The sequence below is a fragment of the Bos javanicus genome, chromosome 15 (genome assembly GCF_032452875.1).
Source record: "Bos javanicus breed banteng chromosome 15, ARS-OSU_banteng_1.0, whole genome shotgun sequence".
Lineage (NCBI taxonomy): Eukaryota > Metazoa > Chordata > Mammalia > Artiodactyla > Bovidae > Bos > Bos javanicus.
The window spans coordinates 28,153,328-28,727,078 of record NC_083882.1 but is presented as its reverse complement, the minus strand read 5'-3'; the positions used below and the strand labels follow the sequence as shown (position 1 = coordinate 28,727,078).

Below are 573,751 nucleotides of genomic sequence, written 5' to 3'. Positions count from 1 at the left end.
AGTGGAAGTGAGAAATAGATTTAAGGGACTAGATCTGATAGATAGAGTCCCTGATGAACTATGGACAGAGGTTCGTGACATTGTACAGGAGACAGGGATCAAGACCATCCCCATGGAAAAGAAATGCAAAAAGCGAAATGGCTGTCTGGGGAGGCCTTACAAATAGCTGTGAAAAGAAGAGAAGTGAAAAGCAAAAGAAAAAAGGAAAGATATAAGCATTTGAATGCAGAGTTCCAAAGAATAGCAAGAAGAGATAAGAAAGCCTTCCTCACGATCAATGCAAAGAAATAGAGGAAAACAACAAAATGGGAAAGATGGCAACCCACTCCAGTGTTCTTGCCTGGAGAATCCCAGGGACAGGGGAGCCTGTTGGGCTGCTGTCTATGGGGTCGCACAGAGTCGGATACGACTGAAGCGACTTGGCAGCAGCAGCGGCAGAGATCTCTTCGAGAAAATTAGAGATACCAAGGGAATATTTCATGCAAAGATGGGCTCGATAAAGGACAGAAATGGTATGGACCTAACAGAAGCAGAAGATATTAAGAAGAGGTGGTGAGAATACACAGAAGAACTATACAAAAAAGATCTTCATGACCAAGATAATCACGATGGTATGATCACTCACCTAGAGCCAGACATCCTGGAATGTGAAGTCAAGTGGGCCTTAGAAAGCATCACTACAAACAAAGCTAGTGGAGGTGATGGAATTCCAGTTGAGCTATTTCAAATCCTGGAAGATGATGCTGTGAAAGTGCTGCACTCAATATGCCAGCAAATTTGGAAAACTCAGCAGTGGCCACAGGACTGGAAAAGGTCAGTTTTCATTCCAATCCTAAAGAAAGGCAATGCCAAGGAATGCTCAAACTACCGCACAATTGCACTCATCTCACATGCTAGGAAAGTCATGCTCAAAATTCTCCAAGCCAGGCTTCAGCAATATGTGAACCGTGAACTTCCTGATGTTCAAGCTGGTTTTAGAAAAGGCAGAGGAACCAGAGATAAAATTGCTAACATCCACTGGATCATCGAAAAAGCAAGAGAGTTCCAGAAAAACATCTATTTCTGCTTTATTGACTATGCCAAAGCCTTTGACTGTGTGGATCACAATAAACTGTGGAAAATTCTGAAAGAGATGGGAATACCAGACCACCTGACCTGCCTCTTGAGAAAGCTATATGCAGGTCAGTTAGAACTGGACATGGAACAACAGACTGGTTCCAAATAGGAAAAGGAGTCTGTCAAGGCTGTATACTGTCACCCTGTTTATTTAACTTCTATGCAGAGTACATCATGAGAAACTCTGGGCTGGAAGAAGCACAAGCTGGAATCAAGATTGCAGGGAGAAATATCATTAACCTCAGATATGCAGATGACACCACCCTTAAGGCAGAAAGTGAAGAGGAACTAAAAAGCCTGTTGATGAAAGTGAAAGAGGAGAGTGAAAAGGTTGGCTTAAAGCTCAACATTCAGAAAACAAAGATTATGGCATCTGGTCCCATCACTTCATGGGAAATAGATAGGGAAACAGTGGAAACAGTGTCAGACTTTATTTTTGGGGGCTCCAAAATCACTGCAGATGGTGACTACAGCCATGAAATTAAAAGACACTTACTCCTTGGAAGGAAAGTTATGACCAACCTAGATAGCATATTCAAAAGCAGAGACATTACTTTGCCAACAAAGGTCCATCTAGTCAAGGCTATGGTTTTTCCAGTGGTCATGTATGGATGTGAAAGTTGGACTGTGAAGAAAGCTGAGAGCCGAAGAATTGATGCTTTTGAACTGTGGTGTTGGAGAAGACTCTTGAGAGTCCCTTGGACTGAAAAGAGATCCAACCAGTCCATTCTAAAGAAGATCAGCCCTGGGATTTCTTTGGAAGGAGGGCTCCAAAATCACTGCAGATGGTGACTGCAGCCATGAAATTAAAAGACACTTACTCCTTGGAAGGAAAGTTATGACCAACCTAGATAGCATATTCAAAAGCAGAGACATTACTTTGCCAACAAAGGTCCATCTAGTCAAGGCTATGGTTTTTCCAGTGGTCATGTATGGATGTGAAAGTTGGACTGTGAAGAAAGCTGAGAGCCGAAGAATTGATGCTTTTGAACTGTGGTGTTGGAGAAGACTCTTGAGAGTCCCTTGGACTGAAAAGAGATCCAACCAGTCCATTCTAAAGAAGATCAGCCCTGGGATTTCTTTGGAAGGAATGATGCTAAAGCTGAAACTCCAGTACTTTGACCACCTCATGTGAAGAGTTGACTCATTGGAAAAGACTCTGATGTTGGGAGGGATTGGGCACAGGAGGAAAAGGGGATGACAGAGGATGAGATGGCTGGATGGCATCACCGACTCGATGGACATGCGTTTGAATGAACTCCGGGAGTTGGTGATGGACAGGGAGGCCTGGCATGCTGCAATTCATGGGGTTGCAAAGAGTAGGACCTGACTGAGTGACTCAACTGAACTGAAAGGGTTTTGGGCAGGAGAGATACATGTCAGATTTGCATTTTAATTAGAAGAGGAAACCCAGAGCCCAGAGATAACGAACTAAGGTGACTCAGCTTGTTAGTGGCAGAGTCAAAACCCCGGTCTCCTGATTGAAGTTCAGCTCTTTGCCTGACATGCCCCACCAACTAAGCTTGTGGAACTATGAAGACCATGTGAGTCTCATGTCTTGTGCCTGTTGACAAAGAGACAAGAGGAAGAAATACTGGTATCCCAGGTTAGGGACCTCCCCTGCTAATTCCCTTGAATCAGCAGAGCTGGGGCCAAGAGCTGTGTCAAGTCTGCAGTCTACCCTGGGGATATCATTCTAGATCAGTGGTCAAGACTCACAAGGCTGCTGGGAGGAACCTGTGGGCCTCAGAAACAGATACCTTATTCTCACTTAAGTGGACACTGCCAGGTGTATGCCCTTGGACCAGTCTCTTTACCTCTATTAGCTGATGACAAGGTTGGAAGAACTGTAACCTTCCTGGGCTCTTGTCAAGCCAGATGCAGAAGTGTTCTGACAACTGAGAAAGGCTTCCCAAATAAATGGCTAGTAGAAATGTTCAGCAGAAAGGCCTCATATTGGCTAGAGGGAGCCAGTGCCCTTTCTCATTGTCCTCATTCACTTGTCCTTTCTCCTGACTGTATTCATTCTGAGCCCCACCCCCCCCCAGTAAGAGTGGGGCCTTTGACCATACTTGGACTCCTCCCCACTTCCAACCATCTTATCAGGAAGGGTGAGGACCTAGTTTATTGGCATTACTCTCATGAACCTGGATTTGAGATGTTGAGAACATTGACAAAAATATCGCCTTCACTTCAAGAAACAGATGTGTTTTCCTTCTGGAGTCTTGATGACTTTGATTTCTCCAGTTTTTAGGGATTTTATTTCCCTTTAATTCTAAACTTAGCAGCAGTCTGAACTTCCATCCTATAAATGGTGGAAATTCATCTGCTCTTGGGTTTCCATCCCCAGAGGACTTGTGGGATGCTCCGAGAAGACTCCCATGCCCAGGGCTGTCCTGGCAGCCTCATACCTCACCTCCTAGGGTCTCTGGGCTGCAGCTAGCTGCTCACTTCAAGGGTGGACACAGGGTCTATTACATTTTGACTTTCTGTTGGAGGCTTGCAAATAGCAGAAGTACCAAAGAAATAATTTTCAACTAATTCTAGACTTAGCCACTCAGAGCTCCCACCAACTTTCCTTAGGCTTCCGGCAGTCATTGTGGCAGAAGAAATCAGTTAGCTTCCCATCAGCTAGCTTTCCCATGGAAATTTCCAGGCCTTTCTGAACAACCTTCTTGCCCCCAGAGAGAGGAGAGGACTCCTTTTTGCTGCTCAAAGCCCACTTCTTCTTTTTTGCTTTAAGATGATTCACAGGAAGAACCTCAGTATCCTTCAAGGGAAATTCCTAGTCCTGCCTCCAAGGTATAGCCTGGCTCCATTGGCCCACAAAATGGCTAGTTTCTGGCAAGTTTCCTTAAGTCTGCCTTGGTGTTAGATAACAGGGCAGGTGGAACAGCCACTGTGTGGCCCAGACATTGGCATGTCAAGCCCAATCCAGGGCTTGCACAGCCATTCCTCCATGGAGGGGAAGAGACCAGGTCTGCCTGCTCCTCCTGCATGTATCTGGGTTCCTGGTCTTCTATGAGAAAGACGAGGACAAAGAACAGTGATTTTCAGGTGTGGGATGTGACAGCCTAAATTCAGACTGGGGGAAACATTTCTCTTACTTCTCCAGGAGATCTGCTAAGGAGATGCTCAGTTGACATTGTGGAACAAAACCTCTAGACCTTGGTCTGAGGCACCTACCTGGGGTCCACCACTGAGGTCCAGGGCCTTGCCCAAAATAATGGGCATGTGCTTACTTTCTATTGACATGAGTAAGAAGGTTCGCCCAAGACAGAGGGAGGTTCCCACCTAAAGACAAATCCTAAGTACTACTCTCTGATGTAGAAATTGCTTGTAACCCTTTGAATTATAATTTTTCAGTTTCAAGAGTTTAAAGGTATCCATTCTGCTGTACCTCCAGTGGCAGCTGGAGTGCCGGGTGGAAGACCTAAGACTGGGGTTCCAGCCCCCGGTTGTCAGTTGCCATCTGTGACTTTGGACAGATCACAAATTCCCCAGGTCTCAGGTTTCTTAGCTATAAAATAAAGACGATACCTCTTCTTGCATCCTATTAGAGTTGTCAAGAGGTTTATCGTAAGCAAACAATTGTTAAGTACACTTAACTAGATAATGTGGGATACAAAAATTAGTCAGACACTGGCCTGATCAGGAACATGTACTTTCAGTACATGCTTACTTTAATAAACAACTTATCAGAAGGACCAGCTTAGGTGTTAAGTGTTTTGTAAATCCTAAGATATAATACATATGCAGGGCTTCCCTGGTGGCTCAGTGGTAATCTGCCTGTTAGGAAGGAGACGTGGGTTTGATCCCTGGATTGGGAAGATCCGCTGGAGAAGGAAATGGTAACCCACTCTAGTATTCTTGCCTGGAAAATCTCATGGACAGAGAAGCCTGGCGGGCTACAATCCATGGGGAACAAACAGTCAGACATGACTGCAACTAAACAACAAGGGTATTAGTACTGCTGGTAATTTTCCTATGGGTTGGGTCTCCTTCCTGGTCAATGCCAGGCCAAGCATATCTTGCCCAGGTCACAACCCCAACCTGTATGCCCCACCACTTTTGGCTCCAGAAGATCTTGCCATCCCGTGGAATCCTGGAGTCCTTATGTGAAGCTCGATTTATCTGTGCCCGATTCTCTTCTAGCACTTTCCCCAGGACATATTGGAAATAAGGCCTTTCCTCTTTCACAGAATTAATGGCAAGTACAGGAAATGATAACTGGATGCCAGCTGGGCATGGTGTACAGAAAGCACGCACATGTGCCCAGCGGATGGGTGCGTGGGAGGGGGACAGAGAAGAGGGAAGCGCTACAGTTCAAGGGTGCAGCTGAATATAATTTATAGGAAAATGAAAGTCAGAGAAGAGGACTTAGATAAAGGCAAGTTCACACCTCACCCCCAGATTGATTCTGTGGCCATCTGACCTTTGGGGACAAAATAACGAGTGAGTTGTTGCCCTTCTCACCTTCTTCCAAACTCTTTTTCACAAGCCAGTGGCTGGGTGACTGATACTGGGAAGTCCTGCTGGTTTCTCTGGTGGCCGGTAGCCCCTCCTTTCTGCCTGTACTACCTTACCCTTATCTCCTCCCCCAGCCCCTCTTCCCACGACACCAAAATAATCCAAGTGTAAAATTCTCAGGCTGTGTGAGAGCAAAATGAGCATTTTTTCCTGAAGCTTTTTAGAGTTATTGCATACGGTGAGATTTTTTTTTTTTTTACACTTCTTAAAACTTTGGTTTGGGACTTCCCTGGTGGTCCAGGGCTTCCCCTACAGGGGGCGCAGTTTGTTTCTGGTGAGGGAACTGGGATCCTGAATGCCACACAGGACCACCAAAAACAAAACAAAACAAAACCCCCACAAATTTGGTAAATACGTTTTTTAACACCTAAAAATTCTTTGATTAAGTAATAAGTGTTCAGAAATATATCCCATTTATCAACTCTTTGGGCTTCCCTCGTGGCTCAGCTGGTAAAGAATCCGCCTGCAATGTGGGAGACCTGGGTTTGATCCCTGGGTTGGAAAGATCTCTTGGAGAGGGGAAAGGCTACCCACTCCAGTATTCTGGCCTGGAGAATTCCATGGACTGTGTAGTCCATGGGGTCACAAAGAGTCAGACACGACTGAGCAACTTTCACGTCACTTTCTATCCACACTTTGACGCACGGTTGTTATTATTTAGTCTCCCAGTTGTGTCTGACTCTCTTGAGACCCCGTGGACTATAGCCCACCAGGCTCCTGTGTCCATGGGATTTTTCAGGCAAGAATATTTGAGTGGGTCGCCATTTCCTTCTCCAGGGGATCTCCTGCATTGGCAGGTGGATTCTTTACCTCTGAGCCACCAGAGAAGCCCTTGATGCATGGTATGAAGCCCCAAATAGGTGACTTATATTTAATGTCGTGTGTGTGTGTACTAAGTCGCTTCTGTTGTGTCTTTTTGCAACCCAATGGACTGTAGCCCTCCAGGCTCCTCTGTCCATGGGATTCTCTAGGCAAGACTACTGGAATGGGTTGCCATGCCCTCCTCCAGGGGATCTTCCCAGTCCAGGGATCATCCAACCCTCGTCTCCTGAATTGCAGGCGAATTCTTTACCACTGAGCCCCTTGTGACCAACTGTAGAAATTTTAAGCCTAATTTCAGAAAGCTGAAGTAAATATTAATAGATTCTCTGATATTTATGAAATTCTCATAAGTGGTCATGACTTGTATCCACAGTTATAAATTAACGAGAGTTTCCACGAGATGCTTGCCCATCCATTGCTCCCAGGAGATGCTCCCTGTACAACCATATATGAAAATTTTTTTTCTGGCTCCTCTGTTTATTACTCATATTTTCTTGAGAATATATTTATTACACATATATTCTTGAGTTCTGGACTCAATTCTTTTCCCTTCTCCATTTAATTTTCCTCCCCACCAGAGTTGTGATGACACCAACTCTGGTCATCACATACTAAAGCATAAGTGAGTAACTCAGCTCCTCTGAGGATCTGCTTTGATGACAAAGTCCATATTGCCACATCTTCCTCATGACCCTTCTCCCTCTTAGGTCAACAACTCAAAACTGCTAATATTCATTGAGCAATTGCATTCATCTCACACACTAGCAAAGTAATGCTCAAAGTTCTCCAAGCCAGGCTTCAACAGTATGTGAACCATGAACTTCCAGATGTTCAAGCTGGTTTTAGAAAAGGAAGAGAAACCAGAGATCAAATTGCCAACATCTGTTGGGCCATAGAAAAAGCAAGAGAGTTCCAGAAAAACATCTACTTCTGCTTTATTGACTATGCCAAAGCCTTTGACTTTGTGGATCACAACAAACTGTGGAAAATTCTGAAAGAGATGGAAATACCAGACCACCTGACCTGCCTCCTGAGAAATCTGTATGCAGGTCAAGAAGCAACAGTTAGAACTGGGCATAGAACAACAGATTGGTTCCAAATCAGGAAAGGAGTATGTCAAGGCTGTATATTGTCACCCTACTTGTTTAACTTATATGCAGAGTACATCATGAGAAATGCTGGACTGGATGAACACAAGCTGGAATCAAGGTTGCCGGGAGAAATATCAATAACCTCAGATATGCAGATGACACCACCCTTAAGGCAGAAATTGAAGAAGAACTAAAGAGCCTGTTGATGAAAGTGAAAGAGGAGAGTGAAAAAGTTGGCTTAAAACCCAACATTCAGAAAACTAAGATCATGGCATCCAGTCCCATCACTTCATGGAAAATATATGGGGAAACAGTAGAAACAGTGACATACTTTAATTTTTTGGGCTCCAAAATCACTGCAGATGGTGACTGCAGCCATGAAATTAAAAGACACTTGCTCCTTGGAAGAAAAGTTATGACCAACCTAGACAGCATATTAAAAAGCAGAGGCATTACTTTGCCAACAAAGGTCCATCTAGTCAAGGCTATGGTTTTTCCAGTGGTCATGTGTGGATATGAGAGTTGGACTATAAAGAAACTCTTTATAGTTGAGAGTTTTGACTCCCAAACTCTTGAGAGTCATTTGGACAGCAAAGAGATCCAACCAGTCCATCCTAAAGGAAATCAGTCCTGAATATTCATTGGAAGGACTGATGCTGAAGCTGAAACTCCAATACTTTGGCCACTTGATGCGAAGAGCTGACTCATTTGAAAAGACCCCAATGTTGGGAAAGATTGAAGGCGGGAGGAGAAGGGGACGACGGAAGATGAGATGATTGGATGGCATCACTTACTCAATAGACATGAGTTTGAGTAAAATTCAGGAGTTGGTGATGGACAGAGAGGCCTGGCGTGCTGCAGTCCACGGGGTCACAAAGAGTCGGACATGACTGAGCGAGTGAACTGAACTGAATTGCCCCGTATCAGCCACTGTGATTAGCACCAGGAGACTAATGAAAAGGAGACTGTGTTTGCCTTGGAGGATGTTTAGTTTAAAAGCAAGGGGAAATTTTTGGAAACCTAGCATTGATTACTGTGCTGGGTAATGTGCTATCATTGGGCTTCCCTGGTGGCTCAGTGGTCAAAAATCCGCCTGCCAATTCAGGAGACGTGGATTTGATCCCTGGATAGGTAACACCGTGTCAAAAATCCGCCTGCCAATTCAGGAGACGTGGATTTGATCCCTGGGTAGGTAACACCGTGTGGAGAAGGAAATGGCAACCCATTGCAGTATTCTTGCCTGGGAAATTCCATGGGCAGAAGAGGCTGGCATGCTTCATGCAGTTCATGGGGTCTCAAAGAGTCAGACGTGACTTAGCAACTAAACAACCAAAAAATGTGCTATTATTACTTCAACTTATCCTATTTGAGATATTCTTTCCTTATTTTACAGACAAGGAAGCTGAGAGGTTATATGACTTTCCCAAGGTTGCTCAGAAAATGGTTCAGTCCGGGTCTGTCTGACTACACCCCCGTGTTCCTCTTCTTCATGCCTATTCCCACCAGCCACACACAAAAGGCAGCAGATGGGACATTCCAGCCGTAGGCCAGTTGGGAGGCTGCCAGACAAAGAACTAGGCTGAGGTCTGTTGTAGGCGTTTGGGTACAACTGTGAGAGACCCAGGACCCAAGGCAGTCAGGGTGAGGTGTGTATGTCAAAGCTCCCTGTCTATTTACAAACATTTCTCAGGAACCTAAATATGAATGCATGTAGGACTCATTCTGATGACCCTTAATTTAATTACATCTGCAAAGACTCTGTTTCCATATGAGAGACCATTCATAGCTTCCAGGGATCAGGACATGGATAACTTCTGGGGAGCCATTTTCATCATACCAGAGTGATGCGTTTCAACGTTCATTTCCATATTCATTCAATCATACCTGGATTATATATAAATATATATATTGTTGTTTTTCAGTCGCTCAGTCATGTCCAACTCTTTGCGACCCCATAGACTGCAGCATGCCAGGCTTCCCTGTCCTTCACCATCCTTTACTATATATATACGGTGTCCTTCATCATATATATGTGGCTTCCCTTGTGGCTCAGCTGGTAAAGAATCTGCCTGCAATGAGGGAGACCTGGGTTTGATCCCTGGGTTGGGAAGATCCCCTGGAGAAGAGAAAGGCTACCCACTCCAGTATTCTGGCCTGGAGAATTCCATGAACTGTATAGTCCTTGGGGTCACAAAGAGTCCGACGTGACTGAGCGACTTTCACTTTCACCATATATATAGGCCTTCCCAGGTGGTGCTAGTGGGAAGAAACTGCCAGCCAATGGAGGAGACATAAGAGACATGGGTTCGATCCCTGGATCAGGAAGATCTCCTGGAGGAGGGCACAGCATCCACTCCAGCATTCTTGCCTGGAGAATCCTGTAGACAGAGGAGACTGTACAGTCCATAGGTCGCAGAGTCAGACACAACTGAAGCAACTTAGTATATGTATAATATTGAGCATTTACTCAATACTGGACCCTGCAGGACGCTGGAGGACATGGTAAGCAAATCAGAACTCTGTCGGAGTTTAGAGTTTATTTATTTATTTATTTATGAACACATGTTTAAAAGTATTGAATTTGTTACAGGATTGCTATTCTGGTTTTTGGCAGAGAGGCATGTGGGATCTCAGCCCCCCAACTAGGGATTGATCCTGCTCCCCTTGTATTGGAAGGCAAACTGTTAATCACCAGACTACCAAGGAAATCCCAAGCTTATTGTTTAGAAGGAGAGATGGGCGTTAATCAAATAATCACCCAAATAATACGCAAAATTGCAGCCATGATAAGAGCTCTGAGAGTCTGTGATTGAGACTTGACCTGGTGAGAAAGCCCCAAGAGAGCTTCCATGAGGAGGTGCAGCTTTGGTAATCTGGGGGACAAGTTGGGGTCACCAGCTTAAGAGGGGAGGGAAGAGTGTTGCAGGAAGAGGGAACAGAGGGCAGAACCAGGGCATGACCAGCGCCAGCAGGATATGCAGGGCTTGTTGTGGACCCCTAGGGAGGGGGTGTGGGTTTCAGGGACTCTGTGGGGGTCGGTCTGTTGTGCCTCCTCCCCATCCTTTACCCCTAATCCTAACTAGTGGCTGCTGCCTCATGTCCTGGGACCTTTCCTCCCTGTTCCTCCCTTAGGCCTCATCCTTTCACTTCCTGCCCAGTGTGTATGTGGTTTAGCAAGGAAACCCCCATGTGCAGTGTTAAGGGCAGACCTCTAAGGTTTGATCAACAAAAATTTAAAAATTTAAAAAGTGCCTACTGCGTGGCAGACACTGTGTCAGGAGTTACAGAAATTAAGACAAGAAAGTGACATTTTTCTGGCCCTCGAGGAAAGAGACTGTAGGGTGGAGGGGAAAGCAAGAGGGTTGAATGCTGAACAGGCTGTTGTCCTGCATTGAATCTCATTCCTGCTACTTACTGCTGTGTGGTCTTAGGATACTGACTTTACCTCTCTGTGCCTCAGTCCCTTTGAGGAGCACTTAAGCCAACCAACAATTAATGTGGCCCCACTCTGCTGTAGGCGGTAGGCCAAGGGCTGTCAACCCTCAGAGACCTGTCTGACCGGGAGCAGAACACTGGGGCTGATTGCTTCCTTTTCTGGAACTTCAGCTCTGGTTCTGCTGCCTGCAGCGCTTGATCCAAATAGGTTTCCAGGGAAGATCTCACCAACTGGCATAGTGGCTACTTTGCCCACACTATTCCCAGGCATAGTGCTCCAGGAGATGTGGCCCACGATGACCGGGCCGAGGAGAGTGAGTGTTCTAGAAGTGTGGAGCCACCTTTCTGCCTCCCCTTCCCTCCTTCTGCAGAATATTGGATACTGTCTACAGAGAACCCTCCCTGATGAACACTAGTCATTCTAATGACCCCCAACTTTGCAGAGTACTCTTCTGGCCAAGGATTTTCATCTACATCTTTGTTTTTCGGCCACGATGACCAGATGCCTCTGCTTGAATTTTTGGTAATGACACTGGCCCTAGTCCTTTCCATCAAACCATCTGTGTGGAAAGGCCGATACGGGGTCAGACAACCTGCCAACTCTACTGAGTTTGGCTACTCTGATGGCTCAGTGGTAAAGCCAATGTTTCAGACACAGGTTCGATCCCTGGTCTGGGAAGACACCTGGAGAGAAAAATGGCAACCCACTCCAGTATTCTTGCCTGGAGAACCCCATGAACAGAGGAGCCTGGCGGGCTACAGTCCATGGGGTCACAAAAGAGTCAGACATGACTTAGCAACAGAATAATAACAACAACTGAGTCTGGCCAATGGCTTTATGTCTTTAAGCCTCCAATTCTGTGAATATTAAGTGATATCCTGCCCCTGTGTCTTGTTTTCACTCCATTGTGGTCCCCAAGATAAGGTTTAGGGTGGGGTGAAGAAGAGCAAAACCTTGAGCAGCAAGTGGTTGAACTCTCTAAACCTGGCTGAGCCTTTTTGTTCACTGATATTCATGATTACTCCTCCAAGGGCTGTTGTGGGGGCAGGTGGCTTACTGCCTAGAAATTTTCTCGTTGGGTTTCTTTTCCAACCATAGTGGCTTTTGCGTCTTCTTCTCCCTCCCTACTCTCTCACCATTTAACGTCTAGGTGGGGGATTTTGTTTAGAGTGTGAAACAGTCTTCTAGATCATTCAGGTCTTCAGAGGTGTGAGGAGTTGTTTTTGTCCTTTGGCGGGGAGGGCATTTTCCATGTGAGCAGAGGCATGGGGCTGTGACCCCTCATACCCTGGGGCTACTGTGGTAGCCAGGGTCTGACCCGAGAGTCCAGGCACCCATGGGAAACTTGGAACTGGATTCTAGGGTGGGTTCTGGGGCAAGCTGCAGAGCCAGCCTAGTTGCTACACAGCCAGGCCCAGCAAGGAAGGGAGGATAGGCAGTCTCAAAGATAGGCTGAGAAATGTGTGAAGGAGAGAGCTCAGAGCAGAGTCTACCCAGCAGCACAAGATCTGGGTGGACAAAGAATCTATGGAAATTCACTCCAATTTTTAGGGTGTGGTGTGCAAAGCATAGCCATGCACACCTTGCAAACATGGAGTTTGCAAGTAGAGTAACTCTGAGTCTCAGTTTCTTTCTCAATGAAATGGGGATAATAGTAGTTATTGCATTAGGCTTTTGCAAGGATTAAATGAATTAGATACATAAAAAATGTTTAGTACAGTGCATGGTGCAATGGTGCATATAATATACATATATTATGTATATATATATATATATATAGCACAATTTCTTCATTCATTGTTGGACATTTAGGTTATTATTTTCATTTTTGAATATTGTAAATAATTGTGCAGTGACTATGAGGGTGCAGATATCTCTTCAACACAGTGATTTTGTTTTCTTTGGATATATACCCAAAGTGGAATTGATAGATAGTAGTTCTGTTTTGAATTTTTTTAGAGACCACCACACTGCTGTCCATAGTGACTATACCAATTTACATTCTCACAGCAATGCACAAGGAAGGGACCCTTTACTCCATACCCTTGCCAGTATTTGTCTCTTATTTTTTAAAAAATAATAGCCATTCTGCAAAACTGTGGTTTTGATTTGCATTTCTCTAGTACTCAGTGATGTTGAGCATCTTTTCAGGCACCTGTTGGCCATTTGAATGTCTTCTTTGGGAAAATGTCTATTCAAGTCCTTTGCCCATTTTTAAATTGGATTATTTGTTTTCCTGCTAATGAGTACATTATTTATATACTTTGGATATTAATCCCTTATCAGATGTGTGACTTGAAAATATTTTCTCCCATTCTGTAGGATACCTTTTCATTTTGTTGATGGCTTCTTTGGCTGTGTAGAAGCTTTTTAGTAGGATATAGCCCTATTTATTTATAGGGCTAAATATATATAGCCCTATATATTTAATTTGTTGCCTTTGCTTTGGGTGTCATATCAAAAAATTGTGGTCAAGGCCCATTTCAAATAATTTTTTCCCTCTGATTTCTTTTAGGAGTTTTATGATTTCAGGTCTTAAATCTACAATACAATTTTAGTCAATTTTTGTGAGTAGTGTGAGATAGAGATCTAGTTTTATTTTTCTACATGTGAACATCCAATTTTTCCAGGATCATGTATTGAAGAGACTGTCTTTTCTTCATTGGGTATTCTTGGCTTTCTTGTCAAATGTTAGTTGACTGTATAGCCATGGCTTTATTTCTGGGCTCTTGGATCTGCTCTGTTGGTCACTGTGTCTGTTTTTATGACACAGCCATACTGTTTTGATTATTAAAGCTTTATAATGTAGCATGATATCAGGAAATGTGATCCCTTCCACTTTGTTCTTTCTCAGCAAAGAATGCTTTGGCTAGTCAGGATCTTTTGTGGTGTCATATAAATATTAGGATTGACTTTTCTACTTCTATAAAAAATGCCATTGGAATCCTGACAGGAATTACATTGAATCTATATGTGGCTTTGAGTAGTACATTCATTTTAATAACATTAATTCCTCCAGTCCATGCAAACAGGATAACTTTCCATTTATTTGTGTCTTATTTGATTTCTTTCATCAGTGTCTTACAGATTTCAGTGTAGGAAATTTTCATCTCCTTGGTTAAATTTATTCCTAGATATTCTATTGTTTTTGATGTTGTTGTAAGATTGTTGTCTTCATTTTTCAAATAATTTATTGATAGTGTATAGAAACACTACTGATTTTTGTATATTAATTTTATGTCCTACAACTTACTGAATTCATCTATTAGATGTAATATTTGGTGGTGTGTTTGTGGGTGTGTGTCTGGAGTCTTTAGGATTTTCTATATAGAAACTCATGTCACCTGCAAATAGAGACAATTTTACCTCTTCCTTTCCAATTTGAATGTTGTTTATTTCTTTTTCTTGCCTGACTGCCCTGGCTAGGACTTCCAGTACTATGTTGAACAGGGGTGGTGAGTGTGGGCAACCTTGTTTCTGATCTTAGAGGAAAAGCTTTCAGACTTTTAACACTGAGTATGATGTTAGCTGTGGGCTTAGTGTATATGGCCTTTATTTGTGGCGAGGTATGTTCCTCCCATATCTAATTTGTTGACAGTTTTTGTAATGAACAGATGTTGAATTTTGTTGATACTTTTTCTGCTATCAATATGATCATGTGATTTATTTTATTCTATTAGTGCTATATATATGGCATTTATTGATTTGCATATGTTGAACTATTCTTGCATCCTAGGGATAAATCCCACTTGATCATGGTAAATAATCTTTTTAGTGTGATGCTGAATTCAGTTGCTACTATTTTACTGAGAATTTTTGCACTTACATTCATCAGGGATATTGGCTCGTATTTTCTTTTCTTTCAGTGTCCATGTCTGGCTTTGATTTTTGGCTGGCTTCATCAAATGAGTTTGGGAGTATTCCCTCCGCTTTGATTTTTGGAAGAATTTGAGAAGGGTCAGCATTAATTCTTATTTAAATATTTGGTAAAATTCACCAGTGAGGCCATCTGGATGTGGGCTTTTCTTTGTTGGGAGATATTTGATTACTGAATCAATCTCCTTCATAGGAATTGAACTGTTCAGACTTTCAGTTTCTTCATGGTTCAGTCTTGGTAGGTTGTATGTTTCCAAATATTTATCTGTTTCTTCTAGGTTGTCCAGTTTGTTAATATATAGTTGTTAATAGAAGCTTACTTTAATCCTTTGTGTTTCTGGGGTATCAGTTACAATGTCTCCTCTTTCATTAACAATTTTGTTGATTTGAGTCTTCCCTCTTTTTTTCCTTGGTTAGTTAAGCTAAAGTTTTGTCAGTTTTGTTTGTCTTTTCAAAGAACCAACTCTCAACATTGTTAATTTTTTCTACTGTTTTCCTATTCTCTATTTCATTTATTTCTGCTCTAATCTTTATTATTTCCTTCTTTCTGCCAATTTTGGGATTAGTTTGTTCTTTTTTAGTTTCCTAAGGTGTAAAATGATTGGGTTGTTTATCTGAGATCTTTCCATTTTCTTAATGTATGCATTTATAACTATAAACTTCCTTCATAGAATTGTTTTTGTTGTATCACATAAGTTTTGGCATGTTGTGTTTCTATTTTCATTTGTCCCAAGATATTTTTCTATTTCGACTTTAGTCTCTTCTTTCATCCTTTGGTTGTTCAGGAGAGTGTTGTTTAATTTCCATATATTTTTTATTTTTCCAGTCTTTCTCCTGTTATTGATTTCTAGTTTCATACCACTATAGTCAGAGAAGATATTTGGTATGATTTCAATCTTGAATTTGCTAAGACTTGTTTTGTGGTCATACATGTTGTATATCCTAGAAAATGTTTCATCTGTACTTAAGAGGAATATATATTCTGCTCTTGTTAGATAGAATGCACTGTATGTGACTATTAGGTACATTAGGTCTAGAGCATTCCTCAAATCTGCTGTTTCATTATTGATTCTCTGGATAATCTATCCATTTGTTGAGAGTGGGATATTTAAAGTCTCCAACTATTATTGTATTGCTGTTTATTTCTCCTTTTAGTTCTGTTAGTATTTGCTTTGTATATTTAGGTGCTCTTATGTTTGGTGCATAAATATTTATACTCATTATATCTTCTTGATGAATTGACCCCTTTATCATTATATAATGACTTTTTTTTGGTCTCCTTTTACCATTTTTAAAGTCTGTTTTTTCTGATCTAAGTATAGCTACCTTCTACTCCTTTTTTTTTTTTTTGGTTTTGTTACCATTTGCTTATAGTATCTTTTTCCATCACTTCATTCTCAGTCTACATGTGTCTTTATTAAAGCTAGTCTTTTGTAGACAGCATATTGTTGGATCTTGTTTTCTCTCTTTTTTTTTAAATCTATTCAGCCATTCTATGTCTTTTGATTGGAGAATTTAATTTGTTTACATTTAAAGTAATTATCGATAGGTTAACTACCTACGCCATTTCGTTTATTGTTTTCTGACTGTTTTATAGATCCACAGTTCCTTGTTTTTTATCCTCTTACCTTCTTTTGTGATTTGATGTCTCGTGGTATCAGAGTGCTCTGACATCTTTATTATGTTCTTTTGTGTAACTGGTACATGTTTTCCCCTGTGGTTACCACATGTATGCATCCACAGTCGCTCACTCGTGTCTGACTCTGAGACCTCATGGACTATAGCCTGCCAGGCGCCTCTGTCTGTGTTTTCCAGGCAAGAGTGCTGGATTGGGTTGCCATTTCCTACTCTGCTTGGGGAATCTTCCCAACCCAGAGATCAAACCCGTTTCTTGCGTCTCCTGCATTGGCAGGCAGATTCTTTACCACTGTGCCGCCTGGGAAACCTGTGGTTGCCATGAGGCTTATATACGTGTGTACATGATCAGTTGCTCAGTCAAGTCCAACTCTTTGTGATGCCATGGACTGTAGCCCACCAGGCTCCTCCGTCCAGGTAAGAATACTGGAGTGGAGCCATTTCCTTCTGCAGGGGATCTTCCTGACCCAGGCATTGAACCCAGGTGCCCTGCATTGTAGGCAGATTCTTTACTGTCTGAGCCACCAGGGAAGCCCAAGGCTTACATAAAATATCTTAAAATTTTAACATCCTGTTTTAAACTGATATCTTAACTTCAATAGCATTCCTAAACTTTGCATTTTTATTTCTCTTCCTTGTCGCATTTTATGTTATTGATAGTACAGTTTACAAAATTTTTTAATTTATTTTTTAATTGGAGGAAAATTGCTTTACAGTGTTGTATTGGTTTCTGCCGTACAACAGAGCAAATCAGCCATAACGATGCCTATATCCTTTCCCTCTTGAGTCTCCCTCCCTCCACTCCCCCATTCCACTCCTCTGGGTCATCACAGAGCACCAGGCTCTGTCCCTGTGTTAACAGACTGCTAATATTGTATATCCAGTAACAGATTATTGTAGTTACAGTTATTTTTCAATACATTTACTTTTAAACTTTAAAACTAGAGTTATATTAATAAGTAAATTACAGACCACCATTACCACAATAGAAAACTGACTTTGACTATGTATTTACCATTACCAGTGATTTTTACACGACTTTCATATGTTTTTATGATGTTAATTAGCGTCCTTTTACTTCCATTCAAAGAACTTCCTTTTACCATTTCTTGTAAAGCAGGTTTAGTGGTGATGAACACCCTCAGCTTTTATTTATTTGGGAACATCTTTATCTTGCCTTTATTTCTGAAGGATAGCTTTGCCAAGTATAGTATTTGTGGCTGACAGTTCTTTTCTGTCAATGTTTTGAATATATCATCCCAGCTCTCCTGGCCTAAAAAGTTTCTGTTGAGAAATCTGCCAATTATCCTGTGGGGGATCCTTTGTATGTGACTTACTGTCTTTTTTTCTTGCTACCTTCCAAATTCTTTCTTTGTCTTTGACTTTTGACAATTTAATTATAATGTGTCTTGGTGTCACCCTACTTGGGTTCAGCTTATTGGGAGTTCTTTAGGCCTCATGGATCTGATATTCATTTCTCCCAGTTTTGGGAAGTCTTCTGCCATTATTGCTTTAAATATACTTTGTGCCTTTTTTCTTTCTCTTCTACTGGGATTCCCATAATGCAAATATTGTTTTGATAGTGTCCCGTAAGTCCTATCAGTTCAGTTCAGTTCAGTTCAGTCCTATAGGTTTTATTAATTCTTTTTCATTGGTTTCTCTTTTTGCTCCTCTGATTGGATAATTTCAAATGTCCTGCCTTCAAGGTCACTGATTCTTTCTTCCACATGGTTGAATCTGCTGTTGGGGTTCACTGTTGAATTATTCAGTTCAATCAGTTTAGTCGTTTTGTTTGTCAGCTCTAGGATTTCTGTTTTTTTCTTTTTGTGTGTGATGTATTTGTTGTGGAACTTTTCATTTTGTTCATATATTGTTTTGCTAATTTCATTTTGTTCTCTATTTGTGTGTTCTTGTAGCTTCTGAACTTCTTTAAGAGGATTATTCAGATTTCCATTTCCCTAGGGTCGGTTATTGGAGCTTTATTCGTTCCTTTGGTAGTATTATGTGTACTTGATTTCCACAATCTTTGCTTCCCTTACTTTGGTATTCACACATTTCAGTAAGCAGTCTTCTTTTCCACGCTTTATAGGTTCATTTTATCAAAGACACTGGTTCACTAGACTTCTCAGGTAGGAGATCTAGATGTGTCAGCTGGTAACATCCTTGGACAGGTGAAATTTACTATGGGATCTATTTTTGGATGAGTCCACTGCCCAAGCTCTGACACTGAGGAACTCCAGTGTCTGAGGACAATTAGATAGGACTGCTGGCTTGGTTCCCTGCGCATGCAAGGCTATAGGATGGGTTCTCTGGGTTATCTGGGTTCAATGATCAGGCTTCCTAGATTGTTGGTACTGGGTACCATACTCAGCAGTAGATGGGGATATGAATTAGCTTCCTTGCACTAGCAGGGCCTGAATGACTTGTTTGGGGACCCAAATCAGACAAGAAAGTGCACTGACTTTCCTGGAAGATGGGTGAACTGGTTTTGCCCTGCAGACAGGAAAAGCTATAGGATATGCTCTCTGAATGCCACTGGAAGGAGGGTTATAGGATGGGCTACACAGCTTCCTGTTTGCTTTGGTTAGGTTCCCTGGCTGGACAGGCTGAAGACTGTATTCAGCAGTGGGTGGGGCTCTGAGTTAGATTTCCTGTTAGGGTAGGTCCTGCAAAGCTATTATTTAGGGATCAAACTTCGCTAGCCTGATGGGCCACCATCATAGTTCTGCAGATGGGTAGGGCTACTGGCCAGGTTCTTCATTCAAGTGCTGCTCTAACCAGATTTACAAGATAGCTCTGATTAGGTTTCTTCTTCAGGTCAGCCCAGGGTCTGTGTTCAGCTTTGGGCAGTGGTATAAATTAGTTTCCCTGCCAGTTGGGGCTGCAGAATGGGCACCAGGGCTGGCAAGGTTCTTTCTTGGGTGATCAAATCAGACAGACCTGCATGCTAAGCTCCCTGGACAGACATGGTCACTGAGTGGGCTCTGCAGATTCAGAGCCACTGGCTGGGTTCTCCAGTCAAGTGCCACTGTAATCAGGGCTGTGGGATGGGTTACTGAGATTCCCAGGAGCTCCTTTTGGGTTTCCTGGCTAGCAGTATTTAGGGTTGTGAGTTGGCTTCCCTGTCCGGGTGGAGGGCCAAACCAGGCTCTAGGACTGACAAGGCCTTTTGTTTGAGCTTCCAAATTGGGTAGGCCTGTACCCTGCCTTGTTCCCTGATCAGATTGCACCAACATCTTTGCTCTACAGATGAGCAAAGTTCCTGATTGAGGCTACCACTTAAGTACAGGTATAGGAACTTGGCCTGCCAAAATCCAAGCTCTGGTTTCTATGAGCCCTCCTCTCTTCTCCATCCAGTTTGATTCCCAGTGGTCAAGCTCTGCAGATTCCCCTGTGATCCCCCTGAGGCAAGACTGGAGTAGGACTCCCAAGATACTGGGGGAGCTGGACGTCCACATTGGGCTCCTTTTTCCCTCTGGAGGCACCATCGTCTCAGGGACAACTGCTCGGTGTGGGGCTGTGCCAGTCTAGGGGAGGGGCAATGTGGTCAGCGTGTAGCTGTTCTTCATAACCCCCTTATACAGTCTGCTGGGTCTCTGTGGTACAGGAGATGTTTCAGCCTCACCTCCATGCTTTTGGATTTTTACGGTGATGTCTTGTCCACGAATAGTTGTTCATTGCTCTTGTGAAGTGGGGTGAAGTCAATGACCTATGTCATCATTTTGGTGACATTGCTCCATCCTTTTCTCTGTATAATGCAAAGGTTAAAATATATTAAAATTATATTAATTTTATTAATTATAAAATCACATATAATTTATATATAAATATAATAATTTATATTAAATAAAATAAAAATAATTTATATATAATATACAATCATATAATAAAATTATATTGATTATATTAATTAAATTTAAAAATATATATGGTTTTAATCATATTGCAGATATAGTTTTATATTTGGCTTTTCTATTTCTTGTTGTATCATGTGTATATATGATATATGTATGACATGTTTGTACATGATTATGTCTATGTATATGATGCATATGTATATCATATGTGTTATGATATATCATACATATTTTTCGTATTAACATTTATTGAGCAGTTACAAAGTTTTGAGCATTGTGTTGATGTTTTTTCATTAATCATCTTGCTTAATCTCACAACAATACTATGAGGTAAAAACTATCAGTATCCTCACTTTATAGATAGGTAGTTGAGACTTAGGAAAGGAATTGGTGAAATTGGTATTTCCAACCCAGATCCATTTGAGGCCAGAATACAGAATTTTAACCACTACCCTATCCCATAATACTTTTTTAAAAGTGTGATATAATTACATACAGTAAAATCCACAGATCTTAAGTGTATAAACTTGTGAGTCTTGACAAATGTATATACGTGTAATCACAATCTTTTAAAAAATTCTCTTTATTTGCTTGGCTGTGCCACGTCTTAGTTGCAGCACGTGGGATCTTAGATCTCTGTTGCAGCATGCAGGATCCTTTAGTCATGGCATGAGAACGGTTAGTTGTGACATGTGGGATCTAGTTCCCCAACCAGGGATCGAACCTGGGCCCCCTGCTTTGGGAACTTGGAGTCTCAGGCCCTGGACCGCCAGGAAAGTTCCCACAATCATTTTTAATGACTTCATAACTCTCCTGAATCTAATTTGAATTTTTAGCTTGGTAAGTAAGAGGCTAGCCAATGGTACCCTGCCCTGTCTTCCCTTCCAGGCTGCCCTGGATTCCCCTCCCCAGTCTTTGCACAGTCTGGCAACTAGAAGCCTGGCATACTAGGGGCCTTCAGGACCCTTATTTGTACTGGTAGTTTAAGGTTTTGGCTATTACTTCCTACCTAGCCAATTCCTCTCTTGTGTGACATTAGACTAAAAAATTTTCCTTAACACACTACAGTGAACAAACTGTACACCTCACACTCTTCGTGTGACTCTATTATTATTTCCTTAGAATAGATTTCTGGAAGTGAAATTACTAGATTAAAGGGCATGGACTTTTTTTTAAAACATCTTTTGATATATCATTTTTGCGTGTAAGGGTTTTCTCGTTTTAAAATCATTTCCTTAGAGGAAATGTCAAGAACTGGGATTATTAGGGCATAAATATACCAAAGGTCTTTGACGTGCATTCAGGCAAGAGTTTTGCACCCTGATCAGCTTTCACTCCCTAGCTCACCTAGTGAATTTGAGTTTTGCTGGAGGTTAGCTTTCCTTGGCCCATGTCTTTTCCATGGCCAACCCTGTGATGGGATGAATGGGTCTCAGTGGGCCACTCCCCAACCTCTGAATGTGTAGGAAAAGATTATGTGGGGAAGGGAAGGTACTCATATTTCTAGGAAGCCACCTTGCCTCTCTGGTTTTTCTTCTGTCTTGTAGTGAGCTGTTACCTGCCTGCTCCAGCGACTGGAGGACGTCTTGTAGAAAGGCAGCTCCCTGAATTCATCTTCATGCCTCCAAAGCTAACACAGAGCCTGGTTCACACTGAAAATGAAAGCTGCTCGGTCATGTCTGACTCTTTGTGACCCCATGGACTGTATAGTCCATGGAATTCTCTAGGCCAGAATACTGGAGTACTTCCCTGGAGAAGGTAGCTGCTCCCTTCTCCAGGGGATCTTTCCAACCCAGGGATCAAACCCAGGTCTCCCACATTGCAGGCAGATTCTTTATCAGCTGAACCACCAGGGAAGCCCACCTGGTTGAAACTGGTTTCTGATAAATAGTGGTTAAATAAACAAAGTTAGTCCCACTATGAAGGAGGTTCTGCTCTGTTTGGTTCATTTACAGTATCAAAATTTGCTTTATTTTTATTTATTTAAAAAATTTTTATTTTATTTATGTTTTCTTCTAAAAGCTTATTTTTAATTGGAAAATGATTTCTTTACAATGTTGTGTTGGTTTCTGCCATGTAACAACATGAATCAACCATAAGTATACATATGTCCGCTCCCTCCTGAACCTCCCTCCCACCTCCCACCCCATCCCACCCCTCTAGGTTGTCACAGAGCACCAGACTGAGCTCCCTGTGTTATATAGCAACTTCCCACTAGCTAGCTATTTTACATGTGGTAATATATATGTTTCTATTGATAAAGTAGCATTGTAACAGCATCCAATTTAATGGATCTCAACAGATTGGCTTCTTTGTCTCTATTTATAGATGAGTAAATTGCTCAAAGAGGAAGAAAACTTGCCTGAAATCACACAGCTAATAAGTCTCAAAGTTAACAGATTTGACTCCAGACATGGTATTTCTTTCCACTGTCTTTGGAATGTAATATGTGAGTCACACTGTTTTTATTTTTATTTTTTAAAAGATATTTTCAATGTGGACCATTTTTAAGTTATTTGTTTATTTTTATTCTGGCTACGCTGGGTCTTCGTTGCGGTACAGGGGGTCTTCTCTAACTGTGGCAGGCAGGCTTCTCTAGTTGCAGTGGGTGGGCTTGGTTGCTCTGCAGTCTGTGGGATCTTGCCCCATGGTATGTGGGCTCTTGGTTCCCCCACTAGAGATCAAACCTGTGTCTCCTGCATTGGAAGGAGGATTCTCAACCACTGGACCACCAGGGAAGTCTCACAGCATTTTAAAGTAACTGTGAAGGGTGTTGTCTGTGCTCAGGTTGAAGGCTGACACTGAGCTTCCAAGGAGAGGACCGTGGGTCAGAGACTCAGAGAGCAGAAAGGCTCTCTCCCCTTAGCTCCCTCATTCTCACCATCACTGTCTCTAGCTTTGCGTCTGTAGATATCAGTGAACTGCAAAGAAAATTGCCACCCTCACATTAATAGGATTTCTCAGAGTGGGCTGCAGACCATAGGGCATCAGAATCTCCTGTGGCACACAGATTCCTGGGTGTCTTCACAGCTATTCAATCAGACGTTCAGAGTCAAACCCAGTCAAATCTGCAGTGTAACCATTTCAGCGGGTGAATCTCATAAGCACACCCTCAAGTTTGAGAACCACTGCCTTAGAAAGCAGAGAAGGCAATGGCACCCCACTCCAGTACTCTTGCCTAGAATATCCCATGGACGGAGGAGCCTGGTGGGCTGCAGTCCACGAGGTCACTATGAGTCGGACGAGACTGAGTGACTTCACTTTCACTTTTCACTTTCACGCATTGGAGAAGGAAATAGCAACCCACTCCAGTGTTCTTGCCTGGAGAATCCCAGGGACAGGGAAGCCTGATGGGCTGCCATCTATGGGGTCACACAGAGTCGGACACGACTGAAGCGACTTAGTAGCAGCAACAGCAGCCTTAGAAAGAAGTGTCCACAGTTGGAGCTGCAGGCCTGGCAGGAGGGGTCGTCATAAGGGACAAGCATTCTCTTGTTCAAATTTGAGTGGCCAAGGCACACTGTGATTGCCAGCATGCCTGAGAGAAGGCCCCGGGCTTGTCCCGTGTGGGGGTGTCACGTCTCTGACACACGGAGCTGTGATATGACCAAATCAACGGTCCCATCTCAACTGACATTTGATGGAAGTAAGATGTCATGTTGATTACTGACCAGACTGTCGCTGGATAGCGGACCAGAGCACTATTGCCTTGAAGCATAAGTCTGTTTTTTAGCTTTTTCTTCGTTTTCTTAGGAATGTTCTTTGACCTTCCCTTTGCTTCTCTTCAGGGGCCAGAGACTTCAAAGGCCAATGCGGGTGTGGAGCAGGGAGAGGCATTTTAGAACATAAAGAGAGGAACTAGGTGGGGCCTCAAGTTTTATTGAGAAACCACTGCAGAAAAATATCATCTGTGGTTGTTCTGGGTAGAAAAGACTCTGGGGTTAATTTCTTCCAATCTTTCTGTATTTTTAGATTTTCTCTAACAAACATGGAACAATAATACCTACTATTATGATACTACGTGCCAGACTCTGTTCTAAGCACTTACAGGGGTTATCTTATTTCATCCTCACAACTAGCCCATGGTGGAGGGCCTATTTTTACTCCCCTCCTACAGATGAGTAAATTGAGGCCCAGAGATGTTAAGTAACTTTCCCAGAGCTTCACAGCTGGTAAGCGGCAGGGGGAGGATCGAACCAAGGCAACTTGACTTCAGATACTATGGGTTTAGCTGCTATTCTCTCCTGCACGCTGTGTTTATAACATAAGAAGGTGGGCATTAAAAAAGATCTTGACACAAAAGTATTCAGAGGCTCCTTGTGTGCTGTCCATTTCAAGCGGTAAAGTAACAACACCAATATTTACCCCACACTTACTTGGGACTGACTAATTTATTTCCATCAACTCGTTCAATTTTTTAGAACTTCCTAGAACTGCACTGCCCAGTGTGGCTGCTGCTGCTACTGCTGCTAAGTCGCTTCAGTCGTGTCCGACTCTGTGAGACCCCAAAGACAGCAGCCCACCAGGCTCCGCTGTCCCTGGGATTCTCCAGGCAAGAACACTGGAGTGGGTTGCCATTTCCTTCTCCAATGTAGGAAAGTGAAAAGTGAAAGTGAAGTCGTTCAGTTGTATCTGACTTTTCATGACCCCATGGACTGCAGCCTACCAGGCTCCTCCGTCCATGGGATTTTCCAGGCAAGAGTACTGGAGTGGGGTGTCATTGCCTTCTCCGTGGCAGCTACCCCTTTATGTGAGACCACTGGGTACCTGAAATCTGGTTAGTCTTAATTGAGATGTGCTGTGGATATAAAATACATGTTAGATTTCAAAGATTTAACATTAAAAAAATTAACTGGGTTAAATAAAATATGTGAAGATCAATTTTGTCTGTTTCCTTTTACTCTATATCATATAGGTGGTTGTTGTTAAGTCACTAAGTCGTGTCTGACTCTTGGTGACCACATGGACTGCAGCACACCAGGCTTCCCTGTCCTTCACCATCTCCCAGAGTTTGCTCAAATTCATGTCTATTGAGTCAGTGATGCCCTCCAACCATCTCGTCCTCTGTCGTCCCCTTCTCCTCCTGCCCTCAATCTCGTCGCACAGAGTCAGACACAACTGAAGTGACTTAGCAGCAGCAGCAACTCTTCGCATCAGGTGGTCAAAGTATTGGAGATTCTCTTTATCTATAGGTATTAACTTTTTAAAAATTGCATCTGAGTGATTGCATTTTGGGCTCATCTTTTATTTCGCTTGGCTAGTGCTGGTCTGAAGGGAGCTGTGTGTTGCCATTGCCTCATTTTCCAGACAAAGAAACTGAGGTGTTAAGGAGCCACCGGGATGATCCAGGAGGAGGCAGGATTGACATCCAGGGCTTGGGCTCCACCTTGCCTGCTGCACGGCACTGCTTTCCTCTCTGTCTTCCCAGAGTCTATAATCCATGCTGATCAGACAATCATGTATGCCTGAAATCAGTAATGGACAAGGAGTCCCACCAGATTCCCCGAGTCACAAACACGTGCTGGGCACAGGTTGCGTGAGAAGCATGGTGCCACTACCCTCGCTGGATTCTGTACAAAGTGGCAGCTACGATGATTGCTGATGTTCCTTGAGTCCCTTTGCCAGGCACTGTGCCAGGCACTTCATCCCTATCTCTTCATTTAGTCCTCACACCTCCCCATGAGATTGCCCTTTGTAACCCCAATTTACAGATGAGAGGACTGAGATTTGGCAAAGTTAAAACCGTCGTCCAGGGTCACACAGTCAGAGTGAGCTGCATCTGGGACTCAGTCTCGACTTTGCCCACATTGAGAGTTTGCACTGTTGAACTTGCCTTGCCAACCGCAGACTAGGGGTTGGGAGGTAATATACATACCCAGGGGACTGTTACAGTGCAGGAAGTAACAGGGCAGCCAGCACAGAGCAGCAGCGCAGGGCACAGGGGCCCCTGTGAGTTGGCACTGGTGAACGAGGGACACGAGAGAGCCTTTTGAGTGCTGAGCTAGAAAATCAACACATCCCACATCAAATCAAGAGACCTGTTCGCTACTGGCTAAGAAAGACTCACTATGACCTAGACAACATGTCTGCAGGAAAAGATGTGTGGGTGAGAAGGGAGGTTGGCAGAGGAACCCAGGTCTCCCTAGGACTGAGAAGCTTGAAGGTCATCTGTACTCAGGACTAGAATCTTTTTGGAAGGGTCTGGCTTGATCAGTCCTGGGGTGAGGAAGGCACTTTCAAAGGAGACTATCAAGTTCATTCCTCTGGGAACTCTCTCCAAATTGAATGAGCAGTTGGCTTTCTGAGGGTTTGCTTCTGGGGAGAATTTATTTCTGTGCCTATGAAAAAATTCTAGACTTGTTTAGACCCTTGTTTCTCTGTGATCAGCTTTGGGGAACGCGCTGGTCTCCTTGGGGTGGGGTTAGTCCTCCCTTTGGCTTTGTGCCTGTGGATCTCAGACTATCTCCAAGTCTGGATCTTTCTAGAAGGGCTGCTTCTGGCGTCTGTTCCCAAGTGCCAGTGGAGCAGCCCTGGATGAGTGGTACCCAGCTGTGGGTAAGTGCCCTGGGCTCTTCCTGCCCTACCTGCTGGGGAAAGAGGTCTGATACCCCAGGACTTTAATGAACTTGAGGCTTTCTTTCACTTTTTTGGTTTTTCTAGGGTTTAGTGCAATAGCATCTATGAACAGGGGGGAGAGTTCTTGTTTTAGTTTGGTTTGGGGGGTCCACCTTCAAAAATTTATTGTTTTTAATTTATTTTTTAACTGGAGGAAAATTGCTTTACAATGTTATGTTGCTTTCTGCTGAACAACAATGCAAATCAGCCATACCTGTACGTATATCACTTCCATCTTGAGCTTTCTTGACTCCACCCCTCTAGGTCATCACAGAGCACCAGGCTGGGCTCCCTGTGTTGTACAGCAGCTTCTCACCAGCTATCTGTCTTACGCGCAGTAGTGTACATATTGGAGAAGGAAACACCAATCCACTCCAGTATTCTTGCCTGGGAAGCCCATGGGCAGAGGAGACTGGCAGCCTACCATCCATGGGTAATAGAATCACACACGACTGAGTGACGGAACCACCAGCCACCAGCAGCAGCAGCAGTGTCTAGATGTCAAGGCTACTTTCTCTGTGCATCCCACCCTTTCCTTCCCCCTCTGTGTCCACAAGTCCGTTTGGCTTGAGATGAATCATTTCGTGAGGACCTTATCATCTCAGAGAATTCAGAAAGCCTAGGTTCTGGGTTCTGCTAGCTGAGAAACAGCCCCTGACTGAGATTAAGTCATCAAGATAATGTCGAGTTGACCGGCTAGTGGCTTTCTTTGATGACATCTTCCACATCAGAGCCTCTCAACCTCAGTATGAGTGACATTTTGGTCTGAATACTGCTTTGTTGTGGGTCCAATGCTTTGCAAGGCGTTTAGCAGCATCATGGCCTCTACCCACTAGGTGCACGCCACCACCAAAAACAACCAAAAATGTCTCCAGACAAGGACGAATGTCCCTGGGTGAGAACCACGGCTCTGCATGTCTAGGTCTCTTTCAAATTTCAACAGGCCAGCTACTTAGGGTGAGTCAAAGGAGTGAGGAATTGATCATGTGTGTGGCTGTTTGAGTGTTGGGGTGAGAGGGAAGGAGAAATATTCATTAAAAATTCCATCTGTGTTTGCCATCTGTGGGCTTCCCCAGTGGTAAAGAATCTGCCTGCCAAAGCAAGAGACTTGGGTTTGATCCCTGAGTCAGGCAGATCCTCTGGAGAAGGGAATGGCAACCCACTCCAGTATTCTTGCCTGGAGAATTCCATGGACAGAGGAGTCTGGTGCGCTATGTCCATGGGGTTGCAAAGAATGGGACATGACTTAGTGAATAAGCAATGACGATGCCATCTATAGAGTCTAACTCAGGGCACAAGATTAGAGTCAGAATTGAATTCTAATCCTCCACTTAGGAGTTTTGTCATCTTCAGCAAGTTACTTAACCTCTCTTACCTTGACGTACCTAGGAGCAAGGCTAAAATGAGATGTCAGGAAAAGTGCAACGATGCAATAAGCATTGCAAATTCTCTCCCTGCTCCTTGGGATCTAAGGTGGGTTTGAGCTCCAAGTCCCAGACTGGCTGTACTCTGAAGCCTGCACAAGAGGAATTCCCGGGTGACCCGTGAGCTCACGCTTGTCTTTTCTGTGTGTTTCTGTTTCCACATCATGTTTTCTCTTCTGTTCCGTGGTGACGATTGCACTTCTTCCCTTGATTTCCATCAAAACCAAAACAGAAACAAAAGTAAAAACTCCCTTGCAAAAAAAAAAAAAAAAATCCATGAGTATCATCAGTTTACTGAAAATGGGTGACCACACTGTACCTGTCAATGAATGCAGAATTTTGAATTTGTGTGTTGAAATTCCTGTCCCTTAAATTCAAATTGATTACCTAGCTTTGGGGGTCCCTTTCTGACCCTTCAGCTCAAAGGTGAAAGGCTATTACTCTGACTCCTTTCTCCCTCTCTTCCTCACAGTTTGCTCCCCCCTCCCCCTTGCTTCATCTCCTCACCATTCAGATCTTAGCTCACCTCTCACCTTCTTAGAGAAGTCATCCCTGACATCATTTTTATGCAGCTCCCTCTCTTCTTTCCCACCAATCACTCCTTATCACCTTGTTTTCTTTGTAACACTTACTACCATGGAAGTCATCTAGTCATTTACTAGTCCCGCTGCTTTTTGCCCATCTCTCTCCACAAGGTGTAAGCTTCATGAGGGCAGGGCCATCATCTGCTCACGCAGAACTCCTGTCCAGAACTGACCTGAGCTATCTTGGAGACTCTCTTCCCGCAATAAGGTTAGGGTTAGGGTATTTGGTGCAGAAAAAGAGGAGCATGTGAATAGGATGTAAAACCCAGAGCAGTGAGCAAAAGTTCCAGCACCAGCAGAAGAAAGAATGCAGATATAAAGGGAACTCTGGGAACAGGAGTCCCACTCCGTCATCCTTGGAGGTGTGGGAGTGACCCTGGCTCCCCACAAGTTTGGGCTGGGGAACAGAGGGTAAAATCTTCAGACAACTGAAATGTGTTAGGGACATATAAAAAACCGATATACTGGGGACATTTTCCCTTAAGAAGATGATCAAAACCAAGGCCACACAAGAGGATTATAGGAGGAGTTTTGAAAAAGTTGATACTGTTCTTTTGGTGTCCTGAGTTCCCAGCCTGGAGGACTCTGAGGCTGACCCAGGTGGGTAAGGCGGTGGTGGACTGGAGAGCCTTTCCTAGAAGTGTCAGCAGGTGGCGCCCTAAGCCAAGTGTGTCCTGTAAGGCTCCGCGAGCAAAGTGGGAGGTGGTTCTTCAGGCCCTTTGCCGGGAAATGACTCTCCAGGATGACTTCATCAGTGAGCTGTTCATCTACCAGGTTCAGTGGGGTGAAACCCAGGAGGACTGCATCACTTTGTTATATCTGAGGTGAGGGTGCAGCTGGAGGTTCCCTTCTTGACTTATTCATTCAACATTCATCAACATTCTAATTAGTGCCTGGTCTAGAGGGACACGGCAAGCATTTCCACAAGATACCTCTGTCCTGCTTTCTTTTGAGTTTGGGAAGTGGAGTGGAGGATGGGGGAGTGAAAGCCAAAGACTGGTGTCTGAACATGGAAAATGGGGGGTGTGGATGGCAAAGTGGAGAGCACCCCAGCCCAGCCCAACCCGTGGTTCTTTCTTGCACTCTCTCTCCTTTGAAACTGCGCACTTCTTGACTCTACTACGTCTCTGGCATTTAGTGCAAACTGCCCTAGAGTCTGATAAGTTTTTTCTAAGTACGTATCTTATCTCTCCAACCAGCTGAATGGAAAAAGATGCTAGGTCAGGAATTATGTCTCATTCATTAATACTATCTTAGGAACTCCCACCCCAGCTACCTCTTTGCCAGTATTCAGTATAGTGGCTAGAACATAGGGATGGATGTTCAATAAAGATATGATAATAATGATAATGGTGATGATGTTGATGATAAATGCATGGGCCATCTGTATTAACGTACTAGGAATGCTACAGAGGCCCTGCTGAAGCAAGCCCTGAATGTCACAGATACTAATAAAGATGTCAAAGGTTACTGAGGCAGGGTGGTGTGTGGTTTGGATTTGAGGATAACCAGCACCTCTGCTTTCGGAAGTAGTCATATCTCAGGAAGCAGATAGCAAAGATAGCACACCCTTCATTATCACCCAGAATATTTCAGCTGATGATGAATTACATTTATCATAATAGCGTAGGACCCACTAGGCAAGCACTTAACCCTTAGCTCCTACTGGTTTGAAACCTCCCAGTGATAGAAAGATGTGGGGCAGTGTTACTCCCTGGGCACAATTATAGGTAGTGATATTCATGATTCATTCATTCACCTGTGCCTGCATTTACTCATTTCTTGAGCACCTACTATGTGCCAGATGCTGCGCTAGATGCTGAGACGCAATAGTGAGCTGAAACAGACATGGGCCCTGTCCTCAATGAACTTAAAATCTTGACAGAGGTCCATCCAATTATCACACAAATACAGAATGACTACTGTGATAAGCACACGCCCACACACTGATACAGAGGAGAGGTTCATGGTGAAATGAAAGCTTGTTTTAGGAGAATTTAGCCAGGAAAGGAACCCCTCTGTCACCCACAGGCAGGAAACCAGCATGGTAACACGTCTGAGCAAAGCTAGATGTGGCTTCTACTGAGATCACCTGACTTCTGTCCTCTCAGAGGCGAATTGGCTGCTTTGTATTTGAATTTCAGGGATGTCATGTTCTGAGGGGCAGCTAGAAACTAAAACTCTGCCACATTAGGGGTTTGATCAAACAGCAAGACACCCAGTAGGTTGTCAGGATTCACTGATCATCTAATCTATCATTTTAAGTGGAAAGAGCTACTGAAAATAGGGAGGTACACTTTTTAGTTCAGATGATCAACTCATCCTGGTTAACCGGGGGCTTACCCAGTTTGGGCACTGAAAGTCCCATGTTCTGGGATTGTCCTGCTTTTAGAGCTGAGAGCACCACATCCTGGGAACCCCCAGAGTCCTGGGCAAACCAAGATGGTTAGTTATTCTAGTGCAAGCCTTCACTCAACTCTGCCTCTTGGTTTCCTCTTCTGTAAGATAAAGCAGCTGGATGAGAACAGGGGTTCTCAGCCCTGGCTGCTCATTATAATTACTAGGGAAGCATCTCAAAAATACAAGTGGCCAGCTTCTCTTCCACAGCTTTGACTGGGGTGAGGCCCAGGCGTCAGTGATGCAGAAATTCATCCCCAGGCTCAAGTGCTGGCCCATGTGGCCACTGGTGTTCCTTCCCCCTCCCCAACTTCTCCATCTCCCTTTGTGGCTCTCGTGGTCTTTCTTGGTTGCTAATTCTACCCAGCTATGCCCACTAGGCCTAGACCAATCAACAACATCCCTCCTACTGTCCATCCTCTGTCTTGGCCTTCCCCTTCCCTAGCCTCGCTCACTCCTCACTAGAGAAGCTGAAGAGATCTCTAAGTTCAGATGACCCCTCTGTTGGGACAAGAGCCAGGCACCGTGCCCTGGGAGTCTTTCCCTTTTCGTCTTCACAGTGGAGAACAATCCCTGTGTGTGCCTCCTCCCAGGTGGGTCCTGGGCATCCCTCGGCCCAGGGGTCATGTGGCTGCCCAGTGACCCTAATTTCATTCCTACTCTGGGGTCAGAGACTGATACGTAGCTCCCTGCTTCAGACACCAATGTGCTCTGTGGGTACAGAAATAAACAAACATATAGTCAGCTGAATTTTTGGCAAAGATACCAAGATAACTCAATAAGGAAAAGTTAGATTTGTCAATAAAGGGTACTGGGATAACTGGATGTTCAAAATGAAAAAAAAATGGATCTTGACCTCTACCTCGCAACACACAAAAATTTTAACTTTAAAAGGATTATAGATCCAAATGTAAAAGCTGAAACCATAAAAATTATAGAGAAAAATAGGAGAAAAATCCCTTGGGTTCGGAAATAATTTCTATTTACTTTTTTATTAAGAAAAAAATTTTTCTGGCCACATTGTGGCTTGTGGGATCTTGGCTCACAACAAGGAATTGAATCAGGGCCTGGTCACGAAAGTGCCAAGTTCTAACCACTTGACTGCCAGGGAATTCCTCAAGAAATGACTTTTAGATAAGTTATGAGAAACACAAACTATGAAGGAAAAAATTGATATGTTGAATTCCATCAAAAATAAAAACTTCTCTTTAAAAGACACTGTTAAGAAGATAAAAAGATAAGCTGCAGAATGGAGAAAATATATGAAAACATATATACAGAGAGTGCAAAACATATTTAGAATATAAGGAGAACTCCTAGAGCTCAATAATAAAGAGAGAAACAACTAGATAAAGAGGGGAGGGGACAAAAAATCTGAATAAACACTTAAGTAAAGGAGATATTAGTTCAGTTCAGTTCAGTTGCTCAGTGGTGTCCTACTCTTTGCGACCCCATGGACTGCAGCACGCCAGGCTTCGCTGTCCATCACCAACTCCCGGAGCTTGCTCAAACTCATGTCCCTCAAGTCGGTAATGCCATCCAACCATCTCATCCTCCATCGTCCTCTTCTCCTGCCTTCAATCTTGCCCAGCATCAGGGTCTTTTCCAATGGGTCAGTTGTTCATATCAGGTGGCCAAAGTACTGGAGCTTCAGCTTCAGCCCAAGAATACTGGAGTGGGTAGCCTATCCCTTCTCCAGCAGATCTTCCTGACCCAGGAATCTAACCAGGGTCTCCTGCATTGCAGGTGGATTCTTTACCAGCTGAGCTACTAGGCAAACCCAAGGAAAATATGGAAATGACCAGTAAGCACAAGGGCTTCCCTGGTGGCTCAGATGGTAAAGAGTCTGCATAGTGGGAGACCCGGGTTCAATCCGTGGTTGGGAAGTTCCCCTGGAGAAGGAAGTGGCAGCCCACTCCAGTATTCTTGCCTGGAGAACCCCATGGACAGAGGATCCTGGCAGACTACAGTCCATGGGGTCGCAAAGAGTTGGACACGACTGAGCAACTTCACTTACTTACCTTATCTTAATGAGCACAAGAAAGAATGCTCAATGTCATTAGATATCAGAGAAATGCACACTGAAACCACGTTGAAATACTATTATATACTCATTAGAATAGCTGAAATTTAAAAGACCAACAATAGCAAGCATGAGTGAGGACACAGAGCAGCTAGAACTGTCATATGTTGCTGGTGGGGATGCAAAAAATGGTACAACCACTTTGGAAAGCAATTTAGTTTTTCTTACAAAGCTAAGCATAAACTTACCATATGACCCAGAAATTCCACTCCTAAATGTTTTATACTCAAGAGAAATGAAAACATGTCCATACAAAGATATACGTGAATATTCATAGAAGCTTTATTTATAATTTCCAAATTGGAAGCAATCCAAATGTCAACCAACTCGTAAAGGGCCAAGTTATATGGATTGCAATTATATGGATTGCAGTATATCCATATAATGGAATAGCACTAGCAGTAAAAAAAAAAAAAAAAAACAGACTACTGCTATATGCCAAAACATGATGTTGACTGAAAGAAGTTACACATTTAAAGAGTGCATACTTATGATTACAATTTATATGACATTCTAAAAAGGCACAAAAAAGTGAATCCGTGGTTGTCAGGGCCTGGGAGTGTGGACAGAGGACTGATTGAGAAAAAGCATAAGAGAAACTTTTGGGAAGATGGAAATAATTGTTTATTTTGAATGCAGTAGCAGCTTTGCAACTGTAATATTTTTCAAACTCATCAAATTTCAAACTTTAGAAAGTTGAAGTTTACGGTACATAAATTACACTTCATGATATCTGTTTTTAAAAAAACGAATCAGATCATGCCACTACACTCCCCCTACCCACTCCACTTACTTAAAAGAACACGATGGCTTTTCATTCTTCTTAAAATAAAATTTAGACCCCGGTCTGGACTAGATCTGACAGACAGAGTGCCTGATGGACTGTGGATGGAGGTTCGTGACATTGTACAGGAGACAGGAATCAAGACCATCCCCAAGAAAAAGAAATTCAAAAAAGCAAAATAGCTGTCTGAGGAGGCCTTACAAATAGGTGTGAAAAGAAGAGAAACGAAAAGCAAAGGAGAAAAGGAAAGATAAACCTATTTGAATGCAGAGTTCCAAAGAATAGCAAGGAGAGATAAGAAAGCCTCCCTCAGTGATCAATGGAGAGAAATAGAGGAAAACAATAGAATGGGAAAGACTAGAGATCTCTTCAAGATAATTAGAGATACCAAGGGAACATTTCATGCAAAGATGGGCTCAATAAAGGACAGAAATGGTATGGACCTAACAGAAGCAGAAGATATTAAGAAGAGGTGGTGAGAATACACAGAAGAACTGTACAAAAGAGATTTTCACGACCCAGATAATCACGATGGTGTGATCACTCACCTAGACCCAGACGTTCTGGAATGTGAAGTCAAGTGGGCCTTAGAAAGCATCACTACAAACAAAGCTAGTGGAGGTGATGGAATTCCAGTTGAGCTATTTCAAATCCTGGAAGATGATGCTGTGAAAGTGCTCCACTCTATATGCCAGCAAATTTGGAAAACTCAGCAGTGGCCACAGGACTGGAAAAGGTCAGTTTTCATTCCAATCCCAAAGAAAGGCAATGCCAAAGAATGCTCAAACTACCGCACAACTGCACTCATCTCACACACTAGTAAAGTAATGCTCAAAATTCTCCAAGCCAGGCTTCAGCAATATGTGAACCGTGAACTTTCAGATGTTCCAGCTGGTTTTAGAAAAGGCAGAGGAACCAGAGATCAAATTGCCAACATCGAAAAAACAGGAGAGTTCCAGAAAACATCTATTTCTGCTTTAGTGACTATGCCACAGTCTTTGACTGTGTGGATCACAATAAACTGGAAAATTCTGAAAGAGATGGGAATACCAGACCACGTGACCTGCCTCTTGAGAAACCTGTATGCAGGTCAGGAAGCAACAGTTAGAACTGGACATGGAACAACAGACTGGTTCCAAGTAGGAAAAGGAGTCTGTCAAGGCTGTATATTGTCACCCTGCTTGTTTAACTTATATGCAGAGTACATCATGAGAAATACTGGGCTGGAAGAAGCACAAGCTGGAATCAAGATTGCAGGAAGAAACATCAATAACCTCAGATATGCAGATGACACCACTCTTAAGGCAGAAAGTGAAGAAGAACTAAAGAGCCTCTTGATGAAAGTGAAAGAGGAGAGTGAAAATGTTGGCTTAAAGCTCAACATTCAGAAAACTAAGATCATGGCATCCAGTCCCATCACTTCATGGCAAATAGATGGGGAAACAGTGGAAACAGTAGCTGACTTTATTTTTCCAGGCTCCAAAATCACTGCAGATGGTGACTGCAGCCATGAAATTAAAAGATGCTTACTCCTTGGAAAGAAAGTTATGACCAACCTAGACAGCATATTAAAAAGCAGAGACATTACTTTGCCAACAAAGGTCCATCTAGTCAAGGCTATGGTTTTTCCAGAGGTCATGTATGGATATGAGAGTTGGACGGTGAAGAAAGCTGAGAGCCAAAGAATTGATGCTTTTGAACTGTGTTGTTGGAGAAGACTCTTGAGAGTCCCTTGGACTTCAAGGAGATCCAATCAGTCCATCCTAAAGGAGATCAGTCCTGGGTGTTCATTGGTAGGACTGATTTTGAAGCTGAAAATCTAATACTTTGGCCATCTGATGCAAAGAGTTGACTCATTTGAAAAGACCCTGATACTGGGAAAGATTGAGGGCAGGAGGAGAAGGGGACGACAGAGGATGAAATGGTTGGATGGCATCACCAACTCAATGGACAGGGGTTTGGGTAGACCCCGGGAGTTGGTGGAGTTGGTGGGAGGCCTGGCGTGCTGCAATTCATGGGGTCGCAAAGAGTCGGACATGACTGAGCGACCGAACTGAACTGAACTGTGGCCTATGGGACTCCAGGACCACTCTTTCCCTTGTTCTTTCTGCTTCCACGATGCTGCTCTTTTCCACGAAGCTCTTCCTTCTACCTAGAGTACCGCCTCCGATTCTTTCTCATTATCCAGGACCTTCCCTGACTCCATCGCCCAAAGCAACCCCTTCATTCTGCTCCATTTTATCAATTTTCTTTCCATTGCTACGTGAAACGGCTGTGCTTGTTTACTTTTTCTTGCTTACTGTTTGTCTTCCTTTTTAGAACTTGAGCTCCATAAGGACAAGAACCTCGTTTGTTTTCTTCACTAGAATTTGTTCAGATTTTTTCACCAGATTTGTTCAGAATCCTCAGTACCCAGCCCAGGCCTAACACACAGGAAGCTCTCAAAATTATTTGTGAAAAAGTTTTTTTTTTAAAGGTTAAACTCAGAGTTATCATATGACTCACCAATTCCAATCTTGGGTATATACCTGAGAGAACTGTAAACATGTGTCTGCACAAAACCTTGTACATAAATGTTTGTGGTAGCATTATTCATAATAGCCACAAAATAAAAATAACCCAAAAGCCCATCAACTGATGAATGGATCATTGAAAGGTGAAACAAACATGCAACAGAATATTGCACGTGTGCATGCTAAGTCGCTTCAGTCATGTCCAACCCTTTGCAATCCTATGGATTATAGCCCACCAGGCTCCTCTGTCCATGGGATTCTCCAGATAAGAATACTGGAGTGGGTTGCCATGCCTCCTCCAGGGGCTCTTCCCAACCCAGGGATCGAATCTGCATCTCCTGTGGTCCTGCATTGCAGGTGAATTCTTAGCCTCTGAGCCACTGGGGAAGCCCTGCAACTGAATATCATTTCACAAGAAAAAGGAATGAAGTACTGATACAAGCTACAGCATGAATGAACCTTGAAAATATTATGATGAATGAAAGGAGCCAGTCACAGAAGATCACATGCTCTGTGAATCCATTTATATGAAAAGTCCAGAACAGACAAATCTGTTGAGACAGAAAGGATATTAGTGGTTGCCTATGGGGTTGCAAGAGGTAAGCTGAGGAGAAATAGAGAGTGACTGCTAATGAGGGGCGATGAGTGTTAGAATTCATTGTGGTGATAGTTGCATAACTCTATACACTGTAAGCAGGCAAATTATTAGGGATGTGAATTCTATCTCAAAGCTGCAATTTTGTGTGTGTGTGTGGCGGGGAGGGGGGGGGCAGGGGGATGAATTCATGAATCTGCTTCTTCTGATCACTTCCTAGGTCTTAGGGGAGACAAATCAAGTAAGACATGCCCCCACGAGCTGGTCTGTGTGCCAAGAGCTGGTCTATGTGTGCTAAGTCACTTCAGTCATGTCTGACTTTTTGCAATCATATTGACTGTAGCCCACTAGGCTCCTTTGTCCATGGGATTCTCCAGGCAAGAATACTGGAGTGGGTTGTGGTCCATCCTCCAGAGGAACTTCCTGACCCAGGAATCAAACCCGTGTCTCTTATATCTCCTGCATCGGCAGGCGGGTTCTTTACCCACACCACCTGGGAAGCCCATGAGCTGGTCTACCCTGCTCTATTCTGGAAACGCACAGTGATGCAAGAAATGTGCACACACATGTCCCGTTCCCCTCTGGGATTCCATCCCCATGGAGCATCCCTGGATGCTATGGGAGACCTCCCGGAAAGGGTATCCTGGAGGGCCGCACAGGATCCAGGCCCAGGTGAGACTGCTGGAATTTTCTCTCCAGGTCTCTGTGCTAGAGCAAAGCATTCTCTTAGTCACTGGGCTCCGTCACCCCGCCCGGGGTTAATTGCCCCTCAACCTCTGTGTGTGTGTCATCCACACATGTGGACGATTACGCTAAACTTGGGGCTGATGACTTGGCCCACGTTGCATCACACCAGTCTTGGCCCAGTGAAGACTGGGAGAACTGGCTCTCCCAGGTGCTCGGGGTGAGTGGAAAGCCAGGGCACTCAGCACTTAGAGGGAGAGGGGACAGTGGTGGCACAAAGGGCTCTCTGGTCTTCCTCACTCCTCCCCCCAAAACTGGAACCCAGAGTGGGTGGAGCCATGGTGGCTCAGGCCAGAGCTGAGGATGGCTGGCTGGTTGGCCTTGTATTTGGCCTTGAAGCATTGAACTTAGTATAGGAAGGTCTACGGTTTGGTGTTGAACCACAGAAGCCTTGGGCAGCCTTCAGGCTCCAAGATGTGGGCAGAGGCCTGGGAAGAAAGGTCAAGGACAGGAAGTAGGTCTTTAGAATCCTGGCCTCTCAAAGCTCTGCCATAAGATGTCAGAGAGTTACCCTGCAGTAGTTTAAGAGAATGATTCAGAAGAGAGGATCCCTGAGGTTCTTTCAGTTTGGACATTCTGAAAGCCTGATTGTGAACACCCACTGAGCACTTAGCCTGTGCCGTGGCTGTGTTATGTCCTGTCTTCATTCATCTTCACATAACCCTATGAGGTGTAGCCTAGTCACAGTAATTTTTCTTTGTGATAGGGAGATCAGTGGAGGAAATTTAGTTATTAAGCAACTCCTGATAGACACATAGTAGAGAGTCAATAAGGACTTGCTGAGACTTCCAGAACAAACTTATGGTTGCTGGGGGAAAGGACAGGGGGAAGGGAGTTAGGGGGTTGGGATGGATATGTACACATTGCTGTATTTAAAATGCATAACCATCAAGGATCTACTGTTTAGCACGGGGAATTCTGCTCAATGTTACATGGCAGTCTGGATGGGAAGGGAGTTTGGGGGAGAACGGATACGTGTATATGGGTGGCTGAGTCCCTTCGATGTCCACCTGAAACTATCACAACATTGTTTGTTAATTAGCTATATCCCAATACAAAATCTGGAGAAGGAAATGGCAACCCACTCCAGTATTCTTGCCTGAAGAATTCCATGGACAGAGGAGCCAGGCGGGCTCCGGTCCATGGGGTCACAAAGAGTCGGACACGACTGAGTGACTCTCACTCAATACAAAATAAAAAGTTTTCTTTAAAAAATAAAGACTTGTTGACTGACTGGTTGCTTAGATTTATCCTAGACATTGTGAGGGGATGCAAAATAATTACATGTCAATTAGTGAGTACTAATTGTGTGTATTCTTCTGGAAAGTATTGTCCAGTCTTGGAAGAGAGACCAAACTTCTACGGGTTTTTTAATGTTGGCAGTTAATTCAGGTAAAAGTAATAGTGTCCAAATTCAAGAAAATATATTGTGAAATAAGAAAAAATATATGTATTGGTCTCTGCTCCCTCCAATTCCTGTCACAGGGCTCCTGCAGCCCTTGTAAATAGAATGCTAGGAGAATCTTTTGTTTTAGTGTTTTAGTCTTTGACCCTGGTTCTTGACCCAGAGTTCCTAAAATTCTTTTAATCTTCTGGGTGATCCGAGTGTCTTTTGTTCTAATGAGGCAACTCTGGGTGGACTCTTGAGCCTTCCTGGATGGGGGCTGGCCACCAGAAAGACCGAGCCATGATGAGAAGCTTAGACATTTCGGCCCCACCCCCTCATTCCCTAGAAAGGGCAGAGAGGCTGCAAACAGGGTTGACAATTGATCATGCCTATCTAAGACAGCCACCATAAAATCCCAATAGTCTGGGGCACGGGGAGCTTCCAGGTTAGTGAGCGCTGGGAGGGTGAACGTGGAGAAACTCCTGCCCTTCCAGACCTCACCTGTGTTATCTCTTCATCCGGCTGCTCATCTGTGTCCTTTATCATACCCTTTAATAAAAGGTAAGTGTGAGTAAACATTTCCCTGAGTTTGGTGACTTGTTTTAGTCAGTAACTGAATCCAAGGGGGAGGAGGTCATGAGATCCTCCAGTTTGCAGTTTAAGTTGAACAAAAGTTTAGGTAAGCGAAGACCTTATTACTTGCAATGGTATCTGAAGTTGGGAGCAGTCTCATGGGACAGAGCCCTTAACCCATGGGATGTGTCAGAACTGAGTTAAATCATAGCACATTCATCTCATGTCACAAATTGCTTGGTGTGGGGAAAAACCCACCTTCTGGTGTCAGTGTTGTGAGTAAGGTAGGAATGGGGAAACACAAGATGAACACCAAGTTTTTCCCATCACAAACACCTTAACCCAACTAGAGAGAAGCTAGTTTTCAATATTTGTTTTAGATTTTCTAAAGATGGTGAAAAGTTTCAATATTCAAGGTTATTGAAAAAGTTGTGCTTAGGAGGAATGTTGTATGATATAATATAATACCATTGTATTGAGTGTTGTCTCATTTAATCTTTGAAACTCCATGGGATAGTAATGGGGTATCATTATTCTCTTTTGCAGATAGAGAAACAGATCCAGATAGTAAACTTATAAGTAATATAACCTGAATTTCACTTTAGGGTATATATATTTTAAGCCATAGTCTGGTTTACATCCTTAACCATTATAGATAAAATAGTAGCCTCACTCAGAAAACCAACCATAGAGAAAATTGGAAACTTCTCTATACAAAGAATTGTCAAGTCACAGTTGTTTTCAGACACATTTCCAGCACTTACTAGCTATGTGTTCTTGGGCAAATTACTTATCCTTTTTGAGCCTTGATTGCATCTTCGTCTGTAAAATGGGGGTAAAAGTATCCATTCATAAATTTGATGTGGCAATTGACTGAGACACTGCCCATAAAGAGGATTCAATACACATTAGCTACTCTTCTGGCAGCAAAGTCCTGAGATGCGGAGTGTGAGGATGGAAGAGAATGAGGCTTCCATGAAAGGGCAAGTGTCATGAGGACAGACACCATGCTGGGCTGCTCCTGCTGTTTTAGTGGCCAGAGCAGTATTTGGTACATGATAGGTGCGCAGCAAATTATTGTTTACAGATGTATAATAGTTAAGCAAGATTTCGGGGGCTGAGTGGTAAATGGAAGGGAACATATTTCAGCAAAATGATCCCGGCAGCGGGATCAAACCAGGCCATCCTAAAGGAAATCAACCCTGAATATTCATTGGAAGGACTGACGCTGAAGCTGAAGTTCCAATACTTTGGCCACCTGATGTGAAGAGCCAACTCATTGAAAAAGACCCTGATGCTGGGAAAGGTTGACATCAGGAGGAGAAGAGGGCAACAGAGGATGAGACGGTTGGATGGCATCATCTATTCAATGGACATGAGTTTGAGCAAACTCCGAGAGATTGTGAAGGATAGGGAAGCCTGGTATACTGTAGGCCATGGGGTGGCAAAGAGTAGGACACAACGCAGCAACTGAACAGCAACAACAGCAACAATTACCTTCAATGCAGTGGGTCCTGAGCCTTCTGCTCTGACTCAAGAAAGGGAACCAAAAGGTGCTACAAATAGTTTTGGATACTGCTTACTAGCGGGTGGTTCAGAGGGTAGTCACAGCACCCAAGGTCCATGGAATCTGGATGTTTTGGGGGAGAATTTTGGAAACTAGCTGGAAATCTGGTCTTGCTCTGTGTAATGCTCACCATTCAGTGCTTCAAGGGTCTCCATCAGAAACCCCTAAACCCCTTTAGTTTTCCCTCATTGTGGGAAATTTAAAGCTAAAAAGAAAACCCCAATATGAACTTATAAAACTTGGAAGGCTGAACTGAATTTTGGGCACATTTTAGCAGTCAAAAGCATTGAGTGAAGACAAATTGTAGGCAGATGTGTTTATACATAGTTTCAAGCTGATGGGAATAACGTCTTATGCCCTAAAAGTTTACTTCAGCGTTTCCCATGAGCCATCTCACACTATTACTTGATCTCAAAGGGGAAGGCAGAGAAGACCTTATCTTTGCTAGGTCACAGCTGACAGAACTCAAGTAGAGTGATCTGGCCAAATTTCCACTTCTGGGGAAGGAACTGAGCCAGGGCTGGACCTGGCTGGGTCAAGGCATATTGTCCCTAAGCAGTGTTCTAGGTTGGATATACAGACAGTTTCAAGGGAAGTTTTGCCTTCATGAACTTTTATGTTGATCACAGTTATTAGGGGCATGAGTGTGAAGTGCACAGTCTTGCAGGCACTTTGGCTGAAGCCGGGCTCAGCCAAGCCACCAGCCTGGGGACCTAGAGACCCTCTGGGCTTTCCTGAGATTGTTACCTCCCCCGTCCATGTAGGAGTGCTGTCCTAAGGGCTAGCGGAGGTAAACAAAGAGAAAGGGCTTTGCAAATGTGGTTTTTAATGTGTTAATATCCATGAGGAATAATATCTATAGTAATATCCATAAAGGAAAAAACTCATATTCCTATAGATTAATTTGATCTAAACTGAGAAATCTTTTGAAAGCCGAAAAAGCAGAAAGGCTCATGCTTTCTTTCCAAACTCTGAATAACCTATTGGAGAAAAGGAATAACATAGTTGCGTGCTTGAATATCTAAAGTTCCTCAAAAACAGAGATAACAAATTTATGTTTACAAAAGGGGGAAGGAAGGGAGGGGATAGTTAAATTAGGAGTTTGGGGTTAGCAGATACAAACTACTATGTGTAATAGATACACAGTGAAAATTTACTGTGTAGCACAGAGAACTGTTTTTAATATCTTGTAATAAACTATAATGGAAAAAATCGGAAAAGTATATATATACACATATATATAAAACTTCCTCATTTTCTATATACCAGAAGCTAACACAATATTGTAAATTAACTATACCCCCCAAAAATATCTAAAGTTTCTCAAGTTGTCTAGATTTAAAGTCTGGATAACTTTGTATCTTTTTAAAAATAATTCGTATTAGAAAAGCCAAAAGTTCAAAATGCACAATGTTTCCCTTTCACTGGGGAAACGATATAAATGTCTATCTTTTGGTGGCAGTTGGCGAAACGCAGCATGATTAATCTGGGGACCTGCAGGGCTTCACCTTCAACGACTTCACACTTTTCATCTGCTGTGATAAAAACACATCTGAAGCAGCTGAAAAAACGAAGCTAGGAAAAGAGTTATTTAATCCAAATGAAGTCGTCCTTTTAAAATACTCTGAGTTGTAAAGAATAAAGGTTCTAACAAGCATGTACATATTTAATACTTTAAACTTTATTATCAAAACAGCATATTGATACTTAAGAAAATTTAAAAATATGACGGCCCATTACACTGGTCTATTACAACCGACACCATCATGGTAAGAACATAGATGTGAGGCAGAAAATCTGGATTTGAGCATTAGCTCCATCCTGCATAAACTTTTGACAGTGGCAGGGTTATTGACTCTCTGCTTCCTTGTTGCAAAATGAGATTGTATTCTGAAGACAGAATGAAATCATATTCATGCAAGTGCTTTGCAAATGTGAGTTATTATTTCTTGGTGCTCCTTTTATATTTAACCATGAAATATATATATATATATATATGTGTGTATATATATATATAATTTTCCCTTCAAATTCTTATTTACTGCACATTGCGCCTGTTTTTCTTTCTTTCTGGGTTCTGACCACCCTTCTGTTCTTGTCTTTCTGGGCAAACTTTGGCGGCATTTTCTTCTTTCTTGGACTGTGATTCTATTTCTCTCTGTGAGATTTTCTGTTCCTCAGCTCTTCTGCAGTAATCTCCACACCGCCTGCTCCCCTTCACTGACTCCCTTCTCTTGTGCCCAATCTCTCTGCTTAGAGATTCGGTTCTCCAGAGTTGAAAAGGACCTCACTTTTTAGAGGTAAGGAAGCCGAGACCAGGGGCCCCTGGGAAGAAGTTGCTTAAGAGTAACAGAGCAGCAACAGAAGTCCAGTCCTGAGTCTTAGCCCAGGGCTTCCCTCCACCACACTTCCAGTAAGGATCCTTCTCTCTGGGCTTCGGATTCAAAGCATGGATCTTAACCCTCTCTATACATGCTCAATGGAGAAGGAAATGGCAACCCACTCCAGTGTTCTTGCCTGGAGAATCCCATGGACAGAGAAGCCTGGTAGGCTGCAGTCCATGGGGTCGCACAGAGTCGGACACGACTGAAGTGACTTAGCAGCAGCAGCATACCTGCTCAAAGCAGTATTTGCTGTTCAACCAAATTTAGAAATGATATCACAATGGATACTATTTATTGGCGGGTACTATGTACCAAGGCCTGTGCCAAGTGTTTTATACAAATGATTTCAGTGAGTGGGCATAAATACTTTATTTGAGAGGAACTGTTATCCCCATCTGAGGAGACTGAGGCTCTGAGATGAGGAGTAACTTGCCCGAGGACACAGAGGTAGTACCCGAAGAGCTGAGATTCTATTTGCTGTTGTTCAGTCTCGAAGTTGTGTCTGACTCTTTGCAGCCCCATGGGCTGTAGCACGCTGGGCTTCTCTGTCCTTCACTATCTCCTGGAGTTTGCTCAAATTCAAGTCCATTGAGTTGGTGATGCCATCCAACCATCTCATCCTCTGTCATTCCCTTCTTCTGCCTTCAGTATTTCCCAGCATCAGGGGCTTTTCCAGTGAGTCGCCTCTTCACATCAAGTGGCCAAAGTATTGGAGCATCAGCTTCAGCATCAGTCCCTCCAATAAATATTCAGGTTGATTTTTTTTAGAATTGACTGGTTTGATCAAGGGACTCTCAAGAGTCTTCTCCAGCACCACAGCTTGAAAGCATCAATTCTTCGCTTCTATGCCAGATCTCAAAGCCTGTTGTACAAACCACTCAACACTCCCTGCTCTGAATGTTCCTTTAAGGCCTCTCACATTCCCCCTGGCGGCCCCAAGGTGCCAGCCTGTCTTACTGCCTGTCTCTCACACCTCCTGGAATCTCACCTCCTCCTCCTTAAAGCCTTCTCAGATGGATCAGAGAGGAGTAGAGGCGTTGCTGCTGATGTGGGAGTCTCGTGGTCACAGCAGTGTCTCACTTGTTCTCACACTCTGTAAGCATTGGACTAGCTGTGCCCAGATGGACCCAGGTTGCCTCTGCAGGGCATACCCTCCACCTGCCTGTCAGCGCCACCAGTCTGTTTGCTGATGCCTCAGTCCTGTGGAAAAATTAGCAGCAGTCGGTGGGTGGTCCTGGTGAACCACTGTGTGTGCTCAACCGCTCAGTCATGTCCTACTCTTTCTGACCTCATGGACTGTAGCCCGCCAGGCTCCTCTGTCCATGGGATTCTCCAGGCAAGAATACTGGGGCGGGTAGCCATTCCCTTCCCCAGGATATCTTCCCAACCCAGGCATTGAACCTGGGTCTCCTGCATTGCCAGTGGATTCTTTATCACCTGTGCCACCTGATTTTTTCTCAAGGAGGAGCCCACGTCAATATGACTGTGGGGGCCCTGGCTCCGGGCCCACATTTCAGGGGGGCCATAGCAGCCATGGGCCTGATCTTGGAGAAATTCGTGAAGGGAAGAAGACCTTGACATCCCTTCACACCAGGAGCAAGCAAAGGAACTGGGTGTGTTCAGGTGGGCAGAGTGCGGGCTCAGAGGGTCACCAAACCATTCTGCCGAGTGTGAGAGGGGTTGTTGTGCTGAAGCAGGACTTGACTTCTGCTGGGAGGGGGACTGGGAATTCGGAGAGACGGGTGTGGGCGAATCATGAGGAAGAGCAGCTGCGCCAAATCCTTCTTTGGAAACAGGTGGCACCAAGGACTGTCTCCAGATGGTGCATCTTCCGCTCCCATCTGGGCACAGCTGGGTGGCTTCCAGGGAGGGGCATCACAGAGGGTCCATCTGAGAGGGCTTGGCTGCTGTGGCCTGGGACATCCTGAGAACAGGCCTAGCCTTCCTCACTGCCCACTGTTAGAGGGGGCGGGGGCCAGAATATGCCAAGGTAGCCCAGGGTTCTGCCAGAGGCTTCTTACCTAGTTTATCCCGTCTAATCGTGGATTTGGGGTGATGCTAACCACCCCAGACAGTGATGGCAACTGTGATGGTCACGGGGAGAAGGCCCGTAGTACCTCTCTGCCTCCTGTTGATCCTGCACCAGATCCAGGGGGTAGCAAACTCCACGACTAAGGGGAACGCTGGCTCCTGGGTTGAGGGTTCCAGACCCTTTGAGGCACTCAGCTGTGGGGTCACTAGGTGGTCCTTTGGCCATGCTCAGGCTTCCTGCCCACCTTTCTTTTCTAGGTATGCCTGGCCTTCCTCCCTCTGCTCTATCCATTACTCAAGCCAAGAGGCCCCTTATCTGTAGGACATGGGAAGCCTCAGCCGTGCCCCACCAGCCAAGTCCCCTACCAGTCTTCCTCAGTCTTCTGGCCCCCGAGGGGCCAGCTGGGACCAGGAACATCATTTAGGCACATGGGTTATTTCTTCTCGGTTTGGAAAAAAGTACCACCACTCTACTCAGCCTCCCCTTATACTATCTGGGAACATCCTTAGCCAAGTACCTGGTGTTGATCCGGGCCAGTGGCCCTGCTGGTCTGGACTCAGGGAGAGTGCTGGACTCAGGGATGGGGGAAGCAGGGGCTGAGGGGGGAAGTACAGACTCTGGGGTGGGGCAGGTGTCTTGACCCAAGGGGTCTCTCCTGGTGACTTACTCCCTTGAGGGTGGGCTTGGTGTCTCCTCTCTGCTTGGCCTCTAAGTATGTGGTCTGTGTGTCCTGGCTTCCCTTAGACCTGAAGGGAAACCCCTCTGCAGAGCTCTGAGTGATGGAGAAGCTCAGAAGTGGGGTGCCTAGGAGGGAGGGCACTCAGAGTTTCCACGGAGGAAGCAAGGTAGAAATTCGGGAGTGAGGCTGCTGAAGGATTCAGGAGCCAGGACCATTGGCAACCAGGTGCAAATAGCATGGCTAAGAGCCTCGATTCCCAGACTGTAGCCCTAGGAAGGAGCTCGCAAGGACCTGGGTAGTGGCAACTGGAGCAGCCGTGAAAGTGGAGTGCCAAGAGTTTAGTCTCAAAATAGTAGTGAGACTTCTGTCACTCTTCACGCTCTTGGGGTTGCCTTGAGGCACTTGCTTGTTTGCATGGATGATATGTTTTATGTGAAACTCCCTCCACCCTGAAGGAAAATGACCCAGAGGCAGGAAAGGACGAGGTTACGGATGGCCTGGGGTCCCCACTGCAGCAGAGATGCACGGTAGAGCAAGTGAACACCTGGGTCCATTGCACTGCTTGCCTCTGGGTGGGAAGTGGTCAAGGTCAGGTCCCTGGTCAGAGAGAACTGAGGGTGGTGTGACCAGGTGTCTTCCTTCTATGGAGACAAGCAAGTGCAGAAGCCGAGGGCAGAGAGAGGTCTTCCCCAAGGCCAGTTCTGTTGGGGGAGAGTTCAGACCTTAGGCCAGCCCAGCACCTACCCCTCTGGAAAGAGGAGAACTACCAGCAAAGAATTTCAAGCCTCAGTGTCCCTCAGCCCCACCTCGAAGCCCCAGCACATGTACTGCGTGTTCCCCTCGACCCCGGGCAGGGTCCCGCCCTCCTGTTCTTTGCCACCCTCACCCCAGCAGCTACTGCAGGGCCTGGTGCTGAGCCGTCAGCACTGATTGAACTGAACCAATGGCTGGTGGAACTTTCCACGTGGGTCCTCAGGCTTGGTCAGCAAGGATGCTGAGACAACCTGTGTCCCTGATGGACCCAAAGAACAGAGCAAGAAATACAACCAACATCTCTCCAGAGCCTCACAGTGCCGGACATATTCTCTGGGGGTGGACGTGTCACCACCGTCTTCCAGAGAGTGAATCTGAAGACCTCCAAGTTCACATAGCTGGCCTTTATCTCCGAGGTGGGGTTCTCATCCCCCCAGGCTGGCCCAGAACCCCAATCCTGAGCTCTTACCAGAGGCCGGTGGGACCTTCAGGGAATGACATGAAGTTAAGGGTGACCCTGGGAGGCCAGTGGTCTGCCTGGGGGACAGAGTGGGGGTCCGCAAGTCTGGTGCATGGAAGGAAAGGCCCAGTGCCAGTCTCCAGCCTTAGTCCCTGGTGGCCTGAGTCGGGGTGGGTGCCTCCCTAGGAAAGAGGGAAGACAAGGCACAATTTGGCATCTCCTTGGGAATGGCATGCTGCAATTCATGGGGTCGCAAAGAGTCGGACATGACTGAGCGACTGAACTGAACTGAACTGGGAATGGATAATCGCATGGGAGGAGTCCCTCTACCATGGCAGGCTGGTAGAGGGAGGAAGAAGGAGATGGGGCCAAAGCTGAGTTCTTTTGGAGAGCCAGGGCAGTGACACCCCAAATCACCCAAATCTGGAGATCCCTGGGGTCTCTGCCTGGGCCCTCCGGAATGCCTCTCCTCCATCCTTCTGCCTCTGAATTAGATTTCCCTCAAAGCACCTTTGGAGCCAATGGTTTCCAATCTGATCTAGAACTTTCCATTTTCCTATATGTAAATGGAGAGATAGTAGTCACATCCGTTATTGTTGCTCGAGTGTCCCCTCAATGAGGCCCTCCCTGACCTTCCTGTTTCGAATTGTAATTTTGCCTCCCCAGCCCCCTCAGTCTCCTTCCCTGCCTGGTTTTGCTCTATGACCCTCTCCCCTTTCTAACACACTGTATCTTCTATCTATCACCATCATTATGATCTATCTGTTTATTTTTTTAATTATTTTTGTCTGCCCCACCCCCCAAATGCCAGTGCCATAGGGCAGGGGCCTTCACTTATTTTGTTTATGGGTCCCTAGCACTTAAAACGGTGCCAGGAACATAAGAAGCCCTTAACACATATTTGTTCAATGAATGAGTGAAGGATGGGTGAATAGGATTGTTGCAGGGATTAAATGCATCGTTGTATGTGAAGCATTTGGTAGGATACCCAGCACCTTATTATGTCTGCTGTTGCTATTGTTTGTTAGATGTGACTAGTACAGATTCCTCAGGCTCTTGGCTCTCTGGTTGTCCATCTGTAAAGTGAGGAGATTGAATCACTAGATGAACTCTCGGCTTCCTTCAGGCTCTAAAAGATCTGCAGTTCTATGATCTTTGTGCTCCAAATACTCAGAGTCTGGAAGATTCTTCCTGAAGCTCGCCTTCTGCTGTTCTCAGCAGCTCAGCTGGGTGTGGAGGTGCTAAGTAACCCTTCCCGGCTCCTCTTGCTGTTTCTTTAGACTCGACTTCTTTTGACAGTATAGGGCAGAGGTATGGAACCATGAGTCACCCTAGGATTTCTTGGAACCTTTTCCCTTCAAAACATTTGTATGTTTTATTTGCACTGGTTTTGATGTCGTTTCATAACATTTTATCGTTTTCAATAGGGGAAATTCATTATGTGCATAATTAGAAGCCATTTGATTTTAATTTCCTTTAGCGTTTTTATAGAAATAAGCAAAAAAAAAAAAATTCTTTTTGCCAGACCACATGTCCTGATTTGAGATGTGGACATGCGGTCCTTGCAGATAAAGGTTCACACTGTCCTGCCGTGGGTGGGCCTCTGAGCTTGACTGATCCCCATGGGGACAGGATCATACCTCAGAGGGCTCAGAAGCACCTGTTTTAGGAGCCGAGGTTGGCAGGGCTAAGATCATCCTCACAGGCGCTGCGAGGACATTTTGGGCCATTATATCTCCCCAGAATCCCCTTCTGAAAGAGGCAATCTGGAACCCCTGTTCTTCCCCACAGCTGACTTTGTGGGGGCAGCTTTAGGAGTAAAGGTAGCTTCATCCTCCGGGTATTTGGCATTTGCTGAGTAACTGGGGAGGCCTCGGAGGAGGGGCAGGGGACAGGTCTGGCTAGTTCTGCGCTGTTGTTCATACATGGGATTACTTCACATGTCCCAACCAGCTTCCCCGCCCAGCTGCGGGGGGGGCGGGGTGGGGGGCGGCACTCAGTTCCAGCCCCCTTTTTCCCTACATGCCTGGGACGCCAGAGGCCAACATGGATCTTCCCTTCGACACCAGCTGAGTCCGAAGGCTTCAGCCCTTGGGAGACCATGGAAAGGGACAGCCGCCGGGTGAGTGCGTCTGGGGACCTCGGGCCAGAACCTCCTAGCACTGGGAAAGCAGGGATGGTTCTGGCAGCTAGGTGTGGCATGGGCACCCGTGTGCGCCTTGGGTTTCAGAGGAAATTGAAGGTGCCTTTTCTAGGAGCTACTTGGCAGTTACTCGGGCAGCCTGCTTTATCACAATTCGTAGAAGTGGCCACATGGGAGGAGAAGCTGATGGGATTTGGAGAGTGGTCAGGAAGCACCCCCTGGGTTCTGTGGCTGGATCCCGGGTTCCCACTCTGTGGTCCCTGAGAACCCCAGACAGTGTGTGTGCTCTTGGGAAGTCTTTGCTGGTTTGAGAATCACAAAAAAATTATTAATAGCATTCTAACCAAGCTTCAAGGTTATCTTGGGTAACTCCCTCACTAAACCATCCTGGAAAAGGTGACTTTCTATGTGCATTTAAGATCTTTGAGGGGCTTTTTCAACTTCCCTTGGTCATTATTTTGAGCCTCCATAATTGTCATGCTTGGATAGTGTTCCTTATGTCTAACCATGATTCCTTCTGCTACAACCAAGGTGACTTTCCTTTTCTGCTTTTGGTGGTAGAGAGCAGCCAACTGTCCTCTGCTGAAAAGCCAGCCATGTCCAAAGCTTTTGTTCAACGATTCCTCAGCTCAGCTTTCTTTTCTTGAGGGACATTCCTCTTGTGCTCTAACTTCTCCTCGGGTCTTATTTTCTGCTCATCTCCACCTTCTTCTGTTCTCTATTGATGTGGTGGAATCTAGGACTTGGGGAAGGATGGGCCACCTCTGGAACGGAAGCCTATGTTCTGGTCGACAGTGGGCTTGTGGTTCATTCTGAACCCTAGAAGTGTTTCTGCACAGTTTACCATCATCTCTCCCGCCATTTTTTTGCAGCTCTTTCTTGACTTTTCTGTGCCAGGTTTTCTCTCCTGCCCTCTGCTCTGGACTTCTTGGCTCATGTCTCTGCCTCACCAGTCATTTGACCCTAGGATTCTGGGGATCATTGGAGCCTCTGGTGAGCAGTAAGGGTAATGCAGAGGGAGTTTTGTCTGAAATATTGGGAAAGTGAACCCGTGGTCTCAGCCGTGGGTCATGTTCTTTGATAACTTGCTGGGAACCTAAACTTCATGGCTCCTAGACAAGAGGGGTGAGAACAGAAGCTATCTGAAGGGTCAGTCCCTGGGACAGGGTGATGGGTCGGGGGTGATACCTGCTAGGAAGCTCACCTCTCCAGAGTTAGGGACCAACATGGAAGGTCACGGGAGGGGCATAGGATGGAGGGCAGGCTTTTCATTATTGATGGGATAAATGACACACGTATGGCAGGTGCCATGTTCACTCTGGGAGGCTGTCCTAACTTACCTTGGAATGAAAGAACTGAACAACTGCTTCCTTATTAGGGTTCTTAGGTTCGTCCCCTTATTTAAGGTGGAACCTCCAAGATTGTGAGCCGGAGGAGGGGACAGAGAGAGCTTTCTGAGGGTTTTAATCTCATCTGCAGTGGGTTTCTTAATACAAATGAAATTGAATAAGAGCAAAGTGGGAGCAATTGATCATCCAAGGCTGTGCCTTCTCTCTGAGGACTCCGTTGTAGAAAGATGCATTGTACTTTTTGACCATCAGCTCCATAGAGTAGTGAGAAAGATGGTGGCCAATGGACTTCAGCCTGATGAAGCTTCTCTGTGAGCTGGTTGGGACTTCAGGGGAATCTCGGAAAGAAGGCAGAGAAGGCTCAGAGCTTCTTTGTATTCAAAGGAGAAGCTGTAGGGTGTGGTGGACAGAACACTGACCAGGTTCCTGGTCAGCTGTGACTTTGAACCAATTACTTAACCTTTCTGCACCTTAGTTTCTTCATCTGTGAAATGGAACAAATGTAGTATCTACTTCAACAAGTCTTAGCACAGTGTCTTTCACCTAATAAGGCTCTTTGACAAGAATGTCTAGCATAGTTAGATAGATATATAGAGGTAGACATATATTCATAGCTAAGATTTATTGTCATCGTCATCATCATTGTCTAGGGTCTAGTCCTAATTCCTCTAAATTTGGACAAATATCTTCTGTTCTCTGTTCCTAAGTTTCCCCACTTACAAAATGAGAGAGTTGGACAAATTGCCCCTAGGCCCTTTCCTGGTTCCATGACAGTCTCTGGAATCACATAGAGTGGAATTACAGATGTGCCACAATGGAGATGCACATTTATTCTTAAAAAACAGTGTGTATTTTGTGTTTTTTCATAAGGCATCACATTCTTAATCCTTAAAGAAGTGTCACATTTATTAAAGAAAAACAGAAATAGACCCACTGATAGAGCAACAGTTCTCTGTAGAGTGGATTTTCCCCTCCTGGGTCTACTTAAAGTGGAGCAGGTTTTCCAAGACCACGGATGCAATGGACTTGAGAATGGCTGGAGATCCCAAGTCTGGTCCGGGATGAGGCAGCCTCTCTGCAGAAGGCTTGTCAGGTTCCCAAGACGGCAGACAGTAGGCTCAGGTGGCTCTGCCATTCCCTAGACCCTAAAGTGTGGGCACCCCCTAGGACCTCCGGCACCTGCCCTTCGTCCCTGCAGGTATGCAGCCCTCACCTGAGACCTCTGGGTTCCGTGTTGGCATTGGCGCTGAGCAGCCTTCCACCAAGCCCATCCTGCCTTGCCTCCCTGTGTTGTCCCTGTGATCTGGGAAATGTGAGCGTGAATGTTGGGGGGGGTGTGTATGGGGCTCCAGGCTGGGTGCTGGGCAGGAAGACCGAATGATGTAACAATAGCCACTTAGCTTAAGTGTCTTGGGTAAGTGTTTTGGCAAAACAGCTTCCTCTTGGTACGGCAACAATGGGGGTGGATGGTGCCCAGCCAGGCAGGGAGGGTGCTGAATTGGGGCATGAGAGAAGCTAGCACAGGGAACCCCGGGCTTTGTCAGCTAAGTGGAGGCCTTAGTAATGCCAGGTAGAGTCTGTGATAGGGTAGCAATTCCCAGGACTGCCCACGGGGCTCCCATTCATACCAACCCTGAACTGTGTCAACAACCCAGCATTGGCAGAGAGAGGACATAAGGAGAAACTGAGGAACCAAGTTTCTGGGAAACCAAACATTGTTTGCTTGGCAATAGGGAGTACTCAATACTCTTTGAACTATTTGATTAATGAATTAATGAATGAATAGGAAGGTGTTTTGATTCTGGCCTAATAGGGATCCCCAGCTTTTTCACACGTTTAAGAGGCATCATAAACTAGAAGGAACTTTAGCTCCCAATCATGCTGGCAATTTTCAAGTTCTTTGTAGCAACAGCCTCTTTCATTCAGATGAAATCTTATCTGGAACCCATTGTTTCAAACTGAAAAGTTAATCTGTTCTGTTTTAAGTGGGATAAAGGACTTGAAGACTTTTACTTACTAAGCTGGATTCCAAGGCATCTCCACGGAACTTCAAATGCTCTGTAGAAACTTGTCTGAAAATGGCTGGTTGTTTTTTTAATGTATTTTTAAATTTTTTATTTTGCATTGGGGTATACCAGCCCAGTAACAAACAACATTGTGATAGTTTCGGGTGAACAGGGAAGGGACTCAGCCATACATATACATGTATCCATTCTCCCCCAAACTGCCATCCCATCCAGGCTGCCACATAACATTGAGCAGAGTTCTCTGTGCTAGACAGTAGGTCCTTATTGGTTATCCTTTTAAAATATGGCAGTGTGTACATGTCCATCCCAAACTCCCTGACTATCCCTTCCTGCCTTCCCCCTGCCCCACACGCCCCAGAAACCATAAGCTCAGTCTCAGAATCTGTGAGTCTGTCTCTGGAAAACAGCTGATTGTTCAATCCCTTCATTGTGTAAAGTCGCCAGCTCCAGAAAGGAATGCCGTTATCCCTCAGGTCACAGAGCTGGTTCAGAGCAGAAGCAAGATTCCCTGGTGCCTTCAGTGCATGGGCCGACTCCTTGTTCTGGAGCCCAGTTTAATTCCAGGCTGCCTCGGGCCCCTGAGGCTAACATTGCTTGTGTGTGTGTGGCGGGGGGGGGGGGGGGGGGGGGGCAGGGCGGGGAGTAGGTGTTGGGGGCTGGGTGGGAGGAGATGCTGGGGAATCTGCCCATGCTCTGAGGGCCCTGTATTTGTGGGGTTTCTCTGGGTCCAGGGAAGGGAGGGGAGGAGTCAGCCCTGTGTACTGGAGATGCGGTGAAGCCTAGCTTGGGCAGTGGGAATGGAAAGAAGCCTGAACCTCTCTAATCCAGTCCAGTTCATGCTGGAGGGTGTTCGGGCTCCCCTGCTGTGGCCCAGGGGCTCCCCAGGCTCCCAATAAGCCAGGGAGCTTTTTGGGTGTTGTTAAAGGGCTCCTGATCTTTCTTGGTATCCTGGCTTCTGCAGGGCTTGGGGACCACCTCTTCCTGCCTAGTCTGGAGTGCTGGGGTGCCCACCCCTAGAACCTCCTCGATGCTCAGGATCCTTGGAAGACTGCCACTGCCACAGGGGCCTCAAGCTAGTGAAGAGTCCTTCCTTTTCTGAGCTTGTTAAGGGGCGGGCAGTAGGGGGAGCCTGGAGGTGGGCAGCAGCCTGAGGACAGGAGTCAGAAGGTCCGGATTCTGATCCTGGCGCTGCCCCCGCCGGCTGTGTGACCTTCAGCAAGTCACACTGCCTTTCTGGGCCTTAATGACCTCAGCAGTAGGAAAATGGGTTGGACTAGGGGGATTTCAAGATGCTTCTAGTCTGTAGGCAGCCTACAGCACAGCCCAGGGCTAAGGAGGGAGGCCCAGTCAGTCCAGGCTGGACTTGAAGGGCCCTAATGGACCTGCCCTTGGCCCTGAAGACATGTTCAAGTTGCTGCAGGTGGACCTTCTTTTTTTTTTAAATAAAAATTAAATTTAGTTTTAAAAATTGGAGTATAATTGCTTCACAATGTTGTGTTAGTGTCTGCCGTACAGCAATCTGAATTAGTTATTTGTATACATATATCCCCCCTCCACCTGCCCCCGGCATGCTGCAGTGCATGGGGGTCGCAAAAAGTCAGACCTGACTGGGCAACTGAGCAACAACAACAAATCCCCTCCCTCTAAGCCTCTCTGCCACCCGACTGCCACCCCACCTCTCCAGGTCATCACAGATCACCTGGCTGAGCTCCCTGCGTTATGTACACGACTGTGTATATATGCCAGTGCTGCCCTCTCGGGGCTTCTCAGGTGGCACTAGTGGTAAAGAACCCACTGCCAACCCAGGAGACATGAGAGATGCAGGTCAGGAGGACCCTCTGGAGGAGGGCATGGCAACCCACTCCAGTATCCTTGCCTGAAGAATGCTATGGACAGAGGGGTCTATGGGCCACGGTCCATGAGGTCGCAAAAAGTCAGATACGACTGAAGCGACTTAGCACCCATCAACGTGACTCTCTCAGTTCGTCCCACCCTCTTCTTCCCCTCCTGTGCCCACAAGTCCGTTCTCCACGTCTGCATCTCTATTGCAGGCGGACATTCTCAAGTCTAGCGTGAGACGTTATTAAAGGGTACTTTTCCCCATGCTGCCCGGGGCTCTGAGTGACGCACAGAGTGCAGGCTGCCGTCTGTGGGTAAATAACTGTCGCTGCAGAAAGCCCAGGGCACAGTCCACGGCGGCAGCCACATAACTGCTGAGATGAAGCAATCTGAGAGTGACTGTGACATCACTCAGCACAGCCAGAGGCCCCTGCCTCCCTGGCACCTCTGGCTGGGCCTGCGGGAGATGCAGAGAGGCCAAGGGTAGGACATACCCAGGGGCTTGTTAGCTCACTCCCATCCTCACCAGGTAAAGGGCCAGGGCAGAGCTGCGGCAGGAAACCCTAACCCTGACCCAGGAGCCATGGTGACTCTACCCCAGACGCAGTTGGTACAGAGGGCAGGTCTCTAGTTTTAGTCCCTGTTCTGCGATTAGACAAGACGTACCTGAGCAACTTTGAGCAAAGCATACAAATAATTAGGGCCTCTACTTTCTTGTCTGTAAAATGGGCATAATAATCCTCAGCAACTCCTGGCCAGGAAAGTGCTTGGAAAGAGCCCCAGGGCCCAGGGCCGGGCCTGCTCTTGTCAGCCCTCTCCCTGGCCCATCCCCGCTGCCTTCCTGCGGACCCCGGCCCTGCCTCCCTCCTCCTGCCCCAGAACATCTTGAGGGGACTGGATGAGTTTTGAGTAGGGGTCCCTGGGAGCTGCAGAGACACAGGCAGGTGGCAGCAGTGGCCACCTGGGGTGTAGGCCTGGTCCATAAGGGGGTGAGGGTTCACAGCTCCATTTGCTCCATTTGTAAACCCAGAGACCACGCCAGGGGGATGGGGTTAGATAAGAAGAAATGCCTTAGGATTGGCAATGCTAAGCCAGGGAAACGGCCCTGAGTCACCCAGGCTTCGGCTCTGCCCTGTCCCCCTCCCTCCCAGGGAAGGCAGAGGAGCCTCTGGTCTGCAGGTAGGTTGTGGAGAGCCTGGGCCTTGGTCCTCTAAGTTCCATTCCTGGGTCTGCTGCTCACCGGCCAAGGCCAGGAATCAGGCCGGTTCAGGTCCGGGCTCTGCCCCTTGCGTCCAGGACCAGGGGCAGGAAGTCTCCCCGCCCTGTTCCCCACCTGCTCAAGGCATCTGCCCTGAGGGTGAGGTCAGGCCTCCAGGAGGGATGCTGGAACCTCAGCAACTGCTCTCCAAGAATTGAGGAAAGGAAATGAGTTAGTGCTCTAGTAGGCTAGACATCAGGAAGGACTTCTGGGAAGGTGGAGTGGCAGGCAGTCAGCGGCCGTGAGCCTCCTGTTCTGGGGGTCCCGGAAAATGAGAATACCTAGCATGTCCTGTGATGTCTGGAGTCAGGAAGACGGAGTCAACGGCCTGTCTCTGACGCTGTGTTCCTCTGGTCTTGGGGCCACACTTCCATCCTCTGTCCTCTGTAGGGGGACACACTTGGGTGGCTCCCCACATGGGCCGCTCTGTCTGGCACCTGGAGGTCCAGGAATATTCTCTTGCCCTGGTCCACGGGCTCAGAAACTCTCCGCCTGCCTCCTACCCTGTCCGACACTAGAGCGCTTGTGCTCCTGGGGCCTCCAGCCCCTGCTGGGGTATCACTCTTTCTCCCCTCCCCCCAGCTTCTCCTCCACCCGCACCCCCCACCTCCCAACCCTGGGAAGTCTTTGTGCTGGGCCACCGAGGCCCAGAGTGAACAGTTTGAAAGAGTCTGACTGGAGACGACTCACCCTTCCACCTGGCTCCTTGGGCACCGAGCCCCCGGGTTGGTTCCATCTTACAGGTCCCACCTCCCTCTAGACTCAGAGAAGAGGGACCCAGGTAGGTCTCCTGTCAGGACCCCAGGGCTCAGCTCATCTCTGCTAACTGCTGGTCAAGGCCTAGGCTGGGCAAGTTGGGACTTACCTGTGAGTGAAGACAGCACTGGGGACAGGGACCCTGCCTCCCATGGCTGCTCTCGGCCTCCTGCTCTGCCTCCCTGGCCCCTGTTCCCTCCAGCCTCCCCCAGGTCTATGCACCCCCATCTTCCTCTGGGCCTTCGCCACTGCAGGCCCCTCAGCTCTTTCTCTCTTATGCAGCCCCTGCCCGTCATGATGGGCTAACAGGATCAGAAGCTTGTGATCAAATCCCAAGACCACTAATCCTTTTAGAGGTTTTAGGCATGCTCTTGAGTCCCTCTGAACCCCAGTTTCCTCATGTATAAACTGGAGATAAAATTTTCTGTCCAGCTTGTTAACTAAAAGCCTTGTTTAAAATGGAATAAAGGGTATAAAAGCTCTTTGCAAATTGTAAACCCTGAAGAAATGCAGGAAGTTACTGTGGGCATTCTTGATATTCTGGGGCCAGATTCTACTTGCTCTGAGGGGGCCTGGTGAGACTCCAAGCCCATCAATTAACTGAGATGTGAATTTGGGCATAATCTCAACCACATTGACGCTCAGTTTCAAAATCTGCAAAATGGAGTTAATAATACCAACCACGAAAGCTGTTATGAGGTTGAAATGGGATCAAGTAAGACGTCTGATGGGCTGTTAAATTTGTTACAGTGATGAGCATTTATAAACCGGGCTCTGTCATATTGATTCCTTGCTTATCTGGGGGAAGGAGACAAGATCAGTCCCATTTCGCACGTGGGGAGACAGGTTCTGAAGGGTTAACTCACCTGCCCGAGCCAGTTAGGCATGGATGTCGTCATATTTGAACACAGATTTTTCCATCTGAAGCCCAGTATCTTTAACAAACAAACAGACACCTACCCACCCGCCATCACCAAGTGTGATGGTCACCAAGCGCTTACTCTACATTCATCACCCATCACTGCAATGCTATGAGGCAGGGTGACCAGCTCACTGTACAGATGAGGAAACCAAGATGTACAGAAGTTAAGTCACTTTCCCAGAATTACCACCTGGCTTCGAGAGTACTGGAGGGCTCCTGACTACCAGGTTCCACCCGAGATCCTGACAGACCACTGGGACCAACGCTGTTTCCCACCAGAAAGTTCCACAAGGTCGAGATCCCTGTAGAAGCCCCTGGCCACACCCCCAGATCCCCTCTGGTGCTCCCAGCCCTGCAAGGCCCCAGGCCTGATTCTCAGGCCACGTCACAGATGCAGAACAAGCAGCCCATGCACAGGGTTCAGAGAAAAGATGTGCCAGGAGCCTCTGGCTGATGACTCAAGGAGTCGGGGGACTCAGATGCACGCAGGTGTGTGGCAGTTCCGGACTAGGGGGTTCTGGGCAATCTGTGCTCTGAGCCTTGGATTCCTCATCTACAAAATGGGCTTCTAAATGTGTCAACCTCCCAGGGATGGAGCGAGGACCCCAGGAGGCCACAGATACGCAGGTTTATTGTAAACCCTAAAGTACCACTCACTGGGAGCTATTATCATATTATTGTCTTGAGTTATGGGAATTTCCCCTGAGGTGGGGATAAACTTATATTATGAGCATCACAGACGGAGGCCTGGTAGATCAGTGGGGATGCCGCCATGCCAAGGTCCCGAGCAGGTGCTGAGGCTTGGGTGACTGGTGGGAAGGAAGGACGGGACCCTGCCCAGCCTGAGCTTGACCCTCTCATGATAGGACCTTGGTCTGGTCTTTGTCCAGTTCCCTCTTTCTCCAAAGATGAGCTCACCCCACCTTATAGCCCTCTGGTCATGCCCCAGGGCTGTTAAATCTCAGCACGGTGGGTGCTGGGTGCGCCAGTGCAAAGGGGGCGAGGAATGACCGTTTCCTGCTGGACACAGGGCAGAGATTTCCTATTTTATCTCAGTGAATCCTCAGGATGATTAGTCCTATTCTACAAATTAAGAAAAAGGAAAGTTGAGGGGCTTGTCCAAAGTCACACCTCGGGTGAGACCTAGGATTGGGGCCCAGGTCTGCCTGACACCAAAGCCAGTGCTGTGAATAGAGGCATTGTACATTCACACATATTCTCACCTCCTCTCCCTGCTCCGACTCCTGTCCTGTTGCCCTTGAGGCTTCCGGGGGCATAACCCGTCTTTGTTCTGTGGAGCTCTAGCGTCTAGACAACGGGGGTAGGAGGGAAATTTGAGCTCTGGTTCACCTGGGTCAGCAGCTGCTGCAGGTGCTCTTCACGTCCCTAAACACACACGCGTGTGTCGCTGCTCTGCTGGCTGGGGCATCTGGACCACGTGTACTTACCCACATCTGTCAGTGAACCCCAGTGACTGGTGACTCCTGGGATAGTCACTCCTGGTCCCTGCCCCTGGGAAGCTGAGTACAGTCAGGGACGTGACATTCCTTCTTGGATTCATCTCACAGCCTCCAGAAAAACAAAGAAGTAACTAAATCCGTTACCTCTGACTCTTAGAAGATGGAGTTTAAAAAAAACTAACCCTGTCTGGTAGGCTTGATAGTGTTGACTTGAGTCTGATGTTCTGATAAGCAGAACTTTTTAGTAACTGGGCTGCTTACTAGTAATGTCAAATGCATTTAAGCACAGCGGTCGGTGAAAGATGCAAAGGAGGTGCCTGAGGTCCAGAGCCCATCCCCTCCTCACAGCCCTGCTGACTGTACCCCCAGCGCAGGGACCCTGAGCACAGGTCCCGGCTCCCTTTCTTCCTGCTGCTCCCCCGTTCCCTCCTTGGTGTTCAAAGTTCAGCAAAAATGAGAATGAGGGGCAGACGTGACCCCCTAGGCCAGGCTAGCCCCCAGCTCCCCCTGCTGTGCTGGGGACTCCTACAGGGGCTTAGAAGGCAGAGGTGGTGCGAAGGAGGGCAGAGACCTCTGTAAGGGGCCAGGGAGAGGAGAGAGGAGGCCTAATCTGGTGATAGGGCCTGGGCATTCTACAGACCAGGGCGTGGCTGCCACCAGAGGCTGCTCGAAGACTTTCCATTAGCCCTGGCTGCTCACCAACTCCCAGTCCCAAATTGAGTACACCCAAAGTCTTAGGCTCTCCACGGAGGAACAGCGCTGGTGTTCGTGGATCACCTGCTCTAGCCGCAGCTGCTTTAATGCTCACCTCCCTCCTGAGAGAGGCTGCAAAGCCTCCTGGTTGAACGTGACCTTCAGAGCCCAACTTTCTGGGCTCACATCTTGGCTCTGGCTCTCAAACACGAGAGTTTGACCAAGTTTGATCAATCTCTCTGCTTCTGTTTCCCTGGCTGCACAATAGGGATAATCAGAGTTCCCTCCTCATAGGGTTGTTTCTCAAGATCAAGTGAGTAAATAAATGTAAAGCATGTTAAGTCCTCTGAAACTACAGATTAAAGTGCTAAATCTAAATGAATGAATCACTTCTCCTATAGCTGAATAAGGTTAAGGACCTTGGTCACCTTCTTCCCCTGCATTCTACCTCTCCTGTTGTATTGTTGTGTGTGTGTGTATGTGTTTGTGTGTGTGAGTGTGCATGAGTTCCCTTGTTACTGAGAAAAGGGGAGAACGAGGCAGGTCAAGGCTTTTCTTAAGCAATGCTTCTCACACTTTTTGATGACAGCTCAAAGTAAGAATGATGTTTTATAATCTAAGGATGGGATGCCAGGGAGTGAAGAGGGAAGAAAGGGTGGTAACTCCCAGCTCAGAGTGAGGTCTGGTCCAGCAGCCTCTTTTTTGAGGGTACCTAGACACATGTCGCCCCTGGAGGAAGGCATGGCAACTCACTCCAGTATTCTTGTCTGGAGAATCCCATGGACAGAGCAGCCTGGTGGGCTACAGTCCATAGGATCACACAGAGGCGGACTGAAGTGACTTAGAACAGCACAGCACAGCACAGACACATACAGCCAAAGCAGATGCCCCATGCTCTAGGCAGATGGCCTAGTGCCCTCTGCCCACCTCTCTATAAGGGGAGAGACCACAGGGAGTTGGGGACAGCAGGCTCTAAGCTTTCATTCCATCCTCATACACTCTCTTCCCTGTTTGGGGGCTCTGCTCACCCCTTAGCCACCTGCCCCAGGACCTCTGTCTGCTGGGTCAGCAGGGCTGACTGCTGGATGAGTTAATAGAGGAGTAGCCTGAGGAACAGCCTTCCATCTGCTTTCAGAATGCCTCCCCGGCAGGGACGCCTCCACCCCGGGCATCCCCGGGCCGAGCACCTGCAGCCCGGGCATCACCTTCCAGGTCATCGTCTGGCAGGTCCTCGTCTACCATGTCACCACTCACAACATCATCTCCAACTCGAGTGTACCTTGTCAGAGCCACGCCAGTGGGGACTGTCCCTGTCCATGCATCTCCTGCCGGGCCCACGCCAGCTGCCAGGGCCGCCAGGGAGAGCCCAGGTAAGGGGACTCCTGCAGGGAAGGCAAGAGGGACAGGGAAGCCGCCCGAAGGCGGAGGGGGTTTAGTGGGGGTGAATCTCCAAGTTGGGCCCTCTCTGCTTCTCCTCTGTTCTTGGATGACAATGTCTGGGGAGGAGAGGGGATGGTCTGGATGGGCAGTGGGGGACCTGGGGAGGTGGGGGCAGAAAGGAACCATGACACACAAACCCAAGACAGTGGGAAACTGGGGTGAATGTGGTAAAGCACAATAAATCAGGACCAACAAAACAGGTATGACTTGGGAGGCTGCACATACTGGGTCAAGGTGCAGATTTTGGGAGCCAGAGCTCCTGGTTAGAAACCAGGCCTCTTTCCTAGAGCTGCCCTGGAGGGTCTGCCAGGGAAGCTGGGGTCAACATGGGAGTACAGCGATGATCAAGGGCCTATCTGTGGGTGGAGGAACAAAGGGAGAGATTCTGATCAAGCAGGCACTCCCCACCCCCAACTTCCCAAGCTGGCCATTATGATTCAGCCCACAGGGGGACATGCCAAATGGGCCTCAGGGACTGGCTCTGCCCTTAATAAAGCAGCCCTTTTGCCCCCATCCCAAATTTGCCCTCCTCTTGCCCTCGAGTTCAGTCTGCCCCAGTACAAACAGGCCTGGAGAAGGATCTCAGATCTGGGGCTCATCTTGCCCTCTGAAGAGTCAATGAGGCACTTTGGTATAGAAACCTTTGGCATCAAACACATTTCATTTGAATCCCTGTTCTGCCACTCACTAACCAAGTAACCCTGAGCAAGTCATTTAACTTCCTTGAACCTCAGCTTCCCCATCTATAAAATGGGTATAATAATGCCCAGTTCACACAGTTGCTGTCAGAATTAAATAAGATACCACACACAAATGCCTAACAGGCCCATAATACATGCTAAGTAAAAGGGAACTTGGTATCAGGCAGGGATGTACCATATGCTGGGTGGAGAGGGCCTAACTGGGTCCTCCTGGACCAGCCTTCTTTCCCTACCCCGGCTCCTCCCTGCTGGACTCCCGTCTCACAGTCTCACCCTCCCCTGCTGCTGGCCTGATCCTAGGTATCACCTTGCCCAAGTTCACCTGGCAGGAGGGCCAGAAGCGGCTGCCGCTCATCGGATGTGTCCTCCTTCTCATCGCCCTCGTGGTGTCGCTCATCATCCTATGTGAGTTTAACGGAGGGAGCAAGCCTGGCCCCTGGTCATTGCAGGGTAGAGTGGGGTTGGGGGATGCGGGCACCCAGCAGGGAGACAAGAGTGGGGAACACACACCGGCTGCCGTGTCCACAGAGGGATGCTCCTACAAGTGGCCTTGAACCCTGGCACCTCCAGGCCCCTTGGAGGTGGGTGGGTTGAGAGGGTGGAAAGTCAGAGGAACGAGGAGTGGGTCCCTTCTGTAGTAGTTCACCAGTCTGAGCTCAGTTTCTGTGTCTTCAAACGGGATTAAATCCATTCATTCATTCAAGTTAACATGTGCTTAGTAAAATATCCTGAAGATTTCTCTGGGTTATGAGGAATAAATGAGCTAATGGCACAGTGCCTGACACAAAATCCCACTCTAAAAATGTGAATTATTTAAAAAACAAGCATTAAAAACATTGATGAGGTAAAGGCCCCTTGGGCATTTTTGGTCAATGAGATCAAGTGTTCAGGGGTCCAATCTCCCTGAAATCCACACCCTCTTCTTGAAAAGACACTCAGGACCTATGCCAGGACTCCCTGCTGGGATGTCTGCTCTGAGCTCAGCACAGTGGCAAACCTTAGCGGGAAGCAAAGGGGAGTACCCACTGTACCCCCCAGTCCTCAGGGCGAGTACAGTCCCCTGGGAGACAGAGATGGAAATGATTAAGGCCAAGTGGATTTGAGTACTACCATCAGGAAGAGAGTACAGCTGTGTGGGTACGGAGGCAGGGGACAGCTCCTGAAGATGAGGACCCAGAAGATGGCAGGGAGGGGAGGATCTCCTGACAGGGCATCTAAGCGGGGTGAGCGGCTGCAGGAAGTGTGTGGGGGGGCCAATGGGCAAGTTGGCATGAGGAAGGACCCGATTCGCCAGGGTGAATACTCATCTGGGGACCTGCAGGCTGTCCTTGGGTTGGGCACGGCTGGGCCACGTTGTAGAGAGCTTGAAGTGCCAGGCGGAGGGGTGAGGATTCTGTTACAGAGGCTGCTCAGGGCGGTGAAGGGCGGGCTGGGCGACTGCAGGGAAACACCCAGCTGGCAGGGCTGTTTGAGGAAGAGAATCACGTGAAAGAAGTAGCTGGTTACAAGTACAGCTTTAGGACCAGATAGACCTGCTGCAGCATCTCGGCTCAGCCACTTAAGTTAATGAACTTCCTGAGCCTCAGTTTCCCCACCTGCCTGACAATGCCCATGAAGGTGTCAGCACAGAGCCTGCCTCGTGGCCTCCATGTGAACCTCCCACCAGGATGCTCGACCCTATTCCCTCCCTTCCCCACACAGGGCACACGCTCCAGGGGAGGCCCCTGGCAGTGCACAGAGAGCAGCAGGAAATAATCCTGCAGGAGGTGAGAGGGCAAGCTGGGCAGGGGGGCTCTCAACATGATTTCACAGGATTTCCTGAAGTCCCCTGACCTCTGGACTTCCCGGGGAGGTGGTCACTGAGTAGCTCAGCAATGCGGTCAGGACTAGAGCCCCCGCCTCCTGAGAGCTCTCTGCTACACATCAAGGCGATCCCAGGAGCCTCGGTGCCCGGGGTGGGCGTGGGTAGAAAGACCAGGGCACAGGAGGAGGAGAAGTCCAGCAGGTTAAGGGGACTGGTGTCTGAACCAGGGAGGAGCAGTCACACAGGGTGACCTCCAGCTGGTGAGACAGCATAGTGGGGCCAGTGACAGAGGCGGGGGTCAGGGCTGAGAAACAGGTTGCAGACAAGAGGCAGGGTAAGGGGTCAGACCCTGGGCTTCCTCAGGCGTCCAAGGTGAGGAGTTTCCAGGCAGGAGGCATGACAACTCCCCATATGGAAAGAGCTCTTAGGAAGTCGTGGAGCTGATGCTCACATATGGTTTGTAAAGCTGTCGGCTTTTCAACCCAACTTGTGCATTCGGGAATCAGCCACCTAGAGTTGCTCGCTGAGTGGGAAGACACTTTTTTATTTATTTTTGGCTGCGCTGGGTCTTTGTTTCCGTGTGTGGGCTTTCTCTAGTTGAGACAAGCGGCGGGCTGCTCTCTGGCTGCGGCGCACAGGCGTCTCATTGCTGTGGCTTCTCTTGGTCTGGAGCACAGGCTCTAGGGTGTGCAGGCTCAGTAGTTGTGGCTCGCAGGCTTAGTTACCCTGAGGCAGGTGGGATCTTCCTGGACCAGGGATCGAACCTGTGTCCCTGCATTGGCAGGTGGATTCCCAACTGCTGGACCACCAGGGAAGTCCCTGGGAAGACAGTTAAAGGCCTTGAGACAAGCAGTGGGGCAAGAACTGAGCCTAGGGGATAGCTCTTGCTTATAGAAGAGGGAGGTGGAAGAAAATCTAGGAGCTTTCGAAGCTGGAAGGACAACCTCTGAGAAGATGGGGCAGGCAGTGGCTGCAGATGTGTGTGCTACGACCTGCAGCGCATAGAGATGCTGGGGATGCTGGACTGGGTCTGAGAAGGGGCCTCCGGGATACTGAAAAGGAGGATTTCTCTGAACAACTCTCTGGCCAGCATGTAGGGCAGGAGAGCTTCCGGAGTACTACCCATCTCCATACCTCCCTCCCTTACTCTCTCTCTCTCTCTCTGAGTGGCTGCTTTTGAGTTTGCCTGGTGCTGTCCTGCTTGCAGGAGCTTTCTGGAACATTCCAGAGCATTCCTGAGCAGCCTTTCTCTCCATACAGATGGGGGACGAGAACCCCAGAGCCCAAGAGGGATTGCAGGTCGGTGTCTGAGAACCCCCAGGGCCTTGGGCTGCATTGTGTCATGTCTCTCTGGGGCTAGCAACGACCCAGCTTCTGCTTTATGTTTGTTTGTTTGTTTTTTTCCAGTTTACTTTTGGCAGGGCCACACAGGGGTCAATTACAAAGAGCCAAGAGAGAGCTGTCCTAGTCACGCTGTGCGCTGTGATGGAGTCGAGGACTGTAAGCTGAAGAGTGATGAGCTGGGCTGTGGTAAGGAGGTTGGATGTGTGCATGTGTTCGTGCGTGCACTCTGGGGGCTGCAAACTGGGTTTCAGCTCAAATGGGAGGTGATGGACAGAGACCTGGAGGATCTGGGTTCTAGTCCTAATAGACTGGGGTCTGGAACCTGGCTTTGAGTGTGACTTGGGCGAATCACTTACCTTCTCTGGGCTTCAGTTTCTTAATTTGCAAAATGTGTGGATTGGACAAGATAAGTGCTTCTCAAATAAAATCTGACAGCTCCCAGCAAAGCAGAGCTGCTCTGAAGCTGGAGACAAGTGTGGGGTCCGAAGCCCTGTCCGTGTACCCCTTCTCTTTGCCCAGCAGGTAACCTCTGACCTGCCACATCTGTGGTTTCATGAAGGTCAGTTTGTAAATGAAGTCGCAGATGAGACAAAGACCTCTTTAAGTGGTGTCCTCAGTGGTTTTTACAAGCGTCGTCTATGTACAGCCCTGATGTGGGTGTCTGTGGGTACATAACCTGCCCCTTCCACCCGTGTGCATTCATGTGTCCTTGCCCACGACCACATCCATCTGTGACTGCGCAGGTCTAGTGAGCACTCAGTTGGATCAAGGTTCCCTTTGTCACACTCTTATTTGGGCACGTCACTGCCCTCTTGGGGTGATGCCTCCTGGCAGTGCTCACCCCTTCTCCCAGCAAAGGCTCCTGGGTCCTGTTGGACAGAGAGCTCTCTGCTCTGCTCCAACCCCTTGCCTTGGCTCTGCCCTCACTGAGCATCTTGGGCTCTGAGCATGGCTGATGGCCATCCTGTCCCCGGCCAAGCTCCCAGATGTTTGCAAGGCCTCAGCGAGAAGCCTGGGGAAGGAGCATCTCAGAGCCTCACTTGGTTCATTCCTCAAGAGCTTGGAGCCTCCTGGTGTTGAGGACCCCCCTTGCCCTTTTCTTGACCGGCAGTGAGGTTTGACTGGGACAAGTCTCTGCTTAAAGTCTACTCTGGATCCTCCCATCAGTGGCTTCCTGTCTGCAGTGACAGCTGGAATGACTCCTATTCGCAGAAGACCTGCCAGCAGCTGGGTTTCGAGAGGTACACCTTCCCCACCAGTCCCCGCTTCAGGGACATCTCAGATTTTTCACACGGGCATCTCAGGCTTATTGAGGGTCACTCATACCAAGAAGACTCTTTGGGACCAGGGCTGAGGTCACGAGCTCTTAGTGCCCTCAAGTTATTCAAAAGAACAGTAGCCTGGGGAGCCCAGGTCTGGGGGCAAGCTGTTTACAGGAGGCCAAAGTAGTTATTTGCATATATGGAGCAGGATGGCACTCCTATACGGTTCTTTGCATCAAAGCACCCTCATGCCCACGAGCACATTCAATGGTCGCGGTGGCCTTGTGAGGTGGGTGTGCATTTGGGCAGGTCTTGTCTTCTCCTCACATCTGATAACTAGAAGCTCAGGCTGGGCAAACCCTTCAGTGGACTCTGAGCAGCTGCAGCTCGAGCTAGGACTCATCAAACGAAGAGTGAGATGGGCAGATGTGGCCAGGTAAAGTCCTTAGCATCTTTGGCTCTAAAGATCTGAAACAGGAAGCTGGTACTAGTAGGGGGAGTAGGGAATGGGGTTTACCATGACCTTCCAGCTTAAAGGAGCCCTCCATTTCTGGCCACATAGTCACCTCCATACTCCCTCTTGGTCTGGGTTTCAAACCAAGTAGTTTGAGGGGTTCACTAATGTGTGTGAAGTTCTGGGGAGAGGGTTTATTAAGGATCTCACTGTGGGTTCTCTGGAGAAGAAGCACCTGGAAAACTAGGGCTTGGGGGCTAGGACTGAAAACCAGTTCTCTGCCCCCATCTCAGAGTTCCCATCTGTGAAAGATGACCTGGGTGATCTAGTTGGAAGATGACAGACATGGTTTATCATTGAGTTGTGTGACCTTATGCAAATGTGAACTTCCCTTGGACTTCCATAGATAGCGTCATTTATGCAAAGAATATTCATTGAGTTTTTATTATGTGCCGGACACCCAGACAAGATCCCTATTGTTGGACAATCTCTGGTATGGTGTGGGCGAGAGAGGCTTTAACCAATAATCACAGTGCTGTGTGATGTGTAATGGAAAGAATACGTGGAAAGCATTATGTACACACAACAGAGAGGGTGCCTGACTGCACTTGGAGGTCAGCAGAGCAATGGAGGAAGAGCACCCGCAAAGGGAAGCTTGCATGTAAGGGTGTCCCATGTCCTAGAAACGCACCAAAGTGCCACACAGATAGCAGTCCATGGATCACACAGAGCAGGATCACCTGGGGTGCTTGTTAAAATGCACCCTGAAATAAAAATCTCTGGAATTAGGGTTTCAAACCCTTAACAATACCCCAGGGTGGTTCTTAGGCACACTCTGGTCTAAGGAGCCAAACGGTTCTCAGGCTTTAATGTGCAAACCCATAACATGGAGATTATTAAAATAAAGAGCATGGCTCAGCAGGTCGGGGGCGGGCGGGGGGCGTGGGGTGGGGATGCTGCTGCTGTGGGTCCATGGATCACAGTCCGGATAGGAAAGGGCTCAGTCCATGTTTCTCAAACTCCAGAGTGCAGCGGGATCACCTGGAGAGCCTATTAAAACTCAGAACCAGAACTGTTGATTCAGCAGGTCTGAGACAGGGCCCCCAGATTTGCATTTGTAACAAATTCCCAGGCAGTGCTAACATTGTCCCCAGAGATGGGACCATATTTTCAAAACGACTAGGCTAGTGTGTAAGGCTAGTGGGGGGAGTAGTGGAATATGTGGGTGGGGTCTGAGATCATTGGATTTTAACTGCCTCTGGCTTCTGCAGCAGGGCTGGCTGGGACTCTCATGCAGGCCCGGGGACCAGGGGTGGGCGCTTTCTCAAGGTGGTTCATTCCTCTCCCCTCTCCTCCCTTGCAGTGCTTACTGGACAACCAAAGTGGACAATAGGAATGTTGACAGCAGTTTCTCAGTCTTTGAATTTAACTCCACCATCCAGCAGAGCACCCACAGGTATGTGGGGTGGGCATGGCTGTCTGCTGCCTCCAGGAGTCTTTGGTAAATGTCCAAAGCATCTCAGAAACAGCTCTCGTTCACTACCTGCCTCCTGACTTGGAAGTCATCAAAACTTGGTGCACAGGGAGAATGGCATTGAAACGTGTAAAATATCATGTATGAAACGAGATGCCAGTCCAGGTTCGATGCACGATACTGGATGCTTGGGGCTAGTGCACTGTGATGACCCAGAGGGATGGTATGGGGAGGGAGGAGGGAGGAGGGTTCAGGATGGGGAACACATGTATACCTGTGGTGGATTCATTTTGATATTTGGCAAAACTAATACAATTATGTAAAGTTTAAAAATTAAAAAAAAAAAAAAACTTGGTGCACAGAGCACCTCGAAGTCAGGGGCGCCCAAAGAATTTACCTGGTTGCCAAAGACAGTGAATGAACTTTGGGGCCACTGATCAGCCTGATGTTGGGACTGAAAGCCACTGCAGGGAGGGCGCTCGGGGTGGAGAGGGAGAAGTATCCCTGGGGTGGCAGTGGGGAGGGGGAGTGCCAGGTGCAGGAAGTCAGGGGCAGGGAGGCCCATCTGGGGAGCATCACCCTCTCTCCCCGCCGGGCCTCACCATCTGTCACTCTGCACTGCAGCTGCTCTCGTCCCAATGCCACTGGGTGGAGGGGGCTGGGGGGGTGTTGCTCCACCAGCTAGCAGTGTTTACCCTGGGGAGAGGAGAGAAGAAACCAGGCTGTGAGAGAAAAAGACGTGGGGAGGGAAGGAAGGCAAATGAGCTGCCTCCTGGATTCCTGCTTTGTGCTGGGTGGTTCACGTGCTGCATTGCTGGTAGGGCGTTGAGCAAGTGTCAGAGGAGAGTTGGGCCACATGTTTAGCTGCAGAAAGATGCTGAGACAGTGAAGTCATGAGTTCAGAAGACATGACCTAGCCCGTATGTGCAACCTGCCACAGAAAAACTGGGAGGTGGGGAGAAGGATGGGGCTGGTTTGCATTAAGCCATCCCTGTCTCTAGAGAAAGCACAGGAAGGGTCTGTCCTACTGGGAGGGAGAAAGGTCAGAATCTCCATCTTCTTGTGCAAAGGGGATAGGATAGAACTTAGCAGGAGCCAATCATGGAAGGCTTCCTGGAGGCGGTGGCTGATGTGCCCTTTTCTCAACTTTTGTATCTCCTCCTGCAGGTCTGATTGCCCTTCCCAGCAGTATGTCGCTCTACAGTGTTCCCGTAAGAAGATGCTCTTCCTCCTGGATTGTGGCCAGTGTGGGGTGGGAGTCGGGGGACAGAGGGATGGAGTCCCTGTGGAAGAGGGCTAACCCTGGGGATCAGAGCCAGGAAGAGGGGCTTGAGCAGCAGGCCTGTTTCAGGGCCAGGGTGCCTGTAAGTCATCTGGATAGACACTCTCAGGGCAGCATTTCCCCTTCTGACTCTGCTCAGCCCAGCAACCTCACTATTCAAGTGTCCTGGATTCTGGGCAGGGGGCAGAGGATTGAGAGAGCATGTCAGAGCTCATGGTAGGTGAAGAGCTGGTATTGAATCTTGGGTCTGACCACAGGGCCCAAACCGTTAACCAGTCCACGAGTGCTGTGTTCTCATGATGACCAGGTGGGGTGCCCCCCTGAGCAAGTGGGCACAGTGCTATGGACAGAGCCCCTCAGACCACCGCTGGCTCTACACTCTCTCCTCCTTCAAAGGAGAAAGGAAACTCTGTGCGTGATTCCAGGGGATGACTCACTCTGGAACACGTTTGGAAATGTTCCCCTGGGGCACAGGGCCCCCAACAGCACTAAATGACCCCCTGAGAAACCATGTGAGCACCAACTACTTGTGCCTCATGGGAAGGACTTTTCTCCTTCATTCTGAAACCATCCAAATCACATTGCTCATCAATTCAGGGTTGTGTTAGACTTGGTCTGCTTTCCAAAGCTCTTGACAGCAGCCCTCGGGTTCACCATTGTGACCCTAACGCCTGGCACATCACCCAAAGCAGGGGGTACTTAGGAAGCATTTGTTGAATTATTGGAACAACAAATGAGTGGGAAGAAAGAGGATTTCCTAGGATCAGACTTTCTACTGGATGATCCCAGAAAGCCAACCTACCATGTGGGAGCTCTGTGTTGGCAGGAAATAGCTGTGCTGAATCAGATTAAGTGGGCAAAGCAGCCTCCATGGGTGGGTGGTGCCCTCATGCCTGAGCTTCTCTGGGCCTAGGAGCATGGTAGCAGCTCTAAGAAAAGCAGACTTCATAGTTCATCTCTTCTGCTTCTCTCCAGACTGTGGCCTGAGGGCCATGACCGGGCGGATCGTGGGAGGGGCGCGGGCCCCAGAAAGCAAGTGGCCATGGCAAGTCAGCCTGCAGTTCTCCCGTACCCACATTTGTGGGGGCACGCTGATCGATGCCCAGTGGATTCTCACCGCCGCCCACTGCTTCTTTATGTAAGTGCCCGAGGGTGCCGTGATGTGACGCGGCTGAGGGTCTGGACGCTAGGAAGGGCTGAGGGCAGACTGACTTCTCTCTGTGGAGGGGGACTTTGGTTGTAAGCCTAGCCCCGAGGACTGGGAGGCACATGTGTGGTGAGGACCATGATTCGGTCCTGGGAGTGTGAGTTGGGGTTACTTATGCTGAGCCAGTGCAGAGTGAGAAAATACCATTGCTGGCTTCAGGGGAGAGAGAGGGGAAGGTAGACGGGAGGAATTGGGAGCCTGCCCTAAAGAACAGGGTGAAATAAAGAGGTCTGGGGCTTGTGTCTGCTTTCAAAACCTGGACGTTACAGGAGAGGAGCTGGAGACATCGGGAATGCTGTCCCAGGAACTGAGGGACTGGGGCTGTGGGCAGGGCAGTGCAGTCAGCTTTCAACAGTCACCAGCCAGGCTTGTCCTTCGAGTTGGTGGACAGGAAAGGGCTGGGAGACGAGGCCTCAAGGGCACCGGCTTCCCCAGCAGTGAGTCTTCAGTGGGTCACTTTGTCCTGTCGAAAGCCCCATTTCCGCTGAGAATACTACCACTGAGATGTGTCCTGTCCACTTCATTGGATCCTTGGTGGCATCCAGAGGAGACAGTGGGGCCAGTGGGGCCAGTGTTCCCAGAAGTCTTACTCATCTCCTCCCATTTTCTATTTTTAAAATGTTATCTATTTATTCATTTATGGCTCTGCTGGGTCTTCATTGCTGCATGTGGGCTTTCTCTAGTTTCCGCAAGTCGGGGCTACTCTCTAGTTGCGATGCATGGGCTTCTCATTGAGGTGGCTTCTCTTGTTGAGGAGCAGTGTTGGGGCTTCAATAGTTGTGGTGTGTGGAGTTGTGGTTCCCAGGCTCTAAAGCGCAGGCTCAACGGATATGGCACATGGGCTTAATTGTTCCTCGGCATGTGGGATCTTCCCGGACCAGGGATTGAACCTGTGTCTCCTGCATTGGTGGCTTTACCACTGAGCCACCAAGGAAGCCCCCATTTTCTATTGTAAGGTACAGAACCACCAGTTCAGAGCAGCTGTTTGAAAGTAGAGGATTGTTCTAGACCCCTGGGCTAAGATAGAGTGCCCCCTCCAGAGGTCATTTCATCCATCCTCCTGCCTCCAAGCTGGTGCTCTGGTTGAAGCTCCTTGTGTGCAGCAGATGTTGCCAAGACCTCTGCCAGATGGTAACTGGCCCATGCTCTCTGTGGCTTTGGCAGTACCCGGGAGAAGATCCTGGAGGGCTGGAAGGTGTACGTGGGCACCAACGACCTGCACCACCTGCCCGAGTCAGCCTCCGTCGCCCAGATCATCATCAACAGCAACTACTCAGATGACCAGGACGACTATGACATCGCCCTCATGCGGCTCTCCAAGCCCCTGACCCTGTCCGGTGAGTGAGCCCCTGCTCAGCCAGCACCCCGCGGTGCCGAACCTCTGCACTTCGTAGCATCCACAAACCCATCCCAGGGTCCAGAGCTTCCGCATGGCAGATGTCAGTCTTCGAGATCATTCAGTGGAACTCTATCTTATAATTGAGGGGACTGAGACCCAGAGATTGGAAATAAACTTGCCCCAATGACTCCTCTTCTATTTCAAGTTGGTGACAGAGCCAGGGTTTAGGTTCTGGGCTTCATTAAGATAAACAAATCGAATTGTTTCACTGGTACAGCCAGCACTTGACAGAGGCCAGACACCATGGTAAGTGTTTTACATCTACAATTTCATATAGTCTTCATTACCAGATCCTGTGAAGGAGGTACTATTATTAGCTTCATTTTCCCTTTGAGGAGAAGACCTTTAGAGAGAGATAATTTCCTGAGGCCATGAAGTAATAAGGAGCAGCTTCAGGACTGGGTCCAGGTGGGTCTGCTTCGCAGGCCAACGTTCTTCCCACATTGCTCTGTACTGGCACATTGCCAACACCGAAGTTGCGAACACAATCAACATACCTATGCAACCAAACAGCCAACTGCTGCAAAGTTGGAGCTGAGACCTTGAGAACTAAATGGGGCTACAGAAAGGAAATGCTACCGAAATTCTCAGGAGATCAGTTTTCATTCATTACTTCATCTGCCCATTTGTTCACGTATCAAATACAGTGTATCTACTACCTAACAGCTCTGCCGCTCCCCAGCAAAGAGAACAAGACTGATGGCACGCATAAACAGCCGCTTAGAAGCTAGAGATGTGATGTCAGGGGCCACCGGGGGAGAGGGGCACGATGGCACAGATGTGACCAGCTAATCAGTCTTGGCAGGCTAGACAGACTTTCAGAAGCCTTGGAGGGCTTCCTGGTTAGTCTAGCCTTTCTGGCGCTCTGGGCCTGTGAGCTGGCCTTTCCTGGCACATTAATTGCGGAGGCGGGGTTGGTCCTGAGTCAGAGCAGTTAGCTCATCAGAGTGGTGTGGGGAGAAGGAGTCCAATCCCCAACGCAAGATTCGGTTGGGTGGAGCCAACCCAGAGCCACGCCCACCTCTGGCCACGCGCACGCTGTGAGCCCTCTCTGTGAGCGGAGGGGTGCCCTACTGCCGGTGCCTTGCCCCTTATGCACACATAAAAGGGGGTAGGCATTCTGCAGGACCAAAATAGGCCTTTCCAATCTTGTCAAACACAGACTCCATTTGGCTAACCGTCCGGACCTCGCTTGGCATCAACCCAAACCCGTATTAATATTATCTGATATTCCAAATCCAATTAAATAACTTGTAAAATGAAATTTAAGTTATTATAGCATTACATGTGCTTTTCAGACTACAGCAGTCCCTCCCTAGACTCTGATAGCCACCCCTTCCTGCTCCCCACTTCTGGTCAAGAAGCATCTTTGTAGCATCATAAATCATAGCTAGGGTTTATGTTGGAGAAGGCAATGGCTCCCCACCCCAGTACTCTTGCCTGGAAAATCCCATGGACCGAGGAGCCTGGTAGGCTGCAGTCCATGGGGTCGCACAGAGTCGGGCACGACTGAAGCAACTTAGCAGCAGCAGCCCCAGCAGCAGCAGGGTTTATGTAGTCCTATGGTCAGACCATGTGCCCTGATTTTTGGTTTAGAAATCAGAGCAGATTTTCTTAAACTGCCTGGTAGGCTGAGCACTTTGAAGTCACTGTACTAGCTGAGAAAGCTTGTGAAAACTCACTGATAAATTTAATTACCCCTTAAAAAACTCAAGTAGATATATACTAGTGTTACATGTTTTTAAGGCTGTATGTCTCAAAAATAGGTATAGACTAATTTTTTTTTTTGCGATACAGTAGGTTCTTATTTTTTTTTAATTAATTTATTTTTTTATTGAAGGATAATTGCTTTACAGAATTTTGTTGTTTTCTGTCAAACCTCAACATGAATCAGCTATAGGTATACGTATATCTCCTTCCTTTTGAACTTCCCTTCCATCTCCCTCCCCATCCCACCCCTCTAGGTTGTTACAGAGCCCCTGTTTGAGTTTCCTGAGCCATACAGCAAATCCCTGTTGGCTATCTATTTTACATATGGTAGTAAGTTTCCATGTTACTCTCTCCATGCATCTCACCCTCTCCTTCCCTCTCCCCATGTCCATAAATCTATTCTCTATGTCTGTTTCTCCATTGCTGCCCTGTAAGTAAATTCTTGAGTACCATTTTTCTAGATTCCGTATATATGTGTTAGAACACGATATTTCTCTTTCTCTTTCTGACTCACTTCACTCTGTATAATAGGTTCTAGGTTCATCCACCTCATCAGAACTGACTCAAAGGCATTCCTTTTTATGGCTGAGTAATATTCTATTGTGTATATGTACCACAACTTCTTTATCCACTCATCTGTTGATGGTCATCTAGGTTGCTTCCATGTTCTAGCTATTGTAAATAGTGCTGTAATGAATAATGGGATACATGTGTCTTTTTCAATTTTGGTTTCCTCAGGGTATATGCCTAGGAGTGGGATTGTTGGCTCATATGGTGGTTTTATTCCTAGTTTTTTAAGGAATCTCCATACTGTCTTCCATAGTGGCTGTATCAATTTACATTCCCACCAACAGTGCAAGAACATTCCCTTTTCTCCACACCCTCTCCAGCATTTACTATTTGTAGACTTTTTGATGATGGCCATTCTGACCAGTGTGAGGTGATATCTCATTGTAGTTTTGATTTGCATTTCTCTAATAATGAGTGATGTTGAGCATCTTTTCCTGTGTTTGTTACCCATCTGTATTTTTTCTCCGGTGAAATGTCTGTTTAGGTTTTTTTCCCACTTTGGGGTTGGGTTGTTTGTTTTTCTGGCATTTGGTTGTATGAGCTGCTTGTATATTTTGGAAATTAACCCTTTGTCAGTTGTTTCATTTGCTATTATTTTCTCCCATTCTGAGGGTTGTCTTTTCACCTTGCTTATAGTTTCCTTTGCTGTGCAAAAGCTTTTAAGTTAATCAGGTCCCACTTGTTTATTTTTGTTTTTATTTCCATTACTCTAGGAGGTGGGTCATAGAGGATCTTGCTTTGATTTATGTCATTGAGTGCTCTGCCTATGTTTTCCTTTAAGAGTTTTATAGTTTCTGGTCTTACATTTAGGTCTTTAATCCACTTTGAGTTTATTTTTGTATATGGTATTAGGAAGTGTTCTAATTTCATTCTTTTACATGTAGCTGTCCAGTTTTCCCAGCACCATTTATTGAAGAGGCCGTCTTTGCCCCATTATATAGTCTTGCCTCCTTTATAAAAAATAAGGTTCCCATAGGTGCATGGGTTTATTTCTGGGCTTCCTATCTTGTTCCATTGGTCTATATTTCTGTTTTTGTGCCAGTATCATACTGTCTTGATGACTGTAGCTTTGTAGTATAATCTTAAGTCAGGAAGCTTGATTCCTCCAGCTGCATTCTTCTTTCTTTCTCTTCTTTCTCAAGACTGCTTTGGCTATTCAGGGTCTTTTGTGTTTCCATATGAATTGTGAATTTTTTTTTTCTAGTTCTGTGAAAAATGTCGTTGGTAATTTGATAGGGATTGCATTGAATCTGTAGATTGCATTTGGTAGTATAGTCATTTTCACAATATTGATTCTTCCTACCCAGGAACATGGTATATCTCTCCATCTGTTTATGTCATCTTTGATTTCTTTCATTAGTGTCTTGTAATTTTCTGTGTACAGTTCTTTCATCTCCTTAGGTAAGTTTATTCCTAGATATTTAATTCTATTTGTTGCAATGGTAAATGGGACTGACTCATTAATTTCTCTTTCTGATTTTTCATTGTTAGTATACAGAAATGCAAGTGATTTCTGTGTATTGATTTTGTACCCTGCAACTTTGCTAAATTCACTGATTAGCTCTAGTAATTTTCTGATACTCTCTTTAGGGTTTTCTATGTACAGTATCATGTCATCTGTCATCTGAGAGATTTACTTTTTCTTTTCAATCTGGGTTCCTTTTATCTCTTTTCCTTCTCTGATTGCTATAGCTAGGACTTCCAGAACTATGTTGAATAATAGTGGGGAAAGTGGACACCCTTGTCTTGTTCCTGATCTTAGGGGGAATGCTTTCAGAGGCATATACTATTTTAAGTCGTATTTCGTGGTTTTGGTTAGTAATTGGTGCCATGTCTTCATTTACTTTTTGTTTACACTCTAGCAGATAAATGTGTTAGACTCCCAGTTTATAGGAAAAAAATTTTACATTTATCCTCCCTCCCTCCCTCTCTGCCCCCTCCCTCCCTTCCTTCTTCCCTCCTTCCCTTCCTTTCTTCCTAGGAGCACTTTATATGTATCAGGCACAATTCTAGGTACAGGAAGCTGCAGCATGCATAACACTGCGAATATCCTCTCTAGGGTTTCCCCAGTGGCTCAGGGGTAAAGAATTTGCCTGTAATGCAGGGGACTTAGGTTTTATCCCTGGGTCGGGAAAATCCCCTTGAGAAGGAAATGGCAACCCACTCCAGTATTCTTGTTTGGGAAATCACTTGGACAGAGGATCCTGGCGGGCTACAATCCATACGGTCGCAAAAGAGTCAGACTAAGCAACTAAACAACAACAGCAAATATCCTTTCTATTAACTCTTTTCCACTTGCAAACTGGTCAGTGCTCTAGTCCACAGGGGAACGTTAGTCCTCATAGGGAACTTATGTACTGATGCACAATAGCACCTTCTGTATGATTCTGAGTGCGGGAGCGAGTGAGCAGGAGTTTAGTGGGCTGTGCCTCTAGGGGTTTGCTCTTCGAACTTGGTGAGGTTGTCTCACCCTGGAGGGAGAGCCTCAGGCCCTGGCCAACCAGGGTTGCCCTCTCCAGACCAAGCAGGACCCACCATTGAGACATCTTGGCAATAATACCAGGCATTTAGCCGGCACTGCTCCTTGCTCTGGGGGACAGGTGTGGAAGAGACTCAGTGAGGACAGCCGCTCTTGGAGTGGAGACACCCTCAGCCACCCAGTATCAGCTTGGCACAGGGAAACTCCAAGGCACATGCATATGCCCACATGGCACCACTGAAAAATCAGAATGTCTGGGGGACTCTGAGAGTATGCTGAAGACTGGAGGGTCAAGATAAAGTGATTGAATTTCTTGCCTGGTCAATTGAAGGCCTTGAAAGATTCAGGAGCACTCTAGGGGTAAGGAGGATGTCCTAGGATGTTGGTATTCTTGTCCCTCCTCGCACCCCTCCAAAACCTCCAGCCTCTTCCCTTCACTGATGTCTTGAGGTCTTGTCGCAGCTCATGTCCACCCTGCCTGCCTCCCCATGCACGGACAGACCTTCGGCCTCAATGAGATCTGCTGGATCACAGGCTTTGGCAAGACCAAGGAGACAGATGGTGAGAGGCAGATGCTAGACTGTGTGTGTGTGTGTTTGACTGTATACATGTGTTTGTTTTCTTTTTTCTTTTACTTGTATTTTTTTGTGGCATTTATTTTCAGGCCATTTTTGTTTCTTCAGTATCTTCTGGGGTATCTTTTTCTTCTGTGCAACCTCCTCTTCTGGTTTAGGAAAACCTGTGCTTTTTTAGTAAGGATCATCTCCATGTGGCAGGGAGAGCTCATGTACGGGTTGATTCGACCATGAGCTCTGTAAGTCCTGTGCTCCATCTTGAAGGCTTTGCTTACTTGGGTGTGCTCAATGACCAGAGAATCTGTATCTAAGCCCTTAAGTTCATCATTACTCTCTGTATTTTTGAGCACGTGCTGTAAAAACTCAGTGCTCTTCTTGGCCCACTGATCCTTTCCAGCCCCACTGTTTGACCTGAGCACACGTATCAGCTCCATTATTGTGACGACAGAATGGAACACACTGATTTTTCAAAGTGACACCCTTCAGATACTTGGTAGCTTTTCAGATATGCATACCCTTAATGGCCTGGGCAGTTTCGTTAGTGTTCTTAGAGTGAACATGAAGATTTGAACCTCTTGGTTTGCACAATTTTGTGGCGTCTTCTGGATCAAGTGAACAGTGAACCATTTTTAGAGGTCACCTCAGGTTGCTTATCAGAAAACTATACATGTGCTTCTGTATATGGGGTGATTTGTAGGGGTATTGAGATGAGGGTCTACCTAGATGAAGGTTTGGGTATATAGATTCATGGGCCTGGATATGAATGTGTGTATATACACACCTACATATACATCAAAGCCGGGCTTCCCTGGTGGTTCAGTGGTAAAGAGTCTTCTGGCAATGCAGCACACACAGGTTCAATCCCTGGGTTGGGAACATCCCCTGGAGGAGGGCATGGCAACCCACTCCAGTATTCTTGTTGGGAATTCTTGCATGGACAGAGGAGCCTGGTGGGCTACAGTCCATAGGGTTGCAAAGAGTTGGGCATGACTGAAGTGATAGCATGCATGCAAGTGTGCTATAGGGTGAGCACCGGGCTGGGCATTTTTGCCTAATTTGGGGTCCGGAAGCCTGCTGGTGATGGTCAGGGGGGCTTTTGGCAATGGTTACAATGGGACTTAATCAGTTTTGGAGGTGGCCTTGGTTCTGGGCTCCATGCCTGTGGCCTTGGTGCAAAGCCTCTCACCTGTGATCTTGGGATAGGACTCCCAAGTGCTTGGGATAGCACTCAGATATCTTACTAACCTCGTCTAGAAAGAGTCAGTAGATTGAGCCTAAAGCTATAGTTGATGAAGAAATGAAGAAGCAGCAGCCGCTCATTCTGGCTGGAAGAGGAGGCCCTTTGGTCCTTGTGTGATGTGACCTACCTTGTTTTTGTCTGGGCTGAAACAAGGTTAGAAAGTGGTTTGGTCTTCCCTCACTTCATCATGATGACTGGGCGGCCTTGTCTGGTGTCAGTTCTGTCGGATTGTGGATACTGGGCAGGAAAGCACGGTAGTCAGCTGGCCTTGCCGTGAGACTCATGAGACTGGCAGGTGTCAAGACCTTGCTCATGGGATGAAGTGACTGGCTGGGAGTAGCCTTGTTCTGACCTTAGCTCTCTAACTGACTAGCTGGGTGCCTGTGCATGCCTGCTCTGTCGCTTCAGTCGTGTCTGATTCTCTGCAACCCTATGGACTGTAGCCCACCAGGCTCCTCTGTCCACGGGATTCTCCAGGCAAGAATACTGGAGTGGGTAGCCACACACTCCTCCAGGGGATCTTCCCAACCCAGGGATCAAATCTGCATCTCTTATGCCTCCCGCACTGGCAGGTGGGTTCTTTTCCACTAGTGCCACCTGTGACTGTGGGCAAGTCCTTCTTCAGCCCTAAATTTCTCCTTCTGTAAGTGGGTTCATCACACCTGCTCTCCTTAAAGCACATCATTACCAAAAGCAAATAAAGTGATCTATTGTGTTGACTGAAAAGTTCTTTTGGGTTTTCGTTCTATCTTTTCTGTTTTGAATGCAGAAAAGCATTGTGCGCGTGTCAGGCAGCCTGATAGGCTTGTGGGTTTGTCTCTGCATGTGTGTCTCTGTTCTGTGTAGTGATTTGTGTCTGGTGTGAGGCTGTATGTGCTCCTGTGTCCTGGGTGACCCACCATGGGAATGGTGCCCTCCACGCCTGGGAGGTTGCCAGTCTGGGGCCTGGGGTGGGCAGCTGGAAGGCCTCAAAGCCGCCTGGAGTCTCACTCCCTTCCCACCCTCTCTCTCCTCCGCCCCACTACACTGAAGAGAGGACTTCCCCTTTTCTCCGGGAGGTGCAGGTTAACCTCATTGATTTCAAGAAGTGCAATGACTACTTGGTCTACGACAGCTACCTTACCCCGAGGATGATGTGCGCGGGGGACCTGCGAGGAGGCAGAGACTCCTGCCAGGTGGGCTTGCTTCTGCGTGGGGCTCAGTCCTGGGACCCAGAGGGAAGGGAGGAAAGTTGGGGTGCTGTAGTCGGAGGGAGAGTCGGGGGCCCACCGTTTCCTGCTCAAGGGCCACCTTTCCCACCCTGCTAATGGGCGTGCTCCCTCGCAGGGAGACAGCGGGGGGCCTCTGGTCTGTGAGCAGAACGGCCGCTGGTACCTGGCAGGAGTCACCAGCTGGGGCACGGGCTGCGGCCAGAGGAACAAACCTGGCGTGTACACCAAGGTGACGGAAGTGCTCCCCTGGATATACAGCAAGATGGAGGTGAGAGCCCTGCTGGAGGCGTGTTCCCAGCAGGCGGGGATCCCCCAAGGTGGGGTGCCTGGAAGCAGGCCTGGCCTTTCCCCAGGGTCTTGGCCAGGTCTCCGCACCCCTCTGCTGTTGGGTGTGTTCAGAAGTTGCCAGGACAGGACAGGGCAGGTGTCAAATGTTGGCCAACCCCAGCTGCCTGGACTTCTTCCCCTCCTTTTCCTCCTGCAAAACAGAGCTCAGAGGGTTGGAAAGGGGTGGGGACCAAGCTGGGGGCCAGCCCCCAGGATCCCTCTCCTCTCCCCAGCAATGGCCACTTGTGAATCACACACGGAGTCGGGGAGGCCTCCCCTCCTTGGCAGGAGGTTGGTCTCCCAGGAAGCTGGGCAGTGGGAAGGGGAGGTCTACCCCACTTCTGCTGACCCAGTCCAGCCCCTGCCTCCCCTGGACCCCCATCCTTCCTGTAGCTGAGCCGGCCCTTCCCTTCTCCACCCAGGCAGAGAGAACTCGGGTAGGGGTGGGGAAGGTTGCTCTGCAAATCCAGGGTGGCGGGTCTCTCAGAAACCGCTTCCACCTTGTCCCCTTGGCTGCCCCTCTTCTCTGAGGGACAGTGCCCCGTGGCAGCTGGGCTGAATTTTAGGCTCTGAGCCCGCATCCCGTCCTGTGCACACCCAGCCCAGCTTCACTCTGTTCTCTCTCTTTTCGTCCTCAGAGGGAGATGCGCTTCCGGAAATCGTAAGCAGCTGTCCTGCGTCATCTCACAGAGTCCGCCGTGAAGACTCTGGCCAAAGGGACCGAGCCATTTGCAACCTCCTCTGGGCTAAAGGCCACCAGACACCATCGTTACTGCCATCTCCACTGTCTGCTGCCTCTGTGAATACACACGTGTGTGTATGTTTACATGTGTGTGTCACTGCTCTCCCACGGTCCTCAGAAATCAGGAGAGCTGTCAGCTCTTCCCAAACCCCCGGCTGGAAATCACCTGAAGACAACCGTTTGGGCCCCAGGAGGGGTTCCCCGACACGGAAGTGTCCATCACGGATGGAGGAGGCGGAGCCCAGGGACGGTCTGGAAGGCCACGTCAGGAATTCTTGTTTCCCCACACTCACTGGAGACTAGTCCAGAACAGGCAGCCCCCTGTGGCCCAGCCATCACCGCCAGCAGGGGACAGTATCAGATTTCACTGAGTGCCTGGACCGCCTCTAGTGGGAAGATATTCCTGTTGACCTTCGGCCCATCCCGCCCCTTCTCAGCCCTCTCGCTGGATGCGGAGAGGGGCCGCGCCGTGGCTGTGCACGCTGACCACTCAGGACAGGGCTTACTGTCTTCATTCGGTCACAGGCTGTTGGAGGCAAACTTCATTTCATTTTTATATTCAAGTAACAGAAATAAATGTATTATTTAAAGTTTCTCCCAAAATTCCAGGAGCCAAGAGAGCTAGCCACTCAATCGCCCCAAGAACTCTGAGGGACTCCTGGCAGCTGTGTCCCCCTGGCATCCCGTGGAATGCTCTTGGCCTCAAGGGGCCAGATGAAGGGGCCCTTTGAGATACTCAGGGAAGCAAATCCATCACCAAGACGGCCACAGTGCTGCTGTATCCGAGGGCTGTATCCGAAGGAACCGATGCTGCTTCTCTGTTGGCCCCAGAGCCTGGGACAATCCAGGCGGACGGGCATCTCTGGTACACAGGGATGTCCTGGAACTTTGGAATTTCTTCTCAGCTTTCCTCATCTTTCACCTTCTCAGGGACACAGTGTTGCCATGAAAACTGCCTCAGAGAGAAAGCTGACTCTGTCCCCAGGCTGCCTCCAAACTGCTTTTCTGAAGAATATGAGTTGCCGCTCCGGCTGGGCATCAGTGAGTTTGGCCTCTGAGTCAGCTGAAGTCCCGGATCTTCTGCATCCTTTTCTCTGGGGCACTTGGTCCTCCCGCTGTCTCCTGCCTCCCTTGGGCCTATCTGGTGGTGCTCTGACTCCCAGAAGTGGGGTCCAAGCAGATCAGCCCAGCCCAGCTCAGGCAGGTGGCTGCTTGGGGGATAGACTGTTCTAGAAGAGCAGCTGGGATTGGCTAGCATGGCTCCGAAGGTTCTGAGGGGGCTGGTGATATGTTATCAAGGCTGGGGCTGGGAACAGCGTGTTCATGTCCACAGCACCCCAGCAGATCTTCAACAATAAAAATTATGTGACCTGAAAAATTTGTCATTGGATGTTTCAGTGGTACCGTGGGTAGAAAACTGAGGCTGTCTACCCAGATGCTCAGGCATCCTCAGTTTGGTTCTTAGTTTTGGTTCCTCAGCTTTGGGTTCTGCTCATTTAATCATGATTCATTTATTTATTCCTTTACCCACCATACTGGTGCCTGCCCTGTACTAGGAACTTGTACCAGGCCCAGGAGGTACAAAAACAACAGTGGTCCTCAGGAACTCAAGGTCATGACCCAGTGTGATGGAAGCTGTGATTCAGTGTGGACACTGTGCCTGGAACACAGCCTGCAGCCTCACCTAGAGAGGTCAGGGAAGGCTTCCCAGAGGAGGTGAGGTTTGAAATGAATCTTAAAGAGCACGTGAGTCTTCACCAAGCAGATGGGTGGGGGGAAGAGCAGTCCAGCAGTCCTTTTTGCCTCCTTCCTCTTTCTCTGCCTCTGACTTTGCCAGCTCAGCAAAAGGCATGTTTACGAAGAAGCCCCAGTGCTTACTCAACTGTTTCCAAGAGAAGTGGATGGGTGGTTCCGTTGGCCTCTTCTAAAAGATCTAGTCCTTCTTGCTCCATACTGACTTTTCCTGCATTTAATATATTGACCTCTTTTATATTATTGACCTCATTTAATGCCCAGCACCCACACCACCCCCACTACACACACTTGTGCCTCTAGCCATGAGCACAGAATTCTCCAGGCCTGCCTGCATAGGACTGGCCTTTGGACACCACCAGAGTGTTTAATTCCCCCCACCAGTGCCAGGGCAAATCCTTCCTCCAATCATTTTCTCGTTCCATCTGCATGACAAAGCATGAGGTGGGGGCATGTGCCAGGCCCACTGGATGAGCAATAGGGGTAACACAACTGCTGTCACAGATCCCACAATTTCCCATGATCTCAGTGGCTTGACGCAATCAAAGCTTATGTCTCATAACCCACTCCAGTGTTCTTGCCTGGAGAATCCCAGGGACGGGAAGCCTGGTTGGCTGCCGTCTATGGGGTCGCACAGAGTTGGACACGACTGAAGCAACCCAGCAGCAGCAGCCAATGGGAGCCTTGCTTTCACGTGATTTTTCAGGGACTCAGATTTTTTCAGCCTAGTTGACTTTGTCATCTGCTTCCAGTGAGAGGACAGAGGAAAGAAAACGTGAAGAAGGCAGATCCATTTCTTAAACGCTCTGACTCAGAAGTGATCCATAGCACTTCACTCATATTTTATGGCTGTCCACATGTCACGTGGCACCAACTAGATCAAGTGGGAAAGGCCCTAAGAAAAGTGGTCCTGGGCAGTTCCCAGGCAGGAGCGAACACTTGTTTTGGAGGATAACCAGCCATCTGTCTCCCAGAGGAAGCTGGTCAGATCCCAAAAGCCAGGCCTGGGGGCAGAGAGTTAGAGCTTAGGCCATTTCTGTTCCTGTTTCCTAAGGAACCAGACCCTTTCCTTCCTCTCTTGGCTTCCTAGGGCAGAAATTGACTTGCAGGGGTGCAGGCGTATGCAGTCCATGGGGTCGCACAGAGTCGGACACTACTGAAACGACTTAGCAGCAGCAGCAGTAGCAGGCGTATGTGAAAAGACCCTGATGCTGGGGTGAAAACAGCATGAGATTGAGGGCAGGAAGAGAAGGGGACGACAGAGTACAAGATGGTTGGATGGCATCACCGACTCAATGGACATGAGTTTAAGCAAGCTCTGGGAGCTGGTGATGGACACAGAAGCCTGGCCTGCTGCAGTCCATGGGGTCACAAAGAATCGGACACGACTGAGCAACTGAACAAGGCATGTGCATGTTCAGGGGAGGTAAGAGAAAAAGCAATCTCTAAATGGAAAAAAATAAAAGTATTCCTTAGGCCCAGGACATCTATAGAGGCTATAAAAATCATAAGGACTTCCCCTGTGGTGCAGTGGATAGGAATCCGCCTGCCAATGCAGGGGACACAGGTTTGATCCCTGGTCCAGGAAGACTCCACATGCTGCAGAGCAACTAAGCGCATGCACCACAACTGCTGAGCCCAAGGGCTACAACTACTGAAGCCCTCTAGCCTAGAGCCTGTGTTCCACAACGAGAGAAGCCACCGCAAAGAGAAGCCCACGCACTGCAACACGGAGGAGCCCCCGCTCACTGCAACTAGAGAAAACCCGTGTGCAGCAACGGAGCCCCAGTGCAACAAAAAATAAAAATAAAGAATTAAGGAAGAGGCTGGGAGAATCTCAGAATTTCCCAGCTAGACTAAGATACCTTAGCCATGTCGTGCTGTGTGCTAAGTCACTTCACTTGTGTCCGACTCTTTGCGACCCTGTGGACTGGAGCCCTCCAGACTCCTCTGTTGATGAAATTTTCCAGGCAAGAACACTGGAGTGGGTTGCCATGCCCTCCTCCCAGGGGATCTTCCCAACCCAAGGACTGAACCCATGTCTCTTAAATCTCCTGCATTGGCAGGTTCTTTACCACTAGTGCCACCTGGGAAGCCAAAGTACCTTAGAGATATATATATAAAAAAAAAAAAAAACAGAAACAAAAAACTTATGGAGGGTGGGGGATGTGACTTCCCAAATTGATCCAGAATCTCCAGGGAGATGGGTGTGTGTACTGAGGGGAGGGTTTGCTGGCGACACTGTCCTGTGTTCGCTGGGTCCCAGGCATTCTCCAGGCACCAGTAAAACTCTCTGGCTTTGTCAGCTCTGTTGACGCTGAATTTCCCTGGAATTTCCCGGTGGAGAGGGGCAGGGTCAAGTGAATGCGTCAGGAACGCGGCAGATGAAGATGACACTTTGGAGGAGGAGCCAGTTACAGCCTCGCTGCCCATCCAGCTGCCTCTGGGGTTTGGTTAGGTTCCCAAGAGCTATTGTTGCCCATAATTGCTCAGCCAATGTTCTGATGAAATTGGAAGGACGTTGGGAGATGCACATGGAGAGCTCCTCGTAATGATAATGATGAGGATAATGACAATAACAGCTAGCCTCTGCTGTATGCCAGCTGCTGTACAACACTCGATGTGTATTATCTCCTGTGAGCTTGGAGTACGCATTTTATGGCCTCTGGTTTATGGATGAGGAAACAGGGCCAAGAGAAGTGAAATAAGCTTCCCCCAAACTAACAGCTACTAAGTGGCAGAGCTGGACTTTGACACCAGGCTGTCTGATGTTAAAAGCTGTTTTAAAAAACAGGTGGAGTCTTCCTAGCTGCCCCCTCCTGGGGTCTGCCATCTGGCTCTGCGGATCTTTCCGTTCTCCACCAGGCTTCCACTGTGCGAGGGGCAGGGTGGGCAACATCCCAGGAGGATGGGCACATCCCTCAGAGCGTCACATGACCTGAACTTAGAGCAGGCAGTTTCTAGAACCCGGGACAAATGATTCACGGATGGGAGGAGGCCCCCTGGCACCTCCTGCACCCTCAACCCCCAAGTGGGTGGTTTCCCTCCCATGCCATGACATGCCACAGCTCCAGGACGCCTCCACGTCTCCTCGATGTGTGTAGGTGACTCCAAGAAGTGCGTGCCACTCATTCCGTACCTCCTCTGCTCTGGCTCAGGCTTCCTGTTCCCTGACACTGCCACCCATCCAGGGAGCAAGCTCCATACTGGTCCTACAGTGGGCCCACCCAGGGAACACGGAGGGCCATGCTCTGGAGATAAGCAGCTGGGACGGCCCAGGCAGGAGGCTTTATTAGGTGAGTCCTTTGAGAAGGGAGGAGCACGGCTTGGCCTTTGGTCCTCCATGCTCAGTTCCTGTCAGCGAAATCAGTGGGTATGACAAACCATCTCTTCTGTCTAAGCCCCAAGTCCCAGAAGTTCTTCACTTTTCATATGAGGAAGGAGCCGGGAATCCTCTTTGAATGTTGTTGCTGTTGTTGTTTAGTCGCTAAGTCGTGTCTCACTCTTTTGCCATAGAGTGTGGCCTGCCAGGCTTCTCTGTCCATGGGATTTCTCAGGCAAGAACACTGGAGTGGGTTGCTATTTCCTCCTCCCGGGGATCCTCCCAACCCAGAGATCGAACCCATGTCCCCTACATTGGCAGGAGGATTCTTTACCACTGAGCCACCAGGGAAGCCCCTTATTGGAATAATTCCTCCTAATTATGCTATGTTGCAGTGGAGAGAACCTTGGAGCTGGAAACCAAGTACCTGGAGGTACAAATTCTTCCAGGTACCTCCAGGCTCGGCCGCTTGTGTGGCTCTCTGTTCTTGGGCAAGCCGATCTCTGTTTCCTCATATGTGAGATGGGTGTATCCGGCCCACACTTTGGTGCAGGATGAAGTGGGAGGATGCATGTAAACACACAGGGCAAAGTGATTGGCCGTATTATGATGTCTCAACAAACATCAAATTTGAAACAAAAAGGATAGGTCTTTCACCTCCATATGCCTTCACCCAACAAGTGTCATAGGAGAGGGATATTTGACTATTATCTTCAGGGTTTAGGAACTTTCCTCTTAGTCTCCTAGCAATGGGCTGATCTTCCAAGCAGATGGCACTACCACCTGCCCTCCCCTACTGGTGGCTTCTCTAAGCCATGGCAACGCACTGAATTGAGCTCACTCAGCTCTCTCATTCACTGATGGGACCAGGATGGCTTCCTGTCCCTGGCCCTGCTCTGGTGGCATCTGACTGCTCAGTCAAAGAAGCTGACAATTCAGGGCTGTGAGGGCACACAAATCTTTGTTCCTGGTGGACTCGTCCATCCACGGCCATCTGGCTCCTACCCCATCACGTCTGTGAATCGCCACGTTGCCAAATCTGATGGAAACGGAAACTTTTTCAGTCCTCATCTTACCAGAACTCTGAAACTGCAGCATTTCACTCTCGAGTACTTCCTACTTTGTGAAATTGCTGCAGCTTCTGTGGCGTCAAGCTCTCCCAATTCTCCTCCTGACTCTCTGGCTGTTCCTTCTGTCTTTCATAAACTCTATTAAAGGTGTCCCTAGGACACCAACTCTCTTCTCAGGGTATATACTCACCCTGAACCATCTCATCCAGCCCTGGATTTTCTAACCAATATCAGTGGAGCCAGTAGGAATTTGCTCTACATCATTAAAGTACAAGAAATGTCATCTTTCTTTTTAAAACCAGATTAAAATCTGACTTTGAACTGCCTCATCCTGGCTGGAAAACATCTCTCTTCATGTTCTTCCCCCAGAAACTCAGCCCCAGGAGAGCCTGTCCACCGTGCTCCTGGTGGGGTACTCAGTCTGCAGCCATCGCAGATCCCCTTAGAGGATTACAGGTAAAAGGAGTAGCTCACAAACCTGCTGCTCTCTGTACCCCTAGTCTCAGGAACCCCACTCTCCCTGGGTCAATCTCAGGCTGCTCTCCACTCTTCAACCCCCAAAGCCCTTCTCTCTTTGCAGACAACTCAGACCTGTCTCTGTCATTTAAAAAAGAAAAATCATTCATCTGTTGGTTTGGGCTGTGCTGGATGGGCTTTCTTTAGTTATGATGAGTGGACTGCTCTCCAGTTGTGGTGCCCAGGCTTCTCACTGCTGTGGCTCCTCTTGCTGCAGAGCTCAGGCTCTAGACACAGCCTTCAGTATTTGCGGCACACAGACTCTAGAGCGCAGTCTCAGAAGTTGTGGTGCATGGGCTTTGTTGCCCCAAGGCATGTGGGTTCTTCCTGGACCCGGAATCAAACTCATGTTCCCTGCATTGGCAGGCAGATGCTTAACCACCAGACCACAAGGGAAGTCCAGGCCTGTCTCTTTTATGTACACTACCAGTGTGTTGGAATTTTTTGACCTATGACAAAGGCAAATAATTTCTCTCTAGGGGAAAAGCCATTCTTTCTTGATGAGATCATGGCAGAAATCAAGATCACCATAGATCTCTATGATTGTATACAGATTATCATGAGAACCTAAGTTTTCATTCTTCTAGGATAAATTACCCTAGGAGACATCATGGTTGCATGCATGCATACCAAGTCGCTTCAGTCACGTCCGACTCTTTGCAACCTTATGGACTGTAGCCTGCCAGGCTCCTCTGTCCATGGAATTCTCCAGGCAAGAATACTGGAGTAGGTGGCCTTGCCTTCCTCCAGGAGATCTTCCTGAACCAGGGATCGAACTTGCATCTCTTATGTCTCCTGCATTGGCAGGCAGGTTCTTTACCACGAGCGCCGCCTGGGAAGCCTGACATTATGGTTATCATATGTTTAACTCTGTACGAAACTGCCAGGCTGTTTTCAGAGGGGCTGTACCTTTTTACATTCCCACCTGCTGCGTAAGAGTTCTAGTTGCTCCATGTATAAAATAGGTAACTAATGAGAATCTACTGTATAACACAGGGAAATCTACCCAATGCTCTGCAGTGACCTAAATGAGAGGGAAATCCAAGGAAGAAGAGATATATGCATATATGTGGTTCCTTCACTTCATTGTACAGCCAAAACTAACACAACACTGTAAAGCAATTATACTCCAAGAAAAAAGAAAGAGTTCTAGTTTCTCCATATCCGCTCCAGTTCTGGGTATTGTCAGTACTTTTTGTTGGAGCCCTGCTAACAGACATGCAGTGGCATCTCACTGTGGTTTTAACTTGCATTTCTCTGACGACTAATGATATTGAGCATCGTTTTGTGTGTTATTTGTCATCCACCTATCGTCTTCAGTGAAATCCCTGTTCAGATCCTTTGCCTGTTTGTTGGTTTGTTTCTTATTATTGAGTTTTGAGAGTTCTTTTCTTTTCAAAGATTTATTTATTTACCTTTATTTTTTGGCCATGCCGGGCAGCATGTGGGATCTTAGTTCCCTGACCAGGGATCAAACCCGCATCCCCCGGACAGGCAGCTCAGAGTCTTAAGCGCTGGGCCACTAGGGAAGTCCTGAGCGTTCTATACATAGTTCAAATACTAGTCTTTGTTGAATATATGATCTGTAAATATTTTTTCCACATACGACCAGGCTTTTTGTTCTCTTAATTGTGTCCTTACAGAACAAGTTTTTAATTTGGTGAATTCCAACTTATCAGGTTCCTTTTTTTTCGGATTGTGCTAAGAACTCTGCCAAATCCAAGCGCAAGAAGATCTTTTGCTGATAGTTTCTCTTAAGAATTTTATTGTTTGAAGTTTTACACTTGAACCCGAGAAGCATTTGGAGTTACTTTTTGGGTACCATTGAGTTATAGATTGAGGTCTATTTTTTTGTTTGTTTCTTTGTTTAAATGGATGCCAGGTTGTTCTAGCGCCTTTTGTTGAGAAGACTGCAACTTTTCCTTCCAATTGTCTTTGCATTTTGTCAAAAATCAATTGAGCATGTTTGCACAGGTTTATTTCTAGACTCTATTCTGTTCCACTGATCTTTGTGTTCGAAAGTGAAAGTGAAAGTCACTCAGTCGTGTCTGACTCTTTGCGACCCCATGGACAATACTGTCCCTGCAATTCTCCAGGCCAGAATACTGGAGTGGGTAGCCTTTCCCGTCTCCAGGGGATCTTCCCAACCCAGGGATCGAACCCAGGTCTCCCACATTGCAGGCAGATTCTTTACCAGCTGAGCCACAAGGGAAGCCCAAGAATACTGGAGTGGGTAGCCTATCCCTTCTCCAACGAATCTTCCCGACCTAGGAATTGAACCAGGGTGTCCTACATTGCAGGTGGATTCCTTACCAACTGAGCTATCAGGAAAGCCCTGATCTATGTGTCTATCCTTGACCAGTGCCACCCTGTCTTATAGTATGTCTTCGGCTTCACAGGTGGCTCAGTGGTAAGGAAACTGCCTGCTAATGCAGGAGACCTGGGTTCGATCCCTTGGTCAGGAAGACCCCCTGGAGAAGGAAATGGCAATCCACTCCAATATTCTTGGCTGGAAAATCCCATGGACTGGCTGGCTACAGTCCATGGGATCACAAAAGAGTCAGATAGAACTTAGTGACTGAACAACAGGAGCATAGTATATCTTAAAGTTGGCGGGATGAGTGCTCCCAGTCTGTTCTTTTTCAGCATCATTTTGGTTATTCTAGCTCTTTACATTTCCATAGAAATTTTAGAACCAGTTTGCTTAATCTATAAAGAAACCTGTTGGAATTTCGACTGTGATTGTGTAAATCTACAATCAATTGGGAGAGAATTAATGTGTTAACCACTGAGTCTTCCAAACCATGAACATGATATGTCTATCCATTAATTTAGATTTTCCTTGATTTCTTTCATCTAGATTTTGTAGTTTTTAGCACATAGATCCTGTTTCCATTTCATTATATTTATAACTAAGCAATTAAATATTAATGAAAATAATGTTTTTATTGAAATAATATTTTTAAACAAAAGAGAGGGAGATGAGTGGCATTGTTTTATATTTTTCCAACTGTCTTTAATGTCTGGCTTAATGAAAGAACTGGATTCTCATTCTTCCTTCAGTGTTCAGTCTGCTGTGATACACTGTTTTGGTTGAAATACACAAAGAAAATTCAATATTATACAAATATAGAGTTGGAAAGTGGAAATCTATTTTATTAGCCTTTCAGATAATTATGAATACTTTTTTTGATACTTAGTGTACTCAGACTTGACAAGTGGCAGTTTCTTAAAGGTCAGGTGCAATGTGGAATGAAAACCTGTCAATGAATTTTTTACTCAGTTACTTTAAAAATCTCTGGTCTGTGTTGCACTCTGGGTTTTTTCTTGTTGTTTAGTCACTCAGTTGTGTCCAACTCTTTGTGACCCCATGGACTGTAGCCCACCAGGCTCCTCTCTTCATGTAATTCTCCAGGCAAGAGTACTGGAGTGGATTGCCATTTCCTTCTCCAGGGGATCTTCCTGACCCAGGGATTGAACCCACGTTTCCTGCTTGGCAGGTGCGTTCTTTAACACTGAACCACCTGGGAAGCCCTGAATGGATGGGTCTTTGGCCCATGTCTAATTTTGTAGCATAATGAATCTGTCATTTGGAAAATATTGATTCTGAGTTATGAACATCTTCCAAATGCTGACATATTTCATTATACAGTACCAAAAATAATTTGTGTTAACATCACTACTGCTCTCGTTAGAAGAGTATTTAAGGATTGGAAATCAGTCAAGCCCCATGGGGAAGGATGCACATTTTCCAAAATTCTAATTTTCAGTTGAGAGTTTAAGTTTTGTCCCTAGCAACAAATATTGTCTGTATTGTCTGTTCTTTTCCTTGCTGTGACAAGCTCATTTTGTTCATTTTTGAGAAAATGATTGCCAACTATCAAGTCTGAATAGCCATTTGTCTGTTAATTTTCATTCAAGGAAAAATGGTATTTTATGAAAAAAGTGGCTAGTTCAGCTTGCAGCTCAAAAATGCAAGTGTTTTTCCTCAAGACAACTTAGCACTTTGGGATGCAACCAAAGTGCCTTGTTCACACTTACCATTTTCCACACTGAGTACTAAAAAGACACGTATTCAGGATTGAGACTAAATAATGAATACTTTTCAATAAGTAATTATTTCTACCACTTCATTGAGGGGCTTCCCTGGTGGCTCAGTGGTAAGGAATCCGCCTGCCAATGCAGAAGATAGAAGAGACATTGGTTCAATTCCTGGGTTGGGAAGATCCCCTGGAGAAGGAAATGGCAACCCACTCCAGTATTTTTGCCTGGACTTGGAGAATCCCATGGACAGAGGAACTTGGTGGGCTCCAGGCCATGGGGTCATAAAGAGTTGGACGTGACTCAGCAGGCACACTACTACTACAACTTCATCAAAGACGCTCTTAAAATCTGGCAAGTGTGTGCTGGTGAAGGACGCAGTGACTGCACACAGTCTGTTGCTGTGGCCTCAATTCGTGGTTCAGTTCAGTTCAGTTCAGTCACTCAGTTGTGTCCAACTCTTTGCGACCCCATGAATCTCAGCACACCAGGCCTCCCTGTCCATCACCAACTCCTGGAGTTCACTCAAACTCACGTCCATTGAGTCAGTGATGCCATCCAGCCATCTCATCCGCTGTCATCCATTTCTCCTCCTGCCCCCAATCCCTCCCAGTATCAGGGTCTTTTCCAATGAGTCAACTCTTCGCATGAGGTGGCCAAAGTATTGGAGTTTCAACTTTAGCATCATTCCTTCCAAAGAAATCCCAGGGCTGATCTCCTTCACAATGGACTGGTTGGATCTCCTTGCAGTCCAAGGGACTCTCAAGAGTCTTCTCCAACACCACAGTTCAAAAGCATCAATTCTTCGGTGCCCAGCTTTCTTCACAGTCCAACTTTCACATCCATACATGACCATTGGAAAAACCATAGCCTTGACTAGATGGACCTTTGTTGGCAAAGTAACGTCTCTGCTTTTTAATATGCTATCTAGGTTGGTCATAGCCTTCCTTCCAAGGAGTAAGCGTCTTTTAATTTCATTGCTGCAGTCACCATCTGCAGTGATTTTGGAGCCCAAAAATAAAATCTGACACTGTTTCCACTGTTTCCCCATCTATTTCCCATGAAGTGATGGGACCAGATGCCATAATCTTAGTTTTCTGAATGTTGAGCTTTAAGCCAACTTTTTCACTCTCCTCTTTCACTTTCATCAAGAGGCTTTTTAGTTCCTCTTCACTTTCTGCCATAAGGGTGGTGTCATCTGCATATCTGAGGTTACTGAGATTTCTCCCGGCAATCTTGATTCCAGCTTGTGCTTCTTCCAGCCCAGTGTTTCTCATGATGTACTCTGCATATAAGTTAAATAAGCAGGGTGACAATATACAGCCTTGACAGACTCCTTTTCCTATTTGGGACCAGTCTGTTGTTCCATGTCCAGTTCTAACTGTTGCTTCCTGACCTGCATACAGGTTTCTCAAGAGGCTGGTCAGGTGGTCTGGTATTCCCATCTCTTTGAGAATTTTCCACAGTTTCTTGTGATCCACACAGTCAAAGACTGTGGCATAGTCAATAAAGCAGAAATAGATGTTTTTCTGGAACTCTCTTGCTTTTTCAATGATCCAGCGGATGTTGGCAATTTGATCTCTGGTTCCTCTGCCTTTTCTAAAACCAGCTTGAACATCTGGAAGTTCACGGTTCACATATTGCTGAAGCCTGGCTTGGAGAATTTTGAGCATGACTTCACTAGCGTGTGAGATGAGTACAATTGTGTGGTAGTTTGAGCATTCTTTGGCATTGCCTTTCTTTGGGATTGGAATGAAAACTGACCTTTTCCAGTCCTGTGGCCACTGCTGAGTTTTCCAAATTTGCTGGCATATTGAGTGCAACACTTTCACAGCATCATCTTTCAGGATTTGAAATAGCTCAACTGGAATTCCATCACCTCCACTAGCTTTGTTCATAGTGATGCTTCCTAAGGCCCACTTGACTTCACATTCCAGGATGTCTGGCTCTAGGTGAGTGATCACACCATCGTGATTATCTTGGTCATGAAGATCTTTTTGTATAGTTCTTCTGTGTATTCTTGCCACCTCTTGTTAATATCTTCTGCTTCTGTTAGGACCATGCAGAAGCGTGGCCAGGAGGAGCTACCCCTCACCCAGGGTCAGGGGCGTTGACCGAGTGCACCAGGCTGAGACGGCGCAGGAGCGGCTGAGAGGAAGTACCCCAGGTCTGAGGTCAGGGGCAGCGGCCAAGAGGAGCTACCTCTAGTCCAAGGAGCAGTGGCTGTGCGGGCCCAGGAGGGCTGAGAGGAGCTACTCCACATTCAAGGTCAGGAGGGGCAGCCGTGAGGAGATACCCCTCATCCAAGGTAAGAGAAACCCAGGTAAGGTGGTAGGTGTTGCCAGAGGGGATCAGCGGGCAGACACACTGAAACCATAATCACAGAAAACTAGCCAATCTGATCACAGGGACCACAGCCTTGTCTAACTCAATGAAACTAAGCCATGCCCTGAGGGGCTACCCAAGACGGACAGGTCATGGTGGAGAGGTCTGACAGAATGTGGTCCACTGGAGAAGGGAATGGCAAACCACTTCAGTATTCTTGTCTTGAGAACCACATGAACAGTATGAAAAGGCAAAATGATAGGATACTGAAAGAGGAACCCCCAGGTCAGTAGGTGCCCAATATGCTACTGGAGATCAGTGGAGAAATAACACCAGAAAGAATGAAGGGATGGAGCCAAACCAAAAACAATACCCAGTTGTGGATGTGACTGGTGATAGAAGCAAGGTCTGATGCTGTAAAGAGCAATATTGCATAGGAACCTGGAATGTCAGGTCCATGAACCAAGGCAAATTGGAAGTGGTCAAAAAGGAGATGGCAAGAGTGAATGTCAACATTCTAGGAATCAGAGAACTAAAGTGGACTGGAATGGGTGAATTTAACTCAGATGACCATTATATCTACTACTGTGAACAAGAATCCCTTAGAAGAAATGGAGTAGCCATCATGGTCAACAAAAGGGTCCAAAATGCAGTACTTGGATGCAATCTCAAAAATGACAGAATGATCTCTGTTCATTTCCAAGGCAAACCATTCAATATCATGGTAATCCAAGCCTATGCCCCAACCAGTAACGCTGAAGAAGCTGAAATTGAATGGTACTATGAAGACCTACAAGACCTTTTAGAACTAACACCCAAAAAAGATGTCCTTTTCATTATAGGGGACTGGAATGCAAAAGTAGGAGGTCAAGAAACACCTGGAGTAACAGGCAAATTTGGCCTTGGAGTACGGAATGAAGCAGGGCAAAGAGTAATAGAGTTTTGCCAAGAGAACGCATTGGTCATAGCAAACACCCTCTTCCAACAACACAAGAGAAGAGTCTACACATGGACATCACCAGATGGTCAACACTGAAATCAGATTGATTGTATTCTTTGCAGCCAAAGATGGAGAAGCTCTATACAGTCAGCAAAAACAAGACCAGGAGCTGACTGTGGCTCAGATCATGAACTCCTTATTGCCAAATTCAGACTTAAATTGAAGAAAGTAGGGAAAACCACTAGACCATTCAGGTATGACCTAAATCAAATCCCTTATGATTATATAGTGGAAGTGAGAAATAGATTTAAGGGACTAGATCTGATAGACAGAATGCCTGATGAACCATGGACAGAGGTTCATGACATTGTACAGGAGACAGGGATCAAGACCATCCCCATGGAAAATAAATGCAAAAAAGCAAAATGGCTGTCTGGGGAGGCCTTACAAACAGCTGTGAAAAGAAGAGAAGCAGAAAGCAAAGGAGAAGAGGAAAGATATAAGCAGCTGAATGCAGAGTTCCAAAGGATAGCAAGGAAAGATAAGAAAGCCTTCCTCAGCGATCAATGCAAAGAAATAAAGGAAAACAACAGAATGGGAAAGACTAGAGATCTCTTCATGAAAATTAGAGATACCAAGGGAGCATTTTGTGCAAAGATGGGCTCAATTTGAGGTAAGCAGCCTTAATTTGTGATAGTTTTGTGTACCATTACTTTTGTATCATTGGTGCAAAAGTCGACACAGTGAAAAAGGCAAGTGACCTCACAGCATTATTATGAAAATAGTTTTGACACTGCTGATCCCTTGAAAAGTCTCAGGACACCTTCTGGGGTCCTCAGCAACTGCACTTTGAGGACAGCTGCATTAGACCATGGGACTTCCTAGGTGGCGCTAGTGGTTAAGAACCTGCCTAGGAATGCAGGACACACAGGAGATGGGGGTTTGATCCCTGGTTCAGGAAGGTCCCCTAGAGGAGCGCCTGGCAATCCACTCCAGTATTCTTACCTAGGGAATCCCATGGACACAGGAGCCTGGCGGGCTACAGAGCAGGTGGTTGCAGAGTCGGACACAACTGAAGTGACTTAGCTCACGTGCACATATTAGAGCACACAAGACAAAAAAGGGAAAGCCACAGGTATTGATTTTGGATAGGCACTTTCTGGAAATTCTACCGGAACCATATCTTGATCTCACCCTCCCTGCTCACTCTCAGCAAAAAGTGAACAATCACACCTGTGTAGAGGGCTAAGGCTGTCAGCTTTATGTGGTGATGCTGGGTCTTGTTGAAGAAGAGGGCTGCTTATTTAATTGCAGTTTAATGAAGAGCTCAGTGGGTGGGAGAAAGAGTGATTGGGAATTTGCATTTCTTAATGTCCTGGGCTTGATGTATCCCCAGCCAGTGCTCTACTTCTTCTAAGAAACACTTTGATCATTCTGCCTGGGATTGGGGAAGCATGGCCAAGAGTGTCAATACTAGAGACAAAATCTGGGTGGGGTCTGCTCTGAGGTTGGGACTAGAGATCAGAACGCCATCAGGTTCTTCTCTGATAATCCTCCTAACAGGATGAATAGATGCCCCAAATTCTGCTGGATTCAACACACTGTCACCAGCACTCACTAGTCTGGGACTGCATTGAGTGCTGGGAGCAGGACTGTGGTTGGGGTGGGGGACACACACCCACATCATGGCATCCCCTCCCTGCCCCTTTATACTCTGGCCTTTTTCTTTTAAAGCTTGATTGTGTTTGTAATTTTGTAATTTAATTCTCACTGTGTGTTGTGCTGTGCTTAGTCGCTCAGTCGTGTCCGACTCTTTGAGACCCCATGGACTGCAGCCCGCCAGGCTTTGTCCATGGGGATTCTCCAGACTGGAGAGGGTCGCCATGCCCTCCTACAGGGATTTCTCACTATAGGAGCATTTTTTTAAAAATCCAAACAATCCTAAAAACTATAAGATAATATACATAAAAGGTACTGTTTATTTGTCAAGCATAAACTTTCCATATCATCAGTTTATGATCTCATTTAATTACTCAACAACTAGTATAATAGTAGGTACTACTGCAAAGAAGAAAGTAAAAATCACTTTAAATCCCACCATCCAGAAGTATATATTATTGGCACTTTGGTAAAATCTTTCTAGAACACTCTCTATGCATTCATAGAGAGAGGTCTACAATTTTATATGAGTGGGGTCATATTTTACAGATTATTTTGTATGTTGTTTCCTTTTTTTCTCAACAATAAGAGATACACATCTTCCCCAAGGGGGTGGATATTATCATATTTAATAATTGTAGAATACTCCATAGTATGTATGTATGTGTGTGTGCTTAGTCGTGTCTGACTGTTTGCACATGGACTGTAGCCTTCCAGACCCCTTTGGCAATGGAATTATCCAGGCAAGAATACTGGAGTGGAGTTTCCAGGCCCTCCTCCAGGGGATCTTCCCAACCCAGGGATTGAATCCAAGTCTCTTATGTCTCGTGCTTGGCAGGTGGGTTCTTTACCACTACTGCCACCGGGGAAGCCCCCACAGTATCCATGTACCAATTTAATTAGGTGATGTTTTAATAGGATAGTTAGTTTTCAGATTTTGATATTACAAACACTTATGTCATAAATTTCTTTGTACATGCTTCATTCTAAAGCAATGATCTCCTAAAGGTACATTCCTGTAAGTAGGGCTGTCTATATATTTATTGAAAATGCTCCGCTGTTTTTCAGAAGAGTTTAACTTCTACACCTCCACAGTGTCGAAGTCTGTTATCCCAGAACTTTAGCAATTTTCTCTGTATGGAAAGAGGCAAGAGTCTAGCTTAATGAAATCGTTCCTTCGGGGATATACCCAGTGGTCCAGTGGTTAAGACTCTGTGCTTCCACTGCAGAGGGGATGGGTTCCATTCCTGGTCAGGGAACTAATATCCCACATGCTGAAGATCCTGCATGCCAAGCAGCAAAAAGAAAAAAATCATTCCTTTGATATGTACCTCAATTATATAGTGTCAGTATCCTGTTCTTTTCCATCCTGAATCCCCCTCAGTCAGCTGGGGGCAGCTACAGAGGCTGATGGCTTGACGGCAGGCAGCCTGTTTGTCCCCATCCTGAGTTCCCTCAAGGCACACCGGCAGGGTGGCTGCAGTGGCTTCCTGGCCGCAACATCCTCTGTTTGCTGATAGGCAGGAAGCATCCTTTTTCTATACCTGCCCACACCACACAAGAGCATTTCTGCCTCGATTTGTTGCTCTCCTATCTCTTTTGCCTCCTGAGGTAGGAGAAGCAGGACTTGAAGGATGCAGAGAAGGTTGGAGAAGCTGAAGCCCAAAGACTGAGGGGGAGAGTGGGGCCAGAGGATGCTGAGAAGGTAGCAAGTTATGAGCAAGTTACGTCTGTGCACGTACATGCATTGGAACACACGTGTGGGTACCTCGGTGCTACCTGTACATGCCCTGTTAGTGCGCTCGTTCTCAAAGTGCGGTCCCCTGGGGGTGGAGTGCAGTGCTCTGATTTAACAAGTCCTCCTGCTGGTTGCAAAGCTTGCTTACACTCTCGAACCCCTCCTACAGGATGAGTTTATCTGAACACACCTGTGTGCACCAGGCTTTGGGATATTTGACTTGCAGGTGGAGATTTGCATGTAGATATCCTGGCAGCAGGAAGCTCACTCCATCTCTCTTGACTTTGTCCTCTCTGAGCACTCCCGAGTCTAGGGCAAGCACTCTGGGGCACTCAGCAGATCTCAAATGATGACGATAATGACAGCAGCCAGATGCGTCTCCACCCAAGTGCCTTTTTCTTACCAGTCTCAGGATAGAACAGCCACAAGCCACCATTCTTTGATCACAGATAGAAATCTAATCTCAGCAGTGTAGGAAGCAGGAAGTTCACAGTGGGAGAGCCAGAGAGATGGCCAGTTTGGAGTGGGAAAAAGCCTCCCAGCACTTCCCCTAAACAGGTTTCTGGGACAAAGAAAGCAATCTCCTGTCTATCCCTGGCTAATGACTCTGCATGCAGAGGGTGACAGAAAGAGCTGGGGGTGGGGGTAGGGGTAGGGGGTGGGCAGGGCCTCAGCCCAATACAGGGCAGGGGTCGGGTTGGGGGGTGGCTGGTGATTGTGAGGTGTCCTTCTGTCATGGATAATGCATTGTGGGAGACCTGGGGAGCTGGGGCTCCTCATGGGGAGAAGGGGCCAGGAGGGCAGAAGCCCTGAAGGCTATGAGCTAAGGTTGCATCTTCACCAAACAAACCCCAAACAAATATCTGCTTTGCACCTGGATTTGGGTCCTGGCTCTGCGACTTATCAACTGAGCAACTTTGGGAAGGTTGCTTCATTCTTTAGGTTCATGTTAGGTAATTAGCATAGGGAAAAGGAGTCCAGAATGGCCGTGGCTAAAAGATAAGGAAGAGAAAAGCCCACAAAAATAGAACAAAGAAAGGTCCGAGGACCGGAGTAAGGACCTCAGGTAAAACAAACAACACTCCTGGCTGGCCCAATTTACACAGGACAGGGCCAGGGAGAGAAAAACATATAAAAAGAGGAGTCAAAGCTGGCTCTCTTGTGCGCGCGTGCACGCTGGGGCGCTCTTCTCTTCGTGTTTCTGGGTCAACATGCCCTCACGCTTCGAAGATGGATTTTCCTGCTATTATCTAAATAAAATAGAGCTGTAACACTGACCTGTAACACTGACTTGTCTAAGATCTATAACACGGTCCGCTCGAGACCTGAGAGCTATAACATGGTCTGTCCAAGACCCGAGAGCTGTGACACCCCGAGGGCTTTAAAGTCCGTCCCTCCAAATCTTTGTTGTGGACGAGACAGAACCAAGGAGCATACACTCACGTGACAGTTCAGTTTCCTTGTCTGAGAAACGGTGACAAAAATAGGATCTGTATTGCAAGGCTTTTGTGTGGATTATATGAGGGTGAGAGAGGAGAGAGAGGGGCTCCAGGATAGACATTTACAATAGCCCCCTGTTCACACTTCTTGAGGAAGAAAGAGACAGGCTCCAGGTTGGACCCTTACTACCAGCCTCCTGTTTACATTTCCTGAGGCAAGAGACAAGTGGGCTCCACGCTCCATATTTATGACCAGTCTCCTGACTGCACTCTGCTACAAAAACAACCGGAATAGGCTAAATAGCTGGACACTGGACACTTTCTGGCAGGAACAGAGAGGGACTAAGCCCTGTTTAAAACATGTAGAGGTCACGTATTTCCCATCCTTGGGGCAAGAGACACTATACATGTGCAGAAAGACTCCACGGGGTCAAAAAGGCCAGGGGTGCCAGACCATAGTGAAGGAGGAAACAGATCGAGCTGGACTCCATCTTAGGCCAGGCTGCGAACATTAGACTACATGCACGCTCACCCTCCCAATGGACTCTGAACTTTGTGCCCAGTGTCTATAGAAATGGCATACCAGTAGAAAACCAGACCCCCGGATAAAAGAGCCTCAGGACTTGCACTTGGATTCTCCGTTGCCTAAAAGAATATGCTAATTATCTCTGTAACAGAACAAAGTCGTAAATTCCATCATGTTTATCGGGATATGACCACAGGCCTATTGATAAATGTCCACTGTTTAACTATCTAGGCTTATGACACATGAATCATGGGTTAACTTTGATAGTATCTCTCTTTCACCTTGTCCAGACTAGTTTCAAGGAATTTGGGAAGGTGGGTTTGAGAAAGTACACTTAGAGTACATAAGGTTTTCACAAAAACTGGTCGGGGTCCTTGGCTAAGAGGAGACTCTGCCTTGGGCCCGCCGGTGTAATAAATTACACTCCACTGTCTGCATTGTCCTTCTGAGTGAGTTTGTTTCCCGGAACGCATGGCTACAACAATGATAAGTCTCGCCATCCCCCTCCACACACCCAGACGCCCTTGTACTGAAATCCGTCTTGGCTGAGGATATGTGCACACCCAGGAGAGGGTCCTGAGACAAATTAGTTATGGGGTCAAAGAAAGACAGTTGGCCAAAAGGAAAACAAAGACCTGGAAGACTGCCCTCTAATAAAGGATTTAAACTTCCCAAAGGTGTGACTCTCTTCATTCTCTTGCTGAGTTCGCCCATGTGTCCTTTTGTACGTACTGTGCTTTTCTAATAAACACTTTCCTTTCCTTTATACTTTCTATATCCTTGTTACATTTTTCTTCTCAAGGCAGATGAGGACTGGGGATTTGGACTCTAACTGTTGGCTCCTGGTGTAGTGGTTAGGGTTCTAGGTTTCCATCCAGGTGACCAGAGTTCAATTCCTGGTCAGGGAACTAAGGTCTCACTTTCAGCTGCCGCTCACCCCTGCGTGTGTCAGAAATGAAGAGGACGTATGGGAACTCATCAGTGCTGTGCTGGGCCTGTGGTAGAGGCTCATTTACCATTGGCTGTTGGTATTTGTATTACCTCCCGAAGGCTCTCCAGAGACCAGAAAAAGGGATTCAGTTCTCTCAGTCACTCCCCAAACCAACCTGTTGAGTTAAATTGGATGGATCAGTGGTCCTCCGGATAGGGGTGGGGTCATCCCTCCTGGAACAGCCAGATTCCTGGCCATCTGCAGAGATCCATGGGTCAGAGCAGTGCGTGTCCCTCTGGCCCTACAGTCACCGCTGTCTCGTGTCTTCACATCTGCTGGGACTTTTTGCCTCAGTCATCTGCTACAGGGTAGAGTTCACTGCAAAGTGGGTCGGGGAAAATGGGGATCGGTAACCCCTGGCACTTGAGGCTGTTGTGTGGGAAGGAGTAGGACGTGCCTAGTTACCTGCCTGGTACACCCCAGGTCCAAGAGAGGTGTCAGTTAAGGTTCTCTGTTAGAGCTGGTCAAAGTATGCTTGGTCAGTACAGGAAAGTCAAGAGACAAATGTTTATTGAGCAGTTGTCATCACCAGGCACTGCGGTAGGTATTTTATACATATTTTCCCTACCAATCTTCATAATAACCCCATAGAATAGAGACCATCAATAATACATCTTCAGGGACTTCTCCGGTGGTACAATGGTTAAGACTTTGCCTTTCAATACTGGGGGTGTGGGCCTGATCCCTGGTTGGGAAGCTATGATCCCACACACCTTTGTGACCAAAAAACCATAACATAAAATGAAGTGATATGGTAACAAATTAAATAAAAATTTTAAAAATGATCCACATTTAAAAAAAAAATCTTAAAAAAAAGGACCCTCACAAGTTAGGAAATTGGTGCTCGGAGAAGTTAACGAGCTTGCTTAAGACTGATAACAGCACTCAATTCTAATTAGTGATTATCCATGCTTATTTTTGGAAAACTCAGCAGTGGCCACAGGACTGGAAAAGGTCAGTTTTCATTCCAATCCCAAAGAAAGGCAATGCCAAAGAATGCTCAAACTACCGCACAATTGCACTCATCTCACATGCTAGGAAAGTAATGCTCAAAAGTCTCCAAGCCAGGCTTCAGCAATACATGAACCATGAACTTCCAGATGTTCAAGCTGGTTTTAGAAAAGGAAGAGGAACCAGAGATCAAATTGCCAATATCCGCTAGATCATGGAAAAACAAGAGAGTTCCAGAAAAACATCTATTTCTGCTTTATTGACTATGCCAAAGCCTTTGACTGTGTGGATCACAATAAACTGTGGAAAATTCTCAAAGAGATGGGAATACCAGACCACCTGACCTGCCTCTTGAGAAACCTATATGCAGGTCAGGAAGCAACAGTTAGAACTGGACATGGAACAACAGACTGGTCCCAAATAGGAAAAGGAGTACGTCAAGGCTGTATATTGTCACCCTGCTTATTTAACTTCTATGCAGAGTACATCATGAGAAACGCTGGGCTGGAAGAAGCACAAGCTGGAATCAAGATTGCCAGGAGAAATCTCAATAACCTCAGATATGCAGATGACACCACCCTTATGGCAGAAAGTGAAGAGGAACTAAAAAGCCTCTTGATGAAAGTGAAAGAGGAGAGTGAAAAAGTTGGCTTAAAGCTCAACATTCAGAAAACTAAGATCATGGCATCCGGTCCCATCACTTCATGGCAAATAGATAGGGGAACAGTGGAAATAGTGTCAGACTTTATTTTTTGGGCTCCAAAATCACTGCAGATGGTGACTGCAGCCATGAAATTAAAAGACGCTTGCTCCTTGGAAGAAAAGTTATGGCCAACCTAGATAGCATATTGAAAAGCAGAGACATTACTTTGCCAACAAAGATCTGTCTAGTCAAGGCTATGGTTTTTCCTTTGGTCATGTATGGATGTGAGAGTTGGACTGTGAAGAAAGCTGAGCACCAAAGAATTGATGCTTTTGAACTGTGGTGTTGGAGAAGACTCTTGAGAGTCCCTTGGACTGCAAGGAGATCCAACCAGTCCATTCTAAAGGAGATCAGCCCTGGGTGTTCTTTGGAAGGAATGCTAAAGCTGAAACTCCAGTACTTTGGCCACCTCATGCGAAGAGTTGACTCATTGGAAAAGACTCTGATGCTGGGAGGGATTGGGGGCAGGAGGAAAAGGGGATGACAGAGGATGAGATGGCTGGTTGGCATCACCAACTCAGTGGATGTGAGTTTGAGTGAACTCCGGGAGTTGGTGATGGAGAGGGAGGCCTGGTGTGCTGCGATTCATGGGGTCACAGAGTTGGACATGACTGAGCGACTGAACTGAACTGAACTGATGCTTATTCTGCAACCAGTTCTTGGTCTTCCAGAAGAACTTGTTCTTTGGCATGGAACCTGCAGACAGCATTATGGATCTCCATGATGGAGTGGTTTGCCATGCCCTCCTCCAGGGTAATCTTCCTGACCCAGGGATCGAACCCAAGTCTCCTGCATTGCAGGGGTATTCTTTACCACTAGCTTCACCTGGAAAGCCCTGACCTGTCCTACTACAGGTAAAATCTCTTCTGTCATTAAATCCTGGCCAAAGGCAGTGGGGAACATTTAAATTGTGTGCTCCATGGCCAGCAGTTCTTAGGAAAGAATGGGAAATTGAAAAGAAACATCAGTTGGGTGGTGTCTCTGAGCCTCCCCTAATGAAGAAGAGGAGGGCTAGACTTTCAGCGGAGAACGGGGCTGGAACCGGAAGCCTGACACCAAATTCAGAAGCCCTCAGCTTCACTGATTCAGCTCCTGGAGCTGGGCCTCTCCCAGGCCCTGCTCAATTTTCTCATCAGCACAGTGGAGCCAGGCTGGGGGCTCAGAAAGTCTGTGTCCAGTCCTTCTGCTTGGGCACCAGCCAGCCAGTCCTCTCTCTCCTCTGCTGGTGGAGGAACCAGATAAGAAAAACAGGCTTCACATAGAAACTTACTAACCCGTGCCTTCCTGGCAGGACTCCTGAATCTGCCAAGTGCATTCGTCTGCACCTCCCTCACATCTCTTTTTCGACCTCTGAGCCTCAGCCTCCTCTTTTCCCACCCGAACTCCACACCAGTTCTTCCAGTAAGACATCCTTGATTAGTTCCACTTCTTATTCTGATCCTCCTCTTGGAAGATTTTGGTATTTCCACTTTAACTGGGATGTTAATAATTGGCACTCATAAATACACAGCTTAGTTAATATATTTAAATGGTTTCCTTGCCTTCAGGAAAGTGTGAGCTTTCTCATCTCCTCAGGACCCTGGAACCCCTAGAGATGGGTTGGGCAAGGGAAGAAGGATATGCCAGTACTCAGGAGACCTCACTCTGGTCCCCACTAGACCACTAACAAGCTCTGTGACTTTCAGTCAGTCAGTTCCCCTCTCTGGGCCTTTGGGTCCCAATTTACAAAATGTTCTCTGAGGTCTCATCCCACTCAAATATTCCATGGCCTTGTTTCCTTTGACTCTCCTCCTGTGTCAAGTTCAGGGCTCTCCACAGGGAAATCCCTTATGCCCTGTTTCTTCAAGACTGCCTTTCTAAGGCTGTCTGATCTCTCTCACCCTGTGTCTCTCGCCTGGCTTCCCAAAGCTTCGACCCACTGAGTCTGTGAGTCATGGATGAAGTGCCATGGGAGGAGTTAGGGGGAGACCCAGCTCTCTTTCTCAGTGCCAGGGAGGGTCTGTAAAGATGTTCAGGTTGCAGCCCTGGAGAATCTGATCCATGGGTTTGGGGTGGGGCCCAGTCATCTTGTTTTAGTCATCTATGGCTGCAAAACAAAATGCTCCCACATTTTCTTGCTTATTTAGTATTATTTTAATACCTGGAAGACCCACATTTCCTGCACCGAGAACCAGCATGTTGGGCGTCCGTATTTTCTGCAACGGTTGTGACCTGAAACTTTTTAAAGAACCATCCACCTTTCAGGGAGCATTTCTGAATTGTCCATCACCAACCACTTCTCCTTGGATACCATCATGAAACACCTGTTTGCCAGTTGGAGCTGCCCTTTAATTTGATGCACCTTTGGATCCAGATGAAATATTAAATTGCCTTCCTTTTCCATCAAGGTTATGGTTTTTACACTATCATCGGCATTGCAAGTCTTCTATAAACAACATGGCAGTATGTGCACCAAATTTTCTGTTTAAGACAACAACGATTTCATTGACTCATGATCTGAGGAGCAGGAATTCTGGCAGGGCCCCACTCAGAGGTCTGTGGTCAATGTCACTCAAGGGGCTGCCTTCAGCTGGGAGCTCAGCTAGGCTAGGCATGTCCACGGGGTGTGTCTCTCTCCCTCCTGGATTGTCTGACTTCTTCCAAGACAGTAGGCTTCCAAGAGGTGGCATTCTAAATATTTAAGGCAGAAGTTGCAGATCTCTTAAGGCCCTGTCTATAAAGTTACACGATGTAGTTCTGCCTCTTCCTGTTGCTCAAACCAAACCACAGAGCCAGCCCAGATTGAAAGCAGGAGAAAAGAGACCCCACTTCTCAGTAGGAGGAGTGAAAAAGTTTACTGCAGATGAGCCTGTGGGAAGGGAGAGGCCATCTTTGGAAACACAATTTACTATAATTTAAAAAATAGTCTCCAGATGAATTTGCTAGGCCAAACATTTGTGAACCATGTCTCAGGGAGCCTGCTTTTGTCTCTCCCTTTCTCCTTGTTGTCAGACAAGAAACAACTTCAGACTGCCGCACAGTGCCTACATGGGGAAAGATATAAGCATCTGAATGCAGAGTTCCAAAGAATAGCAAGAAGAGATAAGAAAGCCTTCTTCAGCGATCAATGCAAAGAAATAGAGGAAAACAACAGAATGGGAAAGACTAGAGATCTCTTCAAGAAAATTAGAGATTCCAAGCGAACATTTCATGCAAAGATGGGCTCAATAAAGGACAGAAATGGTATGGACCTAACAGAAGCAGAAGACATTAAGAAGAGATGGCAAGAATACACAGAAGAACTGTACAAAAAAAGATCTTCACGACCCAGATAATCATGATGGTGAGATCACTCACCTAGAGCCAGACATCCTGGAATGTGAAGTCAAGTGGGCCTTAGAAAGCATCACTACGAACAAAGCTAGTGGAGGTGATGGAATTCCAGTGGAGCTACTTCAAATCCTGAAAGATGATGCTGTGAAAGTGCTGCACTCAATATGCCAGCACATTTGGAAAACTCAGCAGTGGCCACAGGACTGGAAAAGGTCAGTTTTCATTCCAATCCCAAAGAAAGGCAATGCCAAAGAATGCTCAAACTACCACACAATTGCACTCATCTCACATGCTAGGAAAGTCATGCTCAAAATTATCCAAGCCAGGCTTCAGCAATATGTGAACCGTGAACTTCCAGATGTTCAAGCTGGTTTTAGAAAAGGCAGAGGAACCAGAGATCAAATTGCCAACATCCGCTAGATCATGGAAAAACAAGAGAGTTCCAGAAAAACATCTATTTCTGCTTTATTGACTATGCCAAAGCCTTTGACTGTGTGGATCACAATAAACTGTGGAAAATTCTCAAAGAGATGGGAATACCAGACCACCTGACCTGCCTCTTGAGAAACCTATATGCAGGTCAGGAAGCAACAGTTAGAACTGGACATGGAACAACAGACTGGTCCCAAATAGGAAAAGGAGTACGTCAAGGCTGTATATTGTCACTCTGCTTATTTAACTTCTATGCAGAGTACATCATGAGAAATGCTGGACTGGAAGAAACACAAGCTGGAATCAAGATTGCCAGGAGAAATCTCAATAACCTCAGATATGCGGATGACACCACCCTTATGGCAGAAAGTGAAGAGGAACTAAAAAGCCTCTTGATGAAAGTGAAAGAGGAGAATGAAAAAGTTGGCTTAAAGCTCAACATTCAGAAAACGATGATCAGGGCATCTGGTTCCATCACTTCATGGCAAATAGATGGGGAAACAGTGGAAACAGTGTCAGGCTTTATTTTTTGGGGCTCCAAAATCACTGCAGATGGTGACTGCAGCCATGAAATTAAAAGACGCTTACTCCTTGGAAGGAAAGTTATGACCAACCTAGATAGCATATTGAAAAGCAGAGACATTACTTTGCCAACAAAGGTCCATCTAGTCAAGGCTATGGTTTTTCCTGTGGTCATGTATGGATGTGAGAGTTGGACTGTGAAGAAGGCTGAGCACCGAAGAATTGATGCTTTTGAACTGTGGTGTTGGAGAAGACTCTTGAGAGTCCCTTGGACTGCAAGGAGATCCAACCAGTCCATTCTGAAGGAGATCAGCCCTGGGATTTCTTTGGAAGGAATGATGCTAAAGTTGAAACTCCAGTACTTTGGCCACCTCACGCAAAGAGCTGATTCATTGGAAAAGACTCTCATGCTGGGATGGATTGGTGGCAGGAGGAGAAGGGGATGACAGAGGATGAGATGGCTGGATGGCATCACTGACTCGATGGATGTGAGTCTGGGTGAACTCCGGGAGTTGGTGATGGACAGGGAGGCCTGGCGTGTTGCGATTCATGGGGTCGCAAAGAGTTGGACACAACTGAGTGACTGAACTGAACTGAACTGAGTGGTTTTCTCTGTCAATTTCATTCCCGTTTTTTGCATTCAACAAATACCAATTATACAGCAATTGTAGGGCTTCTCGGGTGGCAGAGTGGTAAAGAATCCACCTGCCAATGCAGGTGATGCAAGAGATGTGAGTTCAATCCCTGGGTCAGAAAGATCCCCTGGAAAAGGTAATGGCAACAACCTCCAGTACTCTTGTCTAGGAAATCATATGGACAGAGAAGCCGGGTGGGCTACAGTCCATGGGGCTGCAAAGAGTTGGACACGATTGAACATACACACGCACACACATCCCAGTTATACTGGCTAGTGGGGGAGAAGGTTAGAAACGTAGGCACCACGTAAGAGGAAAGAACTTAGTTTATTCCCTGGGTGAAATCATTGCAGCCCTTCTTCTGATTCTGAAAAAGAAAGTTCCGAGTTAAACTTAGGAAGACAGTTGTGGATTCTCTTTTTAACAAGGAGTCGTGTGCCAAGGGCTATATAAATGTTTACTGTTAGAATAAACAGTCAGAATGGGGAGCATTTTATACCCGTCACCTCCCACTAAGCTTCCATACCAGGCCTGAAAAATGAAAATCAATAGAGATAATGCTTTAAAAGGTAGACATCAAACACACCTCTGGTCTGAGAGGCAATTACATGAACAGCATCATCAAAGAGACGAGTGAATTACAGGAGGGTTCAGAGGGATGGAGCTTTCGATGGATGCAGGAGTCCATCATAAACAAAAAGGCAGCGACTCCATGACCACAAGTGGCCAGGATGCCAGGCCTCTGGCTACTACTGGGTCCCCTTTGGGAGAATGTAGGTTGTTGATAGGTACCCGAGTTTGCCCTGTATGGAAGCTCCTCTCCCCGCAAGGCAGTCAATCTGCAGGTTTCACATGAGACTTCCTTATACAGAAGTTCAACAATCTGCCAGCCCTAAATCATTTTTATTTTTTTTCCCCCTAAACTCCAGCTCAGGCTTTGGGGTGGAGGTGATGTTGGGGCTGCACAAAATAATAAGTGGATTCAGAACAGTCTTACTTGCCTGGCAAACGTGTCTGGGCTAGTGGGTTATAGCCTATTTTCAAAGCTGGTTTATAGACTGAATGGAGATGCCTTCTGGGTCCCTAGAGTTCTTCCTGGCCCCCAAACTCAGCTGCAGCCTCTGTTCCGAGCCCGGATCCAGTGGGTTGGAAGACAGTGTATGATGATAAACAGGTGTCTCTCGCCTGAAAGCTGGCTCCAGGCACTCAGGGAGGGGCAGGGAGTTCAGATGCCTGCTTATGCTAACAGGCTGTCAGTTCCTCTGTGCATAGGGAAAACAGAAGCGCGGAGCTATTCTGATCTTGTCTAGGGAGCCATTATGTACTGAATTTCTGACATCATTATATCCAAAGGGCAACACCACTCAGTTTTCTCCCATTTGTATTCACTAGGAAAAGACAAATGGGTGCATATTTGCAGAGTGGAAAGGCTGGGGGGTGGGAAGGAGTGATCTTGTGCTCCAATCTGAATAACCAGCAGCTCTGGAAGAAGTGTGCTCATAATTAGAGATCAGCACCTTAAGGTGACGTTACATGCTTACAAGACAAGTTTAAGTTAATCAGGCAGCAGTTTAAGTTTTCCAGACTAATGGGATTGGGATGAATTTTTCACTTAGAAACAAATCGCATCCATCCTTTGGCATGCCTTGTTTCCTGACATATGTCATAGTTTTCCTGTGGGAAGATAGGGAGAGATTTTATTTTAGACTTCCCCCGCCCTGACTGCCTTTGCTTTTCTTCCTTTTCCAAAAATCAAGATCTGGATAAAGATACCGAAGAAAGGGACCATGCAGGATCCACTCCAAGAAGAGAGATGCTGAGATGTGTGTTTCTGATATGCTGGCACGTTCATCAGGGTGTGCCTGTGGAGTTGTGAGTGGCAGGGAGAGGTCTTCTAGGGGAGGAAGGCTTGTGCTGAATTTCTGCTCTCTCATGATTAAAGGCTGCTCTCCCCACTTGTTCCCTTAGGATTGTGTTGGCTGCACGGAACAGAAAACCAGCTACAGTCAATGTGCTGGGGGCAGGGCGAGGGCTGTCAGCCGGTGCCACCTCTAACGGAAGTGAGGAGAGCCGCTGACAGCCTCCAGCAGCCCCACCCTTTGAAGGCTCCAGCCTAGGGCCTGGGAGGGCCAGAGCTTACAGAGGGAGGGGAGGCCTGGCCTGTACAAACATCCCCCCACCCCCATCCTCCTGTCTTAATCTTTTAAAAAAACTCAGTCTGGAAAAAAAAATTTATGTACTAGAAGCTGAATTTTCTCATGTAACAGGAACTTTGGAATTAGGTTATTCGGATGTTGCTGATGGCTCCTTCTAGCTTCCTTTCTTTCTGGTCTGCTATCCTGAGTTTAAGACTTTTTTTCTTCATGGTTGAAAGAGGGCTGCTTCACCTCCAGGCATCACACTCATGTTTCCGACCAAAAAAGGACAAGATATAGAAAACAAACTTATGGTTACCAAAGGTGAAATAGGGAGAGGGATAAATTAGGAGTTTGAGATTAACAGATACGCATTTTGTTGTTCAGTCGCTCAGTCGTGTCCAACTCTTTGCGACCCCATGGACTGCAGCACGCCAGTCCCTGTCCTTCACCATCTCCTGGAGTTTGCTCAAACTCGTGTCCATTGAGTCAGTGATGCCATCCAACCTTCTCGTCTTCTGTTGTCCCCTTCTCCTCCTGCATTCAGTCTTTCCCAGCATCAGGGTCTTTTCTAATGAGTTGGGTCTTCCCATCAGGTGGCCAAAGCATTGGAGCTTCAGTTTCAGCATCAATCCTCTACTATATGTAAAACAGATAAAGAACAAGGTGCTACTGATAGCACAGAGAACTATATTCAATACCTTGTAATAAACTATAATGGACAAGAATCTGAAAAAGAACATGTGTATATACATATATACACACACACACACACTTGCATGCTCAGTTGCTTCAGTCGTGTCCGACTCTTTTTGACCTATGGACTGTAGCTCAGCAGGCTCCTCTGTCCATGGGATTCTCCAGGCAAGAAAACTGGAGTGGGTTGCTGTGCCCTCCTCCAGGGGATCTTCCTGACCCAGGAATCGAACCCATATCTCCTGTGGTTCCTGCCTTGCAGGCCAGGTTCTTTACCCACTGAGCCACCTGGGAAGCCATATATATATATATATATATATATACATATATATGTATAACTAAATCACTTTGCTGTACGCCAGAAAGTAACACAATATTATGAATCAACTATAGTCTACTTTAGAAAAAAGAAAGACGAGGGGAAGGAGCAGGAAGATGAGGAAGAAGAAAGGGAACAGAAGAAGGAACAAACGGAAAAGAGCAAAGGGCAAAAGGGACATATTACTGTGTCTTTCTTAGAATTCTTCCTCAGTATAATTCTGTTCCCATCTCCTTGGCCAAAACTGGATCATATGAATGCCCCTAGTTATTGAAAAATCAGCAGTTTAAACTGAACAAGGACTTTCCTGGTGGTGTAGCCGATTAAGAGTCTGCCTGCCAATGCAGGGGACATGGGTTTGACCCCTGGTCCAGGAGGATTCCATATGCTGTGGAGCAACTAGAGCCGTGTACCACAACTCTACTGAGCCCGTGCTCTAGGGCTGTGAGCCCCAGCTACTGAGCCTGCGTGCTGCAACTGCTGAAGCCCGCCCACCCAGAGCCTGTGCTCTGCAACAAGAGAAGCCACCACAATAGGCTCACGCAACACAACAGAGTGGCCCTCACTCACTACCACTAAAGAAAGCCTGTGTAAAGCAGCAAAGATCCAATACAGCCAAAAATAATAAATAAAGAACAAACCAAACATGTGGCAACTGATTTAGAAAAAAGTTCTGATAGAAGGGAAAAGAAGGCATGGACAGAGGAGCCCGGCAGGCTATAGTCCATAGGGTCACAAGGAGTCGGACACGACGGAAGTGACTCAGCAGCAGCAGCAGCAGACCTGGTCTGGAAAACCAGCGGTGTCTGCCATCCTCTGCAGTTTCTCCTGCTCCATCCACAGTCACTGAAGTCCTGCTTTTCAACCCCAATGTCATGTCAGGGTTACCTGTTCCTCCTCTCCTGACAGTCTGGCCTCCTCTCCTCTGCCTGGGACCTCACCAGCACTAGCTTCCTTACCCGCTTCATCTTGGGATGAGAGAACAAAGGAAATGCATCTCACAGGTGTGGTCTGGGCCCAGGGGACCAGTGCTCAGGGAACCAGTTCTGAAGACCCTTTGATAAAGCTGAAAGGTTGTTGCCTGGGAGAGAGATCACAGAAGAAAGTGCTCAAAATGCATCTGGAGAGGTGGGCTAGGGTAGGATCTTGTAGGATCTTGTGAGCTGTAATTCACTTAAATTTATTGTAAGTGGGTCACCATACAAGACAGTGGGGTGTATAAATGGAGTAAGATGGCTGGCTGATCTCAAGGAGTTCCCATTCTACTAGGGCCTCATGTGTGTGTGTTCAGTCGTGTCTGACTCTTTGCGACCCCATGGACTATATAGCCTGCCAGGCTCCTCTGTCCATGAGATTTTCCAGCAAGAATACTGGAGTAGGTTGCCACGTCCTCCTCCAGGGGATCTTCCTGACCCAGGGATCAAACTGGAGTCTCCTTATTGGCAGGTGGCACACCTGAAATTAAACACAGAAAAATTCAGATTATGGTATGTACACGCACAGATGCAGAGACAATGCAGTTCATGGCAGCATGGACAAGACAGCTTTAATTTCAGTAAGATGATTTTTGAATTTCACTCTGCATGGTAGATGCGATTCATGTAAGTAGAGAAGGGAGGGACAGGATGTCTTAAGCAGAGAAGATGATATGAACAAAAGTTTAGGGGCCGGCAAGCAGGCAGGATATTTGAATAATTGTGAATGGCCCTGTTGGTCTGGGGAACAGCATTTGCCAGGATTGAGGTGACCAGAGTGATAAAATGGGGAAGGCAGGGCAGAGAATGGGTCAGGAGATGAAACTGCAAAGGTAGGTGGGTGTCGGGTGGTAAAGACTGAATGCTGGATTTTAACTTGTAGAGAATTGGAGTCTAGGAAGGTTTGAATCACATCAGTGTTGTAGAAACTAATTTCCAAACAAGAGTTAGCATAAGGGTGGGGAGACTGAGGCAGAGGCACCAATGGGAGGCTGGCATCATGGAGCCTGATCTAGAACAGAAGCAGTGCGGGAGAGGCATTAGGATGGAGCACACTTTTCCAGATGAATAACAGTGTTGGAGCAGTGCCATTTCCAAAGTCAAGGAAAAGCAGGGAAGGAGAGTCAGCTCTGGGGCAGGGGGTGGGGGGGAAGTAGGGTCAGATGATGGATCCAGTTTGAGTACCGCTGAGCCCCTGGAGATGATAACTCCTCTGGGTTTCTGGAGTAAGGACCAGGCTGAGAGAGTGGGTCATCAGCCCCAGGTGGGCGGCAAAATCATGATCGTGGATTGGACTGTCCAGGAACAATGCAGAGCAGAGGACAAAGAGCCCAACACAGCTGCTTGAGGGAAAAGCTGAAGAGTTGGGGGAAGATCAGGAAAGGAGGAAGGGCGCATGACCAAGGAGTGCTTTTGAAGTGAGCAGAACTCTTTCAGCAAGGAGTTAGGAAATAGTTCTGTCTTAGGGTCTGGGGGCTTAGCATTTGGCTGAAGTCTGGGATAGCACGCCTTCAAATTCCTACAAAGCAGAATGAGTACAAATGGACATAGAGTAAACAACTTGTGGGCGGGGCCTGCTTGGGTCCTGTAGTCTGCACCCCAGGATGAAGCAGCACCCAAAGGGGCCTGCTAGGATGGCTTTTGGTATTGCTCTTTTAATTTTCCCGCAGGCCCTCTCTGCCTCCTGTCCATGGCCGTGTGACCTGGGTTGCTGACATGCTGAAGGTCTGTGTCTGCCACAGTACAAGGCAACTGGGGGCAAGTGCTATCCACATGGGGTCTTAGCTGCACTATTGCAAGGTATTTTGCTCAGCTTTAAAGCACAGATGAGTCCGTAAGCTTGAAACAGTTACACCGGCCTTCCAAACCTTAGGTCTTGGCGTGGCTCTTATTCTGGAGGGGTGGGGGTGGGGAGGATTTAGAAACAGTTTCTGTCCTTCCTCGTCCTACTGTCGCTGGAGATGCAGGCTCCCTTCATTGGGGTGTAGGCCCATTTCCCAGCTTCACATGAGCCCTGCTCTCCTGACAGTTCCTCACCTTTGACTGTGGGATCCCCCACGCTGCAGAGTCTGCCACTCCCCAACTCTTGCTTGCAACAGCTCTCTTAAGGCCCTTCAGAGGCTTCCCATTCTCCTGAGAATAAGAGTTGAATTCACCCAGGAACCACCAGGCTTGCCTGGACTGGCGTCTGCATCCTTCTCCAACCTGTCTCTTCTGTTCCAGAGCCACAGTGGCTCCTTTCATGCATGCGCCTTCTGCCTCAGGGCCTTTGCACATGTGGCTTCTGTTCCCATGTCAGAATCATCATTTCCCAACCCTTCCTGTCACTCCAATTCTTGGCTCCTTCACCTCCTCTCCATAACACCTCCTGACCCTTCAGCTTGCTTCTCAAATGCTACCTCCTCAGGGCTCAAAACCATTTTAATGACACATTTATCCATGGGATTATTTGATAAATCTCTACCTCACCCATTGATTCTAGTGTGTATTAGTCTCTCAGTTGTGTCTGACTTTTTGTGACCCCATGGATTGTAGCCTGCCAGGCTCTTCTGTCCATGGAATTCTCCAGGCGAGAAGACTGGAGTGGGTAGCCATTGCCTTCTCCAGGGGATCTCCCTGACCCAAGAATCGAACCCAGGGCTCCTACATTGCAGGCAGATTCTTTACCGGCTGAGCCACCAGAGAAGCCCCATTGGCTCCAAGGGGCCATGACTTTTCTTTCACTGTGCAGCCTGGAGCTTGGCCCGGGGCTCAGTGCCCAGTAGCTCCTCATACCATAAATGCGTGGAAAGAATGAGGCAGCTGGTGACCTTTTTCACTGGCGTCCGCATGTGTCCTAGGGGCTAGATGCGTTTCTTCCTCCCCTAAAAGGGAGCCAGGACTCCTGCCAGAACAAGCTTGTGTGTGACTGCATAGCTGTGTCACCCCAAACTCCCTCAGCTGTGGCCCTGGATGGACGGGGGAGAAGCCCATTTTCAGCCCTTCCACACGTGATGCAGCTTTTACTGTTCCCCTGTGGCTCTTTGCTGCCCTGAGGTATCTGAGTAATTTGGCCAAACACCATGGCATTCTCTGGTAAGAAAAGGGCAGGTACTAACAGGTGGCATGGCTTTGGAGTTCTGCTCCCCCGGCCCGTGCTTTCCCAAACAGACTTGCAGAGCCGGGATCTGAAGTGTTCTCACCAGGAGAAACTCTGAAAAACAACACAGCGAGGTGGCAGGTGGTAGCACTCAAGCGTGTGTGCGAAGGACACGGGCCTTGTGAGTGATGTGGCTTCGTCTCTCAGAGCAGAGCAAAAAGAACAGGGAGAAGGGCAGTTGGAACCAAGTGCTCATGTGCAGAGGAAAAGGTTTGCCCCTGCAAATCCATGTAAAGTCACATGGATCTAAGAGATCTGAGCCAGGTTTTGATGAAAGAGCTTTGATTTTCATGGGCACCCAAGGAACTCTGGGGACTGGGCCAGAGTGACAGCGTCCACTCTGTCCAAGGTCCGGTGCTCATGGAGGTGTCTTGTCCTCTCAAGCGTTCCCCACTCTTTCTCAGCAGCCACTCATGGCTTCCACATCTGGGCAAAGCCTTCTGGAACCCATGTTTATTTCCTGCCTTGGGGCTTTGAGATTGGACCATTTCTCAAGATAATTTAGTCAGAGGGTCCATCTGGAAGGCGGTTCTGGATTATCGAGTCTCTCTCTTTCACGTCACAAATGAGAAAACTGAGGGCCAGGGCTGGGAGTGTTGAGGTAAGGCTGGCAGTACCCATGGTTCCAGGGTACAGGGTCTGTGAGGAAGTCCCTGTGGCCCCTCTCAGGCTTGGACAGCTTCTCCCAGGAATTCCCGGCTCCATCCTGCCCGGTCCCCCTCCAGGCTCTTCTGGGCAGCTTCATGGCCTGCAGCGTGGCTTCCTGGCTACCAACCGAGTGGCCAGCCCTTGCAGTATCCGTGGTTTCTGCCAGCGCCTGGCCTGGAGCCCTTCCTACAGGCCCTGCTCCTCAGAGCAGCTGCCTGCTCGCTGAGCGCCCACTCTGCTCCCGGGCTCAGCTCCGGGGGTCAGTGTTCTCACCGCCATTTCACGAGGAAAGAAACTGAGGCTCCAGAGCGCCCTTCAGTGCTGGGCTCTAGGGGACATCACGGGCGGAGTTGCTGAGCTAGGAGTTAAATCTCATTAAGGTTTGTCGTTCTCGAATTTGGACCTGAGAAGTGGACTGGGAGGGGGGCAGTACTGTGACCCTGCGGGGGCAGGACGAGGGCCCTCCATGAGGAGGATCTGGGAGGCAAAGCTGTGGTTCCGGCGAGCCCCCGCCTCCAGCAGCCCACCGGGCTCTCGCTGAAAATGACAACTCCAGCCAGAACCGGCGCGCGCGCCTACGACACAGCCATTCATGCTTTAGGTGCGCATTCCCCTTAATTGCCAAGCCTCCCAGTTAACGTGGGTTGCAGTGTCTGGTGCTGGGTTATTTTCTCGTATTTTTCCGACCCCTCCCCGCCCTCCTCCCCGCTCCCCCCCGCCCCGCGCCGAGTTTACTATTTCGGAGAGACACTAGCTCTGTCATCGTGTTTGTCTTGCTCCCTCCCCACCCTCAGCCGAGGAAAACCAAAAAGCAACAGCTGGCGGCGGATGCGAGCGCCCTGGCCGGTCTCCGCGGCGGCGGTCTCCTGTTGCTTCTCCAAGCGGCCTGCCCCTTGAATCCCGCCCGCACCCAGGAGCAGCGGCGGCGCGCTCGAGGGGCGGGCAGCGCCGGGCGAGGAGAAGGGGGTCCGCGCGACGACGCTACCCGGAGGCCGGCAGACGGTGACACCGCGGTCCCCGGAGCCCAGCCCCGGCCGAGCCCCCGCCCACCACTCCCCACCCCTGCGGGACGCGGCGCTCCAGCCCGCCCCCACCCTTCCCAGCAGGGGAGGCGGGAAAAACAGCGAAAGCCTCGCCCACTGCCCTCCCCCAGCCTCGCCACTCCCAGGCTCCTCCGGACTCCACTCATCCTCCTGGGATTGTCTCGGAGGGGACACGCCGCGCAGGTAAGCGGCTGCAGAGGTGGCGAAGTTGGGTTCCTCTAACGAGGAGGGAGAGGGGCTGGGGTGGGGACCGATCGCGCGGCGCCAGGATGCTGCCAGGGTAGGTTTGTTTCGGTGGGTGTGAGCGGTTCTCGCCAGGCACGCAGCTAGGGCAGCGGAGACCCGGTAGGAGATGGAAACCCAAAGAGGAGGTGGGCGTCGGAAGAGAAGAGGGGCCGCCGACGGGGGAGACAGGCCGTGGCGGTGGGGTGAAGCTGTTCGGACAAGGCGTTTGCTGCTACCTGGAGCTTGGGGCTGTGGTTTTGGGAGAGGGGGAAAGGGCTGCTCTCCTCTTACCAGGGCGGTGTAGTTTTCCCTTTGTTACTTGGAAGCTGTGGACACTTGAGTGTGCGGTTGTGAAGACGAGGGGAGGTGGCTGGCTATGAGTGTGCACACATGAGCCATGCAAAATGGGACTTGCTGATTTGGCGCTTGGAGGACGGGGGAGCTGGGGCTGGGCAGTGGGCACCGGGAGGAGGGGCAGGTAAAAAAAAGGGCTGGCGTTCCAGGGCATGGTTCATGAGAGTGCATTAGTGTTCCTCTCCTCTTGTCTAACCCGTCCTGGCTTCTTCCAGCGGGGTGGGGGTTGGGGTGGGCCTGGTCCCCCGGCCCCATCCCCTCCTTTCCTGGTACCCTGCCCTCTTTCCCCAGCAAGGCTGGCCTTGGCACAGCCTTCCCCATTGTGTCTCTTGGGCTTCCTTGCCTAGTTGGAAGGGGCTCCTGGCACTTGCTTCTGGGCTCTTACAAGTGGTGGCTGGTAGAGGAAGCACCGAGGGTGGGAGCAGGGAGCAGGCATGCTGGAGAATGGGCCTGGCCAGGCCCCCGCTGCCCACATCCAGCCTCAGGGGTTATGGCTTCCAGGGCTTCTCCCCGCCAATGTGTCCTCTTTCTCCACTTCCTTTGTCTTCTTGGCATCGTGCTCTCTGCCTAGGCCCAGATTTCCAGGTTTGGAGATGGATCAGTGGGCAGCCCATGTCTTCTGTGGAAGGGCCCCCACTCTGGGGTCCCAGGGCCCTCATCGTGTGTATGTGCTGATGTCTATATCTGTTTCTGCTTTGGCCTTTTCCACGTGACCTGCCCAGTAGTTGCCATGGAAACCCCTTTTCAATTCTCAGCCTCCCTCCTTTTCTGCCCATTCCTCACCTCCATATCTCCTCCCCTCCCCCCAACATGGTTGCCTAGATACTGATTACCCCTGACTTCTCTGGGTAGGAGACCCTGAAATGCTAGCTCCCACCTCACACTGATGTCGCCCCTAGCCACTCCAGCTCCCCCAACACACAGTACACATCACAAACACACCCCAAACATGCACGCTCACCACACCACCCACATACTCAGACACACACCTGCTTGCCACACACACTGCATAAACACACAGCACACACATATATTATATCACATGTACACCATGTACACACTAAATACACCATGCATGTACCAAACCACCGCACACAACCCACAAGGCTACACATACACCTGTCATTGAACTGTGTGCGCTTTCACACAGACCAGCAATAACATATACCATTGCTTTCCTTCTCTCTCTCTCTCTCTCTCTCTCTCTCTCTCACACACACACACACACACACACACACACATACACGAGTACTTCTGAACAGGTCTCCAGCTGGAAGAGAGCGCGATTTCTGCCTCATCCAGCTCCTTGGAGGAGCGTGTAGGGGAAGGCTGAGAAAGGCTAGGAGGAAGCATCTCCCTGAGAACTCTGCAGAAGATGGGGGGAGATGCCCTTCCAGACTCCCTCAGAGGGGAGCCCCTCTCCTGGGTGCTAGATGCAAGAGGCTGGGCATGGACCAGAATGTAAATCTCTCCCCACTGCTTCCTACCTGCCTTTACCCTAAGAAAGCCTGAGGCTCCTGGCCCCTCTTAGGAATCTCAGTTCTGCCCCTGAGCCTTCCTGCCTAACACAGGATCAGGCAGCTCCAAGACCTGCTGAGGCTCTGAACCTCCGCAAAGGAAGGAGGAAAGGTGTGACTGTGTTAGGAGAGCAGGGGAGGGCAGGGAGAGAAGACAAAGCCTTGAGGATTGGGAGGAGGAGGAGCCAGCAAGAGAGGAGCCAGGTGTATTTAGAAAGTATTTAGGGTGTATTTAGGGTGATGATGGGCGGGGAAGGAGTGTCCAGGCTGCCCTCTATCCCCCAGGGACACTTTCCTGCTTTCTTCTTGGCTCCTCCAAGCACATCTGTGTGTCTTGGGACAGGAAGGCAGTTTGCCAAGGGCTCCTGGATGGCTAGAGCTTGCCCAAGACCTGTAGCTTCTCTCTGGGTCTGGTGATAGACTCTGGAGGCCAGGGTCTCCTTTCTGGCCACCTTGTGAACTTTGGACTGACTTGGGCCCCACTTCATTCAACTATTCAGTGAATTGCTTTAAGTACCTACTGTGTGTTCATTGCCAGGATCACGAGGAAGACAGAGTCCCTGACCTCAGAATCCTAGATTTCTCAGAGCCAGAAGGGGGACATCCAGTCGGGACATCATGCAAATGGGAAAACTGAGGCTTGGAGGTCACACACTCCACTGTGGCTGAGGCCTCTGACTCTTCAGCCAGGATTTGTGACCCCTCCCCCCCCACATACACACATACACTTCCTGTCGCACATCACTTGCTTCACTTGCCTTTTTTTCTTTGTTGCCACCAATCCTCTGGGGACTACCATGTCCCTTCAAAGTGTGGGTGCCCTAGTGGATGGGGAGCCTGCTTCATTCTGTTTTCTTGGAGAATGTGGCCAGGAGAGGAGGGAGCAGAGGCAGTTCCCTAGACCCTGGAAACTCCCCGCAGCCATAGGGAAGCCAGAGCATTGGATCCTGTAAGTCAGAGCCTGGCCCCTGGCCCCGTTGGGCCTCGCTGGCAGCCATCTGGATGGCAGACTGTGTCAGGCAGCCCCCAGGACTCATTGTCTAACAAATCACTCACCAGCTTCTGCCTGAGCACCTGAGGAGGCAGACCAGTCACGAGAGGCCCTGGCCCTGCCTGCAGCATAAAGGAGGAGAGCCTAGGGGTGCAGACCGAGGTGTAGTCCTGGCTGTGCTCCAGGGGGCATTGCATTCATATCCCAGATAGCCCTTCAAACTGGGTTTCTGGTGGTAGTCAGGAATGGCTTAGACTGATCTCCAGCAACTGAAAGCCTCCACGATTTTATCTTTTTTAGTTTTTGGCCACACCACGCAGCATGCTAGATCTCAGTTCCCTGATCACAGATCGAACCCAAAAGCCTCCACGATTTTAGGCCTCTGTTTCCTCATCTGCCTGTAGATGGGTCAGATTTCATGATTTCTAAGGCATTTGTTTTCCTCCCAGTTTTTGTAGCCTGTACAGTCTTGAAAAAGATCCCTTTTCTCTCCAGGTGCCAAACTGTGCTTATAATTTTATAACACAGGGTTGTAGCTGAGTGGGGCAGGGAAGGGGGTGGTCTTTAGTCACCCCTGAGAGCTCCCTTTTCAACCTGTGAAGACAGGAGATGCTCAAGAATCCGAGACCAAGTTCTTATCTCCCAGGCTGCAGCCCCTGACCCTCCTGGACACCACGTCCACTTGGTCTGTTTTGCTAGGATAACACCCGGGGCCTGGTGGAGTCTTGGGAGATGTGGTCTCTGGAGGGATGAGCCAGATTGATTTTGAGTCTATGAATCCTCGGACAGAGAGCCTTGGGGCAACTGGAGAGCGTGACAGGAGGCACTGGTCAGGGCTGTCTGTCTCTGATGAGAAGCAGAATATCTCTGGCCGAAACAAAACCTTGGATCCAATTTGGCAGCATCTTCTCTGCCCTGGAATGGGAAGTGGGAGGGGAGACTCTGACCTGGGAAAGTATGAAGTCAGCCTGGAGGCCACACAGGAACACACTTGTTACAAAGACGCACGGGGGAGCGGGAGGCTCAGGAGGGGCGCTGGGGCCCAGGGGACCAGGCTGGGGCCGTGGGAATGTGGCTGCTCAGCTCAGAAGCTCTGATTTGGGGCCAGGGATGAGGGAGGATCTAGTTAGAATGACAGTGACCCTCACATGGCTGGAGGGCAAAGCCAGTCCTCGGGAGGGGACCGGAAGCAAGGTCTTAACGTCATACGCACATCCCTTTAACAGTTGTTAAGTGAGTCCCTTCCCTATGCCAGGCTCTGTGGGCTTTCCAGGACCTAGAGCCCTCTGAGATGATGGTTTCATTTCTCTGAGCGCTCCTGCCCGGTTCCTCCGTTTCTCCCCGGCTGACCTTACCCCACCTCCCACCCAGAAGGACCCCCCCAACCTCCATCTTCAACAAGCAGGGCCCCCGCACTCGCTCATGTGTGGCTCACACTTGCACTCTCTCTCCCCTTCTCACTCATACATAATATCCATACCTGACACACAGGCGTGAGCTCACAGGTTCCCTGCACCCTCTCACCTCGCCCAGCTGCAGTCTCTCACCCAGACCATGGTGATGGGCTCTCTCTCCTTCCACTTTCTCAGCCCTCTTGCTTTTATTACCACTGATCTGTGGGCCAGTATTCCAACCTCTCCGTGCCTGTTAGTGGGGACAGGTGCCTGGCTCTGGCCCTCGAAGCTCTCTGGGTCCTGGCCGCAGCTATCGCACCAGGCACCTTCTCCATGTGATCATCCCGAGCCTTGGACTTCCTACCCTCTGCCTCTGCTCAGGCCCTAGCAGGAATGAACCCTTACTTCGGCCTGCAGAGCAGGGGATGGTCGCCTTTGGAGATGCACAGACTTGGGATCTAATCTGGCTGCTGACGCTTCCTAGCTTGCTTAACTCTTCTAAGCCTTAGTTTCCTTATCTGTCAAATGGGCATGAGAATTGAGCAGGGCTAAGTTACGTCAAGTGCTTCTTTGTGCTTAGCATATAGAACACACTTGCTGGATATTAATTGCTATAATAATAATAGTACTAACACTTTGTTATTGTTATTAGAATTTCTTTCAATTTTTTAGGACTTCTCAGGTGGCGCTAGTGGTAAAGAACCCATCTGCCAGTGTAGGAGACATAAGAGACGAGGGTTCGATGCCTGGGTCAGGAAGATCCCCTGGAGAAGGGAATGGCTACCCACTCCAGTATTCTTGCCTGGAGAACCCAATGGACAGAGGAGCCTGGTGGGGCTACAGTAGTCCATAGGGTCTCAGAGGGTTGGACACAACTGAAGCGACTTAGCACTCATTATCGTTACAGTGTTCTTTGAGGCCTCTCTCCAGTGCTCATTCTTTAAGATAGCTTTTCCTATTTCTTATCAGAGAAGGCAATGGCACCCCACTCCAGTACTCTTGCCTGGAAAATCCCATGGATGGAGGAGCCTGGTGGGCTGCAGTCCATGGGGTCGCTAAGAGTCGGACACGACTGAGCGACTTCACTTTCACTTTTCACTTGCATCCATTGGAGAAGGAAATGGCAACCTACTCCAGTGTTCTTGCCTGGAGAATCCCAGGGATGGCGGAGCCTGGTGGGCTGCCGTCTATGGGGTCTCGCAGAGTCGGACGCGACTGAAGCGACTTAGCAGCAGCAGCAGCAGCAGAGAAGGAAATGACAACCCACTCCAGTATTTTTGCCTGGAAAATTCCATGGACGGAGGAGCCTGGTAAGCTACAGTCCATGCAATTGCAGAGTCTGCACATTTCTTAGTAAACAGACAAACTTTCCTCTTCCTGGTACCCCTGAAATGCTCTGTTGCTTCTTCCCTTAAAGGCTACTCCCACTGGGCCAGCACTTAGCTACTTATGTCCATGCCTGCTCCCTACACCCTCTCCTGCTTCTTCAAAGGCAAAGTCCATTTTTTCCCCAGATGGGGGTGGGGGGGTGGCGGGAGCATGGTGTCAGACATGGAGCAAGCCCAGTGAGCATCTGTGAATTGAACATATGTGGGAAAAAGTCCTCATGCACCAGGGCATGTTGAAATCCCACTTGCCCCTCCAGGCTGTCTCCCGCCTATCACTCGCCCCCCCAGGTGCACACCACACACACCTAAAGTGTACATTCCTTTTTGCCCATGGGTCATCTCAGTTTGTCCTGTTCCTTTGGTAGATTTTGAAAACTAGGAGTTTGACCTCATTGGAGGTCTGGGGGGGCTTCCCAGGTGGCGCTAGTGGTGAAGAATCCTCTTACCAATTCAGAAGATGCAAGAGATGTGGGTTCGATCCCTGGGTTGGGAAGATCTCCTGGAGGAGGCTATGGCAACCCACTCCAGTATTCTTGCCTGGAAAATTCCATGTGCAGAGGAGCCTGGCTGGCTACTGTCCATGGGCCCGTAAAGAGTTGGACACAACTGAGTGACTGAGCACAGCTCAGGAGGTCTGGGAAGTGCTTAAGGACTGAAGGCAGTGGAGGGAAGCTGATTCATCATAGTGTTTTGGTGACTGGGATTTGATGGAGACCTGGAGAGTGGGCGGGAGGAAATGAGGGGAAGGGAGCACTGAAAAATTTTAAAAATTCCTTTAAAATTCCACACAGATCCTTGAGTTGTTTTGAGCTTAGGTTGGATTTGACTTAAAAGGATAATGGTGCTGAACGTCTGATCCTTCAGTCATTGGCATTAACTGAGCAGCCACTCTGCAAAGTGTTGGAGATTCAGAGAATGCCTAGAAGGTGCCTCCCTTCTACAGAGCTACAGGGCTCATAGTCTGATGGACGGGACCTGGACAGAAGCATGGGCCTTGGCTCTGTGGGGATTGGGGCAATGAGGCATGTAACAGGAAGGAGGAGACAGTACTTTCCTGAAGCTGAGACAAACAAGGTCAGGTAAACCTCCATGCAGGCAAGTGACCAGGTTCGGCAGGTTTCCAAGTATACGGGCCCATAGGTCAGGGATCATCCCATGTCATTTCCACCACCAGGCAAGTCAGTGTGAGCACAGACAAAGTGCCCTGTGGGCTCAACTGCCCACCCAGAGCTGTGCTCTCAAGGCAGTGGGCTGTTGGGCAGAGAGAGTGGAAGGAGCCAGTCAAGCGGCCTCATCCTGCGGTCTGCCTGTGAGCAGGGTCTCATGGGCCTGGCTCCTGGGCCTCTTGGCCTGGCAGCTGCTCTGAGTTTCTGTTTCTGCTGCTGGGACTGTTTGTCTGGCCTCTCTTGAATGGTCCTTTGTCAGCAGGCGTGGGGATGTGATTCCATGGCTGGCCTGACTCACTCGCTCATGCCCGCCCGGTTTGTCAGGGCCCTGGCCTGGGGCTTCTGTGCACCTCGGCCCACCATCCTGACTCCCTGGAACTGGACTGAGGTCCCCTCAGGGGCAGGGGCGTGGGCCCCCGGGCTGGCAGGCAGCAGTGAGTCCTGCTCCCTGACTCACTCTGCACAGCTTGTGTCCTGGGCCTGTGGCGGGGTCAGCCGCACAATGCTGCCCCGTGTTCCTGCCTCTGGGGGCTGTCAGAGGAAGCCACGGGGTGACGGCTGGCCTGGCGCTGCCAAGACTGTCATATCTGGTGGTGACGGGGGGCTGGGGGTAGCAGCAAGGCCTCACGACCCTGCTGGTGGGCCAGCTTGGGGTCTTTCCAAGGGAGTCTTTTTAGAAACCAGGCCTGAGGCTGTGGTTTGTGAGTCCAGTGTGTCGCTTCTAAGAGAGGGCTTTATTTCTTTTCGTGGTTGGCTCTTTTCCTTTTCCTCAGAAGTAATTCCACATTAAAGATAAAGGGGCCTCCTTGTTCAAACAGCTCTCTGTGCTTGATAAAGGGATTCTGTCCCTCCCACTCCCCCTGCGCAACTGGGCTGGATTGGGCCTGGGCTTGAGGACTGGAAAGAGCTCTGCACCATGGGGGCCAGTAGGCCCAACCTGCAGCCTCCCAGCTGTTGGGGGGTGCCCTCCTCCATGACGGAAGGATGGTGGGGCAGACCTAGAGTTGGGGCTTCTCAAGGAGACCCTGTCAGGCCTGAGGGGCCTGGGAGGAAGGGGCCACCCTGGTGGGTGTCAGCTGCGGCGATTTGGGCCAGAGACCCCTGCCCTGCTTGTCAGCTGTCCATCTGCCTCAGGGCAGTGCAGGAATTCAGTAAAGTGACTACAGCCACCGTGGGCCCCTCAGCCTATTAGAATATCACCACTCTCTGCTCTCTCCTCAGTCCCAGGCTTTGACTTCTCTATGCTCTTCAGCCCTTCTCTGGAATTTTGTAGTTAGGCTATTAAACAGAATACTTGATGTTTAATGCTTGTTTGATGAGCATTTAACATGCAAATCAAGGGAAGACGTTGCATTTTCCTCTGGAGCCCACAGATCCATCCGTGACCTCTAGTTGGACCCAAAGCAGTTGTTTTAAAAGGCAGCTTTAAAAGCCGTTGCTGGGCTTTTGGCTTTGTGGTTCTGAACCATAGAAGCCCAGACCCTATTACAGAAGCATCGGGCACCACCAGCAGGGCATAGGGCTCCACGCTGCTTCCCAGGAAGGTGACCAGACGTGGGCTTGATGGGGGTTGGGGAGCTGTTTGGTTTTTTTAATGGAATTAAAAATTTATTAAATTGTTTTTAATAGACTTTTTAAAGAAAAATTTTAGATTTATAGAAAAACTGAACAGCTAGTACAGAGAGTTCCAACACAAGCCGCCTGCACATTTTTCTGATTACTGTCTTACCGTAGTGTGGTATATTTGTTACAATTGATGAAATAATGTTGATATATTGTTATTAGCTAAAGACCATCTTTATTCAGGTTTCTTTAGTTTTCCCCTAATGTCCTTTTTCTATTCCACAATCTCTTCCAGATAGCCACATTCCATTTAATTGTTATGTCTGCTCAGGCTCTTCTTGGCTGTAACATTTTCTTAGACTTGTCTTGTTTTTGATGACCTTGAGAGTTTTGAGGAGGACTGGTCAGATGTAGATATACCCTTCAATGGGGATTTATCTGATGCTTTTTTTGGCTTACGGGTTTGGTGGAGGGAGATCACAGAGGTAAAGTGTAAGTTTCATCACACCAAATCAAGGGTGTATACCATCAGCATGATTTATCCCTGCTGATACTGACAGGGAAGGCTAGGCTTCCAGTCCCTTTCAGCACCTCCACTTCTGCACAGTTCCAAAGCCTGGTGATGGGAGCTGTGCTCTTTCCCCTCCTCAAGACAAACATCAGTCTGTCAACCAGCACTCGGTGGCTGTCTGCACCACCCCAGCTCTTACAAGTCATGGGGTAACAGAGAGCTTCCAGCCAGGAGAACCTTGTTAAAAAGACAGCGTAAACCAGAATGTGTTGTGTGGTAAGTCAGTGCTAATGACAGATCACAGGTGCTCTTTGAGTCTGGAGGAAGAAGCCTACAATTCAGTCCATGGGCTGGAGTGGCAGTTGGACAAAGACAGCGTTTCTCAGCCTTGGCTGCATGTTAGAATGAGTGTGTGTGTTGTGTGCTCGGTCGCTTCAGTCATGTCCGACTCCTTGTGACCCTATGGACTGTTGCCTACCAGGCTCCTCAGTCCATGGGATTCTCCAGGCAAGAATACTGGAGTGGGGAGACATGCCCTCCTATGGGGGATCGTCCCGATGCAGGGACCAAACCCAAGTCTCCTGCATTGCAGGTGGATTCTTTACCACTGAGCCACTGGGGAAGCCCTAGAATGAGTGAGGGATTCTAAAAATGACTGATGCCTTGGTCACACCCCCAGAGTTTAGAATTTGGTGGGACTTAGTTGATTCCCTGGAGAAGGCAATGGCAACCTACTCCAGTACTCTTGCCTGGCAAATCCCATGGATGGAGGAGCCTGGTAGGCTGCAGTCCATGGGGTCACTAGGAGTTGGACATGACTGAGTGACTTCACTTTCACTTTCATGCATTGGAGAAGGAAATGGCAACGCACTCCAGTGTTCTTGCCTGGAGAATCCCAGGGACGGGGGAGCCTGGTGGGCTGCCGTCTATGGGGTCGCACAGAGTCGGACACGACTGAAGCGACTTAGCAGCAGCAGCAGTTGATCCCCATTATGATTATTATTATTATGCAAAAGCTCTACATGTGATCCTAAGATGCAGGATTGAGAACTGGACTACACAGGGAAAGGAAGGCCGTGCTCAGTGGAGGGAAGAGATACTCAGTGGCTTGGAGCTCGATACAATGTGGTGGGGGATGGGAGTAGATCATCTTAGCTGAAAGTACTGGGAGGAAATACTAGAAGGGTAGAAAAGAGATAGAGGTATTTATATGCCAGGCTAAAAAGTTTTGATTTTTTAAAAAAGTAATTAGGGTATGGAAACACCATGAATACACTGGAGTTTGGTAGAGAAGTGATCAGCATACACATTCGGTGTATTAAATCATACAGTCCAATTAATGTCCAAGACAGATTATAGGGAGAGGGTGAAAGATAGGTGCAGCTACTACAGTGTTAGGCTTCCCAGGTGGCGCTAGTGGTAAAGAATCCTCCTGCCAATGGAGACCTAAGAGACGTGTGTTCGAAACCTGGGTCAGGAAGATCCCTTGGAGGAGGGCATGGCAACCCACTCCAGTATTCTTGCCTGGAGAATCCCATGGACAGAGGATCCTGGCGGGCTATAGTCCATGGGGTCGCAGAGTCGGACATGACTGAAGCGACTGAGCACGCGGGCACTACTGTATTATGCAGGGTACCACAACAGCCCAGGGGAGCAGTGGTGAGGGTCTAAACTACAGCGAGCAGTGGAAGAGAAACTTACAGAGGTCCTGCAGGAGTGAGCATGGCTAGGACTTTGCCACAGATAGGACGTGGTGTTCTGGAGGCGGGGAGCAAACCCTGTGACCTCAGTGAGACTGTAAGCTCCACGAGGCGGGGACTCTGTTGCTGCAGCTCCCCCAGTGATGACTGAGGTCCTTGGCAACAGGAGGCCATCAGTACCTGTTGTTAATTTGGTTCCTGGAAGAATAACGTTACCATTCTTTCCAAAATTACTCCTCATTCCAAAATTAATCTTCTTTTCTCCACCAATTTCTCCACCTAAATGCAGGCAGATCTCAGCTGTTTGGAAATCAACCTAATTCAATAACTTGGGCTGAGATGTAAATAACTGTTAGGATTGAAGTATTTACCTTTCAAACAAAACGTTTGGTGGAATTAAGAACTCTCTTCTTGGGAGAATGTTGCGGGTGTGGATACATTTTTGAGTAGGGACTGTCTTTATTTCAGTTCTACACCTTAATCTAATTTTGAGCCAGACCAGAAAAAAATGGGAGGGGGGTCTGCAGCTTGGCAACCTGCTCTGAAAGGCTGTCAGTTGCTGGGCTGGTAGTTCTGTTGGCATGCCCTGTGAGCCTGGCTCCAATGGCCAGGACCTCCTACAACCTGTCTGGGATACTGTCTTGCTTCCTGCATAGATGCAGATGTTCTGCTGGGCAGAGAGCAGCAGGGTGCCCAGCAGGTACTGTGGGGAGGCTTGGGAGGGAGAGAAGGCAGCCCGTTCTGGTGTGAAGCTCAGCTGAGAGTGAGTGACAGGAAGACCTGTGAACAGCTGGGGTCCAGTGATGGCTGACGGATGAGCCAGCCCTCCTGCCTCCTAAGGGGCTCCGGGGTCCCAGCCTTCACATCAGTCATAGTGGACAGAACAGAGCCGGGCAGGAAACTGTGAAAGGGGAAGAAAATGACATCATCGGTGTCAACGTTAAAGCTGTTGAATTTTATATGGGTTATTCTCTTGTCCTCTTTTTTCTCCCCTGGGCTGGGTCAGACCACTTCCATCCAATGAGCCCTGCTTGGTCTCAAGTCAAGGTCAGCATTTTTATTTCCCTTAGCGTCCATGCATTGCTGCACCTGCCAGGGAGGCAGCGAGGAAGAGTGGAAAAAGCCTAGGACGCGGCATCCACAGAATTAGGGGCCGATGCCAGCTGTGCCATTGTTAGCTGCGGGGCCTTGGACAAGTAACGTAACTCTGAGCCTCACTTCTCGAATCTGTAAAAGGGCCCTGATATCCAACATCTCCTGCAGCTGTGATGTTCCTTTGAGCTGAAGCTTGTGAAGTTGTCTGGTAAGTCAGGCGTCTTACAGATGTTTGATGTTAGGGGCATCACCACCATCACTGTGATCATCCCCTTCAGCCATCATGGGCAGAGAGGAGGGTGGGTGGATCACACACAACACAGTTGGTCCGCCTTTGTCTTACGACTGCCACAGGTACACTCAGGGGTCTGAGGCTGAAGGACAGGAGTCTCTGGTCCGATAGACCTTACTCCAATCTCCCTTAAACCCAGAAGGCAGGAGGACCAGGGTGTCCTGGGCACAGCATCCCAGTCTTGCAGAGGTCTGCCTGGCACCCACCCAACCCCGGGAGTCTCAGGCCCCAGGCCTCCTAGGGAGACACCCTGAAGGGGCCCCTTGTGGGAGGCAGTGGCTTCTGGGAGGCCTCTGGGTTAGGAAGAAGACTAGGCGTGCTGACCGTGGGCTGTGGCACCTGAGGTCCGCCAGGGCTAAGCCTCAGGCCCCTGGCCGCGGCCCAGCAGGCTGCTGGGACAGCAGAGGCCCTGTGTCTCCTGTTGGGCAGCCGTCCTGCAGCCAGAGCGGGATGTGAACTGGCTTCTCCCAGGAGCTGCAGCTGCCTGCTGACCCTCCTCTCCACACCCCACCTGGGCACATTTTCCTTCCCTGCTCTTTGGAGCACTGGTGTGACTGGGACAGGCAGGGCGTGGTGAAGGCTCCGGGGGAGCCAAGGATGGAGGCCCAGCTGGGGGCTCATGGGGAGGAAGACAGTGCAGAGCCTTGTGTGATGTTTCTCCAAAGTAGATTTCTCAGCAGTCTCCAACCTCTCCTTGCTTTGCCACCTTGTCCATCCCTTGTTCAGTCTCTATAAGGAGCGCTGTTTCTTTGTTGTTCAGTCGCTAAGTCGTGTCTGACTCCGTGACCCCATGGACTGCAGCACGCCAGGCTTCCCTGTCCTTCACTATCTCCCGGAGTTTGCTCAAGTTCGTGTCCATTGAGTTGGGGATGCTATCCCACCGTCTTACCTTCTGTCGCTCCTCTCCTTGGGCAGCCTCCATTCTGTCCCGGAGCCTCTTCCTTTTCGCTTTGCCTGCCTCTCTTGCACTTCTCTTTGGGCCCCCTCCCCTGGTCAGCTTCTCTTCTCTGGGATTTCTTTCCTTTTCTGTCTCATGTCCTCTGTCTCGTTTCTGGGTCTCTGGGTGGGGGGGGCTCCCGCACTTGGGACTGGGAGGCTACATCACCCGCCTCAGCTGCCCCAGGCAGATCTGTGCTCCTCACGCCACCTGTCGGCGGCCCTGGGTAATGCAGCCTGTTTTTCTGGAGGAAGAAGAGGGCAGTGGCCCCCGGAGGCCTTTTGATTCTGTTAAGCGGGGGTCTGCCTGCTTCTGCTGTGGACCGAGGCCTGTCCCCGCCCCTGTTGTGGGGACGCTGGAGACTTCCAGGGGTGGAGGGAAGTGAAAGGAGGCCACTGGGGCCTTTTCCCCAGCTCTGTTCTCTGTTTCTCTTCCCCATTTCCCAAGAGAAGCTAGAAAATCAAGGCGGAAGCTGAGGAAGGAGGTGGGGGAATGATGATATTAATAGTGTCAGCAGTTGATACTTTAAAAACACTTGCTATTCACCAGGCAGAGACTTCCTGCTGTGACATGGTATCCCTTCATTGCAAATGATCCAAACCATTGCATCTGGTTGAGACAAGGCAGGGAGCCTGTGGGACCCGCCAGAGCACACCTGGCCGGGACCTCTCCCCATCTCTTCTCCCTGCTTCTGTCTCCTGCCAGCTCTTCCCTGGTGAGTTGCTGCCTGACTTCTCCGCACCGGATTCCCCCACCCCCACATCTCACACCTTGGCTGCTATGAACCCTCCTCTATTGTTTCCAGACTATGTGACAACCCCTGAGGGACACTGAAGTTTCAAACCCAGCCCTTATAGCAACAAGGGAGTGGGTGCGATTGGCAGCCTCCAGTAGACCTTCAAGGTTGGAGTTGGGGAGGAGCTGCTTACTCTCCAAAAGGAGATGCCAAAGGGACGGATGTAGGCGAATGATAACTGCTTATGCACAGAGGCTAGTTCATCTAATCCTCACAGCTCCTGAGATTCCTGTTTTACAGTTTCAGAAGCAAAGACTCCAAGAGGTAGAGTGACTTGTTCGAGACCCCAAAGCCACTGAGTAGCAGAGAGGCAGGATGGTGGAGAGATTCAGAGCAGGAGCCAGATTGATTGGGTTTAAATCCAGGCTCTGCTACCTTCTGGCTCTAGGACTTTAGACAAGTTGCTTATTCTTTCTGGTCTCAGTTTCTCCTTCTGTATAATGAGGATAATCATAAATGGAGCCATTTCCTAGAACTACCATAAGGATTGAATGAGTTAGTACATATAAACCACTTAGAACAGCACTTGGCATGCCATGAATGCCTAATAGCTGTTAGGTATTGTTATCACAGAGCTTTACAGTTTACAAAGGACCTTCGCGTATATTACCTCACTTGACTTTTATAATAGCCTTGGAAAGTGGGCAGCAGGGTTGGCTGATCCTCCAGATCCCTCCATGCTGTGCTGTCAACTCTGACCTAAACAGCTGCACAAATTCCATACTCTATTACCAAAAAAAACACCCTCTCCAGTGAACAACTCTATCCACAAGGGAATAGAAATTCTCTCTTGGGTGTGAGCTGGCAGACACTGAATTCCACTGTGTCTTTCTGTCAGGGGTGTGTATGAGGCCAGCGATGTTAGGACTTGGTTGGTAAATGTTTACCCAGAGGCGGGAGCCCCCTCTTTGCAGAGTTCATCTGATTCTCTCCGGGCCTGAGCCTTGCAGCCTAAGCCCACTGGATTGGGACAGCAGCAAGGACTAGAGTGGCAGCTGCCAGGGGCGTGAGCCCTCTGGGAGCAGCAGTGCAGGTGACCCGTTGTGGCCTTTGTCCCTGAGTGGGCGTGAACCCTCCCCTGGGGTGTGGGGCTGGGGGCGCTGGAGTCCAGGGCTCACAGCAGGAAGTTTACCCTTCTTCCCTCAGCAGGGAGGCAGACTGAGCTGGGCGGAAGTATGGAATCCAGCTCTCATCCACCAACGGACCATTCTTTCTCTGCCTCAGTTTCTTTCCCTTTAAAATGGGTCTGATGGAAACATAACTTTTCCAGGCTATTTTTAAGATTCAGTGAGAATGAATATTTAAAGTAGTAAGAATAGTACCTGACCAATATTCTGTTTATCACGATTATTATGATCATTTCTTATATCCAATCCTGACCCCAAACTGGGCTGTAACTATGGGCTTCCCATCCCAGCGTTCTCCTTTTCTTCTATAGAGTCCATAGAATGATTCCAGTGCTCCCCATAGGGCTCTGTCCCATTGACTCCCAAACTGCCAGTTACCAGCGCCTTGCTTATTCCTACAGCCAGGCTCACAGCTGGATGACTCACCCAGAAGACTCACCTGTCTTGGTTCCACATCTGCTTTCACACTGCGGTCCAGGCTTCTGCTCCCAGAAGTGTGCAGTGTGAGTGGGGCGGGCTTGTGTACCTGTGGGAGCTCCAACCATCAGGGTCCCTGAGGTTCATGCCAGTGGCTCCAGGGTTTTGCCTCACGCGGATTGGCCTGGGGGAAGCATTGTATGGAGGCCTCTCCAGTCAAGGAAGCTGCAGCTGTGTCTTGCAGCTATATGAGGAACGGGAGTTTTGAGCCTTCTGTTGCTGTTTAGTTGCTAAGTCACGTCTGGACTCTTTTGTGACCCCATGGAGGTCCTCTGTCCATGGGATTTCCCAGGCAAGAATACTGGAGTAGGTTGCCCCTTCCTTCTCCAGGGGATCTTCTTTTACCACTGAGCCACTAGAGAAGCCCCCTTGAACCTTCCAAAAGGGGCCAAAGATAGAGAAGAATCACCTTGCATTTTACAAAAACAGATGATGAAACTTGGTGATGACTGATCTCTGGGAGCTTCAAGGTCCAAGAGTATAGGGCACACTGTAGGCGTTTGAGGCCACGGTGTGGTCCCTGCTTCCGTTCCAGGCCACTTGTCACGTGGACATGAAGTGAGACAGACCCTCCCCATCCTGAAAGCAGCTTGGTACAGAGAAGGTGGAGCGGAGTGCTGGGCTCAGTCAGGAAGGACCCCAAAATACCCGCGGGAACAATTCCAGACAGAGCAGCCGTGTAGGTGATGACTGGCCCTTTGTTTGCTTTCTTTTTCTCCTGAACATAAAATCCCAAGAGAGCTTTGAATCAAAGCATCTAAGTTGGGAAGCAAAAGGTGATGAGCAGTTTAGAGAGAAGGGCAGCTGCATGTGACTGGAAGTGGTTTGCTTGAGTGCAGAGGACGCCTGGCTGCCCCAGCGGGGATGGAGAGTGGGAAGACCAGGGGAGCAGAAGGGGTGCCAGAGAAGATCAAAGACAACATTCCAGCCTGTGTGCCCTAGAGGCATTATGTCGCCCACGTTCTCATAAAAGCACAGCGCACCTCAAAGCTGGACCGGGAGTTGGGCCTCACCCACCAGATTATACTGACCATACACCCAAGCCTCATTCCTGAGCACGTATGATTGAGGGCCAAAGCTGCCATTCATGGAGGGCATGCATGACCCTTTCATAGAAACATGCTAAGGAGGCTTGAAAGGACTGCTGGATCCAGGCCCCTGACTCCAAAGACATCAGACTTCTTGCCTTCTGTAATATTTTCCTCCCAAACAGTAAGACTTTCTAATGTCTTAGGAATGTAAAGCATCCACCTCTTTCCCCATAAATCAGACCGATTTGTCTGTGATAATTTTTAGTCTCTGGTTTTAGCCCTTAGCCCGGCCTTGGACCATTCAGATCTGTGCTACAGTGATAAGTGTGTGTGTTGCTCAGTCACGTCCAAGTCTTTGTGTTCCCATCCACCATAGCCTGCCAGGCTCCTCTGTCCATGGGGTTTTCCCAGGCAAGAATACTGGAGTGGGTTCATCGGGGGATCTTCCTGACTCAGGGATTGAACCCGGGTCTCCTGCATTGCAGGCAGATTCTTTACCAACTCACCCACACAGTACAGCCAGAATAATCGGAAAGGACTCTTCTGATCATCTCTTTGCCTCCTGTTGAGAGAGTGAGGTGTTGGCCTCCAAGCCTTCTGAAGACCCTTTGCAGACATGGTTCTATCAGTCACCTTCCCAGAAGCCAGCACGGCCCCCTTGACATCTGACCAACCAAAGGCAGTCTTTATCTTTTTGGACAAGCCACACAGCATGTGGGATCATAGTTCCCCAAGCAGGAATTGAACCCGTGCCCTCTGCAGTGGAAGTGCAGAGTCCTAACCACTGGACCGCCAAAGAAATCCCTAAAGATAATCTGGATCACCAGGGTCTGTCAGTGCTTCTCTCCCCGCTCCTCACTGCCTTGGTCACTGCATTCCTGTAGGCGCCTTGGCTTCTTTCCTGGCTCCAGCCAGGCTACTGGAGCACCCTCAGGCATTGCCCAGCCTGCTTGTTTCCCTCATGGGACTCCCCTCCTCCAGTCCTGGCCTGCCCAGCGCCCAGTCCCAGCATATCAGAGCCGCAGGCAGGAGCTGGCGGTGTGAGTTCTGGGTAGATGCATTGGCTACATCACTTCTCTGTTGGCACTTCAGACTCCTCAAATAAAGAGCTTTCATCTCAATCATTTTAACTCACTGGCATTCAGTGCTTCTAAGTCCATCTGGTATACCTCACATCATGCTTATGTCCTATTTATACACAGCAAAATCTTTTAACAGGCTTCTTTGTTCCAAAGATTTGGATACATCATAGGCTAAATCTTGTTCCTTGGCATGCAATAACAGTCTAGGGTAACCAGTTAGCCTAAACAATAAGGCCCAGGTATTAGGGGTTCCCTGGTGGCTCAGATGGTTAAGAATCCGCCTGCAATGCAGGAGACCCAGGTTCGATCCCTGGGTCAGGAAGCTTCCCTGGAGAAGAAAATGGCAACCCACTCCAGTATTCTGGAAAATCCGAGGGACAGAGGAGCCTGGTGGGCTACAGTCCATAGGGTCACAAAGAGTCGGACTCGACTGAACGACTAACACTTTCACTTTTCCAGGCATTCTGTGACCCCATAAAGGTCCCCTTCTGGTATGTCCTTTCTAGGGAGGGGGCCTTATCTTTCTTTGGGGATCCTGCCAGGACCCAGGCCTTGGTGATCCCTCTGGGCACATTTTTGATGGGCTGAACCCTAAGGAAGGCAAGCAGGTGGGATGCCAGGGAAGGGAAGCGAGGCCTTGGGGGCTGAATGAGACAGAGATGAGGATGAGATGAGGATGTTTCCCTGTAATTTGGAGCTTGTGCCTTTTAAAGGGAGGTTGTTTCTGAGTTATTTTCACAATAGAACTGGGTATTCTGATCTACCTCACTGCTTCGTGGAATCAAAAATAATATAGCGTGATGCTATATCATCAGCTCGTGGCTTCTCTTTCTGAGCAGCTTTTACCCGGCAATTATGTGAAATTATGTGACTCAGTATGGAAAGATAATCACCAGAGAAACTCTTCTGATTGCTGTCTCCTGCACATGCAGAAAAGCACCTGTGCAGACGGCAGAGAGATCAGGGAGGGAAATTACCATGGACAGGCTGTTGCCACCCAAAGTGTCAGCTGTTTATCAGTGTCGAGATAAATGAGAGCATGGAACAGAGCAGGAAAATGAGTGGATTCTGAATTGTTTCTCTGAAGATGCTTCAGAGGAAGCACAAGGTGGCTGGTTCTGTTTTCCAGATGGGAAGGACCGTACCCCATCCCTGTCTAAAAGTGAGGACTTTGCCGGAGCCCCATCCCAGGGGGCCAGGTTCACAGGCTCTCCCAGGTAGGGGGGTCCATGATCTCACATGTGCAGGTGGTTAATGTGATTTTCCTGAACCCCCTCTCCCAGCTCCACCCAACTCTGCCTTGCTTTTCAGTCTTCCAAAAATTCCCGCCCACCCTTCAATCTACTACTTAGCCTCTGTGGCCTGGAAATGGGGTTTACCACACCTACCACCTCTCAACCTCCCCCACTCCTCAGCCAGCCTCGCCTCCTTTCTGGGAGAAAGGAATGTGAGGGGCAGTTGTGTGGGAGGGAGAGGAGAAAGAGATAGAGGTCCTCAGTGCAGCCATGAGAGAAAGACATTCTGTTTCCCTTCAGAGGCTCTGTCTGCGTCCTTGGCCACTCGACTCAGGGACAGTGCCAGAGGAACCAGCGAGATTGTTTAAAATGGGTGTGGGGGCCAAGAGGCCCCCAAGGAAGCTTATGCTGAGGTGTGGCTGGCGTAGTCCTGGCCTGGGCAGCAGCTTGAAGGAGGAGAGTTGGTCTCTTTCCAGATCTGTAACAGTATTTCTTTCAGCTCACTGTAACTTGATCAGAAATGTTTTCTTTAGAATACAAAGACAGGGCTTTACTCTTTAGCCTGGCGTGCAAGATCCTCTAGAGGCTGACTCCAGCTCTCTTATCAGAATTCTCACCACCCACACTCTCATGCTTTACACAACTCGATTATTCACTGTTTTGGAAGGTATCTTATTCTCGAAATGGCAAATACTTGGCAGATGGCTGTCACGGCCCCTCCTGCGCTTTGCAGACATCACAGATGGATGAAGGCCCTCACATCTACCTGCCCTCATTCAGAAGCCTTCTGAGGAAGCCACTTCAGGTGGCCACTACTGAATGAAGTGCCTTGAGGTGCAACTTGAACTGAACTTGAAATTGAATACTGTTTGTGATCCCCGTTTTCCCTTCTCACTGCCTTTGCTCATGCTGTTTCCTCTGCCAGAATGCCTTTCCTTTTCTCCTTTCTTACCGCTGTCCCTCAGAATCCCATCCTGCTCTCAGGGTTCAGCTGGACTGTCAGCTCCTCCATGGAGGCAGCCCAGGTGCCCTGCTGTATTCCCTGCTCCCTCTTCTCTGCCCTGCCATGCGGGCTACTCCTTGAGTGTAGTCTCTGCCTCTCGTGAAGCTCTCTTCACATTTGCTGAAATATCTTGAGTGCTCTGTTTTCACACACTGCCCCCCATCTTGCTTGCCTGTTTATCCCTTGCAGAACCTGGAATTGTATACCTCTGTTTAGGAATTCAGTGCGTATGTGTGTGTCGGGGGTGGGGATTTACTTGAACCTAAGCATCTATAGAGGTAATTAGGTGGAGCTGTGGAGAGGTGTAGCGGTGACTAGTGGCCTGGGACCCTTGACCTGTGTCCTTCCTCCTCCCTGGAGGGGCCTTGCTTGCCTCATAACCCCTCTGCTGGCTAGAAGCAGTCCCAGCTGCTTCCCCTGTTTAGGGGAGGGAATTAGACAAAAGCTTGAATACTAGAAGGTTGGAATTACTGGGGAATGTGAGATCTGCCCCCAGAAGGGTGAACGATAAAGAAAAACTGAGTTTACAGCTAATAGATCTTCATTAAAGAAAATCCTAAGATGTTCTCCAGAAATCAAGAAAAATGGCTTGCTGGATGCCTGAGATTCAAAAGGAATCATAAACAAATGGGTTAGTAGATACACAGCATGAGTTATCTGTTGCAAACATAACAGTAGCTTAAAACAACAAATGTTTATTATCTTGCACAGTTTCTGAGGGTCAGCAGTCAGGGAGGAGAGGAGCTGAGTGGTTATGCTCTGGGCCTTTGATGAGCTTGCAGTCAAACTGGCAGCCAGGGTGACAGTCGGTGAAGGCTGGATGATCAAGCCCGCTTAATGGTTCATGGCAGCCTTACTTCCTAGTGGGCTTTTAAACCGAGCTCCTTGGTTCTTTGCCATGTGGGCCTCTCCATAAGGAAGCCTGAGCATCCTTTAACATGGCAGGTAACTTTCCCTAGAGCAAGCAATCCTTGAGAGAGAAAGCAAGAAAAGAAAGCTGTGGTGCTTATAATCTCATACTGGAAGTAACATATCAATTCTGCCGTGTTTTTACTGGTCACCCATACTAGCCCTTGGAAAAGGCAATGGCACCCCACTCCAGACTCTTGCCTGAAAAATCCCATGGACAGAGGAGCCTGGTAGGCTGCAGTCCATGGGGTCACGAAGAGTCGGGCATAACTGAGTGACTTCACTTTCACTTTTCACTTGCATGCATTGGAGCAGGAAATGGCAACCCACTCCAGTGTTCTTGCCTGGAGAATCCCAGGGACGGGGGAGCCTGGTGGGCTGCCGTCTATGGGGTCACACAGAGTCGGACACGACTGACGTGACTTAGCCACAGCAGCAGCAGCATACTAGCCCTGGTGCACTGTGAAAGGAGACTGCACAGAGGTGTGGATGCCAGGAGGTAATGGGGGCTCTCTTGAAGGCTGGCCACTATACACACAGGTGAATCTATAAAGTGTTTCTTTCCAAGAAATACAAACGCTAATACCTATTTCATAGAACTAAGAACAGAACTGAAATTTTGTACAATAATAGTATATGTATCAGGTAGAGGGTGATTTGTATTTTTCAAAAGAATATTTTAACTTATAACTATTATACATTTTGGCTTCCCTGATAGCTCAGTTGGTCAAGAATGTGCCTGCAATGCAGGAGACCCCAGTTTGATTCCTGGGTCGGGAATGTCCCCTGGAGAAGGGGACAGTAGGCTACCCACTCCAGTATTCTTGGGCTTCCCTTGTGGCTCAGCTGATAAAGAATCTGCCTGCAATGCCGGAGACCAGGTTTGATCCGTGGGTTAGCTGTAGACATTTAAACTCATTGTTAAGGGAATTCCCTGGATGTCCAGTGGTTAGTGGGGCTTCCCAGATGCCTCAATAGGTAAAGAATCCGCCTGCAGTGCAGGAGACAAGGGGTTGATCCCTGGGTTGGGAAGATCCCCTGGCGGAGGGCATGACAACCCACTCCACTACTCTTGTCTGGAGAATGCCATGGACAGAGGAGCCTGGTGGGCTGCAGTCCATAGGGTCACAAGAAGTCGGACACGACTGAAGCAGCTGCGCATGCATGCTAGTGGTTGGTCCTCAGCGCTTTCATTGCCAGGAGCCTACATTCGATCCCTGGTTGGGGAACTCAGATCCCACAAGCCATGTGGCACAACCAAAAATATAAATTAAATCTTTGTGAAATTGAATATTGTTTTGGTCTGTTCTGAGGCTGCTATAACAGAATACCATAGGCTAGGTGGCTCATAAACAATAGATGTTTATTTCTCATATATCTGGAGGCTGGGAAGTCCAAGATCCAGGTGCCAGCAGATTCAGTGTTTGATGAGGGCTTGCTTCCTGGCTGATAGACAGCCGTCTCCTCACTGAGCCCTCACATGGCAGAGGGGTAAGGGGGTTCTCTGGGGTCTCTTATAAAAGAGCACTAATCTCATCATAAGGGTTCCCCCAACTCATGACCTAAATACCTCCCAAAGGCCTACCTCCAAATATCATCTCATTGAGGATTAGGTTTCAACACATGAATTTTGGGGACACAAACATTCAGTCTATAGAAAATACAAATGATCAAATTCCAAAGGTAACTACTAAAAGACTAGAAATAGCTTGGATAATTTCTTAAGCAGTAGAGGGAGAAAATAAATTAGAAAAAAAAAATCGAAAGAGAAATACACATAAGAAAAGTAGGAGGGAAACAGGTGGTAGAAATCAGATCAAATATGTCAATAGTCACAATAAAGTTAAATGGAGTAAACTTGACCGTTAATAATCAGGTCGAATTTTTTAAATCTAGCTGTTTACTGTAAGATGATAAGATACACACAATGCATAAAGAAAAGTAGAAAGTAAAGTAGAATTTAAGACAGGATTCATACGTAATTGTAAAAGAGCCAGCTCGCAGGACAAGGTAACAATTTTAAACTTACTGTTATAATATTGTAAGAAATTTGGGGATACATTTATAAATTCTTCCTCACAGTGGTAGATTATAAAGCAACTTTTTCAAATTGGTCACACAGTCAAAACATGAGAAAACATATAGAAATTTCAACAATATGGTTAATTTTCTTAATCTAATGGCATACACGGAGAAGGCAATGGCACCCCACTCCAGTACTCTTGCCTGGAAAATCCCATGGGCGGAGGAGCCTGGTGGGCTGCAGTCCGTGGGGTCTCGAAGAGTCGGACATGACTGAGCGACTTCACTTTCACTTTTCACTTCCATGCACTGGAGAAGGAAATGGCAACCCACTCCAGTGTTCTTGCCTGGAGAATCCCAGGGACAGGGGAGCCTGGTGGGCTGCCGTCTCTGGGGTCGCACAGAGTCGGACACGACTGAAGTGACTTAGCAGCAGCAATGGCATACAGGGACTTCCCTGGGAGCTCAGACAGTAAAGAATCTGCCTATAATGCAGGAGACCTGGGTTCAGTTCCTGGGGTGGGAAGATCCCCTGGAGAAGGGAATGGCAACCCACTCCAGTATTCTTGTCTGGATAATCCCATGGACAGAGAAGCTCGGTGGGCTACAGTCCATGGGGTCACAAAGAGTAGGACACGACTGAATCGACTTAGCACACACCCACAACGGCATATAGAACTTTTTTCTCAACAATAAAAGAATTTGTAATTTAATACATGGAGTATAGTTTTTGAAGTGAATAACCATATACTAGATCACAAAGCAAGTCTCAATAAATTTCAAGATATCCAAATACTACAGAGCACATTCTCTGACCACAGTGCACTTAAGTTAGAGTGAGGTGAAAGTGAAATCACTCAGTCGTGTCCGACTCTTTGTGACCCCATGATTCAGTCCATCAGGAAAAAGGTAGAAATCTGAAGAATGTCATGTGTGTGTGTGTGTGTGTGTGTGTGTGTGCGCGCGCGTGCGCGCACGCTCTCAGTCACTTCAGTTGTGTCTGATTCTTTTGCAATCCCCTGGACTGTAGTCCGCCATCCCCCTCTGTCCATGGAATTCTCCAGGCAAGAATACTGGAGTGGGTTGCCATTTCCTACTCCAGGGGATCTTCCAGACCCACCGACTGAACCTGCTTCTTCTGTGTCCCCGGCATTGGTAGGTAGATTCTTTTACCAGTGCACCATCTGGGAAGCCAGAGTGTCGTAACCATTAACTCATTGAAAAGACAAGTTAAAATTATCCCACAAAGAAAATACTAAGTCAGGTGATTTTATAGTTTAGTTATACCAAATGTTCAAAGAACATACTATTTATTTATACTATATTTATTTCAGTCTTCTGCAGTCTCTTCCAGGGAGTAGCAAGAGAGGAAATACTTGTTCTGTGAGGCCAGTACTACCATGATACCAAAAGCAGGCAAGGTTGATACAATAAAATAAAAATTGCAGCCCCATATCACTCATGCACATAAATGCAAAAATCTTAAACAACATATCAGCAAGCCAAATCCATCAGTTTATTTAAAATAATACATTGCTTTCATCCCACAAATGCAAGGATGATTTAACATTAGATAATTTTATATTCACTTTACTTCATTGATATAGGTTAAAAAATATAGATGTAGAGTACTCATTCATAATTAATATAAAAGAGAAACATGTTGGAAAACCAGGATTAGAGGGGAACTTCTAAAATGTTAGAAGAAATCTATTTAAAATCAGTTATCTCCTTTTTTATAACTAAATAATATCCCAACGCAGGAGATGCCTGCCAGTGCAGGAGATGCAGGTTCAAGCCCTGGGTCAGGAAGATGCCCTGGAGAAGGAAATGGCAACCCATTCCAGTATTTGTGCCTGGGAAATTCCATGCACAGAGGAGCCTGGAGGGCTACAGTCCATGGGGTTGCAAAGAGAGGGACATGACCGAGTGTGTAAGTGTGCGCACGTGTGCACACACACACATATAAACACATATACTACATTTTCATTATCCAGTCTCAACACACACAGACAAAAGGTAATTATGTGAGGTGATGGAAGTATTAACAAACTTTATTGTGGTACACTGTAAACTTACACAATGTTATATCACAGTAAAGCTGGGGGAAAATTAAACATACACACAAATTTAAAAATTAGTAAGACTATATGTGTGTATGTCTTTTATCACTGATTCTATTCTGCATTTTACTATAAGTCCTAGCAGTACAGTGTGACAAGAAATAGAAATAAACACTATATTCTTCTATTAGAATAGAAGAAACAGTCTTGTATCATTTACAGATATGTCCACAGAGAAACCAAAAGAATCTATAGGTAAATTATTATAAATAGTAAGAGAGTTTAGTAAGATGATTGGATTTAAGATCAATGTATACAAATCAATTGCCTTTCTCCATACCAGCAAAAATTAGAAAACACAAGAGACAGTATTTTAAATAACAAAATAATAAGGTACCTAGCAATATATCTAACAGAAGACGTGGAAGACCTATATGAAAGCATTTATAAAACTTTATTGAAATACACTGAGGGACTTCCCTGCCAGTCCAGTGGGCAGTGGTTAAGACTCTGCACTTCCACTGCAGGGGGCACAGGTTCGATCCCTGGTCAGGGAACTAAAATCCCACATGCCCCGTGGCAGAGCACCCCCCCCCCCAAAAAAAAAAACATTGAAAAGAATATAAGCAAATGAAAAGATTTATTTATAGATAGGAGACTCAATATCACAAAAATGTTAATTGTCCCCATGTTCTATGAAGTGAAGTGAAAGTCGCTCTGTTGTGCATCTGACTCTTTGTGACCCCATGGACCATACAGTCCATGGAATTCTCCAGGCCAGAATACTGGAGTGAGTAGCCTTTCCCTTCTCCAGGGGATCTTCCCAACCCAGGGATTGAACCCAGGTCTCCCATATTGGGTGGATTCTTTACCAGTTGAGCCACAAGGGAATAGGTGAATTGTGATTCCAATGAAAATCCAAATCATTTTAGATGAATTTAACAGACTGATTCTAAAATATATATATATAAGAGCAGAAGACCAAGAATAGCTAAGACATTGCTGAAGGAAGAGGTAAGAGAGGCAAAGAGAGGAGAAAAAGAAGAGGAAGCTTCTCCCACCACTTGGGAAGATTACCATAAAGCTGTAGTAACTGAAACAGTGATCTTGATGCAGGAACAGACAAATGGACGAATAGATCCAAAGAGAAAGGCCAGAAACAGACCCACACCTGAACAGAAACCAGATACATGACACGAGTGGCCCTGGAAGATACCGACAGATGGTGCTGTCCAGGACATCTGACTGTCAGGTGGAAAGAGCAAGACTTGGATTCCAACCTCATGCCTTCCATAGACATTCATTCTGGATGGAATACAGACTTAAATGTAAAAGACAGAACTTTAACATATTTAGAAGAAAAAAAAATTTTTTTAAGTATTTATTTGGTTGTACTGAGGCTTAGTTACGGCATGAAGGGTCTTCAGTTTCAGCATGTGGGGTGGGACCTTTTAGTTGCAGCGTGAAATCTTTAGTTTCAGCCTGCGGGATCTGGTTCTTTGACCAGGAGGGAACTTGGCTCTCTGCATTGAGAGTGCAGAGTCTTAACTGCTGGACCACCAGGGAAGTCCTGCAAATTCTTTCTGACTCAGGGTGACAAGGAATATCTTTAAACAAGACAGAAAGATCATTGCATTCAGTAACATTAGAAGTAAGAAATTGTACTCATTGAGAGACAGTAAAAATGTAAAAAGGCAAGTATCCTTAATGACAAAACTTTAGTATCCAGAATAATAAGTGAATAATAGTGATGTCAACCCATTGGAAAACTGAGCAGAAGACATGAAAGGGCCATCACTGATGAAGAAACAGGCATGGCAAATAAACAATCAAAAGCTAAACTGCATTTCTAAGGAATCCAATTGAGACCATAGTTTACACTTCTAGATTGGCAGAAATTAGGCAGTCTAGTAATAGCAAGTGATAAGGATGTGGAGTAGTAGGGACAGTCATATGCGATGGTGGGACTTTAAAGTGGGGATGGTCACTTGGGAAATAGTTTGAACATTTTCTATAAAGTTGATAATTTGTACAACCCAATGACTTAACTCCTAAACTTATCTCTTGAATATAATTTTTCAAACTGAAGAGTGACCCACTAATTAATTTATGGGTCTAGCCATTAATTGGCCTAGCTATTTTTTTCTTTTAAAGAAACAGAATGGAAAATATCAGAGGGCATCATCCTTTTAAAGGCTAAGTATTGTTTAGCAATATTGTTATTTCTGGTTTACATGTATGTATGTTTGTACTGGGTTCCAACATAAAAAATATTTCCTGTGAAAGTGGTAGTTAAAAGATTTGAAAAACAGTGCCCTTGTGTGCTAGGCAACAAACTCAAAATATCTTCAAAAACTACACTATAATAGCACATAATTGGGGGGAAAATCTGTTGATAGAACAGACTAATACATGGTAATATTTACCTGCACAGTGAAGTATTACATAACACTGAAAAATGAATGAACTGTGTTTATGAATGAGTCTTAGAAGTGTTGAACAACAAAAAAGCCAGTGTCAGATGATGAAACAAAGTGATACATTATAAAGCTCAAAGAAGCTCCACTGATGTGTTTTTCAGATACATGTAAGTGATAAATATTCTTTAAAAAGAGCAATATATATATATATATATCTCTCCATACAATGGAATGGAGAAGGCAATAGCACCCCACTCCAGTACTCTTGCCTGGAAAATCCCGTGGACAGAGGAGCCTGGTAGGCTGCAGTCCATGGGGTCGCTAAGAGTCAGACACGACTGAGCAAGTTCACTTTCACTTTCACTTTCATGCGTTGGAGAAGGAAATGGCAACCCACTCCAGTGTTCTTGCCTGGAGAATCCCAGGGACGGGGGAGCCTGGTGGGCTGCTGTCTGTGGGGTCGCACGGAGTCGGACACGACTGAAGCGACTTAGTAGTATACAATGGAATATTATTTAGCCATAAAAAGTACTGATACATGCTACAGTATAGATGAACCTTGAAAGCTTTATGCTAAGTGAAGAAACCAGATGCAAAAGCTATGTATTTTATGATATGTTTATATAAAGACCCAGAATAGGCAAATCCATAGAGACAGAAAGTAGATAGTAATTGTCAGGGACTGTGAGAAAGGGATAATGAGAAATGACTGCCCGTGGGTACCAGCTTGCTTTTGGGATGATGAATGTTTCTTAAAGATGATAGTGCACAATTTTGTGAATATACTAAACATCATTGAATTGTACGCTTTAAAATGAATTTTGTGGTATATGAATTGTATGTTAATTTTTGAACTTTTTTTTAAAGAAAAGCAAGGAACTTGTTAAACGTCTATGTTCAGGGTGCTGTTTACCTCTGGGAGTAAGGCAAGGGGATGGGTTGGAGGAAATAGATAAATGCAGCAGCGTGTACAAAGTGCCAGTTCTTAAGCTGCTTTATGGATGTTTCCTTTTACTGTTTCATTATGTGTGTTACATATGTTTTTATACTTATGAAATATAATGTGAAATTTAAAAGAAATACAAATATTAAGTGAAGTAGCATTAAAAGCAAATAACTGCCTTAAGAGAAATGCTTCTTGAATTCCAAGTGGAGTCCAGGGTCACTGCCGTGGTTTGATTGCGGATGGAGCTATTCTGACCTCTGCTGGCCGGGAGGTGAAGGGCAGCTGGGGGCTGCGGGCTGCTGGGCCAGGAGAGGAATGAACCCTCCCAGCACGTGTGGTCCTGGCTGCTAGAGAATGTGCAGGAGGTCAGACCGCAGCCGGTTTCACCCCACCAAGAAAGAGCAAGCAGCTTTGGTCTTTTCTGGCCTGGGTTTCTTTCCCTTTACCTCTCTGGCTCTCTAGTGCTCAGGAGTAAGGCATGTGTAACTGCACCGAAATCCATCCCTGGGAGGGACCAGCTGCCCTGCCCTCGGCCTCCATCCAGATGGCCCATCCAGGGACCACTGACCCGAGACCAGGGGCTTGAGCAGAAGTCTCAGGCACCTGCTGGGGAAGGGGAGGCCGGGCATTGATGCTCTGAGAACCTGTCTCCATGCTCCCTTTGTTTAATCAAACCACCTTTCAGAGGTTTATGAACTAGAGTCTATGAGAGGAGTTGACTTGGGCACTTTGGAGGTGAGAGGGTGCGGGGGCACCTTGAGGGAGAGCTGTCAGCCCTTCAGGGATTATTATACAGAGTCCAGGAAACAGCAAGCCTCCCACCCTCACCCCTGGCTGGACACGAGGGGCATTGGTCTCCCTGCCCCTGTTTAATGTGATAGAAATAACTTCCGCCAGTGGGTCTCAGTTGTAGAGGATGAGGGCACGAGTCCCAGTCATCTTAATGAGCTAGAGATGGCCATGTCTCTGGGTAGTCTGGGGAGGAGGACTCAGGTGAGATGTTCTCCCCAAACCCTTGGGGTTTTGTGACTTTGGCACCGGAGAGGCGGCCTGGTGGAGGCATTCCTGAGCTGGGTTAGGATCCAGGCTCTGCTGCTTGCTTCATAAGTGTTATTCACCTCCTTTAAGCTCAGGCTCTTCACCTGCAAAACGGGTTATTAGTCACAGCGCCTGCTGGTTGAACTGATTCCATCGTAATTGCATTCATGCTTGCAGAGCCCTCTGTAAGGAGTCTGTCAGTGGCAGCTGCTTCAGCTTTCAAACCATCTGAGGGGAGAGCTTGGAGTCAGGGTGGGAATCAGGGTGGGAGTCCGACTGGGGCCCAGGCCGGGCTGAGGGTTAGAGTGAGGAGTCTCCTACCCAGAGAGTCATTTCCCTCCCTCTGTCCCCAGACGCCATGGAAGTGGTGCTGCTCTTCCTGTGTGGCCTCCTGGCCCCAGCGGTCCTGGCCAGTGGTGAGTATCCCTCAGGACCTGGCTCGACAGGGTGGCAGCCACAGCCCTTTCTCATGGAAGGTCCTGGCCCTGTGGGACACTCAGGGTGGGGGGCTCTGAGATTCTACCTGTCTGATCAGCTTCTCTGCCTTTAGTCTGCAAAGAAAATCCTGGAAGGCAGCAGCTAACTCAGCCCCCAATCCAGCCTGCCCACCTCTCCCCACTGGCTCCTGCCATCAAGCCCAGCAGGTCCCTGTAGACTCAGCCTGAATACTGGGAGCCAGACTTGCACATCAGTCTAGACTGCGAGTCACGTGTCCTCCCTTGGTTTCAGCCTCCGCACCTGTAACAAGAAGAAAATCCCCCTGCCTTTTGGGGATGATTTAAGATTCAGAAGGGGCAATATGTGTGTCTCCTGTGAACACAGACTCTGACTCGGGCTCTGAGCTGCACCTGCCTTTGGCCCCCACAGTGACCCTGGCAGGCTGCCCACCCTTCCATGCTTCTGTGAGCGTCTCTGCTTCCTGGGCCCTGCTTTCCAGGGATCCCTGTGTGGGGAGTGGGGCCTGTGAGACAAGGTGGGAGATGTGAGCTGTCTTCTTCTTGACCACATCTGTTTGTTTTTCCAGCCACTGAGCAGGAGAAAGAAAAGGACCCTTTTCATTATGGTGAGTGGTGATGGTGGGGGAGGCACAGCCCCACCCAGGGGCGGGACTGACGTGCTCTCCCTGGCCCTCCCCCTCTTCTGACTCTCACCCTTGTTCCTTTCGCAGACTACCAAACCCTGAGAATTGGGGGATTGGTGTTTGCCGTGGTCCTCTTCTCGGTGGGGATCCTGCTTATCCTTAGTAAGTATATTTGTTCCTCTGCTCACTCTCGAAGGGCAATGTCTGTGGCTGTGAAGCAGGTGGCATGCGGTGTAAAAGCCTGGCAGTTCTCTTTCCTGGAGAGCGAAGGAGCCCGTCTATCTTCCTAGTTATCTCCAGAGCCTAATACGCTGCTGGGCACATAATAGGTGCTCAGTGAAACAGTGAAGCATGAACAGAATAAGTTCTCGATGAAAACAAGCACAGATACGAAGGGGCGGGGTGGCTGTATCCATCAGGGCGTGAGTGGGGAAGTCACAGGGGAGAGGAGACGGGGGCTGTCCTTAGAGGGCTCCAAGGCGTATCCCCCTGCATTTGTTTCCCCTCATGAGCCTGGGCTGCTCGCAGCTGTCAGCGCTTACGTGGTCAAGAAGACAGTCGTGTTGAACCTTGACATCAGAAGAGCCCTCCTCCAACCAAGGATTGCCACATACAGCCGTGCAAGTTGTTCACTGCGCAGAATCCCAGGCCGCTAGTCACACCGTCCCAGACTCACAGCGCAGCCCTGCTCTGGCCAAGCCGGACACTAACCCTGGACGGTTTCTTTGTCTTTCAGGCCGCCGATGCAAGTGCAGTTTCAATCAGAAGCCGCGGTAAGGATGCCATTGCTGTGGGCACCTGGGGTGACGCTGGGGGGGCACAGGGAGGGGCCCGTGGTGTGTGACCCCCAAATGAATGTATTTCTGGATTCTTGTCTCAGAGACAGGCCATGTGCCTTGGGGTAGGGGTAGAAGTTTTGAGAGTTGCCAGGCAGCCTTGGGGGCAAAGGAGAGGTCAAAAGGTCAAGGGTCAGCCTGCCCTTCTTTCTTCTGATGTATGTATGGGGTGGGGGAGGGGGAGGAAAAAGATGCTGGATCCTTGTCTGGAGGCCCTTGAGACAGTTGGGCTTGGCCTCAGGGTCTCTCTTGAGGTCTGTCCCCTCTCTCCAGGACCTGTGATGCTGCTCTGCGGGTCACCCGTTCATGAGGCTCTTTGATTTTTGTGGAAATTTGGGCTTCCTCTCACTCACCCTTCTGCCCCTACATAAGGGCACACTCATTAGTCCCCATGGTAACTCAGGGCAGCCCTGGACCTCAGAAGTCCCAAGTCAGTGACAGAACACACCCCTTCCCAGCACTTATCCCTCTCGGGTGCCAACATCGAAGGGTGCCCGTAAATTCCTCTGACCGCCCCGCATGCCATGAGCCCCATAATGGAGAATGATCCACCATGACCTGGAGGAGATGAATCCCTGGGCCCTGCCCCAGCAAGGGGAGTGGCGGTGCTCTCTGGGTTTGCCCTGGAGACCTCTGACGGCTTGCATCTTGTCTGCCTGCAGGGCTCCTGGGGATGAGGAAGCTCAGGTGGAGAACCTCGTCACTGCAAATGGTAAGTGTCAAGACCACCTGCCCAGGTGGGACGGAGGAAACGGGCAAGGGTCCTTGTACAGCTTGGGGTGGAGGATGGATGTCAGGTGCGGTGGCTTCTTGAGAGCTGGCCGGCCAGGCATGTTTCCAGGTGCCAGAGAGGGGTCCCGGGTCCTCTTCTGTGTCATCGCCTCACCTCCACTAGACAGGCTGACGACTGCTACTTACAGGGACTCTGCTCAGTGCTGGGCTTGGGACAGAGTGCTTCACTTCTCAGTAGTGGGCACACGGCCCCAGGAGGTAGGCATCACTCTCCACATTTTACAACAGAGGGGCTCAGAAAAGTTTAGGAACATGCCAAGTCCTCTAACAGGCGAATAGCAGATGGGGATCTGCACGGGTCTGTCTGACTCACAGTCTGCATGAATCACCTCTGCTCTGCGGGTCAGGCTCCCCCCAACCCCCGAGACAGGCATAGCTGCTGTGGGGGGCGGGGGTGGCCCACTGGGGTGAGGAGTTCATTCCCCACCCTCCATACATTCACTGGGCTCCATTCTGGTTCTTTTTTCCAGCCACGGAGCCCCAGAAAGCAGAGAACTGAAGTGCAGCCCCCAGGCGCAAAGGTAAGATGCTGTCTGCCCATATCTTCTGTCACCATCACTGTTCTGACCAGAGTCTGGCCGAGGAGTCATCAGGGAAGAATTGGGCTAGCTTTTGCAATGTGCATGGCTTTTATTATGAGCTGTGCTCTGCAGAAACTCAGTCTGAAGTCCATGAGACAGATGGACTAAAACCTCCCAGTACCACACGCACACACACACAAAACATGCAGTTGGGAAATAGAGCTTCCTCACAACCCAGCAGTCAAGTTGCTGGGGCTTCATCCTAGCTGCCATGTGGGCATGGCTTGGGAGGGAATTAGCGTTCGTGAAATGCTCCTGATATCAAAGTCGTATAAAGACAATGGCTTCCAGTGATGATTCAGAAAGTTCCTCAGGCCATCCTTTGAAGTTAACATTTTATTTTGAAACTTTCCAACCTACACAGAAGTAGGAAGAATAGTATATGGCCCCGAACCCCCACCCCCAACACCATACCAGCATTATCATTTCTTGACATTTAGGGGCACCAAGTTACTGTTCAGTATTCATTTCCGTTGTTCGTTATAGTAATGCAGGAAAGCAATAATCTAAATGCTTTATGGTTTTCAAATTGCTGCCATATACACAAACTCACTCAAGCCTGCCAGAAAAAGTGAGTAGGACAGGTGGGGTTTAGCCCCATTTTATAGATGAATAAATTGAGGTCAGAGAGAAGAGCCATACAGATAGTAAGTAACAGACTGGAACTTGAGCTCAGGGACTTTGTATTGATAGTTGAGGGCTGCATTTCACCACACCCCTCTGCTCCTGCCTGTCTCCCTTTATGACATACCCTGCGATACACTGGGACACAGCAGCGGTCAGTCTTCTATTGCTCACTCTGCCTTTTTTTTCATACAAATAAGGGATATGTTGTGGTTTAGTTGCTAAGTAGTGTCAACTCTTCGCGACCCCATGGACTATAGCCCGCCAGGCTCCTTCTGTCCATGGAGGTTCTTATCCATGGGATACTAGAATTCTTTCCGGTATTCCCAGGCAAGAATACTGGAGTGGGTTGCCATTTCCTTCTTCAGGAGATTGTCCCAACCCTGGGATTGAACCTGCATCTCCTCATTAACAGGAAGGTTGTTTACCACGGAGCCAGCAGGGAAGCCCCAGATAAGGGATATACTTTATCCTAAATTGTGAGTTGAAAGAAATTTCTGGATGTAGAATGCCGGTACACCAGCTCTTACTGTGATGGTAATAACATGGGGTACCTGTGGAGCACTTGAATTCACTCCTAAGTGCTTTTCTGTTCTCATGACAGCCCCGTGGGTGGGCAGAGTGGGGCTCATTACCTCCATCTTCTAGCTGGGCCCTGGGGAGGTCAGGGATGCCTCAGCTTGACGTGGCTATAGATCCAATCCAGGTGGCAGGTGTCCCAGCTGTGGCTCAGTGATTTGTCCACGTCACGGCAGCTCGTGGTTCCGAATCTGGGGAGCTGTGTGGGGAGGCGCCAGGGAGGAGCCTTGAGCCAACAATTGTCTTTTTTTTTTTAAACTAGAACTTCCTTGGAAACCGTGTTCTCCTGAGTCTCAGGACTGTGAGCAATTCTTGAGAGTGTCCTGAGAAAGAAACCCGGGTTTAACAATCCTTTCCATGTCTTCATCTGCCAGCTTCCATTCCCCTGAGAGAGCCCCCCACCCTGAGCTCCATGCCCTCCTCCACCTTCATCTCCTGGTCCTGGTTCTCAGACTCATCCTCTGGTGTACTGAAAACAAGGCACTTGGAGTGGGTCTCATCTTAGGGGTTCCCATGGGCAGAGGGGCTGCCCTAAGGAATGGCTGGGAGACGCGAGGATGGAGAGGTTTGAAAGGAAGCCAGGGGTTTGTTTTAATTTGAATTCTCTTCTGCTTCCACCTCCAGAACCTGAAGGCAGCTGCTTGAACCTTTAGATGCAAATGCTGATGCTTAAGAAAACCGGCCACTTCAGCAACAGGTCTTTCCCCAGGAGAAGCCAAGAGCTTATGTGTCCCCAGCCCCTTGACACCTGTCCTCAACTTAATAATGCAACCCCGCCTCCCCCACCTGGAGCCTGTGGTCTCGTCCACCTCCTGTGATGTGTATGTCTGTGTGTGTGTGTCTGATGACTGTGATCTTTGTGGTTGCTTGTTTGTGGATGATGTTGTGTTTTAGTGAACCCGAACCCACCTTCCTGGGCCGGAGCTGAGCCATGTGGCTGGCAGCGCCTCTCTGTCTCCGTGGCCCCATCACCTCCCACTCTTGGGAGTCTGCTTTTTCTCTGAGAGACCAGTCCCTTCTCTTGATTTCAGGGTGGCTATGGGGGTCTGGTGGGAATCTCCAGTTGGCTTGAGGCTTGGGAAGGTTTACATCACCTTCATGACCCTTGTGCATGGCTGCTTTTCACTCCTTTTGTAAGAACCTTGCTTCCATACTTGTCCCTGGACCAAATCTGTGCTGAGGTCTCTTGGCAGTGGGAGGTTCCAGCAAGGAGCTGATGAGCCCACCTTGCCCTCGGGTGGCTGAACCCCTTCCCTGGTGCCCATATGCCCCGCCTTACCCTGCCCCCGGGGAAATGTGCCCCTTGCATATCTTCTCAGCAATAACCCCCCGGGCTCTGGAACCATTCGCCCTTCTCCACCCTTCCCTGCTCCAGAGATTCCCATCTATAGCCAGCTCGCCTGGACCCAGACTCTCATCCCTGAACTGGGGCTCTGGCAGGTCATGGCTGAGTGGATGCATTTGGCTGGGGCCCATGCTCTGGGGAGGGGCAGCATGGAGAAAGAGCAGGGGTCCTCTGCTTGGCTGTCTGCGCCCTGCTGGCCAGGCAGCAGTGCCGGCCCCCGCCCCCTCTGCTAGCCTGGCCCCAGGTTAGGGAGCAGGCAGGGCTCCAGGCAGCCCTGCTGCAGGGGGAGCAGCAGGAGGTCCCAGGTGGTGAAGAGAGTGGAAAGTCAGAGCCCGCCCCTCCTGCCCCTCGTGTTCTCGTGGAAACTGACCAGCCGTGCCGCTGTGACCAGGACTGCCATTCTCTGTGTCGTGATCTCTCCTCTCAACAAGGACAAAAAGGAATAAAATACCACTTGTTTCCTAGTGGCTCTGAGGTGCTTTCCTTTTTGTGCAAGAATGTACGTATTTGTAGGACCTGTGTTGCTCGAAGGGCTGAAGGGAGGGTGTCCTTGGTCAGAGGGAGCAAGTGACGGCCGCAGGGCAGCCGGGTGCTCTTTATTTTGGCTGCTTGACCACTTAGCTCCTCCCCGCTTCTCCAGCCACCCTTCCTCTGCCCTCCTTTGCCCACACCCCCACCTCCTCCTGCTTCCACCCCAGGTCACGGGGTTCAGGCTCCACCCCACAGCCTTACCCGTGCCTCCTACGTGTCCTGGAGCGAGGGGAGTCCTGAGGGCTTGCTGGCCTGAAATAAAAGGGTCTGACCTGTCCCTCTGGTCAGTTTTGGAGCCAATACCTAAGAATTTGACAAAGAGGGGTATGGGTGAGTTACTTGGGTTATGATCAAAGCCTCACCCTTTCATCTTTCTCTAAACCCTCATACCCCCTCCTCTGTGAAGCCTTCTCAGACTTAAGGTAGATAAGTCCCTTCTTTTCTGTGCATGTAGTCACACTGGCTCCTGCCTTTATATCTTTGTGTTTAGTACTCTATGCCTTGGACCCGTACTGTAGAGACCAGGTGGATAATGTCCATTTTGGCAGTGACACAAGAGATGGGGCACAGGGCCATGGGGTCACCTAGAGTGTCCTCCCAAAGGCATTCCAATTCAGTTTTGAAAGAAGGACTGTTGGCCAAACAAACACACCTGATGGGGCTGTCTTCCTTGGAGGTCATCCAGGTATGGCCCCCACCTCCAACTGTTTTGTGTGTCTTTTTTGTATGACCTGTTTCCTAGGGGGCAAGGACTATGTCTCCTTCAGACATAAGAATGCCTGAAACACTTTACAGTCTCAGAAAATCTTCACAGAGTCTGTCTAGATTCTATGAGTTGTTTGGAGCTGCAGAATCACAAGGCACGGGTCCTGAGGGACCGTGGGGTTCAGCCACGCCCTGGTCACCCCTGGGACATGCGTGATGCCTCTTCTGCGCTGCTTGTACCCTCGGTCCCCCAGGTCCTTGAAAAGACCGAGGCTTATAGTTGAGATCACACTCAACGCTGTCAACCCAGAGATCGTGGTGGCTGAAACAGCTCTGGTCACGCTTTGTATATATAAGCTCACAACCACCAATCGTGGAACTCTGACTATGGGTCAGGGAGTTTGTAGGCTTTGCAGCAGTTGCAGAGAAAGGCCGAATGAAGATCCTTAGAGGCCCCAGATGCACAAAAGTTGGTGAGGGACTTCCCAGGTGGTCCAGTGGTTAAGAAGCCATCTGTCAATGCAGGGGACATGGGTTTGATCCCTAGTCCAGGAAGATTCCACATGCTGTGGGGGAACTAAGTCTGCGCGCCAGAACTACTAAAGCCTGCATGCTCTAGAGCCCAAGCTCCGCAACAAGAGAAACCACCGCAGCAAGAGAGGCCACCGCAACGAGAAGCCTGCCCACCGCTGCTGGAGAGGAGCCCCTGCTCACCGCCACTAGAGACAGCCCGTGCGCAGCAACAGAGACCCAGCACCGCCATAAACAAAAATAAATAAGATTAATTTTTTTATAAGTTGGTGGTTTTCTCCACACATTCATTATTGAAAAGAAAACATGAAACAATAAAAACAAGTGTAAGCAAGTCCAATGGGGAGGTTCTGATTTTGCTCATAATAATTACGTTAACAATAGAAAATAGTAGTTCTCATCTCTAGCATAAACCATAACGTGGTTCTCTCTTCTCTGCCAGACTCTGAGCACCTACCTATTTCTCCTCCTGGCGATCTGGCCTGATCTCTGAGCTAGATACTCACATTTTACGGCCTCTCTGATAAATCTTTGACAGGTCTAGGGCCACATGACTGGCAGATGGAGGAGCTAGGCGTTGGGTGCAGGCTGGCTGTCTCCAAAGTTCTTCACAGCACACACATGGCTTGGCTTCTTCAGGAGGCTGGCATCCAGACAGAGGAAGAGGATCGTCTGGGCTGGTGAGACTGCAGCTGGAGCCTGACGATCCCTTTGGGGCATCAACTAGCTGAACTGTCTTCTGAGGAGGGTCCTGTGGGAAGTGAGTGGTCTGGAAGCAAGACACATAAAGAACAAAGAAACTGATGATCAAAATAATAATAATGGATGAATGCATGAAGACAGCTAACATTTACCATGCACTTACTATGTGCCAAACCCTGGGCTGAGGTCTTCATGGGTTCCAACTTGTCTAGAACTCACAGCTATATATGATGGCATCCCTATTTTACAGATGAGGAAACTGAGGCTTGGTGGGACCTGCCTGAGTTTGCACTGCTGCTGGCAAAGCCAAGGTCCATGCAGGTCTAAGGCAGTGTGACCCTGTGCTTCAGAGGAAGGGACCCAGGGCCATCAGGTGGACATGAGCAGAAAGCAAAACTTGGCCTCATGTGAGTGAGTTCTTAGCTCCCAGGCTATGATGACCCAAGACTGGAGTGAGCTCCCTGTCACTGGAAGTGTTCAAGGTGAAGGAAAAGGACCAGCAGGTAGAATCCTCTAGGCGAGATGGGCTCCAACCTACCCAGTATGACCTAAGTGTCCAGGCCTGAACTGAGGACCCCCTCATGCCCCAACCAATGGATGGATGAGCCAGTCTAGCTGGAGGGTGCGGGCCAGGGGAGAGGAGTCCAGAGTCCAGGCATGTCTTCCTTCTGGACCCGTACTCCATGCAGGGAGGACCTCTTCTGTCCACTCAGCCTCTAGGGCACGTGGCTTATATTTGTGACTTGATTGAATATAACAAGATTTGAACGGGAAAGCTGGACTGAACAGGAAAGCTGCCATGATGTGCAATTTCCCAGAAGGGTCTCAGGCAGAAATCTCAGTTGTCTATACCTTCCACCTCCCAGCCACTCCCCCTGCTCCCCACCTCCTCCTGAATTCCACTCCAACAATTTTCAGGTCTATTTGCATGAGCTGTTTATGCTACTTAGCACCACATAAAAATAGGTCAACCTGCCTGCTTCCTACCCCAACCCTGGGCTGTGGCCCTCCCCTATCACTTTTTTTTTTTTTGCAGGTTGTGGATTGGAAGTTGCCAAATTGTTCTTGGAAGAGAGTCAGAGGCAGAAAGCAAGCAGCAGGGAGAGAGGGGTGGGTGAGGGGGTCTCCAGGCTGAAACACACCCCAAGGTCACTGGGCACCTTCTCTTCCTGTGGGGCGGAGAGCTCTGCCCTGCCCGGGATCCTAGGTTGGCAGGGGTGGCTGGCGGGACTGAGGGTGAGAGAGCTGTCCAGCTCTGTCTGGTTCACCCCACCTTGTCCCTGGCTATTCTGCCTCACCCTGGGCCTGGAGAGAGCATGAGAGAGACTGGGGGCGGGCGGGGGTGGTGGCACAGGTAGGTCAGGTGTGTTTGCCTGAGCCAGGGGAGGAGCCTTGGAAATACCTGTCTCCAGGCCACAGAGAGGAAGAACGGCCACCTCTCACCATTAGCCTGATTCATTGCTGTCACGGTTGAACTCCAGGGGGGCAGAATCAGCCAGATCAAGCCAACTGGCTGTTGATTTTATGGAGCCAGCCCCAGCCCCGTGCCTGGTTGCACAATAGCGGGGCACCGGCCAAGGCAGTGATGGCAGAGCAGGTGATGCTGCGATCAGGTGTCCTGAAGGACTCACGGTGGTAGGGGCTGCCGGGCAGTTGGCCCTCTGCGCCGTCCATAGGTGCAGAGGGGGTTCCTGCCTCCCAGCCAGTGCCTGCTGGAACTGAAAAAGGCTCAGGACACCCCTTGTGTTCCCTCCGGCTGTGTGATCTGGGCCAGACCCTAGCATCTTTGTCAGTTTCTGTCTCTGTAAAATGAAGTCTTTCCTAGCCATGGGGTAAGCTGGGCTCCTGTGTAGTCTCGGGAGCTTTGGTTTCCTCAACTGCACAATGGGTCCATCAGTATCTTTCCTGTTCCCTCACAGGGTCAAAGTGAGACTATGGACATAAAAATACTGAAAAATTTACATGTATATATTATGTTATTGTCAACTGAAAAAAAGCATACAACCTAAAAGTTGAGGATTATGTTTTATTTGGGGGTATTATTGAGGACTATTAAAAACCCATCATTTTGCCAACAAAGGTCCATATAGTCAAAGCTATGGTTTTTCTAGTAATGTACAGATGTGAGAGTTGGACTGTAAAGAAGGTTGAACACCAAAGAATTGATGCTTTTGAACTGTGGTGCTTCAGAAGACTCTTGAGAGTCCCTTGGACAGCAAGATCAAACCAGTCAATCCTAAAGGAAATCAACTGTGAATATTCATTGGAAGGACTGATGCTAAAGTTGAACTGATGCTAAAGTCCAATCCTTGGACCACCTGATCCAAAGAGCTGACTCATTGGAAAAGACCCTGATGCTGGGAAAGATTGAGGGTAGGAGGAGAAGGGGGAGACAGAGGATGAGATTGTTGGATGGCATCACTGACTCAATGGACATGAATTTGAGCAAGCTCCAGGAGATAGTGAAGGACAGGGAAGCCTGGCATGCTGCAATCCATGGGGTCACGAAGAGTCAGACACAACTTGGCAACTGAACAACAATGAAAAATTACTGAGGACTGTAGTCTGGGAGATGGCCTCTCAAGTAGCTCTGAGAACTGTTGCAAAGAGGTAAGAGAGAAACCAGGATATATAGGAGTTTCTACTGGAAAAAAAAAAAAAAAGTAGCTAAACATGGAAAGATCACTGCTTAATCATAAAAACCAGCCATCCCAAGTTAAGGATCTTAGTGCCTTTCTATGTATGGGAAGATGCAAGATTCTGGGCTTATTGAAATCATTCCTTTGATATGCATCTTAGCTATCTAGGGCCAATATGCTGTTTTTCTCTACCCTGAATTCCCTCAGGGTGCACTGTCGTGAGCAGTGGCTGCTGGTTTGATGGAGGGCAGCATTCTTTACTGAAATGGCAGGCAACATTTTTTTTTGGTCCACATTATTAATATTTTATTACCATTCAGGTCCTCTGTGCCCTTTTTTGTGATAGCAGGGTTCCCCTTCTGTCCTGTAGACTGGGGTTCAAGTTCTAACATATCTACATACTGTGAGGGTCTGCTTCTCCATGAGTATCACAAAACCTGCTTGGATGAGTGGGATGAATGAAACAGAGAGATGAGAGTTCTTCAGAACTGTTGAGAATGATAACATGGATGTAACTGCTACCAAGTGAGCAGAGATGGGGGCCAGACTCCAGACCTGGTAATCTGTGTGCTCGAAGAAGCCAGGACAGACTTGGTAGTCTCTGAAGTCAAAGATAAAGATGATTACAAAGCCAGATGTGAGCTATTTGGGCCATGGCAGTGGAATCCAGAAGGTCATGGAGGAAGGGTAGGAACAGCAGAGGGTGGGTCTGCTCCTGGTGGTCTTCCTGGAGGTGGTGAGCTTGGAGCTACTTTTCAGAGATAAGGAGGAATGTGGTTACTGGAAGGAGAATGTCTGCCACTGGAGAGAAACAGCCTCTGTTCTCGTTCAAGCCCAGACGCAAGTTCTTAGAAAAGTCAAGAATGCATTTCTCTCCAGGGTATTCACTGCGGGAGAGGTGGGTCAAACGGGTTTGCGCTTGTCACCAGCTGTAGAACCAGAAGAGGACGTCCCCAGGTCCCACTGCTCAGGGAGCAGGAAGGCCTGGGTGACCTTGACTTTGAGTACATTGCCCCTTGGCAGCTCCCAGGACCTGTGTGCCCCACAGCTCAGGCCATCTTGATGCCAACTGTTAAGGAATGGACCCTCCAGGGCCCACCTCCTCCCAGCCCTGACTTATAAGACCCCAGTCACCCTGGCATCCACAGCCACAGCCAGAGACAGTGTTCCCTGGGGTTTGGGGCCTCTGGCAGCACAGCTGTGGCCTGAGAGTCACCACGTTCCCTGCTAGGTGACCATGCGTGCCACGCAGCTGAGGACGGACCTGAGCCAGGAACCGGACTTTCTAGGGGCTCCTGGCTTCTCTCCAACTGCGAGCCACCACCAGGAGGACTGGTGAGCCAGCCTGGAGTCCAAGGCTGTGGCCGCTGCCATGCAGCTCCCAGGTCCAGGGCTGGTGGATCTGGAGGATCCTATCCCAGGGAGGCTGGCGATGAGGGCCTTTGCCTCGATGCTGGAGACAAGGCTCAGGCGATGTCCCAGCCTCTCAACTCTTCACCCACCAGCCCAACCATGAGCACCCCAGACGGCTGCCCAAGGCTGAGGAGTCGGGGGACGAAGGAGGCCTGCTAGGGAAGATGGGAGGCTGAGGCACGCCAGCTGAGGACACTGCCTTTGGACAGGCTAGTGCTGAAGGTGGGGTCTGGGAGTTGGGACCACCTCTCCATGTCTCCCAAAGAGCTCCTTGATTTCTGGGTCTTGGGGAAAACAGCAGAGCGTGCCCCTCTTTGGCTCCAGCCTGGAACAACAGACAAGAGAAGAGCGGTTGGTGGCGTGGGGGTGGGGCGGGGATCTTTGCATTGTAGTCTCTGGATGAAAGAATTGTGTTCCCACCTCGGTTGCCCCCATATCCCAGAAGAGACTGGAAGAATAATTAAAGGGGCCAGACGCCAGCAGGTAACAGCCATGTTGTACAGGGTGTCGGGGGAGGAAGGGAAGTTTCGGGGTGCCGGGTGGGTGGTTGGCTGGCAGAGATCATGCTGAGGGTCATGGGCAGAAATGTGCCCCAAGAGCCCACTTTAAAGATCACCCCGCTGGGGACAGCCTGGGCAAGAGATTAACTTTGAGTGTCCTTGTCTCCTGGAGGCCTGCCTAGGGTGAGGGTCGTGAAGGTGGCACCTATTAGGACCCTCTTGGCCAGGCCTTATCCTCCATCACCTCTATTCCTGTGACAGCCCTACAAGGTAGGTGCTGTCACCCCATTTTACAGATGGGAGAAGGATGCCTAGGATCAAGTGTGGGTGCATGTGCCTGCAGGGACCCTGACCTTCCTGAAGAGACATATAGGGGGAGAAGCTCCCCTGGGCTTCTCTGGGGGATGGTGGGCCATGGTCCAGGTTGAAGGAGCCAACACTTCCCTGGAAGGATGTAGGATGTCTCAGTGTCAGCTAGGCTGATGAGCTCAGTCAGGACAAGGAAGGGCTGGGTGTGAGTGAGGGGAGAGGGACAGGACCCCCTTAACTTGTAACATCTGGCTACAAGGGGAACACTTTTATGAAAATTTCTGCAGGGCTCCAAGTGAAGCGCTGGAGGGGAGTTGAGGGGCAGGGATGGGGAACTCCCAGGAAGGACTCTAGGGGAGCTGCTGACAGGGGATGGGGGTGGTGCTGGCCACGCACTGCCTCTCTGTAGGGACAAACTAGTTCCTGCTACTTATTAGAGAGCAGCGGAGTCATAAGAAGAGGTTGCATTAGGCACACTGTTTGTCTGCCTGTGCCACTGGCAAAATTATTTCACTTCTGGAACCAATTCATTCATTTAATAAAACCGGGGGTCCACCCAGAGCCAGGCCCTGTTCTGGCACTGGGGATCTAGGAACGAGCACGGCAAACAAAAATCCTTGTTCTCCTGGAATTTAGTTTCAGTTGAGAGAGAAGTGAGAAGCAACTTAAGGAAAATATAGAATTTATCTGCTGTAATAAGTGCTATGAAAATATAATAAGGCTAAGAAGGGATTTGAAATATTACAGAGTAGGTGTGTAAATTATAGGTTAGGACGCAAGGAAGGGACATTGCCTGAGCAAGTTCAGCCAAGGAGTTTTCTGGAAGAAGTGTCTTCAGGAAGAGAGAATAGCAGGTGCAAAAGTCCTGAGGCAGGAGTGTGTCTGGAGGGTCAGAGGATCATCAAGGAGACCAGCATGGCTGGAATAGAAGGGGCAGGGAAGTCATTAGAGACAAGGTTGGAGGGGTCACTGGGGCCAGATGCAGAAGGGCTTCTAGAATACAAGAACGGTTTTGGCTTTTACTTAAGGCTTCCCCAGTGGCTCAGTGGTAAAGAATCACCTGCAAAGCAGGAGACACAGAAGACAGGGGTTCAGCCTCTGGGTCAGGAAGATACCCTGGAGGAGGAAATGGTAACCCACTCCAGTATTCTTGCCTGGAAAATCCCATGGACAGAGAAGCCTGGCAGGCTACAGTCCAGGGGGTCGCAAAGAGTTGGACACGACTGAGTAACTGAGCATGCACGAATGCACAGTCCTCAGAGGGTGTGAGCAGGAGAGTGAATCCTTAGTAAAGTGAGGGAGTTGGGTGGGATGACCTTGGAAGCTCGTTCTAGTTATCAGTGACACGGGGCTCAGGGTCTCCATTTGGGATGGAGATGCCTTTCTTCACAGCGTTCGTGTCTGGGAGTGTGTATATGTATGTGTGTGTGTGAGAGAGAGTGTGTGTGTGTGGGGGTGGGGGTGGGGGTGGTGGGAGTGGTCCTGGCTGACGTCTCTACTTTCTTTCAGGGCCACTGATAAGTCAGCACCAGGCAACCTCTAAAGGCCTATCTGGTCCTGAGATTCAGGAGTTTCTCCAAGTTCCCAGCCTGGGGGATGTCTGTGCTGTGGCTCTGGGCTGTGAGCATGCAGGTTTCCACTGGCAGCATGTGACCCGGGGTGGCGGCGGGGGGGTGGGGGGCGGCTGTGTGGAGGCGGTGTCTGGTGAGCAGCTGGGCCCCTGGGCAGCCTTCTGGGTGGCGGGAAAAAGAGGAAGGAGCCCAGAGGCAGGGCTGCCTGCTGGGGCGGGTATGGCTCCCCAGGACAGATCTCATACCAGCCGGACAACTCCCCCCAGGTCTGCCTGTCTCCGTTTCCAGTATTTTCCAGCCCGGGTGGCTCTCTGGGGGTACATTAGTCATCCCCTAGGGGCAGGAAGTATTGATAAGGAGGGACAGAGCGGTGGGTGTCATCTGACCAGAGCCCAGGCCAGACCCGCACCTCGCAGACCCTGCTGTTCACTGTCTGTGTTGGGGCGACCCACGAGGGACCGAGGAGGAGCCTGTAGGAGCCTGTGGTCCCCAGTGAGCCTCACAGACTGCTTGCTGCAGCCTCCCTCCAGGCCCTGACAGGGGCCCCAGTGGCCAGAGAACAGGCCTCGCTGAGCTGGGGGCGGGGGACACTGCTTGCCCTCCGGTTCCCCCGGGTGGCTCCTGGCTCCAGCTGGGAGATGGGCCCTCCCACTTCAAGTGCTGTCTTCCGGCCGCCCCACCCTGCGGCACCAACCAGCATCCCCTGGGGCCTCGTGAAACTGCTGGTGTCTCCAGACAGACAGGCAGGTCTGACCTCACAGCCTGAGCTCAGACCCTGGGGGCCAAGCGAGGAGTCCCAGCTGAGGAAGCCCAGGTTCCGCACCCGCCCCTCCTCGCAGCCCCAGCTGCTCCCCATCTCCGCCCAGCTCCCGGGGGAGACACGGGAGGCTGCAGACGGTGCCCTGGGCCCAGTGCCAGGGCCAGAAAGCGCTCCCTCCCTGTCGGGGCAGCTTCCAAGGGGCTGCCCACCATCCTGTCCAGTCTCAGGGATCTCTGGGCTCCAGAACAGGCCCTTGAGGCCGCATACATTGGGGCCAAGGCCAACTGAGCTGGGGGAAGAAGGTGTCACTGGGGAGAGGTTTGGGGGGACCCCTGCGTGCCCCTGAGTGTCTCTCTCAGATGACCCAACTCCAGGGACATGGGAAGATCGGCGACTCTGATTCCACGGGCTGAGGCCCCGGCCAGGGACTTCTTGGCTGCTGGTGACCTTTGCAGGTGCCCCGGGCTACACGGAGGCATCTCACCCCAGTGTGGGGGCTGCGGTTTGTTTGTGGACACTCACAGCTCCCCTCCTTTCTCAGGTGCTCTTGGAGGTCAGAGAATCTGCCCCCTTCTCACGTGGAGCCCAGCCCAGCCTGCCCCGGCAGGCAGGCACGAGGTGAGGGCTCCGTTGCCAGCCCCTCCTCCCTGCCTTTGTCTCTTCCTGCCCGTGGGCTCAGCTGGTTTGTGGAGAGAGGGAGGGCAGCTCTTCGCATTCAGGCCCTGGGTCACTAGCACCTCACGACTCTCTCTTCCTCTGAAGACACAGCCAGCAGCTCCTGCTATGGATAGGTGGTACCTGGGTGAGTGCCCTGAACCCCGTCCCCCCACCTCACCATCCTGGATTCTGACACAAGTGTCCACCCCATCACTTTCAAGAGCACCCCCCAGCTCCCCAGGAGTATAGGGAAAGCAGCAATGGGGAGAGGCACGATTTCTAAATGAGGGCATCTCCTTCTGGGGGCCTGGGCGTGCTGTCATCTCAGCTCCCAGCATCTCTGAGCTGTCAAGAGCTGGGAAGGCAACTTGTCCCACAGCCCTCATTCTCTGTCGGTCATCTGTAGGAACTCTGAAGCCAGACTGCTAGGCTCAGAGCTTGGTTCTCCTACTTCCCACCTGCCTGACTTCTGGGAAGTTATTTAACTTCTCTGTGCCTTCATCTACAAAATGGGGATGATAATGATGCCTTCCCTGCCTCATCAAGTTGCTGTGATGATTAAATGAGTTGGTTTTTATAGAGTCTTTAGGACAGTGTCATGCACACACAGTTAAAAATGTAACTATTGTAGATGTAGCTATTGATTTGCTGTTGTAGCTATTGATTTGCTCCCTATTTCTCTTTTATCTCCTGCCCATCTCTCTACCTATCATCTAGCATAACCATTGATCTATCTATGTATCTATGAACTTTCCACCTATTTTTATACTCCAGAAAGAATCCACGGTAGCTTACAAAGATAGACAACATGTACTAAGGGAGCAAGATAATGTATAATAAGGGGGGATCAGTGTCTGTGTGGAGAGCCCCAGGAGTTTGGGGAGCACAGTCATGGGGGTCTGGCTTTCTGGCCCTGGATTTGTCCCTGACTGGGTGTTTCAGGCAAGTCGCCCGGTCTCCCTGCCCTCAGTCTTCCTGGGCTGTCCACTGGGGATCACGGCACTGGCTGGGCCAGCTCCAGGGGTCCTTGTGGGGGCAATGAGCAGCTCAGTTTCTTTACCCGTGGAATGGAGCAAACGTGGAATTAGCAGGACAGTGTGTGCAAGAGCCTGACACACGCTCAGTGCCTGCCAAGTGTCAGCTCGGTTGCGTTTTCATGAATTTCCATCACTTGGCCTTGGAAGCCGAAGAGGTGAATGGGTGCCTCAGCTTCTGGTCTGTAGGCCGTGACAGTCTGTCTTTCTATCTCGCCCCCATGTTCATTTTGCTGGAAAGTGGGTGGCTTTCTTGGTGTATAACAGTTAACAATAATGACACTTACTGTGTACCAGGCCCCCCACCATGCCCTTCACTGCATTATCCCACTTTCTCTTCACAGCAACCCATTTTACAGATGAGGAAACTGAGGCACACAGAGATTAAATAACTTGACAGGGGCCGCATGCTTAGCAAGTGGAGGAGCCAGGAAGTGAACTCAAACCTTGATCCCCTGTCACTACTCCAAGAGGATTAATAGATGGAGTCCTTTTGAAGGGCTAACCTGCCCTTGGTGGACAATGACCTCTGACCTTGGCCTTTTAGCTACAATTGAGCATCAGCCTCTTCTGGAAGCCAATCTGATTGATTAGAACTCAGCCAGGAATATGAGCATCCATGGAGGACCTAGCACCGGGGTCCCCAATGTGAATGGGGCCACAGTAGAGGGAGAAGGAGTCCCTGCCTCCCAAAGCAAGGGCCTGGCTGTCAGTTTTCACCTTGCCTCTCACCAGCTGTGTGCCCTTGAACCACGGCCATACCCTCTCTGTGCCTCAGATGCCTCATATATAAAATGGGGAAATAACACAAAGTACCAGGAAATAACAGTTAGAAACATGCTTTTCATATCATAAAAGCAAGGCGTTCTCTCCATGGTCTGGCTCAGCCCCTTCCCAAAGAAGCCTGTGGTGTAGCGTGGGGACTGGCATGGAAGCTGGGCTTCATGGCTGGAGAAGGGCGTGCCAGAGGCTGCGGGGACAGAGGGCTTAGTGAGGGGTGACTGGAGCCCTTCTGACCGGGGTGAGAGCTCTTAGATGTGGCCTGGATGGAGGAAAAAGGTACAAAGGAAAGGGCCTTCCCAGGCATGAAGGCCTGGAAACCTGCACAGTGCACCGGGGGGGCGGGGCGGGGGCTCGGGTGGGTTGTGCACCGGGGGAGTGGGGCGGGGGCTCGGGTGGGTTGTGCACCGGGGGGCGGGACGGGGGCTCGGGTGGGTTGTGCACCGGGGGGCGGGGCGGGGGCTCGGGTGGGTTGAGGGGCCAGGCACCCTGGGATCACCTCAAGAAAGCCCCGAATGCCAGGCGCCAGCCGCACCAGCAGCCTGCACAGTGCTGGGAGATGTGGGCAGCTGCTAGGGTCGAGGGCCTCTGTGGGACCCCCGACCTTGTCCCCCGCAAGCTGTAGTACGTGCTGAATGCATTTCAAACCCCCCGCTTCCCTACTGTCAGGGCCCCAGCTGTGGCTTCTCCACCTGGCGGGTGGACCCCATGGCTCTTCTCTGGAAATTTCCTTTGGGAGGGTTTGGAAAGACGGCTAGCTCCTCCCTGCCCCCGCTGCCCCTGCACCTCCTCAGGCCTCAGCGGGAGCCCCACTGTCCACACCTGGGCTTTTCTTGTGACCAGGGTAAATATTACCTGGCACTGTTAATGTTTAATGCCCCCACCCCATCTCTGGCCACCCCACAGCCAGGCAGTCTCCCCAAAGCAGAGGCAGCGGGAAGAGGGCAGCGGGGACAGGCCTGGTCTGTGGGGGAAATGGCAGAGTTGACAGATGACGGTGAGTGCGTGTGTGTGCGTGCGTGTGCATGCGTGTATGTGAAGCAGGAGGTGCTTGGACCATCTTTGAGGGGTGAATAGGACCCCCTCTTCCATCTCCTGGCACCCCTGCCTTCCAGAGCACCCAGCACCCCTCTCTCGTACCACGCGTGCCAGCCTCCTCTCTAAGAAAATCTGCTTTTAAAAGAGGATCCCACCTTAACACCAAAGCAATCTAGCTTGAATGGTGGAAACATGGGTGCCAAGTAAGAGCTGCTGGGGCATGGGGGGTGGTGAGCATGCATCTTCTGGACTAAACCGAGCGCAGGAGGCAGATGGGGGTGAGGCGGGGCAGCAGTGGGGCCCCGGTCAGCCTTCTCAGCCTGGCTTTAGGACGAGAGCCCCCAGGTTCAGGACACAGGCCTAGAAGGCATCCTGCGAACAAGGGCAATTGGGTCTGGAATTTAGTGGGCCTTCTGTGGACTGTGGTGGTCTTTGAGCCAGATCTAGAAAAGCTGAGGTCTTTGGGTGGGGTGGGCTCTCCCAGTGGCTCAAGACGAGGTGGTCAGGGAGGATGCAGTTTCCTGGAGCGGCAAGGGAGTGGTGAGTCCTGTCATGGCTCTGACACTAATGTCCGTGTGACCTTGAACAAGACTTGAACTGAAACTGGGGAGACAACCTCAGAGGCCTTCTGCATGGGGACAGGTGCCTGGGGCCCCCTCAGGCCCTTCAGTGGACCCCTCCTAACCCAAACTCTCCTGGCCCAGGGGGTGAGCTGGGCTCACCGGACCCCACCGCCCAGGGCCCAGTCCAGCACAGCCTGGGAGGTGAGGACTGGCGCGTTCCTTTGACCTTGGGCACTGCTTCCCTAGCACCAAGAAGGGGCTCAAGTAGGGCAGAGAAGAGAGGCCACCACAAGACATGACAGAAAAGCTCTGGCCGGGTGCCCTCCAGCTGCCCAATAACAAGTGCGCTCAGTTTACAGGTGGGAGGGCAGAGCCATGACCTCTGCTGGGGGCTGCAGACTGGATGGGACCACCCGTATTGAAACGTCTCCTTCCTCCTGACCATGTGAGAGGCAGCACAGCAAAGGGGTGAAGCACCTCGATTTTTAACAACAAATGGCCTGGGTTCATTCCCAACTCTGCCCTTTTCTAGCTGGGTGACTCTGAGTGAGTTGCTTAACCCTGCTACGCCTCCATTGTCTCATGGATGATATTGGAATAATATTAATGCCTCACAGGATTATTACGATGGTTAAATGAGCTATTGCTTTGTTAGCCTCCGTCTGCCACATGCCAATATACTGTTTCTGAAATAAATTTGCTTTCCCCTAAGGATAGCAATGTAGGATAGAAGGATCTAGAAACAGAGGTCCAAGACTCATTTCTGCCTCCAACTTTCACCGGAACTTTAGAGAAGTCTTCAGACTGGGCCTTGGTTTCTTCCTGTTCGGTGAACATTAAGGTTCTACTTATTTATTCATTGGTTCACTTCACAAATATTCGCCAAGTATTGGTTGCCCCAAAAGTTGGTTTGGAATTTTCCATAAGATGTTATGGAAAAACCCAATACGTTGTGGCTGATTAGTCATATGGAGAGAGGTTGCTGCTGAGGCTTATGGAAGATGCTTCTGTGGCCTCCCAGAAGTGCCAGCCCCACCCCACCCCCAGGCACGGTGGGTCCCTGCTTTGGAGGCTCAGTGGTGGGTCCCAAGCCGACCGTCAGGAGCCACGGAGAGCAGATGGTGTCACTCGCAGTGGCATGACCACCCCTGCTCCTGGAATGTCCCTCCAGCAGCTTCCCCTGGCCCCCCTGAACCTCTGGGGGTGCTGGGACTGGAAGCACGGGAGTCCCCCTGTTTCTGTGGCTCACCCCACCCCCCACTGGCTCTCAGGTGGCAGCCCCAAGGAGAACGAGGACCCATTCTACTACGGTGAGTCTGGCGGGCCCCCTCCCACCCTTCCTGAGTGATCCGCCCCCCCACCCCAAACCCACCACCACGCATCCACAGTTCCTGGCCTCTCCCAGCCCTGGGTCATGTGCCCCATCTTCCTGAGTTATTACTGTGGGGCTAGGGGAAGGGTCTGGGGTCACCCATCCCACCTCCCCGCCCTCTCCTTCCCCAGACTACGAGACCGTCCGCAATGGGGGCCTGATCTTCGCCGCCCTGGCCTTCATCGTGGGGCTCGTCATCATCCTCAGTAAGTGGGGCCGTCCTGTATAAGGGGCTGCTGAGGGGGGCACAGCTCCTCAAAGCCGCTGAGCACACTGGCTTCCCGGGTGGGGAGGGGAGAGCCTCTCTCTTACCCCCTTCCCGGGCGCCCTCGCCTCTCCCACAGAGGATGTGAGAACCTGATGCAGAGGGGGCTGTTGGTCCCCAGACCACCCAGGAGATGCCCTTTCCCCCGAGTGCGCCCTCTAGTGGACCAGAGGGGTGCCGCCGAGATGGGGAACTGGCTCCTGCTGGCCCCGGGAGGCTCCAGTGCCCTTGCGGCAGGGGAAGGGAGGGAACCAGCCTCCACTGGACGCTCCCTCCCCCAGAACTGAGCGCTTTCTTGACCCATTAATCCTTTTGGCAAACTGAGGGATGGCCGCCACTGTCGCCACTTTCCAAATGAAAAAACCAGACCCGCAGTGGTAGGTGCAGCAGCCTGCCTGAGGTGCCGCCGCCAGATCGGAAGCAGAGTGGGTTCCGAAGCACCTCACCCCGACCCCGGCCTGCTGCGGGAAGGCAAGCACCCCTGGCAGCCCAAGGTCTTAGGCTCCCTGCTGGTTTACTGTGGATCCCTTACTCCCTGGGCCTTAGTTTGCTCATCTGTTAAATGGGGATGATCCCTCTTGTCTCACAAGGTTAGGGCTGGCAGTCAAAGACGCGACAGCCAAGGGAGTAGTGTAGGTATGGGGTGTTCTAGCGGAGAGAAAGCTCTTTGCCTTACCCGGCCCCAAAAGGCACACAGCAGGGGCTTAATAAATGCTTGCGGACTGGTGCAACCAGAAGAAAAATACTCAGAAACACGCCGGTGAAAAGAAGATGCAGAATGTAGCACATCTCCTTCCAAGTCCTGGGATTCTAATGGGCGTGTTAGATGCTGCACCACCCCCCCCCCCCCCCCGCCCCCGCTGCCTCCACTGATGGCTCCAGTCTACCGACAGGGCCAGCCTGCTCGATTCCCTGGCGGTTCTCTGAGGGCCTGCCTCCCGGATTCCCCTGGCGGTTCCCTGAGGGCCCCGCTGTGTTGTGGCTGAGCTCGCAGTGGCGGAGGCGGATGGGCATGAGCAAGGGTTTTTGCCCTGGACTTTCTGCGGTTCTTCTCGAGCAGCTTCTACATGCCCAGTGGGGTGTGGGGTGGGGCACGCTGTGATGGCTCAGTCTCAGCACCATTCCTATCCCGCTCATAATCCACCACGGACTTCCCTGTAGCTCAAACGGCAAAGAATCTGCCTGCAATGCAGGAGACTAGGGTTCGATCCCCGGGTTGGGAAGATCCTCTAGAGAAGGAAATGGCAACCCTCTTCAGTACTCTTGCCTGGAGAATTCCACGGACAGAGAAGGCGGCCCACAGTCTGTGGGGTCGCAAAGAGTTGGACACGCCTGAGTGACCAACACAGACACACACACAGCCCACCATGGGGCCGCCGCCACAATGTTTGCGGACTGCCCAGCTGGCTGACTTGGACTTCTGAACGCTTATAGTCCAGCCATATATAAAGAGAGACAGTCAGCTGTGGTCTCCGAGGCGGACACGAAGCAGCGCTGGCAGGAGGAGAGGAGGAGGGGCTACGGAGCTGAGGCCTCCAAGGTAGAGAGGGTCTCCTTGGCAAACTAACCTCGTTTCTCTCTTTAAGGCAAAAGATTCCGCTGCGGGGCCAAGAGGCAGCACCGGTGAGTGCCGGCCTGGTGACTGATGGAGGTGGGCGGGGAGGGGTGGGAGGGGCCGGCAGAGGGTTTGCTCGCTCAGGCTGGTGAGGAGGGTCCCCAACCTCAGGGAGCCCTGAATCCCTGCCCCCTCCACCCCACTACCTTTTCTTACCTGTCTGCTTTCCTCCATCCCAGGCAAATTCCTGAAGATGGGCTCTAAGGAGAGGTAGGTTTGCGAGGAGCGGGCAATGGCTCTGAATAATAAGGAAAAGGGTCTTTCATCCATCAGTCAGGTGTCTGTCACCCTCATATGGGTCTTTTCCTTGTTGGTTTTTAAAAATTTTTTATTAGAGTATAATTGCTTTACAATATGTTAGTTTCTGTACACTAACATGAATCAGCCATAAGTATACATGTATCCCGCCCACCTCTTGAGACTCCCTCCCACCCCTCTAGGTCATCGCGGAGCACCGAGCTGAGCTCCCGGTGCTCCCCAGCAGCTTCCTGCCATCTATCTACTTTGCACATGGTCGTGTGTATATGTCAGTCCTATTCTCTCAGCTCGTACCCCCGCTCCGTCCCACTTGTGTCCACACATCTGTTCTCTATGTCTGCGTCTCTATTCCCACCTTTTTAAAATGATGGCCCCAAAAACAGAAAAAAAAATATGCCGTAGTATGTGTGACCAAGGGAGGCTGCAGAGATGCGCCAGAGGAAGGTAAGGTGAAAAAGGGATGAAACGGAAGTCCCAGCCTCTGCAGCCCTGCTCACAGCCCCCATCCTGCCTTTCTGTTTGCAGAGCCAGTCGTGCCCACCTTTGCACCAGGGCTGCTTAGAAGTCTTTCCTGAGCTGTAGACCTCTATCCCAGCACTGCCAAGCCCTCTGCTGAAGGAAGCTTCAGGCTCCACGTGACCCCTGGGTGGGCTTCACCTCCTTCCGCCCCGTGTTAATAATAAAGCTGGCCTCAGAGACGGCTCCTTCCCTGGCCTCCTCCCTCGCTCCTTCTCTCCTGTAACTGCCGCCGTCAGCTCCTTCAAGCTGGAGTCAGTACTCCTGGTCTCTGGCTTTTCGCGTATTCACTCACGTGCCCGCGCCTGTGAAAGTAAGAAGTCCAATGTCATCATCTCCGGGCCTCTCCTCACCCCCCAAATTGCCGAGAGCCCCTGGGACAGAGGACTCAGCCTGCCTTCCGAATGCCAGGCAAAGAGAAAGCCAGACGGCCGAAGGTCACAGGTTCAAAGCCCTTGGGTTGCCCGGGGCCTGGGTGTGGCTCCAGTGGGAGTCGCTGCGGCCCTGCCCTGGGCTGCCCGTGTTTTAGTTGTTTGTGGGCACATTATGTGCTCTGCCCGCATTTCCCCAAGTGCACCGGCGTGCCAGGATGGGTGGGTCTAGGGATCTTGGGCAGGGGGGTCCTCAGCACATGCTGTCTCCTCATCCCTCACCCCCAACTGTGATGCCAAGCTCCAGCCATGCCCTTTCCACTCTTGGGGCCAGGGAGGCCTCAAGTTTGACCTAATCTCATCCACCTCTCAGTACTGGCTTGGTTAATTTCAGGGTCCATTCAGAGAATGGACAGTGAGGGTGGGGCCTCTGTTAACCTTTCCCCCAGCCCCCTGTCCATGCCCTTAGGCCTCCACCCTACTTCAACCAGAGATGGTGTCAGGCTGCCCCTCCCACCAGCCCCTGACTTCCTGATGCCCACGGCCCCCAGACAGCGCAGCACGCTGCCCGTTTCGGGCACTTTCTGCCCTCTGGTAGGAGCCCATCTCCCCTTTCCCTCCCTTCCCTCTGAGAGGGGAGAGGCGGCTCTGAGGCTGGATGGGGTGGTGGGATCATGGCACCACCCAGTGTCCATTTCCTCATCTGAGTTTTTGAGCATCCAAGGGAAGGCGGAGGGATTGGCCCCGGAAACCAAGACAACAGCAAGTCAGCAGAGTTTGAAATGAACAAGCAGGGCACTGGAGGCGGTGTAGGCCGCACTCGGCTTGAAAATTGAGTTCTTTGTCTTAATCCACTGTCCCCAGGACCACCAACCCTCACAGATTCACAGAAGGCTTGGGCACTGAAGGCCTGTAGGGAGCAAAGTAGACAATCCTTAATTTTCAGGAAGAGAAACTGAGGTCCTGAGAAAGGCAGCGACTTGTCCAGGTGACACAGCCAGCCGGTGTCAGAGCCAGAGCGACACCCCAGGTCTCTGGCTCCATTTCAGAGTCCTTCTCACTGACCCCGTGGGTTGGGAGGAGACACTCCAGTGAGACACAGAGTGGAAACCTTGGCTCTTGCAACTTAGGGCCAAGGTCTTTGTGACATCCTGCTCTGAATGTGGGCTCACGGATGACAAATAAAACCTGACAGGCCAACCCCCTAAATAGAATTCAGGATTTCCAAGACACTGGAGCTGTCCACGATAGTGGGAGAAATGAATGGGATGGGGCAGGTCCAGCCATGGGGGATTTCAGGGAGGGGAGCTCCTGAAATTTCTTGGATGTAGCAGCAAGGCAACCAGGAAGAAGGGTATTCCAGGCCTGCGGCTCACCTGAGGAGAAAAGCCGTGGAGAGGAGTCATGTTTCTAGAAGGTTCCATACACAGGCCCCGAGCCTGCCAACCCAGCTGCCTTGGAGGGGGCTGGTTCTGGGTGAGTCACTTCGGCCTCTGCCCCTGCTGTAAAGCCCTCCATCCTCGTGAACCATGAGGTTTCCCTGGATCCCAGGCTGTTACCCTGGAGCACCCGGGGTGCTGTGCAAACTACCCAGTGTCCCCTCCAGAACTGTCAAATATTAACCTTAGGGTAGGCCCATGCCAGCTGTTTCTTAAGCAGCTCCCAGGAGAGCAGCCGCTGCTGAAAGCCACAGATCCGGGTAACCTTCAGTGTCCTCATGAACACTCTCCCCCTCCCTCTCCATGAAGGTCACAAGGACTGGGAGCTACTGAACTTTCACTTCACTCTGGGATTTTCCACAATTCATACACAAATTAAGTCACGAATAAACACCAAGACTGGGACGTGATTGAATGAATTACTTTTAATCACACAACAGTGACGAAAACAGCTAGTCTGAGGGCATGCAATTCCGTTTGTCACCACCAGAGGGAGGATGTGTCTTACTCCAAATCCTTTTCAAAGGGCGTTTTCAACTCAGTCTAGGGGCTGGGAGAAGAGGGAGACAGAGGATGAGGTGGCTGGATGGCATCACCGACTTGACGGTCGTGAGTTTGAGCAAACTCTGGGAGATGGTGAAGGACAGAGAAGCCTGGCATGCTGCAGTCTATGGGGTCGCAAAGAATAGAACACAACGGAGCGACTGAACAACAAAGAGCTGGGAGTCCTTTGCTGGAAGAAGAGGCCTCCGGGTCTACCCAGTGCCCTGGTTTCCCAGGAACGCCCTGGGCCCTTTCCATTCTGTCTGCACACCCCTCTGGTGTAATTTGCCCTGCTCTGGTGTCTTGAGCCTCCATGGAAGGTAGAGACCCTCTGTGATCTACACAGATTCCTCGACTTGGGGTAGTTATGTAGCCTCCAACCACATAGTTTGATTTAATCAGTGTCATGAGCAGGACCTGGAGAGAGGCGAGCAAGAAAGGCGAGTCCCCAGGAGCCCACCCTGAGCATCCTCCTGGCCCCAACCTGTCCTAGGGAGTGTGTTCCCTGGGCTGATAGGGATAGGGTGGGGTTGGGGTGCTGAGCTGAAAAGAGGTCCAGGGCAGAAGGGACTGTTGAGGCTCCCCCCCACCCAGACCCTCCTCCCACTCACCCCTGCTGGAGAGATTAATGGCCTCCCTGTTGATCCTCGGCTCCAGGCAGCTGAGGTCTGAACGGCAATTCAGCAGGGCTCTGCCCGGTGGTGACCTGCTCCTTGCCAGGCGCTCATTCTTCATCGTCCGCCTGACAAACACCCCGGGGGGAGAGGGGGGAGGTGGAGATCAGAGGCCAATGGTACAGCCGCCTGACCTTGTCCTGTCGTCACAGTGAGTCTCTGGCTGGGAAGATAGATCGGGCCCGGGCCTTGGAGCCAGGGCCACAGCAGCCACAGGGCCTTGGGAGGGGAATCACGGAGCCAGGGACTGGACTGAGACAGCCAGAGAGATGGCCGAGTGACCCAGCCTTAGGAGAAACCCTCAACTCGGCCTCGGTGTTCCCCACCCCCACTGGGGACACTCAATATCCTCTGCAGTTGAGTGGCTGAAGGCGTGGGAAGAAAACCTATTTAGAACTTGGGACCTTGGGGTCCATGACCTCAGCTTGACACTGGGGACCCCAGGGGTGGGGGGCGCCTAGGGAGGTCGCCACAGGAAACCAGGTAGGGGCTTTTCCCCAGGGGTGGACGGGCCTCGTGCCTGGACAGCACTGGAACCCTCTGCACCCAGGGTGGTGGCTCCCCAGGCTCTGATTCGGTAACTTATTTAGGGGGAATTTCAGGCTGCCTGCTCTGACCCTACATGACCTCCCCACTCCCCTGGAGGGCCCGGGGCACTCCTGGCTGCTGTTGGCCTCTGGAGCTCTTAAACTTGGTTCCTGTTTCAAGAAATTCTTGCTGTTGCTTCCCCGAAGGGCTTCCTTGGTATCACCAGGAGGAATTCCCCAGGTGAGGTGGCCGAGGGGAGGTTAGAGGAGGGAAAGTTTCAGGCTGGGGCAGCAGTCTGAGGCCCGGAACTTCATTGGCAGTGCCGTCCATGCTGGGGACGCTGGTCTCCCTGCCAGCTTTGGCCTCTGCCTCCTGTGTGACCCTGAAACACTTTCGTCTGTGTCTGGACTTGGCTTTGGAAAAAGCAAACACAAGACCAAAATTGCAGGTGTTGGCTTCACAGTCAAGGGGCTCTAGGAAGGGGTAAATGGGACCTGTAGCTGGTCCCCTTGTTACCCCCAGCCCCTAGATGAACAGTGCCCAGGGAGGCTGGGGGTACACACACACACACACACACACACACACACACACACACACACACACGTTCACTCCCTCCTAGCAGTTAAAACAGAGGCACCCAGCAAGTGATGAAGGCAGACAAAAAAGACACACTTGACAAAGCAAAGGAGATGAGGCTGGCTTGGCCCACAGCCAGCAGCGTGTTGTATTCTCTCGTGGTCTTTGTTTCCTGAAAGGCCTATCAATCAGTAACAGAGTCGTGCCAAACCCAGCTGCCTGGAGCCGAGTGGCCCCCGCCCTGAAGTAAATAACATTTCAGGTCTCCTGTCCATGGACCATCTGCTCCTGAAGCAGTGAGTCACATCACTGGGGAGTGGCCTCGGCCCTCAGACGCCCACCCCGAGCAGGACGCGATGGGTCCCGCGGGGTCTCAGCGGCTCCTGGACCCTTCCTGAACCCTGCTCCCAGGGGACCTGTTGGAGATGCTGCGTCTCTCGAGACTCTGACCATTCCTTTACATCTGTCTGCCTCACGGTCTGCGAACCACATGAGGGTGGGGGCGGCATCTAATGGTTTACCCACCCGTCCCCAGCGCTGCGCCCATCAGAGGCGTGTAGTATACGTTCAGTAAATGTTTGTTGACTGAGCTCGTGACTGGCTGACCAGAGGAACGAATGAGTGATCACCTGCAGCTGCACCTGCTGCTTCCCAGCTTCTCAGGGGGCAGGGAGAGCTGCTGGGCATTGCAGTCTGGTCAGGTGGCTGGTGGTGTGTCTGTGTGCACCCCTGGAACCTGAGCCAGGAAGGGGCTACTAAGGGCCTGTCCTGGTGACAGCCAGCTTTTTGTCCCTGATGAGACAGTTAAGATCACAGGCTCTGGAATCAACCCGCCTGGATGTGAGCCGGGCCTGACCAATTGTGATCTATGGGATGGTGGCTATGTCCGCGCCCACCCCCAATCTCAGTTTCCCCCAGATAGAGAAACAACGTCTGACTTGAGGAGTTCGGGCTCCAGACTGGTCCTCGATGACCGGCGGCTGCTTTGTTTATACTCTCGAAGATTCTCCCAATGTGGACATCTGGTGCTCCTGAACTCTGCAGGCACCCTAGCCCTTGTCCTTAATGCCTGACCGGCCAGTGCAGTCTTCTAGAACACTATTCAGGGCCAGGAGGCAGAGGCCTTGAGTCCACGCTCAGCCCGACACCCATGAGCACGATTTGGGCCACAGTGTGGACGTGGCCTGACCCGTCCTGGGAGGCCCCACCACCTGGACCCTCTGCCAGCTTGGCTGGGCTCACCAGCTCCCCTGAGATCAGTGGAGGGCGGTCTATGGCTGCTGTATGGGGACCAGGGAGGGTTTGTGGAAAAAATGTGTGTGTGTGTTGGGACTGTGAGTGTGTGTGAGTGTATGTGTACATACATGTGTGCTGTATGTTAGAACTGGGGAGAAGCCAGACAGGCCAGGCGATAGGGGGCCTGCGTGGACCCAAGAGGCTGCGCCCAGCATCTGGGGCGTGGGGAACAGGCAGCTCCACCTTGCCAGCCACTCTCTGGATCACGACCCCTCAGCTGAGCATGAGGGCTGGGTTCTTAGAGGACACGCACACAGCTAGGCAGGGGGTGAGCATGGATCCCGGATTCACTGTGAGGCAGGGCTTGGGGTGAGGGGCAGCCGTGTGGTGGAGAACCCGAGCCTGCCCCGTCCCTTCTTACGGCGCTAGGGGGAGGCAGATAACCAGATTCCCCATGCAGTGGCTGGGAATGGAGATGTCCACAGGGAACTGGAGACTGACTGCAGTGCCAAGACAGCGGGATGTGCCCTCCAGAGCCACACAGCCGCCAGGGCCCAGGCAGAGGGACAGGGAGGCGGCTCCTGGGCTTCACACTGCCCTGCCCTCCTCTTGATCTGATGTTTTTCCTCCTCTCAAACCACGCAGTGAAAACGATCAGAGCAGGAATACTACAGCAGAAGAGGCGTGGGGGGCGATGGAGCACAGACTTGGGTCTGGAGCCTGGCTCTGCCACTGACTAGCTGGGCAGCACGGGGCCCGCCCCTTAGTGTCTCTGACCCTCAGTTTTCTCATCTGCAAAATGGGGATCACAATGCCCAACGCATTAAAGAGATTGAGCAAGATCTTTTGTGTAAATAAGATTGGGGACTTCACTGGTGGCTCAGTGGTAAAGAATCCACCCGTCAATGCAGGAAACATGAATTCGATCCCTGATCCGGGACGATCCCATGTGCCACAGAGCAACTGAGCCCCTGCACCACAACTATTGAGCCTGTGCTCTAGAGCCTGGGAGGCAGAGCTACTGAAGCCCGTGCACCCTAGAGCCTGCGCTCTGCAACAAGAGAAGCCGCAGCAGTGAGAAGCCCTGGCACCACAACTAGAGAAAGCCTACCTGCAGCAACAAAGTCCCAGGGCAGCCAAAAATAAATACATAAAAATTATATTAAAAAACCAAGATCGGTAAGCCATAAAGCACTACAGAAGTGCAATGTGGGTTTTAATTGCAGTGTGAAGCAATATCAATCAAGGTTTTCACTGGGTTGGGTGATTACATGCATTTCAATATAATTCAGCAAAATATGTATTAGACATTTGAATATCAAGTATGTGCCAGGCACCATGTTAGGTATTTTAATAAGCTTAAGTGGAACTTGTTTATGAAACTGCAGAACACAAACCCATAGATCTGCCTGTCTGGTGTTTCCTAAATGCCAGTCCTAATACCTATGCTGAGCAGCTGGGATTCAAACCCCTGGGAAATGTAGAATACAGATCCCTGCTTCTGTAGTCTTGGATCTCTCTTTCTCTGTCTCCATGGTCGTGTGTGTGTATGTGTGTGTGTGGTTGATTAGTTGAATTTAGGAACCACTAATCTAGTTCAGTCCTTGCTGAGCAGTGAAATCTGAGCCTCAAAGAGGAAGACACTCTCAGAGGACAGCAATCAGAGGCCAGGCCAGTCCCAGGTCCCCTCAAAGGCTTGTCCTCTGAGGAAGTGCCTCAGCAGAGCATCTAGAATAGGGAAGCAGAAGACTTGAGCTGGAGTCTCAGCTCTGTATTTAGTGACTGCTTAACCTTTAGCAGGTCACTTGCTTCTTGCAACCTCAATTTCCTCATCTGTAAAATGTGAGTATTGATACCTGTCTCACTGGTGTCTTCGAGGGAGCATGCTTTAAAGCCTGCAAAGCTCTACTTTTTAATTCTGGATAGAGCCAGACCTGACTTTTCCAAGGAGAAATCCCACAGACCGAACTTTCATCCTCTTCCCGGAAGTTCAACCAGATCTAATATGGAAAAACAATCCCCTCAATGGAGCAGCCCCCACCCCACCTCACCCTGCCCCAGTCGAAGGTTTCGGGTGCTAGTCTTTGGGTGACACCTGCTGGCCATGTCAGGTACTGCACAATCATGTCACCTAACAACCCTGGGGAATGATCCTCTCCTTGGACACTCACTGCCACCCCACGTGATAGGTGTTATGCTCCCATTTTACAGGTGAGGAAAGTGAGTTCCTGCTAGGCATAGTGAATCTCTGATTCCAGGTCCTTTGTTCAGCTCCATCTCTTCCTTACCTCTTGCTCTTGAACTGAGCAGGGTGGGCAGGAGAGCACCTTAAAAACCACCTTGAATAGGAACCGGGATTAGGGGCATGGCCTGAGTTGGGGGGCCAGGTCCAGGCTGGTCTAGACTGTTGTCTTAAGTGGCAACAGCCCTGCCAGGCAGAAGACCTGGTGTTCCCCGTCTCCAGAGAAGCTAGACGGCTGGCAGGGGCTGCAGCTGCAGCGAGACCCTCTGAAGAGGCTCAGGGAGGCTGTTTGCCCAGGCTGTGAGCTGAGGGCTTTGGAACAGACCACTGTGAGCTCAGCTGTTCTGGGCAGTGGCTGGCCTGAAGTCCAGTGCACATGTGTGTGTGTGTGTGTGTGTGTGGTCTAAGCTACTTCTCAGTCAGGACAGCATCAGGTGTAGTGACTGAGAATGAGGATTCAGCCTTATCTCTAAAAGATGCACACTGAAGGATCTGCGGATGAACTTATATAATGCATGAGATTTGCTTAAAAATATCCTTGGTGATGGGAAGTGAGGGTGGAGGGGGAATACAGATAAGACAAGATTGGCCACGAGTCAACAATTGTTGGCCCTAGAAGATGGGCGCGTGGCAGTTCATTATACTCTTCTCTCTACTTGTGATACGTTTGAAATTTTCCATATTAAAACCTTTCTGAAAACTTGACAACAGAGATACTACCAACCTCCACGAATGGCAATAAAGAGAACGGAGACTGTGGCCAGTCCTGCTCAAGGCTTGGGCCTCTGACACTAGCTGTGTGAATTTCCCTATGTCTCAGTTTCGCTGTCCGTAAAATGGGGATGATCATAATTATATCAGTCTTATAGGTTGTCTGGAGGGTTAACTGAGATTAAGCACCTAAAGTACTTAGCATAGTGCTGGACCTTAATAGGGTTTAATGATAACAATCGTTATTAGGAGTCCATCGCTCTGGTTATAATTTGCCAAAAGAAAAAGCTACTTTGGCTGATTCAGACAAACAACTGGCCAATTCAGTTCAGGTTCTGACCAGTGAGTCTTGGAAGGCTCAGCCTTAAACCACCTTGTGCCAGGTGTGTGGGTATCTCACGCACCCGTATCTCAGATGGACAAACACACCCCACAGAGCCAGGTTCATGAAACCCCCACAGGGAGTTTGCGATGTCCCAACTCCTGGTACATCTATTTCTATCCAGCTTTTACTCTCCAGGCTCTTCCCATAACAAAGCCCACTCACATCCTGCCTTGATTTTTCCTAACCACTTCTTTCTCTGAGCTGAAGCATCTGTCTTCACAGTCTCATTGAATCTCAGCCCTAGGTAGAATCTTAAATGTCTTCTAACTGAACACTATGGCTGCGGAGGATAGAGTGGCAGGCAGGGCTACCCAGCTGATGAGTGGGAGACAGAAGACAATACAACCTGGGTCGTGAATGCTTCGGTAGATGGAGAGCAGGCCTGGGGGTCAGGAGTCCTGCCTCCAAGCACTGCCACTGACCCTCAGGCCACATGGCCTGGATTTTCTTCACTTGCACGGCCACAGTTTCCTCCTCTGTGACACAAGGTGCTCCCAATAGATGGCCTCCAGACCCCTTCCCACTCTGACCTTTAGGGTCAGCGTGCAGACCTCCGCATGCTGACCTCTCTCTGTCTCCTTCCCCACCAAGTGCAAGCTCACCAGGCTACCCTTGGGGTTTTCAGGCCCTTCCTTGCACAAGGGCCAGGAAAAAACTTGCTGAAAGTGCAAATAACCTGACATGTGCTTCCTCTGGGTTGAGTGTGAGCAGTGGAGAGTGAAAGGACAGAGATTTCAGACTAGGAGAAATGGGAAACCTCCCCAAATACGTCACACTGTATCCACAACTTGGAGGCTCCCAATAACTCCTACAGTGTTTGAACGGTTCTGGGAAGTCCTTGCAGTAAAAGAAACCTATTTGCCTTGGTTATGCCAATGTTTTCCAAGCCTATTTGACCAGAACTCAGTTTTTGCATATCACCTGTTCATGAAACTCTTGGGAAATGCGGTATAGGATCATTCTGCCTTGTCAGCTTGGTTTGTTTAAGTACAATCACATGTAGTAGAGATGCTACACTTTCAATGCCATGTGGTTTGAGATTGGGCCTCCCACTCCTCACACCTACATTCTCAGCTGAGCCTGCGACCCACACTAGACTGGGCTGGGCCTTCAGAGGTTGTTCAGAGTCTTACCGGGGCTTCCCAGGTGGCGCTAATGGTAAACAACCTGCCTACCAATGCAGGAAACTTAAGAGATACTGGTTTGATCCCTGTGTTGGGAAGATCCCTTGGAGGAAGGTAGGGCAACCCGCTCCACTATTCTTGCCTGGAGAATCCCATGGACAGAGGAGCCTGAGGGCTACAGTCCACAGGGTCGCACAGAGTCAGACACGACTGAAGCGACTTGGCACGCACACACGTGAGTCTTACCCGGTGCATGCAAATGATGCCATTTGACCCAGGCAGTATTTCCTCTCTGAACATTCTGCAAAAAACGTGTCTAGTCAGCCCCCCAACCCCTGATCATCCACACCAGGGTCGCAGGGAAGCAGCAGTTCATGGGAAAGAGGTCCAGCATCATTGGTGTGTCAGCCGCAAAGAGCCAATCAAATCTTGGGCAGCAGAGAAGGTCCGATACCTATCTTGGGAGTGTCAACTTCTGTCCTCAGAACTGCTCAGACCTCATCTGGAGTATTGGGGCCACTCTGCTTTTAAGGGGGATGCAGAGATAGTTAGGGGCTTCCCAGGTGGTGCTAGTGGTAAATAATCTGCCTACAGTGCAGGAGGCCCAGGAACTCTGGGTTCCACCCCTAGGTCAGAAAGAGCCCCTGGAGGAGGGCATGGCAACCACTCCAATATTCTGGCCTGGAGAATCCCATGGGCACAGGAGCCTGGAGGGCTACAATCCATGGGGTCACAGAGAGTCGGACGTGACTGAAATGACTTAGCTCGCATGCAAGGATAGTTAGGGAGTTGGGGATGGACATGCACACACTGCTATATTTGAAGTAGGTAACCAGTAAGGACCTACTATAGAGCACAGGGAACTCTGCTAAATGTTACGTGGCAGCCTGGAGGGGAGGGGAGCTTGGGGGAGATGGACACATGCATATGCATGGCAGAGGCCCTCTGCTGTCCACCTGGAACTATCACAACACAGTTTGTTAATCGGCTAGACCCCAATACAAAACAAAAAGTTTTTTTTTTTTTTTAAATGGAGATGTTTTGAAAGTTGAATATGTGCAAAGGGGAAGACCAGGAGAGGGAAAGATCTGGAAATTATGCTGGAACAGGAGAGATGGACAGAACTGCGATATTTAGTCTGGCAAAAGAAAGGCTTGGGGCAAGGAGGGCGCTATGGAGGCTCTTCTCAAATATTTGCAAAACTGTCATCTGGCCGATCCTTTGAACTCCAGAGGGCTAAGGCAGAGCGGGCCCCATAAAGAAAAGAGTGAGTGTGTGATCACAGAGGGTAAGGTTAGGATGAACTTCTGTGTGGGTAGGGAGCCCCTTGTCCTGGAAAATTTAATCAGACTGTCAGCACCTGTCTGGTGGTGTAGAGAGAGCATGTGGGTGTGAAGTGGGGCTGCTCAGGGGGGTTCTCAGGCACCACTGGGCCCCTCGCCGAGTCTATGGCTATTGGGCTAGTACCCTTCACCCTTCTCACCGTTCCCACAATGTTGCCGTTTCCCCTGGCAACCCCAAACAGCATTTTACCCACTACTACAGCACTCCAGCTCTGTGACTTTGCCCGCCAGCACGTGGACTTTCTGTGCTTAGCGAGGCTGGAGGGGCTTCCTGGTGTCTTCCATGACCCTTGGGCTTTGAGGGGCACCTCAGTCCTCTATGCTGATGGCCCTACCCCAGGGATGGGAGGGGCGTTGTCCCCCAGAGAGGGTGCAGAGGGGACTCTAAGTGGCCTTCTTCCCCTGAGATCCTCCGGTCTGAGAATGAAGTGGCCAGATTTCCTAGGAAGAGGGCTTTGAGCATCTAAGTCAGGGCTAGTTCCACGGCTGGGACCTTGACCTTCCCTGCAGAGTGGAGAATCTCTTCAGGGGCTGTGGCCTTTCAAAGTATCCTCTGTGTGTGTAGCACTGGACAAACATATAAATTACATGGTGTGTGACATCTCTAAGGCAAGTGACTGTGATGGGAATCCAGTCTTGGATTCCTGCGCCAGAATCCAGAAAACCTGTTTCTTGGCTCATCTCAGCCTCCACGGTGTGACCCACCCCCTAGGATGGACTCAGGCTCTGTAGGACCTGAAGCTTAGACCATTCGGAGGGCCCTCCTTCGGGAAAACAATACACAGCTATGAATACAAAATGAGAGACAAACATGATTATTTAGGATGCTAAAAAGAAAATTGCTGCAAATTACAAATTCTGAAACAACTGACAAATACCACAGACATCACACAATCTGGGCAAATCACAGTATTTGTGTGAACTCACTACCTGACACACCTCTATAATGCCTTAAAAACATTTTTCTTACACAGTTTTTCTGCTCACAATTTCACCAACCAGCTCCTGGCTCCATACATTTCTGACCTGGTTTCTCTTCCATGACACACATCTCTAGTACAGACGTCTTAGGCCATATCATGCTGTGATTTGACTCGGGCCCTGCAACTTTGTGTCACAAAGCCAAGTAAGTTGGTGCAATGGGTGGTCGTATTCCTACAGCCATTCCCTATGCTGGGATGGTTGCAAAAAAACATACCTCACCAATCCCAAATCTAATGAGTGAGCTATAGATTCATCTCTCACTTGCTTTGGGGGATCCTGAGTCAGAGCCCCAAATGCACACCAGAACCCCAAATGCACCACAGAAAGAGCAGAAACGATAATTGATTGCAGATCAACTGTAGTAATCTACCAAATTACCAATACCATCTGACTATGTGAACTCATTGCTGAGACCCTGTGGAACTCTGGGACATCAGTTGTATTAGATTCATGGTAGTTCTGCCTCTGGGCACATCACAAGCCTCTCGGAGTTCCCGTTTCTTTATCTGTAAAGTGAACAAGACCTTTCTGGCCTCATCTGGTCTGTTATGGACAAGGATCTGAAATAAAAGAAAATGTGAAGCCTTTGTGATCCCCAAAGTCCCACGCGATGATGAACATGAGAAAGACCACGGTGAGGCTGGCTACACAGGGATCTGCTGAGACCTGGCTTTAGGGTCAGAGTTCCTGAATCTCTGGTGCTCACCTGTCCAGGCCAGAAACTTTCATCTGATAAGGGGAAAGCTTTAAGGCTTTGATTCCAGTTAAAGGACACACTGCTGGAAGGCATGACCCATGAAGTTGTAATTGGGTATTTGCAGCCCTGTAAGAATGAGCTTGTCTGGTCATGAAATTAGCATCGAGTGCCTCCTAATGCAAGGAAGCATCAGGCTCTGCAGGTACAAACCAAACAGGTTTGGAGCCTAGTATTTGGAAGAGGAGACAAGTCAAATGTGTACATAAGTAGTAGCCACAATGAGGGAGGAAGGGGTAAGAGCCACAGGCCAAGGAGATGTCTGGGGCAAGCAGAGTCCAGAGAAGGTCCCTGCAGAGGTGAAAAAACTGGTCTGTGCTGGCTGGGGAAAGCTGGGGGTGCCTGACCAGGCCTTGCTGCTAAGGGAGGCTCACACAGGTGGAGAAGGGGCACTGGGTACCTGAGGACGAAGGAGTGGAAAATGTCGCACTCAGGCTTTCCAGAGAGAAGATGTTCACGTACAGTTTGATGAGCACATTTGTGAGTGCCTTGTGGGTCAGCAGAACTGTAGAATGACCTAGGAAGCTAGCAAAGTAAGCTCCCACTCGTGGAATTTTCCTGTTTTTCTTTCTCACTTCGTTTGGATTCCTCCCACCTTCCCCTGCCCCCACCCCTCGAGAGAGAGCTTCAGCTGCACAGAATTTGGGCTTCATGGAACCTCTCTGGGTTCACTTCTTAGCCAGTTTCAGAGTGGGGAGCAGAGATAGGACTATGGTGAAGAGGCTGCAGTTATTGAGGGGGTTTCTGCACCCCCTGACCAACCCTCCTGAGACAGTGGCCTGTACAAGGTCTGTGGGCCCCCAGAGGTGCCATCTGTGGGGGAGGTGCCATCTGTGGGGGAGGAGCCTCAAAGATTGGGGCCCTTTGTTCAGAGAGCTTAGGATCATGATACTAGAATCCAAGATGTGGAGAGGGTAAGTGACAAAATGTACCTAGACATCCTCAGCGTTAAGCATACAGAACTTCGGTATAAGAAATGCCCAGGTAATTTAATGACAGTACAATGGCACCCCACTCCAGTACTCTTGCCTGGAAAATCTCATGGACGGAGAAGCCTGGTGGGCTGCAGTCCATGGGGTCACTAAGAGTCGGGCACGACTGAGCGACTTCACTTTCACTTTTCACTTTCATGCATTGGAGAAGGAAATGGCAACCCACTCCAGTGTTCTTGCCTGGAGAATCCCAGGGATGGGGGAGCCTGGCGGGCTGCCATCTATGGGGTCGCACAGAGTTAGACACGACTGAAGCGACTTAGCAGCAGCAGCAGCAGCACTGCCTTTTTGTATAGGCATCATAGCGACTTCACTTTCAATTTTCACTTTCATGCATTATAGAAAGAAACGGCAACCCACTCCAGTGTTTTTGCCTGGAGAATCCCAGGGACGGGGGAGCCTGTTAGGAGGCTGTCTATGGGGTCGCACAGAGAAGTGACTTAGCAGCTGCAGCAGCAGCATAGTCTATGAATTGCAATGATTCACCTTTCTCAAGACCCTGATGCTGGGAAAGACTGAGGGCAAAAAGAGAAGGGGGAGACAGAGGATGAGATGGTTGGATAGCATCATCGAGTCAATGACATGAGTTCGAGCAAACTCTGGGAGATGGTGAAGGACAGGGAAGCCTGGCGTTCATGGAGTTGAAAGGAGTTGGACAGACTTAGCAACTGCACTATAATAACAAGCTTGTCTCAAGAAGACAGAAGTATTCTAGATACACGTGCATGCATTTGCAGCAAAAATGGTTTCCTTTGTGCGGTTTACTTCTGAGTATCTGTGTGAAAATACATATTTCTGTCTCTGCCTACATTAGAGAATGTGCAGAGGTGAAGAAACTGAAGCCCCAGAAAGATAATGACTTGTCCAAGATCACAGCTGACTATAGTGGCAAAAATAAGACTAGAACCCAGAACTCTTCATATAACATTAAAATCAATTACAGATTGGAGAAAAAAGAAAAAAAAAAAAGCCAAGGAAATCCTTATTTTTTTCTCCTCCAACCAATGAATAAGTACTAAGAAGGTCAATCCTGAATTAGCTATATAACCCCAAATGTCAAGTTTGTACCACTGACCTGGTTCAGTATTGATTCCTTTTATGAAAACCATGATCATACTGAGTTGTTAAAGAATTTCAGAGCACATAGGAAGGCTCTACTAAAATAATTATATGTCTTTGTTTTTGAAGAAAAGTATCCAAAATATATAAGCTGTTGTTTGAGTTAAACAATAAAAACATCTGTGGTTTCTCATGATGGCTCTAGTCCTAATATAACATGGCAAAATAATACCCCCCAAAATATCCATGATTAACCTGAATTGGAAAGGGTTCACCTCCCAGTGTCTTCATATAGCTGCTTCAACTGGCATTGGTAAAACACACACACAACCAGCTACTTCATCACCCACCATTCTAATGCAATAAAACATTGAAAATTAATCACTGGTTTTAAATGAACGGTGTGTCTCTACTGGCAATGAATCCCACAAATTAGGGCATATGCATAGGTGTCAATGCAGGATTTTTGGACTGTATTCAAATTGCATCTGAGCACAGGTGTGCCTGTCATTAAGTGTTTGTTTACCTGTACACATGGATGTTTGCCTGGGCAACTGTGTTTTTTCTCACGTCGGTGAGCATACATTTCTGTGGGGGTGTGAGGGCTCCTTTCCAAGTTGGGACTCTAAAGGAATTGTCCCTCCTATCAAAATTAAAAAAGAGTCCCTCCAAAATGTCAGCTGTGGGAGGAAAGCATCGGGGTTTGGCGTGGGCGGAGGTGAAGCACGCATCCCACTTTCTTTCCTGTCGCTTTTCCCTGGGGGTTCCCTTGCTGGGATTCTTGCTGACTCTGCCAGGCTACTCCCTACCTCCATCTCCTGTTAAGAGGGGACTTCGGAACATCGTGGAGCCAGACTGTCACTTTCAAGGATGTTTTCCTAAATACTAAGGAGGGACAAAACCTAGGAAATGGAAAATACGAAAAGCAAGAGGACTGTCTGTTTTCAGGTCCTTTCCTTGAGGACAATCACACCTTGCTTTTTCAGCCTCAAGTGCACCTTCCTTCCGTGTTTCTGTGGCCGCTTCCTGGATTCCCAATGCCTGAACTCTGGCCTCGCTGCCATATGGACGGCAGAATGTCATCCCAATATCCTCTTCCATCCAGCTCTTTCCTCCCCTCCCCCGCACAGGTCAAGGTCCTCTGAGCAAAGCCAATAACATTAGCGATAGACGTATTTACTGTGCTTGCTACATGCCAGCCACCGGGCTTGTCTTATTTAATCCTCACAATAGCTCTCCGAGGTGGATGCTGTGGCTGTCCCCATGTTACAGGTGAGGGAACAGGCGCTTAGTGCCCATGAATTCCCCAAAGGTGGACAGCTAGTGAGGGCAGAGTTGGGCTGAGATCTTAGCTCTGGCTTCAAAACCACTCTCTTAACCATCACATTATATATAGAGAGAGCTTCCTGTGCTAGAGGGAGTCTGCCCTCCTCACCTGCCCACCCCCGCTCCCCATATCCTCACAGCTTCTTCAGGAGACAGTCAGCAAATGACTTCACCCTTCAGGTCACACTTGACTCCCTCCACAGGGTGCTGTGGTCCCTGAAAGGCCCTCAGGTGTAACCTGCATAAAAGGGACACTCAGGTTAGAGGAGGTACTTCAGGTAAATGGAGAGAAGGGGGTCCCCCTCTCTCTTTCCAGCATGTGGGGCCTGAGCAGCTGTGCTGACACCCCCAGGCCCCACTCAGAGTCCGCCCCTCCTGACAGACAGCAGCCCCTTTCATCCTATCTGACTTAGCAGTTTATTTTAGGCACGGCCTGACCAGGTGCTCTGGGTCAATAGGCTTAGTTTTAAATAACTGGATTCCTGTCGGCAACGGTCTCCTTCAGAAGGGGAGGAACAGGGCAGACGAACGAGCCCAGCAGGCTGGCAGTGCTGAGGGATGCTCTCTGCCAGCAGACTGGAGATGGCTGGGCTCTGTGGCTGCCTGCTTGACCCCTGGCAGGTCCCCCGCTTCCTCCCAGCAGACTGGAGATTGCTGGGCCCTGTGGCTGCCTGCCTGACCCCCCAGCAGGTCCCCTGCTTCCTCGCTCCAGGCCTCAGCTTCCTCACCTGTCAAGTGGAGGGCGGGCTGTGTCACCTCAAACACCTGTTGCAGTCTGCCCCTCGTCTCTGATCTATACCTGTGTGCGTGTTCAGTCACTCAGTTGTGTCCGACTCTTTGTGACCTCATGGACTGTAGCCTGCCATCCTCCTCTGTCCATGGGATTCTCCAGACAAGACTGCTGGAGTGGGTTGCCATTTCCTCCTCTAGGGGATCTTCCCAACCCAGGAATGGAACCTGTGTCTCTTGGGTCTCCTGCATTGGCAGGCAGATTCTTTACCATTAGCATCACCTGGGAAGCCCATACTTGTGTTTCCAGAGGGCAAAACACCTAGAGAAAAAGCATCTTCTGTGGAGTGGTGACTTGGTGTCACGGAGTAGGGCCACCAGAGGAGGCAGCCCCGTGCAGAGCAAGCACTTCTGCCCCAGAATCAGGAGACCTGGGTTCCGGTCTTGCTTGCAATACAAACTGGGTGACCTTGAACAAGCCAAGCCTCATTTTTCTCACCTGTTTTAAAAGGGAGTGATAAAGCTTCAAAGAATATTGTGAGGATGGCACGGAGCAATTGCAGGTGAGAGCCCTTTAAACTCTGAAAGCGCTATAGGACAAAAGTAAATGCACCTGGCAGTTCCTCAGAAAGTTAAAAATAGAATCACCATAGGATGCAGCAATTACCACTCCCCAAAGAGTTGAAAGCAGACTCTCAAAGAGATACTTGTACACCTATGTTCAAGGCAGCATTGTCCATAGCCGCCAAAGGGTGGGGGCAACACAAGCATCCACTGACAAATGAATAGACAAAGTGCGGTCTATATATACTATGGAATATTATTCAGCTATGAAAAGGAACACAATTCTGACACGTTACAACATGGATGAAACTTAAAGACATTATGCTAAGTGAAAGAAGATACAAAGTTGTACGATTCCACTCATGTGCAAATTCATAGAGACGGAAAAGTAGATTCGTGCTTACCAGGAGCTGGGGAATACAGAGCTATCGTTCAATGGGTACCTTTCCATCTGGATGGTGAAAAGTTCTGGAAATGAATAGTGTGACGGTGATACAACACTGCAAATGTACTCAATGCCACGTAGAAAGAAAATGGTAACTTTTATATCATGAAGATGCTAACGTATTTTTAAAAGTAAATGCCTTGGGCCCCAGTGCCTAACCCACTGCCTGGCACACAGCGTGTACTCAACATTCATTTTGTAACTGAGCGGATACCCTCACTCAAGCCCTAGTCAATTCCATGCCAACTTTAGGCAGATCGCTGTAAGGAATAAACCAGTTTCTGCTTAGTGACAAAGCTGTGGGGCAGCGGAGATAGAGGAAGATAAAGGAGGAAGATACAGGAGATGCAGCTGACATGAAAACTATTCATTGCAAATAATGTCTGAGTAATCACAATGTGCGTGGTGGGAGGAAAATTCCCAGAGTGTCTGGGCTCACCTGGGGCTTCCCACGAGGCAGGCTTGCAGAGGGAACTAGGGGTTGGGAGGGCATGCAGGTTTCAGCTCTGAGATGGACAGTCACCCGGGGCGTTCACCAAAGGGTCTTCGTCTGGCTTTTACTCCGAGAATCAGGCTCCCCCACCCAGGTGGTAAACTGAGTCGGAAGGAAGCACGAAGCCGTGGCCCCAGGTGACCGAGCTGGGGAGACCCGGGGCGCCCTTGGTCCGGGCAGGGCGGGCTCTTAGCACACGTATGGCACACGCCTGTGCGCGACCGCAGGCTGGGAGCCGGTGGGTGGCAGGGACCCCTCGCCTCTCAGACGGCGAACCCTGGTACGGGTCGTGGGGTCCGGGCCCTCGCCCCTGTGCCTGGGCTTGTGGGGCTGGGTGAGGGGGCGTCTGGGCTCGGGGCTCGCGAGGCGCTCCCCAGCCCGGGTGCCGCGGGGGGGGCGGGGAGAGCGGCCGCCTAGCCCAGCCCCGCGGATGACAGGAGCGAGGGAGCCGAGGAGGGAGGAGCCGCCGCCGCCGAGCGCTGGGCTGAGGAGCGGAGAGAGCGGGGCGCGGAGTGCGGGCGGCTGGGAGCGCGCTGAGCGGGGGAGAGGCGCTGCCGCACGGCCGGCCACAGGACCACCTCCCCGGAGAATAGGGCCTCTTTATGGCATGTGGCTGGTAACTTTCCTCCTGCTCCTGGACTCTTTACACAAAGGTGAGACCCGCGCGGGCTTCAGGGCGGCGGAGGCGGCGGGGCCGGGGTGCGCGAGGCTGGCGGCGAGGCGGGGTGCCCGGGGGTGGGTGGCTGGGTGGGAGGCCTCCAGATACTCGGGGCTGGGGGACGCACCCCGGCCCCGCGTGGGTGGCACCGGGGGCGGGGCAGGCATCCGGAGAAAGGCCAGGTGAGAGTCCGCCCTGGACCGCTCGGCCAGCCACCCGCGCCTGCCGTTTTGGGGGCGCGCCCGGCGGGGTGATGGTGAGAGAGCCCCTCAGCTCCCCGCTTCTTGCTGGGCCGCTGTTCTGCCCGGACCCCTCCCCCAGCCCCTTGCCCGCCGCCTGCGGCTGGGTGGCGCTGGGACCCCGGGGTGCCCTCCGAGTCGAAGGGTCCTCCGGCCGTGACGGTTCACCTGGAAGTCCTGGTGGAACCGGGCCGCGGCTTACTTCCCCTCTGCCGCCGGGTGCCCCTCCGCCGCCCCAGACCCCCTGCATCGCACCGCATGGCGCTTATCCTTGCCCTGGCTGGATGCAGGGCGAGGAGAGCTAGGGGTCCCGAGACTTGAGGTCCCTCGGATACCAAGTTTCTTCTCCAAACCTAGAGGTCGCCTTCTCCCAGCCCCATCTCACCCCCCACCCCTGCCCCAGGGCACTAGCCTCGGCTTCTTCGCTAAGCCACCTGACCACCTCGGGCAGCGCGCCCCAAGGTGCGAGATTCTACGCTTCGGCGCCTGGTCAGCCGACCTGGGACAAGTCTTGGGTTGGGGGGGGGGGGCGTGTCGCTTTCCCTGGAGAGAAGGCGTTGCTAGGGGTGGGTCCAGGTGTCCGGCATGTCCAGACCTGCTGCTGGGGCTCTGCGCACCTGATCCTCGAGGCGGCCGGGGTTGGGGGTTGGAAGTGGTCACACATCTTCGACCAGAGTCACCTGGGCACCAAGTCGGCATCAGGCCGTCCCCGGCGCTCGGACTTCCCAGGCGTTCGCAGAGGACGTGCCCCCAGGCGCGCGGATGGCGGGAGAGGAGGCGGCCGAACTCCGCGCCCTTGCGCGGCGGAGCACACACGCTCGCTCTTCCGAGCTCAGCTTTACCTGTTCAGCCCTCCAACTTTTCTCCTTCGCGCCCTGGGGGACAGCCTCTCCCCTACTTTGCCCAGGCGGCTGCGATGGCCCAGTTGCAACTCTTGACCCCTAGGCGATGGGGGAAGGGCAATCCAGTCCAGGGTTGGCGCTCCCGGAGGGGTCTCTAGTCCTTCGTTGCCCGCGCCCCAGGGGTCTGGAGTCTGCAACCTGCGGGAACTGAGTGCAATATCTTGTGGCTTTGGGGGAGAAAGGTGACCCTTATCTTATTTGTAAATACCGCGGGTCAAAGCCAGATTGAAGGCCGAGATGGTGCTGAGGTTTGCCTGGAGACCGGGGTGCGGGGCGAGGGGCGGCCTCTGAACCGTGGACAAAGTAGTTGAGTTTCTCTGACCCAGTGGGGTCCATGGGGTAACACACCAAGGCTGGTCTAGATTGATTAACCCCTTGCCCCCTGCACAGCACCCTATCACATCACCTCAATGGAGCCAGAAGCCTGCCTGTGGTTCAACCGCGCCCCCCCACCCCCCAGTCTCTCTCTCCCCAGGCTCTTCCTGCCTCCCTCCGCCCCCGCAGGCTGGCTCGGCTCGCAGCTTTAATTACATTAATATTAAAAATACATAAGGTGAAGAGCAGCAGCTTTCTCTCTCTCGGTCTCTCTCCATCCGCCACCCCTTGCGTTTTGTCAGACGAGAAAGCATAGGCCGGAGCCGCTACCACACTGTTGCCCAGCTCGGTCCACACACGCCCCCAGGCCCCCGCCGCTCCTGGAGACCTCTTCCCGCGTAGCCGATCCCCAAAGACGAGGCCCCTTAGCGAATACCTGACGGGCTCTCCCCTCCCCCCTTCAGAAGGCGGGCATTAATAAATGAAGCCCAAGCTATTTGATAGGGAAGGGGAAGATGGGGGTGGGGGCGGAGAAAGGCCCAGGAGGCGGCAGGACAGCCCGAGGGGCAAAATCTTTTCCCAGCAGAGAAGGAAGTCGCTCTGGCCTTGGGCCTGTGGGAGGCTGGAGGTGCCAGGTGAGGCGACACCTACGTGGCCTTTGGATCTGCAGAGCCCCGGGTGCCCCTGCCATTCAGAGGCTCCAGCGTCTGTGTTGGGCGCCAGGGCGACTTGCCAGACAGGCCTTTCTCTTCCTTCGTGCCTTAATTGGATCTTAGGTGCCAGGCTGGTCCCGGGGGCCTGTTCTGCTTGGGGTGGCAAGGTGGTGGGGGTGGCGGAGGCGGCTGGGGGAGATGTTGAGGAGGCGAGAGCAGCGAAGATGGGGTTTGGTGTATTTTTCTCTCCCGTTGCCAGTCACCCCCGCGGCACCAAGGAAAATGTAAATGTGAATGTTCGAGCCTGTTACAGAAAACAATATCCTCTTGCAATAATTTGTACGTCCATCTGTGAGGAGCGGGAGGAGGCAGGGAGAGAGAGAGGAGAAAACAAGATGAGCTGAAGCGTCCTCTGGATGGAATTAAGCAGTTATTGAATGTGTTTTAAGCTTCTGTTATTTCCATTCCTCTTGAAATACCTTTTTTTTTTTTTTTTGATGAAGCCTGAGCTTCAGACTGATTCCCCAGAACTAAAGTGGGAAGGTGTTTTAATAATCGGTTATCAAGTCTCCAATAACTACCTTATTATTGCCAAACGCATCCAGGTTTGGGCAGCCAGATGAACCCCAGTGAGACGCTCTCTGTTGTTCCATCCAGCGTGCCAGCATCTGTGTTGCCTGCATTTGCATTTTTACTGTGCAAAAGAACAAGCTTCCCCGGCACTAAAATTCCTGTTTTCTAAAAGCCAAAATAATGGGTTGCATTGATTTTTTTCATTTCCCACCCCAACCTCTTGGATGGGGACTCATGGTTCCTCTCTCTTGAGAAGACCAAATTAAAAGGCTTCGTCAAACCATTAAGAAAAATCTCTAACACTCTGTTCAGAGTCTAATTAAAGGCAGGAGGGGGGGCGCTCAGCGAGTGTGTTTTTAAAATCTCGACCTGGCAAACACAACTTCGGGGAAGCAGGTGAAGGACCCATGGGCATTGGGGAGAGGGTAGGTAGGCAGAGAAGCCCTGGGTGCCTGCATAACATAGGGGGAGAATGGGGTTGTCATGATGCCTGACAAACCTTTCAGATGTTTCGTATTTCTGGGCATCAAAGTCAGCTGCCTTGAATGTATTTCTGCAGCAGACTGGGGAGCTCAATTAGAAACAAAAAGCAAGTAAGCAGTTGACCCAAAGGCAGCGCTTAAGTTGAGCAGATCCCAGGAGACTGGCTGAAGAGGCTTATTTTTCTCAGATTGAGGAATGAAGAGGAGGTGGGCAAGCAAATGGCGGCAGGGGTGGGGGTTGGCCCAGCGATGCTTTGCTAAAGAAGCAAGCCCATCCCCACCAACAGGCTGACTAGGAGTATCCGGACACAGGGTAACTCTGTGGGCTTTTAACAGAGGGGTGCAGACTTCGTGGCCCCCTTACCTGCTCCTGGTCTTTGGAGATTCCATTCTTGTAACTTGCTTGGTCCCCTGCTCAGCCTGATGAAGGATGATTTTATTTATGGATGAGTTGAAGGGAGGGTGGATGTTCAGAGAGCTTTCTTTTCTTTTTTTTTTTCAGGGGAATGGGTACCAGGCTGGGAGAGACTCTCCCCTCCCATGTGATCCTGGAGGAGGTGTTTCTTGGGGGCACTGGAAGCAGTCAAGAAGAAAAGCCCCCTGCTTCCAAAGTGCTTTCTCAGCCCCTAGCTCAGTAGATTCTAGACAGCACCCAGGTGCCTGAATGGGGTGAGCCACAGGCAGCAGACATGGCAGGGTGCCAGGGACCCAAGGGCAAGCCCTGGATTTGCATGTAATTTGCATACAGATTTGCATGCTCACCTAGCCAGGCCAGGAGCCTCGGGTAGCATCTTGATAGCATCTTGATCTTGGCCTCAGTAGAAGCCAGGCAGTGACTTCTTTCCTTGGGTGGAGTGGGAGTGGGGCAAGAGTGGGAGGAGGAGGATGTTTTCAGGGGTGCTTCTTTCTTCCAAGTTTTAGCCCCCCAGGGGTTTAGCACTGAGTCCTCCTCCTGGCAAGGCAGGCCCTCGAGCTTGCAACGGGGATGGAATGTGTGACAGTGGCAGAGATGCCTAAAGGCGGACCAGACTTGGGGTGTGGGTTGTCCCACCTGTGCTGCAGAAAGGAGAGAGGGGCACACCAGCCATGGGAATCCAGCACCAACATTCACCTTCTGGTGTGTGCACCCTCAGGATGGAGGCAGCTTAGGGCTCTGGTCAGTAGGTGGAGAAGCCGCAGCTGATGGGAAGGGAGTATCAAGTGAGACAAAATGCCCTTACACCCTCTTGGTTCGTCAGTGTCCAGTGTGGGAGGAGGTTGTGGCCTCTGAGAGGAAGAGGCCCCAGCCTCCTCTTCTCCCTTTGTTAAGGTGCCTTCTGTCACATGCAGTGGTTGGAGTGGGGGGCAGTAGGAAGGCAGGTGCTGTGGTCAGAGGACTGATGAATAAAGAGCTGGGAGTAATGCTTGAAGAGCCAACAGTTTGTGGCAGCTACTGTGCTCCTTCCCACAGAGTCAGCTGGGATGTCCGAGGTAGGGAGGCGGCCTCGAGAATGATTCTGTCTGCACTTCCAGGGCCCTGGGCAAATCCCACCCTGGCAAGTGCAGCTCCAAGGCCTCCCAGAGTGCTTTTCTGCACATCTAATGATCTGGGAGGGGCTTCCCCGGTGGCTCAGTGGTAAAGAATGTGCCTGCCATTGCAGGAGATGAGGGTTCAATTCCTGGGTTGGGAAATCGGGAAGATCCCCTGGAGGAGGAAATGGCAACCCACTCCAGTATTCTTGCCTGGAGAATCCCATGGACAGAGGAGCCTGGCAGGCTGCAGTCGTGGGGTTGCAAAGAGTCAGACGCTGGCAGTGATCTGGGAGGGCTCTGGTCCCACAGACATTTCTGAAGAAGGTGGGGGTGGAGCCCTAAGATGTGGGGTGGAGCCTCAGGGGACGGCTAGAGGGAGAGAAGGCCAGTGGGCAGAGCTTCAAGCTCCCATCCCTCAATTCTTCCAACCAGAGCATTTTGTATATTAAAATTGTAAAGAAAAATGAGATTTCAACTCGATGGTGTAGTGGATATTCTGAATCAAGGCAAACCCTTCATTCACATCCTTGTTCTGCCCTTAATAGGGGACATTGGGCCTCTGAGCCTCACTTTCTCCGGCTCTGAAATGGGATTAAAGGAGATGATGTATACAGCATAGCTAGAATATAACCGATTCTCAGTAAAGCTTAGACCTCTTCTATTTTTCTGCACTACTTTCACCCCCAGCCCACCATTGCTGCTATTTAGCCACTAAGTCGAGTCTGACTGTTCTGTAGCCCACCAGGCTCCTCTGTCCATGAAATTTCCCAGCTAAGAATACTGGAGCGGGTTGCCATTTCCTTCTCCAGGGGATCTAGGGATCTTTCCCACCCAGGCATTCAAACCCACATCTCCTGCTTGATTATTAGGTTCTGTCAGTTGTACTAATGAGCCACAGTTTTGGCCAAGCCAACTGACTTAGACTTTGTAGCAGTAAGAAGACTGAGTGGTGGCCAGGGCAGGGAACATCACAGCTTCCTTCTACCATCTATCAGTTGGGTAGCTGGCAGGATCCATCCTCAGCCAGGTAGCTGGGGCCATGCAGGCACCTGGGTTTCCCTGGGAGCAGGGTGTCCAGCACACTCCCATTCCCCAGTCGCAACTGGTGGCAGCTGTGGAAAGGGTGAGGGCGCAGATGGGCTCCAGATCTGGACTTGAGGGTGAGGCAAAGGCCAGTCTCATACTTGTCTGAGGAAGGTTGGGGTTGGCTGGTAACTCTTGACTGTGATTGGACGGAGTAAGAACTAGCCTGGATTTAATGCCATAAACCTGTGTAAATGTGCTGCTCAGGGTGAGCCACCCCCCACACCTTGTAGCTGGATGGATTTCACTGTTTTTCAGTAGTTTCATGTAGAGAGGACACACCTGACAGCCCTAGATGTTGGGGATCCCCAGACCACTCCTCTCTCCATCACCCAGACAGTCGCAGGGAAGCAGCCAATGGCCCAGAGGTCACGTGCTGCTCATGGCAGGTTGTGGCCTGCGGTTCCGTGAGTGGGGGGTGGGGCTGTGGCACAGCCGGTTGTGCCCTGTTTAACAGATGTTTGTCCCGCGCTACTTTAGCGTGAAAAGCATTGGCCTTGGGCACCACCGCTGCCATTCAGCTGCTCTCCCCTCATCCGTTCAGCCACCTCCCGCCCCACTTCCCCATGCCCTTGCTCTCCTTGATGCTTGTGTTGACGGTTTCCAAGGTCACCATCTTCATTAAGAACAGTTATTCAAAGGCTGGTTGCATCTCCGTTAAACTCTGTGTGTGTCTGTGAAGAAGCGTTATTCATAAACCTAGAAAACTAAGCTCAGCCTAATTTAGGCACGTCACCTAATAGTTCATGTCCCTCTACTTCCTAATCTGTAAAATGGGCAAAATAATCCCGGTCCTGATCATCCCCCCGGGGTTGGTTATTGCCTGGGCACAAGAAGGATGAAAGCCATACAACTGTAGAGCATGCGACAATCCCCTGTAAGCTGACGAGGGCCACGTATAAACACACAAGTGTGAAAAACCACAGCGGACCAGTTTCAGCCTTATAAATGCTCTGCCGAAACGTAAGGTATAATTACTGTCATCTCATCATACAGGAACAGCAAAGGTCTCACAGCTGTGTGTGGCTGTCTCCCCCTTCCTGGGCGCCCCACATATGGAGAATTTTCTAGCCTTTTCATCAGTGTGGGGAACAGCCAATGAGACCCAGCAGGGCTGGCAACTATCTTCATGGAGCAGTCTTGGCAGATTCCCTGTGGCCCCAGTGCCCGGGGGTGTGGAAGGAGCTTACCTCTCCTCCATCCCTAGGTGCTTAGACGTCTGTTTACTCCGTAGTCCTCTGGACGTTCCCTTGAGGGTATTTTCCCTGCTGGGAATCCACACTTTTGTGTGTGTGTGTGTGTGTGTGGGAAGGAGAGTAGGCACAGGGTCCCATCTTGTGTGACCTTGTTTGAGGTCACGGCAATTACTGGAATCCAGGCCCTGAGCTGACTCATTGGAAAAGACTCCTGTGCTGGGAAAGATTGAGGGCAGGAGGAGAAAGGGGTGACAGAGGATGAGATGCTTGGATGGCATCACTGACTCAATGGACATGAGTGTGAGCAGACTCTGGGAGACGGACTGGGCCTGGTGTGCTGCAGTCCATGGGGCCGCGAAGCATCGGATACGCCTGAGCAACTGAACAGCAACAGACCCTGAGAACCCAGCTGAGTCAGGGCCATGGTCACCTTGTATCTGGTATCTGGAGAGGCCTCCCAGAGCCATGGGTGAGGAGAAGGACGGGGGACCTGCCTTGAAGGTGTGACTGCCATGGGTCCAAGTCTTCCAGGTTGGAAGTCACGTTCAGGGACACTGAATTCATCCCCTCATCAGCTGCCTGATCCCCTCTGCGCTTTCCCCCCAGCGGTGTTCCTCCTCTGCTCCAGCACTTCCAGTCACAGGAAACTCCTTCCTTTCAAGGCACCCCATTCCCCGCCAGACAACTCTGAGTATACAGAGCTCACCCTTGTGATCAGCCAGTTCTGTCTTGGCCCTGACCTCCTACTCGCTGACTCTTGCTCCTACCTTTTAGGCCACATGGAGGCGGGATCTATGGATCCTCTTCTACATGGGCACACTGACCACTAGTACGCAGATGTCCTGCGCATCTGAGCCCTCTCCTCTAGGCAGCCGACCAGCAGCCCTGGCCCCTCTAACGCTCGCTCCTGTGCTGTGGCTTCCTTTCTCCATGATGCCCTCCATGCCTGGGTTGCTGGCGCAGCCAGAACTGCAAGATCGGTGGAGACAGGGCTTGGGTCCCAGCCAGGACTCTGGCCAGTTGTGTATCTGGGAGTGTATGACTCTCTAGGCCTCGCTCTCCCCATCTGTAAATGGAGGAGATTGGACAAAATAATCTCTCAAATCCCTCCAGCGTGAACAGTCTAAATCTAGGAATCTCTGGGGACAACTGTGCTGTCTGAGCTGACTCCTGGGAAAGACCTTTCTGGCCACAAGGGGTCTTCTTTTGACAGGCCCTGTCCAGGAGGGGCTGGAAGATTAGAGTCTGACTGTCAGCTGTTGCTCATAACTCCTCCTGGAGTTGCATATGGAGCTGATGGTGAGAGGCCTTGTAGGTTGAAGGATCTTTACTGGATCTCAGAGCTTTCTGATTGCTGGTTATAGGACCTATGTTTGTGCTAAGAATCCTAAGGGGGAAAGAAAAAAACCCCATGTTTCTGATGACAGAGGTGGCCACTTGGGCCTTGGGGCATTGCTTCTCATTGGGGTGATACTGCTTTCTTAGGGCTGTTTGGAAGTTGGAGATACTTTGGGGTTGTTATAATGACGAGGGTAGGGAGTATATAGTGGGGAGTGGGGAGGGATGATTAGGGATGAAATGTCTGATGCCTGAGGCAGCCCCAAATAATTCAGAATTGTCATCCCCCAAATGGCTCTCATTCATCAGAAAACCCCCATGTAAGGATGATCACATCTTGGAGACATTCTGAGAGTAGAATGCAGTGCTCCCATTGAGAAATGCAGCTGGTGTAAGGTAGTTTGAAATGCCGCTCTGCCAGCCCTGGCTGTGCTACTGAGGAAATTACTTGATCTCTCAAAGACCCTGTTGTCTGAGCTGTAAAATGGGGTCTTGGGCAGTAGCCCCATTAGTGGGTGCTTGTAGCGCCATGATGCAAGGAAGGGGCTTCTCACAGCGCCTGGCACACAATAAATGCTAAAAAAAAAAAAAAAAGGCAATGGTGACCATGATGATGGTGAGGATAGAGATGAAGCGGGAATGCCAGGTTTGGGGACAGAGGGTATGGGACTTGGTCCCAGCTGCACCATCCTGTCCCAGAAAAGTATCAGTGCTCAGATGCTGTCTGGGGAGACTGGCCCTTCTCTGCCTCAGGGTCTAAGCTCAGGTTGTCTCCAAGGTGTGAATACAGTATGGGGGGTTTTCTGACGGTGGGCTGGACCTTGTCTCTCTGGTCCTTACCTGAGCTTTGGATAGACATGGTGGTTGAGCTGAAGCCCCACTGGTTGGTCCTCTCTGAGATCTGTTTTTCCAACTATGGAACAAGAACAGAGTGAAGACAAATGATACATCTCTTTTATGAAAACCTTTGTGTGGAGCTGCAGCAGAGTAATCAACCTTGCAAATTAATCCAAGAAACCTCATGGGGCCACATCTGCATTAAAACAACAGCTCTGTGTGAGGCCGGGGGAGCTGCGGTAGATGTGGGTATGGCAATGGCCTGTCTATCGATCACACCGTTATTATTTTATTAACTTGATTGCCAAATTAAGGAAATTAATGCAGGGCTAAGATCCTGTCAACCAAGCCCAGGAGAACAGCCTGTTGTTGGGAGAGTGGGTAGAAATACAGTATGGCAGGTCTATGGAGCATTATTGTGAGTGTAGACAGAGGACCACCTGCCTCAGAAATGGAGTTCCCTGGCCCTTTAACAGACATGGTGGATCTGGTATCTAAGGATGCGCATGTGTAACAAGCTCTCCAGGTGGTTCTGACACATAATAATGTTGGAGATACTGTCTGAAGTTGTCATCATCATTGTTGGTGAGAGGTAAGTATTTGCTGAGGGATATTTATTCTACAAATACTTCCTGTCTGCTCACTCTCATGATAATACAACAGCAGTGAACACTTAGGTGGTTACCTATACCACTTACATATTAACTCATCTAATTCTAACAACCCCTGAAGTAGATATGGTCACCCCCATTTTATAGATGAGAAAACCAAGGTGCAGAGAGAGGTGAGGTTATCTTGCCTGAGGTTACAGTGCTTGTCAGGGGGAAGAGCAAAGGGCATCAGAGTCTGGGTGTTTAACCTCTGTGCTACGTGCCTAGTGCTGCGCTCGGCCCAGGGGACAGAGTGGTGAGCAAGGCAGCTCACAGTCCTGCGGAGAAGCCCTGCCCACTCCTCTTCTCCCTACTCCTGTCCAGCCCCACTGCCTGTGCCCAGGTCTGGATACCCCTTGGGGGTTCTTGTCCGTCTCTTGGGGTGGGGGGTGGCAGGTGGCAGGGGCCCCAGAATCGGCAGATGCTCCTGGATGAAATATGCAGTGAAAGAGAAGGGTAAATATTGTAAAGGAAGAGAAAAAAAATAATGACTCACTTCTCCCAGTGGAGGTGGTAGGGCGTTAATATGTCAGTCCCCTCGGGTTGTCATTTACGATGATTGGAGATGATGACATGGGGACCGTTCAGTGTGCACCTGGAGGAAGCCTCAGCTGGCCAGACACCTCCATCCCAAGTCAGGCAGGTGGGGTGGGGGCCCCTGGGTGTCGACTGCGTGCGTGTTGAGTTTCCTTCGCCAAACTAATCCCAGTGGCCAGACAGCACAGGGCAGGCGGACGAGTTGATACGATGGATATTTAGGTTTCAGGGGTGACCCTGGGGCAGCCCAAATGCCTGGGGCCGATTTCTGGTTTAAAAATATTGCTGTGCTATTTCTACACTTCTAATCTCCCAGCCATTTGGAGCCTGTTTTATGAAACGCGGCATCGGGGTGGTGCTCAATGTTAACCGGCGGAGAAGATTAAATGGGTTTAAGTCTGGGCGTCTGTCACATCACAACCAAGCCCATAACTTCCATTTTCTATTAAAAATCCATTTCCCCCTTTGACCAGAAGAAGCTTTGCTGTTGATCTGATCTCTCTCTCTTTATTTATGAAGTGTTTCCCCCTCCTCTCATTCTCTCTGTAAATCTGCCTGGTTCTGTCTGCAGAGGAAAGAAAGAGCCGGGGGAGATGGCTGAGATTTAAGGGGAAAGTCGGAGTTTCCTGTCCAAGGATTTGCTTTCCAAATTAGGACCGGCTTCCAGAGGAGCAATGAAAGAGAGAATTCTCATAAGGCCTCAAACCTTGAACTCTTCAGCGTCATGTTGGAAAAAGTCTTAGGATTGGGAGCCAGGCAGACCTTGACTGAGGGTTGGCTTGGTGGCCTCCTGGCTCTACCATCTTTTTCCTCACTTGTAGGATGAGACTTGGGTTTCCCAGCGGGCTCAGTGGTAAAGAACCCGCCTGCCAGCGCAGGTGATGGGGATTCGATCCCTGGGTCAGGAAGAGCCCCTGGAGGAGGGAATGGCAGCCTGCGCCGGCATTCTTGCCTGGGAAATCCCATGGACAGAGCAGCCTGGCGGGCTCCAGTCTGGGGTTGCAGAGAGTGGGGCACGACTAAGTGATGGTGTGCACATGGGATGAGATCCCCAGGGCCCACCTTGTACCTCTGCGTGGGGATTCCGTGAGAGAATGCCCCTGAAGCAAACAGTAGGCACTCAGTCAATGTTAGTCTCCTTTGTTTTGAGAGCTCTGTCCCATCAGCCAGAGGGAGCCTTCGGGGAGTAGGTGTACAGCCAAAATGAAATTAGAGAAAGGCTCTGAGCCCTTCTGCAGACTCTGCCCTGGGCAGTGGGTTAACCCTTTTCCTGCTCCTGTCTCCTCTGCAGGCTTTTGAATGGTGGTGGTGGGGGGGAAGGGGGCGGGAACGTTCTCTGGAGTTTGATGCTTTTCACCACACCTAGGGTCCTGTTGCGCACATGGCTGGTGCTGGGTAAAGAACTCCTGAAGGAGTAAGTGTCTCCTGGCCCCGAGTCAGGAAGGACCTGGGAGAGGAGATTGTTGGAGGGCGATGGAGTCACCCACAAATGCAGAGTTGCAGAAGGGAGCTGGGCCCCAGCCACCCTTTGCTGTATTTTTCATCTCCCTGGTCTTCTCGGAGAATCTCTGGAACTCAAAGCTAATAACAATCCCATCCCTCCTAGTCCTGCATCCTCATTATGTGGAACCATTACTTTCACGTTCTGTCTCACCTGGAGGACAGGTAAGATAGTACAGTCCTCCCCCTTTTGTGAATGAGGACATTGGAGGGTCAGAAAGGCTAAGTGGTTTACCTGAGGTCACACAGCACTTCAGCAATGAGCCCCAGGAGTGAAGACTTGTCCCAGGTCTCAGACTATTGTCCCACACTTCTGTGCTCCCCAGAGCTGGCTGGGGCTCTGTCACTGCTCTGAAGATTCAAACAGGAGCCTGAGAAGGAGGGAAAGCCACCACCATCAAATCCTCTCCAGACTCTGTGAGGTGGGGTCAAGGCCCCCAGGCCCTCGCTACTGCCCTTCCCATGGATGGTGACTGAGTGTGCTCATTGCTCCTGTGGCTGCTCACTGTCCCATGTGCCCGCCACCATCTGGGCACGTGGTGGAGACTTGAGGGAGTTAGTGCCTCAGTTTCCCCTTTATAGATTTGCTTACTCCTTTCTTTTGGCAGATGGGGTGAGGCTGAATTAATGTTTATTTAAGGGCTTCTGCATTCTGGGCTGACAGGTGCCTTGTGATGGTAAAATATGAACCCGACGTAAGTGCAAAATGCTATTGTTTTACACCTGAGGGTGATGCTTCATAATGGCAATGCACTGTCAGAGCCGTAAGCAGAAATGAATGGTTTGTCTAATCCTCCCCAGCTCCCCCAGATTCGGAAGACAGCGGCTCACATCCCAGGGTGGGAGAAATATGAGGCTACTCACCTTTTGCTATCAATCTGCTGTTTCTTCAGCCCTGACAGGTGGCTGGACAATCCCAGTCCATTCATCAATTACATCCACCCATTTGTAGTTCCTGAGAACCCCACGTCCTTGGCTCTGGCAGGATCCAAGGCCCAGAGGGCAGGAAGGCTGTTGCTATTGTGGCTGATGCTCCTTCCAGAAGCCTGGAGCCAAGGGAAGCCTGGGCCAGGGGCTGTCTCTGCAGGCAGGGATGAGGAGACTAGGAATGTGTATTTAGGGTAGGTTTGGGAGGGAAGAAAGGATGGGGAGGGATACCCAGCCTGGAAAACCAGATGCTGTGGCTTGATTCCTCTTGTCTTCAGCATGTTTCCTACAATACAGCAGTTTCCTTCCCAGGCTCTGAAGTCAGGCAAAGTTGGGTCCCAGCCCACCTCCAACACTTACACTCTGGGTTACATTGTGTGAGTTACTTAACTTCTTGGAGTCTTAATTTCCTTATCGGTGCAATGGGAATATTTCTCAGGTGTCACAGTGGTAAAGAATCCACCTGCCAATGTAGGAGATGCAGGTTTGACCCCTGGGTGGGGAGGATCCCCTGGAGAAGGGAATGGGAACCCCCTCCAGTATTCTTGCCTGGGAAATCCCATGGACAGAGGAGACTGGCAGACTACAGTCCATGTGGTCACAAAGAGTCGGACACGACTTAGCAGCTAAACAACAGCAATGGGAATTACAACATCACCTAAGAGAGTCATGAGGTTAAGTGAGAGCACCCAGCCTGGCCCGCAGTTAGTGAAATCCATGGTTGCTAGTATTATTGCAGTTGGTCTTATCACTGAGGGCTGCATCATACAGATCCTTAAATATTTTCTTACCCGGCCCCTTAAATCAGACAGTTCCTGAGTTCCTCTCTGTCAGAGATCTTTCTCAGCTTCCTAAGTCCATTTGTCAGGCATAATGTAGAGTCTTTCTGTTTCTTGATGGATTTTGGCTTCCAAAATCCATAAAGCTGCCATGGTGAGTGTGTCTGATTAACTAGGTTGTCTCAGGAAGTACCCAGAACTCGAGAGTGATGTTCCTGTTCCCACAGGCTGAGCGTTGTCTGAAGTGTTGAGTCTGACAGGGGCCCCTCTCCCAGGATGTGTGTGCGTGTGTGCACACAGGTGTGCAGATGTATAAATCTTGCTTGTGGTCAGCTGAATAGGGAAGTTGGTGGCCAGGTGTTTTTTTTTTTTTTCCAGAATGGTATAAGCCCCCTCTTTATTGTTGCACTGGTTACCATCATCTGAGGGTTAAGAAATCAGACTCTGGACTCAGTTGCTTCATCTGCACCCGGAGCCCTTGGTTACCAGTCGTGTGGTCTTGGGAAAGTTGCTTTGATCTCTCAGTGCCTTAGTTTCCTCATCTGTGAACTGGAATAATAACAGTATCTCCCTCATAGGGTTGTTGGGAGGATGAAAAGAGGTCATACAAGTAAAGGGCTTACAACAGGGCCTGGCAGGAAGAAGGTGCTTAGTGAATAATTGTTGATCGAATGTCAGTAAAGAAACCTTTGGAAGGTGAGCAGGCTTCTGGGAATCTGGGGAGAGTGGATCGGAGAAGAAACTTCCCAAGCCTTAGCCTGCTTACTTGCGAATGGAATGATTTCATGGCCTTGGAGAACACCCAAGCCCCTGTGAATTGGACAGGCTTCTGAGAGTCCCTTTCCTCTTGCACAGAGCAGACTTGCTTGGCCACCACCCCCAGGACTGATACAGTGGAGGCAGTGAGAGACAGTGGAGGCAGTGAGAGGACGTGGGTAGGGAAGCTGTGCTTCCCAGTTCCCCCCTCATCCCGTTGCTCCCCTGTAGCCAATAAGGGTGCAGTGCTGGGTGGGGACAGCAAATGCATTTGCTGCTGAGAGGATGCCCCTGACACCGCAGCAAGGAGCCCAGGGATGTGTTTTCCAGCTCTGCTGCTAATGGCTTCATCACGGCTTTTTATGAGCTGATGTGAATTGCTCTGACCAATGAGCCTTAATGGCCTTCCTCAATGAGCTGCCCGGTATATTCTCCCTGGAGGCTCGGCTCAGAGTTAAGCTGAGAATATTAATATGGTCTGGATGCAGGCCCTCCCCCTCCTGATAAAGTTGTGGAAATTGAGGTCAAGTTGGGTCCCCTGCAACGTTCTTTAAACAAGCAGCGGAATCGTTTGGTTGCTCCTTGATCTTCTGGTAGAGAAGGAGTGGCTTCCAGCTGGAGACCTGGGACTGGGCCCCTCTTGCTCTGGGTTTGCCTCCACCTGCTGAGAGGTGGCCCTTCCTAAGGAGGCAGGCTCCTTGGTAGGGAGGGAAGGTCCTGATTCCACCATGCAGGGCTGTTTCCCACAATGGCAGGCAAGACCGAGTCCTGTGCTGGGCTGAGTGTTGCAGACAGCTGTGCTTGCCGGGTGGCCTTGACATTGTCAGGTAGCTGCTGTCATGAGCATGTTCACCTGTGTGATCGAGTGTTGCAATGGCGATATGTCAGAGACTCATGGGATCTTTGCAGTCTCATGGATCCCCCCTCCATTTTATGAGTGAAGGAATGGATGACCAGAGAGGGGAAGGGAATTCCATAGTCGGTCAGTGTCAGGGATGGTTTTAGAACCTGAGGGAGGCGGTGATATCTCTTATTCCTAAGCTTGGATTGATCTACTCATGGTGACACCAGTCCTCATCCCATCCCTTGGGACAACACATTTTCTAAATTGATCTCCGGAGGGGAAGATGGCTCCCAGGGTCTTCTGCAGCTTCTCTCGTCCAGGCAGCATCCCACTTTGGGAGCCCTTCCTCTTAGAACATGGTCTCAGACCTTTTACCTTTTGGCTCTGGTGTGTTAGAAAGTGTGCTAAGATCCTGTTGAGAGCACTGGGTTCAGATTCCAGTTCTGTAGCTTATTAGCTCTGTCATCTCAGGCAAATCACGTAACTGTGCTTAGCCTCCAAAAGGGAATGATAAAAAAGAGGCCATATGTTTTGCCAAAAGTTTTACTTTATTTTAGGTTTGAAGGATTTGTTAACAAAAGAAACCACTCATTACATACAAATACACGACTTCAATATTTAATAGAGAATTATTTAACTTAATTTCAATATACAATCATTAAAAGAAAAGAGAAAGAGAAACAATAGAGAAGAGGAACAGCATGTACAGGCTTCCCTGGTGGCTCAGTGTTAAAGAACCCACCTGCAATGCAGGAGACAGAGGTTCCATCCCTGGGTCAGGAAGACTCCCCTGGAGAAGGAAATGGCCACCCACTCCAGTATTCTTGCCTGGGAAATCCCATGGACAGAGGAGCCTGGTGGGCTGTAGTCCATGAGGTCACAAAGAGTCGACATGATTTAGCAGCTAAACAGTAATAACAGCAGCACACACACCACCATATTGGGCCGACCAACATTCAGACTTAAAACGGCATGCTGGGAAGTCCCAAGTAACAGCAATCTGGAGTCCCAATTAGGAAAAGGTCCTGGGCAATGTGTCCACTCCATAGGTGAGACTGCAAATTGCAGTTTGGGGGTTCCTGCTTATAATCCTGGGCCACAAAGTGATATCATCATCAGTTTGCATAAAAATGCAGCTCTGGGTTTCCTTTAACGTTTTTATAATACCATTTGTTTCACATTGTGAGTCATAAGATTTTGTTAGACCCCAAGGTGTTGGCCTGCCCTCCAAGTGCTCAAGAATTCCAAGACCCACACCCTTTCTTATCTAAAATGTTGCCTGACTAGTTGTGTTTCCAGGCAGGCACAGAATCTGGGCAGTATCCAGGGAGGTCAGAGGCCTGCTCTCCTGCTTCTCAAGCCTGAACAAGACTTCCTCCATTTTAATTTCTGTAACACCATGGCATCCCCTCTCAGGATTATAAAGATGGACTGGGGGACTGGGTGTGAACATCTTTGCATCTAATAGGTGCTCAATAAACATCCGTTATCTAAGCAATGTCAGTGTCTCTCTTATACTATGGATGCCTGGGAGTGGACCACGGCTTTGGACTTGGCTTGGTGTGGAGAATGCGCCGTTTCAACATTTTGCTGTCCCTGTGCTAGGCTGGAAGCATCTGCAAGGTGGGAACTGTCTCTTACTCATCCTTGCCAGTGCCTGGTGTATAGTCAGTGCTCAGCAGTACTTATTGAATGGCTGGTGCTCCAACGTCTTATGAATGAGCGCCGGCTTGCAACCTTTGTGGACGCTGAGGGTATCCTTAGCTGCACTAACTAGCCTCTCTGCTCTCCTCCTCTCTCTTCTCCCCTGCAGCCCGCCTTGAAGATGTCGGCACCAGCCTCTACTTTGTAAATGACTCCTTGCAGCAGGTGACCTTCTCCAGCTCCGTGGGGGTGGTGGTGCCCTGCCCGGCCGCGGGCTCCCCCAGCGCGGCCCTTCGATGGTACCTGGCCACGGGGGACGACATCTACGACGTGCCGCACATCCGGCACGTCCACGCTAACGGGACGCTGCAGCTCTACCCCTTCTCCCCCTCCGCCTTCAATAGCTTTATCCACGACAATGACTACTTCTGCACCGCGGAGAATGCTGCCGGCAAGATCCGGAGCCCCAACATCCGCGTCAAAGCAGGTAGAGGACCAGACACGGGCTCCCCTACAGGGCGGGAATGGGGAGTGGGCAGTACCCATTCTGAGGACGAGTGTAACAGGGAAGAAGGCAGCCCTTCAAGGAAGGTTGTGTTGTTTAGCTCTGCCACTGCTTGTGTGTTCTTAAGGCTTCCCAGGTGGCTCAGGGATAAAGAATCTGCTTGCAGTGTGGGAGCCACAGGAGCCACAGGTTTGATCCCTGAGTCTGGAATATCCCCTGGAGGAGGAAATGACAACCCACTCCAGTTATTCTTGCCTGGAGAATCCCATGGACACAGGAGTCTGGCAGGCTATAGACCGTGGTGTTGCAAACAGTCAGACATGGCTGAGCAACTGGGCACTGTGTGTCCTTAGGCAGAGAACACCTTTCTGAGCCTCAGCTTCCTCCCCTGCAAAGCTGATGCAAGCATCCACCCATTCATCACCATGTGTGTTGGTTCAATGAGATAACGCCCGTTTAAATTAAGTAATGTGTTCATTTTAGTACTTGGTTCATGAAAAACATTCAGTGACTTTCTATTTTTTTTAAAAACTACCCTTTATTGAAATAGAATATATAAAAAGAAATGTGCACCCATGGACGGAGGAGCCTGGTAGGCTGCAGTCCATGGGGTAGTGAAGAGTCGGACACAACTGAGCGACTTCACTTGCACTTTTCACTTTCATGCATTGGAGAAGGAAATGGTAACCCACTCCAGTGTTCTTGCCTGGAGAATCCCAGGGACCGTGGGGCCTGGTGGGCTGCCATCTATGGGGTCGCACAGAGTCGGACACGAATGAAGCGACTTAGCAGCAGCAGCAGCATATAGATTGATGAATTTTCACAAAGTTTAATATCCAGATGAAGGTATCAGCATTTCAGAAGCCTGTTCGTGCTTTTTTTCAGTCACTCCACCCTTTGGGGAAACCACGGTCCTGACTTCTAACGAGATGGATGTTTGCTATTGCTGTACTTCATCTAAGTGGAGTCCTACAGCACATATTCTCTTGAGTCTTTTGCTCACTGTTGTTTGTAGGGTTTAGCTCTACTGCTGTGCAAAGATATTGCTTGTTCATTCTCATTGCCATGGAGTCTCGTCTGACCATCCTGCGCTTTATTTATCCATTCCACTGCTGATGGACATCTGAGTATAAGGTATCTCGTGAGGACAGACATTTAGGTAAAACCCATGATGGAAAATTCTTAGCAGTGAAGGATTTTGGTCTTGGGAAGAGTTGACGGAGGCAAGGAAGTGAGGGCTTTTCAACTGGTCTCTTTATAGAAACTAGAAAGTCTCATTTCTCTTTGTTAGGTCTGGAGGCAAGACAGTGGCCTAGATCAGCCAGTCTTTACTAGGATGTCATGATATGCTGCTGCTAAGTCACTTCAGTCGTGTCTGACTCTGTGCGACCCCAGAGTCAGCAGCCCACCAGGCTCCCCCGCCCCTGGGATTCTCCAGGCAAGAACACTGGAGTGGGTTGCCATTTCCTCCTCCAATGCATGAAAGTGAAAAGTGAAAGTGAAGTCTCTCAGTCGTGTCCAATTCCTAGCGACTCCATGGACTGCAGCCTACCGGGCTCCTCCGTCCATGGGATTTGCCAGGCAAGAGTACTAGAATGGGCTGCCATTGCCTTCTCCACATGATATGCTGGTGTGTTCTAATCCATTGTGCAGTGTGCCTGAAATAGTAATAAAACACTGAGGTTTGGTGAATGATTCTTAAGCATTTTGGGTGGGAGAGGACAGGTAGTGTTCTAGCTAGCCCACTACGATGGCACCCAGCCTTGGGTGCACCATCTTTCCTGGTGATTGTTTTGGGCAGAAGAGAGAGGTTTTCAGGGAAGTCTCCCGGACCTGCCTGCCTAGTGATGGATCCTGCTCTGACTTCCTGGCCTAGCAAAGAGTCAGCCCCTCAAGGAAAGTTGTTTTGTTCTTGGGAATCTTAGTAACTTACCTTAGGTGCAAAACACACCTTTCTGAGCCTCAGCTTTGCCTCTGCAAAGCTGACTGCCAGCACCTACCCCATTCATCACTGTGTGATGGTCCAGTGAGATAATGCTCAGTTGCATTAAGATCCTTCTGCCTTACAGCAGCCTCTCACATGTACGAAGTTCCAAGTAGTAGGGAATGGGTGTATATAGGGGGTGAGCTGGGTTGGCAGTTTTTAATTAAAGAGCTGATTTTTAGCCCATTGGTCTTTCCAAGTGGCTCAACGGTAAAGAATCTGCTTGGCTATACAGGAGATATAAGAGATGTAGGTTCGATTCCTGGATTGGGAAGATGATCCCCTGGAGGAGGAAATGGCAGCCCACACCAATATTCTTGCCTGGAAAATTCCATGGACAGAGGAGCCTGGAGGGCTATAGTCCATGAGGCCACAAAGAGTCAGATACGACTAAGCAACTGAGCACGGACTTCATCCTGTTGGTTTGTTTAGAGGGCGAGTCTGAGCTCTCAGCACGCCAGGGCCATGCTTAGCTATCTCCTCTGGGGCTCCCCGTGGACCCTCTCTTTGGGAGCAGCACCCTTCCCCTGAGAGGACCCAGGTGCTGGACTGGGAGCCCTGAGCCCATGGTCTGGAGGCCACTTCTGGCCTCCACAGCCTGGAGGATTGAGCTAAGAGCAAGCGATGCCCTATTTCCTGTTACCTGCATGTTACTGGGTCAGGTGTCAGTTTTCACAATAATCCTGTCTGGTGTTTCTTACAGTGAAGTGACTAAGACAAAGGTTAAGCCACTTGCCCAAGGTCACCTTGCCAGTTGATCCCAGAGGCGTAGCTGTAATGACAAGCAGCACTGCTGTAGTATTTTCCATGTGCCAGGCCTGCTCCATGCTGCTGGTATTGTTTCCTTTTATGAATGAGGAAACTGAGGCTTCAGTTTCTATTGTCCAGGGTTACAGCGCTGCTCAGAGGAGGTGGCAGGGACAGCTTGTTTGATGCTGCTAGCCGTGGGCCTCTGCTGGCCCTGGGGGACTGCCCCAGCCCTTTTCCCCCTCCTCTCTGCTCCCTCTCTTTAGTCTCCTCTGTGCTCTCCTCGCATCCGCAGGCAGTGCCACGTCCAGCGCACAGAAGGGCGGGGGGACCATAGCTCCACGGAGCTGGGGGTGCCTCCCTCCACGCCTCTCTCCTCCATCTCAGCTGTGCGTCTTCCCGTCACAGCCATGGGGAGGGAAAGAATAAAGGCCAGGAGAGGACTGGACGGGGCTGGCCTGATGGGAAAAGCAGCCAATTAAGAAGCTCTTGATGAAGCCACGGGGGCTGCAGGTGCACAGCCGGAGGGGTTGCCGGGCCCTGAGTATCACCCTGGCAACCATGGCAGGGAGAGCAGGAGGGCACGCTGCCCAGGTGCCTGCTGAGGGACAAGGTCGGGAGGCAGTGGGGCTCTGGCTGCACCAGCTCTGCTTGGCAGAGAAGACATGGAAGGATGGAGAAGGGCCCTGGGGAGAGGCCAAGCAGGGGAGGATCAGAGAGAGACAGAGGCGGGCCCCTCAGCTCTACCCCAAGGCTGGTCCAGCCTACCCAGGGGCCCGGACAGGCAGAGCATCTGCAGATGGCAGTGCCTCAGAAACAAGCCCTGGGACCGAGGCAGGAGGCCTCCACTGCACACAGTGAAGCAGGGGTCATCTGAAGGCAGGACCAGGATTGGAGGTCAGGCTGTAGGTGGTGTCAGGTCAGGGGAGAGAGCAGCAAGGATGCTTTGGGAGAATCTTGGAGATTGCCCATGTCACTGGCGTTCCGCATTTTCAGAGATCTTCACTGTTTCAAATATTCTCTCTCATTGTTCTTATAAACCCCTGAGCCCTACAGAAAGTTGTGCATGTGAACTACATTTTCCCAGGCTGCCTTTCACTTTGAAGTGGCATACAAAAACGTCTATTGTTAGATCGTGTCCCATGGTTCTTGTTTTGGCATGTGATGGTCACCGGGCCTCAAACCGTTACCACCCTGGGCCCAGGAATAATGTAGGAAGGTGAGGTTTCCTTAGAGGCGTTCTGGTACTTTTCCTTATAAAGCACACATCCCCTTATTGAAATGATCCCATTGCAGGGTGGAGGTGCTGCCCTCCAGGCCTGTACAACCTAATGCACTTTGTTAAAACTCACCAGAACTGGAAGGGCTAGAAGGTGGAGTTATGGTCTTGTAGAGGGAGGCTGGGTGTTTCTGAGGGAGGGTGGGGAGTGGAGGAGGTTGCTGGACAAGGCAGGAATGAGTTCCCTGGCAGGAACTTTTGGGTGGGCCAGGTGGGATGTGGGAGAAGAAGTGGTGGTGGGTGAGGCCTGGGGTACTGAGAAGTGGCTTTCTCAGGCCCCCCACCCTGTCCCAGCCCAGCCTGTGACCCCCTCTTCTTTCCGCCCTGCAACCTGTCTGCAGTTTTCAGGGAACCCTACACCGTCCGGGTGGAGGATCAAAGGTCGATGCGTGGTAGCGTGGCCGTCTTCAAGTGCCTCATCCCCTCTTCAGTGCAGGAATACGTTAGCGTTGTGTCCTGGGAGAAAGACACAGTCGCCATCGTCCCAGGTAAGAAAGGACCGTGGCGCTGCCCAGGCAAGGGCGTGGGGGTGGGGTGCAAAATCGGAGGAGCCGAATTGGTGGTTGAGCTCACCCAGCTCTCGAGGTTGGTTCTGGCGAGCAGTTTTTATTGTTCTGGTAATGCTTCGGCAAAAAGGTGTCTTCAGTCTTGGCTTGATGCGTCTCCATGTGAGGTATTGAAAACCCATGTGCCAGCGGCCTGTATGTGCAAAGATCCCATCAGACACAGGTCAGTCCTGCTCCCAGGAAGGAGTGGGCTCACCTTCTTTCCTGACACTTTGATGGGTCCATGATGGCCCATGGCCTTAGGGATGGGAGGCAAGGCTGAAAGACCTTACCTATGAAAGACTGTGGGGAGAGGAGGGATGAGAGGCTGGTACATGGTCCATGTTCCCAGGATTCTCAGGGGACCAGACTTGAGTGAGCATGCGTGTGGGACTCTTATTTCATGAGCTGCCTAGACGTCCCTTCAGAATCCTAGCTGGCCTCATGCTGTGCCAAGAGTTGGAAAAAGAGGTTAATACCGTGTTGTAGGCTCTCTTTGTTAGAGGCACTGTGATTGCAGTCCCTTCGTTGCTGGTTCCTTTTCCCTATGCAGAGTTGTCCCTTCCACAGGAAAACAGGTCTGGAAACCCCAAGAGAGGACCTCAGATCCTCAGAATACCTCCAGGCCTCTGGTTACAAAACCATGGGGTTTTTCCATCGCTCCAGCATTTCTCCCTGCATTGCTGTACTTTGCAGAGGCCCTGCCACGTTTCTTCCTTTCTCCACCAAGGGCCTTGGTTTTCCTTTCCTTTCCTTTCCACTTGACCAGATTGCTCGCTGAGTGCCCCTCCAGCACTGATGACCCATCGCTGGGATATAGGAAATGGTTCTAGTTGGCCTGAGTTCTACAGGTTAGTTGAAGAAGACAGACTTCTGTTCATGACACCTGTAAAGCTGGAGTTCCAAATCTTGCTATACAGCTGAAGTCCAGGGGAGCTCTTTGAAGAAACACCAGTGCCTGGGCCCCATCCCAGATCAGAATCTCTAGGGGCAGAACCTGGACATGAACAGTTTTAAACCTCCTCCTTATAGGGTGGCTCCAAGATGGAGCTGGGAGACCAGTGCTTCAGCATCTTGACAGCCAAGGTGGTGTGATACTTTTTTGAGACATTAATTTTTGTTTTGCCTTTGGAACTTTTTCCTGCTCTCGGTCCCATGTCGATGGCCAGGCCATTATATCTCCTGGTCTCAGATCTTGTACAGGAATCAGAAACTACTTGATACCTGCTCTTCCTGCCTTTTGTAAAACCATAAGCAAACAGCAAAGATGAGGATGGGTGTTCTGGCTGGGGAGGAGAGCCTCTGAGGAGGGCAGTGAACAAGCAGGAGACAAACAGATGCCAGAGGCAGGGTGGTGCTGTGGGCTGCTCAGTGGGTATGGCTGGAGGAAGTGGTCGGACTTCACAGGGTCTGCTGTGGGTAGCTCCATGGGATCTGGGACTGAGGATAGGGTTCTTATATTCAAATGAAGCATAAAGTACACAGCCTTTGACCCAGAGTGATGATGCAGGTAGGGACAACAGGCTGGTGAGCACCAGAAAGACCCTGGACCTTGGTGCCTCCTGGGGAAAGCCCCAGTAAGGATGGAGATTGAATGTCCTGTCTCTCCAGCAGTCACATGGAAAGATGATTTAAAGGATGTAAAGAAATGTGGTATTTTCTCATAGACCTAAATTATAGACCAATAATTATATTCATTAAAATAATAATAATAATTTTTGAGTGTTTACTATATGCCCAGCACTGGGCTAAGAAACTTTTACATATGACCTCATTTTATCCTCACAAAAAATCTGTAAGTGTATTTTTTTCCCTTCACTTTTCTGAAGAGGAAACTGAGGCTCCAAGAAGTAAAGAGACTTTGGGTCACACATCTTATGCAGAGGGCAGGGCTGAACACAGGGCTGTTTTTTTTAGCCTGTGCCCTGAACCCCACATGGAACTGCCTCCTGGCACCCATACAAATGTATCCAAGAAGAGTTACTCTGAGTACAACAGAGGCTTGTGTGCCTTAGACAAGGGGGATCCTGGCCTCAGGAAGGTGAAAAAGTCAGTGCTGGTGTTTGGGAAAGGTTCATAGAACTGAGTCAAGTGTAATGACTAAGATCCCAGAATCTAGGATCAGACTGCCAGGGCTTGAAACTCAACCCTCTGGGTAACTTTTACCTCCATGGTGGCTCATTTTCCCCAACAATAATAAAACAGGGTGATGATTGACCTACTTCACAGGGATCAAGTAAGAGTGAAGCTAGTTCATGTGTCAGATGTTTCAAACCCTGCCTGCCACACACTGAGGAAGGGCTGGGACTGTGATGGTAATTATAAGGGGCGAGAGCATTCTGCTCTCTGTCCTGTTGTCTCCTGTTGTGGGGTGTGTGTTTCTGTGTATCAGGGTCTGTGTGCCCACCGGACTGAGTTTCCTAAGGGTGGAAGCTGGGTTGTTTTCATGTACACACCCCTCTGGCTCCTAATACACCACCTTTTATCACAGGATGAATGCTCACCAAATGTCCCGTGGATATGTGAATGGATGATTGGGAGAGTTAAAGAATGTGGGAACTGCGTGCACAGAGGCATTGGGATAGGCTGAGCATGGGGGGCGTGAAGTGGTTAGAAGCTCATCTCAGACAGGAGAGACGAAGGTTAACCTGGTTCCTGTGTGGAGGAGCTGGAGGCAGTGAGCTTCCCCCAGGCTCACTGTTGTTGGTGCTTCAGGGCTGTCTTTGATGTCAAGCCTGGGCTGGTGGCCCCAAAGGGCATAATTATCAGGGAAGTGGGCTAGATGCCAGTCTTCTGGGCTCTGTACACATCGATTCTATAGACCTCTTCCTTGCCTTGAGCCTCAGAGAATTTTCCTCCACTACCCAGTTCTCCAACTCCATCCAGCGTCATTCTAGATCCTCTGTAGCTACGCTTTAGATCCAGGGATGGACTTCCCAAAGCACATGCAGCCAATTATAACAGCCTCGCAGAGGAATTCATGAGAACCAGAAGGAGTAGAGTTTTGCATGCTCCAGGCTCTGTAGATAAAGGGCCAGAACTTGGGTCTACCCACCCCAGGCTTTAATTTTGGAAAATGCAAATTGCTTATTGATTTTTTCATAAAAACAGGATACTTTGCTATCCATACCACACTGGTGTTTGCGTGTGTGTGTGTGTGTGTGCGCGCACTTCAGCTGGGATGTTGGACAGCGGCTTTTCATGGTGATGCTGCTACTGCTGCTAAGTCACTTCAGTCGTGTCCGACTCTGTGCAACCCCAGAGACGGCAGCCCACCAGGATCCCCCGTCCCTGGGATTCTCCAGGCAAGAACACTGGAGTGGGTTGCCATTTCCTTCTCCAATGCATGAGAGTGAAAAGTGAAAGTGAAGTAGCTCAGTCGTGTCCGACCCTCAGTGACCCCATGGACTGTAGCCTACCAGGCCCCTCCATCCATGGGATTTTCCAGGCAAGAGTACTGGAGTGGGGTGCCATTGCCTTCTCCATTTCACGGTGATAGGGGGAGATATAATGATGGGGTTGCCTTGAGGTTAAGGAAGTACTTCCTTAGGAGCTCGAGTGACTTTCTTCTGACACTTTGGGGCAGCTTCTGGAGCAGGGAGAATGGTGTTGACTTTAATCTCTGGGTCTGCAGGGCTGGGCTCAGATCCTTCAACCACAGGGCCAGCAGGTACAGGTGAGAGAGCAGGAGGAGGAACAAGAGGCTTGTGTGGGCCATTCAGGGCCCAGGAGACATCTCCCTTAGGAGGATGGGTGCTCTGGGAAGAAGGGGCGGTTGCAGACCCCTATAAATGAGGAGGGGGCCCTCCAATGCCTCTCTGAGGGCAGTTGAAGGAATCAAAGGCCGAGGCCCTAAGCAAGCTCCGTGGGTTGGTATTGGCTCACGGGTTGGCCTTTCCAGTTGTACCCATTGGGAGGGGCAGGTAAGCCTCCTGGAGCTGCTGCTGAAACTCTGAGCCACTTTGGGGCTGTGCTTTGCGCAAATAGGTAGAGGCTAGAGAGACAGCCCAAAGTGCTACCTTCCCCAGCGACCTACCACCCCTGCCCCTCTCTTCCTCCTCCTTCCTGCCCCCCCCCCCCCCGAGCTAGTCAACTTCCTCCCATTGGGCTCTTCAGTGATGTATGTAAAATAGCACAGAGCCTCTCACCTAGGAGCTGGCAGAGTGCTACCTCTTACTTCTCTCCCGGAAAACTTGGTCTGAAGTAAACTGGCTCTACAGAGTGTGTGGAGTGGGGGGTAATAGGGCAAAAGGCTGTGTGTAAACATAAATTAAAATTAAGACCTCCAGTGAAGCTGAGATGTGGTTTAATTTCCCATCTGCATGATCACCATTACAATGCATGTTACTGGATATAAAGATAAATCCGGCCCTGTTCCTAATAGCTTTTAATTTCCACCAGACCTGATTATATTGATGCGGGCTCCTTGTGGGAGTTTCCCAGCATGCTCTTCCCCAGCATCCTGACTGGTTGTCTGGGCCCCAGTGGGGAGTTTTGGCCACTGCTCAGATGTGTGGACCAGATGTATCTGCCTGGGTGTGGAAGACAAGCCTGGAGCAGTTCCCTGGTCCAAGTGGGCAGGGCTCTTGGCTGCTGGGTCGTCATCGGGGCTTGGCAGAGGTTGGAGTGCACGATGGACCCTGTGTGTTTGGGGAAGGGAGAAGCAGGAGCAAGGAGAAACAGCTAGAGGGTTCTTTTGGAAAATGGGCAGTGTTCCCAGACCACAGGTGGGAGTCAGTGAGCCCACCACCCATTGCCCCCCTTCCTAATTGTCCCCAGTGTTCCAAGTTGCTCATAGGTTTTCATACCTATTTGTGTTTGGTCCCGCACCTCCTCTGCCTGTCTACACCGATCCCCTCTTCTTTATTATTGACCCCGCACTCTTCTTTTGTCCTTTAAACTCGTTCACATGTGTCCCCTTCCACGAACCTTAACATCAGCCTGTAGCAGACCTATGGCTCCTCTAGTTCCATTCCTCGAACACTTAATTCACTGTGTCTCACAGTAGAAGAAATTGTTTCTGTCTGCTGCAGGAGAGTGGACAACTCCATCTTTCCCATCTCTTTATCCCCAGGGCCCTCACAGCACCTGTTACAGTGTAATAATAATAAGATTAATGATCATATTCGTTATGTATTGAGACTTCCTTTGTGTTAGGCATTCTACATATAATACCTCTAATCCACACAATAACCCTTTAAGAAAGATAGTTTTTTGCTTTTCTATTTTTTCCCCCAATTTTGTATAAATGAGGACGATGGAGGCCCAGGGAAGTTAAGCAACTTCCCCAAGACCACACAGCTAATAAGTGGCCTGGGTCTGAGCTGGGCTCCTCCAATTGCTCTATTTCCTGCTGCCTCTCAGGAGCAGGCTCCTCATTAGGAATGGCCTGTCCTCAGATTCTAGCATAGGAGGAGGGCTCATCCCTGTTTCCTGCACTTGCTTGAGGGCCAAAACATGTCCCCAGCACTTGCCCTGGCTTCTGGCTTTGTGTGCAGTGAGCAGAGGCTTTAGTTTTTCTGAACGGCAACAGCTCTCCAGCTGCAAGATCAGTGAACAACCATTCTAACAAGGAGGCTTTATCAGGCCCTGGCTCTGTTTGGGGCCCAGTGGGAGACACAAAGTTGGTCCTGATCCGGGAACTTAGGATTCTGTTCATGTCATCAGCTCTGATGGACAAGGATGGATAATCCCAGCACAATAACAATCAGATATGATCTTGCTTGGCTTTGGAATGCAGGGTTAGTGTATTAATTGCATTTTGCTCCAGCTGATGCTAAAGCTACTTGGATCCCATGAGTCTCCACCAACTTGGACAGGGGATGGCACAGATGAGAGAGCCCAGGTGGTGCTTGGAAAACTGTTGGGCACATGTAGGCTACAAATGAACAGTCACTTACTGTAGGGCCTTTAAGGTCATATGGCCCAGCCTCTTCATTTAGTGATAAAGAAATGGAGGCCCAGACCAATGCCCTCTTCTGTCTCTTCCCTCTTCTTTCTGGCTCATTCTCAGAGCATAACATCTTAACTATTCCTGGGATGCTTTTCTTTTACTATCAGACTTCTTTCCTTCTTTGTCTGTCTAACCTACCCATCTTTCAAAGTCTGGTTCAAATACCCCTTTTTTCCCCATGATGTCTTTCCCGATTTCTGCTAAGAATGGATTTAAAAATCATCCAGATTAACCTCCTTCCAGGGGATCCTTTTCTGAACTCCATACGAAATTTATCAGTTCCTTGCTCAAGACGCTAATCGTATTTTGTCCTATAATATTTTAAAATCTGTGTTATCCCCACTATGAGAATGTCTAATCAGCAAGAGCAGGAACTGTGTTTCGTTCAGACCCCTATCCCCTCCAGTATTCAGAGAAGATGATTAAGGATGGTGATGAAATGACAGATTCTCTCTCTCCCCTGCTGGACCGCCCTGTGGCAGGCAGGAAGGAAGGAGACCTGCCTAAGGTCACATGGAAAAATGATACTTTACAAAATCTAGGCTTGACAGCATTTGAGCTCTATTACACTGAGCGGCTTCAGAGCTACATTGAGAGAGACCACTTCTGTGGGTTCCTTCTGTGATACTCTGTTGTTTAGTTGCAAAATTGGGGATCTCAGCTCTTGACTACTTAAGGGCTTGGAGAAAATGGGCTGGGATTGTCAGCCTGTACTAATATGAAATAGATGGTGTGCTCAAGGTAATTTAACAAATGGGTGCTAGGCAGAGTCTCATGCCTTACGAAGGAATGAAGCTTAACCATGACCTGTTTCTTGCCTTCAGCAGCTCCTATCTAGGGGTTTTAGTGTCTTCCCAAGAGGAGATGATATATCAGACACTGGGATTCTTTCTGATGATGTCTGCTCAGAAAGGCTCTTGAAGGAGAGGGAGGCCTTGGAGCAGAAATAGCATGTTGGGTGAGGTCACAGTGTGGGGAAAGACAAGGAGAGGATGGGGTTACCTGAGGATGTGGCTGGAGGGTAAATAGAAGCGGTGAGAGAGAAGTCTGGGAAGGACATCTAACACATAAAGGTTCTATCTAGCTCTAGAAAAAAATGGCAACCTGATAATAATGACTAATGTTTATGGAGCACCTACTAAGTTTCCAGGCTCTGTTCTAAACATTTTATATGCTTAGCTCATTTAACCTTCACAGAAATCTGAAGCTGAGTAAATAAGCATTCTCCATTTTATAGATGAACACACTAAGGCACAAGGAGGCTAATTGAATTGCCAAGTTAGTCAGCAGTAGAGCCACAATTTAAATTTTTGCATCCAGACTCCATTATTTGTGCTTCTGAACTCCTTACTGTCTTGTCTCATAAAAAATTAATATACAGAATATATATTTTTAAAAAACTGCTGTTGATTTTTAAAAATCAACAAGAAAAAGACAACACACAATAAAAAATAGGGTGACAGATACGAGCAGACAATTTACCGAAGAGGGAGAGCTAGGGGAATGTGGCAGAAAGAAGTCAGGCTGTGGAGTCTGCTAGTTCTAATCTGTGACCTGGAGCAACTTACTTACAAAGCTTCAGTTATTTCACCTACGAAGTGGGGACCATGAAACCTGTATATGGAATCCTTTAGATGAACATTAGGCCTCTGACAAGACTTGGATTCTCAGATGGAAAAAGAGTGGACTAAGTTCAGAAGGGAAATTGCCTACCCAGCTTCATGATGTGATCCAACCATGGGCCATGCTACCTTCTCTGGGTACCGGGCTGGAGACAAGACACAGGTCAGCCAAGGATGCAGCCTCCCAAAGGATCTGTGATACTGGGATCACTGGAGAATGGTTTCCCCTAAGCATGATCTTGAGAAAGCTGTAAATAGCTGGGGCCAGGTGGATGACCACTGCAGTGCTTTTAACTCAAATAGGCCATCATGATATCTGGGCAGAATGAGAGAAATAAAACGGCTGTTGTTTTATTAATCTCTGTATTCGCTTATGCCTTGCATGGTGCCGGATCAGAATGATGTTGAAGAAAGAAGGAAGGTGTGTGGTTTGGTATCAGCACAGCAAAGATCAGCTCCACAAACTACCTGGGTCTTATCCACTCAGTCTCAAACCCTGGCTCAGTAATAACACTAAGCAGTTTATGAGGTGCTTTTATACCATCTCATTGACTCCTCAAAGGAACCCCCATTCCTTTCTCCTTTTTACAGATGAGGAAAGAGATGCAGTGAGGTTCTGGGACTTGTATAATTAGAAGAAAAGTCAGAAGGAGGAGATAAACATGTATTAAGATATAGTTTTCTGCAGGGCCCTGTGGCACGCAGAAAGTTGCCTCATTTAATTTTCCTCTTAACCCTTCGAGGGAGGCGTGCTACCCCCATTCTTAAGTACAAAGACATGAGATTCAGAGAGGCCAAGCAGTTTGCTCCAGGGTACACAGCTTCTCAGTGGCAGAGTCTATGCTTGGACCCAGAGCTTTTGTCCCCAAAGCCCAAGCTCCATTTGAGTAACATACTTTAATGACCTCACCCTGAAGGCTGACCCAGGGACTCACGACAGTTACTCTTTCTCTCATCAAAGCAGTTGTAGAGGGGAAAAGGCAACTGATCCTTAATTTTGTTGTTGCTTATTGTTTGCTTTTATGGGGAAGGGAACATCTGATTCAGACTCCCTCATCTTCCTCTTCTGAGGGCAGAGAGAAAAATCCACCTTCAGTGCCTACTGCCGTCCCCAACCTTTTTGGCAACAGGGACCGTTTTTACAGAAGACAGTTTTTCCACAGGCTGGCGGTATAGGGGGCATGGTTTTGGTATGATTCAAGCGTACTGCATTTATTGTGCACTTTATTCCTATTATTATTATGTCAGCTCCACCTTAGATCATCAGGCATTAGATCTCAGAGGTTGGGGGACCCTGCCTTAACAGACCCTTTGAAGGTTAGAGATTACAGGGAACCACTTTGAAGCAGCCAAGGAATTCTCTCTTAAGTCAGATGGCCTAAGGTGAAATGATAATCATAGTGATAATAGCAGTAAGAAAATGAGTGATCAGTGATGGAGATCTTGTGTGATAAGTGCTTTTCATGAGTCATTCATTTCATCTTCGTAAGTCATTCATTTCATCTTCATAAGTGTCCTATGTAGTCGGTGGCATGATTAGCTCCATTTTGCAGATGAGCAGCCGGAGGCAGAGAAGCCAGTCCCCTGCCCAAGGCCATAGAGGGCACGTAGTAGGGCAGGATCTGAGCCCAGATGGTTCAGTTTCAGCTCTTAGAGGTGACCTGGGCCACCTTGCACTGACCCTGACGTCTGTGTCATCTTTCACTTATAAACCTGCTCTCGGGTTTATAAAGCCAGTTCACAGGCAGCATCTTACGGAATCCTTCCAACCCATTTGTGGGAGACACGTTCTTAGCCTCACTTAAGAAATCAGGCTTGGGGAGAGCGGAGGGGCCCCTCCCAAGGTTACACAGCCAGGGATGGGTGTGCCAGATCTCTGGTTTGATGCTCTCATCCCAGGAGCTCTTGAGGCCCCCACCTGGAGCGCATGCCCGCAGCTCCCCAGCACCCCTTCCTGTCTCCCTGCAGGCGGGCTGCTCTGCGTTTGCATGCCAGTTGGTTGGTTCCAGAACCATCAGCCGCAGCTCCTCAGTCAAGCAGAAATGTCTGTGTTCACAGGTGCCTCTGGCGGCGTGTGCATGTGTCGTATTTTGCTTTTCCATTTAGTTCATGGCAGGTGCTGCATTTCCTGAGCACCCACTGGGTGAATTTCAGGAGATGTAAGACAATTGCAGATGAATGCTCTGCCCTGGGATCACGCCGTGGCACTGGACACAGAACAAGCGGCATTGTTTGCTTAAGTTGGCACCTCTGTAAGTTACCCTGAAATCAGAGCAGAATTCTTTATAGAAGGTTATCCTACACATAAATCATCATTAGACTACCTCATTTTTGTTTAATGCCTACCTAACTGTGCTGGAGTCTAAAAATGTGTGTTTAGTGAAGTCAAGGGTTGCAGGGAAATTATAGGGTTTTCAAAAACCCATTTGCTTTGCTGGTGCTCACATCAGAATCAATCTTGCCTTTAGTTCTCAATCTCATTGCAAACATGCAGTATGGCTCGCCGAATTCTGGCATTTAATGTAGGGTAGCATTTATTCAGAAGAAGCCAACGGTGCTTACAGAATGGTAGAGCTATGTATAGATGGCACTTCCTGCCAAGCCTGTGATTTTGAACTCTGTTGCGTATCAATGAGACTTCGCCGCCAGAGCTGGAGCCACATGGGATGGGCCGGAGCAGAGGCCGGCGGTGGGAGGGGAGCTGGCATTCATCACCCCACAAGCCTCACTGCACAAGCACATAGTAGGTGCTCAGACAATGACTGTTGAGGGAGAATGTTTAACCAGGAAGGTGACTGACCTTTAGATTAGGTTGTAAATGAAATGGGTTTTTTGTTTTTTTTTTTTGGTCACACTGCATACCATGTGGGATCTCAGTTCCCCAACCCAGGATTGAACCTGTGCCCTCCTGCAGTGGAAGTACAGAGTCTTAACCACTGGACCACCAGGGAAGTCCCTGAAATAGATTTAAATGATGGGAAAGATGTGGTGCTCCTGGGATGCCTGACCTCTGCCAGACCTTGGCAGTCCCTTTGTGGTGCAGTGATGCTGTGGAGCAAAGCTGAAAGGGTGTGGGCTCTGGCCTTCGAGGTACTTGGGCTCAGATACCGTCTTGCTCCTTGCTTGCCATGTGACCTTAGTTAAATCCTTTAACCTCTCTGAGCTTCAATGTCCTCACATGAGAGCAACAGAAATTGTGTACTTTTTCTATATAGGGAAAACATATTTTCCATGTATAGTTTATATTTTTCTATATAGACCTACTTCCTATATATAGATCCTTTCTCTATCTGTAAGTTTTCCATTTTTCCTGGTTCTGAGCAGGCACGTGATTAACTGTACCAGGATTAGTCATCTTCTTGAGACCCGGAAGATCTCTGTGAGGAATGAGATTCCAGGAGTGAGCATCTGGGTGTGAGCATCGTCTCGTGTGTATACAAAAGCGAGCATCCAGGGATGAGCAGCCCAGGGTGAGCAGACAAGGTTGAACAGCCAGGAATAAGTATGCAGAAGGATGGTCTTGGCTCTCATTGCCCTGGAGGTCACTTGGCCTTCAGGGTGAAGGGCACAAGATTAGAAAGGTCAGGAGACAACTCTCATATGGGGGCAGAGGCAGGGTAAGTCCTTCGTGTTACCCCCGCATGGCTGACGCCTGCTCCCTAACATTTAACCTTGGCTTTTGTAGTCTGGGCTTCCCTTGTGGCTCAGCTGGTAAAGAATCTGCCTTCAATGCAGGAGACCTGGGTTGAGAAGATCCCCTGGAGAAGGGAAATGCTACCCACTCCAGTATTCTGGCCTGGAGAATTCCATGGACTGTACAGTCCATGAGGTTGCAAAGAGTCGGTCATGACTACATGACTTTCACTTTCATTTTGTAGTCTACCTGGCATCTTGCTGTGCGCAGAATCCTCAGGAGTCTAGGCATGTGTCTTTTGGGGCTGCCGAGCCTGCCTTTTGTAATGAAATGCAAAGCCAGTCAGAAGTAGGAACAACCCTTGCCTTCCAGTACACGGGGCAGGGGGTACTCAGAGGCTTCCTGTAAATTGGGAATGTTTTCCTCTCATACATGGAGATTCCCCTCTTCCATTTCAAGGCCAGGGCTTATCTTTAGGGACCTGGGATCCCCAAGAATCTGGACAGTCAGCCGGGAAACAGATGAGAGTGAGAGACAGAAGCCTGTGATGGCGAGTGGCAGTGTGCAGCCAGGCGTCGGATAACCTCTGTCCTCCGTGCGGTGTTCCATTGGGCCCTCGGACTTTGTGAAGCAAAGGAATCCCTTCTGAGAGCATGTGGCAGGCGTCCCTCTTCGCTGCCTTTCAGAATGGGACACAGAAAAGGAAAGGGCTTCTATCTGGAATATTCCAGAGCCTTCTGTCCTGACACCGGCTGAGGGATGCAGTTGTGAGAAGTTCGAGGGACTAGTTGTCCCCGTCAGGTCTATGCGCAGAAAGAGGCACAGACTCCTTTGGACTGCTCCTGGCGGTGTCAGGTCCTACACTGACTTCATTCCCTGCATCTCTCTAGGTGGCTGTGTTGGCATCAGCAACAGTCAGGTGGTTGAATTTTCAGTTCATTATTTAATCTAGCAAATGTTTTTTGAGCACTTCCTGTGCGCAAGATGCCATGTTATATAGACAGTGATTCCTGAGGGTCTTTGCTTGAGGATCTCAGGGGATGTGAAGAAATTCCTCTTCCTGCACACCAAAGAAACTCATATTAATTAAAATAAATATTTGTGTGTGTATACAAATAATATGCGTGGTGTAGCTTGTACATGTGGACTGTGCACACACACGTGCTCACACACTCATACTCACTTTTCCTTGCCTATGTAAAGGGGTGAGAGATTCACCTATATAGACCAGAAGCACCCCAGAGCAGGGGCCAGGGCAGACATCTTGGCCCACTGTCTATAGGAAAGCGCAGCACCACGGGAGCATAAAGGTCAGAAGTGTGTCTGGGTGAGTGTTTAGGCCTGGGCCTTTTCTCTTGAACAAAGAGAACAAATCCTTAGTCCCTCCTCAACTCCTCATTCAGCTCATAGTCTTCTGGGTTGGGCTGGGGGTGGCCCACGTGTTCTGAATTTCATGGACAATTTTGGATGGATCGTGATTTAATGAGGTCTGTTTGGTCCAGGAAGGGTGAATGGAAGCCAGGATGATGTGGGGCATGATCTGCTTATCTGCAGAGGGCTTGCTGTCTAACAGGTGGGATGAACTGGGGACAGGTGAGCCCACCACGAAACAGAGTGTGATGCGCAGATGCACGGCCTCTGGGGGCTCAGAGGCGGGCGCCCTGCCTTCTGTGATTAGCACAGGCGCCGTGCAGGGCGGCAGTTCCCGTGGGTCGTGGAGGATGGATGTTTTGGCAGGCGGAGCTCCTGCGGGGGAGACTGTTCTAGACCTGTCAGCTCTCAACTTTAGAGTCGCCTGGGGAGATTTAAAAAAAAACAAACAAACACCAATGGCCAGCCCAACCCCTAACAATTAAGTCAGGATCCTTGGGGGAAGCCCCTGGCACCTGTATTCATGAAACCCTCTGGGTGAGCAGCTGGGTTGCAAACCCCTGTTTAGGAGACCATAGTTTGGGGGAGCAGATGTAAAATCCAGGAGCACCAAGAACAAGGCTGCACTCTCTCGGGGGGAGAAGCCTAGTTTGGCCAGAGCTTAGGGTCCACGTAAGGGTAGGGTGTGGTTGATGCTGCACTAAGTTGTGTATAATTGAAGGGCAGTGGGGAGCCACTGAAGATTTTGATAGGGAATATTCTGGAAGGACTTTTGGGAGTTAGTCTTCTATGATTAAGGATGTTCCTAGAGACATGGCGGTCATCCTTGCTCCGTCTCCTGGAACCGAGGTCAGCCCTTGAATTTCCTAGGAACGATCATTGGGCCTCCTTCAGGCTGATGGCTGTCCCTCACCCCACACTCTCCCTCTTTTTCCTGCCGCTCCCCAGGCAGCTGTCCCATAACCCAGGGCACTGGCAAGGTGGACGAGGGAGCTTGCCAGCGAGGCCTGTGGGAGGAAAGGCCCCGTGATGTCACACCCAGAGTTTAAGCAGGATGGGGATCTGAGGCAAGCTCGACATTCTCTTTATAATATGTGTGAATAAATTTATATTGTGCTTTTAGAGTTTACAGCACACTTTGTGTATGTTCCACTTTGACTCAGCACAGTTCTGTGTAAAACAGATACCCCGACTTACAGATGAGTAAACAGAGGCTCCGAGGCTTTCAGGAACCTTTCTCCGTGGCCTCTCTGATTTCTCCTGTCCTTGGGAGAAGAAAACCTTTGGGACAGAGTAGGGAGCACTTCGGGCCAGCATTTATTCAGCCACTGGCCTGCAGGCCAGACACTGTGCCAGGCACTGTCACAGCAGTGACCTCATGTTTTAAAGACAGAATATCTTTTCTGCTTCCTCATGGTCTGTGGCCCGGGAAGAAGGGGAAGATACTTAGCTTCACCAGCAGTGATACAACTGGATAAATAAAACCACAGGACCACTACTCCAGGTCTGTTTGGGGAGTGTACCTCATCAAGATCCTTTTGTGTTATCTCATTTTATTCTTGTGAGAGATGGTATCACCCCCACTTTCAAATGAAGAAACTGAGGCTCAGAGAGACACCTTTCTCTGGCCAAGTAGCAGAGTCAGATGGCAAGGATGGCCATGCTGTGTGGAGTGCATTGACGCTGCCCTGACTCCTCGAATGGAGTTGTGGGGATTGTAAAACACACAGCATCTGCCCCGCCACTATGAGAGCAGGATGGAGGGTCCTTAAAAAACTAAAAATAGAGTGATCCTGTGATCCAACAATCCACTCCTGGGCATATATCCCGAGAAGAATTAGAGTTCTAATTTGAAAAGATACATGTACCTCAATGGTCATAGCACCACCATCACAATAGTCAAGACAGGGAGAAACCTAAATGCCCATCAAGAGATGATTGTGTATGTATTGCACACACACACAGACACACGCAGACACAGACAGACACACACAGACACACACACAGACACACAGACACACACACACACACAGGAATGTTACTCAGCCATAAAAGAGAATGAAATAATGCTATTTGCAACAACATGGATGGACTAGAGATTATCCTACTAAATGAAGTCAGACAGAGGAAGGCAAGTATTATATGACATCATTTATATGTGGAATCTAAAAAATAATACAAATGAACTTGTATACAAAACATAAATATACTCACAGACATAGAAGACAAACTTAAGGTACTGAAGGGAGGATAAATTAGTAGTACGGGATTAATAGACACAAACTACCAAATATCAAATAGATAGGCCACAAGGATTTACTGGAAATCATAGGGAACAATATTCAAGATCTTGTAATAACCTACAATGGAAAATAATCTGAAAAATGTATATAACTGAATCACTTTATTGTACACCTGAAACTATTACAATATTAAAAAACAACTATACTTCAATTAAAAAATATCCATATCGCATCTGCTGTGTGCTAGGCACTATTCCAGTTGTGCCTATCCAATTCAAATTATTCCGTTTGTGTAAACTAACTTGTTTAGTCCTCCCAACATCATGTTACAGTAGGTAGAATGATCATTTTAAAGGTGAAGGAGATGAGGCATGTGGAGTTGAAGTAACAGGAGGTAGAATGACAGGAAAGCTACGACAAAGCTAGACAGCGTGCTAAAAAGCAAAGATCACTTTGCCGACAAAGGTCCGTGTAGGCTTTATGTATAGTTGTGTGTGGTTGTGAGAGCTAGACCATAAAGAAGGCAGAGCCCTAAAGGATGGATGCTTTCAAACTGTGGTGCTGGAGAAGACTCTTGAGAGTCCGTTGGACTGCAAGGAGATCAAACCAGTCCATCCTAAAGGAAATCAACCCTGAATATTCATGGGAAGGACTAATGCTGAAGCTGAAGCTCCAATACTTTGGCTACCTGCTCCAAGCAGCCAACTCATTGGAAAAGACCTTAATGCTGGGAAAGATTGAGGGAAACAGGAGAAGAGGGTGACAGAGGATAAGATGGCATCACTGATACAATGGACATGAACTTGGGCAAACTCTGGGAGATGGTGAGGGACATAGAAGCCTGGCATGCTGCAGTCCTTGGGGTCGCAATGAGTCGGACACGACTAGGCAACTGAACAGCAGCGACTCACCTAAGGCCGCACAACTGGTAAGAAGTGGAGTGGAAACTCCACCCCAAGCCACCTGGCCCCAGAGCCCACTCTTCACTTTTTAACCATGAGATCCAGGTCTCCTGTTTTTCTGTTCCAGGCTGTTCCCCTGGACTGGGTTAGGAGTCGGGAGGGAAAGCACAAAAGGCAAGCTCCAGTCTGGGGCCTGGGTGTGCAGATCCGAGGCAACCTCATCTGGAAGGAGCATGTCCAGGTGTGAGGACCACATCTGGAGGCCAGGTGTCCAGGTGTGACCCCTTTGAGGGCCATTCTGCTCTCTGACTCTTCCCTCTTTCTTTCGGATCATGTGTGTAATGGTCACCAGCTCCCCCAGAGTCTGGTAAGGATCAGGTTGGAAAGATGGGGAGGGGCCTACGGTTTCAGTTCCAGCTGTCTCACAAAATGATTTTATGCCCCCTTCCTGGATGTCAGTTTCCTCACCTATAAGTGAAGGAGCTAAAACGGATGATCCCATAGACCCCTTCCAGGTCTGTTCAATTTAACAAATTCTACTGAGCTCCACGTGCCTTCCATCAAACCGTGACAGGTCTGTGTCCTCCTGGGGAGACAGGCATGTTAAGAAATGAGCTCCAACACATATTCCTTAAAGAAATTCTTACACAGGTGCAAGACAGGAATTGTCACGGCAGCCGTGTTTGTGATAGCAAAACATCGGAAAGCAATATGGATAAATTAAATCTGTTATATTCCAACAATGAAATACTATACTGCAGGGAAACGCATGAACCAGAGCTTTACAAATCAACCTGGACATGTCATTGAAACATGCTGAATGGAAAAAGCACAGTGCAGAAGGATGCGTACATTATGGTACCATTTGCATAAAGTTTGAAAACATGCAGAACAGTATCCTGTGTTGTTTCTGGCTACATGCATATGTAGCAAAAGTACCAAAACACTCAGGAGAATGATAAACACCATATTTAGGGCAGCACTTACCTCTGACGAAGGAGGCAATGGGCTCACGGAGAGAAACATAACTGCTTTCAGAATGTCTTCGTTCTTAAAATGTTTCTTCTAAAACAGAAACACAAGAAAATATAGTCAAAGTAAGCTTGGATATTTTCATATTATTTTTTTCCTTTTTCTATAGGCATGATATATTTCATTAGAGAAGTACCCATTTCAACATCATAGGCAAAATGCCAGGAGAGGGATGAGGTTACATACAGGCTGGGTGCCTCTGTGATAGTCTAGGTCTGGGGGATTGGGAGCAGAGAGCAGAGGTTGGTGGTGAAAGTGAGGTTTGGGGGCTGATCCTGGGCGGGCCTGAGTTGGTGGGATTGGGGAGGGGCGAGTACACAGCCCGCACCTCAGCTATGCCCTCTGCGACCTAGTTCCTGCCACCTCTGCCTGGGCCACCTTGGCCAGGCTTGGTGCTCAGCAGCTATTAAATAACAACAATGAAACGGTGTAAATATAAGAGGAGGAGAGATGTGTCTGCCTCGGGATCCCACTGTAATCCGTTTCCCGATTTAATGAGAGTCTGGAGACCCAGCATGAGGCCACTAAAAGTTAAGAATGCCGGGAGTATTCATAGGGCTGTGAGACCCCCTTGCTCTCTGAAGCTGGGAACCAAGGAGCATCCTGGCAGTCTTCCCTCTGTCCTTCTGTCCTGAGGGGCAGTTGATCAATGTCAGAGGCCAGCTGGGTAGGGACAAGTGAGTTGCAGGTGGAGGAGGGAAGTGCTCAGATAATTACCCATTTTGAGAAGTTTACTTCCAATTCCAGCTCAAATTACAGAGAAGGCTGGGAGCCCAGGTCATGTCAACAGGGAAACCCGAGAAAGAAAAGTGATCTCCCGGTGCTCCTGAGGCCTGGAGAACACAGGGTGTGCTGGGGAGAGAGCAGGCAGGGATCACCAGATGCTGCCTTCTAGAACACTTAGTTCTATTCCAGTTTGCCTGAAAACAATGATTTCCCCTGTCCTGCCTTTCCTCTGCTTCCCCGACCCTCTTACGTACCCAGGTTCCCAGGTGGCACATGCGGATGGTAGAACTGACATGTCAGGGCTGGAAGGGGCCTTGGAAGCCCCGGAGCCCAGCCTCTGCTCATTATATAGATGCCCTTGGTAGCCTTGAAGGAGCTGGGGCCCAGTCCTCAAGAAGCATCCCACTGCAGGATGAGGGCAGATGTCATCCTCAACAAGGTGGCTCTGGGATGAGATTCCCCAAGGTCTGGAAGGGTTGCGAGACGGTCTAGCGTGTGTGTGTATCAGGGTGTGTGCGCAGGACAGCGTCTGTACCTTGTTTATCATAAGCAGGCAGATAACAGACGTGTTCCTGAAAAGTGAAGTCTCAATTCTCATCTGAATACGGAGGAGTGCTCTTTTTAGGAAAAACCTTGAGGTGATGTTGGCAAGCAAGGGAAGAGTTGGGCAGGCTCTGCTGATAGGAGGAGACACCGGGACAGCCTTTCTGGGAAGCAATTTGGCAGTAGGTAGCTGAAGCCGTAAATGTCCATATCCTTTGGGCTCTATCCTTGAAAAGTAACCAAAGATGGCCATGAAGATTTCTGTTAACTGCTGTGTTATTTACAAAAGTGGAAAAAAAAAAATCCTACATATCCAGTGATAGGAGAATGATTAAATAATCATACAATAATAGAATTGAAATATTCTAATACATTTTCAATTACATGAAAAAAGATCATAATATGATCTTAAGTTGCAAACACATTATATATGTATGGCAGGATCCCAATTGGTTAAAAAATACACACACACACATTCATACTTATATTTTAGACGGATATCTTGACCTACTTCAAAGCTGTTAGTGATTGCTATGGTTCTTTCTGGGTGGTGAGATTAGGAGTGATTTCTGTTTTCTCTTTTATAGTTTTCTGCACTCTGCAAGTACATTTTGAGAAGATTAAATGTGAAGTGGTTTTGAAAAGCCATATTTAAGTTTAGGTACCTTGCAAAGTAGCTGATGCTCTTGCTAATTTAGGAAGTTCCTTCTTAGGTTGGGCTAAAATCTTCTTTCATGAAATTCATCCCTTAGGTCCTCACCCAGTCCCTTGCCCACCCCCAAACTTCCACAGAATTTCATAGTTTCCTTCTCTCTCTGTAGTACCCTCTGTAACAGGACAGCTGCCATCCTCTCCAGTCCATCCCCCGTTCCCCAATGTCCCATCCCCCTGGCTCATGCAGCCTATTTCTGCAGCAGGCCCTTGTATATTTGATCTGATCTCATCGCATCCCGGGTACCACCTCTGGTCAAACTCCAGTTTTTCAATGTCTTTCTCAAAACCCAGACGCAGAGTGAGTGCCCTGCACCACAGATGGTAGAAACAGAGGGTTCAATGGCACCCTCGCCCCCTCCTTGGTTGGAACATGCTGTCTCCACTAGTACAGCCTGGGATCTGCTTTTTTATTATCCACTCATGATGTTGGCTGATTCTGAGCCTCCTGGCCCTCAATAGCCCTGGGCCCTTTAACCTGAATTTCTCAACTTCCTCATTTCTAACATTGGAATAATAATATTACTCCATAACCCAGATATCATTCCGATGGTCCCTCCTCCTAAAAGCTCTGAAAGTTGTCTCTAATTTTAATTCCACATCCTTGGGAATGTCCCGTATCCTTCCCAAGATGTCTATAAATTCTGGGAAGGTTTATGGTCTCATAGCATCACTGACTCCTGCTTCCCAACTATTCTGAATCTCCTTTCTTTGCCCTTTGTTTCAGGGCTACTCTGTCCTGCTGCTGACCAGATGTGGCCTCAACTTCCTTCCTAATTTTCACAAAAGTCCCACCCTCACATAAGTCCACATGTATCTTGTAGACCTTTCTGTGAGCTTTTGGGTGACATGGACTGCAGAAATGTGCTGCAGTCCCTAAGGGTTCATCGGGAACTGCCATGTTAAGCGGCCTTCCTCCTGTCCCCAGCTCTGAACCTCCAGGCCCATTGTTAAGCGGCCTTCCTCCTGTCCCCAGCTCTGAACCTCCAGGCCCATTGTTAAGCGGCCTTCCTCCTGTCCCCAGCTCTGAACCTCCAGGCCCATCTCTGAGAGGAGCTCAGCGTCATTTTTCCCTTTTAACTTTCTAAGTTAACCTTCTAACAGGGAGGATTCAGAGGGTCACTAGGATCTTTAATACAGGGAGTATGTTGATATTGATGTATATTAGTACCTTTTTATTGTTTTAGTCGCTAATTCATGTCCAACTCTTTGCGACCCCAGAGGAACTCTTTGCATCGGGTTCCTCTGTCCATAGAATTCTCCAGGCAAGAATATTGAAGTGGGTTGGCATTTCCTTCTCCAGGGGATCTTCCTGACCCAGGAATTGAATCCATGTCTCCTGCATTTCAGGTGGATTCTTTACCACTGAGCCACCAGAGAAGCCTGTATTAACACCTTTAAAAGTGAGAAAACCCAGGAGAGCTGATTTGCTTCCCCTTCCCTCCTCTGATGCTTTACCGAAGAGCAGGGCACTCCTGCTCCCAGGACAAAGGGCCTTTCCCCAGGTGGTAGTGGGTGTAACAGAGACTCCAGACATATTGGTGGCTGTGGCTTTGGTGAGAAGCATACAGGTGTGATGTCTTATCTTAATGATGGGTGGCCAACAGGCTGTCAGTCCGTGACCAGATGCTCCTTTGTTACCATGGTTTCAGCCCAACACTCAGAGTCTTCCTACCCTACCTTGGGCAGGGAAAAATTTACAATCTGATTTTGTGACTTAATGAAAAGGGAATGTCAGAATTCCTCAAGAATGTTAAAAAAACAAAATCAAGAACTGTTTAAAATGGCTCATTTTGCATTTCTGACTTGACTCTACAGTTTGATTATAGTCAAGAGGAGACTTTGTCTAGTTGGCATTCCTGAGCGAGTGGGACTCTTCCAAAGGCAAGAAGCTCTGATGTAGGGGAGAGAGGATACGCTGGAGGAAGCGGGAGACTGGGCCTGGGTCTCAGATGGGTTTCACTTGGGGTGCTTATTTACCTCTTGGAACTTCCTTGTCTGTTGGGTTGGCCAAAAAGTTCATTCATGTTTTTGTGTAATATTGAATGGAAAAATCCAAATGGACGTTTTGATCAACCCATATTAAATGCTAATGGGAGTTATTACTTTACTGGTGTTATTTCCTTGGCTATACCTACCTGATGCTGGAAAGATTGAAGGCAAAAGGAGAAGGGGACAGCAGAGGATGAGATGGTTAGATAGCCTCACTGGCTCAATGCACATGAATCTGAGCAAATTCTGGGAGATGGTGGAGGACAGAGGAGCCTGGTGTGCTACAGTCTAGGAGGTCACAAAGAGACACATGTGACTTAGTGACTGAATAATACCTGCCTTAGCCAAGAGCCCCAGTCAGCTACTAATACTTCCCTGGGGAATCTGCCTCCTTCCTTTAGGGCAGTTCTTCCTTAAATCTCTCTTCTGTCATTAAATTAGCATTCACATAATCCATGCTCCCTCTCCCTGGTCTTATTTGTGTTATAGTTTTCCTTACCAGCCCTGGACAAATCTTTTGGGACTGCACAGAGAAAGAGGAATTAAACTCAAGTCCTGTCTAGTGACTTACAATAGAAGTTACTGAAGGCTTTTGAGGCTTTGTTTCCTTGGACGGACAGATCACAGAGTTTGGAGCCCTAGGGCAGTGCTTCCCAACTGTTTTCACTTTTCATTGTGAGTAGAACAAAGATAATATCGACCTGGCATATTGGGGGGAAAGAATAAGGTTGCCTATAAGGGAAGTGACTGGTTCTCATGGCTAGTGGTGAGGCTCTACCTGCCTGGGACCCGCCCTGACTCATCTTGAGCTGAAGGAGCTCTGCACACAGGTTAGCTACCTGTGAAGTCACTTGGGGGAACATAGTGGGTAGGTAGGAAGGTGCCTGTAGGTGGAGGTGGGGGGTTAGTTTGGAAGCTGTGATTTTCAGTGGGCAAGAAAGTGCCATGACAGTGCAGAGCAGCCCTGGTAGCTTCCCCGCCGGCCCCTTCTCTTTTTCTTCCTCCTCTGTCTCTACACGACTCCTCCCAAAGGGACTTTAATTATAAAGTCAATGTTTTCAAGAATAGCTAAAAGGAGGTGAGCCAGCAAGCTGTCACTGGCAGCTTTCAAATCCTTGTTTCTTCTGCCAGTGGTGGAAAGGAACCATCCTGGCCCACGGTCCTTCCTTCAGCTACCTTCTAGGAAGGTGTGTGTGTGTTGATCCATCCACCCACCCACCCACCCGTCTCCACTGCACCCTCTGGATCTGGGTCCTGGCCCTCAATATAGTCATAGCTCAGGTGACAGTCAGGGGAAGCTTCCCTTCTCAAGGGGAACTTTCGACATGAAGGTGGGGAAGATCAAGGAGCAGCGGCTGCTGAGGGGAAAGGGTGATGGAGGCAGAGTGATGGCAGCGAGCTGCATTAATTCCCTGGTGTCAGATTTAATGAAGGGCTGCCTTCTGTGCTGCCTCAGAAAGGCACATCATGGAGTGATCGGTGCTGGATGCACGCACAGCTCCAATTAAGACTTTCTGCATCTCACAGGGCCCGGGGTGCCTTTGAATCTCTAGACTAGGGGGCTTTGGCCCCCTCCCCCTTCCAGGCATGCACAGCCCTCATCCAAAAGTCAGGGATCTTTGCTTCTCTTAAAGGGAAAGGACTCCAGGATCTTTTTTAGCTGTGCACATGTGTCTGTGGTGACCCTTTGCTTCTCTCATCTCTCTTTGTTGTCCTTAGGCAAGGCCCCAGCCTCTCCTTTGCAAACAGTGCCTATTCACTTGGCCTCCAATGATTGAATCCTACAATCACAGAGGCTTGGCACTGGGAGGGGACCTGGCAGAGTCCCATAATCAGTGATAGTTGGGACTTAGAACCAGGCTCTCTGAGGCCGTCTCCCTGGCTTCCATCTCTTCTGGCAGCATGCAGATGAGCCACAGCTGCATCTAAGCCCCACTAAGTCACAGGTCCCAGCTGCCAATTCCAAGCGATGCCCACAACCATGGTAACTTAGCCACATATCACACTTGACAATCAACAAAAGTGTGCGCTCCCCATCTTACGTTGTAAGTGCTGCACTGAAAGCCAGGGAGAGACTCTTACACTTGGGTTTGAGTCCCAACTCAGCCACTAACTAATATGTGACCTTGGGCAACTTCCGGTGCTCATCTTCGCGAAGCCTCCTTGTCTCGTTTGAAAATCAAGAATAACAACACTTATTGCACAAGTTCACAACAGAGTAGACTCTCATTTTGTGGATAAAGAATAAGGATCTGGGATGAAGTGACATGCCCCCAACAGAGTGGCGGTGAGTGGCAAAGTGGGAGCCAGAGCACAGGGCTCCTCTACACTGTGTGTGCTCTGCCTTTTGCTGCAGTGATGCTGCCATCCTCCTCCTCTTCCTCCTCCTCCTCCTCCTCCTCCTCCTCCAGCACCCTCATCATCATCTCAGCTACCATGTGTTGAGACTTTGCTTTGGTCCAGACCCTCTGTTGAGTGCTTTGTAGATTTCATACCATTCAAATCTGAGAGGGAGATAGGTTTTAAATGTATTCCCATTTCACAGTTGAGGAAACAGAGGCTGGGAGTGGCTGCATGGGGTGAAGAGCTATTGAGTGCTCTCTGCAGTATTTGCAACCAGGCCCCACTGGACTCCCCACCCATGCCGTCACTCCTTGTGTCCCCACCCCTCCTGCCACCGTCCTGGGGTCACAGCGCTCCTGGGACAGCTGTGGGCTGAGTGACAGGACAGGCTGAGGGACTGGCTCTCGCTGGCTCATGTATCAGGCTCTGAGCTCGCCCAGGGTGAAGAGGCTGGGAGGGGGGCCTGCCCGGTCCTCCCGGTGTCCTTGCTTCTCCACTGGCCCCACATGACAATACCATTCCTGACTTCAGAACTTGCAGCATTTCCCAATAGGGACAGAAATAGGCATCGTCTCCCCTGTTGTCAGAGTAGAAATCTGAGGCCCAGAGAGAAACAGCAGGCTCACACAGAGCCTCTAGCAAACCCCAACCTGTGGGCGGCCAGACCCCGCCATCTCCCCAGGCCGCTCTGCTGGAAAGTCCTGGTCCTGGTGAGCAGCCCCAAAAGACACATTCTCTGCCTAATACTCAAAGAAATCTTTGTTCTAGTGACCTGCCTGTGGTGTACTTCTTCGATGTGTCCTGGCCCCGAGGGGTTGGGATGAAGCCCCCTGAAAGAGCTGGCACCTACCCGCTCCCCACTACACAACCAGGGTTCACTCTCCTAACACTTCATCAGGTAAAATGCTGCTGTGAGATAACACTCAAAATTATATGTGTCCCAATGCCTTCCTCTTTATCGATGGGACTGCTAATGAGACCCTAATGTGAGCCACTGGAGTAGAGGAACACAAATTATTGTCCCGCCCTGTAGGTTTGGACTGATGAAGCTTTCCCCTTCTTGTTCAGCTGTGGTTTTGATGATGAACTTCTCTTAGCTTTTATGGGTGTCAGTTCAGGCCCCTGAGGATTCAGTGAAAGAGGTCTCCAGGAATCAGAGTGCCTATCTCCTCTACCCCAGAACTCAGACTTTTGATCAAAATGAGAAAGCTTATGCTAGAAAGGGAGACTCTGCCTTCTGTAATACATGCTGGATCCTTTAAGTCACACACGCGCGCGCACACACACACACACACACACACACACACAGAAGAGGTTCGTGAACTGGTGGTGTTAAATAACAATTAGGTCAATAATGCCCTTTGCAAAAACCTTTTAATAAACTACATCCATTGACAATTAGCCCCTGTGAGAATCTTAGTCTGGGAAAGCCATGATGGAAATTGGATCCAGACGCAGACCCAGTGCTGGGAGTTGAGACTCTGCTTTCCCAGGAAAACCTTTCCCTGTTCAGCTCTACTTGGGAAGGACAGAGTCACAGCCCTGGGTCAATTTCTGCAATTCCTTTTGCCTTGACCTTGAACATGGATGCTATCTTTTCCCTGTCTGGGTCTCCATTTTTCTCCCCAGGTGGCTTCAGGGATGGTCAGGAAAGCTGTGAATTGAGGACCTGTTTCTGGCTCTGTGGCTAAGGGCAGAGTTTGGCACCAAGAGAATCTCTGAAAGAGGAGTGCTTTCTGCTGCTTGTCCAGGGCTTCCCAGAGAAGTGGTGCCTTCTCTACTTGCTGCTCTTCTGCCCAAGCCCAGAGATGGTGCCCAGGCATGTTACAGAGAGAAGTAACTTGAGAGGGGTGAGAAACTGTCTGAAATAATTCCATCCTTCCCTGGAGACTTGGCGTGAATTTTATCTAATCACCATGGCAACAGATAAAAAAAAAAAAGAAAAAAGGTGTGAGCATATCGCCTTTGCTGTGATAATTCAGATTTATATATTCAGATCAGATTGGAGTTGGAGATTTTTTTTTTAAGGGAGCAGATGCAGCAGAAGGTGTGACTGCAAATAATGTAGCACAAATGTTTGATGATCCTGCCCTTTAAGAAGTGGAACGCAGTTTCCTGCAGTTTTTCCAGAATATAATTATTCCATCAAACCCATTGCAATGAGGACTCATTACGGGCCTGGATAATGCAGAGTCACGTCCGTGCCAACAACACGCCTGCGCACACACAAACACACACAAACACGCATGCATGGGTAGCCCCAGCCCCCGCCCCCAGCTGCTGGCCTCCCCCAAACAGAAACCTCGGAAGGTGCCCAAAAAAGGCATGAGGTCTCAGTAAGGGAAGGCTGTAACCGAAGGGCCAGGGAGGACAGGTCAGATTCTACCCCGGAAGGGAAGAGTCCCAGCTGATGTGGGGTGAAGGGCCCCCCTTCTCCCATCATCCCACCCATGTGAGCCTCCTGCCATTTTACAGCATGTAAACCCTCGGGGGGCAGGCACTGGAGCTGGATGATCTTGCTGAACGATGTCTGGCCAACCTGGGGGGTTGATTTGGGTATTTTCATAAAGGACATGGTTCTGCGCATTTGTTCAAGGTCCCATCTGGTCTGAACGGGTCTGCTGACTCCCGGGCCAGGCACTTTTCTGGTAAAGGCTTCATCTGGGGATTAGAATCATCTCTTGCCTGGGAAATCCCATGGCCAGAGGAGCCTGGCGGGCTGCAGTCCATGGACATGACTGAGTGATTAAACCGCCATCACCACCAAGACCTGCGCCGTTTTCTTTCATCCTCGTCTTGCTCACTCTGGGGAAGACTGGCATGCATGCAGTGGCCCATGTGCTTGGCAGCATAGCCACGCCCAGGAGACGTGTCATCAGTGTTTACTGGGCGTTATCTACCCCTTCTCTGCCTGATGCATGTGCCCGCAGGTACCACCTTTATGTGGCTGACAGTTTCTCTAGGTCTCATGGTCTTGAGCCATTGGAAGTTCCACTAATGGGATCACCTTCATAATCCACTGCCCTGGTGGAGACTCAGTCTTCCTCCCATTCTGCCAAAGGAGTAGAGATACCCTGCTCCCAGCCGTGCCCACCCCAGGCCCCACAAAGACACAGGCATCTACCTGCCCAGGCCGGTCCTTACCAGCTCCCCCCAGGAAAGAATCAGTGCAGTGCCAGGGCAGGCAGCAGGATGGGGGGAGTGGGAGGAGGGAGATGGAGCCCCTTAGGGCTTAGTGGGGGTCCCCCCAGCTCTGCTCGCACTTCTTGCTGGGGGATGCATCCTCCATCATTCTCTCCCCTCCCCTGAACTGACATGTCCCAGATGAGAAACCCAGGCCCCAAAGGGTCACGGGCTCTTTGGGTGCAAAGCAAGAATACAGACACAGGTGTTCCAGCCTCTGGGCTGTCACTGCTCAGTGCCTCTTGTCAACCACATCAAGCCCTGATGTGTTAGACAGTGGCCAGACACAGGCTTGCTGCCCTGTGTGCCACGTGCCCCTCAGGGTCCCTACTGGCCTGGTGTCCGCTATTGTGAAACCCACCAGAACTCAAGTTTGCACAGCCCCTTGGGGCTGTCTTTTCTAACACCTCCTGTTCAGCCATCCTTCTCAGGGTGTAGCCTCAAGTCTCTCGGCTGGAAGGTGGGTTCTTTCCATCATCTGCTGCGGGTCACATGCCCTTCTTGCCCAGGGAGAGCTCCTGGCAGACCTACCTTTCCTGTGATGCAGCTTAGCCTGAGTTCCGGCCGTTCAGAAGCCCCAGGAGTAGGCTGGGTTCATCTGTGTCTGGGCCTCAGCATCTTGCCAGGAAGGGTCCAGGTCGCCCGCTGCCGCCTCCCCAGCAGATGGGCTGGTTCTTCAGGCTACAGTCTGCTGCCCACCCAGTGCTGTTCTCTGCTGCCCTCTCAGCAGACTACTCAGAAAGTTCCTTTTCCCATAATTTACCTGAGATGTTCAGGTGACAGGGTGCAGAGCGCTCTAGACATGGGGCCAGTCCCTGCCCCCACCCCTCACAAGGAAATAAAGCTGCTTCTCAGGGATGGCTCACTCCCCCCGTGCATGCCACCCTCTGAATAGGAAGAGGCAGGCGGCAGATTGTTTGTGTTCGGTATGTAATTTATTTACCTGGGAAGGCACAGTTCCACGGTAGCATCTGGTTTCCAGCATGTTTCTAGGCTCTCATCCTGGCTCACGCCCCATCTGGCTCAGAGGAGACCAGGGAAATGGGGTGGGGGGTCTGGAGAAGGAACCCTTAGTTCTAGGCTTAATCTTTCCCCCTCCTGCATCCTTGGGCTATGGGTCCCCTCTGGGAATATGCCTGTTCCACCTACCTAGGGCAAGGCTGAGGAAGACCACAGAGCCCTCCCTCGGAGCCCGGCAGAACCCCCCAGGGTGTATGTGAGGGTTGGTCCTGGGCTATGGGAACACAGAGCCAACTGGAGCCAGATCTGATCTGCTCCACCCTGCCAGCGGCTGGGCGTATGCAGTGGCGCCCTGAGAAGTTACCACGCATAGCACCCCTGCCTCTCCTGCTGCCCCCCACAGTGGTGGGTGATGGTGATTGAGATGGACTGAAAAGCGGTAGTTGATGCAGGCCTTTCTCAGCCTTCCTATGTGGCTGAGTCTCCCTCAGTGGGGGTTCAGAGGGAATCCAAGTCTCAGATCCTGGACATAGTTGGGGTGGACTCCAAGCAACACCACCAGCCTGGATGGGGTCCCAGCCCTCCTCTCCTCCAACCCCCATCCATCGACAAAGTGGACTGCAGACCAGAGAGGCCCCGGCCCTGTGTTCTACACCAGCTGGATCCTGTCCTCTGCTCTGAGCTACTCCAGGAGTGTGTTGGTGGCTGGTGACCAGGAAGAGTCAGGTCTTGTGAAAAAGCTGGTGGAATCAGACTGTGTGGGTGGAGACAAGACTTTGAAGGACATGCTTCCAGCCTTCCCTCTAATGGGAGGGGTGATCAGAAGGGTAGGGGACCAGACCTACCTCCCTTGTGTACCAGGCTTCAGGGGGCAGAACCAGTGGGCAGGAATCACGGGGAGGACAGAGGTGCTTCAATACCGACATGGTTTTTCCAACAAAGTGCTCAAGCAGTGGCTCGGATTCCCTGCTAAGTAGTGAGCTCTCCACTACTGAGTGAGTCTAAAGCAGAGCCAGGTGGTGATGTTAGTTACCATTTACCGAGCGCCTGCTGTGTGCAGGGGTTCTGGTTCTGTATTCACTGTCTCCAGATAACACGCTAGAGGTACCATTGTCCCCATAAGGCACTGGTGGCAGTAAGCTCAGAGAGGTTAGGTAATCTGCCCAAGATCACATAGCTTATAAATAAGCAGAGCAGACTTGTCTTGCTGAGCCTGTGCTCTTCCTGGCACTTTATGGGGCTTGTGGAAGGGAAGCCTCTGGTGTGGGGGGAGGGGTCACCAGATGACTTCTAAGAACCTTCTCACTAAAGATGTGGTGGCTGACTTCACAGGGAAGTCATCTTTGCTTAGCCCTTTGCCTCTGGTCACCTGGCATTTCAGTCTGACCTCAACACTGAGGCTCTCCGGGACTTTCAGGGCATGGCTACCGCAGCTTATAAGACTCTCTCCCACAGGGCACTGTGCTCCAGACACACAGCAGTGGCGTGAGTCGGGCCTCATCCCTCCCCATGTTACCCGAGGGACCCAAGGTCCGAGGATCTGGGTGGTCTGTCCTAGACCCTGAGGCCCCAGGTTCCATGACTAGGAAGACCCCTGCTTCCTTGAGAGTTCAGCCTGCCCTGGGGTGCCCGGCTCTCCTTCCTTGGGGCAGCTCAGTAGGGAGGGCTGTTTTTATTTGTTCAGGTATTTCTTTCTGATGGGATGGGTTTTTGTGGAGCCATCTGGAACTCCAGCCCTGCCCTTGGTGTTTGTGCCGATGGTGGGCTGAGGAGCGGGGAGAGGGTGGTGAGTGCTTATTGATCGACTGACCCTTGGGCACCCAGGTCACTGAAGTCCCCAGGCTGCTTAGCAGGGGTCTGTAAGTACACCCTGGCCAGGATTACATCAAGAAGTACTTAAAATCTGGAGAAACCCACTCCTGGGGCTGAGGGTTTGAGACTGATGAAAAGAGAAAAACTTTATTGCATCAGTGTTGTTACGGGGAGAAGGACTCTAGGTCGGGAAGGTCGGGGTCTAGAGGCAGGGGCCTCAGGAGGGAATAAGAGCCAACATAGACTGTGGGTGTGGGACGGAGTGGGGTGGGGGAGGAAGGGAGATAGGCAGAGAAGGCAACAGGGCGGCAGGGGCCCTGGCGTTGGTGCCCCGGGTGTGCAATGTCCTGGTGGCCCTCGGATTCAGTTCGTTTGTTCACTCATCTGTGACTCCCTGTGTGCTCTCGGGAGTCACCACGCAGAGGTGAGATGCACCTAGCAGACCCACGGACTCTAAGCCAGTGTCATGCGTCGAGTTGGAGGCATGTCTGGGGTGCTTAGGGAGCCCCAGTGAGAGAGGATGAGGGGACCAGGCCTGCCCAGGGAGGGGGGTTCCAGGAAAGGCCTGACATTTCTGCTGAGTCCTGAGACAGAAGTAGGAGCTTGTCCGGTGAGGAGGGGACAGGACGGGTCCAGGCTGTGGGAACAGCAGTGTGCGAGGGGCTGGAGGCAGAAGAGAGCGCCCTGTGGCCCCAGGCTGCCAACAGCACGCTCAGAGCTGCCCGGGGATCTGAGGAGGAGGCAGCATGATCGGGCGTCTGTTTCAGAAAGACGCCCTGATGGCAGCAGGAGGGTGGCTTGGATCTGAGGAAAATGCCCCACTCCTGCGGGCTCCTGCACCTCCCTGGGTACCACTATGCTTCCTCCAACCTTCCGGCTCCCTGTGACAGGGCCAGGGGCACAGACAGGGAGCCCCAGAGCCCTCTGCCAGGGCACTCCTTCTCAGCCACACCAGCAGCACGGGACCCAGGTCCCCCTGGCTGCCTGACCTCTGGCCTGCTCCCCAAGGCCCACATGTGTGGTGCCTAACACGTCTGCAAAATGCTGCAGTATAATAGCACAGATCCACCTCCGTAGTCCTTACTGTGGACCTGGCACCATTCTAAGCACTTCACATACATTAATTAAATCGTCAGAGTAACGGTATGAGGATGGTGCTCTTTTTTTGGGGGGCTATGCCATTAAGCTTGCAGGATCTTCCCCAACCAGGGATTGAACTTGTACCCTCTGCGTTAGGCGTGTGGAGTTTTAACCACCAGACCACTAGGAAAGTCTGAAGAAGGTGCTCTTATTATCCTCATCTTACAAATGAAGACCCCTGAGGCACAGAGAAGTTAAAGGGCTGCCTGGGCCGCACACCACTAAGCGGCACAGTGGGGACCTGCCTCTAGGCCGTGGAGCTCAGAGTCTGCTTGCTTGGTTGACTTCGGATCATGAAACAGAAGATAAGCTCTTTAAGAACTAGCCTGTTGAAAGGGGAGGAAGATGCTGGGCGCCTGTCTTGCACGGGTGACGTGAGTCTCTCTGGGGGCGATGTCCGCAGTCACCAGTCCTGGTGAAAGGGATGCCCTCTGGCTCATGGGCGTGAAAAGCTTCGGGCTCAGGCCTGAATGGGAAGCACAGACCAGGCATCAGGTGAGGTCGGTGTGAACTTTGTCCCCCTGGGGCCCTGGTTACCAGGGTGACTCGTGGCTGGATCTTGTTGGAGAGTGGAGGGAATACCCACCAGCCAGAGCCTGGTGGGGTGCTGAGGGGAACTGAGGGATTGCAAAGGTCCCTTCCAGCTCAGAAATCCTAGGGATCCAGGTTTCTTGTAAAGACTGTCTTTCTACAAAAGGAAAGATGGTAGTATGTATCCTGAGGCCTGACCTGGCATCCCTGGGGCTTGTCAAAATGCAGAATCTCAGGCCCCACATGCCCTGCAGCATCTGCATCTGCATCTAACATGACTGGTTGCTTTAGCACATTGCAGTGTGATGAGTCTTGCTTTAAGCAGCGCATTGAGGTGGTCAAGAACTTGGACTCTGGAGCCAGGCTGTCTGGGTTTGCATCCTGGCTCAGCCACTTACTGTGTGACCTTAGAGAAGTTGCTTAACCTCTCTGAGCTTTATAAAATGAGGATAATGATAGTACATACCTCAAGAGGTTGTTGTGAGATTTCATTGAGATAACCCACCTGCAACACTAAGCCATATGTAACACATAATTAGCCACACATTATCTAGAGAAGCCAGGGTGCTGTTCACGAATCATTTATTCTAACTCACACAACAGCCTTAGAGTAAGCGGTGTGATTACATTCGTTTTCCAGATGAGGAAACTGAGGCTGAGAAGCTGCCCTGTCCAGGAGGCAGAAGGACCCAAAGTTTGAAAGAGGAGTTCTCTTCTCAGGTAGGGTAGAGTGGAGGGGTGGCCAGTAGCCACTTTCTGCTCACATAGGTTAGGGATGGGATTGATACATGGCAGGCCAGGAATGGGCTGCTGGTGTGCTGGTGGGTAGTAAATTCTGCCTGTGAATCGCGAAGAATTAATTGTTAAGGATAAGCACAAGTTTTTTCTCTCCCAACAAGCTCTAACTTATATGAGAAAGAGGGAGGCAGAGGCCTCTTGGAAAAGAAGAGAGAATACTTAGAGGATCTGGGTTTCAGAAAGGACCTGCTCTCCCACGGAACCGGGCCAGGGGTCAAGTGTGTGGTTATGCTGAAGAACAGGAGATGAGGCGGCCCAGGGGTACTGGGCTCCACTCAGCATCATGCATCTCAGGGGACTGGTGGGCCAATGGGCCTGTGAGAAGCTGGCTTCCTGGGGAGCCTGAGGGCCCTGGTTGCACACAGGTGTGGTTGGAGATGTCCAGGGCTGAGGGATCTCTGTGGGACGTGGGTGCAGACAGGTTACCACCAGGCTCTGTGTCTGTTCCCACAGACACATGTGTGCATATCTATGGTCCTCCTGCCCAGCACCTGGTCTCCTGCCCAGCACCCCTCCTCCTAGCCCCCATCTCTGGGCCTTCTGTCTCCTGCCGCTCCCTCCCAGCCTCCATCTGCCTTCTGTTCTTTCTCACCACCTTCTCCCAGATCTGCTCCTCGTCTGCAGGACCTGAGGCTGTGTTGTGTTGCCTGTTTGCTTGTCTGTCTCTTCTGCTGACTGTGAGTGCCTTAGGGGCAAGAGCCTGTGTCTTATTTTCCTCTATATTCCCTCATCCTGGCACAAGGCTTGGCACAAGGCAGGCTTTTTGATGCTGGCTGGCTGGATAGAAGGAAGAGTAGAGAGAGCCTTTCCATAGATGCCCTCCCAGAAGGGACCCTCAGAGACTGGGAGAGGCCACCTGCGGCCACAGCTCCCTGGTGTTCATCACTGTCGTCTGAATTGGGTCCCTTGGTGTGCCAAGGGCAGATTCTAGACAGCAGTTCTCAGAGATAAGACCAGACCCTGCCCTCTCCCCAGTGGCCTTCTTCTCCGGATGTACTTCTCTGATCCAAATATATTAACTCTAAAGATAGATTAGTAGCTGAGGGGTAAAACCAGCCCAAATACCATATGCATTTGTTGGTAAATGGAGTCACTGGGAACTCTGTTTACTGGGAGAATACTGGACAGAACTGGATGTGTGCACAGTGCAGGGCCCCGGGGGCTTCCAGCTGCAGGGCCTCCCCTTGGTTCCCAGCATGGAATGGCTCACCCCGGGCACACTCCACCCGGACACCTCTGCTCCCTACAAGCCCAGGGTGTCACCAGGTGGATGGGATCCCATTGCTTTTCAGAGCATTTGAGATTCCGTGTTTGTGAGCAGGAGTGTGCCACAGCCAGACTTGAGGTGGGACCCCCGCCATCCTCAGATGAGCCTCCGCCATGGCCTGGATCCTCAGCTCTATTAGTGAATCAGCTCCTTGTTTATTCCGTCTTCCTCAGATTTGGGGTCAGGAGTTCAGGTTCGAATCTAGGCTTTCCATTGAATGTAGTGTATGACCTTGGGTTAGGGCATTCTGTTACCCACGCGTCTCTGAGACCCGCTTAGATCCCCGGGAACGCAGTATGAGAGGATGCCCTGTTACCTCACAGAGGGCCAGAGGGCCAGAGGGCCAGAGGACCCTCCAAAGGCCCATTGTCAGGGAGCCAGAGCCCAGGAGAGATGATGCCTTGTTTTGCTTCCTCCAGAGTACCCCTTTGCAGTGTGGAAGCAGATGGTGACCATCTAGTAGGGATAAAACCCAGTGGGTGCCAGCGTGAACCCTGCTTCACCTTTCCACTCTTGTCCCCCTGTCCCTCCATGAAGGTGATACAGGTCAGCCAACTTTGCCTGAGATGTGGAGGCAGGTATCAGCATGCAGCTGGACAGAGGTTTTCAGCATCAGCAATGCGGTCCATTGACTGTGGCTGGAGCTAGAGAACTCTCGGTGTTAGGCAAGGTGACCACTCATCCTGGTTTACCCAATTTCCTGGTTTAGCACTGAAAGCTCTGTGTCCCAGGAGCCATCCCTGAGACAGACCCTAGTGTTGAACAGCCCAAGTCTAAATTCTGACCAGGTATTTAGTGGTTGTACAACCTAGGGCAAGTGCTGTATGCTATCTATACCTCAGTTTCTTTGTGGATTGCACAGATCCATTTCCATGACTGGACTTTTCCTGGTGGCTCAGATGGTAAAGAATCCCCCTAAGATTTAGGAGACTGTGATTCCCGGGTAGGGAAGATCCCCTGGAGAAAGGAATGGCAACTCACTCCAGGGTTCTTGCCTGGATATCCCATGGACAGAGGAGCCTGGGGGAGGGGGGGGGGGGGCCACAGTCCATGGGGTCACAAAGAGTAGGACATGACTGAGCAACTAACACTTTCACTTTCATTTTCATGATTAGATAAAATAGTCTATGAAAGGAGCCTGATCCTCCCTTGCTATGGGTATTAGTAATTGTCTAGCTTCTTTCTGAATCTTCCCTGTGGCCAGGCAGCCCCTGTCTCCCCAGGTAGCCTGTTTTCTCCTCACTTAGCTCTTTGTTAAAAAAAAAAAAAAAAAATCCCTTTCAGGAATCTCTACTCACTGATTCTTCTGAACTGGTCCACATCACATGATCATGTGCCCTATTGTGGGAAAAGACGAATCAGTGTAGGGGTTGAGATGTACCATCTCTCAGGGGACTGGCACTGGGTCTATGGTGAGGGGCCCAGGGGCTCTAGAATTAGAAACAAATGACTGCATATGTGATGACATGGAGTCCCACCTTCTTATCCTGTTTTGGGGCTTCCCTGGTGGCTCAGCTGCTAAAGAATCCACCTGCAACGTGGGAGACCTGGGTTCGACACCTGGGTTGGGAAGATCCCCTGGAGAATGGAACGGTAACCCACTCCAGTATTCTAGCCTGGAGAATTCCATGGACTATACAGTCCGTGGGGTCGCAAAGAGTCGGACACGACTGAGCGCCTTTCACTTTTCCTCCTGTTTCTGGTCAATCTCTCTTGCTCATTGCCACCACCACGTGAGACCAGCAGTGTGGCCACCGCGCATGGCTGGGCAGTGCATCTCCAAGGGCGCTATTCCTTTGAGTTGTGCAGTGCACAAGCTGAATAGCCATACACAGGGTCCAATACATGCTGGAGGCACAGGGGGAGCTAAGGTTGACTTCAGCGAGAGAACCTTCACTGTGTACAGTTGAACCAATTCCTCCCAGGCATGTCCTATTGACACACAGGCTTTGTGGGCTTAAAATTCTTATGTCTGTGTTAACATGTTATCCATCTCCAGGTCCCAGGAGAGTGTTCTCAAACTTGTGTGTGCATCCCCATTGGCTGGAGAGCTTGTTAAAACAGACTGGTGGATCCCAGTCCCAGAATATCTGATTCAGTGGCTCTGGGGTGACAATTCTATCACTAGCTCAGGGGATGCTGGTGCTGCTGGTTGAGGACCGCCTTTGAGGACCACTGTCCTGGGCTGACATTTCATAATAACCTATGTGATGGGAGACAGGATTCTAGGGTTCATATCTCTTTACTGCCTCTTCTTAGTGGCAGCAGTTTAAGCCTGTCACCTCACCTTGCTGTGCGTTAGTTCTTTGATCAGTTAGGAGTAGAAATGCCTGCCTTCGGTACCCTGTGGTGGCGGTTGGAGGATCAGATGGGACAACATGTGTTCAAGAGCTGCGAGCTGTTTGCTAGCTGTGTAGTGTGGTTTTCAGCTGGGCTGCAGGTGTTTCCCCTCTGTCTTCTGGTGGAATCTTCTTCTAGTTACCTCCTTTTAGGATGTAACTGCGTACTTCTTCATCTCTTATCATAGAAGTTACCAACGTGGAATAAAGGGCTGGTGGCAAAGGGTGACTGCTGGCTGCATCCCTGGTAGCCATCCAAGTCGCTTTCCCTAAACAGAGATATGATTATGTTGGTGGAAACCCTCAGACGGCACCTGTGTGGGGCTGCTGCAGGTCATGAAGCTTAGTCTGCAGGAGACATGTCCTAAACTTCTCCTTTGGGGACCTTGAAAATCCTTGTAGAACCAGGGAGAAACGCCCAGGAAACCCAAGCCTTTGGAGCTGGAATCTCAATGGGGAAACCGATAGACCATATTTTTATGAATACGCGTGTAAGTACATTTTGTAGAGAGATTCTGAGGGACTAAATGTGCACAGACACGGGATAGCCGGTGAGGATGAAGTGTGATTGACACTGGCGTGGTAAGACTAATACTGACGTCAGCCAGAGGGCTCTGGCTGCTGCCGGCGTCCAGGGGAAGACTTGAAAAGTAGCCAGGTAGTTACTGCTAGACTCACAAAATTCTTCCTAGGGAGGAAATGACCTGAAATGCAAAATAGGTTTCATCCTGTTTGGAAAACTGGGAAGATTCTAGCGAGAAAAGTACTGACGGGGCAGGAATTGCTGGGCTGCCGGCAGAAGGTGAGGAAGGAGCTCAGAGTGTGTGGGTGGTGAAGAAATGAACAGAAGCTATTTGAAATCATCCTGTTCTAGAACAATGCATAGCACGTCCCTGTATATAGATGTATACTCACACGCAATCATTCACCGTCAACAGCTGTTGAGTAACCTACACTCGGCAGGTTGCAGGCAGCCACCATCTTTCACCCATGCAACCTGCAATCGCTTCCTAACTGATTTTGGTGCCTCCGATTTCGTTCCACCTCTATCTGAAATAGAGATCTGATCATATCGCTGCCTGACTTTAAACCTTTCGTGACTCCTGGCTGTCTAGGTAATAAATATCTCCACCCACCGGACTTCCCCCACTTCCTGGAACTGACCATATCATCTCATGCCTCTCTGGATGCCCTCTAGTTGTTCCTGTTGCCTGGACAGCTTCTTGATGTGAGAAGCCCAAGACATCTTTCATAAATCCTTCTTTGCATGCATCTCTCAATGAAGCCTTCCCAGGGGCCAGCAAATGAATCTGTTGCAGTTACTGGATTGTAGAATGTCATTGATTCTGAGCTGGGCTACCATCCTTTTCATCATAATAAGCAGCACCTTATATGTATCCACCATAGTACCATGTATCCCAGATTCTAGAATTTCCTCATGTGGACTAGCAAGCCTCCTAGAATGGTAGTTTTCTGTGCTGTCGAAGTTGCCTATTCTAGTCCCAGAAAGCATCATCCTGTGATCTGCTTTGGGACTGGCTGACTTGCCTAGTGCCTGGCACATAGTGGGTGCTCAGTGTATCATTGCTGACCCACCTCTATGGGGACATAAAATGAAGCAGACACAGAACTTGGCCATTGTTCCCTACGCTCCACCTTGAAATCCTGAAAGGCTTTTTACACCTGTTCTTTCTTTTTTATCATAGCATCACTGGAAAGGAAAAAATAACAGAAAATAATTTTTTTTTTCTAATTTATGACTGGGGGACTTGAGGCCCAGGAAAGTTTAAAGCAACTCATCCAAAACCAAGAGCAGAGGTTGAACTTCCTGATTCAGAAGAGAGTGTTCTTTCTCGGCTCGCCAGGGTCATCCCCTTAAAGCAGTGGATATTGAAGAAACAGCACATCTCTGGCAGGAGTCCAGCAGCTGTGCCATGTGCCGTGGTTTACGGGTTCCTTCTGTGTGCCAGGGGCTCAACGCACAGGATCTCATTCATCCCGCACGACAGCTCTGCAAGCTAGGTCTTTTGCCTCCGTTTCCCAGATCAGGAACCTCAAGGGGAAGGAGACAAATAACTTGCCCACGTTTTCAAAAGCCCAGTGAAGTGGGCTGTGCTCCTGAGGGACCGTGGTTGTGGTTCTGCCCTCTCATGTTATAGATGTCCTCTGCATTACTGCCAGAGCCAGTCACTCACTGGTAAAATAAAGAGATGAAGCCAGTGGTCCTGTGATGCTTTGGAAGCATGGGAGTTGGGAGAAGTGGGGGAGTAGGGAAGGGAAAAGGGAGATGTTTTAGCTGCAGTATGACTGGCACTGGAGGAAGTTACTGGCATTCTGAGGGCGGGGCCAAGGATGCCCAACCCAGTATAGAATTGACTCAGCCCAATACTGCAGCCTTCCTATGGTAGCCAGCCTCTGGGATGGCCCCTAAGTTCTTCCCTCCCCATATACACACCCTTGTGTCATGCCCTCCCGCTTTGTACCTGGGGGGCAACATGTGACAAGAGTGATGAGGTCTCTTCTGAGACTGTTGTTGTTTTGGTTTGGTTTTTGCTCTTCGGGGTCTTCACTGTGCCATGTGGGCTCTAGTTCCTTGACCAGGGATCAAACCTGGATCCCCTGCATTGGGAACTTGGAGTCTTAACCACTGGACCACTAGGGAAGTCCCACTGAGGTTGGGTCTTAAATGACTGTGGCTTTTGATTTCATCTCTGCCCGTGGGTCACTGGCTCTGGGGAAGGGCCACCAGCTGGTTGCGAGTGGCCATAGGAAGAGGCCCACGTGGTGAAGAACTGAAGCCTCTAGCCCACAGCCAGAAGGCCTGACCAACCACATGAGTAAGCTGGAGGTAAAAGGAGCTGAACGTGGAGATGTGGCCATGGCCAGCAACAGCACAACCCTATGAGCCAGAATCACCCAGCCTGGCCACTCCCAATTCCTGGCCTCACAAACTGTGTGTAGTTATAGATGGTTGTTGTCTTAAGCGGCTCAGTCTGGGGGTGGTTATGCAGCATGCGTGAATGTTCAGTCACTTCAGTTGTGTCCAACTCTTTGTGACCCCATGGATTGTATGTAGCCTGCCAGACTCCTCTGTCCATGGGATTCTTCAGGCAAGAGTACTGGGAGTGGGTTGCCATCCCCTCCTTCAGGGAATCTTCCCAACCCAGGAATCGAACCTGAGTCTCCTGCATCTCCTGCATTGCAAGCAAATTCTTCACCCACTGAGCCACCTAGGAAGCCCTTGTCATGCAGCAGTGGGTACCTAATACAGCCCTGTTAAGAGATACTGCCAGTTTGTGATTTCTGGGAGGGCTCTAAGGAGCCCTACGGTTGGGGTTGGATTCTGAGTAACAATAGCGATATTACTGCAGGAGTGTGGGTCCCTGATTGCTCACAGTACGAGCTGTGTTTGCTCCTGCATAGCTGGTCTCTGGGCCTCCTGGCTCCTCCCTCAGTCTTGCCCGAGTGTGTCCTTCTGTGTGCCCCTCCCTGGGAGCTCCGGAGTTGGAGAGAAGCCTGGGCGCGGGAACAACCCGGCTGCTGTCTCCTCGGTGGTGACAGTGACAGGGCACGCTGGGCACAGCTCCGTTGCCAACACAGTCTGTGCTTTATTACAGCCCCTCTTGTTTTTCAGAACCTCTTTCATTTTGCATGAGGGGACAGATGTGAGGGCCTTGCAGGCTCACACAGGCTGCCGTTCTGGGAAAAGGAAAAAGAGAGTTTGTGTTCGCCTCTCTTCCTGTGGAGGTCCAGGCTTCTTCTTGCTTTATTTTTTCATGTGTTTTTTAAAGGGGTGATTGTGCCCCTCTTGGACACAGACGTACACACACAGCCACCGCTCTCTCCAGGGACAGGTGTCTTGGATCTGCCCCTTTCACTTGTGTGACCTTGAGTAAATGTTGCATCTTCTCTGAGCTTTAGTTTTCTCATTTATAAAATGAGGATCGTCCTACATGCCTTGTGCACTTCAGAATAAGATAATGAATGTGGAGGTCTTCTAGAAACTACCATAGTGGCTCTTGGGGCTTCCCCAGTGGCTCAGACAGTAAAGCATCTGCCTGCAATGCAGGAGACCCAGGTTTGACTCCTGGGTTGGGCAGATCCCCTGGAGAAGGAAAAGACAAGCCACTCCAGTACTCTTGCCTGGAAAATCCCATGGACGGAGGAGCCTGGTAGGCTACAGTCTATGGGGTTGCAAAGAGTCAGACACAACCGAGTGACTTCCCTTTCTTTCTTTCGTAGTGGTTCTGCTTCTGGTGTTCTCACAACCTGGACACAGTGCTTGGCCCATCCAGGCAGAGTTCTCTTGGTTGGCCTCCTTCCTCCTTGGCCTCCGGGTGGGGGCAGTGGGTGGGAGCTCCCGGGAAGGACATGCTGTGGGACCCAGACAGTCCATCTCCCCCACCCTTTGCCTCCCCAGATACGCATTGTGGTCCTGGACCCTTGGGAGGAGCCCCCTGTGTGGAGTGAGGAGGGGCAGTGAGTGTTTTGGCCACATGACCTGATTCCCATTAAACAGCCAAGGCCCCTGGCTTTCTTACGCAAAGGTGACCAGCCACCCAGAGAGGCCACAGCAGCAGGTCTACCAGGCTTTGAGGATTGTCATGTCTGAGTCCCTGCCCTCCAAAACTCAGTCCCAGCCTTGCCCTCCTCAGACATGTTCTCTCACACACAGATCATTTACTCACAAAAGTTATGGAACAAAACAGTCATTTGCCTGCCCTCACGGAGCTTACAGAAGAGAACAGGAAATGGATGTTAACCAAAGGTGGCTCAAGTGGTAAAGAATCCCCCTGCAATGCTGGAGACCCGGGTCCCAACCCTGGATCTGGAAGATCTCCTGCAGACAGGAATGGCAACCCACTCTAGTATTTTTGCCTGGAGAATTTCACGCACAGAGGAGCCTGGAAGGCTAGAGTCCATAGGGTTGCAGAGTTGGACACATCTTAGCAACTAACTTTTAACTTTCACTTTTTCAAACACAAGTCCTGAGTAGAAAGAGCTCATGGGGAGAGGAGTGGAGGGGTGGGAGTCCCAGGAGACTTTTCTGTAGACCTGCTCTTGAGGCAGAGGTTTCAAAGATGAGTAGGAGTCGGCCAGACAGAATGAGAGGAAGAGTCCAAGGTTGGCCCAGGTCCACTGAGAGCTTGGTGCTGGCTAGGAATGGGCGAGCCAGGGCTGGGGAGGTAAGTTCAGGAGGTGAGAGCAACCAGGGTGAGGGGGAGAGGCAAGTAAGACTTTCTGGAGATCTCAGGTATTTCAGAGATTTAGGGGGACCCCACCTGGCCTTTCCTCTCTCCATACTTTTCCCAGCTGTGTTCCCCATGCCTCACATGGTGTTGCTTCTATCGGCTGAAAAAAGATGTACAACTTGGGAGTTGCGAGTTAAGTTTTATTTGGGGCAAAACGAGGACTGCAGCCCAGGAGGCAGCATCTCAGATAGCTCTGAGAGACTGCTCCAAAGCGGCAGTGGGGGAAAGTCCATATATAAGGTTTTGGTGAAGGGGGAGTTCAATACCATGAAGCATTCATTTAACAAAAGGTTTTTTTTTGTTAGTCATGAGGATCTGATGTCACCATGAAGGGATTTAGGGCTTCTCTAGATATGAGGAGATGCAAGGATTGAGATCATAAAATCTGTTCTTAAAAGCATCCAACTATCTAAAGACCCGTCCCACCAATTTCCCTGGAGCACAGAGCGCCTCACTCCACCCTGCACCCCTCAGGGGTTGTTGAAAGTCAACAGCTACAGCAGCATGGGGCTCAGTCTCCATAAAGGCAGATGGCAAACACCTGTGTTGTTCACTCGTTGGCAATGCTCTTGGTAAGTGCCAAGTTTTAGTTGACACGACCCCCTTGTGGTCATAAATCCGACCATACTTTGGGGGGCATTTCATGACCATTTTGTCCCATGTTGCTGGGAAGGCTCATTCCCAGTTCTGAAGAAGGATTTTGTTGATAGGCCACTCAATGTGCTGTACTGGACTAGGTCTTAATAGTCAAAGATCTCTGGACACCTGTCTTCTAGTTATGGTCCGGGAAAGTATTCCCTTTTGTTGCATCTTCCCATATCTAGAGTTACACTATTGCAATCATTGATTGTATATTGAGCTATACATTTGATCAACTGCTTCAAGTCTATTTTCACTGGAGGCTCAGTCATGCATTTGGTAATACAAGAAGAAATAATCTTGTGAAACAAGCAAAATGCAAATCGTATAGTTAATAACATTAGTGGAATTAAAAGTAAATATTTTAGCCATGAGCCTCCCACACCAAACCAGTTTTTAAAAGATCAGCAAGACTAGGGAATGGGTCACTTAAAGCAGAAGTCTGGTTTTTTATATGGTTCATCAAATGTGTTACATTACAAGATTTATCAGGTATGAAAATACAGCATTCACTTTGAATTATAGCACAGATATTTCCCTGAGATGCTGTAAGGTGTCAAGGGCCTTGCAGTTGTGTGGCACTGCCTTTCTCATCATAGAGATCTCAGAATTCAATAGGCTAAATAGCCCAGTTAATATCATTTAAAGCTTATGAAAGTTGTTAAGGCTTTAATATGGTCAATTATATCCTCTAACCCCATTGAAGGCATGCACACACACACACAAGCTGCTAAATGGTCATACCAGTAGAATACAGATCCTTGACCCACCTCTAATTTGTTAACATGTATGCCCTTAAATTCATGGGAATCACAGGCTACACCTTTGTATCCATCACTGTAGATGTGAAGGCTATAAATTAGTACCACAAATCCACTGGGTTCCATACCAATCACTCTCTCTAAGGTAATAATAGGCATAGTTCATAAAACATCCAGCCTTGTCTCAGAATGACCAGCTTGATCATTTTTAGTATGATGTAACCCTTCCCAACATAGAGAAGCTTTTAAACTTAAATGACCATAGCCTGGTATGTAGATCCACTCCATAATTGTGGGAGTTTTCCTTTTAATAGATGAGCGATTAATTTCTTTTATTGAGACTTAGGTTGTCACTCTGATTGAGTTTGAGTGACCCTAAGAGAAAACTTAAATCTATGGCCAGCATCAGAGCAGGTATTATTAATTGGCTAGGTGAGAGGATCCCACCTAGTAATATCATGAATAGGTAGAACAGGACTGAACATTCATCTAAAATAAATTTCCTAGGGGGTATCCAATCAGAGCCCTAGAAAACAGAAATCCACCAAGGTAACCCAGAACTACTAGACACAGGTAATTGGCCACAACCCAACGATTGGATTGAAGTTTAAACTAGCATAGAATCATGTCCATGATAGAAAACATTTGATTGGTAGGCATAGGACCAAGGAATCAAGAAAACGTTATGAATGATCATACAGGTCAGATCAGCATCTTGGGCAAGCTGTCTGCTTCTGATGCCTCCTCCTTGTCCTGGTGTAGTTTCCTCTGTTTGAGCATTGTTTTAAGGTGAGTTTGAGGTCAGCAGACCTCTCTACAGACCAGTCCAGCTTAGGGGTCTTTGGAAGTAGGAGTTAACCCGAGTCAATTTCCCTTCAATTTCACTGGGCATGAGCTAGTGAAGAGTATCTGATAGAAAGGTCTTTCCATCCAGGTTGGAGACAGTTCCTTAAATTACATCTTCTTCCAGTCTTGGTTACAGGTCATGAGTGAGGCATCTGATCTTCATCCAAAGACAGATTCCTGAGATAAGCTTCAGAAACAATCCTAGACTGCCCTTTAATAATTCAATTAAATTTTACATTAATATACCCTAACAGCAAAGAACTATCCAGGAAATGAGTCTTAGTAGGTACAGATTTCCATTAACAAACTGGATTTAACATTCATTGAAACATCTTTTTCTCCCTAAATTCACTGTCATTTTTACCAAATATAACCAAATTAAGACTTGTTTGTAATATAGGTTTGGTCTCAATAAACTTGGCCTGATGATTTATATAACCATAGTTGATCATAGACTTTTTTGCTTTGATGAGACTTTTATAGTCTCAGACTGAACTTTTAAAATAAAACCTTTCAGGGCTAGGAAAGTCATCCCAAAGGCTTATCACAGATTTTGCCTAACAGATCTAAGTAAATTTCTCCCTTCTCAGTTCAGTTCAGTTCAGTCGCTCAGTCGTGTCCGACTCTTTGTGACCCCATGAATCACAGCATGCCAGGCCTCCCTGTCCATCACCAACTCCTGGAGTTCACTCAAACTCATGTCCATCAGATCAGTGATGCCATCCAGCCATCTCATCCACTGTCGTCCCCTTCTCCTCCTGCCCCCAATCCCTCCCAGCATCAGGGTCTTTTCCAATGAGTCAGCTCTTCACATGAGGTGGCCAACGTATTGGAGTTTCAGCTTTAGCATCAGTCCTTCCAATGAACACCCAAGACTGATCTTCTTTAGGATGGACTGGTTGGATCTCCTTGCATTCCAAGGGACTCTCAAGAGTCTTGTCCAACACCACAGTTCAAAAGCATCAATTCTTCGGCGCTCAGCTTTCTTCACAGTCCAACTCTCACATCCATACATGATCGCTGGAAAAACCATAGCCTTGACTAGATGGACCTTTGTTGGCCAAGTAATGTCTCTGCTTTTGAATATGCTATCTAGTTTGGTCATAACTTTCCTTCCAAGGAGTAAGCATCTTTTAATTTCATGGCTGCAGTCACCATCTGCAGTGATTTTAAGCCCCCCAAAATGAAGTCTGACACTGTTTCCACTGTTTCCCCATCTATTTCCCATGAAGTGATGGGACCAGATGCCATGATCTTCGTTTTCTGAATGTTGAGCTTTAAGCCAGCTTTTTCACTCTCCTCTTTCACTTTCATCAAGAGGCTTTTTAGTTCCTCTTCACTTTCTGCCATATGGGTGGTGTTATCTGCATATCTGCGGTTATTGATATTTTTCTCTGCAATCTTGATTCCAGCTTGTGCTTCTTCCAGCCCAGTGTTTCTCATGATGTACTCTGCATAGAAGTTAAATAAGCAGGGTGACAATATACAGCCTTGACGTACTCCTTTTCCTATTTGGAACCAGTCTGTTGTTCCATGTCCAGTTCGAACTATTGCTTCCTGACATGCATATAGATTTCTCAAGAGGCAGGTCAGGTGGTCTGGTATTCCCATCTCTTTCAAAATTTTCCACAGTTTATTGTGATCCACACAGTCAAAGGCTTTGGCATAGTCAATAAAGCAGAAATAGATGTTTTTCTGGAACTCTCTTGCTTTTTCCATGATCCAGCAGATGTTGGCAATTTGATTTCTGGTTCCTCTGCCTTTTCTAAAACCAGCTTGAACATCTGGAAGTTCACGGTTCACGTATTGCTGAAGCCTGGCTTGGAGAATTTTGAGCATTACTTTGCTAGCATGTGAGATGAGTGCAGTTGTGTGGTAGTTTGAGCATTCTTTGGCATTGCCTTTCTTTGGGATTGGAAAGAAAACGGACCTTTTCCAGTCCCGTGGCCACTGCTAGTTTCCAAATTTGCTGGCATATTGAGTGCAGCACTTTCACAGCATCATCTTTCAGGATTTGAAATAGCTCCACTGGAATTCCATCACCTCCACTAGCTTTGTTTGTAGTGATGCTTCCTAAGGCCCACTTGACTTCACATTCCAGGATGTCTGGCTCTAGGTGAGTGATCACACCATCGTGATTATCTTGGTTGTGAAGATCTTTTTTTGTACAGTTCTTCTGTGTATTCTTGCCACCTTTTCTTAATATCTTCTGCTTCTGTTAGGTCCATACCATTTCTGTCCTTTATCGAGCCCATCTTTGCATGAAATGTTCCTAGGTATCTCTAATTTTCTTGAAGAGATCTCTAGTCTTTCCCATTCTATTGTTTTCCTCTATTTCTTTGCATTGATCGCTGAGGAAGGCTTTCTTATCTGTTCTTGCTATTCTTTGGAACTCTGCATTCAGATGTTTATATCTTTCCTTTTCTCCTTTGCTTTTCACTTCTCCTTTTCACAGCTATTTGTAAGCCTTCTGCAGACAGCCATTTTGCTTTTTTGCATTTCTTTTCCATGGGGATGGTCTTGATCCCTGTTTCCTGCACAGTGTCACAAACCTCATTCCATAGTTCATCAGGCACTCTATCAGATCTAGGCCCTTAAATCTATTTCTCACTTCCACTGTATAATCATAAAGGATTTGATTTAGGTCATACCTGAATGGTCTAGTGGTTTCCCCTACTTTCTTCAATTTAAGTCTGAATTTGGCAATAAGGAGTTCATGATCTGAGCCACAGTCAGCTCCCAGTCTTGTTTTTGCTGGTCATAGCAAACACCCTCTTCCAACAACACAAAAGAAGACTCTACACATGGACATCACCAGATGGTCAACACCGAAATAAGATTGATTATATTCTTTGCAGCCAAAGATGGAGAAGCTCTATACAGTCTCCCTTCTCAGGGTCTCCAAAATTCCTTGAGATTTCTGTACCTGTTAGTGAGATAACCTTTCTAACTTATCTGATAAAGTTACTGGAAACTAAGAGCTTCCAATCTCTGGAGGGTTCAGATAGAAAAGATAAATGTTTCAATTTGTTTATAAAATTTTACTGTCATAATTAGTTTGAGGGAAAGGTTTTTTTTTTTCTTTCTTACGCCTGGAAAACACAGGTTCAAATCAGTAATTTTTTCAGATAGAAACCATAAACGTTATGAGCATATTCACCTGTTCATTCAGTCCTTTCGTTAACCTTTGTGAAGTCATCAGGTTTTCCATTAGATTGCTTACCCAGCTCAGAAACTGGTGTTTATCCAAAAGTCCTTTTTATAAATCTTCTTGAAGAGGAAGCATTTTTGCAAAACTTGGTTAGTGCTATGACAATATTTTGAGATAGTAACTACAATTATGCCTGATAACAGTTTACCTGAAAAAGCAACCCATTCCAGTACTCTTGCCTGGAAAATCCCATGGACAGAGGAGCCTGGTAGGCTGCAGTCCACGGGGTCACAAACAGTCGGACACAACTGAGCGACTTCACTACATTACTATCAGAATTTTAGGTACTCCATACAGTTTCTAGGATATCTATATCCTAGGGTAACATTTACCATACAGTATAACCCGAGACTTATTACTCACTTGACAATACGCCCCATTTAATTCTGTATACAGAATGAACCTAATTAGTAATATCCCTTTTAGGGATGTTTCAGGGGCCCTCTGAAGCATCCCAAAGTTAGCTAGAAATCATCTTCATTAGAATGATCTAGGAAGTTTTGTCAACAAATATCAAAAAGGTTTAGGACACTAAATCAGATAGGATTATAGGTTATTGGAAAACAATATTATTCAATATTAGCCAAAGTAACAATAAAGGATTTCAGAACAGATCATTTAAGAAATCAACTTAAATCTATCATCAAAGGCAGTTCAATATCTGAAGAAAAGATGTCCTCTTAACAGAGAGAAAAGGTAAATTCAAGTTTTTGCACCAGCTTACTTTATTCACAAGGTAAACTTAATTAACTTTATTTTAAACTTTTAGTCCTAAGTTTAAACTTTAAACCATGTACAAAACTCTCCCCTTCACTGTTTGGTTCACTTTTCACAAGCCTTTTCACTTTCTGCTCCCATCACTGTGTTCTTCCACCTAAAAACCCACCTGTAAGTCAGGCTTACTTCCTTTTCCCTTCACAAAATGCAATTCCATTCCTCATACCATCTTTACTGAAAACACACTTCCTACTTTCCTTAAGCAACCAAGAACTGACTTTTATTATTAGCATTTTATGGATTGGTGAGCATATGTACCAGTGATAATTTCTAAAACCTTTGCTTTCTTAGAACATTTTAGGATGGCACCAAACATCATTCATTTTTAATCTCAAACCTCTTTAGTTTCTCTGTAAGAGGAAATTAGTGTTCAGTAGTAAATGTTGCAACATGTTATTTTATTTGGCAATGACTTAGCTACTCAATAGACTTCCAGCACTTAGATTAGTACAACCCTTAGAAATTCAAGTTACCCCAATCTGGAGAGACTATTTTAGACAGACATTCCTAAAGCATAATTATTCTTAATAGTTTATCTAAAAGCTCATATCTCATTTACATTTTTTTAGAAGTTTCTTTACTCGAGGTGATTTCCTTACTGACAAACTTGTAACAGATATAATAATATTTAACTTATATGAAACCTAGGTACAATGAAAATATTCTGCTTAATGTTAATTACTGTTAGACATGTCTACATTAGTTAGATCAACAAACAAACATTAATATCAGGTATTTAATACTGAATATTTCCCAGTTCACGTGAACCTGGAATTCATTTAGGTTAATTTCTCTTGTATTTAGAATTATTTGATTTGTAAGTGCTTAAACTTTTTTTTTTTGTTTTTTTGAAGACCCACTAGATTAGAGCTCATTTACAAACTGATCTCAGCAATCGGCAATATTATCCAAAAAAAAAAACAAAGACACACACTGAGACATACATATATCCAAATAGACAGAGATCCTTTAGCTTTGTTTGTCAAACTTAGTTATGAGTACTAGTTAAAAATGGTTGGAATAAGATTTTAAAAGGCTTTTTTCCCCTTTTGGTTTCAGGAATTAGAGAAGGTTTAGATAAGTGATCCAGAGAGCTCTGGTCTAAAGTATAGGAGGAGGTATTTCCTCAGGGCAGGAATTCTTAAAGAGATAATTTTTTCCTTCAAGCTTTCTCTGGAGTCTAAAGAATATTGTGACCACATTGTCAAAAAATATTTTTCTGTGACCATAGTTTTATAGCCAAAATTTAGACCAGATAGTGCTCAACTTGGCCCTGATAACAAGGGCAGATTGGTCCCAGCAGGGATTGTTCTTCTGGGGAAGTGGGGGTCATAGTTTGATCAGACCCAGGCTGTTGATTACAGGAGGAAGTGCTGGATGTAAGAGAACTTCAGTACATTCTCCTATCCTGTGTCTGTAAAGACCTAATATTTTTAGGCCATTTTTCTTGTCATTGGGTCATAGCTATAGACTGACCATTTAAAAAAAAAATATTTTTTCCCTAGGGGTTCCCAAGTGGAGTGTGGAATTAGAGTGAGCAATTCCCATATTACTCGAGCGGTTTGTACCAGATGTCTGTCCACTCAAACCAAACCAACAAACCAAACGGAACCAGAACTTCACCAGCCAGGAGGCACACTCCAAATGAAACAAAAGGCAAAGAGATGCCCAGAAATCAAAAGCCTAGTGCCAAGAATTCCCCCAAAAGATGGTGAAGTGATGCCCAGAAATCAAAAGCCAAATGGCAGAAATGCCAAACGTGACTTCCCAGTTCCACTAGGCCTGTGACCTGGCAAAGTCAGTGCTAGCAGCCTTTTTTAGTTCTCATATAGTTTCAAGCAATTTCTTGGTTTCCTGCAAAGAAGTTACTCTATCATTTTGTTTTAGAAGCTTCTAGATACCAGTCCAAGTAAGCATGGCAGGGCTTTTCTAATTGTGCACGCAAAAATATCAATTTTGGAATATCAAAAGAACCCCAATTTGGCCATTTTCGGTTGAGATCTCTTTTAGTATAATTTCTGTAATTAACTAGGTACTTGCAAGTATGAGCTCCGTACATATTGTACATGAATCTGGCTGGAGTGTTAGTCAGAGGCTGGCTTTCTGACACCCCTTTGTTTCTGTTTTTGAGAGATTCTGCTTCCCCTTTTAAGCTGAATTTGTTGGGGATAAAAATCACTAGTGAACTTGTGAAGTGGGCCCACGTGCTGCTTGTGAGCTTAACTCCTCCAGGAGTCACCCCAGAGTCGTTTCAGCTCATCTTATGTGTCTCGGATTCTGCCTCCGGCAATTTAAGACCACTGTGACTGCTCAGGTTGCTGAATGGCCAGTTCTTATGTGCGACCCCCAGATGAGCAAGTATTTAAATTAATAGTGGGTTTCCCTATGGGACCGCTGCACGGTATGAGGACTAGGTCTCCACCACTCCTGTAAATTTCTCAGTCATCTGAGAAAACTGAAATCGGCCAGGAGGAGTCTTATCCCTTTTCTTCAGAACAAAGCTCTCATATATTTTCCTCTCTTTTATCCTGACAAATTCTATAATGGCAGTCAAATTGAGGAAAAGTGTCAGATCAGCCTCTTAACCACTCAGCCAAGACCATTCAGGCCCCTACAATGAAGCAACCACAGCACCGTTCAGCCGAGCCTGGGGTGTTCCTCGATTTTTTTCCCAGTTGAGCCCCCCTACCCAGTTCCTTTCCACGGAGTGGGTAATTCTCCTGGCATCACCTCAGGACCAAGCAAACCTGGGTGACAGCCTGTGCCTTTTGGGGATGTCCCAGCAGCTGCAAGGACTGTCTGGGTAGCAGCTCGAGGAGGCAGGAGAAGAGGTGACTTTTCCAGTTGGTCCCCTGAAAGGGAAGCCTCATACTCCAGAATCCCGAGACCTAGGGGGGCTCTCTGCCTACCCCCTCCCCAATTCCACATTTCCTTCCGTGACTTGTTGAGGGACCCTGTACCAGACTGCTTTACCCTGAGGATCATTTGACTATAGAATTAGGGCAACAGTCACTGGCAGTACCTATAATCCTTTGGTATTGGGATGGCCAAAAAGTTCATTCAGGTTTTTCCACAGGTGCCATATGGAAAAACCTGAACAAAATTTTGGGCCAACCCTATAGTCAGCCAAACAGCCTGCTGCCACCTGAGTCCACTGCCTGGGTGCTCAGAGGGAGAAGCTGCCAGTGACTGTTGTCCTAATTCTATAGTCAAATGATCCAGCCCCACCCGGGACCTCTAAGCCAGGGCGTGGGGTCCAGACCTCTGCTTCCCTTACCATTCAGCAGTGATTTGTAGGAAGCGTACCGCATGCCGGCACTGCATGGGTCTAGACGGGGAGTATTTTTAAGCATGTTCAACCAGAGTTCACAACATAGAGCTGGATAAGACTCGCTCTGATTGCCTGGACTTTGCAGGGCCAAGGAATTACTCCCGATGCCCCATCCACTCCTTTTGAATTTCCCAGGGGCGTGGCCTTTGAGCCTCCCGGCAAGTCAGCTGCTCCCTCCCCTCCCCAGCCACCCCAGCCTGGCTGTCTCTGGGTCCCTACTCCTCCTTCCTGCCCCCACCTCTGCCACAGCCCTTCCTGTCCTCCTCTCTTGCCAGTTCACCCCCAACGATGAGATTCCTACTTAAAAATAAATCTCTGTGATCTTTAATTGCAGACTAAATAATTGCTTCATTTTATTTAAATGTGGCTCTTGGAGGCTCTGGGAACAATTAGAAGAAAACAGAGGGCAGTGCTGGGTGCAGGTTTTCAAGCATATAATTATTTTTTTTTATGATTATCATACCGATGTTTGCAGGATCTGGAAAAAGAAAGTGTGCCCCTCCTTCTGAGTTAGTCATGCACAATTTACACGCAATAATAACAACAATAATGATAATAATAATAATTCCTGGCTCTTCCCGAATTTCATACTTGGCTCCCAAGGAATCGGAGAAGTCACTGTGCACTTTTCAGAAGGAGAGAGATGAGAGCAGCTCCAGCCGCCTCCCACAGACCCCGAGAAGGAACCCAGGTCCTGGCCCTTCCTGTTGGGGTACTGGGTTTGATGTGGACTGGGCTGACCTAACACATAATGCTCTGAGAAGTTCTGGGCAAGTTCAGTACTCTATCCTCAGGGACCTTCATTGTGTCCAAAATTCTCCCATTCATTCTACATTCAGCGTTAAGAACTGGATGGGGCCCTAGAAGTCATGTACAGTCCTCTTTTTATAATGGAGGAAACTGGGGCCCTCAGATCACAAAGCTTATTAATAACAGAACCAAAAAGAGGCCTTTGTGTGTGAAATAGGAGAACAGGGTCCTTAGGACCAGGCAGACCTAGAATTGAATTCCTGTCCTGCTTATCACGATATGTACGATCCTGGGCACATTTCTTTTTTTAAGTTAGTTAAGAATGTTGGGTTGGTGTCAAAATGGCTAAAGTTAAAAGAATTTTAATTTATGTTAAAATTCAAATTGGTTCAAGCAGTTTGAGGATTTTTTTAAAATTTTTTAAATTTATTTTTAAAGTTTTATATAATTTTTAAAGGTTACACTCCATAATATGGAGTGTATAACTCACAAAATGTTGGCTGTATTCCTCATATTGTATAATACATCCTTATGCTGTGCTGTGCTTAGTTGCTCAGTCGTGTCCGACTCTGTAATCCCATGGACTGTAGCCCGTCAGGCTCCTCTATGGGGATTCTCCAGGCAAGAACACTGGAGTGGTTTGCCATGCCCTCCTCCAATAGCCTGTCTTTTACCCAGTAGTCTGTATCTCACACTCCCCCACCCCTAGATTGCCACCCCCACCCCCACTGGCAACTGTGCAGATTTCTTAATCTGGAAAAAATGAGAAATAATAATGCTTGCTTATTTTGAGGAATGAAGAATATAGTCTACATGAAGGTTTCCAGCACAAGCCCTGCACATAGGAAATGCTTGATTGATGTTTGCCTTCTTTTCTCTTCTTTGCAGTATTCTTCAGTCTTTGAGTCAGCTGGACCAAGTATATAGCGATCCCTGGGAGGGTTAGCGGCTTTGACATTGGGGCTAGATGCCAATGAGGAGGAGAAAGAGGCCATTGAGCATGGAGGGTGCCTACTGAGAGGAAGAAGAGGATGGCTCTCCATCCGGGCCTTGTGTGGGCTGTGTGGAGACCCTCCGTGTTCCTCCCCAAGTCCTGATGCTTTACCTTCCTCGCTGCTGTGTGTCCCGGCTGGGTCCTCCCACCTCTAGGCTGGAAAAATGGCCTGTCAGGCTGTTTAATCCACACTACTGAGCACCTACTGTGTGCCAGACACTATAGATACTAATCCTACAAAAGCAAGTAAGAGGTAGCTTTTACTTTCAAGGAGCTTGGAGGCTGCATTGACAGAGACATGGACCGGTTGTCTTTACTGTGATGTTCAATGATCTGAAGAGGATCTCCAAGGAGCTGGGAGCCTGGGCAAACTGCCCAGACTCTGGGGTTCAGAAAAGCCATTTAGGGAAGCCTCACCTGAGTGGGGTCTTGAAGGATGTGCAAGAGTTGGGTAAAGCAGGTTTACAGGGAGAAAGGGCAGGCTGGATGTATAGATGATCTCGATGGTTCAGAATTATGCTTGTGTTCTGTGAGGCTCTTGGTGGCTGGTTTTCCAGTGTCCATGCTGGGGACATTGAGCCATGGGAAGGCAACACCTACTCTTCTCTGGAATCACAACTCAGGTAAAACAGAGGGCTGCATATTGTTCTACTGGACTTGGTTTGCTAACGTGGATATAAGAGGCCTTTAGATAATTAACTACCTCCCTAGGGTAGGACAAGGTAGGCAGTCTTTTTTTGTTTTTTTTTTTCTTAATGAGAGCTTTATTGAGATGAGGGGTTTCCCTGGTGGGTCAGACAGTAAAGAATCTGCCTGCAATGCAGGAGTCTCGGGTTCGATCCCTGGGTCGGGAAGGTCCCCTGGAGGAGGAAATGGCAACCCGCTCCACTATTCTTGACTGGAGAATTCCACGGACAGAGAAGCCTGATGGGCTACAGTCCATGGGGTCACAAAGAGTTGGCCACAACTGAGAGGCTAATACTATCACATTTATTGAGATGTAACTCACATATCATACAATTTACAATTTATGGTTATAAAGTGTACAGTTAAATGGTGTTAATATATTCACAGATTTGTACAGCTGTCACCATCAATTTTAGAACATTTTCATCACCCTAAAAAGAAACACCTTCCCTGTTATTAATTATTCCCTATTCTTCCTCCCACCCACACCCTGACTTCAGCACATCCCATTCTGTGCCTGTATAGATTTGCCTCTTCTGGACATTTCGCACCAGTGGAATCATACAGTATGTGGCCTTTTGCGTCTGACTCATTCACTGAGCACTTTTTCGAGGTTCACCTATGATGTAGGTGTTTTCTTGACCCACTCATCCGTAGATGGACGTTTGATCTGTTTCTGCCTTCTGGCTGTCATGAAGAATACTGCTGTGAACGTTTATATACAAGTTTTTATGTGGGTGTGGTTTTCATTCCTCTTGATAGATACCTGGGAGTGGAATTGCTGGGTCAAACAGTGATTCTTTATTTACCTCTTGAGAAACTGCCTTGCCATTCTCCAAAGTAGCCGCACCATTTTACGCTCCCACCGGCAGTGTCTGAAGGTTCCAATTTCTCCATGTCCTTGCCAACTCTTGTTATTATCTGACTTTTTTTTATTATAGCTGTCTTGGTATCCTGTTGCTGCTGTAGCAAATTACCAGCAACCTAGTGACTTAACACACATTTATTATCTTACAGTTTTGGAGGTCAGAGGTCTGAAATGGATCTCATGGGTCTAAAATCAAGGGGTTGGCAGGGCTGTATTTCTCTCTGGAGACTTTAGGGAAGAATCTGCCTCCTAACCCTTTCCAGCTTCTGGAGACCGACCTATATTTCTGAGTTCACGGCCCTGTCTGACTTCAAAGCCAGCAGTGGTATCACTTTGACCTCTGCTGTTGTTATCACATCTTGTTTTCTGACTCCAGCCCTCTTGCCTCTCTCTCACACTTAAAGGAATTCTTGTGATGGCATTGAGCTCATGTGGATAATCCAAGCTTCTCTCCCATCACAAGATCCTTGAGTTAATTGCATCTGCAATACTCCTATGCCATCTAAGGTGACATATTTACAGGTTGCAGGGATTAAGATGACGGACATCTTTGGAGGACCACTATTCGGTCTAACCCCGATAATGGGTGTGAAGTGGTATCTCATGGTTTTAATTTCTATTTCCTTCCTGGTAAATGATGTTGGGCACCTTTTCACGTGCTTATTGGTCATTTGTATATTTTCTTTGAAGAAATTAGGCACTGGTTTCTTAGATATGACACCCAAAGCACAAACAACAAAAGGAGAAACAGATAAATCAGATTTCATCAGATTAAAATGTTTTATGCTTCAAAGGACACTATCGAAAAGGGATAAGACAACAAATAGAATGGGAGAAAATATTTGCAAATCATGCACTGAAAAGTGACTTATATCTAGCATATATAAAGAATTCTTGCAACTGAATAATAAAAAGATAAATAACCCAATTAAAATAAGGGCAAAGGGTCACGAAGATTTGCTGCTATGTTTCCCTCTAGGAGTTTAATATTTTTAGGTCTTACATTTAGGTCTTTGATCTGAGTCAGTTTTTTTTGCATACGCTGTAAGGTAGGGGTCCAACTCCATTCTTTCACATGTGGATATCCAGTTGGCCTAGTACCATTTGTTGACAAGATTATTCTTTCCCCAAATGGACTGATCTTGACTCCCTTACCAAAAATCAATTGACTCTAATTGTGAGAGATTATTTTAGAGTCCTGTTTGTTTTCCTCTCATCTAAATATCTATACTTATGCCAGCACTACACTGTCTTGCTTCCTGTAGCTTTCTGTAAATTTTGAAATCAGGAATCATGAATCCTCCAGCCTTGTTTTTTTTCAAGATTGTTTTGGGTAATCTGTGTTCCTCCCAATTCCTTATTAATTCAAAGATCAACTTGTGAATTTCTAAAAAAAAAAAAAAGCCAACTGGAATTCTGATATGGACTGTGGTGAGTATATAGAGCAATTTGGGGAATATTGCCATCTTAACAGTATTAAGTATTTCAGTCTATAAACAGGGGTATCTTTCAATTTAGTTAGCTCTTCTGTAATTTCTTTCACTAATGTTTTGTACTTTTCAGAGTATACATTAGGTACATCTTTTGTTAAATTTATTCCTAAGTATTTTATTCTTTCTGATGCTGTTGTTTATAGCTAGTTTGTGGAAATACAATGGGCTTTTGTGTATTGGTCTTTTACCCTGCACCCTTGTTGAATTCATTTATTAGTTCTGATAATATTCAGTAGAAACCTTAGGATTTTCTCTGTATAGAATTATGTCATCTACACATAGAAGGTGTGTTGTGTATTCAGTTGCTCAGTTGTGTCTGACTCTTTATAGCCCCATGAACTGTAGCCCACCAGGCTCCTCTGTCCATGGAATTTTCCAGGCAAGAATACTGGAGCAGGTAGCCATTTCCTACTCCAGGGGATCTTCCCAACCCAGGGATTGAATCTGCATCTCTTATGTCTCATGCATTGGCAGATGGATTCTCTACCACTAGTCCCTGGGAAGCCCTAGAAGCAAATAGAAGGAAGAGAGTTTTATTTCTTCCTTCCCAATATGGACGCTCTTTATCTTTTATCTTGCTTAATTGCCCTGGCTAGAACCTCTAGTACAATGTTGATAGAAGTGAGACATGACATCCTTGTCTTGTTCCTGATCTTAGGGGGAAACATGTACTCTTTCACCATTAATTATGAGGTTAACTAGATATTTTGTAGATGCTCTTTATCAGACTGAGGAAATTTCCCTTTATTTTTAGTTGGTCGAGTGTTTTAAATTTTGTCAAATGCTGTTTCTGTCAGTTGAGATGATCATGTGGGTTTTGTCCTTTATTTGATTGATGTGGTATATTACATTAGTTGATTTTCTAATGTTAAACCAGCATTGCATTCGTGGGATAAATCCCACCTGGTTATGGTATAGAATCATCTTTTATGTCTTTCTGGACTCAGTTTGCTAGTATTAAGTAACTATTCTGATGTCAAGGTTCTCTGGGAAAGCCCACTCTCTGCTCCCTCTTCCAGATCGTCATACAAAACCATCCTCCAGAACCCTCTTCCCTTGGCTTCACTGTTGCTGTGTTGGCCCATGGACTGTTAACTGATGACAATGGGAACGATAATCCACTGAGTCCACTATCTTTAAGTGTTGGCTCAGATGTTACCTTGGGTAGGAAGTCTTCGAAGCAGCTCCCCACCTCCCATCCCAGTGGGACTGCTAGCCCCCCCACCTCACCTGAGCTCTCACCGTTCTTCATTCTTTACACATAACTTGCTGCAGGACAAGCCAGGACCAACTTCTCCAAGTGGACCGGGCTCTGCTGCTGATATGGACCGCGTCTAGACACGCTTGACGGGACTTGATCCCTGCCAATGTTTGCCTGGCTGTAATCCCTTACCTCACTGGGTTCTGATGTTCTACCGTTAGAGATAGAATTCCTTTGACTTAAGAATTTATCCCAAGTTAAAATGCAAATGCATCAGGAGAGGTACACTAAGTCCCCCACATATGAATGAGTTCTGTTCTGAAAGCACATTCCAAAGTCCAATTTGTTTATAAGTCCTACAAAGTTAACCTGAGTACCCAACTGACACAATCGGCTATATAGTACTGTACTATATAGTACTGTAGGTTTATAATACTTTTTACACAAATAATACATAAAAAACACAAAAATGAACACTTTTAATCTTACAGTACCTTGAAAAGTGGAGCTTCCCTGGTGCCTCGGATGGTAAAGAATCTGCCTGTAATTGCAGGAGACCCGAGTTCAATCCTTGGCTCAGGAAGATCCCCTAGAGAAGGGCACGGCAACCCACTCCAGTATTCTTGCCTGGAGAATTCCATGGACAGAGGAGCCTGGTGGGCTACAGTTCATGGGGTCACAAAGAGTGGGACATGACTGAGCGACTAGCACTTTCACTTTTCACCTCGAAAAGTACAGCAGTACAGTACAACAGCTGGCGTACAGGGGTTGGCATCAAGTGAACAGGCAAGAAGAGTTACCAGCTGGAGGAAGAGGAAGAGCTGAGAGATGGTGGAGCTGAAGGACTGTCGGCAACAGGCGGTGCTGACACTGGTGGTTGAATAGGTTACTTTCTCTCCTGCCCTTTTCCCTCCCCAAGTCCTGTGCTGTGGCTAGCGGGGTCCTATCCTCAGCTTTTGCAGTGCTGCCTAGGTTACTTAATAGATGGCTTTCACTTTGGACCTTACAGAGAAAAAGAGCTGAAGTCTGGTCTCCTCCCTCCCAGAAGGCCCCTGAGTTCCTCCTGTGTGTGGCCCACCTTCCCACAGTCTGTACATCTGGAGAGGGCCAGCCATTCTCATACTCAGAGCAAACTTCCCGATGTACCCTTTGCTTGGATCAGGAGCATCCCATGGCCTTATACTTATATCAGTAAATACAAAATATAATATGAAATAAATATAAATAAGCCACCTAAGGGATTTTTCTATCCTAACAACAACAAATTGCCCCCAAGGTAATGCACCTCCTCTCCCTTCCCCAACACAGAAGAACTGGCTTATTGGTTTAAATACCACCTCCTAAAGCACCCAGGGATGCCCGAGTTCATATAATCCTCCCAACAGTGGTTATTGTTACCCTTCTAACAGAGAAGGAGGCCGAGGCCCAAAGAAGCTGAGTAGTTTGCTAGGCTTTTGGCCCCAGAGCCAGAATCTCCACGCTGTCCTACCCTCACGGAGGGCAGTTTGTGGGCTGCAGTTCCTTCCAGGGATGATGCATCCAGGGAGGGTGGCCAGCCTGGCTGCAGGGGCCCAGGCTGAGGATGGGAGCCCTGGCTGGGTTTCTTCTGTTTCCTCTGTGGACCCAGGGGCAGGGCAGCGGAGGTGTGGGATGGTGGGTCAGGCCCAGCAGAGCAGGTCTGGGGATTCAAGGCCCCCTGGGGCAGAGAGAAGCCTGGATGGTGTGAAGCCTGGGAGCTGGGACTACTTCAAGGTGAGGTCTACTGTCTCCTGCCAGCTACCACCTACCGCCTTGTGTTAACTTTTAGCCTAACTGTGGCCTGTTCCCTCTGCAGAGGCTCCAAAAGCCTTGACATTCCACCTCCCACCCTCTGAAGCTGGGGTCTGGCACCAGCCCACTCTCAGGGAGGGTCTCCCCGACGTCTACGGACCTCTCTGCCCCATGGCAGCAGGAGGGGTACGCTTTTCGACTCTGCTGCCGCTGATTGGAACGCCTGATCTGTTTTCCCTCTGGTGTGTGCAACAGTGCGGATCGGACAGAGAGTGGAAACAGGAAAGATAAGTGGGAAATAAATCACCCAACTTGATTTAGTCATAATAGTAAGGAGAGGGTGATTGCCGAGCCGCGATCAGGGCTGCAATCAGCGCTCCAGGGGCCGGAGATGGAGCTCTCTCTTCTCCACACCGACCTTCTGAAGTGCCCCACAGAAGGAGGGGCTGCGGGCTCAGAGGTGGGGCAGGGGGCTGTCCTGGGCCCACTCTGAGCTTGCTGGGAGCCCTGTGGCACAGACAGAGGCCTGCTCTGCCCAATAAGCCTCTGCCCTCCAAGGGGGGAGACAAAGGGAACACAGCCATGTGAGGGCCCAGCCCCAGTCTGCCTCCTGTCTGTGAAGACCCCTGCCCAGTTCTGCTGGGGAAGCACTCTGCGTATTGAACTTCCTGGTGGGAGGCAGTCAGAGTTGGTGGGAGGGCAGGGAAGTGCTGGTGTGGTCTGATTCCTCCTATGTTTAATGCTGTCCAGAACACAGCTTAGCTTCCTATTTTTCCAGGCAGGACTGGGCCAACTCTTCCAGCCTGGTCTTTGAGGCTGTCCAGGAAGGAGAAGTCACCCTATCTCTCTGCCTCTCCACGCCCTCCCACCACCACATCCCCATCCTGGAGTCTCGCCCCTTGGGATGAGCCCAGATCTAACCCGGAGGCCTCCCACTGCATTTCCAGGCCTTGTCCCCTCTGTCTGCATGGCTGCCACATTCCAGGGAGACAAGCCCTGTGTTCTCCCACATTCCCTGCATGGCCCTGGAGGAAACCTGGTATCAAGGGCCTGTGGAGGAGGGCAGTGATTCTAGAGGCCTGGGTGTTAGGAGACAGCCTAGGCGACGCAGGAATATCTATTCCAATTCGCTAAGGGATATCTGCTCTGGCAAGTTATAAAATACCATTTCCACCGAGGCTGTGGAATTACTTACAGGAGCCACAATGAAACCAGACAACCTTTCAATCAAGCTGCCTGTTGTTCCTGCTTCAAGGCTGGCAAAATAAATACTGAGCAAATAAAGTTAGTCGGCATCTGAGCATTTTAATGAATAAAGAGTAGCAGGCGGACCTGGGGAGCAGGGAGCTGCCGCACATTCCCGGGCTGCAGACGGATGAGGCCCAGGTGACAGTGTCGGGCTGCATCCCTCCCACCTCCCGCCCTCAGTGGTGATGCCTGTGGACAGGCCAGCGGGACCAGGGTTCAGATAACCAGCCCCATGACCTCAGCACTGTATATCCAGCCTCTGAGAGATTCATACTCTCAACAGACTGGAAGGAGTCTTTGGAGTCTGCCTGTTGCACTCCATAAGGCAAGGGTCAAGCAGGCTGAACTGTAGGTGAGGTGCAGTGGGAGGGAAAAATAACGGTAGGGCCTTAAGAAGGGACTTTCAAAGTGGCTTTTGTAGCAAGGACGAGGTGCAGGTGTGCAGATGGGGGCAGATGGTGTGGCATTCATGGGGGTTGGAGGGCAGGTAGCCCTGTCTGAGCAGAATGGCTGGGCTGGGAAAGAAGGACCTGGCCTGAGAGAACCCAAGGTGGCACAGAGCCCTGAGCAGGTCACCCAGTGGGCACTGAGGGGAGATGCTCAGGTGAGCTTGCTGAATCACTGCAGGCCTTCCAGGGACCTGCAGAGACCTGGAGAGGACCGTAAGGGGAGAAAGAATAAGGTTTTGCTTTTCAAGGGAGAAGGCAGGAGAGGGTGGCAGATGGTCCACAGAGGGGCTCAACAGCAGCCCCGGGCAAGCTTCTTGCACAGATTGGGTGCGGATGACTGTGGACTCGAAGCAAATGAGGAGTGGTCTGACTGAAGACTGGCTGCGCCAGACAGACAGACCTCTTTCTTTTGAGAAGTATGGGTAGGTCAAAAGAATGTCCTGGACCTAAGATGAGGATTTCAGAGTGGCACTTGTCATATCCTTTCATGGCACCCCCTGTGGACAAGCTGGATGGTATCCAGTGAGGGGCATTCGAACCAGGACCAAGACCGTGGCGGATGGATCCCTAATGGTTGAGATCAATCTGGAGGGAAAGCTCTGAAGATGTGGGGACCAGGGTGTTTTCCACGTCCCCTCTGTCTGTGTGGCTGCCACATTCAGGGAGATAAGCCCTGTGTCCTCCCACATTCCCCGCATGGCTCTGGAGGAGCCCGGTGTTGAAGGGCTGGGGAGGAGGGTAGTGGTTCTAGAGGCCTGGATGTTAGAAGACAGCTGAGGTGATGCAGGAATATCTCTTCCACTTCACTAAGGGATATCAGCTCTGGCAAGTTATAAGATGACATTTCCACTGAGGCTGTGGAATTATTTACAGGAGCCACAGTGAAACCAGACAACCTTTCACGTGCTCCAAAGTGTGTTTTCTGTTATTTTGGTGAAGTTGTGGAGGACATGCTAACTAAGGTTTGTGGGGACATCCCTGGTGGTCAGTGGTTAAGAATCCGCCTTGCAATGCAGGGGACGTGGGTTTGATTCCTGGTCAGGGAACGAAGATTCCATATGCTGAGGAACAGCTACAGAGGCACTTTAACCACACACCACAACAAAAGATCCCGTGTGCCGCAATTAAGACCCGAGGCAGCCAAATAAATAAATATTTTTAAGAAATGTTTGTGAATGATATAAAGCTACAAGAGGGTAACAAATACCTTCTATAATAGTAAAAAAATAATAGCTCATACTGTATAGCACTTCCTATGTGCCAGGCTTTGTTCTAAACAGATTCCATGTGTGAACATTTAATTTTTGCAGCATCCCAGTGAGGTAGGTCATAGCATTATTACCATTTTATAGATAAGCAAACTGAGGATGAAAATTAAGGTAACCGGTTGCAGAACCAGGGTTTATTCCAGGCTGTCTGACCTCAGACCCTATGCTCTTAACTCCTCGCTAAGATAGAAACATGATACAAAGCAATTTCAGTGGACTAAAATTATTGGCAGAACATGAGATGAAATCTAATAGGAAAATATGGGAAGTACTGTTTCTAGAAGCAAAGGGTATTAAGACAGAATAGGGTGTGAGGTTTGTCACCAGCATGTCTCAAAAACTCTTGGGAAGAGCTTTTCTTGGCTGCATCTCAACCTAAATCAACAAGGTGACAAGGCTCCCAAGAGATCCCTGGGCAGTGACAGGCCGGTCAGTCCATAGCTGTGCACTCCAGGCTCGTGTTTGTAAAAGGGCATTGAGAAAATGAAGCAGGTCATGGCACAGACAGGCCCTGGCAGAAAGGTAGGGGGTTAGGAGAGTACAGACAGCTCTGACTATAAGTAACTGAATAAATAATGTCAGACACTGAGGGATGGTTAGAGTAACTGGAGATAGGTTACTCCAGTAACAGGGCTGGACTGGCTGCCCGTCTCCAAAGGGAAGCCCCAGGACCTACAGCAGACAGTAAGTGAGGAGCATTTCAGCTCAGGGCAGAGAAGCACTTGCTAGCTCTTGCATTGTCTGGGGGAATAGCACCCACCTTGCTTGGCACAGTGCTTGATGCACTATACATGTGCAAAAAGTGGTGGTGGTGATTGTGGTTATGATGTTTAACTTCAGCATGAGAATCCAGAACCTACCGCTGGTTGGGTGTACGGTTCCAGGCATACCCTTTCACCTCTGAGGCTCAGTCTCCTCATCTGTAAAATGGGGTGATAAGGCCTTAATCAGACAATTATTGAGGGTGAAAATTCAATGAGTCTGTCTGTCTCGGGAGCCTAATTAAAAGCGTAATGCATATAATAGGTGGTCTTCCCTGGTGGCTCAGATGGTAAAGAATCTGCCTGCAATGTGGGAGACCTGGATTTGATCCCTGGGTCGGGATGACCCCCTGGAGGAGGGCATGGCAACCCACTCTAGTATTCTTGCCTGAAGAATCCCCATGGACAGAGGAGCCTGGATGGCTACAGTCCATAGGGCCGAAAAGGGTCAGACACAACTGAGCGACTAAGCACAGCACACCTATAATAGGTGCTAGTGACTGTGACTGCAACTCAGCAGTGGCCACAGGACTGGAAAAGGTCAGTGTTCATTCCAGTCCCAGAGAAAGGCAATGCCAAAGAATGCCCAAACTACTGCACAACTGCACTCATCTCACATGCTAGGAAAGTAATGCTCAAAATTCTCCAAGCCAGGCTTCAGCAATACGTGAACCGTGAACTTCCAGATGTTCAAGCTGGTTTTAGAAAAGGCAGAGGAATCAGAAATCAAATTGCCAACATTCCCTGGATCATCGAAAGAGCAAGTGAGTTCCAGAAAAACATCTATTTCTGCTTTATTGACTATGCCAAAGCCTTTGACTGTGTGGATCACAATAAACTGTGGAAAATTCTGAAAGAGATGGGAATACCAGACCACCTGACCTGCCTCTTGAGAAACCTATACGCAGGTCAGGAAGCAACAGTTCGAACTGGACATGGAACAACAGACTGGTTCCAAATAGGAAAAGGAGTACGTCAAGGCTGTATATTGTCACCCTGCTTATTTAACTTATATGCAGAGTACATCATGAGAAACGCTGGACTGGAAGAAACACAAGCTGGAATCAAGATTGCCAGGAGAAATATCAATAACCTCAGATATGCAGATGACACCACCCTATGGCAGAAAGTGAAGAGGAACTAAAAAGCCTCTTGATGAAAGTGAAAGAGGAGAGTGAAAAAGTTGGCTTAACACTCAACATTCAGAAAACTAAGATCATGGCATCTGGTCCCATCACTTCATGGGAAATAGATGGGAAAATAGTGCAAACAGTATAAGACTTTATTTTTGGGGGCTCCAAAATCACTGCAGATGGTGATTGCAGCCATGAAATTAAAAGACGCTTACTCCTTGGAAGGAAAGTTATGACCAACCTAGACAGCATATTCAAAAGCAGAGACATTACCAACAAAAGTCAGTCTAGTCAAGGCTATGGTTTTTCCAGTGGTCATGTATGGATGTGAGAGTTGAACTGTGAAGAAAGCTGAGTGCCGAAGAATTGATGCTTTTGAACTGTGGTGTTGGACAAGACTCTTGAGAGTCCCTTGGACTGCAAGGAGATCCAACCAGTCCATCCTAAAGGAGATCAGTCCTGGGTGTTCTTTGGAAGGACTGATGCTAAAGCTGAAACTCCAATACTTTGGCCACCTCATGCGAAGAGTTGACTCATTGGAAAAGACTCTGATGCTGGGAGGGATTGGGAGCAGGAGGAGAAGGGGACGACAGAGGATGAGATGGCTGGATGGCATCACCAACTCGATGCACATGAGTTTGAGTGAACTCCAGGAGTTGGTGATGGACAGGGAGGCCTGGCATGCTGCGATTCATGGGGTCGCAAAGAGTCGGACACGACAGCGACTGAACTCAACTGAGTCACTGTGAATTCAAGGAACAGTAACTGTAATAGGGGCCATTTCTTTCTTAAGCGCTTACTCTGTGTCAGGAGCCATGCTAAACGGGTGGAAAGCACTCTCTCCTTTGATCCTCACAACTTAAGTGAGGAAACTGGAATTCAGATGAGAGGAGAGCCTAAGTTTGAATCTAGGTCTGGCCGATTCAAGTGCATGACATCAGCACCACTCTGCTGCCTCCCTGGGACTCAATGAATTACTCGGCACATGAGAAGGAGGCAGAGTGGAGTTTGAAGATTCAGGGGATCTGCTCCAGGTTTCTGTCTTTATTCTAGCACTTTATTGGAGCAGAGCCCTGGCACGGGAAGCTCAGCCCACCTCCTGACTCAGCCCCTGGCTCCCCGCCCCCTCCTCTGTTAGCCCCGCTGTGGGGAGTTCCTCTTTCAGCCTGTCTGACTCCATCTATCCAGGCACTTTGTCCTGCTAATTCCGAGAGTGGAGGGCGTGTGCACTCTTGATGCCGTTCAGCCCTAATTAGAAGTTCCTGACAGCTTGTTTGGGGCCCTGTCAGGCTCTCTGACTGGCCTTGCACCAATAAGTAAAAAGGAAAATTGCTATCTGCCCCACACCTGGATGCCTGGGTGTCATTCTGAGCAGTGTGTGCAGGCAGCGGGCGCTCACTGGCCGCTCCTGTTCTGTGCTGACTCTGCATCAGCAGCCCAGGCGGGGCCTCTGTCCCTCCAGGGTCCACCCAGGGCTCCAGTGCCTGGACCAGGAGGGACCTATTGACTGAGACTTGATACAGCCTTAAAGGGGAGCGAGGCAGACTGCCGGGACTTTTGTATCCAGATTTTAAGTCCTTTCTGCCTTGGAAACTCCACGTGAGTTCAGGGCCAGAAGGCCACAGAGCCCAGGAGGCCTTTTTTTTTTTTTTTTTTTAATTTTAATTGGAGTATAAGTGCTGTACAGTGTTGTGCTAGTTTCTGCCCTAGAACATGAATCATCTCTAAGTACACCTATATCCCCTCCCTCTGGAGCTTCTCTTCCACCCCCATATAGATCATCACCCTATCGGTCATCACAGAGCGCTGAGCTGAGCTCCCTGTGCTATATAGCAGCTTCCCACAAGCTGCGTATTTTACACATAGTAATGTACACATATATATATGTATATACTACTCTCTGAATTTGTCCCACCTTCTCCTTCCCCTCTGTGTCCATAAGTTCATTTGTAGTGATGACGAGGAACCTAGTCTGTCATACAGACTGAAGTCAGGTAGAAAGAGAAAAACAAGTATTGTATATTGATGCATATATACAGGATCTAGAAAAATAGTACTGATTAACCAATCTGCAGGGCAGGAATAGAGATGCAGATGTGGAGAATGGATGTGTAGACATTGTAGCAATGGACTTGTAGCACAGGAGGCTTTTTTTCCTCGAGACCTATTATAGGTGGGCACAGTGGAAGGTGGGGTTGAATGTTAAATTTTTTTTCAGCTGTGAGAGAATGATATAGCAGAGGCCTAAACCCCTAGACTTTTCTGCTCATTGACCTGCCTTGAAGAATGCCTTGAGAGTTAAACAGTTATCACACAAGGCTATGAGGCTGGACAGCCTGGCTTCAAATCTCTGTGATTAAGCGTGAGCCTTTGGGCAAGTCATTTCGCCCCTCTGGACTTAGTTTCATCATCTGTAAAATGGGAATAATAATAGAGTTGGAAGGATTAAATTAAACACTTCATAGTAGTATCTGATTCCTAGTAGGCATTCTTCAGATGTCAGCTAGGAGTATTATTATTTTTACAATATAATGAAGTAGTTTGAATTCCAGCCATATTGCATATTAAATTTATGATCTTGGGCAAGAAATCTAACTCTGATCCCGATCCCGAATTTATTTCTAAAAATGAGTATAAAAACAGTACCTATCTCCTAGAGTTATTATGAGGATTAAATGAGATTATGTCCCTAAAACACTTAGCACAGCCCTCAAAATAGGAATCAGCAAACTATAGCCTGGGGACCTAATTAGGCCCATCACCTGACACATAAACCTTTTGTCTGAACACAGCCATGCTCCTTCCTGTAAGTACTGTCTCTGCTGCTTTGGGGCTGCAATGGTAGAATTGAATCTGGCGGAGAAGGCAATGGCACCCCACTCCAGCACTCTTGCCTGGAAAATCCCATGGATGGAGGAGCCTGATAGGCTGCAGTCCATGGGGTCGTGAAGAATTGGACATGACTGAGCAACTTCACTTTAACTTTCACGCATTGGAGAAGGAAATGGCAACCCACTCCAGTGTTCTTGCCTAGAGAATCCCAGGGACGGGGGAGCCTGGTGGGCTGCCATCTATGGGGTTGCAGAGTCGGACACGGCTAAAGCGACTTAGCAGCAGCAGCAGCACAAAACTGAATATATTTCTTATCCTGCCCCATTATAGAAAAGGTTTACCAATCCCTGGCCTAGAATTTAGTAAGTGCTCATCAGTGCTAGCTGTTGTTATTAACAGGTAATTGTCATTGTAATCCTCGTGTTTACATGAGGATCCTCTTACTCTAAGAGTTTCTAACCAGAGAAAGTTGTTTCTCCCAAAGGTCTTACATAGTAGAGGGGAATTTTTCTTTTTTGGCTGGGCTGGCTCTCTGCTGCTGAGCGCAGGCTTTCTCTACTTGAAATACACGGGCTTCTCTCTTTGCAGTGGCTTCTCTTGTTGCGGAGCATAGGCTCTAGGTGTTCGGGCTTCAGTAGTTGTGGCACACGGGTTTAGTTGCTCCGCGGTACATGAACTCTTCCCATACCAGGTATTGAACCTGTGTCCCCTGCATTGGCAGGCGGATTCGTAACCACTGGACCACCAGGGAAGTCCTAGGGATTTTTTTTTAATGTTTATCTGACTTGCATTTTTAGAAAGGAAAGTTGGGTGTGCTATTTAGGGTAGCTATATACCTTCCCCCTGAGTCATGGATTTTCTGTTTTAAGGGATATCAGTAATTTGAGAGTACTTTGACATTAATTGATTAATCTCATTGCTGAATTCTGTCAATGAAGGGGCCCAAGAAAGCACTGGTCCCAAGAAAGCCCATGCTAGATTTCGGATAGCCAAAGCTGTCTGGATAATCCAAGGCCACTGCCTCTGGGCTTAGAACTTGGTTCATGGTCCGCGCTACACAATTTGTCCTTCCAGTGTGGGGGCTTGTGAGGGGTCCTGGGAGCTGCCTCAGGGTCATTCAGGCTGGGAGAATCCTGCCCATTCACTGCAGTTCAGCAGACTCCCGGGGGGTCCCGGGGGTGTGGGTGTCTAGGAAGAGGCTGGGGCCAGTGCTGACCTCACACACAGCCAGGCTATTATCACTCAATTTTTACACTGTGTTCCGGACACTGTGCTGCCTGCCAGTGGAGTGCAGCCGTTGAAATATTAATGTCTGGCGTGTGGCAAACATTTAAAAAATGCTAAGATGGGAGAGCTGCTGAGCCGGCCTTGTTGACACACTGCCTCACCTGGGTGTTGTTTGCTAGGTAAATACCAAGGATTCCTCCCCAAAGATGGAAACTGCTCTTCTGTCCTGGCCTCTCCCTTCCTCCTCCGACCCGATTGGTGAGGCAGGTTTGTTTCCTGCCCCAGCAGTGCCTCCTGGGGCGGTTCTTTGAGAACAAGCCACATAAGTGTGTTTTAGTGTCAGTTACCAGGAGACTTTTTGGAGGGACTGGTGTCAGGGTGTTGTCGCTGGCAGCTCCCCGTGGTGGGGTGGGGCAGGGGGGTGCCCTGAGACCAGCTCTGGGCCAGGCACAGTGGGAGGTGGACATGGTCACTGCCAGCCAGGAACTCAGAGTGCATGAGGGGGTTGACCCCATGCCCCAGTGCCCAGCCCACAGCAGAGCCAGGAAGGCGAGACGCCCACAGTGGGGTCTGAGCCTCCTGTGCTCAGAGCGGCCATCGCTGGCTCATAGGGAAGGTCTGTTTAGCGGATCTCCAAGCAACTCCACATTTCTCCCACAGGAGGCCACCTCCAGTCAGTCGGAAACACCCGACATGAGACTAATTTGCTGTCCTCGGTGGAGGAAAGAAGCGGTAGCAGGGAAGTTTTGATGAGGTGCCGGAGGGCTCCAGGGGGCACAGAGGCCCTGGGAGGGGGAAAGACAAGGCTTCCTGGAGGAGGTGACCTTTGGGGTGGGGAAGAAGGACAGCGCAGGTGGAGGGTGCATTTGGCAAAGGCTCAGAGGAAGGACTGTGCAGCGTGAGAGCAGAATCGGCAAGCAATGTCCTTGGCTCCACCACAAGGCAGGGGCCGACCTGCCCAACCATCCCGGTGGTGGAAGCTCAGGGCTGTCCCTCATCTCTGGCTTTTCCCAGCAGGGTCTCTTTCACTGATCACAACCTCAGGAGATCTTTCTTCCTGCTTGGAGTTGAGTCTCCATCCAAACTAAACAGAAAAAGCAAATGACACAAACTCAGACTCTGGCATGTCTAGGATGGAGACGTCTGGCCTCGCCAGTCATCTACCCAAGGGTCGGCAGACTTTTTCTCTAAAGGATCAGAGAGTAAATATTTCAGGCTTTGCAGGCCATAAGGTCTCTATCACAACTCTTCATCTCTGCTGTATGGAGTAAAAACAGTTGAAGACAATCTGTGAACCAGCAGGCGTGGCCAGGTGCCCCCCAAAAACTTCATTTATGGACACCAAAATTTAATAATGTAATATTTAGAATTTTGTATGTATTTATTTTTCTGGCTGTGCTGGGTCTTCATTGCTGCGTGTGGGTTTTCTCTAGTTGTGGCAACTGGGGGCTACTCTCTAGCTGTGGAGCCCAGGCTTCTCGTTGTGGCGACTTCTCCTGTTGCAGAGCACAGGCTCTAGGGCAAGTGGGCTTCAGTAGAGGTGCACAGACTTAGTTGCCGCATGGCATGTGCGATCTTCCCAGACCAGGGCTTGAATCTGTGTCTCCTACACTGGCAGGCAGATTCTTAACCGCTGGACCGCAAGGGAAGTCCAATAATGTAATATTTGTGTGTGATGGAATATTATTCTTCTTTTGACTTTTTTTTTCCATCATTTGAGCCACATAAAAACCATTTTAGCTCCCAGGTTGCAGCTGGGAGTGGGCAGAACCTGGACTGCTGATGTGGTTGGACCATCTTGTCTGAAACTTGATTGGCACTCTGCCTTCTGGCTCCTCTGGGCTGCCCTCCCCACTCTTGTTCGGTGTGCTCACCTGTTCCCACAGGAGGGCTGGTTTTGCAGAGCTCCTGCCCTAATGTGGGGTAGGGAGGCTAGAGTTGAGCTGGCTGGGTTAGGCGTTTAAAAAGCAAAAGCCAGAGCCCTTGTAGAGGGACAGCTCTCCAAGCTAGCAATGTCCTTTCCTAAGACCTCATTGGTCACAGGAGGGTCAAAGATGAGGAGATGAAGGCCCAGAGAAGGGAAGTGATTTGCTCAAGGTTGCTCAGCTGGCTCACAGCACAGCTGGGACAGGACCCCTCCCCTCCAAGACTGGTTTCTTTCCACTTGACATGAGATAAAAGAGTCTCCATGTTAAGCATCCTCTTGTCCCCCAACTCTAGACTGTCAGGAAGTGGCCCTGGCCTTTGCTCCCATGATCACTCATGCCCGCTGGCTTCATCTTTCTGAGAAAAGAAGGCCACAACCAACGAGCCCCAGTGTCGGTGGTAAAGGGAGAAGTAAACCATGATAAATTGCTACTAATGCTGCTGGGTGACTGAGATAAAGGCTTGATTGTTTGGGCAGCATAAATCAACACCCTGAGCTGGATGGGAAATAAAGCAATAATTTAAATCTATTTTCAGGGTCTTGTAGGCTGAGCGACTGACCAGGAATTGATATCCGAGGATGGAATAATAGATAGGGGAGGGTTATAGATGGTTAAACCACACCAAGTGGATATATGTCCATACTCCCCCAGCTTGTCACAAGCTCTGTGGGTGGGCTCCAGGCAGAACCATAACTTCTGTCCCTGCTCAGTAAAGACATCCCTCTGTAATTAGCCCACCTGCCTTCTTCCCCTGCCAGCCCACCCACAGAAAACCTCTGCTCTTCCTCCAGGCATCCCTTCCTCATTACTCTTCATGCAGGGACTCTTGGTGAGGCCCTGTGCTGGGCACAGATTCAAAGATGCCCAAGATGAAATTAACGTTACAAGATCGTCAGTTCCCTGAGGTCAAGGGCTGTGGATGTCTAGTCTACCACCATATCTGCCCTGCCTAGGACTGTGCCTGGCATGTAGTAGATGCTCAGTATATTTCTTGGTGAATAAGAGACTGGTCAAGCTGTGCCCCCAAAGTCACAATGAAGTCCATTAACTGCTTTACAGAGAATGCACTGTGGCAGGGGAGCCGAGAATTGGTGAGGATACTGTTATTTCTGGGAAATCTTGGGAGAGGTGGGAAAGCTGAAAGTGGTGAAACCTGGTTGAGTCTTGAGATAGGAGTGGAGGTGGTCAGGGGGCCAGGGATGGGAGCAGGGCCCTCCAGGTGGAGGGAACAGCCTGTGCAAAGGCCTGGAGAAGATATCATTGCTGATTCTGAAACCAAACAGCATTGGGTTCTTGAAGAAAGGTGATGCTAAGCCAGTGGGTTACAGTTTCCAATTCCAATTCATATTTCCCTACACAACTTTCTTTTCACCAACCACTCGTCATGTGGTTTTCTTAGTTTGCGATAATCCAAGTGGGTGGTGGTGCAATAGAAGGACACTTGGACTGGTCAGGTCCCTAGGGTTCTAGTCCAGAGGCCCTATTATGTAGCTCTTTGGCCTTGGGCATGTCCCTTTGAACCTCTCTGGTTCTTCTTTCCCTCCTGTGGAAAATGGTAAGATCTGAAGGGTTCTATTAGATCGCCTTCCACGTTCCTCCTGATGCTTTAAATCCTTTCTGGGCAGGCACCACCTGCTGAGGCTAAGATGCTCTTTCAGCCCCTAACTGAAGGTTAGGCACTTGGTAGACTTTAATAAATACCCAATGATGGCTTACTTAGGGAAGATTTCCCTGCCTTTCCAAAAAGGTAGAAAGATGAAATTCCCCAGGATATACTGAAGTTATAGATGGTCTCTAGTCTTTATCCAAAGGGCAGTGATAATGAGGCCAAAATAAATACATCCCCTGTAGCTCAGTCGGTAATGGCACCCCGTTCCAGTACTCTTGCCTGGAAAATCCCATGGATGGAGGAGCCTGGTAGGCTGCAGTCCATGGGGTCGAAAAGAGTCAGGCATGACTGAGCGACTTCACTTTCACTTTTCACTTTCATGCATTGGAGAAGGAAATGGCAACCCACTCCAGTGTCCTTGCCTGGAGAATCCCGGGGATGGGGGAGCCTGGTGGGCTGCCGTCTATGGGGTCGCACAGAGTCGGACACGACTGAAGTGACTTAGCAGCAGCAGCAGCAGCTCTGGAGAAAGCAGTGGCACTCCCCTCCAGTACTCTTGCCTGGAAAATCCTATAGATGGAGGAGCCTGGAAGGCTGCAGTCCATGGGGTCGCTGAGGGTTGGATACGACTGAGTGTCTTCACTTTCACTTTTCACTTGCATGCATTGGAGAAGGAAATGGCAACTCACTCCAGTGTTCTTGCTTGGAGAATCCCAGGGACGGGGGAGCCTGGTGGGCTGCCATCTGTGGGATCACACAGAGTCAGACATGACTGAAGTGACTTAGCCGTAGCAGCTCAGTTGGTAAAGAATCTGCCTGCAATGCAGGAGACCTGGGTTCGATTCCTGGGTTGGGAAGATTCCTGGAGAAGGAAGTGGCAGCCCACTCCAGTATTCTTACCTGGACAGGGTAACCTGGAGGGCTATAGTCCATGGGGTCTCAAGAGTTGGACACAACATAGTGACTAAACCACCACCACCAACACTGCAGTGTACCACGCACCAGGCCCTAGTCAAAGACCCGTAGGTGCCTTAGGTCAGTTAGTCCCAGTAAGAACCCTAGGGGATAGGTGCTGTCATTATTATCCCCACTTCACAGCCCCAGAGAGATGGGCTAGCTTGTCCAACACTATATAGTTAGTAAGTGGTGAAGCCAGGTTTGGACCAGGCAGTCAGACCCCAGAGGCTGATCTGCCAAGCTGGTTGCTGTGGCCATGCTAACCTGCCCTGCGACTGAGGGAGTTATTTTTCAGCCACTAAGTCATATCCAACTCTTTGCAACCCCATGAACTGCAGCACACAAGGCTTCCCTGTCCTTTACCATCTCCCAGAGTTTGCTCAAACTCCTGTCCATTGAGTCATTGATGCCATCCAACCATCTCATCCTCTGTCGCCCCCTTCTCCTCCTGCCCTCAGTCTTTCCCAGCATCAGAGTCTTTTCCAGTGAACAGGATCTTTACATCAGGTGACCAAAGTATTTTGAGCTTCAGCTTCATCATCAGTCTTTCCAGTGAGTATTGAGGGTTGATTTCCTTTAAGGTTGACTGTTTTGATCTCCTTGCTGTCCAGGGGACTGCCAGAGAGACAGATGCAAAGATGAGTGGCCTGGGATGCGGTTCTGGGTACTGTAGTCAGCAGCAGAGTCTGAGACACTGGGAGATTCCACCTCTACCACCTCTGTACGGGCATAGGCTGCTGATTCTACAAACAGTGGAGATGGATGGGCTCTACAAGATCTGTCACGGCCCAACAAGGGGACACATCTGAACCGGTGCTGGAGGTCGTAAATTTTTATGTTCATTATGTTTGTTTTGTTTGGTGTAATTAATGGATCTATTAAGCCTAATCAAGGTCTGACCTCTTTTATAACCATTATAAATCACCTCAAATAGCTCTGGGAGGGGAGGTTGGTGTCATTTTGCAGGCCTCCCTGGGCAGGAGTGGTCATTCTCTGGAGTGAGGTCTCAGAAATGGGGTACTGGGCAGGGGGAGGGAGGAGTCTGGCATGGGTCTCCCAGAGACTGATTAGGGATAGGGTCAGACTATCAGCAGAGCATTGGGAGCAGAAGGGAAAGGAACCATGGGGAGACTGAGGCAGGGGGACTTGTGTAAGCCCTGCTCTAGGGAGGCTTCATCAATCATGTTTCTGAGTCTTGGGTCAGGTGTTTGCTGCAGAAAGGCATGTAAGCAACAGAATCTTTCATATTTAACCTCTTTATCCTACAAATGACTCCCTGAGTGATGAGCACACTCCGCACAGCCCAAGATGGGAGCTGGGTGCAGGGAGGGGTGAGTCAGGGAGAAGACAGGAGGAACCCGAGGATACATTGGAGGTGCTGAGCTGCCAGCCCAGAGCATGGAGCCATGATCACGGTGTCTCTCATTCCATCTCTTCTCTGGTTTGGTGAGCAGTGTGATTGAGTGTGATTGAGCAAGGTGGCAGAAGCTCATTCTTGGCTATTAGGATGAATGGATCCCTGGGATACCAGCAAGGATGCTATGGGTCTGCATGTGCTTTAATAATAGTAGTAAAGAAACTAACAAAATACCACTCTCCATCATTAAAATGCAGAAGCAGATAAAGAGCAGCTCCTGTGTAATTACCAAAAATTCTTATTTCCATAAGAAACCAGCACTTCATAAATGTTCCAACCTGAGCCTTTCTCTCCAGGGAAACTGGATTTCTATGAATATAGAAATTTGGTAATTGCCCCTGAAACTGCTTTTCTCTGTTAATGAATAGCAGGAGCTTGCTTTTGCTTACAGCCCCAAATGGACCATTTTCCTTCCCCGTCACTGGGTCACTGAGCACCCACCTCACCCCCTCCTCCCCCTCCCCCCCACCATCACACTCATCACACCCATTAGGGCCTCAGGGCTTGGGTTTCAGGAGAAGTGATTTTTTTTTTTTTTTCCTCCAGGGTAAGAAGGGAGTGGGAGAGGGCCTGCCAGTCAGGAGCCTAGTTCTGCATTTTCCCAATTGCATCTGTATTTTTCCATACCATAGGTATACATTTTATTTCAGTGCAACATGCTTTCAAAAAATGAAATAAAATAAATGCACTATTAGATTAAAAATGTACAGCATTATATAGCTCATAATGCCATGGTAGATTTTAAACCTCTAAAAGCATATGCATTAAAGCAATTTTCTAAACTAATATAGCAAGAAGTCCACAAAAGCACAACATTTGATAATAGTTGCCATCTTCAGTTGAGGATAATGATGTTAACAAATGTAATGGGAGTAATGAGTGGAGATTCAAAAAGCTGCTTTTGTTTAATTTTTTGTAATGCAAATTAGTTTGGGAATGAAAAGGGGGTGATGGGGAGGGAAAAAAACCCTCTTATTTGAAATGAATCTTAATCCTAGCTAATGATAGGCCAGTAGTAAGCAGAAGCGGCTTCACTGTGGAATTGAACAATCCGGAGATTCAATTGTTAAGGTGATGGAGATGAAATTAAAAAAACCAAAAAAACTGCAGAATCGAATCTTCTTTCTTGAGCCTGGAATTGCAGATGTTTGAATTTAGAAGCCTCCAGATAACATGGGTGTTGTCCCTGGAGTTGTCTGTGCCAGAGATTAGAGACCTGTTCCTGGTGGATAGAAGGGTGTGTGTGTGTATGTGCTCAGTCGCTAAGTCATGCCTGACGCTTTGCCACCGTGTGGACTGTAGCCCATCAGGCTCCTCTGTCCATGGGATTTCCCAGGCAAGAATACTGGAATGGATTGCTGTTTCCTTTTCTCGACCCAGGGATCAAACTCGTGTCTCCTACGTCTCCGTTGGCAGGTGGATTCTTTACCACTGTATCACCTGGAAATCTCTGAGTAGAAGGAAGGGGACTCCTAAACCTGGTTTTAGGAGAAGCTGGGGCAGGGAGAAAGGGGTGATGAGTACAAGAACTGTCCTGGACCTTCACCCAGGCTGGCTTGCTCTGTGAGATCCTGAGTTATTTTAGCAAGCTGCACACTGGTTCCATGCAGGGACTTCAGTAAGCTATTCTGCCCATCAGTTTTTCTCTTCTGTGAAATGGGTGCATCAGTGGGTACTCAGAGCACATTTTTGAGGGTTGTGGGGTTCACATCTTAATTTCAAAAAGAAAGGAGGGTGGCACAAAGCAGAGCAGCCATAACTTCTTCCAACATCATTTTTCTTTGCTTTTGATTGAGCTCAGCCTGCCCCACAAGGCAGAAATCATAACCACGACTTTGATACCCAAAGAAAAAAGTCTGTTCAAGAATGCCATCCTGGAGGGCTCCTCTGCGGTCAGTCAAGGGTGCACTCAATTGTCCTAGTTTTCTCTAGAGAAGGCAGGAGCAGCAAAGCTGGAGGCACTGGATACACTTCTCTAAGAATCTGTGCATCTTGGGAGCAGGGGTGGGTGTAGATGGAGAACAGCCCTCACTCACTGAGCTAGTGACAGATACCATGTGGGTCAAAACTTGACATGTTCTTTCTTTTGAGTATGTTCCATTTCCCAATTAGATTGTCGGCTCATAGAGGCCAAGGATGCTACTGTATCGATGGTGTTGTTCACGGGCCCCATCCAGCTAATGGGCTCAGCCGACATTAACAGCGACTATTTACTGAATTTCTAAGTGCTTTACAAAATGCGTTTCATAATTATCCCCATTTGACAGGTGGGGAAACTGAGTCATGGAGAGGTTAAGTCTCACAGCTTGGAGAGGGCAGAGCTGGGCTTGAAACCAGGAGTCTGCTTCACTGGTTCTAGTCTCAGGATTGTGCTGGATGCATTTTGGGTTGCTAATGTTGGGGGAAGGGGTTCTTTGCCCCAAAAGTATGTCATATCCCACTGTGGACAGCTAAGAAGCCTTGACTGGAGGATCACCAAGTCCAAGGAAGGCTGCTTTCTGGCTAAAGGAAGATTTGGGGGAATAAAATCATTTTTAGGGAGAGTATCATAAAATGATATGATTTTTGAGAGGGTGCAGAGAAGTGGGGAATATGACTTACAGTCACTCGCCCGGTTTACAGCTTTAATTAATCTGAAATTGCAACATAGATTTTTGTGATTAGCAGGGACATCTCAGTGAGCGGAGAAGGAGTCTTTAACGGTGATCCCAAGATGAATCTGGGAGGTGAAATATCCATGTAGTAAACAAGGCAGTGTTAGAGGAAGCAAAGGAAATGCAGATCCCGGGCCATCACAATAGTCATCTGTCAGAAGGGTGTGGCCTTCTCCACTCTGTCCCTTGTAGGAGGGACAGCCATCCTTGCACCAAGGGCAGAACTGCGCCGAGGCTGGGTCAAGTCCAGCGATTTATTCTTTGTGTGTATCACCAAGAAGGCCTGGCCAGGGAGCAGAGGCACGGAGCCGGCTCCCTGCTCCTTTGGTCTGGGTCTGTCCCATTGTCATCGTCACCTTCAGGGATTGACTCATGGGGGTCCCATGCCTGGACCAGCTCACTGGAGGGTCTCACCTTTCTCACAACTGCTGCTGAAGCTGAGGGATCCAGAAACACTTGTTGCTTGAAGATGGTGACCTACTGGCTTCTCCTTTATGAAGCCTTACTCCAGAGCCAGTGAACTGAGACAGAAGAGGCTAGTGGGAAGGGAGTAGTCACTGTGATCATGCAGCCATCTCCTTCTTCATGAAGTTTGTTGAAATAAATAGCCACTTAAAAACCCCTTCTGATTAGTTTTTTGGACTGAATGTTCCCCTGCCCCTCCCCACCAAATTCATATATTGAAGCTCTGCACACCCACTCCACCTGACTGTATTTGAAGAGGGAACTTCTAAGGAAATAATTAAGGTTAAATGAGGTCATAAGGATGGGACCCTCATTCAATAGGACTAGTGACCTTATAAGAAGAGGCCCAGAAAATTGCTCACTCCTCTCTCTGCCACATGAGGAAGAAAGCAGCCATCTCCTTGATTTCCATCAACCCAGGAAGACCACCCTCACCAGACCCTGAACCTACTGGCACCTAGATCTTGAACTCCAGTCTCCAAAACCATGAGAAAACAAGTTTCTGAGATTTAGACCACCCAGCCTGTGGTATTTTGTTATGGCAGCCCAAGCAGATTAAGACAAGTAGCATCTGTTTTACAATGGTTAATAGCTGACTGGACCACAGATCAATACTAGGCTGTATCTGAAGTCCTTTAGTAAGGTACCAAGTTTGGCATAATTCAAGTACCTCATTTCAGTTTATTCTGGAATTCAGAGTCCATGAGCTGAATTTTATCAATATCCTCATTTCACAGAGGAGGAAACTGAAGCTCAGAGAGTTTAGACTTCCTGCCCATATCAAACAGCTAGTGAGTGCACTTGAAGGAGCGTCTCAGACTCTGATAGGCTGATTCTGGGCTAGGACTCTGGCTTGAAGGAAATCAGGATGATTTACTGGATGGTGCATTCTAGGAGCCTACACCCCTACCCACGCCCAGCTCACACTCTGCTAGGTGTCTAGGTTCCTATTGTGAGAAGGAAGAGAAGACCTGGGGGATGGGTAGAGTGGCATGCTCCTTGGGAGCTCTCCAGGCCTCCAGCATGACTTTGGGGCCCTGATGGACCAGTGTTGCTCTGGCCGATGCCATGTGCCATGTCTGACACACACCCTTCCCATGTCTCCTGAGTGCCTGAGAACACAGACTCTTGAGACAGTGCATATCCCTTCTGAAAATGAACATATCAGGAATGCCTCAGGTGCAAAGGAACATATCAATTCCTCAAAAACAAAATGTTAACCTCTAACATTTTTTGAAGGTTTACTGTGTGCCAGGCACTGTATATTTACTATTTCATGTGAGTCACACGAAACACTCACCATAGCAGTCCTTTGAATTAAGTATTACTATTATCCCCACTTTACAGAAAGGGATATTGAAGCTGAGAGAAGCTTAAGAAACCTGCCCAAAGTCAAACAGAATTTAATTGGTTTGAGAAGAGCAGGAGAATCTAACCCAACTAAGATAGTTTGAGGTTTGACATCAAGTCCACTTTACAGCAGAGCTCCCCAAAGAGATTTGGTGTCTTTGCAACTGGTGAGTTTCTTGTCCCTACAGGTGCTCCAGCAAAGGGAGGCACTTCCCTGATGGGGATGGGGATGGCATGACACAGCTGTAGCTTTATGTGTTGGGATTAAATTGGACAGGTTTGAAGTCCCTTCCAACTGTGAGTCTCATTGATTCTGCACAGTTAGTGTGGAATACTGGGTGTCACGCTGTCCTGTTCATGGGAGCCAGAAGCGGAGGGCATAGAGCAGGGGCAGGATATACAGGAGACGTAGTTTGTCCTGTGCAGCTCACAGTTCTCAAGTTCACCATCACCCTAATCCATCCTGTGTCTTCACCTCTTGGTAAGTCCACTCAAGGTAAGTCTATTCAAGTCTCTGCTTGAACCTCTCAGGGATGGAGAGGGTACTCAAGCCCACTCCTTGAGACTTGAAAGATAGCCTCATGATACTGCTTTAGAAGCATCTGGTCTACCTGCCTTTAGACAGCTCAGACATCTGCTTCCGCCTGCATTTTGATGTGCCTGGAAGTGGCCTAAGTGTGCTGGCTTGGGAAGACAACTGGAAGACTAGCTTGGGAGGCAGTTCCTTTGGGAAGCGGATGGAGGAGCAGAGAGGAGAGATCGCCAAGGTCATTCACTTTCTCCTCTCTTCTTTCCTCTAGAATCCAGGAATCTGGTTCCACCATTTTCCTAGCTTTGAAAAGGTGGTGTTTAATCACTTGAGATTTCAGCTGACTCTAGGCAGGGAAGTGACTGCCCCTAAATAGTGTTCTCCATCACAAGCTTCCACTTGCCTGTTATCACACACCTGCTGGGCTGAGGGTCAATCATGTTGTGGACCTGGAACCTTGACTGTCACAAAGTACAGGCTTTATAGGTAACTTCAGAACCCCCTAGTCACCACTGGAAGCCCATCCAAAGCCAAGCAATACTACATGTTGGGGCAAGAAGAGAACTAGATTCTGTTTGCACCCATGAACATGTGCGTCCATGCGTACATGAATCCAGGTCTATTTGCAACGATATATTTCCACATGTGACTTGCTCATGATGTTGCTTCAGAAGGCCTTTGATTTCCCCCTTTATTTTGAAAAGGAGAAAGCAAAAGTTAAGAACCAGGACTGTCAGCCTATGGTTTATGAACTCCTTGAGATACTGTGGGATTTGATTCTAATCAGTAATTCTGTGAAGACTCCAAGAATCCACACTTTAAAGTAACAGACCCAAGTGGTATTTATAGTTGAGGGAGTTTGGGAAAGCTGAATTAAGGGATTCCCAGCTTCCCAAGTGGCACAGCAGTAAAGAATCCTCCTGCTAATGCAGGAGATGCAGGAAATGCAGATCCCTGGGCCGGGAAGATCTCCTGGAGAAGAGAATGGCAACCCACTCCAGTATTCTTTCCTGGGAAATCCCATGGACAGAGGAACCTGGCGGGCCACAGTCCATGGGGTTATGAAGAGTTGGATCCAACTGAGCATGCATGCAATGTACTAGTGGTCAAAGTGGGGCCAGACACAAGGCCTCCTGCCTCCGGTCACACTACTCGTGTGTATGCAGATGAGAGAGTTTGCTCAGACACACAAGTATTTGCACAAATGCATCTGCCTCCGTGGACAGCTGCCACCCTCCTGGCTCAGTTCACCAGGAAAAGTCAGTCTGGCCCAGAACGTGTGTGATAAAGGGATTCGCCGTGCAGAGGGTCTTTCTGCTTACACCCCTGTTCTAGCCCTTAATCCTGCTGGATTATCTAAACTAAACACTGAGCTCTTATTGCTTTCCTCTCTGGGAATAGGCCCGCACTGAGTTGCAGGAGAGTTAGGAGTGATCTGAACTCTGATCTCTATCTGTCTGTAAGCTTTAGTTTCTCCCTGTGTGAGACAGAGGCTGATTTGAAGCCAACAAATAAAATTAAAACCCAGGCAAACCTCCCACTAGCAGAGGCTGCTCGTGTCAGTTGGAAGATAAAAGGTGAGCCTGCTGGAGAAGGGTGATTTTGGTGTCCATAGCCGGCAGGGAGAAGTCTGGATCCTCATGAGGAAAGGGGGACTCAGTGGTTGACGGAGAATCCTTCATTCCTAGTGGCCTCTCCAAATAATGCCAACTGGGCCAAGACACCCTCATGCTTCCAACTCTATCAGGACCAGTGAGATGGAGGAAGGGGCATACATTCTGAGCTTACTCTGCCTACCCAAGTTCACTAGCAGAGAGTGAGGGTAAGTTGCACTCATAAGCACAACTCTTCCATGCCAGGCAGAGTACTAAGCACATCACCCTGCGTGGGACATATTCCATCCCCATTGTACAGATGAGAAAGTTGAGGCTCAGAGAGATTAAGCACTGAACTAACTAAGGTCATGCTTCCCTTCCTTGCCTGCTTTCCACCTCCCCCACTACTGAACACTTGGGAATTTAGAATTCCAAATTTCACTACTAAGGAGACAAAACATTCTGAGACTCTGGGAGGAGGTGGGTGGAAGTAATAAGACATTCACCTGTGTGGGATTATTTAGTTATCATTCTGCTTAAAGACAGGTGGATGGATAAGCCATGTGGTTGAGGTGATCTGGATCCTTGCCCAGCTCTTTGAGTCTCCATTTTTCCACTCCTAACTGGAGATAATTCCAAGCTGCTCCCAGGATTACTTGGAGCCATGAAGAAGTCCCTTGTTTATCACAGAGGGTATCACTGTACAGAACATATGTTAATCATGATAGAGGGTGGCAGTGAGAAGAGGAATTTTTAGCAGAGTAAAAATTTAGCATTCCAAAATTTAGAGGAATTTTAGCATGTCTCTGGAGGGTAGAAGTGTCTGCTGCTGCTAAATCGCTCAGTCGTGTCCGACTCTGTGCGACCCCATAGACGGCAGCCCACCAGGCTCCTCTGTCCCTGCGATTCCCCAGGCAAGAATACTGGAGTGGGTTGCCATTTCCTTCTCCAATGCATGAAAGTGAAAACTGAAAGTGAAGTCGCTCAGTCATGCCTGACTCTTAGCGACCCTATGGACTGCAGCCTACCAGGCTCCTCCGTCCATGGGATTTTCCAGGCAAGAGTACTGGAGTGGGGTGCCATTGCCTTCTCCAGTAGAAGTGTCTCATTTCTAACAAAACTTAAGTATTTGAAATAATCTTAAAAGGAAAACAACATTGCTACTTAAAGTGAATTGCCTTTGGATTAGGAGTGCCCAAGACAAATTTAGACTCTCAGGTTGGATTTACCTGCATCCCACCCTCTCCCAAACACAAATCTAATCCCTGGTGGCTCAAGAAAGAGTTGGTAAAGAAAGTGCCTGCCAATGTGGGAAACCTGAGTTCAATCCCTGGGTCGGGAAGATCCCCTGGAGAAGGAAATGGTAACCCACTCCAGTATCCTTGCCTGGAGAACTCCAAGGACAGAGGAGCATGGCGGGCCACAGTCCGTGAGGTCGCAAAAAGTTGGACACGACTTAGCCACCAAAAAACAAAAAAACCAGCATAAACCTGGCTTCTGTTGCCATCTTCTCTGAGAATGCACACTCATTTTAATAACAGCTGAAGCAAAATAAAATGAGAAAGATGATTCTGCTGCGGGGGGAACTCATAGACTGCCAGTCAAAGGCAAGCGCACACTATTTTTAGGTTATGCATTGTAGGGGGTTATCTGCATTCTCCACCTCTCCCCCGCCCCCAGACTTCCCTCCCATGGTGTGGGTACGGAGGTTGGCACGCCGCACACACATCCGGGGCGCACAGACAGACCTTGACAGCGCTCTACTTAGCTCACTGCCTTCACCACCCACCTAATGCACACGGGGAAGCGGAAGCGCTTTTCCAGCGTTCCCCTGAATGAAGAGCTCTCTGTTAGTCACCAGCAGCCTGGCTCGGCCGCCAGTACCATCCCCACAATGAGGTACCAAAATAAATGGCTTTTGAGGCATCACAGAGGAATATGCTGAGACTCGCGTACAATTCAAACCGTTATTAATACTCGCGTTGTTCCTGGGGTGTGGGTGTGCGTGACATCTACCTTTTCCCTTTGGCTGGAGCAAAACAAGAGAACATATGTTCTCATCTCTGGGACTCCCAGCCCAGGCACCAGCAGGGAGAAAAAGTATAAGAAAGCCCAGCCCCTCCTCCGGCTCTCGGGGTCTCCGCCAAGCTGCCTGGCCTGGCCTGTGACATCTGGGCTGGGGATGTTTGAGTTTTAACCGAAAGACTTTTCTGGACATCAATTTTGCCATCAGTCTTAACAGATTTTTTTTAAGTGTGTGTATGGTGTGGGAGGGGGTGAAGGTAGGGATGGGGGCCGAAGAGGATGAAAGGAGCAGAGAGACTGGCAGATACTCTGACCCACCTTGTTGGGTTGTAGGAAGAAAAAGGAAGAGATGGTGAGGGTGCTTTGAGGTTTTCAGGGAGTAAGTCTGAGGAATGATAATTAAGTCTTTATCTTTTTTTTTTTTTTTTTTAGTAAATTTCATTATCATCGTCTTCTCTGGTTTGCTTCAGGTCAGCCTATTTAGAAATCCTTCCTCCCTTCCTCCCCACTTACTCCCTCTATCACTTCCTTTTTCTATCCTTTCTTTTTTCTCCCTCTTCCTCATTTTTTCTTTCTTTGTAGGAGTGAGGAGCAAGAAGCTTGAGGTCTGCTGTGTGATCCTAGACAAGTTGTTTAACCTCCTAAAGCTTAGTTTCCTCATCTATAAATGGGCATAATAATTCTTGTAAGAATTAACCCAGGTAATACAAGTGAAGAATTTAGCACAGGGGAAGCCTGACCTGCTGCAGTCCGTGCAGTCATAGAGTCCAAAATGACCGAGCAACTGAACTGAACCAGCAGCTGACGTGTTCTATGACGCGGGGAAGGGATGGGGTGGGGGTAGTGGTAACAGCTGTTGTTATCATCATTGTCGTCGTCATCATTTCTCTCTACCCCCATCATTTATTGGGCTGCCTCTAGGTATAGATTCCAGGCCAGGCCTATAGACCATCCAGTAAAGTTACTACCTTCAGGGCACCTACCATCTCCTAGGGTAACAGGTTGGCTTCCACTTCCACTCAGCTGCCTTTAGAGAGAGAAGATCCTGGGTGGAGTAAGGCTGGCGACCGAAGAAGAAACCTTGATTTCCAGGGATTGGAAAAGGTCAGGAGTAGAAGAGAGATTTATATTTTGTGTTTTGGTGGTAGGCTCGCTAATGGGCCTAAAATGTAGTTGTCACTTGGGAACCAAGGTTTCCTGGGACCAGAAAACTAGCAACCACAGAAGCAGAGTTGCTTTCAGTGTCAATATTTGCCACCAGGGGTGAGTAAACAAAGTCTCTCAGGTCAGAATCCAGCGTCTGGGAAGGAGAGACGGCTGCAGGCAGGGATCACAGTGTGGAATAGGTGGTTCTCTGAATTGCAGACGAAACGATCCAATGGGATGGAGAACAAGAAATATCTTTGCAGATCCCCCTTAGAGCATTAAGTGGGTGGTGAAGACAGGCAGGCTCATCTTGAGATGAAATAGCCCTGGGGTGATAGAGAGTTGGAGGCCTGAGCTCCAAGCTATATTCCTTCAAAATTGCTGGTTTGCATAAGGGGGTTGCTGAGCAGCCCTGAATTCTCTGCAGGCTCCCGCCTCCTTTACCCACACTTTGTGCTCACCACTGGCTGCTGCACTTTCTCTGAGCTCCCTTACCTGCGTCTTTGTGGGATGAGCCACAGATGCAATCACATTTTCCAGGAAACTGCAAGTTGGCTCTGCTAATTTAAGGAAACCTCCGAATTCATATTCACCAGGTAGATAAATTAGGAGGTGGTTATGTGCTGGAGAAGGAAATAGCAACCCACTCCAGTATTCTTGCCTGGAAAATCCCATGGACGGGGGAGCTTGGTAGGCTACAGTCCATGGGGTCGCAAAGAGTCGGACACGACTGAGCGAGATTTACTTACTTATGTGCATTCCAGAAAAATCTATTTTACATTGATGCTTAACTACAAGCATCCTTTAACTATCTACTAGATGGTTCTGGGCTTGAGTTATCCCTGACAGAGATTCTGGGGGAAGATACATAAAGAGTTAGAACCACTGTTGGTATCTTAAAAATTGGAAGTGAAAATAAAGCACTTCTGATATTAATAATGAAGCTCAATGGGAAACACTGTTTGAGTCACAAAAACTTGATAATTACACAGTTTTTATAAAGTTGTATTAAATATTTGTTCATCCATTCATGCAATAAACATAAATACTTATGTGCCAGGAAGTATGATGTGAATAAGATATAATCCTTGTTTTTGAGAAAGCTTCAAGGAAGAATAAATCAGTCTTGATGGTGCGGAACGGGAATTTCTGTGAAGAGGACAAGTAAACACAGTGGACTCATGAGGCTCTGAATCAAACTGGAGGAGAAGCAGTCAGGGAAGTCTTCCTGGAGGAGGTGAAGCTTCAGCTATAGAGAGTCGGTGTTTGCTAGCTGAAGAAGAGGGGAAGGGGCAATTCTGGCAGAGGGAAGATCCCACAGGAAGATAGCATGCTCTAGGAGAAGACCCCAGTGGCCAGTACATAGAGGGCAATTAGGTTAAGAAGGAGGGCAGAGGGGCCAGCCAAGGTCAGGAGAGATGTTCCAGGACTGAGCAAAGACTCTGAACTTTTCCTAAAAGCAATGGGGGCTGTTGAATTGTTTCAAATGAGGGCACTAAGATGATCCTGTTGTTATTCTAGAAAGATCATTCTGGCAGCAGCAAGGAGGGTCGACTGGGGAGCCAGACAGACAAGAGGCAAGCTGGCAAAGAAGTGGCAAGGGCCTGCCCCAGGCAGAGAGGCAGGCTCTGGGGCAGAGAAGGTAGCCAAGACCTTGGCACTGTGTCACTGGGGGGTGTGGGCACGAGGGAGGGGAAGACCGGTGCAGGAACCATGGAGCAGTAATCACAGCTGCGAGGCAAGGTATGTTTACCCTGCCCAGTGCCACGCTGTTTGCCTTCCAGACGGTTAGCGTGGGCTGAATGCCCTGGGAGTTAGGAGGCATGTCCTGTGACATCCCTAGGACTTTCAGGCCTCAGAGTAGGGGGTGAAGACCTGAGCCCAGAGCTGAAGCAACAGAGTGATGCCAGAGCGGGATGGCAGAGCTCTGTGTCCAGATGGCAGGACTGGGTGCCTAAGGTGGCATTTTTGTTTAAAGATGCAGGAACAAGCGTTTGGAAGCTAGAAGGATGGAGAAGAAGGCTGCCCATCCCCCACCCCCTCTGGCTTTGCTGACGGGTCCCTTTTTCGACAGTCCCAGGTGGGAGGGGGGTGGCTCTTCCCCAGAGAGCAGCCATCTCTTCCTCCTCCTCGCCTCCCACCTGCCACCGGAGGCACCTCATCTTGAGTTTGGTGGCAAATATTGAACTACTTTTCAGAAGTGTTAATTGGGATTTTTAATTGACCATAAGCAGGTTATCAAAGCCTGTTTGTCTCTGGTGGTTGTTTATTCTCCAGGGGATGATCCCACCCAGAGTGATGTTACCACTTGACAAGCACATGTTCCCCCCCAGTCGCTTCTCTCGTCTTCGTTTTGTCTCACTTAAAAGTAAAACTAAAGCCAATCCTGCTGTGTCTCAGAAGGCAGGACCTGATGTGGTTTAAGTACCGGCGGTGAACGCTGAATGGCTGTGTCCCTAATGGCAATCTGGGGCTGCACCGATGGTGAGAACGTTGTAGGAAGGGCTGCTCTGCTTCTGGCCGGCTGGAGCGGGGGGCCCCGGCATCGGATGTGGCACTGCTCAGGTGGGACCAAGTCTGGCAAGAATTCACCTCGATCATGTGGTCAGCCCTATTGGGGAGTGTGTGCTCCTTGCTTCTCCTCACTTGACCGCTGCCCTTCAGATACGTCCTAGGATATTGCAGATCAGCCAGTTGCCAGTTGGCCTCACACATGCTATTTTGGACCTCATTCTGGCCTTGTGCTCTGAGCTGCTGCTTCTCTGGGTGTGGGCTGGAATTGGCTGGGATGTCACAAGGGGGAAGGGGAGCGAGGGCTATGCATTGCTGTCTGGGGGGCTCTGGACCAAAGCGTTTTTCTGGGCATGAAGGAGGAACAGGAAATAGGGTGGTCTAATCTGATAGAAAGTGCCTCGAGGCTGTGGTCCACTTCTTCAACTTCTCTGGACCTCAGTTTAGCATCTTCAAGACGGTCTTTGCCCAGCGTAGAAAATGAAATGAGAGATTTCATTTGGGGAAGATCTGAGGAAATTTTAGAGCACTATTATGATGAATAAACTCATTCATTCTTTAAATATCTATTGAGCAGAAGCCAGGCACTGTCCAAGGCCCTGTGGATTCAGAGTTGAATACAGTCAGGTTTCTGAATTACCATCCGCCCAACTCATGAGTTCCCAGCAGGAGAAGGACAGCACCCAAGAGGTAGGTCTCCTTATTCTGTGCCATCCTGCTCACTGAAGAATGAACGGAATGGTCTGTGCATGCCTTTGCACCTTCTGTTGCTAGCTCTCCGCTGTCTGTAAACTAAGGCCACCTTTGTTTTGACTACCATTCAGCCTCTAGAAGTGAGGGTGAGATCAAGCCCAGAAGGGAAGTGGGTTTTACAGTAAGTCCTCTATATATGAACCTTCAAGTCGGGACCTTTCAGAGATGCAGACGTGCATTAGCATGTCCAGCTTCGTAAGTTAGTCCACATGTCTGGTGTACATTGTCACGTGTGTGCATCCTCTGCAAGTGTCTGCGCTTATGTGTACTTTGGCCAGTGCTGCGTAGAGTACAATAGTACAGTGTCTTTATTTCAAGCCCAGAAGCAAGTGTGAAAGTGGCGGTGATGTAGCTGGTACTATTGCACTTTTCAAGGTACTATACTATAAGAATAAAAATGTTTTCTTCATTTCTTGTGTGCCGAGGTCCAGCCTCAGCTGATCCAGGGAGTTTGAAGTGGGGATGGCGTCGGTGAGGATCAGGATACAATAGCTTCAATTAGATATTAATTAGAGATGTAAAGAGTAATAGAATGAGGATAGCTCAGTAGGAAAATTTCAGTGGAGAAAAGAGGCTGAGTAGCTTGGTTTACGCGGGAGACCAATAAAACTTCAAGACAAGAAGTTTGCACCACTTACGTAGGCCGCAGGCATCCTTCCGTTCTCCTGAAGGAGAGGAGACACTGAGGCCTCCCCAGTCGGATCTTAGAAGCCCAGGCATAATTAGTAAGCTTGGTGGGTTCCACGCTCCAGATGGAGACTCAGCCAGAGTTTGAGAGAGAGAGCAACATGGGGAGACCAGTATTTCGAGAAACTGATCCCAATTCTTTATTTTCCACGGTCTACTTTTATACACTGAGATGTTATACAAAAGTCACGCGGGGTCAGCAGTCCTGACTTTTATCAAAGTCAGGTGCTTCATACAAATGTATACAGAGGTCTTAGGGGTGTTACATCATCTTCTGGCCAGGGGGCCTGCTGACAATTTATGACTCTCTCCTTGTGACAGTGGTCAGTCAACCAGGACACGTATTTCTCCAGGGGTGATTATTCTTAAAAAGACTCCACCTTCCGAAGGTACCAGATAAAGTTACATTCCTATAGGGTGAGGGTGTATTGGGTTTTAATTAAGGAAAGAATTTACTTAGCCTAAGGTCTAACGTGATTAATATCAAAGGTTAATACTTATTTCTTCTATATATTCATTAACGTGTGTAAGGGCAGGGGATGTGGAGACTTAGCAACAAACATTGGCTCAACAAATGAAAAACCCTTCACCAATACAATTTCTAATCAGCCCACTATACTTATACTAATGGTTTTCTAACTTTTCTAAGGAACCTGTTTTTAGAAGGTTTAAAGCATCTCGTGCCTCTCATGGCTGGGAGGCTGTGAGCAATCACATGTGGCCGGACAAGCCTGTCAGGCAGGCTAGAGAACCTTCAGAGGAGTTTGTAGGTTAAAACACTCTTGTCACGCCCAGGAGTTTTTATTAACTGGAGCTCTAAGTTAACTCCTTCTCCAAAAGAGGTGGTGGGGGACAGCCCCCCGTACAGTCAGAGGTGTAGGTGAGAGCACAAAGTAGTAAAGTAGGCAGGCTCTGGTTATGGGGGTAGATGCTCGAGGATTTCCAGGGGGACTCCTGAGGCTCGATCCTGCCTTTGCATATGTCGAGCCTCCTTCCTCATGACCTTTGCCACAGGTGGAGGTCCTCCTGGCGGCTCCCTGCACTTGTGTTTGTTTTTTTATGTGTTATTTGCATGGAAAGTATTATACACCTATTACAGTACAGTATGATATAGCCGATTGTGTTAGTTGGGTACCTAGGCTAACTTTGTTGGACTTACGAACAAATTGGACTTACACCTGTCCTCAGAACAGAACTCATTTGTATGTAGGGGATTTACTGTTTGGGAAAACCAGGTGGGACGTGTGTGTGTAGTGTGGGGGTGGGGAGGGGTGTTTGGTGGCTTCTGTGTCTGTTTGCATCCTCCAAGAAGCAGATGTCAGATGGAATTAGATGTACAGCCAGTGTACTGGGAGAAAGCACTGTGAAATACCAAAAGGAGTGGGAGCAGAGGTCCGTGGGGACAGCCTTCAGTCCAGAAGCAGGTGAGAAGCCAGTGAGAGGAGAGAGGGACAGCGAGGGACATTGAGGGGAGTGGGCAGAAGGGCCCTAGAGGGCACAGCAGCTTGAGAAACCTGCAGCCAGGGAGGGGGGCTGTTTCTCCTTCATGCTCGAGCGAAGCTCCCCTCTTCCAGCCAAGGTCCCCTCTTGCAGCCAGGAGTCCTGTGTTTGGGTGGGAATGGCCCATCTCTAGAAACTGGACTGAGATCCGTTGCTGGTTAACAGTAGCCTGGAGAGAGCCGGTGTTGGCGTCAAAGCAGAGCTGGGTGCGAAGGCGCGGCAGCGGGAGGCTCCTTGGCACTTTTCTTGCAAGGGAGGTCCAAGCAGCATCCTCCAGGGCTGCAACATCCTGTTTTCCCACACCCTCTCCCTTCTGGCTGCTGACTCCTCCCCTTTTACTGCAACTCCCTAACCTGTGCTCCGGGATAAAGACAAAAGCTCCCACAGAGAGGTGGGAGGGACATTCAAGAGGGAGGGGACATATGTATACTTATGGCTGATTCACACTGATGTATGGCAGAAACCAACACAACATTGTAAAGCAATTTTCCTCCAATTAAAAAAAAAAATTCTCATACACTCACCTGGACCAAAGGCATTAACCCTTAAGCACATCCTTACTTTTGTCTTCCCATTTGAGACAGAGCCTGTGTTCCTGCCTGCTCCCTACATAATAATCCCCCCACACTCTGCACACCAAGGCAGGGGCTGCCGCCCCGCCACCTTGGCTGACCCCTGCCCTGTTTGCTCAGACACTTTCTGTCTGGTCCCTCTCCTTTATTCATCACTCCTTTCTACCAGGACCTGCCTTCAACCTGTCAGGAGCTGTCTGTCTGGTGGCCCTCTCCTTGATGGATGACCAGGTAGCTACACAGGTTAAAGAATCTAAGCTAGAGTGTTAATGAGTCATCAGATCAGATCAGATCAGATCAGTCACTCAGTTGTGTCTGACTGTTTGCGACCCCATGAATCGCAGCATGCCAGGCCTCCCTGTCCATCACCAACTCCCGGAGTTCACTCAGACTCACGTCCATCAACTCAGTGATGCCATCCAGCCATCTCATCCTCTGTCATCCCCTTCTCCTCTTGCCCCCAATCCTTCCCAGCATCAGAGTCTTTTCCAATGAGTCAACTCTTCGCATGAAGTGGCCAAAGTACTGGAGTTTCAGCCTTAGCATCATTCCTTCCAAAGAAATCCCAGGGCTGATCTCCTTCAGAATGGACTGGCTGGATCTCCTTGCAGTCCAAGAGACTCTAAAGAGTCTTCTCCAACACCACAGTTCAAAAGCATCAATTCTTCGGTGCTCAGCCCTCTTCACAGTCATAGTGACTTGATAAATTACCTCTTCGGGGTAACATTCACACACTGACGGACCTTTTCAATGCTTTAGTCCAAAGGAGTGCGGTGTTGTACATAAATGTTCTGTGCTGGCATACCTAGTCGGATGGGGTGGGGCAGAGAAATTCCTTTTTGCTCCCTCACAGCACTGCCAATGAACTGTCCTGGGAATGTGTGTAGAGATACAGAGGGCAGAGGGTCAGGATTTTTTTTTATGTTATGGTTTAAAGCAACCAGATTAAAAAATGAGTTGAATAGACATATCTCCAGAGGACACATAAAAGTGGTCAGTAAGCAATTGAAAAGACACTCAACATCATTAATCGTTAGGGAAACGCAAATCAAAACCGAGATACCACTTCATACCCATTAGAATGGCGGCTATCAGCAAAAGAGAAAATAAGTATTGGTGAGGAGGCAGAGAATTAAGAACCCTTGTGCATCATTGTTGGGAATATAAACAGTGCGACTGTTGTGAAAAACAGTATGGTGGTTCATCAGAAAGTTAAACATAGAATTACCGTACGATCCAGGAGTTCTACTTTGGGGGATATACCCAGAAGAATTAAAAACAAGGTCTTGAAGAGGTGTTTGTACACCAGTGTTCACAGCAGCATTATTCACTGTAGACATAAGATGACGGCAACTCAAATGTCCAACAACAGATGAATGGATAAAGAAAAAGGTGATGTATCCATGCAGTGGAGTATTATTCAGCCCCCCAAAAGAAGGCAATTCTGACACATACTACAACATGGATGGATCTTGAAGACATCATGCCCAGTGAAATAAGCCAGTCACAAAAGGACAAATACAGTGTGATTCCACATATAAGAGGTTCTTCCAGTAGTCAAGTTCAGGGAGACGGAAAGTAAAATGGTAATTGCCAGAAGTCGGGGAGTGCAGTAGGGAATTATTGTTCCATAAAGTATGGAGTTTCAGTTTGGGAAGATGAGAAGGTTCTAGAGATGGGTGGTGGTAACAGTTGCATAACAATGTAAATGTACCAATACCACTAAACTGTACACTTAAAATAGTTAAGATGGTAAATTTTATGTATATTTTTACCACAATAAAAATTTTTGAAAAAGATGTCGTGATTTATGATAAGAGAAGAAAGATAAATAGATTAACCCAGATTTGGGTGAGGAGCTCTACTCTGTATGTTGCAGTTGGGGTATATGACAAAGCAGGATCAAAGTCCTGACCCCAGGTTGGAAACCAGGAAGGACTGCCAGAGGTGATCCTTGGAGACGATGGGCTGCACCGGGGCAGGCAGCAAGGTATGTGAGGAACAACAGTCAGCCAAACCAGAGTCGGGTCTCTGTGCTGCCAACCCAGTGCTGTGTGACTCTGGACAAGCGATCATACCTCTCTGAGCCTTTGTTTCTGTATGCTGCTGCTGCTGCTAAGTCGTTTCAGTCGTTTCCGACTCTCTGCAACCCCAGAGACGGCAGCCCACCAGGCTCCCCTGTCCCTGGGATTCTCCAGGCAAGAACACTGGAGTGGGTTGCCATTTCCTTCTCCAATGCATGAAAGTGAAAAGTGAAAGTGAAGTCACTCAGTCGTGTCCGACTCCTAGCGACCCCACGGACTGCAGCCCACCAGGCCTCTCCATCCATGGGATTTTCCAGGCAAGAGTACTGGAGTGGGGTGCCATGTTTCTGTATAGCACCGGTAAAATAGGGCAACGATGCTAACAACCCTGGAGCTGATGTCAAGCTAAGTGCAGTCTGTCTGTGGGGTGGGTACATAAGGAGGTCCCTAGCAAATAGAAGGCTCTGGTTAAATGTTAGCTCCCGTATTAGTCCCTGAAGCTTCTGCGGAGGAGGTAGGGTTTTCAGGCTGTTTAAATGCCAGCGGCTGCCTCTGATGACAGGGGAGGTTGTAGTATTAATGGGCGAGCATGTGAGATGTCCTTTTCCATGGTGTTGAGCAGAAATCTAACGTGTTGAAAGTGAGCTGAATAGTGAGGATTAAGCTTGTGGCTCTGACTGTAGGAGATGCACACTCTTAGCCGGCATGAGGATCCTGGCGACTCTGAAAGGAAAGGAATTACATAAAGGCTCGGGAGCCTCTGCTCTGTACTGAGGGAGGGGGCACAGATGGGAGGAGATGGGTCCTGCCCCCCCGCCAGCTGCTCCCAGGCTCGGCAGTGGGGGCAGTGTGAGATGGAGTCAACAGCCACCCTGGGGGGCTTTAAGAAAACAGATGTAGCTTCTTCTGCGTCTGGTGTCATTGGTGGGTGATCGAAACCAGAATGGCAGAACTCTCTCACTATTTCTCCTTAGTAAATAATCTTCAGAGAACATGCTATAAATGTATGGTTTACAGTCTGAGCTGTGCCCCCCGTGCTCCTTGAAATTCTTGTCTTCAATCCCTACTTCATTCTTCTCAGCCCCATTCCAGGCCTTTCCCTCTCTCAGTACCCCAAGCCAGCTCTGCATGCATGCGTGCCTGACTCTGCGACCCCACGGACTGTAGTCCACCAGTCTCCTCTGTCCATGGAATTTTCCAGGCAAGAATACTGGAGTGGGTTGCCATTTCTTTCTCCAAGGATCGAACCTGTGTCTCTTGCATCTCATACATTGGCAGGCAGTTTCTTTACCACTGTGCCACCTGCGAAGCCCTCCAAGCCAGCTGTGCCCTCAGTGAAAACACCCTCACTGACATGAGAAAGCCCCTCAGGTGTGGACCACCTCAACTCTTCTGTCTGTGCTCTCCAAGGAAACCTTCTGTTTTTCTGAAAAAGAGAAATGGTCATACCTTGGGCTAAATTTCCTGCTTGTATCTTTCTGTTTCATCTAGGACCTTCCTTTATTATTACAGATTACCTTGCCAGCCTCACTTTCCCTTTCCCCCTGTTTTCAGCCATGTTTAAAACCTCTCATCGAAAGAAAGATTTTTAGTCTTTTTTTTAAAGCTATTCTTCTATTACCCTTTTAACTAAACCTCCAAATTTCTGAATTTTTGGCTAACACTTATTGAACATCTATTGTATATTCTAAGTGCTTTACCTCTATTATATTTAATCCTAACAACAGCCTACGACATAAATCTTGTTATAATCCCCATTCTATAGTTGATGAAACTGAGGCTTAGTGAGTTCACCGCTTACCCAGGGTGACATGGCTGGTAAGTGGTGAAGCCAGGATTGTAACCCGGGTTCATTGCAGCTACCCCATCCTCCAGCCATGAACGAAGTTGGTCAGTCACCCCCACCAGCTCTTCCAGTGCCTCTTCTTGTGCTCCTTGTCCTCTGGAGCTCTGTGCTGTTGTTGCTCCGTCGCCCAGTCATGTCTGACTCTCTGGCCCCATGGACTGCAGCACGCCAGACCTCCCTGTCCCTCACCATCTCCTGAGTCTGCCCCAGTTCATGTTCATTGCATCAGTGATCTGGAGCTCTGTAACCCCTCAGGAAGTAGACCTGGGGATTTGCTCCTTTGTGTGCCAGATACCACTCTCCTGGCTCCCTCTACACAATGCCTTGTGTATCTGTAGCAGCTCTTCTTCCCTTGTCCCCCACCCCGATCCCCGCAACACACACACATCAGTCTCTGCCCAGGCTCTGTCCTTAGCCTCTTGTCTTGTTCTGCACATGCCCTCTGGGTGATTTTAACCATGGCCTGTATCTGCAGCCCCACTATGCCCAGAGTCTCAAAATGGACTCATGACCTCCCTCATTTGAATCTGTTCTTGCTCCTTTCTTCCTGAGATTGGTGAGCAAAACCATTTAAGCTAGAAATCATGGAAGACATCACCGACGATATCTTGCTCTCGTCTCTAACTCTAATTGGAGAAGGCAATGGCAACTCTCTCCAGTACTCTTGCCTCGAAAATACCATGGACGGAGGAGCCTGGTAGGCTGCAGTCCATGGGGTTGCAGAGAGTCAGACACGACTGAGCGACTTCACTTTCGCTTTTCACTTTCATGCATTGGAGAAGGAAATGGCAACCCACTCCAGTGTCCTTGCCTGGAGAATCCCAGGGACGGGGAGCCTGGTGGGCTGCCGTCTATGGGGTCACACAGGGTCGGACACTACTGAAGCGACTTAGCAGCAGCAGCAGCAGCAGCAGCAGCTAAGCTTAATGGATAACCAAGTCCTCTTGAGTCTACTGTCTAAGCAACTGTAGGCCCTCTTTCTTTCTCTTTATTCCTGCTGATGTCACCACCCTGGTCTAAGACCTTATACTATTTCCCTTGACCACTTATTGTCTTGCTTCTGCCATTGTCCCCTCTAGTCCATCCGCCACACAGCTGCCAGGAGCTTTCTAAGATGAGGTCTATCATTCTGCTCTGGACATGCCCTGTCTTCCGATCATCTATAGGCTCAAGTTCAAGTCCTGACAGGCATTCAAGGCTGCTTACCACCTGGCTCCCGTGTGCTGGTCTCATCTTCCACAACACACCCCACCTGCCACCCACCTGCACCTTTAGCCTTCATTCACATTAACTCCACATAGAAGGAAAACATATATCCATGCCAGCATCACAGAGCGGGCAATTCAAGGTCTCTGTTGCAACGTGCTTTCTTCAACAGTAATGGATGGGTCCCTCCTCCTCAAACTTAGTTCAAACCACCACCAAGACACCTCACACACCATTTTTATGGTGAGTTGTTCAAGTGTACCTGTCCTTGGCTACATGGGGCAGGAACCTCCCCAGGGACCAGTTCTGCTGTGAAAGTAGGTGGCATGGGCGTGTAGCACATCTTAGGCACCCTCTAAATGTTAGTTTTCTTTTGTTTTGACACATAAATGGAACAGGTGCCAGGAGACTCTAGATAGAATCATAGAATAATTTTCAAAAACTGGGAAAAGATAGAGACTAAAAATGATGGTGTGGGGGAGGGAAGCCCCTCCCTTCCACACGAAGCCACACTGCCTTTAGAGAAGAACCAGCTTGTGTTCAGTCAAAACAAGTCATGTCAAAAAAAAACTCATCTCCTGTTTGCATAAGGAAGCTGGACTGGTAGGAGAAGAAAACTTTGGAACCACAAGATACCTTGGTTTGAATAAGGCTTTTTGCCAGAAGCTTTCACTGCTCCTTGTGGGCAAGGCTGAGAAGCATGGTTGCAGCATAGTCATTGATCCACTAAAGTGTTGCATTGGAATAGAACTTGGAGCCATCCGATCTAACCCACTCACATTGCAGATGAAGAAACTGAGACCCTAAAAGGCTCATTTTTCTAAAGAAAAACAGCTTATTAACAGCAGAACGGGGCCCATGGTCTATTTCTTCCATTTCCAGAGCCTCTGCTGATACTAGACTTTTCCTAGAGTCTGTTGGTTTGTGGCCTTCTGAGCAATCATGCCCAAAGAAAGCTTCCTCATTGGCTGAAGTCTACCTGATGGGAGATGTCAGATGATATGCTGTCTGCCCATTCAGTAATTTATCAGACTTCAGAGTGTAACCCTGAAGGCATATTTTGGAAGTAAGTGAATGAGGGACGTCCCTGGCGGTCCAGTGACTAAGACTCTGCACTCCCAACACAGGGGGCCTGGGTTCAATCCCTGGTCAGGGAACTAGATCCCACATGCCTCAGGTAAGAGTTTGCATGCCCCAACTAAAAACGATCCCCCATGCCACAAGGAAGATCGAAGATTTCGAGGGCCACGACTAAGACCCAGCACAGTCAACTAAACAAGTAAATAAAAATTTTTTTTAAATAAGTGAATGACACAGATGCAGAAGGGCTGGCTGACATGTGGGACTGCAGAATTGCGATCTGAAATACCTTTCAGACTGGAATGATGGGCCGAAAGTAAGGAGTCGAAATTGAACAGGAATAAATGGGAAGTCTTGCGCTGAGGTTTCCAAAAAAATCAATTCCATAAGTACGGGCTGGGGAAAACTCAACTTGATGTAGGTTCAAAAGTAAAGACCTATATGTCTGAGTTGAGTACAAGAGGATCTTAGGGCATCTTAACTGCTAAAATAGCCACGGCAGGTGCCGAAGACTATTCTTGTTATGAAATGATGAAAGTGAGATTCCAAAGCGGAGGCTGTGGAGCTTCCACCTCAGCTTGTCAAAATTCCTCTGTAAGTGTGATGCTCAGAACTGGAGCCCTGGCTCCGTGAGCTCTAGAGAGCAGAACTTGGGAGCTGGAGGCTCACAGATTTTAGTTCCACTCAGGGAAAACATTTCAACTGGGTTTCCATGTCCAGCAATACATCCATACAAATCATGAGCTCTGTGGGCTGGAGGCATGACCCTCTATCAGGGAAGCAGAGAAGAGTCACCTTGGGGGGAAAAAAAAAGCTAGATTTGAAAAAACAATTCTTCTCTTTCTCAGCCCAGCACCGTTCTCCAGGATAACTGGTAGTTTTAGTTTCAAATTCCAACCAACATTTAGTCACTGAGCACCTCCTATGAACAGAATCCTAAGTGTCCACTATGGACAGAGTCCTAGGTGTGTGGGCTTCAGTAGTTTGGGCTTGTGGGCTCAGTAGCTGTAGCTCTCTGGCTTTAGAGCTCAGGCTCAGTAGTCATGCGTGGGCTTAGTTGCTTCCTGGCGTGTGGGATCTTCCCAGACCAGGGATCAAACCCATGTCCCCTGCATCGGCAGGTGAATTCTTAACCACTAGACCACAGGGAAACCCTGAATAAAGTTACTTTAGTAGATGGCTTAGAAATGAGGGAAGGAGACAATGTGTTCTAGGCACACTGCACCACTTATACCTATGGTCTCTTTCCTTCTATTGATCCTTTATTAAAAAAAAAAAAACACACCTTATTGAGATATGATTGACAAAAAGCTGTACATGTTTATAATATGTACAACAATGCATTTGGAGATACATATGCTCCTGAGAAACCATCACCACAGTTCATGCCAAACATATCCATCCTCTCTGAAAGTTTCCTCCTCTTAGTGTCCCTCTAAAGAGGAGGGAAATACAGGAGAAACAGCCTGCACCCTCCTGTACCCCAGAATAAGGGATGAGATGGTGGGGGCGGCAGATGCGATGGGCAGAAGCGGGGCAGCGGCAGTCACAGTAAGCATTAGACAGAGGGGCTGGTTTAGCGAAGGGAAGAGAAGGCTGAGAAAGGGGGTCAGGGAGGTGCCCCAAGCAGCAGGGGCTAGACGGAGGCGAGGCTGAGGGAGTGGCGCCCGAGGACTGTATCGTTAGGCACCTTGCCCCAGGATGGGGAGAGCGTGTGTGTCCCCCTGCAACACAGCTTAAAGACTTAACACGCCCTCAGGCCCGGCTCTCCAGCCGAAATGGACTTATTTATTTTTAATAGAGCCCATTTGAGGTAGTTGTGTTTTCAAAGGCTGATGTCCTCGTAAGTACTTTTCATTCTCACAGGTTGAAAAAAATCCTTTCATGCCGGGGTGGGGGGGGGGGGGCGGGGGGCGTGGAGGGGCTGGGTGGAGGGAGGTGCCCCGCAGCCCCCTGCAGCCTGACTCACTGAGGGGAGAGTCTCACACCCACCCCAGAGAGCCAGGGATGGTGGAAAGGAAACTTGTGACTAAAGCAGCAGGGAAAGGAGGTGGACGAGGGGAGCGAAGCGGGGAGGTCAGGCCTGGCCGCCCCTCCCCCATCCTTTTCCCTGAACATGGAGTGTCGATGTAGTCATGGCTTTTAAACAACATTACACACACTTGTCGTCTGAGATAAAATGTTATTAAGATTAAATGCTGAGCAGGGAACGGAATCCGACTTCCCACTGTCATATTTCAGCTCCGGTGAGTGATTGCCTTTCCGTAGCCCCAGCTCCTAAGCAGGGAAACGGCATTATTATCATTAATAAGCCCATAATGGGGAAGAGAAATTATAAACATTTCTGCAACAAGCGGCCCTCCAGTGTTAATATTTTATGAGCACACAGAGAAGCCGGCAACTGAATGTAAATGGCAGAATTATACGTAACTGTAATGTAAACACGCATAATTAGGTTGGGGTGGTGGGAGGAGGGGAGGCTGGGGGCAGTGGGCGGAGGGTGGCTCTTAGGGTGCTGGGTGGGGCCCCAGAGACAGAGAGTCGGAAGCCCCAGGGCTTCTGTCATCAGTTTCTCCTCTTCCTGCCGCTGTGTGTTTTCAGGCAAGCCTATGTCTTGGGGACCCCCATGGGCAGGAAGGCCACTGTTGACCTCAGACCGTGCACAGCATCCTTTGGTACTGGGCTGCTTTAGACTTTAAGTACTCTGGGGATGGACAATCATGAGACTAAATGCTGCTTTCTGGGGCTTTTGAGTCTGTTCACGTGTGTGTTTCCTCCCACTTAAGGTAGTGTATGTATCTGAAGGACAGAGAGCCTGTCTTCTATGATTTGTGTACTTGCCAAGTGCATGGCATATATGTTGCAGGAACCCTGTATCAATACACACATATATATGTGTGTGTGTGTGTGTTATTGTGTAGTCACTAAGTCATGTCCCAACTCCTTGTGACCCCATGGACTGTAGCTACCAGGCTCCTCCGTCCATGGGATTTTTCCAGGCAAGAATACTGGAGTGGATTGCCATTTCCTTCTCCAGGGGATCTTCCCAACCCAGGGATCGAACTCATGTCTCCTGCATTGCAGGTGAATTCTTTACCATATGTACGTATATATATTTGGTTAATTGTTTTGGTTTGGATTTCTAGCCATGGGACCTTTGGTTCAAACCAACCATTTCATGGGAGGCCAGTGGACAAAAGAGTTGTTCTGACTAAAGCAGGGGAGGGGCCGAGAGCCCCCCTAGCCAGCCCCTCCTCTTCCAGGAGCCTCCAGAATCACCTCGGTGGAGCACAGTGCATGGGGACTACTGAAAGATTCCCCCTGTTTCCAGATGACAGAACTGATTTCCAGAGAGAGGTGACCTTCCTGTCCCTGGACTAGAACCCAGGTTCCCCCATCTTCTAGGGTGGACAGCTTGGTCAAGGAGTGGGAGCCAGGTTCTTCCTCCAGCTCTGCCATTACCTGGCTGGTGGCCTGAACAAATCTCATCGCATCTCTGAACCTCCCTTTCCCATCTGTAGAACGAATAAGACAGTAAGATGACCTCTCATGTTCCTTTTCAGCTCTGAGATTTAAGCAATGTGCAGACTTGCAGGAAATTTACATTTTCCAGGGCAGTATCCAAGGCGACAGGTGTTGAGGCCAGCAAGGGATAACCTGGTGACCTGTTGATACCGCCACACCTTGTGAGACCATCAGTCACTTGCCCGGGTTCTGCCCTTGGACTTTAAGCCTCCCCGGCTGGGACTTCAATTACCACCCCGACCCCCGCATTGTGGTGTTTGCCCACAGCGGGCTCAGCCCAGGAGGGCAGGGGCCACAGTGCCCAGCATAGTGCCTGGCTGAGAGCAGGTGCCTAATAGAATCTTGCACAAATGATCGGTTGGAGTAATGAATTGGTTAATAGATTAATGAACTGAGCGGCTTTCTCTTTGTTGTTGCTTTCAGTATAGTCTGTGATTTCATGAACTATTTATTGAATGCCTACTATGTGCCAGCACTGTGCAACTGACTTTACAAAAAAACAAAAATGCCTCTGGCTGGAAGTGGTCTCTTTTCCTTCCCCTTCCTCCATCCCCTGCCTCCTAGATTTTCCCTTTCCCCCTGCTCCTATTCATTATTTCTCTCTGCAGTTATGTTATTATTGGCCTTGGCAAAGAGTTTCAGGGGTGTCATTTGTCTGAGCAACATTATGCAGAATTAAGTTCCAGGGTAATTTCAGATGCAAATACCTGTCCTCCAGGAGAGTGTGAATTAAGCCTGCTGGTCTCAGCTCAGCAGAAGCAGCTGCATTTGAATCCAGGTCTCTAGCAGTCAGGAAAGCTGGCTTGAGGGGTGTGTGTGACCCCTCGCAGAGCCTCCTCAGGAGTCTCAGATGTGGCTCCCAAGGGTGGGAGGCAGCCTTGAGCAGTCATCACGATCATCCCTCATCGCTCAACTGAGCATCTAGAAAGCTGAGGATCTCTGCCCTGGCCTCTTCCCTCCCCTCCGTAAGCATATTTTATAACCAGCTGGCAGGAAATTTTTCTTTGCAGTTAACCTGATCTTTCTTGCGATGTGCTACCCTCCTTTAAATACAGACTTCTCAGATTGCAATCTGCCTCCAAAGTACTGGAGGATCTCATTTAAAAAACAGATTCTGGGGTAAGGCCTGAGATTCTGCATTTCCAACCAGCTCTGTGGTGATGCTGTTCTGCAAAGCACACTCCAAGTAGCAAGGTTTTAAAAATTAGATGGGCAAAAAAGACAGAAGGCAAAACAAACATAGAAGCAAACAGCCTTGCTGATTTGAGTTTATTTGTATGGTCCCTTAAACATTTCCATTTCTGCTGCAAACTACTGTTTGTCTGCCAATTCCTTAGCCTCTGCAGGTCTTGGTTTCCTCATTAGTGAAACAGTGAAGCAATTCTCTCCAGAGTCGTGATGAGGGTTAAGGCTCGGTACCTGGCCCAGAGGGAGAACTCGGCACCTGCGGACAGTATCTGTTGAAACAGAAGACCCCAGAAGGAGGGAGGAGAGTAGCTATGCCACTTCCTGGGGTTATTAGGTAAGAAAGGGATCCATGCAACCCTGAAGTCTGTCCTTCACATGGACCAGTCCTCAATGATACCTGGTAACCAACCAAGTGCTGAAAACGTTACTCAGCTTCCACAGGGAGTTTGGAGGGTGCCAATCTGCTTAGGTTGGCCTTGATTTAAAAGGAAAAAAAGGACTTTGTGTAGCTTAGAGTATCTTAATAGCACTTAACAGATTTGAATATGATGCTGACGATTTGATTGGACATTCATTTGGGGTTTTTATTCTTTGCAAAGTTTTTTCCCATGCCTTCTCTTCGCAGCCCTTTAAGGCAGGTAACACAGATGTTAATCGTTCCCACCCTGTGTGTGATACAAGATATGGAAAGGTTCAGGGACATGCCCAAGGTCAGGTGGGTTGTCTCTGATGAAGCCTAGCCTAGACCCCTGCCTCCTGTTCCAGTGTTCTTCCTGCCGCCCTGAAAGACGGGGGCTGCCTGTGTATGATGGGAAGAGGCAAGGAAGAGGGTAGCTCTTTGCTCTGACATTGACCAAGTGCAGCCCCTCCCCTCCCCAGCATTTCCTGACTCTTGTCCAGCTGGGACTCAGGACACTTGTTGGGGTACTCAGGCCTGGCCTGGGCCCAGCTCAGGGAGCAGAGCCCCCACACTCCCCTGCCTGGAGATGAGAAGGGATCATGGGCTGCCAGTTCCTCATGAGCCCAGGGGCCATGTGCAGTGGTTCATGAGCACAGTCAGCCATGGTCCTCCCACTCAGCCCCCTGGGGTTGACACCTCCATGGCACGTCTACGCTCCAAACTCTCTGAGTCATTATCTTCCCAGACACCATTCTTTTCTTCCTTGATGTTGCTGCTGCTAAGAATTCATCCTTCCGCTCCCCCTTCTCCCAGCACTGGCCTTCTTTACCCTGGGGGTAGAGGGTGTCCAAATGAGTTTCTCTTTCCTCTGACAGCTGGCAAGGAGAAGGGGCATTGGGTGGCCTGTGCGTCTTCTGGACCTGGGTTCTGACTCAGGGATTCCCTGAAACCCCCTTGTAGCTGGAATGCTGGGGCCTGCCAGGCCACAGGACAGCTCTGGTCAAATCCAAGTCCATGCTACACAGCTGTCTTTTTCCTGAGGTCCCTGGGCACCTTTGTGTGGGAGTGCAGGCCACCTGCCTCTCTAAGCTTCCCTTAACAGTTTTGCTAATTTTTCAGAGCCATGATTCCTTCCCTTGCAACCTAGTGAGACCACTCTTCTAGGCTTTGATTCCTTCACTTTTCAAACCACTTTTCAAAATGGTAATATTAACCTCCCAGGGTCTGAGGAGTGTTCCGTGTACCATACACTGCTAGGCAGACAGTGGATGCTCAGTGAATGGTTATTGGAACAAAATGCTGCAGAAGAATTCAGGATTTAAATTCAGATTGGTTCCCCAGTCCAAGTAGCCCTTGAGCTCTCCCTCCATTCGTGTCTTCAACTGTGAGCTCTATGGTTTCCTCCCCCTGTAGTCACTTCTCCTTTCTCCCCACTTCCTGTACATCTTCTTCTACACCCAGTCCTGGGCCTCCCTCTCACTGCTCTGCATTCTGCATGACTTTCTGCTTCCCGGTGCCTGCAGCCTCTGGAGAGATAGGGTCAGTAAGAGACTACCCCCAACCAGCAAGCTCCTCACAGTCACAGACTCTTAAAGAGTGGAAGACACATCTGATGTGTCACCGTCCACTTTTCTACCCTGTGCCTGAATCACATGTTTCTGGAGCCAACTTATGAAGACTTTGAAAAGACAGAGCTAAATCATTGGGGGTCCTCATGACCATGATGTGAATCATCGTTGCCAGGTTGGTGGAGGGTGGTCCTTGCCACTGTGGTTAAATTTCAGAGGTCTTGGGGTCCTGGTGACCACACTGCTTCTTTCTCCATCCCTAGGTATATGCTTGTGGTTGTTTGGTCACTAAGTGATGTCTGACTCTTTTGCAAACCTGCAGACTGTGACCCGCCAGGCTCCTCTGTCCATGGGGTTTTCCAGGCAAGAATGCTGGAGTGGGTTCCCATTTCCTTCTCCAGGGTTATCTGCCTCATCCTTAAAACTCTGAATTCACTGTGTACCCGTGTGCTCCCAGGAGAGGCTACTGGAAGGCTCTGCGGTCAGTTACCCCTGAGGAATTCTGAACTGGCCACAGGCAGTGGGGGAGAACTTGGCTCAGAAAGGAGACACCAAGTTTCAGAGGAGCTCATAATAGGGCCCCTGCAGAGAGAGGCAGGGACCCCAGGTGCAGAGGCTGGGGAACAGCTCTGAAGTAGGCTCTGTTCTCAGCCCCATCAGCAGCATAATCGTGCCCAGTTACTCTTTTCCCAAAAGGCAGGTCATGAACCCAGTCCATGCCATGCTGTGCTCTATAAGCTGCTCACGCCTGATCCTGATGAAGGGCTGTACGAGCCCTTTTACCGCACCTCTGCCAACGTGAGGGGCAGGTCAGCGCGGGGGATTTCCTCCAGCTCCTGGAGTGAGCCAACTGTTCCCTCCTCCACCCCTGCTCTCCCCCATCCCAGGCTGCCTTTCAGAGTCAGGCTCAGTTCTGCCTGCCTTGCAAGCCTCAGGCCAGGAGCTGGCACCCCTGTGGTATGGGAAAGGGGGCCTGGAGCCTCGATTCTGGGTCTCAGCTTCTCCCTAGCCCTGTCTCAGCAAGCTGTTGCCTCTGAGCATGCTCATCGGCCAGCAGGACAGGTATAGCTACAGAAAGAGGATCTGCCAGTGGAAAAATCCCTCCCGGTCTCAAGGGAAGAGGTCACAGCACATCTTCAGGGGATTGGCTCTCCCTAGGTCCTGCTTTCCAAAAGTAAAACTTGAGATGAGGTAGTTTCAAAGGGCTCACTGCCCATGGGGTGCTCGTCATACCACTGCTAGCCATCGGCATCTTCCTTCACCATGACCTGGCTATGCAACTTTCAAGACTATCCCACTCACAGCTACCTTGTCACAACCTTGGCAGTAGGGCAGATAATGGGAGACTTGGAGAGGTGGAGTTGCTACCCAAGTGGACATGCTTTCTATCTCTTGGGGAACTCAGAGCTCACAACAGCTCCATGAATACTGGAGTAGGTTGCCATTTCCTTGTCCAGAGCATCTGTAGGTGCCTATTCAGAAATCTCACCCCCTTGGCCAGCAGGCCTTGCATCCTACCACAGGCCCTGTAACTGGAGGTGATGGGGCCTCAGACCTGCCCCTGGGGTCATGAATGCCCCATCACTCTGCCTGAACTCAACTCTGCATGCCTTGCCCATGACACTGGTATTCACTAACCTGACCAGAAAAGGTGGGGATGAGAGAGAGGTGGGGTAATGAAAGGAGCAGCTGCCTGGGCACCAGAAGGCCTGGATTCTACCTTTGGCCATTAATTTCCTGGGTGACCTTGTCTAAGTTATACAACCTCTCTGAGCTTCACTTTCCTCATTAGAAAAGGGCCAGAGTGAATGATCCCTAAGTTTCCTTCAAACCCTGAAATCCTGATGCCTACAATTTCTCCCACAGTTATATTGCCTACAGTGTGACCCGACATCAGTTAATGTTGAGAGGTTGAAGGAAGCCTCTTGGAGATCCCTATATACCTCCCTTTTGATGGGGGAACCAGCTCCGTTGCCACATTCTCTGTGACGTACTCTGGGTGCTGGCTGGACTGGTCCTGACCTCCACTGGGAGTGAATATTTGAGCCTTCTTCCCCTCCTAAAGAATTGCAATTAGGCAAGCTAATTCCAACCCCACCCTTTGGCTAAAGATCTGAGCGCTCAGCAAGCCCCAGCAATATATAAAGAGAGGGTTACTCACTCAACACCGAGTTTTGTATTTGTTCTCAAGCTCTCACACAAATACCCTTCAATTTCACATTATTGACTAAAAGTGTTTAACATTCAGTAATACATTTTAAATTACACAGACACATCTTATCAGCATAGAAAAACCAGCACAAAGACAGAATGGGCCACCCTCTTCCGAACCTGGTCTTTTCTTAATGAAACTCCATCCCTCCACTCCACCCTGCTCCTGGTTAACGCCGAGTCTCCGTGTATAATTTAGTTAAATGGATTTGATATGCTGGCATTGTCACCCCACACACCCCCTTTCTCTTTTTGTCCGTTAATGAAATGTGTGAACAGTTCGTTCCCAGCTAAAAGCAAGTTCTGATGGGTTTCGTAGCTTTCCATGTAGGAGGGAGAGGCGGATCCTGATGGAGGCGCTCACTGGCAGTGGGGGAGGCAGGGGAAAGGTCAGGACAGAGCTCCATGTGTGGTGTGTCCACTTGAATGCTCCCCGTGTCCGAGCCCTGCTGTGGGCACAGGGACTGGGAGAGGACCCACCCACTTCAGAAATGAATCGGCACATCCATGACCCAGGAGAAAGGGATTGACGTTGGGATGGCGTTCATGGGAAGAAAAATCCTCCTAAGGGTGTATTCCCTGTTGTCCATTCCTTGGGAGAGAAGGCAAGGATGGATTAGAAAGTTCTTATTGTCTGGCTCGAGGGCACCAGCAGCATATATGTATCTGTGTGCATTGGTGTCCACCCTTCTGTGTCCTTCTTTGAAGCCCCTATTGGGACTTTGGGAGAAGGCAATGGCACCCCACTCCAGTACTCTCGCCTGGAAACTCCCATGGATGGAGGAGCCTGGTAGGCTGCAGTCCATGGGGTCGCTAAGAGTCGGACATGACTGAGCGACTTCACTTTCACTTTTCACTTTCGTGCATTGGAGAAGGAAATGGCAACCCACTCCCGTGTTCTTGCCTGGAGAATCCCAGGGACGGGGGAGCCTGGTGGGCTGCCGTCTATGGGGTCGCACAGAGTCGAACACGACTGAAGCGACTTAGCAGCAGCATTGGGACTTTGATAGGGGTAATGGACAGGCGATAGCCAGCTGTGTGATCAGATAAAGAAGCAAACATTTTTCTGATTCCTCATGTCATCCAGGAGTCTTCATAAGTGCAGTGCTCACTTCTGAGAGGTACCTTCTTTCCCCTCATTTTCTCTATGGGGAAATAGAGAGGTTGAGTAACTTTCCCAAAGTCACACAGCTTTTAAGTAGTGGATCCAGGACATGAACTTGGGTAGTTTGGCCCTGGTGTCCGCATACTTAACTCCTGTGCTCTACAGGAAAGGGCCTGGCAGCAGATGCCTCTGTAGCCTGTCGGCTGTGTGGCCTTAGGCCGGTCACCTATCTCTCTGACCTTCCATTCCTTACTGGGATATTAGGAGACTTAAAGACAGAAGTGCACATCAATGTACTTTGCCGATTTTGAAGGGATATTGATGACTTCTGAATAACTGAGCCCAGGCTTTCATCACTATATTCCAAAGGGATCCACATACTTGATGTATGCTTTACACAGTAGGTCTGTCACTTTTCAGTTAGAAGCAATGCAGTCCAGCTTCTGTTGATCTTTAGGAGTGATCTAGGCCTGGATGTCCTAGGGACCAGCCATGCTCTGGCCCCTGTGCAGTTGTCCTGGCCATTCAAAAGGTCAGCATCCCCTCATTTCATACCTCATCCATCGTGTCATCAGAGGTCATGATAGTACAGGTATCTTTGTAAGCTGCTTCTAATTCTTATTGGAGCAGGATATGCTACAAATTGGTCAAACAAATAACATAGCTGGTGGTCAATAAATACATCTTAACTGATGGAATGAAGGAATAATGGAGGGAGACTGAATGAATGAGTTGGTGAGTGGACCATCCAGAAAAGGGGCACATCCTCTCCAGAGGACAGAGAGTTATTGGGGCATGATGGGGAGTGAGTAAGTATGGGTCTGATTTCCATTTCAGCCATTTAATAACAATGGGATCTTGGACAAGTTGCCCTCTGCTTTGAGCCTCAGTGTCCTCATCTGAGGAACAGAGGAGACAGTGGGGAAGGACAGAGAAGCCTGCTCAGGGAGCTGTCTCCCCTCCCGCTTCCCTCCATGGCTACTCCAGGCAGCCTTGAGCCTTCAGACTCTTCCCTGGGGGAGGCACCTGCCTGTTGCAAACCCATCTGTCACCCCTAGTCTCTGGGTCATGGATCAGACTCCCTCCAGAGCTCTGCAGTGCATGGGGGCTTTCTGGTGTTGGCTAGGGTTAGGGGCTGGGGTAAGGGATGCATTCTCCTTGTTGCCCCCATAGGGAAAGAGGACACTGAAGAACTCATACCAGCCATCACTCTCTTGAAAGAAACCCTTTCCAGCCTTGACATGTGAACTGGAGGTGGGCTTTGGGTCAGGGTTACTGTGTACATCCTGCCTGCCTGGCTGCAAGGAGGTCTGCAGAGGAAGGTCTGTCATCTCTCATTAGGATGTGGGAGTTCTTTTCACCTGTTGTGTTCAGAGTTTGGCTTCAGCTGAAATTCACACGCACACTGAAAAGTCCTGCTTAACCAGGGGCATAAGGTGGTGTTTGTGTGGGATCTTGAAGGAGGAAGAAGAGGAACTTTCAAGGCTGTAGGGGGGCAGGGTGGAGGCGCTTTCGGGGGAGCGGGAGGGAGTGGTTCCTGTGAGGGAACCTTCAGGTTCAGGCTCACGGCTGGAGCAGGTGGGAAAGCAGGAAGGCAGCAGAGGTGGGGGGCAGACAAAAGTCATGGGGGAACCGGACTAGAAAGACTCAGGACAGGCTGGGTCAGCAAGCTCCTCTCACACCTTTCTCCATGGGGCACCGCTAGCATTTGAGGGGTTACCCTTAACACCCAGACACCCTGTCTTTGTGACAACCAAAACACCCCAGTTTCCAAACCCCACCCAAGGGGAAGGGGCTCGCCCTCACTGAGACCCACTCTGTAGGTGATGAGGGGCCCCCAGAGGATGAAGCCTTGGCCTTCAAAAGCTCACAGCGGTGCCCAAGTGGGGATGGTGGAAGCTGGGTGGCCAGTTAGGAGCTTAAATAATTCTATGAATTTGTGGTGATATTAATAGAAGAGGCTCCTGTGAGCCAAAGGGTTTTATGTGGGTGTTTGTGGTTCTGGCTGGTGCCTTAGGAGGATTCCCAAGGAGGCAGTAAAGAAAAAGCCCAAGGATTCATTTATTAAATTAATTAAAGAAACAGTATCCATTCATAAAGTCCTCATGCGGGTTTTCTGTTTTCTTTTTAGAGGGAAAGAGGAGAGGATGCTGGGGGTGGGGTGGGGGAGAAACTGAAGGAGAATGCAGTCTCCGATCAGCCATCACAACTCTGCAAATTAAAAAAAAAAAAGAAAAGAAATTCAGTAACAGCCCAGCAAGTCAAGAGATTTCTTTTTTTTCCCCTCAACTTGAAATCCTCTCACACACACATACAGGGGGCCTGGCTTGGTACAGTCTGCGAAGGGAAAGGGGTGCTTGCTTTCCTAGGCTCTGCAGGACCTCATTGTCCTGTGGTCCAGCCAGGGGGGTCTTCAAACTGGGGAAGTCTATGTGCCCACATCCCTGAACTTCAGTGCACCTGGGGATCATGCAGATGCTGGTCGTTTGCTTTCTCGGGAGAGGTCTGAGGTTCTATGTTTCTAACAAGCTTCCCAAGTGTGGCAGGTCCAAGGACCACACTTTTGTGTGACAAGACCCAAAAGCCTCGATGATTCCACCAGGCCCATCCATTTGCAGAGGGGTTGCTGGGTGTTAGCAAAGATTGAAAGTCCCGGAGGGAAAGAGAAGGGCAGGTCTGAATCTGTGTGGGTTTTTCGCCTCTGGTCTAGAAAATGTCGAACGACGAACTGGTCTCAGAAGGAGGATGGAAGAGAAAGCAGAGAGCAGAGCCCCCCTGGGACAGTGCCCCCTCCCCATGCCACCCTGAGGGCTTCATCTTCCTCGTCCCTGTGCTCCCAGAGCTGGTCAGTTCCTGAGAAGGAATAAAATCTCCTGACCATTCTCAAGCTGCTACAAGCCCTGCCCATGCTCCTTTGGAGGGGAGGGTCCCCAGAGGACCCACCCGGTGGGCGAGCTGGGCTGTCTGAGCTGTGAGACCCTCTCAAGGTGCCCTGCTTGATCTTCCCCCTTTTCAGGTGGATTTGCAAAGCACGAGGGAGGGACAGAGGGCAGCTCTGGTGATCCCACAGAGAGATGGAGGCGTGTAACCACGGACAGCAGCCTGGCTGCACGGTGAGGCTGGCAGGGTTGAGCACAAGGCAGGGCAGTCAGCTGCCTTGTTACAGACTCTGGCCTGAGTCACCACCCACACATCCCAGACAATTCCCAGCAGTAAACCAGAAAGTCCCTTTCAGCCCCTGGGGTGGGGTCCCACTTCCATGCCTTGGTGGAGAGAACTGTTTAGATCCCTGGGAGGCCTCTGCAGCTCTCTGAGCCCCACTCCAGGGAGATTTCTGCACTTTGTACTCACTGAGAGGGTCTGAGGGGATCTTGTGTGGGAAGTGGCAGGTGGGGGCTCCCCAGGTGGGGGCCCACCAGGCTCAGGGGTTAGACGCTGGTTCTGGTTCTTGCTGGCGGTGTGGTCTGGGACGAGTCATTTGGGTTTTCTGATTTGTATCTCATTTGCACAATATGCCCTTTTAGTTCAGGAAGATGGTGGGAGAAAGAATGCCAGGTGGTAGAGCTGAGCCAGTGCCCAAGTGCTCATGTGGTCAGACTCCTACCTTCAGCCTTAAGATGGTGGCATGTTCACCTGCGGGATGAGGGAGGGATGCGGGAGGCCCAGACAGGTTAACTGAGATGCTGAGAGTGAAGAGATGGAGTCCAGCACTGAGAGCTCTTGCCGGGTGAGGACTGTCCATATCCAGAGGATTATGAGATATAACTTGCCAGCCTCACCATCCCCAGCCTGTCTGTGTCATGGAAAGGAGGGACTCCGATCCAGCTTCAAAACCCTTTACAACCATTGGTGGGAACAGTCTTCATGGTGAGCACCTGGTAACCATTCTCCCTGGAGAAGTTTGTGAAGCTTGGCTTCCCTCTGCAGAATGAGCTGGCGAGTCCACAGGCCTCCGCTGTTGTCCTCAGATCCAGGAGAACTCGGGCAGGTTTTTGGTAGATTGCATTCAGTAGATTATGGTAGAATGGGCTTTGGGCCCAGACAATAGAGAAGGTGAAGGTATCGGGCACAGAGACCCAGGACCCCCACAAGGACAACCAGACAGGGAGGAGTCCCTGGGGTAGACGGGACTTTGGGGATGAGGGGCATGGCCAAGGTCATGGGGGCATGGCTGCTCATCAAGGTCCAGATAAAGTACCCATCACCCACAGCAATAAGATTTCAGAACAGCTGTTGGGTAGTTACCAGTTTTTTTCTTACCAATATATATATGTTTTAACTGAAGTATAGTTGACTTACAATATTGTATTAATTTCTGCTGTACAGCAAAATGATTTAGTTATATGTACATATCCATACTTTTTTTTTTTTTTTTAATGTGGCCCAATCTCAAGGCGTTCTCAAGTATTCCCCCTCTTGGAGGTTTTCTCTGATCCTCTCAGGGAGGAAGGTGACTGCCCTTTCCTGCTGCCCACAGCTGAGCCCCCTCCTGCAGCTCTGACCCCTGACACCTTTGCTAGAGGCCGGGGCCTGGTTCGTGAATCCTGGTGCCCGCCAGGGCCCTGTCCCTGCCACCTCAGGTCTAACAACGCCTGGAGCTCTCCCTCTGCTCCTGCCTAGCCTTGAGCACCAAAGAGCAGCCAGACCCCATGTCAGCGGTAGGGTGGCAGTGACCCTGTCTCTACCCTGGTGCAGACCCAGAAGCAGTCCTCCTATCCATCTGAAAATCTTGCAGCCACCGAGACCTGCAGCTCTCCTGTGTATGTTAGCTTTGGCTGCAGGTGACCTTGGCTTGAATCCTGCGCTTTGTGTCTCTGAGTCTCACTCTGCTCATCTGTGAAATGGCGGGGGTGGGGGGGGTGGCGTGGGGGTGGGAGCTATCCCCTACTTCTCAGTGTTATAATTCAATGAGACAGGAAGTGTAAATACTCAATACACTGCCTGGTACAAGAAGTGCTCAGTAAAGATTTGCTGAGAAGCCTTCTCAGAACCACATCAATCAGTGCTAACATCTTCACTTTATTGAACAGGCTGGACTCAGAGTGTAGTCAGGAAATCGCTTGATTTTCTTTCCCCACCTCTGCCCTTCCAACCTGCTCTGTTACATTTTCCTTCTCTGCATGACATCTCAGCCGATCCTGCAGCATTTCTGCTCTCTAGCTTTCTAGTATTAAAATCTCCAGTTGCTCCCGCACTTAAAACCCTCCCCTCTCATTCGGAGTCAAAGTTGAAGTCCTTGCCTGCAGACCCCAGCCCCGCTCTGTCTGACCACCTTCATCCGTTCCCACCCTCCCCACACCCTGTCCCAGCACCATAGCCCCTCGCTGTGTCTGACATGGGGTTCGCGCTGGCCTCTGGTCTTCCTTCCGCGGGATATCCCCAAGCCTCACTCCCTCACTGCCTCCGGGACTCTCTAAAATATCAGGAGTTATTAGAAATGCCTTCTCTCACCCCTCTATAAGGTAACAACCCCTCCCCGCCTGCGCTTTCCCTGCCCAGCCCTTGCCCCACCCTCGTACTAAACCCCATCTGACACACACAGTGTTTATGCCTTCATTTACTTTTTGCACTCCCTCCCCTGGACACTAAGCCCCAAGAGGACTGAGATAGTGTCCATTTGCCTTACTGCTGTAGGACCTGAGAGAGTTTCTACACATAGTAGATACTCAGTGAAGATTTGTTAGTGAGTCTCAGTCAAAACTTCAGTGCGTCATTCATCAAGGCTTCTCCTCTCCTCCTGCCCCGAAGCCTGGGCCCCACCTGGACCAGGCAACCCCCAAGGAAAAGGTGGGATGAATTGTTTTTGCACACTCCTGGCTTCACTGAGGGAGGGAGGCAAGGAATGAGCTGATGGGTTGCGTCACTTACTGGGCTGCTGCTGTAGCCCCTGCAGATGACTCAGTGAATTCTCTGGGGACAGTTCTCTGGGGCCACTGACACTTCACCCTTCCCCCGTGCAAGTGGTGACCTTTAAAGCTGATGTCTCCCGCATCCTCTTTAGCACTTGTTCTAGAAGTGCTCTGCAGCCTTTTCCTTTGGCCCCAGCTGGCAGTTCTGGGGAGCGGTTTTTTTTAAGCCAGCTCCTCAGGGGAGCAGAGCAGCAGGGAGGGTACCAACAGGGCTCAGGAGCAAGGATGCCTGGGGTCTCATGCCAACCAGATGCTCCGTCCCTCAGTGACCTTAAGCAAGTCCCTGCACTTGTCTGAGCCTCAGTTACTGTATCTGTAAAATGGAGTTAATAGCAGGATCTTCTTAGTGTGATGTTTAAGTGAGTTCTGTGTGTAAGTTTCTTGAGACAAGCCTGACCCATAGGAGGTGCCTAATAAAAATGAGCCCTGGTAATGGTCCCTTGTGCCCTCCATAGTGTCTAAGGACCCCTCAATAAGCAGAAGTCCCGTGCCCCCACGGCAGCCCTCCAGAATCTTCTCGGCTGCCTCTGCCCTGGGCCAGGGTCACTACCAGCCCCTGCCTGCAACCCTAGAATTCATGTCTAGTTCGCCTTGAACTCCCCCCACATCCACCCCCAGATTCTCAGGGCTGCATGGATTCACAAACCCTTCCCTCAGACCATGGGTGAGATGTAGTCTTCAGACACATGCAGAGACCCACAGAGTGCTCCACTTTCTTCACAGAGACCCCCATTCTGTCATCTCATCGGAAGTTTGTGCTACTTTCCCAGGCAGGAGCAAGGAGGAGCCCAGAGCCTCAGGGCCAGCTCCCCCCACCCCTAAGCAAGCCCCTCATGGAGAGCCTAGGACCTCTCCTTAGAATGCCCTTGTCCTGCGATGCTCAGCTCTGGGCTTCGCAGGCAATTATGAGACCATGGGAAGCATCCTGTTTTTGTTATCCTGCTCCTGCTCAGTTGCTCTATTGTGTCTGACTCTTTGAGACCCTATGGACTGTAGCTCTCCAGGCTCCTCTGTCCATGGGTTTTTCCAGGCAAGAATTCTGGAGTGGGTTGCCATTTCCTCCTCCAGGGGATCTTCCATACCCAGGGAATCGAACCTGCATCTTCCGTGTCTCCTGCCTTGCAGGCAGACTCTTTACTACTGACCCACTGGAGTATGGTAATGCATTTGGGTTGTTAGAGCAGAAAGGAGACTTGATGTTCAAGTTCAGACCTTCCTGGTAGATGTGAAGAAACCAAGACCTGGAAAGATGAAATGATGGAGCCAAGAGTATTCCACTGGTCAGTGCTTTGCAACCTGCCTCTCAAGTGGAATGGGCCAACCCTGTCTTCACGAATGGCCTTCCTTTAGATAGCAGAGTCCCTGGGGCTTGTCTCCACCCCTTGAGAAGGAACTTTGGCAGGTGACTGGCTGGACTGGGTAGAGCTCACAGCCCACCCACATGCCTCTGCTTCCCAGTGACTATGGCCTTGGGCCTGCTGGAAAGCCTGTGGCCCTGGGTGCTGCCCTGTGGGGAACCTAGTTCTGCCCTGCTCTCTGGCTTTGTGAAGTGAACCCCCAACGTGGGCTGCTCATTTGACATGATGTCTGCTGAGCAGATTCTGGTCCCTCCAGACAGCTCCAGGCCCTCCCGGGCACCCATGATGGAGGCTGTCTGGGGGGAGCAGCAGCTGAGGCCAGCACAGAAGGGCCGTCTTGGGAACGGCCCCCATCTGAACAACTGTGGAAGTGCAGCCCTTGGGCCCTTTGAGGGAGAGGGGCCCAGACTGTGAAAAGTGGTTTGGGGGCATGTTGTGCCGGGGCCATGGGACTAGGAAAAAAGACCCATTTGGTGCCCTACAGTTGTCGGAGGTACTTGCGTTTGAAATGCAGGGTTAAGATATTGACCAGCAGAAGAGTCTTCCTAACCCTGGTCCAACCTCTTTCCTAGCCCCTTTTGTAAGGTTTGATTCATAAAACTCCACCGTCTCATGGTGTAATGGTGTCACTTTTTTCTCCCTTCCTCCCTTAACGATTGATTTTTTTTTCTCATAATCAAAACTATTAATAGCAGTGATTTTTTTTTTTTTTTTGGCCAACTTGCAATACTATTGCCAGTCCTTCCCTTGGCTCTCTGCTCTATTTTATCGTTTCAATCATCATGAACTTTTTTATGAGAAAATCTGGTGAGTTTGGAACCCATTAGCAGAATCGCAACTCAAAAACCCTATTTCCTCCTCTACTTCCTGGTCCCTCCCTCAGACCCCTAGCCCTCCACTCATAAAGAGATGTCCCTGGAGCGGGGATCACTCAGCATGGAGACAGAATCATAATCAGGAGAGTCAACCGTTCGATGCAGTTTGCATTTTACTGGGAGGAAGTATTGATAAGATAGAGACTGAACTGGGCGACTCAGAGTCTGTGGGTTACTTTCAGGGCTACTGGTTGGGGAGGGATGAGAGCTGATATCGATAGCTGACCTTTACACCAATCGAGGAGCGATGCCCGGGGTCCTCCAGCTTCTCTGCTGGGGAGTGAGGGGAGACTGGTACTTAGAAAACCAGCCTCACGGCCACGTGCATCTGTTTAGTGATCCCATCCAGGAAAGGTTTCCTCCCACAAGTCTGACTGCAGACGGGGAGCCAGGCTGAACAAAAGAGGCGGCCCCTGCCTGGCCAGGGGTTCAGAGTTCAACTGATATTTTGTGATATGTTTAGAAGTGTCCAGAGCCTTGCCATTCTGTGTATGTGTGCTTTGAGAGCAGCACAGTGAGGAGATGGGCTGTCCACATGGGTAATTACAAAAGCTACTCTGTGTCCTTCATGTCTAACAACTCATCAAGTCTGCAGCCTTGGGAAGAATGTGGCTCTTATCATCTTCATTGTACAAAAGTGAAGTGTGAGGCACAGAATGGGCAAAAAACTTACCTAAGGCCACACAGCTGGGCAATAGCACCATCAGGACCGGAGCCTAGGCATCTGGCTCTGGCATCTGTTCTCTTAACCATTCCGCTGTCCACCTGATGAGATACTTGGATTCCACAAATCTATACGCTTATCCTCTCCTCTGGTCGTAAATACCCACCTAGGGCAAGCAGCCAGGGCTGATGTACTCCATTTTCCAAGTGTAGAAACACAGGTTCAGCGCGATCATCTAATTTGCCCAAAAGTCACCTGGCAGGGAGCAGCTGAGGAACTCGGAGGACACAGGCAGAAGAGATCTAAAATACCATTTCTTTGTGGACTTTGAGTGTATTGTTTCTCTTGTGCTGTCTGCTCAGCCCTCTATAGGTATAATCACCCCTCTTCAGGGCACTCAGAAGAAAGCGGGGCTTGGCAGGGGGGCCCTGTGGAGGGTGGGGTCCTGGATCTGGATCGGGGTATCTGGGTTGCAATAACACACACCCGGTAGTGCGGGGACACTCCCTTGCTGAGTATCCCATTAATATCCAAGGGAGGGAGACTTCCCTGGTGGTTCAGTGGCTAAGACTCTGAGCTCCCAATGGAGGGGGTCTGGGGTTTGAGCCCTGGTCGGGGAGCTAGATCCTGCATGCCACAACTAAGAGCTCACATGCCATAACTAAAGATTCTGCATGCCACCACTGAACAAAGAAGTGTGTATCCAAGAGAGGCTTAGCACATGGGCCGGGCGGCACAGAGCATGAAGACAAGGTGTGCTTACCGCTGGGGGCCCAGTTCACCGAGACAACCATGTCAGCTGTCTCTGGCCCATCAGAGACACCGGTACCTGTAATCCTCTCACCTTGTCACCAAACGGGGCTACGACTTCCGCCTTCACCTCCACTGAGAACCTGAAATATCCTGTAGTCAGGAATAACTGCACCCGATTGCCAACCTAGGAGCCCCATCCGTAGAGGCAGGCTTGGCTGGGAGGTCTCAGGAGGGAGCCCCAGCTTTGTGCCAGAGACTGCCCACAGCCTTGCACACACGTGGGCGTGAGTCAGAGTGGATGGGGCAGACTGGCATCCACACAGAAAATTGACAAAGTAAATTGCCCTGGATGGAAGGGCCATCCTTCCTTCTTTCCATGGAGAATCTCCTATTTAGGGCTGGCAAGGTGAGGGGATTGAGGGAAACCCACCACATGGGTGAGACTCAAGGAAAGGAAGGAGTTTAAGGGAAGAAAGTGGAGTATACGCTTCCAGTTGAATCCGTTTCTTGGCACCGCCTTCCCAGTCCCGGTCTAACTTTGTGAAAGTGCACGGAAATAGGAGATAAATAAATGGAAACACCGAGTTCCAGGGCAGCCTAAAAGGTTGGGGAATGGATCGATGCTCTCCCCAGGCAGCTGTCCGAATGAAGTGTAATAGTTAATAAAGGCTGATTGTACACACACAGCTGGGCCAGCAAACGGAGCAAGCCGAGGCCCGGGAGGCTCATCCTTTTCTCCAACCACCCCCTCCCCCCAGTGGTGATCACAGGCTGATTAAATCAGACTTCTTCTCGGCAGCGGATCCAATTAGTGGGGAGCGGGAGCTTGGATGTTACCAATGACTGCACAGGCCACGTCCAGTAATCCTTCATCTCTCTGATTTGCTACCCTGGGCATGGGGACCGGGGGTGGATTTGGTCAGGGCAGGGTGGGGCGGAAAGGATGAAGGTAGGGACAGACTCCGGAGGAAAATAGGGCATCTGGCCATCCACACTTGGGGTAAGCCTTGGTGCAAACGCTCTCAAGCACTATGGGGAGAAAGGCAGAGGAAGAGGCAGCATTCCTGCCCAGGGGGAGCCGCCCAGCTTCTGGTCGGAGAATCCTACACGCAGGATGTCTCAGGAAGGTGCTTAACATAAACAGAAACACCAGCACAGATCTTAAAAAAGCAGAGGGTGATTCACAAATCATTGATAGTTGGCTTTGGAACGTATTGATTTTCCTCCCAGAAGATTTACCTACCTAATTCCGCTCGGCTTAAGCAAGTAATAAAAATGTGTTTGCCTTTCTTGATCACATTTAGACTGGCAGCGAGGGGCACGGGGGCTCCGAATCCTGCTGGCTGGCTGGAGAAAGGTACTTTGGGTTTACAGCTTGTCCATTGAGAGCCATAAAAACAGGCAATGAAAACTGCCTGGGGAGATAGACGAGCACAGTGGAGCACAAGTGGTCGGGAGAGATGGGACCCTGGTGGGCAGTCTAGGGCGGCTTCCTGGAGGAGTTTCTACCTGCCTGTGGGAACAAACACAGAAACTCACTGTTCACCCGGATGTCCCCCTCCTCCACTTCCGCTTCCTATCTCTAGATGTAGGTAAACCAAATGGCATTCGACGCCCTGCCTGGCATGCAGACTGCCCATCTGGCATGGATGAGCGCCTTTAAGCTTGTCACATCACACCTTCAAGTCTTTGAATCGGTTCAACAAGTATGCCAGGCCCATAGTGGTACTCACCCTAAGGGCCACAGGGGAAGCATCATGCGGAACCCTGATGGTTAAAGACACAGGCTGCAGGAGAAAATGAGCCGCCTTTGACAACAGAGCAGAGTGCATCCATCTGTACGTGTTGTCCACCCGTGGGGTTGCCCTGGATGCCCGTGGGCTTGTTCTGAGGTTGCTGCAATTGCTTCCGCAGAAACTGTGTCATGCGCATGTGCTTAACTGTTGAATTTCCTGAGTGGCAAACCCTCATTCAGGGAGCATTTTTCCTTCCAACTGTGCCAAAAGAAGGGCCTTGGTATACAAGGTGCCTCCATGAATCTCTGTGCTAATGGACAAGTTATGTGTTTGGGGTGAGGGGAAAATGGCCACTTGGAAATCTCTTGAGTGCCCCCAAGGGAAGAGCTGCTGGCAAGGCACTGATGTTGCTTCCACACTCTGAACTTACAACGAGGACTGCCTGCCCTTCTCTTAAGTGGCACTTGGCTGGGAGGCAGGAGGTCTGGATCTGGTCCTTGCTTTAACACAAAAGGGCTGGTTCCCTTGGGCACAACCTTGACCTCTGAGAGCCCTGGTTCCTCATCTCCAAAATGAAGGAATCAGATTGGATGATCCTCAAAGTTTCTTTTTGTCTCTGAAGACCTGCGGTGCTGTGAAATAAAGTCCCCCCACCTCCACCCCTCTTCTCTCTGACTTTCTGATACTGTGGCCACAGGCCTTCTATTTTTATTTCCTTTCATGTTCCAGGATCTGAGTATCACTTTTGACTGACTGTAGGTGTAATAGAATTTGTACTTTCTCAAAATTTAATTACTAGCAGTAAACGATCAATCAATCCATTGATTAACTACTTATTGATTTCCCCCCTACGTGGCTCTGAGACAGGCAGGCTGCATTTGGAGCACAATCCTTTGGTAATTGGCTTATCCTGCCGGGTGCACAGCCTCTGTTAAAAGGCATTTGGGTCTTGGTAAATGGCTTTTTATTTAAGTATTTATTTCTCAGATCCCAGGACTGCTGTTGGGAGACATTTTATGTGTGCACTGGGTTTAGCAGGTAAGCCCTGAAATATAAACATAGACTCCACATGACTGCCTGACATTCAGAGCAAGAGAGTCAGACCCTTTTTAACCGAGGGTCTCAGGATAAGTCATTTCAGCTCAGTGTGCCTCTGGTTGTTGTTGTTTAGTTGCTAAGCTGTGTCTGACTCTTTTGTGACCCTATGGACTGTAGCCCGCCAGGCTCCTCTGTCCATGGGATTTCCCAGGCAAGAATGGGTTGCCCTTTCCTTCTCCAGGCGATGTTCCTCACACAGGGATTGAACTCATGTCTCTTGCATTGGCAGGTGGATTCTTTAGTGCTGAGCCACCAGGGAAGCCCTTGCCTCTGATAGGTCTATAGCAAGTTTATAAAATGAGTGTGTGGGTGTGTGGGGCGCCGTGATGTCTAAAGGCTCAGATTCCTTAACTCTGATTCTAACTCTCTGTTTCACAAACAACCTAACTTAAAGAGATGGGGATTTGCATATCAAACGCTGCTCCTGGCTTAGGTTACCCAGTCTTTATCCCTCTTGGGGAAGATGTGGACCCAGTTGGCGCTTTGAAGTGTGAGCATTAAGTGCGTTCCTTATGCCAGGCACAGGCCACAGGGAACTGGCCCCACAGTTTTCAAGTGTGTACCACTTTCAAGGTACAGCTAGCTCTTAGTTACCACATAGACACAAGCATGGAGGAAGGAACTGCAGGCTTAGACTTCCTCTGCCCATGTCCTCTGGGCTCCTTCCCTTCTGCCTAGTCCTTGTGTGCCCAAGAGGACAAATTCATTTCATTGTCAACATTGGCGAAATGACACTACAGGACAAGTCTGTCCCTTCTTCCTCTGTGCCTCTTCCTAAACCTTTGCTGCTGCTAAGTCGCTTCAGTCGTGTCCGACTGTGTGTGACCCCATAGACAGCAGCCCACCAGGCTCCCCCATGCCTGGGATTCTCCAGGCAAGAACACTGGAGTGGGTTGCCATTTCCTTCTCCAATGCATGAAAGTGAAAAGTGAAAGTGAAGTCGCTCAGTCATGCCGACTCTTAGCAACCCCATGGACTGCAGCCTACCAGGCTCCTCCGTCCATGGGCTTTTCCAGGCAAGAGTCCTGGAGTGGGGTGGCATTGCCTTCCCTGCCCTAAACCTTTAGTGGATTCTAAAGTCAAGAAAAAAGGCCCTTGGATTATCTGTTGGATTGCAGTATCAGATTAGGGCATATGAGAAACAGGAATACACTAGAAGTTAGGAATAGAACATCAGCCTAGCGCAGAGGTGCAAAGCTTTCATTCTGTCCTGGGAGTTGGCAAATGCCTCCAGGGGGAATTGCTGCCCATCATCGTGGCCTTTGACTGTAGCCTTTCCCGCTGAAGCCACAGACCTCAGACTAGGACTCGAACCCACAATCTTCTAACCACACTCCTTTGGTTGGGGCTCAAACCCAGGCACGTTTCAGATGGGACTTGAACCCATAATCTCTGGCTTTGGAGGGAATGTTAATTCACAACCTCCCAGCTGAGACTGCACACCTGGTCACAGGAATTCAACAAGAGGCAAAAGGATAGGTAAGAAGTAGATTTATTAATATAGGAGTCTTGTAAAGTGTGCAGCAGGCAAGTGGGGTCTGCCCTGAGAATTAGGTGGGAAAACAGGTTTATTTAGGGAGGTACACACTTCATAGACAGAGTGTTGGCCATCTCAGAGGCAAGAGGCTCTGAAAAACAGGATGATTAGTTTTTATGGGCTGGGTAATTTCATATGCTAATAGGTAGAAGGATTATTCCAATTATTTCAAGGAAGAGATGGGGATTTCTAGGAATTGAACCACCACCCGCTTTTTGGCCTTTTATGGTCAGCCTTGGAATTGTCATGGCACCTGTGGGTGTATCATTTGGCATATGCTCATGTATTACAGTGAGCAAATAATGAGGCTCAAAGTCTACTGGAAGTCAAATTTTCAAGCATCTTGGACCTAACAGCTTCTAACCAGTTTTTGTCATATCCTTGATAGCTAATGTCATTCTTTTGAAGGTTGTGCCCTGCCCCTTTCCCTCCTGTGTCACTTCCACACTGCAGCCAGAACCTCCTTGAGGACATCACTTCCCTCATTTTAAAACCTTTGTTCAAAGGATCGCCAGGGTTCAGAATCAAGTCCAGGCTCCCTGACATGACACCCAAGGCCTGTCCTGATCCAGCTGAACTTGCCACTTGCCTCCTGTCCACCTATCTTTCTGCCCTGCACTTAGTAGGTATTCAGTATTTACTGGAGGGAATAAAACAGTGAATGAGAGAGTTTGGTCTTAAATGATAAGGTTAAGGCACATAGAACATACCTAAGATAATGGTGACATGCATCACAACTGCTGTCTTCATTTCCTTTCTGAAAGGTAAGCAAAGGTCCCTGAAGACCTAGGGGCCAGAAAGGTTCCCTCCGCTAAAGCAGGTCTAGCATCACAGGCTTGGTCAGGCCATCAGCCCTAGTTTGACACTTCCATTGTTAAATCCAGATGTCTCTCTGGGGCCCAGGGCCCCCATGGTCTGGCCCGTACCATTCTCTGACCCCATCTTGTGCCACAGTTCTCCTGATTCACTGAGCGATAGCCACACCTATCTCTTAGTTTCTCAGTCAAACCAGGGTGTTTCATCAACCCCAGGGCCTTTGCATAGACTGTTCTGCCTGGAAAGCCCTTCCCCTACACACTTCCCCATTGGCTCCATCTCATCTCTGTCTGTCTTGGGCACTGGTATTTCCCCATGGCACCAAGAATGTCCTTTAAAAAGTTGTTGAATGAGCAAGCAAGCCAACATAGACAGCTTGGACTGGAAGAAGCTACATCAACCCTGGCCTGCCTCCATCTCTCATCCTCACCCAGCTCAGGCAGATGGAGACCCTAAAGTTCTCCCAGGACCAGATGCCGCAGCCAACCACGTGCAGCAGAGTTTTCTCAGAACCTGCCCAGGGGTCCTGCCCAGTCATATGCCCACCCAGGCCAGAACTGCCAGGGCCATTGAGGCTACCCTTCATTGAAGAGGCTTGCTTTGAGGGCTGCTGTCCCTAGTGGGGAACCCTCTGGCTCTCTCCTTTTATGGGGAATCTTTGCCGATGGATTGGCTGTAATTGTCGGATTTGCATTTGGCACACCTGCAGCCAGAGGCCCTGGGGGCACCTAGGCCTTTGGAAATCAATAGGAATAAACAAATAAATATATTCATAGACTGGGACCTGGAGAGGAGGGGTGGCTGGAAAGGAGGAGAGGAAACAAATCAAAGTCCCTGGCTTACCATCTGCAGCAGGGGACCCACTCCCCACCCCCATCCCTACCGCCCCCACCAGACCCAACGCGGAGCTCCTTTCTCAAGTACCCGCCTTCTATCCCCACAGTGAAACTGAGACTGTAATTTCAGTGCTAACCTGAATGGGTTTGTTTCCTTTTATTAACTCCAGCATTGGGGTTTTAGGCAAGTTGGCTATTGTTCAAGCCACACTCCTCTCCTCTCTACTCCCCACACTTGGAAGCAGTAGGAACAGCCAGAAGGAGATGGCATTAAGCTGCAGAAGTGGCTGGTGTGAGCCCAGGTTGCCCTGCAGTCAGATGGAAGCCAGTAGCAGAGCAATGGAGGGGCGGCCAGGGAGGGCCAGCTCTTTCTGCTTAGAAGCCAGTGTTGTTCAGGGTCCAGCCCAGGTGCCTTCCTGGGTGCACCTGCTGGGGCCCCACATTTAGAAGGGGACTTGGCCAGCCTTGTAAGGACCCACTGGACTCCAGCATCATGAGGCAGGAAACAACAGCACACTGTGCTCTACGTCTTACAAGACGCCTTTACACACCCGTGTGTGTGAGCCAGCTCCTGCTGAGAGCTTGCCCAGACTCCGAGACATCCAGCTGCTGGGGGCTGGGCTGGGGGGCTGGGGGGATGCGCTTTGGCATGAACTGGCCCCATGGGATTTGTAGGCTGTAAAGCACCCTGCGGAGAGGTGCCAGCCTTTCCTCCTGTGGCCTGTGAGCTCCCAGGAGGACAGCTGTCTTATCATCAGTGTACTCCTGCTTCCATTTCCGGCCTGTCATAGACTTTGTAAAGGGATGAATACATGAAAAATGAAGCAAAGAAAATAAGGATAATAATATCCACCTCCCAGGATTGCTGTAGGGATAATAATATCCACCTCCCAGGATTGGTGTAGGAATAAATGAGATAAGGTGTCTAAAGCTTTTCGCACAGAATAAATGCTAATGGTGTTTGGTGGTTAGTTTGTTCCCAGAGGATTAAGTTACTTGTGCCAATGTCGGGTGCCTACTGAATAGTGGATCTTCTGATGCTGGGTCCTGTATCCCTTCTTATCCAGGAAAGCAGTCATAAAAATAAATGTGGCTTTAACTGTGTTTGAATACAGGTGGCTCCTAGACAGGAACAAACACTGGGGAAAGCTTTGGGGGCAAAAAATGGTTGGGAATCGGTATCTCCTCCTTCAAGTGTGAGGAATCAGTCGAGGCAGAAAAGGGCACTGGGCCTGGGAGGGGGGTCCCCAGGGCACTGAGTGACCCATAGAAGCTGTGGCTCTGAAGGTGCCCAGCAAACTGCAGCCAGGAGGGGACGTGTTAAGCTGCTGGCTCAGCTAAAGTGAAGCCAGGATGCGTGGGGATGCAGAGCTCCACTGTCATGGATCTGTGGGCTTACCCTGTTTATGGTTATTGTTATTATTGGAGTATAGACAGTTAACAATGTAGTGATGGTTTCAGATGAACAGCAAAGGGGCAAAGGGACCCAGCCATACATATACATGTATCCATTCTTCCCCAAACTCCCCTTTTTCTTTCAAAGAGAGTGGAAACCTTTGAGAATGTCAGCTGTCCCTCATGGCTCTGTGTATTCTTATTAGCCAGTATACCAAGCCGTGGGGAAGTGGTTCTGCCGAACCTATGAGTATTCACAATGTTTGCCAACCAGAAAGCCACTGGACTATCTTTCTGGCATATCTGCTAGGTGCAGGCATTGTGCCAGGTACTTGGTTTTGTTAATTGAGGTGACATTCACCTAAAGCGCCAGGTACCTTTTAGATATGAACTCAAAGCTCCAAAACAGCAACACCAAGTGGGTATGGGTATCCTTATTTCTGCAGAAATGGAAACTGAACCTCAGAGACATGGTGTGACATGCCCCAAGTCACACAGCAGGGAGGTATCCAGGGAGCATAGATTTGTCCGAGTCCAAAATCCATACCCTTTCCATCCCACCGCAATGTATAAATGTATGGATTTATATAAATTGTGAGATAATTAAATACCTGCCCATGCATGAAGCCAGTGTGCTTTCCCGAGTGTCATTGTTGATTTGGCTACCTGTGTACCACAGGCCCCTCGTGGGTCCAGGTCTCTGGTTCTCTGCAATCCTGGCTTCCTGTGGACCCCTTAGCCATTTGCCTGGAGAAGGCACCATCCCAGCCTCTCTCTTCCCAGGCCCTGCCCCTCTGCCCCTGGTCTCCGGATGCTGTGAGCCACAGCACTTTCCCGGTGCACTGTTGGGTAGCAAATGCTCGCTGTACTTGTTACAGCTCAGTGGAAACACCGTGCTCTTTGGAAGAGCAGGGGAGGAATAAATGTTTCAGTCACGCTATAAATAATGTAGCAAGGAAAGATGTTGTGAAAGTGGTGCTCTGGGTTTTGCCAGGAGGTATGTTTTCCTTCTTTCTTTTTTTTCCCCTTTTACCTTCCTCCCCCAGCTGCCCCCCTCCCCCAACCCCCGCCCCGCCTTAATTCAGTCCGATACAGAATGCCTCCCACCAGGGATCAGAGGAAAACAGCCCTACTCCAGGGGAAGGAGAAGATTAAACTGTTGAAACTAAACAAATCAATCCCTGTAGAGAAAAGGCAGTGGGGAGGGGAGGTCCGGCCCAGCCAGGCCCTTGGCAATGATCTGGGGACTGAGAGAGAACCTCCTGGAAGAGGCCGGGTGTCATTCATGCTGGCAGGGGTTGGGAGTAGAGAGGAAGTACCACTGGCAGGGACAGCTGCCTGAAAAAGGAGGGTGGGGATGAGCTTCTAGACCTTTCATCTTTCTTTCTCAGCCCAGCAAGTGGGAGAGCTCTCAGGGAGAGGCTGGCTGGGTTCTGCTTGCAGGACTGGAGCAAAAAATGGCAAAGGAAGTGATGGGGGGCAGCCCCAAAGGTGTAGGGGGCTGGGTAGCCAAGGTGATGGAGCCAGAAATGGAGCCCAGATCATGGGAAAGATGGGAGCCAAAGACAGAACCCCGGTAGGAGAGCCAGGTGGAGCCTTGGATGGGACGGTATGCAAGACCAGAAGCATCCAGGAGACTGGCAAGCTCACAGGACCGAGTCTGTGATGTGGCAGGGTATTGGAGGTCAGCTTTTCTCTGACAGCAGATGTATTGTTTGGGGGCAGATCTTGTGCCGAAAGATGCCTTTATCTTCTGGCTGCTTGGCCTCAGAGTTTCCTGGGGTTCAATCAGATGAGATGGGGATCTCTTCCAGCTTCAGGGACAATTGGATGTGGAAATTCAAAGGCAGTAGTGGCTCTGATGATGTTGATATCAGGGAACCAGAAGGACCCAGGGCTTTTTCGTGTAGGTCTGCATTTCTTAAAGTGCAGGCTGGCAATCCCAGGCATAGAAATCATCTGGAGCTTATTTTAAAATACAGATTTCTTTTTCCCATTTGAGATCTACTGAATCCAAATTTGGGATGGGGCCCAAGAATCTGCACTTTAAATAAATACGTACATAGCTCCTATTTACATGGATTTCAATAACCCTTCTTAGGAGCTACATTCATTTGCTTTGATCAGAAAGTGGTTTGCTGGAGAAGGTCTTTACCCCGTACTTGAAAGCTGATTTCCTGTGAAATATAATACTATCCCTCTGACAGTCTGGAAACATTGAGTACTTGTGTTCAAGGTGCTATGTCAGGGGGTTTGCCTGGGGTCAAAGACAGAGTCTTAGGGTGGTTATTGTTGTCCAGTTGCTAAGTCCAGTCTGACTCTTTGCTACCCCTATGGACTACAGCACACCAGGCTTCCCTGTCCTTCACTATCCTGGAATCTGCTCAACTCTTGTCCTTTGAGTAAGTGATGCCATCCTACCATCTCATCCTCTGTTGCCCCCTTCTCCTCCTGCCCTCAATCTTTCCCAGCATCAGGGTCCCTTAGAGTTAAAGAGACCTCAAAAACCATCTGCCACCCAGAGAGAGAGCATCTTCTATGGCATTCCTGAAGATTGGCCATCCATGAACTCACTACTTGGTGAGGCAGCCAAGTCCATGCTTGATTGACTTGCAGGTTTCGAGTCTGCTTCCAGGCTCAGAGGCCAAATCTGCTCCCTCATACACAACAGCTGGCTCTCATGTTCCCCTGGAATCTCTTTTCCAGAAGAGAAACTACCAGTTCCCTTAAAGGAAGAATTTGTCCAGACCTCTGACCTTCTAGCTGCCCTTCTCTGAGTCCTTGGGGTTGTGGCTGACCTTCTCTAAGGGAGGCACCTTGTTCCTGGAAGAAAACTGACCAAGAGAAGGGAAGGACTGAGACAAGTCCCTCTCCCCCTTTTCTGGATACAGATCAGCCTGTCCCTGGAAAGTTGACCTTAGAAGAGGGAGGCTATTTCTTCCTAGGATGACTTTTGGGGGGGTAGAAGGACTTAGGAGAAAGTGGAACCAGGCCACTCCAAGCCTTCATCTCTCCCAGAAACTCACTGGCCTAGAGTTTCTGTAACAGCATCCAGCCTTTGAGAAGCCGTTTACCTCCTCAAAGGGCTTCCTCAAAGGAGATGGCTTCCCTGGTGGCTCAGACAGGAAAGAATCTGCCTGCAATGGAGGAGACCTGGGTTCAATCCCTGGGTCGGAAGATCCCCTAGAGAAGGGAATGGCAACCCATTCCAGTATTCTTGCCTGGAGAATCCCATGGACAGGGGAATCCAGTGGGCTACAGTCCATGGGGTCACCAAGAGTTGGACACGACTGAGTAACTAACGCATGTGTGTGCACATTTCCCAGCTCCAGGCAGCAGGTGGGCTGCACACCCAGGCTGGGCTGGGAGGTGCTGACTCCCGCCCTCTTCTTCACAGACCCAGTCTCCACGGCTCTGTTCATCACCATTTGACGTCCTCAGTTCTTGCCCTCCACAGAGGCTACACCAGGAGAAAGCTGCTCATTAGCCAGGAAAGCAAAAGGGAGAACAGTACCTTTTGATGGAGACAAGCCTCAGAAAGGACTAGGCCCTGGCTTGTGCTGTCACCTTGGCCTTGGAGAGGGATGCAGGAGAGGAGACCTAGGAAGACCAGGTGGCAGGCGAGGAAAATGATTTGAGCAGTGGCATTTGGGACTGATTGGAGGGGAGAAAGTCTGGGGCTGGGGAAGGCTCATTATAATAATTGTATCCTTCCCCTGTAGTTACGACCTTGCAAAATGTAAGTTGATGTTTGTAATGAGCCATAATTAGACAATCACCAAAAGTTGCAGTGAGTAGAATGAATGGAAAACCCAACCAGCAGTGGAATTCACTGTTCTCAAGCACCTGTTGCGTTCTTGTTTTCCTCCTCCCTGTGGTGGAAGCCTCAGGGGGAGGACTTCTGTGGCCATGGTCACCTCCTCCTCTGTCTGTTTTTCACTTGGCCAGGCTCGGCAGTCCTGTGAGGCACCTCTCTTTGGTTTCCAGCCCTTGGGATTTCCTCCTGCCACTTGGGTTAAGTTCCAAAGATCATCAACGAGCAGAAGGCTGAGCACAAGCCTAGGATTCTTGGTCCCAAGAAGGAAAGTCCAGGGACCAGGCCATTATAGCACCCCTCATCCCTAGTGAAAGTGTTAGTCACTCAGTTGTGTCTAACTCTTTGCAACCCCATGGACTGTAGCTCAGTGCCAGGCTTCTCTGTCCATGGGGATTCTCCAAGCAAGAATACTGGAGTGGTTTGCCATTCCCTTCTCCAGGGAATCTTCCCGACCCAAGGATCAAACCTGGGTCTTCCACATTGCAGGCAGATTCTTTACTGACTGAGCCACCTGGAGAAGAGGCCTAAGCATCTTCATCACTTTTTCAAGGAAAATATAGGACCTGTGCCCAAGACTGCACAGCTAGAAAGTGACCAGTAACAAAACATATTACCTCTTCTGTGCTATTTATCTAACAGGATCACCATCCCTAACTCGAACCCCTAGTGATAAGATTTTATATAAAATGTATACATAAAATATGTATAGATGTGTACATGATGGGATGGAAAGATATTTGGGAACCAAGGCTCTTTCTCAAAATCAAGCTTCAAAATCTAGAGATTCAGCTTACTAGAGGACACCCTGCATTCTTGCATGGGTGTTCCATGCACTCGAGATCCCTAATACAATTTTGCATCATCAACTATACAGGCAACTATATGCTGTGCTTATAGTGGCAAATAATGCCCTGACCCCTCTCAGCAGCTGGGCCCCAGCTCCCAGGGTGGAGTGAGTTTGAATGTTTACAACATTTACATTTTAATTAAAACCCTTCTGGACTCTCCAGAGTTTCCATGAATCTATTAGTCCCTGCTACAGCCTCCCCTTTATAGCAAAGTCATTTCAGAGGATGGAATTTATACTAAGGCTTTCCTCTCACTGCTTGTCAAGTGAGTCCTCACAGAGACTCAGGGAACAGGAAGAAATTCAGAGATTACAGGATCCAATCTGTCAGTTTTAAGACTGAAGCCTGGATGCGTGTGTCTAAGTCACTTCCCTCATGTCCTACTCTTTGCAGCCCCGTGGACTGCAACACACCAGGCTTCCCTGTCCTTCACTGTCTCCCGAAGTTTGCTCAAAATCATGTTCATCAAGTTGGTGATGCCATCCAACTATCTCATCCTCTGTCGTCCCCTTCTGCTCCTAACTTCAGTCTTTCCCAGCATCAGGGTCTTTTCCAATGAGTCACCTCTTCACATCAGGTGGCCAGCGTAATGGAGCTTCAGCTTCAGTGTCAGTCCTGAATAGGGAAAGCCATTTGCCCGAGGACACATAGACTGTGGCTGACCTGGGCTTTCAGTTCAGACCTAGCTCCTCGCTGATGCTTAAACATTTGACTATAACACTGGCTCCTTGCCAAAGTGGAGGGACTGGGAAGGGGCAGGCCCTTGGGGGCTTTAGTCTAAGATTCTTAGAGCTTTGAATTCAGAGCTCCTGCAGGGCTGGAGCCCTGCGAGGGGACTTGGGCTCTGAATCAGGAGACTCTGCTTTTGTAGTGAGGCTGTTTCCTACAGCCTGTATCAGGGAGGAAACACAGAGAGAAGCAGGAGATGAAGATGGGAGCAGAGAGAAGTGGTTCTGGATGGTGAGTAAGGACAAAGGTGTGGGGCAGAAGATGGAGTGTCGGGTGAGAAGGGAGGCTCAGGCGCTGAGATGCTCTGGCCCAGGGCAGAGCCAAGCTCAGTGGCCTCCTCGGCCTCTGGCTCCCCGGAGGGTGTGCTTAGGGAAGCTGACTTGTTCTACCAACTGTGGCCTTTGGCCCTCAGAAGGGCTAGTGTTTAAACACTAAAAAGGTCTTGGCAAGAGACTAGGTTGGCCAAGCTGTTCTGGAAGACAGTCTGATTTTGCCCGAGACAGGAAATCAGATTTTTGGTCCCGACTTCAGCCTTTACTAGGTGGCCTCTATCAAGGTCTTTAACCTTTTGTGGCCCTGGATTCCTATGACTAAATGAGAATAGTATTATTGACTTCATATTCTGTGGTCAGATTTATATTAGATACATGTGAGAATGTGTCATAAACTAAAAAGCGACATAATAATATCCAAGGGCTGGGTATAATTATCTCCACCAGTGAGCCTCCCCTGTGACATTTACCTCCAGGTGCCAAGGAGCATAAACTCGGCTCAAAGAAGAAATGAAATTTCAAACACTGGTCCCCTGTTACCGCAGGACTACACTAAACTAAGCTCACCTTAACTCCCAACCACTCACCCCGCCAGGAACTCTGAAATAGCGTCAGTGCTGACCCCAGACTAGGAGGAGAGCACGGTGCCCATCACTTGAGCAGGCTGCCCGAGAGTCAGAAAGGAAGTGTGGGTCGGTGGGCTGCTGTATCTAGAAGCCAGAGCTACACCCAGCCTGCTCCTGGGGACAGACAGGCTGGCTGGAGAAGCTAGAGTTCCCATCTTTGCCTTATGGCCAAGTTAACTTGTTTTTGCTTGAACAACACCAATAAGAAGCAGCAGTACATTGGGATGCTGGGGAAAACATGCAGTTTGTTTCATTGACACTTTGGTTTATGGGCTTATTAGTTCATGGCCAAACAATCCAGTTGCCCTAAGGAGAATCTGTGACACTTGAAAATGTGTCTATCCTAAACCTGAACTGTTAATTGTCTCTCCCTCTGGCTGGAATGATTTGTCTGGGCTTCTGTCGCTCTCTTCTGAGATGTTAACCCTTTGTTCAGTCTAGGTCATAGGTGTTGACCTTGGCTTTCATAAGCACGGCCGTGAACTATACCTTCTACCTGCAGTTACTACCCTAATGATGCCCAGTGTAAGACTCCAGGCAATCTCAGACCTCACTCTGCAGGCATGGGCTTTAGTTCTTTCTGTGGCAGTGAGTTGACCATGTGATCTTGGACAAGTTATAACTTTTCTGGACTTTAGCTTGGTAACCTGTAAAATGAGGGGATTGAACTTCATTGCCCTTCATCCACTTCTCAGTGGATTAGGAAAGCCCCTTTGACACCAGATGGTGACAGAGATGGGGCAGCTGATCACTCAGGCCTGGTCGCCAAACCTCTCAAGCTGAGACCATCATCTGATACTGAGCCTCAGGTGAACATGTGGCATAAGCTCTGAAGACTAAGGCTATTGAAGGGACACCATGGTGGTTTCCATTTATGGTTAAACATGGATCCTAACAGAGCCTGGCTTTCTGTTCTGTGCTCGTTGGAAAGACAGCCTGGTGACTCCACGGTCCCCGTCAAGCCTTTGTTGCCAGTTAGCAGGCAGTTGCATTGTGGAAGGACCATTGTTCTCAAGTAGTCAGCTCGCTGTGCCTCGTGCCAGCTGGCATCCGGTGACCAAGCCCAGCTTCAGGGCCATAAGGTGAAGCCGGCAAGAGCAGGTGTGCATTCATTGTGCTGCACCAGCCATGCACCAGAGTCAATCACTCCTTGACATTCCAGAAGCATGCATCCTTCTCCAGGAGGCAAAACAAGAGGTCTGGCTTTTTGTGGGTGTGGAAGACGAGTGTGGCAGACTGTTGAGCCCAGTCCCAGCATCTCAGAGTGAAAACAGGGTCTTAAAAGGCCACCCATCCAGTTCCATTTTGATGCGAAAATCTCCCTCTGTGGTCCAGCGGCCATCTATGATGTGTGTCCTTCCAGTTTCCAGAAAGGAGAAGTGAGACCACTGACAGTTACAAAGAAAGTCAGAAAAGGAGATCCTGCTTCGATGAAAGGTTGGGGTGAGGAGGAGCTCGCGCTGCCAGGGACCTGGGATTAGATGGTTACTGACAGTGAGCACTAAATTCAAATCTGAGCTCTTCTGGCAGCAGGGGCGAAAATGGAAATATGATTGTTATATGGGTGTCTGACAAAAGGACTCGTGGCAGGAGAGACATTCTTTTCCCTGGTACTAAATTTTCAAGCAAGCCGCAGTCATTTCCTGGCCAGGGAAGGTGACCCTGGAGGTTGGGATTTAGTTTCTATTTCCCTTTTCCTACTCCTTGCCATATGTTCCAAGATTCTATATGACTTCTCAAGGCTTGCTCTGATCAGTTCGTTTTTCTCCATTTCTTCTTTCAAGAACCCATTGAGTTATGTGTGAACCTGAAGTCCTGGGGAACCAGGTCCTCTTTGGAAATTCCAAGGGTTTTTGAAGCTCTGGGAGGAAACCACTTGACCTGGGATGTTGGTGCTGATAGACAGGGTGGGCAGGGCGCGTCACCTGCAAGGAGCAGCCACCCTGAAGCCTGGGAGCCCTGCGAGGCCTGGGTGACATGCAGCGTTCCTGGCAGTGCAGCCCACAGACCCACCAGCTTGGGGGTTCTGCCAGCCTCCAGTGGCTGGTGTAAAGACTCCTTGTATGAGTCAATAGTTAAGCTGTTTAATTTTTTTTCTCTTAGAGTAATAAATACATTTCTAGTTCTTCATTTGTCAGTGGCTGCATCCCTGACATGACACTGGCACCTCCTGGTAAGCCTCCAGTTCCTTGGGGTGGCCTGGGATGTTTGAGGACCATGTACTGTCCCTAGTAAGTGTGGCAGTGTCCTGGGCATGCTCTGGGCACCACGGCTAGACCCTCTGTGTATCATCTTCAGAGGCCATACAATGTGGTGATGAAGACCACAGACTATAGTCAGTCTACATAGGGCTCATATCCCAGCACCCCCACTGACTGGGTTCTGTGTCCTGGGTTAACCCTTCTGAGCCTCAATTATTCATCTATAAAAGGGTTAGAATAATAATACTTCACTGGGTGGTTGAGAAGTTAAATTGATAGGTACACAGGCAGATAGATAGATGTTTCGGTAGTTATTTAGAACAGTTGTTGCTGGCACACAGTAAGTGTTATATAAACCTACAATTATCCTCTTCCTCTTCCTCTTCCTCAGAACGTCTCAGAGGCGTTGGCATTATTAGCCCCATTTTACAGCTGAGCAAACTGAGGCCGGGAAGAGCTAAGTTGCTTGTTGAAGGCAACACCACTAAGTGTGGAGCCAGGATTGGGATCTAGCCCTGTCTTACTCTGGACCCCGACCCTGTTCTGAAGAGTGTGATCAGTCTTCTGAGATGGCGGGCACCTCTGCCCTGTACTGTGGTCCCACAGCACACTGCCTGCTCTGACCCAGCGCTTGGACCAGAGCGCAGGTCCACTTAGTGAGGTATTATTTTTCTTCCCCTTTTATAGATTAAAAATTGAGGCTCAGAAGGGTTAACCCAGGACACTGGATTGGGAGAGGCCAAGACGGTCTCAGCAGGTGTGACACAGGGAACTGAGGGACAGGGCTGGGGGGCGGGCCAGCCTCCTGCTGAATCCAGGTTTGCCTTCCAGGCTCAGCCCTGCAAAGTATACCTCCGCTCCCCAGTGTCTGCATCCGTTAAACAAAAATCCCTCTTGGCACTTGACAAATGTGGTTTGAAATTGGACCCAACTCGTGCAGGGGCTGAGACGAGCTGAGATGGCCCTACAGACAGCAATGGCTTTCAGGACCCCTGAGCTTTCTGTCGCTGGGGCTCCTGGTAGAAGACCGGAAGGGCCTAGGGTATGGATTAGACTTTTCTACCAATTTTGCATCAAACAGACCTAGTTTTAAATCCTGTGTTTACTGTTTGCTTGCTGTGTGAGTTTGGGCAAGATTCTTAACCTCTCTGAGCCTCACTTTCCTCATCTATAAAATGAAGATGATAATATGTCCCTCATAGGTTTCTTGTAAGTACTTAATTGTAATACCTGGAAGTCTAAGCCTATAATAAAATAGAAACTATTTATTATTATTTTTTTGTTAGTATGATCATTATCATTATTGTATGCTGCTGCCCTGGAATTCAAACCCTGAAGTAGCCAGCTGTCTTCTGCCTCTACATTGAACCTACCACTGTTCTAAAATAGGGTACACTCAGATCCCTTTGATACACAGGCCCCAGCAGGAGTGGATCCCCACTGCAAACGGACCCCAGTATTAGGATATCAAGATGGCAGCTGGGACTTCAGGCCTGGAGCTGGGTCCAGGGGTGGTAGGAAGGCTCACGTCACAGCTCGCCCTGGGCTGTGCACTTAGGGTTTGGAGGGAGGGAGCGCTGGCAGCTGTCGCAACATCTGGACACCTGGCACTGGGGCTGGGAGGAAAACATGGGAGGAGGGTTTTCTCTTTCAGGGAGCTTGTTGCTTCTAATTCTATATTTTACATCCTGGGGTTGAAATGGGAAGAAATACTCTTCCAGGTGGCCCCCCAGAGTACCCTAAGAAAAGCATTGCCATTCCTTCCTGCCGCTTCTCCATTCCCCCCGGGCTTGGTTCCCCCACCACCCCGACCCAAGCTTCAGATAAACATTTGTGGACGGTGATGGTGGGGGGCACGCACACCTGGACAAGAACAGGACGGACCTAGCTGTGTTCCTGATGGCTCTCTAAGGTGCCCTGCAACTTAACGTTCTGCAGGACTCAGAGCTCGTCACTCAAGGACACAGCAGCTTCCTCGGGCAGTGACAGCTCGGCAGTAAATCTTGCCCATTTAAATAATGCCTCTGTTCCTGTTCCACTTGCCTGTATACCTGCCATCCCCTGATTCCTGCCGATGCTCCTCAGAGGTAGGCATTAGTCTCTCCTGTCTCGTGGGTGGGCCAGTGGGGCTCAGAGAAGTCAACGGCTTTCCCAGGGTCACAGAGCAAACTGGTGAAGTATCTAGAATGTCAGCCTATGCCTCCTGGTTCCAGTTGGATGTTCTAATTTATTTTTATTTTTTTATACCAGCTTTATTGAGATATGATACACATACTTCACAATTCACCCATACATGATTCAATGAGTGAATTCAATACACGGGCCTTTAGTATATTCACAGATATGTACAGCTGTGACTAAAATTTGAGAACATTTTCATCACCTTGAAAAGAAAGCCCTGCCACTTTAGACAGCACCCCAACCACCCCCCAGTATCCCCAAGCCCTAAGCAGCAAGAAATCGATTTTCTGTCTCTGGGTTTGCCTCTTTTGGACATTTCATGCAAATGGAATCCTGGAATATGTGACCTTTGGTCACTGGGTTCTTTCACTTAGTATAATGCTTTCAAGATTCATCCACATAGTAATATGTGTCAATACTTCATTCCTTTTTATTGCTGAATAATATTCCCTTACGTGGATATACTTCATATTATTTATTCATCAGTTAATGGACATTTGGGCTGTTTCCATCTTTTTGGCTATTATGAATAATGTATCTATAAACATCCCTGTATAGGTTTCTGTGTAGATGTATGTTTTCATTTCTTTTGGGTATCTACCCAGGATCAGAATTGCTAGATCAATGGCAACTTGATGTTTAGCCATTTGAGGAACTGCCGGACTGTTTCCCAAAGTGGCTGGTATTTACATCCCACCAGCAGTGTATGAAGGCTGCAATTTCTCCACATCTGCAACTTCTCTAAATCTTGCCAATATCAATGTTCTCTTAAATCTTTATCTGGCTTACAAGCAAGCCAGGGAATCTTTGGGGAGGTGAGGATGAAATGAGACAAGGCCGATCTAGGCCAAGTGATAGATGAGTGAGCTGGGGGAGAGGGAGTAGGAATCTCTTCTAGAGAGCTCTGTGTCCAGCCTTCCAGAAGGCATTCTCTTATCAGGCTTGAACAAGGATCACTGATGGTCTCCATGGAGATCATCTCAAGTAGTGAAGCCAGAATATTGGATTCACTTAGTGGCTGAGGAAAAATCACAAGAAAGGTAACTGTAGTTTCCTGTATAGCTGATGACTTCAGGATTGTAGATTTTGTGTGTGAACTGGCCACTTGTCCCCAGACAGGCCTGGCAGGGGACCTGAGTGAGTGGGGAAAACCCTGCTTCTAGTTCGGGTAATTCAAAACTTTCCAGCAAGGCCAGGGGGCTGGCTAATTGTCCCAAGCAGTGGTGGAGGTGGGGTGACATAGGGAAGCAACAGCTCCACCTTTATGCATTTCTTCTCCCATCACCATTTAGATGCCAGGGTCATACGTTATTACCCCAGAGTTAAGCAAAGCTAGACACCGAAGTCTAAAGAACCAGGGTGTAGGCTAGTGTTGGAGAGAGAAAAAGAAAAATCATACTGAATCAAAAAAATGGAGCAAGAAGGAGAAGCATCATGGTAGAAAAAATGGCCCCAAGCTTCCTGTGGCTGTGAAAAGACGTGCTGAATCCATTCGTGCCTTCAGTGGGGCTGGGGGAATGGTAACACACGAACACCCTGCTTCCTACCACCTCCCCAGCACACGGGTTATAAACGTGACAGTATTTTATGACTGTCCTAGTCCTTCATCTGCTAATCCAGATGCTTCTGGAGGGAAAAGCAAGGGTCTCGTGGTATTCTGAAGCTGAGCATGTAGGTTCAGACTTGCATGGGTCCCCATCTCTCCACCACCCCGTCTAGCCACCCTAGGTGAGACCAGAGCCATGGCTGCCGTGAGTGTGAGCATCTGTCCTATCAATGGGAGCACAGTGGAGCTAGAGGAGCCTCAGGGGCCTCCTCGCCCACGCTGTCAGTCACCAGTGGGGAGGGAGGAGCTGGGAGGGGAGGGCAGTGGTGGGACAGGAACTGTGGAGGAGTGGGCATGTGTTCCTGCTCCATCTCCTGGTCCTTTTCTAAGGGGCTCAGCACGGCTGCCTTTCATGGCCCAGGAGTGACCTCATGGCCGTCTCTAGTTATATTTCCACAGCCCAGGTGACCTCTGATAACCGAGAGGAAGACCTCAATAGGCAGCACACCTGAGACTAATCCCACCGATGCTGTCTCCCCAAAAACAACACCCTACTGAGTATCTGTTTCAAAGTCGGGGGCTTCCCTGCTGGAGTCCACCCTGGTCCAACGGTTCACGTTCAGCCTTATAATATGAGAGCTCTGGTGAGGAAGGAGATTCAAGGAGGCACCAGAGCCAGAAGCCCAGGTCTTGCTGGTTTAGAGGAACTACTCTGAAGACAGACAGGGGCAAGCCTGGGCTTCCCTGGGCGATAAGAGGAGGTGATAACCACGCTGGCACACCGTGTAGACGCTGGCACCCCTGATGACTGTCTGGGCCACGTGAGGAAATGAGAACATCCGCCTGGAAGGGATGCTGTGACTCTAAAACCAGATCATGTCAAGAAAGTACTTTGAAACTCTGAGGGACAACAACATTTTAAGGGTCCAATTCTTACTTTGCTCAAGTGCAGTGCAGGGCTCAGACAGCTGAGCAAAGAATCCATGAGCTTTGGAGCTGGGAGAATGGGGACCACAGGACAGATGTGCTGCTGCTGTAGCCTCTGCCAGGGTCACATCATCCATTTCTCTTCCTGGTCCCCTCCCCAGGCTGAGACCAGAGCCGTGGGACACCAGGCCGGCAGCTGTGGCAGCTGGGACAGGCTGTAATAGCAAAGCACTTTGGACTGAGGCTTTGATCCAAAGTGTGGCCTTCATCCGCACCCTGGAATTCTGGGACGTGACCCACTAGGCTGTTTCTATTTGCCCACAGTCATGGGGTTGACCTCCAGGGTCCCTCACCTTCACCCACCCACTGGAGACATTCCTGCTCGCGCCCTGGAGGCCCCTGGGGACTCCTCACTGCCTGGGCTTTCTTGGGGCCGGTCTGGCTGATGTAGAGAAGCCACTGAGAGCCCAGACTGCAGGTTCCCTTGGGGTTCCAGCCCCTGACTATAGCCGCAGTGGGAAGCTGGGCAATTAGCTGCCTCACCTGAGCAGCCCTCTGCCAGTCCCCCTAATCCCGATAATCCTAGCAGGCCATCCACCTGGAACCCCAAGCCTCATCCCCACCACCCACCCCCACCAAAGCCCCCCCCCACCGCCACACACACATACACCACACACACACAGCTATACCACACACACACATACACCACACACACACCACACACACACACACACACACACCACACACACACACACACACACACACACACACACACACACACACACACACACACACACACACACACACACCCACACACCCACACACACACACCAAACACACACACACACCACACACACACACACCACACACACACACACACACACTGTACTGGGTGACTCAGACCGGCTCTGAGGACAGCCTCTGACGCACAGTTCAGCACCATGACCTTTCTTTAGGTGTGTGTTCAGGCTGTCAGAGGCCCAGCAGCCCCTTTGCATGAGATTCCGTGTGATCTTTTCTGGCTTTCTACCTAATTATCCTGAAGAAACTGGAGGGGAGGGTTTATGAAGAGTTATAGTCGCCTCTCTTCAGGGCATCATGCATTCGTTCAACTAACATTTATTGAACATCTGAATTCCACAACAAGGCCTTGTGAGCCTGCAGTAAAGACACGGGTCCCATCCTCCTGCATGTGTAATCTGCAAGAGCTCTCGATACTAAACCAATCCACATTTACAGGTTCTCTAGTGCAGGGACTCCCCAAACGGGCTGTGACTCAGAATCACCTGGGAAGTGTTCTCAGATTCCTGGGTCCCACCCTACAGATCCAGACTCTGAAGGCCCAGGATGGGGCCTGGAAATCTGGGCTTTCTGGAATTTTCCAGATGATGCCAGAGGGAGCTATCGCCAGGGACTCCTGATGTCATCCATTCCCTGATTTCTCAAATCAGGAAACTGAGATACAGAGAGGATTTATTACCTTGCCTGGTTAAAGGCACAAACCTCTCATCAGTGCCATTTCCAGGATGTCCTGCCAACCAAAGGAAGGACAGGATGAGCCAAGCAAGTGACTCTGGCAAGAGACCATCTGAAACAGGGGTCCCCACCCCGCTGGCACCACAAACCAGGACCGGTCCATGGCCTGTTAGGAACCAGGCCGCACAGCAGGAGGTAAGCATTGGCAAGCAAAACTGAAACCATCCCCCCATCCGCAGAAAAATTGTCTTCCGTGAAACTGGTCCCTGGTGCCAAAAAGGTCAGGGACCACTGATCTAAAAGGTTTCCCAAGGGACAGCGCTTGGAAGGGCTGTATTTCAGAGGAAGGAGGAAGGACTTTGTAGGCTCAGGGGACATGGAGGGGACAAAAGTCTCAAGGCGAGAATTCCCTGGGACTTTGGGGCAGGGTGAGAGTGTAAGAACTAGGAGATAGGTCCAGAAAAGTAGACTGGGGCACACTTGGGACCAGGAAACTCATCCATTATTCAGGAGGCACTGGGAAGTCTTTTTTTAGCCAACGGTATTTTTGAAACAATTATGCTCACAACACTGTGAGCGCTTAGTTCAAGGGGAGCCAGTTGCGAGCAGGGAGATCGGTGAAGAGGGAACCCAAGTCCGACCTCTGGGTTGGGGGCTGGGGGCTGCAGTGGGCCGGGGAGCCAGGCCCAGAGACTGAAGGTGACGGTGGGTCAAAGATGCAATGGTGTGAACCTTTTGTGTCTGGAAGTATGACAGGTGAAGCTGGGGGGCCTGTCTGGGGCGAGAGATGGACTTGAGGGAAAGACTTCGCCTCTGGGTGTTCAGCTGAGGTGATATAAGTGAAGCACAATCACAATTCCCGGCCCGAGCAAATGCTGAAGAATTTGCTGCTGTTCCTCGTTCTGCCGCCAGCTCAAGTCTGAGCTGTGGACGCTCACGTTCCCCACCTTGGTTGGTTCGCTCTCGCTGGCAGCTCACCTTCCCGGGAACCACCAGGCCTTTGACTTTGCAGGGGTTTTACCCCGTCTCTGGAGGAGGCCGCCTGGAGCCAGGGCCACCCAGGATTGTCCGAGCCTGGAAGGGGCCAGAGAGCAGGGGCGAGACCTTTTTATCGAGCGGCTCCTGGGAGTGAGTCTGCCCTAGGCCTGTGCTGTCATTTCTCTCTCTCACTCCACGCAGCCCCCAGCCAGGGGTCACCATTGTCCCCATCCTGCGGAGAAGTGAGTCACACCTGGGTCACGCTGTGACCAGAGATAAGGACACACACCCAGCGTCTGCTGACTCCAGAGCCCATCCCGCCTCCCTCGCTCCCCCCATCGTCCTTCCTTCTCTTCCTTGCCCACATTTGATTTCTTCTGTCATGCCAGGAATTGAGCTCAGCTTCTGAGTGACAGGAGGCCGGCTGAGGTGAGCCACAGGGAGGCCTGTCCTGCTCTGGGCTCTGTCCTCTTCGGGAAGGGCTCTGGGGCTTGGGCCGTGGCTGCCAACTCAGCCTTGAGCCTGCCCCTCGGGGGAGCCCAGGAGCACCCCCTCACACCCCCGCCCCATCCTTCCCCTCAGTTTCCTGTGTGGAACTAATTCACCCCAGGGACACATAGCTGGGCAGAAAAACCAGCCCTCCAGTTTTCCAGGTCACTGCAGCTCCTGCTGCAGAGGGCGAGGGCATGAAGCTGGGCACAGATGGTGCTGGCGGGAGAGGGGTGCAGAGGGCTGGGGATGGGGTGAGGGCTGGGTAGCACCCCCATGCAGGGCTGGGTGGCGTGGCCTTCTGGGATGCTTCTGGGCCCTGGCATCTGTCAGGGCACCTCTCTGAGCTTGTGCATGGACCGCTGGACTGGAAGCCCCAACAGGCAGGCCACTAGGGCACAGGGCCACCCGTGCTGCTGTTGGGGAGGGAACGGCATCCAAGGAGAGGCCAGGTCAAGAAAGGATCTTTGGGTACAAGCCCCCCTTACTCCCTCTTTCTCTCTGGGACTCCCTCGGCCTCTCCCGCTCCATTCTCCTCCACCTTCTCTGCTCTGCTTTGCTCTCTCAGGACCCTGCCTTATCTTTGCTTTCTATGGGATTGGCCACAAAGTTCATTCAGGTTTTTCCCATAATATCATCATCATCTTACGGAAAAACCTGAATGAACTTTGTGGCCAACCCAGTACCAACCAGAGGGCTCTTCTCTCCCCATCTCCCTCCCCTTTTTTCAATTGTCCTCCCTGTCTCGCCTCCTCTCCCCATTCCCTTTCTCTCTCCCCTTCTCTCTCTTTGTATCTAAGCATCTGCCTCTTCCTTAGTCCTGGGCGCCATGCTCACACCCTAATGACATGAAAACCTGGGGTGGCCCTGGTTTGCTTGCTCCTATCTTCCTCATGTCCCTCTACCTCTTGGCTCACACCTCAGTCTGGGGAGCGGACCCCTGCTCGACACTGCCCACCTGCCTTGTTAGCCTCAGTCCATTCGGGAGTTTGCTGAGCACCTACTGGCCCTTTCCTGGGAAAGCAGAGAGAGGCCAAAGGGACAGGAAGCGCTCAGTGCCCTGTCATTCCTGTCTTGGTGCCTTTGCTGATGCCTCTTGGGCTGTCCCTCAGGGAACTTCATCCTTAGCTCCAGCAGCAGAGCAGGCTAGAGATGAGGCATCGAATGTGGTGTAAAATGTATTTGGAAAGGATGCTGTGCATTGTAAGACCATCTGTGACATTAGTGAGCTTTGTGACCTTGGGCAAGTCACATTGCCTCTCTGGATTTCATTTTGTTTCCTAGCATGAGAGGATTGGACAAGATAACTTCTAGGGACCTGTCTAGCCACAAAATGCTAAGCTGTGGATGCTTTGCTGAGATAAAATGCCTCTGTCTCATATCTGAAATTTGACCATTTGTGATTCATTCCTTTGGCTATGAGATGTTTTTCTTCTCTAGGAGAAACCTTTGAATGCAAGTATTCTTGGACCAGTTAATACCACTGGTGTACTGGCAAGTGGTGAACAATCACCTCTCAGGGAGAGAAGCCCCAGTGGGTAGTGTTTCCAGATTGGTTTCACAAGCTAGATACCCCTATGGTGGCCAGTTGCAAGCTACCAATATGATATCACTGAATGAGGAGTTGGGAAGAGAGGCACAAAATACTCTCTGAGCCAGTATGAGCAGCACCTGCAGTTAATGATGTGTGGGCACCTTGACAGGTGCACAGAGTAGATGCTAAATAAGAGCTGTAAGGTAAGCAGCTGGCAGTAGCCAGGAGCACAGGCTTCCCAGGTGGTGCTAGTGGTGAAATTAGAACACTCCTGCCAACGCAGGAGATGTAAGAGACACAGGTTCGATCCCTGGGTTGGGAAGATCCCCTGGAGGAGGGCACAGCAACCTGTTCTAATGTTCTTGCCTGGAGAATCACATGGACAGGGGAGCCTATGGCCCATAGGGTTGCAAAGAGTCGGACAAGACTGAAGCGACTTTGCATGCATGCACTCAGCCAGGAGCACAGCCTGCAAGAGGGGTTGCAAAGGAATGTAATGCGGGGGCAGTAAGGGAAGAGGAGGGAGTCTGGGCAGGACAGGGAACCTGGCAGAGCTCCCCCGAGATTGGACTTTCTACCCTGTCTCCCTTTCTCTCAAACTCCTCGTTGGTCATCAGTCATGCTGATGGGTGGGGTCCCACCTTGAAAGCTTGAAAGAAAGCATTTCTCTTGGGTTCCACCTCTCCAGAGTCTGGGGAATCTGTTGCAACTTCCCTCCCTTTCAGTCATGCCAGACCACAGCTTCAGAGACTGTCTTTCCAACAACAATAGCAAAAAACATCAGGACCCTGGTCTGACAGGGAGCTTTCCCCACCCCTGATTTTGACTTTTTAAATGAAGTCTTCCAGGGTCTAAAAATTAAATCCTGGTTATGTATTTAATGAAATGCCTTTATTAAAAAGAATACAATTATTTTACATTTGAATAGGGCTATAAAAATTCAGCTAACCATATAGCAGCTAATACTGTATTTGAAAATGGAAATCGCTCAAGTTATTAGGATTTGTTAATACTGCGTAGTGGGTACACAGATACGGGTTAAATAATTCTTGATGCTCTTCTGTACATTAGAGATAGTTCATAAGCAAAAAGAAATTACTCGAGAAGCTAGACTCTCCTAATGTCAGTCCCAATCCTCCCAGGAATTTCTCTTCCCACCCCCTTTAAATCACATGGTGGGGAGGAAGAGATTAGCCTCAGTTGTCCTGGTCCTCCATTAAAGGGGCACAGAAGGGACCCTGGGTCCCAGTAGGTGGAAGGGTGGGTCCTATTGGGTGGGTAGGTGGGGGACCCCAAGCAAACCCCTCCTCTCTCTGGCACTCATTGTCCCCAGCCATCAAGTTGGGGACAGAGTTTCTAGGGCATCTGGGTCCTTTGAGGTCCTTTGGGGCTGTGGCCACTGTCTCCTAAACTCCTTCCTTGGGCCAGATGAGCCCTGCAGACTTCTGTGAAAAGTGCTTCCATGCTCCAGGGTGAACCACCAAGTGGGGGGATCTCTCAAACCATGTCTCTGTCTGTCTAAGCCAGGACAGCCCGCATGGGGGCATGATGGTCCCCACACCTAGGGCTCCCAGCTCCCGTCTGTGACACCGAGGTGGCTGCTTGGGGTCTGGGACAGGGTGGCAGTGTATTTGCTCTTCACTGTGCCGTTCGAGGTGGGGTCCAGTGCCTAGGAGATGGGTGACCTGCGGGGTGGGCTCCATCCTTGACCAGCCAGCCCTAGCTGAGTTTCCTTAACCCGCTCCCCCCACCATAATCCCCAGCGTCAAGCACATTAGACCTTGCGGTGCCCCTCTAGCTCTGCCTGTTACGGAGAAACATATGTAGGGTGATCCCCGGCCCAGAGGTTGTGATGCCGGCTGCACGGCTGAGAGAGCTCCCAGCCTCCCCCTCGGCTTCCCTGTGACAGCTACAAATAGGCTCTTGAACGGATTTAATAAACCCGGGGAAGGAGTCGTGGCCGTCTCGCCTCTGCTGGGGAAAGTGATGGATGTCTTCAGTGGGGAGAGGAAAGAAAACTTTCTAAATGGGCTCAATTTAAGGAAGGAAAGCGGTCTGGAGGGAGTTTTTTGGGTGTGAGCACGTACGCGTGAATGTGCAGTGAAGGATAAGCATCTCTGGAGCCCTGGCTGGAGCTAGAAACCCTTGGGAGCCATAGTCTACGCTTATCTGTGCTCACCTCCACTCCCAGGATAAGTGAGCAGCACCTGGGGAACGAGGCAGACCCTGGAAAACTCTTCTCCACACAGGACTTTAAAGTGAGGGTCAGGGGCTCCCTGGTGGTTCAGTCGTTAAGAATCCATCTGCCAATGCAGGGGACACAGGTTTGATCCACATGCATGGGGCAACCAAGCCCATGCGCAGCAACTACTGGAGTCCTTGAGCTGCAACAAGGGAAGGCACCACAGTGAGAAGCCCACGCACCTCAATTAGAGTAGCCCCCGCTCGCCACAACCAGAGAAAGCCCTCACACGGCGACAAAGACCTAGTGCAGGCAAAAATTAATTAATTTAAAAAATATAAAGGATGATGCCTGGTACTTTGGGATTCTAAAATCACCTCCTTTTTTCCCAAGAGGAGGCTTTGCATCTTGTACGGGAAGCTTGCAAGATGTAGGAGATGTGACTGCCAAATATATTTCTCTTAGAAGAGAAGAAGCATGTGAGACGAGGGGTCAGAAGGTGACCTGAGCCTAGGATACGACCATGGGCCCCCAGCTAGGTCTGTCTTTGCAGACTTCCTTGAAGAGCTGTGACCCAGAGGAAAGGAACGTTCTTTGGGTAGGAACTGGGAGAACCAGGCAGGTATCCAATCAGCCTCTTTGTTGTTCAGTTGGTAAGTCGTGTCCAACTCTTTGTGATCCCGTGGATGGCAGCATGCCAGGCTTCCCTGTCCTCCCTATCTCCTGGAGTATGCTCAAGTTTATGTCCACTGAGTCAGTGATGCTATCCAACCATCTCATTCTCTGTCACCCCCTACTTCTCCTCCCCTTAGTCTTTCCCAGCATCATGGTCTTTTCCAATGAGCTGGTTCTTCACATCAGGTGACCAAAATATTAGAGCTTCAGCCTCAGCATCAGTCCTTCCAATAAATATTCAGGGTTGATTTCTTTAGGATTGACTGGTTTGATCTCCTTGCAAGGGACTCTCAAGAGTCTTCTCCAGCACCACAGTTCAAAAGCTCTACCCCAACATTAGTATCATAGGCCAACTCTCCACACCGCCCACCTACACAGGTTTGTACATAACATTTCACTCTGTCATCTGCCCACCTTCTGCCTGTAGACTAGCCTTGCTACTTTTCAAACCATTTTCCTCACTTGTGGAATGCAAAATACAGTTGTCCATATTACCCCATGGGACAAGGGGAGGATCATAGGAACCAAGGTCTTCAGGGTCTCTGAGCCTACTGCAGGGTGATGAATGTTGGTGTTGGCAGGTGTATGGATGGCCACTCAAGCATTTGTTTCTATGGAGTGGGGACGCCATCAAACAGTGAGCATCTGAGTCAGTCCAGAGGCTTAGGCTGAGCCACCCAACTCACTATAAACTGGGCAGACCTGGGCAGGTGATTCAGCAACTTTTCCTGGATGAGTGAAAGGCTACAGAGAAGAATCCTCACCCTCTGGACAATTAAAAGGAAAACTTGCAGAAGTCTTTAAGGGATCAGCCTTGAATTTTCCTCCCCATACCAGCCTCAAAGAGTAGGAACATGGACCAAGCTAAAGACGTGGGAATATTTACTGGGGGTGATGGGATGTACTCCCCCACCACAGACACGCACAAACTCACAATCAGATACACAGGCATCACTTTGGTCTTCTTCAATTATCCATCATCATCTGACATCCATGAAATAAGCTTAACCATTTCAGAAACCGTATTTTCAGCTTGTCCCACCTCTAGGGGCTAGATGATCCCTAAGTTTACAAGATTCTGTATGAAGTCACCTGTTCTCTCAATCTTAAACTAGCCCCCATAAAATCTTCAAAGGGAACTATTTGGAAACAAGCAGATATAAAGAGAACACAGGGTGGGTACATTTGGACTCAGAAGTAGGCAACAAGCCCACCAGAAGTGAAGTCTGAAATCCCTGCAGGTTGAGGGTTAAGGGTTGAGTGGAGAGTTTAGCACGGGCAAATCAGAGGAGTTTTGTGTTTCTGGAGAGCAAGGCTGGGACAGCCATCCTGCCTTGTCCTCCCATTGCTCCTCAAGGGCATCCTGGAGGAGGCTACACCTCCTAAAGCTGCTAGAACACAGGGTGGCTCTGGCAGCCAGGGCCAGGAAGAGCATTCTAGACAGAGAGCTGGAGGTGGAAGGAGGAAGATGGAATCCTAGAACAGGAGGGGCATTGCCACGGGCAGGATGGGTATTTCTCGGCTCTTCCACTCTGCCGGCCTCATCCTAGCAGCAGCAAGACCTGGGATCATGATGACCCCTTGGCCCACAAAGGAAGCCCACCTGCAGAACCAGTTCTGGACCACCACAGCGGTGGCCCCCGGCTACTCCCTCCCATGCACAGGGACACAACCCTCCTTGTCTCTGGGCCACTCCTTTCCAAACCACCACCCAGCTGCCGTGGTGCAGCTGCCGGTGTGACCTTGTGAACCTGGGGTCCCACCAGACACCTTGGCCTGCGGGCCAGATTGTTCTTGAGTTTGTCCCCCAGACCGCACCCAGGGACTGTGGCTGGTGGCGGTAAGGCTTGTGCACAGACCTGTATAAAAATACAGATTCTCGCAGACAGTTCCAGAGCTCAGGAAAGACCAAAGGAGAAAGAGAGCTCAGAGCTGGACAGATGGAGATAGTTATACTGTTCACCCACTGGGGACTGGGGGGATTAAAGAGAGGATGCCCTTTTAGAGCTTAGCACAGGGGCTAGCTTGTAAATAAGTGCCTAGTGAATGGCAGCCAGTAGCTTGGAGCCCTGGAGGAGTCACCTGGCTTCAGTCATGTGACCAACTGAGGCGGGATTTCTGTACTTAACAGAGCTCAGCTACTTCTTGTTTGTTTTCTGCTACTGGGGGCTGTCAAAGGGGGGCTTTCTACTAAGGGAAGGAAGCTCGGTCTCTGGGGAGCATGTAAAAGGAGAAATGAAAAATGGAAAATGATTTGGTGAGTACTTCGTATGTGCCGGGCTTCCTGGGTGGTCAGTTGTAAAGAATCTGCCTGCTGATGCAGGAGATACAGGAGACGCAGGTTTGATCCCTGGGTGGGTAAGATCCTCTGGAGGAGGAAATGGCAACTCACTCCAGTATTCTTGCCTGGAAAATCCCAGGGACAGAGGAGGCTGGTGGGCTACAGTCCATTGTGTCTCAGAGAATCGATCACGAGCACCCAAGCATCACGCATGTGCCGGGACAAAGTCCTCAATGCTTTTAGCATCACCTTTTTTCTTGCATGTATTATTTTTGCCTTTTTGGGGTATTGTAATTATGAAAAATTTTTCAAATATACATAGAAGTATAGAGGTTAGCCTATGAATGCCCTTATGCCCATCACCCAGTTTTAACAATTACTGGAATTTTACCATCTGTGTTCATTTCCACGTCTCACTTAGCCCTTGCCATCAAGAAACAGCCCTTGAGCTGTTTCTGGCTTGTAAGCCCCACTCGCAACCCCACTGGATCATAAGCTCCTAAAAGGCAGAAACCATGGACTTGGGATCCTGTCATATCTGAGTCTTAGGTCAGTTCCTGGTCAGCTCCCTGACCAGGGATCGAACTCGGGGCCCCCTGCATTGGGAGCGCAGAGTCTTAGCCACTGGATCACCAGGAAGTCCCCATTCCCCCAACTTTAAGCACACTGCTCTTTATCCTTATCACCTCCTTGTTAAGTCAGGATACTTGCTCCAAGTGAACTGTAAGTCAGAAAGGTTACGTGGTGTGCCAGGTCCCCACCCACCAGGAATCAACCAAGCCCTGCCAGTGTGTGCCTTGCCCACGTGCTCTCCTGATGCCAGGCTGGGGGTGGGATGGCCTGGGAAATAAGGGCAGAATCTGGTTGACGTCCCCCCCGCCCCGACACGTGCGTGTACTGGCCCTGGTTCGCTCTGGCAGGCACCATGAGGGTTACCTGATAGCTGTTTATAAAGCCCAGAATCTGCTTAGTGAACAGCACTATGGTGTCCAGAGCATCCTAAGACTCAGATACGACAGGATCCTGAGTCCATGGTTTCTGCCTTTCAGGAGCTTATGATCCAGTGTGGTTTACAAACCAGAAACAGCTCAAGGGTGATGGCAAGGGCTAAGTGAGAGGTGGAAACGAACACACTGGGAGGTGCAGAGGAGGGACTGGGGGAGTGGGGAAAGCTGCTGGGGAAAGAGACGCAGGCTGGTGTGGCAGGAGAGCACAGGCTGGGTGGCCAAAGACATGAGCTGGAATCCTAGTTCTTCTACTTAGCAGCTATGAAACATCAGGCTCTCAAGCCTCAGTTTACCTCATGGGTAAAATGGACGCAATTATGCCTCTTCAGGGCACGTGAAAGGCTGAGCTGTGAATGATAAGCGTCACTGCTTGTTTCCTTCTCCTGTGTTCCAGTGGGGGCGGGGTAGCAAGCCCTGGAGTGAGGCAGAGGGCTGATGGCAGTGCAAGGTCACACCCTCGGCCTCAATTCCCTCTGCTTCCTGGGGCAGGAATCAGCAGTCAGTGATGCTGCTGCCATTGCCTCCAGTCTTAGACTCTGCTCTCTCTTCCAAGTCCGTGTCTCTCTTCTGAGTCAGGACCCTCCCATCTGGGAGCTGGAGGAGGTTCTGGACTGTCACTCTGGAGCTGATGCTGACCCGACCCCCTCCTTTCCTCCCTAGACAATTAAAAAGCCTCCACATCAGTCCCCACCAGCCGGGTCGCACGGGAAGGCTGCCGCAGTCGTCACAGACAGCTGTGTGCAGAGGCAGAGTGGGTGTCTGCTCGGGGGGCTGAGTGTACGTGTGCGTGAGACACCAGGGAGGTCATTATAGGCTTGTCTTGGATGCAGACAACTAACCGTAAGAGGCATTCTCGCACTAATGTGCTCGCAGAGGATGCTGAAATTAGACTTGAAAGATAAAGAGCTGAGACTAGGATTGCCCCCTCCCCAGCAGCCCTGCAGCCTTCGGAGTGATCAGCCTCCATTGTTAGGGCTGGGAAAGAAGGTGGCACTTAGCCATCTATGTCACAAGTGATCTCTATTCGGGACCCTTGGGTCAACCAGCTCCCAGTCCTGGCATCCGATCAGACCAGAATTACTTGGCAGGATGGCAGGAGGGACTGAGATGCGGCCTCGCCCCGACAGGAAACACACAATCTCATCTTGCCAGTTGGAGTGGTTCTAACCTGATTAGCTACAGAACGCAATGTGTGTATTCCCCTCTCTCTATTATAAAAAATAAAGTAGGGGTGGAATAAATAAGCTTTTGATAAAAGTATGGCTATGTGCCTGGGTTTTGTATTCTTTTGGTTGAAGCCAGAACACATCTGTGTTCATGGACACACACGTGCGCGCGCGTGCACACACACACACACAGCAGGAAACAGATCTCATTTCAGTTCTTATGTGACACGTCTCAGTGAGTTGCAGCTCCCGGGCCGCACTGTGCAGGGGGAAATGGAGGGTGGAGAAGACCCGGAAACAGACACAGAGGAGGAGGCAGGGGCTGGCCTGCTTGCGGAGGCCAGGAAGGGGCGCAGGCAGGCATTGGGGAGAGGTCTGTGTAAGAGGAAATGAACGTTGGTTTGGGGGATGAGATGTGATCAGATTCAAGAGGTATTTTGAAGGCAGAATGAGGAAGGTTTTCTCATCTCATGGGTGAGATGGGCCAAGGATTAATGCTCAAGTTTTTGGGAAAGTGTATGAACAGACCAGAACCCAGAGGCTGGCTTTGAGCCCTAACCATGGCACTTGCCCTGAAGGATTCGGAGGGAATCATTCCAATAAATTTAAGCCTGTCTGTAAAGTAAGAGCAGCTGCCTTGCATTGCCTTTGGGTGGGAAAGCCATATCTTAATGTGAGATCTCAAAGTAGTCTACATGTGAAACGGTCATTTCCATTGCCACTTTTCCCTCCTCGTTTTTCTCTAATTGTATCTCATTTTCTCCCATTTCTGTCACGGATCTGTTTTTGAGCATCTGCTGTATACAGTGACATGGGCCTGTACTCACGCTCAAGGTCTGGATGCTCTAAGACTTGGACGGTCTCAGAGGAGGTTTCCAGACCCTCACACGGGCATTGTGGATGCTCTGAGAGAAACTCTGGAACTGCAGTGACCCAGAAACCTGGGTATAACCACGGCAGGCCTCCACGCCCGACAGGGAAGGCTTCTCTGGGGAAGTGACTTCCAAATCCAGAGTTGATGGATGAGCAGGAGTTAACCAGGCAAAGCGGCAGGGATACAGGGGTAGAAAGTGGGTTCCCAGTCAGGGAGCGTGATGTGCAAAGGCCAGGATGCAAGAGGAAGTATGACCCACCTGCTATAATGGTTCATTGGAGAGACTCCTGTGTTCATGAAACAGGATGTGTTTTATCAGGCATTCCTGGAAGTGGTTCCTCTATCTTGCCTATGAATAAAATAAGAATAGGTCATAGTAACAATGGTAATAGATAACAGCTCCGGTTTGTTTTTTAATATTTTTAAAAGGTTATTATTTGGCCACACTGGGTCTTAGCTGCGGCATGCAGGATCTTTTTCAGTTGTACCATGAAGACTCCTAGTTGTGACATATGGGGGCAGGGATCTAGCTCCCTGAACAGGGATTGAACCCAGGCCCCCTGAGCTGGAAGCGCAGAGTCCTAGCCACTGGACCACCAGGGAAGTCCCAGCTCTGATCCACTTACTAACTACCACTTAGGCACTGTACTAATTTCTTTTCATGAAGTGAAAGTCGCTTAGTCGTGTCTGACTTTTTGCGACCCCATGGACTATACAGTCTGTGAAATTCTCCAGGGATTCTCTGGAGTGGGTTGCCTTTCCCTTCTCCAGGGGATCTTTCCAACTCAGGGATCCAACCCAGATCTCCCACATTGCAGGTGGATTTTTTTACCAGCTGAGCCACAATTTCTTTTCATATGTAAGTTCTAATCCTTTCAGCAGCCCTACAGAGAGGATATAAAATTCACATTTAAAGTTAGGAAATTAAAGCTCAGGAAAAACCAAGGAATCGCCTAGAGTCACACATCTAAGAAGTGCGGACGGTGGGTTTTAAGCCCAAAACTACCCCATTCTAACGCCGGTGTCTTGCCAGCCGTGCTTTGAGTAGGAAGTTTTGAGGGTATCAACACATTTTGGGGAGACATGGCTCCTACCGGGTGGTGCTACTGGTAAAGAATGTGCCTGCCGATGCAAGAGGCCTAAGAGACTTGGGTTCAATCCTTGGGTTGGGAAGGTCCCCTGGATGAGGGAACAGCAACCCACTCCAGTATTCTTGCCTGGACAATCCCACTGACAGAGGAGCCTGGAGGGCTACAGTCTATAGGGTCGCAAAGAGTCGGACATGACTGAGCGACTTAGCATGCACACACACACAGCTTCCTACCATGTCCCTTAGAGAGAGAGGGAAGCGTGGAACACCCATCCTGGCCCTCCCCAGATGGACGGATGGAGCCTGCTGGAAGCCGTTTCCTTGGCTGGGAGGGGAGGGGCAGGTGTAGAGACAATTTCTGAGGAAAATATGTCTGGTTAGTGTGTTCCTACTGCTGAGTTACTGGGTCTCAGGTGCTGGTTTTTGCTAATCCCAATACATTGGGAATTGTTTAATAGGATTTTTCCTTTTAATTAAAATATGATAATGAAACCTACTGCTTCACTCTTAAAAAGGAATACTTGAAAATACTCACCTATTCCCCAGATGTCTGGCCAGGAGAAACATGGGTGTAATTTTATTCACTGTAGCCATAATGCCGCCAAAGGGCTCAGCTTTTCCTCAGACATGCTGCCCCCCATCAGTATCTCAGGACCCAGTTCTGGTTCCTCCCCCACCTGCCAGGACAAGACCCCTGGCTCTGGGGAGCAGAGCACTGGCTATGATTTGAGTGTGCGCAGAAGAGAAATTACAAAAGCCCCTGCATTGGAATACAGTTTGGTTGGCTACTCTTTGGAAGGGGTAGGAAGGAAAGAAAGGATGAAAGAAAGGACGGAGGGGGAGCCCAGAGAAGGGGGTCAACCCTCGAACAAGTTGTTTGAATCAGGGGTCCCCAAGCCCCAGGATCTAATGCCTGATGATCTGAGGTACAGCTGATGTGATAATCATAGAAATAAATACACCATAAATGTGATGCCCTTGAATCAACCCAAAACCATTCCCCTCATTCCGGTCCCTGGAAAAACTGTCTTCTATGAAACCCCTCCCTGGTGCCAAAAGGGTCGGGGACCACTGGTTTAAATGATCTGAGCTTCCACTATCTGCCCTGCTCCCCGGAGTAGGTAACCCAGTTTCGGCTAAAGTGACCTTTCCCAGTCAACATCACAACTTTGCTATATCATCACCTCCTCTCTTGCGTGTCATAAAGGATGGATTCTTCTTTTTCCCATTTCTTCTCTTAGATTCTCTGCTCTTCTCTCCCACCTCCATCCATCTCCTTCGTGCCTTCTCTTTTCCTCCCCATCTTCTTCTGGGCCCCTCTGTCCTCCCTTTTTCCTCTTTTCCTTCCCTTCTCCCAGACACAGCCATTGCAAAGCTCATCCTTGTTCCTTCCCCTGAGCCCCCAGGGCATTCTGGCAAAGGGAAATTGACGAGTGAGTCACAGGATTTTTTTTTTTTTTAAGCTGTTGGGAAGTTCTGCATTTAAAGCCATAAAACCCAACCACCGGCACCACTTCCCTTGTATACCCGTGATTCGGGTGCTGTGGAAAACAACCCACAGCTTGCTGCATTCCTGACTAGCCAGGGATGAAATGGTAAGGCCGAATTTGCCCGGAAAGCATGGGCAGACGGAGCTGGGCTGGCTCTCCCCCTCCCCCAGCCCTCTCCCCGCCCTCCCCCTCCCCTTACTGTGCACCAAACCGAATGTGATTGTTTGCTGCCGCAGAACATCAAAGAGCAGAAGAATTGCTTAAGAAGAAAATATCGGGGTTATGCATTCGAGAGCAGCCTGAGCTTCCAGTAACCTTAGGGACTGCATATCCATCTGTAATCAGCCCCCATAAGGGTGATTTGCTCACTGTTGAACAGCCCGTCGGGGGCTTGGTGGGTGGGAGGCATGGCCTTGCCAGCCAAGGGAGGAGAGGGTTTATGGCTTGGCTACATTGCTGCCTGTACCTAGTTACAGCCCAGAAGAAACCCGACTTCAAGGCCCCTTTATAGCCAGAGGCCTTGCTTGGCTCTCCAGAGGTACCCCACTGCAGCTCCCTTGGGGACCAGGAGAGGAAGGCCCAGTTCCTGTGACTAGCCAGGCTCAGGAACCGCCCAGCTCTGATCTGTGACAAAGATCAGCCTCGAGGGGCAGGCGGCCACCTTGCAGAGGAGCCCAGATGTTGGGGGGAGTGGAGGTGGTGGGAAGGGCTGGCAAGAGGGAAGAGGATTTGCAAGTGGAGGTGGCTTTGGGGCCCAGCTGATCAGCCACGGCCACCAGAGCATTAAGGAGAAATCACTAATGCAAATTCCAGGCAGCGTAGACTCCGGGCCCTGAGCAACTTGGATGAAGCCTGCAGGCCCGCAGCATCTTATATAGTTTTTTACCTTTTCCTGACCTTCTAAATAAAGCCTCACATAGGAGCTGGAAGGAGCCTTCAAGATGGCCTGTTCTACCAAGCCATGCAGAAAGGAGTGCCAGGGCAGTGTGATGCCACAGCATGGAAGTGGAGGCTGAGAAGGGTGTAGTGACGCCTGAGTGTCACACTTAGTGACAGTCTGGCCTGGAATGGGTCTGCCTGAGTCCCGCTGGCCCACTTCCTGTTTCGTATGGGACAGCCTTTGAGACCTCCAGGGTGCCAGCCCACAAGAAGCACAACCCCATCCATGTCCCCCCACGCCTCCAGGAAGCCTTGTACAAGAGCAGAACTATCTTCTTTCTCTGTCCCTTGCCGCTCTGTTAGAGCCCTTGTCCTGATCCGTCCCATTTCAGGATTCTCTAGATGTATAACTGCTTTCCCTGCTTGACTGTAATTTCCCCAAGGCAAGGCTCAAATTTTATTCATCATCGCATCACTCAATGCCCAGCACACTGCACGGCACACCATAGGCTACTGGTAGATGTTCACTGAACTTGAATTTGAACCTGTCCCATTGCTTCCCCGCCTTGCTCATGGTACCCCCCTGAGCACAGGTCAGTGTCAACCTATGCCAAAGCATCTGACCCTCCCTCCTATCCACAGAGCCCCACTTAGTGAGCGTGAGAGTCTGGAAGACCAGAAGGGTCAATACCGTTAAACAGTCAGGTGGCTCTGTACCATCCCCTCGCCCTCCAGGAGGACGAGCTTCCGTTTGCCCTGTTGAATTTTGAAGAGACAAGTGTCTTCCCCAACCCTTCAATCCTGAGGAGGGATTTGCACTTTGATTATTTTTGAAAACAGGTTTGTGTAAAATTTGATTTGAGAAAACATTCTTCTCCCACACGCTGAAGGATTGAGGGTCTGTAATCCCTCTCAAATCACCCAGACGAGGTTGGTATTGCAATGTCGGCATCAGAGCTAACAAAGGGGGATTAGCAAGGAAAATTCTACGTGAAAACCTGCCACGTGCTGAAGGCTTTCAGTGCAAAGCAGATAAGATAGGTACAGCCAAGCCATTTTTAACCCAGTTTTTAGAGCACCCAGAGCCCTCCTTCTGCGCTGACAGGGAGAAAGGGCTGGATTTAGTCGCGTCTGTCTCTTCCCTGGCCCTCTGGCCCTCGCAGCTGGGAGAACTGTTTTCATTGGGAGGACAAGGGTCCCCTTCTCTGAAGAGTGGCTGGACCCCGGGCTGGCAGAGGTTTCTCCTGCTGGACCTCTTAGCTGACGGGTACCTGGATTCCCACAGGCCACCAGGTGATACTGACTGTTCCCAGCAGCCTACCCCTCTTGGTACAGTTGTCACCCCAAATGCTAGAGCTTTGTGTTGTCTTTTCTGATCAGGAGGCTGACGAACAAGGTGGTATTGTCCCGGGCAAGGCTAAGATGCTAAGCGCCCACCTGGATCAGCCTGCTCCTGAGCCTGGTAGGAAATCTGGCTTTGAAGTAGACATTCCCTATTAGACTAAACATAGGCAAGTTAATCTGTATAAGCTTCAACTTCCTTTTTAATTTTTTATTTTATATTGGAGTATAGTCCGTTAACAATATTGTGATCATTTCAGGCGGACAGCAAAGGGATTCAACCATAGGTATACATGCCTCTATTCTCCCCCAAACTACCATCCAGGCTGCCACATAACATTGAGCAGAGTTCCCTGTGCTCTAGAATAGCTCCTTGTTGGGTTTCCATTTTAAATATTTAGCTTCCTTTTCTTTTGTAGACAGTGTCTGCCTCTAGCTTTGTTGGGAGAATTTAATGAGATGATACATGTAGAGCCCTTTTCATGGTGCCTGGCACATAATAAATGCTTATTAAATGGGCAGTAAGTTACTCTGAATTAGTACTGCTCTTACATATGGAGAAATTGAAGGGAGAGAGATTCACGTTAGCCTGAATTTTTTGAAAATTCTTGGGTTCATTCCCTTCAACAAAGTCCAACTCTAGGCCACATGCTGGACCTGTGTCATGAAACTCAGTGTAAGTGTTGGCCACCCCCAGAGAGACTTCCTGAGCCCTTGTCTTTTGACCAAATTGCCTGGTGGTATGTCAGCTCTCAGAACCAATCCCTTTGATGACCTGCTCCCCGCTAGGATAAGGGGGAGCTTAGTAAGGGGATGGAAAGGTTTAGAAGAGAAGGCTTTGAGGAAACACAGTGCCTGCCTTCAGCTGGAAAAAGGCCCAGGAGGAAGCAGAACCAGTGCCAAGGGGTGGGAGTTGGAGACATCCGATTGTTTACTATAACCTGACAACTCAAGTGGCCTGAGGGCACAGTGACCTCTCTGGAGAGGTGGTGAGCTTCCCATCCTTGGGAGCATCTCAGACAGCACGTGGCTAGCCTCTGATAACCAGGCTGTAGAAGACGTCACTCTCTGGAACAGAGGCTGCAGCGAGTTTACTTCTAGTGTCCCTCCAACAGTGCATCAGGCCCCAGGGCTGTGCCCTCTCTAGGGTACAAATGAGACACTTCGGTGCCCCCGCACGGCTCCCTCCTGCTCCAGCTGGGATAAGCCTGTGGCTCAGCCAGCTCCTCTGTCTATAGACCCTCCCCTCTGCTTGGGGGCTTCTCCCCAGGGTCAGGGACAAGGTTGCTGTCCTCTGTCACCCCAGAGCTTAGCTCAGGGACTGGCCACAGGAGAAGGCTGAGGAAAAGCCTCAAAAGTGGAGGTTGTTAGTCCAGGTTTGATGCATGAGGCAGGGTGCTCAGGGCTAGTGCACTGGGATGACCTTGAGGGATGGGATGGGGAGGGAGGTAGGAGGGGGTTCAGGATGGGGAACACATGTACACCCATGGCTGATTCATGTGAATGTCTGGCAAAAACCATCACAATATTGTAAAGTAATTCAGTTCAGTTCAGTCACTCAGTTGTGTCCGACTCTTTGCGACCCCATGAACCGCAGCACGCCAGGCCTCCCTGTCCATCACCAACTCCCGGAGTCCACCCAAACCCATGTCCATTGAGTTGGTGATGCCATCCAGCCATCTCATCCTCTGTTGTCCCCTTCTCCTTCTGCCTTCAATCTTTCTCAGCATCAGGGTCTTTTCCAATGAGTCAGCTCTTCACATCAGGTGGCCAAAGTATTGGAGTTTCAGCTTTAACATCAGTAACTAGCCTCCAATTAAAATTTTAAAAAATTGTTTTTAAGTGGAGGTTTCTGGAGGTTAGATGGGCAGATATTTGTCTTAAGGACACCTGAACACACAGTTACACACATATATCTGTATACACACACATACACACATATACATGTGCACATATGTGCATACATGTCCACACATGCACACACAGACACAGGCATGCACACACAGAAGCTCACTAAAATAGTTGCCTGCCCCGATGTCTGATATTCTGATACATTCTTTCCTGATAAACAATGTTCTCTTCCTTCGGGCTTCTTTCAACATACAAATGTCCCCAGAGACTGCCCTTTAGGCTGAACTGACTGCCTTTTTCTAGTCTCTGAGCATCCTGGAGTCCAGTACTGGGCCATGAAATAATAGCCTGGGCATGATGATTGTTGCTAGTGAACACTGGCTGGGCTGCAGCTCTGGGGGTCTCCTCCTGGGCTTCCTAGGGAGCACAGGGTGTAGAAGCAGGTGAGGTCCTGCTTCCAGAAGCCCTGCTGGAGCCCCTCCCCTAGTCCAGCAGGGCAGGTTTCTGCAGGAGAGCTCTCAGATGGGCCCCGTCCTCTCCGCTGAGTGAGAATGAACAGGGGCAGCAGCAGGAGGCCCAGGAACCCTGCGGGGTGGGCTCCTCCTGGTTGGACCTCCAGCCAGAGGGCTCTGGGGTGGGCAGGGTGTCTTTCCAAGGGCCACTTCCTTGCCTGTCACCCACCCCTGCCCCACCTCTGACTCCTGTGCTCTCCTGCCTATAAAATATAAATGGCTCTCGTTTACTGAGTGCCTGTGATGTGCCAGCCACCCTTCTGAGCACATTATGTGCCCTGTTTCATTTAGTCATCTCAACCCTGGGACTTCGGTGCTGGTTTCCCAGTTTTATAGTTGAGGAAACAGGCCCACAGTAGTCATGTGACCTGCTCAAGGTTGTCCATCTGGGAAGCGGATCAGAGCGGGAATTTGAACCAGACAGTCTTCTCCGATCGTGCTCTCGTCACACCCTAAAGCAGTCAAATATGGACGACATGTAGGACAAACTCACTCTGTCTCCCAGGGCATAGAATCTGGGGTCCAGATGCCTGTTTTCAGGCCCCGGCTCCACCCTCTGCCCGCTCTCTAAGCTTAGGCAGTGTAGTTGCCCCTCTCTGCCTCAGTCTTCGAACCTGTAAACTGGGGGCAATACCGCTCCTATTTCTCATGGCTGCTGGGAGCCTCGGTGCAGCGGGGCCGCCAGTTTCTGCCAGGCCCACCGAGCATGTGGTCACACGGGTTAGTGGTGGCAGAGACGTAGCCCGGACCTCCCTTAGCCCTTGGGGGAGGCCGCTTGGCAGGGTGGGCTGTGTGCCTCCTGCCCCCCAGACCCCCTCACCCCCACCCACCCCAGTGTGTTCTACCAAGCCTCCACCTGGAATGGCAGGACTCGCTGCGGGGTCTTAAAGAGTGGAGACCTGCAAGGCTCCGTGGCCTCTGAGCTGAGCAGATGTGTGTTTTGTTTGTTAGGCCAATTAGCAGCAGGCCTATTAAGTGCATTCAATGACCCATCCACAGGCCATGTGGCCGGGCCCCCTTTGGCCTGTCTTGCTGTCTCTTTCTCTCTTTCCAGCAAGCTCGGGGACTGTGAGGAGGAGGACAGAGGGGCCTCAGGGTGGGAGACATCACCCCTGTGCCCTGCCGCAGTGCCGGGAGGGTGGGGGTGCAGTCTGGCCACTGTTCCACCCGATCTGAGTGAGTCTCTGCAGGCGGTTGTCCCCCGCCTCAGTTTGCCGGCCCGGGTCCTGTGAGGCTGCACTGGGCTCTCTCCTTCTCTTTCTCGCTTCCCTCCCCTCCCCCACGTTTCAGAGCCGCTGCTCTGTCTTCCCGACTGTCGCTGTCTCTTCCATTGTCTGTCACTTCCCGTTTCCGCGGCTCCCTCTGCCTGTCTAGGCCCCTCTGGCTGCTGCCTCCTGGGTGGGAAGAGCACTGTCTTCTGTCCCCAGGGCTCCCTAGGGGCTGTCCCAGATCCCAGAGCTGGCCTCCCGCTGGCAAGTGGCCACCCACACGCCCAGCCTGGAGCTCAGCCTGGCAGCCGTCAGCTCTGCCGTCCCCTGGCTCAGGGAGGAGTAACCTTGGAGCTTCCTGGCCCAGTCTGCCTGGCAGTCATGCAGACCTCTTAGAAAAGACCCAGAGGGATAACTGGGGGCGCTGGGGTCTTGGCACCAGGGAAGCTGCCTGGCCAGAGGCACTTGCCTATCAGCATCGCTGAGCCTCCAAACCAGACCTCACACCCCCGGCACAGACACATCCCCCTCCCCACTTCCAGAGTATGACCTATATCAGTGAAAACCCCTAGACCTCCTCTCTGTGGAGCAGATTTACACTTGAAGTAGAGCTGATTCTTCTTCATCTTTTTTTTTTTTTAATCTCTAGGTCTATTTTTTTTTTTTTTTTTTTTTTTTTAAGCCTCATTAGCACTGATCAATCTGCCATTTCTAATTTCCATCTGAGTCTGGAAAGTGCATGTTCCATGTGGGTTTGCCATGCTCAGGGCCAGGCTGGGGCCACTCTGGAGGGACCTGGAGGGACTTTAGCAGATGGAGCAGGAGCAGGAATGATGTGATAGCCACACACACAGGTATATGCGACCGAAGGGAAGAGGCAGAGGCACTGCCTGGGAAAGCAAGTAGTGACCTAGCTAGGCATGGTGAAGACACACCAGACCTAAACTCAGAAAGCGGAAGAAAAGAAAGGGAGATGGATGGATGGGCGAGGCTTTGTGGAGGTATGTGCATCCTGGGAAGGCCAGGTGAGCAGGCTAGGAGAACCTCTGCAAGGAGGTGGCCTGGGGGGATGCCAGGCTGGGTAGGCAGCCAGGTCCTGTCTGGGAGCAGGAGACCTGGGAGACGTAAGCCTGGAACCAAGGAGAGAGGACTAAATGGTCAAAGAAAGGAAGAAGTGTGTGGAAGAGGGTCCGTGCAGGGCACAAGTGGGGTCTCGTGTCAGGAGCCTAGCTGTTCTTCAAGGAATCTGGCCCCGGTGCTGGAGATACATAGCCATGTGAGGAGCCCCTCCAGGCTAGCTGAGGTGTGCTTGGAAGTTGGCAACTGATCAGCTTTTGAGGGCAAGAGAGAGGAAAAATCAAAGCAAGCCAGAATAATAAAAGCTGACATGAATTGAGTGCTTGAAGGACATGAAGGACACCAACACGATCTTGGTATCATCTTCCCCATTTTACAGATGAGGAAAATAACCCTGAGATGGTCAGTGTGTTGCTCAAGGATTTGCATCTGGGAAGCAGGGGCTGGAATGTGAACAGGAAGACTGACCTCAGAGTCCAGGCTCTTAGTCATGACATCTAAGTTAGTCTGAGGTCTGAAATCCAAGAAACACGATAAGAAGTTTATGCTGATGAAATGCAAAGTCTGGCCTACAAGCGTTGTAGGATCTAGCCACTGTGCCCCTCCCCACCACCCCATCCTGGCTCACTCTGCTCCAGTCTCGCTGGCCGCAGCCTCAGGGCCCTTGAACTTGCTGGTTTTCCATCAGGAACACCTTCCTCCCAGCCATCCACGTGGCTCACTCCAAACTGCCTTCCAGTGTATGCTCCAGCATCACCTTAGAACAGAGGCTGATCCTTACCCCCTGTATGAAATAGCAGCCCCTCCCCATCATTCTCCTTCTCTCTTTGCTCCCTTTATTTCTCTTCATAGCACTTATCAACTGCTTGACCTACAGCGTCAATTTCCTTATGTGTTGATTCTCTCTCTTCTCCAACTAGAATGAGTCCTTGGCACATAATAGGCACACAATAAAGCTTTTTAAAAATAGTGTTATTTGTTGTTTTTCCCTTGCTGCTTTTAATATTTGTTCTTTGTGTTTGATCTTTGTTAATTTGATTAATATGTGTCTTGGGGCATTTCGCCTTGGGTTTATCCTGTTTGGGACTCTCTGGGTTTCTTGGACTTGGGTGATTATTTCCTTCCCCATTTTAGGGAAGTTTTCAACTATTATCTTCTCAAGTATTTTCTCATGGTCTTTCTTTTTGTCTTCTTCTTCTGGGACTCCTGTGATTCGAATGTTGGAAAGATGGTAATGATAACCCTGTGTGCGAGACAGCAAAAGAGACACAGAGTTTAGAACAGTCTTTTGGACTCTGTGGGAGAGCGAGGGGGGGATGATTTGGGAGAATGGCATTGAAACATGTATAATATCATATAAGAAACGAATCGCCAGTCCAGGTTCAATGAAGGATACAGGATGCTTGGGGCTGGTGCACTGGGATGACCCAGAGGGATGGTATGGGGAGGGAGAAGGGAGGGGGTTCAGGATGGGGAACACGTGTACACCCGTGGCGGATTCATGTTGATGTATGGCAAAACCAATACAATATTGTAAAGTAATTGGCCTCTAATTAAAATAAATAAATTTAAATTTAAAAAAAATAGTGGTAAAATATACACAACATAGAATTTACCATTTTAACCATCTTAAGGGTACAGTTCCGTGGCATTAAGTACATTTGCCTTGTTGTACAACCATCACCACCACCATCTCCAGAACTTTCCCATCATCCCGAAGTGAAACTCTGAACTTTTTATTCAGTAACTCCCCTTTCCCTGCTCCGCCAGCACCTGGCAACCACCATTCTTCTTCCCGTGGCTATGAATTTGACTACTCTCAGCGTCTTATGTGAGTGGCATCATATAATAGACATTCTTTCGCGTTCAGCCTATTTCACTTAACATAGTGCTTCGAGGTGCATCCGTGTCGTAGCGTGCAGTCAGAACTTTTTCCTTTTTAAGGCTGAATAACATTCCTTTGTATTAATACTCCGTATTCGGCTTATCTATGTGTCAGTGGACACTTGAGTTGCTTCCACCTTTTGGCCATTGCAAATAGTGCTGCTGTGAACATGAGTGTACAAGTATCTGCTTGAGTCAATGAGGACTTTTTTGAATGAATGAGCAAATGAATGAATGAAAGCTCAAGGAGGAGCTATCAGGAGTAGGGAGAGATATATTTGAGGGACGGGCTGAAGCTCGGGGGAGAGGCTGGGGCTAGACTCAGGCTGAGGGCCCGACCGTGCAGTGGTGATAACTGAAGTGGGTGAGTGCGTGCTCAGATGGGGAGGCTTGTCCTGCTCTGAAACCAGTGGTTCTAACTATACCAGGAAGGTGGACAGGGCATGCAAGGCCCCCAGGGACTCAGGCTCCTGCTGCTCCCTCCTGAACTCAGAGGAGACGGGGAACACATGCTCTCATGCCCCAGGAAAGGCCCTGAGCAGAGGCTGCCCCTGTGGGTTCTTTCATGCCATCCTGTCCTCAGTTCCACAAGCTGGCACTGTGGCTGCAATATCTCGGGACAGGGTGCAGATCTGATTCTAGTTCTGTCTGTATGTCCACCCAGCTGTGTCCTCCTGGGTGCCTCTGTCTCTTATCCTTAGAATTGGAATAATGATGTAAGGATGTCTCCCTCGTGTTGTAAGGTTCAAATACAATATGGGGTGGTCGTGGTTTAGTCACTGAGTCGTGTCCGACTCTTGCAACCACAGGGACTGTAGCCTGCCAAGCTCCTCTGTCCATGGGATTCTACAGGCAAGAATACTGGAATGGGTTGCATTTCATTCTCCAGGGAATCTTCCCAACCCAGGAATCGAACCTGGGTCTCCTGCATTGCAGGCAGATTCTTTACCGACTGAGCTACGAGGGAAGCCCCTATATGGAGTGGACAGGCTTTATATTATAAAACATGTGTTTGTGTTCTTGGTCGTGTTCGATTCTTTGTGAACTTGTGGACTGTAGCCCACCAGGTTCCTCTGTCCATGGAATTTTCCAGGCAAGAATACTGGAGTGCATTGCTGTTTCCTCCTCCAGGGTACCTTCCTGACCCAGGGATTCAACTTTTGCGTCTCTTGCATTGGCAGGCAGATTCTTTACCACTGCGCTGCCTGGGAAGCCTTTATAAAACATAAATCCCTTTAAAATGTCAGGATAACAAGTATACTCCAATAAAAATTAATTTAAAAAATATTTCAGGATAACAACTGAGAAGTCCCAGGTGTCCAGCCCATGATGGTCTCTGTGGAAATGTGGGACAATGGAGTATACAGAGGCGGCACTTACGATCCCCTTGGAGAAAAAGAGTGGTCCTGACGGGAGCTGAGGGAGTTTGGAAAATGAAGCACTCAGGTGTGAGAGGGACGTGCATGCGTGTTCAGCTGTGTTCGACTCTGCAACCCTATGGACTGTAGCCCACCAGGCTCCTCTGCCCATACAGTTCTCCAGGCAAGAATACTAGAGTGGGTTGCCATTTTCTCCTGCAGGGGATCTTTCTGACCCAGGGATCAAACCCATGTCTTCTCCGTCTGCTGCATTGGCAGGCGGATTCTTTACCGCTGCACAACCCAGAGGAACACAAGGAGCCTAATTCCTGATAAAAAAGAGAGGAATGTCAACCATGGGGTCAAGGGAGCAAGAGAAAGTGCATGGGCTCTAAGCCAGATGCCTGTCCAACTTGGCCGCATCCCCAGGTGCTTGATCCTGGACAAGGCACTTAACTTCATTGAGCCTTAGTTTTCTCAGCCCCAAAATAAGGATATGGCAACCTCCTTCAAAAATTTAATGAGGTAACATGTGCAGTGTGCCTGGTGCTGGAGTTGCCCACGTTCCCTGTTGGGTGCCACATGGGCACACTCATGCACAGAGTTATGGTTACTGAGCTGAAAGCCAAGAGGAGCCATGGTCCCAGACGGGCTTTAACAGAATGGGGTGCCTGAGCATCCAGATGGTAGGGAACATGCGTGCCGTGGCTCAGAGGTGGGAGTGTGTGTGTGGTGATGGGGGCCTGGCTGGCTGTAGCCAATTCTCCCCCATGAAGGGCATGAGACAAGCCTCCAGTCAAAGCTTTGAAGATCAACACCAGCCAATGTGCCTGAGGCCTCAAGGAAACTGGGCAGATCTAAGGGAAATCATCCCCAGATGGTGGCAAGGAAAGAGCTTTTGCATGAGAACAAAGTTTCATTGGGAGAGGAGGGCTAGGAGGCCCTGGGCCCCTGGGGAGCCTCTTGGTGGAACAGGGGCTGAAGGAAAGCTTGTCTTCCTATCTCAGGATGACGAGACAAGCCCTGTCATATCTGCCCAGGAAGAAAAGGGATAAATTATGTTTCTCCTGTAATATGTGGCCACCTGAAAAAAAAAAAAAAAAAGAATTAGAAAATTAATTATCTGCTGTAATTAGTGTAATGACCTACACCATTAGAGGTTATTTACCACAGAAATAAAACTTCCCACCGTAAATGTCAGCTCATCTTCCTACGTACAAAGTCTCACAGGAACCATTGCTGACAGGCCTGGCTGATATCTTTTGCAGATTTTTCTCCCCTCTATCTTTCTTCCTAGGAAATGAAGGTGTCCTCATGGGCAGGCAGCAGGTACCATGGAGTACAAACGAGAATTGCCCTACTGTGTGTCTGCTGCTTATTGCCAGGCCTTCTGGACCCTGCCTCAGATGGCAAGGTGTGGGAGACAGTCCTTGGGACAGCAGGCCAGGGGAGCTAGGACCTGCCAGGCCCAAGGTGTGCAGGCATGGGCCCTGGAAACAGAGGGGCATTGAGTGCCTAGAAAGGTGGTGTGAAAATGAGTACCCTCAGTATGCAGACATGCATGCTAAGTCACTCCACTATGTCCGACTCTTTGCGACCCCATGGACTGTAGTCTGCCAGGCCCCTCTGTCCGTAGGATTCTCCAGGCAAGAATACTGGAGTGGGTTGCCATGCTCTCCTCCAGGTACCCCTGCACAGAGGGACTTTTTCACGTAGAGCTTTAGAGTCTGCCGCGTACTTTCACATGCTCTGCCTCATTTGATGCTCACTGTGATGGGGTAAGCAGCTGGTGGTGGTTGTTTAGTCGCTAAGTTACGTCCAACTCTTTGCGACCCCATAGACAGTAGCCCACCAGGCTCCTCTGTCCATGGGAATACTACTGGAGTGGGTTGCCATTTCTTCCTCCAGGAGATCTTCCTGACCCAGGGATTGAACCCACATCTCCTGTGTCTCCTGCTTGGCAGGTGGGTTCTTAACCACTGAGCCATCAGGGAAGGAGCTGGACCACCCCCTTTATGGATGAGGAAACTGAGGCTCAAGAGGATACAGGAAGCCCAGTGAGTAAATAAAATGGCCCTGGACGCTTTACCTGGTAATGGCCTGTCAATCTAACCTCACCTAGCTGAAGGAGAGGGATAAGCACCCTAGATTAAGGGGCGAGTGGTACCCACAGTAGGCAGCCAGGCAGCAGCATGAGTACCCAAATTCACCGCTCAGTGTCCTCTCTGATCAAGAAAAGGCAGCCCTCCCAGCAAGCCCTTGGCTCTGTGTGGCACCCACAGGGGACCAGGGCTGCTTGGGCTGAGCAGGGGGCAGATGGTTATTTGGTCTGACTCTTTGTCTAGGTCTATGGACAGAGAAACCTGGCAGGTTACAGTCCATAGGGTCACGGAGAGTTGGACACAACTGAAGCAACTTAGCAAGCAAGCAAGCAAAGCCAGAAGCGCAGAGGGTCCCAGAAGGAGCAGGCTGTGTTGAACGCCATCCAGGGGGCATTTTTACCCTCTGACCTGAAGCTGCTGTTGGGGGCATCTCCAGCCTCCCTTGTACCCAGGGCTTAACTCCAGATAATGGGGCAGAGTGGCAGCTGTGGGAAACCCCACTGCTCAGGCATGGGGCACACACTGCCTGTGGAGCCTCCCTGGGGGTAGTTGCTTCCTGTGCCAATGTCATGGCCAAGCTTGCAATGTGGGACCAGTGTTGCTATAATGGGTTTGGGGGAAGAAGGGCCTCAGAAGCCACTGCAGCCCAGGGGTTAATAATGTTTCTCAGGATTTCCCTGGTGGTCTGGTGGTTAAGATACTGTGCTTCCACTGCAGGGGGCATGGGTTCGATACCTGGTTGGGGAACTAAGATCCTGTATGCCACGTGGCATGGCAAAAAATAGGAAAAAGGAAAAATAGTATCTCCAAGGGGACACTGATGGCCCTTGGGGCTGGACTATTCTTCCTTGGGCAGCACTGGCCCATGCATCAAGGGTATTTAGTGTCTCTGGACCCCGCTCATCAATGCCAGCAACACCCATAGACATTGTCGTGCTGTGTGCTGTGCTAAGTCACTTCAGTCGTATCCGACTCTTTGCGACCCTGTGGACCATAGCCTGCCAGGCTCCTCTGTCCATGGGATTCTTTGTCTATGGGATTCTCCAGGCAAGAATACTAGAGTGTATCCAGGGTATCTTCCTAACCCAGGGATCAAACCTGTGTCTCTTACATCTACTCTTACGTCCCCTGCATTGGCAGGAGCATTCTTTACCACTAGCGCCATCTGGGAAGCACATTGCTGACAATCAAAAAATGCCCCTATATACTTCCAAACAGTTTTGGGGGCAGCACAGTGTCTCATACAAAGATCCGCTATGGACACCTACGGGATGTGCCTTCATTCTTCACAGTCAGCGCCAGCCCCTCACCAAGTTGGGTCGAGAGTGAAAAGGGTCTCCTCTGCCCCCAGGCTCTATGGCCTACCTGCTGGACAGATGGTTTTGGCGGGATCACAGCACACCCCTAGGACCCCCCTTCCTCATTTCTAAAATAGGGGACCCCCTCCAGCTTTCCTGTTTTCACAGGCAGGCGGCATGGCTGAGCCTCCCCTTCGCTCCTCATCAGGCCTGTAGAGCTTAGCGTGAATTGGAGTCACTCTCTTCTCCCAGGGGCGTTGCTGTTCTAAGCCTTCACTCTCACTGTGGAATAAAGAGCTTTGTCGCAGCGAAGGGAGCTGCAGGTGTCAGGGAGTAGGTGGAAGAGGTATTTTAAAAGCCAGAGGGCACTTTGCCAGGGCCCTGAAATCCCTTTCTTAGATACTGCCTTCTCAGAAAGCGGTCGTGCTGAGCCGGACGCCCCCAGCCTAGCAACCTGCGAGACCCCCGCAGAGATGAGGCGTGTGCTTGCGGTGGGAAAGGTGGAGTCTGGGTGTGCATAGAGCTCCTTCTCCCAGGGATTCCTGGATCGACTGCATGTTGGAATCCCCCAGGGGAGTGGTTTAAAACATCCAAAGCCCGAGCTGCAAGGAGACTAATGACAATACAGTGTGTGGGGTAAGTCTGGATGCCAGGGGGGTGATTCCAATTGCAGACAAGTTTGGAAACCACTGACCTTGACCCAAGAGCCAAACCTGCCTCCCAAACTTTCTCTCTGTCATCTGCCAGGCCACACATTCATCCGTGCCCCTGCCAGAGAAAGCCTTCCTAGGTTTCTCTGCCCCACGAGCTGGCTCCCAAAGCTGTGATTCCAGCCAAGGTTTGCATTAGAACCTGAGGGTTATGATATTTCTCCATGAGAAGTGGATACGGGTGCCCCCTGGACCCACCTGGGGAGTGAAGGAGTTAAAGGGCTGAGGAGGGGCTGCAGGCTGTATTCTGGGCCACCAGAGTACCTGCAGATGTCTATCACAATAAAGGATTATCTCATCCAGATATGAACAAACCATGAATAAAAACCCCAGAATATAGAACAAAAAGGGCAAAGCCCAGGTGCCCCTGATGCATTCTTTTGATCTCATAATGGACTTACTTTCTACTGTCTCTCTCAAAGCCCATTTACAGATCAGCTTGGAACCTCCAGATCCCCTTTGATTTGCAGGTTAAGATCACCTTACTATTCATCCTCCTGTCAAGGGCCACAAGGTCAAGAATGGCTGCGGTCATCCTCTGGGTGTTCAGGCAGAGGCACCTCCTCTTCCCAGGCCTTGCTCAAGGGCCCCCCTCTGGCTCTTTGTCGCTCACTAAGCCTCTGCTCCTGACCTTTCTCAGCCTTCTCTGTGAGCACCCGTGAGGCTGTCACTCCAATCCAGCTCACTTCAATCAAGCCGAAGCTGGTGGGTGGCTCTGCAAGTTGGCTAGACTTGCTTTAATTTAGAATCAACAAATGGTAAAAAGTTCATCATTTAATAAGCTGCTCTGTCTCCTCACTCTGCCTTCTGTCCAGAGAGCTCTCTCCCCCTGTCCTTGATGGTACCTGAATGCCCACCGTCCTGCTGTTTGGTGGACACTGGAGCTATGGCTTCATGCCTGGGGACAGTGACCCATCGTCACTAGTGTGCCCAAACTGGTCTCCATGCCAGAGACCTGGATTCAGATCCCAGGCGTATATCTTGGCAAGATACTTAACTTCTTTTTTTTGAATTGAAGTATAGTTGATTTACAGTGTTGTTAGTTTCTGGTATACAATATAAATACATACACATACGTATTTATCAGATTATTTTCCCTTGTAGATTATTACAAAATATGGAGTGTAGTTCCCTGTGCTGTACAGTAGGTTGTTACTGGTTACCTTCTTTTTTCATTTTTATTGGAATACACTTGTTTACAATGTTGTGTTACTTTCTACTGTACAGCAAAGTAAATCAGCTATATGTATACACATATCCCCCTTTTTTTGGATTTCCTTCCCATTTAAGTCACCACAGAGCATTGGGTAGCTTTTTTGAGTTATAACAGTGGGTTCTCAGTAGTTGTCTATTTTATACATAGTAGTGTGTATATGGAGAAGGCAATGGCACCCCACTCCAGTACTCTTGCCTGGAAAATCCCATGGACGGAGGAGCCTGGTAGGCTGCAGTCCATGGGGTCGCTAAGAGTCACACACGACTGAGCGACTTCACTTTCACTTTTCACTTTCATACATTGGAGAAGGAAATGGCAACCCACTCCAGTGTTCTTGCCTGGAGAATCCCAGGGACAGGGGAGCCTGGTGGGCTGCCGTCTATGGGGTCGCACAGAGTCGGACACGACTGAAGCGACTTAGCAGCAGCAGCAGTGTATATATGTCAATCCCAATATCCCAATCCAGCCTACACCCCTCTTTCTCCTTTGCTATTATCTATTTTATATATAGTATTGTGTATATGTTAGCCTCAAACTTCTAATTTGTCCCTCCTCAAATCACTTAACTTCTTGAGCCTCTGCTTCCTCTTCTGTTAGGAGTTTAATTAACAACAGCTGAGATTTGTCAAACATTTATCGTGTTCCAGGCACCGAGTTAAGTGTTTTTGAGGTATTTGTCTTATTTAATCTTCACAACAATACAGTGAGATTGGTGTTAAGATTATCCCCATTTTAGAGGCGAAGAAACTGACTCTCAGATTATTTAACTTCAAGGCTCCAAAACTGATGAGTGATGGAGCTGAGATGAACTGACTCAGGTCCCATGCTAAGGCATCTTTCTCTGACAGAGTTTAGCATTTTAGACGAGCAGATACATTTCAACATCCTGAGGGTTTCCAACTGTTGTTAGCTGATGAAAAGCAGGGTTCTCGTGTTCTTTAAGGAAGGGTGGAACTAGAGCTTCAAGATATTGAATGACATGCCTGAGGCCACATGGCTAGTAAGGGTAGAACCAGAATGTAAGCTCAGACTAGCCTACAGTCAAGTCAGTGCTCACGATGGCTACACTGTTTTGCCCAGCAGTAGAGCTTATGTGTGTTGGTATGTGTGTGTGGGTGTGTGTGCCCAGCTTTCAGGGTCTGATACACAGAATGGACTCTGAATATTATTATTTCTCTGAATATTAATATATAAATAATTATAGATTATTTACTGACTCTGTTACCCATAGGATCCTATAGAATTAGCCTAGAAGCATCATGTGTGCTGAGTGCCTTTAGGAGTATGAGGAGCACCAAAGTATATGTCATTAAGATGAACTTGATTTTGCTAAAAGCCCTGGGCCTGAGTGTCACCATGGAGATACATGCCCTCTTTGGTGTGAGACAATGAAGTGGAGAAGCCACCATCTATAAGATGTGGATTTTGATTTGTCTTCCAGGAGCAGGGACAGGTTATACAAAGTTGCTCTCCCTTATTTCTTGTTTTCTCCTGTGATGGATGGGGCGCCGGTAGGAGGGAGCTGGCTGGCAGTGGTGGTGAGCCTGACAAACTAATAGGTCATGTGTAGATTAGACATGCAGTCAGATCAGGTTTGGGGGAACACTGTCCTAACCAACCCAGCCACTCTTCCCTCCATCCTCACCTGGAATATTTTCATGTGTGTGTTCTGGAATTTCACTCCACTGCTCAGTCCTGGATGAAGCTTCCTATTTCATGTCTGGTTCATCCTACTATATTCAGTTCTGAATGACCAGAGTCCTAACCTACAAGGGATGAGGGGATGCCAGGACCCAGGGCTTTTAGAAAAATCAAGTTCATCTTGTCTACAGAGCTTCCAGGCTGTTGGCCCTCTGGCTTAAGCAAAGCTGAACATGGATCTAATGGGAAAAACCAGTCTGGTAGTAGCTGGTCAAACCTCTTCTCTTTCTAAGGAAGTCCTCATTTGGGCAAACATCAGAGCCTAAACTAGGCAAATGAGCTCTCAATCTGCTATTCATTCATCTAGCAGGAATGGAATGAGGGTCAGGACTTCCCTGGTGATCCAGTGGTTGAGAATCTGCCTTCCAATGCAAGGGACATGGGTTCGATCCCTGGTCAGGGAGCTAGGATCACAGGCTGTGGGGCAGCTAGGCTGGTGTGCTGCAACTGCTGAGCCCACCGCCACAGCTAGAAGGATCCCCCAAAGTCACCACAATGCGCACCACAATGGGAGATCCCCCAAAGTCACACAGCTAACAAGCAGTGGAGATGGAATTGTAACTCAGTCTATCCAACTCCAAGTCCACTCCATCTAGCTTCCACACTGACTCCTAATTCTGTATATTTGGTCTGCACTTATCCCTATGGCGGTGGGTACCCCATCCTGCCCGTCTGGACCTAATATGGATTTACAGAGGCAAGGGTGTTTCCTCTGTGGCATGGGGGAGGGAAAGGACGAGGTGTGGCAAAGTGGGGGCCGCCTAGTCCACACTGCTGGCAAGCAGACAAGCCTGTCTGCGCAATGGCTTGGAAATCTCCCCCTCTGGAGTTAATTTCAGTCACAGTGTCTTTCCTATTAAATGGAGCAGTTGGTTGGCTGGAGGTGTCAGAATGGACTTATAAAACTGGAATCCAATCTAATCTTAGGGGGAGGGGAGCATGTGTGTGTGAGAGAGAGAAAAGAGGTGGGAAGGAGAGGGGAGGGAAAGGGAAAGGGGAGGAAGCTGGCAGGGTGTGCATGTACCGGTGGGGTAAAAGAGCAGTTTGTTAGTTCTCCGCTGTTGGTGGCTGATGAAATTCAGACCTAGTTCTGGTGTGTGCAGGGAAGCTGGATCATGTCCCCACATCTGCTGGTATGAGCTGCTTCCTCATCTACTTTCAGAGCTGTTGCCAGGCTCTACCTGCTGTTCAGAGGAAGCTGGAACACTGTTTTGGGACCTTTGACATTTGGGACCTCAGAGTCACGTGGCTGTCATTGACCAGGCTGGTCTTCATTCAAGCAGTGATTTATTGTTTCCAGTGAGTTAAGCACTGTGCTGAGTGTGTGACCAAATTGGTTTTAACTAATTCTGTCGCTGAATTTATAGGGGATTGAAATTATTATCCCTATTTTACAGCTGGGAAACTGAGGCTCTGAGAAGTTGCCCAGGAGCACAAAGATAATAAATACTCAGGTTCTGAAAATTATTTCCCCTGCATCATGCTATTTAGTATCCTGCCAAAGGAATTTTCTAAGGGAGGGGCAAGAAAATTAGAAGCCCTGTAACCTGCGGTGGATGTGTGAAAACATATGAAGATGTATCTATAAACTACTTCACTAGCAAAAAAAAAAAAAGTAAGATAAAATAAGGGAAACTTTGCATTTCCCAAAATGTAGCCATGTTTTTCAAATCTTCATTTATACCCTGTAAGTATACCAACATGAACATTTTGGAATCAAAATATGTTATCCATAATCCACTTTTAAGTTCTTTAGCTAAAAAGGAACTACAGATTTGCAAAGGGCACAAAAAAAGATTAAACATCTTTTCCCTTATCCTCCAAATCTAAATTTTTCTGGAAAGGATCTCTACCCTATGGTCTATAAATTCACAATGAGTGAGACTCTCCAGCCCTGGAAGGTCTTAATCTTCTGTGCTTCTCCAAGAACCTGAGTCCTGACCAGGGTCAGTTCCTGAAGAAATCTGGCCTGGATGCCCATCTGGTGTCCTCAGCCAATGGCCATGGCCCTGCCACACCACCATCGCATCGAGGCCCGGCCCCAGCGCTGCAGCCAGGCTGTTTCCTAGCGACCAGGTTGGGCAGAGAAGGCCTCAGACCCGCTGCCCAGGCTGGAGTAGAGTCACTGAGCGCTGGGCCTGACTTGGCAACCCTTGCGGGCAGCATATGGGGCTGAACAGATGGGCTGGCACGGGCACCCCCAAGCCAGAAACATGAAGGCAGGAGTGGAGCTGGGGAGGGGACAGAGAGAAAGGCAAAGACGACGGGTCAGGAGCTGGGTCCCTGGGCCAGCCTGGGCGAGCCACTTTGGGGCAGGTTTGATGCTAGGATGGTGCAGACGGAAGACACAGCCTCTGCATTATTCAACAGTCCTGTATTGGAGAGTCCTGCTTTCCGAGGGACACCCTCCCCAGCAAGTGGTAATGACACTCAAGGCCATCCCAAGTGAGGGACATTCCTGCAGATACCAGGCAGTCTTGGGCTGCGTATAGCAGCCTTAGTAGCAAGAGGTCCCATTTCTCAATCCGATGCTCTCCTTTGCTCCATTGATATGTCTCGCTGCTCCCTGCTGTTCACTTTCTCCAGCCCAAATGCAAGCATCTCTGCTTGCAAAGACCGGGTCATTTTTTTTTTTTTTTTTTTTGGTTACTCCACACAGCATGTGGGATCTTCGTTCCCTGACCAGGGATCAAACCCATACACACCCCCCTCCCTGCCCACCCTGTGCTGGAAGTGCAGAGTCTTAACCACTGGACCACCAGGGAAGTTTACTTTTTTAAGCAAACAAAACCTATAAAAGAGAGGTTGACAGTCACATGAACATTTTAAAACTAGGGACCTATTTTGCTTTTGAGCTAGACTTTGTTTCTGTTTAGATGGATGAGTTTCTGAAGTTGGCTTGGAATGGGAGAAAAGGTTATAAGAATAGGGGATCACCAGACTGCAGGAGGGAAGACTTGGGGTGTTTGGGGGGAAATAGAACTCATAGGTAATGAAAAACTGAAGAAGTTTAGTGTGAAAAAATGAATTCACTTAGAGGAGAGCCACCAGGTGGAAGTTCCAGGGAGATAAATTTAAGTTCCATTATGTGGAATTTTGTTCTTATAATTAAAGCTACCTTAAGATGGAATGATGCCTTTAGAAGGTAGTAAACTCCCCATCACTGGAGGTACTCTAGCAAAGACTGAGCAACCACCTGCTAGAATGTTGGAGAAGCCATCCAACCACTGAATGAGATTAAGACCCTTCCAACCCTGCATGTTTTTAATGGTATGAAAGGAGCTATATTGAATAGCTCAAAAATATGATTCAAGAAGTGTTGAATGCTACATACGTTGGCAATTGTCCTTTTTGAATGAGACATCATCCTGGGAAAGGTATTGTAGAGATCAAAGCTAACATGAGAGAGAGCGAGAGAAGAGGGGGAGAAAGAGAGAGGGAGAGGCAGAGGCTATTATACTATGATAGACCTAGTTTAGTAAGAGTCCTTGCCAGTCACCCGGGGGGCATTGTCCTGTGTGGTCGCCTGGGCATGGATAGACAGTGTGTCCTTCAACAAGTGCCAGCACGACCTGGCCTTGCAACCCCTCTGCCTAGCTAGGTGGGGGGAGGGAGGTGCAGGGAGTATGCTGAAATGTGGCAGGGCCGTTCCTTCTCTAGTATCTCAGAGAATCCCCACCATCCTGTATGCTGGAAATGGGGACTGCTTCCAGGTCACAGGGCTGCAGGGAGCATGTGAGTGTGTGTGTATGCCTGTATCTTGTCTTGTGAGTGTGTGGTAGGTTGTTTTTTTTTTCCCCCAAAGAGCTTAATACGCCAATGTTTGTGGAGCATCCTTGGAATCAAAGTGTCTTTGGCGTAATTATTGTTAATTGCTTAGACTATTCTATAAACTCATCCAATTAAGAGAAAGTTATTAACTTTATAAAATATCGCAGGCATCCCACAGTGCCATGTGTAGATGGAATAACAGTTTGAGAGGCAGAGTCAGTGTGAAATATCATGCAAATGAGGAGGCTTATTTACTTCTTTTAAAAAATACAGCAACATCTACACTGTGGGGGTGTTTCCTCTCAGTTGACCAGAAACACTTGGGCCAGTGGCTGAGCCTGGAGGGCTTCCCAACCTGACCCAGCTTCCCCAGAACTTACCTGAGGGTGTTTTCACTTGAGGCATCCAGGAGCTCAGACAGGGTTCCCAGCAGACTTACCGGCTCCACTTATCAGCTCCACCACGCATCAGCTGTGTGACCTTTTAGTGCCTACCTAACCTCTCTGAGGAGAAGGCAATGGCACCCCACTCCAGTACTCTTGCCTGGAAACTCCCATGGATGGAGGAGCCTGGTGGGCTACAGTCCATGGGGTCGCGAAGAGTCGAACACGACTGAGCGACTTCACTTTCACTTTTCACTTTCATGCATTGGAGAAGGAAATTGCAACCCACTGCAGTGTTCTTGCCTAGAGAATCCCAGGGACGGGGAGCCTGGTGGGCTGCCATCCATTGGGTAGCACAGAGTCGGACACGACTGAAGTGACTTAGCAGTAACCTCTCTGAGCCTCCATTTCTTTCTTTGCAAGATGGGAATACTGACTTCCTAGTGTTATCTGAAGGGCTCAATGAATTAATACACAGAACACCTTTGGAGTAATACCTGACATGTGGTAGTAGTAGTAGTGATAGTCACTCAGTCGTGTCCGACTCTTTGTGACCCACAGACTGTAGCCCGCCAGGGTCCTCTGTCCATGGAATTCTCCAGGCAAGAATACTGGGGTGGGTTGCCATTCCCTTCTCCAGAGGATCTTTCCAACCCAGAAATCGAAACCGGGTCTCCTGCATTGCAGGCCGATTCTTTACCATCTGAGCTACGAGTCAACAAATTTCGGTGAATAAGGGTATCTTTATAATTGCTAGACTTTTCACTATAATTCTGTGAAAGGGTCAATGTTTCCCATAAAGTTCTTCTCATCTGTTGTACCACAGTAAGAAATTGTAAAGTTCCATTATACAGTCATTATAGTATTATTATTGTAAGATCAATCATGGTTGGGCTGAATTTTTTTTTTAAGTCTTTTTTCCAGGTTTATTGAGATGTATTTAACACCTAAGATTGAATGAGTTTAAGATGTACAATCAAGGTAGTTAACACATCCTTCACCTCACATAAATACCATTTTTTGTTGTTATGGCGAGAACATTTAAGATCTACCATATACAATACAGTATTTTTAGCTATGCTGCTGCTAAGTCGCTTCAGTCGTGTCAGCTCTGTGCGACCCAATGGATGGCAGCCCACCAGGCTCCCCCGTCCCTGGGATTCTCCAGGCAAGAACACTGGAGTGGGTTGCCATTTCCTTCTCCAATGCATGAAAGTGAAAAGTGAAAGTGAAGTCGCTCAATCATGTCCGACTCTTAGCGACCCCATGGACTGCAGCCCACCAGGCTCCTCCATCCATGGGATTTTTCAGGCAAGCGTACTGGAGTGGGGTGCCATTGCCTTCTCCATTTTTTTTTTTTTTTAGTCTTCAGTTTATGTGTTAGATTCCCAAATTTTATGATCTTTTAACTGGAAGTTTGTAACCTTTAGCCAGTATCTCCTCATTTTCCTCACTATCTAAGCTCTAGCAACCACAAATCTATTTCTATGATTGTGACTTTTTTAGATTCCACATATAAGTCAGATCATACAATATTTTTCTCTCTCTTATGTTAAGTAGCATAAGTTTGTCAAGGTCATCTTTGTCACAAAAAGCAGCGTGTTATTCTCTCTGATGGCTGAAGAGTATTCCATTCATCTTTTATCCATGGATGGGCATTTAGATTGTTTCCATGTTTTGGCTGTTGTTGCTAATGCTGCAATAAACACAGAGGTGCAGATACGAATGTGAGATGGTGATTTCAATTCCTTCAGATAAATACCCAGCAGTGATATTGCTGGATCATACTGTCATTCTATTATGAATAGTTTGAGGAACTTGCATAGTGTTTTCCAAAGCGTCTGCACCAATTTACATTCCCACCAACAGCGCACAGGGTTCCCCTTTCTCCACATCCTCCAGAGCAGTTGTTATCTCTTGTCTTTTTCAGGGTAACCATTCTACTGGGTGTGAGGTGGAGGTGCTCGCTCAACGTAGTTTTATTTTGTTTATTTTGGCCCTGAGACATGTGGGATCTTAGTTCTCCCATCAGGGATCGAAACTGCACCCCCAACATTGGAGGCACAGAGTCTTAATCACTGGACCCAGGGAAGTTCCCCCTAAATGTGGTTTTGATGTGTGATTCCCTGATTAGTGATGTTGAGGATCTTTTCATGTGCCTGTTGACTACTTCTCCTTTGAAAAAATGTCTGTTCGGTTCCTTTGCCCATTTTGTAATTAGATTATCTGTGGTTTCGCTGTTGAGTTCTCTGAGTTTCTTGTATTATGGAATATTAATCCCCTATCAGTATGTAGTTTGCAAATATTTTCTTCCATTTGTAGGTTTCCTTTTCATTTTGTTGACTATTCCTTTTGCTGTGCAGAAGCTTTTTAGTTTGATGTACTTGTACTGGTGTAACATACATGTGTCAAAGGACATAGGTCGTAGATGTATGGCTTGATGGTTTTTCACAAAGTAAACATATCTGTATAATCACTGTTACTCAAGACATAGAACATCACCAGCAGCCCAGATGCCCTTTGTGTTCTCCTTCCAGTCACTAACTTCCCCCTTCCTGAAAAAAAAGTACACACATTATGCAAAGTATATTCTTTTGAGGGGTCTGACTTCCTTTGCTCAAACTTACATTTGTGATTTACATTCATATGAGATTCATTCATTCAGACTGGAACAAACTCCAGTATCCATCAGCAATGGAATAAACTGTTCTATATTGATGCAATGAAATACTGCACGACAATGGAAAGCAATAAACTTATGTACACCAGCAGCAGTGCAGCCTTCCCACTGAGGACTTGAGGCTATTTTTCAGCCCCGAGACTGACGGGAGATCGCTGAAGTTCTTGGACCACCAACTGTGGCCACCCTCCTGAGCCCCAGTGGCAGCTCCAGCAGCAGAGTCAGTTTCTCAAGTTTTGTCTGTCCTGGCGACCTTTCAAACCGCTGAGAGTGCCACACCATGCTCCAATCCAATAAGACAATCAGTAGTGAATTGGAGTGGAAAACTTGGTAGGTGATGAGCACCCCATCACCAGAGGCCTGAAGGAGATGCTAGAAACCTGCTTGTAAAGGGACATTCAAGCCCCAAAGGGCTAAAAAGGGGTCTTCAGGCACAAAGCCTAGCAGTGAGACAATCTCAGGCCTACTTGGATTAGATAAAAGTGATATTTGCTAGCTGGCTGCCAGGCCCAGCTGCATCCAAGTGACCATAGCTTTCTAGCAAGAATCTGCATGTCCCTCCTCTGCTGGGACTCTCCATGCTGCCCCCACCCCTGGTCGTGGGAGCAATGCTCAGTGAAAGAACACTCAGCAATGAATGACCTGAGGGTCATGGGTGAGGACCTTTATCCAGTAGCCACTTGGTCAGCTGGCCCAGTCACGTGCGGGAAGTTGCATTTGTGAGGATTTCCTTCCCAGGAAGAAGATGCTGCCTTCCCACCTACCAACAGCACCTGCTTGGGACTTAATGAGGTCCACTGCCCAGGTGTACCTCCTTCTCTATCACCCGGCCAGCCACATGGCCTCAGTGAGGATGGACAACATCTGGGGAGCTGCCACCCTGACGGTGAGAGACATGCCTGCACCTCTCCCAAAACTGACCTTGGAGACCAACAGGTTCAGGTCATTGGACTTCACCCCACCCACTCCCCTATATCCATGCCTGTTTCTGTGAGATCTTCCCCAGCTTTGAGAAAGCAAACTCATGCTGGTCCAGAGTTCACACATGGTGCGAATAGGTTGCAAATAGGATTAGCTGGCTCCTCTGGCAGGCCTGGCCTCCCAGACTACAGGGCATGATAAGGGTGCAGGAAAAGGGGGCGGAGGCCGAGCCTCCTTTGAGCTCCAATGAGGCGGAGCTTCATCCTGGAGCTCTCCCCCAGGATGAAGGGCACAGAGGAGCGTCTTCTTTCCATGTCAGTATCTTTGTCCCTGTTTTCTGATTTCGCCATTGCAGTGGCCCATCCAGAGGGCATTTTTGTCCACATTCCCCAGAGCAGGAAATCAGTGCTGCTGGGGACCTGTTACTTCCCCTTGATGGACAGATCGCCCTGCCATGTAAACCAGAGGCAGCCTGGGATGGGCTGTTCCACTGTTGGTTCTTTGCCAGCTTTCTCCCGGGCACGGTTATGTGACCACAAACTGCTCCCTCTGTCTGTCGGCCCCGGACCCACGCTCTTGCCCCAGGCTGGCCTCCAGCCTGATGCTGCCCCGGGCCAGGCTCCCTGCTGAGCCAGTGCCCGCCATGCTATAAAGGGACAGATGCTGAGTCTTGTGTGGCTTCTCATTGGCCACCTAGGTGTCTCTTTCCCTGACTCTAAGAAATGAGCTGCACTCTGTTGCGGGTCAACTCCCTGAGTGTCCTGACCCCTCTTGCAATTTCCACTGTAAGAGCAGCCTGGGCTGGGCACTGCCAGGCCCCAGGCCTCTGTCCCAGTATCATCGTCCATCTACTGTGCAAACTTGAACAAGTCACTCAGTTCTTTGGAGCCTAGGTTCCCCTTAAGTCCCACAGGAATAATGATCCCTGCCCTGCCTACCTCAGGAGACTGTTTTAAGACAACAAGAGGGCATTAAAGCGGGGAGGAGGAGAAACCCAGAATCAGCTGAGAGAAGGAAAGCTTTTTGGTTAGGTAACGTGGCTTTGCTTTAGAATCACCTGGGGAGCTTTTTAAACTCTGGATGCTCATGTTGCACCCCAGACCAGTCAGAATCCAGGCATCCAGGTGGTTCCATTGAGCACCAGGGAGTTGAGAACCAGTGGTGGCAAGTCTTCTGCCCATCTGAGTGATGTTGGCAAGACTGGCATTTCATCTGTTAATCTGCTCACCAAGGACCTCCCCACACCCGGCACTTGGCTAGATGCTGGGGGTGCAAAAAGGAAGCAGGCACAGGGCTCTTGTTCTTAAAGAGCCCTTGTGTGGAGAAAGCAGACATCAGATGGATAACCATCCACATGGGTGCAGGGTGCCCAATGGGGAGCAGGCTCTGTGGGAAAGGCATGCAGAGACCTACAAATATTGGGGGTCTTTTCTTCCCTGTGGCATCTTCCCTTTGCTCTTTCCAGGGAAGCATGCAGGAAAAGTGACCCTAAATATCCAGAGAGCCCCTAAACTTCCCCAAAGCCCTGCCCACCCCCAGCATCCAGATCAAGACGAAGCCGATAGAACTCAGTGGGCCCCCCTCTCGACTCCCTGTATTTGGATAAGGGAAGGGGTGGCCGGGGGGCTGCCTGCAGCCCAAACCTCGGTACTCTGCCAGGCCTGCTCCCACCCTCCCCTGGTCCCCTCCCCTGGCTCCTGCAGGAGGCAGCTGGGGAAAGCAGCCTGAGTCCCAGACCCCCTGGGGCCAGTTATATTTGGATGTTAAAGTAATGACACATCTCCACAAAGTCCTCCCTCCTTCCTGCCTAACACGGTGAAGTCTCCTGGCAGGGAGGGGGCTGGCTTATATTTAGGTCTGGCATTCCCTGGTAGGCATCCTGTTCTGAAATGGAAATTCTTTTAATAGCCAGCCAGCCCTGAGCATTTAATGAGCTGGTGTTTGACTTTTTGATTTCTTGTTCTTGGTGGAGGACTGTGAGCTGCCTCAGCTAATTAGGCACCCCCCCCCCTCCCCACTTTACAAAGCATCCTATTTTTTGAACATGGGGAAGAGGAGAGAGTATTATTTCTCAATGTCGCCTTTTCCTTTTAGATTTCAGCCTCACCTGACAACTTTGCTTTCTGGGGGAAATTCACCTCTTCCAAGAAGTATTCCCAGATATACCCACTTACCTCCAGCCATCTCCTTACTGTGATTCCAAAAGTGCCCTTGAGTCTTTTGCTAAGGTGCCTCCCACGTGTCCCCAGCAGCATCAGCAGCAGCACAAGAATGCCTGTCTCCTCTTTGGAATCAAAGCATGTTAGGGCTGACTTGACCATCTAGGGTCAAGGATCCTTTTAAAGGCTGGTGTGTGGAGTGGTGGGGGTCGGGGTGTTGATGACAGGGAACATGGACCCTGTACCCAGAAAAAAATATGCATATGCATAAAATGTGAATACAATTTCAGGGGTACTTGGACCCTCAAAACCCCATCCATGGACTCTAGGTGATCTAGTCCAACCTCCTTGACTCATGGTAGAAGGTATGACCAAATTAGAGATGGAGAGTAATTTGCTCAAGGTCACACAGCCAGTGGGTGGCAGAACTGGGACTTGAACTCTGGCTTGTTCTCTTTGCCCCTCAGCCCACTGGGCTGCTTCTATCAGGACCATCCAGCAGTGCCTTTTCATGGGTTCCTAAACCCCATCCCCCAGAACATCAACCCACAAGGCCCAGGACAGCAGGCTGTGCATTCAAAGGGTGCTCGCCTCTTGACGAAGACAATGAGGAGAGACAAGCTGGCTTGGTCCTGGGCTCACTGAGCCTCTGCAGATGCCCAGGGCATGGAAGAAGGGAGGCATGGCATTTTGGACAGGGCAGGCTGCGCAGTGTGGTTCTGGTGGTGGACACTGGCCCGCTCATTCCTGGGCAGTCCAGAATAACAAGTATTGATCTTTCTATTACCTCCTGGGAGGGCAGCTTCATTTGTCAAGCAAACTACCTTTGTATCTGCAACACAGAAATTGATCCACAGCGGGGCTAGAGGTTGGCATGTTAGGGGTGGGAGTGGGGAGGCAGGAGAAGGAAGCAAGCTGGAGAAGAGATTGATAGCATGATGCTGATGTGGAAAATGAAAATAGAAACCTTCCAGACTTGATGGGAAACATCTGCCTTGTCTGATGATATTTCCTGAGTTCTGGGATGGGGATAATGCAGTTTGAAAGTTGGCGAGCCGTGGGGTTTGGCATGCCTGTGCTGAGGAACAGGGAAAGGAGGAAAGAGGCTCTCTCAGCCTGGCCTGGGAGCTCTGTCTGGAAAACCTCCCCAAACACGCAAGAAGCCAAGATTGGCCCTTGTTGTTTAAGCATCACTCCTTTTGAGTCAATCCAGAGTTTATTGAACACCTACTGTGTACAGAGTGCTTGCTGTACCTGGGGCTGAAGGGCATTTGGAAATGAAGAAGGATGGCTCCTGGCTCCCCAAGACCCCACACCCAGTGGAGGGATAGGGAAATTCATAAACCACTTCAAAATTCAGCCAAGGGAAAGGTCTTTCAGAGAGACAGTGTTGTGGGACCGTGTGATGTGTGCTACGTCGCTTCAGTTGTATCTGACTATTTGTGACCCTATAGACTGCTGACCGCCAGGCTCCTCTGTCTATGGATTCTCCAGGCAGGAATACTGGGTTGCCATTCCCTTCTCTGGATCAAACCAGGGTCTCCTGCATTGCATTCTTTACCATCTGAGCCACTATGGGGCTGTGGGCGAGGTTAAATTCAACTTAGCAATTTCTTAGAAAAGCTGCAGTGTGTTTCCAAGACTGAATAGGACTTCATGAGGCAAAAGGGAGGAGGAGAGGGCACTTCAGGGAAGGAAATGACTTAAGTAAAAGCTTAGAAAGGAAAGAGGAGTTTCGATAGCCATGTGAAACGATTTGACAAAGAAAAAGATAGCGTGTCTCACCAAGGAACTGATGAGTCTCATCAAGAGTACTGATCCTCACCCAGAAAATGAGCACAGGATGAGAAATGTAGCAGAGGGAAAAGAGGAGCTAGTTTGACTTCTGTTCAGTCATCCAGTAAACATGTCGGTCTCTCCTGTAGACTAGTTACTGCATCCTGCTCACGGAGTACTATGGTGATCAGACATGGTGCCTGTCCTCATGGAGTTTAGAGTCCAGCTGAGGTACAGACATTTATCAAATACTCCCTCAAACCTCAGTATGAGGCACTATGCTCCAAGAGCTCAGGGGTTCAAGAACTCGCTAAGGAAATGATGGGTGGCTGAGATCTGAAGGATTCATAAAAGACAGAGAGGAGCATTCCAGGGAAGCGGATAGTGTATGCAAAGACCATGGCCAGCAAGGAAGGAGGGAAGGGAGAGGGGTCACCCTGTGGATATTGAGAAGAGGCAGGTGGGGGCCAGACCTGGGAGACGTTTCATGGGCCATGTTGAGGGTTGTGTCTTTTTCTGATTGTGCTGGCTGGTGTGGGCAGAAGGTCTCTCGTGCAGCTAGTAGGAAAGAGGGGTAAACAGACACATCCTCCCGGCAGGGGGGTGGGCTGTGTAACTTGCCAGGAGACAGAAATATTGGGAATGTGCCCTTTGACTCAGCCATTCTGCTTCTAGAAATCCCCCCTACAGAGATGTTAAGTATCCATTAGCACATGTGCAAAGAGATCCATAAGTCTTCCCAGGTGGCTACAGTGGTAAAGAATCTGGCTGCCAGTGGAGGAGACAGGGGTTCGATCCCTGGGTCAGGAAGATCCCCTAGAGAAGGGCATAGCAACCCACTCCAGTATTCTTGCCTGGAAAATCCCATGGACAGAGGAGCCTGGTGGACTACAGTCCATGAGGTCACAAAGAGTGGGACACGACTGAGCACAACACACGACTCAAAAGAGAGTTATGTACGTTGGTTTGGGTTTGGGGTTTTGTTTTGTTTTGTTTCGTTTGCAGTATTATTTGTAGTTGCAGAAACCTAGAAGAAACTTCAGTTCTCCAGAATAGAGAACTGGTTAAATAAATGGACATAACTGTGTGTCATTAAATACTGGGCAACCATTACAAAGAATAGAGCGACTCACTGCATGCCTGTAAGAAATAACTCCCCCAAGATGTTTTACTTGGGAAAAGAAAGGCAGAATAGAGGAGGCAAAAGGTACATTGGACTCGTCTGGGAGGTTCAGGCGAAGACCACAGCTCCATCACCGCTTCCTTCCGAGTCTGTCCTTCCTGCTGGGCCCGGCAGCCCTGGCTCCTGCTCACTGATGCCTGTTGCTGTTCAGTGGCTCAGTCGTGTCTGACTCTTTGTGACCCCATGGACTGCAGCACGCCAGGCTTCCCTGTCCTTCACCATCTCCTGGAGTTTGCTCAAAACTCATGTCCATTGAGTTGATGATGCCATCCAACCATTTCATCCTCTGTCACCCTCTTCTCCTCCTGCTCTCAATCTTTCCCAGCATCAAGGTCTTTTCCAGTGAGGTTGGCTCTTTGCATCAAGTGGCCACAGTATTGGAGCTTCAGCTTCAGCGTCAGTCCTTCCAATGAATATTCAGGGTTGGTTTCCTTTAGGACTGACTGGTTTGATCTCCTTGCAGTCCAAGGAAGTCTCAAGAGTCTCCTCTAGCACCACAATTCAAAAGCATCAATTCTTTGGCACTTCCTCATGGTGTCACTACATTTAGGGCTGGGGAGAGGAGAGGTCACCCACAGAAACTAACTAGAGATGCTTGTTGACAAGTTCTCTGTTGACTCATCAATCCCTTAGAGGGTCAGGAAAGAGCTTCTACCACCTGCCCAACACTTCACATTTTTGGGGTGAGGTGTGCATGTAATATGTAGCTGGCAGGAGAAAGAAGAAGGTGTGACCAGAAAATACAGTTGTAGCAACAAAAAGGGGTGGGGGCATTCTCTGTGGACTCCACAGGAAAGGAGCACAGTGATCAAGTGTCCTGTTGGCATGAAGAATGTGGAACTAGCCACAGTTTCAGTCCCCAAGCCATTGGCTGGGAACTGTTTGACAGTCCAGTTACAAACTGGTGCCTCTTTGAGTGAGCAGGATGTACTGTTGGGTGTGTTGAGGGTTCATTCCTCTTTTAGAGGGAGGTGGGAATGGCATGGTTTTCAGGTCAAGACTGATCACTGGGGCTCCCTTAGAAATTCTTAAAGAGAAGTTCATTAGGGCTTGAGGATCACAAGGCCACCAGGTCAGATCCATACAGCTCTCTCTGCACTGTCCCATGACCGCCACAGGAGAAGGTCAGAGTACAAAGACAGTCTTCCAGACTCTTAAACATTATATCTACCACTTCATTTCATCCAACATGTACTGTATATGAAGTCAAAAGGCAAACTACAAGTCAAAAAATTATCTGGAACAAATACAGCAATGGTAAAAATTGTTGTTCAGTTGGTAAGTTGTGTCCGACTCTTTGTGACCCCATAAAATCCTTCAGATATAGTACTCTTCTAGATCATTAAGGAAACACTAACATCTGAGAAGAAAAAGGAGCAAAGAGCATGACAGAGATTCACAAAGAAATAAAAACATTTGATACAAATATATTTAAGGATCAACCTCACTAGTAATCAAAAATGCAAATTAAAGCAAGCTGCCATTTTTGCCCTTTCAGTGTGGCACATCTTTTTACATACATAATGCTCAGTGTTGGCAAAGGTCAGAAGGACTCTTCAGGAAACTGCAGATGATAGCAAAAATTGGTACAATATTTACATGATATGTGTCAACACTTATGGCAATATTTGTCAAAGAGCCTTAAAAATAATGTCTCCTGTAGATCTAATAATAATTTCATTTCTGGGAATTTATCCTAAGAAAATAAACAGAAAAATATAGATAAGCATTTTTAATAATGAAAAATCAGAAATGGTCTAAATATCAACAGGGATTGTTTAAATATATCACAGTTTAAATATATCATTGTTTTAATATATCGTAGTTAAATATATCATCAGTATAATGGGAGGTCACCTGGACATGAAACATACTATTAATAGTTTATAAAGACTCTTTAAAGCTATTAAAGTGAAGAAAAAAATAATGATAAAATGTTCTCAGTTGAATCTGAAGAAAAATGAGCAGGAAATATGACTATGTACAATCTGATCTCAGCTATACTGAAATGTGTGTATAGGTGGGTATGTGTTTGTTTAAAACATATATAAAAGTTTAAAATGATAGTAAGGAAATTCACCAAACCATTAATAGGGAAAGTTGGATGTGGATTTCAATTCTTTTTTTTATATTTTTCAATATGTTTCAATTTTTTATAATAAGTATACTTTCTTTTTATGATCAGAAAAAAATGACTCAATAAAAGTTACATCTATTTGCAAGGCTGTGTTAACCATACCAGACCATTAAGTATTGACATCATCCCTTCATTGTGGAATTGCTATATTCCACAATCGCACTGCTGCTAAACTTTTCGTTTGTTCATGCATATTTCCCTCCCAGATTTCCCCTGAGGTCTCATCCACCTGCCTCACCCACAGTCTTGGCTCGATGTCCTTACACAGGAGGTCTCAAAGCACACATCGTGGGGTCAAGTGTATGCACCATGATGCTGATGAAACTTCTGTTAGTTTCCACGAGTGACCTCATTTCTCAAGATCTGCTCTCCTTCTAATGTAAATGGAGAGAGGAAGTTTTTTTTTTTTTTTTAATTTCAGTTATTTTTATTGAAGTATAGTTAACTAGGAATGTTGTGTTAGTTTCAAGTGTACAGTAAAGTGATTCTATGTACATATATATATTCTTTTTCAGATTTCTTCTTCATTATAGGTTTTTAAAAGATACTGAGTATAGTTCCTTGTGCTATACTGTAGGTTCTTGTTGTTTATGTTAATCCCAAACTCATTATCTGGGAGTTTCCTGCCCCCCTTTCCCCTTTGGTAACCATCAGTTTGTTTTCCATGTCTGTGAGTGTGTTTCTGTCTGTAAATAAGTTCATTTGTATCCAATGAACTCATTGGAGCTTTTAGATTCCACATATGGTAAGTAATATCATATATTTGTCTCTGTCTGATTTACTTCACTTAATATGATCATCTCCAGGTCCATTCATGTTGCTGCATATGACATTATTTCATTCTTTTTTATGGCTGAGTATCATTCCATCCTGTAAATATTGCAGCTGTGAAGAATCCGCCTGCAATGCAGGAGTCGCAGGAGATGCAGGTTCCATCCCTGGGTTGGGAAGATCCCCTGGAGAAGGGCATGGCAATCCACCCCAGTATTCTTGCCTGGAGAATCCCATGGACAGAGGAGCCTGGCGGGTTATCATCCATAGTGTCACACAGAGCAGGACACGACTGAAGCAACTTAGCACGGACGTACAGCGTTCCGTTCCGTAAATTTACCACGTCTTATTTATCCATTCATATATTGACGGATGTTTAGGTTGCTTCCAGAGAGGAAGTTTTAAACTCACCACTTAAAAGAGACTGCAGCCTCTTCCAGTTTACAATAGTCTGTTGGGACTTCATGAGTAAATCCTCTTATGAGTTCCCATGCTTTGTCGGGAATCTTTCCTCCCCACTGATGTGGCCTCTGGATTCGTCCTCTCCAGGATGGCTTCTGGGTGCAGGGAAACGTGCACCTTCTGGCATTTGGAATTGATCCCTCTGGGTCCTGCGCTGCCCTCTTGCTGCAAAGTCCCGTCCTCGCCACCTGTCCTGCTAAGGTCTTCACAGCTGGTGTGACCCAAAGTGTATTCTCTCAGCAAAGACAAGGCATGGGAGGACTCCCCTGGGGGTCCAGAGAAAGGGGGGATCTGCCGTACAGATTATCTATGGAACCAGAGTGGGGTTGGGATGGGTGGGATGAATGGAACCTGTGTTAATTAAGAATGACTTCTTGTAAGAGTATATTTGACTTCCCTGGTGGTTCAGCAGTAACGAATCTGCCTGCCAATGCAGGAGATGCAGGAGGTGGGTCAGGAAGGTCCCCTGGGGGAAGAGATGGCAACCCACTCCAGTATACTTGCCTGAAAAATCCCATGGACACAGGAGCCCGGTGGACCACAATTCATAGGGTCACAAAAGAGTTGGACACGACTTAGCAACTGAACAACAACAAGTACGTTATATCTAAGGGTGGAAAGACTATAGCTGTCTCCAACACTTGAGGGGTATCGTATGGAAAACAGATTACACTTATTTCAAGTTATAGCTACTAGCAGTGGATAAACATTTAGGGAAGGGGAGTTGTTTGATTCCCAGAGCTGTTCTCAAGTGGAACAGGCAGGCTGGAGGCAGGATTTAAACAAAGGCTGAGTGATGTTCTCCAGGAATACTGAAGACTCCTGGAGGCCACAGAGGTCCAGAAAGGAAGAGAAGGTACTCCTATCCCCTGGTTTCCTCTCTGCTCCTCATTATCCACTCATGGGGGAACCTCAGGAGGAAGGAAAGAGGAGCCCCCAGCAGACCTAGAGTTCAATGAAGAGGGGTTATCACTGCTCCAACAGTGATTCCCCACATCACCCACAGAAGAGCCCCGCCTTGCTCTCCCCAATACACAGAAGGGAAGACTGAGACTAGAGAGTGGAAAGGATAATAAACCATTGCTGTATTCTGAGCACTCACAGGCCCTGGGCCAGGCATTGTGTATGTACAGCTATTGACCCATATAACTGCCTACAGGGAGGCCGGCATTTGCCCTGTTGACAGATGAGGAAACTAAGGCTCGAGGAGATTAGATGACTGCCCCACCCTGATGGCACGGCAGGAGAGAACCCACGCCAGGGCTCCAATCCAGGTCTGCCTGGTTCCAGCCCATCACAATTCTCCCTGGGGCAGGAGAGCCTCACCTAGACAGCTTGAACTAAAGCCAGACCCTCCTTCCACACCCTCTCATCTCTCCCCATCACCCCAACCTCCCTGCCATTTGTCCAGCCCTCTCTCCCAAGCACCTTCCTCCTGCAGGCCACCCTGACCTACCGCAGAAGTCTAGTCCAACAAAGACAGACTCCGTGTGCCCAGAACTAAAAGAAGCCAGGTGGCAGAGTAAGTGAAAGTTGGCTGAGGGCCTCTGCCTAAGTGCTTTTCCATTCTGCCTTGTCTCAGCATTCTGGGCTGTGCTGGGTTGCATGTGACTCCACGGGCAGGGAGAGAGCGCCGTGCTTGTCGCAGAGGGAAGCTCTCTGAGTTGTGATGGGGAATTGGTACAAGGATGTAGGAGGCCTGAGCTGAGCTCCGGGAGACAAGGGCAAGGTCAGCCCCAGCTTTCCCAGCCTAATTAGTGTCCCTGGGAAGTGTTGGTCAGAGCAGCTCTGCCCTGGGGTAGGGTAGGGAATACAGACATGGAGAAAGGTCATGCTGATCTAAAATCCAGGAGGGTGAGTGAGGCAGAGCAGAAGGAAGAGGATGCTCTTCAGCTGCCTTGGTCCCCAGAGCACCTGCCTCGTGTCCCCGTGGCAGGGCGCCCTGGATCCCAGACAGGCCTGGTTGTCAGAAAGGCAGGGCAGGCAGACTGGCATGGGAAGAGATCTCCTTCCATTTCCATCTCTGGTTCCTCCACCCTGGGCTCCAAGGACGATAAACTCCATGGCTCCCCACCCAATCCTCCACTGGAGCCCTCAGAGAGAAGCTAGAAGTAGAAGGAAAGAGGGTGGAGAGCAGGATTCGATGAGGGGAAAGCTGTCTGTGAATGGGCTTGGCCCACCCCGTTTGAGCATGAATAAATAAACAACTGCAATAATGAGGCAGCCGCCTTGCCACGCAGCTCCACAGCCAAGAGAGAATTGCTTCAAAAGAACGGAGCCGGTGCGGGTTCATTATTCATGAGCAGCGCCCTCCAAGGTGGGGGCCTCTGTTGTTTGTTGCAATTTAACACAGGCCTTGGTGGAGAGGGAGGGCGGGGGAATGCAGGCAGGGAGGTAGATCTCTGTGCATCAGCCAAATGCATTAAGGGGCCAAGTTCACAGAAGCAGCCCCATAGTCAAGTTCACGGTCAGTGCAGTTTGCCCTCCTCTCTGACAACAGCAGGGGAGCTGTGGCCCTGTTGGATCACGCACAGTACCTCGCTCTCCACCACCCGGTACATGAACTAGTTTATGCCACCAAATGTTCAATTCATTGTCACGTACTGAACACCTGCCATGGCCAGACACTGTGCAAACATGCAGGGCTCCTGAAGATGCGTGAGACGCCTGCATTACCTGCAAGGAGCTTATGCTCTAGGGCTACCAGGGTGTGGAAGGCAGTCTGCTTAGGAGAAAGACCAAGCTTTGATTCAGGCGGGCTTGGGTTTGAACACCAGCTCTACCAGTGCACCAGCCATGGTACCTGCTCATCAGAGCTTCCTTGTCAATTAAATGGGGATGAGCCTGCCTCCTTTGAAATATCATTTTAAGGATTATATTAATAAATAATGTTTTGGCACAATTCCTGACACATGATAGATGCTCAGTATATTAGAGCTGCTGATGATAGTAAAAGAATTTGACCTTCGCACAAATATCTCTTTTTTTTTTTTTTGGCTGTGCCACACAGCATCTTAGTTCTCTGATCAGGGATCAAACTGGCACCCTTGGCAATGAAAGTGTGGAGTCCTAACCACTAGACTGCCAGGGAATTCCCCCAATATCTCGATCTTCAAGATCATTCAGGAAATTGTCTAAATGCTTTCTGTTTCTATCCGAAGGTTTGACATTTCTCAGAGTAGCCCTCCTTACCCCAAACAATTCCACTCTTGTACCTCGCCGGAAGAAAGGAGTGCATCTGACTTCTTTGAGTGTAAAAGTCTTCCTGCAGGATGGATCCTGCTGCATGAGCTTACAACATGCGCCTTAGGCTTTAGGAAATGATACAAGTAAATCGATAACATTTACTGAGTGCTCTCTATGTGTCAGGCGCTAGGCTAAGTCTCTTATGTCCTTTATCTTATTTAATCTTTATGGCAAGCTCTGACACAGGTAGTGCTCTGGCGCCATTTTACAGATGATGAAACTGAGGCCCAGAGAGGTTCACTTGCCCACAGTCACATGGCAAGTGACAGAGTGAAGGTTCGGATACGCCTGACCCTGAGCACTCAGCCACTGGCCTGTTGACACGTGGGTTTCCTTCAGCTCGGAAGCCATGTGAATAGCATGTGATGCAGGATTGGGACACCACTGATGGACAAAATTCGGACCAAGTTTGGTAGCAGTTTTAGGGTGAGCATTATAGCACGCTGAGAATTCCCAGGCCAGGAGCTGGAAGATTCCCCCTCCATAGGCAGGCCGGTAGACTGTCTGCTCCCTCTTCGGTGGGGCTTCACTGCTCTCTTTGTCTTAGCTGTGTGTGACATACTTGCCTTGCTGAAGACTATGAATTACTCAAACTCAGGGACAGACAACCAACAACCAGCATTTATTTATTTTATTTGGCCTTGCCGGGTTTTAGTTGCAGTGTGTGGGATCGTGGGAACTCTTCATTTTGGTGTGTGGGATCTAGTTCCCTGACCAGGGATTGAACCTGGGGCCCCTGCAGGGGGCATGGAGTCTTAGCCACTGGACCACCAGGGAAGTCCCACAACTGGCACTTATTAGGCACCAGCTATGTGCCTTGCCTTAGGCTGAGTGCTGCAGAGTTTAAAGAGAGGGACCTTGCCTTCGAGGAATCACAGGCAGAGAAAGAACAGACATATGTGCACATGTGCCAAGACACCAGGCCACCTATGCCCAGGGCCTGATGTAGAGCAGAGGGAGCACTCTAGTCCCAACACCAGATTAACCATCTGCCTGTATCTGGGGGCACAAAGTGAAGTTCCTGTGTTTGGACATCACCTAAAGGCAGCACCTCTGGGCATACCCCCAACAGAGATGCCAGTTGTGAGATGGGAACAGACACAGGAAATGCAGTGGTCCTTTCGATAAATCTGTGCCTTTAAAAGAGAAATGAGCTGGGGCTTTGTTGGTGGGTGGCCTCATCACAGAAGCAGGAAATGCAGTGAGACTAAAAAGCAGTCCTTCCAGCGCTTGTCTGTCCAGGGATTGAACCCAGGGCCCCACTGTCCTGGGAAACCTAAATTCAGAGAGAGGACATTCAGCTGAGTTGGCCTGAACCCCAGTGTGCCCAGGTCTCTCCACCCAGGAACCAATGAATCAGAACTGGCTCTGAGAAAAAATATGAGGGCCTTCCGTACACAGATTCCTTGCTCTTCATTTTCCCTTCGGCTGGTGAAAGCTGTTTCCACCCATTCAAGGGAATAAGACTCTTGTGTCCTTCCTTCCTTTATAATTGGTTCCTACTCTCAGAAAAGGCTGGAGGAATTTATCCTTCCTAAAGAGTAAATAACTGAATACATTTTATCATGTTGTCTCTCTTGGGGGTATTTGCATTGAAACCAGGATCAAGGGTTTAAGTGAAAGGAATAAAACACAGACGGTGGGATTTTACATCGTAGTGGATACTGAACAGTGTTTTGGATGGTGGAGTGCTTCTGGATCTTTCCTAATGGTCCCACCTGCTCTAGGCATCTCAGCTTGGCCTCTGAAGGTTAAAGTAGGTCTCCTTGCCAAAGTGTTTCTGTCTCCTCCCCGCACCAGCCATAGGAATCTGACCTTTGGACCTCAGTCTCCTGTTCTGCTGTGAAGGGTTTATGATCAGGGTTGGGGCATCAATGTGAGAGTCTCAGCCTTTAAGTCTTTTTTGTTTCTATGTTTCCTAAACCAGAAATGCTGGACCAGCATAACTAGTAGACATCGTAGCCTGGATCACACTGTGGTTTATTTAGAGCTGGAGATGGGGGAGGGACAGAGGGGAGAATTAGTGGGTGGGAGGGGTGGGGGAAGGGAACAGCTGCTACAGAGCCTGCTCTCTGGATATACAGCAAAATTGTGGCTTTTAATACTTTTCAAGGAATAATCGCGTTCAATAAATTCCAGCTGAGGGGGTGGGGACTACCCTCAGATGATTCCTACCCTCCCTCCATCCCCCCGACCGTGGCCTGCCAAGACCCCCACTGGCCCCCAAGCAGTTGGGTCTATGGGGACCTATCACTTCATCTCTGCCCCCTCCTCCTCCTCTAGCCCTGGCTCCCAGCCTCCTTCGGAGGCCACCTAAGGTGGGAGGAAAGGTCCTTGATCCTTCATCAATCACCTCTCCCTGGCTGGCAGTACCCAGGGAAAGGAGTCGCCATCTCCACGGCCACGTTGCACAGTTACCAGCAATGCCAGGAGATAATGACAGGTTGAGTGTTCTCCGCCTGGTGAGGAGTTGCATGCAAATGACTCGGCTCTGAATGAATTTAATTGTCACTGCCTAATGTGGTGGCTCAGACCACCCCTCCTCCCTCCCCTGGTTGGGGGGAGGAGACAGCGGGGAGCAAAGGGGATCCTGTGGTTTGGAGAAGGATGGCTCAGAATGATCAGTGGGACCCAGAGCCCGAGGGCAAGAGAAGCTGGCATTTCCCCTCTGTGGGGCCAGCCTGCTAGTGCACAGCTGTGAGCAGGGAGCAGGGATTCACCCCCAGACACGATCCAGAGTGAGATGTAGCTCTACAACCGTAAATCCCTTTACGCATCGCAGCTCAGCCGCGAGAGGCTGTCATGTGCCTGCAAGACGTTCCTGCTTGGCCAGCCAAGCCCCGGAAGAAAGGGGAGGGGCTGCAAAGAACAGGCAATAAACGCTCTCCCTGTGTACCGCACGCAGCCCTGCCCCAGCCCACCCTCTGGGACTCTGGCGCGGGTGCTGGCAGAACGGGCACAAAGACTAGACAGGGAAAATGTGAGGGTGATCAGCAGTAGAGACAGCCGATGCATATGGGCTGCTTCCTTCATTTTAGGCATTTTCCTAAACCAACGCTTATTCTCAGAATAAACTCATCCCCTTCTCACCATATTTCTTTAATGTTGGATGTGTCACTAGCACCCACCATGTTTGCAGGTAAGTAAAATGAGGCATAGAGAAGTTAAGTACAGTCATCCCTCGGTATCTCTGGGATAGCTTCAGGGGTCCCACTCCAAAATCTATGGATACAGAGGACCAAGTGTAACTTGCTTCAGATCACACACTGTGGCAGAGCCGATTCAAATACAGAACCTGGCCCTACACTTTGCACCCTGCCCTTCCCCTCCATATAGTAAAGCCCCACCGCCAGACCCCAGTTCTCCTAGAGTTACTGATCAGTCCTGGATGCTACTGTGGTTTCTGTCTCTAAGGACACATCATTGTTGGTCTGATGTTTGTACCCATCTTCTGACCCAGCTAAAAGTTATCTGACCCAACCTCGAGCCAGGGTCCTGCAGCCTTTACTCTGTTGGCTCCTGAATTGGAGTCCGGAATATATCTTGATAAAGAAGCACGGGGTGGTAGCAGTTGCCTAGTGTTCAGGGGAGAAGTCTGGAGAAGTCAGTGAACAGGTTCCCACGGTATGGAGGGGTTAGGGGTGCTGCTATGCAGAGAGAGCTCTGAACCCCTAACAGGGGCCTTATCTAGAGCATCACCGTTTTCAATCATGCTATACCTTGGGGTTCTATGTAGAATTTCATTTGGAGAAAAGCATCCATACCCCCAAAGAAAAGTTTCCAACGCTAGAGGGTTTCTAAGAACCTATTCCTTAATTCTAGAGCCTAAGTAATAAGGAATCACTGAAGACTTTGGATTAGGGAAAATCATTTGGAAATCTCCTTCCAGTCACTAGTATCCCAAGGTTAGGAAAGAGTATGGACCAGAACTAAAGTTGGACATCCAGTGGCCAAGGGCTGGAAACCTGCAAAACCAGAAACCACCCCCAAAGTTTACCCCAAACTGCAACAAAATATTTCACGTTAGATAGTCAGAAGTTCCCTCACCACCGAAAGGAAACTGGTGACGAGATCCACAGCACTGTGATCATTCTGTGACTCCACCATGTTAGTGTTATTTGAGGTCACTGAGTGATTACTCCCCAGGTATCTAAATTCTTAATGTACTTATCCTTTCAAAACTTTGGGCACCAATGTCAAATAAGAAAGACAGTACCAGAGACCCTACTCCAAAAATGGGATAGTCAGAAGCCTTCCTCCGAACTCTCAGAGCTCTTGATCAGTTTAAACCAAAGCAGTTCAGCCCTGATTTTGAGACGATGACAAACATATCTTGGGTTCTGTGTAATTGCACCCCCAGGATGCTGTAATGAAAGTTGGCCCTGCTCCTTCTCACCAAGCAAAGTGCTCCCCTCGCCCCTTCTTCAAGCCCTACCCCTCACCCCTACCCCCAAACCCTGAAATGATAGAGACAGGACAAAGAAACATTTGGAGCTTACATTTGGGGAGTAAGAGACCATGGGTTTTTATGATCCTGAATGTAAACAGAGATGAAAAGCCTGAGTTTCTTTCGAGTCAAGAGCTTCTAAAGTGAGCAGAAAGCATAACGGAGCCCAAACCGAGTTCAACCTAGTTTTCAGTGCTGCACGTTGACTAGCTGCCATCTCCTAAGTCACCCTGTAAAGTGAAGTCGCTCAGTCGTGTCTGACTCCTAGCGACCCCATGGACGGCAGCCCACCAGACCCCTCCGTCCATGGGATTTTCCAGGCAAGAGTACTGGAGTGGGGTGCCACTGTCTTCTCCTGAGTCACCCTAGACACCCATGACATAGCAGGATGTATCTGGGATTGGGATAATCGGAAACCTGAGTTCTGTTCCTTCCTTTGCTCTTCAGTCTGGGGCAAATTGCTGAACTAATTCCTACTCTTCAGCTAAATGGGGTAATAAGTTCTACCTTTAGGATATGGGGAAACATTAAGGTTCTATGAAGGCTATTATTGTTTTTTATTTTTGTGTTGTAAACATGCATTACACCAAAAGGTAACTGTCGCTCCAGATCTCTTTTACATAGACAGTGAGAGAAAGGAGAGATGGAGAGAATGTTTGAAAGTGTTATATTCTACTTTCTGTCATAAGCAGCAACCATCCACCCTGTTAAGAGAATATTTTTTTAACAACTAAATGACCAAGAAACTTATCAAGTATATATTAACTGTATTCCTCCTGCAGCACCCAACCTAAGTTTGTGGACAGGGCTCAATGTGCCCATACACTCAACAGACTTAATGTATCTTTGGTTGAACTTTTTTTCTTCTTACTTTAAATAATGATGATATTCCCAAAGGTGAAAAAAAAAAGTGAGTTTATGGATGATGATTCTGGGGTTGGCAGTTTTCTTTTCAAATTAGAGAAGGCACATTTAAGCTGCTAAAAGAGGAGGTCAGGAGAAGGCAGCACCCTAATGAAAATTCAGAAGTAATCCATGGCAGTTCCTTCTCCCAAGCTGACAAAAGCCCTGGCCTTGAACTCAGCATGGGTCTTAACTGTTCAGGGCACTGTTGCCATATACCTGTCTTTCAGTTTCCTCTTGCAGAGGTCTCTCTGGCAAGTAAGGTGCCCATGGCCCTTCTGGTGCTGTCCCAGGTCCTGAATATGTCATGGGTTCTCGGCTTGGTGATTAAAGTGGCTCCAAAGCGCTCCCCTCTAGTCAGCTGTTGTGTGGAAACTAATTTCCATATAATAACATTTTGTTATTTGTAATAAATCATACCCACAGTAAGGTGACTGGGTTATGTCATTATTTGCAAACCTACAGAATGTAATTATAATATGTCTGAAAACCTCCATGCAGAACAGTGCAGTTGCAGCCACAGCGCCATCCAATAATAATAAAAATTTATACTGTGCTTTATGTGACCGCTCATCACATAACCGTTCTAGGCCAGGGGAAAAGAAAGCCCACAGCAGCAACAAATTCACGGATGTGGAAACCTTGCAAATGCCAAACTAGTTGATTCCAAAGTGAAAGCTTGCTCCTGGGTTTCCTCCTCTTTTTTCCTAGGAACCTTTTACAGTGACAGACTGGGAGCCCAGGTTTGCCTCTGCATTCCAAACAAGGAGCTCCTTTTGGAGTTTCCTCTTTATGTGTTAAGTGCACGCGCACCACCTCGGCTTAGGCTGGTTCATAGGGATTAGCTTTTTGAAGAGTGTGCCTGTGTGTTCCCCTTTCACGTCTTTCTCCCTGTGTCCTTGTCTCCCATGCCTCATCTTACTTTTCTAGAATGCACTGTTCCATTGCTTTCTGTGAGCATAGTAAAGCGTGTTCCAGGGGCAGTAACTGAGACACATCCTGTTATTCATCTTGCATGTCTCCAGCATTTTCTCTTGTTGAATTTCACTCAAGCATAAAAATACATTATTGCACATGCAGTGGGCTCTCCCATACCACTCTCTCTCCTCACAATCTGCCGTTTCCCAGGCCTTTGGCACATCCTGAGATTTTTTTTTTTTTTCTGAGAAGAATTGCAAATCTGACTGATCAGAAGATACTCTGAGCTTCCAGAGAGGTTGTGTCTCCTGGTAGCAATCCTCTTTAGCATAGAGCTTATATTGAGTTGACCAAAAGGTTTGTTCAGATTTGTCCATAAGATGGTATGAAAAACCCAAACTTTTGGGTCAACCAATAGTTTTTAAAAATCTGGACTAAAGAGTGGCACTCTTCACCATCTAGTACCTTGAGATCTTTTATAATGTCCCCCCATTTTAGCTGAGGTGGTCTTACTTTTAGTACATGTGTGGTGGTAGCAGGTCACTAGAGTAATTTTGCTTAGGGCTGTGAAATTTACCTTCAAGTCGAAAATTGAATTCAATCTACTGTTTTCGGCAGGAGCTATGGGCTTGTATATACATCTCTTTTCCAGGTATGTCTGCACTTATTGATGCTGAGTGTGCTCATTTATCACAGACAATACAGAACCAAAAAGAATTTATTGTTAAGTTTCTTGCTCCCACGTGATTTGTCTTAGCACTTAAGACGTGACATTTTGTTCCTTCAGTTCAGTTCAGTCGCTCAGTCATGTCTGACTCTGAATCACAGCACGCCAGGCCTCTCTGTCCATCACCAACTCCCAGAGTTCACTCAGACTCACGTCCATCGAGTCAGTGATGCCATCCAGCCATCTCATCCTCTGTCGTCCCCTTCTCCTCCTGCCCCCAATCCCTCCCAGCATCAGAGTCTTTTCCAATGAGTCAACTCTTCGCATCAGGTGGCCAAAGTACTGGAGTTTCAGCTTTAGCATCATTCCTTCCCAGGGCTGATCTCCTTCAGAATGGACTGGTTGGATCTCCTTGCAGTCCAAGGGACTCTCAAGAGTCTTCTCCAACACCACAGTTCAAAGCATCAATTTTTCGGCACTCAGCTTTCTTCACAGTCCAACTCTCACATCCATACATGACCACTGGAAAAACCATAGCCTTGACTATACGGACCTTTGTTGGCAAAGTAATGTCTCTGCTTTTCATTATGCTATCTAGGTTGGTCATAACTTTTCTTCCAAGGAGTAAGCGTCTTTTACTTTCATGGCTGCAGTCACCATCTGCAGTGATTTTGGAGCCCAAAAAAATAAAGTCTGACACTGTTTCCACTGTTTCCCCATCTATTTCCCATGAAGTGATGGGACCAGATGCCATGATCTTCGTTTTCTGAATGTTGAGCTTTAAGCCAACTTTTTCACGCTCCACTTTCACTTTCATCAAGAGGCTTTTTAGCTCCTCTTCACTTTCTGCCATAAGGGTGGTGTCATCTGCGTATCTGAGGTTATTGATATTTCTCCCGGCAATCTTGATTCCAGCTTGTGCTTCTTCTAGCCCAGCATTTCTCATGATGTACTCTGCAAATAATTTTTATTTTTTTATTTCTGCTTTTCTAAATTTTCCAGATGTCTTACACTGAATTTGTATATTTTAATTAGGGGGGGAGGGAAGTAGATATTTTTAAAAGCACTTTAGAGACAGCGGCTCCACTGACTTCCTTGATTCGTATTCTAATGAGTTGCTCCCCAATCCTTCCCCAGCCCCACTTGGAAGAAAGCCTTTCTCATTAAAGCCCCCCTACAGTCTTCCCTGGGGGCTTCCCTGGTGGCTCAGAGGGTAAAGTGTCTGCCTGCAATGCGGGAGACCTGGGTTCGATCCCTGGGTCGGGAAGATCCCCTGGAGAAGGAAAAGGCACCCCACTCCGGTACTCTTGCCTGGAAAATCCCATGGACGGAGGAGCCTGGTAGGCTACAGTCCATAGTGTCGCAAAGAGTCATACACGACTGAGCGACTGAGCGAGCAACAGCCTTCCCTTGCCCTCATGTCTGCAGAGAAGTATCTTAAGGAAATAGCAAAGGATTGTGTGCATGTGTGTTGTATATATGCATGTGCATGTCTGTGTGAGTGAAAGAGAAAGACAGAGTAATCATTATATAAGGAAGGAAGAAACTTACCATAGAAATGCAAAACAGGGCAATTGAAGAGAAAGGCTATGGGTGAACTCCAGAGGAGTCCCACCTTGACAAGGATAACAATGAGGAGTCAAAATCCCGCCAGAGAAACTGTCAGAAGGCAAGGGATGACAGGAGAACTGGATAATAGAGAAGGTCTATCCAGAGGGGAGAGGACACGCCCTCTACCCTTCCCTGGCCCGCTTCCTTCTTTAGGCTCCAACTGCATAGGACTAAGGGTAAGAGAGTCTAAGGAGGATGCCACAATCCAAGGAGGGGCCTGGGAAAGCCAGCCAGAGAGAGAGGACCAAAAAGCTGGAGTCAGAGAAGGAGCTGGGGCTGCTTCAGGATCTTAGGTGGCAGTCGTCTGACCCGCTGGGGACCCCTAGAGTTAGGGTGAGGGTTAGACAGATGTCAAAGCCACAGCACAGCCCCCTGTTTAGTGAAAGAGGCTGATGCTTAGAGGGAAAATGTGACTATTCCTGGAGCCTTAGGACAGGAGGCCCAAGCAGATGTGCCCGCTCTGCTAAGAGCACTGTGAGTCGGATGGCCTTCTCCACCAGGGGTAGCATCACTCACCCCCACTCCCCCAACTCACGTGGGTGTTTGAACAGGGTGGGGGTGAAACAGGCAGCACATCTTATTGTCCCAAATGACTGAAGGTGCTCCCCACGTTCAGTGCGTGAAGATGGGGTAGACTCACGAGGGAAGGAGCCTGCCCCAAATGCCAACGTTGCCCCATATTGAGAATGGGAAATTTAGTGCTGAAATGGAGGGCCCAGTATCTGTGCACCTCTTCTGCAGTTCCTTGAGGTTTACCTTTAGAGCCTCTTGTTCCTTTTCTCTCCTGTGGCAAGGATGAGGAAGGCTGGAGTCTCACCTCCCTAGATAACCATACCAGGGGAGGCTGGGCTGCCTGTTTAAAGGGCACTTAGAAATACAGCTGATACAATACAGTGCTGTGAGGAGTATGGGAGCCCCACGTCTTTGTGATGAGCAAAAAGAGGCTCCCCACTTTGCTTCTGTGAGGACCTCAAATCCAACCCCGGCCTTTACCTAATAAACGAGGTTCTAGTGCTGGCCTGGCACGAGACCTCTGGGATTAGGGGTGGTAAGAAGCCTGTGAACCAACCAGGGTGATAGTCAGCCTGACGCTCCCACTGCAGGGAGCCTGGGAGCCTCTTCCACTCTCCCCTTTCGTCTGTCAGATTCTAATTAAGGGACCCGCACAGCAGCCCTGGGGTGCCGCCTGAGTGACCTGGGCCCACAGCCTCAGTGAGGCACGTGGAGAGGCAGCTTCGTGGCTGCCAGGGGGGAAATCTGCCTTTTTAGGGAAAGTGTGCAAGAGACAGGTGTTGGGGTGGAGCAGACAGCTGTGCTGGAGGGCAGAGGATGGCTGTTTTACTTGGTTCTGAGGCCAGAGTTTGCCCACCACCGAGCATCTCCTCTGTGTAGAACAGTTTGGCCAGATACTGCCAAGGGCAGGACAGACAAACACATGGCCTTTGACCCTCTGTCAATGGATTGGGAAGCTGGGCTCCTCCCACCACTGTCTTTTCTCCCCTCAGAAGTGACTCAGGAGTGCCAGGTCCTGTGCTGGACACTTTGGACACCTAAGTTCATGTCAGCTTCACGCATCCCCTGAGGTGGGCGCTCTCGGCCATTTGTAGGAGAGAACACTGAGCCTGGAGGAAGTGACCACACAAGGTGACCATGTCAGAGTTCATGCCCAGAGCTGCCGGATGCCTGAGCCCTTCCTCCTGAGCCTTGTCAGGTTGCCGCAGCAGCCGGAGCTTGGGCTCTGGGACCAGGCTGCCTGGATTCAAATCCTGCTTCTCCATTTGCTAGCTGTGTGACCCCGAGGCGTGAAATCAACCTCTTTATACCTCAGTTTCCCCATCTGAAAAATGGGCTAATAATAGTACCTACCTCATAGGGTTATTGAAGGGACTGTATCATTGAATACTGTAAAGCACTTAGAATACTGCTCAGCACACAGTGGGTGCTGCATAACTATTAGCTATTAATTCAGTGACTGCAGTCCATAAGGGAGCCCAGGCTTCCTTATCCAGTCTCCGAGAGTGAGAGACCTTCACAGTTAGGTGTCAGGGTGGAGGGATTTTTGTACACCTGTGACAGACTTAGGGAAGATATAGGGAAGGAAAAGACATAGGCCCAGCTCTCAGGGGGCTTTCAGGAAAATGAAAGACCCTGGACATGCATGGCAGGACACACACACACACACACACACACACACACACACACACACCCACCCTGAATGATGATAGTGTGAGCTCTGGGTGTGCCTGCCGGACGACTTCACTCCAGGAGCCATGGAAGCATGGCTCCATCCAGGCTGGCTGGTGTTCTCAGCTGACTCGGCGTCCAGGAGGAGGTACACTGTGAGTTAGGGAGCAGAGGGATGACAGGCTAGGGCTTAGGAGAGAATGTGCGATGGCAAAACCAGCAGCCCAGAGCTGTGGAGAACCTGGTTGGGTATGCTGGGCCCCTGATGACTGGTGTCTGAGGCCCCGGCCCTCACAATCAGCGCAGTTCCCACCCTGGCCCAGGGGTCCTCCTCCTGCCCCCCTGGTGGAGAGGACCAGCTCAGATCAGGAGCCTGGGCCCAACCTGGCCCAGGGTATCTGAGCCGGGGCCTGTGGCCCAACCCCCAAGCTGTGGCCTCTCCTGCCAGGTCCTTGTGGGATGCCCCCTTGACCCAGGCCTGCCTCCCCTCTGTCCAAACCTAGAGAAACCCACTTGGAACCGAGGTCAAAGACCTAAGAGCCCGTAGTCTCTGATTAGGAGCATTCAGAATGGAGGTGGACCCCAGGAACAGGCTACACCAGGAGGCAGAGTCCTAGGGAAAGAAGAAATTCCCGGAGCCGCCTCCCTGGCAAGCGCGCCTCCCTCTTTCCAGAATGTGCAGTGAGCAGGGCTCCCCGAGGCTTCAGTGACACAGGAACCTGAAGGAGAGAAGTTAGACGGCAGCACCAGAATCCACTGAAAGCCCGTCAGAAAGCAGAGGTAATTTACGAGGAGGACGCTGAAGCAATGCAGGCAGAGCAGGGGAAGGAGAAGGAGCGCAGCCCAGACACATAAATATCAAAAACAGAAGCGTGGGTTCCTACCTCTGCACGTCCCCAGACATATAATATTACCGATCGCGGCTTGCATGGCGCTCGCATATTCCTGCCGCTTGGATACGATACAGTAAATGCATTGTGACAGTAGCTGAGTGGATTCTACGTGCTGAACAGATGTCTTCTAGCAGACGAGGTTTCTGTGACTGTATCACATTGTGCTTTCATCAATTATACATCACTCCTCATTACAGAGGCAGGCGCTCATGACGGCGTGCATGGCTAGGTAAGACACCCGGCCAGACTGAGGAGTGGAGGGCAAACTCTGGGGGAGCTGGGATGCCCACTGGGTCCTGGGGATGCTGGGACCACCTCCTCTCCCCAGAGACCCCGCATCACTCCTCCTCCCTTCTGCCTCTTTCTAAGTCTTAAAACCCTGTTTCCTACACTAGCTGAGCTAGGGTCATTTTTTTACCCCCTTCAAAAAATAATAATTATAAAGCATTTCAAAGGGTGTAAAAAAATGAATTGCAGATGCCCATCACCCCATCACTCAGATTCAACAACTATTAAGATGTGTCTACCTTGGCTTCTTGCCTCTCCCCAACTTCATGCTCAAGTGTTTGAAAGTTACCCCCAGGCCTCTTGTGATTTTGCTTCTATATAACTCACTTGAGTCTTTCAAATATGGCCATTTCCTACAGAACCATGGGCTTCCCATGCAAAGAATCCACCCGCAATGCAGGAGATGCAGGAGACACAGGTTCAATCCCTGGGTCAGGAAGATCCCTGGAGGAGGGCATAGCAACCCACTCCAGTATTCTTGCCTGGAGAATCCCATGGACAGAGGAGCCTGTGGGCTACGGTCCGTAGGGTCACAGAGAGTCGAACACAACTGAAGTGACTGAGCACACACGCATAGAACCATGTGGTCATTATCACTGCTTATAAAATCAACAGTACTTTGTTGTCTTCATGCAGTAGTCAGTCTGAAATTGAGGGTCTTTGGGATTTATGGCCACACGTCTCTTAACCATTGCTCTGTGACTTCCCCAACCTTGGCCCCCCACCCCGCCAACTGCACTCTCCTATGAGAGTGTGCTCTTTCTACAGCAGCTCTTTACTCTCTGATCCCCAGACCCACCAGGAACTCAGGTAGTATTCTGCCTTCAGCCTCATGCCCTTCCTCTAGGCTATGGCAGGGTCATAGGTGTGAAGAGGACCTATTGCTAACCCCTGGGAACACTTCTGTGGGAGGAATGATCCTTCCTGGCAGGTGTTGGGGCAGGAAAGTCAGTTAATGACAGCTGAGACATGCCAGGCTACTGCTTTGGGGTATAAGTCAGTGCTTTCCAAAATGTGGTGCACACGGGCAATTCTATGGGATAGATAAACATTAACAACAACAACAAAAAGAACTAATGTATTTATTCTAATCTTCATTTTGAAATGTCGGAATTGTACATCAAGCCCATGATTTCATAGATATCATTACAGTGAATGAGGCCAGGCAAAAATGTTTGGCAATTTTAAGGTCGATTTGGAAAAATATGTTAAATAAATACTCATACAGAGGTATTTGGATAAGGCAAAAAAATTCCTAGTGTGACCCAGTCCCTGAAGTCTAAGAGCCATGGTACAATGCAAGGAGAGGAGGTTTAGACTAAGGTCATGTTAGTCCAGGCTTTACTAAGACCCCTGCTTAGTTATTAGCCAGCAAGCAAATCACTTCTCTTGTGGCCTCGCTCTTTCACCTGTACAATGGGGCTATGCCTGTGTGCCTTGTTGATGTCAAGCTCAAAAAGGACAACTAAGACAAAGACAAGTTTTAAAAATATTCTAGGAACGCCCCTGATTTAAGCCGTCTGTACCTCCTGTCACTCACCCCACTCCCAAGGGTCTGTGCAACACGAAACCTGGATCCATCCACTCCCATCAGCTCTAAGTGCTTCAGGTCGTTAAGCCTGGCCATTGTAATAAGCATCGATTACCATTAGCAACATTATTATATTTACCCAAGATCCCTGGTGCGTACGGAAATGCAGAGGGCTCTCCCGCATCTTCTGCTTTACAAGAACGATTTGCCGTGTCTAAAAACCATTTCTAGAATTAATTTGCCTACTGCAAACAATTTATATTAATGAAAACACATTGAGTTGGGGGAGGTTGGCGGGGGGTGTTCTGCCTGCAGAATATGTTTGCTTTGTTCACCTAGAATAAAAAGAGTTTGTGTGCGTGTTTGTTTTGAATAAATGAATAGCTGGGTGACAGGAGGAAGGTCTGCCCGTGCATCTGATCCAACTCGGTCTAGCATTCCTCTCCAGGGCGGATGGGGACATGGGCAGGAGACAGGGCCGGGTGCTTACATTTTAATATGCTACGATGTCTGTCATCTGCTTCTCTGTATTTACGACCCCCTCACGCTCGCATTTGATCGTGGTGGAGGAGGAAGCTGCCACCCCCTTCCCAAGTCACACCCAAGGCTTGGAGTCAGCCCAAGTGGGGGCCTCTGAGTCCACAACCCCAGCCCTCCCTGCATGAATCTCTGAAAACCGTGCCCTGTTCTTTGCAGCAGCCATTCTCCCCCTGTGTGTGCTTAGTTTATTTATTTGGGTCAATGAGGCTCATTTTCCTCTCTACAGATGGCAGCAGGGTCCCCTGATCCTGCATGATGTTCCCCAATTGTCAGAGCAGGAGGGAGATGGGAGGAAGAAGAAGGGGAGAAGGATCCAAGGGGGTTGGGGGCTGTGAGAATGGGGACAAGAACCCCAAGCCAACCTCACGCATCCGCTTCCCTTCCTGGGCATTGATGTCAACATTTGGGTCGCAATCTCCCCCACCCCGCCCCACTGGATCCTTCCGTTTGGATACAAGCATCTCAGATGTTTCGTGCTCGACAATCCCTTGACGACAATGTACTTCAGAGCTTTCTCCAGCAGCCGAGCTGAGGCTGTGGGGTGTGAAGGCTCTGGCTCTGCCTCGCCAGCATCCAGGGTACATGTGTGTTTGCATAATAACCTACAAAATGCTTCTTGCCCCTCGATGTGCCTGCTCAGGGGCCTCAAGGAGGAGGGCTTTGTCATCACGGCTTTGTGTGGGAACTGCAGCCCATGTTAGCCTGGATTAATTTGCCCCTGCAGTTTGCACGGGCTACCTAAGGTCAGAAAGGAAACCAGAAGTGGTGAGAATGGGCCCTCCCATGAGCAGGGGGGCACTTGGACCTCAGTGAATGCACCCCTTTGTCCAGAGAAGGGAAGGCTGCAATACCAGCACACAGTACCCTCCCAGGAGGAGCCGCTGACAAAGACAGCAGCCTCCAGGGTGTGTAAGATCCAGACCCCGGTGCCAGACAGCCTGGGCCACTCCCAGACCTGCCAGCTTCAAGCTATGTCCCCTTAGTGCCTCAGCTTCCTCACTCTCGAAATGAGGGTAACAGCGGGAACCTGGCCCAGAGGGTTGTCGTGGGATTAAATGAGTTCATGTCACCAGTGTGCTTAGAATGGCACCTGCCACGCTGAAGTGCAATGTCAGTGTTTGTGAAGTAAATACAATGCACTGTGTCACCCCAGTGGTGAAAGGCTTCCTGGAGGTTTAGAACGATAGTGTCACCAGGTCCCAGAGGTCAGACCTCAAGATCTGAATCCTGGATAAAGAAGCGCAGGGACCTTCAGGCCCAGGGAGGCTTCGCACGGCCCTCCCACTGACCCCTACCCCACCGAGGAGGGAGCCCTCGAAAGGCCTGCATTGGTGCCGGCTTGCTCTGCCTCTGCCTCTCGGTCAGGTGGGAATAAGGGACACAGAGGTGGTGTGAAGAGCAGTAAGGGCTCTAATCCTGAAAACCAAGGGAGGCTTTTTTTAAAATTTGCAATTCCTTCCCTTTCAATCTCCACTCCCAGAAGAGTAACTGCTCCGATTCTGTCCCCTGCCCCGTTCGCTCATCATCTCGGTGACGGCTCTGCGGGACAGCCAGGGCTCCAGGCTGCAGAGAGACTTGGAGAACGTTGGTCTGACTCAGCTCTGACAGGCAGCTCCTCCATCTGGGGTCCCAGGCTCCCTGGAGGAGGCGGGGGTGGGGGGGATGCCAGGGAGATGTCATCAACACTCAGAGCCGGGACCAGGCTGACGGCACTTTTTACATCCCTCAGACCTGCAGCGGGGCTGGGGAGCAGAGCAGGTGCTGGGAGGCAAATCGCAGGGTCACAAAGAAGCGAGGTGGTGGCAGGGGAAAGGAGAGTGGAGGGTGGCAGCATGATGGGGAGGTTGGAAGGGGCATGGATCTGGGTGTCAAGAGCCTGCCTCACGGGAACCCAGGCTTCAGCATCTCCTAACTGGCTGACTTTGAGCAAGTTACTCACCTCCTTTCACTCTCAATTTCTTCAACTATTAAATAGAGATAATAATAGTGTCTGTATCACAGGATTTTTTTTTGAGAGAGAGAATTAAATGAGATGCTCGTAGCACTGATTCTTTGCCTGGCACGTCAGCTATCTCGGTTACCCAGACAAGTGAAGGCGGTGGTGACAAGTCTTGGCCTCAGGAGGCATCCCCAGGGGTGGCAGAAATAGGAATGACTCCTGGAAAAAGTTGGGTGGATGCCACGGCATGTGGCCACCTGCCCAAATAACTTGTCCAGGAAAGGGCCACCCTGACTGTATGTCTGTCCTGGAGGATGAGATCAGATAGGACTGTAGGAGGCTATTGGCTAGTACCCCCAAGGGGCCTCACACCTTGTGATAATCACTGTGCTCCAGATAGGTGAGCTTGGCCTTGGCACTGGGTGGTCTTTACCCCCAAAAACCAAGGTGCCAGATGCCAGATCACTGAAGCCCTGGGAGATGTCATCCTAGGTCCAGAAAATGGTTTCTCCTCCAGGAATCAACCTCAGTCAATGTCCTTTAGTGGATAAGAAAGCACTGTATCAAGCCTTCCTCTCTGGAAAGTTCCGGCTGGCTCCCTAGATCCAAACAGCCTTGCAAGAGACCTTCCTCCAATTGTCTTGATTGAGCACATTGGGCCCCTTCCCTCCAGCATTTCCCCTCTAGCCAAAGAGAAGTGAGGCCAAAGACTGGGGAGCTGCAAGGGCCAGGCGTCAGGGGTAAGTCCCTCTGCAGTTGCCAGGACATCCCTGGAAGAGGAGAGAAGCAGGAAGGCCTGTCAGGAAAGAACCCTGGGGAGAGTTCTGCCTACCCTGTGGCATTAGCCCCCTCCCCAGCACCACTGAGACCCCAGCTGTTGCTTCAGGAAGGGAAATGGGAACTGGAGAAAACAGGGTTCAATCCAGCGCTGCTGTGGACTCTCTGATCTCCTGAAAAGGTTCAAGATTTAGATTTTGTGTCTCATGGTAAGCTTCAGTCTGCCCAAAGGACCAGTGGGATGTGTATTTGGAGCATAGGCAATAGGGTGTCTGGAAAGAGAACACTGGAAAAAAGAGAGTGTCTTTGCCAGGACTGACTTGGGGGAAGGAGAAGGGTGAGATGCATTCTTAGCCCAGGGTGAGCTTTATTATAAGTGGTACCCTACTTTGGTGGGGGTTAAAGGGCAGGCTGCCCTAAACCTAGGGGCTGGGAAGTTAAGGACAAATGTTGATCTTCCCACGGGGATGTTGCAAGGGGGTAAGGGGCCCTCCTTAACTCAGATGGCTACCTTGTGGGGTCACGACGGGAGATATGAAGGAATGCCTGTGTCCTGTACCTTGGGGGTGGGGTCCGCAGTTTCCCCATCCATCCTCCCATGGAGCCCAGATCGTGCTCTCATGTCCACAGATGGAAGAGTGGGTAAGGTGGGAAGCAGGCAGCTGCGAGGTGCAGAGAACAGAGCTCCGGGTCCAGAGTCGAGAGCCCTGCATTCTCATCCTAGCTCTGCCACCAACTGTGTGACCTTGGGCATGTCCCTTCCCCTCCCTAGTTTCTGTAAAAGGAGGAGGTTGGTCCAACTGGCTCTCAGGTCTCTCCTCCTGGATTCTAAGCTTCTAAAAGTGGCCAGTCACACCAAAGGCATTCATTCCGTTATCAGCAAACATTTACTAAGAGGCTCCCCTGCTCCAGGCATGGTGCTGGATAGTCAGAACACCCGGATAAATCAGGGAGCATCCTGCCCTCAGGGTGCTCGAGGGGACAGACCCATGGTATAAACGCAAATGCTATGAGAACATGGAAAGGTGTGATTCATTCTGACAGGAAATTGGCCAAGAAGGTTTCACAGAGGAAGTGACATTTCAGCTCAGCCTCCAGGAATGAATGGGGGTCCCCTGCCCTGGCGACTCGCACTCCCTGAGCTCCTCGACAGAATGCACCAGCTTTGCCACCAGTCTTGTCCTGCTGCCGCCTCCTCCGACACAGCTCAGTGAAGACCAGCAGGGGGTGCTCTTGGAAGTCAGCTGTGCGACCCCAGAGCCCCAGTGACATCCCCAAAATACCAGTGCCACCCTGTTTATGCATTCGTACAGATGGATTTGGAGAAACTATGAAACCACTCACTTGAGACAACAGATGACTCCCCCCAAATCATCTCCATTTGATTTGAAATGCACTTTAAGGGGTCAAAAATATGAATTCCTAATTCTGCTTTTCTGAGCATCAGGATGAGATGAGTCACATGGAAACATTGAATGACTGTGAAGAGAGGAAGCCCAGAATAACCCCAGGGTAGAATATTGGCAGAAATTATCTGGACAGTATCATCAAAATGAAACAGTAGCAAATAGTCAGGCCATCCATTACTAACTCATCATCTTCGCTCTGGCTCTAAGTCACGTTATAATAACAAGAGGTAACATTTTCCTCGGACCAGCCCTGTGCGTCATCCTCCCAACAACTCAGTGAGGTCGGTCCTGCTGTCAAACCAGTCTACAGAGGAGGAGACCGAGTACCCTGGCCTGAGCCCGCGCTCTTTTCCTCTGTGCCTCACGTGAATGTGCCATACCCTCTCTGTTCAGTGGGGACGATGTGCATATTGATTTTTCCTGACTTAGAACACGGGACAAATAGTAGACATGCCAGGAGCCAGCCAGACCCTGAGAATGTTGCTCTGAGGACCCTGAAAGGTGGAGACAGAAGCAATCTAGTTTCACCCTAAACAAGTCTTATTAATCCACCAGGTGTCCAAGGGGCGCTCCCTGGATCTGGGCAAACCTGGTTCCAGGTGATAACTTGACACAGGTCCAATGGCAGACAGATACCTTGCTTTCCAGCTCAGCTTTGAGATTGGTTAGTGAAAAGGAAAGTGAAAATGTTAGGTGCTCAGTCCTGTCCAACTCTTTGTGACACCATGGACTGTAGCCCACAGGCTTCTCTGTCCATGAAATTCTCCAGGCAAGAATACTAGAGTGGGTAGCCATTTCCTTCTCCAGGGGATCTTTCTGACCCAGGGATCAAACCTGGGTCTTCTGCTTTGCAGGCAGATTCTTTACCATCTGAGCCACCAAATGCCCCATCTCAGGATTGAGTTTGCCTCTCTTCCCCCTGTTCCAAACCCTCCAGGAGTTGGTAGGACTCTTTACCTGGTGGGGTGGGAGTGAGGGTGTAGGGCAAGTGGTGAATTAGACTGAGATCCTGGCATCTGAGTCTCCATGTAGAAATGGAGCTAGAACAAAGCCAGGATCCCTGCCCCTCAGGGTTAGAGCCCAAAGTTAGAGACGAGGGAGATGAGGCCGGCATGAGTCAGTCATCTGAATGCAAGAGGACAGAAGCGGAAAAGAATTTAAATGTGTTTCTATTTTCTTAGTTCCCTGAGGGTCCCTTAATGTTGCATGGGGAGGTAGGGGAAAGGCAGTGGGGAGTAGAATAATCTCCACAAAGCAGGCTTGGCCCTTGGCCATGAGAAGATGACTCCCCACAGGGCACCAGGAAGCCCCCATCCCCACCCCCAAACGTCAGAGTTTCTTTCCTTTCCTGAAAGCGTCACGCCTGTTAAAATGCAAATTCCTGGAGAAGAGCCATGCTAGACCATCAGTCCTTTTTGCCCACTGTCTGATGGGGCCCAGCATCCCTCACCAATCATAGGGAACGTGGGGTGGAAAGGGCCTCTAAGATCTCTGGGTTCAGCCGCCTCCTATGTAGTGGAGGGGATGTGGAGAGGGCATGACCTGTCACAAGGAAGTGGGGTTAAGAAGGGGTCTGGGGCTATGCTGTCAGATGCTTCCCGAAGGACTCACAGGCTAATCGGGGGGCAGAAGCAGACAGGGACTTGGAGCGGGGTGGCTAACAATGCAAGGGTAAGGGCAATGGCTCTGTGACAGGGGATAAGGGAGAGAGCAGTGTGGGCTGGGACCATCAGGAAAGTCACCCAAAGAGCTAGGGCTGCAGCTGAGCCTTGCAGGGTGGCAGGTATTTGGATTGAGATGGGTAAGGGATTCACATGGGGTGAGATGGATCAGGCCGTGGAGGCTGAACAAGCAGGCTTACATTTTGGAGAGCATCCATTAGAGAAAGGGGAGCAGAGGACTCTTGAGTAGAGGGTTGCTGAGGTGGGAGCAGTGTTGAGAAGATATGCATGACAGAAGGGTAAGCAGAAGGAACTGGAAAGGGACAGACATAGAGGCAAGGAGACTCAGATATGAACGGTCTGGTGATGGAAGAGGCATTGATAGAAAAGAAGAAATGAGGGGCAAGGATCCCAAGACTGTCCAGAGCCCCCAGAGCAACGTGGGGAAGGAAAAGGCCATGGTTTCATGAATCAGAAAACCACCTCGTCACTGCGTGACCATGAATCACTCGCTTCATCTTTCTAGGCCTCAGCGTTCTCATCTGTAAAATGGGAATGGCTGTATTAATAATATCCCTGCCTCCTGTGCAAAGTTGTTGTAAGAACGAAATGAGATCATGATGTGAATGGTTTCTGGGAAGAGTGAAGGGCCGGGAACATCTTCTGGTCCCCTTTCCCTCTTGAAAATCAGTACTGAAAAGCCACGCTCACACCCTAAGCTTCAGCACATTCAACCTTATTCATTTCAAAGCACAAATAGAACCTCTTTCTTTCCAGCACACTGGGATAAACTAACCAGACTCCTGGTGGCCAGAAGTTGCTATTTGGGGCTTTTAGGGGCCCAATCCACTGTGTGGGCCCCACTCAGCAGCACTGGGGCCCATGGGAATCCACATCCAGGCACAGACATGATCCACTAGCCAGGGCGCCAAGCTCAGCCAGCCCCAGAAACGGAGGGTCCTGGCACTGAGGCTGGGCCTGTGGCTTCCTTCCTCTCCCTTAGAGTCTGGTCCTCTCTGGTTTTCACTCAGTAGGCTTGCGGGCCCCTCATTCTCCATCCAACCATGAGCAACCCTCCCCCTTCCTCCCCACATGCTTCCCCAGGCATCCTTAGGCATAACCATTTAATTTATTTATATTTATGAAACCTCCAACTAGGTCAATGCACTTTCATGCACATCTTAATAATTGTTGATATAGTGGGAGGGGTGGGTAGAGAAAAGGGTCACATGGGCTGTGGAAACTGGCTCATCCCTCTCTCCACCAGCGAGGTCATCAGGGACCCAGTGCAAGGAAAATGCCTTTGTTGGTGTACTAATTGCTGAGTCTGTATCAACGCTGCCTTCCACAGCCCCCGTCAGCACTTCTCCAAAGAAATGGAGAAGGGTTTTGTGGTTTCAAACCACATTGCACCCCCAGATCCCATTGGACTTGTAAATGGATGCAGAGCCCCAAATCAACAAAGCAGCAGCTGAGATGAATTTAGACACTGAGTCCAAAAGAAAGCAGGCTGTGATTCTCCCAAGAAAGGGAACTTAACCTTTCTCTTCTGCAAGTCCTTGACGCCTTTCTTGTCCCCTGCACTCACCCTGTCTTCTCAAAATGAGCTTGCTCTTACTTGATCCAGAGACCTCCTTGAGAACTGTGCTGTGTCTTACAGGAAGTTGTAACCTAGGGATCAGCTGTGGGTCTCTAATTCATACACAAGAAGTGAATTTTGAGGCAATAGGAATGAACTCAGAGAACAAGAAGGGCCTCTGGAAAAAAAGAGCAGGATCAATTCAAACCATGAACCAAGTCTGCTGTGTTGGTTTATAGAAAGACTATAATACCCTGCTCTGCTGAGGGAGTGTCACAGTGATTAAATCCATGGGCTTTGAGATAAAAAATCTGAGTTGAAATCTTGGTTCCAATTAACTTACCAGCTGAGTGACCTTCATCAAGTTAACATTTCTAAGCCTCAATTTCCTCGTCTATAAAATGGGGATAAGAATAGCACGTAGTTCAGAATTGTCTTGAGGATGAAAAGAGATAACACGTGCATGTAAAATTCTCAGTGTGTGGATTTTACATGCATTAATCTCAATGCATTATGCTCAGATGCATTGTACTCGGCGAAAGAAGCCGGTCTCGAAAGGCTACCTGCTGTATAATTCCGTTTATATGACATTCCAGAAAGGGCAAGACTACAAGGGCAGAAAACAGATCAGCGGCTCCGGGAGCTGGGGGTGGGGATGACCACAAAGGGATTGAAGGAGTTTGGCAGGTGACGACATTCTTCTGTATCTTGATTAAGGTGGTGTTTACAAGACTATCGGTGTTAGTCCAGATTTTTAGAACGGCGCACTGAAAGAGTGGGTTATCCCGAATGCAGATTGTACCTCATTAAACCTGACTCCTCCAAAAAAAGAGAGGATGCGTTCATGTAAAATCCTAAATGTATGCTGTTTACTAGAAAACTACGCTTTCATGGGTAGTAGGCAATATATGGTGACTCCTCTTATGATCACTCTGGTGGGGAGTCCCTGCCTGCCTCAAAGCCCACAGGCACCACACATTCTTCAAAGGGGCGGAAGGGCTGAGTTCCCCGAGGAGACAACCTTGATTAGCCTCCTTCGATGGTCCCTTCCAGTCTGTGACATTTGCTAAAGGTACCCCACCTCCTTGGCTCACCACGGAATTTTGCGTGCGAATGACTGCGAGTTTTTTGTTCTGGTTTGAAGACCTTGGCAGGCTGGCAGACCTGGGGCCCCAGCCTCAGAGCTTAATAGCCACTTTCTCAACTCCTGTCATTGTTCTGTAATCTGTATAATTTTAGGACCCTGTACGGCGCCTTCTCTAGGCTCATGGTTCCCATTAATAATCATGATCAGCACTTACCTAGGTGCTTTTCATTTTCAAAGCCCATTAATTAACACTAATTAATCCACACAGCAGTGCTGGAAGGAAGGGGAGCTATCATTATGCTGGTTGTAAAAAAAAAAAAAAAAGAAGCAGAGACGAGGAAGGCTCCAGGTGACTTGCCTGTGGCTGCAAAGGGTAGGAAGGGATGAGGAAATTCTAGGCAGAGGATCCCGGGACCCAGGTCCCAGTTCAAGGCTGCAACTCTCAGTAATGATTCAAATGACCAACATTTATTGGGCAACTACTGTGTGCAGGGTACCCCACAGAGATCTTTCCGAGCATTTTCTCAGTTCATCATCACAGCAATCCTGTGAGCACCTCTGACTATGAATCATTCCTTTTTATGAAGAAAGAAATGGAGAAATAGAGAGATGAGCACCTGCCCAAGGTCACAGAGTGGGCACACAGTCCAGACTTAACCACTCATTGCTCTCACTCTACCTCCTGACCAGACCGCCCCTTAGAGCGAACGTGACCTCAAGTTCCTGGAGGTGGCACCCAAGTGGGACAGGTGCTGGGGACTTGCACTGTTCTCAGTATGTACAAGGAAGGATGGAAAGGAGCTTTGGAGGCAGCCAACCCAGAAAGTAGAGAACAAAGCTAACCCAGAGCCAACCCAGTGCGCATAGCATCCCCCCACCTCCTGATCACATTCCTTCCCCCTTCTCCTCCAGCTCCTTCCTTAGCCCAGGAGAAGACTATCCGTTCATGCTCTTCACCAACATCTGTGGAGCTCAGCACAACCCTGAGCTCTGGGAGCATCTAAAGATGAGTCAGGCCTGGTCCCTGTTTCCATGGAATTCACCGTGTCTCCTAGAAGCAGAGCTTTGAAGCCAGAAACATCCAGAAAGCTCAGGGGCTACAGGAAGCAGTGAAACTCTTCCCTAGTTACTCTATATTCAAAGCTATCTTCTTGGGCTCCACAAAATTTGTACACGGAATAACATAATTATTCAATATTCTTTTTTTGGATAGAGAATGTTCATTTTTAATTTTTTTAACTTCTTACACAATTTGAAAAAATATTTTTAGTGGGGTTTTGGGTATTTTTTTTAATATTCATTTATTTATTTGACTCAATTTTGAAATTTATTTGGCTGTGCTGGGTCTTACAGCACACAAAATCTTTCATTGTTGCAGCATGAAGCGATACACTTGGAGAGAAGTAGGTGGATCTGGGATACATTTGTTGATCAAGTCAACAAGACTTGCCAATGACTGGATAAGGGCAGAAAGAAAAAAGGCTAATGCATGTATTTTGGGATTAGCATCTGACTAGATTAAAATGGGAATAGAGTAGATTTATGGAGACTAGGAAGGCTGGAAGAAACAGGTTGGAATGCTAGGTTCTGTTGTGGACATGTTACCTTGAAATGACTGTTAGACATCCAGGTAGAGGGGAAAAGTTGGCAGTTCTTTTCTTACTGTGGGACGATTAGGGCTACAGATTCAGACCTGGGAAGTCGTTGGCAGATGAGTAGGATTTAAAGCCATGAAAGTAGATACAGAAACCAAGGGAGAGAGTCTAGATAGAGAAGGAGGTTTAAGACATTGCTGTGTACCCCTATTTAGATGTAGAACAGAAGAAAGGAATCAGGAAAGGAGAGGGAGAATGTGTGGCAATGGGGAGGGGGTTCGGAATCAGGATAAAATGCCATCACGGAAGCCAAGAGAAGTAAGGGTCTCAGTAAGGAGGGGTAAAGGCCTCCAATGCGACAAGTAGGGCATGAAGATCTTCCATGGCCCCACAGTTCCCAAGCATGGAACTCACTGTGGGTTTTTTTTAACATATTGATGCTCAGGCCCTACCAAGAGCTATTGAATTAGGCAATCTAAAGGCAGGACCGGAATATCAGTACTTTGTAAAACATCCTCCAGGTGATTTTGGTCCAGCCAGGCCATGGACCAGGACCAGAGAACACTACTCCAGGCCCAGCTCCTGGGCCAGAGACCAGAGAAACTCAGTAACCTTGGGTGATACCTGTACTAGGAGACCCTCGGATTAGACCACACTGCCTATTATGTAATTTGGTGCTCTGTCCATTTCACAGCATTGTTACTGTGGATTTGAGGGGGTGGGGAATAGAGTTTACTGTATAGAAATAAGTTGTAAGATACATTAAATCAGGGACTCAATTTCGAAATGAAGTCCCAGCCATGTGTAAAGTGTATTGCCTCTGCGTAAGATGCCTAGAATATTCAAGTCAACAGTAATTAGCCTTTGAAGGCGATCGTTGCTGTGCCTGCAACCCAGTTCTCAATTACCTGCATTTGGATTATCCACTTGCAGTGATGAAAATGTTGACTCTGCAGCTGATTGTTTCCTGACACTCAGGACGCAGCGGGATCCTTCTCTCCATTAGCTCCTGCCTGATCAGGAACTGAAAGCAAGAAGGGTTTAGGGTACAGAGAGAAAAGAGCTCACTGAGAACAGTCAGGCTTCACTTGTGTTGTATGAGGCTTTGGGAAGGGGTGGGGGGGAGGTTTCCTTCTCTAACCATGTCTCACGTGCCAGGCGCTGTGTTACAAGCTTCCTGGGTACTCTCTTCCTTAATAAGCACCGTATCTTAGCTCTCTAATTCATTTCTATTGACTAAAAAGACACTAGAAGCTGGAGAGTGATAAAAAATGTTGGCAGTAAAATGAGGGAGGATGAAGTAGAAAGCATCCAAGTAAATGTGAGTAGGGTCCAGTGCTGAGAAAGTCACCTGCTCGCTCCTAGCCAGGGAAGAGGAAGGCCGCACCCGCTGGGTAAGCCAGGTCAGTGATTGCTCCATGGTGGCAGCCCCTCACACCCTGGAAAGATGGTTGACCCTTCTCCTTGGATGAAAACCCCCTCATGGACCAATGTGGAGTTAGCAAAGCCGAGAATGAGGCCCTCGCCCCTAGCAGGCCAACAGCCCTCCCACGGCAACTTGCTCGCAGATGCTATTGTTAAGTGGAAGCAGGTGGTCCCGGAGGATTTGGGTGAAGGGCCCGGATGCCTCATCACAGGAGTCATCACAGGGAGCTGGTGGGATCCAGCTCAGAGCCAGGCTCTGCTGATGAAGGACAGGACAGGAGCATCACTGGAGACAGGCTGGCCTTCACGGAGGCAGAGTCTGAGAATTCCAGACCTCTGTGCATCCTACCCAGAGCCCAGGCAAGGACTCAGGGACCAGACAAGAACCCCGGGACCAGCCACCCTCTCTCTGTTCTACAGTTCAGACAGGCCTCTCTCCCTAGCCATGTGGACACAGACTTGACTTTCTGAAAGCCACCCTACAGCACACCACGGTGTGTGGAGAGAAGAGCCCTGCCTGCTATAGAGACCACGAATCACAGCGCCTTAATTAGGCAGGAGGGAGGCCAGGGACAAGCCCCTTAGCCCCAGCTGTGCACCAGGATCTCCAGCAAAAGCAGATGCCAGGACCCCATCCCAGCCTACAAACTCAAACTTCACAGGTAGAGCCGAGGCTTCCGAACTTTGAAAAGTGACCCTAATATGCAAAGATTGAGAACCATTAGATCTATTATTTTAAAACTATGTATTTATTTTTGGCTGTGCTGGCTCTTTGTTGCTGCAAGGGCATGTCGCTAGTTGTGGCAAGCAGGGCTGTTATCTGGTTGTGGTCGCAGGCTTCTCACCATGGTGGCTTCTCCGGCTGTGGAGCACAGGCTCTGAGGCACACAGGCTTCCGTGCTTGCAGCATGTGGGCTCAGCAGTTACGGTCCCAGAACTCTGGAGAACAGGCTCAATAGTTGTGGTGCACAGACCTGGTTGCTCCCCGACGTGTGGGATCTTCTCAGACCAGGGATCGAACCCGTGTCTCCTACCTTGGCAGATGGATTCACCACTGGACCACCAGGGAAGCCCCAAGAACTACTGATTTAAAGTTGATCATCAGGTCCCCTGGAAGCCTTTCCCCTTCCAGGCAACTCATCATAACTGAGCTTCCCTTGAAACCCCATTGGCTCACATGGACCAGGGCCCCTGCGGTTTCACGTGGCCAGGTCTGCCAGGCCAGGCCTCCCCTTCCAGGCCTGTGCAATGGACTCCATTTTTCTTCACGTGGTGCGGTTGGTGCTGGTGCCCACGGGGTTCCGGGGTTTGCCGTGGGCCCGAAGGCAGGTGAGAGAGCCAGAGGACCTGATGCCCTAGAGCTCACCTGGTCTGGGGCCTCGACCTCTGTCCTTGGGGGGTGGGAGGGAGCCAGGCTCAGGGGCCCGCATGCCTGGAACGGTCCTCAGAGGAGAGATGACAGCAGAGGCACTGCAGAGAGGATGCAAGTTCCTGGGGTTCACATCTGAGGGCTGATGCTAAAGGGCCTGCGGGTCGGAGGAGAGGCCACCCCATAGCTGTCTGGCAGAGGCTTGCCTGAGACAGAGGGCAGGGAACAAGCAGACCACAAGAGCTCAGCTTCCAGGTAATAACAGCAGGCAGCCCTGTCCTGAGCCCACCACCAGCCGCACCCCACCTCGTCTTCTCCTCACAGTGGAGGGGTCTCTAGGATCTTCTGAGAGCAGCACAGACACCCCTGGGCACAGGCCTCTGGGGACCAGCCAGGACTCAGAACGTGCTCTTCCTTCCTCCACTAATGACACAGTGCCCGCTGGTCCTGCTGTGGAGCTGGATGCCACGGGGGATAACTGAGACCCAAGGGCCAGAAAGAGGCCTGCCCAGGGTGGCCTGGGAGTCGAGGTCAGAGGTCAGGTGGGTGCTCTAAACCTCCCTCCCATCCACCCAACTCCTGGAACAGGAGTTTTGGCCCTCCTTCCTAGTTCCAGAAAACCCTGGGATTTTAGAGCTGGAGGGACCCAGGAGGGAGAAGGGGACCAACACAAGCCCACCTTAGAGCAGCTTTGGAGCCAGCCCTCCACTCCAGGGATGGGGGATCCCCCAGAAGGCCTTAGAGGGAGCCGACTCCTCACTGAGCTCGTGCCACTGCAGTCCTGGGCACCCAGGGGAATGGCTGTCCTGGAGGGATGGGAAGGACCCAGGACCCCAAGAGGTGTGTGAGGTCGAAGCCCAAGACACCCTGGCTCCCCAGATTCCAGCCGCAGAAGCCTCGCCCTCAAGGCATGTCCTGCATGAAGGCCAGAAGGAGGACCTAGAGCAATAGCATGGGGGATTCGGCTCACCCAGAGAAGCCCCGGAATGCACGTGTCTGCAGACAAGCCTTTATTCCACTGTCCTTCCTTCCGGGAAGGCCCAGCCCCTCCACTCTGTTAACCAAATCCTCCCTGTCCTTAAAGCATGAGCACCTGATATTCAGCAGAATCAGAGATGCCTTCCCTAAGTCAGAAGACTTACTCGTTTCAATCACGCTTAGTGGAGCCTGGCTAAACACCTGTCGCCCATGTCAGCCTCATCTCTCCAACTATATCGTATCCTCCTTGAGGGCAGGGACTGTTAAATAGGCAGCTTTTCATCATTTTCTCCCCCTTGCTCTGAATGCACAAAACATACAAGATTAAATACATCGTGTGTATATGTGTGTGTCTGTGTGTGTGTACACACACAAGCACGCACAACAGGGTGGGCCAGGCTATGGATCTTCAAAGTTATATTGGCTCAAACACAGTAGAGGTTTATGTCCAACGTGATGGCCTGGTCTGTAGGTGACTCTAGGCACCCAGGCCCTCTCCCATCTTATGGTTCCCCCACCCCTAGGGTCTCACGTTGGCTGCATCCCACCACAGAAGGGGAACTAGAACTTGGATATCCACTGCTTTGGAGAAGTCTTGGTCCCAGAACAGCTCAGAGAGGGCTGGGAAGCGAGTTCTATCTAATGCCCAGGAAGCAGGGAGGATGCTACTGATGGTTTACCCATACCTTCCCCACCAGGGCTCGGGTCGCTGGACCCTGCCTCTTCCCCTGATGAAGCTTGGATTCCATTATCTCATTTGCCTGAGCTCCTGGTGCCCAGCTGAAGATCATTTGACTCGGGAGCTGGGTCCTGCCCAAGGCTGGCATTAATCCTCAGAGCTTAGCCTCTCCCCTCAGCTGCCACGTGTGGAAATCTGGCCTTGCAGCTGGCGTGGGGCCAGGCTGGCGGGGAGCAGACCTAATCCCACTTTGAGCTCTTCAGGGAGCAAGGCCCCAGCCTCAGCACCAGCTTCCAGCTGCCTTGGCCGGGGGCATCCCTGTATTTTAGCTGAACCTCCCCACCCCCAACACATGCAGGGTTGTGGCCCTCAGTGGTCCCTGGGGTCGGTAGGCATAGTCAGCAAAGAACTCCACCATCTGCCACTGGGCACTAGAACAGCATTTCCACAGTGTGATAGTCAGGGAAATTGTAATTGGTCTCACACACACAGTGAACCCATTCTTTACACAGGACTTCTCAGAGCCTTTAATTGCTCAGTCGCCAAAAATATAATGAGCACCTGCCAAGTGCCGGGTATGCGACTAGCTACTGGGAATGGGTGGTAAATAAGACAGACAAGTTTTGGGCTCTCACGGGGCTTGTATTCTAGTGGAAGGAGATAGAAGATAAGCAAATGAGAGCTTTAAATAGTGGCAAGTGCTACGAAGCAGGTAAACCAGTAAAGGCTAGAAATTGATTGATGTGTTAGTATGTGTTGTGAATCCCCAGGGGCAGGCAGGACCAAATTTTCTATGACCAGTTCTCAAGACCAGCATTCCTTGGAAAGGTCTTGAGGAAACAAGCACTAGAATGATCTTTCTAAAACTCAGATTAAACATGTCAGTCTTTAGCGTTAAGCCCCCTGAGTTCCCCCATCATCTCCAAAACAGCTTTCAAGGTCTTCTCTTGGCTGGCCCCCACCATTCGAGCTCATTTGTCTTCTTCCCTCTCTAAAGGTTGCTGGTTTGACATGCTCCCTCACATTCCCAAGTTTGCCCAGGGTGGTCTCACTTCTCAGAAAGTCCTCTCCACTTTCTTTGTCTTTGCAAACACATCCTTCAGGGCTCTAACAGAAGGTAAGCAATCTGCTGTAATAAACAGCTCCAAGATCTCAATGACTTAGTACCTTACAAGTTTATTTCTCACATCACATCCCTATGAGTCAGCCAGGTTCTTCTCCTGAGGTCTCAGAGTCTTCCACTGAAATCCAGGTATGTGGCCAATAAGTGGAGAAGAGGAGGTGAATGTGGAGGAACATGCGGCAGCTCTTGGGAGCCAGGTCTGGAGTGGGTGCATCGTTTCAGCCTGCACCCCATTGTTCAGTCATACAGGCCTACCTGGCTGCAGGGAAAGCTGGGAAATGTAGTTTTCTCTTGGCCTACAAGGAAAGGAAACTTGACCAATAACAGTTATCTGAGCCACCAAGACCCAGTTCAAATGTCACCACCTCCCTGAAGCCTTTCTGACTTCTCCTTAGCAAAAATTAGTACAGAAAAAACTAAAGGTGGTAGTTTGGTGTGATGGGAGGCAGGATGGGAATTAAGGGGACTGAGTTCATGTTCTGTCTCTGCAATTTGCGAGCAGGGGTAGAGGATAACCTACCTTCTGACTCCTTCTCTTGACCAGCTCTCTAACCTTGCACAAGTTATTCTGTAGGTCTCCATTCCCTAAAACAAATATCGTATAAAATAGATGATGATAATGATGATGATGATGATAAAAATTACCTGGAAGGATAGAGTAACTCAATCCACATGAAGTGCCTGAGCCATAGTGAGCATTCAAAAATATTACCTGTGACTAGCATAAACACTGAAAACTAGGTCAGGTCATCAGACCCTGGGGTCAGGGAGACAGTTATCCAAGAGACGTCTGCCCATCTCACAGATGAACTGACTCTTCTGCAGCTCTGAGCTCCTGTACATGGGGTGGGTGGGGTGGGGCGTCCCACCCCCAACTCAGTCTGCCGGCTGCCTTTCTCACATCTTGCGTGGTTTACTCTCTGCCCTCGGCGTGGTCCTCTCTGTCACACAGTTCATCCCATGGGGAAGCAGGGCAACATTTGTCATTTTCTCTCGGCTTCTCACTTTTCGGATTCTCCCCGCGTCAGTACCCATGCTAATAGTTTTCCTCTTCTGCCCAGCACTTAATAACACTTGCTGCCTTTACATTTTCCAAACAAGAAGGAGTTAACGTAATGGTGGTGAAATGCCTCAAAACTAAGCACGAACAGCAAACGTGAGAGGCACGCACACTGTGACAGAGGCAGCCCAGATGACACAGGAGGGCGTTAAGGACCTCAGGGCAGCCGATGAGACTCAATTTCCCTCTGGCGTGTAGCTTTGTTCACATTTGTGAAAGTTTGGAGGTAGAAAGTTCACAAGGAGAGGAGCTTTTATCAGTTGTTTTTAAAATGCAGCTGGCCCTCGAACCCTCCTTCCCAGCCCTGCCTGGTTTCCACCACAGTCGGGGTTCAGTATTTAACAAGCTTCTAGAGCTGGAGGCTTGGGGGTGAGGGCTAAGCTGGGCTGCCTGCACCGTGGATCCTGCAGCGCTGTCTACCTTGTACGATGCTGGTTTGTTCTTTGGGTGTGCTTTTTCCTCTCTTTCCTTTATCCTCATTTTCCTGAATCTCTTTTAACTTTCCTTCTATGTGCAAGAAATAAGCACACTATAATAAAGCAGCCAATTGCCCCCCAGGACTGGCATTGGGGCAGATGACACACCAACCAGGAATTGGGTTTGGTGTGGTTTTTGACATTCATCTCATGTCAGTAAGCAGTTGTCTGGGATGGGAGGTGTGGGTGGGGCAGGCTGATGAATAGCAATAATTGTATCTATTTATTTTGGGCTGCACTGGGTCTTCATTGCTGCCTGCAGCTTCTCACTGCAGTGGCTTTTGTTGTGAGTGTAGACTCTAGAGTGCAGGCTCAGTAGTTGTGGCTCATGGATTTAGCTGCCCGTGGCATGTGGGATCTTCCTGGACCAGGGATCAAACCTGTGTCCCCTGCATTGGCAGGCAGATTCTTAACCACTGGACCATCAGGGAAGTCCCGATGAGTAGCAATAATAGTAGACCTTTATTTTCTACATTGGAGCTTTCTATGCAGGGTCTATCAGCCTTACAACATTCCTATAATATGGGAAAGAAGGAACTTGAGTCCTGAAAAGTGAAGCACCTTCACTCATTCATTCATTCATTTATTCACAAAGTGCCTACTCTGTGTCAGCTACTGGCAGAGAACTAACATTCAGCCCAACTCTTTTGGTTTCCACTAATTGATGCTTCCTTGACCTTGGGCCTCCAAGAACTTACCTTCCACCAAGGACACCCACATGTCAACATTTCAGTGCAACTCACAATAGCATTAAACACACGCCATGAGGTATGAGGGTTCAGAGCAAGAAACAGTTCTAAGGAGATCTGAGAGGCACACAGAGGAGGCGGCGTTCCCACAGAGGGTTGCATGGAGTCCAGGCGCAAGGGGAGAAGGGCTGTGATGTGTTCAGGAAGAGGCGTGCTCTAGGTGGGGAGCATTTGTGGGGCTCAAGGGGCTGCCTGGGAACTCATGATGTATTACTAATGGGAGCTTGAGCTCTTCAGCCCCTCCTGGAAGGATGGCACCTTAGAGGGCCACGTCCATACTCTGTCAAACCCACAGACCCAGAACGCCTGCCCCTCTGAACCAAGGCTGAAGGCAGAAGGGCTTGCATCATCAGCCATCTATAATAGCCCATTCTCTCCCGCACTCTCTCTCCAGCAGAGGCTGTGAGGCTATTTTGGCTGCTTACCCACCCCCTTCCTTCCCTCACCCCCCATCCTTGCCCTGAAAGGTGTTCCACCTGGGCTTCTACACCCATGGAATCATTGCGTGCAATCATCTATTCATTCCACATCCACCAAGCCATGCTGTGCAGGGCACTGGGGATAAGCTGGTGCTTATCCCATCCTCAGGGAGCACATGCTTGAACAGGGGAACGTGTCAAAGGCAAATGCATACGGTGGTGTGCAAGGAGCCCAGGGGCTCTGCCGTGTGTACAAGGGGCGTCCAGCCCGTCCCAAGTGGTTCCTGCAGAGTGTTCAGTGGAAGTGAAAGCTGAGCTACAACTGAAGACAGGATGTTAGTGGAGGGGGCAGATGGGGTGGGAATCATCCCCGGTGGATGGGGGGAGGGGGCTTCCTGGGCAGAGACCCCAAGGAGAAGGAGAGAACTGGGGAAGGCTATGTGGTTCTGAGCAGATGGACTAAGGTGAGCGGCAGGGGACAGCTGGACACGTGGGCAGTACCCTCATCAGGAAAAGGCTCATGGAAGTTACAAAGGAGTTCGGCTTTCATCCCCACGGCAGCACAAAGCCACAGCGGGGTTTAAGAGGAGTGGTGACATCAGAGTGCCCCTACTGTGCGAGGTCTAAAAAGTCATCTGGCCAAGTCCTCATTCTGCACAAAGAAGCCAGAGCTGGGAGATGGGAAGCAAGGGTCCAGGATCTCTTGGCTGAAGTGGTCAGGACACAGCCTCCTGATGCAGAGCTCAGCGCTCACTACTCTGGGTGCAGTCTAACTGCATGTTAAGGGGTGATCTGAAGGCGCACGAGGAAAAGGGCATTTGCCCACCTTGCATTGCTCGGGTGAGAGGAGGGCCTTGTTCCCCGGGGTAGAGGGGTGCCATCCCACACAGCACACATGCCCAGTGTGCTACATGTTCCCTAGTGATCCCTGTGCCCCAATCGCCTGGAGCATCTGCTTCTGCAGCCTGAGCTGTTCTGCTCACCTATGGCTGTGGCCAGGAGCCCTGGTACCCACCCCCCAATCTCTGTTCCTGGGCAGCCCCGGAGCCCAGGCTTCGGGACAGCTCATGGTCCAGGCCGGCCAGGACTGGGGAGTTCACGCTTTGTTAAGCATTTCCTGTCACTGCCTCATGAATTATTTAGTAAATGAAGATTAATTTTGCAATAATAAGGAAAGCCTCGAGGGGATGGGCAGTGGGGAAGAAACAGTGCTGGCATGCCCAAGATGAAAGCCCAGGCCCCGGAGGCCAGGATGGCTGGGCGGGATCTTACGCCAATGTGCTCTGAGCCCATGGGCCTCTCCCAGGCCTGGTCCAGGGAGCTGGTGGGGTGGCTCCGGCAAGCGGCACAGGAGCTGGATGCAATACCCGCATTGTGAAGAGGCAGAGGCAGAAGCGGGGCAGGAATGCTTGCCCTCTCCAAGTTCTAGAGAGTTCTGGAAATAGCCTCAGCTAGGAGTCAACAGGCTGAGTTCTAATTCTGGCTTTCCCACTAGTAAACTGGGTGTCCTCAATTTTCTTCAGTGTAAAGAGGATTAGTGGTCCTTGCCCTGTCCGCTTCATGGGGCCGTGTGCGTATCAGATGAGAGGACCAATAGAAGGTATTGAGAGGATGACAGTGGAGACAGGGACTCTGATGATGACAAGGCTGCTTCTCACCAGCTTGGACCATCACTTCACCCCTCTGGGCTTCTTTGTGTACTGCACAGAGTTATCATGTTGATTAAATGAGATACTCTATTAAAACATCTACCACTGTGCCTGGCATGAAGCAGATGCTCAACAGCCAGCAGCTGTGTTAGAACTATTAGAATTTCCATCATCAGCATCATCCTCATCGCTAATAGAATGCAGTCTTCTCCAGCCCCTGACTTCTTCAATATGTCCCTGGTCAGAGTGGTCCCTCCTCCCTTCCAAGAAGAGGCCGACTTCAGCCCCTCCTCTGCTCATTCTGCCTGCCCGCCCTACCCTGCTCCCAACAGCCAGACCTGTTCACTTGGGGAACTGGCCTCAGGAGCTCTGACCTGGGCTGCAGCTTCCTTGAGCTTAGGGCAGACCCTTCCCCTATCCCAACCCTACACCCCAGCTCCTGCTAACCTGGCTCTGACTCACCCCGGCCAACCCACGCATCTCTGCACCTGAATAGCACCCTCATGTGGCCTTTGACCTTGCTCAGGTCTGTAGGCTGGTCCTATCTCTCTCTGCCCGTCTTCAGCCCGGCCTCCTCCTTACCTTGCATTTCTCCAGGGCACCTGGACCTGGTGTAGTGGGTCCTGATGGCAGCTTCTCAGCTTGTTCACAGCTGAATGGCCACTGCTCCTTCTGTTGACCCCACAGCACCCAGTGCTGCCCTGAGCCTGAGACACTGATCAGAGCTGACTCCCCATTCCCCTCCTCTCTGCCTTTTTTCCCCCTCTCTCCTCTGATTCCACCCAACCAGGACTTCTCAACCTCGTCACTGTTGACATCTTGGACCTGATCACCTTTTGTTGAGGGGCTGCCCTGTGCTTGTGGGGTGTTTAGTAGCATCCCTGGCCTCTACCTACCAGATGCCAATGACAACTCCCCCTACCCAGTTGTGACAACCAAAACGTCTCCAAACACTGCTCCTGTCCCCTGAGGGGCAGTCACCCCTGCCCCACCATGGGAACCACCGTCCTAGGCCTTTCCCCCCTTAGTCCCTAATGCTGTCTCCCTGGGGATTGTCCCCTCTGGCCTTCTCCTCACCTCAGAGCCACGCCCCCTCCCCTCCCACTGCCACCACCAACACTTTACACCCCGGACTGGACTAAACTCCTTCTCTAGCTAGAGCCACTGCTCTTTCCTCCAGTTGCCTAAAACCAGGCCACCCCAGATGGAGACAGCAGATGCAGATTGCACATAGGAAAATGCTTTGTTGGAGCCTGGGGCCTATCCCTTGTTTTCTGCTCAGACGAAAGGGAGGAAGATGGACTGGGGCTCTGGGAAGCTGAAGCTCCACTCCCCCTTGACTTCTGCTGCACCCAACCCCTCTGTTGACACTGGGGCCTGGAATTGAGGGGAGGGGTGGCAGGGGGGAGCAGAGAGTGGGACTGGGACTACAGGCCCAGAGGGGCCTGGTTTCCTCCAGGACAGGAAGCCTGAGCCAGTTCCGTGCTCTGCAAAGGTACAGAAGGGAGCAAGGTCAAGCCTTTTCCCCGGAAGCCAGGGATCCCGAGTCCATGTCTGTCCCAGGGAAGCAGCCTGCAATGGCAGGAGCACTTGCAGCCTCACCCAGGAGGTCCCTTCTGTCTCCTTTCAGAGCCTCCTCTGCCAAACTCAGTCTCTGCACTTGCTTCCCCAGGTCCCCATGGCACTTGACCTCCCATCCGTGACACTTGACCCTAACTAGAGTTTCTAGGGAACATTTTCACTTCTTTTAGTGTTACCACGAAGGCCTCCAAAGAAATCATCATGCCTGTTTTAAAGGATCCCTCATCCAAGGTCTAGTCCAGCTTCTAGCCCACCTGGTCCTGTCTAGACTGGCCCTTCCCTGCATCCATGTGCAGGAAAGACAATGCTCCCCTCTTACTGGGGAGATGCCAACATGTCACCTCTTTATCAGCACTCTCTTCCCCACAAAACCAATTTAACCCAACAAAAGTGGATCAGCATCACAGCTAAGAAGATGCAGGTAAATGGACTGTTAAGTTCTAGGTGGATGGCTGCAAAATGATGCCAACACTTCCTCCAGTGCATGTAAATCCTGCTGGACAAGTTTATTTCTCAGAGCACTTGACCTTCCCTTGGAGGCAGAGGACATGAGCACATCCATCTCTTCAGCTCCCGTCCTTCATGCGGGCACACAGGTGGTGTGGCTGCAGTGCCAGGCAGAGTCCCTGCTACATGGGCTCTGGAGCCAAGCAGGATCTCATGTAGGGCATGTTGATAGGATCTTGTTGTCTCTAGCTTTTCTCCATGTCCCCTCTACCTACTTCCTCTTGGACCCACTAGTAGGGCCAAGTTGGAGGATGGGAGAGACTGGGCAGAGACTGGACTTTGATGACTGTGAGCTTGGAAAGGAAAAAGTCTGGTTCTCTCTCACTCACCCCCCAGTCCCTAGCCTCTCTCTCTCTCCCCTTCCCTCTCCCTCCCTCTCCTTCTCCCTCGCCTTCTCTCCTCTGTAGACACAGCCCAATTCATCCTTCTAAAGCACTTTTCCCATCCTACACACCACCACCCAGAAACCTTCAGATGAGCCCAGACTCCTTGCCCTGGCCTTCAAAGGCTCTGCCTTCCAGCCCTCCCCTGTCAACCCCCTGGACCTCCTGTAGCCCCCAGTTTACCCCTCAGCTCCGTGCACAGGTTTTTTGTCCGTAAACCTCCCACGGGAGCTAAGGACAATCCTGCTCCCCCAGCTTCCTTCAAGGGTCACAGAGCACCTGTGAGCCCGGCCTCGTGCTTATCACTTGTAACTTTTAGTCTCGTGTAACTGACATGACGTGCCTGAGTTGGGTCCCACGATGAACCCTCTTTGACTCATTGGAAACTAGCACAAAGGCCTTGGAAACTGGCCTAAGTGACATCAGTAAGGGACAGAGTCAGGTCTTGGCCCCAGACTGCAGTCTCCTCGCTCCCTCCTCCCCTTCATCCCCCTTCCCCTCCCCCTTCCCTGCCCGACTCCTGCAAAGGCTTGAGCCGGCTTCCTGCTGCTGCCCTCTCCGGGTTCCCTGCTGCCGTCCTCCACACTTTTGCCAGAGAGCTTTTCATGAATCAGAGTGGATCATGGTGGTTCAGCTGACAGGTGTGCAGCACTGACTGTGTGCCTGGCTCCTGAGCCCCCAACCACGACGACACTGTCTCCTCAGCAGCCCCTCCACGCAGAGGCTACAAGGCAAGCTCTTGACACTCTGGCCCCATCATGTCATCGCCCCCTGCTCTGCCCTGATTCCCAGAGGCCCCCAGCCCTGTCATGCCTTATGCCTTCACCCCCACACTGGGAAGCAGGACCCCCCACACCAGGAGACAGACATCCCACACCCCTCTGAAGAGGTGTCCTTCAGACCCCAGCTCAATGGTGACCTTGTCTCTGACAGAGCGGTCACTTGGTCCTCTGGGTTCCCTAGAGCCTCAGGCCAGCCCTCTCAGGGAACCGTTTCTATGGGTCTGAATCCTCCTCATCCAGTTGTGAGCCCCTGGAAATCACGAAGGTGCTGGTCCACACATCTTAGCCATCACCTGCCTTGAAACACTAAGGGTCCAGACCTGAATAGATCTTGCCCTTCAAGGAGCTCACTATCTAAAGGGGAGAGAACACGAAAATAGCCCCTCGAGAAAAGTGATGAATCCCATGAGAGAGCTGGGCATGGAGTGCTAGCGCAGTCTGGACAAAAGGTAACTCACCCATCCAGGGCAGTGCCCAACCTGAATGCAGAAGGCCATGGAGGATGCCTTTGGGCCAATAAAGGAGGCCATTCGGAAGGAAGGGCTTGCAGAGGCCCTGAGGGGCACAAAGGCACAGGGCCAGACGTTTCCAGGAGATATAGAGTCCCATCATGTCAGAGTAGCTGGAGCAGGAAGACGATAGTACAAGAGGCTGGAGGGGTGGAAGCAGCCAGAGGCAATGAGCTTCAGAAACTGCCTCCGTTAGGATGGCATTTGGCTGCATGTAACAAGAAGTCATCAGCAATGGCTCAGCCAAGTTGGAGAGCTGTTTTTCTCATCTACCAGAGTCTGGGAGTAGGCAGCTCAGGGCTGGCCCAGTTGCTAAGAAACCAGACTTCTTTTCCCTTCCTGCTTTGCCACCCTCATGACTACCAGACAGCCTCTGTGCTTCTGAGCCACATATCCATCTTTTTAGCAAGAAAAGAAATGAGGAAGGGCAAAGGCTGAAAGGTGTGTGCCAGCAGAATCCGTCCTTTTGTTATTATTTTTCATTACACTAGAATGCGCATAACATAAAATCTGCCATCTGCATCATTTGTAAGTGCGGTGGTATTAAGTGCATTCACATTGTTGTGCTTCCATCTTCTAAACAGTAATGTTTAAGTTCCGTTTCAGTTTGCCAAACTGAAATTCTGCATTAAGCAACAACTCCCCATTTTCCTCTGCCCTTGCAGTCCAAGGGACTCTCAAGGGTCTTCTCCAACACCACAGTTCAAAAGCATCACTTCTTCAGCGCTCAGCTTTCTTTATCATCCAACTCTCACATCCATACGTGACCACTGGAAAAACCATAGCTTTGACTATAAGGACCTTTGTCAGCATCTTTGTATCTGTCCCTAATTCATCACAGCACCAGGTATATAATAAGTGCTCCATAAATGTTGAATGTTCCCCTGACTTCTCTATATCTATCTACACCCCACACATCCTTTAGCACCTACTGAGAGTCCTGAGTCCTCCAGGAAGCCCTCCATCCTCCATGGCTTTTTGTCGGGCCCTTCTTGCTGTGCCCTTGGGTCTTTGTGGGAATGAGGGAGACACCCTGACTTGAATTGTTTTCATTGCTCCATGGATGTGACGTCTCCTTCTCACCTGGATGCCAAGCTTCTTAAGGATCAGGACTCTGTCCTTGACCTCACTCTTTGTTTCCCCAGGCCAGCCCGGGAGAATTCTGAGTGCGTCATGGGCCCTTAATACACAGATACTAAGTTTGTGCCAAATGAAGTCCCTTGTGAGTGTCTAGTCAAAGACAAGGCCATGGAGTGATCTCCTGGCAGCAGAAATGACTGGATTTGAAACTAAAGTTTCAAGCCCTGGCTTCCTACTTGCACCTCCTTACCTCCAGTAAGACACTTAACCTTGTTATCTCGACTTCAGAATGACCCTAACAGTCACCTCTATTCGTGTAAATCATTCACAGATTGCAAGGTTCTCTTGTCCACGTTGTCCTCTTAATCCTGACAAGGACCCTGTGAAGTAGGTAGGGCAGGGTTTAGGCTTCTCTGGTGGCTCAGAAGGTAAAACGTCTGTCTGCAATGCAGGAGACCCAGGTTCGATCACTGGGTTGGGAAGATCCCCTGGAAAAGGAAATGGCAGCCCACTCCAGTATTCTTGCCTGGAAAATCCCACGGACGGCAGGGCCTGGTAGGCTACTGTCCATGGGGTCGCAAAGAGTCAGACACAACTGAGCGACTTCACTTCATTTCATACTCAAGATGAGAAAATGATTGTTCAGAGAGGTTAAGTGATTTGCCCAAAAGCGTAAGCTATTAAGTGCCAGCATCTGAGCCCTGTAGTTCCCTCTCTGCCTCTCTCACAGAGGCAGAATGGGGGAGAGAAGTGAGAAGCTGGACAGAAACACGCTTGGCAAACCCAAGGTGTTCTTTGCTCGATCAGCAGCTGCATAGACAGGGATGGTCCTCTTTGACCCACAGGAGATGCAGCAAGATGGAGATTTGGTCAAAGAAAGAGGATTGAGAGGCTGCTTTTCTCCAGGCAGCTGTTGTTGTTTGGTCACTCAGTTGTGTCCAGCTCTTTGCAACCCCATGGACTGCAGCACGCCAGGCTTCCCTGTCCTTCACTCTCTCCCACAGTTTGCTCAAACCCATGTCCATTCAATCAGTGATGGCATCCAACCATCTCGTCCTCTGTCGTCCCCTTCTCCTCCTGCCCTCAATCTTTCCCAGCATCAGGGTCTTTTCCAGTGAGTCAGCTCTTCGTATCAGATGGCCAAACTATTGGGCACTTATGGGTTCAGACAACTGGCAGGGCAGGGAGGGTATTCCCAGCAGGGACTTAGCTGTCAGGGAGGGGGCTTCCCCTGGCCCCCAGGGCAGAGATGGAGCAGAGTTCTCTTTCCCCAGATGCCTGCCTCTCACAGGCCTTCTTCCCTGGAACCTGCGTCTCTATAACCACAGCTCTCCTTCCTTCTCCAGGGCTCAGCCCCCATCACACTCTCCCTACCTCGCATTCCCCTTCTTGCTCCCTCCTTTCGAAAAGCATAATGAGTTTGATAAGAAATTGTCTTGTTAACAGGATTAGCCACGGAAATCTCTCGTCCCCTCCCATTCATTCTGTAATGCTCCTGTCTCATGTCCTGTAATTTTCTGCTGGTATCAGAGGCCTCGGACCACCTCAGGAATATTCATTTCTACTTGTTCTTTGATCGTGTGACTGCTGATATGCCAGGACACCCCCCACAGCCGCTGGGCCGCCGAGGCCTTGTGAAATTACACCGAGGCCCTCACTGGCTCACTCCCTCCAGAGCCAGCGGCTTTCAGATTTTCTGCTGCTGTGACCCACCCCCTCCCACCCCAACTCCTTCCCACCTCAGCTGCCAGTTCTGGGGTCGGGATTACCTTTAGCTTAAAGACCAAGGAGGCAGATGTTTCTGAAGCTTTGTTTTAGTTGCCAAGTCGTGTCCTACTTTTTTGCAACCTTGTGGACTATAGCCTGCCAGCCTCCTCTGTTCATGGGGTTTCTCAGGCAAGAATACGGGATTCCATTCCCTTCTCCAGGGGATCTTCCTGACCTAGAGATCGAACCCAGTCTCCTGCATTGGCAGGCGGGTTCTTTACCACTGAGCCAACAGCCCATGCTGGAGCTTACCTGGCAGAAGAGTGCAAGATGAGTGCCCCAGCCCCATTGCCTTCTTTCTACCCCTCCCCCTACATAAATCCCTCAGAAGATCCTAGAAAAGGAGAATACAGAAGTGTTCAGTACAGTGGATGACAGTATCAAGCTTTGAACCTGGGTTCACTTCCTGGGTCTGTGGCACAATTTCCGCAGCCTTTCTGAGCCTCAGTTTTCTCACCTGTACATTGGGAATGACGATGCTTGTCTGTAACACACGGAGTATAGTACCTGATACACAGTAGGAACTCAATTCATGCTCTTCTTCTTCTCTGCTCTTTCAAGACAGGAATGCTACTGAGGGTGGGGCATACTTGGGATTGACCAAGAAATTATTGTTTCGGCTTTGACTCACATCCCCAGACTCTTTTCTAGTACCAATTCCTTCTGACCTTTGTCCTCCCAAATTTCTTTCTCTTTACACACTTTCAGGGACTAGTGCAGAGGAATCTTGATGGCCCCTTCAACATTAATTAAAAGAAAGTGCAGCATGTATGGAGAAGGTGATGGCACCCTACTCCAGTACTCTTGCCTGGCAAATCCCATGGACAGAGGAGCCTGGTAGGCTGCAGTCCATGGGGTTGCTAAGAGTTGGACACAACTGAGCGACTTCACTTTCACTTTTCACTTTCATGCATTGGAGAAGGAAATGGCAACCCACTCCAGTGTTCTTGCCTGGAGAATCCCAGGGACGGGGGAGCCTGGTGGGCTGCCGTCTATGGGGTCGCACAGAGTCGGACACGACTGAAGCAACTTAGCAGCAGCAGCAGCAGCATATAAGGTGAATCCGAAGGAAAGATAGTGGGAGAAGAAAGGAATTGCCTGTCCTGTGCCCCTAAACCATGGTTGAGAGCAAAGCAGAGGGTCAGGCTAGGCAGAAAGCCCGCCTCTGCATCAGTAAGCGATTTTCAGGGAGAGGCAGAGGCACAGGGGGGCGGTGCCAGGAGGATGTAACCTACCCAGGAGGTAGAGAGGAAATCACTGGAGTTGGAAGAGGGGTGACTAGAGCTAAATCTAGGTTAATTCGGAAACAATTTTGTGATCGATTACACAGAAAGTGCCAGAGAGCGAGAGGTGGGAAATTGCACCTATGTGGGGAATGAGCTCAGAATTCTGATTGTGTGGGGAAGCCAAGCAGTTGGCACCACTCTGAGCAAGGTGGGTGTAGCAGTGCATGCCCAGGGGAGCTGGCAGGGCCAGAGCTGTGCTGAGAGGCCTTGGGTGTAGCCAGAGCCAGTGTCACACTCGGAAGATACACACACCAGGAGCGTAGCCCTCCCCGTGTGCCTGGCCAAGGGGGAAGCGTTCACCTTGTTTATTTCTCATTTCTCGTTCAATGTTTGTATGTCCCTGAAAGATGGCTGTGGTCAGCAGCTCATGTCAGTAACAGACCTACCCCCCCGATGGAAATCCCATAGCAGGGTCTGAGGTGTCTGTCCTCAAGGAGCTGTGGAGTCAGACAAGCTGGGTTCAAATCCCAGTTATGTTGTTTTCCAGCTGAGTGACTTGGGCAAGTTTCTGCATCTCTATGAGCCCACTCTCCTCATCTGTAAAATGGGAATGCTACTGCTGCTCTTGGGATTAAACTGGAGCCAGGCATGTGAACCATCTAACACCCTGACTTGGCACGCAATGAAAGTCCTTAAATGAGAAGTACCTCCCGACCACCCTCCCCTTTTCCTCCCCCCATGTGTTGCCACCAAGGAAGATGCCACTGATGCATTATTTAAATCAACAACAAAAAGCAAGTGTCTGGTGGAAGCTGGGTAAGGGGTACAGATCTTACAAATTAGGGGAGGAAGAGATGAGAGAGGGCTAGATGGGGGAGAGGAGGTTCCTAGGTACATAGGATGTAATTTAGAGCCCAGAGGTGCTGAGATTGCATGGCTCTGGGGGAAAGTGAATGCGCCGGAAGAGTTGGGGCAAGTGCTTCTGTGTTAACATCACTTCTTTGAGACAGACTTGTTTTGAGAACTGATGAGATACAAATGTGGATGGGACTGTGAGCATTTCTACCTTTCCTGATAAGCTGGCATCACTGGTGTGTCACAGAGTCACGTTGATTAGCCTGTAAATAATAAAAACAGATGTTCAAAATAGCAAAACTGCCTAGGGAACAATCTAGAACCACCAACATGAGTGGTCACTCCAAGCTCCCAAGTGGGTTGAAGTAGACGATAGATGGATCTCCCTTCCCTGGAAGCTGGGTAGTCATAGCAATGAGAGCTATTGCTTATTTGAACTTTCACCATGCAGGCACCAGTTAGGTGCTTTAATCCTTGCAACAGCTCCAACTCTGTGTGACTGGAACTATCATTGGCAGAATTTTAGAGAAGAATAAATGGAATCAGAGGGGTCAGGTATGTTGTGAAGATCACACGGATGGAGCCAAAGTTTGGCTGACTTCAGAGCCTAAGTACTTACCATGGGGAAAAGAAGGCTGAGACTCATGTGCTCGCGCCATTCATCATTCATTCACTCAACAGATATTTTTTTGAGCATCACCACGTGCAGGTTGTTGTCCACAAAACTGAGCAGTCCCTGCCTTCATGGAGGTCATGGTCTCATTCATGAACACACCCTGGGCCAGGCCTGGGCAGTGCCAGGGCCTGGAAGGCAGAGGTGAACAACCTGCCAGCCGCTCTCAGCCTTGGGGGCTCTGACCGCTCATCGTGGGAGCATCGTCTCTGCAGCGTGTGACACTGAAGGCCTCTGAAGCAGGTCTGGGGGCGGAAAGGTGGTGAGTCTGGAGGCAAAGACAGGAAGGACAGAAGGATGGTCTCCACTGCTGTGCAGGGCCCCTGGAGCCACATAAGATGACTTCGAGAGGCCATGGTACTGTGTCCCTTTTAGCCACACCCCCTTCTGGGACACTGTCAGACCAGCTTTCTCATCCCCTTCGTCACCAAACAGAGCCCCAGGGAAGGAACAGGACAAGGGGAGGCATGAGCTTCTGTGGGGCACTATCTCTGCTGCAGACCAGAGGCCTCACAGGCCCCGGTGTCCTCAGCACCACCTTGTGGACGAGGGGCTGAGGCTGAGGGTCCCTCTCTGGGCCCTGCAGGTACTAAGTGGCAGGGCGGCTCTCCCACCTGCAGGTCTGCGCTCTGCCAGGTGTGTATTTGCAGCCCTAGCCCAGAGGTACTGGGGGTTCAGAAGAGTGATGCATGCGCTCTTTAAGGCACCTGCAATCTACTGGGGGTACAAGAATGATCCTGCGGAGCAGGTGGGAACATCCAAATGGGAAACTAGAGGCCCTTCTGGGTCCCAGGGTGCAGCCCCAGAATCTGAGTCTGCAGAAGGGGAGACGGTCTGCACTAGCTGGACTCTCTAGGGGCCTTCTAGAAGAAGGAGGGCTTGAGAAGGACCTCGCTGAGTGCAGGGGAGTGGATGGCCCTCCATGCAGAAAGGGACCAGTGGGAATGCCCGTGGTGCCAGGATGCATCAGAGCAAAAGCACAGCTTTGGGTTCAGATAGCTCTGCTTTGTGATTTGGGGCTAGTTGCTTTGAACCCTCTGATTCTCAGTGTCTTCATCTTTTTGAGAAGAAAAATCCTCTGCCACAGTAAGGCGAGATGAAAGGAGAAAGCCCCCAGCACAGTGCGTTTTCCTTCCCATTGTTTTGAGCCTTTACCCCAGAGCCGGGATGGAATCACAGCAGCAGCCAGGACCCACCCTGCCCTGCCCTCAACCAGCTTGCAGTCTTGGGACAGTGCCAGGTCTTGAGCGACAAGTGTTCAGGGAAGAGGACAGGAGACGGAAGACAGGTGGGAGCGTCTTCTTGTGGAAGGGAGTGTGAGCTGAGCTCTGGGGGATGGGGGCAGCGGGAACTTTGGGAAGGAGGTGAGAGAAGTGTTCTGAGCAGCAGCAAAGCACAGGGAGGAGGCAGAAGCCGGGCACTGTGGAGGACAGTGGAAGGCCGTGGTGGCTGGAGCTGGGGCCAGGGCCAGAGGTGGAACGAAGGAGGGCCAGAGGAAGGATGGCGGGCCTCTGCCGCCCTGTTAAGCATTTGGGTCTTCATCCTAAGAAAAATGGGAAGCCACAGGATGATTTTCAGTGAGGTCAGATGCTATAGTGAAGGGGAGTAAATTAGGTGAGACCACCAGTGGGCATGGACACATAGTAGGCAGGCCCTTGATCCATAGTAGGCCATTTATGGTACACCCAGTGTATGTGCTATGGGGCAAGCCCGAGCTCTGGGGAGGCGGTGGGGAGCAGGGAGCAAGGCCCTGGGGTCAGAATGGATCTCCTGTGTCTGACGCTTCAGAGCCAACCAGGGTGAAAGAAAAATGCCAGCTACTCTGCGGCTCATGGGGATTCTGGGTGTGGGTGGCCATTCAGAGGGAGGGACAGCGGGGTGAGGGTCTTGAAGATGAGCATGGAGGTTGATGGAGGCAGGGAGACGGTGACCATCCCTCCCCGCTCCTGCAGGCGACAGCCTGGCTACTGGGGTTCTGTCGAAGCAAGGCAGCCTTCCCAAATTGTAATAACAGTTATTTCTATTACACCATGAGCATCTGCCACAGGGCGCAAGGAGCTGCGTAACCCCCGCAGTGGGCACCATAAAAGTGGGGGTGGGGGCTCCAGGGGGAGGGTTGGAGGCCACTGCTCCCCGGCTGGGCTCCACCATGTGCGGCAGGAGGAGGGCTGAGAAGAAAGAGGCTTATTTCAGCACCCTGTTATTATGGCATCTTGTTTCCATAGTTTGTTCAACAAACCTCTCTCCCTCTCCGTCTCCCCCCACCGCTCGCCTCTTTTTTTTTCATCTTCCTCTCTCAGCAAATCCATTTAAATGCAATTCTATTCTTAAAGCGCCCCTCTCATGCATGTCTAATGAATGTCAGGGAAATGCTATTACAATGGGGCCGAGGAGGATCCGATCGGCAGTGTGTGTACAAGTCATTTGAAAGGAAGCCTGGGAGCGCTCCAGTTTTATTACAGCATAATTAGAAATAAAATCTTGTTGCAATAGGAGAATGAGAGATGTGTGCTAATCCTGTGGTGCAGGGAGATAGGGCTGTGTTTAGAGGAAAGGACTCAGGCAGAGAGAGAAGCTAGCCCCTGGCCCTCTCCAGTTTCCCCTCCCCGAGACTCTCCATCCGCGCTCCCACTGTGGTAACCCCAGCTCCCTGGGCGCTGCTCTAGACACAGCACAGACCCCCTTCTAGATCTCCGCTACCCAGAGAGGTCAGTCAGCAGGCTCCTGGGGAGCTGAGCCTGGTCTTCCTGGAAATTTACATTCTCCCAGCTATGAGAGGCCAGTTGTGGGCAGTTGGGAGGTGCTAGGAATGGTTGGCTTGGGGTCTGAGACCTCAATCAAGTTCTGGGCTTGCTCCTCTTATGAGAGTTATACGTTCATTTATTCATTCAATCGTTCAGACCTTCAGTAATCACTGACCTTTTGTGTGCCAGGTACTGTGCTGGACATGTTCATTGACGTTTTTCACTCTCCTAGGAAACAGGTTCAGAGAGATTCTGTGACTCATCCAGCATCATTCAGCTTGAGAGAGGAGCACAGTTCCAACCCTGCATCTCACTCAGGCCAGACTTTCTCTGCTCCATCATGCTGTCAGCTTGCCGGGTCCTCCCGAGACTTCAGACACCTGTCCCCACAGGAACCCCATCTCCTATAGAGCCCCGAAGGCAGAGCTGAAGATGGGGATCTGGCTGATCCCTTTTCCTCCTCCTCCTCGTTTCGCTCAGTCGTGTCTGACTCTTTGCGACCCCGTGGACTGTAGCCCACCAGGCTCCTCTGTCCATGGGATTCTCCAGGCAAAAATAACAGAGTGGGTTGCGGTTTCCTTCTCCAGCTGATCCCTCCTATGGGGCAGAAACAGGCACCACCCCTTAGTTCCACATCTTCTTCCCTGACCACTTGCCATCTCTTCTCAGAGGTGGCGGTGGTAGAGGAGGGGCAGAGGCTGTTCCCACAGGCCCCTGGGGACACATGTGGGAGGTGGTGCCACTTGGAACCTGTCATGCTAGCCCCCTGCCCAGCCTGGCATCGTGGCTTTGGAGATGAATACAAGATCATGGTGCCTTCCCAAGTACCTGAGAGCCCCTGTGCCAGAAAGCAGTCACCTGTCACCTGTCCCTCAGAGGTTGTTAAGTTGCATACCAAAGGCCCCACCCTCCTTCCATCCAGGCTCCCTACGACCCAGATATGTTCAGTCTGCCTGATTTCAGTTCTGTGGGGAAAGAGCAGTGGGTCTGGAGACAGGAGACCTCTTCCGACAGCTCTACTCTGACCCAGACTGGCTGTGTGACCCTCTCTCAGCTCCCTCGGATGCCCCATGCAGCCGCGGGTCAGGCTGAATGGTTGATGCCGAGTGTGGACAAGGCTCCCTGAGTGATCGCAGCCCCATTCCCTACTCTGGCGCCCCGCCCACCTCATCCCTCCCTCTGCTCTCGGCGCCCTGAGGGGTCTGGGGACCAGTCTCTCCCCACCTCTCACGCTCTCACTCTCTGACCCAGCCTGTGAGATCCACCTGATGCCCGTCAGGACCAGCTCGTCCCTGTCCTCCTCCCCATTCCTGCCCTCCAGTCCTCACCCTGGTGTCTTATGGAGCACGACCCAACTCCAGAATCTTAGCAATGAGGGTCCTCAGGGAATAGCATGTCAGGAGGAGGAGTACATTCATCTTCTAGGGCTTCCATGACAAAATACCAGACCAGGTGGCTGAAGCAACAGAAAAGTAGTTCTCATAGCTCTGGATGCTGGAAGTCCAAGTTCGCAATACTGGGCCCTCTCTCCTTGGCTTTGAGACGGTCACCCTCCCCCACATGGTCCGCCCTCTGTGCCCTCACATCCCTGGCATCTCTTCTTCCTATCAGGACGCCTGTCATATTGTATTAGGGACCCTTATGACAGCATTTAAACTCAGTTCCCTCTTTAAAGGCCTAATCTCCCAAAACAGTCCCACTGTGGGGTAAGGCTTCAACAGGGGAATTTTGCGGGGACACAAATCAGTCCACAACTGGGCGGATCTAGGACTTAAAGCAGGCCAGCCAGAGCCAGGACTTGACTCCAGACTCCCCCGTAGCATCTCCACTATGCTGTAGCTCTCTTCCTGGGGTCTCGGGTGATGGGATTACATCCTGGGGTCCAAGTGTGCAAGGAAAGCAGAGGAGGCAGAACCGGGCCTTGGCTTCCTTTGGGCTTTCCAAACCCAGGCTGGCAGGTTCCCCCAGGGCCCTCACCATCAGCAGGAATCACAAAGGAATGAGAGGAGGGTGCTTCGCAGAGTCAGCCTCAAATAGGTGCCCGTAGGCTGCCCTGGTGCCGGGCCCCCAACAGGGCTAACCCTGCCAGCCCTGAAGAACTGATCACCCCCACCCACCTGCCCTGGGAGGAGAGAGCGGTCCTGCCACTGGGGTGAGTCATCTCCTTAGTCTCAAGAACCACCCATAGGCTCCAAGCAGCAGGAGGACCCCACTGTTTTGTAAATCTCTATTGGACAGAGCAGGAACTGGTAACCTGTATTGACTGCAGGTTTTTTTTGGGGGGTTGGGGGGGAGTGGGAGTTCCCTGGGGGCCAAATGAGGCATCCTGAGGCCACCCTGGGAAACTCTGGGCTTGACAGATTGTCTCTTCTCACACAAGAGAACCAAAGAGACCAAAGCCTGATCTCAGAGAAAAGCTTCATACATCCCTCCTGCCTCTCTCCCCCTACTCCACACCTCCCCTTGCTTCCTGGGACCTTCCTTGTCAGGGTCGCCCACCCCCAGCTTCTCTCTACTGCCAGGACTTATTCATTCAACACAATGCCTGCACAAATACCTACACCCCACAGATGTGTCATGGACACATATGCCCTGTGCTTTTACATGCTTCATATTATGCAACAACATGAAGTATGTTATTACTTCTTATGGTAATAGCCTCTCCTTACATGTGTACAGTGCAGTACAGGTCACAAAGCCCTTTCATGGCCATCATCACGTGGACACTACAAAAGAACCCTGTGAGCCCAGAGACACCAGGGGTGAGGGTCCCCAGTTTGGAGATGAGAGATCAGAATCCCAGAAACATTAAGGGGTTTTCCTAAATCCACACATTGGTAGGTTGGTAGGTCTCAAATCTCCCATTTCTGACTCCAAACACAGTGCTCCATACACCCACTGTAGCACAGGCTCCTCCTGAGCTGCTGCATGGGGCTTCCCTGGTGGCTCCCACCTGCAGATGCTGAAGACGTGGAGTCGATCCCTGGGGAAGATCCCCTGAAGGAGGAAATGGCAACCCACTCCAGTACTCTTGCCTGGAGAATCCCCATGGACACAGGAGCCTGGCGGGCTACGGTCCATGGGGTCACAAAGAGTCAGACACGACTGAACGACAACAAGCTGCTACAGGTCCCTGGACACAAGGTTCCTTTCTCAAAGGCCCAGCTCTGGAAGCCTCTAAGATGCAGCAGACTGAACTCACCCCAAGGCAGGAGAGACGGAGTCACTCAGGGCAGTTCAGTTCTTGAGCCCACCTGTTTGCAGAGGGGCGGGGTGCCACGCTGCCACCATGGCTGTATTACGTTACCTCGTCTGACTGTCGGCCCCTGGGACTCTCATGTGGTTCCATCCTGGAACAGCGAGCTCTGTTAGTGGGCGAGGGCAGCGTTTCTGCTCCAGTCTCCTAAGGAGGAGGCAGGTCTTGATCAGGGACGGATAGTGGGGGTTGAGCTTCAGGCCAGCTAGAGAGGAGGTGTCCTTGTCCCTCCCTCTCCCTGGGCCTAGCCTCCGTGGGTCCCCACGTGTTTTAGGAGCTCCTAGGCAGTGTAGAGTCACCCCCTGGGTTGGGGGCTGACCCTGAAGATGAGTCAGCCAAGGTGTACACTCCAGATTGCCCAGCTCTGGTCACTGTTTATCTCCTTTTTTTTTTTTTTTTTTTTTAGCTCAGTCTGGTTTTAGTGTCTCAGCTTGGAGCTAGGGGACTGAGACAAGGATCAGTGGCCTCACGGGCGAGCAGCGGCCCAAATCATTGCAGTGTGGCAGCAGGGGTTAGAGGGGGAAGAGACCCCAGGGTGGGAGGGACCTCAGCGCAGGACCCAGGCCTGAGGTGCAGCAGTCTCAGCCCATTGGGCATGCCTGCTCTGCTGCAGGATTCATTCAGTCAGCACATGCTAACTGAGCATCTAGTGAGCCAGGCACGTTCTGGAGTTGGATGCTAAAATAACTCCTTCTCTCAACACCATGTGCTCTGAAGACAAGAATTTTGATAAAGGGGTCAGGCAAGGCCTCTCCAAGGAGCTGGCATTTCAGCTGAGACTGAATGGGACGGGGTGTGAGTCAAGGAAAGAGCATGCCATTTCTACCCCAAAAGGCCTGGGGGTAGAAATGAGCACATGCACACTGATTTGACTTGAAAAACCACTGTAACAGATGATGTTCAAGAGGTCTCACTACTCAGCTTTCTTTAAGCTAAGAATTTTTAAATTGCTAGGAGGAAGGAAACTTAAAGAGTATCAGTTTATTTCCCTCACTTAATACTTACATCTTCTTTGCAGTATCTCAGTGCTTCTTCAGCCTCTACTGAATTACCTCTGGTGACAAGACACTCACTACCTATCAAACACACTCATTCCAGTTCTTCATAATCTTGACTTTTAACATGTTAATTGTGGTAAAATACATGTAATGTAAAATTTTACATCTTAACCATTTTAAGTGTTCAGTAGCGTTTCAGCTTAAAGTTCACTAATGTTTAACATCACCGATGAGAAGGTTGGATGGTAACACTGATTCAATGGACATGGACTTGGGCAAACTCCAGGAGTTAGTGAGGGACAGGGAGGCCTGGCTTGCTGCAATCCATGGGGTTCCAAAGAGTTGGACACGACTTGGTGGCTGAACAACAGCAATAAACACGTTAAACAACTCATTCCACCCTCTGTCTAGCCCTTGGCAACCACCATTCTCTCTGTGTCGGGGAATCTCACTATTGTAGGTACCTCTTATAAGTAGGGTTGTACTGTATTTGTCCCTTTGTGTCTGGTTTATTTCACTTACATGATGTCCTCAAGGTTCGTCTGTGTTACAGCAATGTGACAGAATTTCCTTCCTTTTTAAAGGCTGAGTAATATTCCATTGTATGTATAGACCTCATTTTCTTTATCCATTCACCCATCAATGGACACTTGTCTTGCTTCCTTCTCTTGGCTATTGTGAGTAATGCTGCTATGAACAGGGGTAAACAGGTATCTTTTCAACACCCTGCTTTCAATTCTTTTGGATATATTCCCAGAAGTGGAATTGCTGGATCATATAGTAATTCTATTTTTAATTTTTTTAAGGAATTACCATACCATTAAATCTTGACTTTTGAATGTTCACAAATAGTTATTTTTGAAGGTCTAATTGAGTAGAGGAAATGATTAGCAGTGGTAAGAGGTTTTCCAGACATAGAAACACTCAGAAATGGGAGTGGGCTAGTCTGGGAAGGCTTCCTGGAGGAGGCAAATTTAGAGCTGGGAGCTGGTTTTTCTGAGTCGCACATGAGGATTAAACAACGGTAGAATTTGGGGAAGTTTCTTTCATTTATTCACTCATGTATTTATTCATTGCATTCTGGGGATATTTATCAAGGGTCTATTTTGCAACCAACACTGCTTTCGCACTGAATGAAATGGGAAACTATTGGAGGGCTTTAAGCAAAGGAGCTGCGTGAATCTGACTGAGGCTTTAAAGCATCACTCTGGCGGCCTGCTGGGAACAGATGGAGTGGGAGCAGAAGCAGGGAGGCCAGTAAAGAAGCTGCTGTCCTGCTCCATCTCCTCCTTTGCTCTAGAGGCTGGGTGGGATCTGTCCAGTTCACACCTTCCAGCAAACCCTCACCACCCCCGCTCCTCTGCCTAGGACCCTCTCCCTACCAACTCACGCCTCCCGAGAGCAGGGAGAGAGAGGGGCCCACCATTGCAGAGGGCAGATTTTTCTCCCCCAGCCTTCAAGGGCCGCCAGGAGCCCTGAGGTTTCTGAGCATTACCTCTCTGTGATTACTACAGCTCCAGGGAGTCTCCAAGGCCCAGCTCTCTGACCTCTTGGAAAAAGACAGAAAAGTTGCTGTCAGCTCAGTTATCACTTGTGTCCAGGGCCTCTGAATGGCCAAGAAGGGCCTCCTTTAGTTCCAGGTTCCTGGGAGGAAGGGGGAGACTGCAAGAAACCTGGCCATGGGAGGGGGCAGAGAGCCCCCAACAGTGGCCAGCCCTCCATCTCTTGAGATGGAGCCACTTGTGCTGACATTTAACGAGTACCACCCAAGTGCTGGAGACGGTCCCATGCAGTAACTCATCTTTCATCTAGTTCTTCCAATACTTCCAACAACTGTGTGACCTAAGTCCTATTATTTATTATCTGCATTTTCCTGAAGCAGAAATGGGACTCAGAGAAGTCTGGTGTGATATAGAGACATCCACTGTCAGAGTGAAGGGCCTTACAGTTTAGTTAATCCAGTGGTTCTCCACCCTGGCTTCACATTACATCACCCAGAAAGCTTTTTAAAAATACCAATTTCCAGGCCACACCCCTAGAGATTCTGAGTTTAATTTTAAAAGCTCCTTAGATGATTCTAATATACAAACATAGTTAAAAACACATATCTCCTCCACCTTTTCCCTCTTTGTACGGGTGGGGAAGCTGAGGGCCTGAGAGAGGACTGGACTTCCCTCGGGTCACCCTGCATCCATTTCCCAGGGCTGCCTAAACAAATGACCACAAAGGGGTGGCTTAAAGCCACAGAGATTCACTGTGTCACGATTCTGGAGGCCAAAAGTCCAAGATCAAGGTGTGGGCAGGGCCCTGCTCCCTCTGCAGGCTCACAGAGGTGGGGGTGGTGGGGGGGCGGGCAGTGAGGAATCTTTTCTTGCCTCTTGTCTGGTTTCTGGGGTCACTGGCAATCCTTGGCTTTTTTTTTTTTTTTTGACCATGCCACCCAACATATGGGATCTTAGTTCCCCAACCAGATATCAAACCCATACATTGGAAGCATGGAGGCTTAACCACTGGACCACCAGGGAAGTCCGGTCCTTGGTTTTCTCTGCTCATGGTTACATCACTGCAATCTCCACCTCCGTCTTCACAGGCCTTCTCCCTGTATGTCCCTGCCTATGTCCAAAGTTCCCTCTTCTTATAAGGACATCAGTCATACTGGATTTGGGATTGACCTTATTCCATTATGATCTCATTTTAACTTGATTCTGTTTGCATTCACAAGCTCTGTATGGACACTTTTGTGGGGGACACTATTCCACCCAGGATATGCCTCCTCATTAGTGGTGGAGCTAGGGTGCAAATTCAGTCTCCTAAGTCTCAGTCCTGGGCTTGTCCCCAATGCTGGGTGTCTTGGCCCCTCTTTATCTTCCTCTTCTCACTAATGGCTTCCATTGAGCCCCCTCCACACCCTTTACCAGCCCCCATTACTAAAGGCTCAAGCTTCCCTGGTAGAAGGACATTCTTCTAACTGTGGAATCCCAGAGGGCAGAAGCCAAATTCAGGACTTCCCCGTGGAACCCAGTTGAGCACACAGGGATGCTCCATGGAGACTTGATAAATGGAGCCAAACTATCGAATGGATGAGTGTGCCTTTGTGAGGAAGTGAAGACCCTTCCAATAGAAGCAATCAAGCAGAGGCTGGCTAAATGTATGTCTCTATAAGAGGTGCTGTTATTCTGGGAGAGTCAGCGTAGCACAGAGCTTTAGAGGAATGTAGAAAGTAGACTAATGGTCTAGGCGCTACACCTTATTTGCTGTGTGACTGTGGGTGGTTTATTTAACCTCTCTGTGCTTTGGTTAGTAACAACAATAATATCCATTCCAAAGGAGTGTGGGGATTAAATGAGATAATGTTCATAAAGTCCTTGGCCTAACATGTAATGGGTGCTCCATAAACCAGATCACCAGGAGAAAGGATAGTAGAGTATTCAAGTAATAATAGAAAGAAAAGGATTCATTAACCACGCACAGCACTCCCTGGTCTTGGGTGTGTTCACAGACGATACTGCAGACTTTGAGATGTGACAGACAGGCAGCGCCAAAGGCAGAGTCCACACTGCAGCACAGTTCCATGCCCTCGTCCTAGAGCCTAAGGGAAAATGACCCTCCGTGAGCACACTCTTGACATTTAGAGTACAACAGTTGTTGTCACTCTGACTTGACCACTAAATGTCATTAGCACAACCCTAAGTTTTGGTAACAACCAAAAATGCTCCCAGACACACATGTCCAAGTGGCCTCAGGGTGGAGGCCAGACATGGTGGTCCTGCCTACCACTCCATCTTTCCTCCAGCTGGACGCAGCCTACCCCAAGGAGGAGAAACCAAGACGTTGGGATGATAATGGCTCCTCTCCCCAATCCAAGGACAGGTGGTCCCACTGGGCTGCAGAGGATGAGCTGCCAGACTGCCAGGGCAGCCCCCTGGAGCCAGCCTCGGAGGCTAGCTGTGTTTGGAGTCCCGGACCCTCTGAACCCCCCACCAGGGGACTGTGCCTCCTCCCCCTCCACACCGAATGCCTCTCACTCCACAGGCCCCCTTCTCCATCCTTCCCCAGCAGGGCCCATCATCTGATTCTCATCAAACATGCAGAACTGATGTCGCACACGTCCCCCCAGTGGGGATTAACATAATACCCCTGATTTCTCCTTCCCCTCTTACTCGCCATGCATCCCCCTGACTGTAGCCTGCCTTTGTTTCAGGAGGAGCGATACACTGTATCTGGAAATGTTACTGCAATTAAATATGCACAAGAAGGGGGGAAGGGAGGGGGAAAATGAGGACAATGAAGGATGTGAAACATCAGATGCAGCAGCTGCTTGTTGCTATAGAAACCTCAGATCCCCACCACCATCACCACAGCACCCCTCCCCAACTTAAAATTCCTCAGGGCCAAGTGCACCATTGCTGGTGTTGATCTGAGGATAACAGGGTCCTGGCTATCCAGGCTGGAGCACCTGTGGGCCACTAGGGCTGATTTTCGGGCGTTTCCTGTTTTTCCTCATCCCACCACCTCCAACCCTCGTACTTCTGATTGGCAGCAACACCCTCCAGTCGTCCTGCATTCCAGCCGCAGTTACATAATAAATTACAAGAGCGCTTCCACGTTTGACTTTGGGATGTCACAACATGGAGACAAAGCAGCAGGTGCAGAGTCTGGGTGGGGAGCCTGGCTTCCTCCATGCTTCCTGCGGGTCCTCTGACTGCTGGCAGCAGAGCCGGCTCCTTCCTGCCTCCTTTTCTTTTTTTACCCACAGTGCTGAGTGGGGGTCTACACGGCATGGTCTTCGTGTTGGAGGGGGCAGGGCGGGGGTCCACAAACTCCAGGCAGCCTTCCAGCTGGCCAAGTGTTCCTCTAAGGAAATCCAACAAGATGCTACTCGGTGGGGATCTGCATGAAGTCCCGGACCCAGACCCACTTAGCCAAGAGTGTCCAAGAGTGGAGAGAAGGAAGGTAGCCTAGGTATAGCTTGTGGACACATGACAAGGACCTTTAAATCAGAGTATGAAGCAGTAGTAAAATTGATCTTTCCCCTCATCCCTACTCAATTCCCCCTGAAAAGTTAATGCAGCTTAGGTGGGTAGTTGGTAGCCCTGCTCTATTCTGCCCTGCTCAGATAAGCTGTTTGTTAGACCCCACCCTCAGCAAAATGTCTGGCACCTAGCAGGTCTGCTGTTCAGTCTCTAAATCGTGTCTGACTCTTTGTGACCCCTTGGACTGTAGTTCGCCAGGCTCTTCTGTCCATGGTATTTCCCAGCAAGCATACTGGGGTGGGCTGCCATTTCCTTCTCCAGGAGGCCTAGTCATGTACAAAGATATATGGAAGGGAGAGGAGAAGAGAAGGGGGGGTGGGGGAAGTGGGAAAGAGGGAGGAAAAATTAAGAAATTTGTAGATAAACCAAAGTTTATTAAGAAGCCAGAGATCAACTAGATTGAAGAAGCTGTTTGAAACCCTACTATATAACAATTAAAAAAATATAATCCTTAAGACTCATGAAAAGTCAAACAGCCTGATTGCTGCCTTCCAGTGTGTGAGGGAGTGTATCAGTCACATGACTTTAGGCTGCTCTGTAGGGCCCCAATGAGTAGAAACCAGGACCCATGGAGACCAGTTGTGACCAAGGAAGATCTTTCTCAAAGTCAGCACCGTCAACTTTGCAGTGGGTCACTGAATGAGGTAGTGAGTTCCCCAGCCCTGGAGGTATTCACATGAAAGCCAGAGAAGCTTTGTCAAAGATGCAGTCAAATGCATTCAGCTTTTCAACCCTGCAGATCTACAGGTTTCGTTGTTGGAAAATGTCCTTTCAGGAGGTCCCTGTCCATGGTGCTGAGATCTTGGGCTTTTGCTTGGCAGGATGAGACACCACAGAATACTAACTGGAGAGTGTCAGAGCTCTTGACTGAGAGGGCTCACTCAGCCCCCAGGTGGGAGGAAGCAGACCTCAAATAACAGGATTTGAAGTGGATGGGGCTCCCCAAAATGTTTCCTTGTGAAAGCCTGGCAGTCTGGTATTAGCAAGTCCTTTGTCTGAGGTCAGCATTACCCTCTCTCCAGCAGCTTTCTTGTAAGTCATCATCACTGTCCTGATTCTGATGCCCCCTCTGGTGGAAATGGCAGCCTGGGCTCTTCTGTGTCTGCCTGGGGAAGCAGCTATGCCCTCAGAGAGCAAGGCTGAGGGACCCTAGGTTAGCCTCTCCATCTCAATCTGGCTGGATCTTGGGTGGGAGACCATAAGCTTAGAGAGTCCCAAAGCCAAATACAAGCCTTTCCCCAACCTTGAGTCCATATTCTCCCCATTTTAAAATCAGCCCTAAAAAAAAAGCAAAAAAAAAAAACAAAAAAAAACAGCCATAACTAGCTCAAGTTCAGGGTTTGCCTTAGGATCTTGGATGAGGAAATCCACTCTACCTTGCAGTAGAGTCTTATAATCAGCCAGATGGGTGAAACTACTCTGTCCTTTCCACTTCCCAGCCAAGTCACGGCAGTGAGACTACAGAGAGGACAGGGAAAGTAAAACAGTGCAAGCGCCTTTGCCTTGCATGATGGGGACTTCCCCAGTGGTCCACTGGCTAAGACTCTGTGTTCCCAATGCAAGGGGCCTGGGTTTGATCCTTGGTTAGGGAACTGGATCCCCCATGCCACAACTAAGGATCCTGCATGCCACAGCTAAGACCTGGCACAGCCAAATAAGCAAAATAAATAAATAAATAATTTTTTTAAAAAAAGAACTGCATGATGAATTAGCATCGTAGATCTGCATCTCCATACCCCCTCTCTTAGTATAACTTAGTCTCAGTAATTGTTTCTTGAGTGAATAAATAACTGACATTGAAGGAAAAGGATTTAGGCTTGTTTGGCTCAGTGCAGAGGGAGAGCTAGGAGCTGGCGAAAGGCCTGAGTTCTGATCCACTTACTGCCTGTGTGATTTTAAAATGGGGATGACACCTCAAACAGTTGTAAGAAGAAACAAGCAATGATTGTTAAAGCTTTGCAAACTCTCGCCAAGAGATAGGAAAGAGGAGGACTGTTGCTCCATAATTGAGCACTTGCTGAGTGCCAGACACTTTATTGTTTTTGTCATCATTATATCCACTCCATGAAGTAGTGTTTACACTCTGTTGTGCAGATAAGACTCAGAGAGGTTAATTAACTTTCCCACAGGCACACAGCTAATAAGTGGAAGAGTCAGATTGGAACCCAGATCTTGACTCCAAAGCCCAGCATCTTCCTGTGAAAAGCTGAAGCATCTACACTTAAAGGAATAATTATCGTGATTTCTCTTTGTTTACACATGGAAAATGCTCATCTGTGAGAGATGCTCTCCTCACAGCTTCAGCCCCCTTTCCCCATCATCTCCCATCCCCCGGGGAACAGGGCAACCTGGCTGAGCAGAAGTCCAGCTCCAGGCCCAAGTTGCTTCTGGGGGCAGGTCCCGCCAGAGAAGTAATCAACTGTGTCCTGATTATGTCTCCAGAGAACAGGTTTCTTATCACTTCCCACGGCGGGCTGTACATCTCTGACGTGCAGAAGGAGGACGCCCTCTCCACCTACCGCTGCATCACCAAGCACAAGTATAGCGGGGAGACCCGGCAGAGCAACGGGGCCCGCCTCTCTGTGACAGGTAGGCCAGAGGGCTGGAGAGGAAGGGCGGGCACCGGCCTGCCCCTGAGACCGGGTGGGTGTGCTGACACCATGGAGCAGGGAGTCTGCCGTGTAATCAGGGCATTCAGGAGGAGCAGATTCAGGAACACAGGCACAGAAAGCACCGAGCAGACCTTATCTGGTTTGATCTGGGATATGTCTCATATAGAGAACTCTGCACTTCAGTTCTTTTCAGGCGTCTACCTGAGAAAGCTGAATGCCCCTGAAGAACTGTTGGTTGATTTTGTTTAGTCACTAGGTCATGTCCATTTCTTTGTAACCCCATGGGCTGTAGCCTCCAGCCTCCTCTGTCCATGGTATATTCCAGGCAAGAATACTGAAGTGGGTAGCCATTTCCTTCTCCAGGGGATCTTTCTGACCCAGGGATCAAACCCACGTCTCCTGCGTTGGCAGGCAGATTCTTTACCACTGTACCATTTATCAAATACTGGGGGATATGGAGCCCATCCCCTCTCCTTTTTTTGCCTTTGACGCCTGGAAGCTCATAGATATAATCTACTGCTCCAACGCAATAATGATTGGATTTGATTGGATTAGGGAGACTTTGTATTTCCTTGTGTCTCTATTTTTTTTAAGATTCTATTAGTTTATTTATTTTTGAATACATATATATCTTTCATTAGGGGCTTCCCCAGTGGCTTAGCAGTTAAGAATCAGTCTGCAATGTAGTGGCTTCAGGAGACACAGGTTTGACCCCTGGGTGGAGGATATCCACTGGAGAAGGGCATAGCAACCCACTCCATCCAGTATTCTTGCCTGGAGAATCCCATAGACAGAGGAGCCTGGCAGGCTACAGTCCATAGCGTCGCGGAGTCGGATACGACTGAAGTGACTGAGCACACGTGCTCATATCTTTTATTATAGCCTACCTCACAACATTTGAAAGTAGGCAAACACAGGTAAAAAAAAATCTCTAAATTAAGTAAAGGATCTTTTTTCTGGAATGATTATAGCTTCTTACAGAAGGATGGAAGCTGCTATTTCCTGAATCTCCATGTGCCAGAAATTTAGTTTATGTACTGTCTCTTAGGCACTATCATAGCCGGGTGAGGTGTGCACTGCGCTCCGTACTTCTATAGGTAAGAAAATCAGACCTTAGGGAAGCCAAGCCACTTATCCCAACTGTTTAACCAGTGGGAGGCACAGCCAGAATTCACATCCTCCAGCCACAGACCCCCATGGAAGGGGCTAATTGAACACCATGCAGATGCCCCAGTTACAGAGGAAAGGTCACCTGGCACTCTTCAGGGGAGGCCTCCTGGAGTAGCGCTTTTCAGACTCTTGACAGTGATCCTCAGACATCATCACCGGTGCCATGCACGCTGGTGTTTCCTACCAGACGCACTGTGACGCACTCTGATATTTCCTATTCTACTCTATCCTGTCTCGGTTTATCTAAATGCTGGTCACCACTCACCACATGGATTCCATCACTTCCTAACCGTGTGTGACCTACAATTTGAAGATCCCTGCTCTTATGGAAGCGGGGTCAGAGTAGCTTCTGGAAGGAAGATGAACTGATTGTCAGAACACCTGGTTTGGAGACTAGTACCACCAAATCACTCAACCCCTTTGGGTCTCTGTAAAAACAGGCTAGATTAGGTGACTTCTCAAATTCCATTTTTTTTTTTTTTTGTGGAGTATAGTTGCTTTGGGCTTCCCTGGTGGCTCAGAATATGCCTGCTATGGAGGAGACCTGGGTTCAATCCCTGGGTCTGGAAGATCCCCTGCAGGAGAAAATGGCAACCCACTCCAGTATTCTTGCCTGGAGAATTCCATGGACAGAGGAGCCTGGCAGTCTACAGTCGATGGGGTTGCAGAGAGTTAGACATGACTGAGCAACTAACATATAGCTTATATAGCTGCTTTCCAATGTTGTATTCGTTTCTACTGTACAGCAAAGTGAATCAGCTCTATGTATACACATATCTCAGCTTTTTTTGGATTTCTTTCCCATTGAGGTGACCACCAAGCACTGAGTAGTTTCCTGTGCTACACAGTCGGTTCTCATTAGTTATCTGTTTTATACACAGTGGTGTATATATGCCGATCCCAATCTCCCAGTCCATCCCACCCTCCTCCCCCTCTTGGTGTCCATATGTTTGTTCTCTCTGTCTGTGAGGTGACTTCTCAGATTCCGTCTGTCTCTCTCCTGTGATTTGGGGAGGATTACCCTGACCAGCCAGAGAAGGCGATGGCACCCCACTCCAGTACTCTTGCCTGGAAAATCCCATGGGCGGAGGAGCCTGGTAGGCTGTAATCCATGGGGTCACTAAGAGTCGGACACGACTGAGCGACTTCACTTTCACTTTTCACTTTCACGCTTTGGAAAAGGAAATGGCAACCCACTCCAGTGTTTTTGCCTGGAGAATCCCAGGGACGGGGAGCCTGGTGGGCTGCCGTCTATGGGGTTGCACAGAGTCGGACACGACTGAAGCGACTTAGCAGCAGCAGCAGCACCCTGACCAGCAGGTGACTGTATCAAGGGCCCCCTCTTATTTTCCTGGTACATTTGGGGGGCAAGACCAGAAGCCAGGAGAGCAAGGATCGGGCTCTCTTTTTCTCTTGTGTGTCTCCAAAGCTTGGGCCTGTGCCTGGCACATAGTAGGTGCTAAGTCAATATTTGTGGTTAAAACTAGCCAATGCCAAGTGAAACTGCGCTGTTGCTTGGGGAGGAGATGGGACCGCACAGTGTGGCCCCACCTTTGTGGCTAGACCTTGCCATCTGCAGCCCAGTTCCCAAACGTGCCGGTGGCTCCCTTCCGAATTACAGGGACTTGTGGGTATGGTGTTTTGCATCTCATTTGCATGCCTCTCACACGGCACCAAGTCCCCCATCCTGCTGGGCTGCTGCTTGCCCTTGCATGAATATTTAGCCCCTTCATCCTACTGATCTTACTTCTGCTTTTGTCCCTCCAAAAAGACACCCTTTAAACTAGAAGAGGGCCTTCCCTGGTGGTCCAGTGGTTAAGACTCTGCACTTCCAGCATAGGGGGTGCAGGTTGCATCCCTGGTAGGGGAATGAAGATCTCACATGCCACATGGTGCAGCCAAAAAATGGGGGGGGGAACTGGAGGATATGCCAACCCTTCTCCCTCTGGGGGGCTGTGGCGAATGCCTGCCAGCTGGGGCTGGGGGGCGTGGAGAATGGGAGATGCCACTCAGAGACTCAGAGATAAAGCCCAGATAAACAGAGAAGCAAAGACAGGGAGGCACCCGGATGACAAAAGAGGAGAGACATGGGCACAGAGGGAGCAAGACAGGGGACAGAGGAAAACAGAAACCTACCAGAGAGGTGAGGGTGGACAAGAGGACAGCGGCAGGGGGACAGAGACCCAGAGGAGGCCGCTGGGAGTGCAGGGGCGCCCCGGGGAAGGGGCCCCAGGACTGACGCGGGCCCTGATGTGATGCGACGTGACGAGGAAGTCTATGCGCTGCTTGTCTTGGCAGAAATGCGACTGATACCCAGGCAAGGCAGTGCAGAGGGGAATTCGTGCCAGGGGGGTGCTCAGGCCGCAGCCCCCTGACCTCAAATCTCAGATCCATTCCCTGAGTCGAGGGTAGGGATCAGCTTTCACCTGAGCAGAGGCAGATGCAAGGAAAGTCTGAGCCCCCTCAAAAAAGGCCTAATAACCATTCGACACATTGAGGTGCTTTTTAGACTTTATTACCCAGTGCTGTCCTGAGCATCTTCTCTGTGGAGTAGGCACCTTCATCTGCATTCATAAAGGAGGGGACCTCCATTCATAAAGAGTGACCAGAGAGGCTGAGAGGCTACACCCGGGTTCCCCAGCTCACGGGCTGCCAAGCCGGGTGCAGAAGCCATGTTCCAGGGCGGCATTGTTCAGCCAGCTGGGGGAGGTCCCAGCAGCATCCCCCCAACTCCAGGGCACCCTGACCCCCTCACAGCAGCCCCGCCTCGGCCCTAGAGATTTCTCAGGGCCGGGCCATCTGTCTCCCCCAGCCCTGCACCAGCCCTGGCAGCACCCGATCCCCCCAGGCTGTCGCCATACACGCCACGGCATTTTACTTCTGCTCCCGAGTAATGAAAGAGGTTTCTTTCCTTCAGAATTTAATTTCACGCCTGAGACTCGGTGATTAATTCCCTCCCACCGCCCCCCACCACCCCCGCCCCTTCCTCCACCGCCCCGTCGGCCCCTCTGCTTGTAAATTCTGCGGTGTGCCACGGAATTTGTGTATTTTGCATCAATTAAGTGTCACGTTGAGTAATTCTTCCCTGGCACCGGGTTTGTTTATCCCAACCGTTCCCACAGGGTTGTAGGGGAAGAGGCCGCAGAAGCTGGCGGGGCAGGCAGGCGGGCACGGAATAGTAATCGCCCGGCACATCTGCGTGGCGGTTCGGCGTCAGCCTGGCTCTTTGACATACGTTGTGCTTTGTTGCCCACCACAGCCTGGGGAGATCTGGAGATGGCAGTGTCACCTCTGCGTGCAGGAAACTCAGACTCTGGGAGGTCATAAGACACCCCTACCCACCCACCCAAGGTCACCCAGCTCAGCAGTGACCCCGGCCACTGGCATCAGGGTCGCCTGATTCCCACTCCCCGGCTGCTTGTGAGAAGCCTTGGAGGGTGGGAAAAGAGCAGAGAGCCTTCTGCAGGGAGGAGCCTTCCAAGCGCAGCCCCTCTCCAAGGGGGCGGGTGGGGGGCAGTCACAGGGTGAGCCGAGAACAGAGGACATTTCCCGGTTCGTCAAGGAGGGGCCAGCAGGGTGTCAGCACTCAGCACTCACCACTCACCCTGGAGCCAGATCCAGTGTTAGATTCTTCCGTCTCAGACCGCATTTACTGAACAAGCATGGGGAGACCTGGTTTTAGATCCTGGCTCTGCAGTGGGATCCTGGGCAGGTCACTGCACCTCTCTGGTCTCAGGGTCCCCATCTGTGTGTGCCCTCCAAGTCCCTAAGGACCTCCCCCTAGTGGCTCAGAGGGTAAAGAATCCTCCTGCAATTCGGGAAACCCAGGTTGGATCCCTGGGTTGGGAAAATCCCCTGGAAAAGGAAATGGCAATCCACATCAGTATTCTCGCCTGGAGAATCCCATGGACAGCAGAGCCTGGCGGGCTACAGTCCATGGGGTCACAAAGAGTCAGACACAACTGAGCAACTTCACTTTCACTTTCCAAGTCCATAAGTCGGCTCTACTGTTCCATGAGCCTATGAAGTTCCGCAATGTGGAAAAGGCAGACCGCTGGCCCACCCCCTGCCCACGTGCCCCCATTCACCCTCCCTCGGATGTCTATGGCTCGGGCAGCCCTGCTCTGCGCCAGGCACGTGGGGATGCCACAGGGGATCAGCACTGCCTCAAGGAGCTTCCAGGGAAACCGGATACATGGCCTGGTGCAGACGGCTGCTGGCAAGAGCTGTCGGGGTTGGGGGTGGGGGGGCCCGAGGGCGGCAACGGTGGTTGCCTCTGGGAGGGAAATGGGGAACTGGAGGCGGAGCGAGGGGACTCCCTTTTCACTCTATGATCTTGTCTACTTTCAGAAGTTTTGCCATGTGTGCGTATGGTGCTTTTTTTTTTTTATCTTTTAAAAAGAAAAGTTTGCTTGAAAATAAAATGAAAGAAAAAGAAAACCCTATGGGCGTCCAGTGAGGGTGGCCTGGGGGAGATGTCCAGAAAGGGTGAGACTGAAGCTGCTTTCTGAAAGATCAGTAGGAGTTGGCCAAGCAGAGCGGGCTGGTGGGGCACCCAGGTGGCAGGCAGTGTGCTGACAACATGCCCGGTGCAGGGAAGTGGTGACATCAGAAGGTTGGGGGGGCGGGCCGGGCCAGGGGACCTGGTTGGGGTGAGATCACAGATCATAGAGGCCTAATTCAGGATAGGAAGTGGGATTGTAATATGTAGGTAAAGGGAGCCTGTGGGGTTTACATCAGGGGAAGGTCCCCAGTGAGCAGAACACCCAAACAGGCCTTTCAGGGTGAGAACTAGACTGAGGTAGCAGCCAGAATGCTGCTCAGATGGCAGGGATGTCGCACACAGAACCCCATCAATGAGGGCCTGGTCTGGTTTGGGAATGCAAAAGAGGGGAGCATTGCTGGATGGCAGGTGTATTTTACAGAAGGCTTAACTTCTGAATCATTCTGGGCTTGGAGAGAAAAACACTGCCTCCTCTGAGCCCACCCAGATTGCAGGTGGGAGCAGGCAGGACAGAACCGAGGTGCCCATCCTTGACAGACCCAGAACAAAATGGACCAGAATTATAGTCCCAAGAGGTCATGATTTTCATGCCATGGGGACTGTCTGTATGAACATCTCTCCCTGCCTCTTGTGGTTTTGCTTTCTCCCTCTGTTTGTCTGTCATTCTAACCTAGTCTGCCCACCACATCCTTACCTCCCTCAGCCCCTGCTCCCAGCCATGCTTCCCAGGGCCTCCATCTGGCTGAGCAGGAGAGTTTGGGCCAGAGTCTGGAGCACCAGGGGATCCAGTGAGCCATTCCACTGGGTATCACTCACTCCAGGCACCAGTGGGCAGCAAGTTCTGGGTGCCTGCCTTCCCACCCCGACCCCCACCCTACCCTTCCCAAGACTGGCTAGGACCACTCATGCTCTCTGCCTTCCAGACCCTGCTGAGTCGATCCCCACCATCCTGGACGGCTTCCATTCCCAGGAAGTGTGGGCCGGCCACACCATGGAGCTGCCCTGCACCGCCTCCGGTTACCCCATCCCTGCCATCCGCTGGCTCAAGGATGGCCGACCCCTCCCAGCCGACAGCCGCTGGACCAAGCGCATCACGGGGCTGACCATCAGTGACCTGCGGACCGAGGACAGCGGCACCTACATTTGTGAGGTCACCAACACCTTCGGCTCGGCAGAGGTCACAGGCACCCTCACGGTCATTGGTGAGTAGGGGAGCGCCTCTTCCAGCCCCAGTAAGCTTTGAGAGCTCTGCCTCTGGTGGGGAGGGACATGAGGGCAGCCCAATGCTTCTGGCTGGCCCCAGAGATGATCCCCTTGTTGGGGAAGGCAGGTTGGTGCCCTGAGAAAAGTACTGGGTTTGAAATCAGAAGACCTGCCTTTTAGTTCTGATGTCATCAGATAATAACTGACCTGGGGGAAATCAGATAACCATGAGCATCACCTCTGTGCCCTTTTCTGTCGAACAGGATAATAACCCTGCCCCTCCTACCTCCTAGAGGTCACGAGGGTCATAGGGAACAATGACGGTGACGTGACAAGCTCATGGGGTTTCTCAGCTTCTTGGGAGGAGGCAGTGTCTATACTAAAGGGAACGATGCTGATGTGAATCTAGTAGGGGACATATGAGTCCATCAGAGGCGACATTCAGAGTATTTAGGGATAACTTCTAGGGAGACACTGGGGGTAAACACCCAGGGCAGCCTTTCCAGGACTTGCCAGTTGGGCATGAACTCTGGTCCTTCCTGTTCCTCCTCACATTCCAGAGTCCCAGGGTCCAGGGAGCACACAGGGAGAGCAGGAGGCCTTCACAGACCCCTGCTGTTGCTGAGCCCCTGGAAGGGCAGAGGGGCTGAGGTCAGGCGGGAAAACCCCTGGAGGGGAAGTGGTGAGACCGGGAGCTTTCTTCCCCCACCCCACCTCATCTCTCTCTAGGGTTCCCTGCTCTTGGGGCTTCAGGGAAGGTGTTGGCAGAGAGGGGCTGAGACTTGGAGACCCTGTGGGATCTCAGTCTTGTGGGGCAGCAAAAGCCTGAGTCCATGAACTCTGAACCTGATGACATCCTGGGGGATTCAACCTGGGCAGTGGAAAGAGGCTGTCCAGAGGTGGTCCCGTCCCCATCCCCCACCTCTGCCGTTGAGATTGACCAAAGAGGCTCTCTGCCCAGCTCACCCCCTGTCTCATGAGCACAGAGCTGCAGGTCTCCAGACCCTCGGCTGGACCAGAGGACCACACAGAGCCCACCTCCTCTGGGCTGACCTTCTGGGTGACATTCTGTCACCCTCAGCCCAGATATGGGCCCAGTCTCCTCCCCATAACCACAGGGATCTTGACAGTTGGGGCATGTTTATCTGCAGTGCAGGGAGGAGACCCTCCCCATGTGAATTCACTGTAAAGCTGGAAGAGCAGAAAGAGCCCCCAAGAAATGCTCTGGGAGCAACAGTTTGTGATACAAACGCTTAGGTTAAAATGCTGGAAGCTTAGGGGCGGGGGAAGGTCCTCTCGTATACAGACAAGACGTGGACCACAGAGTAGGCAGATAGGAGGACCAGGGTCCGTACCCTCTTCTAAGCTCCATCCAAAATTGTTTGGCCTGCAATGCGGGAGACCTGGGTTTGATCCCCGGGTTGGGAAGATCCCCTGGAGGAGGGCATGGCAACCTACTCCAGTATTCTTGCCTGGAGAATCCCCTTGGACAGAAGAGTCTGGCGGGCTACAGTCCATGGGGTCGTAAAGAGGCAGACATAACTGAGCAACTAAGCACACAGTATTACCTTCACCCCCTTCAACCTCTTCTGCTACACACAAACACACACTCACACTCATACACACACACTATCTCAGGGAACAGGTCAGGAGGGCTGCGTACCCCCATCCTTGGAAAATTAGCACACCTCACTCTGAGTTAATTTGGTGTTCCAAGCTCCAGCTTCAGTACAGACAGGCAAGCAAGTACTTACACACACACGTCCAGGCAGATGTGTTGAAAATTCACATGCCCACTTCCCTGTACACACATGCGGACATACATGGTGTCTGTGTACACCCACAGGTACACACTCTCATCCTAGACCACATGGACACACAGTAAGTAACTGCCTAGAGCTGTGTGCACATGCTCTGCCCCTGCGGGCATGGATACTCCTGACTCTCTGAGATGCAGAGCTCCCCACCGTCCCCCTCACTGGGCTGGACTGGATAACCAGGTTCAGGGGGAAGTGACATGGCTTTTCTCTGTCTTCCTTCCCCTCTGATAGCCCCTCTTTGCCAGGTTCATGGAGAGGAAAGCAATGTTTTCATATCCCCCTCATTCTGCCACCCAACCTCCCACCCATCCTCCGTGAGGCCCTGTGCAGAGGCAATGAGGAGAGAGCTGCTGGCTGGCAGGTCCTGGGAGCCCTGGCTGGTACCTGGGGCAAGTGGAATGCCACCTGCGTCATGGCACACTGATGTTCCCTGGGTAGCAGGCAGAGGATCTGGGAGTGAACAGGCTAAGCAGAGTGTGAGCAGACTCCTGCCTGCTTTGACTGTGCCCACCCAGGCAGGCCTGCCATACGCCCCTCTCCTGCAGGCTCCATTATTGGGGGTCTAAGGCTCCTGCAGGTCTCTGGCTCCTGAAATCCCCAAGCCCATGGAGATCAAGGGAGAGAGGCCAGCTTGGGGCTGGTAACCAGCCAGCCAGCCAATCAATAAACACAAATCAGACAGCAGTTGTGATATAAAGATGAGAGACACTGCCCTTCTTTCAAGTGGCTCACAGTCCAGGGGGAGAGAGAAAAATAAAGTGGTGATCGGAAGACGGTGAGCTTGGTGTTCTGTTAGTTACACACAGGGAGCCTCAGAAGAGGAATCCTTAACCCAGTCTGGGAGGGGAATAGTATCCAGGAAGGCTTCTTGGAAGGGGTGAGTTTGGTGTGAAGGATGAGTAGGAAACAGGCAAAGGGGGCCAAGGGTGCCCTGGGTGTGCAGGAACCACAGGCAGGATGCTGCTCTAGAGACTGCAGAGCTGAGGAGGGGGCCAGGTCTCAAGGGCCTCCATGGCCTTGGATGCCAAGCTGAAAGTTGTTGGGTGCCACGCAAGTTATGATCAGGGCAGTGGCTGGCTGCAGTGAGGTGGACCGATGGAAGGTCATGAGGAAAAAGGAGGAATGGAGAAAAAGTTCCGCATGGGTCCAGGCCTGGAGCTCTAGGCCTGCAGCCGGACAGGGGCAGTGGAGGTGAAGAGTAGGGAGTCGACTGATGCGTATAAAAGAAGTCAGACCAGCAGAAGGTAGTGATTGGTTATCTGGATAAGCACGGGAGACAGGTGGCGGGCCATGGGTGCCTCCCTGGTTTCTAGGGTGGGTGACAGTGAAAACGATGAGCCAGCCAAGCTTCCGTCCTCCTCATGAGCCAAAGGGCGCTTTCCAACCCCGCCCGGGCCAGGACCCCACATCAGGACAACACAAGCCATCAGAACAACAGGTGCCAAGACATCCTCTGGCCTGACCCTGCCGTTTCACAAATGGGTAAACTGAGCCCTAGAGAGAGGAATTCACTCAGTCTAGTTCCCACCCACGGCCCCCACCCTGACACACACACAAGACATCTTGGAGACAAAACCAGGGTCTCCTGACTCCCAGGGCCTTTTATGATCGCCACCCACCCACAACCACACTCCACTCACAGTGAGTCCTTTGCTTTCTTTTCCTCCCCATTTCCCCTCGCCTTTCCCCTGCCTGGTCCGGCCCAGACCCCCTTCACGTGACCCTGACACCAAAGAACCTGAAGACTGGCATCGGCAGCACGGTCATCCTCTCCTGTGCCCTCCTGGGCTCCCCGGAGTTCACCATCCGCTGGTACCGCAACACCGAGCTGGTGCTGCCCAGTGAGGCCATTTCCATCCGCGGGCTCAGCAACGAGACGCTGCTCATCACCTCGGCCCAGAAAAGCCACTCAGGGGCCTACCAGTGCTTCGCCACGCGCAAGACCCAGACTGCCCAGGACTTCGCCATCATTGTGCTGGAAGGTGAGTCGGGGCTGGGGGGCAGCTGGGCGGGTGCCAGATTCCCACAGCCAGGCCAGGAGGTACCCGCCCTCCCGACAGGAAGCATTCATCCAGCGCTCACTACACACCAAGGAGATGCACTGCCTCGTTTCATCCTCCCACGGGCCCTGCTTGGAGGTATTTTTTAAAAATAATATCTATTTTGCAATTGAGGAAACTGAGGCTTTGGTCACTTGCCCAAGGTCACACAGTTCTGCCAAGGAGCTGGGTTTGAACTCAGGTCTCTTAAACAACAACTCCATTGCCTCTACAAAATTACTGCTGCTGCTGCTAAGCCACTTCAGTCGTGTCCGACTTTGTGCGACCCCATAAACGGCAGCCCACCAGGCTCCCCCGTCCCTGGGATTCTCCAGGCAAGAACACTGGAGTGGGTTGCCATTTCCTTCTCCAATGCATGAAAGTGAAAAGTGAAATTGAAGTCGCTCAGTCGTGTCCAACTCTTAGCAACCCCATGGACTGCAGCCTACCAGGCTCCTCCACCCATGGGATTTTCCAGGCAAGACTACTGGAGTGGGGTGCCATCGCCTTCTCCGACAAAATTCCTGGAACTGCACTATTAGAGGGTTTCCCAGGTACGCTACTGGCAAAGAATCCACCTGACAATGCAGGAGACCCGGGTTTGATTCCTGGGTTGGGAAGATCCCCTGGAGAAGGAAATGGCAACCCACTCCAGGGTTCTTGCCTGGAGAATCCCATGAACAGAGTAGCCTGGCAGGCTATAATCCATGGGGTCGCAGAGAGTCGGACACGACTTAGCGACTAAACCACTACAAATCCTTTATAGCATTCCTGCATGGAAGGATGGCCAGCATTAATGATTACATACCCATGATCCATGGAGCAAGTGGGGGCCTGGGGGTCCAGTCTTCCGTTCACTAAGATTTAAGCCCCGTCACAGACATCTGCCCCCACCACAACGGCCTCTGGGGAGCTTGCATCTTAAGCCTCAAACTTTCAGCTTTTTGATGCCACCCCTCCCACTGAAATGAGCTGGAATTAGATTCTTCAGATCCAGTCCCTTCAAGTCCTGGTTCCACACATAGTTAACCTCTGAGCCTGTGTGTCTTTATTAATAAAGTTAGAAGAAAGAGGTGGAAAAGGAAAAGTTGAGAGGATCTAACATTTATGAAGCACTTACAAAGTGCTGTGTAAGCGTCTTTAAAGCATTAATTCATTTGTTCCTCACATCCGTACAAGGAGGATATAATTGTTGCTCCCATGATCTCCATCGTCCACAGGGGGATGCTGACAAAACTCAGACATGTTAAGTAACTTGCCCAAAGACACAGAGCTAACAAAGTGACTGAGACTGGATTCAAATCCAAGGGTCTTCATTCATATGCAATAGTAATAGGGCACCCAACAGGGTTTTATGGATAGCACGTGATGAGGTGGGGTGGCCTGGTGGGGACAGTCTCTCCATGACTCAGTGACCCTGAAGGGGGCTCCTTGCACCCTGCAGATGGCACTCCCCGCATCGTCTCATCCTTCAGCGAGAAGGTGGTCAACCCCGGGGAGCAGTTCTCACTGATGTGCGCGGCCAAGGGTGCCCCACCCCCCACCATCACCTGGGCCCTGGACGACGAGCCCATCGTGCGGGACGGGAGCCACCGCACCAACCAGTACACCATGTCCGATGGCACCACCATCAGCCACATGAATGTCACGGGGCCCCAGATCCGTGACGGGGGCGTGTACCGGTGCACGGCACGGAACTCGGTGGGCAGTGCTGAATATCAGGCGCGAATAAACGTAAGAGGTGCCTGTCTACATTTAAATATCAGAATAGGCTTTTAAGTTCCTTTGCCATCTCTGTGGTTACCATTATTCTTGTTGTGATTAGTACTTATTATTAATCGTCATTTTGATTTTAGTAGAGGTCTCTCTCCTGTCCCCCTCTCCCTGCCCCCCGCAAATCCCATCATCCATTCTTGTGTGTGTGTGTATGTGTGTCTGGTACAGTTCACCCTCTTTGCATTCCCATTCTCCTCCTCCCTGCACCCCTCCCACAATCCTGCCCCCTACCCCGTCCCTCCCCATCAATCTCTCTGGTTCCAGGTACATTGAGCACTCCACTGGCATCTGCGTCCCACCCAGGCCTTGCAAGGACAGGCACAGGGCAGGGGGCAGTGGTCCAGGCATGCCCTTTGGTAGAGATGTCCACCAAAGCTTTATCCCCATGTGCCCCCACAGAGCCACCCCTGAGATGCTCCAGGAGCTGTGAGCAGCCAGGAGCCAGGGAACCATCTTCTCTCAATCCACCATCTCCTGGCTAGCCTCTAAGACCCCAGCCATGAAGACTAGGGGGTTCTGGCTGGGTGAGGGTGCCCCAAGGCAGGCACCTCCATGAGTGGAGGAAGGAGTCCTCATAGTGACCTTCCCCATGCCTCAGGTCTCCAACTTGCTTTGGTGAGAACAGAGGCTCCTCTGAAGCACTCTGTAGCCAAGTGGGGTCAGACTAGTCCTCATCTGACCCTACCAGTGAGCCCTGACCCAAGAGCAGAAGAGGCTCAGGGGAGTGGGAGGGCCCTGGTCCAGGGGCGCTGGTGGCTGCCATGGAAACAGGGAAGGGGAGAGGCGAGGTCATGCTGAATTCATCTGTGCCAGGTCTCTGACCCCCACATGAGAAACGTGGTCTCCCTTTGACCACCCTCCTGCCCTCTCTGAATTGGAAGGGGACAGAGCTGCCCAGTCATGGGAGATGCCTTGGCCCAGCCCCTCATCTGCTGGGTGAGGGGGGAGCTGGAAGCCCAGAGTTTCATATACCTGCTCCAGCACTAACCCTGCTTGGTAGCCTCTGAGCCTCCTTTGCAATTCCCATGTAACCATCTGCCCACTAACCCAGCCTACGACCCTCCCCACTTCTGCCAGGGTAATCAGAGCCCCTCTTTGTAGCCCCTTCCCAGGGGCGCAGAGAACACATTTATTGTTGAAAGAAGAGCATCCAAGGAAGACCTTCCTATTGTCCTTTAAGTAGTTAATATACGTGATCCTTTTTGGTCTAAGACCATTGTGAGCAAATCGAATGAAAGTAACAGCATCTCGACATTTCCATTTTAACCCCCAGATCTTAATCTCCTCCTAAATGAGGACTCACCCTCCCAGATCCCCATCACTTCTTGGTGAGGCATCGGTTTGCTCATCTAGCCCATCCCAGTAGGGGAATGGATTCTCGCCCCAGGGCATGAATGAACTGTCTCTGTTTGCAACTGTTTGAAGCTAGTAACAGTGAATCCTGGAGAGACCCCGGGTGCCCCCAGTTCCAGCCTCTGCCTCGTAAAAAAAAAAAAAAAAAAGGTCTCCCTTTCCCCCTGCCGAATTTCCATCCCCTAAGAGTTTCTGAGGCCAAACGACTGAGAAGAGCATCCCAGGGCGACGCCTGGCTGTCCCTGGCTAACCGCACCATCACCCGTCCTCTCCTCCTCCCTCCCGACTCCTGCCCAGGCCCCCCCAGCATCCGGGCGATGAGGAACATCACGGCCGTGGCTGGGCGGGACACCCTTGTCAACTGCAGGGTCATCGGCTACCCCTACTACTCCATCAAGTGGTATAAAGACGCCCTCCTGCTGCCCGACAACCACCGGCAGGTGGTGTTCGAGAACGGGACCCTCAAGCTGACGGATGTGCAGAAGGGCATGGACGAGGGAGAGTACCTGTGCAGTGTCCTCATCCAGCCGCAGCTCTCCATCAGCCAGAGCGTCCACGTGGCCGTCAAAGGTAGGCTCCCCCCGCTGCCACCCTGAACCGGAGCACCCCCCTGGTCACCCAGGACTGCAGGCTCCTCTCCGAAGCCGCTCAACTGGCAGCAGGCAGTCCTGAGTGGAAAGCCAAGAAGAGAAGGCTCTGGCCTGGAGTTTGGAAAAAGTGGGGCAGGGAGATTGCACGGGGGCAGGGGGCACAAGAAGGCCATGGGTACCTCTATGTCCAGTTCCGGCTGTGGGCTGCAGGTCAAGGAAGCGCTGGCCCCAGGGGCATGAGGGGTCAGTGACACACAAGAGGAGTCAGGTCACCTGGTCAGAGGTGATCAGCTATATTGTTCCCCTGTGTCAGCATGGAGCCACCCAGAACTCAGCAGGGCCCATCAGAGACCAGCAGGCACGCGAGGGGCAGGACTCAGAATGGAAGCAGCAGGAGGGAGGGTGGAAGGCGCAGGCACTGGGTGCCCTGACTCCCTTCCGGGGTTCAGACAGGCGAGGCTGCTTTTCCATAATTGACAAGGACCTTTCAACTGCTAAGGGCTTCACTGGTGACTCATATGGTAAAGAATCTGCCTGCAGTGCAGGAGACACAAGTTCAATCTCTGGGTCAGAGATCCCCAGGAGAAGGAAATGGCAACCCACTCCAATATTCTTGCCTGGGAAATCCCATGGACAGAGGAGCCTGGGGGGCTAGAAGTCCGTGAGGTCACTAGGAGTCAGACACAACTGAGCAACTAACACTTTCAGCTGCTAATGCTGCTGGAGGCCTGGAACCTAAAACCCTCATCCCTCCCAGGCCCTCCACGCTCACCTGGGCGAGGTCTGTGTTCTGTTCAGACACCTGACACTGCCTGGTACGTGGTAGCCATTCAGTAAATGTGGATTGAAGGAATGAAGGCGCATCAACGAGCAAATAAATGAATGCCTGACTGAGCGACAGAGGTCCCCCTGGGTCAGGGGCTGTGTGGCGCTTGAAGCTCCCTCTCAAACACATTCTTTGAAACTGACAGGCCTGGAGATCGGATGGTGGGTGAGAGCTCGGTGGCCTGGTTTCCCAGGGGGCAGGGTGGAGAGGTGGGGCCTGCCTCCTGGGTGAGGAGAGGTCCCTGAAAGCCAGGCAGCTGGAGTGCTGGGTCATTGGGCCAGTGGTGGCCGTGATGGATAAGGGCTCCTGTCCCTTTCTGAAGAGCCGGGGTAGGCTCCAGCATATCCCCAAATGGGAAACATGAACGCAGAGAGGAAGTCAGCCTGGGCCCTCGAACCCACAGGAAGGAGAAAGCTGGGGGCTCCGGGCTTGGAAAGGGCTCTAACATGGGGGGAGGGTCCAGGGGGCCCAGATTCCTGAAGCAAGACAGAATGGAGGCCTTGTAGACAGGAACAGGGGGTCTCGGGGGCATCTGGGCCTTGTGGACAGGAAGGGGGGACTCGGGGGTGTCTGGGCCTCGTGGACAGGAAGAGGGGTCTCAGAGGCATCTGGGCCTCATGGACAGGAAGGTGGGGATTCAGGGGTGTCTGGGCCTCGGGGACAGGAAGGGGGGTCTCGGGGGTGTCTGGGCCTCATGGACAGGAAGGGGGGTCTCAGAGGTATCTGGGCCTCGTGGACAGGAAGGGGGGTCTCGGGGGTGTCTGGGCCTCGTGGACAGGAAGCGGGGGACTCAGGGGTATCTGGGCCTCGTGGACAGGAAGGGAGGTCTCGGGGGCGTCTGGGCCTCGTGGACAGGAAGAGGGGGACTCGGGGGAGTCTGGGCCTTGCGGACAGGAAGAGAGGAGTCTAGGGGAAGGACTGGTTTGGGGAGACAGATGCTGCCTCTGGTTTGGACCCTTTCAAGCATGCGGTGAAGATGGGCCACCCAGGGGGAAATGTCAGGACAGCTGGGGAAACGGAAGGTACAGCAAAGGGCGCAGTCAGGGCTTCGCTGCACCGCTGCCTGCCACCCGGGCTCTCTTGTCGGCGCACCGGGGCCGAGTCACATGCCCCTCGTGCACCCACCACCTGTCGCAGTGCCAGACAGCGTGTGCTGCTCGAGCCGAAACTGAGACTTGAGTCTGGGCTGCGGTGACTTTCTGGGAAGCCTGGCTCTGAGCCCGAGAACTGGGGGAGGGGCCGTCCTGGTGGCCCACTCAGGCTTGGAGACAAGAGACGAGACCTTAGCAGCATCCGCCTCCTGCCTCCTCTCTGCTGCACCCCAGGCAGGCAGAGGGTCGTTCTGGCCCCTTTCAGCCTGAAACCTCTGCCCAGCCCAGCGTCCTCATGCCAGCAGGAACCTCCCAACCCCCGGCCCACCCAGCCTGGCTCCCGGCATCACAGGACGACCTGCCTGTATCCATTTCTGTTACACGCAGTGGACTCAGAGTTCACAGTGTAAACATCACATATTAAAACATCTAACCTTTGCTCTATTCCCTTCGCCCAGCCGCACCAGCGAGCATTCGGCCGGATTTGTTGACTTAAAAAAAAATAATAACAGGGCTCCAGTGAGCCTGGTAGTACGCAGAACATCCTGAAAGCTGCTTCTGCTCATCAATTATTCAACCCCATTCAGGGAGCGATCAGCCCTAATGAATTGAATCTGATGCATTCCATCTCGGGGACTCGCTGGGCCTGTTGTGATTGTGCTGAGCGACAGTGTCTCCGGGCCCAGGGCGAGGGAAGGGGCGTGCGTGTATGTGTGTGTGTGTGTAATCCCTGAGCGCAGAGCCCCTGCACTGGGCATGTGTGGCTCCCAGCATGCAGCATGAGCTTGGCGTTCACAAGCAGAGATGTGATGTGTGTGTATAGTGCACAGGGGCGTGTGCACACGCAGCCCCTTCCCTGCCCGCAGGGTCTGCAAATCCAGCCGTAGAAGGGGTACAGTCCTCCGTTTTCTCTCCAGATCAGTGCAGGTGCTCTGTGACCCTGTGCCCCTGCCCATCTGAAAGCTTAAATCCATCCTCCCCAATCCTTCCCAGACTCCCTCTCTCCACCTCATTAGAATGCGCTTTTGCAGAAGAATCCATCAGAGCTGATTATGAGCACGCTGCTTGATTAGCTGATGTGCTGTTCGAAGAGCTACTCGAGGAGGAGGAGGGTGGAGGAGGCGCCTCTGGGCGTGGAAAGGGGACCCAACTCTGGGGGAGGGAGGGGACTCAAGGGCAGACCTCTAGACCCACTCCTGCCTGTCTGCTTGGGACATGTGTCCCACCCAGAGGATCAGAGCAGAGACCTAGAGTGTAGGGACGGATGCATGGGGGTGAGACGGGGCACTGGAAGCTTAGGATCAGTTGGAAGTCCTACACCCTCATCTCTCTGTAGGGCCAAGTGCCACAGGCAGGTCAGGGCAGAGCAAACACCCACACTACTCCATGAGCTGGTAAAAACCCTGCTGACTCTATTCCTTCTGGGACTGCTTGTCTTCTGATGAATTTTCCAAACACTGAGATGAGGCAAGCAGAACACACCAGACACACATGCATGCACACGCATGTGCAGAGGCCTGTGTGCATGGGTGCACACGCATGGACATACTGTATGTTTGTATGTATATGCCTGCAACAGACAGACACAAGTCAGCCTGTCCGCACTTCACACATACCACACGCAGTGGTATATACCCTCAAGGTTCCCTCTGTCCACATCCTCCTGTGAAGTGACATTCCTGAGCCACAGACGGTAGCTGCAGGCGCTACCATAGAGGAGATCCCCCAAGTGAGCCTGCTGTGACCAGCAAGGCAGAGAGGGCGAGGGTGCTTCCACGGCTGCCTGGACTCGGGTGTGTGTGACCCTGACTGGCAGGGGAGAGCCAGGCTGTGAGAAAGGCAAGGTTTGTCTCTGGGCATCCAGAGAGAGTCTTAGTAGGATGCTGAGAGGAAGGCATGGAGATTCAACCTAGATTTGGTGTCTTTAGGGCCCCCTGTAGCTGAAAAATAATGTAGCATAAAAGCATCTCTGGGCACGCAGGCTGAATGTTTAATTAACTAAGAAAGCAGGGCTGTAACAGGAGCTCCTTGGCCTTGGCCCAGCAAAGGAACATCTCCATCCCCACATCTGAGCCTCCGGAGGCCCTTCAAAACAAGGGCATGAGTTGCTCTCTGCCCATTCTCAGTAAGGCCAGGACCCGGAGGTAGTGCCAGGTCCCTCTGGATAGCAGAGAACACACACATGCAGGAACACACTCTCCCAAGTGCGCACACTCCTCACCACACTCCTTCCCTCGCTGCTCAACCAGTCCCTGCTCTGTGCTTGGGGGCTCCTCCTTCCCCCCTTTCGTCCTAGAGAACAGGGGTTTCTACGATCATGGGGCTTCAAAGAGAGCTGGTTCCCCGGCCAAATGTGTGCCATTGGCACAGATGGAGATTTAGAAGGAACGCGCTGGGATCCACAGGAAGTGGGCACGACGGATTCCCAGGGGCAGGTTGCCCAACGCACTGCGGGAAGGACACCAAGGATGCTGCTGCCCACGGCCCTGTTCCTCAGCAGAGGAAGCCAGGGGCACCGGAGCAAGCCTCCTCCTTACTGAACAAACAGGGCTCACGCAAGGGCAGTGCTGAGGATGAAGCAGCATCTTTCTGTCCATTTGGAGACATTGACTGTGCCCCACTCTCTTCCAGGCACTGTTCTTTGAACACCGCTGTGCTCAAGACAGGCAAAATTCCTGCCCTTGGGGAACTTACATTCTAGTGGGGGAAATGGTTAATGCATGCAATAGGTAAAAGATGTTTCATGTCAAACAGGGAGTAGGGAGCAGAGTGCCAAGGGGCGTGGAGAGTGGTTTGCAGTTTTAAATAGGGCGGTCAGGGAAGGCCTTCTGGAAAAGAGGGGGCTGTGTTTTAAAAAAAAAAAAAAAACTGAAGTGACAATATTCCTAAAATATGAGGCTTGTTACAACTGGATGTGTCAGGCTTTAATGACTGTTGGGTCCAACTGCCCCATTTTGCAGATGAGGAAACTGAGGCTCAGGGGCAGAGCAGGGTGGTGGCTAGAGGGTAGCCTGCTCACATTGCTCTTGGATAACAGAGTCTTTCCCCATCTCCATGCTACATAAGCATGGGAGCTCCAACTTTGTACGGTGCCCATTCTCTGCCAAATAGTGTTATAAATAAAAAGATTCAGTCTTGAAGAGAGCTCATGAGAGGCGCCATAAAGTGTTTATGGGCTGGGCTGGTGGTCAGCATGATCTCCTCTGTACAACGCCCCCAAACAAGCTGCCGTAACAGCTTTATGGTGGCCGGGGGCCACAGGGACTGCCACAACTGCTCTGTCGTCTCAGCCACTCGAGCCTCTGACTTCTTCACCATCACAACAGCTTGCTCAGACCCTGCATCCCACACAGCTGAGAGTTGCCCTCTCACCAGAGATGACTGCAGCCAGAGCAGGGCTTCCAGAGAGAAATCCCGTCATTACATGGCATTCATGCCCCCTACCTTCAGACTGTGTGCTGGGGAGATGCTGGGAGTCAGGGCAGGAGGGTCCCTGTGGCCTGCTGGTAACCCTGAAGAAATTCCTGGGCATCACTGCCATGGAGGTGGTCCAACCCTCAACTTCTTTCTCAGATTGGGGGATAGACACACACACACACTCAAGGAGCCCGTGTCCGCCTCTGAGTGCTGGGAAGACACCACCGCCTCCTCCCAGTTTACAAAGTAGCCCCCTGTCCACACTGCAGGGCCCCTGCCCTGATTCTCGGAGCCTCCCGCTCACAGCCTCCTCTCGGTGTTCGGCGAGCTCGTGACGGAGCCAGGGTCCCTAGGCTTTCTTCTCCTCCAGGCAGTCCTTGTGTGCCTGGACTTATGGGGTTGTGGGAATGCCATCCTGGAGCCGAAAAATTCTGTGAGCAGCTCTGGCCTCTACCACCCTGTCCAAGGAGCTTCTAAGGGGACATTTATCCCCAATACCATACCTGCCCATCCTGCAGCAGGAGACAGTGGGGAGGGGAGTAAGGAACCTTACTCTTTGGACCCCCCTGGGGTTGTCTGGTCATCTGCCTCCTGCAGGACAGCAGTGCAGGAGATCTGGCCATCCCAGCTGACTGTCTAACCCCCAGGATGGATGTTGACTGCTGTCTCCTTCAGTGGACGCTCATACTGCCGTCAATATTATTCTGGGAGACCAGAAGGGAATGACAGCCTGTGATTGGCCCCTGCCTCTCCGCTCAGCCTTCTCCTGCATTCTCACTCATATATTTTGTAGAGCACATGTGTCCTTTAGCTCTGTCCAAATGCCACCTCCTCCATGCAGCTGCAGATGGAACCAGGTGACACGCTCTCTGCTCTGAGTTCAGCATCTGTGTTTTCGGGTGGAGCTTGTTCAGTAACCACCAAGGGAGATGTCTTACCTTCCCGAGCAAATGCTAAGCTTCCAGAGGTTCTATCCACAATTCAAAGCATGTTCCTACTTTCTCCAGCCCACAAGGAGCATAGTGCCTTCACAGTGCAGGCATTTCATAAATATTCGATGAATTAGTTAATGAATGAATTAACCTGCCTTAGTAACTTGTTCCGTTATCTAAATCCCTTCTTACTGAGAGAGACGATCTTCCCCTTGCCTGAGCTAAATCTGCCTGCCTCACCGCACTCTCCACTTGCTCTGCTCTCGATGGAAATGGAGTGCTTGGCCATCCATCCCTGAGGCACGGCCTTCTGCCCCTAGGTAGAGCCACCTGCCCCATGCCTTGCTTGCCCCACAGACTCCTCTCATGACTGTCTGACTCTCCTCTCGTCCATGGAGCCGGCTCTTGTTCTAGGACAGCAGGGGCCTGACCCCCGGGGAAGAACTAAGGGAGAAGCTCCTAGCTCCCAAATTATGTCGCATAAACACAGCATCTTGAAACACACGGTAGAGCTCCCTCTTTTCTGGACCAACCCCCATCCTGTGCTTTCCCACCCCTGCTCACCTCTAAGGTCCACGCAGGAAATGATAGCCAGACATATATTTACTCATCTGACAAGCACTTATTGGGCTCTTTCAATTTGCCAGGTATAATAAATACTGCCCTGTAGGGGCTCCCAGACCTCCCAGGGAGGGTGGTACTGCGAACAGTTACCTCACTGGCATGTGATCAGGGCCATGATCAAGTGTGGACCAAGTGCTGCAGGGCTGTGCAGGAGGAGAGCAGGCTTCACAGAGGAGGTGGTACTGGAGCCAGGTCTGAAAGGATGAAGAGGAGTTTCCCATGAAGCTTCCTCGACTCTAGCTTTGAGCCTTTGTGGGAAGGAAGGCTGGACCAGAACTGGTTCTGCTAAGCCAAAGGAGATACACTGGCTGGCAGATCTGGGTCTGTGCAACAATTCCATCAAAAAGTCCATGGTGGCCAGAGGACTCAATCTGATCTAAGTTCCCAGCGAAGGGAGGATGGAACCTCCCAGGAAGGTCAGCGGAACCCAACAAGGAATCTCTGGAAAACTTCAGCAATGAGCACTGGGTCATTTCAAGAGTCAGGGATTCAGAGACATCTCATTGGATATATGCAAGACCCAAACCACTCAGAATATGGGGATAAGACCCCAACCCAGAGAGCAGCTGCAGCCAGAGGTTGGGATGCAGAGATCCGAACCATGACCAGAGTCCCAGAAAAGCTGGCTAGACTGAGGACCTGGATTGGGGCTCATGGTGGAGCCCACATGGTAGTTATTTCCACCCAGTGCCCAGCCGTGTTCACTAGACCTGGGCTGAGATTTCGGAGCTTTGGGTGTTCCTGGTGAGCTGATGGAGCCCTCATGGCCAGAGTGAAGGGTATGGTGGGAGGTGACGTTGAGAAGGTCAGGTCAGTTAAGGCCCCTGCTTCACCCCGTAGGCCTTGGGGATAATGTCTCTCCTCGGTGTCACTTCCTCTAGACCTAGAACTCTTGACCAGGAACTTTCCCAAAGGTCCAAAGGGCTGCCAAGGGTTTTGCCACACCTGGCCACTACTCAGGGCCTGCTCCCTACTGAACCCTGAAAATCCTCGGGGTGCAGGGAGAGCCTGGGACATGCATATGATGTCACCCATCCCTTTCCCCTCTAGGTTCATTACCCCACCCTCACCGGCTGTGTCCACTCTGGGTGGGGAGAATAGCAGGCTTCCAGGAGGGATGGGGCTGGTGCCTGGGAGGAGGCTGGAGGACTGTGGATGGCTTGGTAATTTAATTATTTGACTGCAGAAGGAGATCTCATCTACTGGGTGCTCATCCTTGTTAAGCTAATTGTCTGTCTCCTTCTTTCTCTTCTCCCCCCACTTGCCGGGGAAGTCGCTGTGGCCTAATTGAGTTATCATAAAGATAATGGCTGATGCTCTAGCCAGGGCTGAGAAAGGAGGATCCCTCTTACAGCGGCTCAGGCTCCAGACAGGCCCCCACCCCCACCCAGGAGCCGAGATGTGGGCAGTAGGAGGAGGAGGGGGTGGGGAGGCTCTGTGGGTGATGCTTAGCCAGGTGAGTCTACTCACAGACAACAGGGCTCCCCCTCTGCTCTCTCCTGCCACCCAAGGAGAGCTTGTGTATGAGACAAAAGAGTCTCTGATCTGGGCATGTTTGGGGCTTTCTCAACAAGGCAACAATGTAGTATAAAGAAGAGGTTTCGGACTTGGAGAATAGAGAGATCAGGTTTTAAATCCCACAGTCCCCTCTTATAAGCTGGGTGATGGAAGGCAAATGATTGCTCTGAACTCAGTTCTCTCATCTGTGAAATGGAGACAGCTCAGCTCACATCACATTCTTGGTGGGAGGATTCAACAAATCCTTTATGTGGATAAAGCAGCTGAAACAACCAGTAACGGGAGCTGCCATCCACCTGTCCTAACGTGATGATAATGGAAAGGGCTGAGCTAGGTGACAGGGCCTCCGCAGGAGGAGGCGAGGATACAGCAGCCTGGCTGGGGGACAGCCCGAGCATCTGGGGCACGTCATCTTTATCCATGCCAGGCCCCCAGACAGCTGGAGATGCAGTTCTGGGATACCACAGTGATCACAGGGGCACTGAGGGATGGCAGGGAAGTCAGGGTAGAAGCTGAGCAGTGTGTCAGCAAGCAGACAGGAGTCAAGAAGCACACGAGTCGTCACCATTCAAGTTCCAGGACAAATCTGAAGGTGATGATGAATGCAGGCCAGCCCAGGCCCTGGAGAGAGAGCAGATCCCAGGCCCGGGTAGGCAAGGGGATGGAAGCCAGGGGATGATGTCAGGGCACCCAAGAGATTCTGCATATATATATACAGGAGAACAGGCACCAGCACCCAGGGGACTCTGTTTGCAGCCCACACAGTAGGGAGGAGCCAGAAGGCCAGGCAGGGGTAGATGTGCTGCCAGCCAGGCTGGGGCACGTGGGGGCCTGACCGCAGCACCCCCTGCCTTTCCAGTGCCCCCTCTCATCCAGCCCTTTGAGTTCCCACCTGCCTCCATTGGCCAGCTGCTCTACATCCCCTGTGTGGTGTCCTCGGGGGACATGCCCATCCGCATCACGTGGAGGAAAGACGGGCAGGTGATCATCTCGGGCTCGGGCGTGACCATCGAGAGCAAGGAGTTCATGAGCTCCCTGCAGATCTCCAGCGTCTCCCTCAAGCACAACGGCAACTATACGTGCATAGCCAGCAACGCAGCGGCCACTGTGAGCAGGGAGCGCCAGCTCATTGTGCGTGGTGAGTGGGGCAGGCCGGCCCCGTCGGGGGAGCGGGGCTCCAGCTCTGCTGTGGCTGGACACAGGCTCTCTAGATTCCCAGTCTGAATCACAGGCTCAGAGAAAGTTGACTCCAGCAGGGACCTTAAGGATCAAGAGGCTCAAACCTCTTACTCTCTGGGAAACTGAGGCCTTATGAGGGGAAGACTCGGTTGGTCACTGGTGATGTCAGAATTGGCGCTCAGAATTCCCAATGTCCAACCTGATATCTCTGGCAAAAGCTCTCAACATCTTGGGTTTCAGAGATGCCTGCTCTCCAATTTTGTAATGGTCCAGGCAGGGCTGACATTACCTAGAAGGTGCCTAGAGCCCCAGGAAACCTATCAGAGACCAAGCTGATCTGTTCCTCCCCCACCCCCCCTCTTTCTGCAGTGCCCCCTCGATTCGTGGTGCAGCCCAACAACCAGGATGGCATCTATGGCAAGGCTGGTGTGCTCAACTGCTCGGTGGATGGCTACCCCCCACCCAAGGTCATGTGGAAGCATGCCAAAGGTAAGTCCCTGGCCAGCCAGCATCTCTGACACAGCCGGGTGGGGAGGGGAGGATGCTAATGCACCTGAAGCCTAGTCCCTATGCAGGACTCCTGGTCCTAGGTTCTGAGCTCTCAGGGACCCCAGGCTATACCTGAACAGGAGGTCCTCCTCAGCCACCCACAAGGGTCTATGGATGAGGAACAGCTGGGGTCATGCTAGTTCTAAATTTCCTCTTGTCCCTGTAGATTGACCTCTGCTGTCTTCTCTCCAGCTCTGGAACTCAATCCAATCCACTTTCCCTATCCCTCCCCAAGTCTCCCCAGCCCGCCCTGGGGTCCCAGAGCCTCATCGACCCCTGATCCTTACTTGTCAAACCTATTCTTGGATCTCTGCCCTTCTTGGAACCCAACTTCATCCCAAGGATGCATTTGGTATCTGACTAAGTCCCACACCAACCTCTTATCCTTACTGTGTCCATGGCTGACTCTGGGGGAAGGGGAGGAGAGATTTGAAGCCCTACCCACCCCCAACCTTGGAGGATGGCTGGCCTCTTTCCCAGGCCTGACTGCCTAAGACCAGGCAAGTACTACACAAGGTTCAGTCTTCCCTTTGCCGATTGCCAAGTGGCCCAAAGATAACTCTTTCTTCCTCTCCAAGAAATTCAGCCCAAAGGAAGCTCAGTGCCAAGGCGGGCATCGAGCTGAGGCCCTGAGTCCATCTCCATTCCTCAGATCTGGGGCAGGCTCAGACCTCTGTGAGGGTCTTTCCTGTTTCCCAGGAAACAGGAACTGTGTGAGCTCCCAGCCCTTTGGGGATGCTTCAGAATGGCCCTGAATCAGCAAAAGAAAGGTGTCAGGGCCGTTCCTTGAGGCACTGTGATCCTCCCAGCTCACTCCCCGACCCGGCCACCGGCCCTCCTCTCTTCTGCCTCCTTGCAGGGAGCGGGAACCCCCAGCAATACCACCCAGTGCCCCTCACCGGCCGCATCCAGATCCTGCCCAACAGCTCGCTGCTGATCCGCCACGTCCTGGAAGAGGACATCGGCTACTACCTCTGCCAGGCCAGCAACGGCGTGGGCACCGACATTAGCAAGTCCATGTTCCTCACCGTGAAGAGTGAGTTTCGCCCCCGTGAGCCCCTCCCAGCACTCCCTGATCGCAGGCCAAGGCCCATCTCTGCACTCACCCTGCCTCCCCACCTGGTTTCCCTTGCTCCTTCTCGGAGAGGGAGGCAGGAAGGATTCCTAGGCAGAGGTGGGCTTAGGAACTCTGAGGAGGGATTCAAAATCACTCTCATCTGAGACAATGGCCTCACTGTGAATGGCCCCAGCTCACTCTGCTCTTATCATGATAAATAGGTTAGGTGAAGTCACTAAGTCATGTCTGACTCTTTGTGACCCCAAGAACTGTAGCCCACCAGGCTCCTCTGTCCATGGAATTTCCCAGGCATGAATAGTGAAGTGGGCTGCCATGTCCTTCTCCAGGGGATCTTCCCAACCTAGGGATCAAATTCGGGTCTCCTGCATTGCAGGCAGACTCTCTACTGACTGAGCCAGTAGGGAAGCATTTACTATACCAAAGTATCATGTGACAGCCTATTTATTTTGCTCTGTAGGTTGGCAATTCCATCTGAATAGTCATATCGAACAATTTTTTTTTCTGTTATTTAATGTATGCCTGCTTGTGTATAACCTGTTAGTGGCTTAGAAAAGAAGAGATCATATACACAGTATAGGAGAAAGGCCTGTGGGATCTGGGTTCTGATTCCAGGTCTGCCTTTTGATCTTCCTGGCTTTGGGCAAGTGACTTCACATCTTTAGGTTCCTTTACTCACCTGTGCTAGGTTCGTTCCCAGCCCACTAGGCTCACAAAATCATTGTGCTTAACCCAGAAAATGATCGTGGAAAAGGGAAGACAATTCAGAAAGGGCAAAAGAGCAATACAACTCACCTTAGCTCGGTGCCATACCTCTGGCTTCGAAATCCCCAGACCTAGAGTCGGAATCAATCGCCTTGAAGTCTGGAATAGCCTTGAGTTCTGTTAAGTCACCCACAGACATTCCTACTGGGCAAACCTATCCCTTCATGCTGTTAGGGGTCTATGTAGTAGGCCCCTAAGAGTCATGTCAGGACAGTGTCTGAAACAGACCACAGGCCACAGAGAAGAGCAGTTAAACCCTGAGTTTTAGCATCTGACCAAGCCAGCTGTGACTCTGGGCATAATCACTATGACCTCTCTGGGTTTTCCTGGGCTCTGTATCTCATGTTCCTGCTGTACAAAAATGAGAGTCATGAGAGCACCTTACCTGTTATGTTTTATATCAAAAGCAAGTCAGATGGCGTGTGTAATGCAACCAGTATGGTACCTGGCACCCAGTAGGCCATCGGAGAGTCAGCCACCAGTTTTGGTTTTAATGGGAGACCCTCCAGGGTACGTGTAGGAAAGGCTGATGAGAGCAGTGCCCAGAGTGCAGTCTGCATCTCCCTGGAGGCCCCGCCTTTAAGAGTCATAGTTTCTTTATCGCTTGCTGAACCCGTGTTCAGCTCAGCACAAGACGGGGAAACCCCGGCCATCGATCGATGCTCAGGGAGCTCCAGGCGCCGGGATCCCCGCCCTGGGGAGCTGCTTCCCTCACACTATCAAAAAGCACTTTGTCCTTAATAAAACCAGGCAATCAATCTACATCCCTCAGCCAGGGAGAGGAGAACACTGCTAATTCTGTCTGCGTGAGGCGAGAGGAATAGTAGGCACCTCGTGGAACTAGCCTGGCTGTTTGATCCTTATCTCCCCACTGTCAGCAGGAAAAAAAGAGCTCAAATTCTCAGCCCTTTTTTTTTTTTTTTTTGGTTTTTGCTCTTTTCCTCTAAGTTAAAGGATTACACTCGGCAAGCGTGGCTGTATCTTTGGGCCCATGGTTCCTCTGTGTCAATGAGTCAGACATGGGTGATGGGGGATGTGGTGATCAGGAGGTGGGAGGTGTGTGAGGAGAACCAGTTCACATCAGGCTGTTCCTGATGTCCTGGGGGTCCTGGGCAAGTCACCTCCCCCCGCCCCCCAGACCTGCATTTGTCTGGGCCGTCCGTCCTCACTTCAGAGCCCAGGCAGGAGCTACAAGAGCATGTTTTGTAAATCCAGGGCAGCCTCATGAGCACGTGCGTGCAGCAGCAGATCACACGCTCAGCCACCCACATTCACAGGAGTGTCCACCTCTGGCCCCTCTTCCCAAGGGATGACGGCAGCTCCGCACTCCTTGTCACTGGTGGGCAGAATCTGGCCCTTGATCCTCCCGCCACCCCCCCACCCTTGTCCTGTTTCAGCCACTTTGTCACTTGGCTCCGCCTCCTTCCACAGTAAGGCGCACTCACAAGGGCTTTCCCTAGGTCTGCATCTGCACCGTCCCACAAACTCCTCCAGGTTTTTCCCACTCACTGCGCCTCCCACATCTGCCACCTGTGACACAGTCTCTCTGCCCTGCTCATCCAGCCCTCTGCCCTCTCCTCCTCCAACCTCCCCACAGGCTGCCGTCCAGCTGTGCCCCCACACCGTCTGCACACCCAGGGTCCCCCAAACCATCACCCACAGGTGCTGCCTCGGATGGCCCTTTCTTCACAGCCTTTCTCCATCACAGTGCCTCCTCCTGTTTCCACCCTACTCTCCCCAGTGACCCGCCAGCCACACTAAGGCTCCCACACCACCCCAAAAGCCAGCAGGAGATCGGGAAGCAGGAGCTGGGGCATTTGAGGTCCAAGGGCAGTCAGTGTGGAGGCTGAGTGAGGCCGGGGCCTCTGCTGGGGGCTGGAGGTCTGACTGCTTTTCAGTGGTGGCCTGAATCATTCACACAGCACCTGGCTGCCAGAAGAGTCTCCTGTGACCATGGGACACTGCCAGGGGCGGGAGGGGGACGGGGAAGGGGCCAGGGGCTCCCAACCTTCTTTGGGAGCTTCTGCTGTGCGTCCTGCTGCTTTTCTGTGGGCACACTGCTCCAGGCAACCTACGCTCAGCTCCTCCCCAAGAACATCTTTCCCGCCAACCCCCACCTCTACCTCCCCTGCCCTCTTCCTCCTTCAATGTCCCTCAACCTCTCCCACCTCCCCACAGGCCACAGGTAGATGGGGAAAAACCCACAGGATCTGAGTGCGTGGGTCACACGAGGGATTGCCAGGGCAAAGCCCTTCCTAGTCATCCCTCAGTCCATCTCAGACAGCCCATACCAACGCTCCCCCGCTCACCTGCAGGCCAGCTACGGAAAAACCTGCCGTTTGCAAAGTCAACGGCATGGCTTTCCTTGATGCGTCTAACACTCTCAGGAAAATGTTGCCCCTATACGGCTCCACATTGTCAGACCTCACACTCATGTGACCTGTCGGAGGGCAAACTGAACTTCATCCCCACATTAGCCAAGTAGAAGTAAGAACGTAATATAACAAAGAGACATACACCATAAAAAGCATTCACGGGTCAAACTGGACATTTGTGGTTGACCTCTGTTGGAAAGTGTCCTCACCATTGACCCCGATGGTTTCCAATGATAACAGAGGCTCTCTGGGCCCTCACTAAATAATCCATAAAACTCTGTGGATTAGAGCACAGACTTTAGAACCAGACAAACTGGGGTTCAAACCTCAACTCTGCCACTTGATAGCTGTGGGATCTTGGACAAGAAATGGTCTCTGTAAGCCCCAGTTTCCTCCTCGGTAAGTTTGAAGCTATAACGACATTTACTCATTGGTGAAATTCAAGTGAGACACGCACTTACATCATTAACACAGTACCTGGCTCAAAACTCACATCCGATAATCATTAGCAATCATTAGTTTTAGGTGCTGAAAATCTAGTGACGGATAAAATGGAGTTGCTATCCTCGGGGAATTTAGTATCTTGAAGAGGACATAGACATACACCCAAAATAGCTACGGTACATGAAGCGATAGGCAAGTGTGAAAGTGTTAGTCGCTCAGTCATGCCTGACTCTTTGTGACCCCTTGGACTGTAGTCCACCAGGCTCCTTTGTCCATGGAATTCTCCAGGCAAGATCACTGTAGTGGGTACCCATTCCCTTCACCAGGAGGTCTTCCCAACCAGGATCGAACCCAGGTCTCCAGCATTGCAGGCAGATTCTTTACCATCTGAGCCACCAGGAAAGCCCATAAGTGCCTTAAAAAGCTACAAACAAGGGGATACAAAGAGAATCAGGATCGATTTTAATTTGGGTAGCCATCAAGGGAATATTAAGAGAAGTTCCACAACAGGAGTAGTTGCTAAGTAGGACTTGAATGATGAGAAGGATGCCGACAAGAACCAAAGGAAGCAAAGGTCATTCCATTCCAGGATGAGGACAAAGTATTGCGAGACTGTGGAGGCAGGCAAGTCCATGCATTCCAGGTGGAACTTAGGGTTTCTGGTGGAGAGTGAAGGGAGGATACTGCTACTGCTACTGCTAAGTCGCTTCAGTCGTGTCTGACTCTGTGCGACCCCATAGATGGCAGCCCACTAGGCTCCTCTGTCCCTGGGATTCTCCAGGCAAGAACACTGGAGTGGGTTGCCATTTCCTTCTCCAATGCATGAAAGTGAACAGTGAAGGTGAAGTCACTTAGTCGTGCCTGACTCTTAGCGACCCCATGGACTGCAGCCCACCAGGCTCCTCCGTCCATGGGATTTTCCAGGCAAGAGTACTGGAGTGGGGTGCCATTGCCTTCTCCATAGGCAGGGAGAATACACATGAGGTGCTTGTGGGTTTTGGAAGCAAAATGCTTTCTTTCTATGCAGTGTTGACTCTTAATATCAGGCACCAAATAAGAGTTGCAGGAGCCCAGGAGTCTAGTGCAAGTTGGGATTCCAGAGCTGGTTCTTGGGGTATTTCTTTCCTCAAGGCCTGAAATTTCTAAGAGTTTGTTAGAGGGAGCAAACAGCTTTCCTAGTCCCTGGACACGCTTGTTGGCAACCATCCAGGCCCAGCTGGTCCCCAGTCCTTCCTGACCCCCAGGATGTGGGTGCTGCTGAGGCCATGCATACCTAAGCGGACAGCCCAGCCTCAGCACTGTCACAGCACAGCATTTGACAGTTTACAAAGCCCATACCCAGCCTGTGGTGTTGGCGCACGGTAGTTCCTTCTTGGGGAAGGAAAGATCCTGAATCAAGGTGACTGAGTGATAGAATCCCAGCTGAGACAGGTGCTTGCCTCTGTGGACTCACATTTTGATAGAGAGAGCACAGACCAAGAGATGGAAGACTGGCTGCTGGTCCCGGCTCTGTGACTCACTGGCTCTGTATCCACGAGCCATCCTTTCCCTTCTCTGGGCGTCAGTTTCCTCATCTGTACAGTGAGGCCTGCACTAGAATTTAGTGCATAGCTGACCCCAGGGTCCCCATCGGCTCAGACAGTCTATGATTCTAGATATGCACATGGTCCTTTCAGGGCACCAGGCCACCTCCCAGAACTGGGTTGAAAAACAAATGTAATTAACAGATGAAAACACTGCGTCCACGGGGCTACCTTTTATCTCCCTGTTAAAATGTAAAATGAAACAAGAAAGATAATGACCAAAAGGAGGAGGAGGCAGTCCCTCCTCCATCTGACAGTGGGGCAAAAGTAAAGCATCTTCAGAGAGAATGCTTCACCAAGAGTCAGGTACAAAGAAATGCCGCTTAGTCTGAGGTGCAAGAGCCAGCTGTGTTCTGATGCCACTGCTGCATGGGACTCAGTCGTCCCTTTGTGCCACAGGTTACCTGACTAGACAGGCTCTGTTTCACCCCCAGACTCCCCTCCACTCTTTGAAGGCTCCAGTGATGGGCCCAAGGCAAAGCCCACGGCCGATTAAACCTATAAGGGCTCTTTGTTTGGTCTGGGTTTTGATTTGTTTGTTTAGCAAAATGTCAGACCAATTAAAGCCAGATCCAAGAGCCCTCCAGAGCTCACAGGCAGCTGCAGAACCACAGAATTCAGGAGGGAGGAGAGGAGGAGCCAAATGGGGAGTAGGGGGAGTGGAGGGAGTGGGGCTCACCCTGGCGGAAGGAAGTCCGGGGCCTGGGTAGACCAGGTCACCTACCAGCGGTTGACCATTGGTGCAGAGGCTGGGATGCGAAACCTTGGAAAGACAACTGTGTATCCAATGACCTGAGATGGTCCTAATTTCACACTTGCTCAAAGGAAACTCCTTCTGTTGGGCAGAAGCAGCCCCTCCCTTGGACCTGGTGGCCAGGGCTCCTGCTCTAGAGCTTCTTCTGCCCTCCTCAGCCCCCACCCTTCCCACAGGGCAAGGAACCTATAACCAAAGGACACGGCTGCCCAGAACCCACTCCTCCCTTTCTCGACCATGCTCCAGGCACCCAGGTTGGAGACATCCTATCACCAGGCCAGGCTCCCTCCTGCGGCCCCCACTGAACCCTGGTCAGGAGGTCCCAGTCTGAGCCCACCCACCCTATGCAGGACCCAGGGAGGCCAAAATGAGTAGCTGTAGCTTAGCAGACAGGAAGATCCTGACCAGGGAGACAAGAGTCCTGATTTCCTGTCCCCATGTGCCCCTACTGCTTCTGGATAAACCGGGGTCAGTCCCTCTCTCTCCCTGAGGCTCAGATTGCTCCTCTGTTCAGAGAAGTCATGACCTTTTTCTCCCTTTGCCTCAGCCCCTGAGGCATAAACAGAGCTCAACGAGTGAGTGATACTTGCTGTGCCAGTGGAGGCCTGGTGGGGCATGTGAGCACAGTTCCAGAACCTACCTTGCAGAAGCCCTTGGTGTTTCAGGGCAGCAGTCACCAACTTTTTTGGCCCCAGGGACCGCTTTCATGGAAGACGGTTTTTCCATGGCCTGGGGCGGGGGGTGGTTTCAGAATGATTCAAGTATATTACATTTATTGTACACGTTATTTCCGTCATTATTACATCAGCTCCACCTCAGGTCAGCTGGTCTTAGATCCCAGGGGTTGCGTGCTCCGTCGTGTCCTACAACCCTTGCAGCCCCGTGGACTGTCCTCAGAACGCCATCAGGCTCCCATCTGGGCCTCTCAGGTCGACGGAGACTTGAGACCTGCAAAGTCAAGCTTCTGAGAAAACTTTCTCCTGCTCGTGTGATTCATGCCCAGGTCTGCCACTCCCACGGGCAGTGGGTGCCCACCCCAGGGCCAGGTGCTGTCCACAGCACTGAGGGTGTGATAGGGGTGAGCTCCCTGCAGAGCAAGGGCAGTGAAGCCCACAACCTCCCACCTCAGGCAGCCCCTCCAGCTCCACGGGGACTGGCTGTGACTGTCCTCTTGGAAACTCGGCGTGGGGAATTTCTATCACACACTGGAACCTTGTGTTTGCTCCCTAGAGCCACTGTAACAGAGTTCCACACACCAGGTAGCTTAAAAGAACAGAATTATATTCTCCCACAGTTTTAGAAGCCTCGAAATTCCAGGTGGCAGCAGGGCTGTGCTGTCTCTGCAGGCTCTAAGGGAACCTGTTTTTCTTGCCTCTGCCGGTGGTTGCCAGCCATCCTTGGCATCCCTCCCTCGGATTGGAGTCTCTGCCTGCATCTCCCTGGGTGTCTTCACACCAGCTTCCCTCTGTGTGTGTCTCCCCTCTCCTTATAAGGACACTAGTCATAGTGGACTAAGGGCCCTTCCTACTCCAGGAAGACATCTCTTTAAAAATTATCTATTTATGTGTATTTATTTGGCTGCGCGGGGTCTTAACTGTGGCACTCAGGGTCTTCCATCTTTGTTGTGGCACACGGGATCTTTAGTTGCAGCATGTGGGATCTAGTTCCCTGACCAGGGATCGAACCTGGGGCCCCCTGCAGTGTGGGAGCCTGGAGTCTTAGCCACTGGACCACCAGGGAAGTCCCCAGACATTACTAATAGTTGATATCTACAAAGATCCTATTTCCAAATAAGACCATGTTCACAGGTACCAAAATCTAGGACTTGAGATATCTCTGGGGGGAACACGACTCAAACCACAAGAATCCCCAGGCCCAGTGGTTTAGTGTTCACAGCTGCATGCTTCCCAGAACTCTGGGAGCAGAAGTGCCCTCCTTTTCAGGATGCCACCACTGCCCTTGTCTGAATGCCCAGCCTCCTCACCAAAACTCTTTCTTGGTCAGGAGCTGACGAGCCCAGCCTCCCCTGTGCATTAGCCCTAGAGCAGGGGTCAGCAAATGGCCGATGGCCATATCTGGCCAGCTACCCCTTTTGCAGGAGCACGGCCATGCCCATCCTTCATACCCTATTACCTGTGGCTGCTTTCAGAGCTACAACCACTGAATTGAGTCACTGAAACACAGAACTGTGGCCTGCAAAGCTTAGCATATGTGTATGTACTGTGGGTCTTTTGCAGGAAAGTTTAGGGCATTTGCAGCGATTACCCCAAAATACTACCTTCCGAGTAATTAAAGATGGGCAATGTCTCCTTTTGCCTCTGAAAGGATTCTGATGTTCAGGCTCATTTCAGACTTGAGTGTTTTCTCATCTCTAAGGTGGGGATAAAAGTACTACCCACCCCCTTGGGTTGGAGCAGGTGGATTTAATGAAATAATTCAAATAGAGCATTAACCAGGGTGCATGGCACATAATGAACATTCAATAAACATCAGCTATTTTCATTATTGCTATCATTTTCCTGTTATTCTGGGGAGTGTAGAAGACCAGAGGCGAGGGAAAACCAGGTCTCACCTTCATGTGAGAAAACTGGACCCCACCTCCCAACCCCTGACCCTGTGCTTCTGCTTCTCGGCAAGCAGCCAAGAGAGGGACTGACTGATCCATTTTCAGGCTGGAGAAAGTGAGGCCTGGTGAGTTTGAAGGCCTCGGCCGGCCCACCAGGCAGCAGAAACAGGGCTGCGGTCCAAATGTCAAAGGCTCCACGGTTCTCCATGACCCGCACCCCACCCCCTTCAGCACACGCTGTTTGTCAGTTCTCTGCCCCATGCACACGGGCAGTGGATGGCTAGGGTCCCCCCGGCACCTCCCCACCAGCTCTTGGAGCCAAGGCTGATTGCTTCCATGCAATTTGAATTAATCTCATGCTTCAGGTGGAGCTCGGCTAATCAGGGGAGACAAGAAGCCGAAGTGGGTGCAATCAAATTAACAACGCTAGGCCCTGGCTCTTTAAGAAGGAAAAAACAAAGCCGGCACCAGAAGGCACCTCCCCCCACCCCAACCAACCCTTCCCTGGGGAAGCCTGGCACGGCTGCCAGGGCTGAGCGCAGAGCTTCTCCCGCCCTACCCCACCCTGGGCCGACCACCCCACGCGCCAACAATGCCCCTTTGTGGCAGCTTATCTCACACCGCCAAACAGCCTGTGGTTCTTGTCGGGATCTTGTTAACAAGGAGCAGAGACACAAGCTTTCGCGGGGAGGGGGGGAGGTGGGCTGAGTTGGGGGGAAGGAGGGGCCCACTCACCTCAAATGGGTGAATGGGTGCCTGTAATCCTTTCAGAAACAAAAGGAGATGCGAGCCTCCCAGCTGGGCAGCTCCCTTCTCCCCTGGGGAGGAGGGCCTGCAGAACTCTCTTGAGCCTTCAGGGCATGTGCTGTCCCCTGGAGAAGAAGGAGTCCATCCAGAAAAGCATTTCAACATGCCAGAGAGTGCATCCTTGTTAGCAAAAAAAAAAAACCCAAACAAAACAAAACAAAAAAACTATGGGACTCCTGGAGAGATTTCGGTTAGACTCTCAGAAGGACTTCCTGAGACAGTCAAGTCGGGTCCTTGGGGTCGGGGAAGAATACCGTGACTTTGCTGCTCTTCCAACCTTCCTGGCCTTGAGGTCGTCCTCCCTGAGGAGAGGAAGGACCAGAGGGGCATCCACTTGAATGGGGAGGGGAGAACCATCCAGCCCTGTGGTTCTTCCCTCAGACCTTGTGAGGAGGAGCTCCTGAAGCCCCTCTCCCAGGCCATCCACCTGGAAAAACAGAACAGCCTAACCCCTGGGTGTCCCGGCTCCCAGACCCTTCTGCTTCACCCGCAGTGTGGCTGCACTTCTCTGCAGGGACGCAGGGGTCTTTGCATGCCCCTTCTGCTCCCCCACCTCCTGCCCTTCTTCGACCAGCGTCACATCAGTGGTAAAATCACAGGTGCCCTGAATCCTGGCTCTGCTGCTCTCTAGCTGTGTGACCTTGGGCGATTTACTTCTCTAAGCCTTAGTTTGCCCATCTGTAAGTGAAAGTGTTAGTCGCTCAGCCGTGTCCAGCTCTTTGAGACCCCCGCCAGGCTCTTCTGTCCATGGAGTTCTCCAGGCAAGAATACTGAAGGGCATTGCCATTCCCTTCTCCAGGGGATCTTCCCAACCCAGTGATGGAGTCGGGGTCTCCTGCATTGTGAGCAGATTCTTTACCATCTGAGTAAAGTGGGAGTAAAAACAGGGTTGTTATTGTGAGGATTAAATGAGTTAATGCATTTAAAGGAATGCAGAATAGTGTCTAGCAAATAGTAAAGCCTCAATAACATAAACGTCTAGGATTATCCTGTACTGGTGCCCCAAGCTTCCTTTGTTTGTTTTTTTTTAAATACGTATTTATTTTATTTATTATTAAATATGTATTTATTTTATTTATTATTGGCTGCACCGGGTCTTAGTAGCACCATGCGGGATCTAATTCCCCCACCAGGGATCAAACCCGGGCCCCCTGCATTGGGAGTGTGGAGTCTTAGCCACTGGACCGCCAGGGAAGTCCCCCAAGCTTCCTTTTGAAGCGTAGCATTCCATACCTCTTTCCCATTTTATCAGGCCTCTCCCAACAGCTGGTGGCATTCACGCCCTTTTTCTTCCACATCCTCCTTCCCACACGCACTGCTCTTCTCCTCTGGGTATTGGGAACTGAATCTTCCCTCCCTGGCGATTCGGGGACTGTCAGAAACACCAGCTGAGCTCCAATCACCAGCGGAAGAGAGGGAGGGGCACAGAGACAGAGAAGGCCAACTCATCGCCTCCCTAACTCCTGCCCCCAGGCCCGGCCAGCCCTGGCCTGGCCCCCTGCCCCCCTGGCCCAGCCCTCCTCCAGTTCTCAGCTTCCTGCTCTCCCTTTAGAATTCCTCCCTGTCATGTCACTCCCACCCAGCTTCCCACTTCTGGGACAAAGCCCAGGATGGGAGAACAGCCCACCAGGGCAGAAGGAGAAAAGTCTGGATGAAACCAGAGGAAGGGATGCTGGTGAGCTGTCGGGGGCTTGGGGCGTCTCCTTGGCACTCCCCAGCTGTGTGACTATTTAGACAGACCACGTAGCCTCTCTGAGCTTCCATTGCCTCACTAGTACTCTTGGCGCTAAACGCCCCCAGGCCACCTTCTTAACAGGAACGTCCTGATAAGGATGTTCCCGCGCTCTTAAACTGCAAAGATCAGCCCAACCCAGCTTATGCATGGGGCCCCAGAGAAGGGGGAAGCTGGAGGGGCCAGGGAGAGTCCAAGTAGGTGCAGAGTTTATAATCCTCATAGCAGGGTCCAGGGGCCCTAGGTCTCCATCCCCAAGCCTGAGGGGCTGGTCAGAAAGTCTGTGGATGCTTGGGGGTGAGAGGAAGCAGAGCTGTCTCCTGGTGTTTTAAAAATCTATCAGCCTCTCACATCAAATTAAAATGTAAATAGCAGCTGGTCTGGGCAGGACCTGGGGGTGACAGGAACCAGCCTGCGAGTAATTTCACAGACGGGAAGCGGTTACATCAGATTCTGACAACTGTCTTGTTTCTGAAATTGATTTCCTCTCCCCTAGCCTTGCTGCCCCAGGAGGGCCCTGGAGCACGGGGAGGGGGTTGAGTCCGCTGTGGCAGGGGCAGGGCGAGGCGGCCAGTGCCTTTCTTTCTGTGGCTCCTGCCAGTAAAGCCCCATCAGGCCCGGGAGGAGGAAATCTGAGAGTTCTGCAAGGCTCTAAGGCCACAGGAGAGGCGCCCAGAGCCTGGGATCCTGCATCCTTCCCACAAATACATGCTAGGTCCTGAGCAGGGTGCTTGTACCCCAGAGAGTCTCACAATCAGAGATAAGGACACGGCAGTATGACATGCACCATGCCAGGAACGCTTGATGCCCACAGGAGGGGTGTCTGCAGTGACATGGGGTGTCAGGAGAGGGCCTTGGGAGTCATCAGGAAGCCCCTTTGGGTTCTACCAGGGTTTGCCCCACTCTGGCCATGCGCAGTGCTGGAGGTTGGCGCCAGGGTTGTAAAGCTCTAATCAGACTGGCCCAGCTCCCCCCAGGACCTCCCTCAGGACCCCAGGGAAGAACCCACCCTCCCCACCTACAGGGGTTGTGTATTCAGGGGCAGCTCACCCACTTGGTCTCCCTGATGCCCTCAAGCCCGGCCTTTCCCTGTTGCCCAGTCCCCAGAGAATCTCTCACCACACCCTTCTTTGTAAAAAGAAATTAGGTTTCCTTGGCTGTTAATTGAATTACACTGCAGGAAAGCAGAGAAGTTGTATCTCATTAAAGCCTCCTGTGTCCTACTGGGGCTCTGTGTTGCCTCTGTGGCTGCTATTAGCGCTTGTCATGTAGAACTCAGCCCTGTGTGTACAGCCCTCCCCTCCCCCCACTCTCCTGCCCATCTCTCGCTTGGAAAGTGAGGCTGGTAAGTCTTACTTCTCATGCTCATTGGTGGTGGTGGCCAGTGAGCAATGAACCAAGAGGCCAGAGCATCCATCAGATAGCCTGCTCCATCAGGGGTACTGTGGGCATAGGGAGGCCGTGGCGCTTGGTCAAGAAATACATTGGGACCCAGGCTTTGGAGCTGGGGAATAATAACAGTACCTACCCCAGATGACTTAATTCATGTAAAGTACTAGAATACTGCCAGCACGTAGTACAAGGATGTTCTCAGTAAAAGGCAGCCATAAAAATGTGTGTGTGTGTGTGTGTGTGTGTGTGTGTGTGTAGAGGAAGGGTATGCTTTTGTAATGCAGGGCTGTGGGTAGATACGTGTTAGACAATTACATCAGACTGTTGACATGCAACTGACAACTACATCAGGTTACATGTGTGTCACACAACCTGTGAGTTTGCAGTAAAACCATCGAGAGTAGGCTGTGAGGGTGACTGTGTTTGTGACGGTCCGATGGGGGCGGTTTTGACATTGTGTGCAATGCACACATTGCATATATGTGCCCCTCCACGTGACTACACGTGAACCTCTCTCTCGGGAATTCTCCGGGTCTGCTTTCAACCCAGAAAGCACTCTGGGGCACAGCAGGGTCTCGGTGCAGTGAGGGTTCAATTGTGTTTATCAGTGTGATTCAGTGGAGCAGAGAGACCTTCTGATCCCGAGCAAGAAGCAAGGGGGAGACCAGGGGACTGGAGAGCAGATGGGGCGGGGCAACTGTTGCCCTGGGCTCCCCTCTGTTAGGGGGCTGCCTCTTTAAGTGCAGCAGCCACAAAGGCGGAGGCCCCCAGTGTGTGGCTCAGGAGGGCACCCAGGACCTGGGAGACCTGGACAGGGTCTGGGAGGAGAGCGCAGCAGCAGAGTCCTGTCTGTGGTTGACAGGCAGGCTGCGGAGGACAGGAAGGAAAGAGGAGGCAGGTCCCCTGCTTCTTGCCCAGAACGAGGGGCTGCAAACCCCTATAAGCAAGAAGAGCTTGCCCAGCGAGCCGGATCGCCCACCACCTTTCATCTCTCCTGAGACCCGGATGTCCACAGGGGCCCAAAGCATGAGCATCTCTCCAGGCCTCGCTGGAATCTTCTTTGTGCTGCCCAGGTTGTCTAATGTGGGGCGCTCACTGCCTCTGCTGCAGCCCTTTCCCTAAACAGCAAACACCCCTGGAAAACTGTTTCTCAGGCCAAACAAGAGGCCTGCCTTCTCCCTGTGTAAAGAGCTGTTGTTTTCAGCCTCCCTTCAAACTGCATGAAGTCTGTCCATCTTCCTGATCACAATGCAGCTTGTCAATGTCCTCCGTCAAGTAGAGAGCCCAGAACGAGGCATGATGCTTCACAAGTGATCTGGAGCTTGTCACTCTATGTTCTGAAGACCTGAGCACTAGTTTTCATGGCATCAGCTCACCTTCCACCATTAGTATTAGAGCTTCATGTGTTAAGAATCATCTCTTCCCTAATATCTCTAATAGTAGAGATTGAAAGTGAAAGTTGCTCAGTCGTTTCTGACTCTTTGTGACCCCATGGACTACACAGTCCATGGAATTCTCCAGGCCAGAATACTGGAGTGGGTAGCCTTTCCCTTCTCCAGGTGATCTTCCCAACCCAGGGATCGAACCCAGGTCTCCCACATTGCAGGCAGATTCTTTACCAGCTGAGCCACAAGGGAAGCCCAAGAATACTGGAGTGGGTAGCCTATCCCTTCTCCAGCAGATCTTCCCAACCCAGGAATCAAACTGGGGTCTCTGGGGACTCTGGTATTGCAGGCAAATTCTTTACCAACTGAGCTATGAGGGAAGCCCTGTATAGTAGAGATTATATCCTACTAATCTACTATACCAATATATATACTAATATACAATATATATACTAATATACTATACTATACTACTACTACTTCTATGCCAAAGCCTTTGACTGTGTGGATCACAATAAACTGTGGAAAATTCTGAAAGAGATGGGAATACCAGACCACCTGACCTGCCTCTTGAGAAATCTGTATGCAAGTCAGGAAGCAACAGTTCGAACTGGACATGGAACAACAGACTGGCTCCAAATAGGAAAAGGAGTACATCAAGGCTGTATATTGTCACCCTGCTTATTTAACTTATATGCAGAGTACATCATGAGAAACGCTGGACTGGAAGAAGCACAAGCTGGAATCAAGATTGCCGGGAGAAATACCAATAACCTCAGACATGCAGATGATACCACTCTTATGGCAGAAAGTGAAGAGGAACTAAAAAGCGTCTTGATGAAAGTGAAAGTGGAGAGTGAAAAAGTTGGCTTAAAGCTCAACATTCAGAAAACGATGATCAGGGCATCCGGTCCCATCACTTCATGGGAAATAGATGGGGAAACTGTGGAAACAGTGTCAGACTTTATTTTGGGGGGCTCCAAAGTCACTGCAGATGGTGACTGCAGCCATGAAATTAAAAAACGCTTACTCCTTGGAAGGAAAGTTATGACCAACCTAGATAGCATATTCAAAAGCAGAGACATTACTTTGCCAACAAAGGTCCATCTAGTCAAGGCTATGGTTTTTCCTGTGGTCATGTATGGATGTGAGAGTTGGACTGTGAAGAAGGCTGAGCACTGAAGAATTGATGCTTTTGAACTGTGGTGTTGGAAAAGACTCTTGAGAGTCCCTTGGACTGCAAGGAGATCCAACCAGTCCATTCTGAAGGAGATCAGCCCTGGGATTTCTTTGGAAGGAATGATGCTAAAGCTGAAACTCCAGTACTTTGGCCACCTCATGTGAAGAGTTGACTCATTGGAAAAGACTCTGATGCTGGGAGGGATTGGGGTCAGGAGGAGAAGGGGACGACAGAGGATGAGATGGCTGGATGGCATCACTGACTTGATGGACGTGAGTCTGAGTGAACTCCGAGAGTTGGTGATGGAGGCCTGGCGTGCTGCGATTCATGGGGTTGCAAAGAGTCAGACATGACTGAGCGACTGAACTGAACTGAATCTACTATACAAATGAGTAGACTATAATAACTAATACTGTTTATTAGTATGACCAGGGGCAAACTGCTTCCCTGTGCAACCTCAAGTTTCCTCATTTGTAAAAGGAAAGGTCCATGTTCAGTTCAGTTGCTCAGTCGTGTCCGACTCTTTGCGACCCAATGGATTGCAGCACGCCAGGCTTCCCTGTCCATCACCAACTCCTGGAGCTTACTCAAACTCATGTCCATCGCGTCAGTGATGCCATTCAACCATCTCATCCTCTGTCGGCCCCTTCTCCTGCCGCTTTCAGTCTTTCCCAGCATCAGGGTCTTTCCAATGAGTCAGTTCTTCGCATCAGGTGGCCAAAGTATTGGAGTTTCAACATCCGTCCTTTCAATGAATATTGAAAACTTTAGGATTTCCTTTAGGATTAACAGGTTGGATCTCCTTGCAATCCAAGGGACTCTCAAGAGTCTTCTCCAGCACCACAGTTCAAAAGCATCAGTTCTTTGGCACTCAGCTTTCTTTATAGTTCAAGTCTAACATCCATACGTTACTACTGGAAAAACCATAGCTTTGACTAGACAGACCTATGTTGGTAAAGTAATGTCTCTGCTTTTTAATATGCTGTCTAGGTTGGTCATAGCTTTTCTTCCAAAGAGCAAGTGTCTTTTAATTTCATGGCTGCAGTCACCATCTGCAGTGATTTTGGAGCCCAAGAAAATAAAATCTCTCACTGTTTCCATTGTTTCCCCATCTATTTCCCATGAAGTGATGAGACCAGATGCCATGATCTTAGTTTTCTGAATGTTGAGTTTTAAGCCAACTTTTTCACTCTCCTCTTTCATCAAGAGGCTCTTTAGTTCTTCACTTTCTGCCATAAGTGTGATGTCATCTGCATATCTGAGGTTATTGATATTTCTCCTGGCAACCTTGATTCCAGCTTGTGCTTCATCCAGCCCAGTGTTTCTCATGATGTACTCTGCATAGAAGTTAAATAAGCAGGGTGACAATATACAGCCTTGACGTACTCCTTTTCCTATTTGGAACCAGTCTGTTGTTCCATGTCCAGTTCTAACTCTTGCTTCCTGACCTGCACACAGGTTTCTCAAGAGGCAGGTCAGGTGGTCTGATATTCCCATCTCTTTCAGAATTTTCCAGTTTATTGTGATCCACACAGTCAAAGGCTTTGGCATAGTCAATAAAGCAGAAATAGATATTTTTCCAGAACTCTCTTGCTTTTTCAATGATCCAGTGGATGTTGGCAATTTGATCTTGGTTCCTCTGCCTTTTCTAAATCCAGCTTGAAATCTGGAAGTTCACAGTTCACGTATTGCTGAAGCCTGGCTTGAATTTTGAGCATTACTTTACTAGCATGTGAGATGAGTGCAATTGTGCGGTAGTTTGAGCATTCTTTGGCATTGCCTTTCTTTAGGATTGGAATAGAAACTGACCTTTTCCGGTCCTGTGGCCACTGCTGAGTTTTCCAAATTTGCTGGCATATTGAGTGCACCACGTTCACAGCATCATCTTTCAGGATTTGAAACAGCTCAACTGGAATTCCGTCACCTCCACTAGCTTTGTTGTGATGCTTCCTAAGGCCCACTTGACTTCACATTCCAGGATGTCTGGCTCTAGGTGGTTATCTAAAGCATCCATCATGGTTATCTGGGTCATGAAGATCTTTTTTTACAGTTCTGTGTATTCTTGCCACCTCTTCTTAATATCTTCTGCTTCTGTTAGGTCCATACCATTTCTGTCCTTTATTGAGCCCATCTTTGCATGACATGTTCCCTTGGTATCTCTAATTTTCTTGAAGAGATCTGTAGTCTTTCCCATTCTGTTGTTTTCTTCTATTTCTTTGCATTGATCACTAAGGAAGGCTTTCTTATCTCTCCTTGCTATTCTTTGGAACTCTGCATTCAGATGGGTATATCTTTCCTTTCCTCCTTTGCCTTTAGCTCAGTTTCTTCATTTGTAAAAGGAAGGGTCTGTGTAGATCATCTATGTGCTTAGTCACTCAGTCGTGTCCAACTCTGCAGCCCCAGGGACTGTAGCCCACCAGGCTCCTCTGTGCATGGGAATTCTCTAGACAAGAATACTGGAGTGGGTTGCCATTCCCTTCTCAAGGGGATCACCCAACCCAGGGATCGAATCCACATCTCCCACATTGCAGGGTCATTCTTTACCATCTGAGCCACGAGGGAAGCCCATGGATCATCTATACCCATGCCTTTCAAGAGAAACAAAATGAAAGCTGGCTATATAATTTAAAATCTTCTAGTTGTCCCATGTTCAAAAAAGTAAAAAGAAAGAGGTAAGATTCACTGTGATAGTATATTTTATGTAACCCAGTATATCTAAAATATTAACATGTGATCAACATAAAATTATTAAGGAGCTGTTTTACATTCTTTTTCTTTTCTTCCTGTGTTTTTGAAATCCAGGATACACTTTACATCACAGCACAACCTACTTTGGACCGGCCATGTTTCTAATGGCCAAGAGCCACGTGGCTAGTGGCTGCTATAATGACTGCTATCTGGGTTCTGCAATTCTAAGACTTTGTGATTCTGTAAAATAGCTGGCAAGTGACATCTTAAGGTATGCATGTATTTATCTGATGCCTTTCTCAGAACAGGAGAGGGACATGAAACCCTTAGGGTAGGAACAGTATCCAGGTTTCTTGAGGAGTTGCTACATGGCAAGCACTTCATATATACAGACCCTGATTGCCCCCATAACAGCTCTGCGGGATTAACACCCATGTCTTCACATCACAGATGGTGAGTCTGAGGCTTGGAGAACTCAAGTTGCCTGCGTTAAAGACCTCATAGCTGGGTAGAAATACATGCACTTGGCCCTCAAGCTCTTCAAGCTGGGGGAGCCCACAGAAGCAGTCTCTTCTTCTTGACAGATGGGCTCCCCTGAACCTGCCCTGAGCTGTGGGGCTATGAGAACACTGGGTCTGCTGTGTGCTGCTGTTTGCCGTAACAATGGTGAAGAGAGCCCACCCCTGACCCCAGGTGCGGTTAATGCTCAGGGCTGAAGGACCAGTTAGGCTCTTGAGGTCTTGTCTCTGATTGTCTCTATGTCTGTCTCTTTTAACAAGCCTGCATGGGAAGACTCTGTGAGGCAGGACTGGCGTGTATGGATGCACAGGCTGTGCACTGCTCAAAGGTGCATAGCCTAAGGGGCAGGTGGAGTCTGGAACCCAGTTCCTACTCTACTGGCCAAGCTGTGGCTCCCGGCACCGTGGGGCAGCCAGCCAGAGGAATGCCTTTGTAATTCACACACAGGCCCAGGACAGGTGGGTGCAGCCCTACCTGGAGAGCAGAACAGGGATGAACTGCCAGCTTCTCACCCTCGTACAGAGCCTTGAAGTCCTCCTACCAAAGAAAGACTCATCCTTTCCCCTTCTGCCTTGGGCCTCTGGCCTATGCTGGGGCTTGACTGTGCCCCCACCCCCTTCACACACACACACACACACACACACACCCCTTGTCATGAACACCCCCTGGCCTCTTCTTCAGCTTCAGCAGCAGCCTCTTAATAGCAGGGACTCCCCTTGCCTAGGGGCTAGGCCCTCTTGCCTAAGGGGCTGAGCCTCTCAGGGCTCAGGCCTCCCAGGGGTGCCAGGTCACAGGCTCTGACCATTCACATCTGAGAAGCAGAAACAGCCCTAAGGCCCCTCCCCACCCCCACATCCCGGCATTTCAGTGCTTCAGGAAAAATGGAGGCTTCTGCAATGCAAGGCCCGACTTGTTGATGTAAAATCTTACTCTATATTCCACCCAGGTTTATACAAGTGAATTATGCAAATCTTTGATGGAGAAATATTCCTCCGCACATCCTTGAGAGTGTAAAACCTTAGTCAATAATTCATACTCTCATGTCTCTGACTGCAGGCTTTTTCTTCATTATAACCTGCACCTCGTTATTTGTCTTCCGAGTTTTATTGTATATCTTGGTGTAATGCCGTGCATTATAAAATTTATCTGCTTCATTATTTGATGAGCCAGGGCTGAGGATTGTGCTAAGATGTTGGTGTAGGGGCCAGGGAACCAGGACTGCCTTCAGGATCCAGCCCCATGTGAGAGAAGGTAGAGGAAGCGGCTGGCTGCATGGTGACTTCAGGGGACACCAGAAACCACCCTTCACCCCCCACACTGGTTCCAGATGTCCCCTCATGCACTGACTGGCATCCCAGTTCACACCATTACAGCGCTTTGCCTTCATACCTTTTTCCAAAGGCTTATTTGTCCTTAGAAGTCAGATGACCCTGGAGAGTATGCTGGGAAGAATGTTGTCTGAGTAGGTGTTTAAAACTGGAGAGAAAGGAATTCCCTGATGGTCCAGTGGTTAGGACTCTGAGCTTCCACTGCAGGGGTCCTGGGTTCCATCCCTGGTCAGAGAACTAAGATCCTGCATGCCCAGCCAAAAAAAACTGGAGGGCAGAGAATTCCTGAGGATGCTAGGAGGGAAAGGAAAGGGCAGCCACTGAAGTGGATCAGGGATGCGGTACCCAGAGGGGAGTCCACAGGGTGGGGAGCATAAAGAGAGAGAAGACAGAGTTTCCTCTTGTGCCATAACCCAAGCAGGCCAGTGAGGAGAGGATGCTCAGTGTGAGCAGAGGTCCTCCCCTAATGGCAGGGGTGGAGAATGCTGTCTGATTCTTGCAGTCAACCGCAGCGCCCCCTAATGTGTCTACTCTAGCATGGCTCATGGGTCCTCCTAAGAAGAGAGTCCTGGGGATCTGCACTCTAACAGGCAAGGTCTCCTGGGAAGTGGGTGAGGAAATGGCAGGGACAAGGACAGTCCTCCAGCTGTATTGGATCTCTTACCTCTCCGGGAACTGCCCTGCACATCGCTGCCTCTGGGCCTTTGTTCCAGCAGTTTCCACCCGCAAGGGTTCCGTTGCCTCTGCTCTCCCCATTTGTATCACTCCACGTCGGATGGTGAGCAGTTCTCCTAGCACAGTGCTTAGCAATCTTTCCTGGAACTGCTGTTGTGCTGTCTGTTCTCACCCCTGCAGCGAAACTCCCAGAGGTCAGGTTTGTCCTGCTCACTCATAGCTCCAAAACCCAGTGTGGCCCTGGCGCCTAGTAGGAGCACCATCATTGTTTGTTGAATGGCTGGGTGATGCCCTTGCAGATGTTCCTTTGCCAAAATCAATTTCTCCTAATACCTCCCTAAAAAACTCAGATTTTCTTCATGTTCATGTTGCTTAAGCAGGTCTCTACCTCTGCCTCCCCTTACCCTCTCCTCCCAGGAGACAAGGACCCTGGGGCTGAGACCATCTTTCCCTCTGCCCCACCTTCCTCCTGCTGCTGGCTGTGGTGCTCAGGCCCAGAGGGGGTCAAGAATGAGAGGCCTCTGCTCACGGCAGTGGGAGGCTCTCCTGATGGCCAGCCAGGGCCTCGGTTGTTTCATGACTGTTTTTTTCAGGTCAGTGGTGAGGGGTGGAGTGGGGGAACCTATTAATGCACTTGTAGGAGTTAATTATGATGCTGCTGGCCAGGGTTTTCTGTTGCATTTTGTTGGGAAGAACTGGGGAGTTTCTCAGCTGCCTGGGAGGGCCCTGCTGTCTAGAAGCAAGGGCTAAACCAGCTGACCTCTGTGAGCCATGGACACAAGGCAGAGACCTCAGGCATGTCATCTGGGGTCCACAGGCCTCCCTGTCGAAGGTGCATGGATCCAGTTCAAGGGACTCATGAATTGGGGCTGGGGTAAAACGGCATCTTTTTTTTTTTTTTTTTTTTTGCTAACTTCTAACTGAAATTTTGTACTTCCATTCTGAACCATAAGCAACAAACCACAGTGGTAGCAGCACCTGTGACTGTGACTAATAGGTATTTTTGCATCACAGCTGTGGCAGTATCTGAAAATATCATTTATACTATCACTATTATGAAATTGTTCTAATGTAACTCAGCACTAGGTCTTATTTCATAGAGAATAGTGAAGAATATATATTATGTGATGAACTATATCAAAAGTTTGCTTTTGAATGTTATTTGTATAACCATACTTTGGTATATCTGGTTTCCTTTGTCATTTTATGTATGATATGCATTTCAAAGGATTCAAAGGATTCTGTTTATTGCCTTAAAGTGAATGAATGAATAGATAGACTGATTCTGAAAAGGGGCCCATGGACTATCAGAACCCCTGATAAAGGCAGAGGCTGCCCAGGTCATGGGTGTGCGGGGAAAAGGGGACAGGCAGTGAGGTTTTCTGTACCCACCTCCAACCATTATTAGACCCTCTCCCTAAGGGCAGATGGGGCTTCTCTAGTGGCTCTGTGGTAAAGAATCCAGCTGCCAATGCAGGAGACTCTTGTTCCATCTCTGGGCTGGGAAGGTCCCCTGGAGAAGGAAATGGCAACCCACTCCAGTATTCTTGCCTGGGAAATCTCATGGACAGATGAGCCTGGAGGGCTACAGTTTGTGGGGTTGCAAAACAGTCAGATACCACTGAGCAACTAAACAGGAACCCTTGGACGGAGGTGCTCCTGGGAGAGGGGCAGCCACGAAGCAGGGGCAGCCACGGGGTGGGGTCATCCAGGGGACGGGTTATCCAGGGGGCGGGGCACCCAGGGGCGGGGCCGCCAGAGGCCGGGCCTCTGAGCTGGGCAAGTGCCCTCCCAGGGCTGGTTTTCCCCACTCATTGGGACCTCCTACACCTCCTCCCTTCTCCAGTCCCAGCCATGATCACCTCCCACCCCAACACCACCATCGCCATCAAGGGCCACGCCAAGGAGCTCAACTGCACAGCACGAGGCGAGCGACCCATCATTATACGCTGGGAGAAAGGGGACACGGTCATCGACCCCGACCGCGTCATGCGGTATGCCATCGCCACCAAGGACAACGGCGATGAGGTTGTCTCCACGCTGAAGGTAAGCACCCATGCCCGTCTCAGGGGGAACCCGACTCTCAGAAAGTGGGGAGCCCACAGCTATTGCATCTGAATCCAAAAGAAGTAAACAGGAGTCTGGGAGCCCCACCCCGAAAAATACCTCTCCTTTCCTACCTATTTCCCTCCTTCACCCACCAACCTATGCCTTGAGCCTCATTCTGTCTCCTTTCTGACAACTCTACACTTTAAATGTATGGGATCCTCAGCCACGCCCTCCCTCTCCCCTCCCTCCTGGACCCCTCAGATCCTCCCTCCATCCTGGGACCCCCTCAGCGCCCCCTCTCTCGTGGACCCCCAGCCCCTCCCTCCCTCCTAAAACCCCTCGGCCTTTCCCTGCACAGACTCTTCCACACTTCCATCCATTGAACTTTCTGGGAAGAGGAACTCTTGACAAACCCTGGGTGGGTTCCCTCCGAGAAGAAGGTAGTCTTGCTGATCCCCAACTAGATGGGCCCCCTTCAGCAGATGGGCTCTAAAAGACTCTCCCCATTCCTTCCTCTCTCCGCACCCTCTGCCCCTCGGACTGCCTCCCAGCTCAAGCCTGCTGACCGTGGGGACTCTGTGTTCTTCAGCTGCCATGCCATCAACTCATATGGGGAGGACCGGGGCCTGATCCAGCTCACGGTACAAGGTACCTCACCTGCTCCACGTCCCCAGCCCCTTCCTCTGGGCCCTGGTGCTCACTGCCAACTCCCCTCAAGAGTGGGGGACACTCCACACCCAGGGGCAGTGACAGGAAACAGCTCTGGGGAAAAGCCTCAGTCCACTCTCCCTCCTGCCCAGAGTGGTGCCATAGGGTCCTTCCAGGACACTGCAGACAGTGAGGTCTGTGATGGCAGAAGGCCCTGTGGAGCACACTGTTGCCCCCAGAAGTGGGAGACCTGGATTTGTGGGCCCAGACCTTGGGGGAGGTGTGCGGAGGGAAAGTCAAGATGGAAAACCTGGGAGCTCTGCATGGTGGGAAGCAGGCCATCAGCTGTGAGGGGTCCCTCCAAAAGGGGCTGAGGAAGAGAGGGGAACAGAGCAGGGACCCAGCACGCCCACTTCTGCCTCTGAGCCTTTAGATCTAAGTTTCTCCTCCATCCCTATGCTGCCTTGCCCAAACTCCAGGGCTCAGGACCCTCAGATAGACCATTGTGTCTCCAATCCTCCCAGCACAGATCCCTTGATCTCTGCAGAGGGTCGGCAGGAGGCTAAGCTCTCTGCTGCCATCCTCACCCCTGCCCCCTTCCCTTGCCACTCCCCAGAGCCCCCTGACCCCCCAGAGCTGGAAATCCGAGAGGTGAAGGCCCGGAGCATGAACCTGCGCTGGACCCAGAGATTCGATGGGAACAGCATCATCACGGGCTTTGACATTGAGTACAAGAACAAAACAGGTAGGTGAGGGCTCGGCCCACCATAGCACCTTGCACCACCTGCCTGGACGGTGTCCCTCCAGTGTGACGGCCCCTGGCTGTCAGGGCTGCCCATCTCAGACAGACACACAAGCCCTTGTGTCTTCCAAAGGAAGGGACATTGGTCAGGTTAGGAAACCAGGGGGCAGGTAGAAGGACCTCTACAGTTGATAGGGAGGAAATGTCAGTCCGTCCTTCCCAGGACTGACCCTGGGCAGATCCATAGGGTGGTCTGATTTAAAGCAACTTAAAAGTCACTGAGCCAGGAGCTACTGGCTGTATATGTGGGGTCAGAGATATCACAGTTTCACTGGGTCATCTAGGCACTCCAGGTTTGGGATGATGGGGTTGCTTGGGAGTCAGAGAAGCTGGTCTTTCCCAAGAATGAGTCACTGGGGAGGTAGGAGTCCCTGAAAAGTTTAGATCTAAGTTTCTTCTTCTTAGAAGCCCTCTAAAACCCCTCCCTTGGGACTCTATTAATAGCTTCTAAGAGATTGCCTTCCACTGTGAAGCCGCTTAGAGCAAAGTGAACAATGGACTCCTGTGTCTCTGGGGAAACCAGGGACCCACAATCAAGTGGCAGGAATGGCAAGGAGGGGACAGATGACCTGAACAAGAGGTCAAGCCAAGAAAGAGCCATAGGTGATCACGTTTGTATCTGCGTGACTATTTCTAAAAGGTACAGGCGACAGGGGGGCTGCCCCGGAGAGGCCCCGGGGTGACTTCAGTGCAGGTGAGAGAAGGAGAAACATACCTCTCCTCTAGGGTCCTTTCATACTTTCAGAATTCAAGACCATAAGCCCATATAAGCCTTTCAAAGTAATTTTAAGGTAAAATACAGAAAGCAAATCTGGAAAACTGAAGCCTCCCCAACCGTCCTTCTCCCACCAACTCCAACTCATCTTCCAGGACTCAGCATAGATCCAAGGTTTTGTTTCCTCAGAAGCCTTCCAGACCCTTCCTCTCTTCCTTAGCACAGCACACAGTCATTGGCTGACTGACTATCCGCTCCCCCAAAGGGTTAGCCCCAGGATAGCATCCACAGCTGTGTTTACCTCTTGAGAAGCCACCCTGTCCAGGGCACTGGGTGCATCATTCTTGAGGCTGGTTTCTACAGGAAGGAACCCTGCCCTCAGAAGCTTACAGTCTAATTGGGGAGAAAAGTCAGCTCAGAGCCAGACCTCCCGAGGTCACTGTCAGTACAGAAGGAGAGCCACAGAGAGAAGGGGGCACTGCACAGACAGGGGTCATCAGAGCAGCACATCTCCTGTCCTTGCAGATGCTGCTTGGAGTTGGGAGAAGATGGGGAGCTAACGGGGCCTAGATTCAGGGAGAGGGACAGGGCCGAACCCCAGCACGGTGCAGTGCGCTCCGGGGAGTGGCATGTCTAGCAGAGGGTTCACAGACCCAGTGGTGCTAGTGGTAAGGAATCCGCCTGCCAATGCAGGAGACGTGGGTTCAATCCCTGGGTCAGGAGGATCCCCTGGAGGAGGAAATGGCAACCCACTCTAGTATTCTTGCCTGGAGAATCCTATGGACAGAAGAGCCTGGCAGGCTACAGTCCAAGGGGGCACAGAGAGTTGGACATGCCTGAATGACTAAGCACACAGACCCAGTTTCTGGGTTTTTAGTCTTATTAGACTAAAAAGTGCTTTGGGCTCCAGGTTGGGAGGGGGCCTCTGAACTGAGCTTTTATTTCCTTGGGGAAGGTCATTGAAAGCCACTAGCCATGTCTGAGATCCTAGTGAGAGATTTAAGCAACATGGCACCTTGGCAGGGGTCGTCAGGCGTCAGTGGGGAGGAGGGGTGTCCAAGAAGTGAGTGCGCAGGCTGCCGCCATCCTGTAGCTGGGACAGGTGATGAGCAGGGGCCGGGCAGCAGTGGAGGCAGAGGGCACAGAGAGGAGAGGAAGCCCACTGGGTTCATCTCACATCTCAGGGCTTCCCAAGGCTGGACACAAGCTTCCCAGGAGCCAGACAAGAAGGGGCGGGTCTGTCCACAGCCAGCATCTCCCTGCCTGGTTGATGTAGCTGGCAGGGCTCCATTCCTGTTGGGGGAGTGGATGTCCAGGCTGTCACTCGGGGCCCTCCCCTACTGCTCATTGGGACTGCTTCCCTGCCCTCCTCCCCCATGCTGCCCCATTGCCCACCATCACCCTCCTCCACTGACCACCTTCTAATGTGTGGAAACCTTTCCTGGGGCGCTGCTCAGCCAGGCGAAGCTGAGAACATCACACATCTGGAGAGCTGTGCAGAAGGAGAGATGGGCAGGGAAGATTCTATTTTCAGAGCTCATCTACGTCTTCCCCCAACCCTGTCTGGCTCTCATGAAAAAGGAGGAACCATCATACCCACCCCAGCACCAGGGTACCAGGATGGATGGAATGGAGAGGGGAGGATAATGAAACTCAACCTCAGATTCTCCCATCCACAGGAGCTTTGCACCTGTAAAAAAAAAAAAAAAATTACAGGATCAAGAGCCCAGAGAAGCTGGGCTGGTCCTTTCTCCAGTCTTCAGGTAGGCCTACTCTGGGCCATGCCACTCAGACAGGCATCTATGCTGGCATTTAGGAAAAGGAGTCCCGTGGGAACTGGGGAGCATTACCATTGGAGTCAGGCAGAGGCTGTGAACACAGCATCGCTTCCTCATCTGTGAGGTGGAAATAGTAATGCCTGTCTTGTGGGATTGTTTTGAGGACTGAAGAGAAAGCAGCTAGCATGGGGCCGTAGTTCCTCTCCTCCTTCTAACTGAAATAGCTCGTGTGGCAGTTTATAGTCCTGTGGGACTTGCAGGCTGAAATGTGTGTCTGTCAGTCAGCAGCATGTATTGAGTGCCAGTAATTTTGTTGCAGAGTCATGCATCAGCCATGTGGTAGAAAAGAGAAAGAACGAGGAGACAGAGGATTGCCCTTGGAGCTGATAATGAAGTTGCAGGGGAAATATACAGAGATGTACACACACTTGAGCACACACACACACACACACACACACATGCACACTCGCAGGTACTTTCAGGACCATTACAAAGCACTCTCCAATCACATGTAATATACCACAAACTAAATTACGTGACAACTGAAAAAGGTATCCTAGGGAACGGATGGGTGACTCAAAGAAAGGAGGGGCATGTGTGTGCATGCGTGTGTGCGTGTGTGTGTATGTCTAAGTAGATCTTCTGCCTGCATGCAGAATAGTAGAACAAGAACAAGTTTCAAAGCAGAAGACTGGGGTTGACCAAGTGTCAGGGTTGTGTGATCTTTAGCAAGCTACTTAAGGTCTTTGTGCGTCTCTGTCAGTACAGACAGTGGCACATACTCCAAGGTGGCTTCGAGGAATACGTGAGCATGAAGATTTATGTGCCCATGACTAACACAGAGCCTGGCGCATGGGTCCCTATGCTGTGGCTCCTGTCCCTTCCCTCTCGCCCCAGACCGCACCCTCCTATGGCTGGAACATCTGTCCCTGACCCCCCTTCTTGGTCACAACTGTGCCTTTGCCAGGTTTTCTGCCATGTTGCTCATCATGCTAATTTTCCCAGGGAAATTACCACGTCTGCCCTTTCTAAGCCATCGTGCTCACGCTGACTTCTCCTGGCCCTAGGCAGCAGAGTAATAATACATGAATGCTGAATGATAAATAGCACCGTCCACACAAATCTATCAGACAGCGCTGTGCAGATTTAAAAATGCAGACACCACATTTCGCCCCTGTTTTCCAAGCAAGGAGCAGGGATGGGTTCTTTGAGGATGGCCCAGAAGGCAGCCTCATGGTGGGAGCCATCAGCCATCGTGGGCTGAGCCAGAGGGTCTGGTGTTGGGACGTGGTGAGTGGTCGCGGTGATCCAGGAAACCCCTCCTCGGTGCAGTGGAGATCACTGTGGTGGGCTCAGAGCCGTGATGCAAGGAGGAAATCAGAGATGCAGGATGGACTTGTTTCCCCAGCACAGGCAGCTGAATGCTCCAGATGTGGCTTTTGTCCAAACGCTCCCCCTTCTACAGTGAATATGTCTCCTGAAATACCAAAGCCCCCAGGTCCCCTCCCAGCAAGTAGCCCACTAAGTAGAAGACACTGACATCTCCCCAGCCGCTTCCTTATTTTTTAAGAAGAATATTTTGCATCATAAACCCTTTGATGAAGAAAGGGAGTGAGAGCCCTTAATGAAATATGTTAATCTGGATAAGCCAGGCTCATATGAAAGGGAATATTAAAAGAGACAATATTCACCAAAGCCAGCTCAGTACTCTGAGAGCTGAAAAGGAAAGGGGAGAAAATAGGGCCACTGATTTCAGCTATTCAGGTCAGAGAGATGGCAGTGATCAAGTTTGGAAAATCAGCGAGAGACCTCCAAATTTGACTCTGATGCATGAGCCTGCAGGGGCTGTGGGGAGAGAGCTGTTTTGTGCCAACATCAAAGGTGATTTGGGAACACAAGGACAAATCCCCCTGCAAATGACTGGCAATAGCAGAAAAAAGGGGGCCACTCTCTGGGATCCCCCAGTCTTCCTATGATTGGCAGCTAGGGAGGAGGCAAGCAAGGGAAAAGCAAAGGGTATTTACTATGACTGCAGAATGTGGAGGAACCACAGGTCCAACATCCAGGACCACAAAGTGGGCTCTGATCTAAAACCAAGAGTGGGTTTTAAGTGCCCAGCGTGTGCCAAGTGGGTGAGATGGGCAAAGTTGTAGATATGGTTCCTGCCTTCAGGGAGCTTCTCTGTGTATAAATGGAAATAGAATCCAGGGGTGGGAAAAATGTATGGAGTGAGAGGAGAGCCTAGGATGGAGCCTTGAAGAACTTGAACCATAATGTAAGAAAGATGTACCTGCAAAGTGAAGAGATAACCCAAGAGATTAGGAAAAGCTGGAAAGTGAAAGTCACTCAGTCGTGTGTGATTCTTTGTGACCCCATGGACTGCGAAGTCCATGGCATTCTCCAGGCCAGAATACTGGAGTGGGTAGCCATTCTCTTCTCCAGATCTTCCCAACCCAGGAATCGAACCAGGGTCTCCTGCATTTCAGGTGGATTCTTTACCAGCTGAGCTACCAGGGACTCCCTAGGAAAAGCTAGAGACTGTTTTAATAGACACCCAAGAGAAGAGTGTTTTGGGAAGGGACAGGTTTAAGTGTTGAACACACCTGGAAGGCCAAGTGAGAAATCGCACTTGATGACATGAGCGTCACCTGTACAGTGGAGATATGGTGCTGACGTCATAGAAAGGTATGAGGAGTGAATGGTGTCCGGCACTGCACCTGGCACATCACAAGTGCCTGGTAAATATTAGCACCTCTCTTTTTTAGCCCCTTAGTTTTCAGACACATCATTTGGGTCTCCTTCCTCTGCCTGCACTCATCAAAAATGAATGCACTGACTCATGATCGCTGTCCCTCTCCTATAAACATGGGCAAATCAAATATGATGTGTGAGCTGGCACCAGTTCCCAGATGCCACAGAGAGAAGTGAACACCTGCCTCCGCATTACTAGCCCATTTCCTCCTGAGCCAAAGTGGTACCCTCGGCAGGAAGGAGCCTGCATGTTTGGGACTCTGGCTTAACCTCTCACCCCAGTGACTTTTGGGCAGTTGGGGTGTTTTGAAAAGACAAGGAGAATATACAGTTTTTCTGAGCATCTACAGTCTGCCATTTGTGACTTTGGCTCATGAAACCAAAGAATTAAATGCGAAACTGCAGATGGGGAACTGGGCCAGTGCCCTTCAACAGATGCCAAGCTGGTGTGGCTAAAAGAGGTGTTTTGAAATGCATCAAGACCTCAATTAGCCAGAACCTGGGGGATGGGATAGTCTCTTTGGGTGAACTGATCCTCCTGGTTTACCAGGCATTAGCTTAAAAAAGAGTCTTCCTAAAAAATTCTAGAATATGCCATCCTCCCTCCCTGATTCAGGGATTAGACTGTAGTGAATATAATTTAATCTTTTCTACTGACAGTTTTCAGAATCCTCTACTGTGGATTTAAAAGACATGGAAAATTAGACTGAATAGTCGCATCAGGACGTGCCCCGGGAAGATTCTTAAGCTCCACTATCAGCTAGTTTCCTTGTGCTTTGCCTTTTTTTGTCTTTTCAAAGCAAAGTGCCAATAATGTAATCTGGTTATGAATTCTGGATTTGGACAGTACTAGCTGAGACATTGCTGTAACTGCGGGCCCTTCCATTTCTCTCTGGAATCCCCTGGTAGGTGCACAGGAAAAAATGCATTGAATGAATGACTGGGTTCCTCTGGAGATGCAGAATGTTTACTGTCCCAGTATCCCTGAGTGGTATTTATCGGGTATCTTTCACATTCTACAATTTCACTAAACATTAGCCCTGGAATGGGCTGCCAGTCCCCCTGGATAAATTGGGAACATGCTCATTGCTTTGTTGGCTTCTGACTCTAGAGATTCAGAGACCATTCTCTTGCTGATGAGAGAGGAAGGGGTTTGCCTAGGGACTCTGCCACTTGGTTTATTCCCCTCATCAGCCTAGGAAACATTCAAGACCATCACCACACAAATCCACAGGAAAAAGAAATACAGAAGCACACACAGAGGAGGAGAAAGGGGGATAAGACTTGGCTTCCCCGTTTGCACTGGAATCTTGGGTGGAGGGGGTGTCTCACAGTTACAACACATCACTGATGTGGTGTGAGAGACCAGGAAAGGGGCACTGGCCAATGAGACCCTAAGAGATAGCAAGCATTGGTGATCTTGGAAGGGGCCATAGGAAACATCTCACCTGAGGTTTGAGTTTACCAGGCGGCCCTGGGTAGAGAAGGGTTAAGCTTCCTGATTCCCCAAGCAATGGACTTGCTGTTCCCATCCTCAGGCATCCCTTGATCTCTTGAACTTCATGGAACAGAACAGTTCTCTCTGAAATTCTCTTGCTGCAGTCTCTGTAAACAGGACCTCTCTGGGCATCTAGGTTGAGATTGGGATGTTGCTGCTGCTTGAGGCTGGAGAGGGGTCCTGGAGTTTGTCTGGCTGAGGTTAGAAGTGGGTGTCCTCTCTCCAGATTCCTGGGACTTCAAGCAGTCCACACGCAATATCTCCCCGACCATCAACCAGGCCAACATCGTGGACTTGCACCCGGCCTCCGTGTACAGCATCCGCATGTACTCCTTCAACAAGATTGGCCGCAGCGAGCCAAGCAAGGAGCTTACCATCAGCACTGAGGAGGCTGGTGAGCACCTCGCCCTGTCACCCCTGCCCATGGGCTCGGAGATCAGGGACATCTGGGGCCCTCACCCACCCTGTCCATTGGCAGTGGGTTTGCAATTAGAAGAGTGGGGGGTGGAGATTCCAAGGTGTGTGTGTGTGTGTCTCCCTCTGGATCATTGGAGACCCTTATCCCTGACCTTTGCCAAATGGGTTCTAGATGCAATGCTTTCAGGAGCTGTCCGAGGTTCTGCTCCCACTCCACTGGCCCCAGCCTGTCTGGCAAGGACAGATCTGCAAAGGATGGGGGTACTAGTGCCCTGGATTATCTCCTATGACTTTTGCCATGAAGTTTTCCTGAAAATTTAAGCAAGATTTCCCTTATTGTATTTTCTCTTACCTGTCATTGCAAAATAGAAGTTAATACCAAAAAGTACATATACATGTGCAGTTTTACACATAATAATAATAATAAAGCAAAAACTAGTATAACCAACACTCATTATCACTTCCCAGAGGCCCTTTATATCCCCCTTCTCAACCATAACCCCATCCCTCCCCCTGAAGTAACAAGTATCCCAGCTTCCTTGTTTCCTTTTTCATACATGTCACTAGTATATGTACATATAAACATACAGTTTAGTTTTGCCTGTTCTAATAGAATGTATGCATGAAATAATACTTCATATATTCTCTGTGTTTTCCTTGTTGTAGTCTAGATTCTTTTTGTGAGCTTCAGTACAGCTGTATGATTTGTCTATTTTCATTCCCCATCCAAGGAATATAAACAGTTGCAGAATTACAGACTCACCAGATGGACAAACTTCTCCCTTTAACTGAAAGAAAAAAAAAAAAAGCCAAAATGTTTTCCAAAGTGCTTTCTCTCCCATGGTTAGTGTATAAAAGTTCCTGCTACTTCATATTTTGGTCTGCACTTTGTACTATCAAACTTTAAAAAAATTTTGCCAACCTGCTGGATGTGAAGTCATACTTAATAGTCGTTATTTGCTATGTTTTCAGCAAATTATGGAGAATGAATAGGAAATTTAAACCCTATGATCATTTCAAGAGGGACTCAAACAGAAGTTCTCTGCTGCTTTAGACAAGCTTTTCCTTTCTCCAGCTCAAGGATGGGACTGAGGGCATAGGGCTCTTTTCTTCCAAGACGTGACTCATAAGGTTGTTTCTCCCAACCCCACCCCAGCTCCTGATGGGCCTCCCATGGATGTAACCTTGCAGCCAGTGACCTCACAGAGCATCCAAGTGACCTGGAAGGTAAGCAAAGTCAAAAGCATTTCCCCTGAAATGCCTCCCTCCCTTCCCCATCCTTAATCTTCAAATGAAGCCCCAACAGACTTGCTAGTGTCTGGTGTCTTGCAATGCCCACGTCTGTTTGTTGCTAAATACTGAGGTTGAAGGAGTGGAAAGAGAGGAGGATAGAGGAACTGGTCCCCCCACCAATCCCCACTCCCTTCTCCACCATGGCTTTCTGATGGAGGCCTGTGCTTGGAGTGGGATGAAGAATTTGTCAGTGCCAAGGAGAGAAGATGATTCTTTTACCATGCTGGTTTGTCCTACAAACTCCACAGGTTGTAATATATCTAGAGCTGGAATTGATTTTGTGTACATTTCAAAGGGGCTCTATGGATAACAGGAGATGAAATGACAGGGTCTCACCCTTGTCTTGGCCCTGTGACTAGAGCTGGGAAGTAGGGTGAAACCATACCCTATGTTCTCACGGTCAAGACTTCAGCAGGGAGCTTAAGTCTTTTCTTGATTTCCTCCTGTGTAAAATCAGGATGAAAAAATAACTGCCCTCCCTAGCTCTGGGGGACAGGGAGCTGTAGAGAAAACAAACCAGTATGTGCCGCAGCCATTTCTAAGGGGAAGAAACTTGTAGATCTAGAAGGTATCCAAAGACTCTGTCACTGATGGGAAATCTTGGAGGCAATTCCACAGCAGGGCAGAGAACCAGCATAACCTTGAGCATGACCAAGGAATGCTTTCCTGGGAAACTCTGGCCTCATCGCCACATCCCTGGCATGGGCACAGAAGGGCTGCCCATTCTGATGGCTTCCAGCTGCATTTTCCAGTGTTTGAGTGTTTTCTTGCACTAACTTATCTGTTCCTGTGGAATGGACAGAAGAGATATTTCTCCTTCCTATCAGAGGAGGCCACGGTATAGAAATGCAAGGTGACTTCCGTGGTCATTCAAGTCATGACAGGTGCAGAACTTCACTGCACATAGTCTGGAGCCATATCACCCACAGAAGCCCACTGTCCAGAGGTCAGGAACAGAGAGTTTCCTAAAGCCCATTCATGTTCTTCTTCTTGAACATTAGGGTTTAGGGGGTTACCTCATCTACATCTGGGCTCTGAGTCCAAGGTCATTTTCTGACTCTAACTCCTGGTAGAAAAATTCCAGGTACTTTAGTCCTCCTCCTAGTCCCTTCATAAAGGTAGACTTGAGAATCAGAGAGATTCAAAAGGGTCTAGTAATATTTTCCCTAAAAAAGACCACATATTTGGGACCTCCTTGGTCGTCCAGTGTTTAAGACTTCACACTTCCACTGCAAGGGATCCAGGTTCAATCCGTGATCAAGGAACTAAGATCCCACATGCTGTGTGATGTGGCCAAAAAATTAAACAATTCTTTAAAAAACCAAGGGAAAAAAGACTATATGTCTTGGCGTGCGCGCGCGCGCGCACACACACACACACACACACACGGCAGCAGAGCCTGGTTCCTTCCCGCTCCAGAGAAATAACCAGGACAAAAGTGGGACAGAGGCTGGGCAGTTGGCCCTCCCTGGGTACCAGCGCTCCTAGTAGATAGATACCTGGAGCCCTGGTTCCCTCCAGGTTCAGATCTGGTTGCCAGAGCTTCCCTCAGAAACTGGGAGTGAAGCCTGGAGTCTAGATCCCAAGTCTTATCTGCATCCTGATTCTGCATCCATTTCCTAAGAATACTCCAAGGAAGCCTGGAGGAGGGGACAGGAATGAATAAGTATGTAAACCTCTGAGACATTTGGCTACAAAGCTCCAACCCGGAGGTCGATAAAAATTTAGAATCAGATTTATTTCTCCAAAGTCTCATAATGAAAAATAAAATTGATTAGAAAGTTAGAACTTCAGAATGAACCAGCCTATCAATAAATTTTGGGGCTGACTTCTCAAGGGAATTTTTTTTAACACCAAGAAACAGATTAATGAAAAATAAAGATTCACTTGAAAGATAAGTCACTTCATTTTAAGACTCTTTCCTTGAGATGGATCACCACTGCTTTATGACATAAATTTGCAATCAGCTCTATTGATTTCTTAATGCTTCAGAGAAATATTGTTAAGATTGATTTAAATCCTGAGTGTGCCTGTTTAAGGGGGTGGTGCCATACAAGGAGAAGGGAGAGAGAGGGAGGGAGGGAAGATATGTCAAGATTTGTAAAAATGTGTGAATATCTATATGTATGTAGCAAGGTATGCTTGAATGCCTACCCAAGGCCTCTGCCAGTATACATTGGTGTGAATGACGGTGGCGTGGTGCTCTGTGTGTCACACATAGACAAGTGTATACTGTGTGCAGGCGGCTCTAGGTACGTAGGTGTGTGTCATTGTGTAATGATGTATATATCAGTGTATTTCAACGTGGGCACAGATATGTAATAGAGTGTATGTCAGTGTGAGGACAAGGGCACCCTGAAGATATGTTTGTGTCTATAATAAGTGCCTGAATGTGTGAGTGTGTAGATTATTTGTTGTTTAGTCACTAAATCGTGTCTGACTTTGTGAACCAATGGACTGTAGCCTGCCAGGCTCTTCTGTCCATGGGCTCTCCCGGGCAAGAATACTGGAGGGGGTTGCCATTTCCTTCTCCAGGGGATCTTCCCCACCCAGGGATTGAACCCTCCTCTCCTGCATTGGCAAGCGGATTCTTTACCACTTAGCTACTTGGGAAGCCTGATTGTGTAGATACAACACCCACATTCAAAAATTCCCCCTCTTACCAACTATCAAACAGGACTGTCCAAGTGCAGAGAGAAGCATTATTCAGGCAGCAACGAAAAGTCAAGTCAATTAAATACACACACACCTAGTTAGTGAGTTCAAAACAATTATGTGAAATTTAAAACTTCATTATATTGAGTTAACGGTGAGCTGAAAAATGCAGTTCATTTAAAACACTCATTGAATTTAAAAAAATGAGCTGTTTTACTAACTTAATTGTTTTTGATCACACTATTTTTTAGTACAGTAAAAGGTGGGCTTTTAAATTAACTGCATCATCTTTACAACCCTGATTCAAGCTGTTTTTCTATGTACTGGTGTGTGTGCTGTCTCAATATATAGATGGGCATGTCCCCTCTTTAAAGGAGCCAGTTTCTATTTGTGAGTCTGTATGTTTCTGGCCATGGGTAGGTATGTATTGGGATGTTTGTTTTGATGGGTCTGGATTGCGTGTGTTCGTGGTTCCAGATGTAAGGGGACGTATCAAGATCCTGTGTATGTGAGTGTGTGTGTATATGTGAGTGTGTGTGTGTATGTGCGTGTGTGTGTGTGCGTGTGTGTGTGTGATCATATTCAAGAATGTCCGTGTCAGTGTTTCCCTGTTGATGTTTTCTCTCTCAGAACACCTGTGTGTGCGGCCGGTTGTGTATCAGGGTTTTTGCTGGGGGTGAGAGTGTATTTTCCACCCCAAGACTAACGCCAGTGGAGTCTTCTCCCTTGGCCTGCCCACCTGGGATCAGCCCTTCATTCCCGCCAGCCCAGGCAGAGCTCCGAGGTCCCCCCTGTCACCCCCTTGTCACCCCATCTCTGTCCCTCCGTCCAGAAGCCGGCTTCAGGCCTGGGCTCTCCACGCACCCCAGCCGCTGGCCAGGATGTCAAGGGCGGTCCAGCTCCAAGAGGGGCTGGGCTCGCATCAAAGTCAAGGACTCTTTTTTTTTTTCAACTTGTGGTCCCATACCATTTTATGTACACAAAACGGATCGTTTTAACCATGTTCATAGGTAGAGGTCAGCGGCATTGTACAATTACAGTGTTGAGCAGCCGTCACCACTGTCCATCTCTAGAACTTTCTCATGATCCCAAACAGAAACTCTGCTGGCCCAGCCATCCTAGCCCCCAGTAACCTCTGTCCTACTTTCTGTTTCTGTAAATTTGGGAATTGTACGCACCTCGGAGAAGCACCATGCAGTATTGCTCCTTTTGTGTCTGGTTTATCTCACTTAATGTATTTTCTAGGTTCAGTGATGCTGTTCAGTTTATCAAAGTTTCATTCCTTTTTAAGGCTGAATAATATTCCATTGCATGTATGGACCACATCGTCTTTATGCATTCACCTGTCTGTGCACACTTGGGTTGCTTTTACTTTGGCCTTGACTCTGGGTGGAATGGGAGCCTTGGAAGGCTTGGGAGCAAGGGAGTGACATGACCTGCCTTTGGGTTTAAGAGCATCCTCTTGGAATGTCACTGAGTCTTTGTCCCCCTCCACCACCCTCCCACTCCTACACTCACAGGCGCCCAAGAAGGAGCTGCAGAACGGTGTCATCCGTGGCTACCAGATCGGCTACAGAGAGAACAGCCCGGGCAGCAACGGGCAGTACAGCATCGTGGAGATGAAGGCCACTGGGGACAGCGAGGTCTACACCCTGGACAACCTCAAGAAGTTCGCCCAATATGGCGTGGTGGTCCAGGCCTTCAATCGGGCAGGCACGGGGCCCTCATCCAGCGAGATCAATGCCACCACCCTGGAGGACGGTGAGGGCACCAGTAGAGGGTAATGGGTACAGATGTCGGCTGCGGGCAGAGCCGCAGGGCTTCCAGGGAGGGCTGGGGGCCCTTCCCTGCTCCTGGGCCCCATCATCCTGTGATACACACAGCCTCCCTGGATCCCTCCATCTCCTCTCACCCATTGGCTTCTCAAGGGATGCTTGGTCCATTTAGGCCTCTGGGTCTCTCCATCCATTGGCTGGCTCTCTATCCATCACTTTCTAATGCTCTGCCCATCAGTCTCTCTATTGAGCTACTGGTCTGTCTGAGTGCCTGTCTGTGCATCTCTCTGACTCTCCATCCATCTTCTCCCTCTGCCTTTTCCTCCTCCCTCATACTGGCCCCTCACCCATCTCTCTCCCCAAGCTCTTTCCTCTACACTCTGGGTCCTATTTCTCCTCATTTAGGCCCTCCAGGTTGGAAAAAGGGCAGAAGCCAAGTTACCTATGTACTTCTGAGCTAGAAGCTGTCCACCATCTGTTTTAGAGACTGTGGAGTTACAAAATACCAAGGTCTGTGGACAGAAGATTTGGAGCCCAGTTTTTAAAACTGAATTCTTTGAGGGTTGGAGAGGACTCCAACTTTGAGTGAATGATGGGGCCTGGTTTCTCAGGAGGAGAGGGTTAAGAGGCAGCAGGAGCATGCCTGCTCTCCAAGCGCAGAGAAGACCCCACTGTTACCTGAGCTTGTGCTAGGAAACGAAAGGAGACGTGACCCTTGATACCCACCCCAAGAGACGTAGCCAGGCTGGACACAGCCCCCAAAGAGCAGAGTAAACAGGGCTTCCTTAGTTTGGCACCCCACTCCAGTACTCTTGTCTGGAAAATCTCATGGACGGAGGAGCCTGGTAGACTGCAGTCCATGGGGTCGCTGAGGGTAGGACACAACTGAGCGACTTCAGTTTCACTTTTCATTTTCATGCACTGGAGAAGGAAATGGCAACCCACTCCAGTGTTCTTGCCTGGAGAATCCCAGGGACGGGGGAGCCTGGTGGGCTGCCGTCTATGGGGTCTCACAGAGTCGGACACGACTGAAGTGACTTAGCAGTGATACCCCAGCCTAAGACCAAGATATGAGATTAAAACCTGTCACTGAGTCTGAGCCTTCCCCCAGCAAAGGGAGGGAACTGACTGCCCTGGAAACATAATGCCATTGCCCCGTGGCCACCCAGATACCCAGCATTCTACCATTAGAGAGTCATTCCTTTTGCTAAGCAATGTCCTCTCCCTACCTCATTCTCTCTGGAAACGCAGACACCTTTGGGAGGGAGGACACATCAGGTCAGAAACACCAGAAAGTAGATTAACTCATATCAGTTGTTCTTAATTTTTGCTACAAGTTGGAATTATCTGCGGAGTTTAAAAATCCTGATGCCTGGCCTCATCCCCAGAGATTCCCATTTAATTGCTCTGGGGCTCAAGCTAGGCTGTGAGAGGGAGCAGATGTCAGTGCACTGAGCCCCTGGGAGAAAGGGAGAACACAAAAGTGGGGAAAGGTGCATAGAATGCAGAGAGGTCCAGAGAAGCACCTGAGCGACATACCATCCGCTCCCTCACCCCCTCCACCACCCCACACCCTCACCAGCCCATCCCCCCACAACCCACTGCTGACCACAGGGCTGGCTGGATAGAGGAAGACCAGCTTGTCACCATTAAGTACCAGCGATGCCATCCCAAGCAGTACTCTGACACAGTGCTTCTCAAACCTGAGTGCACATCAGAGGGTTGTAAACAGATTGCTGGGCCCTCCCCCAGAGTTCTGCTTGAGCAGGTCTGGGGTGGGAGCCAAATATGTGCGTGTCTAATAAATCCCCAGGTGATGCTGATGCTGCTGATGCAGGGAGCACCTGTGAGAACCCGAGCACTAACAGCCAGGTCATTGCCCATAAAAGGACCCAAGACTCACGGAGGTTAAGAACCTGTCCAGATTGCCCATCTGTTGAAGAAGAGCCCAGGTCAAAATCCAGACCTGACCCTGAATCCCATACTCTTTCTACTTCACCCCGTTGTTACCCTCTTTCTTGGGAGCGAGGCTGGATGCAGGACCAAATGACATGGATGCAGGATGCTCAGGGAAGTCACCCCCAGGGGGAACAGCTGCCCCAAGTCCATATCAGCACTCCTGACCAAACACTAAACTCCATCCTCCAGGGCCATCCCAGAAAACAACCTGGCCAGGCCCACCCTTGGCTTCCATGAGGGCCCCACATCCCTTGCTTTTGAGAGGGATACAGGGGGGCTGGGATTACCAACAGGGAGAGATCAGCATGGGCCGTGGAGACATTTTCCAAACAAAGGAGGAGAGGGGGAAGAAAGTTTCCAGCAGCATTTGCTCAGCAGTTTTTCATACTTAATTAAGGCCCTCGTTAGCCTGTCAGATCCTGATCGTTTCCTGGCAATATTAGCACTCCTCCTGGGGTATTCAAGGGCCCCTGCCTTAGCAATAGTGTCTTTTCCATAATTATATTACCTTCATTTTGTTCGAACGGGCGATCTGTATTAGTTTATTACACTGGGTCCCTAATTACATGGTGCTTATATTTTTACACCTAAGTAATATGAAACAATAATCATTCTCAGAGAGGATCGTTAGGATGATGTATTATCATTTAAATGCTCATAAAAATTAGAGTTGCCTCTTGTGGGGCAATGGGATCTAATTACCTTCCATCCAGCCTGTGCCTCCTTTCTCCCACTCAGAGCGAAGCAGACGTGGCCTTGCCCTTTGCCCCCAGCTCCTCGGAAACCAGCGGAAGTGCCAGCAAAGTTGCCCCTGGCCCAGGTGGCTCCTTGGGGCCTCGTGTCGCCCCTGTCTCTCGTCTCAGACGGGCGAGCTGCAGCTGGGCCATCCCCAGAGGCTGGGACTTAGGTTAAGTTCTCAGATGGAGAGGGTTAAAGGCAGGGTGGGCCACCCAGGCTGGTGTGTTGGGTGCGGGGACAAGGGACAGAAGTGCAGTGATTCCAGAAGTCCTAAAGGTGTCTGAGGGACCTCTTCTCTCCTGCCCCAGGGTTATTTGAGAGCCTCTTTCCTTCTTTTCCTTCCCTTCAGTTTGGCACAGGGGCGGGGACACACATGGCTGGCAGCCATCAGATAAGAGCATCACTTACAGACTCCCCCCGGGGCTGGCTTGGTCTTCCACATTCTGTTACGTTCAGCGGAGGTGGACTCCCTGGGCTGTGGTGCCCACTGGTGAACCCCCAGGAGCTCATGCCCAGACTGCATCACCTTCTTCCCTGAGCACTTACCCAGAATCAGGAACATGCCAGCCAGAGCCCAGGAACCAAGCTGGAAAGACCTCTATTCACCCAAATTTTCAGGGAAGGAGACTGGTTTCCCTTCCCAGCCACCAGCCCAAACTCTCGAGACTCATTGAGTCAGGAGGGCCTCCCACTTGTGTGACCCAAGGTTCCTCTGGCCGGGCAACAGGGTCCTGCCTGCACATGCGTGTTGTCCTGTACCTCCCTAACCAGGCCCTTTGGCTCTCCCCTCCGCAGTGCCCAGCCAGCCCCCCGAGAACGTCCGGGCCCTGTCCATCACTTCCGACGTGGCCGTCATCTCCTGGTCGGAGCCCCCGCGCAGCACCCTCAACGGCGTCCTCAAAGGCTATCGGGTCATCTTCTGGTCCCTCTACGTTGACGGGGGTGAGTCTGCTGGGGGTGGTGGCCGGCTCGCGGGGTGAGAGGCCAGGGGTTGCTGGAGGCCCACACTTAGAGCTGAGCATCTTCCCGTGGGATGTCGAGTGGAAGTCCAGCCTCTCCCCTGCACCCATTATTCCCACGCCAGAGCCAGGGGCCAGAGTGAGAGGTGTGTGCACGGTCACCTTTCTGCTGGGGACAGACACCAGCTGCCCCTGTTCAGCAGTATGTTGGGCAGTGGCTTAAGGAGTGAGATGGACACACTGGCTTTTCTGATGGAAAGTGTTGGTATGAGGACTTTGTGGCCATGTCAGTCAGGAAACAGGTGGTATACTCAAACGGGACAATTGAGACTTTAATGAAGGCTCTGCGTTCAGAGGAGTGTGGCGGGAAGTTGGGGTCCCAGGGACTAGCACCAGCAGGAAGCTGTCACCGCCTAGGACTGAGGGGCAAGAGGAGGAAGCAGGGTCCCTTGGCCAGATGGATGGCGAGACCTGTATTCTGTGCAGCTGAGCTACCCAGGACCTGGAGACGAGCAGGGAAGGGTGCACAGTAGAGCTGCCGGTAGGAACAGCAGAGGGAGGAGAGCCAAGACAGTGGCCCAGCCCTTTGGGCGCCTTCCCACAGGATGAGCTAGTGCAGCCCCGCAAACACAGCAGCCCCTGCCCACTGGTGCAGCAGAGCCCTGGACCAGGAAGTCACGCAAGCCAGGGGCCCAGCATCCCACACTGTGGACGTGAATTTGCCTCGCCATATCCTGAGCCTCCTGCCACTGGTCACCTGGCCCGTTCCTTCTCTCCTGGAGGACCTGGGACTCCAGCTCACCCCCAGCCCCCTGGGCCAGCTGCCCTCCCCGGCCCCCACCCAGGTACTGGTCTGCCCAGAGGCACTGCTGACAGGAATTCTCTCTCCCTGCCACGCCTCCACCTCCCCCAGGAGTACGGAGCCCTGCAGGTCTTCTGGGGCCTTATGTGGTGAGATGGCCTCATCTCATCTGTGCTGAGCCACAAAAGGCTCATTTTCCAGAACTCGCTCCCCCTTTTCGAACCCTGTGGCTCCCCAGTTCAGCCCTCAGGTGAGAAAGGCATCAGCTTCACTAGTCTCCAAAGGCCACAGAATTGATGGCCAGGCTGCCCTCCTCCTGGGTCTTTCTCTGGCTTTAGTCCTAGACAGGTCCACTCTGGTTTCTGACCTCCTGGGAAAGGAAAGTCCCACTTCTCAGGCCTCTGAGGCCCCCCTCCACTGACCCAGAGTCCCCTCAGGCTGGGCCTGGAGTCCTCACCCTCTGGACCCTGGCAGACTGTGGCCAGTCTGCGGCTAGGCCTGAGACCAGGCCTATGCCTGCGCCAGGTCCCTCGTGAGGCGCCAGGGTGGGTTTGCTGGCACTTGTCTTTTGCACAGCCTGTCCTCAGCTGGTGTCTGGGGCTGTTTTCTAAAAAATCCCAGTAGCCTCAGGGGGAAGGTTGTCAGCTCAGAAGCCTCTTTCCTCCTCTTGAGACCCTGGCTATCCCATGGGACGCTCTCCCTAAGCTCTTCTTCAGCATCTATAGCAAGTTCTTGGCAGATCCAGGGTGATGGGTCCTCGCTGAGCCCAAGGAAGGCCTGGCCCTCCCGGCCATGGCTGTCACTCCAGCAGCCTCGCCCATGTTCTCTCTGCAGGTTCTTTGCAGACAAGATGTCCTTGATGTGGGGGGAAGGTAATGGGGACTTAACCCCTTATCCTCTCGAGAGTTCAGGGTGCCGGTCCAGAAGCAGTCAGGTGCAGGGCAGTCATCCCCAGCCTGTCACAGGTCATGCCACCTGGCTCCATCGCCTATGAGAGCCGAGAGCCCAAGGAGGTGTCGACTTCAAGAGCAGTCACCACCTGAAAGTTGAGAGTTATTAATATTTGGGGTGGGAATTTTTAGGACTTCAAGCCTGGGAGATAGCATCTCAAGTATCCCTGAGAGAACTGCTCCAAGGAGGTGGGGAGAGGTTATATAGAAGTTTTGCCACCAAAGCCAAGTAGTCTGAAGGTCAAAAGTATTTTTGTGAATGAAAGAAAGCCAGATATTCCAAGTTAAGGAATTTAGCCCTTTTCTGTGTATGGGAAGATGTAAGAGTCTGGACTCACGGAAATCATTCCTTTCATAAGCAGCTCACTATCCTGCATTTTTTTACATCCTGAGTTCCTCAGTGTTTACTGTAGGGAGTGGCTGCAACCTGAGATCTGCCAAATCACCCAGGTATTCTTCTCTTTCCTGAGTGCCCCTAGGGCTCAGGGATTCAAGGATTTAGAGGGCTAGAATGATGATTGTGACATCCTTGTTTACTGATATGGCAGGAAATACTCCATTTCTCAGAGGTGCTGGGCAGCCAAGAGAAAACAGCTGCCACTGCCCACCTGGCCAAGGCTCCTTCTGGGTTCAGGTCACTCCTGGGGTCCCTCACATGGAGAGAGGGGTGGGTGGAGGACAGGGAAGTGAGATTCAGGGGGAGAGAGAGGTAGAACTATTTTATAGAGAGAGTATTAAGTTGAATTTGGTACAGGGTTGACTAGGGGCTGAGGCCCAGCTGGCATTTGTGGGTCACCCTGGTTGGGCCACTTGGGGAGAGATACGGCCTGGGAGCAGTGTCGCAAGTCTGCAACCATGACCTTGAGGTGAAAGGTCCCCCTCGTTGCCACCACCATGGAGTCAAGGTCCAAGCCCAGGCTGGTGGAGGGGCAGTGGCTGAGGGACCATGGCCTGGCCTGGCCGGCCTGGGCCGCACTCAGAGGATGCTCGTGTCCGGCAGAGTGGGGCGAGATGCAGAACATCACCACGACGCGGGAGCGGGTGGAGCTGCGAGGCATGGAGAAGTTCACCAACTACAGCGTGCAGGTGCTGGCCTACACCCAGGCCGGGGATGGCGTGCGCAGCAGCGTGCTCTACATCCAGACCAAGGAGGACGGTGAGTGCGCTCCTCCCACCCAGCCCGGCCTCGGCACTCGGGGCCAGCTCCCAGGACTTGTTGCTCCAGCCTTCCACTGCTCACCCCACCCACAGTTAAGGGGGAGAGCAAAGCCCCGTCCTTTCTCCTATCCCTTAATTCTCTGTAGAGTGACTCATTGGAAAAGACCATGATGCTGGGAAAGACTGAAGGCAAAAGGAGAAGAGGGTGGCAGAGGATGAGATGGTTAGATAGCATCACTGACTCAGTGGATATGAACTTGAGCAAACTCTGGCAGATAGTGAGACAGGGGAGCCTGGCGTGCTGTAGTCCATGGTGTTTCAAAGCGTCAGACACGACTTATCAACTGATCAACAAGGGTGACTTTGAGAATTCTGGGAGCGCTGCTTTGGGAGAATACAACTTACCGCGGGTGGTGGTGAAGCGCCCCAGGACTCATGCCTAAACCTACAAGCCACCATAACCCCTTCCCCCGCAGCACTGGATTCAGAGGCCAGATACAGCCTCTCCTCCCACCCCATCCCAAGAGCATCCTCTCTGTGGCATCTGCTCCCCTGCAGGGTTCAGGCTGGTCTTCTCTGGATACAGAAGGTTGGGGATGCCGGGATCGGGAACATCGCCCGGGTTAGGGACTTGGTGATCATGCTGCAGAGGCCCCAGAGTGAATGGGCCAAGCCCTAGACTCTGATGGGTGTGTGGTGCGGGGGACACTCTCAGGACTGGGATGTGCCTGCATTTGGATCTGTGATCTCAAAGCCCCACCCCCTGAGGGCAGAACGGGAAGAAAAGGGAGATAAGGAGCCAAACCCCCAGGGTAGAGTGATGCAGTCAGATGGGAGAGGCTGGGGGCTGAGTCAGCCCAGGAGGGATCAGGTCCAGACAAGGGTCAGACTTCCCACCCAGGTCAGAGTTGTACCCCTCAAGGGGCCTCACTGGGGACAGGAGGTACCATATGTGACCCTTTGCAGCTCTGGGCTCCTCTTCCACTTCCTTCCTCACCCCGCCAACCCCAACACTTAGTTGATTCTAATTCTCCTTAGCCAGGTGCAATGTGGTTAAAGAGTCAATTGATATGACATGACTTGCATCCAGTGGGTGCTTCATAAACAGTAACCAAGGTTGGCATTTTGGCCTCTTTCCAACTCAGCCTTGGTTTTTTTCAAAGGATACAGAGACCCCTGGTCTAGGTCCTATCCAGACAATTTGGCAGAAGGAGCTGGAGGGGTGACAGGAGGTAGAGAGGGGCAGCTCAGGCTGGGAGTGATAGTGGACCTCTCCCAGTGCAGACCAGCTTGGTGACTAACTGTGATTAATGCTCCCCACTCTCCCTAAGCCCCTCCCTTTCCATCAGATCAGCCCCCTCCCCCCACTTAAGCTCTTAGCAATTAAATATTTACCAACCTGCCTGCCCTACTTTTCCTGTCACTAATCCCCGCATCAAGGTTTCCTGGGACAGCTCCAGGCAGAGCCACCTGCTCTCGTGTGGAGACCTACCGGGGATGGTGCTTGGAGCCTGGCCCCTTTCAGGGCCTCAGGGACACACATACACACTGGCACCTTCCTGGCCTCTAGAAATTAACCACCCAGACCTCCAGACTCTCTTGCATCCTATTTTGATGCAAGGGGCTGCCCAGGAGGCTCAGTGGAAAAAGAATCCACCTGCCAATCAAGAGACTTGGGTTCAATCCCTGGGTCAGGAAGATCCCCTGGAGAAGGAAATAGCAACCCACTCTGCTATTCTTACTTGGGAGATTCCATGGACAGAGGACCCTGGTGGGCTGTGGTTTGTGGAGTCGCAGAAGAGTTGGACATGACTTAGTGACTAAACAACCATGACAATTCCAAAGGCCTGAGTTATAAGCATCTCCACATGTTTGACTGACCAAGGTGAGACCTATGAGGCAACCCAAAGTCGAGGAGCACAACCCTCCCTCCAAGAAGCTCTCCCCACCCTAGAGCTGCCTATGGAGTCACAGGGGCACACAGCAGGGGCCAGGATCCTACGGTGGCAGCTTCACGGGGTGGGAGGAGCAGATATGGGTGCCCCAGCCCTGCCACTTGTTGGCAAGTCACTAACCTCTCTGCTCCTCAGTTTCCTCATGATAAAACCTGTCAGCTGGTTCGCCTCATCTAGATGTTGTAAGAAACAGCCTAACCACAGAATCCTTTCTAAAATGTCAAGGGCTGGCAAATGGTAGTTGGTTTACCCAGAGCTGGCAATGAAATGACTGCTTCCGGTGGACCCAGGTGCCCTTGGGGGAAGCCTAAGCCGAAAGGAACCCACTGTCAGATGAGATCTCATCCAGAACAATGGTCACAACTTGACGTGTGTGTGATGTGCCATCATAAGCGTGATTTAACCTTCCAGTGCCTGGCTTCCCAGGTGGTAAAGAGTGGTAATGGTAAAGAATTTGCCTCCCAGTGCACAAGACGCAGGTTTGATTCCTGGGTTGGGAAGATCCCCTAGAGGAGGAAGTGGCATCCCACTCCAGGATTCTTACCAGGAGAATCCCATGGACAGAGGAGCCTGGCGGGCTACAGTCCATGGAGTCGCAAAGAGTCAGACACGACTCGCATCTGAGCAGCAGCAGCAGCCTTCCAATAGCCCTTTGGGGAGGGTATTATTTCCATTTTAGAGATGAGAAAACGGAGGCCTCGAGAGCTAAAACAACTTGCTGCAGGTTACAAAACTGATGGGTGGCAAATGAGAGCTTTCCTGCCTCCCCAACCTCTATGCTTTCCATCACACCATTTGTGTCAGTTAGGAAGCTTTTGGTTGTGCGTAATGCAACTAAAAAAAGATTGAAGCAATAAGCACATTTATTATCACACAAAACAAGAAGTCTTGAGTAGGGCAGCTCTGGGGTTGGGTAACTCACTGGTTCCCATCTTTTCTGCTCTGCCATCCTCAGCCTGTCAGCTGTTCCTCCCATGATTTCAAGATGCCTGCAGCTCCAGGCATCACGCCAGACAAGACAGAGTTCAGAGTAAGAGAAGCAGTCTCTTCCTATGGGCGTGCGTCTCTTGGGAGTAAAAGAAACCTTTCCCAGAAACCCCCTCAGCAGACGTATGCTCATTTCCCATCAACAACAGCAGGGCAATATGCCTCTCGCAAAGCCAGTCACTGAGAGGAGAATGGAATTATCATGGCTGACTTACTCTAAGCATGATAAATCCTCTGGTGTAGGTGATGGAGACAGATTTCTCTGAAGGGTGGAGGAGCACGGGTTACCCACGCAAGCAAGGAATAGGGAGGAATGATGGCAGAGGGGTAGGCAGGCAAGCAAGCCCGCCCCACCCTACTGCTCCACACCACCAGGGTCTGCAATTTGTAGGTGGCAGTCATTACAGGTATTACTCAGCTGACTTGGAAAGCACACAGATCCACATTCTAGTCCCAGCTCTGCCACGGCACCTTGGACAAATATCCTAATCGGAAGACACTGCAACTTCCTACACACCACCCCCACCAGGCCCCCGCAGGATTTTGCCAAAGGAAATAAAATTGACAGAGAATTTAGAGAAAAGCAAGATAAAATGCAAGCATATCAATTCAAGCTCACTTCTTAAGTCCAGATCTCTCAGTCTGAGCTTGGTTCCAGGCTGGCTTGGCTATACTTAGTTCTTTAGCTCGAAATCTCTTGCCTGCTGCTCATCTGCCCTGTGAATACCAGACCTATCTATATAGCCTCAGAGTGCAAAGTTGGGTTGGACTTAGGACCACTTTAAAGGTTTTTAACTGAGAAAGAGGCATGACCTAGGTGATAACTCTTGTAGAAGCATGGAGGATTGGTCATAGGAAGCAAATAGGGGATAAGGACTAGGGTGGGAAAGGCCTCTTAGAACCTGTGGGCCTCTAGGCAAAGAAAAGGAAGGTGTGTGTAAGGGCAGCAGCAATGAGGATGAAGGAAGGAGGAGGGACAGGTTTAGGGAAACATATCAAAGGGGTTCCACTTCCAGGAATGGTAGACAGTGTGACTCCAATCCACTCTCCCCCTTGTTGAGGACACTAGGAAATCTGAATAAAATATTTTTAAATACTTGCTTGAAGGTAATTAGAGAGCTGGTAGGAAAGTGAAGAGTTACTGGGCCAGGATCCAAGGGAGAATAGAGGCCCAGGAGGTGATCTTGGTATTTGGGACAGCTCTTCCCCCGAGGGATGTTTGCTGAGTCTAGAGGCAGTGACTGAGATACTGAGCAGTGCCAGAAAGACATGAATTGGAGGCTAGGGCCTGCTACAGAGTGGGTCTGTCTGGTGAACCCTCCTCTGCTCCCCACCCCAGCCTACTTTGAGTTGAGAGCATGAAGGGCAGAACTCTAAAAGTGGACCAAAAGTAAACAGCTCAGCCTCAGATCATCTCAGTCCTAGAAATTAGATTGAGGTGACCTCAGGTTGCTAGTGTCCCAGATTGCAGGTGCCTGCTGGATGCAAACATGAGTTCTCTTTAGGATGATTATATCATCTGAGACCTCAAATTATTTCCACAAACGACTTTGCGAATAGTGTGTCTGGCATACAATAAAAACAATGGGGACAGTGTGAATAAAAGCCCGCAGAAAAAGACAAAAGAAGCAGCTCTGCAAGAATTCCAAATGGGTTTCATTAAATTTTAAGAGCATTGGAAGCTATGAAATAAAAAATCTAGAAACAAAAACTACTAATATCTGAAATTAAGAACTCACTAGATAGGCTTAATAACAAATTAGACACAGCTGAAGAGATACTTAGTGAATTAGAAGATAGGTCAGAAGATAATATCAAATGAAGCACAAAAAGACGAAAGAATGGAAAATAAAAGAGCAAATAAGACATAGAGCGATGCTTTCCAAACTTTACTGTGCATACAAATCACTTGAGGAATCATGTTAAAATTTAGATTCTGATTTAGTAGGTCTAGGGTACAACCTGAGATTTTGCATTTCTAACATGCTCCCAGGCGACACTGCTGCTAATCCATGGACTACATTCTGAGTATCAAGGACATAGAAGTTGTGAGAAGATATCCAAAAAAGAGGATAAAGAGAATGGAGCAGAAGATAAAATGTCTGAAAACTTTTCAAAGCTGTGAAAGATATCAAGCCCAAACGCAAGAAGCTCTACAGCCTTCACAAGGAATAACTTAAAGTCCACACCTAGGCTTATCATAATAAAGCTACTGAAACATAAACAAATAGAGAAAAGTCTTAAAAGCAACCAGAGGATGGAAAAACCAGTTACCTTCAAAGGAGCAAAAATAAGACTGTCAGCTCACTTATCAGAAACAGTGGAAGCCAGAAAACAACACAATGAGATATTTAAAGTATGTATGAAAACAAAAATAGTTATCAACCTGTGACTTTATACCTTTTAAAAATATTTTTCAAGATTAAGGTGAAATCAAGACGTTTTCAGACAAACAAAAACTGAGAGAACTTATCACCAACATAGCTGCCCTGAAAGAAATACTAAAGGGTGTTCTTTAACTAGAAGGAAAAGGATCCCAGATAGAAGCTCAGTGATGTGGGAAGAAAGGAAAGCAGAGCAATTAATGGTGAATATGTGGGTAAATTGAAATCAATATTGACTGCATAAAATGATGATGTAATCACCTTGAAAGGGGTGTCCAGATATTACAGAGTTAAAATATATAACAATGGCATGTAAATGGAGAGATAGTAAATGGAAATTCCAAGTCCTCACATTATCTGAGAAGAAAAGCGGCAGTTACTAGACTTTGGTAAGTCAGAGACTCACACAATCTAAAGGTTATGAAAGACTGCATAATAGCAAAACTAATAGAAGGGGGAAACAGAGTTTCTCTTAATGCACAATCCAAAGGAGGGCACAGAGGACAGTAGAAAGGAAAGCAATAGGTGGGACAAATAGAAAATAGGAAGGTGGGACAGTTAGACCCAAATGTATCAGTAGTAAGATAAATTGGCTAAATTCTCCAGTTAAAAGATAAAGACTCCCAGACCGGCTAGCAGTGAAGCAAAACTCAAATATGTGCTGTGTTTAGGAGACATCAAAAACATAAAGGTGTAGAAAAGTTAAGCATGGAAAAAGATAAAAGATGTACCATACAAAACTAAGAGAAAACTGGAATATTAATATCAGACCTTGTATGCTTTAAGGCAAAAATCATTCTTAGAAGGACACTTTTGTTATGATAAAAGACTTAATTTACCAGGCAAATAAAACAGTGCTAAATTTTTAGGAACCTAATAACATAACCTCAAAATACACAGAAACAAAAACCAACAGAACAACAAGGATAAATAGATACGTCTACAATCACACATATTTCTCTTAATAACTGGTAAGAAAGAAGTGTGCAAGGCCAGAGAAGACTTGAACTCTGCAGTTGCTCCCGTGGCCATCCGTAAACACCCACCCCCTGCATCCCAGAACAGCAGAGACCTCTAGCAGAAATAAATGGCAAGGCTGTAGTAGTGAGGAAGGGCAGAGTCAAGGATGACTGCCAGCTTCTGGGCTCAGGCCCCTGGATGGATGATACTGTTTCTAAGTATTTTATTTAACCTAGAATTGTTGACCACTTGTTAGACTTTTTAAAAATTGCAGTAGGTGCTAAAAACTGAGAGCGCAGGAAGGGAGTGCAAAAGTACTAACTGTTACGATTTATTGAGTCTCTTCTGTGTTAGGCACCATGTCAGGTGCTTTATCTTAATTAGCACTGATTCTCACGACAAACCTTTAATGTGGTTGTTAGGTCCATATAGATGGAGAAACTGAGGCTCAGAGAGATAACATAAGTTGAATAGGATACCATCACAACGTTCAAAGGAGCATAAAAGCTCCCAGGAGAGAAGACAAGTTACAGCAATACAAGGAAAAAATGAAGGAGAGTATGGGCTGGAAACAGGATGCTGCTAGGCTCCAGGCCCTGGGGTCCCAGGCAGGCCCAGACATGGGAGCAAGGGGAGGTCACAGTCCATAGGCTCAGATCCACTCGGGATGGGTTTCTCAGCCAATTCTAAGATTTTTCCCTCCTGGAAAGAGAAAGAGCCTAGCCAGCACCCCAAGGGCAGTACCCTGAGTACACGGCAGGAAGCACAGTCACCCACTGGCTGACCACTGACCTTTGACCCTCAGGAGGAGGCCTGCTCTGTGAGTCTCTAGAGTCCTCAGCCTCAAGGAGCTCACAGGCCAAAAAGAGCAAAGTGACCAGTATATCTGGCCTACATACAAGCTTAGTTAGTAGAGCATTGGCTAGGGGATCAGGTTAGGACCACTGGGATCAAGATGAATTCCTTATGGGTTCTGTTTCTTTCCTGTGTCTCTTAAGTTCTTGGTTCTGGCCAAAGAGTTCTGTAGCTGGCCATTCCCAATGCCTCCATCTCAGAGATTTTGTTCCAAGCCCCTAATGATCACCTTTATCCTCTCAACTGTTTGCCATGCTAGAACCTCCTCCTTTAAACCAGAGCTTCAAAGATGCCTCCTTCAGGAAGCTCTCCCAGATTAATCTGCCTTAATCTCTCCAACCTGTCATTGTTTCCTAAAGGCTTTGTTCCTCCATTCTCTAAACTGACCCCACCTTCCCCCTGCTTAGTTCCAGGTCCCCCTGCGGGCATCAAAGCTGTTCCTTCATCCGCCAGCAGTGTGGTCGTGTCATGGCTCCCCCCAACCAAGCCCAACGGGGTGATCCGCAAGTACACCATCTTCTGCTCCAGCCCCGGGTCTGGCCAGCCGGTAAGTGGGCCCAGGGCTGAATGTTGAGCAGGACAGGGGAAAAGGAAAGTTCCCTATAGATCAGCTGCTTCTGGGCCAAATCCTGGGGCTGGTTATATCTGTGTTTCGACTTGATTCATGGATAAGTATGGGCACTGGTCACCAAAGAGTGGTTGAAGCCTTACCCAAGTCCATCTTGGGTCAGTCCTCCGTTCCAAGGACTACAAGATTATCACAAGCCCTGGAGGCTTATTTGAGTAGGGGTCTCCTTCAAGCAGGTGGGAGAGGGAGGACAGGGCCTCAGCTCTTCTGGTCTGGCTGACCAAGGAAGCTCCTAGCAGATCCCAGAGTTCTGGACTGAGCACTCGCTAGCCCATGGCTTTTGGAAGTGAATCAGCTTTTCAGCATGGTCAGTCTGGGCTTAGAGGGCTGCTGGAGCTCTGCCCCAAGTGGCCCCCTCAGCATGGATCCAGTTGAAGAGGGGAAAAGATGGGGGACAGCTAGGGGAAGACCAGGGCATCTCTCTCTGGGCGCTGCCTGCCCAAACCTGGGAGTATAAAGTAAGGAGGCCCCTGGCACTGGGGCACAGTGTGGGGGGCTGGCCCCTGCCCTTCATCAAGGGCTGCTAAGAGGGAGGAGAGGATGAGGGCAGGTTCTCATCTCATGCAGGTGGCTATGCACCCACATCCCATAACAGGCATCCTCCCCTCTGCCCCTTTCCTTATCTCCAGCCACTCAGTCACAGAGTTCTGCTGGGTGGCTGATCTGTAGTATACCTGTTCTAATTGTGAGAGCAAGTGCAAAGAAACACGTGCCCTTGGGATGCTTCCAGGCTAGTGAGGGGAGCAGAGGGGGTGCTCCCGGGGGCGGGGGCGTGAGTACTGTTGAGAGATGTGCTCAGGATGGGGGAGATCAGGGAGCAGGAGAAGGCCGGCTTCTCCCTCCATCAGCAACTAGTGATGTGACGGCAGCCCCAGCACCTGCAGATGAGCTTCTGACAGCCCAGAAAGCTGCCCTGAAATTGCTCGGTAATTGTGTCATCATCTCGTCCCCCACTCTCCGCTTTCCTGTGGTCTTTCTGAATTACCCTCTGAGCCATAGGCAGCCCCACTCCTCGCCAGTGAGGCCATAGCTCTATTCCCAGAGGAGAAGCCCAGGAATGTCTTTTCAGTGACTCCGCCCCCTCCTCTCCATCCTCACCATCACTATTTCACATGCAGGAAAGTACACATATGATGACTGTACAGCCCCATGAACTTTCATAGCACTTCCAGGCACTGAGTGGGGGGATTCCCAGAGCAGGAAATAGGGCAACACCCCAGAAGGTCACCACCCTCCCCCTACAGGTATAACCATCATCCTGACTTCAGATTAATACTATATCAAGTACAAATACACAATATATATGGGCTTCCCAGTTGGCTTAGTGGGTAAAGAATCTGCCTGCAATGCAGGAGATTTGGTTTCGATCCCTGGGTCGGGAATATCCCCTGGAGCAGGACATGGAAACCCACTCCAATACTCTTGCCTGGAGAATCCCATGGACAGAGGAGCCTGGCAGGCTACAGTCCATGGGTAGTCCGTGGGGTCTCAAAGTGTTGGACATGACTGAAGTGACTGAGCACACATGGATGCATGCATTATATATATATATACATGCATGCATTTTATATATATACATGCTGCTGCTGCTAAGTCGCTTCAGTCATGTCGGACTCTGTGCAACCCAATAGACGGCCTCCCACCAGGCTCCCCGTCCCTGGGATTATATATATATATATATATATATATATATATATATATATAATATATATATATATAAAATCTGCCTGGCTTCTTCGACCCAACATTAGTTTGAATTTGTGAATTTCATCCATATTGTTGTGTGTGGTTAGAGATTATTCACTCTCACTTCTGTACAGTTTTCAATTACATGTATATATCTCAGTTTATTTATAATTATCCATTGACAGGCATTTGAATAGTTTTCCGTTTGGGGCTATCGCAGTTGGGGCTATTGTGAGCTCCGCGCCTCTTGGTGCTCTTGTGCATATATTCCTGTTGGGCCTGTGAAAGGAACTGCTGGGTCCTGGGGTCTGCAGATGTTAGGTTGAGAACTCTGTCATTGTGGGGGGGGTGTGCCAATTTTCCAGTTAACATGTTCAGCTGTGTTTTCTGCCCCTTTGCCCCTCTCCTCCTGCCCCTCCCCCCAGTACACACATACCTTCCAGGCTCTTTTTACACTAGGCTGGTCACCATTCTGGACACCTGCTCTGCCTTTCACACCCCTGCACCTCTGCCCCTACTGATCCTACCATCCGCGGCACGTTCTTCATCCTCTAGCACACACTGCATGTGTTAAATGGCAGTTACCTGCTCACTCTCCTGTCTCCCGCACTGGTCTGTGGGGCCCTGTGAGGACAAGGGCGGCATCTTTTCATCTTCAGGTCCCGAGCCATAGAACACTGTGCCTGGAACATCCTTGTCCAGGACATACATTTGATGAATGAATTGCTAGCAGCCTAGCAATTGTGAAGTCTTAGACATTGGGCAAATTTCCCTTCATAAAGTGATGAGGGTGGGAACTCCTTCTCCAGCTTGGGTCTGTACGTGCAGTACCTCCTCTCATAATGAAGTCTTTCAAAGGGATTGGTGTCTGGGAGCAGAGTGTCCTTGTTAACTCAGTCTCCAAGAGCCCCAATCCACTGGTGGGGGACACTTCTAGGCTCCAGAGCAGAGCCCCTGGTTCCCATGCCCTCCTCCTGCTACTGCAGACCCGGAGACCCTCCCTCCTTCCCCTTCATGTCCCGAGCGTGAAGGAACCACCTCTCTCCTGTGGGTGGGGGGCAGATGTGCTGGCGTGATGAGAACTCAGTTCAGCCATGTTGCAAAGCAGGGACTGGGCTGAACAAGGGGCCAGGGCACCTGACCACCACCTGTGGTTATGGGTGGTGGGCGATCGTTTTGTAGAAATATACTCCAGGTTCCAAGCAACTGCATCACAAATTCATTTATGAAAGAGCTCCAGGATTGAGGGCACACTCATGTACATGGAATGAAGCAAGACCGCGGGAATGAGAGGCTGAGAGGCAGATGCACGTGTGTCTGAGTCTGAGTGTGTGCATACATACTGGAGTGCGTGACCTTGTGTGTGCAGAATTCTCAGAATAGATGTGGGAAACTGCATGAGGTGCAGGATACCAGGAATTACACCCTGGGGCTGGCCAAGGCTAGCCAGAGCTGCACTGAGTCCTGTTAGAAATGTTTCCAGTTTAATACATTTGCTGTTTGTCAAAATAATACAATTTTATTGTAGAAAATTCTATAAACATATAAAAGAATAGAGAAGAAAGTAAAAATTACTTGCCTTCTCACTCTCTAAAGATAACCACTGGCAATGTGTTGGGGTATAATCTTCCAATCCTTGACCTGCACATACACTATGGTTTTGTTTTGGTTTTTTATAAAATTAAAATTAAAATTTATAAAATATTATATAATCTCCATTTTTCATGTAGTATATGTAGGCACTTTTCTACACCATTAAATATTCTTTTTATTGAAATAGAGTTGACATCAAATATTCTTTTAAAATATTATCTTGAGTGCCTGTATATATATAATCTATTTAACCAGCCCCTGAATTGCTCTATATTTAATCTATTTTCAGTTTTTTACCATTATAAATAATTTTTCATGGAGAATTCTTCATAAAAGTCTTTATACTCATTGTTTTATTTTCTTAGTATAAATTTTTATAGGAATCCATGGATCACAAAAAGTATAAATATTTTTGAGGTTTGCATGCACATTTGCAAACTACTCTTCAGAAAGTTTGTACCAACTTACACTTCCACCAGCATTATGAGTAGCATGTATTTTTCCCTTGTGCACATGCTAATCTAAGATTATATATTTTTCATTTTCTGTCAGTTGGATTCTAAACTAAGTTGATTATTTTATTGTGTGTTATGTGATTTTTGGCTTTTTTCATCTTTGGATCATTGTCAATTCATGTCCTTTCTACATTTTATATTTGGGTAGATCATGGTTTTCTTCTTATTTATTTTTAAGTGCTCTTTACATATTAAAGATAATAACCATTTTTGCTCATATAGGTTGCAGGTGTTTGCCAGTTCATTGCTTCCCTTTTTATTCCAGTTTTCATTATACCATAGGTTTTCTTTTCATACAATTCAAATTTATAAATCATTTCTAGTTATGACTTTTCTATTTGTGATTTTCTATTTTTTATTTTTTGATTAGAAAAATAGGTAAGTAATTAACCTATAGTTTCTCCTTGCATAGTTTTACCTTTTTTTAACCTTTGATTACTGTGATTTTATTTTGGAGTGTAGTTATATGTTTTTGAAAGTGATTTCAGGAGATTAGGGGGAAGTCCAGGTTAAAAGGAAGGCACCCAGGACCTGGGTAAGATGCTAATACCTTCCAGGGGAAGCCAAAGCCTTCCTGCCCTGTGTGGACACAATGCACAGTCAGGTACACACTGACAGACACAAGCAAGGATACTTAACTTTTCTCTACACATGCACACACACACTTCCACCCTCACAGAAACACATGCCCCCGTTTACAAAAGAGAAGAACATGTCCCCACTTACAAAGGACTGGCACACTCCTTGCCTCAGGAGTCCTCACTGTGACCAGTCAGGGCAGGCGGAGCTGGATTGCTTTCTTAGTTTGCAGGAGAGAAAACTGAGGCCCCAGGAACCATGAGAGACACTGTGGTCCATACGGTAAGAAAGGCAGGCAGGTGTCAAAGCTACTTTATTGCCCTGCCTCGTGCTCAGATATGACCTGCAGATACCCACACGGTCCCCGAGCGCTGCACCCTGAAAAGACTTCCCAGCTACCAGGGCTCAAGGTGGCTTTCCGGGAGCTCCTGGGCCCAAGGCCAGCTCCCCACGAGAGAGGCAGCAGGGGGGATCTGCCAGGGAGCTCTGTGTGTGTGTGGTGGGGATGCCTGTACCCTCTCCTGAGCATCTTCTTACAGATGGTCTGGGACCAGAAAGGATGTTTTCTCCTGTTACAAGTCACTGGGCCCCTCAGCCCTCCCATGGGTGGCAAAGAATGTCCCTCTGTGACCCCATGTCTATCTGGAGATCTGTCCCTCAGCATGTGCTTGAATGTGTCTACACATCGTGTGCATGAGAGCGTGTGCATGGGGGCATGCGTGTGCAACATCCCCTGACTGCAAAAATAACTAATTACTAGCTCCCTCTGGCCTCGGGGCCCCCCATCTGTTCCAGGGGCTGCTCCCCCTCCCTAGACTTCCGCCCTGATTTCAAAGAGGCCCTGGTGCTGTCCTGCTTTCCCTTCCCCGCGGCTGACCAAAAAATAAAATGAAATGAAAGTCAGCCCCATCCCGCCTGCACCAGGGAAGGGGCTGACAGGAGGTCTGCAAACTAGCGCTTATCAAAAGCTCCTTCTCAAATTCATTTCAATATCTGAGCCTCTGGTTTCCAAGGCAACATAATCTTTTCATCAAAGCAACTGGTAAAACCACTGGGATCCGATATTGTTTTGTTGGCAACTTGTCAAAACTGTCATTTGGTTAAAAAAATTTTTATAGATTTATATAACCTACAAATATATATGGTGATCTATACCACTAATAATCATTAATAAAGTGCTGCCCCGTGAAGCTCTCGTAGTTCTCTCTCCCTCCCCTTCCTCCCCCAGAATGGGGGGGCGGGGGGAGGGGCGGCGGGAACAGGTGGTAGGAATGAAGGAGACATTAGGCAGTAGGGCTGGCAGGTGACTCTGAGTGGGGACAGGCTGGGGGAGCCTGTCTACAACCCTAGTAAGGCAAACGCAGTCATTTAGCTTCTTCTCAGACACTCTCTTTTCTCAGGGTTTTCCTGGGATCCCCCCCAACCTCCATTCTCCCTTCTCCTGTCTCCCGCCATCTCTCACCCACCCGAAACACTCACATTTCTTGGCCTGAAGCCATCACAGCCAGCGACTAGATCAGTCCAAGAGGTGAACTGAAACTGACCCAGCAAACCGCCAGAGCCGGCCCATCAGTGCCCAGGGCCAAGTCCAGGGCAAGTTGTTCAGTGTTGCTCCAAAACCAGAAAGGGCCAACTAGGCAGGATCCTGTCTCCACCACCCATCGCCCTGGCCATTGCCCCCACTGAGCCTAGGGCCCCCAGGAAGAGTGGAGGTGGAGACCCAGGGGCCTTGGCTCTTAGAACGCGTTCGCCTCTGCCCCGCAGGCACCCAGCGAGTATGAGACAAGTCCGGAGCAGCTCTTCTACAGGATCGCCCACCTAAACCGTGGGCAGCAGTACCTGCTGTGGGTGGCCGCCGTCACCTCCGCCGGCCGGGGCAACAGCAGTGAGAAGGTGACCATCGAGCCTGCTGGCAAGGGTGAGCAGCCTGGGGCGGGGGCTGAGGGCAGAAACTGCCAGAAGGCCCCTTCTAGAATGACGGTTCTCCCCAACACGAGTTGTCTCCCTCCACCCTGTCTGTGGCCTGGCTGTAAGGAGCTGGCTGGCCGCTTGCCTCCCTCCTGCACCCACCAAGACTGGGCCTCTGCTGCCCCCTGACTCCCAGAAAGGCTCACAACAGGCTCAAGGCCATGCCACTAGTCGGGGCACCCAGCAGAATGCACCTTGGTCCCCCACTCCAGACTCTTCTCTGGGGGTGAAAGAAAGGGGTGTTAGCCCCACCCCCAGCTCAGCTCCTCCAGAGGGGATGGAGTTGGAATATGCTGCTTCCATGGAGCAGAGGGCTGCAAAGACAGCCCCCTTGTTCCAAAGCCTGGTCATCTCAGGCTGACATGATCCCACTGGTCACAGACGTTACAGAGGGCATGCCTCGAAGGAGGCTGTGGGCTGGGTGGGGTGCACGGGGTGAATAAGAACATAACTGCTCTCAAGGGTGCCCCACTGAACCCCTGACCTGGGCATAAGTGTGGCATGGGGGCATGTGTACCCCTACTCTACAGGCAGTGATAGTTCTGAGGCCTCAACCCAAGACCAAGACTGAGGCCACCTCACAGAGCTGCCAGGCTCCCCCATGCCAACCCTGCGGCACGGGATTTAGCCACACAAGCCTGAGACTTCGAGCTTCTACCTTGACTCTGGGCCTCCCTGGGCCCTCCCTCCTGGCCCCGCCTCCTCCCACAGCCACAAGTGTCTATAACCCTGAGGCCCCAAGCCCTGAAGCAGCTGCCTCAGCCTAACCCCACTCCAGGGGTAACCAGCTTCCTTTGGATGAGATACAAGAGGCGTCAGCCCTCCCCGCCTCAGGCTCGGAGTCAGCGGGCACTGAATGGAGGGCCTGCAGCTGCCCTGCCGCGAGGGTTGTCATCCCATTTTCCAGGGGACACTCTGAGGCAGGGTAGCACAGCCCTCAAACACAGCAGAGTGGTGGGCCAGCCCTTCTGGCTCCAATTTGGGGGCTCTTTCTACAAAGCCTCAAGTTTCTTCCCTCCCCTGACCCCTCCTCCCAGTGGTGCTGCCAACCCCTTCTCCTGAACTTATCTCCTTCCAGGAAGGAAAGGACCCAGGACCCCCACCCCCCGACAGACACACACACACACACACACACACACACACACACACCCACCCACCCACCCACTAAGAGGTCCCAGGAGCCAACCCCAGCCACAGGGCAGAACTGGCTCTAGAACAGTGTCTCTAGAGCTCCATCAAACATCCTTGGCAGGCAGCCGGGGGTTCCTCTAAAACTCCACTTTGAACATGTCACTACTTCCTTGTGAGCCTCCTCGTGAGGTCAGGAGGAAGCCCAGCCTCCTCGAGGTGCCAGCAGAGCCTTGGAAGCTTCTCCTCCCGCTCACTGCTCTGACCCTTACTCTGCTGCCCTCTCTTCAGTCACCCTGGGCTTGGGTCACTCATCCCGGAGGCTGAAGGCCCTCCCGCTCACCATGGGTTTCAGGCCCCCGTGCCTCTCTCAGTTCTATTCCCCCTTTCAACACACCTTCCTTCTCTGCTTACAGTCCATTAACAATGATGTGATAGTTTCTGGTGGACAGCAAAGTGACCCAGCCAAATATATACATGTATCCATTCTCCACCAAACTCCCTTCCCATCCAGGCTGCTACATAACATTGACCAGAGTTCCCTGTGCTATACAGTAGGTCCTTGTTGGTTATCCATTTTAAATATAGCAGTGTGTACATGTTGATCCCAAATTCCCTGACTATCCCTTCCCCCCATTCTTATCCTCTGGGAGCTAATGAATTCCTTCTTTGACTTCAAGATTCAAGTCCAAGCTTCCAATTGCAGAAGTCGCCCCAGGCCTTCACCTCCTCCACACCTCCTTCCTGCTCCCAGGGCTATTGTACCTACCCCCACCATAGTATTTTTCACTCTAATGATCTGAAGTATCTGTCTCCCTCTTAGATGGTAAGCAACTCGAAGACAGGGACTAGACTGTACTCATTCTGTGGCTCCTTAGAGCCTCCTATGATACCTGGTCCAAACAGGTATCTGATAAATGTCTGCTGAATGAACGATTTCCCCTCTGAAAATGAAAACAAACACATGGGGTCCTTTTCATCCTCTCTTCCCTCTAGCCCCAGCAAAGATCATTTCTTTCGGGGGCACCGTGACAACACCCTGGATGAGAGATGTGCGGCTGCCTTGCAATTCAGTGGGAGACCCAGCCCCTGCGGTGAAGTGGACCAAGGACAGGTGTGTGCGGGACCCTTTAGGGATGGTGACCCCCAGAGATGGGCGTTGCAGAAGAGCCATGAAGAGAACTGATGTCCTTCCCTTCCGGCTGACTCAGTCATCTCCAGCCCTGGGGAGGCCCTTGCTGGGTACATGGCTACACCCTCATGTGCTAGCCTGGCCTCCCTGGCTGCCCCTGTCGGCTGCCATGGATCTCCCTTCCCTGGGTGGTTGAAGAGGCCATGGTTACTAGATATCCCCAGGAAGCGCTGAGTGAAAACCAAGAATCTAGGGTCCCGGAGCCAGTGCCTTACTGCTCCCAGCTCTAACTGCCTGCAGACCTGGGGGAGGCTCCGGGAGGGGATGCCTGCCATAAGCCGCCCCCACCCCCCGCAGTGAGGACTCAGCCATCCCCGTGTCCATGGACGGGCACCGGCTCATCCACACCAATGGCACGTTGCTGCTGCGCGCGGTGAAGGCTGAGGACTCAGGCTACTACACCTGCACGGCCACCAACACTGGCGGCTTCGACACCATCATTGTCAACCTTCTAGTGCAAGGTGAGACCCTGCGAGGTGGGTGGTGCTTGAGAGATGAGACCCTGCGAGGTGGGCGGGGCTCTGAGTGGTGAGACCCTGCGAGGTGGGCGGGGCTCTGAGAGGTGGGACCCTTCGAGGTGGGCGGGACTTGAGAGATGAGACCCTGGGAGGTGGGTGGGGCTCTGGTGGGGACAGGGATGGCTAAGCGGGAGGAATTCCATCGAGAGAGAGACAGAGAGAGAAAGAGACAGAGACAGAGGGGTTGTCAAATAAAAAAGACCAGCCACCAGGGAGACAGACCCTCGGTGGATCAGAGGGGACACGTGGGAGAGGAGGCAGGAGGGGTAGAGAGGAGAATGAGCAGGAGTGGGGGAGGAAGAGGGCACCCCTGTCCCCCATCATCAGAGGTTAACCCTTTGTGGTGTGGGCTCCTGACTCTCCCCTCACAGTTCCCCCGGACCAGCCCCGTCTGACTGTCTCCAAAACCTCGGCTTCATCCATCACTCTGACCTGGATTCCGGGTGACAATGGGGGCAGCTCCATCCGAGGTGAGGGGGCCTGGATGAGGAGTGCGGAGAATTCTGGGCCGGGGCAGAGGAAGCGCTTCACTTACTCCCACTGCTTGTCCTCATAAGGCTTTGGAAGTGATGGGAAGAGGGGTGGTTTGGACCACAGGGGAGTTACCCAAGCGCCATGGAAAATATACCAGCCTAGACTGTCTGAACTTTAGAACACCCACCCCCGCATTGCCAGTGGTGAGCTGTGTGAACCTGAGGAAGTCTGTTTTCTTCTCTGGGTCTTAGTTTCCAAATCTATAAAATCAACAAATGTTCTAGATACTTGAACTTAAATATGCATATGAATCACCAGGGGATCTTGTAAGAACACAGATTCTGATTCGGGGAGCTGAGAATCTGCATGTCTAACAAGCTCCCAAGTGATGCTTTGGGGCCAGGGGACTGTACACGGAGTAGCAAGGTCTCAGTAGGACCCCTTTGAAGTCTCACAGCTCCGGTTTCTGCTCCCCTCCCCACCCTGGCTTCTAAACCCTAACACAAGAGCCGATGGGAGAGAGTCCTACAACTCACCCCAGATCCTTCCAGTTTTGCATCTAATTGGCGTCCACGCCATCCTAACGGCCAAAAGTTCCCCCTGCTGGCCCCCTGCAGAGCCCAGTCCCATGACAGCTGTTGGGGGACCCCAGGCCCCGCCCTGCCCCTCCTGAGCCAGGCAAACCTCCCGGCCAGGCTTCGTGCTGCAGTACTCGGTGGACAACAGTGAGGAGTGGAAGGATGTGTTCGTCAGCTCGAGCGAGCGGTCCTTCAGGCTGGACAGCCTCAAGTGCGGCACGTGGTACAAGGTGAAGCTGGCGGCCAAGAACAGCGTAGGCTCCGGGCGCATCAGTGAGATCATTGAGGCCAAGACCCACGGGCGGGGTAAGGCCAGGGACAGGGTGGCAGGTGCTGGGATGGGGTAGAAGGGCACAGGGAAGCACAGAGACTCCAGGGAGACCCCACCTAGTTCCATCGCTGCAGCATCTGGACAAATCATAGTAGGAAAAACTGGCCCCACTTCCCTGCAAGGAGTGGCAGACAGATGGCTCACCTCTTCCTTTTTCCTGCCTCTGTCTTCCTCCTGGACCAGGCCTTGCTCTCCTTGTCCATCTCCCTCTCCTCTTCTTCCTCCTCCTCTGTCCCCTGGAGCATCCCTACTCCCATCCACACCTCCCACTGATCCCCCGGAACCACTGCAGTCCCAGCCGCCCCAGGGAAATCCTTCCCAGTCTCTCTAACCTCTGTCTCTCCCTCTGGCCCCCCAGAGCCCTCCTTCAGCAAAGACCAGCACCTCTTCACCCACATCAACTCCACGCATGCTCGGCTTAACCTGCAGGGCTGGAACAACGGGGGCTGCCCCATCACCGCCATCATGCTGGAGTACCGGCCCAAGGGCACCTGGGCCTGGCAGGGCCTGCGCGCCAACAGCTCCGGGGAGGTGTTTCTGACCGAGCTGCGGGAGGCCACGTGGTACGAGCTGCGAATGAGGGCTTGCAACAGCGCTGGCTGCGGCAACGAGACCGCCCAGTTTGCCACCCTGGACTACGATGGCAGTGAGTCGGCAAGGGCGGGCGGGGGCTGCTGCCGGGGAAGCTGGCCTAGAGGCAGACACTTAAAGAGATAGACAAGCAAATTGAAAAGAGGTATGACTCTAGTCAGGGACAAAGGCGGATGGGTGAGTAAGCAAGCAAAGGACAGGCAAAAGGAGCAGCAGACAAGTAGGCAGATAAGTGGGATGCACCTGTGACCACACAGGTGGATAGGCAGGCAGGCAGGTCAGTAACACTGAAGACAGAGGATCTTTGGGACTTCCCTGGTGGTCCAGTGGCTAAGACTCCACGCTCCCAATGCAGGGAGATGGGGCCAGCTTCTATCCTGGTCAGAGAACTAGATCCCACATGCCGCACCTAAGAGTTCACATACCACAACTAAGACCCAGCAAGCCAAATAAATAATAAAATTGAAAAAAAAATAGAGGGTCTTTGAAGGTGCAACCCTTGCTCTCCATTGCTTTAAAGAGATGAGAGGAGGCAGAGATGTAGTTGATGTCCTGCTCTATAAGAACACTCTGTTAAGATGGTCCATTAGCCAGGATCGGGTAACCTATGCTGCAGTAACAAACACTAAAAGCTTCATGGCTTGATCCAATAAAGATTTCTCACTCTCATAATGTGAGGGCTGGCTAGCCACCATTGTTTCGCCATGTTAGCTAGGCCATCTTGAACAAGCAGCTTCCAAGGTCACCAACGAGAGAGAGACAGAAAAGACACAGCAGTTCCTAACTGCCCTGGCCAGGGGGTGCTGGACACTCATCGTTTCTATTTGCATTCTGTTGTATGTAACTAATAACATGGCTCTAACCTAACTGCCAGGAAGTCTGGGGAATGTAGCTGAGCCCATGGGTGTTTTGGTGAGCACCAGCTGGTATCTGCCACATGTGGATACCTCACACTCATGCACACACATGTTTAAGGCACATAGAAGGCTGAATTCATAGGGACCAGCTGTCACAAGCGTAACTGAATCTACCTGTGTGTTAAGGAAACAGAATAAAAGTGGCATCTCAGGGTATTTGCTCAAAGAAGGAAGACTTCATGAAGAAGATGACTCTTAGCTGAGGTTTTGAAACAAGTAAACATCAGGGCTTGGCAGAAGGCTCTGTCAGCGGGAGAACTCACTCATCACATCTCCTAGCAGCCCCCAGGGTTAGCAGATATCACCCATGGGGGAGAGGGCAGGGAGAGACTGCAGGGTGTTGAGTGGCTTTTGCCCCCATTTGGGGAAGAGAACACAGGATCCCACTGCCCTGACTTCTGTCTCCTGTGATCCTCATCATCACCATCCCTCAACCTTACCAGCTGGATGTGGGAATCTAAGCCCATCAGCTACTCTCTGGAAATGAACACTGAACTCCAACAGGCAGGAGACTATCTCTGAAAGGGTTCAGGATGATTCTAAAACAGGCCTCAGTTCAGTTTAGTTGCTCAGGCATGTCCGACTCTTTGCAACCCCATGAATTGCAGCACGCCAGGCCTCCCTGTCCATCACCAACTCCCAGAGTTCACTCAAACTCACGTCCATTGAGTCGGTGATGCCATCCAGCCATCTCATCCTCTGTCATCCCCTTCTCCTCCTGCCCCCAGTCCCTCCCAGCATCAGAGTCTTTTCCAATGAGTCAACTCTTCGCATGAGGTGGCCAAAGTACTGGAGTTTCAGCTTTAGCATCAGTCCTTCCAAAGAACACCCAGGACTGATCTCCTTCAGAATGGACTGGTTGGATCTCCTTGCAGTCCAAGGGACTCTCAAGAGTCTTCTCCAACACCACAGTTCAAAAGCATCAATTCTTCGGCACTCAGCCTTCTTTACAGTCCAACTCTCACATCCATACATGACTACTGGAAAAACCATAGCCTTGACTAGATGGACCTTTAGGAGTCTTTAATATCATATTCAGTATAAAAACTACACAACCATTCATGGCTGTCCTGATGGGATGAGAACTTGGGGAGAGCAGAGGAGAGAGTTGGGGCTCTGACCTGGGAAGTAGAGATTGGAGTAAGACCAAAGGCAGCAAGAGAGGTCCAAGAGTTATGTTGCCCATGAGACTCTGCATAACGCTCGACTCCTAGGGCATCTGACTCCCTTCCTCACCCCCGTTCAGGCACCATCCCGCCCATCAAGTCTGCACAAGGCGAGGGGGACGACGTGAAGAAGCTGTTCACCATCGGCTGCCCGGTCATCCTGGCCACACTGGGGGTGGCGCTGCTCTTCATCGTTCGCAAGAAGAGGAAAGAGAAGCGGCTGAAGCGGCTCCGAGGTAGGCGAGTTTCTCTGTGCTTCCTCAGCTGCGCAGGCCACTCTCCACTGGCCTGGAGCTCTGTCTGGATGAGAGAGGGTGTCCATGTCCCCTTGAAGGGAGCACTCACTCCAGCCTTCTGAAACCTCCTTAGTTGTTCACTGCTGCTTCCTCTGTGTCCCTAAGACTTTGTGCCTGCCCTCACCAGGTTGACTTTTAGTGGTCCACACTGGTAAAACCATGTTGCTGGTTAAGACAGTTGAACAATTCCATAGTTGGTTGGTAAATACATGTTCCCTTCCACCCTGGATGCTCCATTCTCTCATATAGGACCTCTGCAACTTTCCTAGGGCCCAGCCACTAAAGACATGCAAGTGGTCTCTAGGATCTTGCTCAGCTTTGACTGAGCTGTTTCCATGCCTTGTCAGGTGTTAAATATTTTTAGTATCCTCCCCTGTCCCAACACCTGATACCCTGGTCTGGCATGAATGGGCTTGATTTACCCAAGACCAACTAGTTGCTAAATAAATGTCTGTTTATTTATATTTATTTATAAATATAAATTTATAAATATAAAATTATATTTATAAATATATTTGGAATATATTTATTGAGTATGTGCTGTATTGTAGATACTGCCAGACATTGGAGATATAAAAATGAATGAGAAAGAGCAACCCATGCCCTTAGAGAGTTCAGAGCCAAGGCACAATAAGAGCACAAAAGAGGGGATAACTAAGGCTGCCTAGGGTATTTAGGAGTTGGGTGGATAAAAGGTTGGTTCAGTGGGTGGTTGATAGTTGTTAAGTGGTTGGATGGATGGATGATTGGATGTCTGATGGATTGATAGTTGAATCACTAGATGGTTGGCTCCATGGAGGATGGATGTATATTTGAAGAACAGATGGATGATAAAATGGATAGATGATTGTATGGTTGTATAAATGGATGGTTGGATGAATGATTGAATAGATGAATGGATAATTAGGTGAATGGTTGAATAGATGCTTGGATGGGTTGATAGCTGAATGGACGAATGGTTGGCATTCATTGGGAAGTCCATCAAACATCCAGTCATCCATCCATCCAACCATTTAAAAACCATCAACCACCCACTGAACCATCCATTTATCTACCCAACTCCTGGTGGGTAGATCACTGGATGAATGGATCAACAGTGGATAGATCAATAATAAATGGATGGATGGGTGGCTAGATAGATGGTTGAATGTATTCATAAAGCTAGATTCCCTCTAACCAGTCATTCTCAGTTATCAGAAGTCTAGTGGATTACCCATGTTCTTTGTTTCTCCTCTCTTGTCGATTCCTAACCTTAGAGTCCTAAATCTATTCAGGGTCCCTATGAGATAAAACAGGCTCCCTGAGTGGCTCAGTGATAAAGAACCCACCTACCAGTGTAGGAGACATAAGAGATACCAGTTCGATCCCTGGGTCAGGAAAATCCCCTGGATAAGGGCATGGCAACCCACTCCAATATTCTTGCCTGGAGTATCCCATGGACTGAGGAGCCTGGCGGGTTGTGGTTCATAGGGTTGCAAAGAGTCCAACACAACTGAAGCAACTTAGCACATGCATGCATGAGATAAAACAGTGACCTTCAAATCCATCCATGGACTTTTGGGGACAGATGCCCTAGAGAAGGAAATAAAACTTTGGTTGATGTCATCTGGAGGTGCCCACTGACCACCTGTACTTCATCCTCGACTCTCTCCTCTCTCCAACAGATAACTGAGGATAGATCTACCACTGATGCCTATTTCCAACCTGCTGTGATGTCTTGTTTGATTAGAGTCAGTTCAGGAAGCAGATGGAATACTTTATATACTGTCTCCCTGTTAGATAAAAGTCTGAGGAAAGGAAAACAGGCCTGAGTCAAATCCTGAATTGGGAGCAGTGAGACCTTACCATGTTTTGGATTGTCTCCAAGGTCCTTACATTTCTTCCCAGGAGACCAGCCCTGGCCCCGTTTTAGGGAATTCTCTCACCTTGCTCCCCATGCCTCTTCCAATTCTGATCCTGCTCAGACCCCATTCTCACTCAGTCCCTTCTCTCTACTGTTTTGCAGATGCAAAGAGTTTGGCAGAAATGTTGATAAGGTGGGTGTCACATCACTACTTCCTCTCTCCTCCCATTTCCGTCCCCTCACCCAGGGTAGAGGCTTCTGAGACCCCACTATCCTGCAAAACCTCTCCCCCAATCCCTTGTGGCTGCCTTGTCACCCACCTCCAGCCCTTCTCCCCACAGCAAGAACAACCGAAGCTTTGACACCCCTGTGAAGGGGCCACCCCAGGGCCCACGGCTACACATTGACATCCCCAGGGTCCAGCTGCTCATCGAGGACAAGGAGGGCATCAAGCAGCTGGGTGAGTGACAGGTGCCACGAGCTCTGTGTCCTGCTGAGGGGGCTTCCCCAGGCCACATCCCATGAAGGGCAACCACCAGTCCTCAGACAGTGCCCGGGGTTCTGGAAGCAGCCCCATCAACAACTCCACAACCTCAGAACTCACTGCAGCTTCTCTCAAGGACTGGGTTGCCTCCTCTGTTAATGGGGAGACCTTACCTGACCTTTCTTAGGTTCAATGTCAGATAAAGACAAAGAGAAATTTGGGAAGCAAAGATGGTGCCCAAAGGGAAGGATTCCTGCTGATTGTGTTTTCTCCTCCAGGAGATGACAAGGCCACCATCCCTGTGACTGATGCTGAGTTCAGCCAGGCTGTCAATCCTCAGAGTTTCTGCACCGGAGTCTCCTTGCACCACCCAGCCCTCATCCAGAGCTCAGGACCCTTGATCGATATGTCTGACATCCGGCCTGGCACTAGTAAGCACCATCCCCAGGAAGACAGCCCACCTCCCAGATGAGGTTTCTTGGGCACAGCATAATGCAGAGGTGACTTTTTTTTTAAGGAGGGAGGAGCAGCATGGAAGAATGGAAAGAGCACTGGAAATAGAGTCTAGAGACCTTGATTACAGACCCACTAGCTGTGGCCTTGGGCATATCACTCACCTTATCTCTCTTGGCCTCACTTTCTTTCCCTAGAAATTTTGAGAGGGTTAGTTGTTCTTTCTCTCCAAGGGCCTCTGCATCTTCCACTGAGATGCTGGACATAAGGACAGAATACATACAGGCCTGTAGGGAATGAATGGACAGTCATGAGGCAGCAGGAGAGGAGGTTACATTCTTCCCAGGCTGTAGAAAAGATGGGGTGGCCAGGGAGGACTAGGATGCTGCCCACTGCCCGTATCCCTGACACTGCAGCCCTCCTCCTCCATGGATAGCTCTGTGTTCAGGAAAGGCAGCATGCTCAGCTTTCCCAAGGGAGCTTCTGTGGCTGCTCCTGCCTCCTCCCTTGCTCCCCACTGCCCTTTCTGGTAAACGCCAGGTGCCCAAGCCTGAGTGGCCGCAGCTGGAGGGTGATAGCTCTTGCTTCCTCTCTGCAGATCCAGTCTCCAGAAAGAATGTGAAGTCAGCCCACAGCACCCGGAACCGGTACTCAAGCCAGTGGACTCTGACCAAGTGTCAGGCCTCCACCCCCGCCCGTACCCTCACCTCCGACTGGCGCACTGTGGGCTCCCAGCATGGTGTTACTGTCACCGAGAGTGACAGCTACAGTGCCAGCCTCTCCCAGGACACAGGTAAGCCCAGGGACCTGGTTCCTGCTCACTCTCCTCAGTCTCCCCCATTCCCCATCTTCTATTTTCCCCACTCCTACCCACCAGCATGGAGTCCAAGGCACCAGTCAGTTTCATTTCCAGCTGGTCACTGACTTACCCTGTGGCTGTAACAAAAACTCTTGACCTAACCGAGCTCTGCTTGTCAAGGATTTCATTTTGCTCTCCCAAAAGATGATGGAAAAAATGGTACACATGATGTTTGTTGGAGAAGAGGTTAAGGCTTGCTCAGAGGGTGATGCTTATTATCAAGAACAAAAGCTGTGGGCTTCCCTGGTGGCTCAGTCATAAAGAATCTACCTGCCAATGCAGGAGACATGAGTTCCATCCCTGATCTGGGAAGATCCCACATGCTGCAGAGCAACAAAGCCCATGTGCCGCAACTACTGAGCCTGTCTTCTAGACCCCAGGAGCCACAACCGCTGAGCCCATGTGTTGCAGCTACTGAAGCCTGAGCACCCTAGAGCCTGTGCTCCACAAGAGAAGCCACCACAGTGAGAAGTGCATGCCTCGCCACGAGAGAATAGCCCCCACTTGCCTGCACAGCAACAAAGACCCGGCACAGCCATAAACAAACAGATTTCAGAAAGAATGAAAGCTGTTTTGCATTTTGTTAGTCAACGATCCCACTTTTTTAATTAATTAATTAATTTTAATTGGAGGCTAATTACTTGACAATATTGTGGTGGGTTTTGCCATATACTGATATGAATCAGCCACGGGTGCATATGTGTCCCCCATCCTGAAACCACCCCCCCATCTCCCTTCGTCCCTCTGGGTTGTCCCAGAGCACCGGCTTTGAGTGCCCTGCTGCATGCATCGAACTTGCATGGTCATCTGTTCTACATATGGTAATATACATGTCTCGGTGCTGTTCTCTCAAATCATCCCACCCTCGCCTTCTCCCACAGAGTCCAAAAGTCTATTCTTTATTATCCCACTTTTGCCACCACCACTACCTTCACAGGAAGACAGCAGGGTCATGTGAGCCTCATCCACTCCGTAGTCAGGCTTTCAGATGGCTACTGGGGTTATGGTTAAGGTAACTGCTCAATCTGGTCTCATTTTCACCCTCTCCCCATAAGCCCACTTTATTTTTTATTGAGCTATAACTTATATATAACATTTCGTTTCAGGTGTACAACATAATGATCCGATATTTGTATACACTGCAAAATGATCGCCACAATAAGTGTAGTTAACATCCTTCACCACATACAGTTTTTTTTCTTATATTGAGAACTTTAAAGAACTACTCTCTTAGTAACTTTCAGATATTCAATGCAGTGTTACTAACTGCAGTTATCATGCTGTACCTTATGTTCCCACGACTTACTTATTGTATAACTGGACGTCTGTACCTCTTGACCACCTTCACCCATTTCGCCCAACTCCCGCCCCCACCACCACCTCTGGCAACCACTAATCTATTCTCTGTAACTGTGCAGGGGTTTTGTTTGTTGTTGTTTTGGGGTGTTTTTAGAATCCATACATAAGTGATATCATGCTGTATTTGTCCTTGGTTTATTTCACTGAGCATGATTCCCTTGAGGTCCATGCATATCTTCCCAAATGGCAAGATTGCCTTTTTAATGACTGAACACTATCTCACTGTGTGTGATTGTGTTTGTGTGTGTCTTTTTAGTCTATTCACCCACTCACGGACACACAGGTGCCTCTGTATCTTGGCTCTTGTAAATAATGCTGCAGTGAATATGGGGGTGCCACTCATTCCCTTTTAACTTTGTGCTCCCCCCCATCTCCCAAGACAAAGGACGGAACAGCATGGTGTCCACTGAGAGTGCCTCTTCCACCTACGAGGAGCTGGCCCGGGCCTATGAGCACGCCAAGCTGGAGGAGCAACTGCAGCACGCCAAGTTTGAGATCACCGAATGCTTCATCTCCGACAGCTCCTCTGACCAGATGACCACGGGCACCAACGAGAATGCGGACAGCATGACGTCCATGAGCACACCCTCAGAGCCCGGCATCTGCCGCTTCACCGCCTCCCCACCCAAGCCCCAGGACGCTGACCGGGGGAAGAACGTGGCTGTGCCCATCCCTCACCGGGCCAACAAGAGTGAGTGTTCAGACCACCTCCCTTGCTGTGTCCCTGCCTTCCAACCCCCTGAGCCTAGGCTAGAACCTAGCCCTGCCTGCACCCTACCCGCCCGCCCAGCACGGCTCCTTGGCAGTGGGGTATAGTGCAGAGAGCAAGGACTTGGGAGCAAGCAGATCTGGGTTCACATCCTGTCTCAAATGCTTAATACCTCTGTGACCTCGAGCAAGTCATGGAACCTCTCTGGCCTTAATTTTCTTGTTTTTGAAATGCAAACGAGAGCATATACTTTGCATTGTTATAATGAGCATTAAAAATGTTGTCCATGCCTGGCACAGAGTTAAGGGGCAATCCTGGCAGCTATGTCCATGGTGGTCAAACCTCATGGTGGGCAGTGACCCAGACTGACAGGGAACATCTGATTCCAGGGCCCTGGCCAGAGTATATGCCCTTTGAGGTCAGCAGGGCAGGTCTAGGATAACCAGGGGGAGGGAAGCAAGGGTGCCCACAAGTAGACATCAGGGCCACCATGTGCAAGGCACAGGCTGTCAAACCAGGCAGTCTGGTCTGCTCGGCAGTGTCCTTGCTAAGGGGCCACGCTGAACTAGGGCTTCAGGGTCATCTAGAAAAGAGCACAGGTTAACATAAAGAACAGAGACCTAGGAGTCCAGCAGCCCTTTACGACTCCCCCTCCCCATCCAGCTCTGTGAATTTGGGTAAGTTACTTAATCTCTCTGAACCTCAGTTTCCTCATTTGCAAAATCCAAGCAGGTATTAATGTATCCAGGGGTCTGCGGGGTCTAAATGAGATGACCTAAAGAGTGGCTGGCACAGTGGACAGGAGAGGGGCCTGTGCACAGGGTGCTCACAGGGCGGAGGGATCAGGATGTGGGGTCCTGGAAGCGTGTCCTGTGGAGGCACTGAGAGAGAGGAGGAACATTCTGCCTGGAGAAGACAGGATGGAGGAGAGGGATGCGGAAACGAAGCGGAGTCAGACGTCTGAACGGAGGCTTGGGAAAGGGAGGAGGCCGGCTCTGGTGGCCTTCAGAGGACAGAATCAGGTTGAATGTGGCCAATTGACAAGGATTGACATTCCTTTCCTTCTCAGGGTATAGAAAAGCTTTCTAACAGCCAGAGCTTTTGGATGACCATGTTTGGAAAATGAGCCCACCCATAGCTGAAGCTGATCAGTTATAGTGAACAATTAACAATAGGGATCAATCTATTGAGCAACACCGTGCCGCTGTATTGCAGCCTTTTCCCTGTGTGTGTTAGTCGCTCAGTCGTGTCCAACTCTTTGCGATCCCCATGGACTGACTATAGCTCTCCAGGCTCCTCTGTCCATGGAATTCTCCAGGCAAGAATACTGGAATGGGTTGCCCATTTCCTTCTCCAGGGGATCCTCCCGACCCAGGAATTGAACCTGGGTCTTCGGCACTGCAGGCAAATTCTTTACGCCTGAGCCACCAGGGAAGCCCAACACAGGAAATTTGACTCAACACAGGAAACCTCACCCGCCCCAACATGGGCAGGACTGACTGACTGACAGCTCTTTCTGGATTCCGTGGGTGGTGGTGCATGGCCTTCTTGGAGCAATTTTTCTGGTTAATTCTGATAAGGAGCCTTTTCCCTACTTTGTCTCATTCCCTCCTCACAAAATTACTGTAGGGAGATGAGGTTATCCCTATTTCATAGATGAGGAAACCAAGGCTCAGAGAGGCCAAGTGACTGATCTTTCCTTGACTGGTTACTGCCTATGGGTGGAGGGACTGGCTGAGGGCTGGGGGCGGGGGAACAGGCTGCTTCCAAGGGGCGTCTGCCGCTGACACCACGCACTTCCTCCCTTCCAGGTGACTACTGTAACCTGCCCCTGTACGCCAAGTCAGAGGCCTTCTTCCGAAAGGCAGAGGGGCGTGAGCCCTGCCCCGTGGTCCCGCCCCGCGAGGCCTCCATCAGGAACGTGACTCGAACCTACCACCCCCAGGCTCGCCACCTGACCCTGGACCCTGCCAGCAAGCCCCTGGGCCTTCCGCACCCCGGGGCCCCCACGGCCGCCTCCACCGCCACCTTACCTCAGAGGACTCTGGCCATGCCGGCACCCCCCGCCGGCCCGGCCCCCGCAGCCCCCGGTCCCGCCCCCGCCGAGCCCCCGGCGGCCCCCAGCACCGCCCCTCCGGCCCCCAGCACCGAGCCTCCGCGGGCCGGGGGCCCACACACCAAAATGGGGGGCTCCAGGGACTCACTTCTCGAGATGAGCACGTCGGGGGTGGGGAGGTCTCAGAAGCAGGGGGCCGGGGCCTACTCCAAGTCCTACACCCTGGTGTAAGGGCGCAGCCGGAGGGCGGCCACGAGCCTGGACCTGTCTGCACCTCCAGCCCTCACACACCAACTTGGCTGGTTTCCTGCATTATTTATATCAAACTGACAAAAACCCACCAACAAGGAAAAAACAACCCCCTGAGTCATGAACGCCTGTACATAGAACTCTTTTGTACAAATGAAACTATTTTCTTCTTCTCCATGAAGCCAGGGCACAAAGAATTTGACAGTACACGTCAAATCCCCCCACCCCACAAAATCTGCCGGGAGAGATATATACCTATATAGAGGGATAGGAGCACAGCGATGAGCTATATATCTATATATTTCTCTCACCTTATTTTGAGACAGAGGCACAAAGACTCAGCAATTTTTCCCTCCTACTCACCCTCCCTCCGATCTAGGTGGTTTTGACAGAGACCAAGATCCCAACTCAGAGACACTGCATGCGATTTTACTGTTCCAAAAAAAAAAAACCAGGAGTTGCTTCAATTTGCAGATGCTTATGTGTTAATACCTTTTTCTATGAAAAAAGACCCAGCGCCGTGTGCAATAAAGGTTATGTTTCTATGTGGTCGCTTTTTTCCCATCTGGCAAGGGTCAGTGAGGAGGCAGGGACAAGAGGCCCCTCTACCAGGCCGTTGGTCTTCGAGGGGAGAGACTTTGAGAAGCCCAGCTTAAGCTCAGCACGTTAATCTTTTTAAAAGGCTTTCCATTAGCCAAGCTGCCCCTTGGGCACCTGTTCCATTCTCTGTTCTATGCTGGGCCCTACAAGTGACCAGCTGTGTGTCTTTGGTTTCCTAAACCTCTCTGAACCACAGTTCACTTGTCGGTAAAATGAGGCAACCTTGGTGAGAGCACTGGGAAGCCGATATGGGGATGGGGGCTGTGTTTACTGGCTTCTGTCTGCCCTTTGGGAGAATGCAGTGTAGCCAGGTGAACAAAGCTACTCTAACAGCTAGTGGGCTGTTAAGTCGTGTAAACGGTGCCTCTAAACTGGGAGGAAGAGATTGTGTTATCCTGGCGGGGACCAGCCAAAGCTTGAAGTTCCCAGCTAACTCTTGTTACAGCAAGATGAACCCAAAGGGAGAAGGAGTGAGGTCATCAGAGGTCCGAGAGGTGAAAAGGGCTCACAAGGAGGGGAACAGCGTTCCACCAGAGAGAATGAGGCCAGTGAGCACACCAGGTGCCACACCTAGTGTCAGAGGCGCTACATAGAGTTAGATTCAGGTGGAAGCAATCTCGCCCACGTGCAGACGCGCAGAGAAGCCAGTTCTCATGGGAGGGTCAAAAAGCATGTAAGCTGGGCCAGAGGACATAAGAGTTTGGATAGGCGGAGAGGAGGGGATAGACCCAGGAGACGCCAAAGCCTCCGGAAGTCTCCTTCTATGGTGGCCCGGCCCCCTGGTTGAGAAAGAAGGGCCCCTCAGAAGTGCACAGGGAGGTCCTGCACTCAGCACCCCAAGTCAAGGCCGACTTGTGGACCCCGAATCTGGAAGGAAGGTAAGTCTGGGCCCTGCTGGTCCCACTGCCCCTCCCTCTAGAGGAGGAAGTGGGAAGGGGACCCCAGGGGTGGGGAGGGAGGAAGCGAAGGTTTGTGCAGGGTAGGAGTAGTACCCATCGGTCTGGGACACCAGAGAGCTTTCCCTGGGATGCACGACCTTGAATAGAAGCGCTTTCCAAAAAACAGCTCATTCCTCAAACATTTCCTGAGCCCTCGCAAGTGCGGACACTGGAACTCCGGCCCTGGGTAACTACATTTTGGGTAGTTCATGCTGTCGGCATGAAAGAGGGGAGAAGGCAAAGATTATGTATTCCTGGGTGGCTTGTAGACCCTTAGGGAGACTCTGTTTCAGGCCTGCAGGATCCACCCAGGGAGTGGGGGAACCAACTGATGACAGCCTTTGTGAGAAAAGGCCTTCCAGGCTCCTTGCGTGACTGGAGGACAGGCTGCCTCCCAGGGCTGCACATGCCATCTGCAGGTCACCTCCCAAAGTGTAGGCACAGTGATCAAGCCCCAAATTCTTGCTGAGGACTGGCTAATATAAATTCACGGCAGGTTAGGGAAGTAGGCATCACGATCTCCATCAGGCAGGCAAGAAAGCTGGAGCCCTGGAGGGCTGAGTAAGTTATCCAAAGTCAGAGGAGCAGGAAAAGATGATGAGGTTCAAACTCAAGAGTATCTGAATCCTTAACCAGTGAGCCACCCTGCCCTCTGTTCCACTGTTCAGAGGCTGAGTTTCAGTTCTACCCTGAGGATGATGCCAGGTGAACAGTCTGCCAGGTCCAGGGGACCCAGCTGGACTTAGTGGCAGGAAAATGGCCAGTGTGGAATTATTCATGAGCCATTCAGAGAAGAGAACCAATACAACACACTGAGTGGGCCAGAGTGAAGGAGCACCTCTGATGGACTGACTCTGGCAGGGGACAGTAATAGGAGGGGAGAGATTTGGCTCTGGGGGGTCTGTTGGAGAAGGCCTGGGACCAGAGGTGAGCCATGTAGGAGGAAAAGGACTTGAAGAGGCATGAGACAATGAGGCACGAGCCAGCTTCTCTTGTGCTCAGTGGAGTTGGGCCCCTTACTAAGAAACACAAGTCCTGGAAATTCAGACAGACTTGGGAAAATCCACACAATTTTGTATGCTGATGGTTTCTACCTTTGATGGGTTTTTCAGCTAAACCACAAGGTTGCCTGTTAGGATGGGTACGCAGGAGCTAGGTCATTCATCAGCTCACCTCCTGCTCACACATCCCCAGCTCAGCATCACTGAACTCTGTCTGGAGCAGCTGTCTTAAATATTTCTAGTTCCATGATGTCTACCACAGACAAGGCCACCATGTGTCTCTAGAATCTAGATACTCAAGTTGTGGTCCATGGACCAGCAGCATCACCTAAGAGCTTGTTAGAAATATGACATCTCAGGCCCCACCCTTGAACCACTGGATCAGAATGCAGTTTAGCAAAAATCCCTAGAGGATTCACACGTGCCCTAAAATTCGGGAAGCCGCCCTCTAGAAGGGCTTCTGAGACAGCATGCCCCTGCTCTCTCCCTTCTGCTAAAAACCAGAGCGAGACCTGCGGGTCTTAGTTGCACATCAGATTCACCTGAGAAGCTTGTTAAAAAGAAAAAACAAGCAACCCAGAACTCACCAATTCCAACTGAATCACAAATTGTGGACCTGCAACCCAGGCGTTTGTATTTGTTGTATGTGTGGAAAAAGACACAACCTAACATTTACCATTTTAACCATTTTAAATTTTTTAAAGTTTTATTTAATATTAGAGTATAGTTGATTTACAAAGTTGTGTTTCAGGTGAACAGCAAAGTGATTCAGATGTACACATATTCATCCTTTTTTAGATTATTTTCCCATATGCTGCTGCTACCAAGTCACTTCAGTCGTGTCTGACTCTGTGCAACCCCAGAGACGGCAGCCCACCAGGCTCCCCCGTCCCTGGGATTCTCCAGGCAAGAACACTGGAGTGGGTTGCCATTTCCTTCTCCAATGCGTGAAAGTGAAGTCGCTCAGTTGTGTCCGACTCTGTGCGACCCCATGGACTGCAGCCCACCAGGCTCCTCCGTCCATGGGATTTGCCAGGCAAGAATACTGGAGTGGGTTGCCATTGCCTTCTCCATTTTCCCATATAGGTTATCATAAAATATTGAGCAGAGTGCCTTTTGCTATACAGTGGTTTAGTCATTTAATCGTGTCCGACTCTTGCGACTCCAAGGACTGTAGCCTGCTAGGCTCCTTTGTCAATGGGATTCTCCAGGCAAGAATACTGGAGTGGGTTGCCATTTCCTTCTCCAGGGGATCTTCCCATCCCAGGAATCGAACCCAGGCATCCTGCATTGCAGGCATATTCTTTACTAACTGAGCTATGAGGGAAGTGTTCTACAGTAGGTCCTCGTTGGTTGTTTTACATATGCTGCTAAGTCGCTTCAGTCGTGTCCGACTCTGTGCGACCCCAGAGACAGCAGCCCACCAGGCTCCCCCAACCCTGGGATTCTCCAGGCAAGAACACTGGAGTGGGTTGCCATTTCCTTCTCCAATGTGTGAAAGTGAAAATAGTGGTGTGCATATTTTAATCCCAAACTCCTAATTTATCCCTCCACCCACCTTTTCTCTTTGGTAACCATAAGTTTGTTTTTAAAGTCTGTGAATCTGTTCCTGTTTTGTAAATAAGGTCACTTGTATCATTTTTTTAATTCCACATACAGGTGATATCATATTTGTGTTGGATGTCACTTAGTATAATAATCTCTAGGTCCACCGATGTTTCTGCAAATGGCATTATTTCCTTCTTACTTATGACTGGGTAATATTCCATTGCATATATGTGCCGCATCTTCTTTATTCCTCTGACGATGGACATTTAGGTTGCTTCTATGTCTTGGCTTTTGTCAATAGTGCTGCAATGAACACTGGGGTGCATGTATCCTTTCAGATTTTGGTTTTCTCTGGATATATGCCCAAGAGTGGGATTGCTGGATCGCATGGTAGCTCTATTTTTTAAGGAACCTCCATACGGTTCTCCATAGTGACTATCAATTTATATTCCCACCAACAGTGTGGGTGGGCTCCCCTTTCTCCACACCCGCTCCAGCATTTATTGTACCTTGACTTTCTGATGACCATTCTGATCAGTGTGACGTGATAACCTTATTGTGGTTTTAATTTGTGTTTCTCTAATATTTAGTGATGTTGAGCATCTTTTCATGTGTTTTTTGACCATCTATATGTCTTCTTTGGAGAAATGTCTACATAGGTCTTCTGCCCATTTTTTGATTGGGTTGGGTTTTTTTATATTGAGCTACATGAACTGTTCGTATATTTTGGAGATCAACCCTTTGTCAGTTATTTCATTTGCAAGTATTTTCTCCTATTCTATGGGTTGTCTTTTTGTTTATGGTTACCTTTGTTGTGCAGAAGCTTCTAAGTTTAATTGGGTCCTGTTTGTTTATTTTTGTTTTAATTTTCATTACTCTAGAAGGTGGATCTGAAGATTTTGCTATGATTTAGTCAGAAGTGTTCTTCCTATGTTTTCCTCTAAGAGTTTTATAGTATCCAATCTTACATTTAAGTCTTTAATCCATTTTGGGTTTATTTTTGTGCATGGTGTTAGAGGGTGTTCTAATTTTCCTTCTTTTACATGTAATTTTTCAGTTTTCCCAGCACCACTTATTGAAGAGATTGCCTTTTCTCCAGAGAAAAGATTGCCTCTTACCTCCTATGTCATAGATTAATTAACCATAGATGTGTGGGCTTATTTCTGGACTTTCTACCTTGTTCCATTGATCTATATTTCTGTTTTTATGCCAATATCATTACTGTTTTGATTACTGTAGCTTTGTAATACAGCCTGATGTCAGGGAGCCTGATTCCCCCAGCTCCATTTTTCTTTCTCAGAATTGGTTTGGCTATTCAGGGTCTTTTGAGTTTCCATACAAATTTTAAAATGTTTTATTCTAGTTCTGTGGAAAATGCCATTGGTAATTGGGTAGGAATTTCATTGAATACATGTAGATTGCTTTGGGTAGTATATTTTGACAATACTTTTTCTTCCAGTCCAAGAACATGGTATATGTTGTCTTCTGTTTCTGTTTTCTTCTAGTTCCTTTATCAGCGTCTTATACTTTTTCAGACTACAGGTCTTTTGCCTCCTTAGGTAGATTCGTTTGTAGATATTTTATTCTTTTTGATGCAATGGTAAATGAGATTGTTTCCTTAACATTTTAAACCATTTTTAAGTTCACAATTCAGTAGCATTAAGTATATTCACCTTGTGGTATAACCATCACCATTACTCATTTCCAGAACTTTTTTCATCTTCCCAAAAACTCTGTACCTATTACACGCTAATTCCTCATTTTCCCCTCCCCCAGCCCCTGGCAACCACCATTCTACTTTCTAATATTAATAACTTGACTACTCTGGATACCTCATGTCAGCGGCATCCCACAGTATTTGTCCTTTCAACTGGCTTATCTCAATCATCACATTTTCAAGATTCATCCATGTTGTAACATGTATCACAATCTCATTCCTTTTGGACTTCCTTGGCAGCATAGTGGTTAAGACTCCATGCTTCCACTGCAGAGGAGCACAGGTTTGATCCCTAGTTGGGGAAGTTCTTCGTGCCATAAAGAGTGGCCAAAAAGCAAAAAAAAGTCATTCATTTTTAAGACTGAATAATATGTCATTGCATGTATATATCACATTTTTATACCATTCACTTCTTGATGGACAGTTGGGTTGTTTCCTTTTGTTTGTGAATACCGCTGCTGTAAGCACTGGTATATAAGTACTTGTTTGGCTCCCTGCTTTCAATTCTTGTAGGCGTATAACTAGGAGTGGAACTGCTGGATCAAATGGTAATTCCATGCTTAACTTTTTAAAATGAAGAATATATTTATTTTTATTGTGGTATAGTTGATATATAATATTGTATGTATATGATTTGATATTTGTATGCTCTGAAATGATCACCACAATAAGTCTAGTTAATATCTGTCTCAATACAGAGTTACCAAATTTTTTTCTTGTGACTTTCAAGATCTACTCTTTCAGCTTTCAATACAGTATTATTAGCTATAGTTACTGTGCTGTATGTTATATCCCCATGACTTACTTATTTTGTAACTGAAGTTTATACCTTTTTGACCCCCTTTCATCCGTTTAGCCCACTCCACCACCCACCTCCCCAAGCCGCACCTCTGGCAGCCATTATTCTGTTGTCTGTGTCTATGAGCTTAGAAGTTTAGGGGTTTGTTGTTGTTGCTTTAATATTCCATGTATAAGTGAAATCATACACTATTTGTCTTTCTCTGACTCATTTCACTTAATGTCCTCAAGATCCATGCATATCATCACAAATGGCAAGACTCTATGCTTTTTATGATATTGAATAGTATTCCATTGTGTATATGTTGCATCTTCTTTATTTAGCATTAGTGGACACTTAGGTTGCTTCCATATCCTGGCTACTGTAAATAATGCTACAATGAGCATGGGGATGTAGATAGATTTTCAAATTAGTGTTTTCCATTTTCTTTGGATAAATACATAGAGGTAGACTTGTTGGATTGTGTGATAGTTCAATTTTTAATTTTTTTGAGGAAACTCTACTGTTTTCCATAGTGGCTACACCAATTTAGAGTCCCATTAACAGTGTACAAGAGTATACTTTTCTCCATGTCCTTACCAACATTTGTTATTTCTTTTTGATAATAGCCATTCTGACAGGTGTGCTGTGCTATCTTATTGTGAGTTTGATTTTTAATTGTCTCATTAATGATGCTGAGCATATTTTCATGTACCTATTGGCCATCTATGTGTGTTCTTTAGAAAAATATTCAGATTTTCCTGCCCATTTTTTAAAACTTGATTTTATATTAGAGTATAGATGATTAACAATGTTGTGATAGTTTCAAGTGGACATCAAAGTGACTCAGCCATGCATATACATGTATCCATTCTCCTTCAAACTCGCATTCTGTCCAGACTGCCATATAACATTGAATCCAACCCATTTTAAATCAGATTTTTTCATTTAATATGTATGAGTTCTGTATTTTGGATATTAACCCCTTATCAGATATATGATTTGCAAATATTTTCTCCCATTTAGTAGGTTGCCTTTTCATTCTGTTAAGGTTCCCTTTGCTGCGTAGCAACATTTTACTTTGATGTAATCCCACTTTTTAGTTTGATGTAATCAGAAAAGCCCTGAAGTTGGAAAAAATTGAAGAAAGGAGGAGAAGGGGACAACGACAGAGGATGAGATGGTTGGAAGGCATTACGGACTCAAGGGACATAAGTTTGAGCAAGCTCCAGGAGATGGTGAAAGAGAGGGAACCCTGGCGTGCTGCAGTCCATGGGGTTGCAAAGAGTTGGACATGACTGAGCGACTGAACAACACCATCCCATTTTTTAATTTTTGCTTTTATTGCCTTCCCTTTGAAGTCAGATCCAAAAAAATTATCACCAAAATATTAAATCAAAGAGCTTGCTGCCTATGCTTTCTTGCAGGAGTTTTATGATTTCAAGTCTTCCATTCAAGTCTTTAATCCATTTTGAGTTAATTTTTTGTGTATGGTGTAAGACAGTGGTCAAGGTTCGTTCTGTTGCATATGGCTGTCCAGTTTTTCCAACATTTATTCATGAGACTGCCGTTTCCCCATCATATGTTCTTGGTGCCATTGTCATAAATTAATTGAGCATGTCTGTGTGGGTATATTTCTGGGCTCGCTCTCCTGGGCCAGTGATCCATGTGTCTATTTTTATGCCATTCTCTTTTTATTACTATAGCTTTGAAATATAGCTTGACATCAGGGAGGGTGTTGTCTCCAGCTTTGTCCTTATTTTTCAAGATTGATTTGACTCTTTGGTATCTTCTGTGATTCTACACAAATTTTAGGGTTGGTTGGTCTATTTCTGTGAAAAAAATGCTACTGGGATTTTGATAGGGATTATGTTAAATCTTTAAGTCTCTTTGGATAGTATTAACATTTTAACAATATTCTTCCAATCCATATTCCAAATAGAATATCTTTCCATTTATGTCTTCAATTTCTTTCATCAGTGTCTTGTAGTTTCCAGAGTACAAGTCTTTCACCTCCTTGGTTAAATCTATTCCTAGAAATTTTATTCTTTTTGATGCAATTGTAAATGAGGTTGTCTTCTAATTTCTCTGATAGTTTGTTAATAGTGTATGTAAACATAATAGATTTTGTATATTGATTATATCCTGAAACTTGACTGAATTGTTTGTTCTCATAGGTTTATTTTGGTAGAGTCTTTAGGGTTTTCTATTATGATATGTCATCTACAAAGGACAGTTTTACTTCTTCCTTTCCAATTTGGGTGACTTTTATTTCTTTTTCTTGCCTAATTGCTCTGCCTAGGACTTCCACACTATATTGAATAAAAGTGGAGAGAATGGGCATCCTTGTCTTGTTCCTCATCTTAGAGGAAAAGCTTTCAACTTATCACCATTTGATGTTAATTGTGGGTTTGTCATATATGGCCTTTACTGTGTTGCGGTATATTCCCTGCATACCCACATTATTGAGAATTTTTATCATAAATGAATGTTGGATTTTGTCAAATGCTTTTCCTGCACCTATTGATGATCATATGATTCTTATCCTTTAATGTGTTAAAGTGAAAGTCACTCAGTCATGTCTGACTCTTTGCAGCCCCATGGACTATATAGTCCATGGAATTCTCCAGGTCAGAATACTGGAGTGGGTAGCCTTTCCCTTCTCCAGGGGATCTTCCCAACCCAGGGATCGAGCCCAGGTCTCCCGCATCTCAGGCAGATTCTTTACCAGCTGAGCCACAAGGGAAGCCCAAGAATTCATTGTGTTAATGTGGTATATAATGTTGACTGATTTGCAGATGTTGAACCATCCTTGAATCCCTGGAATAAATCTCACTTGATTGTGATATAGGATTCTTTTAATGTACTGTTGAATTCTTTTGCTAATACTTTGTTGAATTGTTGCATCTATATTCATCAGGAGTTTTGGCCTGTAATTTTCTTGTGGTGTACTCACCTGGTTTTGGTAGTGGGGTAAAGCTGGCCTAACAATGAGTTTGGAATTGTTCCTTTTCTATTTTTTGGAAGATTTTGAGAAGTATTGGTGTTAATTATTATTAGAATGTTCAGTAGAATTCACCAGTGAACTATCTGGTCCTGGACTTTAGTTTGTTGTTATTGTTCAGTCGCTAAGTCATGTCCAGCTCTTTGCGACTCCATGGACTGCATCAGGCCAGGCTTCCCTGTCCTTCAGTATCTCCTAGAGTTTGCTCAAACTCATGTCCATTGAGTTGGTGATGCCATCCAACCTCTGTCATTTTCTGTCACCCTCTGTTCACCACCTTCATCCTCTGTCACCCCCTTCTCTTGCCCTCAATCTTTCCCAGCATCAGGGGCTTTTCCAATGAGTCAGCTCTTTGCATCAGGTGGTCAAAGTATTGGAGCTTCAGCATCAGTCCTTCCAATAAATATTTATGGTTGATTTCCTTTAGGATTGACTGGTTTGATCTCCTTGCTGTCCAACACCACAGTTTGAAAGCATCAATTCTTCGGCGCTCAGCCTTCTTTAGCATTCAGCTCTCATATCTGTACACATCTACTGGAAAAATCCTAGCTTTGACTGTACAGACCATTGTCATTCAAGTGATATCTCTGCTTTTTAATACGCTGTCTAGGTTTGTCACAGCTTTTTTCCAAGGGGCAAGTGTCTTTTAATTTCATGGCTGCAGTCACCATCTGCAGTGATTTTGGAGCCCAGGAAAATAAAATCTGCCACTGTTTTCACTTTTTCCCCACCTATATGCCTTGAAGTGATGGGACCAGATGCCATGATCTTAGTTTTTTGAATGTTGAGTTTTAAGCCAGCTTTTTCACTCACCTACTTCACCTTCATCAAGAGGCTATTTAGTTTCTCTTTGCTTTCTACCATTAGCGTGGTATCATTTAATTCCTGATTCAATCTCCTTTCTAGTAATTCATCTATTCAAATTTTGTTTCTTCATGATTCAGCCTTAAAAGTTTTTGTATTTGTTTCTAGGAATGTATCCATTTTGTCTTGGTTGTCCAATTTGGCATGTAATTGTTCATATTGGTCTCAAGATCCTTTGTATTCTGTGGCATCAGTTGTAATGCCTCCTCATTCACTCCTGATTGTATTTATTTGAGCCCTTCCTTGCTTTCTAAATGAGTCTAGTTAGTCAATTTTCTTTTCAGGGAACCAGATCTTTTCTGTTGTCTTTTTTTGTCTCTATTTTATTTCCTTCTACTTTGATCTTTATTTCCTTCCTTCCACTAACTTTGGTCTTCATTTGTTCATTTTCTAGTTCCTTTGGGTGTAAATTAGGTTGTATTGAAGTTTTTCTCATTTGCTGAGGTAGGCATTTGTCTCTATGAACTTCCCTCTTACAACTGCTTTGGCTGCATTTCTATAAATTTGGGCATATTTCATTTGCCTCAAGGCATTTTTTAATTTCTCATTTGACTTCCTCATTCACCCATTCGTTGCTCAGCATGTTGTTTAATCTCCATGTATCTGTGAATTGTCCAGTTTTCTTCTTGTAACCGATCATTTTAACCATGTACAATTCAGTGGCATTAAATACACTTACAATGTTGTGCATCACCACTCTCCATTTCCAGAACTTTTTCATCTTCCCAAAGAAAAACTCCAACCTGTTAAGCCCTAGTTCTCCTTTTCCCTTCACCCAGCCTCTGGTAACCGCCATTCTACGTTCATTTCTACTAATGTGGCTAATATAGAAAACACATGTAAGTGGAATCAAGAGCGTTTGTCTTTTTGTCTATGTTTTTTTTTTCTTGGCATGTTTACATGGTTCCCCCATGTTGAAGCAAGTATCAAAATGTCATTCCTTTTTAAGGCCAAATAACATTCCATTGTGTGTATGTATTACACTTTTTGTCTCGTTCACTTCTTGATGGACACTTGAGTTGTTTCCTTTTGTAAACTGTGAATACTGCTGCTATGAACATTGGTGTATACGTGATTATTTAAATCCCTGCTTTCAATTCTTTTGGGTATACAACTAAGAGTAGAATTGCCGATCAAATGGTAATTCTATGTTTAATTTTTGAAGAACTGCCCAATGGTTTTCTGCCAGACATCTGATTAAGTATTTGTAGCCAGAAAAATGATACTCAAACATTTATTTACTCACCAAATACCCTGAAACCCTTCTTATGCCCTACCACTGCGCTAAGCACTGGGGGTGCAAAGGCCAGTGGATCTGTTCTAATGTTCAAAAGGCTCTCTGTCTGCTGTGTGTCCAAACTGTCAGAGTCTTGAAAACGGAAGCCTGGGGGAAGAGAATATATCATAGACAGCTAGCTGTCTGCCAAAGCCTCATGCTTGCCTGACTATACACACACACACATACACACACTCACACACACACACTCACACATACACTCACTCACACACACACTCGCACTCTACATAGGTGCTGGGAAGTGGCTGCCCTGCTGGTGACTACAGTTCCTAGTTCCCTGACTTCTGGGTAGGGCCCTAAGACTAAGTTCTGTCCAGTAGAATGTGGTAGAAGTAATGCATGCTATTTTCAGGCCTGACTTAGCCACCCATCACTTTCTCCAACTGGATATCAAGGTGAGCTCAGAAGCCACTTACTATGGATGGCAGTGCCTCGGTCAGCCTGGGTTCCTGTGCATCTATGCAGATCTGTGCACCCCCACCCCCACCCCCACCAGTGCTAACCGGACTTCCTATGAGCAAGACAACTGACTTGTGTTAAGTCACTGAGATCTCAGAGCTTACCTTTACAACAGCTAGCACCATCTTAACCTATGCAGAAGATGAGGAGGAACTTGACCCCCCATAGAAACCTTCCTTCCATAACTCAGATTAAGGACATCTCCACAAAAGCCATCTCTGCTTCACCCACACCTATGCAGGCCAAGTGTTGGGGAACAGCAGCTGATGACTTCAGAAAGGGGAGGGTAACTGTATTTGTAGGATGAGGGTGAGAGAACCAATCAGGGCTCTGTCCTTCCTCCTAGAATCCATATCTTCTGGGCAGTGGCAGCAATACTCCTAGGAAGAAAGGGCAACAGCTGTCAGATGTGTGTTACCCTGGAGGGGATCCATGTTTGGTTTTAGTGTCTCTAAGAATCAGTGACTCTCAGGATTCAAAAATGCCTTCCAGGTTACCTAGTTCAGACTTCCACCCAAATCTTGAATCTCTTCTGCAATAAGTCAGGATTACCTGGCCTTCACATGCTTTACCTCCTGATAGAAAATGTATCGCTTCCCAAGCCAGCACTTTTCACCTTTGGACAGCTCTGCTAGCAATGCCCCCTTTACAGTAAGCATAAAGTTGTGTCTTTGGGCTCTTTTTTTTTCCATCTTAATGTAGGCATTTATTGTTATGAATTTCCTCCTTTGTTGCATTGTTATGAATTTCTTTTGTCGCATTGCATAAGTTTTGATACATCGCGTTTCTATTTCCATTTGTCTCAAGGTACTTACTTCCTTTTAATTTCTTCTTTGACCCATAGTTGTTCAGAAGAGTGTTGGCAAATTTCCATGTATTTGTGAATTTTCCGTTTTCTTCCTCTTACTGATTTCTAGTTTCATACCATTGTGGTCAGTGAAGATACTTGGTATGATTTCAGTCTTCACGAATTTTCTGAGACTTGTTTTGTGACCTAATACGTGGTCTATCCTAGAAAATTTTCATGTGCACTTGAGAAGGCTGTATATTCTATTGTCCAATAGAACATCTATATATGTCTGTTAGGTTCACTTGGTCTAGTCTTATTCAAATTCACTGTTATTAATTCTCTGTCTAGATGATCTATCCATTGTTGAGAGTGGGGTATTAAAGACCCCAACTATTACTGTACTGCTGTTTATGTCTCCTTTTAGCTCTTAACTTTTGCTTTATGTGTTTATGTGCTCCAATGTTGGGCACATAAATATTTACAATTACTTGATCTTCTTGATATATTGGCCCCCTGATCATTATATAATGATTTTGTCTCTTTATCACTTTTAAAGTCTGTTTTGTCTGATGTAAGTATAGTTACCCTACTTTGGTGGTGTTCTTACAATCTGTTTGAAACATTTTTCCATCTCTTTACCCTTAGTCTATATGGCTTTAAGGCTAAAATGATTCTCCTGAAGGCAGCACATCTTTGGATCTTTTTTTCCCCAGTCAGTCATTCTATGTCTTCTAATTGAAGAGTTTAACCTGTTTACATTTAAAGTCGTTGATGATAAATAAGGACTACTGCTGCCATTTCATTTTCTAGATCTATTGTTCATTGTTTCTTATCCTGCTGTCTTTTTTTGTGTTTTGATGTCTTCTGGTATCAAAATGTTTTGACTTCTTTATCACGTTCTTGTGTATAACTACTACAGGTTTTTCCCTGTGGTTACCATGAGGCTTAAATAAAATATCTTAAAATCGTAATTCCCTATTTCTTTAAATTTTTATATTAAAGTATAGATGACTAACAATGTTTTAATTTCAGGTATACAACAAGGTGATTCAGTGATACATATACACGTATCCATTTTTCAAATTCTTTTCCCATTTAGATTATTCACGTGTATTGAGCAGCATTCCCTGCGCTATAGTAGGTCCTTGTTGGTTATCTATGTTAAATATAGCAGTAGTAACATTCTGTTTTAAACTGATAACTTCAATAGAATTTCAAAGCTTGACATTTTTACTTCTCCTCACATTTTAGAGTATTGATGTTGCAATTTACATGTTTCTATATTGTATAACTAAAAGAATATTGGTAAAATGGTTATTTTTACTACATTTGTTTTCTAACTTTTAAACTAGAGTTGTGAATTACACACTACTATTACTGAACCTGACTGTATATTTACTATTTATGATGTTAACTAGAGTCCTTTTATTTACACTCAAAGAATTCCTTCTTATCAGTTCAGTTCAGTATAGTCGCTCAGTCATGTCCAACTCTTTGCAACCCCATGAATCACAGCACACCAGGCCTCCCTGTCCATCACCAACTCCCAGAGTTCACTGAGACTCACGTCCATTGAGTCAGTGATGCCATCCAGCCATCTCATCCTCTGTTGTCCCCTTCTCCTCTTGCCCCCAATCCCTCCCAGCATCAGAGTCTTTTCCAATGAGTCAACTCTTTGCATGAGGTGGCCAAAGTACTGGAGTTTCAGCTTCAACATCAGTCCTTCCAATGAACACTCAGGACTGATCTCCTTTAGGATGGACTGGTTGGATCTCCTTGCAGTCCAAGGGACTCTCAAGAGTCTTCTCCAACACCACAGTTCAAAAGCATCAATTCTTCGGTGCTCAGCCTTCTTCACAGTCCAACTCTCACATCCATACATGACCACAGGAAAAACTATAGCCTTGACTAGACGGACCTTTGCTGGCAAAGTGATGTCTCTGCTTTTGAATATGCTATCTAGGTTGGTCATAACTTTCCTTCCAAGGAGTAAGCGTCTTTTAATTTCATGGCTGCAGTCACCATCTGCACTGATTTTGGAGCCCCAAAAAAATAAAGTCTGACACTGTTTCCACTGTTTCCCCATCTATTTCCCATGAAGTGATGGGACCAGATGCCATGATCTTCGTTTTCTGAATGTTGAGTTTTAAGCCAACTTTTTCACTCTCCACTTTCACTTTCATCAAGAGGCTTTTGAGTTCCTCTTCACTTTCTGCCATAAGGGTGGTGTCATCTGCATATCTGAAGTTATTAATATTTCTCCAGGCAATCTTGATTCCAGCTTGTGTTACTGGAAAAGGTCAGTTTTCATTCCAATGCCAAAGAATTGCACTCATCTCACATGCTAGTAAAGTAATGTTCAAAATTCTCCAAGCCAGGCTTCAGCAATACGTGAACCGTGAACTTCCAAATGTTCAAGCTGGATTTAGAAAAGGCAGAGGAACCAGAGATCAAATTGCCAACATCCGCTGGATCATGGAAAAAGCAAGAGAGTTCCAGAAAAGCATCTATTTCTGCTTTATTGACTATGCCAAAGCCTCTATGTGGATCACAATAAACTGTGGAAAATTCTGAAAGAGATGGGAATACCAGACCACCTGACCTGCCTCTTGAGAAATCTGTATGCAGGTCAGAAAGCAACAGTTAGAACTGGACATGGAACAACAGACTGGTTCCAAATAGGAAAAGGAGTACGTCAAGGCTGTATATTGTCACCCTGCTTATTTAACTTATATGCAGAGAACATCATAAGAAACGTGGGGTTGGAAGAAACTTTTCTTATAGGGCAGGGCTAATGGTGAATTCCCTCAGCTTTTGTTCAGGAAAGTCTTTATCCCTCCATTTCTGCAGGACAGTTTCATCTAATATAGTACTCTTGGTTGACAGGTGGTTTTTTTTTTTTTTTAATTTTAAATATATTATCTCATTCCTTTCTGACCTAAAAAATTTATGTTGAGAAATTTGCAAACAGTCTCTCCTTCTACATAACTTTTCTCTTGCTGCTTTAAAAATTCTTTGACTTTTGACAATTTAATTATAATGTGTCTCACTGCAGCCCTATTCAGGTTCAACCTATTTGAGGTTCTCTTGGATCTGGATAAAGTTTTCAGCCATTATTGCTTTAAATATACCTTCTATCCATTTCTTTTTATCATTCCAGAATTCCCATAATGTGAATATTGTTTCTTTTTATTATGTCCCATAAGTTCCATAGGCTTTCTTCACTTTCTTTTTCCTTTCTTTTTGCTTCTCTGACTGTACAGTTTCAAATTTCTTATCGTCCAGGTTACTGATTCTTCTGAATGCTGAGTCTGCTTTTTTTTTTTTTTTTTTTTAACTCTACATTGAATTCTTCCATTATATTTTTTCAGCTCTATGATTCCTTTGTTTTTGATGGTTTCTATTTCTTTGCTGAACTTGTTGGGCTCATGCATTGTTTCCCTAATTCCATTTAGTCATCTTGTATTCTTGTAGCTCACTAAACTCCTTTAAGAACATTATTCTGAATTCTTTGTCTGACAGAATATAGATCTCCATTTCTCTAAAGTTGGTTTTTAGAACTTTATTAGTTTCCTTTGGTCTCATATTTATCTATTCATGATCCTTTATTATTTATGTTGGTATCTTCCGACATGAGTAAGGTCTCCCAGTCTTTGCAGGTTTGCTTTGGCAGAGACAATTCACCTGTCAGCTCAGTTTAGCTCTGGACATACCTGCTGGCAATGTCCTTGGGCAGGTGGGCCTACTAATAGGATCTATTCCTGTTTGAGGCAACTGTTTAAGCTCTGAAGTTGGGGGAGGAGGTGCCACTGGCTAAGAACAGTTGGATAAGACTGCTGGCATGGTTCTCTAGCCAAAGGAGGCTGTAGGATAGGCTCTGCGGTTGTCTGAATTCTCTGGTCAGGCTTCCTACACAGTGGGGCTGGGTACTATACTTAGCAGTTGGTGGGGCTATGGCTTAGCTTCCCTTGCCTTCATGGGACAGAGGAATGGGACCCAGGGCCTGCATGGCTCCTCATTTGGGGACCCAAATCAGGCAAAAGTTGTGCACTGGATATCCTCATCAGGTAAGGCCAGCAGCCTTGCTCCGAAGACAGGGAAAGCCTCGGGCTGTGCTCTTTGTCCAAGTGACACTGTAAGCAGGACTGTTGGATGGGTTATATGCAGCCTCTCTCTGGGAGGATTCCCTGGCCAGGTGGGCCAATGGCTGGGTTTAGCAATAAGTGGAGCTATGTATTAGTTTCTCCGCCCAGCTGTTCTTGGGAGGACAGCTCCAAGGCCAGTAAGGCTCTTTGTGGTCCTGACTGAAACCAACGTGTGCCCCAAGTTCCCTGGCCTGACCAGGGCTACCACCCTTGCTAGGGGTGATCAGCTCTGCCCACCTGCCTCTGGGCTCAAGCATTGATGGATTACATAGCAGTTTTCAGGTGTTCTCAAGCAGCCCTTCCTCTTAATGGGCAAAAAAACAAATTGGCAGGAGGTAAGGCTTGTCTGTTCTCCCGCCTGGGTGGGACTGGGAGGCCCATTTCAGACAACTCCCAGATTTTTCCTGAGTAGGCTTTCTGGCTGGGAGAGGCTGAGAGGCACACCAGAGCTGGCAGGACTGTATAACTCAACTCTTCCACCTTGGAGTGAGCTGACCAGGCTCCGGTGCTGGTGGAACTCCTCATCTGAGGGCTTGAGTCTCGCAGACCTGCATGCACTCGGCCAAGTTTCCTGGCCATGTGGCACCATTGATTTGCTCTGCAGATGAGCAAAGCCACAGATTGGGACTATAATTGGTCTCTGCAGGTACAAATTTGGTCTGCCAAGACCCAGTGCTGGAAGCCCCTCCACCTTCTCCATGATTCCCAATGGCTGAGCCTCGCAGTCTCCTGTGATCCCAGTGGGGTGAAACCAGAGCAAGGACTCCCATGAACTGATCCACAATGCTGGGGGTGCTGGATGTCACTCCCAGGCTCTTTCCCTCTGGAAGAACCATAGTCTCAGGGGAGACCTCTCCGTGTGGGGCTGTGCCAGCTCAGGGGAGAGGCAATGTGGTCAGTGTGTAGCTGTTCCTCTTACCCCCTCTAAGGCAATATGCCTGGGTCTTTGTGGTACAGAGGGTGCTTCAGCCTTGCTCCCAGGTTCTAGGGTTCTCTCAGCAGTGCCTTATCCATGAATAGTTGATAGTTGCTATTGGGAATGGGGGAAAGTCAGGAATACCCATCATTCCCCTTACTATGTGTTGAACACTGTTCTGAGAACTTTACATGGATTAACTTCTTTAATCCCCGTAACAATTTTATGGGCTAGATACTCCTATTTTTAAATCTTTTTTATTTTTAAATTTTAATAGTTGATTTACAATGTTATGGTAATTTCTGCTATCCAGCAAAGTGACTGAGCTATATATTTCTCAAATTCTTTTCTGTTATGGTTTAAAACAGAATATTGAACATAGTTCCCTGTGCTATATAGTAGGACCCTGCTATTTATCCATCGTATATACACTCATTTGCATCTGTAACCCCAAACTCCCAATCCCACAGATCTGTTCTCTATATCTGAGTCTGTCTGTTTCATAGGTAAGTTCATCTGTGTCATATTTTAGATTCTACATATAAGTGATATCAGATGGTATTTGTCTTTCTCTTACTGACTTCATTTAGTATGACAATCTCTAGACATATTCATGTTGCTGCAAATGGCATTATTTCACTGTTTTTATGGCTGAGTAGTATTACATTGTATACATGTACCACATCTTCTTTATCCATTCATCTGTTGATGGATATTAGGTTGTTTCCATCTCTTGGCTATTGTGAATAGGGCTGCTATGAACATAAGGGTGCGTGTATCTTTTTGAATTATAGTTTTGTCTGGATATATGCCCAGGAGGGGGATTGCTGGATCATACAGCAACTCTATTTTTAGTTTTTTGAGGAACCTCCATACTATTTTCCATACTGACTGCACCAGTTTACATTCCCACCAACAGTGTAGGAGGGTTCCTTTTTCTCCACATCCCCTCCAGCATTTGTTATTTGTAGACTTTTTAGTGATGGCCGTTCTGACTGATGTGAGGTGGTACCTCAATGTAGATTTGTATTTCTGGTAATACTTAGTGATAATGAGCATCTCTGTTTGTCTTTGTAGAAATGTCTATTTAGGTCTTCTGCCCATTTTTCAGTTGGGTTGTTTAGTGTTTTGTTCAGTTTGGCTAGATTTTGCTATTAACCCCATTTTAAAGAGATGAGACTCAAGGCACAGAGAGGATAAAGTGAACCTTTGATTCACACTTCCACTGCATTTAAACCTGAGCAGAACCCCTCAAGAGCAGATGCCCCTCTCCTCCATGATGAAAAATGGCGTTACACTGCCCTTCCCTGGGCCCTCTGTATGTACCTGCTGGAGGTGGCAAAGCCAATCAGGGAGGCAGGAGAGGAAGACTGGAGATGCGGGAGGAAAGGAGGAACGAGATGTTCCAGCTCATCGACACTGCTGAGGGCAGGTGCTATTTTTTTTAAACCATCACTTCCCTGCCTTCCCCAAAGAAGCTGCTGGAGGAACAGGCAGCAAGAGCTGCCAGCACCCCTCCCCATCCAAGCCCTGTGTTAGGCCACTGGATGAGGCAGCTCCCCACCCAGGGCAGACCTCTGTCACCAAATCTGAGACAGCCACCCTGCTTCATCCCTGGACTGTGCATTCGGGCTTCAAGCTTTTGACCAGGGAAGACATGGGCCCAGAAAGGACCTGTTGAGGTCACAGAGCTTGTAAATGTCAGAGCGAAAAGTAAACCCAGGTGTCCTAAGGCCAGGGTTATTTCCCCACTCCCCATACAGCCATTCTGTGTGGAAGCTTCCATGGTAGAGGGGCTATAATCATGCCCAATGGGTCTCCCTTAAGAAAAAGAGGAAATAAACATATCACAGAA

General features: G+C 49.4%; 4 protein-coding genes and 2 long non-coding RNA genes across 9 annotated transcripts; 4 read left to right on the top strand and 2 right to left on the bottom strand.

Moving 5' to 3' along the window:
* The first annotated feature begins 49,813 nt into the window (after positions 1–49,813).
* On the top strand, positions 49,814–83,001 carry TMPRSS13 (transmembrane serine protease 13). Of its 2 annotated transcripts, XM_061440436.1 has the most exons (14): positions 49,814–50,059; positions 61,520–61,754; positions 62,826–62,930; positions 65,590–65,628; positions 65,737–65,859; positions 66,785–66,914; positions 68,753–68,845; positions 70,031–70,074; positions 71,121–71,283; positions 72,517–72,689; positions 77,973–78,071; positions 80,358–80,500; positions 80,652–80,804; positions 81,502–83,001. In XM_061440436.1, exons 1-14 carry the CDS (start codon positions 50,039–50,041, stop codon positions 81,526–81,528), a joined length of 1,548 nt encoding a protein of 515 aa, XP_061296420.1. In that variant the 5' UTR covers positions 49,814–50,038; the 3' UTR covers positions 81,529–83,001. The 2 variants fall into 2 exon arrangements, with proteins under 2 accessions (XP_061296420.1, XP_061296421.1); XM_061440437.1 differs by lacking the exon at positions 65,590–65,628 and having other exon boundaries at positions 49,816–50,059.
* Positions 83,002–117,483: 34,482 nt separating this feature from the next.
* FXYD6 (FXYD domain containing ion transport regulator 6) lies at positions 117,484–153,017 on the top strand. 2 transcript variants are annotated; one of them, XM_061440435.1, is made up of 8 exons: positions 117,484–117,616; positions 147,069–147,131; positions 147,740–147,778; positions 147,884–147,958; positions 148,533–148,569; positions 149,295–149,344; positions 149,895–149,945; positions 151,833–153,017. In XM_061440435.1, exons 2-7 carry the CDS (start codon positions 147,074–147,076, stop codon positions 149,921–149,923), a joined length of 288 nt encoding a protein of 95 aa, XP_061296419.1. In that variant the 5' UTR covers positions 117,484–117,616; positions 147,069–147,073; the 3' UTR covers positions 149,924–149,945; positions 151,833–153,017. The 2 variants fall into 2 exon arrangements, with proteins under 2 accessions (XP_061296419.1, XP_061296418.1); XM_061440434.1 differs by lacking the exon at positions 117,484–117,616 and adding an exon at positions 118,284–123,224.
* Positions 126,055–133,164, bottom strand: LOC133261794 (uncharacterized). The gene is made up of 2 exons (XR_009741134.1): positions 130,519–133,164; positions 126,055–129,143 (listed from the first exon to the last, which is right to left on the bottom strand). It is a non-coding gene; the product is annotated as an uncharacterized LOC133261794 (long non-coding RNA).
* An 8,582-nt stretch (positions 153,018–161,599) lies between the features above and the next one.
* On the top strand, positions 161,600–170,510 carry FXYD2 (FXYD domain containing ion transport regulator 2). Of its 2 annotated transcripts, none has more exons than XM_061440432.1 (6): positions 161,600–163,016; positions 167,558–167,596; positions 167,790–167,864; positions 169,510–169,546; positions 169,718–169,748; positions 170,322–170,510. In XM_061440432.1, exons 1-5 carry the CDS (start codon positions 162,593–162,595, stop codon positions 169,740–169,742), a joined length of 600 nt encoding a protein of 199 aa, XP_061296416.1. In that variant the 5' UTR covers positions 161,600–162,592; the 3' UTR covers positions 169,743–169,748; positions 170,322–170,510. The 2 variants fall into 2 exon arrangements, with proteins under 2 accessions (XP_061296416.1, XP_061296417.1); XM_061440433.1 differs by lacking the exon at positions 161,600–163,016 and adding an exon at positions 165,159–165,682.
* An 18,717-nt stretch (positions 170,511–189,227) lies between these two features.
* Positions 189,228–554,384, top strand: DSCAML1 (DS cell adhesion molecule like 1). The gene is made up of 33 exons (XM_061440430.1): positions 189,228–189,483; positions 206,425–206,742; positions 211,112–211,258; positions 455,551–455,697; positions 462,318–462,596; positions 466,124–466,399; positions 467,901–468,197; positions 469,883–470,155; positions 479,443–479,721; positions 480,132–480,251; positions 481,171–481,347; positions 503,426–503,625; positions 504,180–504,276; positions 504,893–505,021; positions 512,047–512,214; positions 513,394–513,464; positions 517,706–517,946; positions 521,453–521,599; positions 524,369–524,524; positions 532,075–532,214; positions 538,433–538,586; positions 540,761–540,878; positions 541,254–541,417; positions 541,846–541,944; positions 542,644–542,832; positions 543,216–543,503; positions 545,612–545,767; positions 547,833–547,863; positions 548,012–548,130; positions 548,433–548,585; positions 549,206–549,400; positions 551,205–551,516; positions 553,346–554,384. Exons 1-33 carry the CDS (start codon positions 189,261–189,263, stop codon positions 553,819–553,821), a joined length of 6,339 nt encoding a protein of 2,112 aa, XP_061296414.1. The 5' UTR covers positions 189,228–189,260; the 3' UTR covers positions 553,822–554,384.
* On the bottom strand, positions 219,272–228,100 carry LOC133261795 (uncharacterized). The gene is made up of 3 exons (XR_009741135.1): positions 228,028–228,100; positions 227,509–227,626; positions 219,272–223,584 (listed from the first exon to the last, which is right to left on the bottom strand). It is a non-coding gene; the product is annotated as an uncharacterized LOC133261795 (long non-coding RNA).
* Positions 554,385–573,751: the final 19,367 nt, after the last annotated feature.

Bases quoted from the DNA above. Each gene is read 5' to 3' on its own strand.
- TMPRSS13 (XM_061440436.1), top strand. From the start codon at position 50,039: ATGGAAAGGGACAGCCGCCGG. The intron at 68,846-70,030 runs GTATGTGGGGTG...CTCCTCCTGCAG, and splicing joins ATCCAGCAGAGCACCCACAG to GTCTGATTGCCCTTCCCAGC. The intron at 70,075-71,120 runs GTAAGAAGATGC...GCTTCTCTCCAG, and splicing joins TGTCGCTCTACAGTGTTCCC to ACTGTGGCCTGAGGGCCATG.
- FXYD6 (XM_061440434.1), top strand. From the start codon at position 123,170: ATGACAACCCACTCCAGTATTTTTGCCTGGAAAATTCCATGGACGGAG. The intron at 123,225-147,068 runs GTAAGCTACAGT...CTCTGTCCCCAG, and splicing joins TCCATGGACGGAGGAGCCTG to ACGCCATGGAAGTGGTGCTG. The intron at 147,779-147,883 runs GTGAGTGGTGAT...TTCCTTTCGCAG, and splicing joins AAAGGACCCTTTTCATTATG to ACTACCAAACCCTGAGAATT.
- FXYD2 (XM_061440432.1), top strand. From the start codon at position 162,593: ATGGGAAGATCGGCGACTCTGATTCCACGGGCTGAGGCCCCGGCCAGG. The intron at 163,017-167,557 runs GTGAGTGCCCTG...ACTGGCTCTCAG, and splicing joins TATGGATAGGTGGTACCTGG to GTGGCAGCCCCAAGGAGAAC. The intron at 167,865-169,509 runs GTAAGTGGGGCC...TCTCTCTTTAAG, and splicing joins GGGGCTCGTCATCATCCTCA to GCAAAAGATTCCGCTGCGGG.
- DSCAML1 (XM_061440430.1), top strand. From the start codon at position 189,261: ATGACAGGAGCGAGGGAGCCGAGGAGGGAGGAGCCGCCGCCGCCGAGC. The intron at 548,586-549,205 runs GTAAGCACCATC...TCCTCTCTGCAG, and splicing joins TGACATCCGGCCTGGCACTA to ATCCAGTCTCCAGAAAGAAT. The intron at 549,401-551,204 runs GTAAGCCCAGGG...CCATCTCCCAAG, and splicing joins CAGCCTCTCCCAGGACACAG to ACAAAGGACGGAACAGCATG.